The sequence below is a fragment of the Drosophila subobscura genome, chromosome O, assembly GCF_008121235.1.
Source record: "Drosophila subobscura isolate 14011-0131.10 chromosome O, UCBerk_Dsub_1.0, whole genome shotgun sequence".
NCBI lineage: Eukaryota > Metazoa > Arthropoda > Insecta > Diptera > Drosophilidae > Drosophila > Drosophila subobscura.
In genome coordinates this window covers 18,815,786-19,303,623 of record NC_048533.1, presented here as the reverse complement: position 1 = coordinate 19,303,623, position 487,838 = coordinate 18,815,786, and the positions used below count along the sequence as shown (strand labels likewise).

Genomic DNA, 487,838 nt, shown 5'->3' with positions numbered 1-487,838 from the left:
TGTTTCGGATTCCCTTTATACAACTGCAGTCCGCTCTCAGTTCATCTCTTTTCCCTTAGTTTTTTCGGTTTCTTTTCCTTTTTATTGTGCGACGCCTTTAAAATGTTTATAAATACAGTCAATTTGCTGTCAACTTTTGAACCTGCCACATGTGTTCGGCTTCGGCTTTCGAGTTGTAAAATGTCAAGAGGTCAACGGCAACAGCTCATTATAATGCCACCGCCGCCTAGACCCGAGTGACTGACACTCTCTCGGAGAGCGAAACCAGCCAAACGATATTCGAATTATGCTAAAACATATTTCGCTGCACCAAATCAGAGCTGGAGACGATAGCGGCGGCTCCTCCGACACGCATGTCAACGCAATCATTTGACATTTTGACAGGAAACTGTGGGGAGGAGTACGAGTAGATGGAGGAGAACAGCGGAGAGTGCGGAGGCTAGTTCGAGTTGAATGTCGCGCCTGCGCGTCTCAAATTACAAATTAAACATCGACAATGTCAGTGTTTTTACCCCCACATTTCTCTTGGCTAAACAAAATCAAATTACGCTCTGACAAATTTACTTGTTGAATGAGTTACATCCATGGGGAAGCAGTCAAACAGTCAGGATGGCAGCAGCATCATGAGATGATGCTCGAAAAAACACCTAAACAAATTGACGAGAGATTGCCTGTTGCCCCATTCGGACGGAAAATGCAAAGATATTTTTGAAATTCTGCCAAGTTGGGAGCAGGCGTATTTCTCGCACTGTGGGGGAAAGTGTTTTTGCAGCCTTCTTGTTTGTGTTTCAGGCAATTGGATTTTGGGAAGCCACATGTATTGTACCTCTTGAAAAAATAATACCAATTTCAGCAGGAGGTAAGTGCCTGAGCTTGTAGGAATGGTAGGAAAATAAATGAGATTACACTAGATACAGGGGTTTACACAGGCAACGAGGAGACTTACAGGTGCGTACACACATATTACATATGTACAATGGATATGCTAACGAATTTGGAATCACAGCATCACGAATTTTGATAGGCAACAATCGAGCATCTTTGGGCACGAATCACCCTTCAGTAAGGTAGATTTTTGCTGCCTTCGATTGCAGCCCCTACCCTGCACAATGCTGTGTATGCTGTGCATGGTAATCAAGAGACTTTGTTTATACATCATTCTATTTTGACAAATGAGTTTACGTACTAGTAAAACTCATCTCAACAGAACCGAATTTGTTCCCTATTTATTTATTTAAACACATTTTCCAATCACATGCAAAGCAGCGGCCCCAGATGATGTCTATGATTGGAAATAAACAAAGGCCATAACCATTTCGTTTGCTGCTTTCTTACAATTACCCCAGATCTGACACTAACCCTATCCAGCAACCCCAACTCCAATCCCAATGGCAATACCAAACAAGACCCTGTCAATGGGGAATGTGAAGTAAATAAACGCGCCCATTTCCAGCACTGTCAAGTGGAAAATCATTGACAAATTTATGAACTCAGTCGCATGCACACTCCACATGTAAATATGTACTTTCGTATGCATATGTACATATATTTGTTTGGTGTTCAGCGGAAAACATAATGTTAAAAATTTCATTAACAAATCGACACCGCACACACAGTCTCATTACTTGGCAACAAATAAATTGTATTAAGTACACTTTTTTCCGCTTTTTTTCCCCACAATTTTATTTACGATTTTTCATTAAAGTCATTCGACATGCGGTCCGCTCTCCCTCTCCTCCCCTCCTGTGATGGACTTATGATGTTGACCAAACATTCGCCATTCGAGTATATCCATTAATGCTGTATATTTGTTTCAGTTTGCAGTTCGCAGTCTGCAGTCCGAAAAAATATGAAAATTTCATTGAAAATGCTTGCGTAAAGGCACTCGTGTGGCCAGCCATGGCAAGGGTCATTCACTGAGTCCGTGGAGTTGAAAGCTTATACAGCTAATTAATCTGATGAGTTTTTAAAATAACGTCCATACAAATTCACTCAAACGAAAATGCATTCACCAAAAGAGGAGAGTGCAGTGATTCACTGCCACAATTTAATTGAAATTGAAATTGAAACTTTTCTCGGACATAATCATACTCGTAAATTGGGGAGACGCACGGTCCTGCCCACGCCCAAGACAAATTACCTTAAATCTTGTGAAAATTAATATTCAACAGAGGGTCGGAACAGCACAGCAGCAGCCGCAGCAGCAGCATTTGACAGCGGAAATGGTTGAGTGTTTTCCCAAGAAAAGTCAACGCACGTCATCGGCTTTCACAGAGTACCATAAACATCAAATCGCATTGGCATCGGGCGAGGTATAGAAGTCCAGGAGCGGACCACAGGTCTGGTGCGAGTATGCCAACAAAGTATGGCCAACATCGACTAATTTTAACAATGATGTAAGTTGTCGCAATTGAGCGACCAACAAAGGCACCGGCCACACGGTTTTTTGGCCAGCAGCCCAATTTTTTGCTGCCGCTGCTCTCGTCCGGGACTCACACAAAGTGACAAACGCGCAAGTGGTAAAAATTGTGTGTTAAACGTTTCTGAATTGACTTGACGCGACCGGGCAGAGGCCCAGACCCAGGAACAGACCGAGACCCAGACCCAGACACAGACCAAGACCAAGACCAGGGGCAGCTGCTGCCATACCGAAGAACGTGCGCCAAGTCGTGATGCTTGCCAAAAAACATAAAAAATATGAAGATTACGAGTGTATGGATGATGAGGATGGCATCATTTAATGATGAAGTGCCTGGCCACTGGGGATGACAGCGTTGAATGGTGGGAAAAACTAGAACTTATAGCGGAAAGTGATTCATATTGATGTTGGAACCACTGGAAATTGGAAATTGGAAACTGGAAGTGACTCATGCTCCGGAAATGTCACTATTGCAGAAATGTAAATTACTGGATTGGCAGCTGCACTTGCCGGGGCCTAGGACAACAAGTGCTGCAGGGAGTGGGGCCAGCAAATAGTTTCGCAATTGCATTTCTGTGGCGCAAATTAAAAACATATTGTCAGGCATTAGCGGGCAGGCGGCACTCCACTTACACTCTCAGGATTAAGAGCTAAAAATAGCCAAAAAGCGAGAGAGCGAGCTGCCGCTCCAGAGACCGACCTGCCAGTTAGGGAGTGCTATTTGTCTCTTCTGTAGCTGCCCCTTCTGCTCCTGCTCCTGCCTTAATAAATTTAGCTCATGCTCTCGGCAGCATTTGTACGCTTGTACTTACTGTACTTTCCGCCCGCCTGCCAAGCCAAAGTAAAGGGAGAAACAAAAATGGGAATTATGTGGCAATAAAAAATAGTGCTAAAACATTCGACAGCCTAGCTGCAACAACAATAACAAGTAGCACAAGAGCAGAGCATCATTGCAACGATGACGATGCAGTGGAAAGCAAGAGCAGAGCACACTTGCACACCATGTGGTGCAATGGCAAGATCGGCAGCAGCAGCAGCGGCACACAGCGGCAATTGCCAGCGCTGGAAATGTTCGCGTTCAGGCAGCGATATCAGACAGTGCCACGGTCAAGTGCTCGATGGAAAATGAGCCACATGAAGAGCTAAATAAAATTAAATATGTGTACTTCAATTTGTATACATTTTTAACTAACTACTAGATATTAAATTAAACAATAGATAAAGTAATATTAGTCTTCAGAAGCGTACACAAGTATATAAAATATGAGTGGTTCCTTGTGCTTACATATCTATGACTAAAAGGTGCACTTCAGAACTGAATACATTCTGTAAGAAGATTCTTCTTCAGAACAGCTCGTTAACTGCTTTACCATGAGCAAGCAGTCACAGCTGTAAACAGTGAATTCAAACTGCTTCTGTGGAGTACAGCAGTTAAAGAAGCACTACAAGCAGTGCTTCAAGCAGCTTAAAGTGCAAGCAGTACGAGTCCCCATTCAAATTAAATGCTCTTACATATGCCCTTCTGCGCACAACAGTTTCCCTTTCTGGATTATCGCATTTCCCACCGGGCACTCTCTCTGTGTACGACTCACGCATAATTTTCTATACACAAACATAAGCCTAAAATAACAGTATTAACAAGAGCAACAGCAACAGCACTAAAAACACGACAGGAAAACCATGACATAGACAGCGGGACGCACGGATAGTGAGGGGGAGGGGCAGAGGGTGCTGCAGCAGAATGATCAGAGGAGTGAGGGGAAGCGGGAGCACATGTGCGTGCCAAAGAAGAAAAACCAAAGAAGAGTGCGACACCGATCATGGCAGAGGGCGAGCCGAGCCGCGGCAGAGTGTCGCGCGGCAGCATGAACCGAAGGCAGGATCCAATGTGTGCCCCTTCCCCCATGCTATCCCGCTGCCGTATCCATTCCGCTCCCATTCCCGTTCCGGGCATTTAAAAACCGTGCGGCACCAGCGCTGCGGGTTATTGTCAGATAGAACGCGGTGGCGTGAACATCACATCAAGTACCAACAACTAATGAGAGCCAAGAACAGCGATTATTGAAATAGAAAACTCTCCTCTTGCTCCGCGTTCGTGTGCGTGTTTGTGTGTGTGTTCTTTTGGGATTTCCCGCGTTCTGTGACCATAAAAAATATTGGCACTCGGCCCAAGTTGGACAATACGCTGCCACTGCCAAATCGTCGAGCTAGACAACTGCCGGAAATGCGAAAGTGAAAGCGGTCGCCCATCGTGACACAAAAGAAAAGTAATCAGACGTCCCGTAATATGTCTTCCACGCTCAAGTCGCAGCAACTGCCGCTGAGCATTCCCAGCCACAGCGGCGGCATGTACGTCAAGACGGCACCATCGTTGCCGGGCAAGGCATTCGAGGAGAACACTTGCTACGGCGCCTTTATGTCGCCCCCGCTGAGTGCCACAATTGGAGGCGGGTCGGCGAATCGGAACGACACCTTTCGGGCCCCACTGAAGGTGGAGGCAGCCGACAGCGGCGGCTACAACAACTTCACTGGCGGTGAGCTGCAGTTTCCGGACTTTTCGCACCTTTGCTTTGCCGCTGAGACACCCAATTCGGTGTTCAGCGACTGCCACAACTATGTGGGGCAGGATCAGGACTTTGATCAGGATCAGGATGACATTGTGTGCGCCGCGGCGGATCACACGGGCATGCCGTACCAGCAGGGCCAGTACACACAGCTCAACCGGGAGGATATCTTCCGCTTCGAGCCGGAGGACATTGCCCGACTGACCGGAGAGCCCGACTTCTCCGGACTGATGCAGCCACAGCCGCCGACGCCCTACACTCCCTACACGCCCTGCAGCGCCCAGTCCAGCCAGGTGCCGGTCGATGCCGCGTCTTTGGCGGCCTCGCAGGCCGACTCCATTAATCTGGATATTGATTATTTTAATTATGACGAAATTAATTGCCAATCGAAAAACCAATCACCGTGCTCATCACCGCACCTGGACGCCTGGTTGAATTTCAATCTCGGCGAGATGCCAGTCACTGCCACGGCAGACACAGACACAGCCACAGCCACGTCCGCGGCAGCCGCCGCCACATCATCGCCCAAACTGTGCAACATGTACGATGGCCTCCTGCTGCAGCAACACATCAAGCAGGAGCAGGGGCACGAGCCGGAGCAGGAGCCCTCGCCCACCAAGCTGCCATCGATGAGCTCCACATTCGGGACACCCAAATGCATTCCCATGTGCGCCAGCAATTTCGATGATTACTCGAATCTCTATTGCGGCCCGGGGGCGGCACAGTACGCGGCCGAAAATTATCAAAATAATATGTCGCACGCCATCGAAAAGCCGAACCGTGAACACAAAATCATCTGGACCATTGACGAGCTCGACGAACTGATGCTGGGCGACGGCAATCAGCAGCCGCCGCAATGCCAAAGTACCAAATCCGATATGGCTAATTACTTTGCGGATGAGTTGATCAAAAGTGAGTCAGCCATGGGTGTGGGCATGGGCATGGACAGCGAGGATGATGACAATGAGAACGAGGAAGACACGGAAACCCACGATGGGCTCGACAATGAGGTGTTCGCCCAGCCGTCGGTCTGCGAGCTCAAGCCGGAGAGCTGCTGCGATGCGGAGGCTGAGGCTGAGGCCGAGGCGGAGGCGGAACCACTGCCACTCATCTGTCGCTGGACCGGCTGCAATGTGGAGTTCCCCCACCAGCAGGCCTTCGTGGAGCATATCGAGAAGTGTCACGTGGATGTGCGCAAGGGAGAGGATTTCTCCTGCTTCTGGCTGGACTGTCCCCGTCGCTACAAGCCGTTCAATGCCCGCTACAAATTGCTCATTCACATGCGTGTCCACAGCGGCGAGAAGCCGAATAAATGTCCGGTAAGAATCCAAGCCAATTCAGCACAAAACCTGTCCAATCTCGTGCAGAATGCCATTTTTCAAAATCAGACAAGGGGAGTTTATTTTTTCCACAGCATCGCACAGCTGCTGCTGCTGTTGCTGCTGCTGCCATATTTGTTTATGTTTCGAAACAAGACTTTTCCACTCAAGAATCCTACGACACGATACGATGGCTGTGTTAGGTTCCTTTTCTGATACCCAGGAGTCAAAAGGGTAGATACATCAGCTAACCATCCAACAAAATCTGATCTCTGGCACTGCCATTCCTTCGCTCTCTTGTCAGAGTGCTTCCCACTCATAGGAAGTATCTTTTAGTCGACTAAACATTTCGCTCGCATTTCCTTTTATCATGCACGTGTTGACATTTGATGCGACTTTGGAGCCTGCCATCGCTCAGATGATGAATTGTGCGGCGCAAAGCAATCACAGAAATTGACAGAGTCAGAGTAAGGCCATCGGCCCCAGGCCCCCGTTCCCAGCACCGAGCAGGAGTCCAAAGTCCACTTGAAATAGAGTTGTGCTGGTAATGTTATTAGGGGACACACGCACACAAACACAAACACAAACACACTCTGACTGTATCTTCCACGTCCCATCTCTCTCCGGGATGCTCTTTCATTTTGATTTTTGAGTAATTGATGGATTCCTGGTTGTTTTTGGGTGGTAAAAAAATGACTCGAACTCTGCTTGGAGCTGCCTTTTGCCATTACACTCGCTCCTGTTTTCTGTTGCTGTTTGCTGCTTGTGTTCCCTGTTCCTGTTGCAAGAGCGTCATTTGCCCTTTCACTGGGTGTGTGACAGGTGTGAGGGTGGGCTACCTGGGGGGTGCCAAAAACGAGCAACATCGAGGTCACAATTTTATACGTCCTTCGGACACTCAACTCAGCTCAACTCCACTCCACTCGACTCTGGACTCATCTCAATGCACTCCTCTTTGGCACCTGCTTTCCCCCCTCCTCCACCGCTCCTGTGCTGCGGCAGTAATTGCAATTTTCGATGACACCTTCCATTTTCGTGTGTTTTTTGTGTGTTTTTCCATTACAGTTTCCCGGCTGCAATAAAGCATTCTCGCGTTTGGAAAATTTGAAAATTCATCAGCGCTCGCACACGGGGGAGCGGCCTTATGGCTGTCAGTATAAAGGCTGCCTCAAAGCGTTCAGCAATAGTTCGGATCGGGCGAAACATCAAAGGACCCACTACGACACGGTGAGTACATTCCCCTTATTCTGGCCATGTGTGTGTGTGTGTGTGTGTGTGTGCGCGTGGGGCAAGCAATTTGCAATGCGTGTCAAAAGGAAATTGAAGAGCTTGCGGCCAGGGAGGCAGTTGGGGCAAGATGCAGTTGGGGTCTCAAGCGTGGCTTTAAGATTTAATGGCTGCCAAGGCGCTCAGCTGAGATAAAGTCACTTGAATGAAACAAAAAGTAAACAAAGAGGAAGTGCCAGTTCAGACTATAGTTTTGGATACCCTTTGCAGATAAAATGTGCCATGAAATGGTGCACTTTGATTGGATTATCCATTGAAAGTTGAGCTGTGACATGCTGATCCGATCTTTGGCGCTGCGAATTAGCATAGGAACAAATGCAGATTGGCAGATGCACACAGCTATGCGAACTCTTCCTTTGACAGTCGGACACGCTGCTCCCAATCATAATACCCTTTCGAAGAGTACAAAAAAGTGTGCCACAGTTGCTGCTGCTGCTGCTGTTGCTTCTGTTGTGGCTGCTGCCAGCATGACATGTGCACATTTCGCATTTCGCTGCCTGAGTGATTTATAGTTTTGGCTCTGTTTTGGCCCAGCGGCAAGGGCCACGGCAACAGCTAGAACGGCAACAGCAGCAGCAGCAGCAGCAACAGCCGCGTCAGCGCGTGGTAGAGCCGGAAAAAAGGTCACAGCCAGCATGAAGGAGCAGCCGGGCAGCAGGAGGCAAATCGAATAAACTAAACGAGTTGCCAGACCCACGCTAGGTGCAGTTTTAGGTGGTTGGGGGATGGGGGCAGCCAATCAGGATCACAAAAGGATACAATGTGTGGATGGGTGGAAAGTGAATGCTCCTGGTGCCCGCGGGCAGGCAGGGCAAACAAAATGCAGCATGACATTTCAAAACGATTTGACTTGGCAAATATGCCAAGCCATATGCAGGTCCTGCCGACTGTCTGTGTGTGTGTGTGTGTGTGTGTGTGAGAACAAATCAATTGCATACTTTTAGGGAGCAGCAGCAGCAGCAGCGACAATATTTTGTGCCGCGCTGTTGCGCTCTCCATTGAAGCTGGCAAATATTAATGCAAAGCGTCTCGTCTATTCTCGCTCTATTGGAACAGAAACCGTATGCCTGCCAGCTGCCGGGATGCACCAAGCGCTACACGGATCCCTCCAGCCTGCGCAAACATGTCAAGAATCACGCGCTGCGCAATGCCAATGGACAGCTGGTGCGCCGCAAATCTGCCGGCGGCGGCGGTGGTGGCCCATCGAATGCCTGCAGCAAGAAGGCGGCCAAAACACGCCGTCACTCGGAATCGGCACTGGCCCAGGCCCAAGCCCAAGCCCAGGCCCAGGCCCAGGCTGTGTGCGGTGGTGCGCCCTTAGGTGCGACGACAGGTGCGGCCACAGGTGACCAGCAGCAGCAGCGGCAGCACCGCAGCAATAGTTGCAGCGATTCGATGCTTCACTTTGAGAATGGGCCAACGACTGCGGACAGGACCAACCGCAATGGCTGCGGCAATGTTGCAGCTAATAACAATTCAATGAACTTTAATGAGTTGTCAAATTGCATTGTCATCATTGAGCACAATCAGAATGAAGCAACAACGGGAGTGGGAGCAGGAGCAGGAGCAACCACAGCAGTACAGACATCAGCATCGGCAACGGCAACGGCAGCAACAACATATGCTCTTTACGATGCAACCGGCAACATGGCGCCCGCAACGGAAACGGATGCGCTGAGCGTTTGCAGCAGCAATAGCAACAATTACAACAATGGCTACAGCGACAGCCATGAAAATATTAATCAATTAAGCGAGCTCGAACAACTGCTGACATCAACGAATGGACGCAGCCCCATCCCCAGTCCCAGTCCCAGTCCCAGCCCCAGTGCGATAAGGCACAATGCGAAGCCGGCAGTTGCCTCAGCCGCTAATGGGATTAGCAGCGTGGCTGCCACACAGGGGGGCAGGGCCGGCAAATGCCATTTGAGCGAGTTTGTGTCGTTCGAGTACGTGACAAAGTACATCGCGGACTCGTACGCGGATGCAGCCACATGCAAGAGCCCAGCAGTTAATTTACATTTACAGTCGGAGTTTGATAATAATTTCGATATGCTGGACTTGCAGGAGTTCATCTAAGGTTAGACATTAAGTTTGATTAGGTTTACAGTAGTTCTAGCTAGCGCCCACCAAAAGTCAGCAATTCTATATCCAAAGATCTCAGTGCCTGAGCCCTTGAAAGAAGCCAATCCAACTACCATAAGTCCACCTATCAGCACTTGTACATAGCACGTCCTTTAGCCCATGGCTTGGGCATAAGAAATGTTCCTAGACATCATCCGTTGGTTCCAGTGATTAGCAGCGTCTTCCTTCACCCTCCCCCACAGTGGCCGTGAGAGCGGTGAACCCTCAATTAAGTTTTACTCTACATTAAGTGCCCTCGAGAAGTGCTCTGTTAAAGATTCTCTTGACGGAAAAAACAACAACGATTTACCACATTAATTAAATTAATTTCCATGATTTTTTCCTACGCAACTTGTTTGCATATGTAATTATATTAAAATATGCATATTAATTACTTTGCGCTCACTATGTGAATAAACATTAATGTGCAGCACATGAACAACAAAAAGAATGCGAGTAATGTTAATGTGTTGGATTAAAGCAGATTTAATGCAATAGCCCCACGCACTGGCAAAGGTGTTCAAGTGCCGAATGCTCAAATGGTGAGTGTACAAATTTAATCGGGAGTGTTATCCATCTATTGCAATACTTTTGGCTGACAAGAAACGCTGGAAACAGAGCGTTAACCTCTTAGGCAGCGAAGAGAACGTGCAAACATATTCCCCCACCATTATTCCACTTTAAGGTACGCACTGCTGGGTAACCATTGACCCTTAGGATCCACTTCGATTTCAGATATATATGTGTAGGTACATTACACCTGGCATTCGAGGCAGAAAAACACGGAAAGGGAGACCCGGACAACATGCTGGGATTTCCGTTTCATGTTTGCCCGCCTGACTTCACTTAATTGCTGTGCATTCAAAAAATAATTTACATCCCCCTTGCACTTGCATGTGTGTGTGTGTGTGTGTGTGTTTGTGTAGTTAATTTATTATACGAATTGAACACATTTCCAGCTTCGCATCCATTTGTCCTGCATCCATGCACATAAATTCGGGTACATATTCGTATTCATTTACGACTCATATAAAATTCATAAAAATGGGCTTAAGCCTTCAATTAATTTGCGATTGTGCACTGATTTCGCATTGAGTGGTTGCTTTTTCATGGGCTGCTCTAATTTGATTGAATATTCCAAAGCGAATACTCTTTCGCTTCGCTCTTTTCGGTGGCACACTTCCCTAATGGATAGCTGGAATCTGCCCCCATGGATGCGACCCATAAATGCCTTGACGCCACACAGCTACAGGCTGCAGCAATGTTGCACTGCCAACTGGCAATGCAATTTTAGCGACTTAATAAGGCTCAAATGTCCTCTTTCGTTAACTGGCTGGAAATTGCACCCGGGCATGCTGGTGCACACAGCGGGCTGTTAATGTGTAAACAACTGCCAACATATCAATGAGCAGCGCGGAGCAGCGCGGGAATGTGCGGAGCGGCAGGGCAGCGAGGCAGTCGGGTTAAAAATAAAGTGGCCAGAAGCATGGCCCCGTTAAATGAGCAGTTAACATTGGCCGTTATGAACTTTAATATTAATAACCATTTATGCTTATGACAGACAATGAAAGCCGTGCGCAAATTTACTTGCTCGGCCACCCATACCAACAGCCACATCCACATCCACATCCACCTACCCGTTTCCGTTTCCGGCTTCTGTTTTTGCTGTACATGTGCGCTGTGCAGCACCAACTAAAAATGCTTAGGGATGGGTCGGATGGGTCATACAGCTGCATTTAAAAATGCTGCAAGTGTGCCAGTTAATATGCAGACCGACACGGCTCTTCATTACATGCCCCAAACACACACAAACACACACACACAAACACATTGTGGCCGACAGGGACAACATCAACAAAACAAACAACGAAAATGCAAAGCAATTAAAAGCAGCGCCGCAGAACATAGCGCGGCATATCCATATCCTCCTCCACATAAAACATGAGCACGGGCACATGATTTGGACTTTTGTCGGAGCTGACTTTTTGCTATCACTACACAGCACTCCACTATGTCTGAGTGTGTCTCCTGTGTTGTAGGTGTTCGCTGCGCCACGACTGGGTGACACTGGGTCTAATGAAGGTTTCACCTTAAAATAGAGAAAAAACCAAAGTAGAATCTTTTATTAGAGAGTTGCTTAATGTGGAACTAACTTGATAGATAAATATTATTTGTTAATGTTACATATAAGACCTGCGTACGATATTCCCTCTGTAATATCCCTTTACTGGTCATTCGGCCGGACTGCCTGCTGAGGGCTACAAGTGGTCATTGGCTGGCTGTTGGGAGTTCTCTGTTTCGTGTTACGGCTCCCGTTTTGGATGTTAGGTTTGGGCCCAAATGAATTTTTCGCTTCCGAGGTTAAAGTGAAGAAATTGTGCAGCAAAAACTCACACACCGAGTGTGTGTGGGATGGCAGCTAAATATTTACTAGCTCACACACAGGCGAACAAACAAAACATACGAGCACGAGTACGAGCACGAGCACGAGCAGATACACAAACTGGAGGCTGTGAAGTTTTATGAAAATGGCTGGCTCGTACCTGGGCGAGTGTTTGTGGGAGTAATTGTTATACCAAAGTCGCGCTCCCAATTTATTTTTGTTAATCAGCAGAGCTGCACGTCCCAGTCGACGGCCACGCCCTCGCCTCGAATGCCCGCGCACACATATGCGTGGCAAGTGGCAACAATTCGACAATTATGTGGCATTTCCATTGCCGTTTTTGCTGTTCGTTTTTATTTTAATTAAAAACTCCCACAGCCAAACGGAAGGGGTTCTCAGCGCGCAGGATGCAAAATGGAAAGAGCAGGTTTCCCCCCCCAGCCCCATGTGTTAGAATATTTGATATTTATGTGCCTCCTCCTGCACCACAACGGAGGCACCAGCAGTCAGAAGGCAGGAGGCAGGAGGCAGGAGGGAGTTTCGCTCGCCAGTGCCCGGTGGCAAGTTCCACTCCGATAAGCATCTGCTGCTGCTGCTGCTGCTGCCACAGGCTGCCGTTGCCGCTGCTGTTTCTCATGTTTTGTGGCTCCGATTTTCAGTGCGTTTCGGCGGTTTGTTCCGCAATTATGCAAATCCAAAGATCGCCACACAGCGATATACCAAAATTCCATGCATTTACAATTTTCTAATCAATGGAATTTTAATTTTAATTTCCAACGGAACACCCGATTCCTGCGGCCCAGTCCTTGTTCGCCATGTGTCTTTCCACTTTTTCTAATTGTGGTCGGGCAAAAATGGTTTAATTTGCTGTTTGGATTGCTTGCTCTCTGGTGCTGGGCTGGACTGGGCTGAATGAGATACAATCGCACCATGGCACATTCATAATTTTGCGATAAAAGGAGTCAAAGGGCTGTGGCTGGTCCCGTCAGGTCACTTTCCATTTTCCAGCTGAGTTTTCGATTAAAGGCGCAATGTTTCAATTAATTCAATCCCAGTGTGAAATGTGTCACTCACACATGTCCCCCGTAGTCGGAAGTTGCGCGCTTTGTTGCCTATTTATGGGGCAGTGCCATCTGAATGGTAGCTCTCTGCATTCATTTCATACTCGCATTCGGATTCGGATTCGTATTCGTATTCGTTTTAATTTAATCAGGCTGGCTGCCGCGCTACGTCGCTCAACCATAATTAAGTTTCTTTGCACTGCTTGCAGCATGGACATGGAACAACACCAAAGAAATCAGTGAGAAGTTCGTTATGCGTTGATTAACCGACTAAAAGATACCTCCCGCTGCATGGGGAAATATAACTGATGCTTAAACGATATACTTGGAGCCACATTATCTTCCCCGAAAGACCAGAATTTGTTGCTGTTACATAGCACACTTCAACCCAATATACCTTCCCTTCTGCACAAAGATATAATAGGGAGAGAGGGAGAAATAAAATAAATCAGACATGTGTACCATATTTTACTGGGGCCCCGAACCCCCATCGATAATGCAATAACACATCCTGGCAGCACGTTTTTTAACATTTAATTGAATAAATAAATCCCGTTTATTTATTTCCACCTCCGCAATATACACACAATTGACAATTTCAAATATGTACTCGAATGCGAGCATTTAAATATGAAAATACTTTTCACGCAGCATCTGCATATTGCATTTTCCATTGTGTAATTAATTAAACATTTCCGGTGGCTCGTCAAAGTTTTCAGTTAGCCCTACACTGCACATACAAACATCCAGCACAGGGGGACTGCTGCTCGAAAGTTTGCCCTGAGAGTAATTAGACGACAAAGTGCCCCGTCTCCCCACTGCTTGTACTTGTGCTGTCTGAGTGCTTAAAATGCTCCTTTGGCGTTAAATTTATGACAACCGCACATGTTGTTTGCCGCCTAAACAGTAACAATAACGGGCCATGAGGCAACAGCCATCAGGCAACAGCGTGCAACATGGGAAGAAGCGTGGGTGGGTGGTCTTGGGGCTGGTTGCTCGTTAGAAACTTTCTAAGGTTGTGGCGCTACACGGAACAGCTGCGCCGCCAAAAAGGGAAGGATTCTCCGAATTGTTGCACGCTTCATTCCCTCTTCCTTGGCTCTTTCTGTCGGTAGAGAGGTGGGGGGGACATGGTCACATTGTTGCAAAAGCTGGCTGCCACGGCCACGGCTGATAAGCTGCCCTTGGGCCAGGGTACGCATATGCCGTGTGGTGTGGTGTGGTGTGCTGCACTGACGTGACCCCTAACATTGCAGCAACTGCTCGAGTGGGTGTGGCAGCGAAATTTTGCTCCAAAGTAAATTTATTGTTTTGGCCATTACCACTTAGTGTGTTGCCCCTGCTCCTGCTCTGCTCTTCTCGTTCTTCTTGTTGTTTGTGTATTGCTGCAAAACTTGCCCCAAAGTGCCGTTTATTCTTATGCAAGCGAAGAACTTAGACTTTGTGCTGCTTCTGCCTCCGCCTGTGCTGCTGTTGTGGTTGTGCGGCCAAGGATGCAAATCAGAATTTTTGAAGAGCCCGCACCGAATGCTTTAACAATCTTCAAGTCCTGTACAGCCAAGGTAAAATTTTGCCGTCGATAATGAGTGCTTCACATTAATTAAAAACCAAATGGATGAGACTCCTTCAGGCTTCCCATTGCGAATTGTGCAAGCAGTAGAGGAAGCAGTAGAAGCAGCAACAGCAGCAGCAGCCTCAACTGCTTTACCTTCAGATTTATTTTTGTTCACAAGTAGAAATTAATTGCACTGCACACCGCAGCAGCCATTCACGTGGAGGAGGAGCACTTGTTCCAGTTCCATTATCATTGCTACCAATATCATTGGCGACCCTCGAAATCGCTGTAATTTCGAATAGATAATGAAATGCAATTAGAAAGTGTACGACACACACACACACATACACGGAGAAACACGCACACGAAGAGCCACGGAGAAGGCAGAAATAGAGAGAGAGAGAGAGAGTGTATAAAGACTGGCAACAATAACAGCAATTTAAACAGATTTCCGACAACAACAAAACCCTCCTACAGCTGCTGACTGCCGCATAATGTGGCATAGAAGTTTGTAATTAAAGTTTGCCGAGGCCAGGTGACGGTGACGGCCAGTGACGACGCCACGGGATATGGCCCGGCGTCCACACAATGCAACAGCAGCAAATCAATTTCCGCATCCCACCCGGATGCCCGGTTGCCCGGATGCCCGGTCCGGCTTCGGCCTCGGCTCTGCCACTGGCTCTGGCACTGGCTCAGGGCTCTGGCTTGGGTCGGCTCCTGGGCCTTGTCAGGGCGATCAACATGGCAGAAAATAAAATTCAATTAACGCGCTTAAATTAAACTGCCACTTCCGGTTTTGATGACATTTTCATAGCAATCCAAGCAGGCAGCGGGGGGTTCTGCTGCAACTACCAGCAGTGCGGTTGTCCGGAACGGCGAGAGGACTAGGATGGATGCCTGCTGTTGGCGTTGTTTACTCCAAGCTGACATCTTGCCTTCGAGCAACGCCTTGCCTTGCCTTGCATCGATATTAAATGGTAAATGGCCGACATAATGGCTGTCCCTCTGCGGCTGTCATTATGGCTGCCCCGGGACAGTGGCCAGTCTGTTCGGCTTAATGATAAGTAAAGCTTATTACGCGCTTCACTCTTGATTGACCAGCCTCGGCGGACGGGTGCTTGCAGGCAATAATAACTTGCAGTGCAAGGAACATCTTTTATATTCGCACAAATGGACTCCATTGTCGCCCGTCCATCAAAGTTGGACCAAGGACCATGGACCATGGCAAACTTCATTATCGAGCCACGCCAAATGACACAAAATCATTGAAGCGTTCAGAAGTGATTAAATTAGAAATCTTCATCGCCAAGTTCTCGCTGGTTGACTGGCATCGAGTGGAGGATGCAATGCACCAGCCTTCTTTGCATCCTCGGACTTTGTCAGCGCTCCTTCCCTCCTCTCCCATAGATTTCTTTTGCAGATGTCCCTGCCCTTTACCAATGGGGGACCAATGGTCTGGTCTGCTCGGGTGATAAGCAACTTTGGCAAAGCAACTGGCGTTTAATTTAATTAGTACACAAGAACAAAAACACCAACAAACAAAAAGGAAAATGCCAAAAGAAAATTTCCCACTGATAAGAGCATGTCCGTTGATTAAGTTGCCTGGCGGCAACTGAATGTTCAAAGCAGACGAAAAGCGGATTTGTAGCAGCAGTTCTCCCGCTGATGCTTTTGCTTTTGCTTCTGCTGATCCTTGTCCTGCTCCAGCTCCAGCTTCAGTTCATCATCGAAACGCAAGGTGCACGCGCACTCGCATTCGCACTCGCCCGGACGGCAGTAGAGCAGAGAGGCAGGCTTTGTTTGGACAACCTCCGATGGTAAGTCGGTGCCACATTTACTCAGAGTGACAGAAGGTGGTGCTGCCAGCTGGAGCGTGCTCGAAGATTCATTGACATTGGCTGGCGTGTACTCGTTTTGGGCCGAGGGCCGACTCTTTCCTATGAACAGCAGACTGTCGGACTGCGGACGAGTTGGCAAAGAGCAGATGGAGATGGAGATGGAGCTGTGGCTGCTGCCCGACTCCTGCTCCCCATGGTCTTCGGCTTGGACATTACTCTCTCCATTGGGCTGCCCTTTCAGCTTAACTGTTGCATGCCGTAAATCATTTGTTGAGAGTGAAAGATGCCCCGAAATTTCATCATGTGAAGGATGCATTGTTGTCGTCCTCGCCATTGTGGCACTGGGTGTCTCTGTCGGCTCTGTCGGCCCTGTCGGCCCTGCTGATTGTATCGTTTCATTGGAGGCATTGAAGTTGTCTGTGAAATTTGTGCGCAGCAGTGTGGCAGCATTGGACTCGAAGAGATTCTCCAGCGGGTCGCTGCGACCGTCCAGCAGCCTGGTTAGAAATTTATGCGTTGGCAGCAGCGGCCTCCGCTTCCGCCAAATGCTTCGGTCAGCAAGTGTTTTTGTTGGTTGCGGCACGGCTGGGACTTTGGTGATGCCCGCGAAGAGCTTTTGTCGCAATTTATCTTCGGAGCGACACATCTCAAAGGCATTTGCAATGGTCAAGTAAATCTGTTCGGCCAACAAGGCCCGACGCGGCGTGTAAAAGTCCCGACAGACGGGACAGCGCTCGGCCCGAATACGGCAATCAACGCAGAGCACATGTCCGTTCTGGCATTGCATGGCTGGCGGAGTTATGGTCAGATTGCAGATGGGGCACTCGACCAGGCGCAGTATACTCTCCAGGACAGTGGAGAGCCGTCTTAGGCTGGTCGGCATGGGTGCACAGCATATGCTCTGGTGGGTTTCAGACAATTATTTCGGTTTTGAGTGTTCAATTGGATTTACTTACATTCTTATCACAGTCCTTTTCACAACCACTGTTCCAGCAGAGGATTGTGACGCAGTCCTTTTGGCTTCTAACTATTGTGGCCACATCTGCGACTCGCATTCCCAGCACATCTACTCCATTGACCTGAAATGTGTGAGTAAGTAGTAGTAGTAGTAGTAGTGGTTTAGGTATTTAATTATTTTAATTCGATTTTTGTTTGTCTGTCCGCATTTACATTTTCAAGTTCAAATCAACTGCTTGCTTGCTTGCTTAGCAGTGCACTGCTTTCCACTGCTTGCTTTATGCAGAACTGTTTGCGTATGTTAACTCAAGCAGGCAGCATGCACGTTAAGCGGAGCGCTGTTATTGCCGTCGCTGTGCATACATAAGTCGTTCAAGTGTTTTGTTTGTTTTCATTATTTAGTTATCACTAATTAATCTTTCCGATTTTCTTCTAGAAATGTTACGTATGGTTGTTAGTGCCCGTCCCGGAAAAAGCTGGTTCTGAATGCACCAACTGTTTCGGGGCTATGGGTGAGTGTTTTCTGTTTTCTACTAACCAACTGATAAAACTACAATGTAGGTTTTAGATGCCAATCAATTAAGCTTTATTGCCCTGCTATTTAAAGCAAACAATCAACGCTGACAAAGGCAAAGTCTAGTGTTTACATACATGCAATATATGTAAATTAATACGTCATAGAAGATTTACAAAGTGGCGAGCGAGACCTATTATATCTTACCTCAAGAACACAGTCACCCGTCTGGAGACCACATAGTGCTGCAGGTGTGCCCGTGGCCACCTCGCAGACCTGTTTTATGGGAACAAAATATCGGATTAAAGATCGTAATAGGATCCGCGCTTGTCGCTTCCTTTTATTACCCATGGGTAGGGATCCCACTTGCTGCGGGTCAGATGGAACCCGTAGTTCTCTATGCTGGGGGCAGCACGTGGTATTCTCAAGAGCCGCACGCTCGATGTCTCTGCGTAGCTTTCGGCAAAAGCTGCATTTGGCTGTGTGCTCCGATCGGTCTGCTTCATTGTTCCTAATCCTCAGAGATCGCAGAGACTCGCGTTGCATACAGCCAAAATCCACACGGAACCGATACAGTGACTAGCGCGAGACGTGTTCAACCTGCGCTCTCACCTGGTAAACTGTTTTTCGAGTCTGTATTTTGTTCGTGCAAGTCTCGCGCGTCTATGTGGGCCGAGCGCTTTGGGCCGACGCAATCGGCTATGACAACAATTTTGGCTTCAGCTTTCGGCCGTGCTCACAGCATCTCTCACCCATTGGCCACGGCTTCTAGCCTCTGTCTCTGTGTTGTAAGTTGTCGGCGCCGAATTGTGGCTGCGACCAGGGCCGCCACAGACGCTGGCCGACAGCAGCAGGTTGTGCGCATGGAAATTAGTCTTACGAGCTCGAGTATGTGTGCTTGCCGCTTGCTGGGGCTAAGTAAATATTTGAACTTTTATTTGGGCATTAAGACATATGCCGCTTTTGTGTGCGCTACAAAGATAAAGGTATTTGTACATATATTTAATCGGATATGCCTAAGGCAAGAGATTCGCGATGGGGGGAATAAAATAAGTACATGGCAATCTCTTGAAATTACTTGAAAATTCTTAAAAATGAAATAGAAGAAGTTTGTACACATGAAAGCTTCTATTAACTTTAATTGTTTAATGAATGATAATATGATAATATTCCCCGCGAGTGTTTAAAACAGCATATTTAAAATATTCACTGCCGCATTCTCTGCTCTTTTCAAGTGTTGTTTATTTGCTTAATTTTTGTGCTGCTAACAACGCCCAAAATGTATGTTTATTTTCGACATTGTAATTCAATTTGAAAATAAATATGATTATTTTTTAGCTTAATTGCGTGTCGCCATGTGCCAAAGCCAGAGCCCAGTGTCAAACGGCAGTGCATTGCCATTGAGTGGCGCAAATCAGAAGGAGAAATGAAAACAGAAACACTGGCGGAGGTTTGGAGGTGTCAAGCGGGGATAAACATAAATAACGGGCCCTATATAAATGCCTGGCCTAAAAAGCCAGCTCGTCCATTAACCCTAACAATGATAACTGATGGAAATTGGCAGCTGACAAATGGATTTGGCATTGCCACCAAACCCCCACCACACCACACCGGCGTTGCTCCAATTGACTTTCGCTTTTTTGTTGCTTTCCATTGTTTGGCTGTCAATTGATGGGGCAATTTTTGTTTGGCGCTTAGCCGGACATGAGCGTGCATAGCTTGCTGCCCAAATAACATTGAAATTGGTAATTTCATTAAATTTTGCGCCCAGCTAAATGACCCTGTGCTAGGCGCTGGGTGCTGCTCGCTGGTCGCGGGTACGGTGGTTTGTTTGTGCGGCTTGGCTTTTGATTTCGTTTGGGGTTTTCAATTTGCGAGTTCAATTAGATTTCATTTGAATTTATTTGTGCTATTCAGAATGGGCTGGCATTTGAGTGGCCACAGAAGCGGACGGCAGCCGAAAGCCGTCAGCCGTCGGCATTGTCAAAATTAACCAAATACTTACAAAGCCAATAACATCAAATTTCATGTTTCTCAATGAGCCAGAGACGAGTTCGAGCTGCGAACGCCTACACGTACTTTATGGCACGGCAGCAAAGTCAAGCAATTGACTTTTATTAATCGGGCCAGCAATTAGCCAAGAAGCTGGCTGGCAGGCGGGCAGGCAGGCCGGCCTTAAAGGCAAATGGCCCAATTCAAGTGCAGTCACGCCATGAGCCATGAGCCATGCGTTGGACTCCAGTTCCATTTGCAGATGGTTGGAGAGTGCTCAAGGCATGGGCTTATTTATGGCTTACACGTTTGAAAAACCGTTCGAAAGCTTGCGCGGCCTGCGGAGCTTTGCCCGCAGAGGGCGCTGCCGTGCGCTCAGGTGTGCTGGTGCTGGTCAGCTGCGCAGACGCCGGATCGGCGGCTGTTCAGTTTCTTCCCAACGCTCAAGCAGTGCGCGTGCGCCTCCGCAAGTTCCGCAAGCAGACGCGAAGTGCGTGGCGCCGGCGCCCAGACCAAGCAATCGAATTGAGACATCAGCCACCTTCGAGTGTGTGCGTGTGTGTGTTTGAGTGGGAGGTGACGAAGCGAAAAGCCGCAAAGTTCACAAGGAAAAGTTGTGAAAATTGATTTCCCAGCAAGGCGCTGAAGCCAAACCGAAATCATTTGTGTGCCCATCAACAAACCGAAAACGTTGTAGGTGTGTGTGTGTGTAAGCATCAAACATAATGATTGTATTAACGATTGTTCGGTCAAGCCATACGAAACTTTGCTGTAAAAATTATACCTCTCTAATGGGCCACACGACCTTACGATTACGGACAGCCCTGAGCCATTGTCGGTTGTCGGTGGTCGCTTTGGTAACGTTGTCTTAGGTCAAGGCGGCAGCTACCGCACAATCTGCGCGGTAATTGCTCGCCCCGTCCGCTCTCCATTTCCATGCGGAAGTGTAACGCACAATTATAATCGCATTTCGCATAATTAAAGACATCAAACAAGTTTGCTAAGCTGAAACTATTCTATGTTGATTCTCATTTCCTAGTGCTGCGAGTATTTCTACAACAAACGAAACGAGTCTAAAGTGATTCAGAAAGGCGCTCGTAAATCATAGACGGGCCTCTGCGTCTCTACGCATGCGCAATGTTTGTGCGAATTTCACACTCTGTGCGAAATACAAACACACAGTGAAGACAAACAAGGCAGAAAAGTCAGACTGAGACACCGAAGCATAAGATACCCTTTAGGCATCTGATTTGAATAAACTGTAGTGAAAGCGTGGACGTTGAGAATGGTTCTTCAAGAAACCAGTTGTGTGTTCAACCCACAAAGACTTGTTTCTTAAACCAATTATAATTCTAAGCCAGCTGGCTTTAACACTTGCAAATTAATTGTTATAAATTTATGGACACAACAGATCACGATCAAAGCGACTTCCTTTTCTGCACTTCACTCTCTTAATACCCTCTAAAAGAGTAAAAACAAAACAAAAAAACCCAACGAATCATATTCAATTGGAAATTTACACGGCAACGCAAGTCTCAGCCTGCTAATTGTAGGCTGACTCAGAGAGAGACAGAGACCGACTGAGAGATAGATAGAGAGGGAGAGAGAGGGAGAGAGAGGGAGAGTCAGATGCAGCAACGTCAATGGCGCATGCGCAACAGTTTTGCCCGCTTTGGGGTTTCTGGGTCTCTGTCTCGTCTCTGCCGCTGGCTCTGCCTCTGCCTCTGCCTCTGTTTCTGTCGTACGTTTTCGCTTGCGGTTTCTTTCGTGTAACTGTGACGCAATTTTCGTGTGAGTTTGTTTTAGTCTCGCTCCGTCAGCTATTCCCCTCCCCCTTGAGCACTACTTGATATAGTACTGAAAACGAAAGCGGCAAAAAATAAATCTGCGCTACAGATGCAGCTCCTACTCGTACCCGTATTCGCACTACTTATCTGTGTGTAGCTGTTTCTGCCGTGTGCAATGTGCATTACCTTCAAGTGGCTGGCTGGCTATCCGTCGACTGACTTCCAGTTTGGTTGCAGTTAGTTGCAATTCGCACGCGCCTAAGCACAGTTCGCTTCCTACAAAGAAATACAGAAATATAAATAGAGGAAAACTTTACGGTATAAATGTGGCAATTAATTAATAAAGTTGGGCTCGAATTGGAGCGTTACCAGCAATGGGGGAGTGCGGAATGTGGTGTGTGTGCTGCTGCTCCTCCTTCTGTATAGTTGGATTTCGTAATTGTTTGCTAACTGCCGCGCTTCATTGATTCTTGGGCAAAACAATGGCCGAAACGTGGCTTTCTGTGGTGGCTTCTGCCTTCCTCGATTCTCGATTCTCGATGCAACTCCGCTGCGGACCTGCTGCGGTTGCCCACTCAGCCGGAGCCCTGAACTGTTGGTGGTTTTGCCTTTTGTATGAAATTGACTTTTTGGGGCGCAACTTTAATTAATTTGTGCGGCTTTGAAAAATAATTAAATCAGTTCCTTAATTGCCCTTAACTTTCAGGGGGAAGTTGGAAAGTGAAGAGAAAAAAAGAGCAGAAATCCATAAACATCCAACAACAATGATTCCGTGCATAATGCATAATTGAATAATGGCCAGACAAGTATCAATCGCTTTTAATTGCTGCTACAGCTTATTCGATTTATTGTTTAATAATTTATTGAACTTTTTCTCTTTTGGCTGTTTTTTTGTGTGCGCTCACTCCACGCTGTCGACGTCATAGCCATTTCATGGCCAATGTCAGTAAGAAGTGAAGTGAAGTGCGCTCAACAAGTTTCGTGGTATCTGTATCCGCGTGCGTAGCGACAGATAGATTCCAAGTCCCCTTCGCCACAGTCTCCACATACATACATATGTGGATGCTTGAACGCAGCGCTGAAAGAGTCTCGAGTATACGAATAATCAATTTCATGTTGAGAATCTTCTAAGCTGACGACTCTGACGCACTGCGGAGACTCGGAACGACAATGTCAATGACTAGACGAAAGAATCTGGTTTGCAAAGCTGTGCTGCCAGGTACGAGTTGTACGAATAGTGTGGTGTCTGTCTGTAGATTGCTTCTGGCTCTCATTATCGCCTTCCACATGACAATGTCAGCTGTTCTTTTTTGAGAAACGCATAGAACATTTACGGCAAGGCTTATTAGCTTATTATCGCCTTGCAGTCTACGATTTTCCAGCCGTTAAGTTCCGGTTGCGGGTTGGGGTCTGCGCCTGCCGCAGGCTTTTAATTTATTTTCTGTAGTTTGTGCAACTTTTCAAGAAACCCTTTTTCTGATGCTTTGCCAGCGGGTGAGATTGGCGAAACTTTTGATTTATGGCAGAAAATTTCACGGCAGGCCAAAGCCGTCGCCGCGTATGCGTAATTACAGCCTCTTGGCGCAAAAGTTTTTGGCCACCTTTGGTAGCAGCTTTGCTAATTAATTGCGCTTCGACGCAGCTGCCGAAAGGTGAAAGAATTGCCCACAGAAAGGTGCAAATGATACAAGTGGTTGCCCCATCACACAAACCCAATCACACACGCAGACACCCCCCCACGCATGTATAATAAATGTGTGTATGTGTACACACAAGTGTGTGGCTGTGTACGTGATGCGAATGTCAAAGGCAGGAAGAGGCCTCGACCGATGACACGCCCACTCAGCAGGAGAAATAAAACAGTTTGGCACCATTTTTCACAGGGAAAACTAAGCACGAGACGTTGTGGCATGCCTCTCTCTGTGTGTGTGTGTGCGCTGGTAATTAGATGTGTTACTGTGTGTGTGAGTTGTCTGGTAAACGCCTCAAGTGTTGAAAATTGGCCATATTTATGTCTGGTCTGGTCTGGCCTCTCGGCCGTGCGTGTGTGCCGAGTGCCAAGACATAAATTGCATGAAATGCCACAGACGTGTGCGACCTTGAGGATTTTGCTGTAAGAGTTCTGAATTTAATTTGAGCCAATTTCTCCGTTTATTCGCAGTTAAACTTGAACAAGAATGCTCCAATTGTGCACCATCTACGCCTGCGCCAACGGCACGCTGGGCCTGAATTTGAGTCGTGCCCCCTGGGACCCGTATCCATGGGTCAGCGGGGTGCAGGAGAAATCAAATGCGGAGCGCGGCGGTGTCCGCATTGGCGATACCCTGTTGGAGCTGAATGGAGTGGACATACTCGGCCTAAGGATCAGTGAGCTGGCCAGTCGCCTGGCCGAGCACTGGCACAGTGGCGCCGAGTGTGTCACCATGATGATGTGGCGCCAGCAGGCAGCCATCACATCCCCCGAAGATGCTGAGGAGGCATCCCACGCTGTGGTGAGTCCCAACCGCGTTGCACTTGCCCATAATTGCCAGGGCCATTCCGCTGCCTCAAGTGCTGGCTGCTGCTTGTGCTTGTAGTTGATTTGTCGATTGGTTAAATGGGGCATTGTCATACTACTGCTTGTAATGCCGCTTGTTGCCGCTGCTATTCACGTGCCACTGAGCGTTACGTAATGCTGATTGGCTTAATGACTGCCGCCTCTGTCTTAGTAATTAGTCGCTGCTGCAGCTTGGTCTACTTACTTTGTGGGCAGACCCCAGCTATACCTCTCCCCAGTGCCTTTGCATCACTTAAAGAATCCTTGAATACGTCACAGGTGAAATCTGTTACATGGCCCTGGCCGGAGGTTGATCTACCATTGCCGCCGGAAGCTGTTTATTTTGGTATTGAATGAAATTGCATTGAAATAATGCAATTTTGTTCTTGACACATCATGTGTCCTTTATTACAATTCAATTGACTCAAATGTACTTAGAGAGAGGCTGAACCCTGTCGGACAGTCGCAAAATGTTAGACACACAAATAGCTGGCACTCTCGCTCGTACCTGGGCGAAAGTCCATTTCAATCAAGGCTGAAGGCTATGCATCTGCATCAATCCGAGTGTCTGTGTGTGTGGCCCGTTAAACAGATTAAACTTGCAGCTGTACTCGCCCAATGTGTGTGCATCTCTCGGTTGCATTTTGTGTCCTGTCGCTGGCAGTTTAATCATTTCATTGAATTACAATAGTGCAGTGCTGGGCTCGTTTTGATAATTGAATGTGAATTGAAAGCATGGAAAGCGTCTCAAATGGACGCATTTAAAATCATTAAAGGCATTCCTTGGAGTCATTCGATTGAATTCTGATAACCTTGAAGCGAAACACTCAAAATTAACCAAAGTTTTCTCCCCTCGCTCTTTGTGTCTTTGCAGCAGCATGGAATTAATCAACAATCGCTGCAAAAGTTTGCCACATGCCTTCAACATATTTCCCAATTACTGGAGTGTCCTGTGTGCCTTGAGGTAAGTGGGTGTGGTGAAAAGGGCAATCCAACCGCTGTTGCATGTGCGTTGCATATCGATGAGGTCGCCCTGCTGGCTGGCTGGCTGGCTGGCTGGGCCCGTGCATCGACTCTAAAGGGTAGCTGGGGCTTTAGTTTTAGTTCGTCATTATCTAAACTCAACTCGTCGGAACTCTCTCAAAACTTAGTTGCCAGCAGTTGCCGCTTGTTTGCCTTTGAGAGGCTCTGCTGCCATAGCTAGTCCTGATCTCAATCCCAGTCCCAGTCCCAGTCCCAGTCCCAATCCCAGTGCCAATCCCAGTTGCAGTGGCAGTCCCGTCACCGTCACCATCCCCAATCCCCAATCCCCATCCCCTTCCGGGTTTTGCGTTGATTTTGCTGCGCAAGTTTGTTGCTAATCACTTGACTGTATATAAAGTTTTGCAACGTTGGGCTGCCAGTGATTGCTGCCCCCGTTGACTCTTGGCTCTGTCACCCGTTGCCACTCTCCCACCTCTCCCATCTCCCTGTCTTTCGCTCACAGCCTCTCTGTGAAGCAGGTATGCCGTGCCGGCATTGTTTACTCAATTACTCAAACGACGCACCACACTAGAGCCGAGCGGAGCTGAGCTGAGCCGCCTCCGCCTCTGCATCCGCCTTCCTGTCGTCATGTTGGCAGTTAATGGCCGTCGGTTATGTTCTGGCCAAGTGTTTTTATATGAGAGCACCCTTTGCCTATGAGGGTACCATGAATATAATCAGATGTTTTGCAACGCTCTAATACTCAGTGCTGTGCAGCAACAAATGTGGAGTTGAGATGTCAAGCCCTCGAGTGCCTCGAAAAAAATGTGTAAAAAAAGGGCAAGCCAAGGGTATTTTAGCCATCGATTGTAGCCAGTTTTTCCAGCTTGTTTTTGTTTTGGTTTATTTTTTTGTTCGTTCTATATTGAAGTGGGTTTTTGATAAATGTTTGCCCTGGCATGTGATTTGATTAGTTTGGCAAGATACACACATGTACATCAGCGTTCGTATGTACAACATCAGGCAGGCAATGTGATTGATTATGTCGTTTAAAAATCAAATATTGACGATTAGGCAGATGTGTGCACACATCATACATACATATTTATGTATATATAGAGGAAGTCAGTGTGACTAATCGTGTCATTCGCCAGCGGGTCCACCCTCAACACTGGCGCTTGCTCCTGCTGCTCATTCTGTTGCGCCCCGAGCTCGTTGTGCATTTAAATTGAAGCTGGTGGCGAGTGTAGGGGCTTTAAATTTATTTATGTCCAGCTTGTCAGCAAAAACATAAATTTAATTAATTAGACAAGATAAAGAGTGTCCAGACTGGCTGCCACTGCCGCCGTGCAGGCCATTTAAAATGTAAAGTTATTTTCAAATGAAATTCTCGCTTGCAGCACATCTCCGTGTGGCACTCTTCTCGTGTCAGAGTGTGTGTGTGTGTGGCTATAAATTAAGCATGTGCAGGAGACCCAGTGTAGGGACTGTAAGGGACACATATCGCTCGCAGTATCCCAGAAACGCCAGCACCGCTGCAACGCCTTCAAAGTGGGGCAGCCGCAGAGCTGTGTGTCCAGGAGCTGGCAGCTTTGGCTCGAACTCCACTTGCAGCACTGCACTGAATAATTTGTTTATTAACCCAAAATCAGTTTATGCCGGATACGCTAGCTGTCCCCGCCCACCATGTCCCCTCTCTGCCTTCTGCCTCTATCTCCAACACTATCACTGGGACTTCCCTTCCACTTTCCCTGCCACTCTGGCCTGCGGCTTAGTTTGCTGGAGAGTCCTTTAGATTTGGCAATTATTACTGAAGCACGAAGCTGGCATTATACGAGTCTTGTATTATGAGCATACACTCGTATGTGTGTGTGTGTGTGTATGTGTGTGTGTATGCTATATGCTAGTGCCATATTCTTTATGCATGCATGTGCGTGTCTGAGCGTGTTTGGGGGTATTTGGGGGTATTTATGTATGCAAAAACACACACAAGTCCATTAAGTTATTAAGGGATTTTGTTTTGCTAGATTTTGCTCAATGCCAGTGCATTCTCGATTCCCTTCAAAGATAATCGCTTGCATTAGCCCATGCTGCCCTCCTGCCGCCTGCTTTTTGGCATGCTCCTGGCGGCCGGATAAGGATTTGGCATTAGGTTTCCCTTGTTTGACATTAAATCGGGCATGAAACTGTTTTTGTTTCATTTAAATATGCATAAATTTTCAGTTCATTTAATTTTCATAAATTTCACAAGCAAACACCGCCCGGAAAATTCGAGGAATTGGCTTTCAACATCAAAAGATGATTAACTTAAACTCTTACGAGCTTTTAAGCCAAAATAACCCCCCCGAAGGGCACTTTCTTGGCTTAAGTAAACGAGTTTTTACTCGTGAAAGGTGCAATGCCATTTGAATCATATTATCTTTCGTCTCTCACTTGTGTGAAGCAAAAGCACATAAAGTCAATGCAATTATTGGATGGAACTTGAGGGATTTCCATGAATTTTATACCGGGAACACAATTTGCAATTCCCTGATTCAGGCACACCAAAACTCTCTGCCTATTGTTATTATCTACGTAGCAAGTCAATTCTACATGACATTGCACACTAAAAGTGTTGCATACTTGTAGGCGGAATAATGTAAAGTCGAACAAATCAAGTATAAATATAATTTTAGCATTCAAATACAAATTTAATAAAATATTCCAAGAAAATGAACAATCACTCAGTCAGTGTAAACAATTGAATATGCTCTCTTGGTTTCGCATTCGACGAGACAAAACGAATATTTTAATTTCCGTTTCCACTTCCACTCTGCCTCCCCCCTTGCCCACCCAATATTGTTTCAGCTTAGATCATTTAATTGATTTCCATCACTAATTGGAGTCGTTGTTTATGTATGCCAGGGTATTAAAATTGAAAGCGTTTGCTTATGGCCATTTAAGCCAATAACAAACAATAAAATACGAACGGAATTAAAAACTATTCCGCACACGTACACATTCTTGAATATCCTTGCAGCTTCCATTCTCATTTCGTATTTGTTTTCGGTGTCGTTTCTATTTAATAGAGTACTGCCGGGGTATATTGTTATTGCACAAAGAATATCCGTTCGACAGTATTGGAAGAGCAGACAGCGTTGAGCTGCAAAATCAAGTTCGTGGACATCCGAAAGTCCATTCGATGGAGATGTAATCTTTCTGCTTCTGTACCTGTTTTTGTTTAAATTGCAAACGAATCGTTTTACATTTGTAATACTTTGAAAGCAGATTTGGCCAAATCGGTAAAAAACAAAACAAAAAAAGGAAGTGTGGCAGCTTTAGACCAGAAAGTGTTTCTTTATTCAAGCAAATTTATGTTTGGCTGCATATTTACAACACTTTTTGCCATCGCACACAGACGCACACGTGCCTTCGCTTTTATGGAGGGCAGAGACAAAAAGCATCATCCAAATTTCAATACATATTCTTCAGTCGTCTGTCAGTCGATCCGATTTTCCGCTTTCCGTTTTTCTTCTTTTATTTATATTTTTTTCCTTTGGGTAGTTTCTGTTGTTTTGCAGTTGGTTTTTTGCTTCATTTTTTTGGGAGAGGGCCAGGGCCAGGGCCGGGGCCAGCTTGAAATGCGCAAAAGTATTTTTGTGCGCATCAAATACCCGTACAGTTGTATTATTTTAAATCCGCTTGCAATATTTTCAATTTGATTTTCCATTTAAATGGAAAGCTTTCTGCGCACAACATACCCAGCATAATACATTTTTCATGTCAATGCGAGCAAAGGAAAAACAGGAGCAGCCCCAAAAAGGAGCCGAGCCATGTGGCAGGGGATTGCGATTGATGCCCGGACAGGCAGAGACAGAACACAGCCAAATATGCATGAGCAATAATCAAATTTAGTTTCAGTTTTGAGCATTACAAATGACGTCCAATATGCAGACTAGAATTGGTTTCGTTTTCTTCAAATCCAATTCGATGTGTGCACAATCAAGGAGCAATCAGAGAGCGCTGCAGAGCGCCTCCTTTGAGTGTGCTCACTACCCATGATGGTTATAATTAAATGAAATAAACTCCCCTCCCCCAACTCCTCCTCCTCACATTGTATAATTATACGCATGTTTGTGTGTGTTTTCATAAAGATTTCTCTCTGTTTCTTTTTGATTTATTTTCACTTTGTGGCTGCACTTCCTTTGACTTGGTTTCTCCCCCATCCAACTGGCCAACGGAAAAATCAGGTCATCAAACCACCTGGATGGCAGTGCTGCAACGGACACGTGCTCTGCAATAATTGCCGCAGCCGGTCCGTGAAGTGTCCGGTGTGTCGTGTGCCCCTTGGACCCAGGGGTCGCTGCCTGCTGTCGGATAAATTATTCACCCTGCTGGCCGAGAGTTTTCCATGCGATGGCGGTAAGTGCAACCCACATTACTTGTATTTATAACTTTTATCTAACTAATCGTGGCAAAACGATACCCAAATTAGCGTTGTCATTAGGCGACATCTGTCTTGGGTCTCTATGTGTGTGTTTGGGTTGGATGGATCCTTCCTTAGCCTACATATATCAAAAGATATATCATCCAGCTGTCATTTACGTTGTGCCCAAAACTTTTGAGTAGCGCCAAGTGTCAATGTTTTCACTTAAATCTCTGCTAAAACAGAAAGCCCGAGACCGAGAGTTGGAGAGTCCTGAAAGCAAATGAAAGCAAAGGCAAATGGTGAGGAGCCAAGTCAAGAGTGCTTGAAATTGAGCGCAATGGCTCATCTTCTGCTCCTGCTTTCTTCTTCCTTTTATAGCATAATTATGTAACATAAATTGCTAAAGTTTTTCACGCTTTGTGCTGTTGCCATATTGTTGGCATTGCGTTACATATTCCTGTTGTTTCTGCTGCCGCTGCTTATAGCTGCCGCCTCGCTTAAAGTTTTGGACGCCCTCGTTGCCATTTTCAATCTGTGTCGTGTCCGCGTCGGCGTCGGCGTCGCCGTCCGCCCAACTCAACTTCAAGTGAAGTTTACAGCGTAGGTAACAAGCGGCAACAAGAACAAACACGAAAGATTCTTCCGCCGTTGTCTGCATTTGCTTTTACTTGTTGGTCCTCATTCTTTCATCTATTTTTTTTTCGCCAACTTCCTGTGCGTTCTTGCCTGGTTGCTACACGGTACTAGCGGAGTCTGTGGGTTTATTATAACTAAAGGACAGCATTAATATTAAATGTGCTTTCCAAATATTTCAGTTTTAAAGCTGCAACAGATGGGAAATGTTTTATTTTTGTGTAAAGTTATTTTCGGCCCAATTCAAGAGGGTTAAAAGGATGGTTAGTGGCCATCGATTAGCGGGTATCTTGCAGTCGTTATTGAATCAATGGTATTCCAAGTTCTTTTCTTGTTTCCTCTTGTTTAGCTTAGTCTCTGCTTAGTACGTTTTTATTGCTTCTACATTAAGTGTGCATTCTTTATGTTTTTGCTGAGATTTTCCACTCCTCTTTCTCTGCCCGTTCCCGTTCCCGTTCATATTTATATAAAGATGGAGAAATGTATTTACTTTCTTTTTTCTATTTTCATTTGCCACTTAAACTTCTTGAGAGTTTCCTCCTGGCCAACGGGCAGGGGCAGGGCTGGGTTTGTGTAGGGTTCGGGGAATGTCCTAACGAGCGCAAAAGGACAATTCCAACTGCAGGAAAACTTGAAAATTTCAAGCCATCAACAATTGTGCGTATGCCATAGATGGCCCTTAGGGGCAGGAGCTACAGTAGGGACAGTGGCAGGGGCAGGGGCAGGAGCTGACGGCACAGTGAATGATAGTGAGGGGCTATAGATATTTATTCGTGGCAACAGTTATTGCATTTACATTTGGGGACCTATTTGTTTATTCTTTTTGTTGTAAAACTTTTTCCCTTTTTATTGCAGGAAAAACCAACAAGGTGACTGCGGACCTGGACCACGGCCCGGAGGGTCAGCGAAAGCTGAGCAGCGTCAACAAGTGCACAAATGAATATCATAATCAACCAAAAATGGCACTGGCCAAGTCGAACACCGGCAAGAAGTGCGGCAAGCAAATCTCCAGGCAACTGCAGCTGGACGCAGTGGCCGTTGTGGTTCTGAATGCCACAGACAGCGGTGCAGGTGCAGGTGCAGATGGTGGGGTGCTGCAGCACCCGCAAATGCCAAAGGGAAATGAGGAAAATGCTCGAATTCGAAATAATGTCCCCGCCGCCGACAACAGCAGCAACCACAGCAGCAACGGCAGCAGGAGGTGGCACAGTCAGGGCCAGGACGAGAAGGACCTGCAACGTTGCACACTGATAAAAGTGCAGCACCAGGAGAGTCGTTTCAGCGAGCAGCAGAAGAAGTCGGTGCTGGAACTGCTCGAGAGCAACAATGTGCTCGTTAAACCAAAGTTAAAGTTGAGTAAGAAAAGTTGTCGGATTACAGGCAAAGATCAAGACGGATTGCGCTCCGATGAAGTTGCCAACATAAATGCTGGGCAACACCAAACAGCGGGGCAGGAGGAGGAAGAGGAGGAGCAGGTGATGCACCCAGCTGGCGGCAGAGGCCGGCTGCAATTTCAAAATTATCATTGCCCCACTGGGAAATCATGTATCTCCAGCAGCTGCAGCGCTGTGCTCAAACTTTCGCAGCCAGCTGACGGCTCTCGGAACAAATTGTCAACCGTCAAAGCTGGGGCCGCCACCGCAGACGGAGTGGCAGCCGAAATTGCAGCGGCCACCTTATCAGTGGGGAGCCATAAACAGGCGCCAGCATCTGAAGTAAATCAGGCAACGTCGTCGCTAGTTTCGGGGTCGGGCGCGTCATCAATAAAGTCCTGCGAGTGGCAGCTGCTGAGGCATCTCAGCAGCGAGCACCGCCTTTCCGTGCTGCACTCGTACGGCACGTTCGGGGAGCGGCTGCACGTCCAGCTGCCGTCCCAGCAGGCGGTGGCATGCCTCAGTCTGAGCGAGGATGTCAGTCCGGGCCACGAGCATGTCAGAGTGCACACATTTTTCCTGGCTGTCATAGCGATCAGCACAGGGCATGCCGTTTTCCTCTGGCACCTGGACGACCCGGACGACCGACCACAGGAGGAGTCACACTTTGAGACTGTCATCGAGACACAGGGCGGGCATGTCAAGTGGTGCGGTGCCGCCCATTCACTCAGGCGCAGTTGGCCGGAGATTGGTGCTTCTGGCCATTTCCTCAACTGCCACAACCTTCAGGAGAACGCCAGCGCAGCCTTTGATATCACAGTGAAAAGAAGTGCTCCAACCCCCAAGCTATAGTCTAAACCTAATTAGTGATAAGCTTAGAATATTCATTAGTGAGTAGAGAATGTGGAAAGCAAAGACTGCAAATGAATTTCCCATTTAGAGTCTGTGTAATTTAGCATCAATTTTCATGGCATTCCGAACGAGTGGAAATAAAAACCGAAATACAAATGAAGCGTGGATGCAAAATCTCTTGACGAGCTTGACGGGTGTGTGCTTTGTAAATTATATTTGCATTTTTTTAATGCTCGCATTCGTGTTCGGACTCGTGTTCGTGTATTTATTCGCAAAAATGCAAAACGCAATTTGGAAATGTGTTTAATGTGCAATATTTTTAATTAATAAAAACATTTAGAAATATGCTGGCCAGGCAAATTGAACGTCACGTAAACATCGATGCTTTTAATACTCTATACAAGATTTAATCTGTTGTCCCCCAACATTCATGCAAACATATTCGAGTGTGTGTGGGCAACGGTATGAGATGCAGATTTCCAGTATCTCTCAGTATCTTGGGATCGTTGGGAATGCGCACACCATTGCACAATTTCGCATTTTCCGATATTTTAATAGCGTTTTTTGTGCCAAGAGTATTCCGGTTTCGTAGCTCAATAGGTGCATTTTTCTTTCTTGTTGAAAAATAACTCCGATATTTGCATTGCAAACCAGCAGAAACAGCCGCATCGACTAGCGCTTGTCTGTTTGCTGCCTCCTGATAATTGACTTGCATGCAAATTAATGTTTTTTGCCCGTTATTCTTGCTGCTCCCGCTGCTCCCGCTGCTCCCCGCATGTATGTACCCACACACATGTGCGTATTCGTGTGCGTGTGGGCGAAAAATTGCCGCCTCTTCTGTCCGACAAACAGTAAACTCGGGGCCAACCCATGAGTAATTTTCATCAGTGCCATGCAATACATAAATCTCTGCACCATCGATGTTTACTATATTTAAGGAAAAAACTTCAATTTTCATACAACAAAAATCACAGTGCCCCGCCCCTCGATACTACACCGAACTACAGTACACTATATGGTCCGTGTTTGGGTGGCTGACTGCGTGTGCACGGCAAATAAAGGAACGTTTTGCTTTATTGTACATTTTTTTGCGCGCTTGCGACCCCAGCCGGTTTGCTTTTGTAGCCTTTCCACGCTGTCGCCTGTTTGTTTTTGATGAGCCATCATCATCGTCATCGTCAACATCATCAACATCTTATACAGTGCGCTGCATTGAGGTATGGGCTGTGTATCGGGCAACGCAAAAAAAGTGCACGAGTACATAGTTAAAATAAATTAAAAATTTCTGCACACGACACTTTTTTTCGCACAACCTGACACATTATGTGAGCCTCCGATGAGGAGATGATCTGGTTGCAACACGGGTTATGGTCGCGGGGGGACAATGAAAGCACTGTGCTGTATCCTTAGCGGTCCATCAGGTAAATTAAAAAGACCGACGCCGGATCGCAATTACGGAAAAAGTGGCAAAAATGATGAGCCAGTAAAAATGCAAATTTGAGAAAACAATTATTAAAAACAAATGCAACAGCCGACCCATCAAGGTTATCAAAGAATGTTGCCGGTGGATGTACGCAATTGGTAACTGACATGCAAAAAAAATACATATGTATGATTGAAAGCTGTTTAATTTGACAGCAATAAAAAATCTACATATATTGTACGGTGAGGCGTGTAGCTGCTTTTTTTTGTTTTTTTTTGAGAGAATCGGGTTTTTGGGATCCGCCGAAAATTAGGCACTGCCAGGAGTGCAAATGCGAGCATAGTTCTCTTAAGAAAGTAGCGGAGGAAGCGAATTGCATGGATAAGGAGAGCAGAGAATGCAGCGACAAGCTAGTTAAAAGGAGAGCGAGTTCGAAGGCAAATTTCGAACAGAGAGGCTTTAAATAGAGGTCGGCAGGACGCCATTAGGCATTTTTGAGCTGTATCTCTATCAATTTAAAAAGAGTTTCAGAGGCTAAGAAAGTTTTTTTCAAGTGAACAAGTGCAGTAAAAAAGTGAAATTTACACCGCCAACTTTGCACCGCCACCATCGATCTGCTAGATCAATTAGCCTGCGAGAGCCGCAAGGCAGCTACTAGGTAAGGGAAGCTGGGGAAAAAAATAAGAAAAGGCAAGACTGATACATTTGCCCACCTTTATGCTAGGCAGCGACTAGATAAGCCAAAGAGGAGGCTCGGCCGTTTTAAATTTGTCAGCTGGAGCGACAGAGTTTCGCCGGAGCTTTTGCCGCCGCTAAGCAAGCGAGCGAGAGGGAAAAAAAAGCAAACAGAACCAGGCAGACGGCGGCCACCTAAAACAGCGCCAAAGCGGTGCTGACGCGGAGAAGTTAAAACCCCGCGAGGGAAGGGAGGGAACTAAACAAATTATTCAAACCTAATCTACAGCCAAACCCACTCAACAAGTGAAAAAAAATGTTATAGGAAAAAAAAGAGAAAAAATACCCCCCCGATAATGTTTAAATATTAATAATTATAGTCAAAAAAAAAAAAAATTATTTTAATGGTTCAGTACTTTTAGTTTTCTATTGCTATTCTATCTCTTTCTACCTTCCTCTAAAAGTTAAAAGCGATCGCCGTTAAATGCACAGATGGCAGAGAGAGAGAAAAGAATTTGAGACGTGCAAAGGTGGAAAGGAAGGACAAAAAAAAAAGTTGATTGCACTGAATAACCGCAAGACGGATTTTGTATGTGCATGATTGTGTGCGGTGCGGCTGAGTTTTTTTGTTGTTTCTCTGGGTTTTTTTTTGGTGTTTATTTTCAGCGGCCGAAATCGAAAGCGCTTCTACGATGGAGGTACCGTGTGAGTAAATATGTATATATGTATGAAAAATTGAAACGATGTCTTGTTTGGGCACAATGGTCCATTAGCAAAGGCGAATAGAGCCAAGACTAAGAGAGAAAAAAAAAAAAAAAAACAGACAGCCTAAGCCCCAAACACATATGCCTTCACATAAAAAAAAAAATAGAGGGTATCTACGCATATGCAAGTGCAGGTACAGCTGTTTTGTTTGTTTGTCTACACATTTTTTCCATGGCTTCACCCTTCTTTAGTTTCCCCTCTCCCATGTGCATTTATTGTGCATTTAATTATATTTCCTTTTGCTTCTTTTGCTTCTATTGATTGTAAAATCGTTACATTTAGTTTATTTTTAGCATAATTGATTACTGGGTAGAATTAATGGGAATGAATATTTTTATGGGAAATTTAATTAATGTTTATTAGTACTAAATAAATATTTATAATGATTGAATAGAGTATTAGTGTTTGATCTCCTACAGCAAGCCCCTGTAGGCCTCTCGAAGATAAAGGGGTCTTGTAACTAGTTTATTTATTCTTGGCGATTGCAAGACCAAGGTAGGGTGGGCGTAAATGTGCCTCGCAAACACCTGAGGTATGTTGTCCGTTGTCCGTTTTACACCTGTAGTTATTGTCTTCCGTTTTAGGCGTTGTACTCTTCCGTCCGGTTTATGGCTTTTTGTATGCACGTTTCATTTTTTTTAAAGTAATAATAAGGTAGGCCTTAGCTTGGACCAAGAACACCACACTCGTAGCCGACGAGCCAGCAGCCGGAATAAATATAAGCGTGCCGTCCAATGCTAAGAATAACATCTTGCCTAATCATGGGTTATCCATTACATATATTATTATTATTGGCGCCCAACGTGGGGCCAGACTTTTGGATAGGAATTGTCAGCAATTATATTTAAAGGTGTGGTTCACGAGCAATGACCTAAAATAGACTGTCATTTGACTAATATTTTTTTTTTTTTATTTCGTTTTTTTTGTTTATTGTTCATTGAGATTGAGGAGAAGTTTCGAAAGTTTCTCCGAGGTCTTGAATGAAGATGAATAGGAAGAGATCGAAAACATTTCCGCTATCAGTTAGTTCCTGTACGAGTCCTTGGAATACCGAAAAGAACTTAGCCGTAGGTTAATTTTCCGGGCCAGGATTCTAAAGGTTCTGATTGAGTTCTTCCCTTTTCGGTGCCAATAGCCGGACTGTCTTGCTTCTTAGGAATACTGCAAGAATAGCTTTTGGAAGCTGTCTGTAGTCCAGATCAATTCAGTTTAGGCTTGAAGCACCACTCAACTTTATGCAATTGGAGCTTTTGGAAGCATTTAGGTAGGTCGACAGATTAGGATTAACAGGTGATGCATTTCGCATAGCTGCACTCCTGACCACGGCCGATTTCATTAATGTCCAAGCTTGCATTCTTTTATTTATTTTTTTTTTTTTAATATTAGATCACTATTTAGCCGAAATTGGACGCAGGGAGAATAATTTAATTTGTTTTCCACTGCCCGTGGCTTAGTTGTTCTAACTTTTCATTAATTACTTTCCTCTTTAGCTATACTTGGTGTATTAAATCGTGCAATGTGAGAGGCTCTTCAGGGGAGCTAAGCTAACGGGGAGATCAAACTATTTAGAAATTTTTTTTGTTTATTTTTGCGATTACATTTTTTAGGTATAATTTTTGTTGTGGTCGAACTCATTTTTTTTTTTTTTTTTTTTTTATTCTACTTTAACATATTTTCTTATATTTTTTTTATTTTTATTTTAGACTTTTTTTTTTAATTTCATAATAGTTGAGGCAGTTAATTTTAAGATGGGACTAGATCGGTCGGATGATGAAGGGGAAGTTCCCGCAGCAGTTCGTTGTGGGCATTGCAAGGAAGCTATAGCTCCCGAAAATCTATTTAAAACCCCATGCCAGCACGAATTCCATAAAGCCTGTGCAAATACAATTTTCAAAACTCAAACAACTTGCCCAACTTGCAAAACTATATGCTATGCCTCATCGTCTTCCCAGCAGCCGCTGGTACCTGGCAAGACTAGACAGCAGACGAGGTTAGTTCTTAAGGAAGGGAACAACCCATCGCAATTGGAGTCAGATAATCAACCATCAGGTTCCAAACAAATATCTAGGAGATCGCTGAAGCGATAAAGGGTATGCAAAATGAACTCCTTAACAATCTGACGGAGAAGATTGCTCAAATGATAACTACATCAGTGGATGCTCGGTTAGCCGAGGCACAAGTTCCGCAGCCATCAATAGGAGATCTGAACAGAAACGTTTCATTTGATCAATTGTTAGGGATTCCCGAGGAGAATCAGCGCGAAGATTTCTTACTACCACCTCGGACTTCTCTGACTAGAACAACAACATCTGATTTAGCACAGAGACCGGACAAGGTTGGACATATAATGAATAATTGGAAGCTTCGCTTTTCAGGAGCACCAGAAGCCTTGAGCGTAGATTCTTTTATATATCGAGTAGAGGCCTAACCCATCAAACGCTGGAGGGTAACTTCATGCTGCTGTGTAGCAATGCCAATACCTTGTTTGAAGGAAAGGCATCAGATTTTTATTGGAGGTATCATAAGACAGCCGGCTCAGTGAGGTGGTTAGAACTGTGTGAAGCCTTGCGGAAGCAGTTTAGGGATTCCCGAACAGACGTAGATATCAGACAGTTGATTCGCGATAGAAAGCAGAGAGAAAAGGAGAGCTTTGAAGTATTTTTCGATGCAATCTTGAAACTGACGGATAAGCTTGAACAGCCTCTATCTCATAAAACTCTGGTCGAGATCGTTCGCAGGAACTTGCGTCCAGAAATACAGCATGAAATCTTGAATCAAACCATAGATTCGATAGAAGTGCTGAGGGATATATGCAGGAAACGAGAATGCTTTTGGAAGAGGTGCGTCGTACTCATGGCTACCAAAAAACCTGCTCCATTTCGAAAACAAATCTCGGAGCTAGTAGACGAAACCTCAGGAGATGATGCAGAAGAGTTCTTGGAATCAGAGTTTGGGGATGAAGTGGCAGCCATATCTCTCATTTGTTGGAATTGCCGAAAGGAGGGACACCGGTACCACGACTGCGTAGGAAAACGTAAAATATTCTGTTTTGGATGCGGGGCACCAAACACGTATAAACCCTCTTGCAAAAGTGTCAAAAAACACCATGGAGAACACGGCAGATCCTCGTCGGCTGAGCAGTGTTCCGCAGAGGGGGCGACGAAACAGGACTAAGACGGTCAGATTGTAAAATACAGGAAGTGTCTCCTCGGGATTTGATTGAGTCACACACACCAATGGTGGGATGGCACAAATTTCTAGCAGAGGCCAAGCAAAAGATAGCACCCCAATGGGAGACCGCAAAGTCGAATAGAGTTACAAGAAATGCACGGCGCATAAAGGCACATTTTAAATCCATAAAATATATAAATGAATTAAGGAAAAATAAAGGAGATAGGAGGCCTTATGCAGACGTTAAGATTCTAGATAAAACAGTAACCGGATTACTAGACACCGGCGCGGGAATGAGTTGCGTGGGTGGTCAGTTAGCTAAGGAGATAATATGTAGTAAAATACCATTTAAATTAATGTCGTCTAACGCTTTTACAGCAGATGGCAAAAAGCAAGAAATATTAGGAAAATTAGCTACTAAAATAGAGTACAGGGGGGAAGCTAAGATAATAGAACTATTTATAATCCCAAATTTAAGTCAAGATTTATATTTAGGAATTGATTTTTGGTCACTTTTTAATTTACTACCGTCCGAATTCAATATTTCAGAAATTAGCGAGGGTTTTGATAGACATAAACTTACTTCCGCTCAAGAATCGGCATTAAGCCAAATTATCTCACAATTTCCATCCTTCTCTGTTCTGGGTCTGGGCAAGACAAAAATGCTTACGCACTCTATTGATGTAGGGAACGCTAAGCCCATAAAACAGAGACATTTCCCAGTTTCACCAGCAGTCGAAAAATTGCTATACGGTGAAGTTGATAGGATGTTGAAGTTAGGGGTGATTGAAGAGTCAGAAAGCGCTTGGTCTTCGCCTGTGGTTCTGGTCCAAAAAACCAGGAAAAGTCCGTCTCTGTTTAGATAGTCGGAAGGTCAATGCGGTGACCGAAAAAGATGCTTACCCCTTGCCGCAAATTGATGGCATTTTGAGTAGATTACCAAAGGCAGAATACATAACTAGCCTGGACCTAAAAGATGCATTTTGGCAAATACCGTTAGAGAAGGCATCTAGGGACAAGACGGCATTTACCATACCAGGGCGACCCTTATACCAATTTAAGGTGATGCCTTTCGGCTTATGCAACGCTTGTCAAGCCATGTCCAGACTTATGGATAAGGTAATTCCCTCATCTCTCCGAAACCAAGTTTTCGTATATCTTGATGACTTGCTGGTCATCTCAGACACGTTTGACTCGCATCTTGAAATTTTGCGGCTAGTGTCACAACACATCCGTCAGGCAGGATTGACGATAAATATAGAAAAGAGCAGATTCTGTAGGCGATCCGTAAAGTATCTCGGTCACATAATTGGCGAGGGTGGAATACGAACAGACCCGGAAAAGATCTCCGCCATCACTAAGTTTCCGCTGCCGAAAACACTCAGAGCCCTAAGGAGCTTCCTTGGAATGGCAGGGTGGTATAGGAAATTTATACATAATTTTTCTACATTGTCTGCTCCGTTGACAGACTTACTAAAACAGAAGAAGAGATTCGTCATGTCCCGGGAAGGTATAGAAGCTTTCGAGAAATTGAAGGAATCGCTATGCACGGCCCCAGTTTTGAGAAGTCCTGACTTTAAGAAGCCTTTCTATATTCATTGTGATGCGAGCAATACAGGAGTAGGGGGTGTATTAGTCCAAAAGACGGAGGAAGGGGATGAAATGCCGATAGCATTCGTTTCAAAAAAACTAAATAAAGCCCAGCGCAATTATACCGTAACCGAGCTGGAATGCTTGGCGGCTTTAGTGTGTATTAAAAGATTTAGAGCATTTGTCGAAGGACATCAATTCACAGTGATAACGGACCATGCCTCACTGAAGTGGTTGATGTCTCAGAATGATCTGCATTCAAGGTTAGCTCGATGGTCTCTCAAGCTGCAAGGTTTTCGGTTTAACATCGAACATAGGAAGGGAACCCAGAATGTAGTCCCAGATGTATTGTCAAGGGTCCACCAAGATGAGATCGCGGCAATAGATGATAGCAATGGCCTGCTTGTGGATCTTGACTCTCCTCACTTCAAATCGGTGGAGTATCTCGATCTAGTAGATAGGGTAAAAAGCAATCAGGAACAATTACCAGACGTAAAAGTTGTCGATAACTTAGTTTACCGTAGAGCAGAGCATACGAACGGGGATTTGCTTCATGACTCATTTGCCTGGAAGCTATGGGTGCCTAGCGAATTGGTCAGCGTGATCCTAAAACAGTCGCATGATGATCCTCTAGCTTCGCATGGGGGTATCCATAAGACCTTGGAGCGAGTCCGACGGTACTACTTTTGGCCGGGATTGGTTAACGACGTGAAAGCCTATATAAACAACTGCAGCGAATGTAAGACCACAAAGGCGCCCAACTTTACCTTGCGACCACCGATGGGAAAGGCGGCGCAATCACAACGATTCTTTCAGAGATTGTACATAGACTTTCTGGGTCCGTATCCGAGGTCGCGAAGTGGTCACGTCGCTATCTTTATCGTATTGGACCATTATTCAAAATTTGTGTTCCTCAAAGCCGTGAAGAAACTGACTGCGGACGTAGTCATTAAATACTTGCGGGAAGATCTTTTCCATACTTTCGGGGTGCCAGAATCCATAGTGTCGGATAATGGATCCCAATTTAGAGCTGAGAAGTTCCAAAACCTTTTAAAAGCCACCGGATCTCTCATACCTTAACAGCGGTACACGCGCCACAGGCCAATGCCTCCGAGAGAGTAAATCGCTCAGTGATTGCTGCCATCAGAGCATATGTGCGCCCAGACCAAAAAGATTGGGATGAACATTTAAGTAGTATTTGTTGTGCACTCAGATCCGCCGTTCACTCTGGAATAAGCGCGACCCCATATTACATGGTGTTTGGGCAGCAGATGATTACTTCCGGGGCTACTTACTCCCTTTTGAGATCGCTCGAGATGTTAGAAGATAGAGCGGCAACCTTTACCAAGGAAGATTCTTTGGAGTTGGTCCGGAAAAAAGCTCGAGAAGTAATGGACAAGCAAAATGCTCGGAATGAAAGACAATACAATCTGAGGTCGAGAGGGTGGTGTACCAAGTAGGACAGGAAGTGTATAGAAGAAATTTCAAGCAAAGCAACTTTCAAGCTGGCTATAATGCAAAACTGGGACATGCTTTCGTGAAGGCTAGAATCCGGAGAAAACTCGGAAATTCTATATATGAGCTGGAAGATCTACAAGGCCGAAGCATCGGGAAATATCACGGGAAAGATATCAGGCAATGACAGCTACAAGCGGATCAGCCTTGTGAACATTCGGTACCCCAAGTCTGATCTTGGCAGGGGGGATTTGTACGGTGAGGCGTGTAGCTGCTTTTTTTGTTTTTTTTGAGAGAATCGGGTTTTTGGGATCCGCCGAAAATTAGGCACTGCCAGGAGTGCAAATGCGAGCATAGTTCTCTTAAAGAAAGTAGCGGAGGAAGCGAATTGCATGGATAAGGAGAGCAGAGAATGCAGCGACAAGCTAGTTAAAAGGAGAGCGAGTTCGAAGGCAAATTTCGAACAGAGAGGCTTTAAATAGAGGTCGGCAGGACGCCATTAGGCATTTTTGAGCTGTATCTCTATCAATTTAAAAAGAGTTTCAGAGGCTAAGAAAGTTTTTTTCAAGTGAACAAGTGCAGTAAAAAAGTGAAATTTACACCGCCAACTTTGCACCGCCACCATCGATCTGCTAGATCAATTAGCCTGCGAGAGCCGCAAGGCAGCTACTAGGTAAGGGGAAGCTGGGGAAAAAATAAGAAAAAAGCAAGACTGATACATTTGCCCACCTTTATGCTAGGCAGCGACTAGATAAGCCAAAGAGGAGGCTCGGCCGTTTTAAATTTGTCAGCTGGAGCGACAGAGTTTCGCCGGAGCTTTTGCCGCCGCTAAGCAAGCGAGCGAGAGGGAAAAAAGCAAACAGAACCAGGCAGACGGCGGCCACCTAAAACAGCGCCAAAGCGGTGCTGACGCGGAGAAGTTAAAACCCCGCGAGGGAAGGGAGGGAACTAAACAAATTATTCAAACCTAATCTACAGCCAAACCCACTCAACAAGTGAAAAAAAAAATGTTATAGGAAAAAAAGAGAAAAAAATACCCCCCCCGATAATGTTTAAATATTAATAATTATAGTCAAAAAAATCTTTATTTTAATGGTTCAGTACTTTTAGTTTTCTATTGCTATTCTATCTCTTTCTACCTTCCTCTAAAAGTTAAAAGCGATCGCCGTTAAATGCACAGATGGCAGAGAGAGAGAAAAGAATTTGAGACGTGCAAAGGTGGAAAGGAAGGACAAAAAAAAAAGTTGATTGCACTGAATAACCGCAAGACGGATTTTGTATGTGCATGATTGTGTGCGGTGCGGCTGAGTTTTTTTGTTGTTTCTCTGGGTTTTTTTTTGGTGTTTATTTTCAGCGGCCGAAATCGAAAGCGCTTCTACGATGGAGGTACCGTGTGAGTAAATATGTATATATGTATGAAAAATTGAAACGATGTCTTGTTTGGGCACAATGGTCCATTAGCAAAGGCGAATAGAGCCAAGACTAAGAGAGAAAAAAAAAAAAAGAAAACAGACAGCCTAAGCCCCAAACACATATGCCTTCACATTAAAAAAAAATAGAGGGTATCTACGCATATGCAAGTGCAGGTACAGCTGTTTTGTTTGTCTACACATTTTTTTTCCATGGCTTCACCCTTCTTTAGTTTCCCCTCTCCCATGTGCATTTATTGTGCATTTAATTATATTTCCTTTTGCTTCTTTTGCTTCTATTGATTGTAAAATCGTTACATTTAGTTTATTTTTAGCATAATTGATTACTGGGTAGAATTAATGGGAATGAATATTTTTATGGGAAATTTAATTAATGTTTATTAGTACTAAATAAATATTTATAATGATTGAATAGAGTATTAGTGTTTGATCTCCTACAGCAAGCCCCTGTAGGCCTCTCGAAGATAAAGGGGTCTTGTAACTAGTTTATTTATTCTTGGCGATTGCAAGACCAAGGTAGGGTGGGCGTAAATGTGTCTCGCAAACACCTGAGGTATGTTGTCCGTTGTCCGTTTTACACCTGTAGTTATTGTCTTCCGTTTTAGGCGTTGTACTCTTCCGTCCGGTTTATGGCTTTTTGTATGCACGTTTCATTTTTTTTAAAGTAATAATAAGGTAGGCCTTAGCTTGGACCAAGAACACCACACTCGTAGCCGACGAGCCAGCAGCCGGAATAAATATAAGCGTGCCGTCCAATGCTAAGAATAACATCTTGCCTAATCATGGGTTATCCATTACAATATAGGTTCTTGAATCTTTAAATTGATTTGAGTTTGTGGTATTAAAGAAATGCATTTGATAGCGCTGCATGTCATATTTGAAACAACCTTTCATTCAAGTAAGCATTGGAGAGCTAATGAAAGTATTTACTTTTACAGTGAGTATTTAGTAAGGTAGGTCGGGGTTTGGTTCGGATCGTTTGTCATGACTAAGAGCCTCTCTGCTTGGAAACCGAATACCGTGTTGCGCAATTCATATTTCAGTAGCCGCCACGCACTCTCTTATCAATTCCGGATACTAACACAGAATTTATTTATCGGTTAATTGGAGAGCCAAAAGTAAAATGTGGGAAATTCAATATATTTCGTAGGAAAGATAAGCGTTTCTGGTTCAGCCGTCAGTTCGACCCCAAACGACTAAAGCTTTCAGGCGACTTGGAGCAAGGTATATTTATAGATGAGGTTAGCAAAAACCATAAGAGGTGCTCTCGTCATATCTTCCGTTGAGTGCGCTTTGGAACGTCTTTGCTTTGACTTGGAGTTTTCAGTTCTTCTAGGTATATTCCCATGTACCTGTTCTTCTTTTGTACTATTCCAGGCATCACTCATCCATGTTCTCTTTCTTGATATTTAAATTTTGCATCCCATTTGCATCTCTTCCATTCTCACTCTCAGTTGGCATTATTTCCAAACAGTTCTCCAGTTCAAGGTGTATTATTACAAGGTGAAGAATGCTCCCAGAATGTTCTCACGAGATGACACTTGTGCTAACATACTCGTGAAAATGTAAGCCAATTCATCCAAGGAGCACGAGAAGTTATGCTGCTCACCGATTTCTCTGCCTCTCACAGTTTAATCCATCCACCCTTTCCCTTACAACCTCCTTTTCCCCACTCTTTCAACTCTCCCTCACCCCACACTTCTCACGCGAACGTCTCTTGCCCATACATAATCTCTTCTCTTTGCTAATTTTTCTCTATTCGCGCGGACGCAGCGACGTTTGTTTTGCGACGCTTATTTGTTTGCCAATTAGTTTTAATCGAAGAGAGCACCCAGCTGCCGCTCCACTGCCGCGCCTTCCGCCGACCGAGTGCACAATCGCCGCTTCAATTGCTTTTCTAATTAACGCGTTGCGCAAATATTTGCCAGAGCACGTGTAATACAATTAATGAAATCGGATGTACCCGCAGACCCTGCTCTGGTTGTGTCTTAGCGCGTCGCGCGTCTTATTGTTCTTTCTTGCAGTGCAGCGTTCGGTCGTCGGTCGTCGGTCGTCCGTCTAGTCGCGCAGCGTCGGTGAAGTGGTCAGTCGGTCGATTGCGTAGCTATCGCTCTATCTCTCTGCGCCCTCTCGTTCTTCTCTCTGTCTCGACTGTCAATAAAGCTCCACCGCATACGTCATCATTGAGTATCGGCGGCGGCAGTGAAGCGACCTCTCTTTGTCTTGTGCTTTTTCGTTTTTTGATTTTTTGCTCAGTTTTGTTTTGCTTCGCTCTTCGGTTGCCACGGAAACTTGTGCTGAAGAGGGAAGAAAGGGGAAACATGAGCAGCCAATTTGGTGAGTGGCTGTTTGAATACTCTTAATTAGTGTGTCTTCTTGGTGTGAGGTATTTGTTCGTTACTAATCGATGTAATTCATAAACATAACTATTCCATATGGCATACATTTTATTACGTATTTATTTATTTATTTATTGTTAAAACTAATACCAACCACAGCTTAACAAACCCGCAAGGGTATCCAAAGTGCTACTCCAATCTTTTCTGTATTTATATTTATCATATTTAGCATGTGGATTTTTCCAATGCTGTTAATTTACGAGTTTATGGTTAATCAATTAAATACGTGCATATTGGCGTTGGTTTTTTGTTGCCAAAGTGCCAATAAATGAATCGTGTGCAAATAAATCGGATTTCGGAAATTGATTATGCCAACTAATGACTAAATCTCGTCCCGTCCCGATAGATGTGTTCGATGTGGTGGCGGGCGACAGTGGCCCCCAGCTGCAGGCCTTCCGCAGCAGTAACCCGTCCGATGACGCCTATCAGGCACCTGCGATGCCCAAACAGGATCGCCAGCAGGATGCCAACCATTTGCCATTGCAACTGCTGCGGCGAGCCAGCGAAACGGTGACCGCCAGCATTCTTGCCGATTTGGAACCTGAAAAGGAGCATCTGCTGGGGGAATCAACTGGGATTAGGTCCAGCAAGGAGCGCCCCCAGCCACCGCCGCGCAGCCATGGCCAGTCATCGTTCAAGGGAAAGCAAATCTCTGTCCCCATGCTGCCAGAAGGTGAGTGATACATCTAATTGTGCTTTGAGTGTGGGGGGGGCTCGTATGGTATTGTCGTCATGGAGTGCACCGAGAATTTGGTGCTGGAGCAAAGCAAAAATATTTGCAACGGAAATTCTTTTCGTTTTCCGCACACAAATACACAGAGCCAGAGGAGGATGCCAGGACCAAAGAGTGAGAGAGAGAGACATTCAAATGCACATACTTTCCGCACAACGTCAACGCTTTTGTTGGCCAACCAAGCGAAGTGGGTCTGAAGAGAGCGCAGAGACAGACAAAAGGCACATTGCACACATGAAGATGTGCACTCGAAGAGTATGCAGAAACAGATACAGACATATATATGTGGTGTACATATATCTCAGCATATATTCATAGTTTGCTTATTCAAAGTTTTTGTTTCACTTCCAGTCTCCGCTCGAAATTGTGCAAACAGCGCTGGCAAAGTGGGAGTAACAGGCAGCTGGCAAAGTGGAAGTGGAAGCGTGCCGCATGCTGTGTCTAAAGCCGAATCACAGTCCTCACTCTGAGCTGCCATGAGCTGATTGAGGCATTTCGATTTTAAGTGAACTCCAGATTCTGCTAGGATGCTGGCAAGATAATCAGAGAGAGAGCGCCAGAGAGCTTGGCAATCGCATGTACTCTTATGTACGTAATATTTCCGTATATTGACGCCGAAATGTCTGGAATTGTCATTGCCGCCTGTCTCGGCTCATTCGCATGCACTTTCTTGGGCTGTCATTGCCACTGCCACTGCCACAGCCCTTGGCTAACAGAATCATGCATCCAAGGCCCAATGTGCCCAGTGGGTGCCAGCCGGGGCTGGACTAGCACTGCCCAATCTCTGGCTACTTTCTGTTTATTTGTCGGTTGGCCCTTCGCCTGTTTTGGCAGGTGGTCGCGGCTTGTTTTTCAACGCATCCACTAGCTATTATTGTTGAAATGCTCATGCAGCTGCGATTGTTTTGCATCTGTCCGGGAGAAACTTTTGCCAGAGCAGAGCAAGAGCCAGGGCTGGGCTTTTGGACTGTTGCGGCAGGGTTAACACTGCCAGAAACGGAATATTTCACACAAATAATGAGCTGTTTTAGTTGCGCACAAATGCTCACAATCAGACAACTAACACGAGTCCCGCACCCACTCTGGGCACCTCGCCTGCTGCTGGTCCTGGTAGCCCACAGGCATTCCATTCGGAAAAGTATATTTCCATGAATATGCATTAGTCCGGAGCTCATTTCCTGTGCATTCAGTTCGAGTTTTGCCAGCGCTTCGCACCCCCTCGCAAAAGTCATATTTAAATAGATTCTCCTCCGCCGTCAGGCATCGGCCACATAGCTAATGCCAGCTCGTTTATATTAAATAAATTCCATTTAAATGCTGCGTTGCAGGCAATCTCTCAAGCTCAATCTTAAATGGATGTATTCCCCCGACCAACGAGTGCCTCGTCTGCCTCCTGGTCGTCTGTCACTTTGGCGACGTTTCTGTTAACTAAAGCCAACATGATATACGCTTTGCACACGCAAACATTCTCGACTATTGATAAATGCAAGGCATGTGCATGGGTCTGTGCGCGAGAGTATTGTGTGCCTGGGTACGGCACTGCGCTCAGGTCGGTTTATTACGTATTCGCAGTGTATGACATTTATAAATGCCAACGTTGTGGCTCTTGTTGTTGTTGTTGCTGTTGCTGGATGCCTCGCTGTGACTGAGCATAATGACTGCCAAATGAATGGGAAAATTTCATCTTACATATACCCGTACAGACCCCCCCGACTCTCCCGCCACAGATGTGTGGGGACTCTCCTTTCGACGCCATGTGCATTGACGTTGATGCGTTTTGCCCCACAGCATTTCGCTTTGACTTGCTGGATGTGCCGTGTGCCGCATGCCGTATGCTGCATGCTGCACTTGCACTTGCCACGCAAACGTTGACTGGGTTTTTGAGTGCCACAGCTAATTTCTAAACTACGAGCTTAATCGAGCGTCGTTCTCGGTGTGTCTGTGTGGCACATCATCTTTGACTGTGTTTTTTCTTCGGTTCGCCTCTCTGTTTTTGTGTGCAAGTGATGCCGAGGACTTGCTTATTTGGTTTTTGCATTTTCAATCTGTCCTTTTATTTGCTTAGCTGTGAATGGGCTTTGAGTCCATGTGAAGGTTTGACCTGTTTTTTCCCATCGTTCTGTCTCTCTGAGCTTCAAGTATTTCCCATGCCTGGAGCCAAGAAGCTGACAGTTTCCACTGATTTGCTGTTGACGTTGCAATATACTCGCATGAGCACTAAATTAGATGCGAATCGCTGAAGCGTGTGTTCATCTCTTGGCGGGAATGCAATCTTCCGCTGCCGCTCCTTCCGCTCCTTCCGCTGCTGGGATGCTCGATGGCAGCCATCCGTGCTCCGTACATACAATATATTCTGCGAAAAGAAATTACATATTTTTTTGAATGTGTTTCCACGCACTGGTTAACAGGCAAGTTGCAAGTACATAAGAGGATGCAACAGGAATCCTCCTCTTCTGTGCACACATTGAGAACACGCAGACTGCGACTGCGGGGCGTTCCAGAAAGCATGATGGGTGGTGGCATAGTTAAAAGGTGGCACGCTTAAGTAAACATAAATAAAATAAATGTATGTTAGGTACGGGTGGAAAAAAGTGAATTGATATATGCATGCTGCAGACGCGGACACACTCAGACAGAGAGTCCTGGAACTTGAAACTCCTTAGCAAACACACACACACGAGGATACCCGGCAGCAGTCATCAGCATCCCCATTATCGTTCTCCTGTGCAATTTACCGTTTAAACATATTGAAAAAAGGTAACTCTAAATAATGAATAGTTGCATAACTCATATAAATCACTAGAAATCGTTATGAGTCTCTAAGTCTGGCAGAAAACACTCGAATACTCCTCCTGGGGGATTGTTTCAAAGAGCAGTGAATGAATCAGCAAAATATAAAACAAATTTATGACACTTTTTGCAGTGTCTACTGCATGCCCCATGCCCACTCGTAAAAGAAATCTAAACGAAAAGTGACAATAAAAAAGGAACTAGCAGAAGAAGGAGCAAAGTCTTTCAGCAACTTCAAAAAGAACAATAAATTTTCCATTAGATCTTTAAGAAGTTTCCAGCGATGTCTCCCTGGCGAAGATTTTCCAAACTTGTTTGGGTTTTCCCTCAGCCCTGACCGGTCGCCCCTGCGGTGGACCATGCGAAAGTGTTTGCCTTGATTCCAATTAACACCTCAGCTGTGTAGGCAACTCATTGTCTACGATGCTCCTCGATGCTCCTAGACTTTGGTTCTGGTGGTGCGGCATATGACAACCGAATGACTAAAACTTTTACCGTCACCCGGAAATGCACTCGTCGCCATCTTTGCATCCATGACTCTGACTCTGACTCTGCTGCGGCTTACTCCGGGGCAGCGTCAGAGCGGAGTGTCTGTTTTTTGTGCGTCACTCGCAGTGCCAGTCGTCGTCGTCTTCGTATAATTTGTGTGGAAAGTTTCGCAGCAATTGAAAAGCGAAATTCTGTGCATCGCATCTAGGGCGTTGGCTTTAAAAAACTTTTGCATTATTTTTGTGCCTGGTCACTTGAAAGTTGCAGAAAATATGACAAGATAAAATGCCAAAAAGTGCCACGGGGAAACTGTGCAAAGCTCAACGATAGCCGCCAACAATGGGCGTGGACGAAAGTCTCAAGAAATATACGCCCCCCGGTCAATGGGGTGGAGTGGCAGTGCCCGCTTCTGCCAAAGGTAATAATCAATGGGGCGAGCAGCACTCCCAGGCCCTGTCCGTGGTCCGTGTTCCTCGAGTGCAAAAGAAAGCCTTAATGACCCGCCCAACTTGCAGTTGAAGTTGGCTCAACATTTTCCGTGCTGTCTTTTTGTAGTCCTGCCCCTGCCGAGTGCAGGGCATGAATATGAAATATCACAGAGAAGTGCTACCCACCACTCTCCACGATGCACTCTCCACTCCACCAGTGCGCTCCAGCCACTTGATTGCAGCCGAAAGTCCTGTCTTACAATACCTGTGCTCCGCTCGCTCTCTCTGTCTCTCCGCTCGCTATCTCTGCTGACACCTTTGCACAATTTATGCACAATTTTTTCCCATGCCTGACACAAAAAAAAACAAAAAACTTCAACGTTTCGGTGTGGGAGAAACTTTAGAATGAGGAACATAATTCAAAAAAATTGTGCGGGGCGGCGGCTATCATTCCCCAAGCTTCACTTTTCCTTCATTTACCATTTCCCATTTGACTGCCAGCCGGAGGCTATGCCGCAAGACTGTTTATTATTGCGAAGATATTTTAAATTAATTAGCAAAACTTAAATATTTGCCATTGCTCAAACGCGAACTTCTCATTGAACTTGCAATAGGCTCGAAGCCACAAGGAACCCTGGCTGTAAGCAACTGAACTGAAATCGCAAATATTTACCGAGCGTACATAAGTTTCTTTGTTGATTATTTGGGGGGAGGACTAATTAATAGATAAGCAAATGCTCGTAATCATAATTATGCTCGAGGTCAAAGGCGGGGGAGTGGCAGTCAATGGCTAGTGCGCTGCTTTAACTTGTTAATCGATGTTCTAGCTCTGTTTGATATCTTGATCTATCATTCGATTCGCACCAGGCAACTCTTTTAATGCCACGCTGCTGTTAATTCCATTGAATTCTGTCTGTTAATAATTCAATATATTCCCCAGCTCCCACTCTCACTCTCGTCTCGCGCTCTCTCGCCCGCTCTGTTGTCTTCCAATTTGTTTGCTAATTTTAAAATATTAAACAAATATTTTATGTGCCCGTGCGAGAGTATCTCTCTCGGAGACTGTGGAGCTGTATGCTGTTTTTATTAGCATAAGATAATATGTATCTATATACTCGCACGGCAGACAATACAGATGTGAGATGCTTTCCATGAAAATGATAGCAGGGACCGGCGGAGAAGTCAGTTGTCAGCCGGCATCGAATGCGATTAGTTATCATTTGGCTTTTAATTCAATCGGTTCGGTGTTTCCACAAGCAGGGGCCTCTCCCCGCCCTAAATAGAATCTACGTAATATTCGATGGAAATTGTTAATTTTGTGCTTATTAAAAACCCATTTATTCATAGAAAATTGTTTAGGTGAGTGGCTTAGCTGGCAACAAAATTGACTTAGTTTCATTAAATGTTTTGCCAAAATCTATTAAAAATAATGTTGTGTATTTAACGCACAAAAGGAACGCATTTATTTCACATTTCACGAGTGCACAGATTATTAAAAAAGTTCCGACTGCTGGCTATTATTTTGTGTTGAAAACTGTTTATTTAATATTTCATATTCAGTTACTTTAACGGTGCTTTTACCCATACCATTGCTGATTATAATATATTTTTAATGCAATTATGAATTAATTTAAAACTAGAGAAAGGCACCAGCGCCGCAGAGTGCTTTTGTCTCTGTCTACAAATTGTTTTCTGGGTAATTGCTTGTTTTGGTGGAGCTTCCTCTCTCTCTTTCTCTCTCTCTCTCTGAGTTTTTTTAGTTCTCTATTGCTCTCGCTGGATGGCAATGACAGCAGTTGTGGTAGCACCATCAATAGATCAGCTGTATGTGTATAAGAATAAATATATGAATATAACTAAGGTCAACGTGGGAACTATGATTAAGGGAGCCTCTCTAGTGGTAAGGAAATATGTAGATTTATCTTTAGTTTTTAGATCAGAGTTCTATGTGGAAGTTCTTTAACTAAATGCAATGCCAATGCTAGAATCTAACTCTCAAATCCTTCTCGGAAGAGCTTATTGCTGATTGAATATTTATCAGCTAACTAAACTGATTTCCTGAAGCACACAAGACACTCTCCTGCTGATTGATTCAATTAAATTTACCCATAAAGTAACACTTTAAATCCGTTTGGGATATATGTATCTTGATTTAGGGGCCATGGCCTGTCACTTCGTGTGCGTCTGAATAGGTCGCATGATAGCCCGAATCTCAGAAGCGACACGTGATCCGGGGGATACAGAAACGCAAACAACTGTCGGATTGTCACACTGTGTCGAACTGGAGCTCGAATTGGCGCTAAATATTTGCGGACAATTAACACGTAGCAGCGCCCCGGCAGTTGGGTGACAAATGACAAGCAGATTGTCTTCTAAAATCAAATACAAACACGACTCGAGTCGATGGGGTGTCAAGGAAATATAAAAAAGTAACAGAATCTCAAATCAAATCAACTGCTGATTGCACAGCCTACACACACACACACACACACACAGATACTCACACAGGCACAGTCTTGCATAATAATTGTGAGAACTGCGATTGAAAAATTGTCGTTATTAGAGCAGCGCTTCATATGCAAAACAGGGAGAGCCAGAGCCAGTGCCAGAGAAGTCTCCCATCCAATTAGCCTGGCTAGAAGCCAGTCAATTGGACGGAATGGTTCGACGGGCTGTCGGCAGGCGGACCGGCATTAAGTGCGCTAATTATAAATGGAAATATTTATGTATTTCTTAGGCTGCAGCCAGACCCCGTCATGCCCTGCCACCCAGCATTGGCAGTGTGAAAAGTGTGAAGTTGTCGCGGCAACAATAAGGCCAATTATGGCGCAGGCGACTCGACTCGACTGGCAGAGGCTGTGCCCCAGAGCCAGAACCAAAGCCAGAGCCAGAGCTGGAGCCGACTCGACACACCTGTCGACTGGCTGGCTTTGTCGTGGCCTGGCGAAAACAATTTCCGTGCCGCTAGCAGGGTTATCATCATCCTTGCATCGTTGCGCTGTCGTTGCATCCAGCCAGCTCTCAGCCTCACTATCCACCCACTTCTTTGAGGGTCTCCTGGAGCTGAAGCTGAGACTGGGTCTGGGACTGGGGCGCAATCAACGCTTGTCAATCTTTGTTGCAATCTTCATTTTGCCATCGTCGACACCACCTTGAGTAGTAGGTAGTGCGACGAGGACGAGTACGAGTATTACAGGTTGTACGTATGAAAGCCGCACTCGGCTGCACTTTGCAATTTAAACGTGCCGACTGCCGGCTGCAGACTGCCGAGATGCCAGCACCGTTGACATGGGGCTCTTCTCCTCTCGGTTTTTACTTATGCATGAGCTGCAGAAATGAATGCAAAATGGGTTAAATGCAGCTTGTTAGCGCTTCCATTCGATGGTTTTGTTCGGTTCGGTTTGGCTCGGAAGGGAATACTGGGAACCCCCCCAAGCCCCGCACATTATGTGTGCACTCTGCAGCTGTCCTGCAGCTGCTCTGACGTTGACATATCTATTAAAACATTTAAATCTGTTTGCCACTTACAGCTAAGCGCAGCAGACAGCAACAAAAACAGAGGCAACAGCAGCAGCAGCAGCAGAAGGCTGACAACATGACACAGGATCAAGGCAGAAACGGCAGTGGCAACGGGAACGGCAACACTGCGCCACAGGACACACAGAGTGGCAACACTGCCCCGTCGCTGCATACGAAATTAGACATACAAAAATTCCCGGAAGACTACAACAAAGCGCAGACGGATGGCAATGGTGTTGGTGTCGGAGCGGGTGCGGGTGCGGGTGCGGGCGATGCCACACAAAACGCTGCAACAATAATTTTAACGCCGACATCATTAAATTTAACAACAAATACAACACAAAATGTTGCCGGTAACAATGCGGGAGCCCGAGCCCTGCCCGTTCCCAGTGGAGGAGGAGGAGCAGGAGGCCAGAGCGAGGAATACAAAGGACCCAAGTGGTAAGTGAAAAGCTCATGTGGCCCCCGGAACCCCGTGCTCCTGCACCATTGTGCGGATCCATGCTTAACCCTTTGAATGCACTTCCGGCGGGACAGCCAGCTCCAGCGCCAGAGCCAGCCGAGCCGCCATTCACACTTGCATTGCACGCGTTTTTCGCATATCCGGTCCATGCTTTGCTTTGCGTTTGCATTTGCTTTTCTATTTCTATTTCTATTTCTTTTATGCGCTAACAATGGTGCTCATGGTTGCTGCCGCCACACTAGGCACCCGCGCGTGCTTCCGCCAGGCTGTGGATTCACGTCTGGGTCCTGCGACTGCAACTGCGACTGCGACTGGGCCCCAATTCCCGGGTCGTCGTCGTCGTCTAGTCGCAGTCAAGCCTGATTTCTTTTTGCTTTCTTTGTCTTCTTTTTGGCAGTGACACTTACTTTAATAGCTGGCGAAATGCCTTGCTGGCTGCCGGCATTTATACTCGATGTAGAACTCCGTGCGGGACGCAGACAACGGCGCAACGTGGCATATGAGTTACTGCTGCTGTGTAGCTGTTGCTGTTGCTGGGTTATGGTGTTGTGTTTAACACAATTTGTGTGGCCTGGCCCTCGGGGGGTTTGTTCTATTGTGGGGAGGCTGTGTGTGGCTTGAGTTCTCCGCTTACTTGGATACTTTCAAGAGCAGGGCAAAGAAACTGTAGGCATTGTTGATTGTCTGCAGAGGAAACACACACACAAGTTAGAATGGGAGTGGAGGCTGCTATCCTCAGCTTCTCACCTTGACGAATATGGGCAGGCCAATTTCGAAGAAGACTCCGGCTCGCACCTTGACGGGTCGCTTAAGGAACTCCATGTAGCAGTTGAGCATCTTGCGAGTGGGCACCGAGTACTCCAGCCAGTTGGTGTGGAACACGCTGTTGGTCAGGGCGCTGGCATGGAAGGTGAGCTCGTTGCCGTAGTAGCAGGGCAGGAATATCTGGACAACCATCACGGCCACAAACTGCAGGGTGGTGAGGAAGAGGCCCGGCCGCTCCCTGAAGCCCATGTGCACCAGCCTGTAGGCGCTGAAGCAGATGATGAAGGCGCTAAACACCACCTGGGAGAGGACGTAGGGCGAGACGAGCACCTCGCACTGGCGCGTCAGGCGGCGCACTCGTGTGTGCAGCCGGAAAATGGCACGCAGCTCGGGAGCGGCCACCTTTTCGGGTGCCTGATGCAGCGCCCGCAGGCGGAGGTTCATAACTCGATAGAGCAGGGCGATATGAAACATGAAGTAGCAGCCCATGGTGTCCAGCAGGATGTTGGACACACAGCACAGCGTCATGGCAATAACGTTGTAGCCCCAGGCGTAGAAGTAGCGCTCCCGGGTGCGCCACTCAAAGGGAACGTAGTAGCCGAAGGGCAGCTCGTACTCCTCCTGAACGAATACGCTGAAATAGCCCATTGCAGCCACAAATAGGCTGCCCCTGATGTAGAAATAGAAGATGCGCTTGAAGTGCAGCTGCTGGCGTTGCCAGAGCTCCGCTTCCTCGCGGGTGCGTAGCTCGTAGGCGGGATCTTCTGACAGTTCGCGAATGAACTCTGAGACCTGCTCTCGCCTATACCAGAAATTGATAATTTTGGTGACCAGGGCCAGCTCTGTCAGCGACATGTACAGCACCTGGCCAGCCTGCTCGAAGTCGGCGGAGGTGAGTGCCTCCAGCCACATCAGGGAAATGTAGGTGAAAGTCAGCGGCAGATGCAGGGCAAATGGATAGATGCGCTTCACCCTTGACCAGAGGTCAGTGCCATTTTCGTCCGCCCATTTGAACAGTCCTGTCCAGCGCTGGACCGTAATCAGAAACCGAACAGCAGCTATACGATCCGTAGACTCCATTTTCAGCAATTAAAATAATTTTTAAATTACTTTTTCCTGCTTTTATAGACTTATAGCCTTCCAAAGCGGTCGCCCCTTCACATAATTCGAAACTAGGGTTGTATTCTTGATTCGTTTCCCACTGGAACACACTTTTGCGATTCTAGTTCCCGTCCAACTAGTAAAAATAAAACCCGAGAAGGTGACTGGAGTCCATTGAATGATTTATTTTCACTTCATTTTTTATTGAATCGAGTGGAACTGGTTCTTTTGGTGAGCCATGCTCCAATGATGTTCCATCCCTCATTCGTTTAGTTAATTAGCCAAAATATTTATACAGTTTTAAGGCAAAAGCAATTACAATAATTAGCCCACTGACATAATGGGGAACCATTGATTGGCTGTGTCTCCTACAAAATACATCAGTCACGCAATGTCTGACAAGAGAGGGAGGAGTACAGAGAGACATGAGGATATGTCCTGCTGCTGCTTTCAGTTAATCAAAGGCTGTCAGAAGGTTCATGTACCCACAGCGATGTACCTCACAAACATACACTTATTGAGTTAAGGTTAGTTGTTTTTTAATTGAAGATTTATTTATTATATGGCTCTCAGCTGATTTCTGCTGATACTGCTGTTTCCTTCCGTCTCTGCTGTTACTGCTTATCTGTTGCTCTGCTTGTCTAAAGTTAATCGGCTGCCTTATCGTTCTGCTGGTACTGCTGTTCCTCTTCTTCTCTGCTGAACTACTTGTTTGCTGTTAATCGGCTGTTAATCTCGTTCTGCTGTTACTGCTTTTCTGTTGTTCTGCTTGTCTGCAGATGATCGGCAGCTCATCTCGTTCAGCTGTTACTACTTCTACTTATGCTGGTCTGCTGTTATTCTGTTAGTCTGCTGTTGGACTACTGCTAGTCTCGTTCTGTTGTTACTGTTTCTCTGCTGTTACGCTTGTCGGCTGCTGATGGGCTGATGCTGTCGTTCTGATGTTACTGCTTATCTGCTGTACTGCTTGTCTACTGTTGTTCTGCTGTTCTGACAAAAAACTTTTTTGTATTTATTGTAATTTACTTTGTTGCAATTCGCAAATTTCCCATTATTCGTATTTATTCTAATGGGCTGAAATTATTCTAGATATTATTATCGACAAATATTCTTTATTGAAAACGGGAATACAGATTATTCAGATACTGTTAAAGATTCGCAATAAGTTCCACGAATTTTCATTTAGAGACATTCAACAGCAGGGCAAAGAAACTGTAGGCATTGTTGATGGTCTGCAAAGGAGGAGGAAACTCATTTCATTAACGTGAAAAAACTCTTAAAACAGATAAAAACCTTTACGAAAATTGGCAAACCAACTGCAAAAAAGTTGCCAGCTCTGATGGCAACTGGTCTCTTGAGGTGTTCCATGTACCCATTGAGCAGCTTGCGGAGTGGCGGCCTGCAGTGCAGCCAGTTGGTGTGGTAGACCTCGTTGGTCAGTTGATGGGCGTAGACTGTGATCTCGTTGCCGTAGAAGCAGGGCAGATAGATTTGCAGGATCATTACGCTGACAAATTGCAGCATGGCTATGAACTGCCCGGGATTGGCGCGGATTCCCACATGCTGCAGTCGATAGCCGCTGAAGCAGATGATCAGGGCACTCAGAATGATCTGCGAGAGAATGTACGGGGACACAATTGTCTGGCAGGTGTGGGTCAATCTGCAAAGGAAGTAGTTTCAATGGAATATTTATAATGAAAGGACCTACAGACCTGCGCACACTGTGATGCAATCTGAAGATTTGACGCAACTCCTGGCCAAAGTAGAGCTCATCCGATGTATTCTGCAGGTCTCTCAATCGCTTGCCCAGCAATCGATACAGCAGGGAGATGTGGAATAGGAAATAACAGCCCAGGGTGTCCAGCGTAATGTTCGAGATGCAGGTCAGCGTCATGCCTGCCATATCGTAGCCATAGGCCAGCCAATATCCGCGCTCGTTGCGCCACTCGAAGGGCACGTAGTAGGCGAATGGCAGCTCGTAGTCCTTCAAGAAGAGCACTCCAGTACAGCCGCTGTAGACAACGCCTAGGCTGATCAGTATATAGATGTAGAAGAACCACTTGAAGTGGCGCTGCTCCCGCTGCCAGAAGTCCAGCTCTGCCTGGGAGCGCAGCTGAAGCTCTGGCGCCTGCTGGAACTCGTGCATCAGCCGCCAGGCAGCCGTGCGATAATGCCAAATGCTGAGAATCTTGATGACCAGCGCCATCTCCGTGATGGACATGTACAGCACTTGACCCGCCTGCTCCAGATTGCTCGAGACGAAGGCCTCCAGCCACATGAGTCCGATAAAGGTGAAGGTTATGGGCAGGTGCAGCAGAAAGCGATAGTTTCGCTTCACGAAACCCCACACAGTCCACTGCTCCCCCTCCGAAAGAGACCAGGGCCAGAGGCCAAACAGTCGCATGACCTGCAGAATCAGGTGCATGGACGCTATGCGATCCTTGTGGCTGTCCATTTGGTTAGCGTTTGTCGACCGTCGCTAAAGCCCGACGGGGTTTTATAGTGCCCCAGGAGCACGGCAATTAGCAGCAATTATATTTACATAATTTAGCTGAGAAACAGAGAGAAGAAACTCCAGAATGTCTAGGTATTTGCTTTCCCTTCTTCAGTATATTCTAAGCATTCAAACGGAGTAGGTTTAACCCTTTCGGGGAGCTTCTTGTGGCTAATGGACAGAGCAGGAACGGCTTTTGGTGGATAATGAGTTCTTACGAGAGATATTCCCATGGCCAGGTATGTCGAAAAAAATGTACGAAAAGTGTGACTGGCGTGGACCTAATGATTAATCTGAGTTCTTGTTGGGTTCAATGCTTTCCTTAAGGTGAATGAAGCCTACGTCACAGTTTCCAGTAACCGTTCCCACAGATGAGCGCAGCTTCATTCGGCAGAGATAATCTCACAGTAGATAATGTAGATAACGAGAGCGAACTTCGAGAGAGAGAGAGCGCGCTTTACAGGGCAAGCAGTCAAGCAGTGCTGAGAAAACAAGCAGGTAGGCGGCTGCAGGCAAGCAGTTATGGGCAAGCAGCTCTGCTCCAACGGCCTCACCCCCGCAAGCAGTGGCTCTCCAGTTCTGCTCTGAACAATGAGCAGCCGGCATTGTTCTCTTTTTTCTTGCATAAAATTAACTTGAAATTGAATGATGTATTTTGATGCGTTCTTTGCAGGTGGCGTCACTTGGTGCTGCATTGGCCCCAGATTGCCGAGCATGTCGCCCTGCTGGTCATCTTTCTGGGTCTCTGGGCGATGGCCTGGATTCTGCTGAGGGAATTCTCGCCGCCTCAGACAGTCATCATGCGCATAGCATTCCTGTTTGTGGGAGCCCAGATATCCGGCATTCTGGTGACATTCGTGCACTTGCCCGACATGCTGGGCATGCTCTTCTTTGGCGTGCTCTATGCCAATTTGGGGCTGGCCAACTTTGACGGCTACCAGGGATTCGAGCTGTTTCTGAGGTAAGAGTGCGGGATTAAGAGCAGTTCCCAACCGAAAAGTGTCTAAACTTCCAACAGGGAAATGGCCCTGATCAATATCATGCTGCTGGCCGGCCTCGGACTGGACGGGGATGCGTTTAAGCGCCTGTGGTTTATGATTCTCCGCCTAACGCTGCTGCCCACGATTGCCGAGGTGGCGGCCATTGCCGGACTGGCTTACCTCACCCTCTCGATGCCCTGGCTCTGGGGCATTACCTTGGGGTGAGTGCAGGGGTTTGGGTTGTTTTCCTTGGGTCTGATTGATTGGCTATCAATGTGCGTTGCGTAATCCCACAGTTTGGTCATCACCGCCATCTCCCCGAATGTGGTGGTCACCGTCATGCTCAAGCTGAAGGAGGATCGTCTGGGCCTGAACAGCGGCATACACACCCTCATCTACGCGATGACAACCTGCAACGATGTGGTGTCCATCTTCATGTTCGGCGTGATAATCAGCGTCATCTTCTCCACAAGTGCGTGCCACACAGCTCGACTCTGTGTATCTGTCGATAAATGCTTTGGCTTTTGCTTTTGCTTACAGCCTCGCTCACCCAGCAAGTGCTGCAGGGACCCATTGGCATTGGAATTGGACTCGTTTTTGGCTATCTGTACGGCATGATGCTCCAGTTCTTGCCATCTCGCAATGCGGTAAGCCCTGTCCATACCAGAAAAAAGGCATAGACGTGGCCGTACACCCGTAGACGTATACGCAGACGTGGCAGCGCACTCTTTTGGGGTGGAGCTGCACTTAAAATGCACATTCAGTGAACACTTAGACACTCAATCAGCGCATTTAATGATGCAAAACGCGCACAAGCATCACTGGGCATGGCAATGGAATGGCAGTGGGTGCCATATGCACCACCAGGAATAGGAGATCCTCTCTCTCTTCGTGTGTGTGTGTGTGTGTGGGTGCATTTTGCATAAAAAGACACTTACATGCAAAGCGGCAGCGACGACGACGACGACGACGACGACGACGACAACGGAGCGACGGAGCTGGCGACATTTGCGACGACAGTTACTGCCAGCATCTATGTGAAGTTATGCTGGGGACATTGTGGCAGCCACAGCCGCAGCCACAGCCACAGCCAGTGCCACAAAACTCATTGCCGCAACTTACACCGCTAATGGCGCGCATAATCAAACGCCATGGGTGGTGCCACCGAATGCACCAGGGCTGCCACACACACATACACCCATAGACCTCTCATAACTTTTGTTTTCTGCAACGCGACTTTGCCGTCGCCGTCGCCATCGTCGTCAAGTGGCATCCGCAGCCACGCGGCGCTGCAGTTAGTACAAAAATTTCACGCTGTGCGACGTTGAAGTCGCTGCATATTTTACACACACACACACAGACACACACTTGGAGCCACAGGCTATTCACAGTTCACAGAGCGAGTTAGTGCGGGGGGTGAGCTAGTCTGTGTGTTAGTCTCTGTGTGTGTGACTGTCATCAGGCCTCAGTTTTTGGTCTCAGCATCTTCTCGCGTGTCATTGGTGCTGCTTTTATTTTATTATGATTACGCAGTCCCTTGTAATTTCGCAGTCACCTTTAGACACTCCACTTTTGCGCTTTTCCTGCGCGTTGACAGTATTTTTCAATGCGACATTGGGGGGGTGGCAGGTGGAAAGAAAACTCAACTTATTACACAGTGGAAGGTGGACAAAATTAAAAGTTCAAAGTACTTTTCACAGCAAGCGCTGAAGAGGAAACTTGTATTTGTGCTCCTTACCTTGACTTGTCCCTTGCCGCTTTCCCCTTATCGAGTGTCCGGCAAGTCGCCTAACGAAGCGCAATTGAATGCAATTTCATTCGATTTGAGCAAAATGCAGCTTAAACCTTCTAAATCTGTGGACAAAGGAGTAAAGGAAAATTGAATTGCAGCGATTTGCGGTGGATGCCCGAGTGAGTGCTCTGAAAGGGAGAGGGAGGGAGAGCAAGGACGAGCAGCCACATCAGCAGCAGCAGCTGCAGCAGCTGCAGTAGCAAAATTAAAAGATCTCAATCAGCTTCAACACCTGTCCCGAAAACCAACAAGTAACCAGAGCATGACTAAAGCGAGTAAAATATACAAAATATTCGTACATGTAAGACAGAGCAGAGCCAAAACAAAAAGATAACTTTGTTCGAGGCGAGGTTTATCAGATCTAAATCGTTGTTCAGGCCATTTAGCCACAGTTTTTTCGAGTTGCTGGCTAAAAATTTCGTATGCAAGCAAAAGCCAAAAGAACACCAAAACGAACAAAATGAAAACAAAAAAAAGACGAACAACGCGTGGAAAATGGGAAGACAAGGCTGAATTTTTTGTTCGATGCTTTGCGTATACGTAACCTGACCACACGGCGCACTGTCCATCAAAGCAGAAAGAGCACAAACAATGGTCAAAACAGGAGGGTGGAGGGGGTGGGTAGATGAAAAACAGTTTCCATCAGAGTTTTGTAAAGTGATTTGGTTTCTTTTTTGTTTTGCTTTGAGGTATCTACGGAGTACGCACGACTATGCCCGCCTCTAACTCAACCATTTTCCCATCCACTCTTTTCACATCTGTCTTTTGATTCATCCCTTGCAGACGTACGCAAATGGCCTCCGCTTCGTACTGACCATCTTGGGCGGCACCATCGCCGTGATGGGCAGCCGCGTCATTGGCTATACGTCGGCCGGTGCCCTGGGATGTGTAACGACTGCCTTTATTGCGAGAATTGGCTGGAGGCGGGAGGAGAGCAAGCTGACACCGCAGCAACTGCAGGCCCATCAGATTGTAAGTCAAAACTCGGGCATGGGTGCGGGAGGGGCAGTCGAGGCCTATGCCGATGCCGATGCCGATGCCTGTGACTAGCTTTTTGTGCTCTCGAGAGTGTTTTGGTCGTCCTGCCTTTGCGTAACTGAGTGCTTTGGGGGCATGGCCACGGACCCACCTGCTATTTTTTCCCTTTGCCTCTTGAAAAATGTAGCATGTAGCAATAGCGTGCCATTTTTTATATCATTCGTAGGCCTACGGAGGAGCAGCAACAGCAACAGTGTTTTGTTGGAGCCCAGCTCTAAAAAGCCTCCTCCATTTGTGAGCAATTCTGGCATGAGGGGTGGCAGGGGCAAGTGACTGTTGCTGGGTAATTTGTGACATCACGTCCCTGTGCCATGTTAGTTCTCGATTTGTTTTCTACCTTTTGGGTAATACCTTTAGCCCAGCTGCTGCTCCGTTATTGTTGTTCCTGCACTTGACTCTCAAGTTAAAGTTTTTTCAAGAATTTTCCTGGCCCGGCCAATGGATTTTAATTTGCTCCTTACGAAGGGGAAACGACATAAGCAGTCCTAATTGAATGCCATTTGGGAATATATTGATCTAATCAGAATTTATGAACTTTATCCTCTCTCTTTCTGTTTTTGTCTTTCTTCTGCTGCAGGCGAGTGTCCCCAAGCGACTGGATCTGCTGTGGAAGTTCCTCAAGCCCGTCTCGTTCGCACTCATTGGCAAGGAAATTAATTTCAACGTGCTGCAGGGCCATGTAATCGGTTATGGGGCATTGCTGGTGCTGGTCGGAAGTTTGGTAATTAAAATGCTCGCCCGCCGGTGCCGGTGCCACGCCGGTGGCTCGCTCTCTCCGAAGGGGAATGCAACAATGTTCGCCGTTCTCCGTTCGCCGTTCTCCTTTGCCACTTATTTAATTTCTTTTCGGCTCTCACTCAGTCTGTGCAGGGAATACGTACAGCATTCTGCTGTGCGACGGTCCCCGTGGTCACTCCGCCAAAAAAAAAGAAATAGAGAACGAAAACTCCGACGGAGAGGTGAACCGAAATGAAAATGTTCCGGCACCGCAATGCAAATGTTACCTGCACACAACAGAGAAGAGAGAATGAAGCAAGGGGAGAACGGATCGGGGACCATGGCGAACGAAGCGAAGTGAAACGACTAACCAGAGATGACCCTTTTCTTGTTCTCGTTTGCAGTTTCGCTTGGGTTTTGCATATTTATCCACATATGGCGGAAATCTGTCGAGAAAGGAACGTGCCTACATTACAATTTCCGGTTTTCCCAAAGCAACTGTCCAAGTAAGTTTCCCGTTCCGCGTGTCATGTTGCTGCGGTTGGCCCCAGTCCCAGTCCCAGTCGCAGTCGCAGTCCCTGTACCAGCTCCACCTCTGCCCTTCTGCGCGTCTCTCGAACTTTTTATTTCTGGCCATGGCAACCCCAGCAGCAGTACCGAACCGAAGGGGCTTGTCCCCGTTTCCACCAAATGCTTAAGTTATACACGAATTCGCAGGTCGTCCACGTCGAGAACTCTCTCTCTTTCCCTGTATCTGCTGCAGTTGGCAGTTGGAAGCCTTTTGTTTGCAGTTTAACCGCAAACGGACATTTTGTTTATGTCGCCTGGCCAATGCGTGTCTGCCTGTGTGTCTGTCTGTGCATCTGTGTCTGTGGTTGTCCGAAATTTAAATGTTACGCTGGCTTACTAAGCCGTTGCTGCTGCCTGGCGACTGCTGTTGCATGTGTCTTATTGCGAGTTTTCGGCCAAAAGCCAACATGTGGCAATGTCGCTCGCTCGCTCGCTCGCTGACTGCCCGGCTGCCTGCTCAACTTTTCCCTAATATGCGGTTTGGCCGCGGCCACATATTTCACTGTCCACCTTCTCTTTTTTCTTTTTCCTTTGCGTTCCTGCTGTTGTTGTACAGATTTAATTAAAATTGTTGCTGCAAAACCGTATTTAATCTGCTTGACGCTGCGCTGTGCTCATATCACTCATACGCAGCGGTTGCCTGTTCTTAATTTGAGCCATCTAATCAGTGAGCCCTTCCTTTCTCCCTCTCCCTCTCCCTCTCCCCATGTCTGTCCTCAGGCGGCACTGGGTCCCGTGGCACTGGATCTGGCACGTGCTGCCAGCGTGGCCAACGAAGCGCAGCTGGCCCTGGCGGGCAATGTGCTCATCATCTCAGTGCTGGCGATTATATTCACGGCGCCGCTGGGCGCCATCCTCATGCTGCGGCTAGCACCGCACTGGCTCAAACATGGCGATGCAGTGGAGGAGGCCAACGATGCTACCACTCCCACTCCCACCGTGCCCGAGGCCCCCCACAACGCACACAAAAGGGCATAGACGGTGAGCTGTTGCTGCTGCAGGCGTAACGATCTTGCCCCGGATCTGGATGCCATTAGGCTTAACTCTCTCCCGCAGCAAGTCGTACTTATATACCTCCCAACCTACCTACCCCTAGCTGTACTTATACTTATGTGCGTGTACTTATGTCGTTGCAAATACAAAGTGCAAATGAAAATAAAACTAAACGCGAAAAGTTACAGAAATATTTCCTTAAGCTTCCGCAAATCACTTCGAACCCCACTTCACATCGAGGTGAGTTTTTCAATTCGTTTTCAATCCCAAAGCAATGCACGTAGAACCTTTTTTTATTGGCCTAATTTCCCAGTTATTTGCTTACTGGTCCCAGAAACTTGCCCTGAATTAACAAAGTTTAGCCCCTAATCCTGCAGGACTAACACGGCGGCACCCAAAGCAAACTTTGAAAAGTGGGAAAAGACTTTATTGTTTTTCTTCGGGTTTTGTTTCGGGCCAAAGAAAAGCTTTTTCGGCACCTAATTATGACTGGATCTATGTTAATCCCGAAACTGGAGACCCTGCTAATTGATTTTCTAATTAATTTTAAGGGATTTAAATGCTTTGCCGTGTCAGTTGGGCAGTCGGAGTACTCCTCGGAGTTACTTGTGTTTTTCTCATCATGTCAAATCAATCCGAATTAATGATTGACAATTGAAACAGCTGCTCCAGAGAGGCTCAAAGACTTTCATCCGAGTTGGTCAAGTAAATAAATGAACCCAAAATGATTTCGTTATTTTCAAAGAGCTGTCCCTCAGTCCTCCCCCCTTTGCCATGCCTTTTTCGCCTGCTGCCTTTGTGGCAGGGAACATTTGGCCCCGAGCACCAGCAAACAGCAAAAAAACAAAAAGCCGAGAGTAGAAGAAAACATGAAATAATGGCCCAGAGAAGAATGCCATTTAATTGAAAAGTGATTGTGGGGCCACATCCACATAGAGTCTGAGTCTCTGCCACAGCCTTTGCCTTTGCCTCTGCCTCTGCCGTGGGGCAATTGCCATCTTCTTTGCTTTTGTCGCCAGGCAGAGGCAAAGGCAGATGCACCATTTGCAATGCAAACGGCTTAGAATGAACTTGGCTCAGTCCTGGCGGGGCTCAGTCCTGTGTCCGCTTTTGATGATTTTGTTTTTGCTGTGGCCCGTTGCCCGCTGCCCGCTGCCCGTTGCCCGTTGCCACTGCTATGGCCGCTCGCATGACGTCCGACCCGACGCTGCTGCTAGTGGCGGTGGTGGTGGTCGTCGGGGCTTCATCTGTGGCCTGGTTGAGTGAATGCTGAAAGGAATCAAATTAAAAGACGGCAACAAAAAAAAGACGAGAATCGAGAGGGAAAAAACTTATCATTTTCATTTTTTTTTGTAGTTCGTGCAGCTGCGCATATTTTTAACTGGAATTCTCTCGCTCTCCATCTCTCTCCCCACCTCTCTCTCTCTCTCCGCTGCTGGCATTGGTCGCTGCCTTTGTGTGGCATGGAAAAAGAGTTGAGAAAATTGAAGGTAAATTAGTGTTATTAAAATTGCTGCACAAAAATAATTGTGCAACTAAATGAACAGTTTTTTAATGAAAATTCTTTGGTTTCCTGGTGCCTGCTCCCCAGTACCTGCTCCAGTCCCTGCTCTAGTCCCAGCTCTTTGTTATTTGTTGGATTGTTTTTCGCAGTTGATGTCCGTGCAATTAGCATAATGAAGCTAGGTTCCAGCATGCACCCAATGACAGTGGTGCGCCAAGATTTACACAGCACAAATGGAGCTGTGGACCCTCCTGGCCCCGGCCAACACTCAGAGGAATTAAATAATTCTCAAAATGTAAGCCAACGTGAAATCATAATGAAGTGCGTAAGAGCCGGGATTTGGTTTGCTTCGCAATTGAGTTATGTCTGCCGATCCAAATCGCCTGCGGAATGGCCGCGTAGCATGCCTCCCCCCCACGGTGCATCAATTATGCTGCCACCAGCCATCCCTCTGGCACAATGCCGCCTTATCGCTGCCGTTCAAGTGCCACCGGCCATAGATCAACCTTATCAGCGCAGCCAAAGTATTTTCCTGTGCGAAATAAATTCCAACAGTTTATTATTCTAATTCGCATGGCAAATTCCAGCAGAAAAAGAACGCCAGGCACGTCAGCACCTGCCACCCTCAACCCTCAGCTCGGAGACCTGCCAGACCACCAGCCGATATCGCCACAAAAGGAGTTGCGCGAGTGCCGAACGGAAATCAAATCAAAAAGTTCACAAAAATGCCAAAGCAACAGAAATTAAGTTATAAAATTTTAAGGACTATGCGCTGTTTAATTTCCAAATGCCATGCCACGGGCCACCCCCCCCACACACCCTCCCAGCACACACTCAGGTGGACTCCGACTCCGACTCTGGCTCTGTGGCTATGCCTTGAGGGTCTGTGGGCGTGGCTGTGGGCAGAGCGTATTGTGGTTTTTGTTATGCGCCGATTACCATAAAAACAAGCTAAAGAAAGTTGCGTCGTCGTCGGAAACGGAAATCAAGAAAACAAAAAGAATGAACTCAAATGAAGTCTCAGGTCTGCCGTGGCAGGGGCCACGGCCCGCTCCTTCGTTCGGTTAATAAAGTTAGTTGCGAAACTTTTGAGTTATAAGCGCACAAATTATGGCTTATAACAAAGCCCAGTCGAGTCCATCCATCCAACAGCAGCAGCAGCAACAATAACCAGGAACAGCCAACAAAGGAAAACAATTAACATGACGAAGACACATAAAATTTCCACTTCCAGAATGGTCTCGATGGCCTCTAGCTGGGGTTGTCCCCTGTAGTTGGGTGCGTCGAATTAACAGTTGGAAATTCCAGGTCGAAATGTGCGTCAATCACGTGATGTGACGAGGGGAGAGCCTCTCATAGATCTGCCACCCAATCTGCCACCCCGTCTCGTCTCCAGTCTAGGCTTGCCTTCTGTTTTCCGCCTTCCGCCTGCTGCCTGGTTGTTTTGTTAATTTTAATACATGTACTTTTTATCGCCTCAACATTCCTGGCTCAAATGAAGCCATTTGTTGGCTATATCTGTGTATCTGTGGCTCGGTTCAGACTCCTAGGCTTAGGAGTGGGCCACAGGTCGCAGGTCACAGCACATCACAGTTATTTTCGTGCAAATGGCATATTTTTTATGGCTTGTCGCTGGCGTCTTGTTTCTCGTGTCGTAATTAGACAAAATTGTTGACTCCGCCCAAACCCAAACCCAAACCCAACCCAGTCCAGGCCCTGCCCTGCCCATTTCCCAATTGCTCACTCAGTCTTTAATATCCACTCGCTGGGCGGGGCGGGGCAGCGACTCTTGCTGGCAGTGCCACAACCGCTGGAAGGTGTGTTTGACACTTGGCGTGTCAGGGAAGCGAAAATATTGTTCCCTACCCTTTAACAGCCTTTGGGGCATTGGGGGACAACGGATGATCTTCTCTTTGGCTGGCAGCAGTTTACGGAGTTTTTATTGTTGCTATTTGGAATAAATATTTTGCAGGGGATACGACGATGAGGCCTAAGAGCGCACCACAAGAACCACTCTATGTCCATGTGCAGCTACTCCTTCATGGGTACTTGCGCTTCGACTGTCGCACAATCACAAAGCGGTTCTGTGGGTTTTTTGTAGAGCAATTCGGCAAACGATTGATAACCTCTGACCGCAGCAGCAATGATGCGAATGAGAGCGAATGAGGCCTGATAAAGCGACACAAATTATATGCACAAATATGTATTATAGCTGGCATTTTTTGCGCTGATTTTTGGTCAGCTTTAAATTGGTTTATCGCAAAATTGAATTGCATTTGAGGTGAGTGCGGGACAGAGCAGGTGCACACACTCGCGCACCCACGCACCTTTTTTGGTTAAAATTTGACACAGGAATTGAATTATCTGCATGCCGTGGACCGCAAAATTGTATAAATAAATATTAGTCAATTTTGGTATTTGGCAACGTGCGCATACATAATTTGGAAATAATTTTGTGACACTCGGAAGGGGCTGTGGCAGGGAGCCCCAGCTGCAGCCTAGAGCCTAAACGGGTATACAAAATACATAGTTTAGGGCAGTGGGAGCAATGGACTGTAAGCGGCTTTAATTGATAAGAATCCAATTAGAAAGGAGCTGAAGCCTGGCATCCACCAATCGTTGGCCTTCATGGCCATAGATCAGAGGCTCGAACAAAGCCTTCACAAGCAAACGCTCGCATTTCAATGGGCAAATAACAAAGCCCTAAGCCATAGTTCGAATAGGCCACGAAGAGCCCTGTAGCATGCTTATGACATTGTCAATGGCCGCACAATGCCAATGCATAGAGAGGGAGAGGGGCTCATTGATGGAGCAATGAGGCAGCAGCAGCAGCTTAAGACTTGGCCGCTTGCAAACTATTTGAATAATTGATATTAATCGTTGCCAAGAGCTGTCAAAATTAATTTGTGATGTGTTTTCCGAGCTATATTATTGATGATGATTATGTGCCTGGGCCTGGGCTAGGGCCGGGGACCCTAATGAATGCAGAGGCTAATGGAAGTTCTTGGGTGACTCCGACAACCGTTCGACAGCTGAGTGCCGCGCTGAGTGGTTGCGTCTAGTTTTCCAGCCTTCCATTTCAATATCTATCTGGCATTCCTTCAAGGGTTTAATTACACTTTGACTCGGGGAAAATTGACTTCCTCGGACGTGGCAAACTTTATTGTCTTCTTCTGGAACTTCCTCCAACTGGCTCCCCTGGCTCCTGCCTTGCCGAGGAAATCGCTTAATATGTATTAACATTTATTGCCTCGGCAAAGCGGCTGGGCGTGGGTGTGCTGCCAAAGAACAAAGAAAAAAAAAACGATGCCAAGGCAATGGTAGACCGGAAATTGCCAAATACTGATACTTCCGCCGGAAATAAGTTCAATTCTTGTGTTGTGCTCAGCACAGCTCAAGCAGGAGCAGGAACAGGGCAGGCACACAAGACTCAAGACTGTTGCCTGCCCACCAAGTAAATTAAGTTAAAGTTCCCTTATCGGCGCCCCCCAGCCCCATCGAACATGAAGGACATTGAACGCCTGACGGGCGCCTCGCCAGCTATCACCAGAAACACATTTCACACCAGTCGTTTAGGCAGCTTAATTGCTCGCCCGAACTTCACAGCACTTTGCACAATAAACAGATCATAATCTGTCGGCTAAAACTATCAATTTCCAGGCAGCCAAACAAGGGACAGACCGCCTGCCACTCCCACTTGAAAGGCAGTCAAAAAAAAAGGAGAGGAAAGAAACTAAAAACAAATGAAAATGCTTTACAGCATAAAAACAACTCCCCGGAGGGTGGGAGAGTGAGTCCTTAGAAGTCGTGACGGGGTGAAAGACAGCAGACGACAAACGATGTGTTAACATTCGGAGAAAGATGTCGTCGTAGTCGTCCTCGCTGGGGTGACAATGAAAACTGCCGAACATCTTTCGATGCGATAGGTTTCTGTAGGTTCTGTGCTGTGCTGGGTCCTTATAGATTTACGCACACTTAAGCAGCGTTTACTCAGACTTTTACTTGCAGCTTCAAATAGTCGTATAAATTGTTCGGCAGGCACAGCTCTAGCCCAGGCTTTGTTTCTAGTTCAGTTTGTCTTTCTTTTAGTCCAACTTTGGACTGCTCGTGCTCCTCCTGCTGCTCGTATGGAGTGCCAGAGTGGCACTTCCGGGGTGTGGGTTTGGGGTGTGTGTGTGAATGAAGTGCCATGTTCTCACGCTTACGCACTTCCCCAGTGCCTGCCTGCCTGCTGGCCCACATGTCGTATGAGTTTTATGTCCCTCTGTTTATACGACTCTGTGTCTCTCACTCTCTCTCTCTCTCTCTCTCTCTCTCTCTCTCTCTCTCTCTCTGTGCGCTCAATCGTTTCTCAGACACATTTATTTGCGCTGCCTGTGCGTTGTTCCTTCTGTTAGTTTGACAAATAAAATTAGTGCTATAAACATTTGTGAGCCAATGTCTTTTTGCTATCCACAGCAGAGTTACTCCCCAACAAAATGGGGGATCCGTTCCATGTACCTGCTACCTAGTTATCAAGTGGTTACACTCCCAGTCATCTCTGAGCATCTATCGACTATTGGGGGGAATATCAGTCCCCTCTTTGGCCACACCACTGCCTTTATTTGCTTACCCACTCGCAACTCTTTGCCACTTTACAAGTTCTGCTCTTTTTTTCTGTGTCTTGTGTGTCGCCACTGTTGTCGCTGGCAGTTTCTTGAGGGAATTTATTGCCACTGCAAATGCGCTGATATCCGTAGGATGGAGCTTCAGCTCTGAACTTGTATCCCATTTCCGGCAGATGACTCGGATGTTTGTTTTAGCGGCGGCATTCCACTGCACTGCATCTCTATGGCAGCTATGGAAGAGCGCCATCCACACACACTATCGAGTCTGGATACAGTCATTCGAGCTAAAAGAAATATGTATTCAATTTAATTTATATGGGCGGCATATCGAAACAAATGCATTTTGCGCACAAACAGCCGCCGGGCAACATAAAGTATAACAAAAGATGCTCAGAGGTAAACACACCGATAAACAGACAATAAGCTGGGCAGACAACAGCAGCAGAACCGAACGAAACAGCGGATACCCTCTGGCAGACTTAAGAGGGAGTCCAATCAGGGACTCATATTTCTGATACTTTTCTTGGGTTTACCCTGTTTAAGTCTTGTCTCTAATATTAGCTGTCAATATGCCCCGTGTACCCTGTATAAATGCACGTGTGGGCTCTTCTGTCAAGGCCATTTTCTGGCGCCTTTCTAGGCTGCTTTTAATGGCCTTTTTTGGCTGCTTGTGGTACCCAGCCGTGGGGCATGGCATTTTTTCCATGGCATTTTGATAAAAAGTGTTCCCAGCTCTCGTTCGCCCACATTCGCCAGATACCAGGATAGGTATACTCCGATGTGTGTGTGAATTTTGTGCATGTTTAATATATTTATTATAAATATTTTCAATTTAAGCAGAACCCGGCCACAGGAAGCAGCCAGGCACATAATTATAATTCGCCATCGAACAGCCACCAAATCTGCGAGCTCTCTCTCGCCCTCTCGCATAGAAAATAAATTATATTATTATTATTATCGCAATTGAATTGAATTTTGCGATAGAACAGACACACAAATATAATTCGCATGTTGCACATGACCACAGAATCGGTCGAGAATCGATTGGGATTTGTTTTTGTCGCGGCTGTGCCACTGCCACTGTCAGGCACAAATCTGAGACGGCGCGGGTATCTGCAACATGTTTCTGTGTGTTGTAATCCCTGCCAAAGCGATTATAGTTTTTGTTTCAATTTTGAATGGGGGTACAGCAGCAGCAGCAATGACACAACATTCTGCAGTACTTACATACGAGGCGATGCATTTTAATTGGATGCCAAGCGGCACATGCCACACGGCCCGTTGTGCACACATTTGGGCGATTAGCGTCCAATGGAGTTGAGAGTGGAGAGTCCGCAGTTACTTTATTTCCCATTGAAATGCAAATTTTTTGCCGTGGTCAGTGGCTGGCCTGGGCGGCGATAACAATGGTTTAGGGCCAGGCGGCATTGCGGATCTGTTGGCCAGCCAGCCAGTTGGCCGCTAACTTGCCAGCCAACAATGCGCCGAGGTGGCCGATAACTGCTAACCTGGCTGGTTGGCTGGCCTGGACCTGATTTGTTTCCCATAATTGTTATTTATTTTAGTTTCAGCAATTTCAATGGCAATTTGTTTTATAATTTGTCGCTGCTGCCGGACCATGAATTCCGCTCTAGATAAACTTGCAGCATGGCCAACAAATTGGTGTAGTTTATGGGGAATTCGATAGAGAGACAGAGAGAGAGAGAGAGAGAGATATTTTTGTTGGCTAATTTAAAAGCTAATTGCTTGAAGCACAGCGAGTATGCCTGTGTAAATATTTGACCACTCATTAGAAGGGCCCACGTCTAACGCCATTCCTTTCCCTCTCTTTTATGGCTTGCCCGCATTCTGTGTAAAAAGTGAGCTCATTCAGTGCTCAGCATCACTTGAGTTCAATTAAAACCGCACTTGTAGTTGTTTGCTCAACAAACAAACACACATGCACTCCAGCAACTACAAGTACGATGGGAGCGGAGCCCTGCCCCACTGTGTACGGTGTACGCACCTTTTGGCCATTATGCGAAGTGAACTTTGAGCGAGTCAAAGGCCCTGCCCAGCTCGAGGTTCAGTGCAGCGTAGTCATTGGCCGGGGCATTGTTTAACAATTAACCGCAAATTGAATGCAATTAAATAAATAACGGCGTTGAACCTTTGTGCAAACGTTTGTAGGCCGTGTAGCAGTTGCAGTTGCAGACGGCGAAGACACAGTGCAGAGGGGAAAGGGACAGGGACATGCCACCCCCAATGCCCATTGCTAGGCCAGAGGCAAGCGGAAAGTAAACACACACACACACACACAGAGAGGACTACGCGTATGTGCGTTGTACAAATGAAATGAAATATTACGTATACGTCACGTCGGTCCATTGGCCAGCAAACAAACACACGCCAACACACAATGGGCAGCTGAAGTAGCAGTTGCCACTGCCTGCTGCACTCTGCTGTGCTGTGCTGTGCCACTGGTATTTGTTGAAGTTATTGTTGTAGTCGATCCGCAGACCAACGCTGTGCTCCCCCCACCCCACCCTTGCCATGACGGTTGCAAGTGGCAACCAGTGTAAAACAATTTATTGAAACTGCACCCAGAGAGAGAGAGAGAGAGAGAGGCACAAGCGAGTACGAGAAGTGTTGCTGCAGCTCAGCCAATTAATAGCCAACCCCCAACCCCACACAAGCCCCTTCTGAAGCACACTTAAAGCACATAAATGAGTAGTTAAAAGATTGCCACACTCTCTGCATTGATTGATGGATTTGCTTTGTTTCCATTCGAGGCCGAGAGCCAATTGCTAAAGTTACTCCAAAAAAATGCTTCAGACTGAGCGGTGAAGAGGGGATTGTGGGATTGTGGGATTGTGTCTGTACCGTTTGGCCCATTTGACACTTTTATTGAGCTGTTTTGTTTTTGCCGTTGAGGAACAAAAATTCAATTTACTCTTACAGCTGGTTCGACAGGGGACTGGAGGGGGTACGTGTACCCGTACTCGTACACGCAATCTAAAACTTGTAAACCAGCGATACAGATAGTTGCCCATTGCTTGCGTTTCAATTTCGCCCCAGGAGCCATTGATTGTCTATTTGCTGGGACCGCAAAAACTAGCGTTGTTTTGCCGCCACACAGCAAACAGGACAGAGGACAGAGGACAAAGGACACACCGCGAGGCGAGTACCGAGTGCCGAGTATGAAACACGAAACGCAAATGTTAAATGTCAGTAAGACATGCAAAGAATGTCACACATTGCGGCGTGTCAGACAGGGGATGACGACGCTGATGATGGCTATGGCAAGGATAATGCAGCAGCACTGATTGCTCCGCTTTTTCATTTACAACTGGCAGCAGAAAGCAGGTGGACCCCGAAATGTATTATGACTATTTATTGCCTGGTGTTTGGCGAAATTGAATTGCCAGGCGAGCGGCTTTTGTTGTCTGGGAACCCCGTTGATGGTGATGGAAATTGAAAACTGTGTGCACAAAACGGCTGTGGAGAGTGGCAACAAAAGTTGGCACCAAAACAATAATTGAATTGGCAGCCATTAAGCGACACATCGCACCTTTGGTCGACTCCCAACAAAAAATAGAGCGGGAGTCCGCTGAAATGGTGGCTGAATTTGAATAAAGTTATTCCCGAAGCTGCCTTGGACAGATTCCTTTGAACTGTCAGCCTGGCCATTTCAAGTCTTTTGTTCGGCTCCCAGGTATTTTCTTGTCTTTTTTTTGTTCTACTCATTCGAAACTTTCACATTTCGGCAAACAAGAAGTCAAATTGAAAAGTTTTTATTTTGTTAAAAAACAAAAGACAAAAAAAACCAAAACAAAACCAGACAAAAAGGCGAAATTAGAAGCCGCGACGGGACAAAAGTGAAACAAAGTTGGGGAACGCAGGCCAATTGGCTTGGCTCTGTGTATTCAGAACAAATAGCGGGCTGAAACTTGGCATGTGGAGAGGGGGAGAGAGGGAGCGGGGAGGTAGGCTCTGCATAACGCATAAAGTTAAAGCTGACATCTCGTGCCGCTCTTTTGGAGTTTCAATTTAAATTTTATTCGTGCACAAAAGTTTTTTATTCCCCTCCCAGAGAGCCAGCATACAAATTGCCACTAAATTTGCATGGAGAATCGAGGCAAACGAGTGCATTAACACATTAATTGGTAAGTATATTTCGTGTTTATATTTTCTCTTCGGTAACCACAGACAGAAAGTCTGCCCGATCAACATTATTTGCAGCTTTGCAGGCGATGCCTGTCGAGCCGAGAAAATAAGAAACGAAAGCCCGACAGACGCAGATAAACTGCAGAAAAGGGAGGTAATTATTATTCTTAATTATCCATGGATGGGTTGTTTGCCGGGGCCATAGAAAGGAGCAGCAGCAGCAGCAGCTTAGCTGGTGCCTTGTGCCCGTCATTGTCAGCCCGTTTGGCCGTTGCTGGTCCGAGGCAATTATGCAAACGCTGGAGCCATAGCTGGAGCCTGCAAAACACACACAACACAGCTAGACGGAGCAGAATCTTTGCTGCTCTGGCTGCCAGAGCTGTGAGCTCTGAGCACTGAGCCTTGTCCCTTTGCGGGGTTTTCTTTTCTGGCTTAGCTGCCGCTCGTTAATTGTAATTGAAGTTTGTAATTAAAAAGTTTATTCGAAGCGTGGAGTCATTAAAATGAAATGATTTCCAGCTAATACAACTACTACTGCCTGCCTGCCAGGACGAGTATGGATGACCCAGGTACGGGGCAGCCTCTGCAATCGGACATTAATTTTGATTTAAATGGTGTGTAAACGTTTTAAACTTCTGAGATTTGTGTGGCTGTCCCTTCATTTAGCCGCAATTGAGTTATTGGCCTCATTAGCGTCTGGCTTTTTGTTTACCCAAAAGCGGAGAGCGGAGAGCGAAACTTGTGCGACTAATTATACCCCTCGAGACTGACGAATGGACAGGGTTGCGAGCCGCATGCTTGGAGCCCATCCTCGAACGGGACAGCCATCTTGTCAAGCAATCAAAGTGGGTAAACACTCTACACACACGGACACACACACAAACACACACACACAGTTGCGGGGCACACACAAAAACGAGGAGCAAACGACCTCAACCTAATCATGAATAATGTGCCACATATTCACACAATAAAATCAGGAGAAAAGGCAACACAAATATCATGACAAGCAGGGCACCCCTGCCGTGCCCCCTGCCCCCGTGCCACAATGCCTAGCGATCCTATCATCCAAAATGTGGCACAAGCCACGCGCTTCAGAGGGTGGGTGCTGGGAGGGGGCGTGTGTGTGTGCAGGTGGGGGCGTATTAAATATGCGTGTCATGTCCATTTATTTGTTGCTTTTTTTTTTTTTGGTTTTGTTGTCACCTTCGGCCATGTTGACTTTTCAATCTCGCCAAGGCAAGCTGCGGCGCCACGCTCGAGATTTCACAGCAGCAATCTGGTTAATGCTGCAAAACATATTCGAGACATCTTCATGATCCTGCTGGAGACCCGCTCACCGGGTGATGAGACTTGATTGAATGGGCCTAGACTATGGCCCAGACAGGCAGCTAAAGTGCACACACAGGACACTCGACTCGCATACCATCCCGAATATGGGCAAATATTTTTTACTCTCAGTCCCGGGCCGCTTAATCAGCATTTGTCAAATGAAAAACCTTTCACGAGAACAGCACAACCAGAAAACAGTGTCGTCCCCCAGCGTGACACTGACAGAGACAGAGACAGGCAAATGGAGTCGAGTCTACTACGCCTTTTGGCTTTTCTCTTGTCTCTCTCGCTGCTCTCTGTGTGTCTCTGTCTCTGAGTGTGTATGTGTTGGGGGCTGTGCTTGCTGGATGTGCTGCTGCTTAACAATGACACCAAAATGCCTGGCATTATGCGGGCCGGTGGCTGCATTGAGTCTAACGTCAACTGTTTCAGTTGACAAATTCGAGCAAAAAGTAAAAATGCTTCAGACACGGCAATTGGGGGAGTCATGCCACAAAGCGACTTTGTGTGTGTTTTCCACCTGGCGGGGGGGTAAACGGAAATACACCCACCTGACACACAAAGGAAAAGGCTGAGCGGGGGTCGAGTGCAAATTTCCATAAATCATATTAACCCACATTTGACATTACTTTTTGCTTGCTCCGCCACACTCTCCCTCGCACTCTCTCTTTGGGTCTTTCTTTGTTTTCCTAAAAGTTTTCATCTTGCACATCCCCTCTGCTGTGGGGCCTTTCCTCTGCTCATTGTTGCCTGCAGCCTGCACTTAGCATTTTCACAGCTCAGGAAAATGCTCTCCTCCCCGCCCCTGTCTAAGGCCGCTCTAATGAATATCGAACATTTCAGACAAGCTTACCCCCAAGAGCCGTTTAAATAATTCAGCCTAAGTGTATAATCGTGTATTCGGGCCCAGGTGGGAGATGCACACACACAGAGTACAAGGAATCATTCAATTTTTGTGGAGCATTCGAGTTCGCATGCATTTTTTATTCTAATTACACCCGAAACAAAATGCCGAGACCCAGCCAAGCAATTCTATGTACGGCACACGGTTCACTTTTCACCTTAGACGGGATGGGGCTGTGTGCTCTCATTGTGTGGTAATAAATCATTTTTATTGTTTGCACTTAAAATACCATTGTGTTGCAATAAAATGGCACGAGCAAAGCACCAGTTGTTGTCCGTTTTGGCTGGGGCAAAATATTGCCCAAAATAAGGTAAAACTCAGAGCTGACCTCGCAGAGCTGAAGGGCTGCAGGACGGACAGCGTTTAGCCTGGCCTGCTCGCTGCCTAATTGATTCGGGGAGTGAACTAAGGCTGAGGTGGTCATTACTTTTAATTTTCATTCGGAGATACTTTTGTGGTCCACGGGCACACTTGGAACACTTGGCACTGCCCCCTGAGTAATTATGCAATCACTTTTTGGCGTGGCCGGATTGCATGTACGCCATTCCCCGGGGCTCCCGCAAACTAGGCAACGAACTGAAACGCTTTCGCATGTCCTCGTACTCCATGTAGTAATTTTCGGCTTTTCAATTCAGTCTTCAGCCATCGCACATCCCACATCCTCCCTCCTCCTTCCCGAATTCTGGCATTACAAATCGCTGCCATGAGCCAAGTAATGCCTTGCTATTTGTACAAAATGCTAATTTGATTAATTTCCATTTCATTTTTATGAGTCCGCGCTTGTTTTGCGTCACATTAAAGCCATTTTTCAACAGGCATTCGCGTGCCGACTGTACCTGGCACCCGAACTAACCGAAGTGAGCGACTCATTCGCCTCACAGCTCCCACGTCCGACGGGACAGCCACTGGTACTGGCAGTAGGCTAAGGCCAGCTAACAATTAGGATAATCGGTGCCGGGAAATGTTAATTTAAATGTGAATGATTGTGCCTGTGGCTCTGACTTTCGGTTGACTGTTGCTCTGACTAGAGCGGAGCTTTCGTGTTGCGTGCCAGCGTCGTGACAGGAGTACATGTGTTCGGGGCGTAGGACCTATCGTAAGCCTGGCAGCGGCAACGGCGACAGACTGCGGATTGTGTAAGCGCTTGGCTAAGCTTAATTCCAAATCGGATTCTCACGTGTCAAGCGTCCATGCATGGGCGGTCATTTATTGAGACAAGTTTTGCTTATTTATAATTATTTCTTTTTGCCCGTCGCTAGGGCTTTAGGCTTTGCCATCGGTGAGCAGGTGCAGTGTTCCAGCAGGGCATCGGTACTGGGAGTATCTTTGAACAGATTCTTCTGCTGCTCGGTCAGTGCCATCCAGGCATTGGTGCCCTGTTGGCGTAGCTCTGACTCGGAGAGCTCTTCGTGAACTGAACGATATTGATCCATGAAATTGGGGAAACGAATATCATCATCGGAGTCGAAGTTGGAGTCGCAGTCTGGGAGGCTTGAGGCTTGGGTTTTTGTTCCAGTCTTCTTGTTGCGTCGACGCCTGGCTCTAGCCCTGCTGCGGTCGGTTATGTTCAATTTTTGACGGGTGTGATTGGCCTGCAAGGATGGCTGCGACGGCAATGACGATGGCACTGCAGGTGAGGCAATCAACTTACCACATTGACGAAGCTCATCTTCTGCGATGGAGAGAGCTTGCCCCAGTTCCGTAGGGCCGAGAGGGTAACCTGCTCCTGCGGCATGTCCGGGTGCTTCTGCTTGTAGGCTCTCAAGAATTGCCGATAGCCGGAGGGTTGTCTTTTGCACTTGTCACTACTTTTGGTACTAAATAAATTGCCCATAATGGCAACGAGTGAGTTTTGTTTTGTTCACAAATATTGTTGTCGTGTGTGGAAGTCTGGAGTGAAGTTTACTGAGAAATAAAATGACAAGTCCCTGCCTGACACTTGACGGCAAGGGTCGCCGATTTTAACTGGGTTTACTTCTCATAATTAAAGAGCTGCCTGACTGCCTGCCTGCTTGTAATGGAGATGGCTTCCACTCCTGTTCTGTGTCCGTTCCTTCCCTTTCGGCTGGGCAATCTTATCGCTTGGCTAACGAACTAACGCCATTAGGCAACGCGGTTGTTGCGACAACGAACAACGAGGTAATAAAAAGGGCCAACAACCGACCATTAACCAGGCAGTAGAACAGCGGCCAGCAGCGTGGGCGAGTGGGTTGGGGGAAAGCCTAATGAAATTCCATAGAACCATGTTCTCGCCTGATAAGCAGCCATTGGTCAATTGGCCAGTCCAGCTCTCGGCGCAGGCTGGAGCCCGTCCAGAAGTGTGCATGCAACATACGACGAAATGTGCACCACACAGGCGATGCCGCGGAAGCGAGCGTGACGCAGTAACCCGAACTCTGCACACATGAAATATGAACTAGAGAGAGAGAGAGAGGGGCACTCAAAAGCATATTCTAACTAGAAGATACCCCGTTATAACCCGGGAGTAGCGTGCTGCCTGACCCGCAGCGATAACCGTTACACCCGTCGCAGTGCACACAAGTACAGGGTACAAAAGCTGCAAAAGTATAAAGTCAATGTCATTTGCAATGCAGCGCCGTAAATTATTTTACATGGCCGAGTTAATGTCGTGCAGTAGCGAGAGAGGAGAGTGGGAGAGAGCGGGAGAGAGGCTGAGGCGTAGAGAAGCTTTAGCAAAGCCCAAGGCAAGAATCCAGCAGCCGCACTAAGCTTTACTCTCTCGCGCAGCGGTTGGAGTACCGTTCGTTTTGGAAGCTCCTGAAGCGGCGGCAGATTGCAGTACGACTTCCAGACTGCAGCCAGCCTCAACTTTCTGGCATTTATCTTTATGAAAAGAAATCGCTCAACGCCCGGCACACGGCACACGCCACATGGCACACGGCACTCAGCACTCGACGACGACTACGCTCAGCCCTGGGGGCGTCATTGTTTTATCCCAGAGATGGGTTGGGTTGGAATGGGATGGATGGATGGCAGCAGCAGCCACCGCAAAGCAGTGTTTCCTGCGTTGAATTTCATGCAACGATTGCCAGAACAGAACAGAACAGAACAGAGCAGAGCGAAGAGGAGCTGCTTCTCCGTTCGGGCTTTGTGTATGCAAACAAAGTACGAGATAAACTTTTGTTCTGCCTGAACTTTGTCGCGCTTTGGTGTCGCCGCTGTTGCTGTTTTCGCATTATAATTTCAGCCTGCCGCCCCCCCGCATCCCTCCCCTGCGCACAGTGTCTGTTTCTGTCCGCGCTTTATGAAAATGAGTTAAACATAATACGGGAATCTCTGGGGCAAGTTTTGAAAATTGTTTTTAAATTTCGCCAGCTCCCCATTTCCATCTGCGACGACTCCGTTTCGTCGGTTTCTCGGTTTCTCAGTGACACGCGCAACAAAATTGACAATGGCAGGAACAATATGTCATTAGAATATAAATTGAAATTGACGGCATAACTTGTTTGCTTTTCGCTGGTATTTCTTTTCGGCCGATGGAGGTCCCCGGCACGCAGCCAGCAGCCACCAGCCAGGAGCAACACGGCGACTGTCATTGGTTTTGCATGTTGCAAGTTGATTAAAAAACTACATGATCCACTCACGTGCCACACGCAGGCCAAGGCGAAAATTATACGGCTCGAATGCCAGAACAGCACAGAGCAGAGCCGAGCAGAACTTCTCCGGAATCGTCGGGGTTGGAGGGTGTCAGCCTTAGACATACTTTTCCAATTTACCCCCCTCACCAGCAGGGGTGCAGGCTGTGCGAAATGAGCCACTCAAAGCAATCAGGCAGACACATCCCGCTCCACCCAATAACTCAGACCCAGCCCGACCAAGAAGAGGAGCCCATCCTGAAATCCTCACCAGCCATCAGCGCCATGAATTATGCAAATCTCTTGTGGCCAACTCAACAGAGAAATGGAAGTGGAAGTGGCAGCAGAAACACAACCAGAGCCAGAACCAAGAGAGAACCAACAAAAAAAATCAAACAAAATCGATTGATGTACAAATTTTTCTTAGCATCCGCAAATAATTTTCTCCGAAGGAGCCTGCCAGCCTGCCTGCCTTTTGATTTGTGCGGCAATGACAGGCGTGGGGCAACACCGACCGCTGTTTGGGCTACGGCTGTGGCTGCGGTTGTTGCTATTTTTTGTTGTTGCTTCCTGGCGGCCTACTCCTAAATTATGTAGATTTGTTTTAGCATAATGCTCGTGCGAGTGTTGCTGTGCTGGGTCTGTGTATCTCTGAGTGGGATCCGTGAGCGATTTTTCCAGCTCTCTGCTGCAACGTTTTAAACCGCCATTAAGTTTCCTCCATAAATATCAGACAACGCCGCCCAGCCCCCAAAAAGAGCCTCTCACTTGGCACATCCAACTGAGGAATTATGTAAATTTGTTTGGTCACAGCACTGGCCAGGCTTGCTCCTCTCTGGGCCCATTTCATTGAGTTATTGTGCGTTGGCCAGGCAACGCATTCTGGCCAGAGCCAGCCTGCCTGCTGCTCCTGCTGCTCCTCGATTGGCCAGCTCTCTGTGTGTTGCCATAGTTTTTTGTTCTTGTGGTGCCTTTGCCTTTGTTCTCTGGCCAGTGGCACAACATATGAAATTCTTGCTGGTTTTCTATTTCCTTTTGTCTCTGTTAATTTAATTCGCTCGCATTCTGTGAACAGTTTCTCGTTTGATTTGCCGGACGGGACAACTTTTCCATTGGCAATGGCCAAACTTACATTTTAGCAATAACTTTTCGAGAAATCAAATCAGTTGAAAATTAATTTAATTCCCACTCGAACGGCAAAGTTTCGCCGCCCCCCATGTAGCTTTATGATTTGCCTGCGTTTTATTCTTTTGGCGAGCGACGGGCGAAAAAATATTTGAAAAAAAAACAACAACCAAAAAAATACTGAGCTGCAAAATTTTAATTATAAAAGTTTGAATCTTGCTCGCCTTGACGCGCTTGCCTGACTGACTCGTCCTGTCTGCGGATTGGCGGGCGGCAGGGGAATCGCAGCCATTTCAAACTGTTATTAGTGCAACATTGGGGGGCATGGGTGCGTGGGTGCGTGGCAGTGGCAGTGGCAGCTCTGCACTTTGCCGATTCCACCAATATTAATTATGATTTCATTTTCGTTAGTTAACAGTTTCTTTGCCAGCAATTTTTTTATTGCTTCTGCTTCGTCTGGCGCTGGCTGGGTTGGCTCCCTTTCCCATTTGCCATTTTCTGGATCCATTTGAAATGAATATCAATTGCACACCATTCCATGTGCGACGGAGGAGGAGGGTGGAGGAGGAGAAAGTTTCCTTGTGGCGCAACTTAATTAATTTTACATTGCTTCGAGTACGCTGGTCGGGCTGTCGGCAAAGTGTTGAGATGATAAACGAGCTAATTAATATGCGCCAAAACTTGTCCCAGGGCCACCACCGGCACAAGATTTTCGCAATGCAAATAGCTGGAAATAGTCGCTTGTGGCTTTCCAATTATGCGATATGATTTGCACAAAAATTACGTACCAGCGGACAGGACATGTCCCACCCACCCTCCAAACCCCCCGTTTGGCAGTGGCAGAGTCCGACCAGCGCCCAGCTCCGGGGCAGGCCAGTTCAACGACACAAATTTCATTAAAATTCATGTGAAATATATTGAGACTTGCATGCATAATGGTCACTAAGTTTCCACAACTAGGGCCCCCACCCCCATCAAGTGTGCCACTCCCACACGACGCATTGCTTTCTTGCAACATGCAAATACCGGCAGCAATGGCAACTTGCAACTGGCAGCGGCATCCGGGGCATCCGCTACGTTCCTTTCGTTCCTTTCCTTTCGTTCCGTTCCGTTCCGTTCCGTTCCAAATGCAAGTTGGTAGCATTGGTGGAACATTTTTGCCTGGCTTCCGTCCCGCCTCCAACGATGCCACTGCCACTCGACGACGCTGCATAAAAACGCAGCTCAAGGAGTTTGTGCGCCCCATGAAATTTCATGCATAAACTTTTACGAAATGCAAAAGTTTTAATAATTTAAGCCGGGCACGTATGCCCCTCTCTGGATGTCCTCCGTGTCCCCTGGTCCACTGGTCAGCCGCTGTGCTGGCAAGAGCTTAGAAGTGCTTGAGGTAATGTCCTTAGTTCGAATGATGAAAAAATATTGGAAAAGTCCCTGAGCAGGTCCTCGGCTTGGCCCATTGACGATTATATATTAAAAACTCTCCACTTGCAAAATTGTTGAGAAAGTTGACCGGTCCGGTCTCGAGACCAGCCACTAGGCACCGGGCACTCTGCACTCGGCAATTGCAACATTTAAATTTCATGCCCGCCACTTGGAGACTGCTTAAACTTGCATGAGGCATGCCTCATCGAATGTGGAGTGGACTTAGAGTTCCACTTTGACCTGCAGAATGCGGGGGGAATGGGAAATGAAACCAATTTGTGCAGAGTTTAGTTTTACATCTAATGCTTTATTTTATTTTTGAGTATTTTTAGGGTTTCTTATGCGCATTAATCATACAATTAGCATCGTACTAAGTAGTTAGTAATTAATGAATTCTCCATCCATCTCCTGGCTGGCCATCCAAGTGGTGATCTTATATGTATTCTCTGTGTGTGTGTTCTCCTGTGTTCGGACTTGTACGAGTTATGTGGGTTCTGTGTTAGAGTTTAGTTGCTTGCGCTAAAATGTGGCAGCCATCTCCCCTTGTGCTTGCCACTGTCGACTCTACTGGAGATTATCTGTAGTTCATCTTTCCTCCCTCTTCTTTCCTTCTTCTGGCTATGTTAGGTACACACACACACACACACATACGTACACACACATTTATGTAGATAAACTGTAACGCTTTGATTTTAATTTGTTTTTCGGTTCTGGTTTCTCGGGTTTCTTCATGCTGCTGGCTAGAATGTACAGGTGAGGGGAGAGCTGTGGTGTACAGTCGCACAATCGGAAAGGTGCAAAAGCTGATAAAATGCTTGCCATTCGGGTTGCTTTTCGTATTTCGTAACACTCAATAAGTAAGTAAATCCATGTATGTACAGTGCTGCTGCCTCTGCCTATGCCCTTCGAGTATGTATCTATGTACGTGTCGCAATATGCAAAAGTTCACATTCAAATACGAGTACGAGTAGAGTATTATCTAGCCTGTATCCAGTATGCCTATATCTTCTGTATCGGGGAGCAAAGTATTAGCCTAGTTTAGTTTCTCGACTCGTCTCGTCTCGCCTTCGTTTTTTGGTGGTACAACTTGGTTTTTTTTTGCTTAAATTCTAATTTTACATCGAAAAAACATTAAATATTGAATTGCTGTGGTATGCCGTTGCCTTTTCTGACCGGGTTTACTGCTGGGTGCACTTACAAGCTAAAATAAAATTACAATTACAATTACAATTACACGAATGAACAACTGCAAATCCAAAGGAAACAAATATGGAAAATAATTTACAAACTAACGTGGCTCTGTCTCGCGGTGATTGCTGCCATTCCGACTCAACCCACAGTTTCAGTATATATTTTAAATAATATCACTAGATAATGTTTTCGCTTAATTTACATACACGTTGCTGGATCTTTGCGGAGTTCGTCTTGATGTAGTGCATTACATTCACATTCAGATATCTAATGCTTATTTACATGACCTATTTCGAGTGGCTTATGCTAACATGGGGCTTGGGCTTGGGTTTGTTAGAGGTTTCAAGTGGGAGCAGTTTAATGCCGGATATTCCATTAACCGTTATCCAATTTTCCAATTTTCCAATTTTCCATTTAATGTGTGTGCTAATTAAATCGTGGACAAAACTCTTCAAAAATTATTTACATGTGTTTTGGGGTTGCTCTTATGTATTTCTGGGCTTCTTCTTTAGTTTTTGCTGTTTTTCTCTTTGGTTAGCTTGCTGTAGTTGTTGTTGTTGTTGTTTTTCTCATAGGAAGTGGGTTGGCCGAGGGGGAGGGAGGTATACAATTAGCGGTAGTCCAACAAAACGCGTCGTGTGAAGTTTCCTAGATCTTTGCATTCATGACCCTTCACGCTCTGTTCCCCCTTCATGTGAGCTGCCTCTTCTGGCGGTGCTGTGGCTGTTGCTGCTGCTGCTGCTGCTGCTCGGCTGCTGCTGTGAGTCGCTTACCCCAGACCCAGCCGACGCCTGTCGTACTGACAATTACTCAAGGCCAGTGCCAGCAGCAGGGCCATGTGTAGGAGGAGGCATTGGGGCAGTGGGCCCTGTAGGCTGCTGATGGCGCCGCTGTTGCTGCGCGACTTGGAGCTGGCCACCACCTCGGCGTCCTCGGGGGCAATGTCCAGGCTGTTGCTGGCGACGATAAATTGAAATATATCGCTGACCTGCCGGGGTGAAAGTGCAAGCAAAGCGACGAGCATTGAGTACACAGAAAGAGAGTCGCACAAAATCAAGATTAAGTAGCCCCCCGCCTCGTGTGGACAGTGTCCGCTCGGAGGCGGGTGCGTACAATTTAGACGCAGTGTCGAACTGTGTCCGGCATGTAGGGGGACTCAGATTAATGCCGGGACTTCTGGCATCGAGAACTCACCTCATTCCAGCCATAGCGATTCTTGGCCTGCACAATCGCCTCGTAGTAAGCCCCGGGATAGAGATTCTTAATGGTGTAGGACATGATGTGTGTCAGGGGCTCCGAGGCCGGTCGATGTTCGGGTGTGAGTATAAAATCGTGCCACCTGCCCGGCTGCTGGAAGGTATCATTCATCTATCAGGTGAAGAGAGAGAGAGAACAAGAGAGAAGCAAATTAAGTGTCAGACTCTACCATTGACAGTTTTTCCTTTGATTCATTAATTAATTTCATGTCCTGCCGTAGGAGCCGTACCTGCCCCTCCATTGCGCACCAATGACCCATCCATCGCTCCATCCATCGCTCGATGCAGTTATGACAGCGACATCATCAATTAAGCAACCCCCACCGACCTGCCCACTCGAATTTCCCTCAATAATTGCACTTCAGGGCTGGCCTCTTGCACATAAATATTACCGAGAACATCGCCCCATCCCCATCCCCATCCCTCGACCAGGCCACTGTGCAGTTTGACATTCATCGTCAAGAGCGCGTAAGTGAAAATCTCATTAAATATTTCGCCTGCTCACGCCCACTCGTTCTTCCCCCTTTTGTAGCCACAAGTTGCAATTAAGCGACATTTTCGTTGATATTAAAAATCACTTTTGTCTGTGTTTTACCTTTGCTTGACTCTGACTCTGAGTCTGCCTCTGTCTCTGTCTGTGACTCTGCCTCTGACTCCTACCTCTGATTCTCTCTGTCTGTCTGTGACTTTGCTTTACGAGTTTTTCCTACATAATTGCTTCGTTTTCAGCGCTCTCGACGTTTTACTTCCATGGGTATTTTGTTTTGTGCTCGATTTTTAGACATTTTCGTACAGAATATTATTTTAATCACGTGCTTCATTAGTGTGCACATTTCACCCGCTGGCCCCTCTACGCTGTGGCATGGCATCGGGTTACCTGCCACATTGCGCGGCAGGTCTGGCCATTGTCTAGATATCAGACAGCGACTACTCGACTGTGGCAGCTCTGGCGCATATTTCACAATTAATTAATTGACAGAATAAGAACCAAGAAGATAAAAAAGCTTCCCCCTTTGATATCGGATTGCTGCCGAATGGCTTCCACTTACCAGGACGCGGCGGTAGAGCAGACGCACCTCCTCCAGCGGCGGATAGCTGTCGATTTTCCATGTCAGATTGTAGCTGTCCGGCGAGCGACCCCACTTGGGCGAGTAGAACTCCGCGGGTCCAGGGCGGCCCGACAGCTCCATGTACTTGCGCGATCGTCCCAAAGAGTTGTCCGCGACGCAGCTGAAAGTGAAGGCAAAATTAGTAAAGGGGAAGGAACTGCACTCTCTGTGTGGCTTTGACTTTAATGTTAATTGGCTTTTGGGGTTTCCGTTTGCTAATTTCCCCGCGCCTCAAAAATCGAATTTCCTTTTATTTTGCACTACATTCTGACAGCATTACTCATACGCCAGCAACTGTGTGCCGTGTGCCAACCAAGAGAGTGCAGGAGGGAGTGTGTCTGACCCTCAACTCGAGGGAGGTGCCCGCATCGATCTGGCAGTGGCAGTGGCAACTGACTGCGCTAGGAGTCGACTCCAACTAATCCAAACACGTCGACACGTCGTGTGCACAAAAGCCACTCACTGTGTGGGTGGGTGGTCCAGGTGGCTGGTCACCGCCCCGCCCCGCCCCGCACCGCTCCATTCTGCCATTCCCATGGAAGAGGGCTAAAACTTTGTGCATGAAATGTTGTGTCAACATGGCGAAACTTCCGCTTCTTTAATATGTTTCAGACAGATTGACATTGATGTAGAAAACTTGTTTGTCCGCAAAATGGGCAAGATACACGCCCAGACACCACTACCACTGCCAGGACACACACACAATCGTAGAGATGGACACGGACACATTGGTAGGATTCCCCGGGGGTGCTGGCAGCATATAGCAAATAAAGCATTGGCCAACTTGGCTTAGCTGCTGCATGGCCCTCGGACTGATTCGAGCTTGTCAGTGAGTCAGTCAGTCAGTCAGGCAACTGGGAACTTTGAACCGCTCAGTGGCTCAGTGGCTCGATGGCTCGGTGGATGGCAGGGCAGAAAGTGAAATAAGTTGTAGCAAAAGTTACCAAATTGACTAAATCAACGCTGGCCGGGCACAACTTCCACAAGCTCCACCAATATTGTGTGTGTGTGTGTGTGTGTGGCACAAGTTGGCTCTGTGTGTGGCACGCCCCGCCACTTGTGCTACTGCGACCCCATCCACTCCTTGTTGAGGACTCACCTGTAGTTGCCAAAGTCCTCCTGCTGAATGTGGCGTATGGTGAGTGTGTGACGATTGGCCCTGGTGTTCATGATTCGTCTATCGGTCGTTTGGATCGGAAATGAGTTCTGGTACCAGGACACCTGCAGCGTGAAGATGCCAAGCAGGCAGACGATGGGGATTAGCAGGGCGGTGGCACGATGATGATGACGATGATAAAGGACATGTCAATGGAGTGCAACAGTGATTTCAACTAATAAATTCAGCTCAAATTTGACCCACTTGCAAGAAGTTTTTCCTGCCACAATTCGAGGCGAAAAAGAAACGAAAGTTGGCCAAATAAAAATGGCATTAATTTGCCACAGAAAACTACACAAAAAAAAAAAAAGAAAGAGGAAAAAGAAACTGCAAGCCAGCACAGGACAACGATGGGACCGTAGGAATGGACGAACGAAACGAAACGAAAAACAGGAAAAAGTGACCTGAAAACAAAGTTCTTGCATAAAACAGGGCCAGGGGCAGGGGCAGGGGCAGTGGCAGGAGCAAGGGGGTAAGGCACAGTGCTGTGTTGCCTTCCCCGTAATCGTAATAATCTAAAAATCCACGAAAATAACAAAAACTATCTGCTGGATACAATGGAACGAATGAAACGATGCATTCAAAGAGCCAAACAAACCGTTGCGACTGGATCAGCGTAGACAATGCAAACGAGTTTCGCCTCGAAACCCTCGCCCGAATGTATCCACGACTTTTCCACTTGTATATCCGGGGGATCTGTGTGGCACAGGCACAGCCAGAGGCACAGGCACAGCCAGAGGCACAGGCACAGCCAGAGGCACAGGCACAGACAAAGCAAGGCATCCGTCAGGTTGCATGATGCAGAGAGAGACAAAGAAATACACAGAGAGAGGGAGGAAGAGAGAGAAAGAATTTAGCACATGGAAGCAGAAATCTGATTACAGTCAAAAATCAATTTATATACAGTTGCTAAGACCCGGACTCTGGGCTCTGGTTGCTGCTGGTTTTTGGTTCTTTTCTCCTTTCAAATTGTTTTCCCCAGCCTTCGATTTGGTTTGGTTACGGGATTGCCACTCCCGGTGCCCGATTGCTGCTGCATTCTGGTGCATCTCCGTGTTGCATCTGTTGTAGGCAGCCCCTGATTTACGAGCCATGTGGGAATGATGCGTGATTGTGTCTTGTGCCCTTGAAGAACACTTTCTTTTGGTTTCGGGTTTCGGGTTTCGGGTTTTTGCATTTTGCAATCGCAGCTGGCATTTGGTTATCCCTTGCCGCAGACTTGGCATCTGCTGCAGTGATTAATGGACACATTTCGCGGCGAACAATACTTACAGAGGACATCCAGGCGCATGTCGACGGTAACGGGATCGCCCACTCCATTGTCAGCGGTGCACTGGTAGACGCCCGCCTGCTGCCGTTCCAGCTTCTCCAGAGTCAGGATGGGTCCGTCGCCAATGCGGGCGGTGGACTTGTTAGCGCCGCTCTGCAACGTACAAAGGAAAAGGAAAAGGGAAACGATTTAGCAGCGTTCTGTAAACAAGGTTCCACACAAATTGAATCAATCGCAATACTCAAGATACGCAAAAATGAAGTAGCAAATGTCAAAAGACAAACGAGCAAAAGTATGAGTAAGAAGGGACAAGAAGAGCAGAGAAAAACTTACTCCAAATGCACAGGGCAAGGGGCAAAGGACAGGCTGGGGTGTGCAGTGCGGTGTCGTGGCAAAAGTCAAGTTGCGCTCAAATATTGGATGTGGATGTGGAGCATGCAAAACTGAATGTAAACACAGACATCGAACATCCAACATCGAGTAGAGGCGATGGCAGAAGAGCTCTGGCAGCCCGTCCCAAAGGGAGACGAATTGGGCGTTGTAGCAAGTCAGCTTTGCTCTGGCTGCGAGCGTCTTTTCTTTGGCAGCCAACTTGGCAGCACCCCAACCCCGCAACTCCTTCCCCTCCCCAGCGGAACACGTGTCAAGGTGTGCTCCACACAGACAACCTGAACACACGCTGGGACCAGCAGCGGAAGCGCCAGAACACTCGAGGATAGATTGAAACGAAACGGAACGGAACGGAACCCGAACAGAATGAAATGACATATAACTTGGCAGTGTCTTTGGTGAGGGCGGTGCCATGGCGACAAGGTCTGGCAAGTACCTTTCATGGGGGCAGAGCCCTGCTGAATGCAGACAAACAAATCGAACGGAAATGTCAAATGCGCCAAAGTGCAGTAATGCAAACGGAACTCTTACCAAAATGAAGGGAAGCAACCCCAACCCTATGCCCATGTGGAGTCCTTGCTCCGACACTTGCTTTATTGAAAGTTTGTGCGCTTGTTGACCTGCTCCCATGCCCCAACTCCTCCTCTCTCTATCTCGGTTTCCGTAAGGGATCGATCTGCTGAAGTGACACTGACAGGCAGTGGGTCACTTTCTGTTTGCTGCCAGCTGTACGACACACTCCTCGCATGTCCTGTCCGTGTCCGTGTCCTGTCTGTTGCTGAAGCAGCATACTTTTGTGGGTCTATGAATCGCATTAATTACAATTTGACTGCAGGTTCGACTGGGCGACCAGTTTGCTTGTTTGCATCCACCACAGAGAGAGGGAGAGGCACACACTCTCTGGGTTTCCGGTTCTTTCCTTTGCTGCTTGGCACTGCCACTGACAGTGATTTAGTGTGTATCCCTCATTTTGGCACCTAAACGGCATCGCATGAATGCCAGAATCAGACCCTGAATGTCGTATATATGTTTGGCAAATGGTAATGGGGGAAATTGATTCATTGAGTGTCTAGTGCTCCAGTTAGCAAGTTGATAAACTCCTCGGAATTAGCAGCGAAAACTAATTGCCAACTCGCATTCGCATTTGCAAGTCATATAAGTCGGCATAAATTCATTTGTATACGCAAACCCCGACAGGATGTGTGCAGGATGTGGCAGGATGGAGAGCGAGAGAAGGATGGAGCCTCCGCCTCCACCCATTTGACCCACTTTGAAGAGGGGCTGGCAAATATGTTATCCCTTTGTTGGCTCATGCGTAAAATTATGTGTTTGTTGAATTCATAATTGCCTCCCATTACAGAGCCACATGCCGCAATCGTAGATTCCCCTCCTCCCCGGCTGCCTCACAATTTATCATTTCACTTTGCACAGATTTCAACGTGGAATGTGTGTTGAAACCTCTTGAGTGATGTTTTGTGGCATATTTTGTTGATTTATAATACACATTTCCATTTCTGTGTTGGACTTTAATGTCTAGCACGAAAATCATTTTTAATTAATAAGAAAAGTTTGTGGATCAGACATTTTCTTCCCCCAATAGAAATGATTCCAAGAAGCGCCTTCAAAGAGCTTAGCAGCACAGAAACGGTGGCCAAGCGGCAGCTTGGACCGTGAAAGTGAAAAGGAAAAGTGCTTAGCACTGGCCCCTCCGCTGTCCTTTGTCTGCGAGAAAACACAATTTAAATTTACATAACGAAGCGAAACAGTTGGGCAAATTCAATTCAATTAAACTCAAATGAAATTCACTTAAAAATACCATCGGAATTGCAAACGAGAACAACAACCAAGGAGGGGAAACAGCAAAGGAGACACCCACCTTTTTGGTCCAGTAAATGGTGGGCACCGGATTACCAGAGCCCTTGCACTCCAGCGTGATGGGTCCTCCCTTGCGGGCCTGCAGCTGTCCGGATGTGGGTATGGCCCGCACACTGGGCGGAACTATAAATGGCCATGGAAAATTGGGTTAAATCAGTTATTAATTGATGCATTGTCGCGGGTCACACGCGGGGGCAGGACACTGCCATTTGACACTTGTCAAATGTGTAAATCGGGGCAGCATTAGTGTTGTCTTGTACTCACCCAATATCTCGACTGTGTGCACTTGATCACGATTTATTTTGTCACTGATTTGACAAACATAATCCCCGGCATCTTGGGGCTCCAAATCGGATATCTCTAAATTATAACCATCTATCAGTCTTACGCGCTCATCCCTGGTAACCATGATGTTGGAGGCAGTGAGCACATTTGTTCCCCGTCGCCACAGCAGAACGAAATTGCCTGCAAGAGTAGAAGCAGAGTTGGGTTCATGAGCACACCAAATGTAGTATAAGTAGAGGGGAAATGTGTCTTCTTGTTGCCTAGAAAATGTATTATAAAATGCCGCAATATAAACATGAAGCATTTTTCAAGCGGGGCACATACAAACGAGTGTGTCTGTATACTTTTCACTGTCACTATGGCAGAGCAGTGAAAGAGAGAGAGCGAGAGAGATGAAATAGTTTTTGTGTCTCGCATATGGCTGGGTATATCTACATCTATCCATCTCCTGCCTTTGCTCTCTCTCTCTCTCTCCTTGCGACCGTTGAGCTGTGAACATTCTGGAGTTTCACTTCTGTTTGTCTACGGAATAGCTGGCTGTGGCATCTATCCCACACAAGCAAGATGTAGCATGGAGTCCTGTCTCTGTCCGTGTGTGTCCTGTCTGTGTGTGGGCTTCTGTTTTCATCTATTTTTTAGTATGTTTGCTCATATAAATGACATAATTTTGCAGATGTTGCTGGCATAATTCTTTGCTTTTTTTTATTCTTTGCATATTTTATGCCACTTTAGTTTTTTCTCTTTCTTTCTTCACTGTTTAATGTTGTTCTTTTTCTTGCTCTGTTGTTGTTCCTCTTCTTATTGTTCTCCGCAGCCACAAAGAGGCAAACGAGAATTTGTTAAATGAGATTAAGTGGCGTATAATATGTTTATTTATTTTATGTGCCGTGCTCGAGAGTTCGGGCTTTGGGCCAACGTAAGCCTCGAACAATTTATGAACTTGTATTTATTATGGAAATATTAAAAAAATAAAAAACGTGGAAAATCGCCTCATCGACATATTACGTATACGTGCCATAAAACCCCAAAATCAGAGTTGTGTAAACACACGACACGCGGACGAGGACGAGGACATCGTCAACGTTTATCCACTGTGTGTGTGTGTGTGTGTGTGTATCGGGAGGATGGGCGTGGCCCCTCACCGTGTGTCCTTCGGCCGCTGGCCGTCGGTTTGTTGGAATATGATTTCAGCATTCGAATATAAAATTTTAATGAAATGTTTTCATTTTTCCAACCATCTGGTCGGGGGCCATCGCATGACTGACCCCTGGCGGTGGCGTACTCGTATTTGCGCGGGTGGATGGGCGTCAGCTGACATTTTGGCCGACCTTAAGGTGGCCATTAAATAATCACAGCTTCAAGCGATGCATTATGGATGTCGATTATAAAATGCATACGCACACGTAATGAGTGTGCTCAGTGGTGCGCGTGCCAATTTCCTTCCGGTTATTAACAGCACAAAAGAAAACAGAGAAGCTCCACCCCAATCCCCAATCCCCTCCATCCGCGGCACAGCAAATGCAAATACCGTAAGCCGTAAGCTACACCGCAGCAAAGTTAAAGTAAAGTGAAACCCTGCCCCATTCTGCGGCACCCCGAAAAACTCACACAATCATCGTTTTATGGGTGAGTTCGATTATTATTGAATTGCTTCGAGTCTTAGGAAGCAATTGCGGAAGCATTTTGTGGGATGATTGTTCCTGTGTGTGGGTGTGTGTGGGGCAGGTGGCGGTGGGTTTTATTTTGATTTTATATTAGTCCACTCGACATACTCGACGGGTCCTGCATTTTATTGGAGACTCTAATGGCGGCTGCGCTGCCGCATATTGATATTATTGGCAGCGGCAATAAAAATTTCATTTTATAGCTCGTCAATTTCCGACATGTATGAATTTGTATTGGACGTTAAAGCAGCCCCAACCAGCCCAGTGCCACAGAATGGCCATCGGGTTTCTGTTTGGGTTTTTGCTGTCCAGCTTAAGAGCCTGGCGACTGGCGCCTGGCTGCGTGTCCTCCGCCTCAAAGATAGCTGCAGCCAAACGGGTTCATTCCTAAATGAATTACTTATTCTTTTCAACCGCTTTCAATGGGGTTCTTATTTTTGGGTTGTGTGCGGGTTGGGGGCGGAGGCAATTTGGAAAGTCAATACCTTCCATTGGATTGCCTTTTCGCCACCACCCCGAAGACCAATGAAAATCCAATTTGAAACGGTGCTCAGTATTTATTGACCAGCATTTTGGTCCGCCATTCAACGGGTGACAACATGACGTATACGTATTTGATTGGCACACACACACAGACAGTTGCAGCGCTCTCCACATACGACTCGCGATGGGGCAATCAATGAACGGCTTCATAGACCATTTGATACTTAATTTCTTTTATTGGATTAAGGGCTTTTCCACCTTCTGCTTGACCTCGCGCTCCACACGCTCCTCGGCCAGCGCTGACCGGATCTGCTGCAATCAAACCCTCACACTGTCCGACTGCCGCTAAAAGCTGATGCGGATTGATGACACGGCAGCAAACAAAAAGAGAAGCAGCAAAAGCAACAAGAAGCAACAGAGAAAAACTGCAGCAGAAGCAGCAGAGTGACAGTCAAAACCAGAAATACAAACTGAAAAACTGAACAAAGTGCAATCGAAGCATTGTCTATGCGATAGAATTACTCCTTCACTCTGCTTCGCTCTCCGTCACTCCTTCTGTCGCTTGTCGTTGTGGCATTATCCTGATTATTTAGCAACAAATGTTAAAAGTTATTTGAATTTAATTGCTGGTCGATTAAAGTCTGTCTCCGTATCTGAATATTGCCATTTAAATGGAAATTGACGAGATCGACTTCAAAGGCTTCTCGCCTCACATTAAGCTACAATTTATTTGTGTTTTTGCCGAGTCGGAGCCATACAAATGCTTGCAAAATGCAAAATTATATATCCAATGTCCAATCTGGGATGTCACTGGCGCGGCAGATTAAGGCAGAGATTGCAAAATCAGAGTGTCGAACAACAAGTCGAAACATCAGGCGTTAATGGGAAATCATTTGCAGTTTAATGTCCGTCGCTCTGTGCGAGTGTATCCAATTAATTGAAAATACTTTTGATGCAACAACACACAACAAAAAAGAGATCCCCAGCTGACACACAAAACGGAAATGTTCACGGCATTTGCTTTGCCGTCTACACTGGAGGAAAAAAGGAAACATTTTCTCCAGCAAAGCAGCAAAGTCTGCGTTCATTTTTCGCGGTGCCTGGCTTTGCTCTATCTTCCTGTTGTGCTGGCGTTCTGGTTGAACCTTTGACTGATGTCAATCTGCCAGTGCTGGAGTGCCTGGCGCGTCCACTGTCGTCGCACTGCCATCAATGTGCAATTTATTTTCATTTGCCGCGAACGGTTAATTGCATTTTATTTATTGGCATGTCAACAGCAGTTGCAATTGAAGCATGCAACGCCCCCACAGGCCCCCCCACCCCGTGGCTGCCACAAACTTTTTTATTTGGGTCAAAATTAAAGCGGATCGAACGATAATGACCACGGAAGCTCGCCACCCGCCCCACTCCACTGGCAATATTAGTTGAAATGTTTAGTCGCAGCAAATATTGTGGACTTTAATTGATTAAAGTTCGATTTTATCCACGCTTAACCGGAACACGTCATGGCTGACAGACAAGCGAGCTGTTTGCCCACAAACAAAGCGCACCCAACGGATAGACACTTTTTCCATCCATCCATCCATCCATCCATCCATGCAGCCGTGTGTGGCAAGGCTATCCACTCAACTGGCCGCTTGTCTCTTGCCTCTTCGTTAATTAAGATTTTGCAATGAAATTGCATTTCAATCCATGGCCAATCGAAGAAACAAATATCCCAAAAATTGATGCATATTTTATTTCATGCATCCATGCATCCATGGCCAATCGGATGTCATTTATGCTCAATATTTAAAGACCCAAATGGCTGTTGGCCTTTTCGCATGGCTGGTCGCTGGCAGGATTTCCTCTGTGTATATCAAATATTGGGAAATTGATGCTAAACTAAACAGCATTTGGGCCATCTGCAGCACGTTAATCAGCCAAATTTATTTGCTGCCAGCACGAGACTGTGCGCTGAAATGCGTTCGGGGAAAAATGTGTCGATGCGTGGCACAAAAACCCAAACGACAAGCTGCTGACAGCTGTTTGGTTTTGCACCCCTCCACCCCTCTGCCCACGTATTGTTGCTGCTTTTGTTGTAAATTAAATTTATGTGAATTGACATTCCGCCTAAACATATTTGCATTTATTTTGCATAATTCTGTGCTGCCTCACGCGCCGCTGATATTATTATATTTTTTTTTGCCAGCTCCTCTGTTGATTTTGATGATCGAATTTTCGGCATCGCCAATACTAATGCCAGCGGATTAATTATACTAAACCATCAGACAGCGCACAGCGGACATCAGAACTCACCCAAATTCTCCACCTGGCAGGGCAGGACGAGCGTGTCGCCGACCACGGCGCGATAGGTGTGGCCTCGGGACAGGAAGCGCGGCAACGATGCGGTCAACGATGATGGTGCGGCCGCCGACTGTTGCACGTTGCTCATCGAGCGGCTGTTGCTGCCTGCAAATGAGAGTGAAAGAGAGGAGCTTGAGTTATGGTTATAGATTTTTGTTGTTGCTGCTACAATAATGGGTCACACTCCACACTCGAGGCCACGCCGCACTCCTCAAACCTCCCAAGACGCCCGATATCGATGGCAATTCGTTTCCATATGAATGGCTTTCAATTAGCATAAAAATGTGTTGCCCTTCACGCCTATACGGTGGCGCCCATGGCTCCCAGGATGCCAATAAAAGCGCACAGGGATAAGGTGTGGTGAGGGGAGGGAGTGTTCATGTGGGGCTGGAAGGCTGTGGGGGAAAGTGTCAACTGGGCTGTGGACTAAAGTCAGTACTCGGCACACTGTGCGTGTGGGGGCAAGGCTAACGCACTCGGTGTCCTTGGGGCATCGTTTGGGGCTGCGCCAAACATGCTGAACGTGAAAATTGCTGTCAGAGTTCCACACCCACAGCCCCAGCCACACTCGTTGGAGCAGCTTAAAGGCACAAAAATATCTATGGCCTTTGGCAAAAAAGAAACTGTCTGACCCAGGCACGCAGCCAGCAGCCAGCAGCCAGCAAGTCCTGCTGGCCATTGTTGGCTTTTGGCGACAAATGAGCGCAGCGAAGCGTAGCAAATGCCTGTCGCCTGCTGCCTCCTGCCGCCTGGCAGGGGCATGCCCCAAAAGCGCTGGAGTCTACATGTAGTTCAAGAGCAAAAGTCCGAGTCTTGCACGGGGACAGGGACACCAACGCAGCGTAACAAATTTGATTACAACAACAGGCTGCAAGCTGCAACAAAGAGAGACAGAGAGAGAGAGAGCGACTGCCCCGCAAGGACGCCCCAAGGAGCTGGCCAGAAGCTGAGCAAAATGGCAGCATCAGCAAACAGGCCAAAAGTCGCCTTGCGACGACGCGTCCACTGCTGGCTGCACTTTCCCGTTTGTGCCTTCCATTTTATCTTTTATGGTACCCAGACGCAGATCCTGGCCATCCTGGCTGCCAGTACGTGTCCCTACGCCACGCCACACCATGGTGGCTGCCAGGTGGGTTGTCTTTGCTTTTAGTCAAGCCAAGGCCCTGCCCTGTCCCCCCCTCGCTCTTTGCAGTTACATTCTTAAGAGACACTTTTACAGGTCCTTAGCGTCCAACGGACATAAAAGGACATTTTCGCAGATCATCATTTTATGGTGCGAGGGCAGAGCACAAAGGAAGCGACGCCAAATTGGTCAGACTTTAATGCTGGGACCTGCCCTGTCCTGGCCCTTCGTGGCTCTCCCTCTCCGTCAGATTTTAAATTGTCTCTCTGGAGCCGAGTGCACGCTTGTGTAAAATTGTGCAAATTTCGCAGCTAAATGAACTTTAAGACGCAGCAGCAGCAGCAGCAGCAGCAATCCATCCCCCCCACAGTTTCAGAGCTAGGGTCAGTCCCAATGCCAATCCCAATGCCAGCTTCAGCTTCAGCAGCTGGACGCAATGGGGTGCCCGGAGAGGCCACTTTAAATCTCTTTTATGCCCCGTGCAGCAGTCGACTGGCTGTCGAAATGCGAGTCTCCGAATCTAGGAGTCTGCTTCCAGCGTTAATATCTCACCATGCATAAATATTTCTGTGTTTTTGCCACTCGGACGCGATAGGCACCACTCCGGCCAGAGGACAACTCTGGTGGCCCCGTTTTTGGGGTTGGGTTTTTTTCTTCTCGGTGTTCTTGCGCCTTCCGAAATTAGAGTTTTGCACATGAATTGTATGCAAAACTGTGTGTGGTGCAGGCAGGCAGACCCACCTCTTCCCCTCTGCAGGCTGCAGACGCTGGTCATTCGGGCCACAAAACATTTCGGGCCCAAGTGGCACATGTCGAGGCTCTTGCACATATTTCTCAAATGGCCAAAAATGCAGTTGGCCTTAAATTGCATGCATGAAATGCATTAAACATGCAAACCACTTCGTCCTGGCCTGGCCTGGCCTGGCCTGTCCTGGCCTCAGCCGGAGTGCGAGGTTTTCGTGTGTGTGCGTAAGCCTTTGTGGCTCTGATGGGAGGTCGGGGGTTGGAGGTTGCGGGCTTTGGGGTGAGCGAGTTGTGGGCGCATTAAACAATTTTAAACTGGTTTCAAAGTATGCACAAAATTGCATTAAAACTGCGAAAGAGCGTGCGAGGGGGAGAGCTTCGATGGCACGACGAACTTTATTCGTTGTCTCTCGACCAACTCGCAAAAATGTTGCATACTTAAAGGCGAGAGAGAGAGCGGGAGAGGGAGAGCTGGAGCTCAACTCGAAGTGTTCTTAAATTCACGCCACACACACACACAGAGAGAGAGAGAGAGAGAGACGCTGCTCACGTAGCTCTAGTCATGTGGCGTGCGTTTCGCAACACACAAAACTTTCGCCACTTCCGCGCTCACCGAACACTTTCTCTCTGTCCGCGATGAAAAACGAGCGCGAATGGGTTTTGTGTCCTCGCGAAACTGTGTCACATGAGCCGCTCGCACACACACACACACACATGTGCAGAGCACTTACATCAAAAATGCATATGGCATACAGCTCTCTGCGGTTGTGTGAGTAACTGCCAGTGAGTGAGTGCATCGCCTGCTTACCGCAACGGGCTGCCTCCCACCCACGGCCACCACACAATAAACTCAATTTGAACAAGAATCCAACGAATCATTGAGAGTCGAACCATTGGATACCCTGTGACAACTGTTCCAATCGGCGGCTAACAAAGTGCGACAAGTTTCTGGAGGCTTTGCCCCATTTGAATGCTGATTGATTTGCAGTTGGAGCTGCCGCTGCTGCCTCGCACCCACCCACACCCGTGCAGGCATGAAAAGTGATGCGAAAAAGCGCAGTTGGTTGCTTCAATAATTTATCTGCTGCACAAACACACACACTCGACGCGACGCGACACGACGCCCTGCCACTCCACTCCATGAGGCGGTGAGGCATGGTTCTAGCTGGGACAGTCAACATTGTTGCATAAATACTGGCTGTGAAGTATCTCCGCCACTTGCTGCTGCTGTCACAGCTGCTGCTTACCCCCTGACAAGGTAATGGCTGTGTCGCCTCTGCATATGAATGCGAGGAGCAGCACTGGAGCACTGGCTATGTGGCATTCTCGCTTGCTTTTGTAAATGAAACGCATTGGCATACTTGTGCGAAAAGCGGCCTCAGTTCTGTGGGAGAACACACGAAGCACTTTGCCACACGGCTGCCTCGGATTCGATTTCGAGCTGCCTGCTGTCTGCCTGCCTCCCATGCGGTTGCTGTTGACGCACTAGATTTGAGGCATTCGAAATTGTTTTGCCAGAATCAGATGGCACCCGTGCAGTGGCATAGGCCCCACGCCTTGGTCTGTGGCAAATAGTTTTAGTTTCGGTTGCACTTTTCGAGCGATTCGAATGGCATTTGAGCGCCTGCAACATGGCGACACGATGCGGTTTCAATGCAATCGACTGAAATATGCATGCAAGCTCCACAGTGCCACCGTGCCACTGAATTTGTTGCATTATTTTCAGCGGACACACTGCCACACTCTGCCACACAGCACTCGCTTTTCTCATTTCCGTTGCGTGGTTGCAGCAGCGTCTAACTTTGCTCTCTTTTTGGGCTGCTCTGCGGTTCAGTTTACATGCCAGAGCCAGAGCCAGAGCCACTGCCACAGCGGCTATCCTCCGGTTGCAGCCACCGCCACACTTTGTTTCATTAAAACTTTTGCCACGTGTCGCAAGTGTAGCAGCATCTTTGAAGCGAGTCGCTTGGCTCTTAGCAGAGCTTTGCTCGCACTTTGCTGACAACAATTGATCTGCAAGGGTATCTGATGTCGCATTTTCTTGGCTTGTTTTGGCATTTGTTTAGCGTTTACTGTGCACCCTCCCCTCCGCTCTCGCTACCTTGACTCACACACGTACGAGATCTGCATTTCAATGCATTTTAAAATATGCATAGAAGCGACTAAAGCGAAGAAAAACCAAGGAAAAGCGGAGAGGAAACGAAAGAAAAGAGAAGAAAAAACGAAAATTTAGTTTGCTGCGGGAATGTTCATTACATTTTCTGCTGTTGCTGTTGCTGTTTCGTGTTTCGGCGGCTTCTTTGGCCAAACTGTTTGCTTGTTAGCCGAGATTTCCATGCATATGGAGGGAGCTGGGAGAGTGGAGGAGGAGGAGGAGGAGTAACAGCCGCGGGCCTCATTGCCACACCTGGATCCATGGCATCCGCTGGCATACTCTCAGCATATTGCATTTTGTGCTCTTTTGCTTTGTTGCATATTTAATGCATGCAAATTATTTACGGTGCCGACTTTTAGCCGAGGGCCACCCCACCAACACCTCCATGTATGGCTTAAAGCGCAGTTTTCTGTGGCCAATTCACTTTTTATTGCCTGCAATTTTAGCCGTGCGAAGCAGAGCGGAGCGCACCCGATGACGTACATTAGAGGCAGGACTCTATGGAGGCTACGGTAACCCGGTTGACTTCCAGTGTCGTAAGTGCATTTATCAAAATCCACCCCGCCACAGGGAGAGCCTGCAAGGAGGTGGAACTGGTGGAGCTGCATGTCAGCGACAGCGGGACAGAGGACGTGCCGCTTTGTGCTGCATCGGCATGGCAATTCCCAAGCAATTTCGACAGCGAGAAAAAAAGCGAAAAGTACAAAAATGACAAAAAACCGTGGCCGTGCGAGTGAAATGTCATTCAAGCAGCGAATGCCATTCCAAGCTACCTACCTTCCCACCTAGAAGGAGCCATTTGACACCCGAAATATGCAAATGCTGCCAGCAGCTCCCGCTGTGCACTCCACCTCATGCTGGTCCTTCGGCAGAACCTCCTACCGAGTGCTGCTCCTGCATCTCGCGCTGGGCGTGAACCCGTCAATCCCTCGCTCTTGTCGATAGTCAATCTATTCATCTTTCTAACTGGTTTCACATGTGAAAGCTGCCACACACGCCCTAACCTGCCCTACCCTGCCCCACCCCACCTGCACAATCCTCCCATCCTGCTGCTGCCCCTGCTGCTGCTGTCAGAATCCGGCTTGACTTTTATGCACATATCATTTGCATAACATTATTTGGGGGAGCATCCTCTGGCTCGCCCCACTCTATTCTGTTGCCACCGCCCAGCGCATTAAATGTTGAAATGCCAAATAAATCCGCAAAGCGAAATGCTATTTTTTCGAGCTATTTTCGTTTACGTTTGCACTTAGCAGGCGCTGCACTTTGGCACCCAGAACCCTGGCTGTGCATCGTTTTTCCTGTGCGGCTCCTGACTGTCGGCTGTCTGCTGGATGCTGGCGCTGACAGTTTCTCAATTTGCATTTCCAGTTCGAGCCGAGAGCCACGTTTGATCTACGCTGCTTGTTGACGCTGCACTCGGCGTATGCGTAATAAGCGTGTGAACTGCTGACTTGCCCTCAGAAGCAGCCCCCTCACCCCTTTCTATGGCACACGACTCTTGGCGCATATTTGATTCCGGGGTGCGACTCGTAAATGGTTTTATTGCCTTGTCATGGCAGCACACATCCTCGCAGGATCCTATGTGCCAGACCATAAACATATTACGAATTTTGTTCCCTTATTTATTTGCCAATTTATATTTCAGGCACACTGGCACAGCGAAAACGAAGAGAAAAAACCCTTTAAATTAAATAATAAAAACAATACTGGCCCGACCCCCAGGCCATCGAAGAAAGTTCGCTGAGGCGGCAAAACTGAAGCAGGAAAACAGCGTGGAAAACCCTTTCGCAGCCTTGCCTCGAAGGGGAGACAGGGGAGCGCGGGGTAAGCACATAAACCAGATAAAAGAGCCGTAATAAAAATATTAAAACGGCAAACGTGTGGCCGCCGCCGACTAGACTCGAGTCGATTCGAGTTGATCCCCTGCCTGGGAGTGAGTTTATGTTTTGGTAAATTCCCGCAAAATTCCGCCAATTGCCCGGGCAGCACGCACACACGCAAACATTTGTGCGCCTAATAAGCCAACCCCAGAAATGGGATATCGGAGAGCGAAACTAGTGGCTCAGGGTTAGATCCCTTTGTCGGGCCGTAAATCAAATGGACCCTCAATAGGCAGCGGCAATGCTTTTGCGGTTATTGACAGGAGTTCCCTCCAATAACTTACAGCAAAGAATTGCCATTTCTGCCTCCAGTTTCTGCAGTGCCACTCATGAGTTATGTGGTTTATGCCACTCGGTCGCTGCAGAGTGCTAATTTGAATTTGAAGACCATTTACCCGAGTGCCCCGTGCCCCGTGCCCCATTCCAATGTCAATTGCTTGGAAAAACTTCATGCAACGCGACATTCGACACTTAAGACGCTGCCAGCCATTAATTTGCAACGCCTCAAAATTGTTTACGAAACATTAAGCAATTGCAGTGCCAGCGAAAAAAGGAAAAGAATCGTATTAAATATAAGACATAGTGGTGCTGGTGGTGCCAGTGCACACCCAGAGACCAGTCCTGGCCAAAGCAGAGCTCCCATCGGGCCACATAGTTAGAGGAGGCCATGTGGCTGGCGTAAGATATCACATTAAGAATTTAAATTAATTAAATTAAAATGCGTTGAGCGTTGTTGCTGCTGGTGCTGCCGCTGCGGCTTTTGGCCAACCATCGAGCGAGCAGCCGTCCTGCCTTCCTGCCGTCTGCTGTACGTCCTGTTCCCGTTCCCGTTCCCGTTCCTGTGCGGGTGTAGCCCCACACCCCCGACCCTGGTTTGTTAAAGCTGCCACAAGATTTGCATAAAGTATAATGGCCATCTTCCTGGTGGTACCCAGCCAAGAGCGGACAACGATGCTGGATGAAAAACCCAACCGAGCGTGGCCATTCAATTTTCATTTTTTTTCGCTTCTTTCTCTTGCCACTTCCCCTCCGCCCCCGCCCACCCATCTTTGTCGTCGTCTTTGAACTTTTCACATTTCTTTCGTCTTGTCTTTTTTCCGTCTCTCTCTCTCTCTTTTTTTCGGCTGTCGCGGAGCATTTGTACTTTTTGTACAAGACATTTCCGCGCCGCATGTCCAGTTCCTGTCCAGGCTTTTGGCTCCCGGCTCCCGGCTCATGGCCGTTGGCTGTTAGATGTTGCCTGTTGGCCAACGTTTTATGGCAGCAGACGAGCGGTTCGCTCGATTTGGCTTTTGGCTTGATTTTCTTCTATCAATTCCTTTGCTGTCGACTCTGCTTCCTGCCTGGCTGCCTTTTGCCCGTTGTCTGGAGCAAAAATTTCAATTTGATTTCGCTACTGCGATCGTTTTGTTTTATTTCCTGTGGCTCGTTGCTATCTACTTCAATTTCATGTATCAGATTTGTTCTTTGCAATAAAAAATTGACTGAAGTAGCTTCCGCGATGGCCATTGCTGGTCTTACGCCTTCGCTCCGTTTCTGTTTAACCGACTGACAAATTTAATGCTCAATTATGGAGCTACACTGTGGCTGCAGCTGTGCCTTTTAGGTGGAACTTGTCATACGATATTCGAATGTTATTAGCGGGGGAAAGTTTAGCTCACCGCTGGATTCGCTCGAGAAAGTTGTTGGAAAATGCACTCAACTATTAGCGGAAAATGCCCTGAACTGCAGCAACTTTTTGGTGGCCAAAATCCTAAGAGTATATCCTGATATTCACGCCACAACGAGCAGCAGGCAGCGGCCATATTGGCAACAGAGTTCGTGCCACAACGAGCGACCTTTGTCTTTGGGCATTCTTCTCATATTTGTGTTAACGTTTTGGCCGCTGCCTGTGTGTGTGTGGGTGTTTGTGTGTGTGTTTGTTCTTTGAGGCCAAAATGCAAATGTTTGACTGCCGCCCCGCAAATCCTATTATTTTATTATGAGGGTCAGCCGAGTGTCGTCGCTTCAATATTGTTAATACGAAAAGCAAACAAGGCGCTGGCGCTGGTCCTGCCTCTGCCAGTCCTCTCCTTCACTCCAAATTAGCATTTGGCTCCCATATATCTTTTGATAACTTGCGCCCAGCCATCGAATAAATAAATACCCAATGAACACACGATGTGGAGAAGTTTTCCCTCCAATCGGATTTAAGTTCTGGGGCAAAGCTTTAAAGAGGAAAACTCGTTACGGCTCGTTGGGGTTTGTTCCCTCTTCCTTTCTGGCCGCATTTTGCACTATTAGCCCGCTTACAGGCGTCTGGATAATTACGTGCATTTAATCACAAAACGGGGAACTGTGGTCGGGGCTGGGGCCAGGGACAGGACACAGTGTGGCTCTGGCCAATTTTCAGCTAACTAATGTTTGCCTGCTACTTTGCATTGCTCTTACTTCTGGCCATTTATTTAGCCATGTTTTCTCTGTCTGTCCCTGATTGCCTGTCCCCCTGCTGGAGTGGTTGTGTCTCTTTTTTATTTAGGGCTGCAGAATGAGTAAAGCGAACAGTTTGAAAATAAATTAAAGCGGATCATTTGTGGTTGGTTTGCTAGCAAAATGTTAATGAGTTTGGTTTCCCCGATCAGTCGGACTATCTGCCAGAGACAGAGCTAGAGCCGAGCTGGGTAGGTGACACTCACAAGGATTTGGGGGTACCAACAGAAGCTGCAGCATTTAGCAATGTCAAGAAAGAGTGGAGAGGACCGTAAATTTCAATTTGTTGCCAGGGCCAGTCATCATTTAGGTTGCTTAAATGCCAGCAAAACTGAGGCTGGACAGCACGGGACAGGGAAGCATCAAAGGCATGCCATGTGGAAGTGCATCCACACGCAGTCAGACAAATTGGACAACAATTTTTCAGTGCTCCATGCAAGGCCAAGAGCGGGTGGACAGTGGCCGGGAGTGCCTGAAAGTGGAGTGGTTCGGCTCACATTGTTGCTTGTGGTTTCATTTTCTGGGCATAAATCAAGCAGAAGAATTTCCGGGCACAATCTGTCCTGCCCCAGCAGAGCTCTTAGGTCTGCTTCAATTTTAAAGATAAACACTTGGCAGACTGCTAGCCGATGGCCAGGAGGTGGAGCGTCGTCTGTGGCACACAAAGTTATTTCATATTTAAGCCAAATTTAATGGCCATGTCCAGCTTGCTGGCCACACACAGAACACAGAACACTGAGCACGGAGCACACAGTACAGTCCGGACTTAGCACTGGGCTGGCTCTGGCTCTGGCTCTGCCTGGACCTAGAAAATCAAATTCTCTGCTTATTTATGCATGAATATATTGTCTTTTTGTCGTTGGCCCCACTCTGATCCAGCAGACTGGGGGCCAGAGAGTGTTTTTTGCTCTTCCTTAGCATATTTGCAAATCAATTATGTATGGTCTCTGGGTCCCGCCGGGGGAAGGATATTGGATTTTGATATGTGTCAATGTATGGCTGGGACTCGGCTCAGCCTTTAAGCTCCCAAAGTGACAGTGGGAGAAGGGTCGCTCGACAATCTCTTTCTAATTATTTTAATTTGTAAGCCACATGGAGAGAGGAAACCATTGGCAGGGCTGCTGCTGCCCTGCCCTCGATAATGCTCTGGCCAAAATCAATGGGAATTTCGTTGCAACTGGGTCGAGCAACTGCGAAAGGAAAGTTATCGGCGGCCCAACAAATGTTGTCTGCGCCGGAAACGGAAACAAGCTGTGCACACGAGAGGCGTGGCAGCCAGCCAGCACTGAGGCCTGAGACCTGAGACCTGAGCTTGAGCTTGAGACTGGAAGTGGGATGGGATGAGGGGCATATTGTCGTTGCTGCCACAGTTAGTCAGCAAGTCGTTGCAGCAAATGGGGCGAGCTGAAAGCGAAGCGGAAAAATAAAAAGAAATGGCAGGGTACGGGTATAATCCGGCAGCAGCCTCAGCCTCAGTCTCTGCCTCAGAATGTGGCATAGTTGAATAGAGAGCTGCCCCAGCAGGAAGGCGACTCGACACCAAAGCTCCTTACCTCCCAACCGTGTGTGTGTGCGGAGGCATTCGAGTGTAGTTTGCTTTTAATTCAGCATAGAAAATGAAATTGAAAACTGTGCCAAATGTGTGCACAGGCACAGGCAGAGGCAGAGGCACACACCAACCGCAGATAGACAAACTCTTCTGCTGCATCCTTAGCTGATACGAGTGCGGGTGTGGGGCTTGGGGATGGATTGTAAGCCAGAATCCCGCCTGCCTGGCTGCCTTCTGCAAAGTGACATGTAATAAATTTTATTGATTTTCGCTTTAGCTGAAGAGAGGCAACATCCGGCTGCGGCTTTAATGAATTTTTAAGACTTTAACATTGCGTCAGGGGATAATGTGGATGAGGATGAGCAGCGAGAGAGCCCGGCAATTATAATTGAATCAGAGCTGCCAATCTCTGTGGATGGGCGTCCCCTCTGGCTGTGGCTGTGGCTGCATTCGTGATTAGTTGGCCGAGATATTTCTTATGTATTTGCCAGGAATTAGTTTGGAAAACATTTTCCAGCAATCCCCACCCATAAAAGTGTCTGCTTGTCGGCTGCTGCTGCTGTGGCTGTGGGGGCGTTGCATTTTTTATGGACTGCCTGTCAAACACAGACACGAAATTATGTATAGCTGCGTATATATATTTTATAGACGTATCTGCTGGAATTTATTACATTTTTAATTTGCAGGTTTTGTTTCAGTTGTTTGAGGCGTTTCGTTTGCCCTGCCCTGCCCCTGCTCTGATGTCTGTTTAAATGATTTTATTTTCCCTGTTTTCATTCCTTCTGCCTTCTGCTTGTTCCTCCCACAAAACTTCAGCAATAAACGCCCCCATTTATAATAAATAACATTCGGTTTCAGTGTGCAATTTTGCTCTTTTTTCTGCCTCTGTGTGTGTGTGTGTGTGTGTGTGTTTTACCCATTTGTTTACGCATTGTTTTTAATGAACCAACGAATGTCCTGTCCTGTGCTGTCCGGTCGGGACTTACCTGCAAATAAATAAAACCACACAATGCATCAGAGAATGTTGACTTTTGTAAAAATGTCTAAGTAATTAATAAAAATTGCACGAGGATATTTGCAATATTGGTGTTAAGGCTGCCAAATGAAATATTCTCCAAGGAAATGTGCTCAAATATGAATAAAGTTATTCCAATTTTTATATATTTATTTTTTATGTGTAAATAAATTTCAATCGAATTTATTTGCCAGTTCCTTGTCTTTATTTTCTATTTGTTAATTTAGTTTTTGAATGAACTTTTGATGGCCCTGAAGAGTGAAATGTACACAGCCAGCTGGCTGCCCCACTGTACCTGTACTTAAAGTGGTTTGGGAGCTCTTTTGGTGGCTTATCTGATAAAATATGAGCAACAAACATGCACATCTAATTTAGAGAAAGGAGAAATTATAATTAATTGCTGCTGTAGCTGTAGCTCGGCTTCTGTGGCTGTGGCTGATTTCTCTCTGCGATTGTTAGTTTTCCCCATTTATTCGCTGTGGCAAGTTTCCCAACTGCGACCCATTTGTGTGCTTCTGTGTGCTTCTGTGTGTGTTCGTCATTTATCAAAGCTCAAAATGCTCAGCTCTTGTTTGGCCGTCAAAGGGTTGAGGCACCCCCACCCCGGTGCCACATGTGTGTGTGTGTGTGCGTGTGCTGCATATGAAAAATCCTGCGGCTAATAAGTGACACGCGTCGATTAATAAAACTGTACAAGGCTCCGCTGCCGCCAGTCCCGCTGCCAGAGGGTGTGGCACTCGGCTGGAATGCCGCTGCGTGTGTCGTACATTAAAAGGCCATGTCACAGTCGACGATTATGCAAAACAGTCCACCGATTATGGATAAGCATAAGACAAGGGGGAAGGACTCGGGCGGGTGGGACGAGCAATTGCGTGTGCCACCGCGTCCCTTGGGGCCAAGAAGCCTCTGCAATGACAGGATGGAGTGGCAGTCTGTTCCAGTTCACAATTGACCAAGGAAAACAAATAAAATGAAAGCTTTTCCAGCTAACAAATTAAATAAAACCCTTAAAGACCACAAACAATATTCCCTTTAAGACATGTGCACACAGGCATGGGGGGATTTGCATTTTGTTTTCGATTTTCTTGCTGTCCGCCGTCGCCCTAGCATGTGGCAAGTAAATCAAGTTTTAAAATATGCCAAGAGCAAAAATATGAAATCAAAATCCATTCAATTTCCATTTGACGGATGGGTGGAAGAGACCCACACTGCGGCTCCTCCGTGCTGTCTGCTGTCTGCTGTCCGTATGGAAATGAACATGCAGCAGCAGGGATTCAGAGGGGAAAGGAGCGCAACAGAAACAGATGCAAATCAACAAGCTGCCATCGAGATGAGCCAAGGCAAAAAAAACAAGTGTGTGTGAGTCTTCCTTATGTCCTGGATATCTCACTATCCGTCTATCCGTTGCTCCCTTCATCTGCCTGTCTTTCTGTCTGTGCATTTACAGTCCATCCGTATGCAGAGAGGAATGATGCTGCCAATGAGTGTGCTTCTGGGTTGTGTGTTTGACAGCCTTTTGCTATTAACTTGCTATTTCTCGGCAGATATTTGTTTTTCTTTTCACTTCAGCTCAGTGACATTCCTCCTTCGGTTTCTCCTGCTGCTGCTGCTATCAGACGAAGTTGAAATTAACTCCCCGGCATGGCACTATTTATTTGATAAGGCATCGGCTGAGCCAAATGACTGCCCCTGGGGCCACAGCTCGTAGATCTCTGCAGATAAGTGATTTATGTATTATGTGTCTATCGTTATGGACATAAATCGTATTAGGCTGTCATCCCACCCTGAACCGCTTTCCTCATTACCCTGCCACCGATCCACCCATCCACCCATCCACTTGCCATCTCAGTCCAGTCATTCTTGGTCCTTTTCCGAGTGCTCCTTTTGAAGCTTACACCTGAGGCATCGCTGTCCTGGCCCGAGAACCGTTTTGGCACACCCACACATCCAGCCAGGCCCACCCTCTTGGCTCTTGGCTCTGTTGGCTCGTGGCTGTTGAAAACAAAAGCCGCTTTGTTTGTCAACCTTCGGGTGACTGGTAGGCCAGCTGCAGAGCTGCAGCCAGCACACATTCCTACTTGTTTGGGTTCCTTTTCTCTCGTTTTTTTTGCTGCTGCTGCTGCTCCTAACGAGAAACTTCAATATTGTCCCTTCTGCCCAGAAACAAACAGGGAGAGAGCGAGCAGCAGCAGCAGCAGCAGGAGCAGGAGCAGCAGCTAGAAAGAAAAGCAAGGCAAATATTAACCCGGGGCTATTCATTAAACAGTCCTTTGCTCATATGTTTTGCTTTCGCTTGCTACTCTGTCCTTTCATTAAACAAGCCCCGTCCTCTCCAGCCCCTCCGTCTCCTCCGTCCTGTCCTCTACAGCCACTTGAAGCGCTCATTGTTTGCACTTGATGATGCTGGGTGACAGCTTCAACTCGAGCCCCAGTCCCAGCCCCAGCCCACAGCCCACAGCTCCAACGAGTTGCCAACATTTATGGGAAATACATATTCCTTTTTGCTGAGGATTGCCAAGCATCAATGGCCACCACCTGCTGCTCCGAGTGTCTCGTCTTCGAGGCCGCGTGGGCGAGGCCGAGACTCGATTTCTCATTTCATTTTCGGCACTTGTCGGGTTTGTCGCTTTTAATATATTTCTCTCTCTCTCTCTCTCTCTCTCTCTCTCTCTCTCTCTCTATCTTTGTTCTCTTTTTCGGGGTAGTGAGTGTCTCGACTTGTCTCTTTGCTGACAACAGCTGACGGCGTCGTCTGGCGACAAAATTTGTACATTAAAAAGCTTAACGATGGCCCCGCTTAGTTGTCCCTGTCATTATGTTTTTCTTTTCTCTTCTGTCGGCTTTTCAGCCCTCTCCTGCTCTCTCTCTCTCTCTCTCTGTTTGAGTGTTGTTTGACCGTCTGAGTGGCATTAAACGCACCTGATGTGCAAAAACTGCTTAATTGAAAACTGTGAAGGTTGCAGACCAAAAATACAAAATTTAGAATGTCTGGACAAAAATTGTATTAAGAATTTTTTTTGCGAACAGTCTTCTTATTTTATCGCAAAAATATTGAACCTTCCCCACTGTACATGCATTCCATAGAGAGCCCAAATGCAAGATCAGAAGCTTTTATCTTGAAAAGCTCTCTCTTTCGAAATTGCACGTGCGAGCGCCGTTCACATGTGAGCTTTTCTCTCCGCAAGCATAGCTTACGGCTAGCCCTTCGAGAACCTTCTTAGCTCTCTCATACCCAGCTTTTGGAGGGGTAAAATAGTTAGGCTAAGTGCATGCTGCACAGAACAAAAAGTGCATTCAAAGTTGGAAGACTTAATTAATGTGCGTACAGAACATATAAAAAGAAAAACGTGGTGAAAATTCTGCAAAACCATAAAAGGGAACATAAACCCAATAAAAACCATTTGAAAAGTGTTGTGGCTGCAAAGAACAAAAACAAAACCAAACCCTGGATAAGGTACGCAAAGAAAATGAAAAAGTGACCTTATTACATAATTTCACGTATGTACTGTACATACATAGGTTATGATCCACGTGTGGCAGAAAATTGCTGACCTGGCCTGACCACCCCTCAAGGAGGGGGTCCGCTTCATGACGATCATCAGTCCTTCTTCTTGGTGCCACCGGACCTTGCCTGCAGGCATAGAAACGGATGGACTTGGCGATCGGGACCGAGCCGTTTATATACATATATCTCACGCGCAATTAAGCCGCTCAACAACAACGACAATATAAAACCATCTAAAATATTATATCACCGCGCCTTGTGTAAAGAAAATGTTGGTGCTTGCACATGTAGGGTGTGGAAAAATTAGCTCAGCGGTCATTGCCCTTGCGGCTGACCATACACCTATGCGCATTTAACTAGACCCACCTGACCGTATGTCACCTATTCTCTCCTTCTCTCAGGTTATTAAAATTGTTCGATGCCGACATTCTAAAAGCCACTTAAGGGAAGAAAAAATAAATCACAAAATCTAGAAAAGAAAATTTAATGAAAAATTATGGATCGAAAAAAAAAAAATAGAAAAGAAAAAAAATTGTTTAATAATATTAAATATTCCTAGACGTTAACTTAGAAATAGAAGAAGAAAAAAAAATGAAATTTATGCCTAGTTAAGAATAGATTTTAAAAGGTGCATCATCGGTCTCATTGTGTCCATGGAAGGGTATTATTAAAATACCTCTTCATAACGCTTCTTGTTATTTTGCATATTTCTACATTTCTTTAACAGTTTTATTGCAAACGTGAAATTGGGCCCAACGACACCAGCAGCTGTTTAAAAGTCTGTAAGTAGACACACATATATACACATACACTCCGGGTCAGGAGAATAGCGTCTACACAGTGAGACATGCATGCTTAACCATATATAAAGTGAATTATTATTAACTACAATCACTAAAATTATGCCATTTAATTCCTTTAATTAATTCATTCTTACTTTATATTTTGATTATATTATTTTTATTCATATTTGATCATTCTCTTGAATTCCTATGTCTTAAATTAGTCCCACATATATATACACATGCAGTAAAAATAGTTTTAAGGGTTAGGGTAGAAATAATGGGGGTTACAAACAACATGAAGTCATACCAGTCAAAGTAAAATTATAACGATTAACATGCATTTCTAATCTGATTTTTGGGAGGGGTTCCTAAGGCACATAGCGCAGCAGCAGAAGGTTTTGGGTAGAACCATAATGGCATATTCTTATGTTATTCTACATGGAGGGTGGGTCAAGAGGGAAGAGCACAACCACCTTGCTCTTCACAGTAGGTAGTGGACCTTAAGTTCCGTCCGGGTTTGTAATTCCGATCCCAGTTCCCGTAAATCTGTCTACGATTTTGTTAGGTGACGGAGTTCGTTTTCGCAGCACAACACCCACCCCATTTTCCCCTGAGCCTAGCCGGCCAACCTTTAGTAGACAGAGAGTGCTGACGAGACGACACTTCCCGTGTCCGTTACATAATAAATGGCGCCCAACGTGGGGCCCAAATGGTCCGTATCTACCAACGTGGGGCCCGAATGGCCGTACCTACCAACTATATATTCTATGGTTATAGGTTCCCTCACGTTTTCCCCAATAACCTTCCCAATCCCTTCCGCAACCCAATATTGATCCAAATTTTAAAGTAGTTCAGTTTTTGTGTTATATATCCAGCTCGGAACAGCTGGGAATCTGATCATTGTCGGACCCAGACCAGTGGATATATTGCATAGAAGAAGATCACAGTAGACTTCATTATATCATTTCATCAGGATACTAGGAACGATAGTTCTGAGTAAATTGGTTCTATACCTAGTAGCGAAGATGAATGACCTTTATTCTCTCGAGATTAATTGAGACTTGTTCAGACTGGAAAATACGGTCCTGTTCCTCTTTTTCTCGAAAGGATCAACAACAAAATTTTGTTTTCTTTCTTTCTGCTTACGGACTTAAGGTTATAACAACCGAAGACATTCCTTCTGCTGTGCTGGTGCCTGATAGGAGACCCTCACAATCATTGCCCATATTTTCGAATTTAGAATCAAAAAAAAAAAAAAAAAAAAAAATCTTTCATAGTCTTAAAGACTATATCGTTTTTCCTTAATCATAATTTGTTACAATGGCGGTAAGGCGAAGTATTGACAATATAAATGTTAATCTCGGCGAGGTAGTCGTACACTGCACTATATGCAATGATACCAGCCAGGACACCGACATTGTAGAAACCCATTGCAAACACAAATACCACAGGTCGTGTTTATCGGATTGGTTGACATCCAATGAGACATGCCCGATTTGTAGGCAGCTGTGTTCGCTACCGTTGCGTTCACAATCTCAATTGAACTGTAAAGAGCTGGGGAAATTTCACATTAAGGATATTTGGTAGCTAGAGACAAAAGTCTGCACCCTTCCTTGTTGTTGTTTCAGTTTTATCTTGGGTCAAAACCCTAAGATAAAATCTGGCGGGGGGGTGTGAAGGTTGCAGACCAAAAATACAAAATTTAGAATGTCTGGACAAAAATTGTATTAAGAATTTTTTTTGCGAACAGTCTTCTTATTTTATCGCAAAAATATTGAACCTTCCCCACTGTACATGCATTCCATAGAGAGCCCAAATGCAAGATCAGAAGCTTTTATCTTGAAAAGCTCTCTCTTTCGAAATTGCACGTGCGAGCGCCGTTCACATGTGAGCTTTTCTCTCCGCAAGCATAGCTTACGGCTAGCCCTTCGAGAACCTTCTTAGCTCTCTCATACCCAGCTTTTGGAGGGGTAAATAGTTAGGCTAAGTGCATGCTGCACAGAACAAAAAGTGCATTCAAAGTTGGAAGACTTAATTAATGTGCGTACAGAACATATAAAAAAGAAAAACGTGGTGAAAATTCTGCAAAACCATAAAAGGGAACATAAACCCAATAAAACCATTTGAAAAGTGTTGTGGCTGCAAAGAACAAAAACAAAACCAAACCCTGGATAAGGTACGCAAAGAAAATGAAAAAGTGACCTTATTACATAATTTCACGTATGTACTGTACATACATAGGTTATGATCCACGTGTGGCAGAAAATTGCTGACCTGGCCTGACCACCCCTCAAGGAGGGGGTCCGCTTCATGACGATCATCAGTCCTTCTTCTTGGTGCCACCGGACCTTGCCTGCAGGCATAGAAACGGATGGACTTGGCGATCGGGACCGAGCCGTTTATATACATATATCTCACGCGCAATTAAGCCGCTCAACAACAACGACAATATAAAACCATCTAAAATATTATATCACCGCGCCTTGTGTAAAGAAAATGTTGGTGCTTGCACATGTAGGGTGTGGAAAAATTAGCTCAGCGGTCATTGCCCTTGCGGCTGACCATACACCTATGCGCATTTAACTAGACCCACCTGACCGTATGTCACCTATTCTCTCCTTCTCTCAGGTTATTAAAATTGTTCGATGCCGACATTCTAAAAGCCACTTAAGGGAAGAAAAATAAATCACAAAATCTAGAAAAGAAAATTTAATGAAATATTATGGATCGAAAAAAAAAAATAGAAAAGAAAATTGTTTAATAATATTAAATATTCCTAGACGTTAACTTAGAAATAGAAGAAGAAAAAAAAAAAAAATGAAATTTATGCCTAGTTAAGAATAGATTTTAAAAGGTGCATCATCGGTCTCATTGTGTCCATGGAAGGGTATTATTAAAATACCTCTTCATAACGCTTCTTGTTATTTTGCATATTTCTACATTTCTTTAACAGTTTTATTGCAAACGTGAAATTGGGCCCAACGACACCAGCAGCTGTTTAAAAGTCTGTAAGTAGACACACATATATACACATACACTCCGGGTCAGGAGAATAGCGTCTACACAGTGAGACATGCATGCTTAACCATATATAAAGTGAATTATTATTAACTACAATCACTAAAATTATGCCATTTAATTCCTTTAATTAATTCATTCTTACTTTATATTTTGATTATATTATTTTTATTCATATTTGATCATTCTCTTGAATTCCTATGTCTTAAATTAGTCCCACATATATATACACATGCAGTAAAAATAGTTTTAAGGGTTAGGGTAGAAATAATGGGGTTACAAACAACATGAAGACATACCAGTCAAAGTAAAATTATAACGATTAACATGCATTTCTAATCTGATTTTTGGGAGGGGTTCCTAAGGCACATAGCGCAGCAGCAGAAGGTTTTGGGTAGAACCATAATGGCATATTCTTATGTTATTCTACATGGAGGGTGGGTCAAGAGGGAAGAGCACAACCACCTTGCTCTTCACAGTAGGTAGTGGACCTTAAGTTCCGTCCGGGTTTGTAATTCCGATCCCAGTTCCCGTAAATCTGTCTACGATTTTGTTAGGTGACGGAGTTCGTTTTCGCAGCACAACACCCACCCCATTTTCCCTGAGCCTAGCCGGCCAACCTTTAGTAGACAGAGAGTGCTGACGAGACGACACTTCCCGTGTCCGTTACAAAACATAAGCTCCTATAATTTCGTACCCCGAGCTCTCTGGCTCTGCCTTCGACTCTGACTCTGCCGAAGAACTTAATTTAAAATTCAAATTTATGTCTTGCATATTAAAGGGAACCATCACGTACCGCTCCCAGCCTCCAGCCTCCAGCTCTCAATTTCCAATTGAATTTCTTACATTCAGTGCGTAGATGTCCGTCCGTCCGACTGTTGTCTGCAATTAAAAGCGCTTAAATCAATAAGCCCTCCCACAGTTGACGTTTCGTTTCTCATTTGGCCAGAACGTGTTGGCTCTTAGTATGCAAAGCACAGACAAAGGCAAATGGCAGCTGTGGGGCAGGCAACGGAAAGGGGAACACTCCTTAGCACATCTACTACCAGACATTAGAATGACTTATCGCCTGGAATTTGTTGCAGCCACCGAGAATCTGTCCCAGCGGCCTTGTTTGGGATGTTCGTTCTCGCTCTCCTCCTCGTTGTCGTTGTGATTGGCATTGCTGTTGTCATCTTGAGACTCCTCCTCTGCCCATCATCGTGGGTTGCGATTCCGCTGCTGCTCCCGACATTTCCGGGGCGACTTGTCAGTCTGGCGAACTCTGAGCTCCAATCCGCTGGCTTATCACTGTCGCTGTTTCAAATCTGCCAGCGCGACAAATTCGCGTGTTATCTCAATCTTGCCAGCAGCAGCAGCCCTTCGTCTCACCTGCTCCTTGGAATGGTCTGTGCGTTGCAGGTGGTGGTGGTTGGATTCTTCATTATTTCTTTTCACGCAACTGTTCCCCGTTTTGCGGTGGAGAGCAAAGGACTGCGTAACAGGGGTAAGTTCAGAAACGCGAAACTTCATCTTCCCGGAGTCATTCATTCGCTGCTGCCGGATGGGGTCCATTGTCGCCGCTCTGCTCGTAATTTATCCACCGTTCTCTGCTCTCTGCTCTCTGCCAATGTCTCTCCCACGGCAATGCCAGCTCGGGCTCGGTGTCACCCGTTCTGTGGTGTGGTGGTGTTTGGTGGCATTCCATTCCTGGGCGCCCACACGGAATCTCAGCGCAGTGCTTAGCATCTCAATTCGGGTTTAGGTCGAGGCGACTGCTGTTGCCATCTCGAGCCGATAATAAAAATCCCGCCGCCCCCCCTGACAGTGGCCCCTGCATGGTCCCAGGGGTGTGACAACTTCCAGCTTTGATTTTTCTTGTTTTGCTGGGATATACGACAAGTATCATCCACAAGGGCTCACACCACAATGCTATCCCCACCCAGTGTCACAGTCTTATCAGCATTGTGGCTGCCAACCCCAGAAGTACGCAATGCCAAATTATGTCAATAAGTAAATGAATTTCAGCTAAATTCAGAGTTTAATATGAAGAGCTGAAAAAGAAACGCTAAGATGGAAAGGATAGAATTGGTCGCCGAAGCTAAAGATACCCTAAATTTGCACGATAGCCAAAGCCACTGACTCTATGCAAAGAGTGGACAAAAATAAACGTTTGATTTTGTTTTTGCTCAAGCGAGATAAGCTCTGGAAAGATCTTTGTTCCTCTCCCGCTCGCACACCAAACACTGCACACCACCAAATAAGTCTCATGTTGTTGTTGTTATTGGCGTGAGAACAGACATGTTCGATCGTGCTCAAACAAAAGCACAAAAGAGAACGCAAAAAAGAGCAGCGCATGAAGCGCAGGTAGAAACGGTTTTTGGGTCAGCGAGAGGGATCGTGTGAGCTTGGCACGGCTGCGCTGCAGTGAGCAGATCTCATTGAACACTTTTTGTGTACAGTTATTTTCCAGCACTATTTATGCATACGTACATAATATGTAATACATTTGTATGTGTACATATTTCGGCATATTGTAATTTATGTACATACATACATATGTAGTTATTGCGTGGCAAACAATTGCCGAAAATTACAAAATCCCTTCGTTCGATAGAGTATAAACAAGAGACAAGTAATACACTCCTCAGTTATTAATACAGTTACCGAATATGTATACGTGTATGTTCTGTAGGTGTATGTGTGTGGGTTGGTTTATTTGTCATTGTGATGACGACATCGAGTCAAACGAGGCACGAGCCATACATATGTGGGCACGCCCACCACTTTGTACTTGATTTTTTACAAAACTGTCTGTTTAAAGGAAACAAAGTGAAATTGTCTCTGGGGGTGCCTCCATCTACACAGCACCATCACCAGCAGCAGTAGCAGCAACAGCAGCAACAGCCACGTGCAGAAGCCGAAAAAGAAATGTTACCCGAATGCGGGAGTGCGGGGGCTGGTGGAAATGTATTTAATATGCAAATCCTGTGTGTCCTTTGAGATGATTATGGCGCACATTATGTCCCAAACAGCACACGTAGAGAACGGCAGAGAGAAAAAGCGAGAGCGAGAGGCAGGCACAGGCTCTCCTCTACTACACATACAATTATTGATTTTAAAAGCGGCTTTTCCCGGCCACTCCTGAGTGTGCAGGAACTGTGTTTGCTCTGACAAATTGACGACTAATTTAAGCGAAATTAAAGAAGCTTCTCAGAGCTTGAGGACTGGCAGAGGGCCAACACCCATCCGCAGTATGGGGAAAATCGAGCTGAAAATTAATATAAATAGGAAATGAACTTTTTGCTTTGTTGAATTTGTTTTGTGAGCCGCACCGCGTGGAACTTTTCCAATTTGTGCACGAAAAGGGAAGATAAACATAGACGTAGACACAGACAAGGACATGCACATGGACATGGCCACAGCCACGGATTCGGGCTCCAGCTCGGACACAGATATAGATGTAGTAGACATAGGCAAACAGGAGAAGAACAGCAGGAAATGCACCTGCACGGACATCTACACCTCGCCACCCGCCACCCGCCATCCGCTGTTGCGACTGTGGGACCTGTGGAGAGCGGAGAGCCGGAAAAACTAATCGAACCGAAATACTCGAAATGTTTGCCTGATTTCTCGAGAGTACGCGCAACCTGAAATTGCAATCATTGAACAGAATTATCCTTTCGTTTGCTTCGTTTTCCCAACGTTGTTTTTATTCCGGGGCCATCCCTTTGGCCGCCACCGCCACCGCCCCCATCTTGTGTCTGATCCGTCGGATGCCCGGGCCCATGACGCTGCCAAGCTTTAACAAACTTGAACGAAGTTGTTAAAAAAAAATGTTGAACTATCCCCTGATGGTCTGTCGATAAATTAGCTCTTTGGGGTCTGGTCCTCGAGGCCACACGGCCCTGCCCCACCAGCCGATAATTGCGTGGAGCACGGACAGAAGTTGATTCGGCTTGGGGCTGTACTTGTACTCCTACTCGGATGGCTGGGTGGGGGGTTTATCTTTGCTTTGATTGCATTTAACTCGATTTAATACGTCTCTGACTGTTGCGGCGAACAAAGTGCTCCGAGAGCATTTCTGTCCTGTCAGGGATAAACGCGACGAAGATGGATATTTCAATCTCGGAATGGAAAAGTCCGTGATGACATTTCGTCCGGGACGGACTTTGTCTGCTTTGGCCCTGTTTCTGTCTAAGTACACATATTTTTGCGCCCTGGCGAGTCCTTAATTAAAATACAAACAGCGATTCTCTCACAATTATCCTTTTTTCTTTCTGATTTCCTTTTTTTCTTTGCATCCTTTGCCTCGCGTCTTGATAATCTCCAGCTAAATGATGGCAAAAAATTATGCCCGAGCAGTGCAAATGTTCAGCTTTTCCCTCATTTTCCTTCGTTCGCTCGTTCTAATTAAATGTGTGGCATTAGGTGCCGTGCCACAATGTTGGCACCGAGCACCGCTCCGCCTTTGGCCTCTGGTCCTCTTTGGTCTCCTCTGGTCACAGATTTGCGGCCGGCGATATGGCCAACGATGGCACATGCTCGCGGAAAACAGATGATGTCAAAGCCAACGCCTGGCTGGGAGCTGCCAATTTTCGCTGCCATTATTGAGGGTTTTTCATACATTTTCAGCGACCACTTCCGGCCACACCATCCGCTTCAGCATCTTGTCTTTCGTGGCAGCTCCTTCTCGTCCTCCGTTTGTTTGCTCCTCCAAAATAATGTTGCACGCTCGGGTCGTGCCGTCATTAGGTCCGCTGGATGCCGCGACGAGGCAGTGGGCAACGGGAAAACGGCAAACGGCAAACGGCGTGGCAAAGTCGTAAAGTAAATTTTTTAATTAGAGTCACGAGTAAAACAAACCAATTAGTATGGCTGTCGGAGCAATCCTTTTCTGGCCCGACCCTCTTGTATTTTTAATTTCTTGGCCATGTTTTGGTCGCAATTTACTCGTGGGGCTGTGCCTCCCTCTGCCACTGCCCGCAGTTGGAGTTGTGTGAATTATTGAAAAAGTAAATTATGTGAAAAGGGCAAATTAAAGAGGTTCGGGCAGCGAAGGCAACCTTCTTGAGTCATTTCCCTTGGGGTTTTTTATGACCGCGAGAACCGATTCCGACACTCGCGATTCCCGCGCATCAAGTGTCAGACCTGGACCTGAACTTGGACCTCTGTACTTGGACCATTTGAGGCTGCTTGCAAACCGAAAATGTAGTTTTAATTAAATAGCACAATTGCCATTGCCGCCAGGCACCTTTCATCCTTCGAAGGCAAACTTCTTGGTCGCTGTTTTCCCTTTGGTTTTACTTTGTTTTGTTTTCTGTGCGGTGCGGTGTGGTTTGGTTTTTGTTTTAGTTTTAGTTTTAGTTTTTGGTTTATATTCCGGTGGCTACGTGAGCAGCATGACCAATGCCATAGCCACGGGTGGGTGCTGGTGCTTGGGCCGTTGCCGGGGCCGTGGCCGGGGCCGGGTCTCCGGGGGGTCAGAATCTCGCAAATAAACCGAAAAATGTGCATGACTCATGGAGCGAAACGAAACGAAAAGTGCGACGGACTCGGTTTGAAAAGTTTTGAGCTCCCCGAAAAATACCAAAAAGGAAAAATAGCAAAACCCTTGCACAAAAAAAAGTAGAACCGAGGAGAAAACTAAGTTATTAGCACCAACTGCGCTCCGATGGGCGTTCGTGCTGGTTGTTGTGGGTGTGGTCTCTGCTCTCCTCTGCACTTGCAGTTTATGTTTACTGCATTCTGTGGCAGTGTCCGTGCAGACGGGGGGCAGACGGCAGGGCGTGCGGCAACAATTTTTGGGCTACCATTCGGACCCAACACTGAGTCCCAACTGCCGCTCCCTGAGCTCCCGTTGACACTGACACGGCGCACAGTCCATAGAGAGGCGATGGCCCTCTGTCCCTGTCCCTGTCCCTGTCCCTGCCCCCGTTCCCCTTTAGTTTTTGTTTTGCCAGCTTACTGTGAAGGACATTGCTGCTCTTCAGGCGCCCAAGGAGTGCGTAAAATGTATTATTGTTGCACTTTGTAGCAAAATATTTGCGGTTGCCGGGTATTAGCATTTTATTTTATTTGCACAAATGTTGTGCGCCATATTTGTTTTGGCCAACAGGATATCTGTTTGTGCAGGACTCGCTCTGGTAAACACAATCGACTCTGGGCACGGTCCCACCTTGAGGTGGATGTCTCTTGGCACGCCAGCACCTGGCCCCCGCCTGCTGGACGGGGCTAATAAAAACAGCCAGATAAAAGCTAAATACAATTCATGGCCACGCCTGGCGATACAATAAAGCATATTATTTCAGCATTTATTTCACCTGCCACTGGCCGGAGACCGCATCGGCATCTTGGCAGCGCCATTTGCCAGGACTAAAGTGTTCTTTTTTCCACCCATGGCTGTTGGCACGACGACGATGCCTAATGAGTGCAAGCGCTACGTGATTTACTCGGAAATCCTTCACCCACACAGACGCACAGACAGAGGCAGCGGCAGTGCATCTGTGAAAAGAGAGAGGCTTCCAGCTCATTAAACTCCGCTGCTGTGTCTTCGATTCCCTTTGATTCTTCATTATCGGCTGTAAGGATAATGCCGAATGGGTAGGGGAAGTCGTTGGGTGAGTGGGAACACTCATCGAAAGACAAATGCTTATTTATGCCATGCCAGATATTGCTCAAGTTCTCGGCAAAGTCCTTGTTGGTTATTTACTCTGCAGGAGCACTCGACTCGACTCGACTGGAATGCATTCGCATGGAGAAATGGAAATGTATTGATTTATGGCAGCAGCAGCAACAGAGGCAAGTGCTGCCACAGCTCAAGCTGCAAGAACTTTGCCAAGGTGGAGACTTCTGTGGTCGTGGTCGTTGTCCTGCTGCAAACTTTGTCCTGGCTGTGGTCCGTGCTCAAAGTTCAATGAAGTATACGCTGGTTGACTGACTGTGGCTACACTATGGTCATTGATAAGTCATAAGTTCGGTCACTGCTGCCAACTGCCAACTGCCTGCTGTTCTTTCTCCCTCTCTCTGTCCTGCTGGGAACTTTTGTCAAAGTCAAATAGCAAAGTTTTGCTCCTGTGGGTGTGGAAAATGTCAATGGGTTGGATATTAGCAGTGCATTAGTTCCTGCTGCATTATTAATGACCAGAGCGTTGGGCATTGATTTTTACACTTGCTCAATTGACGCAGCCATCCATCCATCCATCCATCCACCAAGTGTCAGGCCCAGTCCCCACCCTGGCATAACGCTCTTTCAATATTAATTGTGCTGATTGATTGACTGAATGTGAACACGGAACTGCTTTTTGGGTCTTCCGTTCCGTTCAGTTCCGTTCCGTTTTGTTTTCCCACCGAATGTGATATATTGATAACTTTTTGTATGGCAATTGCCGGACCCCTGACCTGTTGCATGTTGGCCCGTGCACCGCTTGCCAGTTAATTACTTTGATTTATTCGAGAGTTATACACATGCGTGGCACGTCGTACCGTACGGCTGTCACATATTTCAAATCGTTCTTAATTACACTCCTCCCTGCCGCCCGTGTACTTTCGAAATTAACGAAATTGCCACCGCGGGTCGCAGATAAGCACCGCCCCTCCAGGCAGTAGATTTATTACAAATTTCAACTTATTTGGCAGGACATGAAGAGCCAGCGAGCGGGGCAACGGCAACACTCCACTCCTCGCGCACACAAGAGGAAAATTTATTGTTTTGTTAGACCAAAAATTACAGCGATAAAAACATACAAAGTGCTTAAGTGCGACATTCGGAAAAGCCCATCAAAGATTGAGGAGGGAGGGAAAAGCAAGAGACACTCGCATCGATAAAAAATCGATAGGCATCGGCAATAAATTTCCCCAAGCACGGCACAGAAATTCAAATAAAAACCAAATGCCAGCTAATCTCCATTAGGCAAATACGTTGAGCTTACCAAAATGTTGTGACCCATTTGGGCCCACATATCGGAGCTCCTTTGGCGCGGTAGAAAAGGTCACTCCAAGTGCTTTCCATTGAGCACTGAACTGAACTGAACTGAACTGAATTGTGCTGAATGGAAGGACGCTGCGTAACGTGGGGGGGAGCGCCATTTGCCATAAACTTAATGGAATTTGAATTTCTTCATTACGCATACGAAGCGTGGGCCGCGGCAACAGGTGAAAGGAGCATCACAACGTAACCTTTTGCCGTCCCAAGTTGATTACCTGTCTGCCAATGGCAAAGCACACATGAAAGAGATTCCACATGCCAGATTTACCTTCATTTTGGGGTTCATTTTCATGAGATTATAAAGCGCTTCGGGCGCGCTTAGGGCTACTAAATGTTCGAGCCCAACAACATCAATAGAAAATTGATTTGCTCTTGATAATTTTAGAAGGTAAACAGGATTAGGGCGCACGCACACACATTCATAGATAATTGCCCTCGGGGCTGAGTCCTGGCTAGCGCTGTGTCCCCCATTCGGATGCGGAAGTTATCCATTCGCGTTATCCCATGGGATTGATTGGAATTGGAGGACAGAGAAAGAGCGAACGTGTCGTAAAAGTGGAACAAGTCGAGTCCTAGTGGCTCTTATTACTTACAACATTGTCGCAGGCCCAGTCCAGTCATCGTGACGCACTCGATATGTGGATACATGGCATACATTGGGTACATGGCTGTGCAATCAAGGAGTCCTCTGGTCTCCTCTGGTGCTCTGGCCAGCCCGAGTTTTATGCTGAGTAATGGCCAGGCCATGGCAATTGCAATGGCTGCCGAGTGCTGCCGTAAAGAATCGTACTGTGCCACTCGCATTCGCACTCGCAATCGTAGTTTACATAACAGTTTTACGGCCGCGCACTTAAGCGTTCCCTCCGACTGTTTCGACTGTTCCGAGGAGTCATAAATGGAGCGGGAGATACATACGACATATCCAAGGCAACTGCACCGCAATACTTTTGCCTGATTGATAGCTCAGAGAGGGGGAACCAAGGTTCGTTCAACTCTTTTTGGCAATCGGAAAATGTTAATGATGATGCTGGGCAGGCAACATTGTGGCCACACATAAGTTCTGGCTCTGCCCAGTGGCATCCTGCCCTGCTTCCGCTCTGTTTTGTCTGTTTACGCTCGGCTTCAGCTACAGCACAAGTTTGTTATTAGAAAAGTTTTAATGTCTTTGGCAAACGCACGAACACACACAGCACCCAGCACCCAGCTGCCAGAGAGCAAAACAACTCTCGGCCTCGACATGCAGATACACTTGTGGCTGGTTGTCTTGTTGCCTCATGTGGGTCGAGCAGTCAGTCCGTTTCCTTCTTCGAGGACTCCATCAGAGACCGATGACCATGCCCGTGCCTGCCACTTAATAAGCTCCATTTGTGCCTGCCACAAAAATAAAGTCTGTGTGACCTTCGGTTTGTTGGCTTTTAATTTGCCATCGAAGGGTCCTCGCTTGGCTGCGCACGGGCAGACTTTGATGCCTGCGCCCTGAGAGTCCCAACAAATTTACATAACTGAAAAAATATTGTGCGGGCTGTGATGTGCTCTGCTCCGCCTAAACGAGGCACAAACGTCGCCCTGCGGCCTCAACTTTCTGCCGCTTACAAGCATTTTTAAAGCGTTTTTCCTTCGTTTTTCTCTTCCCTTTTTACTGAGCTTTTTTTCGGGCAAAATCTTGTAGCAGCGAGAGAAAACCAGATGTAAAACTTCGGCATGGAGTTGAGTAAGAGGAACAAAAAAATTTTGGGCAACCTTCTAGGCAAATGTGTTCGACATGCGGGTGGAGGGCGATGTTACGACGATGTTTGCTTTCTGGGTTTTATTTTTCTGTGTGCCACCGAAAAAATAACATTGGCCAGAAAGCTAAAAGGTGGCCCTAGGCCCCGTGCGACACATGGAGGCGGCCACACGTGGCGGCCATTACTTGTGTCGACTTCATCGATATTTCATTTAACTCGTTCGAAAGCAAAGAAAAACCAAGAAACTAACTTCATAACTTCCCAGACTAGTAAGTAGCTGCTGGCAAAATGGAAATTGATTACCAAAGCAAAACAATTTACGAGGAAAGGCGAGGCGGCGAGGTAGCAATTCGAATGTTTATTTATATCGCGGGAATATTTGCATAAGCGACTAGCCTATGGCACAAAAAATATATGTAAAACATGCAAATGGGGGAGGGTGGCACACGAGCGGACAACAGCTCAGCTGAGCTTTAGCCCGGACTCTGCTGTCTTCAGCTTGGAATTCTCCCTTTGCTGCTGCACTTTTCTTTCCTTCCTGATGTATGACTTGTAGTAGAAATCAAGGAACATGGAGAACATAAAGATGTTCTGTATGAAGCCAATGAACGCAATGAACGAGGGAAAGTGGCAGGGATTGCGCACGATCACCAGCAGAAAGTGGAGGGTGAGGTAACCGAATTGGAGCAGCTGCAGCTGGGTGATGCGCTGCTTCCACCAGAGTATGTGCTGCAGGGCGCACACGGAGGCGGCGTAGTAGTAGGCATACATGACGCTGTGCACCAGCAGATTGATGATGCCCAGCATGGTGCAGTGGGAGCCGCCCAGGAAGGTCATGTATATCGAGACGCCAAACACCATGCCGCCGTGATGGTACACATGCAGGAAGCTCACCTGCGAGTTCTTCTTGCGCAGAATAATAAACACCTGCAGCAGAAGAGGCATTTCGTTACTCTGAAATACACTCAAAACAGAGTCCGAAAACCCGCATACGGACCGTGTCGAGGAGATCCAAGTACTTGAGCATATAATAGCCATAGGAGGCATACAGCACGTGCATCATGCGGGGCGAGGTGTCCGAGTGGTCCACGGGCTGACAGGTCCAGCTGAAGCCCGGCCGCAGGTAGGTGTACGTCAGTCCGTACAGGAAGATAATGGAGTTGGCCACCACCTGCACGACATTGTACACCTGCATGACGGTCTTCAGCTCGAAAGGTTTGCGGTGCTCCATCCATTTGGGGCCATAGTGGAGCACAAAGGCGAGGTAGAGCCCCACAAAGGCGAGGACAATCCACAGATTGCCGACCAGTGGCATGTGGGCCACTCGGGGATCGCCATGCTCGGCATACAGATCCCGTATGAGGCAGTACAGGTGGACAATGACGTTGTGCCGCATCCTTGACGATTCTGACTGGTTTCAAAACTGTAATACTCTCTCTCTCTCTCTCAATGCCGGAGCCGGACGCCGCGCAGCAGTTCTCACCCCACGAAGGTCTTCAGTCTTCTGAGTCTGCCCAGCCAAAAAGCTAACCAGAGCTCGTCCGGCAAGTCGGCAAGTCGTCGAGGCTATGGTAATGACCGACAAATGAGAAACAGCACGCATTCCCCATTGAACCCTGAGAGTCAGGCACTGCCAATGCCACTGCCAGTCGAAGAAAGAAAGCGAAAACGAGTGCCACGTATACGTGTACTTAGGTGAGGTACTATATGGAACACTTTGTTTTTATTTCCAGATTGATTGCTTCGACGAGCACTTTCCAATGCAAAGAGCGAACTTCTGCCACCGACAAGATTTTGCCATTATTTGACAATGTATGAAAAGTTATGGGGCCATTATGCAGCCGCCAACGGAAACTTGGTTGCGGCTAACAGCTGAGTGGTAAAAAATGATGTTCGCTGTGGTTGTGGCTGCACATCCATTTGGGTTACTCAACGCTAATCGTTTGCCCCGCAGCTTGCGGAGCTCCAACCAGATATATGCATCTAACCCAGTTTGCAGAGTACGCCAATAAATTTGCAGCATAACTGCCAATATAAGCGCAACTGTTTTGAAATTAAGCCAAGAAAAAAGAGGAGGAAAACAGAGAGGGAGAGCAAAGAGAGAGAGAGACTGTGGGACAGCAGCAGCTGCATCTGCTGTGACCCACTGAGCGACTCTGCCGCCCCTCTGGCATGCTTGATAAATTCGCCAAGTCTGGTACAATGGCTGTAAATAGCCGCGGGCATTGGACAAATGGCTCTTAAAAGCAACAACAGCAGCAGCTGCAGCAGCAGCAGTCGCGGAAACAGCAGCAGGGAGAGCGGCATGCGACCACGGGCTACCCTTTGGCTGGAAAATATATTCAGAGTGGAAAGTACTTAGAATTGACTCATCCACTCGCTGCAATTACAGGGTATGCAGTAAGTAAACCAACTCAACGAAATAGGCAAAAGTGTTTTACGAGTTGGGAGGGAAAACTAGAGCCAGGAGCAGCGTCTGCAGGTGGCCAATCAAACTGAAGCAGCTGCAATTTGTTTGGGCAACGTGCAAAAGTTGGCAGCCATTTTGTGGTCGAAAGTTTTGCCGAGTTTAAAGAGCTCGTTCCCCCAGTTTATTTACAAGTGCAAGTATAAGTAAATGCTGCAATTTATAGCAGCACTTGCACGCCTCAAGAATCAATCAATTGAGCGGCAGGCAGGCAGGCAGGCAGGCAGGCAGGCTGGCTGGCAGGCTGGAAGGCAGGCTGGCAGGCTGGAAGGCAGTCACCCACGACAAGGCTCTGGACGGAGCTACCCAAAGTGGCTGGCCACCAAATTGGCAGGCGGACGTCTGTCCTGTCCGGCAAGGTGTGGTGCCGTGGTGCGGTTGCATGCAAGACCTAATCCGGAGCGAAGGCCGTTGCTGGCTTTCACTTGAGTCCTTAAGCCGCAATTGATGCGTTCCTTGCTGCTGACACGCACACTCACATGCGTCCTTGAGGCCCGTGTGTGTTGGGGTGACCTTGCCTGTGTCGCACAGACATTGAGCCAGCCAGCGACAAAACAATCATTTGCATTCCGCCTCCCCACGGACAATGGAATGGACGGCAGCTCATTTGCACAAATAAGCCATAACCGCATGTCGGTCGATGGCAGCCATTTTCGGAAAGAACTTCCCAAGCAGCAGCAGCAGCAGAGCACAGCACGCTCTCTGGCTCTCTCTTTGCTGCTGCTGCTCTCTGGCTTGGGATGGGCTGTCCGTGGACGGGTAAGTGCTGTTGCAATAACGGTAATGGCCACGGTAACGACAGCAGCAAACAACAGAATAATAATGATCATCATTTTGCCGCGCACCGGAAGTATGCAAATATACGACATGGAACGACCAAAGACGAGGGCAATGTGGCTATGTGGCGATATGGCGATGGCAATGTCGATGTCGCTGAGGACAAGGGTCTTGTTCTTGTACGTCAAGGATGCGGATGTGGCAAGGTGCCCAGCCACAGCCACAGCCCCAGCTACAGCGCCATCCCCGGCCCGTACCCGACAAAGCCCTGGCCTTAACAGGTCGCGGCGAAAATTAAAAGTTTGCCGCGAATGAAGCGTTAATGAAGGACTTTGGAGAGCGCTTCGGTGCGGTGCTGTGCGGTGTGTGGAGTACACGAGTAAGTAAACAGTTTGGAGCGACAGCATAAATATGAAAATGAACCTCTCTCCCCTCCCCACGACGACTTCTGCCCCTGCTTTCTGTGTCGTTTGGCCACGACCATTAAATGAAAATAATAATCTCTTTCGGGCAGGAAATGAAGGGAAATTCAGCAGGAAACTTTTGTGACGTGCCGCAAACAGACCGTGTGCAAACACACTCGAGGAATGTTTGTTTCTCTCTCTCTCTCTGTCTCTCTCTGGCTATGTGTGTGTACGTGTGAGTGTGTATTTGTGTTTAAATTGAAGGTCCAACACAAACAGAAGCTGGCAAACACTCATGCAGGTGTTAAACTACGCCCGCTGCCCACTCTTCACTCTCCCCCGACTATCCCTTTGTGTTTTAATGTGAGTGGGTGGGTCACCAATGCAAATTACAGTCATTTGGTCCGCCATTTGTTCCAACAACCGCTCCAACCTCTTCGCTCTCACTCGAATATTATTTCAAATTGTTCAACAATTTTTATATTTTACCGAAAAAAAATCATGAAAGAGGTGGCTACGTGCAGCAATCGAAGCTTAAGCTACCCTTGAAAAGCATTCTCTGCATGGCATTTTATTTGATTTGATTTCGCTGACCTTTGTAGAAATCGAAGCTTGAAAATAAATTCTCAATATTAAACAGTGCTGCAACGGAATCATTCTAAGTTGAACAACAACCCCGAATTTGATTATATTTTAGCTCAAGCAATGACTATATTATTCGTCTCCTTTTTGCATCTGCTGTTCGCGGGCACTGTGCTGCCAAAGGTGTCTTGCATATGTGCATACATACATATGTACAACTGTGCTTTTGCCCTGCCGAACCATGCATGCGCGTGCTTGCGCTCCAGAGATAAGCTTTGCAGAGAGATCGTTTGCTTGTCGCCCTGTCTCTCTCACACGCCACACCACGCGCCGAAATTAGTCGCTTGCTGTTGTTGTTGTTGCTAGAACAGACATGTTCAATCGTGCACGACGCAGAGCGACACAGACGAGGCGCAGGTAGAAAAAGTTCGGCTCGCGTCAGCGGGAGTAAAGAGATCGGGGGTGAGCTTGGGTTTTGTTTGTGTTTTTTCTTCAGTGAGCTGATCGTTCACATTCTCTTGCGGATTTTTGTCTCTGGAGGGAAAAGGTTGAGCCTAACCGAAGTACGGGCTGCGTTGCATGATTTCAGTCAGTCCGAAATGCTCTCCCTGCCCAAGCCTGTGGTCAAAATCATAATACACTGTTGTGATGGCCATAAAAACTCCCACAATTTTTTCGTTGATGCCTGGTTCGGACTGTCAATGGCGGCTGGTGGCCAGTGTTGGCTGGCACGCACGATATCTATGGGTGGCCAACGGAACTTAATGGCTTTCGCAGGTGTTTCCCCGCTGCTCACACAGGTGTTGCCTTCCATTCCACTATCCCCAGGCAGAGCAATAAAACTTTATGTGCACTCATTATGCACACCCCCCACTACCACTTCCACTCCTGCCCCAAACCTAGAGGCATTCCTTTCTGCTTTACCAACCGCATTGCATACTCGAGGACTGCCATTAGCAGTGCATACTTTTTTTTGGGGAAGCCGACAATCTGTGCACTGGGGGCCGTAATTATCACTCCGGCAAGTGGATGGGCGATAATGACTTGATTCCAGTTTGGCAGAAGGTATAAATGGGTATTAATTATTATGATTATGGCTGGGGGTGGATGTGGATGTGGCTGTGGCCATTGGGCGAAGACACTCAGCGATTGCCATGGCACATGCCATGTTTGTGGGAGTGGACCTTGTAAGGAGCGACAGGCTACAGCCAAGCAGCTCCACCGCCCACGAGTGCCAGCCCCCCTTGGCATATTCGTTGGCGTTCATTCAGGCGGAATTTGGCAAATGCCGAAAACTTCAAGGGTATTATATAAATGTTGGCCCTGGCCAAAGACTTCTAAGCATATTTTGAATGCCAGCCAAATCCACATCGCCCGTCCCATCGGCCCGAGCGCTCTCCACTCACCCCTCTCCGCTCCACTCAGCATGCTTTAGCCATGAAAGTCACTTCCAAAGTTCAAGTCAATGTCGCAAAATGTTAACAGCGCGTTAATAATGCGATTAGTGGATGCTACGGACCCATTCCGATCCAGCGACCCAACTCAGAAGCCGCCCCTCTCGACCCTCCCGTATGTACATGTCCCCTCCAAGCCCCATTTGAATCCCGAGGAAACATTGGAAAATTGGCTTTAATTGGTGAAATGTTTTTGGGAGCAGGAGCACCAGCAGGCAGCATGCCACAAAACATGAGTTTCATTCCCGCCACTTCTTGCAACTTTCAGTCGAATGTGGCAGGCGCTAATTAATAAATTTCTTGGGGATTTCTCGCTTCGTCTTGTTCGAAAACTCCCTCGTATAATTATCACATGACAATCGCCTGGGGTATATAATGTGCAAAATGTCTATGCTAATACGCAGAGTATCTACGCCAAAGAGCACCGATGGCGGATGGGGGAGCTCCAAACCCCATCCCCATCCCACTCCCAGAGAGGGAGAGGGAGGACACCAAATCCCCGTCAAGTGATGCCTTCAATTACATTTGGTGTTGCTGTCGGCTCCAATCCCCTGGTAATAGGATATTTTCAATTTCCATTTCCTCACTCGCTCGCTCGCTCGTATATTTGTCAGTTTTGTTGTATTTGTTTTAAGTTATGGCAGACGGCTCTCTCCAGAGGTTACATTCATTCATGTTTCATATTCTATTTTTTTTGTGTGTCCAACTCCCTGGAACATATTTCATCGATGCGGCGGAGGGGCCTGGCATCATGCTCGCACAAATATACACGTATTTGTTGAGTTGAGTGCCGCCACAGGCCTAGCTGGCAGATTGTCAAGCCGGAGAAGAGCTATCCGGGGTCGTCCTGGTCACGTAATTGAGCCGTATACCAGCCGGAATGCATAGCACAGACGGAGAGAGAGGAGACAGAGAGGAGGGGCTTTCGTGGGCAATAGAAAATGAATTGTATGCACAGAAATATGACGAACAATCAGAATGTATTCCGTAAAAACCGCAACAGAGGACCAACAGCTGAGCCAGAGATTTGTTTCCACGGCAGTGCCGCTGCCAGTGCCAGTAGCTGGTCCCAGAACAGTCCCAGGTCCACCATTGGAACATCGTCAGCCAGATGGGGGCGACAGCGAGTTAATGGAAATGGAGCCCGCCGCCCGGTTTGGGGTAGGAAAAATCGCTCCTAGCCCGAACCGACACAGACACAGTCACAGACGACGACGACGACGACGACGACGACTGATGGAAATTTATTGCTGGCAACATACCCAAAGGGATTCGCAAATATAATACTACATCCACAGCGGGAAAAGTGGGCGGCAGCCGGAGCTAGGATCAGCAAAACGGAGGCAAGGCTGGGCCCACCCGCACTGCATGCTAACACGTACCCCATGTCATTCCGTTTGCCTGCCCCAAGCCACTGCGATCCAGCTCCGCCCGTTGGCATGCCAACATGTGGCACTGTATCTGCGGGTGTACACTTTCTGCGCGAAAGAGGCAGTGACAGGAGGGGGCGGGCGGGCGCTCAGACTAAACCTATGAACAATTTCCCAAAAGCATCAGCAAAAAAAAAAAACATACAAAATGCGGTTTTAGCCGTTGAGAGAAAATCTGTACAGAGAGAGCCAGAGTGAAAAAAAAATCTGTTGGAAAAATATATGACAGCTAAAACATGTTGCTGCCACTGCCACTGCCACACCCCCTTCCTGCTGCTGCTCCTCGAACATAAAACTGTGCTGCAAGCACGCACTGTGCATATTTTGTTATGAAAATTTAAGTGAAATCACTAAAATGGCAAACAAAACGGCAAGATATGCAAAAATGCATGCAGCAGATAGTCTGGGTCCGTGGATATCTATATATTGCAGTAGACATGCCACCCCACCCCACCCGATGGGATCCCTGGGGATAAGATATATTTATCAGGGGAGGGGCACAGCTGAAGCCCTCGAGGCGGAAAACAGCTGTTGTTTGTGTGCTTGCTGCTGCTGCAAGAACTTATGAAAAATTGTTGTCAGTTTATAAAATGGTGATGCAGGACATGAAGCCACTGCGCATCCTTCAAGTGCATCACGTGCACCAAACAGACAACTGAAGCAGAGAAAATGGGTCAAAGAAAGTTGTTGTGGGCGGGGGGCAGGGGGCAGAGAGCTGACTTGCAGTTTATGGCTCGTGCTACTCAATAAACATTTGTCAGGGCGGTGCAGCAGCAGCAGGAGCAACCTTCACCAATCTTCTGGGTCTGGCCCCACCCAGCCACATTCGGTGCGTTCCGATGTCAATTGTTACGTTTTATTGCCTTGTCCCTTGCATTGACTACACACACAACATCCTGTATGTGGCACACACACACACACACACACATGCACTCCTCTACTGACAGCAAAGTTAACGGCAAAGGTAACTGGGAAACGAAGAAATTTATGATCAGTGACAAAAGCACATTCTCACCTTTGATATACCTTTACTGCTTTTGCTTTTTGCACCTTTTTCCACTCCGGAAAGTGCGCGGGGGGAGCGCACAGGGGCGGTACAGATTCTGAGGAGGGATAAGGGCGGGTCTGTCTTTGGTTTGTTCTGTTTTATTGAGCACGCCCTTTCGCTGCTATTGTTGTTGCTGGTTGCTGATGCTGCTGCTGGCTGCTGCATGGCTATACAGCTGGCTCTACGGGGTGTATACAGGTGTACGAGCTCCACGCACACTCTAGAAATCCCACCCAAAAAGCCCCCTCTTCCCTCTCTCTCTCTCTCTCTCTGTGTGCCACGCATCGATGGCTCTTTTATGCGCTCCGCAGTTTTGTCGTTTTATTTTTAAGATTTCTTTTTTTTGTATTTTTTGGCGCATTTTTTGCCCAGTGTTTGCCTTCGGATTTTTGCGATAATGGAGACAAATGTTGTGCTCTTAAATTTATCGATTGGTTGGCCAAAAGTTACCAAAAAAAGGAAAGCAAACGAAACGAAAATATAGCCCTGGTTGGAGCTCGTTTTATTACCGTCCTGTATCACCCAGCCCCTCCTACCCACCCACACATCCATTAGTATTACTTGCAGCTTTAAGTTTTGCTCTCTGCTGGCGCACCTGAGTTTTCAATTTATTTCTTGTGTTTTTTGTTGCTTTTGCACTGCCTGAAAGAAGGAGAAGGCAAGCAAAGTGGTCGCTGGCAGACAATGGACGCAACCCGCCTACAAGGCCCAGATAAACTTGCGGCAAAAGATAAGCCAACTATTTGTGCTGGTCCTTTGGGCTAGAAGAATCCTTCTTTCTGCTTGTCCTTCGGTCTGTCTTTCTGCTCTTCCTGTTGCCCTCAAGCAAAAAGTTTTCAATTGAAAGTTCTACGCTTTTTGGCAGGCATTCGCCAGAGTCCTCCTGCGCATTCCTCTAATGCCTTGGGGACCCATAACGAGTTATTAATTGTGTTGGTGGTGGGATTGGCGCTGTGGCTGTGGCTGGACACTCGGCTGGAGCATGTGCAGCGGATTAGTGGGCAGCAAACCATGCCAGCGGCTCAGCCCGCTGACCAACGCTCTACACAAATGACCTACCACTTCCACTCCCTCTTTCTCTCTCTCTCTCTCTCTTTCTCTATGCTGCAGCATCTCTTGGAGAGCTTTTCGCTTAGCGGTTCAGTTTTGTCCGCTGGTTCGTACCCGGCGGCTTTAACATTAAACACCGCAACGTGCTCGAGGACCACGGCGCCAGGATTTATGCAGCGTTACATTGGCATTAAAATAGCAAAAGGGGATTACCGGGGGTACAAAGTACTGGGCGTACTCTGCGTACTCTGTACTCTCTACTCATATTTTATTTTATTTTATTTTATTTTATTTTTTATACATATTTGCGTGTGTATATTCAGCGCTTTTGCCCTCGCTCTCTTTTTGTATGATGTAAAAAACATAAATGCAACTTGCGTTGAGTGCTTGGCAGAAATAAAAAAAAAACACATACGATGCAGAAATAAATATGAATAGAAAAAAACCGAGCGGCGGAGACTGCAGCATGGAGAAGCTCCTCTGCATCCCTCTCCCACTCGGTGCATCGTCGTCATTGTGTTCAGAGTCGGTGGCTAAATTAGATGTGACTGCAACATGGGTGGGCAGTAGTAGGTGGGTGCAGGGTTCCATGTAGCCACGAATCACTTACCTCGATTTGAAATGGCGGCCTCGGCTGCCCCACCGCCGCCGTGGGTGTGCAGCAGCCATCCGAGGCTAATTACAATCAGAATGGGGCAATTCATTTTGAGCGCTGTGTGGTGCGTTGTGCACCGTCGGTGCTGGCGTTGGTGACTCCTCCGAGGGGCAGCAGGGTCGGCAGTACCGGCGCCAGAACCTATGCTACGCGAAATAATTTTCATTGTTTTGCGACCGAGCCGCCGTAGGTGCAGAGGATGTTTTTTTTTTTTTGCTGTTGCGTTCCTTCTTCTTTTGTGATTAAATTTGCTGGAGTTTCCCCTCTGCCTTTGTGCTGCTGCTGCTTGGGTTTTGCGCTTTAAGTTTTCATTTCAGTTGAGCGCCAACACACTTTGCATAGTCGCTGCTGCCAGTTGCTGCTGCTGCTTTACTGCTTTGTTTTATTTGCAGTTTATTTTTGGCGTTTTTTTTACTTTTTTCTAATTAGAAGTTGAGCGCAAGACCGCAGACTCTGTCGTGTGGGTAGGGGCGCTTTCGCTTTACCCTTGACAAATTGTGCGGCGCGGAAATATATTTTCTAATTAATTTTTATTGCGCAGAGAGCCCTTTGTTGTTGCGCCAACCAACTAATTATCATTGTGTGTATGTTTCCCAATTGCCACAGCACTTTCGCAGCTCCACTTCGCGACAGCACTGCAACGCTGTATCTGCAATAAATAAATAAATAAATATTAGTTTCGGTTGCAGCAGGAAATTAAAGGCGACTTTGACTTCAAACAGGAACAAGTTTTGGCCCAGAATTTGTGCATTTACCAATAAACACTCAACGAATGGCAGGGTAAAAATAAATAATCAAATACAATATAAAAAGTTAAATTTTGTCCGATAGAATTTCCTTTAATTTAGACATAAATCTGTCAAAAACTCTTCTTATTGTCTCACAAAAATTGCAACAAATAAAAAACACATGCAAATAAATATAATTTATTAAAATCTGATTGTGGCAATATTTAATCTAAATATGGAATAAATATATTAACAATTATTCACAAAATTAAATTTATTTCTTGTTAGAGATTTGTTAGAGATTATTTCCACTCTCAGAGCTAATTTATTGCCATAGATTTCTAGATCCACATAAATTTCAGAATACGTTTTATCTGTGCGTACAATCAAATATTTCTTAGAGTGAGAATTGAGGGTATCCTGTAGTCGCTATTAATTTGGGTTTCCCTGCACCGCCAAGCGGCCAACTTTCAAGTGCAGCTCTCGAGATGGTTTTTTGGTGCTCCAAGCGAGCATTAAAGAGTTCGTTCACGAATATCGTGTGTGTGTGTGTGTGCGTCCCCCACCCAAGCACACCCTTACATATGTACATATGCACACACACATATAAGCTCACTCACTGGCACACCGAAATGCGTCTGCAGAACTTCACTGACACGCAAAATTACCCCACAAAGTGCAATTAGCACACAAGTTAAATTATAAAAGTTCCGTTTTTTAACCTTTTTCCCCGAGTCCTGATGCCTGATGCCTGATCCTAGCCCCACACACACATGTCGCTGCATAGGAAAGTAGACTCCTATGGGCCGAAGGGCGACGTGGGGCGGACCGAGTAAACAACACTTCAAGAGCAAAGTCCAAAGCCAAATAACAAATTGTTCCTAGGGCCAGGGACCTCAGAGTTTCCACTAACCCTACCCCTACCTCTGCCCCTTCATTCTCTCCCACTTGTGCCATATTTAATGACAAAGTTTTGCATAATTTTATGAGTTTGCAGCTTTGTCCTGGGCCATGCGAGTGGGCTGCTCGAGGTAAAGGGCTGCCAAGCCACAGAACAAAAAAAACAGCTGGAACAGAAAAAAAATTCAAATTATTTCATTATCACTTCCGTGCAGGATCCCGTGCTGGGTGCCCGAACTACATCGACAACCGTCGGCCACGTCGGCATAAGCTCAAGTCTCGAAATGGCCAGAAAAAAGTCGCTCCAAAGCCATAAAAACAAACTGCGAGAAGTGGACAAGGACTAGCGCGACTACTCGTGAAAAAAAATTAAGTTATAAATTTAGATTAACCCATGCAACGGCCTCACTTTCACTGGCGCCCCCCAGGACAAGGACTGGCCCCGACGGGGACGCTTGAAAAGTCCATTAAAAGTCGCACCAAATGCCGGCGAATCGAAGGATACACAGAGAGATACACGGAGAGAGAGATGGCATGCGGGGGGACTACCTTCCTTTGGTGGGTATAATTATCTATCGTTTTCATTATTACCTCGGGCACTCGGGCATCAAGTATACGCAACATGGGCTCATATCCTGGAGGAGCAATAAAATATTTGTATCTATGTGGGTCTGGCGAACGGCGCGTAGGAGCCACCACAAATCTGCACTGGCCTACACTCGTATAATTACTCAAAAAAGTTGCTGCCCCACTGAGTGCCACAGTGTGGGGGCACGGAGCAATGCCGGCAAAAGGCTTTTATCATGTAGGCGGTAAATAGCCGTAAATAAACAGGCAGCGGCACATAAAACGGCAACAAAAGATGCGCCAAGTCAGGCACAGGGACAGGGACAGAGGGACGTTGTCATCGCCACCGCTGGCTACCGGAACCTAGATCCGGAGCTGAAGGCAGAACCTGGAGCATGGAGACGGTCCTCGGCCAAGGTTATCATCAGTTTTATGGGCTTTGGGCCTACAGATTTTTATACGAGTGCCACATGCTGTGTGGCAGGGCTGTGTTCCTCGTGGGGGCACGGGAGCATTCCTTTTATTTATGACACCCGACCGAGCACAGACAGCGCATCGCATGGCGGCTACAAATTTCTCGTGTCTCGTTCCTCGTTTGTCTTGCAAGTTGATCTCTGAGTCCCCGGTCACAGACGGTCTGGCTAAACGTTTCAACATTTTATCGGAACGGCACGGGACGAGACGAGACGAGACGGGGGACCCTTTGTCCTGCTGCTGTTGCGGTTGCGGCTGCCGCCATAAAAGTTTAATATTCTAATAAAGCGGATTTAATTATTTAAAAACAACAACATTTGAGTGTGCGCGCGGACGGGCGGCGGTCGGACGATTTTTAATTTTTACGCGCTCCATTTCGCTGTCGCATCGCAACTTGAGTCCCGCTCGACTTTTGCCAGTTCACACGCCTCGACTTTCGCCACCAAATTGCACTTTGCGGTACAATTTCCACAGCTACTCGCACTACAACTTTTCCCACCGAGCAAAGTCGTAATTAGTTTTTGCTGGTTTCACTGTGAAACTGATTTTCATTCGGCAGCGGGAAGCATGCTGGAGCATGGAGGAGGTAGAAACTAAATCCGAGGGAAAAGAAATAGCTCCGTCTTCTGTCAGCTCTCAAGCCCCGTTGCTGCGGTCTACTGGCGGAACTTTAAAATGGGTTAATTGCATTGTAAACTAAGCGAACAAACGGCAAACAAGTGGCACAGCGCAACCCAGCAACAAGACAACTGAACTTGCTGCAGCAGATTCGATTCGAGCTAAGGAGAAATCTGCAATTGCTGTGGCTCCTCGCTCTCTCTCTCTCTCTCTCTCTATCGTTATTCGTGCAGGGGAAAGGGTAAAGAGTTCTCCCTCCATCTTTGATGCCACACATGCCACTTGGCAACTATGTTTCAAGTGCATCATTAAAATTAACAAAACGGGAAGACACGGCTAGCGAGGGGATCCTGCAGCACCATGCAACCTCATCTGTCGGCCACTGGCAGTGAATTATTTGCAACGACGATGACAGGCGACTCACGACAAAGTCCTGTCGCTGGGGCACCACATTGTCATCGGAATGATTAACAAGCCAACTTCCAGCACAAAGGCCGACTGGCAAAAAAATACAAAAAATAAATGCATAAAAAAGTGTGTGCCGTGTGTGTCCTGAGTCCTTCACACACACAAAGGCGGCTGTGCTGGCTCTGGCTGCGTGCAAAGTTCAAGCTGAAGCACTTGCCACAAGCCTGTGCCGTGGATTGACACGGCAACAATGTGGCAAGATGGCTGACACACGCAGGCAGAGGCAGAGCCAAAGGCAGAGCTAGAGCCTGAGCCAGAGCCAGAGCCCCACCTAATATGCAGTTGAACAAGTTTTAATGAAAAACGAAGAAGCACGAAGATGTGACAGGAGATGTTTGCATGTGGAGATCCCAGAGTCCCGCTCGATAAAAGATTATTAAAATTTTCCAAACGAATGGCAAAAGTTGCGCTGCAGCAGTTTGTCAAAGGTTCAAAAGGTTATCTGCAGCAACACACACACTCACACACTCCTTGACTCCCACTCGACTCACGTGTGTGTGTGTGTGTGAGCGCGGGTCTACAAAGTTGACAGACATTTTCCACAGGCAGGACGGAGGGGCACAGGCAGAGGAGAAGTCAAGCACCCATCTAGCACTCGAGTGGCATGCTAAATCCTGTCGCCCAAGGCTTTAACTTTGGGTTATCTTTTTGCATGGCTTTAACTTTGAGTTGTCCTCGTGGAGGCGGTGAAAAATTTCAATTCTGTTGAACTTTTCGGGGGCACTGGACAATGCCCAGGGCCATGAATACGTTTACTCTCGCTCCTGCTCGTACATGAAATATGAAAGTAATCTGTGCATATATTAAGGCGTTTGACGTCTGCTTTAATATGCAGCAGCCCAGCCCTATCTCTGGCACAGGAACCAGGGACCAGGGACCTCCGCCTCTTGATACTTATGCATTTTTGCTGAAGCAAACATAATTCGTCTATTATGCAGGGTGGCAGGCAGGCAGGAAGGAACGCAGGCAGGCAGTCTGGGGAGCCTAGGCCTGCCACAGGACATGGACACCGAACCTCTCGCACATGCAACGTCACGAGCAGCAGCAGCAGCAACACATCCTTCTGAAGCTCTGAAGTTTATGAAGAGTTCCTGCTTCGGCCCGTATTCACTTGGCAATTACTGCTTTATTTATTATGCCGAAATGGATTATCCCTTTTAGTGCCCTGCGATGCAATTTCTGCTTGTGCTGCTATTTTGTGCCGTCAACATTTTTTGCCCCTCCATGCCGAAGCACTTTCCGTGCAGCCTAAAGCCCCGTTCTAACCTCTGACACACCTCTCTCCATTTCTCGCTCTCTCTCACTCTGTGTGCAGAGCTTTTGTTATGTTGTCGCCCGAGTGGGGAACATGCTTGGCAAGGCACGACTCTGGCGCATGGTCTCTGCGGCAAGGCCTATGCTCTGGCCTGCCATCTAATCCAGTGACAGGCAGACAGCAGGAAAACCTGCTACATTTTCCATTTAAATAGAAAATTTACCAGCAGCAGAGGTTCGCTCTCTGCATAAATATGTTCGATGCACACAATTAAATTAAACAAAATAAGCATTTGAAATTGAAATTGAATGGAGCATTGGGGCCAGGCTGGGCTGGGGCTTTTCAGTGCCGTTTAAATGCAAATTCAAGTGCTGGCATTGTCCTGTGCAGGACAACTCGCTGAATCCACATTCGGGGCAGCCGCACGGCGACATTTGTTTCAAATTCGATGCACACCAAATCCATAAATCAAATCAATAAAATGACAGCATGAAAAATTGCCAAAACACACAAAAAACAACCGCAGGGCAGGCAGGCGGCTATCCAGCCATTATTCTAGAGTTGGAAAAATTGGCATTTTTCAGAGCCAGAGAACTCAAAATAAAATCCGCAACCGCATTTGAATGGCAATCAGCAGTTAGGTTAGGGCCAATGCCACACAAAAGCAAAGGCAATAATAATAATAATGGAACAATGTTCGTACAATGGGCGGTATGCAGGGGAAACGTTAACCTTTCGACACCTACAAATAAATAAATGGCCAAGTAAATATTGTAAACAGCATCCGAGTAAACAAAACCGAAACACACACAAAAAGGAACAAAACATGATGGTATTTATCGGAAGCCGATTCTGTTAATACTCTAAAAGCGTACTAAACCACCGTACGTAAGGTTACACTTTTGGTTACTGTAAATGAAGCAAATGACACGCACAAAGCGCAATCGCAAGCTCATAGACTCTTCCTCTGCGTTTGCTTGTGATCCAGAGAGAAGCTTTACAAGAGGGATCACTTCTTTGCCTCTCTCTCTCTTCCACCCACCACACAGCATGTCGAAAAGTGTCGCTTGTTGTTGTTGTTATTGCGCGAGCAGACGTGTTCAATCGCGCACGAAAGAGAGTCGAAAGAGAGTCCATGAAGCGCAGGTAGAAAAGGCGTTTGGGTCAGTGGTGAGTGATCGAGTCAGAAGCTCAGTTCTTTGCCTCTCTCTCTCTCCCACCCACCACTCAGCATGTCGAAAAGTGTCGCTTGTTGTTGTTGTTATTGCGCGAGCAGACGTGTTCAATCGCGCACGAAAGAGAGTCGAAAGAGAGTCCATGAAGCGCAGGTAGAAAAGGCGTTTGGGTCAGTGGTGAGTGATCGAGTCAGAAGCTCTCTTTGCAAGCACAGTTACTTCTGCTGTTGTTGTTGCTGCTGCTGCTGAACCCATTTAAATATCCACTCTCCCATCGTAAAAGTTACCTCTTACTGCTGTGCAAACATTTGCTTATTGTTCTAATATCCGCTATAAGGGTATATATTTGTACATACAAGAACAAACACACGGAAATAACGCAACATAGAAACGGTTGTGCAGAGGCGGAACGGGAGGCTGGCCACGACAACGGTTCCTACAGTGTAACAAATAAAATTGTTGACTGTGCCATAAAACGGGGCAGAAACAGACAGCAAAAGCAGACAGCAGCAGCAGCAGACAGCAGCAGCAACAGCAGCCGTAATGTAAAAGACAACGAGATTGAATGAAAATCCTCGCATGACATAAAAAATAATACGCAACATGTGAAAAACAGACCGAAAAATGCACAACACAAGCGTAGATACAAATGGGAAATGTAGGGAAGCTACGCAAAGAAAAGGATTCCACAACGTATTAGTTATATTTCCCTCCTGTCTGTCGTCCTGTTTCAATGTGTCAGTTGTCATTGCGTCAGCTGGCTGTGCGAGATGCTGGCGTAACCCGAGCCAGAGCTTCAGAGAGCCACAGCCATAGCCCTTCCAGAGAATGGCAATAATAATACGTTATTGGGAATATATTGATTGCCTGTATTAAGGGGGGAGGGGATACACCCATGCGTATACCCTCTCCCTGTTAGATGGCAGACGCGTGCTAGGATTTTGACTTTGGTCGTCGCATGACGGCGCATATGACGTGAGGGGGGGGACCCAAATGCTCATAAGCCAAGTGCCGAGAGCAACGCAGCAGCAGCAGCAGCAGCAGCAGGTGTTCTTTGTTTTACGCCCAAATGACTTTCGGGTTTTCGGGTATTATGGGATTCCTGCCACACCTCTGCCCTCCCCCAGCCACAACTATCGGCGGCAAACACACACTCGAGACGCACATGATGCGGCAGGTTCTGACTTTATTCCGGATATTTTCCAAGCCGATGACATGCAACGATTCTGTCAACACAAAAGCCAAGCCAAGTCAAGGCTCAGCCCCCAGCCCATAGCCAGACCCGGAGCAGGCGCAGCTGTGATTAATAAACAAATTGAAATACCTTTTGGCCAAATAAAGTCCTGGCAAAAGCGAAACCAAGTCGCTACTCAATAAATCACTGGCTTATCCCTACGCCCCCCACCGTGCTTTCAGCCTAAATCAATTATTGCCAGAGCACACAGAAACATGGCCTCTAACAACGGCCCAATGCACGGACACGGACAGGGACACCGACAGGGACACGGACAGGGACACGCACACGGCGCAGAGATAATTTATTGATTACCATTAACAAACAGCATGTCAAGTAAGTGTCATTAGAATGTCAACGCATGTTGACGAAGACGACCTCCTGATGGACGGGACACCGCCTTCAGCTCCCACTCATCTGAGACTGACTGACTTCAGGTCTAGCCCTCTATCTGGCTTGGGGGCCTGGCCCTGTGTCCGTCCCCTGCTAATGCCTGTGGCATGCTCATTAATTTCAGCGACAGCTACTGCTACGAGAACAAGTTCATTTCGTTTGCAATTTCCTGCAAAAAGGCGTTAAATACGACTACAAACAGGTACTACACACAACACACAGAGCAGCAGCTGGCCAGGAGGTTGCTGACCGCGAGCTCCATCACAGTTGACAACGTAAATTGACCCGCGGAAGAAGCGCCCGTGTCTGGTGTTGCCGAGGCGGGGGATGGGATGTCTTTGGTGACAGCTCCGACGGTGGACAACAACACAAAAAAAGCACACAAAATACTGACACTTTGACAAATTGTTTATGTAAATGGAAGTGCAAGTGGCTGAAAAAGATGGCAAAAGGAAATACGTTTGGGCCCAAAAAGCTTAGGCATATTGGCTTAGTGGCACGCTCTCCTTTTTCCTCTGTCTTTCACTTTTTGTTGCTGCAAGTTACGGATCCATTTCACGCGCTGTCTTCCGACCGGAGAGAGAGAGAGTGAGTAAACATCTAATTTACTGTTTGTGCTCTTTAATTGTTTGCCCGTACCCGTGCCAGTGTCCATGTCCGTGCCTGAGGGGACAGGGGACAAGCCACCAGATACGCTGACAGTAGCAGCCCCCACACCCCATAAACGACAACGACCTTCAGGGTGAAACGAACCGAAGGAGGTGAGGTGCGGCTTGGACTTGGACTTGTACTTGGACTCCGCCCAGGCAATTAAAAATTTGCTGTCTTGAAATTTCAACTGTAACCGGCGTCAGCGTCTGGCCTGCAGCAACAACATCCATAGTTCTTCTCCGCATTCCGTGAATGCTCAGCTCTGTCTCTGCCTCTGCCTATCCTGCCCTACCACCGGCTGGAATGGTCTGCGCAGTCGGGGCTTCCTGGGCCGGCAATTTTCCTTCGTCGCCAGCTGCCTTAGCTTTTCCAGTTTTCTTTGCTTTTGCCTAGTTCCATGCTGGTACCCTGGGCAGCTCTTAGACTGAAAGGGTATATCGTGTGGCAGCTAAAGCTTGGACAGACTCTAGGGTAAACCGACCGAGGTGCACTGCTGCATGACGCCCGAGCCTGATTGTACTGAAAATTCGAAAATATTGTATGTGTTTCCCTTTTAGGGTACCTTTCAGGCCGAATCTAGAATTTTCTTTTCGATTTTTCTTAGGTTTTTCTTCTAGTTTTCATTTACTTTATGAATATGCGTGTCAGTGTGTGTGTGCGTTCCTGTGTGTGTTGGTGCCACAAAAAGCTGTTGCTTGCTTTTCCGCTTAGGCCCTGAATGCCTTTATGCTTCTGCTGAAAGTTTTTCTTTTGAAATTCTTTCCCTTACGCCCTGGCCTTTTGTGGCAGGCGCGTCCTTTGGTGATACGTCCTTCCAAGCCGTTGGCCCTACTCTTGCCCGTTATTAACTCTAATTACCACATTAAACGCCAAAGTGTCTTAATATTCAATTATAAGTTTTCTTTTCTTTGCCCTAACATCACCCCAGACCGCATTCCTTTTTCCTTTTTCCGATGCGTGTCTTGGGCGTTCTGCGGTGTGGCCTATTGGAAAAGTTTTTCGGGGTTCCAATATAAAGAGGGGCCCTTTGTGAACTATTTCTGCTGCTGCTGCTGCTGCCTTTAATGATGTCTGAGTGCGTACAAATTATTTCACTAACTGTGTTTTAGTGTTTATATTGCTTTTGATTTTGTTTGGTAAAAGTTGGCCAACGCTCAGGCGTACATAATGTACGACCGTACGACAGGTTCCAACTGTGTGTCCCAATCGAATTGGAATCGATGAAATAAATTGCGGGAAAGCTGCCAGCCCATCGTCGCCAGGCAATCAACTCTGCCACAATTTGTGCTAATGCCATGAAACGTTTTGTCAGGGGATAATGTGGCACTGGTGATGGCTTCACCAGGGAAATGACATTTCCCACACACACATCAGACACATCAGACATCAGACAGTAACTCAATAAACTAATGAATGCTTACAAAGTCAAACCCGTTGACAGAATTTTAATTAAAGAAACGTAAAGCGCTAATTTTGCATATTAATAACGTAGTCGCGGGAGAGGCAGGAGCAGGGGCAGGGCTGGGACTTTGCTATCCAGAACACGACACGACACGGCAGGGAGAGAGCCTTGGACTAAAAAGTGAAACAGAAATGGCAGCAGGAGCAGGAGCAGGCGACACACACACACAGTGGCAATAAATAAAATAGTAGCCAGAGTCGAGAGCTGTAACTTGGTGCTTGCTGCCATTTAAGTAGTTGAAATTAATTTCAATCCCACTCGCACATGTCCCGCCATGAACACACAGACACATATCCCTCGCTGCTGTCTCTTTGGGGCACGTAGCGCTGAATGGGGGCAACAGACATAAAAGTCGCCTCGCTTCTAAATTATAATATCAATTATTTCGCAACACAAAACACATAAGCACTGAGCCGCGCGACGAGTGTGCCAGGCGGAGGAGGAGGACTCGTGGGCCTGACTTTGAGAGCCCTTCACGTGCCGACATCTCGCGGAGGGAACAGGTTAACGCGGGCAGGCACTGGTGCGGGGGGAGAGGCTGCAGTAATTACCGCTTGGTATGCAAATGGCAGCTAACTAGCGCTGGCAGCGCAGACACAAACAAAATGGCACCCACACACACCCTTACACCCACTCCTGGCTCATTTCTGTTCCACTGCGATGGCTTTTCAATTATGCCCCATTAATTAGCACAAAAACCACTCGGCAGCATACAATTCATTTACTCTGGCGCCCCATTAGGCAGCCCAGGACGAGCATTATGGGGCTTAAGGACAATCAAGACCATAAATCGAATCGTAGAGCCCACCGCCAGCGGCAAATAAGTTAAATTTAACTCAAATTTTGTGTGGAGCAGAAAATTTATACATTTTCAAAGAGCATGTCAAAGTCATAGTTGGCCTCAGGTAGAGACACACTCCGTCTCCGTCTCCGTCCGGTCTGCTGTCCGTCACGGATGATGCTGGGACGGAGCTAAAAGCAGAGCAAGGACAGGACTAAATGAAAACATTCAGTGCGCTCCAACGCCTCAGAGCTCAGAGACAGGCTTTAATTTGAGCACGAAATATGGAAAACCTTGATGGAAACTCATTAAATCAATTTCACACCAGACTGGAAGACCTTGCCCCCCTCTCTGTGTGTCAGATCGAAGTACAATGGGGGCCAGAGAGTGTTCGTTCTTCTGTGGGTCAACATCCTCAACAGCGTCAAAAAATAGCCTCTTCCTTTTGTTTGCTTGAAACGCTTTTCACTCCCTCTGTTTCTTCGCCTTTCCTTTCTCTTTCTTTATTTCCCAGCGAAATTGTTTCTGCGTGATTGAGGTTTTCCGGCAGACCTTTTCTTTGCGGCTGCTTAGCCGGGCGAAAAAGTCTTCCAGCAAAAGAAGGAGCACTGGCAGGGTGGAAGGGTCCAGCCTGTGTTTAAGGAGTCACTGCAGTCGGACTGGGGTCTGGCCGCACAATTCATAAAATTTGCAACTGCCTTTTGGGCTATTTTTAATATTTTGATTAATTTGGGGCTTCCTCTTTGTGTGCCAGGGAATCCCTGGGAAAAAGTGAACAAAAATATTCCAACATCAACGCTTGATCTTTTGCCGTACAATGGCAGTGAAAGGAAACCCTTTTTCCGACGAGATAACATTATCTTTTTATTCGAATGGGAACATAAACAACACGACAAAAGGGGCTTCAGCTCCGCCCACCTGCCTGTTCTATAAACAGAAGTTTACAAAAAGGAAACCCTGCCAAGTGCCAATGGGTTAAGGTTGCAGATCGTATCACAGGAAAAACAATAATCTAAATGCAAATAAAACTATTCTCAACAATAGAAAAGCCTAAATTAAAGAAAAACTCAACGAGGAAAAACTCTTTGCTGAGAATGAAAGAATTAAAGCAAAGAGCAGACTTGGGTCCACATTTATTTGCACATTTTGAAATGCAAACAGCGGAAAATGGCTGAAACATTCCGTCCCGCCCCAAAAGCAAAACAGGAAAAAGAAGCAAACTCAAGAAAGAACCCTTTTGGTGTAAGCAAAAGGAGTTGACTGCAGATACAAGCAGCAAGGGGATGCTGCCAAGGGACTTACTTCCTTGTCCCTCAGTCAAAGTGAGTGAAGAGTGAAATGTGTAGCCCGCTCGCAATGATTTGTCAAATTAAAAGCAAAGTTTGTACGAGGGGAGGTACGGAGGGGCCCCTTCCAAGTAATTAGTAAAAAACTTGGGCTGTGGCAATGAAAAATGACTGGAAATTGGGCGTGAAAATGGCGCACAACGCAGCAGCAGCAGCAGCGGCCAAGTCAGAGCGATTCCACATTTAAAGTTGCGCCATTTTTCAGGAGCTCAGACGGAGGAGCTCAGGCGAAGCCCCCAAAGACATATTAACTTCCTGGAGCTATGCTCCCGCTGCTCCCAGCAGCTGCTTCCATCAATACCATGTTCTACTCCCATTCCCATTCCCTCGCAGCACAGCGCACTCGTAAGCCATTACTAATGCAGATAATTAGAGTTTTAATGTGTGCGCCATGCACACCAAAAGGAAAAACTGAGGCAAAATTAATGAAAGTTATTGGGAACGTGGAGCACGCAACGGGGAAGGGGAAACGTTGAACGTTGAACATTTTTGGCAATCAGCTGCAGAGCGAGAGAGAGAGAGAGCGAGAGAGTTGTCAGTGCCAAAGGGCTGGGGGGAGGGGGAAGTTTTTTAATGGAACCTCGGCAAAGTTTTGAACCGTTGCCAATACCGAGATTTTTGGGGCAAACATCTCAGCTATCCAGGCGGGGGGTCTCTGTCCCTGTCCCTGTCCCTGTCCGTTCTGCTCCTGATGCTGCTGCTGCTGCTTTCAATAAACAAATTTGTGCGCAAATATTTTGATACAAGCTACTAAATATTTTGTGCAAAGTCGTTGAACATTCACAAAGATTGCAATAATGACAGACGAGGCTTTCGCCAAGCAGCAGGCGGCGCAGGACTACAGGAAGAAGGCAGGATGTGCGAGTGTGTGTGTGTGTGTTTGTGTGTGAAAAGTGGAGCAGTAGGCGGCATATATTACGGAAACAAACTCCTAGGAACGTAAGAAAGCAGCAAGCAGTGGCGGTGGAGGTGGAGGTGGGGCGTGCACAGACGTACAAAAGTCAACATAAAATTTAATTAAAAACTTTGCAACAACTACACAACGGCAGGGAGGGAGAGCAGCAGAACCCCCCCAAGAAAAAATGAAGCAACATAATGCAGCGAAAGGCGGAAAAAGACATGCCCACGTACAACAAAACGAATGTTGTACGAGTGCCTCGTGCCGCAGCAATTGCCTCAGCCTGAGCCTCAGCCTGAGCCTCAGCCTGAGCCTCAGCCTGAGCCTCAGCCTGAGCCTCCTTCCAATTTGGATTTGGGGCAACGAACAGACAGGAGCGAACTATGAACTTCCTGGAGTTACTTAAATTTGTGTAAAGAATATCGAAAAATGCGCTTAGAAGCGAGTTTTTTTGCTGCTGTGTTTCGTTAAATTTAAATAAATAAAATGCCAGTTGGAAATAGCAATGGAGATGGCGCTGTCGATGCGATGGCATGGCAGCATCTTCTCAGTTTCGATGGGCGGTGGCGGCAAAAGGAAAAACCAATTACGAATTCAAATGAAATTCATGAAATTCCTGCCACTTTGTGCCTGAACTTAAACCACGTCTTTGTAATATATATCACTTTGAGAGCCGAGAGCCGAGCCTCAAACTTGGGAATAAAAGAAAGCGTAGAGGGGAGCGGCGTAGGCGGAGTGTGGCATAGTTTTTCCAGGGGAGCAGCCAGCTTCATCTTCAGTCGACTTCAGTCTCTCTCTCTCTCTTAGGACATTTAAATTGCCGGCATGATTTGAAATACAAATTGAGCAAATTGGCAGGAAAAACTGTGCAAAGTGAGAGACAGAAAGAGAGGGAGAGAGAGAGAGACTGAGCCAAAGCAAGTGGCTCCAACCGCAGGGAGATTGAGGTAGGATGAGGCTGATGCTGAAGGCTGGCTGCGCGCTGCCTTCCCGATTGCCGTAGAAGCTTTAAAAGGGTCCCTAGCCCTCTAGGACTGAGATACGCAATTTCTTGGCTGGCAGGGATATTGATTTTCCACGGGGCGGGGGCGGGAGGAGCCATCCACCATTGGGAATATGATTCCACGCAGATATCGCGTTCGCTTCTGCGTTCCGTACAATAATTAAAATGTTAAAAACGTGGTCACGGGCCGGGCTGCTGCTTCCTGGCTTTTAATGGGCGATGTCGTAAATGATATGGCGACCGCATTGAATTTCCAATGAACTGTAGACACCACCCCCCGCCATCCCGTCACCCGCCATCGTCTGCTGGGGATGAAATTTCCATTGAGGCAAATGAGGAGAAAATACTGGGAGGTGCGTCGTCACCTTGACAGCGGCAGCAGCGGCGGCAGCGGTTGCTCGTTAGCCCCGGCTTAGATACATTTTATCCTAAGCAATTTGCCGAGCCTTTAAAGCCTCTCCCAGCCACACACTCCCTCCGCTGCCCGCTGCCTAATCGCATTCAATTAACACACAACAAGAAAAGCCCAAAAGAAAACCAGAGGCGAAAAGACTCGCCTGCTAGACAAAGTGGAATGCTCGTAAGACGAGCAAAGTGCATGGCAGAGAGAAAAGAAAATCCAATAAAGTTGTTATTGCTTTTGTTTTGCTTTTGGCCTGGTCGAGAGGCGTTTATAAATTACTTAAAGCGCTTAAGGCCACGCCAGAGCAGCAGCAAAAAGGAGTCCGAGTCGACTCGGACTGGGCCAACAACTTGTGGCGTGACCGTTGCGGCCAAAAGGGAATCCCGCAATATGTTCTGCCGTTCTGCTGTTCTGCCGTTCTGCTGTCGTGGCAGATTTAAGCGTCTCATGTAGCAGCAAATCCAAACCGCAAGCGGGAAACAAAAGGCAACCAAAGGGAGGACCAAAGCCTACCAATTGAATATCAATCAACTTTTGTGCTGGCGCGTGCGTATGTGCCCAGAATCCTGCCCAGAGCGGAGGGGGAGAACAATCCTTGGAGTAGGAGAACAAAGGCTGGTCTTTGGTGGGCGTCGAAGTGGCCTTGCCCTGACTCCGATAATGGAATTAAAACTGGCAATTTTCGGCCCCGAAAATTGCTTGATAGGCCTTTGAGTTGTGGCGCGTAGCGTGTGGCATGAGTGCTTGGAGTGGCACATTGGCATAATACATACACATGTCTCAGGCAGGCCGCGTCTAACCGAATTAGGCAACACAAATCAATTGCATTAAATGGCAGCTAGCGCGTGTCTAGCTGTCAGTTCGTGTGTGTGTGGTTAGGCCCTGCCACAGCCACAGGCACGGCCTGTGCCGACGCGTAAGTATGCCACAAAACATTTTAGCATACGAAATTGCACGATGTAAGCTTCCCCTCCAAAGAAAAAAACAATTGGCACAGTCGAAAAGTGTTGGCGCTGAACAAGCAACCAAATAAATGCCGACGAACAGCTGCAAACGACTTATTTATGCCTCACACGAGGTTTCCCCCGTGTGCGTTCGTTCCCCAATGAATTGTTCTTCTTGTGTCTCGAATGATATCCCCATTATAGCTGGGGATTACCACACGGTACACTCGTTGCCTCTTTGCTTCCTTGCTCTTTGCCGTTTTATAAATCTTCTTTAACTTTAACTTTACGTAAATGCTGGCTAAAAGTTTTACGCGTAAGAAAAAAGAGTGGAAAAAGTTTCTCTCTCTTTTTTCTTCTCATACTTTTGTAAGTATATAAATCAGATGTTTTTCTCCAGCCAAGAACTTCAGGATGCTCCCTTTTGGAAGCCCAAAACTGAGTTAATTTTCTGGATAAAAATTGTACAAAATTTCCAAATAATTCATTAAAATTTGATCAAAATCAGTTGGACTAAGAACGGCTGAGGATCTTAGACTTTTGCTGCCACCTGCGACCAACGCCTTTTGCCTTTGCATGTGTTTATTTCATTTCTCATTTTCAGTAGCATTCCCCACCGCCACCTTGCCCACACCCACCAAAAGGACGCCACATGCCACATTCTACTTCATTTCATGTTGGCATTTGCACATTTTTTTGCCAGTCCATATACGATACGCGTCGCAGTGTTAGTGTTAGTGTTAGTGTTAGTGTTAGTGTGTGTGTGTGTGTTGGTGTGTTTATATGCTGATGGAAATTTTGTTATACTTTTTGGTTTCTTACTTTTCGGTTGCTTGCGCACCTCCACCGCAACTGCCACCGCCCCAACTCAATCCCTGCCATCACCATCAAGCGAAAGCGACTTGGAAGCCACCGCAAAACAATGAAAATTGGTTTTGTTGCTTTGCTTACTTTGCGCCAGAACGGAGGAGCCCTCGAAGGCACTTGGCTAAGACTCCTCTGCGGATGCGACTGTGGCTGGTGGCTGCTGGCCTGCCGCTGCGGCTGTGTGGTTGAAAGCCCTTGGCGGTGGATTTTTATTGCCTTCCCTTGTTATTGTTGCTGTACTTATTTGGCAGCTGCAAAAGGAATCCGCCAGCAGACAGCCAGCCAAAAACTCGCAATTACACTCGCGGCCCGCCCGGCTTTCGCTCTGGATGTTGGGGTGTTGAGTATTATCGCATAAAATCCAAAATGTAAACACTGCAAGGCGACTCCCCACACCAACGGTGTGGTGTGTCTTTGGAGGCACGTACGCGATTAAATTGTGGCGTCTGAGTGTTTGCAAAACTGCTCCCAAAAGGACGAATATTCTTCACTAATATTGTGCAAATTATTACCTTGAGTCGGAGTCCTTTAGGTGATGGTTCAGCTAGATGTCTGCCTCGATTTCAGTTGCCACTCCACTCCACTCACAGATTATTAGGTTTCTCTTTTTGTCACTTTATCATACAGATTTCATTCAGCTATGACTCGCATCTGTTTTTCGCTCACTTATTTCATTCGGTTGTATGCAGAGTTCAACTCTTAACTGGCACTAGCACGAAGACCCAAATAACAATCAGCACTGTGAAAATTTCTGCACTCTTGCTGCAAGAATCTCTATGCCACTATGCCACTCTGCCACTGGCAGTACACACAGCTGTTCTCAGTTCTGGCTGCTGCTAATGCTCCTGCTGAAGATTTTGTGTAGATGATTTCTCTGCTCGATATTATGGGAGGAAGCGTGTCGCGCGCGAATCGTGTCACTGTTTCGAAGCAACTGAAACGGTTTTTGCCTGCCAGCATTGGGCTCCGGACACTCGTGGCTCGTGGGCGGCTTCGGGTGTGCTCGTTGTGGATTCGGGCTCTAACCACGAATGACCCGAACTGCCTGGCCAGAGAGAGAGCGAGCGAGTGGGTGGTGTGGTTGGTCGTCGGGTCGGGCCGTGTTCGCTCTCTGGTTGCTGATGTTCGCCGCAGCCCAAGTGTGCCACGGCGAATATTCCGTATTGGAGTTTGTGTCTGAAGCTTATTAAAATCGAAGCATTAAAATATTCATTCAACTTTAGTAATTACTGAATTATTATTGTTGATTATTAAAAATGTTGTTGTAAATAAAGTTGTTTTCTTTCAATGCTTACTATGCCAAATCTATCTGTGATCCTTTAAGCAGATCTTCCTCTCTCTCTCTCTGTGCCCCTCGTGTTAGGTTTCACCTGTCGCACGCAACTCGGAGAGATTATTACCTCTGCTCTGGCTTTGGCTCTCTCTTCGCCTTGTTTGTGCGCCATCTCCCTCTCTCCCGCTCACAGAGCGACGCCCAGCCCTGCCCCTGTGTCAAGCGACTCCGAATCGCAGGGGTAGGCAAAGTGCCTGGAAATATGCTCGCAACATTTCGAATCTCGCCCGCAACATTTCGAGCATATGGCCGGGTACATTTTGTCGAGTGGAAGTCGAACCTTTACCCCGTCGTGGAAAGCTCCAGTCCTCCACCCTTGCACACAGTTATTATGGGAATGTAGTGAAATTCAAGCCATCGATGCGTAACCGGCGAAAGGCAGACTCGCGTGTAATTAAAACTAAACAACATGGCCCAAAAACAACCTCTCCACCCCGCTACTCATCCTGATGACGGCGGCCATAAAAAGCCAGTCAGCAGTTTGCTGCTGCTGCTCTTGCTGCTGCTGCTGCCCGCGTTGTCAGGAAACAAAAGGCAAATGTCGGATTGCAGGATATTAGGACGATGACGAAACCGAATACGTAGTCCATAAGTCAGGATTAAAAACGGGGCGCTGCGCTGGTCAGACAGGGACAGGGACAGCCGGGTGGCAGCCACACGCAAAATACAACGGCGACAACCTGGTCAAAGGAGCCGCCGACAGCGGCGGAACAGCGGACAAAAGTCGACACAGAAATTAATTTGAATATTTTTCAGACCCGTTTTGGGGTCTTTTGTCTTTGTTTCGCTTTTCGCTTTTCTGTTTCCTATTTTCCGAGTCCGTGTCCGTGTCCGAGCAGCGGCAACGGACAGGACAGCACAGGACCTTCAACTTCATTAGAAGTAATGGCAGATTTTGCATCAAAAGTGAAAAACAGGAATCTGTCCACTGAGTCACCCACCTCGCGACGGTTATAACATTTTAAAATATGCACATAAAGACATAATCCCCATCCCGTCCCCAGCCCGGACTCTCTGTCCGGGGCCAGTCATATTTTCCGGCGGAGGCGGAAATGGAAACAACCTAGGAGTCAACGGTCAACAGGCTGGGCGGCGCGGTGCGGTGCGGCTGGGGTCAGCCTCGATTTATTGGACGCGCTTGAAAATAAATTTGTTTTTCGAAAATATGAACATCAAGTTGGGTGGTTAAAGAGTGGGCGTGGGGAGTGGCAGGTGGAAGTGTTTGAAAATTGGTGAATGTCTGGCGCAAAACAAGGCCCCATCAAAATGGGTGGGCGGGGAAAACGTTTACGCAATCCTGGGGCCCAGTTTAGAGTCCTGCAATTGTGAGCTGAACTTTGGGTGAACGAGAAAGAATGAGGTGAGGCTTATACATTTTCCTAATTAAAGCCTTTGGCCTTAAGCCTCGTTTTAGTCGGAATTTTCTTGCAATTAATGGAAATTCGTATTTATTTATTTTGATAATACAATTTACGGTGCGCCTGTCAGTGCAGATTGCCATTCATAAAACTCGAACTTTGAACTATAATTTAATTTATTTTAATAATATGAACTCTGTCATTTTTGATTGTTCATTTAGCCCCAGCGAGACGGTTGTCTTTGATTAGTTGTGATTTGTGTACTGAGATACCAGGAAAATTCTACGAAAATAAATTAAATGCTGTAAGCTGATTAGAAATTAATCAGATTCCATTGGGAAAGCCAAGCCCACGGGCGATGGAAGAAACTTAAGCTGCATCTCAAGTCGAAGGACTGCCAAGGCAAAATTGTACAATATTTATGACAATGCAGGCACAGAATGCACTTCATCGGGTAAGGCTGGCGGGGGCAGGAACAAAGCATTCGCCTCTAGTGCATATTATTACAAAATTCCCCAATTAGTTGCAGTGGTATTCAGATGCGCTTCGGAGTTGGGAGAAAATTAGGGTTGTCAAACGAATAACAAAATATGAATATATCGATTTATTTTTAAAATAAAAATATATTTCTATCGTGATATTTTGTTGTGTTTATTTCTTAAAACTTACTCAAAAGTATTAAATTTGTAGAGCAAACAGAAGTTAAATAAGTATTAAATATGTTATAAACAAATTTAAAACACAGAAAAATGAAATAAAGATTAAAGAAGGTTTCTGTTTTCTTCAGCAAATATGTAAATACAAAAGAAAAAATATAAAATATTTGCATTGATATTGGAAATAATTTGGGATATTTTTTAATTACTTGACAACCCTGCAGCAAGTACAATATTGGACATTAAGATTGGCCACCTGAGTGCGGAACATGTTGGTGGTGCTTCCAGCCAGTCAGCTGTGCTCTGGACACGGGCCAAGCGGATTACGTTTCGGATTCGATTTACTTTGTGTCGCCAGGAAGTCAGAATGCGGGTGCGTTACAAATAGGCAACAGTTTTGATCGCAGAGGGGTGGGCAGTCCGAGTGCGAGTGCTCTCGCAAGGTAAACAGCAGCTGTGGGGAGGGGGCATGTTGCTGGAGATGTGTGGGCTGCGTCAGAGACCTACAAACAAACAAATAAACAAGCAAGCAGCGGCTGGCTGGCTGCTGGCTGCTGGCTGCTGGCAAACAGTCCGCGTCGTGATTGCAGCACATTTGCAGCGCAAAAAAGGCAAAACAATTGAATTCAATTGAATTGACAACAACAGACCACCAGGGGCTTGGGTGCTGCCACTGCCACCGCCACCGCCACTACTCCCCCTCTTGCTGCTGATGCTGCTGCCTGCCACTGCCACTGTCAGTGCTGGAGGGTCGCTCACTCGACCGGTAATGGTGTTGATAGCATTAAGCATGCCTCGGCGCAGTCTGCAGCAGCAGGATATGCGTGCAGCTAGCCGCTGCCGCCTCTCATTCTCCCCCTGCAACATGGCCAATCTGTGCTCGGGCAGAGAGCTCTTCCACCCCCCTCCTGCTGCCCTGCACAGTGGCACAGTGGGTGTGGTTGTTGTACCGTGTGTTGTTTTCACTGCACTTCAATGCTTTTTGCAATGTAAACAGCCGCTGCCACGCCTCCGCCCCCAACACTCGCATTGCACATATTTTCACATTTCCAATTCTTTTCTGCCAACTTTTCGTTTTGGGTGTTTTATGTATACCCTGTAATCGCTGAGAGCGGGTGTATAAGCGATAAGCAACAAGAGGCTGCCACTCGATATTTGGAGAAACATTTTGTTGATCTACCAAGAATACTCTTACCTGTGATTTTGAGTTAAAAATTAAAAAAAAAGGAAGAAAAAAATAATATAAAAATTTTAAAATATTCCAAACTTAAGGAAACGTTACCGCTAGTCGGAAACTTCCATTTTGCTTTAATATTTCTTCAGGTACAGTCTTGCTATGAACACATATAAAAATCGTATAAAATCCCATAATCTGCCATGAATTTTGAACACAATCTGGAACCCATTTTCTTGTAATTATTTCACGCTTTGCAGGGCATCTCTTAGTCACCCCATGGAACACTCGCACACATTTTTGTTGTTCTGTTTATTTGCTTTACTGTGGTTACAATTGCTGTCTTTACTTTTTTTTCCTCCCGCTGCTGCTGCTGGCAAATTAGTTGAATTTGGGCATTTGGGCCTCAGGCCTTGGACCTGGCTTGGTCGGGTAGGAGATCAGAGGAGAGGCTGATGAAAGTTTTTGTTTGACACTTTCTGGCATAAGCCTCGACCACATGCGACATGCAACAGCAGTGGGAGCAACGCCAGCAGCAGCAGCAACACCAACATCGACACGGACAGTGGCAGTCTGGGTCTGGGTCTGGCTGGTGCCTCTGGTCTCTCGCTCTCTCTCTCGCTCTCTTAAACGTCCTTCGTTGAGCCTGCTGCTGCTGCAGCACTTAATCCGCTTAAACGTTAAAAGTGCTAATAGTTTTTCATGTTGCAACTTGCAACCCCCCTGACTTCTTTACGGTGCAAATGGCCAAAGGGGGATGGGAAAACAAACCCACCACCAGCAAAAGCAGCAAACAAAATCCAAAAGGGAATAGTGTCTGTTCGGGGGGTGAAAGGTGTTAAAAGGCAATAATTTATATGCTTAGAATTGTCATTTGTTGATGGTTTTTGTGTGCAGAAAAGGACCTACCCTGGCCTGTCCCTAGACTCGTATTTGCCTGTTTATTTGCTTTACTCTCGTGCCGTAATTGCGATTTGTTTTGAGGTTTTTCCCTTCTTAATGTCAAACAATTACGAATGTACATATGTAGGGGGGTTTTTTACGCCTCGTCGACTTCCACAATCCGCAGCTAATTCGCAGATCAATTAAAGTTTTCTCCTCCCCCAATGCCAACCCCCTGCCCGGTCATCAATCAAATATAGATCCAATAAAATCACATATGTGCGGCACGCCCCATCAAAAATCAAATAAAGGACTGCCCTAAATTGTGTCCTGCTCCCAATTAAACGGAATGAACGGGATTGGCTCGGCATGTGATTGCCATTTTGCTGAATTATTAACCAAACTAATTGCATGCGGAACTCGGAATCAATAGTTAATATGACTACGACTCCGACTTCCACTCATTCCTCCTCCTCCTGCGAGGACATGCAAAAATGCATTACCCCAACTCCCTGCCTCCCCTTTGACTGCCTGAATCTCATTTCCGCTGGGCGTGGTACACATCATGCCCGACATTATTGCAATATTACACTATTCATATTTTAGGCAGGAATTTCGGTGGCAGCAGGACCAGCAGGACCAGCAGGCGGAGGTGGTCCAGCGGATGTCCTGCCGCGCATTGAGCCATGCGAAAGCTGCCTTATTATTTATGATAATGTTTGGCCATTCGTTTGGTTTATTGTGCTAATGTGCCGCAATTAAGATTAAGAAGATGACTTTCTCCGGCTCGGGCCGCCCCCCACAGGCAGAGGCCGTACGTGCCAGTGTGCGAGTGTGTGTAGGCGCTGGGGCACACCTATGGGGATGTGTTTGGCAGCAAACGAGCAAATTCAAAGCGAGAAATTCCTTGAAAATGCTTGGCTTAACCATCGAGCACTTGGCATTATCATACTCGTTCTTTTGGCATCTTATCCCTTCCCACTAATTGTAGTTCTCTGCAGTTTGGCAGCGGCAAATCTTGGCCAAAGTTTTCACAATTAAAACTTGAATCATCCAGACGGGCGGGGGGCGCCACACCACAAAGTGAACTGTACAAATGGTTTGAATGTCTTTTTTTTGGCTTTTTGCTGTGCCGATTTGTGATTAATGACTTGAGCAAAAGGGACACGGCCGCATGGTGGGGCATTTTGGAGGAGACAGAGCAGAGAGCTCGTCTCCAGCAAATGCCGAGCCGTACAAAATCGAGCGATAAAAATTCTTAAGCATCAATATCCATCGAGGTGGAGGGGTTTTTGGGTGCTGGGCCGCCACTGACCGCTTTGCGCTTTTATTTATGACAATCATTTATCACCGAACGATGTACAAGGCAAATTTTACGCGATTACGCTTTTCCATTATACTGCCCCCAGAGAGTTTTGCTGGGGCTTTCCTTCTGCCTACCCGGCAGCCTCAGTCCTCAGTCCCGTCCCGTCCCGTTGTATTGCACAATGGCACTTTGATCTCGAAAAAGAGATTTCCCCAATGTTTTTTACCTCCTCTGCGGTGCGTCGACTCCTCCTGCGCTTCCTTTCGCTTGAGTTTCCATTGATTTTTTCGCTTTTTTTCGCTTTTTTTTTGTTGCTGCTGCAGGGAAGCATTTTGCGGTTTTCCCTGACAGCTGACACATGTCAGCTGCGACGCGATGGCAGATAATTTCGAGTGAATAAAGATGAACAATTGCCGTGAGAGATTATTGATTGTGGATTTAAAATAATTAAGCGCCCTCTCAAGGACACTTGGCATGCAGACAACGAGTTGGTCACTCAAATGAAAAGGCATATCGCGAAATGGCCATCAAACATGCCACTTTGATGTGCTGCTAACTTTTTGCCCCACCGAATATTAAACACAAATTTTTGTCGGCGGCTGCACTTCAGAGAGCGAGAGGGAGAGAGTGGGAGAGGGAGAGGGACAGAGCGAGTGGGAGAGAACAATTTCCGATGGCGACACGAGGGCGACATTGAACGTCTGGGCGCCGTCAGAGTTTTATGCAATTCACGTCCCAGACATTAGGCGATGTCGAGTTCTGGAGACGTGCAGGCATCACCCAAGCGCCGCTCCACTCCGCTGTGGGTGGGCGGGTTGCAATGGGTTGTGGAATGGACTGTAGCTTTAACAGCGAGTACATTCCCGTTGCTTGGCCGGAGAGAAATCCAATTAGAAGCCTCTCAAATGCAATCCAAAGTAGTAGCCTCAATCTCGATGTGAATCTTTGGGCCTGTCTTCGATTTGTTTTCGTTTCATTTGAACAATTTTCGATGCGGATAGCAAACTATTTAATCGATGCTTATGCACATCTTCCCGGGAATTTCCAAGGGGGCGGAGCCGGGTCTGGGCAATCATAGATTAGCATAAACATTTGTAATAAATATACCAGAAAACGTTTTGCCAAAATTCAATGCAGCAATAATTCCAATTGAGATCTCTGGAAATGCTTTGCCTAATTGTTTGTTTGTTTCTGTGGCTGTGTGTGTGGCACTCTCTTTGGAGTCGGATGAAACATAAATATTACGTGTGTATTCGTATTCGTATTCGTATTCCTACCTAATGGGTAGCACGACGCAATCCATGTGGGAAATGCAAAAGTTCACGCATGGCAAGGCAGACAGACGTACACTCCTCACCCACCCACCCACAAAATGTGTCTGCATGATAAGTTTAATTGATGTGAAAGCGCCCACCTCCACCCACACCCCAACAACAAGCATCCAAACAAGCAACCAGCCAACCCGATTCTGTCGTTTGCAGAGTGCTTAGATAAATACAAATCGAACATTGCCTCGTTGGCTGGTGGCTCTGCTCTGCTCCAGCCTGGTGCATGGAAATCATTAAGTTTTTGCCGAGCTGTCGAGCAGCAGCACCAGAGCAATCACAAAGGAAATTGGAAAATTAAAACGTGCGGAAATTGCCGCTGAGAGCTAATTAGCTTTGTGGTTTCATTTGCACACGAGTGCAAAATGTCCGATGATCCATCCAGATGGTAAATCATTTTCATGTTTGTTTTGGCATTCAACTTATTGCAAACGGAAAACGGATTGAAAAGAAACTTGTGGCAGTTTTCATAGAATTTTGTAGTCCAGCCAAAGTTAAAGTTTTCTCCGCTATTTCCTGTGCAAAGTATCAGAAAATTCCCTCAAAAGATTGTCACACTTTCGTGATGGCCACTCAATCAGAGCCTGTCTGTTGCGGTGCTGCTCCATCCGATGAGAGAGCACTTTGCACACTCGGCCTCACTTTCCATTGGCTGCCAGCTAATTGCGCATCACTTTTAGCCTGCTCATCCGGCTTAAATCCAAGCCAATTCCAGATTTAAAGAGAAAATGCAATTCACGGCGTGGCGTGGCCTTTCGTCCAATCGTCAAATGTTCCACACGTACGCGCCTCCAAATGTGAACTCCGCCAGACGTCTATCCAACATTTTGGACCATTGTCAGGTTTAATGTCCGTTCCAGTTCCTGTATCGTACTCGTACTCGTCCTCACGGTCGGGTGCGACAGTATCGACAGTCATGGCAGCCAGGACATCACGGCACGGCTGGGCAGGGCAGACGACACGTGGGCCTCACTTATTCTCCGGCTGTTAAATAGCACTGACGACGAATTAAAAGCTGAATTGGCAAAAGGGCCACCAAAACAACAGCAACAACAGCAAAAAATAAAGCAGTGGCCAGGGTGCAGGACTGTCAGTGGAACTGGCACAGGAACAGGGGACTGGGGACTGGTTTGGGATATATTTTCTGCAATATCATCAACTATAAATTACGAATATTGAGGCACGACAGCAACGGCAACAACAACCACTGCCAAGTACGTGGCGTGATAATGGATATTTGTCAGATATGTGAACATTTTAAACTTCCGCCCTCTTAAAACACAAAAAAATGAGTAAGAGAAAGAGACCCCAGACCCAATGTACGAATCGGATTCGGGCACTTTTTGCCACATAAACATAAAAAGGTAATACGGCACTGGGGACCGGGCGAAAAACCCAAATGTGTGGCAGCAGCAGCAGCAGCAGCAGCACTCTGGTCAGAGACGTGGAAACGAGTGTTATTGCCACGCTATGGCGGTGGTGGCGCCTCTGACACCGATTGCAGTGTAAGGTGCAAAATAAACCTGAAAGCCCAAAAAAGAGAGGGTAGAGCCAGCAAAGAAAATGGATAGGCTGAACGGGCGGGAGGGGGTAAATGGGAAATGGCAGCATGAAATGTTTTGCAATGATGCGGCAGGTTTCCTTTTGCCATCCAGCCGATCTCGTTATGATTAGCCGAGTGGACTGATGGGTGGGTGGACTGAGGGTTTCCATGTCCAGCCCCTGCTTAAGCGTAGAAGGAAGGAAGTCAATTTCTTTGGGGGGTGTGGGGCGAAAAGTGTTGGTTGGGCCAAAGACACATAAAAGTGAATTTGAAAATTATGCACAGCACTTGGGCCGGGCACAGACGATACATACTTGCGACAGACATACACAGTGGTACAGTCGGACAGAAAGTTGTCCTGCCAAAGAGTTTTAGTTTCTTCATTTTTATGTGCGATGCAAAAAGCAAAAACGGAAGTTTGGATAAAAACCAAGAAACAACTAGGAATAACACTTGGATTGGACGTGGACGTGGATCTGGATCTGGAGCTGTTGTTTTGTGACATTGAACTTTTTGCATTAAACTTGAAATGTTTTTAATGAATCCAGCCGACCTCTCCGGCAGCTCCATGAATCTGGCCTTAACTTTTAGCTTGAATTGTTTTCGTTGTTGCTGGAAATCCACCCAAAAAAAAAAAAAAATACAACACAGAGTGTAAGTGCGAGAGGGAGGGAGATTTTTGGATGCAAAACTTTGCATTTCCTGCATATTCTTCTCCACATTTTACAACAGCAACATCCGGCTTCCGCTTAAGAAACATAAAAAGGAAAAGAAACGGAACCAAAGAAACTCCAGCCCCCCCCCAAATCTGAGCCCTCTGCAGGGATTGTTTTGTGCAGCACAGACGCCAGCAAACAGACAACTTTTCAGCAGACATTTGCCATTCATTGGAGCCCCAAGTTGAAGTTGAGGCTGAGGCGCTGAGGCCCTAGCCCTAGACCCAGCCCCCCTTCTGTCTGGCTCCACGATAATTGCACCAAAATAAACTTGAGACAATTGGGAATCAAACTTCTCAGACGCAAGCCAAGCAGCTCGTCCTAGCATAAAGCGAATTAAAATTTCATAACGTGAGCGGCTCTAGGAGCGCATTGGATTCCAGGAAAACCTCCAAAAACGTAGAACTCAGCCCCGGGTCACTCCGTTTCGCTGGGGACCACGATTCGTAAGTATGTACAAATGTCTATCACTTATGCCAAATGTTACGCCACATTCATCACTTAAGACACGCGAGTTCCAGGAAAGCCCAAAATATAAACAAAACCCCCGAAACTAGAACCAGAAACAGAACGAGAAGTAAACGATCCACAAACAATATTAATTGAAACGTACAACTCATATGACATTTATGAAGCGACCCCGAAAAAGAAGAAAGCGAGCGCCCTGCCCGCAACAACAGTGGGAACAGCACAGTGGAAGGAGGGGGAAGTGGAGCAAGCAACCCCTGGTTGGGTATGCGCCGCACCGTGTGCATGTCCAAATGCCAAATACAAGCGTTAAGCTAAATGAAAACAAATTACCGTTGCATGCGAGACTCAGTCGAAGGTGCCGCCACCCCGCCCATGCACAGGGCACCCCCTCATATTACGGGTATGAGGACTGCTGCAATATGGTGCATTCTCCCCGCTCGATTCAAATCTATCCCTTCGTTCGCATTCGCATTTCAACATTTAAACACGCAAGTGCGTTATCGTCACGGCCAGCGGGCCCACAGAGAGTGTGGTAGAGACCTTCCGCATACCGTTTAATCTGTTTGCTTTGTATATTCACTTGATACTTTTAGTGCAACAACACTCAAAGACAAGACATTGCGCGCAAGAAATTACCCCTTTTTTCGTCTCCTCTTTGGATCTGTTTTTCGCAAGCAGGTAGGCGGGTAGCTGTCTGTAGGCTTGCAAGCTTGCGCTTGAGATTTAAGCACAGAGATCAGATGCTTGTCCGCTCTCTCACTCTCTCTAAATGTGTCTCTTTTTGTTGTTGTGAAGCTCCTTCAGTTTCTTCTTCTCTTATGTGGAGCATATGTGCTTGCGGGCTAGTTGGTAGCTTTGTCTAGCAACTGCATTCACTCCAAACCAATATACCCCTGAAACTCTACGAGTACCGTGTATCAAAAAAAAGTAACCCCATGACAAACCCCGACAGGCAGAACACAAATTAATGAACGCAGTAATGAAATGAGCTGCGCTCAGATACAAAATGAAGGCCTAATGACAGGGCAGTTAGGAAGTCAAATCAAGTCGCGACTGGAATTCGATATTACTTGTGGGCCCGCTCGGTACAGCCCCGTGTAACCCCCTGGCCTGGTTTTGCGCGTCGTTCTGTCCACTCCACCCTTTTGGGGCGGGTGCGACTTGTTAAAGTCCAAATGAAATTAATTAGTGCCGGTAACAGCCCAGACTGCGATTCCTTTGTTTGATTTGACTTCTCATACAAACCCGTACATTCGAGTGCTTAAAGGTGAGCCCCAGTGCTCATCCTCGGGTGTCAAGTGTACGGGTTGGAGAGTGTTCATAAATCTCCCTTTGCCCCGGCAGCCACGCTGTGCACATGTTCAATAAACCAGAGATTATACGCAAACATAGACAAAGTGAATAAAGTATTTGAACAAAAAAGAATTCCTCCACACTAAAGCTGATGTCTAAATACTCTTTGAGCTCGCTCACTCTCTGAACCGGCCGCAGCTGCAATCCTTCTGAAATTCCAGTTGGGTCTTAGCTGCACTTCAAAATAGATCAAGAAGTCTTCGCCCGTGTCTGGCACCTCCCCTTTAAATGTCAGAATTCGGGATTACAGTGAAGTCTGACTTGAACGGCAGTCTGTGCCAGCTGGAAAGAAAGGGTATCGTATCCCATATAAAATAGAAAGAGCAAAAATCCAGCTCCATGGGGGGTCGATGGTTGCATGGCGCCTCCCAATGAACTGCAATAAATCTCAATAAAAGTCGCACAACAAAACGAGCCAGAACCCCACAATCCCATGCATGTACGGCAAAACAAACAACCGGCAAGTGCCACGGCCGTATGGCAGTATGGGAAGGATGCTTTGGTTTGCCCTTCCCTTCCTGCGCCCTCTGGAAACTGAAAAATGTGCAGAAGGAATATTTTAAATTTGATTATTGAAAGTCGCGCAACGGCAGCGATTATGTGATTTGCAGGGCGACAAATGTATTTGCCACATAAAGAAAACGTGTGGGGGGATGGAAAAGGAGGGTGCGCGATGCGTGGTGAGTGTGTGTGGTTCTGGGGGTTGCTGGTAAAAAACTTTGTTTATTCTATTAACAATAGGTGCGTGAGTGTGTGTGTGTGCGGGGGAGCGCCCGCCCAACCCTTTGTAACCTTTACTTTCGCTATCTCGACCTGGCAACCCTCGTTTTGTCGCGGCGTTTCCCTTTCAGTTTCCACATCCTTTGCATGAGGCGCAGCACAATTCAATTTTCATTGTTTATCAATTTTCTGCCTGTTTTGGGCGCTTCAAAGCGATGCTTTGTAATTAAATTTGGAGCGACGCCAGCAAGGCATAAATCAGGGACCGACAAGGGGTCGCTGATTATGATTGCATGTGAGAGAGGGATAAGGGTATGGGACGAGACTGTTTGCTGACAAGTATAATGGTCTGGTCTGGTCTGGTCTGGCAGTCTGTACGAGTGGGGCAAGTGCGTGGACGGGCATTGTCTTTGAGTTGGCAACTTTCTTGCACAAGTTGCTCCTCGTCCAACCATTTTGGCGGGCCAAAAAGTGCAATCAAAGCAAAGCCAAGAAAAAACCAATAAAAATGGTATATGAACTATGGAATGCCCTTTAATTTACACTGCAGTAATAATTAAATATCCAAATAAAGTAAATTTAAATGGAATTCGCCTTGATTTAAACACAAGTTTCCTATGACAAAAGATCAGAAAAGTAGTGGGAAATAATATGTCAGAAATATTGTAAAAATCAAAACCAACTAGAAATTTATTTCCCTCCCTTTTTAGCCAAATAAAGTGGACTTCTTCAGTTCTTACACTCTCTTAAATCTATTCAGAGTCCAGCTGTTGCCTAAACATTCATGAAAACAACATACCCTTGGATCTGTGCATAAAAATCCAAATTATTATGTGTTCATATTTCAGTCTTCTTCGCTCCAGACACATAAATCTCCAAAACAATAGAGAGAGAGAGAGACACGCGCTCTACTCATACTCGTACTCGTTCTCGTATGTGCCACAAACTGATTTGAATTTATGAGAAACTGATTATTTTTCCACGCTGCCAACAGACGGAGGCGACAACCAGACAATGAGACCATCGACAAATATGAAAATGCCATGGTGCCAAAAGCTAATGCGTATCTACTGTATCTGTTTAAGGATCTATGTTGTATATGTTCCCAGATGGTTGATCCACTGTGGTGCGTGGCACGCGACCAGCAGCGCCACGGTCGCCGCTTAAGATAACAAAGACCGGCGGCAGCCACTGCATCCGCACACAGCGGCAACAGCCGCAGCACTTAAATGAATCCTATTGAAAGGTCAAACAAATTATGGCCACACAGGGCGACCTCCTGGTTGTTGCCGGTTGCAAGTCCCTCCTCAAGTGGTTGAAGAGCCCTCGACAATCTGCAGGCCACGGCTGCCACTTCATTAGACGCGTGGCCAGACGCGGCGGCGCAGTCAACCCTTTCCTCTGGCACTGTCCACCTTGTTTGTTCCCGATTCCTGGCAGGGATTCCGCGCTCCTGCTGCTCCTTGCGTGTGGGCTTGGCAAATTTCGAAATTGATATTCGCACGGCGTGAAATCCGTTTCAGTTTCAGTTTCCTGTTTTTTATTTCCTTTCCCTGTTAATGCTGTTGTTCCCCTGAATAGTCCTTGGGAGTCCTTGCCCCCTAGTCTTTGTTTCGTTTCATTTGCTTTTGACCACTTTGCCGGCAGGATGGGGCAATGATTTATTGAGTTGCATAAACAGAAATGGCAACGCAATCATGTCGGCCCGAAACTTGCCCCCGCCTGGACTGTGGAATTTGCCGAGTGAGCTCAGCTTTCAACTCGATTGCTTCACAAGTCGTTAGACGTCATCGGCGTCGAGGGGTGTCTGAAAGGACTCCAGCCAGCCAGGACTGGGGCTGGCATTCTTTAGGGTAGACCTGCACTTCATGGTCCTGAGGCTGTGCCTTGCAACAGACCTTGCCATTGCCACTGCCCCACAGGTCTCACTCTCACTCTCCGAGTGGCAGCCACAATTTTGGTTATCGTGGAGTCGTGCAACAAAAGGGGCCGGCTGCCCGGCTGCCAGCTGGGACTGTTTCTCTGGGCGCCTTCCATCACCAAATATAAATCACAAATAGATTTCCTTGCCTTCGCTTTCGGCGAGACTCCTTCTGCTTGGCCCAAAGAGTCCCAGGATTCTGCCTCCATCTCCCAAATGTGGGGACGGGGCAGAAGGGGAGGCTGGCGCCTGCCACCGACCAAGTTTATGTTGGCTTCCGTGTGCGGCATTGGTGGCACTTTGTGCTGCTTTGTGTTGCGCTTCAATGAGGTCGAAATGGCTCAAAAATAATGTGAAAAGTTCGCTTTAACCATTTTTCCACTGCCGCAGCGATGGTGACGCACAAAAACAGGGACTGGCGAGAGGGCAGGAAGAGCCATCAGAAAGGATTCGCGCCACATTTCCTACTTTCCTTTCAGTTAGAATTTACTCCTTTGGATGCTCCTTCTGCTGCCACTCCTTCTACTGCTACTCCTACTCCCACTCCTGCCTCGTTGGAGTTATGCGACTTTGGGGAATTTCTGACGGCTCTCGACTCCATCTCCACGCCAGAATCTTTGCCATCTTATCCCTCTGTCTCAACCCGTTTGCCACTTTGGCTTCCTTTGACTTTTCAAGAACTTTGTTAGCAGCATCTTCCCAAGGCTTCCACTCTCTGCCTTTGAAGTTATTGCGGCGAGTGCAACGGCTGCTGCCACTTGGCTTTGCCTCTTGATAGTGAAAACTTGCAGAGAAAAAAGAGAGTAAACTTGCTGTGTGGCTAATGTTGCGGAAGACATGTCCTCCTGTCCTGCCATCAAGGCACACACTACATCTCCTTCGATGGCGAGTGATTAGCAAAGTTCTCTGTTATTCGGCCTGACAAATGAGTCCTTGAATGCAAATCTGGACGAGACAACTGAAGCACTGTCCGAAATTAATGCAATTAGCTGGCAAGTCCACAGATTGGGGCAAGGTCGCTCGTCGTCAGCAACAGACAGAGGCAGCATTTGAACTGATTTGTTCCCCAAATGACTTAAGTAATGCAGCTGCGAAAGGAGGATGGATGGCGAGAGAGAAAGCAGCGGCAGCAGATTGTCCAGGATAGGCAGCAGAAGGGGCCAGCAGATAAAAGGCTATGAAACAAGGACTCTGACAAAAGCAAAGCAAAATGGTTGCAAATCTGTGCGCTGGCAGGGGGGGCAGGGCAGAACCAGTTTCAGTTCTAGATCCAGATGCTGATGTCGGGCTCCTGTGACTGCTGACTACTGTGTCCTTGTGCCAGGCAGGCACGCAACAACTCAATTAAGCCGCTTTAATTGGCCTAATTAATTTGCGCTCAAACGCACTTCAACGTCTAAACGTGTTTTTCCACAGCCCAGGCTGGCGCTGGCGAGAGATGAGGAGATCCCAGTACCCGAGCCAAGCGCGGCCGTGCGCGCGTCCTGCTCCAGAGAAGGGTTGGCGTTGGCCCTGCTCCTGTCCCTGTCCTGAAATATGCATTAAGCCGCAGATTTGCGACTCGCGACGTTGTCGGTAATTAAGCAGACTCCCGGGTACGGACGGGCCCTGTTCCCCAGTTGTTGACAAGCGGGATAGCTCCTGAGCAGCTGATTTCTCAGATTTTCAGCGATGCGTTTAATGAGCGGCACGTGACGCGGTCCCCAAGCGACTGTCACTTTCTTGTGATTCCAAGCCATGCCCGGGGGCTGACTTTTAATTTGCAACAAATTTTACGTAAGATTTTTGCCGAGCATTCGATTTATTTTTAATTTCGTGTTCAATAAATTTTTATTTTGTGTGCATTTTACACCTTTTTGGCATTCATTCGGTCGGCGAACGAGAGAGGTTTGCAGGCATCATTAATTTTAATTCCCGATGGACCTGCTCTGAGATTAAGATAAAGGCCAAAGGAGTATCCCACAGATGCGGGTCGAAGATTATGGCCAAATGGTGTCATGTACTTGGCATAAATATTTATTTGCACCCACCCAAATCGGTATCTGTGTGTCTGTGGGTGTGTGTTGTGTGCTTAATGGTGAAATATGTCAGAGCATAAAGCAAGGAATTGCTTTTAGGATAGAAGCAACAACCAAAACCGAACTCCTTAAGCACTTGCAAGCCTATTTAACAATTATTATACAACAAACAAAAGGAGAATACCAATCCCAGAGATACCACTGCGACATATGTATGTATGCCGGCGAAGATGAAATACTCGTACTCTCTCGGCCATACATAAATTTGGCCAATGGGGAGGATGGGATGGGATGGCCAAAAATGAGTGATGTTTATTTGTGCGCGAAGGCAAGGCCATTAAAATGAAAAGCAGGAGCAGGAGCAGCAGACCCCCGTCCAAGCAGCAGAGCATCCCGTCCAAGTTGCTGGGGCAAGCAGGGCGTACAGATCATGAATATGCAACAGCCAGAGAGATAAAGCGCAGTTGCCCCTGGTTCGACTTGAGCCGGGGATGAGGGCAGGCGGCAATCGTCAGACGGCAGGAAGTGAAGCCAAACGCGCCATCACAATAAAAATTCATTACGTAAAGCGAACGGAACGGGAGAAGGAATCAGGCGTCCCGGGCACCGAGTACCAAGTACGGACGGGAGCTGGGCAACCAAAAGACCGGAAAAGAAATCGCTATAAATTTTCGACGCAAACAAAAAAAAAAAACAGCAAAGAAGAGAAAGCAAAATAACAGCAGCGCCAGTTACATGAAGAATTATTGCGGCGGCGAAATGCTGTCCACCTACTTAAAATTAATTTCGGCAAGGAATCGTCCAAACAGCAGCAGTAGGAGGAGGGGAAGAACCACTAGCACCATTAACATTACCCCTCATGGACGGAGGAACAACCACTAGGCAGCGACGGTACCGCTACACCACCACCCAATGGGACCATCAGCAGCCGCAATCCAACAACAGCGGACGTCGGCTATATCCCGTGGCGCTCTCCCGTCGACCGTAATGAGGGGGTACGAGCGGGGCGCAAAAGGGCTGTTAACGGCAAGGGGTGTGGCCTCTGGTCTTGCGATATGCAAGGGGGAGACACAGGGCAAGCAGGCAGTAAGTCGAGCCCTGACATTCGGCGCGTATGTCAAAATATTGAAATATTGAAACAAACGACGACAACAGCAACAACAAGTAGGAGTGGAATGGTGTTTGTTGAGACTAAAAGATAACCTCGGAATAAGGAAGAAGTGGAGAGCAGACTACAAAAAATAACAGTTAGAAATCGCAATCTCTGAGCTCTTACTGCACCAACAACTTTTTCTACCTGCGCCTCGTGTGGGGCTCTCTTTCGCTTGAGCACGTCTGCTCTCACAACACCAACAACACTAAGAGACACATTTCAGTGTGCAGCGTGGTGGTGGGTGGGGAGAGCGAGAGACAAGAAACGGATCTCTCTGTAAAGCTTATCTCTCGAGCATAAGCAGTGGCCCGCATGCACTCGCACTCTCTGTCGAAATGCACGTTTGTTCAGCACACGCTTGTACACACACAATATACCCTTTGTGCTATAAGATTACCAGGTATCAAATACAAAGTCTCGGCTCGGCCAGTGGCCACAACAACTCTGTCATCCATCCCCACTCCCGGACCATTTGGGCCAAGTTTAATGAATGTCCGATGTACACGACATCCTCATAAAGCAGCCCCGCTGCTGCCGCCACCAAAAACCAAATTAGTCGCAGTTTTAGCTAGTGAGAAGGGAGCGGTGCCGCCCCCCTCTCGATTGCAGTTGCCTGATAACAAAACCGAACGCGTGCGCGGCACAATACGACTATAGTCATAGCCCTGGCATAGTGGCAGAAGTTGCAGTGGCAATCGCTTGCAGCGGAATCGATAAAGCGACAGAGGAACATCCAACAACCCTCAGTCGCAGTCGCAGCCCCAGTCCCGTTACCGATCTCAGTCCCAGTTGGCAGACAGTTGTCGACTATCCTGGGAACCTCATTAGGCAAGCGTCGCTAATGACTGCAACATTCAGCCGGCATTCTGTGGAACAGCTTCACTCCAACAATAGACAGCTCCCACAGCTCATGTACGTTCTACGAGTATATAGATACATATGTATAAATGTATGTATATCCTGGTAAATAGTCATGTGAGCCCCGACTACCGTAAACATAATAATAATGCCTCGTTTGCCATTGCCCCGTGGCGCTCATAAAGCCATTAAGGCACTGAACCCTTTGGCGCGACGCGTAATTTACAGGAGCAACTCGGTTTCCGCATCGTATTGGCATTGGTAGGTATATCGGGCTTAGTTCGAAATATGTACGGCCCCGGCTCGCTCTGCTCCACTGCGACCCTCATAAATTATTTCACCCAAAAACGAAACAAGGCAATAAAAATGGGGTTTAGATCTCTCTCACTTGGTGCCCGGCAACCTGTGAAATCGATGCAATATTAGGCGGCTCTAATAGCTCCGCGCCATATCTGGATGATGGCCATACGTAGCACCCACGCACACAATCAACCGGCCCGGCACACTACGTACTCATTCATAAAAATTTCATTTGGTAATTTTGCGAATTTTGCTTTGGGATTTTCACTTTGCCTAAAAGGGTTGCAAATATGCTAGCTGCAAAAATTGTAAAAACAAAAACGAAAGAAAAAGCCACAAAACAAAAAATATAAAAAATCAGAGGACAAACAAATGCCGAGTACATCGACGCGCACGGTGCAAATTTGAGTGCAGGCCGATGGCCGAAGGCGGAGAGGGGATGGGAGAAAATCTAAGCCAATATCGACGGGATTTTTAGGGAAAAAACATTGCCCACAAAAAGTAAATCAAGAGGCAGGCACTCCACCGGCAACATCCACTCACAGTCCATCCAGAAACAAACTCCCTGGGAATATGTGTGTGAGTGAGTGTGGCATGCAGCAGAAACAGCAACAGCACCAAGTCCCGTATGAGTGTATCGAGGCAATTCAATTATATTTTTGCAATAATTTTCAATACACTTAAGTGCAGGCAACACACCCACTCCCGCCTCCATGCCCACTTCCCTCAAGCAGAGCTTTGGCGGCAGTTTAGAAAACAAATAACATTCAATACAAACTTGTTGGTGGGTCTGGAACTGTCTGGGCTCCACAATTCCCATCCCTCCATCACAGCTCCCATACTGCTTGCTGTTGCATATTTTCCCTATTTTATTGGCCCAGTCGTCTAATGGAAATTGAACGAGCCAGAAAGCGAGCGAGCGAGGCGCTTGCCTTTTGATCTGGCTCCAACTTTGAAGCAGTTGATTCCACAGGGCAGAGCGTACTTTGAATTATGAAAGCGGTAGCCTGAAATCGTTTTGGGGCTTATGAGAATGGCTCTCTGAGCTCGGCCCCGCCCCTGGGCAATATGCTGCAGGGCAATCGCTTACAAATCGCTCGCAAATTGCCTCAACTCGAGCACGACTCTCCCACACACATGGCTGGGCTTCATCAGCTAAGGAGCAACGACTTTTCCCACCCCCCCTTGGATCTGCTATCCTGACATTGACATTCGATATTATCGCTGACAAACGATCTGCAATTGAAAATTGTGCACGGAAAAAGAGTTTATAGAAATACAGAATTTGACGACAAGGCTGGGCTGGGCTGTGCTGTGCTGAGGGGGCGGAACTTTGCCCTGATCCCAAGTGCACTTTGTCACAGCTTATCAACATCTCCCGCCGGATCGGGATGGGATGTGACGGGATGCTGCAGCAACGATGACAGCGCCGGCACGGAGATACTCATGCTCGTAAATCCTTAAGCGCGCACGCACACTTCAGAGATTAAAGCAATTTCCAGATTGAACGCGACCCAAAAGTACCCCTCGAACTTTTCAATAACTTTAAATTGAGCTCTGAGCCCCCGGCCCCGGCCCAGGCCCCGGCCCCGCCAACGTCACCGCCACGGCATCTGCAGCATGCCACACGGGTGGCTGTTGGGCGGCGGAGAGACAATGGCCTGGCCCAAGTGCCGTCGCATAGGAAAAATCTTATGAAATGCAACCGTTTGGAAAATCCAGTCAATACTTTTACTGTTATTGTTTCATGTTGCACAACAGGAAGGGATGAACGGGTGGAGGGGGGAGGGGGGAGCAACGCTCCCTGCACTGGCAGTACATATGCTGCCAGTTTGGGCCACTTTTGGCAGAGTTTTTCACCAATTTGCAGTTTCGATTTTACACGCTGGGCTTTACCCACCCCACCACCCCTGCACTGCCCTAAAACGCTTAAAGTTCGTATGAGTGTGCATGTGTGTGTGTGTGTGTGTGTGTGTGTGTGTGTAAGTTTTCCTTAAATAATTCAAGTGTATTGCAAAAGTGCAGTAAATCGTGGCAATGGCGTTAATGTTATGGCCCTATTAACTGTACAGCAGCAACAACAAAGACAAAGCAATAAAAGTCAATCAGCATTTATTTCCCTCAACCCCAACAAGATACAAAGCAACTTCGCAGTGCCAAAGGCCATCAGGAGAGACAAAGATGCACGAGTTCAGAGTTCAGGCAGCGTTTACACTCATTATGCCCCCAAAAAAAAGGGAGAGGGAGTACCCCTCTGCCAGGGTATCTTAACATTCGGCAACCCCAACTGATTGTCACTTTAAAATCTCTCTCTCTCTCTCTCTGTCTCAATTTCTCTTAGTTTGTAAATTTGCCAAAAGCGTTGGGCAGGGGTCGTAAACTGAGTCGGGAAAATTTGTCTCAATTAGCAGCCGAACAGAGCCCTCCCAACTGCAGTCCATCTATGGAAATTAACGTCCAACAAAGGGGAGGAACTGCCTTTTGATTGATGTTGAAACCAATACCAAAACCAATGCCAATACATAAATGCGGTCTTAAGTGATTAATTTCAGGTGCCACAATGATAATTAAGCTGCCCGGCACTCCACACTCCATGGCCAAACAATAAACACACACACCTATCTGCACATAGGAGAATAAATAAATTTCCTGGAAATTTGCATATTCGAAATTTGTGAATTTATGGGCGAGAAATAAGCCAAAAGATTATAAATCACAGCTAGATGGAATTATTTCATTTAATTTTAATGTTCCACATGGCTTGGCATTGGTTTTAGGAGCGCCATCAGAACAGAAATCGATGTCCGTGTTGACAAAATGTCGATGAGCAGACATTTCAGTTGACTGATGGCCAGCGTCGTGGTGCAGCCATGGCTAAAAGGTAACTTAAATTATTTGAATATTAAATATTATTGAAAAATGGCAGAGTCGATGGGATTACTTTTTTGGCGACATATGGCAGTATTAAAATGCAAATTAAATGCAAATAAACAATTACAATTTCCAGCTGCGCGACGCTGATTGTAGCGCTGTGACGCTGAGCCCCTTCCGCGTGGTGTAAAAATACATAATTAATAGACAAACAAGTCGAAAGCACACACACACAAACACGCACAGAGAGCGGCACACAAATTGCCTTTTGGGCAAACAATTTCTACCAAACGAAGAGCAAACAGCAACAAGAGGTAGCAACACCCAGGAGCAGAAACAGCAGCAACAGCGGCAACACAATTCAAACAGAAGCCGCCATTCAAATTCAAAACAAGTGCGACTTAGTCTACAACTAAGTTGGGACTAAAAGATACCCGCTACTTTGGTGCTCCTACATATATCAGTCGAAGCAAACAAGGAAGAGGAAAGTACAAGTTTCCATTCGAAAATTGTACAATTATTTATGGCACTGCCTGAAGCCATAAACAAGCATACTTTGTGCAGGCAAACAGCATACCCCTTTCACTCTGCGAGGTATCACGAATGAAATGAAGCGAAATTGCGAAAACCCCTCAAGACATTTTAGTGTTTGACATGGCAACAGCAGTAACAGCAGCAACATGGAAAAGGTGCGACTCTGTGGGCCTTTGAAGTGCCCTCAATTGGTTGGCGGACAGAACAACACCAACCCCGCTCGCGATTATTGAAAGAGCGTGTTGATGCATCATCCCATCGAATCGTATTCAATCCAGCCACTTGTTCAGCTGATTGAGTCGCATTTTTGAACGTGCCTAATAAAGAGGCCGAACCGCCGCCCAAGGGGTGCCCCAAATTGATACAAACATTCAGCGTGTGGTGGCTGACGACTGACAGCTGCAAGGGTTGCACTTAAAAGTTGAGAGTTTTCATCAGAACGGCGTGAAATCCAATTGTCATATTTTTGTATCACCAACAGCGGCAGGGAAATCTCAGCAAAGGACTCATTAGCCATGCAGCAGGAAAGCCATGACGAGGCCCCGAGGGGCCTGGCCGCAATTATGTGTACTCAAAGTGAAAGCGATGGGGATTGTCATTTGCCGATATGGCTAATCTATTGCATCAGCACTCGGCTGTTTGTGGGCTGTTTCCATGTCCTGCCGTTGGGTGTTTTCTCTGTTTTTTTGCTCGACCTGACGAGCGGACGCTAATGATACATTGACAACTGTTGTTATTCTTTGCGATCCCGCTCCAGCTCCAGCTCCGGGAGTACAGGAACACAGAGGCATCTATCTGTTTGCTTGCGTATTGGGTTTGTATGGCCTGAGGACTCATTAGGCCATTAGACGAATCGCAACATGGTCAGATGGCCAGATGAGGACGTAGACGTGGCGTGGCATGGCATGAGGATGAGTGCGCTTCATTAACGCATTATGTGCCTCGGTGGCATCCGTCTTTGGCAGACTAACAAGTGCTGCGGCACACGGCTATAACCAGCGCATAACCAGCGAACACACCACACACACACACACACACACACACACACACACTCTCCCACACAGGCATAAACATTCAGCGAACAACATGAAAATGCAATTAACGCGTTAATGTCAAGTGGGAATGGCTCTTGACCGTCTCTGCCCTCCGCCCCCCTGTTTGCTGATTGTTGGTTGCAGGCTCCGTGCTCCTCGCTCCAGCTTACTGGCCACTGGTCGTTCGGGTCGGGACAGCAACATCAATTTTTCGGTTCTGTGGTCGCTAACACACATTTGTTGCCTAACATTGTCAGCAGGCATCGCTCTCCCCCGGCCCCCCCACAGTCGGCTTGACCCACGTGCTTAATGCTTAACAAATATGTTTGGCGGGCCATTTCGACTGTACACAATGTACCTGGAGTTCAAGGGCATGCTGTGTTGGAGAGTGATTTGTGCAACATGAAGCAGAGTGCGCAGCCAGAGAACATAAATAAGAGTTTTGAGTTTTAAAAACTGACTCAAAGTCGAAAAATTTAAGCTTGTTAGGATTAATTCCGGGTCAGAATTTACTTGTTTTAACCATTTTATAAGACACATTATCTTATAATTTATCGTATTTCTCATTGGAAAAAATCACTTTTATTTTCTTGAAGAATATTACTTAAAATATTAAAACTAAAATGATTTAAATATTATTTACTTAAAATGTAATGCGCTGTGGATTCAAATAAGTAACAATTTGTATTAAAATTGTTTAATTTTTTGTAACTTATTTGTATATTTTATTTTAATTTTATTTTTCCCCCTTTTGGCATTCTGTTAGTCTAAATCACAAACTTTATTCTCATTCTAATATCAATGTCTTAATGGTCACCAATTACAGGGTATCTTTAGGTCTCAATATCCCTTTTTCTGTGTCATTCCTGTGGCCATACATATTTATTTCATTAAGAGCAAATGGCAGTGGTAATCCGTGGAAATACCGTGCACTTTGTGCGCTAATTGCATGGCAACCTGTGGAGTAAAAATACAAATAATTACATGCATATAAGAGAGCAAATATAAAGGAGAACCCCATAACTAGGGCTGCAATCTGCTCCCGCTTAGCGCAGGGCACACGCCTACTGGCTGGTCTGTGTCTGTGTCGTGGTCTCCTGGTCTCGTCTCTGGCTGTTTTTCTGCATTGCCAAATTGGTCGGTCTATGCCGCTGTTTTGCGTTTCGTTGCGTTTGCTCTCTGCCCCATGCTGCCGACGAAACGAAATTATGTCGTAACCGGAGGAGACTGCAATCTGCTGCTCCCGGCCGCTGTGATTTTCTAATTAGGCAAAGTTTCCCCCATCCTCCCCAACCAACGACAAACCCAACCCAACCCATTTTGCGGTCGCTAACGCTGCGGCAATTTACGCATAATGGAGGAGGAGATGGAGAGACATGGAGAAACTACTCCCACCTGCACTTCTGCGAGTATTCTGCTGTAAATTAACATAGAAATATGTAATTTCCGCTATGGAACAGAAAAACGAAAAGTATAAGCGGCCGAGACGAGTTACTTTATGACTCGGCAAGATCCTGCCGCCACACATTCGAGCACCGCAAAAGACCCTCGCCTACTTATAAAAATATTACGGCAACGCACATCCAGAGGGGAATTGAGTGGCGAGAACGTGCCCCTGGGTGGAAGGATGGGGCCACCCCATAATAAATTTCAGCGGCTCAGTGAGGTGGCGGCCCAGGGATCTTCAGGCAAAAGGAACGGAACGAAAGGCAGCAGCAGAAAGTCCGCGTACCGCAAAAGTCCGGGAACCGAGCCTCCAGTTAAGCCCCGACGGAGGATGCGTTGGCCGCATCCACTCCCAACCCAAAAAAAAAGAAAGAAAAAAGAAATTGCGTTGAGTTGTGAATGCCACGCTGGGATTTACGTTTTCATTACGTTTGTAACCTTACAAGCAAAAGGCAACTATCCGGGTGTGGCTCCTCTTCCCCGTGTCTCCTGTAACTGTATCTTTGCGTACGAGTATATGAACCCTCACCCCCTGCACATTTCGTGCGTAATTTATGCGCTTATTGTCTTTTGCCCGTCCGACAGACCACCAGCAGCAGCAGCAGCAGCCTTAACGGCTTCAGATGTAGTCCTCCTGTCTCCTCGTGCTCTTGTCCTCTTGACACCGCGTCGAGGACTCATTTCGGGCCTGCTTATTTGCTCACTCGCTCGCATTCGCACGCCCTTCAGGCCACCGACCCTGCCAGCAGCCAACAGCCTGCCATCCTGCCTCGACTCACTTGTCGCAGTGTCTCTCGGCTCCTTGAGTCCTTTCATGCTGGTAATTTTTCATAAGCGTCGACGAGTTGTCCGCCGTTGCCAGCTGCCAGGCTTTGATCCATGGCGACACGTTGAACGGCGGAGACCAGCACACCTGCACCCGAACCCGAACCCGAACCCAGAGTCATCCCCTACATATTTGAGCCTCTGCCGCGCAAGAAATTAAATATAAACTTGCTGCAGCACTTGGCCCTCTGGGCGCTGGCTGGCTGCGATGTCGACCCAGTCTGGTGGGGCAATAAAACGTCGCTAGATGCCGCAGGCATACCCTTTACCAGGGAGAGAGAGGGTGGCAGGACAGACTTCTGCAGAGTATTCAAGGCTTCGGCCTGCGAGCGAGCGAGAGAGTCGCCACTTTTCTCGTTATTGTTGTAGCCGTTGCCGTTGCCGTTGCCGTTTGCTGTTGCTGCTTGTTAATGTGGCACTTGTGTTGCTGTTATTGTTGCCGCTGTTACTAGCTAAGTGGCAACTTCATCATCTTATGCTGGAGGGAGACACAGTGAGGCTGGACGGACTAGCCGGAGCCTCAATCTCAACGGCTCTGCCATAATTGTATTCAACAAGCTGGTGTCGCCTCAGATTTCTCACTCTTCCGCTTGGATCTGCCCCATTTGCATGCAGTGCCTGCCCTTACATAGAGGCAGAGACAGCGAGGGGGAGAGCTATGTATGGTGTATATTTCATTTTATACTTTTGATTACAAAATTCTGGGTTTTTTATGCAGATTATAAAATTTATTAGCTCCACCCTCGACTCCATCCTTAGGCGGAAGCCAGGCAGAGGGAGGGAGAGAGAGATATGACCTTAATGCGCTTGAGTTTTAATTCGCATTCTCGTGATTTACAGCCATCGTACTTTACTTTACTGTACTTTACAGTACTGATACTGACTGTTCCCTGGCACCATCATTCAGGGCGGAGTTAGTCCGCCCACTTTATGGCTCTGTAAACGGGCATAACATTGAGTGCCCGAAAAGTATTCCTTTCACCTGCACTCAGATAAATGCGGCAAGGTGCGCAGCAACATAGGCCAAAGTTCAGTTTAATATTCGGCTGTTAAATACAAGTAAAATGTACTTAAATATGTTGAAGTTTCATTTAAAGAACAAGTGTATTTGACGCATTTCAGGCCGCACCTAAACTGTTGAAACTTCAAGGTTTTTTTTTAAACATTTGAAATCTAAAATAAAAAAATGAAAAGTAAATGTTTTGGTAAGTTAAAAAAAAAGAACAGAATAATTTGCAATATATTTAAACTCATTATTAAATTTAAATGGAATATTCCATTATTAAATACGAATTTTTGTGATTCACCTTAGGGGTAAAATCTTTATAAATAGAAATAGAATAAAAATAATGAAAACATTTACTTTAAACATGAAATATATTTAATTATTTATTGAAATATTTCGTAACTGTTCTCCCCTCTCTATAAACGTAACCCATCCCTTTGTGCCAAAGGGAAATCGGAAGTCGGATGAGGGCCACCAATTAGTACGGAATTTCATTCCTCAACAACTCCAGCCCGTGTTGTCGGTTGTCTCAGTTAACGGTTGCCGGTTGTGGCCATAATAATTAGAATTTGGCTCATTGTGTACCTGCCCAGAGTCAACAGCATTCCACAGCGGCCATGGCTTGCACGTTGTACAATGTACAGACAGACGGACATTCATCCATTTATTGATTTGGGTTGCAATGTAATAATTACATGGTTACATGAGCGCAATATCCGAAGCATAACTCACGGGGCACCCGCATGACGCATGCAACATGTTGCCCTGCCACAGCTCCCACTCTCTATCGCTCTCTCGTGTCTGCCCCTCTGTGTCTGTCTGTCTGTCTGGATGTACATGCGTGCCTGCTGTTAGTTCAACTTGTCTAGGAGTTGATGAGATATTAAGATTATGTTAATGAGTTCATTAAATCACAAGAAACAAGCATCCGCATAAAATTACACACAGCCACAGACAGAGTTCCAGAGTTTCGAATTCCAAAGGCCCAGAGAGACTCTTGGGTTATCCACAGACTTGGAGCAGTTGGAGCTCTGTGTGTTTTGGTCAGTTTTCGCCCCCGTTTTGGGTTTCTTTTAACAACTTAATTGGTGGCAACTGACCAATAAAATAATTATTATGGGAAACTCCATTTCTTAGAGTTAATTCAGAGAATTATCGCAGTCCTTCGTATAAACTGAAACCTTTGGAAATCCTTTTGCTGGCTGACAATTTGAATTCCGTTTTGGCCCACTCGCGCATCATTTCAATCCGATCGATTTGTGTATTTGTCAAACTGATTTATCGAGTGTCTCGGTTTGATGGCGTGGAAATGTGTGCCTCTGCCCCTACCGCTGCCCCTCGATAACCGCGCACCTGTGCATACCATCAGAAACAGGCCGAACGAACGAACGAACGGAACGGAACGGAACGGCACAGAGGGCGGCGCACACACGTGATGTAATGATATGCAAATAGCATGCTCTTTTCAACAGGAGCCCGCAGGAGCACATCGGAACACATGCCATTGTTGGGACACGGACACACGGGGACACGGGGACACGGTCGGAAAACCTCATTTCAATCTCGGCTGAGCCGCTCTGAGCTGGTGCAGCCAAACGGTCGCGCACCGGAGCAGCTCTTGTCCGGAATCCGGAATCCGTGCTGAGGACTCCCGTTCGGGGTCTTCAGAATCTGCTATGTGTGTGTGTGTGTGGCAACGTTTATTCGATATTCATGTACTGAGAGTGGGGAGTGGAGACTGTGGAGTGGGGAGTTTGGAGTGCGGAGTGGAGCTGCAATGAATGCATTCAATTGATCCGAGTCGCGTACTCGTTCTGTTCAGCCCTCGTGGCTAATGAGGCTAACTGGCAATGGGGCACACAATACGAAAGGATAAACCCAAAAACTAAACCAAATCGCTGCTTATTAAAAGAGTCTTTCCACTGGGGAGATTTATATAAATGTTTTTGCTTGTCATATTTGCCACCTCGTTCTTTTTTTTGTCCGAACCTTTTGCACTGATTTGTTCGAATCACCCGTGTGCACCCGTGCACCCCGTCTGCCCATCTGCCCGTCTGCCACATTGGGGTCAATTTTAAATTATACACTTCCGCTCCTGTGGCCCGACATTCGCTCGATTGACGCTCGATGGGCGGCAGTCTTGACTCGCTTTGGCTTGGCTCCTGTGTAAATATTGAAATCGATTCAGTTTTCATAAGCCGTCCGCCTCCGCCTTGCGGAGGTATGGCCCAGCCACAGCTCCAGCTCCAGGTAAGCTCTCGACTGGCTGGCATCCTGCAGCTCAGGGGAACAACCGGGGTCTGTCCTGGGTCTGGCCTGGTGGGACGGGGTTTAGAGTGTGGTCTGTGTGGTCTCGCCTGCTTGTTATGCTTCATGTTTTTACCAAGTTGTTGTCGAGGAAGCGCGCTCCCCAGCTACAGCTCCAGCTTTGGCTATGGCTTTCCTCTCGTCGCCTCTGCCTGTTTATGCAAGTGGATTACGGTGTTTGGATCTGATTATAAATCATCTTTATAATCCGTAAATCGTGTTTGGTTAACATAATGGAATAAATTTATTTTATTTATTGCAGCTGTAAGTTTTAATAAGATTTCTACGACTCGTCGTCGTTTATGCTTCGTCCCCTGCCTCGTCCACCCTCCCACATGCCGAGCTGCTTCCTTCGTCTACTCCTACACCCGGCAGCCTTCCTTCTGGTCACTCTCGCTCTCGGTGCCTGACTGCCTGCCTGCCTGCCTCTTTGACTTCGTGTCGCCTACGTTTTTGTGTGTGTGGCAGAGGCAGCAGCTTAAGTTCAAGTGCACTTTAAGGCCTCTGGAGGCAAGGTTGCCTCTGCCTCTGCCTGTGCCTCCACTCCGCTGCCAGCAATTATTGTAAATTGCTTGGTGTCATTTACACATTTTCCACGCATTTTCGCCATCGCAGTTGTCGCTTGTCGTTTGCCTGGATTACTCCTTCCCCTTCTCCTTCGCCTTCCTTTGCTGTTTTTGAGTGTGTGTCTCCTCTGGCTGTGCTTCTCGTTAGCGCTGTTGTCTTCTTGCTTATCGTGTGGATTGTCCTCCTTCGTGGCACTTCAAAAGGGCTGCCTGCCTGTCGTCGCCTGCCCCAAAATAGCTGCCTCCGCTGTGCTGCTCGGCTGCATTTAACCAAACTGCCCACAAAATGGCATCCTGTGTGGTGCATCGCGGCAGCTCATTAAACGCATGCACCGAAAATTACACTCTGCCATTCAACAGCAGCAGCACAAGGACCTCAAGCCGCGCTCGAGCATTTTCCTTCGAGAGTTTTCACATTTTCCAGAAGCACCAAGGCCGTTGCCGTCTCCACATGCCCTTCTTTATGTGCGAGAGTATCCACAGCTTCGGCTCCACGAATATCCAGCCTCAGCCTTGCCCTTTCAGGCCACAGACTGTATATGGGATACATACTCTTTTATGTCTGTGCCTATGAAATATCGCACTTTAACGTCGTTTCGGGGCATTTTTAAAATGATAATGCGAATTTCTCGCCGATAAATAATGCAGGCAGTCGACTCATGAACAACTTCTCCCACGCAGCGCGCTCTCAGCTTATCGCAGACTTCGTATTTCAGGCCAAAAATTTCGTGAACAAAGGATTTATGGCTAGGCAAAAGGATTTGCTACGTGGAATGCATGGCAGCCTCCACCCCCCCCCCATGATATATTGTGTGTGTGTGTGGGTGTGTGTGTGGGGGTGGGGAATGGCGGCGCCTAATGTTAGAGTCAGCGTCAGTGAGAGAAGCCAATGAAAATAATTTCCATTTGGAATTTCAGCTGCTCTTTGTCTGGGTTAACCTTTGCTTCCACCTCAGTCCTACCAATTAAGGGACGCGAAATTCAAGTGCAACCACCACGGGGCATACTCTCGCTCTCTCTCACTCTGGAACTAATTTACTTTGCAGACAATTGTGAATGTGGTGCATGTGCGCAAATTAATGCAAAAGTGAGCATTTAGCCACTAGAAAGTAATGAGCAAAAAGCACTTGCCACACGGAACACAACGCCCTCAAAAGGTGATGATGGTGATGGTGGATGATGTTAGCTGGATTCATTCATAAAAATATACATGCGAGAGCTTGGGCAGCTTTTATTTCTTTATTTTAAGCGCAATTTAACAGCAAATTAAATCTCACTCACCAAAGGGATACCCCAAGCAGCCGCAGCTTTATGTCTACGAGAGAGAGCGCGCCGTAATGCCACATGATTGGTGTGTGTGTGTATAAATTGAAAAAGTTTCCGTCCAAGTTTTTGGCTCTCTCTGTTGTTTTCTCTCCTTAGCAAAATTTATTGAGAGTCCCTGTCGAAATTGATTACGTACGAGTAAGTGGGGGAGAGATTCGAGAGCACCCCCGAGTACTGGCCCCGATTTATGCAGCGATTCAATCGCCAATGTAGCGTATAAGCGGGCCTCGAATTTATGGGCCGTCTATTTAATATGTTCGCTCACTGTCAGCCAGCAGCAAGCGGGCAGCAGCCAGCAGTGTGTGCCAAACTAATTAAAAAGTATTTAATATCTGTAAACATGCCGAAAAATAAACTGTTACTCCCCGACTGCTCCCCACCACTAAAAAACGACCCGAATGGACTGCAGGCAGGGGGTAGAGTGGAAGGCGTCACCCGAAAAACTTTGTCGTCAAAGGGCAGCAGACTCTCTCGAGCATGCATGCATCATGCCCTCCTCCGGCTGGACTTTATGGACTGCTCGAGGGCAGGACACAACAAAAACAACAGCAACGACACACTGCTGCCAGTGTGCCCCCATTTGGCTCGTGTCCGTGTGGCCGTCCTGGCCATTGTTGTCGTTGTCGCCCCGAACCTACAAGCAAGTGTTGCCAAAACTAAAAGAACCAAAATTGGAAGGCTATCCGTTCGATGCATCGCAGCTTTAGATACCCTTCTAAAAAGGGAAAACATTTCATATATTTAAAATTTTTGTTAAATATTTGCGTGTAATGTAAATTAAACAGCAGAGAATTGTATTGCCCAGAAAGCCCAAAAACAATTTGCGTCAATTAGTTTCATGGGAAGCGGCATAAAAAATTATTATTGGGTACCAAAAATACTGGAAAAATACTACTAAAAAGTAAAAATTAAAAAATTCAATAGAACTCTACGTAAATAACAGAAAGTTTGAAAATATTTTAAAGATACCAAAAAATACTAGAAAATACCAGAAAGTACTAGAAAAAATTCGAAAAAATACTTGAAAGATACCAGAAAAAACAATTAACCCGATTCTGGATATACATATTTTTCAGATATACCCTCTGAAAGGGTATGCAAAACATTGTCGCGTCCTCATTATGAGCTCTGGGCCAGCCAGCTGCATGTTGCATAGAGACCATGGGCTCCTCTCGATCCCGTCGTCCCTCTGGAGAGGCTGCCTGTTGTGTGGCCCACTTTGGGCTCATTTCTCATCGGGCGGAGCTTTGTTTTTAGTAAGCCAACTTTTGGCAGCCAAACATTTTTAGCAAAGTTTATGCCGCTCGTTGGCCAGTTAACGGCTTTTCGCATCAGCGGCGAACCTTGCACGGGTCGTCGGGCAGTTTGCGTGCTGGGTCCAAAAAGGCTCCACACAACAGCAACAGCAGCAACAACTTTATTATTAGGAAAGTTGAATTATTGCCACACGCCCCCGAAAAACACTCTCACACGAAGAGCAGCGGCAGCAGCAGCTGGAGAGGCGAGGGGAGAGGCGGACGGACACTGTAATCAGCTAATTGGTAGAGCGCCTCGACCAAGAAAACTCTGTTAATAAGTGGGGGGTGGGGGGAAGTTCATGCCCGTACAGGCTGCACCTTATCGACATTCCCTAAGATACACATAGTTACCGGCGGAGTGCAGCGGCGGCGGAGAACAAATTGCATGGAAAGTGAAAAATAACGAAGGCCAAACACAACCGAAGGCTAACTTTTTAATTGTTCAATGTGTTCCCAAAGTTCCCACCAATTCGCGATCTTGCAAGTACTCGTAATTCTGCTCGCTGGCACTTTTGTTCGACTTTTGTTCGCGTCTTTGTTTCGTGCACTTAAGCAGACTTCATCTTATCGCCGGATGGCATAGAGCCCTGGCAGTTTGCAGGTTGCAGCCCTGACTGTTTATGTTTGTCTTAGCTGCGTTCCGTCGGGTATACCTCCCCCCCGCCCGACCAATGTGGCGTATGATGAATTTCAAGCAGCGAAGCGAACAGCGCGCCACTAACTGCCCACCGCAGGAGTAGGGAGGGACAGATGTCGGAATGAAGTGAGACAGCAAAGCAAAGCAGCTAAAGTTGAAAAGTCAAAGAAAAACGAAACGAAAATAAAGACAAGAAGCAACATTTGGACGTTCAGATACCCGCTATTTGGCAGGACTCACCTGTCCTCTATTAAGAGCAAGCACACAGAAAGATAAATTTAAAAGTGTGGCAAGAAATGCAAAGCAATCTTAACAGAAAAGGATGGGAGTACTTTCTGCCACCCGTTACATACTTAATCAATACAATAATCTACCCCACAATGTACTCCCCTAGCAATGCCAAGTAAAAACATTTTCAACAATAATAAAACCCACTGAATCTCGTACTGCATTTCGATGAATTAAACATATTTTGGCTGGTTGTATTTCCAGCAGTTTCCTTCCGCTCTGGCTGCCAATCGATGGGAAATATGGATACTTGTGTATAAATTTCACAGTTCTTTGTCTACTGCCACCTTGTGAGTTATTTCAATGTCAATGTAAGAGCAGGGTAGGGGCAGAGGTCCCCCTGCGCACCCACGCTCCATGAACGAAAAGTTTTTCGGGGACCGCAAGCGACGAAAACTTTTGCTTTCAGCCCAGCCCCAGCCCCAGCTCGACGGAAGTGAGCGCCATAAAGTAGGGGCAAAAGCTTAAAGCGGAAATAACAAAAATTCCCTAAATAACAACAATGGGTAAATCGGGGCACATATTTCTATATGTTTAGTGCTTTTATCTGGCTGTGTGAAGACAGACCTCCACCCCCTCCTCCTCCTCATGCTGCTGCTGCTGCTTATCCTCACGCTGTCTGCGTAAAGTGCACTGCGGAAGTGCAAACTGCAAAGAAAACGATATCCAGAACGAGAACACGAAATGGAAAACATTTCGCCAGTGAAAGTCAAACAGACAGTCATTGAAAATAGTTTCTGGGGGTGGGCAGGCGGCGGTAGAAAACTTTTTTTGCACTCTTAACCGAAGAGACGATAATTGTGAAATGTTTTTGCTGCTGGCCAAGTTTATTATTTTCTTATCAGCAAGGACTACATACAGCCAGCAATACACACACATCCCTTGGCATGCTCCACTTGACGACGCATAAAAATCTTCGCACGAAGTTTTCAGCAATAAAAATTGCAATAAATTGAAATGTGTGTCCGAGTTCGAGTCCGAATGTGGTGGCTATCGAGTATTCTGAGGGTCAGACATCCCAGCCAGTCGTTTTATAAGCTTTTGTGTCAATAGCAGAGAACCAAACCCCATTCGCTCTCTGGGGGGTGGCACTGAATGGGTTTTGTGTGTGTGTCTGTGCGGGGGGGAGTGTCTCTGTTTGATTTGATATACTCGTAGACCCAAGAAGCATGTCCTCATGTCCATAGCTTAGCTGAGAAAACAATAAAATATCGAATGTCCAAATGGACTAATGTTTCAGTGGTTTTACTCTCTCTCTCTCTGTGGCACTTTTATGGCTGCCACCCCGGACACAACTTGACCAATTTGTGTGCAGTCGTTGAATTAGAGGGGGGAGATGTGTGGGTGGGGAATGTGAACACGCTTATCGGCAAATCATCGAAACTTTCCAATTATTTGTGTACACATGTAAATGTTGTAATTTTCAAATTAATTTATGTAAATTCCCAAATGGTTGTCGGATCGAGCGGGGGGACTGTGATTGGGTTTGGGTTTGGGTTTGGGGTAGATAAACATGAAATGATTCTCTAATTGGCAAGTATCTCATTAATCCAATTTAGGAAAATTAATTAAATCGCACATCGACTAATGAGCATGCAGTTTGGCTCTGATTTAGCCACACGCATAAACACACACAGACAACGCCACGCGGGGGGTTCGCTTTGAAGGCCAAATCACTGATAACTAAAGTAGGAGTGGGCAGGGGGACTGCGCGGCGGTGTTGCATTGAAATCCATTCAATCGATGTGCCAGATTATACACAGCAGTAACACGCATACGCCGTGTAGTGCATTGATGAGGCATGCCAGATAGCGCACGTTGAAAGGGTGTAAAGAGGCGTGCAAAGAGAGAGGTGTGTGTGGGTGTGGGTGTGGACAGTGTTCCTTGACGGGAATCCAATTTCGCTCAAGCTGCGCACCGACATTGATTGCAATTGTGTGAGGGGAGGGAGAGAGGCGTCTTCCGTGCATCGACAAGTGTGAGATTTGCATTAAAACAAGCCACTTGCTTGGGGACACGCCTCCAACAATATGATCGAACTACGCCCGCCCCGGCTTTTTAGACGATTATCAATCAATTTGCATTGCATAATGCTGCCACATTTGCAGACGTAAGAGCAAGGGAAACATTCATTAGGACTACCCTGTGGGGGCAGTGGTGCCTGGCTGCACACTCTGGAGAGATTATGCAAAAACCTGGGCGGTCCAAGAGGTCATCAACTTCATAATCAACAGAGACATAAATAATCACATGTCCCACTTGGAGTCCGTGCATAAATGTGCGCATGTGTGTGTCTGTGTGTTCGAGGACGAGGACTACAGAGTGCAGAGCACAAGTTCGAGTTCGAGTTCGAGCGTCCATTGAGTGGCTACTGTTCCACGTACACTTGTGACCGGGTCCGCCTGCGGCCAGCCGCACTTTTCTATGGACTTGCCCCCACACGCCATGCCTCACCACAGCACCATCCAAGCGGATGCTCACGTGCGTATGCTCGGGACCTGGGAACTGGGTTAGCCCGACATATGGCCAACCGACTTGGTCAGGCGTACGTGCGCCTACGCCGGGAGCGCATAAGCTGTGGTGCAAGGCAAGGCGAGGTGGTGGGGCTCGCCTGGCTGAGCGTCACTTCTATTACGTACGAGCGTTGTGCTTAATTTCAAAGCATGTCCTCCGACTGTATTTTCACGTCTGCAGCTATTCATAACAAACATCCAAAGCACACATCCCGTGCCACCGCGCAGAGCACTCTCACTCGGCATCGGACTGGAACTGGGAGTCGGGACTTGTCTGCTGTTTATGGCATGTTGTCGACATGGCCACCCATTCCCGACCACATCGCCGCACCGCCGCACCACCTCACCATGTCAATGTTCTGGCATTTGTGCACGTTTTATTAATGGCGCATGGTTTAATATGCATTAAGTCCCATTGGTATGGCCTCACCATTGTCCATGGGCTCGATGGAAAATTTGCATTGAATTGCTCGCTCGTTAAATATTTGTCAAAGCCATTCAATAATCAATTTTAAGCACTTGCCTGCACTCTGTTTGGCAACGCAAATTGTATTTATCTTGACCTGGCCAAGACTTAAAATTTGCTTTGTTTGGTTGTGGGGCTCTAATTGAATTTCCCCAGGACCTATAAGACCGTGTGTACTGGCTATAATTATCGCAGGGAAAGGGCCATACCCCAAAGGGTTCTATTAACAATTTGAAATTTATTTTTGGTAATTTTTCAGAGCATGGCCCAGCCGGTGAGGGGCGTTGCGGGGCGGGGTCATTCCATTGCCCTTTGTTGGGCCAAGAAGAAGATATATTATGGCCATTGCGTGAGCATTGTCCTTTTACCTTTTGCCGCCTTTCTTCCACAGTCTTTGCACCTCTTGGCAAAAACCAAAACCAAACCAGACCAGACCACAGAGACCAGTTACATCTAGCCATGGCCCTGTGCTTTATGTCCGCTCATCTATTTCGTTCAGCCCCAAAATCGTGTCAAAGGCGTCTGCCTAAATGATTTAATGAGTTTTCTTTATGTGAACCATTTTCAGGGGTCAAGGTACGAGTTGTATTCGGTTTCGGGCTATTTTCGCTGGCATTTTCTTTTCCATGTTTTTTGCTTCGAAATTCTTGTCATTTTTTATGCAGCGCATGGCATAATGATCAAAGGCATTTAGCAACAGCTGTTACACCCACACACACACACACACAGAAAGAGCAAAGCAAGCGGAAACGGAAGAAGTCGTTCGCCATCTTGGCTGCCAGGCAACAGCCCGACACAAGCGGATGCGGAGCTGTGCTGTAAGTGTGTGTGCGTGTGCGTGTGCGTGTGCCAGCGATAAATACACATCGCATTCAGATATTGTTTCGCTTAAATCTAACAGAGATTTATCTCTGCGGAATGTCACCTAGATTGAGAATTTATACGCTTCTCATGGAGAGAGTCGCGCGACAAGTGATCGCCTCTGCCTCTGCCTGACTGCCTGACTGCCTGCCTGCCTGCCTGCCTGCCTGCCTTCCGCTGTAAGCATTTCAATGTGGCCACGTGTGTTGCGTCTTCATTTGCATGTGCCTGTGCCTTGTGCCTGTGCCTGCCATGCGTGGGAGGGGCGGAGTGAGAATTAGCTGCATGTGCTTGAGATTCCCAATGGCTGCCAGGCAACTGAATGGATGCCACTGTGCAGATGCCAGGATATGCATAGATTCCAGGCTTCACATGCTGCCTGCCTGACTGCTGCCTGCTGCCTGCCTGGCTGTCTGTTTCCGGCTTAAACGACGCTCTGTCGCTTCAAATTTCATACTCGCTTACTCCATGGCTGTGCATCTGTATCTATGTATCTATGTGTCTATGCGTGTCGCTGTGTATGTGTGGCATATAAATTAACATAATGCTTAAGTACGTGTGACAAGCGACTTCCGGGTTCCATTCGGCATGAATTTATGTTGCCTTCAAATTGTCGCGCTCTCTGTTTCTGTGTCTCTTACAATCCGCGCCCCCCTACCCACACCTCTTTGAACGGAACTCTCGCAATTAAAATCGCTCAAGCAATAAAATCCTCAACGTATAGAATGCTCAGGTATAATTATTTAAGGCTCTGGAGAATACGCTCTGCTTTGGCAATCAATAAAACCAGCGCCATGGACAAGCATCATTTCCCAATTCTTGGGAGTGTTATAAATATTTATTTGGCTCATAATTCATTAGACTTGTACATGTTTGACTTATGACTCCGCAGCTGATAAAGCAAACGTCACTGCACTTCGCAGATAGTAGCGCCAGTGTCAGAGTTCGAGTCTAATTCCGTTTCCAATTCTAATTCCAGCGGCAGTTCAAGTGCTCCAAACGCATCAGTTCACCCTCCTTGCGATGGCTGATAAAATGTATTACGCATGCGGCACGCGTATTCCATCTTGTTTGCTTGTTTGCCGCTTTATTATCGCCCAACGTGGCGTATGATTAACATAAAACGACAGCCTACACACAGCACCGCTCCACAGGCACTCCACCTGCTCATACCGCTGCTGCTGATGATGCTGCTGATGATGTCTGCCTCACACTCGCCTCGTTCACTGGTGCCGGTGGGACTCTGCAGTATCGAAATTCGGCATTTCAACTGATTAACATACTCGCACTTTTCTGGCATTTTAGCAGGAGGAGAGCACAAGGAAACGATGACTGCGACTGCGGCCTACTTCCACATCCGGGCCTCTACCGCACTCGTGCGTTTTATCTGCACATATTTGTGTGCGAGTGTTTGATTACTCGGTGCTACACACAGAGAAAAACTGGCAACATATATTATTGATTTAAACATAAACAAGTGAAAATAATTATTATACATTTATTTAATTTGATTTAATTATTTAAAATACACAAAACATAAGCGAAGATTATTTTTTTACAGGTTCCAATTCTCAGTGTAAATATTAACATTTCAGTGATTTTTTCTCTTGGCAGATAAAGACATTAAATTGGAAATATTATAAGCAAAATTAGAGGTTGAAATTCCTATGGAAAACATGAAAATCTCTTGAACATTGCCAGAGGGACTCTTCACTTAGATACGAGGTATCTTTCAGTCGAAATATCTGCCCCTTTGTTCCCACCAATTGCGAATGTGCGGCTTACACCTGAAAGCGATCAGTCCAACTTTCCCTCCCCTCCCCAACCCATCCATGCTTCGCACAATATTTAACATTTAAGGACTCAAAGCGACTTGAGCGGCCATCCAGGCTATTGTTCGCGCTGGCACATTGTTATAGGACAGGCCAGGTTCACGCTCAGGTCGGTAAAGAATGGATGGCATGCCAGAGCCGGCACAAAGGCGGGAGCCCGACCCTGCCCACCTGGACAGAAGAGAACAGAACCGGACTGGACCGTACCCTGTCCTGAGCTGTGCTGGCAGCCAATCAGGGACACATTGTGTGCGTGGCTGTCCCCCCGGCTCTCCCGGCTGCCCGACTGCAGAATGTGAAATGACAAAAGTCGCCTGTGAATGGGGGAATATACGCAAAAAAAAAAGCAAGAAAATAAAAATAGCAAGTGGCAGCTAAAGCAAAACGCTTCGATATCAAATTGCACTCGCACTCTCGCCCCCAACAAAAGAGGATTTCAGCATTGAAGAGCAATAAATATTTAATTGAACTCAACTGAACGGGCACGGGGCAGCACTAGGAGCAGGAGCAGGAGCAGGAGCAACCTGGAAATTGCCGCATTAGAAGCAATTTTCATTTTATTTTAATGCCGCAATTGAAACGATTCAGCTGGGATCTGGTCGGCGAGTAGATATTTAGAGCTTTCAAATCAAAGGGAAACATTTCAGCAACTTAAATGCCAGCAAATCGTAGGAGCTATTATTAAAGTTATAAATATTGTCGCACAAATGTGTGTGTGTGTGTGAGTGTGTGTGCCTGGCTGGGTGTGAAATAATGTCGAAATGTGGATGCAAGGAGTGAAGATTAATTAACAGAAGCTTCTTGTTGGGTGTAAGCAAACGTTGCTGGCCTCAAAAGTGAACCCCAAAAAAGCCAAACATTGTCAATGGCAATCAATTTACTGGCGAACACGTTCTCAAGAGTTTTGCGTCACCAATCAGCAAACAAGAGTCGGGTACGGGATAAAGTTTGGGACCAGAAGTCTCATGGTCGACCCTGGATCAGACCGATGATGAGGTCCTCCCGTTATTGTTGCTGTGTCTGTGGCTTTGGCTGGGCTGCTGCTGCTGCTACTTCTATCCTGAAGGTATTATTACACCATTACGCATGCACTCAAGGCCTTCATTAGCCCGTAGTTTGGCGCTATTTGAAAGGCAATTACAGCTGGACTGGACTCTAGATGATGATGCTGATGATGATGATGCCAGGAGACTGAGACGCAGCCTGATGACCGGAAACGAGGCACAAAGACCTCACCCAGACACAAGTACAAGGCTCAGACAGGGCGCATAGAGACAATGGTGGTTGCTGGGCCAAGCCAAGTAAATGAGCCTTCTCGTTGACAGGACCAACTCATGTGACTGCTGGTGGCCAAACCAAACCAACCCAGCCCCCACTCTCCATGTGTGTGTGAGTGCCAGCGGAAGTCACTTTAGCCAGTGTCTCTGTGAGACTCTCTGATCGGGCAATGGGGCAACGTAACAGAGAGCGTTGTTTGCCAGAGGTTGGAGAGGCAAACGAAGTCTGCAACACGCAAATGCAATTAACACGCCAGCAGACAGAACGGAAATGGAACGCTGCTCCTGCTCCTGCCGCTCCTGCTCCTGCTACTGGCCACTGGCCACTGGGGTCTGTCGCTTCGAGAGGCTGCTGCCAAAATCCCGACTCATACCTCAATTTTTGTCCCTGATTGGAGTTCCTGCCGTGGCGCTCGTAAATTAGACATCTGAGTGCCCGAAAGTCAATTAGTTGCAAATTAAATTTTCAATCGTCCGAAATCAGGGCAGGAGGAGGATAAGGCAGGGCGGAAGGCTGCTCAATGCTCATTCACCTTCGAATTGGTGGCCCGTCGAGCGTTTATGTCTGGTGGCCAGTCAGGCGAAATCAACAAATTCGAAGCAGCAGGATAAGGCCAGACGATGCCCAGCCCCAAAGGACAGTAGACATTCAGTGAAAGAGAGGTCCTTGAAGCAAGCCATGCACCGTTCAACGCACACGATTGCACTCATAAAGCACGCGCCAAGCATTCGAGCTTGGATGTGCTTTTCCCTTAAACGATTTCGCATCGCTTTTCACCAAAATAATCGTCGTGAGAAGTGTCCTTGCTCCATGCTGCACTTTCCTTGCCATTTCTTTTGCTTTCATCGGCGAAATCTTTTATTTGCAGTTTAATGTACACTTCACTGCTCGTTTGCATGGCAATATACATACTCGTAATACTTGGCGAAGATTTACATCTGGCCTTTAAGAAGAACCCCCAAAAATATACGGTTTGGCTTTAGTTTGCTTTGCCTTCCGTGATGTGAAACATTCAATGCCATAAATCTGCAACCACTGAGAGATCAGAAGATGGACCAAAAGTATCGCCCCACAAAAAAAAAAAAAAAAAAAATGTCATTCCTTGAGTTAGACCAGAGGGGGGGAGGGGATATGGTCTCGACACCACATATATTATTCATTCATTTAATATTTAAGCTGCATGACTGTAAATCATGCTACGAGTGCAGGCCAGGCCCTTGGCAAGGAGGCCAGGAGGCCCCTAGCCACATGGCCATGTATCGCCTCTCTCGCTCATTGAGTGCAAAAAGCATTGTCCAACACATAAACCATGTTGCAAATGACCAGACGTGGGGCCCTCCATTAGCCTTCCTGGCCTCGACCTACCTTTGGTTGCCTGCCCCTCCACCACCACCACTCTCACTCTCTCTTTCTCTCTCTCTGTGTCTTTGGGCCTGTTTGTGTGTGAGTGTGGTGGGTGCTTGGGGGAAGTGTTGTGCCATCGGACCATCGGTTTGTTGGCTCATTTCTGCTGCCTGCCGCCTGCTGCCTGCTGGTCGAGCATTTTTGCTGCTGTGTCTGGGTCTGGGCCCTGCTTCTGGTCGGGTTGTTTGTTCCACTTGACCACTAAAGCATAGTTTTAGGCGCTAAAAGCTAAACACCAAAATTCAAAAAGCAGCTGCTACTTGCCTGACCGCACAACACCCACCCTCACCCACGCCACCCACTCACGAACCACCCACTGGACCTATGGACGCTTGAGTGTATTATACCTAGTAACATTGTGAAGTGAAAGGGTATATCATATTCGTGGTGCTGCTGGTAACAGACTTTCTTTTGAGACATCCAAAGATGAATGAAGTGTATAAAATGTATCAATATTTGGTAATTATTACATTCAGAAAGTTGAACAACATTTTCTTCGAATATTCATCTCTCGCAACTAAACCTCAAACCCAACCCGAGCTCTTATCTCTCACTCGATCGACAACCGTTTCTACCTGCGCTTCATGTGCTCTGCTTTGCGCTTTCGGTTGCGCATGATTGAACACGTCTGATCTCACAACAACAACAACAACAACGACAATAACAGACTGAATTGCGTGTGGCCGGTGGTGTGAGGGGGAGAGAGAGACAAAGAAACGATCTCACCCCAAAGCTGGTCTCTCCAGCAGAAGTAAACAAACAAGCAAAATGCACCGTTTGTCAGCCGGTGATGAACGGACGAAGAGGGACAAAGAAGAGGCGAAAAAAGCGCAACAAAGGGTGAGCTCGAGTCTTCTGCTGTGTTTTTGTTTTTTTCAAACACACACTGCAACTGTTAATATTTACGGGTTGTGCAGTAAAAATGTTCATTTGTAGCAGCTCAGTAGATTAGGGTATCTTATGGTCGATTATAACACATTTCTTCTAACATTCTTGTTTTTATATACATACATTCACCTATTCGTGTACATATGTATGTATGTATGTACATACATATGTCTGATAACATTTTGTTGCACACACGAGAAGCTGGTTGCTTTGGCAGGTGGCCAGGACTGACCCACCGGGCATCGTCTTGGCAAAGCTAGTCGCCTCAGTTAGCTTTGGCACTAATTGCATTCTCCTGCTCCTGCTGCTGCTGCTGCTGCAAGAGGGACTCGAAAAATAAAATAATTTCGATGGCAAACACATTGGCTGTGGCTGTGGCTGTGCGAATCTCTTCATCTAAAAAAGAAAAGTGCGAAAAAAGTGGAAACAATTTGTTTAAAATTAACCGCTGTCAGATGCCTTTATGATTGATCGACAAGCCAGAAAATCTCTTCATTTCCATTGAACATTGAAATTTGCGGTCGTGTCATTATGGCTGTGCAGGGGCATGGTTCCGGCCAGGAGTCGACCGCAATGGAATAAACCACTAAATAAATTATGCATGCATGGAGGCATTGTGCAGTTTGTAGCTGGAGTCCGGGGGCAGTGTCCAGGTCAAACAAGCACCAGTCGCTGACCCCAAAGCTGACCAAATGCAAACAATGCAGCAAAAGTAAACTTGCAAAATTAATTAAAATATTATTTAAATGTTCAATCACATATTTAAGTGGTGGCGCGGCACTGGCGCTGGCCCAGCATCACAAATGAATTTTAATAATTTAATGCAAAAGCTTTATTTTATATTTAGATGTCCAATTGGCTGCCTGGCTGCCTGACTGCCTTCCTGCCTGCCCCATTGACTGACAGCCTGGCCCCAACTGGCAGTGGCGGCTGCCTTTCTCCATGCAAATACCCGAAACTGACATCCACTGATGGGCCTAATGATGGCTAAGCCAAAATATGCCCAAAGGAGCCCCAAATCCAGGTCAGTACCAAACAGCAGAGGCTGCTCCTGCACCGACTGCTGCACTTGCACTTGCACTACTGCTCGTAGCAGCTGTCTGTTGGCTTAGCCATTGCAGCAACAACGGCCTAGGCAACGGCAACGAGGCAATCCAGAGTCAACAGTGGCCAGAGGCTGAACTCCCCAGACTGGTCCACTGACTCGGTCCATCCGCAATGTTATTGCCAGGGCCAAGTTCTGTTTGTGCCGCAAAGTGCCAACTGCAATTTGAGACCGAGGCTTGCAACCAAAGGGGCAACAATGGGCTCCACTCTGCTCCCCCCCTAGAAAGCCGCATGTGCATCTTGAATGTTATTAGTGGCAACTGATAGATGGAGGAGGAGCTGCCACACTAATGGTTGCTATCCCAAAATTTATCTCCATCCTTAAGTCGCTTGGCGCTGCACAAATTAGCGGTGGAGCCTCGGCCCTAATTTATGTTATTTAATAAACGTTTCGTTGCACTTGTGGCTGAGAAAGCCACCAAAATTTCCTCAAGAGACACATTTACCACGGAGATAGTTTGATGGAAAGTGTAACTTTTGTGGAGCATTAAATCGTTTAGAAACGAAAACTGCCAGCACATGTGAACGGAGCCAATTTATCAAACAAGTCAAGAATTTCACGAGACTTTTCATCTGGCAGCGACTTTTGCACGTCTCAGCTGTTTAAATTTAATTTGCCAGACGCGTCCGAGGGAGTGCGGGGGGGCATGGCATGTTTTCAGGTCGCCAGAAATCAACATTTCAGAGGCCACGTGAGCAATCGAAGAAGGAAATGTACCAGCAATAGGTGGGTGCACTGCAACTGTGGAGGAAGTAGTTACCATCATTCCGTACATATACACATCCATGTATGACAAATGTACAAATGGGAGATGGAGAAAAATAAGGGATGTGCTAGCCTTGGACCGACTGACACGTAAACTGCATAAATATAAACGCAGCAGGAGAACGTGCCAGACAGAGGCAGATGGCAATCCAATGCAAAATTTAAGAAGACACAGACCATTAGGTTGCGGGTGTGGAGGGGTTCCATGGGAGTGAAATGCACGTAGAGCATCTCATTCCATCCCATTAACAGCTGAAACCCGAAAGACAACAGAACTCCAGCAGGCAGCAAACTGTCCCTAAAAGGGACTGCTGCAACACAGCAGCCTGCAACAAATGCAAACAACAACAACAACAAAAAACTGAAGCTGATTTGCAAAACGCAAAATCCGCTTAAGGTTAAAATATGCAAAGTGTTTGTTCGCCTGTTGGCCACACGGCAAGTGAGAATGCCAAATGACATTTTCGGTGCTCACTGTGTTTGTCTGTACATTGCAACATTATGCACTTGCTGCCCCTAGGTGGGGCGCAACCGGAAAGGGGCATGCGAACAGAGGAAACTTCTACCAGGCGTGGCACCACGCCCAGTGCTGCACAACCCCTGACAGGAGGCATCAATAAAGCTAGCCCCGATACGGATAAAGGCTAAAGAAAAGTCCTCTATGGTCAGGAGATGTTTGTGGGTCAGCGCTGGTATTTGGGGGAAAGTCAATCAAAGGAAAAAGTCAACTTGAACGCTGAAAAGATATTGCAGCTTTCCGTTGCCAAACAACGGAAACGGAAGTGCAAAAACCAGAAGCAGACGCACACAAACAAACACAAAATCGATATTTGTTTGTCTTTTGTGTGCAGACACACACAGACACACGGACACACGGACAGCGAGAGAGGATGCTTCGATGTATGCAAATGGCCCCATCGTTGCATTTGCATTTGGCCAGGCAATGGACTCACATGCTGCTCGTGGCAGGAGTACGAGCACGAGCACGAGCAGTTCAGCTGCAAAAGTAGATTTAGATAAATTCACTTGCACAATTGACACTATAAACCGATTGTGGTCGAAATTACTGCCCACAGAATCCTGCCACCAGGAGCCGCAGGAGGAGGAGGCGGATGGAGTTAGGATGGATAAAGTTTCAGCAAAAACCGAGCAATCCTTTGTGACTCTGCTTTCGCCCTCCCCCGCTCCTAATTGAAATTGTGTGTCATGCAAATATTGAACCAAAATGGCTGCTCCTGAAGTCTGTGGAGCCACAATCATAATCAGTGCCAGATCTGGGCCTAATTAACTCCCCCACGCACCCTGCATTAATTATCAATTTATATTTGATTTCGATTGTTTATTTGCACAAATAATTATTTGCATGCAAAAGTGATTACAGACAATGCTAATTTGTGGTCGGTTTCCCTTTGTCCACAGGCATATTAATTGTCAGTTAGCGGCTAGAGTCAGGGCTACGCATATCCTTTTCCTGGCAGTGCATCAGTAGGGACTGACATTGTCAGGCAGGCAGGCAGGACCCTCTCCCAGCTGCACACACACGCGCCATAAAACCCAGAGGGAAAGTGCCGCCCCCAGCTAACTGAAAGATTTATGGGGAATGTCGTGCAAGGGCGAAAATTTAATCAAACAACGCCCAGCAACCCTTTCGGGGGGTGGCATACAGAAATCAAATTTCGAAAATTCGCAAATTGCGCCAAGCGAAAGTTTTCATATCAAGGGCAAGCCCAGACCCAATAATGGAAATGGCCGAACATTTCTGGGTATTCTCCGGCATTCCATAGACGGCAGCAGGAATGCAGACCCCCCACTAAGCAGGGACAAAGGTCCCTCACTCACATGCCTCTAAATACGTGTACAATAAATACACTCCTCATATTACAATACTTCACTAAGCGCAATCAAATCGAAACAAGGAAGGCAAGTGCCAGACCTTAGAGGCTGTTGGATACACTCCTATTTCACTTGTTCCCAAAAATGTGACAAATACCGTTAACAATAGAGCAAGATTTTCTCAGAACTTTCTGCTATCCCAGCGATTGTTTCAATGAGAGAAATTCCTGTATTAAAAATAGAAGGTAATTTATAATTGATCTGTATCATAAAATAAACAAATGTATCTTCAAAGCCCCGAAATACCCTTTGGCCAGGCACAAAATGAAACAAATTCTCTGCCGGATACACATGCAGAGTGTTCGTGGGTGCGGATAAAATCTGCTCCCCGCCAACCCGCCTGTTTTGGGCCACAACATAAAAACGTCGAAAACATTGCAAACATTAACGGAAAAACAATTTTCATAAATCTAGAATTATTACCCTGGAACGGAACACAAGCACAAGCAGCACCAAAACATAACAACAACAAATACCAGCGGGAGAAAGCAAGGAAGCAAGGAAGCGAGGAAGCGAGCAAGCGGAAGCTGCCAGTCCGAGTACGCAGTGGTGTCCATTGAGGCAACAAATTTGCCAAAAAAGAAATAAAATCCCAGCCAACATATGGAGTACGGAGGCTTGGCTGCTCCAGGAATGCTTGTATGTGGGCGAACCCTTGCGCTGCAGAGCAGTGACCTGAACCCGCCCCGCGCCGACTCGCGAAAAGTTTCTTTGGCAAACATATTTGCAAACGCATTTAACATACGAACAGAACGAGTATTATTTCATATTTTACGCCTATGTGGGGGGGATGTTTTTTTGCTACCACCCGGAGCGAGTACAGATTGGGCGGGTATATAACATCTCGTGGACTTTCAGAGCTCCAACAAAGCTTCATGCAGTTACCCCAATCAATAGGTATCCCTCAGTTTATATTGTTTCAGTCTGCCCGGGGGTAGTAAGACGGCAGAGAGTGGGAGTCGGGGAGGTGCTTATGTAATTGTGAAGCGTTTGGCAAACAAGCCGCTGCCATAAATCACATAATTCACGCTCTGTGGCACGAGGCAAAAAAAAGCGATAGAAGAGCTCTTCTTTTCCTTTCCATTCTTTTGCTTTCGTTTCAGTGTTCTAATTCAATTTTTGCAATCGCTTTGAAGTCCACTCAAATTTCAATAATTCTCCATTTCCATCGACATGCAAGCGCAAACAAATTATGGCGAAAAAAAAGAAGGCGCTGGAACCGGATCGAGTGGCAAGCCGAAGAGTGAGGAGTGAGGCAGGGACAAGCTGAAGACATCAACTGTCGCTGGAAAATCTGTTATTAAGCCATTTATAGTAAAGGCAAACAAAGCGAGCCAAGGAGCGAGTCGGACGGAGCGACACTCGAATGCTCAAGTGCTTATAGACACACTTTTCAATGGCTTATCAAAATCTTAAGCTGACGACAATGGCAGGCTCCAGCAACAAAGGAAAGCCATTCTGTCACTCCAGCAGATACACCCACACTCACACACACATGGCCACATCAGCGCCCGGCGAGACAATTTATAAAATTAAAAGTCCCCCCGGAATCGAGCAAGCAACCAAAAAAAAGTAAAAAAAAATGCAATGCGGCAAGCACAATGAAGGCAAAGGCAAAGGCAAAGGCAACTTCTTCCCCGTTCATTCGCCCGGAAGGCCGTTACTGTGCAGCGGCTCGATAAGTCCGCCCACCCCTCACCACCCCTTCCGAACGGAGCGTGGTATGGGAGGTCCTCACTGCATTTGGCATATGCGGCATATTAGTTTGTAAGCCTCTCTGAATGGTTATCAAAGGCAGAGACAGCGAGTGTGTGCGTGTGTGTGTTGTGTGTGTCAAGAGCCGCTGACAAATCCACCAAATACGACCCTAAACCATTTCGCCAATCCCGCAGAGGGATTGCAAAATTTGCATATTGCAAAAGCATCTCTCAAAGCTAAAGATTAATTATACCCTGCACTCGGGCGGGTCTATGGGACACAAAGAAGTTTAAAAAATTCAATTCAAAATACAATGTCTTTCTAACATGTTCAACTAGTACATAGACTCGGTAGAAAAAAGGTCCCATCTCAGAGACAGCTAATTTTCATGATAATAGGAAAAGTAATTTCATAGTAATCGTTACCCAGTAGTCCCAGGGTATCCTCTAGTCTACAAATTGCCCTACCATTCTCGTACTTGGGCAATTTGCAGCCTAGTTGCGGGCAGATCAACCATTTAAGTAGGAATTTTACAGCCTGCTGTCAGTCGTCAGACGTAAGTACCGGGAATCCATCCTCGTGTGGCATGTCCCCAATCGACAGAGTGCCAGTGGTTCTGACACCTGACAAATCACAAACGCAAGCAGTTTACAATTGATGTTAAATCAAAGAAATAAACACGCACACACACACATGTGTCAAGCATTATCTATGTATGTGTGAGCCCTATATTTGTCAGCCACACTCAAAGAGCGGCTACGTGACAATTTCTGTCATTCCGCCTGGAGGCGTATCCGTTTCCGTTTGACTTTCACTGCACCGTGGCAGCAGCAGCAGCAGCAGCGACGTTTATTTTTTTTTGTTTAACTTAATTTTTTGGCAGCGCTCTAATGCTCGACTGGCTTTTGGCTGTGTTTGTGCCCCTGATTGTTGTTTATGTGAGAGGAGCGTGTGTGTGTCCCAACAATATGCAAATGCCAGGGTGCCAGGAAACGGACAAAAGGATTGAGCTTTCGGGCTGACAGCCGTTTGACAGAAGGTAAGCGCCCAACCTCTGGCCCTGGCTTAAGTGCCACACCGAGCGCTTTATACACCTGGCTGGCCATGCGACAACGACACCTGGGGAATTCCTAAAAAGAGTTGCCGCAGCAACTGTCATGCTTTAATCAACTGTCAAACAACACGACGACAAACTTTGAGACAACAAAAAGACTAAATTAGCATTTTGTATGTGGAAACCAAACCAACACTCAATCAACATTGGAATATACAGAAACACCCGGAGAAAAATTGCATAGAAAATATGAAATTTGTTCATTTTAAATATGAAATTTGTTTATTTTATAAAATAAAAATTAACCTCTAGGCGCATATTTATTTTTCTTGTATTATGATGATTAAATATTAAACTGTCAGCGCTTTGTTTGATTAGATTAATACATATGTACATACATACATTTGTACATATGTAATACATTTTATGTACACACAAAAGAACAAGAAACTGTCCCCACAACTGCACATTTTATTTTTATGGTTTTGTTTTTTTTTGCCAAAGCCAATCGTTGAAGACCCATTGAAAGTTTTTGAGCACAAAACACGAGCTCCCTCTCCAAAGCGAAACTTACTGTCGAGGGTGCTCCACAGTCACACCATTGAGGCGGGCGGAAGTTGCGGGTGGAAGTGGAACTTTTGCAAAGACCTTCCTCCAGCCACCTCCACACAATGCCATCGCCCCATAAATGCATAGCAATTGAGTGCAGAAATTAGAGGAAATCCACAAATCGAAGTAAAAGTTTTTCCCCTTCGCTTGGCCAGGGCTGCCCTGCCGTGCCCTGCCTTTGGGCCAGTTTATTGTTTGCAAATTTCCCAGGGGGGTCCTATAAAGGCAAAGCCAGGCCATGCACCACACTCCATGCCATTCCTGTGTAGTTCAAATATTTGCGCTGCTGATTACTTTTAATGCTCAAATCGAATGTGGGAAGTAGGCCTGGCCTGATGCCTGACGCCTGATGCCTGGGCAGCCAAGCCATCAATCAGTTCGAGAGTTTGACCCAAATTCCAAAAAACCAAACCGATATCGGGTTTTCCTACTCAAATTTGTAGTTCCATCAATGTGGTTTTCCTTTTCCTTTCTTTTTGAATTTCCGGTAACATGTTTCGTGGAGGACCATCCCTTCCCCTCCTTTTCTGTGCGCGCAGCATGTGGGATTTGATCAACGACCATTGCCGGAGTCTGAGATGGAGTCCTGCGGACTTTGCCTGGCCAGCAGCTCTGGAAGCCTCTGGGACTGGCGATGATTATTGCGATATTCCAACGGTGGATCTGCACCAGAGGCGGGGCACACCCATGCACCATCGTGCCCGTTTCCGGGAAAAGACAATCCGGGAGTACGAGAATCGCTTGCGCCTGTACTCAAGCCCCGACAAGTTGTTCCGCTACTTTGCCACCATCAAAATGAAGAACCATGCCGGCCGCTGGGAGGTGTACATGACGCCGCAGGACTTTCTGCGCTCCATAACGCCCGGATCGGCCTCACAGCCCGAGAACCTCGGCCTGGACAAGTACCACAAAGTAACGGAGGAGCGTGCCAAGAAGTATAGCTGCTCGACATTGGCCAGCAACAGCATTTTCTACAAGTTCCAAAAGGATGGACTGCTCAGCTTTGGGGACTATCTGTTCCTGGTCATGCTGCTGTCCGTTCCGGAGCGATACTTTGAGATGGCCTTTCGCCTGTTCGACATCAATGGCGATGGGAATCTGTCCCACGATGATATGAACTTGTATCTCGCGAAAGTCTGCCAGGGGGATGGCCACGTGAGGAACATGAACATCAACCACTACTTCTTTGGCCCCCAACTGAACCAGAAGCTCAACATAAATGTGTTCCTGGAGTTCCAGCGAACGCTGACCAGAGAGGTGCTGCTGCTCGAGTTCCAGGCTCTGTGCAAGAGCCCCGCGACGGTGCTCAGCGAGGTGGCCTTTGCCAGAGTGGTGCTGGCCTATTCCGCAGCCAGCTCCTCCGAGCACTCGGCACTGCTGCTCCGTGTGCAGGAGAAGTACAAGGCCTCTGATCGCGGCATCACTCTGGATGAGTTTCTGGACTTTTTTACGTTCCTCAAAGACGTGGCCGCCGTGGATGCAGCCCTGACCTTCCACTACTTGAGTGGGGCGAACATTTCGCGGCAGACCCTCAGCCATATTGCCAATGTCGTGGTGGGAGTGCACCTAACCGATCACATCATTGATGTCATTTTCACCATCTTCGATACGGATGATAATGGTGTCCTCAGTCGCAAGGAGTTCTACCAGACGCTGCGCCATCGCATGACGCGCAGCACCAAAAAGAAGCCCGTCCATCTGGCATCCATTATGGGTATTGCCTGCAAGTGTGCCGCCCAGGTGTTGGTGGATCAATATTTAGACTGAAAGACAGCAACGAGATGAAGCAGCCGTAGCCGCAGTTGCAGCCGCAGTAAATGTCCTTAGCCAACTCCTTTGAGGGTAAAGGCTTTTAGCGCACAGACAATACAGGCGGCAGATCCAAGAACAAAGAGCTTCAGCCGCCACAGTCAGGTAACGTCAATTGACTTAGCCTCGACGGCACACACAACATGCGACAGCAGATGAAGTTGGAGTGCAGCAGAGTAGAGTGGAGAGTGGAGAGTGGAGAATGGAGATGATGTGGCGTGTAGTGTAGTGGAGATGATGTGGAGTTGCTCTGAATGGCGAAAGGAGACACTGCACAAAAGCGCAGCCTGTTTGCCTTCGACTTGAAACGTTTCAACTTCACGAGTTACGAGTTACGCCCCGCCCCGCCCCGCCAAGTTGAACAAGTTGAAAAATGAAGCGAACTTGAAGGATGGAATCCATTTTGTTGTCTCGCCACTTGAGCGGCGTGTGCGAGCAAAGTGATGGGAAAATTCAAATATAAAACAGATTCTTTCAAAGCCGACCCCAAACTCGAACCCGAACCCGAGTCGACCACGTAGCTTACATGACTTTGAACTTTTATCACCTGCTGCGAATGGGTGTCTGTGTGTGTGTGGAGAGGGAGGAGGTGTGACCTAACCAAAACAATTTTAAATACTTGCGGTAGCACGCACCCTGGTAATGGTTTTGCTCCTCGTATCGTCATTGTCCTGCCTGCTGGCTGTGAAACAATAGTGTGTGCAGCACATCCTTTTTATTAGACCATTTGCAGGGGCGACAATTTGGCGGTCAGAAAAGGCTAGAAATTCCACAGATAACTGTAACTTTGCTGTCCCAAAACTGCTCGAGGTTCAGCTCAGTTTAATATACTTAAATAATAAGAAAATTACTTTTTCTTTGAATGAAGCTCTGTAGATGGAGATCAGATCTCACGAGGCTCTCTCTGCACAGTTCCCATCGTAATAATAATTTTAAAATTATTACTTTCTGGTTGGTTAAAGGAGTGAATTTAGACGCTCATAAACAAGCTGAGTTTACCGCCCCGGCAACTTTCGCACTCTACTTTACAAGAATCAAACTCATGTTCATGCTTACACACGTGTACCTGGCCCCGGATACGGATACGGACCGAGCATCGCCTCTCCACGCAGCTGTCTGTGCGGCAAAACTTTGGAGAACTCAACGCAACGCGTCAGGGAAGTGCGATAAAAATAAACATGCAACTTCAGTCGCACCAAAGTTGCCGGGACGGACGCCCCGTCCTGTGGTTGGGCGCATAAAATGCAAAAACGCAAAGATTGGAAAATTATTAAGAAATGCCACAAACCTAAGATTCGAGCTGTTAAATCAATTAGCTAGAAGGCTCCAGCTACTGGCAAACCATAAATCAAAAATTATTGCTTTTCAATTGTTTGGACGAAGGTTTCTCAATCAAATGATGTTTCCATCTGTATCTACATATATCCATGTACAAATCTTTTTGTTCGAAATTAGTTCGACCGAGTGTGGTGTGTAATTTAAAAATCTGCCGCAACTGTCAATGGTATTTTCTTATGAATAAGTCAAAAGCATTTGGCAATTCTAATAAATACTGACCAGCCAGGCAACCAGGCTGACCGGCTGGTTATTGTCCAGGCAAACGCAAAAAGGCTTTTTCAAAATGCTCACATTTTCTGCCTAAATTATTTTCCACTCTGCCCTGGTGGCTGCCGGCCTTCTGCAACTTCAAGCAAGGCCCATCGCTGGACCACAATTTCTGCTGACTTTTCACCAAACAACAAGTAGTGCGTTAGAGTTGACATCTAGACTATTTGAGTACCTATTAATTAAGAAATATGTGAGCTTAAATTTGTAATATTTACACTTGAACTGTAAACATTGTAAACAATGTTCTCTTGCTTACATTAAATGTATTTTATTTTATTATTGAACTGGCCGAAATGCAATTTATCTTTACTTCTACATGTGCAGATTTCCATGGAACCAATATTCCCCATGCACCATTCAAGTAATGGGTATTCTCCTCTCTTTCTCTGTTCTTTGCTCGTTTTTCTTCTGCCCAAATTGTGTTTGAAATACTCGGTCGAGGCAATAACGCTACAGTTTGACTCTGTCGAGTGCACATTCCTCTTTCTCTCTCTCTCTACTGCCCTGCCCTCTAGCCCTCACCCTCTCTCACTTGCACTTTATGCTACCCATATGAGTACAGTGCACGCTGTATGTGTGAGACATTCAAATTTATAAATTATGCAATTTTATGGTTTTAAGGCGTAGAATGTGCAAAAATATTATTTTATACACGTTTATGCTCGAGCATGAAAATACACACTTTAGGAAGTGTTCTGCTCCACCCCCCTACACCCCCCCTCACACTTCTGCAACCACAAATTCAACACCTTCACCTCTTTTGAGGCCCCACCTTTGAGCACCTGCACTTTAACATAATTTGCATGAATTCTGACTGCTGCTGGTGCTGCTGCCGCTCCTAATGCTCGGATGCAAAAGGTTGAAACCTGGCCGCAGCGACACTTATCTGAATTATGAATATGCAGGTGCTTATCGGCCTGGCTATAAATACTTTAGCAGGGAGTGTGAGGGTGCTGATATGTCGTGTCAAAGATTTAAGCAGCTGCAAATTTGAAATATAACATCAAACAGTCGCAAAGCAGCACTAAATCCGAGAGCGAAAAGTCAAATGCCGCTACTCTCGCCCATAAATAGAACACTTGGGAGTATTTAAATTAACTGCTGGTTAAATCAGACCGCCCCCACACACCTGGAATGAGTGCGACGTGTACTCAAGGAAGCGGATAATTAAGTTTCACGACTTTTGCTCACTTTAAGCCCTTTCCAGGGTCTGTTTGGCGTCGTTGCCATTGCCGACGCTTTAACGTTATATTGAAAAGTTGGCATTTAAAAGGATTAAAAACTTTTTCACATCATTTCCTGCCGATTAAAATGTTCAGCGAGCGAGAGAGTGGGAGCACTGTGCGCGACACTGTGAAGTGCACCTACGGAGCCAGCACCGGAGCAGCCAGGGACTAAGCTTTAACTATTGCCATTGCCATGGCAGGGCAGGCGGACACAAAGGATTCACATGTCGCTGAGCCAAAGTTTTGCATCCAAAGAGACTCTGGCAAAGCTCTAGTCACTTGCAAGTTGTAAGTTACCGCCAGTATTAGCTCAAGTGGCCCGACCAACAACAGATGGAGCAGCCCCTTCCCAGCCCCTTCCCAGCCCCAGCCCAGACAGCGTTTCAGGCTACACGTCGCAGCTCCCCAAGAGTGGGAGTGCGGTGGGGGCTTACAGTCGTTTCCACTTTAAAGGCAACTAACTGTCTGGGCCACAGAGAATAAAAAATGTTTTGCGGCTTGTTTGATTACGTTGCATCAAACGTGCCCAAAATTTCAAACGCACACATGTCAAACTAATAAAGTTTAAGCGAGACAGAGAAAGCGTTTTGATAACACGAACATTGGAATAACAACAGGCTGCTGCCAGCCTCTACTTGGGGCTCCTCTCCATTTACATACGAACAAACATACATACTGGAGCACTCCACCCACTTCCGAAAAGACTGGCAGACGTTTGTTCATTTTAAATGCTGCGACATGAAGCCGGCAAAAAGTTATTTCAACTTTTCTTGCAGCCGCCGTTGTATCAAAATCATTTCTTTTTGCTCCTCCTGATGAGGCGCTGTCGCTCCTCTCATGAACTTCTCGTGTATGTGTGGGGCTGTGTGTTACGAGTACAAACGAGCAGTCAGGCAGCCAGGCAGCAGCCAGCCAGAGAGCCAGCCAGTTGGCATAAGCATAATGATGATGAATGGCCCATCCTGACATATGAAGCGCATTAATACAGTCTGTGCCATCGGCACGGCTACGGCTACGGCAACGGCTACCCTTCTATGACAGTTTGCCCGTGAGATTCATATAGATGAATGCCCATATTCTCGTAGCATCTTCTGTCAACGAACTTGGGGGAGGGACGTGGATCCAGACCCGGACACTCTCACAATCTGTAATTTTGTCATAAAGCAATTTGGAAAAATACCAAAAATATATGTAGAAAAAGGGCTTTATAAACTTAATGGAACTATGAGTGATCCCACGGAAAACAGTAATGACTTTGTTGTTTTAATAATGAAAGGATTGACACACAAAAGCTTTTGAACCTTTTACAAAAAATACACTTACTGAAAATAATTGAATGGTAAAAACAAGCACTCCAATTTCTAATTAAATATTCGGTTTTAATATTTTTCTATATTTCCCTATGTTTAACACAATTTAATGGCAGAAATATAAGTTAATTTTTTAAGGGAATTTTAGATGAATTCTATGAGTTTTTCTTTGATTTCTGAAATAATTTGAAACACGCGTTTTATCAGTTTTAATCCCTATTTTGGTTTGGGGCTTTTGCCCAAAGTATCCTTTAATGCCTGTCTTAGTGAGTCTTTCGAAAGCTTATTTTAAATTGATTATCAAACATTTTACAGTTGCATATGCCGTGCATGATTAATGCATTAAAATATTCAATGATAATTATTTAAGCACGTAAAGCTGATTACGTAAGTTAAACAATGGCAAAATCCGCCATAATTTATAATTACTCCACACGCTTATTGACTTGCTTATGCAAATGACTTTGTTTTTGCAGTTAATTATCTCATAAGTTTGTAATTGTTTGCACTACCTTAAAACTCAATGCAATAGGCATATCACATATGTACATATGTAAATATGTACAATATGAAAGACCGCATATGCTCTCTTTAAATGGAAATTATATACAGATGTTTCGTCGAACTGCTAAATATTCCTACTTATTTGTTTGCATTTATTAAGCTGTATCCAGCATTCATACAAATACAAATTACAATTAAATAAGCAGTCAATAGCCCGTTAAAAATTGTATTAATATTAATGAAACCAAAAAATTGATAGAAACACTCTCGTAAATTATTTGTATGGCCATTCGGATGTGTCCCTGCAATTTAAATTCTGATTACAGTCTGAACCGTTTTCCCGGTTGGAAGGTATTAAAAAAAAAGCAAATATACTTTTCATTAAAACTATAATTATAATTGCACACACACCCTGCTTGATTATAAAATATAAATCTTTATTTTATTTATATATTTTTTTATTGGAGTACGTTTGGTTTGCTTGCAACTTTCATAATTTTTACACGCGGCGAATTCGCGCATTCGCCGAGGCCCTTGGCAACATTTGTACTCCGAAAGAGTCCGAAAAGGGCGAATTTTCTGTGGCAGCATTTCCCCTCCGTCATCGGCAGCAAAACTACCCCTAAGCGGGAATAGAATAGAGTAGAGGCGGCAAGGGGGATGTCCCTGCCCCTTCCTCCTGTACATTTAAATCAAAATTAACCACAATAAATACACGCAGAGCCGCAATCAAGGGAGAAATTGCATAAAATATTTATAATTTTAACAACAAGCCAAATGCATTAGTGCCAATATAGGTTCATATCCGTTTCAAATACATAATGGATGGCACGCGGTTGGCCGACAAGGGTCGGCCCACAGGGTTCATCAGTGCCAAAAATATCTTAGGGCTGAAAGTTTTTTAATAAATTAAAAGCAAATATTTTATGAAAAATCATACACAAAAAGGGAAAGGCATAGCAAACGGCGAAAATCACAAGCGCATGATTAATGTTGAAGAAATATAAAATGTGCCAAGCGATTAAAAGGCGGCCTTGGCCAGTAACGCATTTTATTTATGACAATCATTTATCATTTGGACAAGCCAGATCCGGGACACCGGGCCCAGGCCCCAGCCCAATTCGTAAACCCAAACCCAGCCAAATGGGTGAACGGGGTCCCGTCTCTGTTGCTGTTGCTGTCTCCGTATCGGCTAGACAGGATATGTGATAATGCACATTACCTTTGCGCATTCCGACGGGCGGGTCTCTGGCATGTCAGTTGGGCTGCTCGACATCCCTGTAACATGCCAAACAATTATTTATTCTCGGTTCGAAGTTGGTTTGTTACCTTTTGAATAAAAAATTGAAGCAACTCGGCACAGTGATGGCTCTGCCAGGGGACCATATACAGAGAGACAGAGAGAGAGCAGTCAGATACGGGCAGTCTCACTGTGAGGGAGTCCAAAAACATCCGAAGAGTCGTCCATTGCCCCCCGTGACAGACACATGTCAATCAGAGCTTGGTGCTGGGAAAAGGAAAATAATCTTCGTTTGACATGAGAGGAGAGCCTTAACAGCATTATGACAAATACTCTGCAATCACCGATGCATGTGTGGTGTGTGTGTGTGTGTGTGTGTGCCAGACCAGAACACGCACAATTTTTGTATTAATAAAAATCATTTCACTGCTTTTGACATGCATCGAAGCCGCTGCTGCCTGCGGGTTGCACGCTGCACGTTCGCTGCCCTCACTCTCACTTGTTGGACAAGAAAATCCTGGCGTATTTTCGCTTTCGAGGCAAGTGAAGCGCGCCTTTTCGCTCCTTTCGGTAAAGTTTATTCTTTATTTTTGTTTTCTGCACCAACGGACATGCCGTAAATCAATTTTATATTTATTATTTTATGAATTGCAATTGCTTTTATTTTCAATTTGAGCCCGCTCCGCTTGCTTCGCGGCATGGAGGCATGGCGGCATGGCGACACTTAAGTACGCATACGCGTACGAAGTACGAATCGTTTGCATGCGGCGGCCATCGCGCAATTTAATTTACCGTGTGGCATATGCCCTGTGCTGCACTGCCCTGTGCTGCACGAACAACCTTAATTGGAAATATTTGTATGTGTCTCGGTGTGCCTGTGGCAATGATACCGCGCAGCACGTAATTTTGTGGTCAACATGGGCTCTGAGAGCAGCCAAGGCGTAGGCGGTGCACCCCGCCACCTGCAGCTGAAATGCGCTTAAAGATGTGCCACATGGAAATTATAATAACTTTTATTGGACTGTAGCTCTGGCAGGGGGAACGCAAATACCAATCTTCACAATTGCATCTCAAGCCCAGAGACATTTAACAGTCCCTAAGTCTTGTGCAACTTTTGCCATCAAACCGCGTGGGCCGTGCCAGCGAGCTTGCCACCAGCATTAACACAACATTGACACGATGTGTCTCCGTGTGTCCTCGCGGGCTAATTGAAATATTTTACACTAATGACGGTCTGCATGCTAATGACGCAACCGAACTACTTATTAAATTGTCAATGAATCGGTCTGCGGCGGCGTGTCCGCCTGATTGTTTGCTTGCTGTTTTTGGTGGGAAATCCGAGACCCCATCCTGGCTGCCACACAAATTGAGGTCGCCCGCCCACATGGAAATCAACGTTCGTTATTTGGCTGCGGTGGCAACATATCGCATGCAAATTTCACAGAATATCACAGAAATTACCACCCCGCCCCGACCACTTTGCCCAGCCTATTGACAAACACACACAGTCGGACCGGAATGCTGCGGGGGTGTTGCTGGAGTATGACTGTGCGAAAGAGCCTTTTTGTAATGCGTACACATTAACGAAATTTGCATATTAATTAAAAGTTAACGACGCTGTTTGATATTGGTTCCCTTTCCAGGACAACAACTGGCAAAGGTGGACAGATTCCACCAGGCAAAGAATAAGCGACATATGTATGTAGGCTATGCGGCATTATAGAGAATATTTGGACGGTATTTGGAAACTATTCTTAGTGCCAAGAGCAGCTGAAAAACTAGCCAAAGCCAAATACTATTTTCCAAGAAGTCCTCGCTTGTCAGCATCTCCCTCCTACGAGCACTTAAAAGCACTGAAAATAAAGTCAATTGTTTTATTTACTCTTGGCTTTAAAAATATAAATGGAAATAAATATTTCACTTACATTTTGACATTAATGTGATAATATGGGATTTAAAATAAATTTCATAAGTAAAATAAATATATTTTATATTTAAATTGAACATTTTCATATTGCGATTAAGCATTTTTCCACAAATTGTATTTTTATAGGTGGCAGATTTATTTTAAAGTGTTTCATAAACATACATATATAGATTATAAAAACAACTCAAATTAAATTAAGTTTAAATACACTCTTTTGTTCTCTCGGGGAGTACAGGGTATAAATAAACACAATTTCCAGCACTGGTTTCATGCCAACAGAGTGTCTCTGAATGATTTAATCTTTGTTTCCAACTGTTGGTCAATATGTTACAGGATGTCCCAGATACTCGTATCAACAGCTGGCTAATTATGAAAGTGCATGCAACAATACATTTCCACAATTCACTCTCTCTCTCTCTGCATCTCTCCCCCTCTCTCTCTGTCTTCACACACTTATGCACATGTGTACATTTTATGTATGCAATTGATTTAAAGTTATAATTGCTGCAAAAGTTGTTGGCAAATACTTTTGCCAAACATTGTCGATTTGATAGTCGTTTGTTGCATTTGCTGCTGCTGTATTTCAGAGTTTGCCAAATCCAATTTTCAATTCTCAAATCGCATCCAATGCAAAATCGAGCTGGGGAGTGCACATAAACGAGCAGTATGCGTGCGTAAGTTTGTGTTTTTGACTCAGTTGTTGGGCTTAGTAATTGGCACACAAAAAAGCTGTCGACAATGCCAGTTTTCTTACCCCCAAACGCAAAACCAAGGCTCGTCCAAAGTCTAAATCTTTCATGGGAATCATATAAATGTGACATTTTTTCTTGCACATATCTAAAGTTATTTCAAACAAAGCTGGAGATCAAATTGCGGTGTTGGAGGTGTCTTGCGCTGGCAGGGGTAACTGCATCCATAGCTCGAGTACCATATTGTATATCATTTTTTGTCAAGTCTGGAATCGATGCAATTTTGTGCAAACTTAAATGGAAAAGACAACAGGGCTGACCATACACACAGAGACCACACAGCCTCCTAGGACACCAAGGACAGGCATTCCGCAATCCCCATGCCGTTTTGCAGAGAGGTCAGAGTCGGAGCAGAACAATTGAAATAATTGCCCAAAAATGTTGTCGGAGGAGAGCTCGTAGAAGCTAACCAATTCCTAATGGGAACGAACAACACACATTCCCACATACGAGTAGGATTGAGGGGTCGGACGGATAACTGGAGAACAAAAATAGAGACCTAAAGCTGCTGCTGGGCACACAGCAGAGGTGAGCAGAGGGAATTTTCAGGTATTCGAACAGCTGCATTGCCTGTTATCGAATCGAGAAGTCTCTGAAAGGGTCTTCGGGCTGGCGCAACTAATTACTGGGATAATATTTGCCAAGGAGAGCTGGGGACACGCATAAATCTCTGGCTCCTGGCCTGCCCCCCATCTGGGCAAACATATCGAACATGGTACACATTGATAAACACATGAAATATGCCCGTTGAAGGAGCCGCATCAACAGAGAACTCGGATGCACAGGGGAGTCGAAGGGATATCAAATTGATTGATGGGCCAGCCAGGCTGCGCGTCAAAGCAAATACCAGTACTCGTACCCCCCCTACTCGTAACCGTACCCGTAAGTTTACGGCCACAATTGATGGCCTGAAAACTGAGGAGAGGTATCTGTATCTGCATCTGAAAGTTGCCCTATCATCAGGACCAGAACCAGAACCAGCAGCAGCAGCAGCAGCAGCACGACAATAGTAATATAATTTTCAATAACCTTTTTAGCAAATCATTTCATTGCTCCGTGTTCTCGTGACCTCCAGAGCGAGAGAATAAATATTAATAACTTTGCCGACGCACAAAAAAAAAAGAGAAAGAGAAGAGATCAGAACAAAACAGAAGCGAAGAGAATAAAAAGGTGAAGGATAAGCCCAGTTGCTCGTCTCGGTTCTTAGTTCTCGAGTTATCTCGAGGTGGTCTCCAGTCCCAGCAGCTAGCTAGTCCTTCTGGCAGCACCGCAAACAGCATCCAACCGAGAGGGAGCTTCGCTTCTCAAATAATAATAAAGCAGTGGACGCAGCACAGCGAAGCACGTAAAGGAGGTGGCCGAGGGGACAGGGGCTGGGGCAGTGAATAGACAAATAGTTTTGTTGTTGATGACAATACAAAAACATTTCAGACAGGACAAAGCACGGGACGGGCAACAAATAAAAAAGGAGACACCCAACCCCTCCCCAACCCTTTCCTGTCGCATAATAAAGAAGGAAGGGTGGAGGGGAGTCCAAAAAGAACTGGGATAAGCAAAATGGAAATATTTTTATAAACTCTCTCTCTCTCTCGCTCTGGCTCAGTGGCACATGCATAGACAGGTTCAGGAATGTAGAGACCATCTACCTACGGACCAACTACAGCTACAGCTTAGCCAGCCCCTTGCCACATGCTCTGGACTAAATATTAAAATTCATATGCCATGTCGTACAGGCCAAAATCAGTTGTGGGCCTCCTACTGACTGACGACTCCTGCCGCTGCCGCTGCCACGCCCCAACCCGACCCCAACCAGTGACAACAATCACAACGATTTTCATTAGGCAAACAGCAGAGTAGAGTAGCCGAGCATATTTGCCGTGAAGCGCAAGGATTGGTAGCACAGAAGTTCTTTTCCTACAACAATTGCACAATTCATGTGGCAAAGTACATACATACATTCATATACTATTTGCACCCACTGTCCTGAGTCAGCTCAAAGCTCAGGTCATCCAGGCACTGGCACTGTCAATCCGGCAAACCTTTTGCACGCCTCCACAACGTGTCCGACCGACAATGCCATGAAACGAGCCGTTGGGCTAGGACAAAAGAGAAGGTACACTCGTCTAGTAATGGAATAGTTAATATTACGACGAAAAGATACCCTTTTCAGATAGAAGCAGAGTATATACAGCTACCCATTTGGCATTAGCAAAGGGAACAAGAAATGATCTCAAGATAAAAGCTTTAGATTCCATGGTGCAATAGATCCTGGAGTCCCAAGAATACTCTAATATATTTACAGGGATTCTTCTTGCTCTAAATTGCACAATATACCCTTGCAACCTGCAAATACCCGGGCACAGGGCACAGGAAAAAGAAAAAGAAAAAGAAAAGTAGCAGCACACACAGAGAAGCTAAAACAGGAGGACCGGCCCTCCTCTCTACATACACTCGACGACTAAACTGCAAAAATATTACAAATTCAAAATGCTAAATGTGCATTTAACTTGTGTATTTATGCAAATCTCTCGGAAATTATTTTGCCTCACAGTTTGGCCAAGGTAAAGGCAGACAGAGAGAGAGAGAACCGAGAATCGGACATGAAATACTCGTACTCGAGTACTGCCTGTGTGTTTGGGGTGCGGTGTGGGGGCTTCGTGTAGCGGTAGTTTCGGACGGGGCTGTGGGGTTGGTGCTGGAACCAAGTGCAAATCATTTGAATATATTCTTTCCCCCTCTATAGCTATAGTGGTTCTGTTGTCAGTTAGCTCCACGCTACATGTTCGTTCCGATTCCGCCTTTCCTTGTCTGCCAATTGTCACCATTTCGGATTGATGGCAAAGTGAACATTCTTTGTCCTAGTCCTGTTGCTGGTCCTGGTCCTGCACTCTCTGCAGCACTGCAGCTGTGGTTGGACCACATTGCTTTGGTTTCGGATATTTTTCGGTTGGTTTTTTGAGGGTTCATAACTGGACGTCGGGTATTTAATGAGCAGCACTCGATGCTGCTGCTGCTCCTGCCTGTACTCATAGTTTGTGCTGCACATTTTAGACTGACAATAAATCTGCACGTCTGCACCCGGAACCCTGCCCGTAGCCATGCTTTGTAGTGGTACTGCCATGAATCTACCGTGACGTGGCTTCATTTGCGTCACGTTATTGCATATTTATGGCGGAATGCCGGCCGCCCCTGCACCCGGCGGCCTTCGTATAAAATTATTCAAGGTAATGTGTGGGTCGACTCTGGCGCATTACATATTCTGGTTAGCCAGCAAAGTGCTAAATCCGATTTAAGCCCAAGTCCGAAACTTCCCCAGGCAGCACTCAGAATCAGGCATACATGTGTGTGCGAGTGTGTGTCCATGTGGAGATCTCTGCAAGGGAATATTTAATGCGACTTGCTCTCGACCTTTTCGCAATTAAGTTTTCTGAAATCAACCACCAAGCCTGGCGCATTAAAGTTTCCTCAAAACATTTCTGATGAAGCACCATTCCCTCCTTGAGTGCCCTGTTTTCATATTGTCTGGCAGTCATTCAAAATGAAAGGCCTGGGCGCAGGCAAACAAATGCACACACAAACAAATAAGCCAGAAGGCAGAATAGGTTGAGTCGAAGTGGTAAATACCCTTAGTGTGCAGAACACTCTTAAGAATTCAATGCTCCAAAATGCTCGCCGCTGTCAGGGTAGGCGACAACAAAAACAAAACTGCAGCTTGGCGCTGAGCAAATGACATTAACAGCTACTTTTCCGCTCCTCTTTGAACCTATTCTTCGTCGATCACGGACACAGGCTGCCCAAACGCAGGTACCTGCATATGCGTGTGCTTGCGTGCGAGCGATAAGCTCTGTCGGGGGATCGGCTTTTTGTTCTTGTTTCTTGCTTTCAAATTTATTTCCGTGGGTTTGGAAGAATGGAGAACAAGTGGAAAGAATAAACAAAGTGACTACTGAGTATATGCATGGAAATATAAATACATATTGACACTGAGCATCGCCTGCTGACCATGAACATAAATATGTACATATTTACACCTTCTAGGATGAACAGCTTTTGCTATTCTACAAACGATCCAATAAATATGCACAGCCCTCTAAATACCCTCTCGAAACTCAGTCAGATCCGTTGGGCGTCATTCAATTTGCTCTTCGCTTCGACTTGAATGAGTTAATCCTTTTGCGAATCGCCAGCATATTATCAGTCTGGCCTGGCTGGAACCCGTTCCCGTTCCCCTTTCCATTGCCGGTTACGGGAACAATGGTAAAAACGAGACGCCGCCAATGTCAGGGCTATTGTTTATCAATTTTATGCAAATCTCAGCTGCCCGGCCGCACTTCTACTCATCGTTTTTGTTTTTGTCTCTTTTTTTGTTGGGTCGTGTGTTCTGTTGTTGTTGTTGTTTTTGTTGTTGGTGGTGGAAGTGGGGGTGGGCTGCTATCAGGTGGACGGCATATTTTCGAAATTGAATTAAGTTGGCTTTTCGGCATTGAATACATTTTAATAATTTAATTTTATATGCTGGCCGAAAGCGCGGGCTCAGCATTTAATCAAATAATTAAGATCTAAAACTATGGGGAAGGAAAATGCTTATTAGCCACTTGAAGAGTTCACTTTTCGTTCGAAATGTGCTTCTGTGGAAGTGGCAATGTGGCAGCCCATCACTAATCCCGCTGCGGGGCGCGCGGGTTCTGCCGTTGATTTCCGTTTAGTCGAAAATTCGTTTTAATCCCACACGCCCTCGCGGGGTTCGCCCCGAAAACTTTCACTTTCGGTGGGTGGCAGAGCGCCGCGTGCTCGCGTCTGAAATTGAAACTGTTTAGCCGGAGGTCACCACCCATCCGGCGCTGGCTTCAAAACAAATCCATGGCCCCCGGGCCACACACGACTTTCGGCGGCTCGGAGTCAGAGTGGGAGTGGGAGTGGGAGTCGGAGGCCAGATTTTAATTCAATTACATCTGTAGCTGCAAGTCGTGTGCAAATATTTTCATAGGACAAATTAAAACGTCGCCCCCATGCCTCCAAACCACCCTGCAGCAGCGGCTCCGTCTGATGAAGAAAACCACCCAAAAAGGCCCATGCGTGATTCGCTATTTGCACTCGAGACTTATGCCCTCGCGCTCCTTGGCCAACACAAGGCTGGGGGTGTGGAAAAACAGTGAGTCCTCACACAAACCAGTTGAAATGAGTGAATGCATAGAAGAGTCGTGTATGATGAGCCCTGGCAGCAGCACCCAGAGGGTATAATTGTGGTAGGACGTGTACCCAAGTTGCCCAATTGTCTTGTTGGCCCTTGTGCCGCTTGCATAATAATGACTGCAGTCTGTCGCGTGGAGCAGAGCTCTCTCTCTGTCTATCTCTGCATCCCACTGACCCCAACCTAGTATTTATCTGTGTTTTTGTACGGATTGTGGCTTCCTTTTTGCTGCACAGTCTGTCTGTTATTATGTGCCCATAAGCAGCATGGGGTCCGGTCCGTGTGGTAAGAGAATTCTACTCTCGTACAATCTCGTTTGCAAATTGCGTACACCCCCAATGCTGTGTGGGCATCCAGAGCACACAGAAACACACTGGCAGACACAGCTGATCCTCAGACTGAGCCAGTCAGTATCTGCTTGTGGCTGGGTGACTCTTTGGTCAGGTTCTCTCTTACATTAATTAAGATTACCTCCGCTTTAAGGACAGTCCAAGATAAAGCCGACCCTTCTTGGCGGTTCTCTCTGGAAGGCAGTACAAAAGGAGTATTTATGTATTCAGTTTCTTACAACCAGAATGTAATAATCAAATTTCCCCGTCTATTAGCCTTATCCGTTCTCCAGCTTAAGCTCGACATGGCACACACAGCACGCGACGAATGCCCCGAAGGTATTGAAATTACACGAATTTCAATAATTAAAAAATTGCAACGATGAAGCAGCAAAATATTCAAGTACGAGTATTTTCCCGCGTCAATACAGCCGCAAGTGGAGTCTCTCCCCCGACCAGTTCTACCCTCCACTTCATGGGGGGAAAAGCAATAAAAGCTTAAGGAAAAACTTCGCACCGGAAGTCGCTATGGGGGGGCGAAAATCTGATGCGGAAATCGAAATTTGTTAAATGGAGCAATCGATGGATGGGGGCGCTGACTGAACGAACACTGACTGAGATATATCGAGAGAGGGAGAGTGAGAGTCGTGCATTTGGTTTTACATTTTATGGCTTGTACGTTTGCACCATTTCAATTACAAACAATAACAGTAAAAAGAGGGCGGCCAGAGGGGGCGTGTGAGTTGAGGAAAAGCGCGTGTGCAGTGGGAGGGGAAATTAAGACAGCGATATGGAAAAAGAAAGAGAAGGAGAGTCGAACGGACAGACGGACGGACAGACAAACGGACAGCGTGCTTTATAGAGAAAGAAACGAAGGATGGAGAGCGAGAAAAAAAAGCTGAGAGCGGAAGCAGAAGTGCAAGGGAATTAGTTCACACGGAAGTGGCTCACTCCTCCTTCCCTCCTCCACCGCCATTGTTGGTCTTGGCCCCAGGCATAGCATTGGAGAGAGACGGAGGGATTCAAGGGATGTCCTGTGGGTTGGCGGGGGTTCCGCTCGTGCGGAAGTTAGGTGTCGAAGCGGGAATTGTAGGTAAATATTATTGTAAAAGAAATTTAAATACGGATTTTTTCCACTATCTTGTGCAGAATTTGCTCCTTACCCGGGCCCCAAGCTCAGCACTCATTCCGCGGGGCAACTTTCTCAGACCCTTGGCCTGGGCCCATTACCCTGCTTGCCCTTCCGCCGCCCTGCTCCAGCGTTGCACGTTAATGGAATTTCTGAGCTCTTTTTTCCTGTACTTATCGTTAGGAGGCGGCGCGAGCGTTTTCTTCTTAAAGTTTTTCTCTTTCTCGAGGGCAAGAGATGGAAATGAACTAAAACTCGCGAAGAACTCAACTCAAGGACTCAAGGAATCAATTTAAAACGCACATAGAAATTGCTATGAAGTGCAGCAGGCCGCAAACGAGGAAATGGAAATGATTCCCATGACTCTCCCACCGATATTCAAATGCGCCAGCGGAACAGCAGCAGCAGGAGTCCTGCTAATTGGACCATAAAAACACAAGCACCAGCATACAGATAGATGTCATGGCTGCGCTGCCCCACTGCTTTAATCTGTAATGAGAACTTATATCCCCACAATCGATGTCTTCTGCTTTAGTTGGGGGTGGGCCAGGCCACAGGGCACTTTGCATTCGATGCAGACAAGTCCTTGCAGCTGTTCAAAGTTGTTCAAAGTAATTGGACATCGCTCACCTTGCTCTCGGGAACCTGCAGCCTTCGAGGCAGCCAAGTACTTATAATCCATCAGAGAGCAACCAACTGCTGACCCGCCCGATGCACTGACTACACCAGGGACTGCAGGTGCTCGGCTCTCCCCTCTCTGCTCTCTGTGTAAAAAGAAGCAATGAAATCTCCACTGCCCATTCCGAGCAAATTGTGCGTTCATGTTAGCTCCACGGTGGGGGTTGGGATGCGCCTTGCTTAGATACTTAACAGATCATTGGGTCAGTGGTTGAGCGGCTGCGGCGGTGGCATTGGCCATGGCCAAAGGGTCGAGTCGGTCTCCCCTTTCTCTCTCCCTCTCAACTCTCGAGCATTCAACGGCCGAGTGTGGCACGTGGCCGGGCTGAGTGCACAGCATTTAGGTGGGCGCTTTAATTCAATTAGCTATTTCCACAGATTCCACTGAGTGGAGGGGAGACGTGCTGGGAGCTGTACGGTTTGTGGTGACATTAATTAATGGAGCAAGTTTTGAGCCGGATACGGATAGCATTTCAGTGGCATCATGGGCCGACTGTCACACCTCAATGGTCCAAGGTCCCGGGTCCGGGTCCAGGTCCAAGAAACATTTCCTTTTGCCAAAAGCAAAGCTAACGAAATAAAAATCTCACAAACTAAAAACTTATTTCATTAGCAATTTCCATCAAAGCCAAGAACCAGCGACACATCCAGAGACTCGATGCGTCGCTCAATTTAATTCAACGCTAATAAAAAACCATATAAAGCGAAATTTGTAGCAAATTGTGGGCGGCCACTGGGCAGTACCGGCCGCCCGGCCAGAGGCCATCATTGACTGTCGTCTGGGAAACACCTCGAGCGGCAGCCAAGTGTTAATCCTGCCGCAGTTCCAGCAACGTGAAGGAGTCCTTCACTGGACAAGGATGGCTGCGACGGCGAAAAGGAAAACTTGGACATAAACAAGAAAAATAAAACAGCAACGCAAAAGTTTATGGCAAACATTTTTAGTTGCGGTCCAATGAATACAGAAGTGTATTCCATGAACACAACACACATTAAAACGAACACACGGACACGGGTACACAGGGACACGGAAAGGCACTGCCACAGATACTCCTCCACTCCGCCTTCTCGCTGCGAGTGAGAGTAGAACTAGACAAAGACATGGCAACATTTATTATATATCACAAGTGGCCCACTGGCTGCCCAATGGCAGGCCCCATTGTTGGCCCCAGCTCGGCTGTCTTACTTTTATTATTATTGATGACAATTTTGAGCAAACAATAAAAAGAATAGCAGCCAACATCAGCATCAGCATCAACATCTGCCAGGTCTCCGTTCGTCTGTGCTTCCATCTGTCCCTCCATCTGTCCGTCCATCTGTCCGTCTATCCGTCCGTCTATCCATCTAAGTGACTTGTGCCGGGGTCACTTGCGTTGGCCCACAACATTAAACTAAACATAATCAAAATGGGCGAAAAGCGAACACCAAGACGCTGGTAAATAGTCCTCAGTTTCGACTGGAAGATACCCCGTAACAGGCAAAAATGGAACCAGAGCTCGCAATAAACGGCACGCCAAATACTTATTGTATATTTTGTGGTTGAATTCGTAAGACTCAGCTGTCCAAGGACAGCCCATGAGCCGATCCCACGCACCTCGAAGAATTGTATAATCTTTTCCACCATGCATACCCTCTAATTACAGGGTGTCACTAAAGCAACTGGACAGCGCCTCGTGTTGAAGTGTAACCAGAAACTTGTAGACAATTTATGGGCGCGAAAACTTTTGACATTTGCCTTAACAAACGACAATGCAGTTGGGTTGTTGGCCACAGTCAGAAATAGTGAGGGAGGCTAAAAATGTCAATAACAAAATAAATTAACGTGACTACAGGAAGGAAAAATCACGCGTTGACAAATAACACCAAAAAAGATGGGAGAAAAAAGAAAGTGGCTGACGGCCAAAGAAAATATGAAAGAAAATTTCATTAAGCTGGCAGCAGCCGCCAAGCAAAAGTCAAGTTTCTCCCAAAAAGTTAATCTGGCAAAGTTTTTGCACAGCGAAATTTTTCATTTCTAGTTTGGGTGTGTTTGGGCCATCGTGGCTGATGGGATTACCTACCGACAGATACTCGCACATATGTGCGAGTGCATCTAATCTGATTGAATATCTTTGAATATCCACTGGATGATCTGCTCCCTAATGCTCCCAAACTTTATCTGTCTGGGGCCAGTGCATTGGAAAATTATGAAGATTTTTTCCACTGGTCTATTACTCCCGTGCTCGCTCGTACTTTTCAGGCAAACGAAACTGCCGGCAGGCAGGAACGTGCTCCATCAATTTCGGAGCTCTCTGCTGCCTGCACTTCCCACCCACACACAACCTCATGTGGAACTGACACATTCAATTGATTAACCCAAGCCGCAACTCGAGTCGGAGGCAGCGGCAGTGCCAGTGGAGGAGCCAACTTCTGGGGCAGAGTGGCTGCTGCTGGTGCTGCAAGGCGAAGCTCATTGGGAGAAGGCAAAGTTAATTTTGAATCGTTTATCAAACAACGTGGAGCTGCAAACTTGAAGTGCAGCATGTGCTGGCAGGATCCGGGGCCAGAGCCATGGACTCCATCTTGGCTCTAGAATTTGACTAGCAAAAACTAGACCCTCCCCCTCCACATATGGAAGGCTGGCCGGGAGCTGGCTACGCTATTTGTCAAATTTGACTCGACTTTGGCCCAGCCTCGGCGAAAATTGATGAAATGAGTTGTGAAAATTCGCAAGATGCGCCACAGGGGGGTTGAGGGAATCAATGTGGCAGGTAGGGAAAATAAACAGAAAAGTGGAAACTTATACGCCAAGTTAGCCAAACAAATGGGTAATGCAAAGAAGAAAGAAAACAACCTTCAACGAAAAGTATCTCCAACTGTGCAAATGTGATGCAGATGGAAATGGAGATGGAGAGGCCGAGGAGCACTCGTACCACGCCAATTTCAAGTCACTTAATACGCTCCATATCCCAGGCCCCTCTATCTCGATGGTATTGACGTCGGAGAGCAGATTTCATATGAATTATCCTTGACACGGTGGCAGCAGCAGCAGCAGAAGCTGCGCTGAGGTGTAAACGTTTGCCGCCTGAACGGAGCACCAAATGAGGCGACACAGAAGAGAACTATGGCAACGCCTGAGGGGAGTCGGGGAGTGGGCTCCACAAACAAAATTACTCGTACTCCATGTGTAAGACAAAAGTTGAGGCCAATTCCGAATTCCGCACTTTCGTGGGTGGAGTGGCTTTCGGGTCAGGCTGTGTCCCTCCCTTCACTCATCGGGCGGGGCCTTATAATGAGCCGTTGTGTGTGCCGTGTTGGAGTGTTGCCTGATTCTTTGGGGGTACAGCCACACAATACACTCATACACAATGAAGGCCGCCCCTTTCCCCGCGCAACTAAGGCTGAGGCAGGAGACGTCTGTGAAAGCGGTAAACAAGGCTCCCGCTGTCTGCTAACTACGCGCATTTTCCGATCCATTTATCACAGAAACAGCCTCCAACAACAACGGCAGCTAGCGTGGGACTCAAAAGCGAGATTTTAAACGCACACACCATCCAGCCAGCCAGCCAGCCAGTCAGCCAGCCAGCCAGGCAGCCAGACGATCGCTGCCAAAGCGCATTGTGTGTTGTTCCTCTCTCTCTCACCCATCCTCTATCTGTGTGAAAGTGTGGAAGCGTGCAATTGTGGTAGTGTGTGTGCGTGTGTGTGTGGCAAGTGCAAGCAAGTTAACGGGAAATCGCAATAAATGCAGCAAATGTGTTGCTTTGTGTGGCGTCGACTGCTGTTAAACGCATTTTTATAGAAATTGCTTTCATGCCAGGCCAGAGCCAGTGCCAGTGCCAGTGCGAGAGTCCACCCACTCACACTCCCACCTCGCACCCATTTGTATGCGATGGATTTTTGTATACCCTAACAGAGGGTATCAGCGATGGTTGGTAGCCGATGAGAAGATGTTAGGAATTGCTTACCAAAAGTCAACCCAAATTGCAACATTCAATAAGCAAATGAATTATCTTTGTATATAACTCATCGAAAGGGTATTACCCGCATCGGTTGTGTCAGCCTGTCATCAGTTTTTTTCTTGTTCTTTCCGCACTTTTTGCAGTGATTGCACTTTATGCGAAACGCTTTTGTGTGTGTGCCGGCAGTCGGCTCTTTAGTGCACATTTCCATGACAAAAGCACACCAATTAGCGAGCGTTTAATGCAAATGTTTTCGATTGCCACATAATCGCTGTGGCATAGAAGGCCTTTTAATAAGTTAAATGTCCCAGACAAAGGCACGGTCCTGCTGTTGAAGAATGATTTCTAGCTGACTTCTGTCAGCTTCTTGCTCCTTCTTGCTCCTTCCTTCTCCTGCTGTTTTGTAAGTTGTCATAAAACTTTTATTATGCATGCATAGAAAGTGGAGTCAGATGGAGAAGCCGTATGGAACCAGTAATGTAACGCAACACAGACGCACATCAGGGACCGAGGAGGAGCGCTCCCAGTTGCTTGGTCGAAATGGGTCAGTGCCACCATTAGCCCAGGAAACTGGAACAGGCCCCACACAATGCCAGAGATTAGCACACAACCCACACACGAGCACGAGCCAGAACACACATCCCGCACACCTGGCCAAGGCAACCGAGTAATTATACACACACACACACACACACAGGCACGCCCACACACACTCGTCTGCCCGGGAGCTGTTGGAGCTCATTAAATTTTTAAATTTCAACCAGAGCTGAAAATCATCGCTCAATGAAATGGCAGACTGGCGAAACCACAAAGCAATTTACACAAGCGAATGCAATGAGGCCATAAATTAAAGCCAAGTGGTGAGTGGGAAAGGTAAAGCGCAAGGGAAGGGGAGCTGGTACCGTTACTGGTGCTGTGGAAGGAGGTGAGTTCTGCTCACATTCAAATATCCCAACAGCCCACACAAATCCGCGTTGAATGCGTTGAGCGCATGAAAGCAGAGAAAAAATATAAAAACAGTTAGGAGAAGGCAAACCACCAACAAAAAAAAAAAGGAGAAAGAAAAGAGACAAGCAAGAACGTTAGAGTGGCGTGAATCGACAAGGCGATACGCTGTATTTAGCCACAGAAATTAGTTTATGGTGTTTAAGGAAGAATTCCTGGCCAGCCGTTATTTTTCTCAATAATTACTCATCAATTATATATCAGGCCAGAATTGCTTCGTAGTTAATATTTCTTCTATTAATATCTGATAATTAATATGGGAATTCTCGCTTCAGCTCTCTTATTTTTCTAATCTCTACCATAAGCAATATACCCTTCCACTCCACAAGAAGCGGGCTCTGGACAAAAACTAAAAAGAAACCATCTGGCTTCAAGGGTTAACATGCCTTCAACCCCTCAGCTGGGTGCGAGGCAGCAACCGCAACAATTTCTACAGTCAAGCGCAACTTAATTTCAATATAAATAAATAAAACACGAAGCAGTGTAAATCTTTTTTTCACGCTCTCCATTCTGCTGGACCCCTCGTCAGCAGAAGCAGCAGCAGACATTGAAGGGAGAGGCAGGAGCAGGAGCAGGAGATTGGAGCTGCCATATATTCGTGTGAAAGGAGGAGCTCTAAGCTTAAAGTGCGATGGGAATTGAAAGATGTATCTGCTAAATATCATTAGATGGCGATAACTACTCAGTGCACTACTTGCCAGCTCGCACAAATAATCCCGTTTATGTACTTATTGCCGCCACACATCCGGTCAACAAGTTGTTGTGCGATGTCTGCTGTAAGAATCCGAAAGGAGTCTCTGCCACAGTCCGTGCTGTGTGTTTGGCTTTTGTCATTACCACACACAGAAATAGAGACGTGGTGGCGCGGGCGAGGCATTCCAGCTATGTGTCATTGAAATTCAATAAGGACCATTCGTCCCCACGCACACGGAGAGTGTCCTGGCGCTGGGACACACACACACACACACAAGTCTCGGCCACCAACATTGTGTGGGCCAAGACAACATCGTCTTTTGCTCGGCCAATAACTTCTGCTTCGTGGAGCCCATGGATGCTGCTGCTGCTGTGCGCTTCTCATCCGGCTCACAGCCAGATCTTTCTTTGGGTCGAGTTGGATGGGGGGATGGCTCTCATTTCTATGAAATTGATTTCCGCTTATGGCACTTTGCCCCATGCTAACATGTTGCACACACACCACACAGAGACACAGAGACACCCAATGAATATTTATGTGTCGCCCCAAGTTCTCGCCTTCTCTTGCCCTGCCACTGCCACTGTCACTGTGTGTGTGTGGTTTGTCCTGTCATCGACATGTAAAACTCACATTATGTTAATGACTTCATTAAATCATCCACGGCCTACTCACAACACACTGATAGACCCCTACATGGACCCCTACACATGCCTCTATTAATTATGTTTACTTAATTAAATTCCAGTCCTGGCTGTTCAGCTTACTTATAGCCCCTGGCCTTTCGCACCCCCTCCCCGCTAACAACCAAGATGTATGTAGTTCTGCGGTGCATTCAAAGGTGCTTAAATGTTTCCTTTTTCTCAAGTTGTTAATTGCTCATAATTAGATATGCCGCACGCATTGGGCCAAGCGGAGAAAAGCGGCGGAAAAAAAGGGCTAAAAGGAAAGGCAGTGGAAACCAAAAGGAATGCTTTTATGGCAAAGCCGTGCCCACAACTTCCTGGGCAAAGCTAATTAAAGGACTTGGCGCAGCAGTTAATGCACTTTTAAAGGCATTTTTTCGCCCTTTTCGCCCCGTTCTACAATAAAACTAATTGACGGCAAAGTTCTCTCTCACTCACTGGCTTGCTGAAAACGCTAATTGCAGTGCCAACTACTCAGAGTAGAAGGAGAACGAGTGTGCATTCAGCAAATATAAACTTAATCTTATTAACAGTGCGAAATGCGGCAGGAAATTTGCCATAATTAAAAGGGCACGCTGGCCGTATGAGCGATGTTGATGTTGATGTCGATGCCGCTGCATGTTCCCCACCCAAGTATTACTGGCCGCGAGTGCCAATCACATTAGCGTTTAATTGTGCTACAAAGGCCCAACCACAACATGCCGGATGGGGGGTGCGGCATGCAAATTAACTACAAATATCTCTGCCGGCCACACACGCGACTGATAGGATCCAATGGTTTGGTCCACCCCATTGAAAGCCATGCCCTCGAAACTATGGAAGGAAACTGTGACATCCAGATGTCTGCGAAGAGAATTTAAGGCAGTTTGCCACGACACAAGACTGAAATATTTAATTTGATTAATTTTCTAATTGCAATCTCTTTTCAACACTGATAAATGAGCTGCAGATGTGTTAATCGAAATAGCTGAAAATACATTTTAGATGTCTAAAATGAGTTGTGTAAAGTGTGTCATATGACAGCAGCAAAATATGTTTGCTTGATGTTTTAACAGGCCACAATTAACCCATTGCCATTCCACTGTGCCAGGGACATGTACACATGCGGTCAGTGATTGAGTTGTTTCGCTTTTGGCCACTGATTTATTGCCAGCCGCACAAAAAGCGCTCAATATTATATTGAAACGTGCCAAATTGAATGCATTCGTTCTCCCTCTCTCACTCTCTGAATACAAAAGCAAATCGAGAATGCATTTTGAAAATCATGCCTAATTTTATCCAGCAATCACTCAGCCACATCCCGCATGCCGCGCATGCTACCAGTCCCCACACATTTTTGCCCATTTCCATTCGCACACGGCCGGGAAACCGTTCTTGAATAAATCGTGGTGTTGAGTGTGCGAAAACTGAAATTGCACTTCATTAAATAACCATCAAAACAACTCAATAAAATACTAAATTCTCGCAGCGAGCACGAAACTAACTGCGGCCACTCTCTGCGATGCACGTTTGTGTGTGTGTGTGTGTGTGTGTGCGTGGGGGAATATCTATCTGTGTATATGTGTGTACTCCCGAAAAAAAAACACAATAAAAATCAAATAAATGGGGTAAACTTTTTCAATTTAACTGCGATTACATTGCGCGGTCTGTGCCACCCCACACCAAATATGTATGGATGTAAATATGTATGTACATATGTACATATATGTACACACATATGTACATATGTACACACATTTCTACACACTCGTTTTTGGTTGAATTCACTGACAAACTCCGCCAAGGCTGCTTTGGTCTTGTTTTTTGTTTTCTTTTTTGGGTTGTGGGTTTCAAGGGCTGCACGTCTCTCGCTCTCTGCGTTGATATTTGAGCGATGGCAGCCATTTAGGCAGATGCTTTTCAAACTCAAATGCATACTAATTTAATCAAATGCAGTCCATCAATGTCCAGAAACTAAAAGCGCTTCCACTAGCAGCATTCCACACACATGTACATACACATTTGGAAATGTAAGTCCATGGGACGAGCCTGTGTCAGTTTTCATTAGAGCCTGTCGCCACTCTGCTGCCAAGTGAGAGCAATCCGAAGGAGTTACCGCCACTGTAAGAGAAGCATTACGAAATGGACTGGACTGTAATCTGATAGATGTGGGCAGCAAATGCATTGTGAAGGACATACAGAGAGGACAAAGAAAAGCGCCATCCAAAGATGTTTACCTCAGAGCATACACTTCCTTCTGCCGTCACATCATATTTATTTATGAGATGTGTGAATGGATGTTGCCAATACAGAACCAATACAATAAGTACAATACAATACATAATTCACTTGGCTAAACATAAATGAATATGCACCGGCACATCGATTTAATATTCAACTTGACTTTGATGCAAAATTCTATTTGCGCACGGGCCCGTAACCTCAAGCAAAATCCCACTCAAGGCCAACGGAATTCATTAATAATTCGAAAAGTTAAGTGGAAGAAGCCAGAGCCTGTGAGTCGCGTTGGGTTTGGTCAGTCGTCGTCACAAGTAGGAGATAAATAAATGGCATAAAAGTTGGTCTCTGGCTCTGCGGTTGTCAGATGAAATGCCTCTGGTCAGGGGCGCAGGACATTCCGGGATCCATCCCAAGTTTGCGGCTTTTGTTTGGTCAACTTTTCGCATTGTTTTGCGGCATGGCACGGCCCGGCACAGCATTCTTTCTTGGCACAGGCAATATGCAGTAATTATTAAGATTAATACTCCTAATATGATGGTCGTCTCCATAGATGTGTGTGTGTGTGTGTGTGTGTGCGCTGTGGTGTGTCCAGGTCTGATGTGTTTTTAATGAGTTTGAGGCGCACAGAAGTCTCCCGCAATTAAAGCCCATTAATTAATATTAAATATTTCAATGGCAATTAAATGAAATATTTGAAGCCACAGACTGCGGGCAGGGTCAACAGTGCGAGTATCTTTGCATTTTCGCTGTAAAGGAAACTTTTGGCAAATGAAAATTTCATTAACCGCAGAAACCAAATGGATTTCGCCCCAACTATCCATCCATTTACCATTCAAATTGGGAGTGAAAAACTTTTCGACTTACCCCACCAATCCCCCCGTCACCGTCCCAGCAAAAACAACAGCAGCAGCAGCAGCAGCGGCAGCGGCAGCAGGAGGAGGACACATGTTACAAAATTAGCAAATAAATTTCAAGTACGACCAAAGTTGCCGCCCGCATTCCAAATGCAAATGAAATGCACGCGATTGTTGATCAAGAGAGTGGGGCAGGCGTACTCCCGCTCCCATGGTGCATTTCTTATGAGTGGAGGAGGGCATGAAAATATTTTCCAAGGCATTTCAATTTGGCCCCGCAATACGCGTAATTGAAATTTGCATTTGTATGGGTCGCGGGGCTGTGCGGGGTGTTCGGTCTGCAAAACAAAAGCAAAAGCAAAAACCCAAAAGAAAATCAAATGAATGAAAAACGAAGGAAGGAGCGACGGCCAAAAGAAAAGCAGAAAAGTAGAAAACGGCGCCGGCAGTTCCTTTACCGTGAAGAAAGACCAATTAAGAGCCGCGGCCTGGAATTTTGATTGCGGTCTGCCGTCGGCAAAGGAATCTACTCTCGGGCCGAAGAAGGTAATGAAAATACTGGACCTGCTCCTTTCTTTGGTCGCGTTTCTTGGACATCCCAACCGGAGTGCTGTAGTTTTGTTATGAGTTGAAAATTAGAGAGAAAACTCGAAAATATTGGTTTTACTTTTATGATTAAAAATATTATTGTTTCATTTTCTTTTATTTTAACATATAAATACAAAATACTCCAAAGAATTCGCTAAACAAGCAAAAATAACTATTAAAGACTGCCTAAAAAAATGTCCTCCCCACTGCCAAGACCACAAATTGTTTAAGGCAAACATTGAAAACCCCAAAAAAGCAAAGAAAGCAACAAGAAGCTGCACAAATGCTAGGCAGTAGGATTGTCCCCTGAAGTAGAAGTAGAGGACAGGTTGCCGCCCCTAAAATCCAAGGCCAAGTTTGTGTGACAGAGGCAGCATCGAAGAGGGGGCAAAATTCTATTGCATGACTTGATTAAATTCGCATGCAACGCTGCCCGGGCTCCCCACTCTGCCCCACCTCTTGGAGAGCTGATGTGCCTGGGAGGGCCCAGACAAAGGGCCCATGGCTGGAATTTCTTGGCTATTTGCAAGCTGGACTTGGCCCACCCGCTGCCTGTGGGGTGGGGCTCTAGCCTCATTTGAACGTTTTAACGTGACTTAATGAAGTTTCAGTGTCACAGGCATCCAACGGGGTTCGGCTCTCCTCGTTCCTGTTAACTTTATGATGGAAAGCAACTTCAACTTTAATAAGTGTTTGTGTGTGTAGGAAAAGAGCATTTAACTTTGGCAGCTTTTCGTTGATTTTTTACCCACTCTAAGCCACCATTTTGACCAGGCAGCCCCAACCCTCTCCTGTGCCCCTGGCTGCCAGCCTTCTCTTTCTATGGAACTTGGCTAAAATATGCTTCACAAGACGTGAAAGCATTTCAAGTAATGAAAAAGAAACGCAAAAAAAATGCATCCAACAAGTAACTCACCCACACACACCCACACACATATACACAGACAGGGTGGCATGGAGTGTGGCTGGCTGGTTGGTTGCTTGGTTCGTTGGTGGGGGACTGTGGGGAAAAGCTGCGCAAAATTTAACGAAGCTTAACCTCATTCAATGTGAAAATACACTTTACGTGTACTTTGGCGCTGTCATTTCGGGGGCGCAGCAGCAGCAGCTCTCGAGAGCCAGCAATTGTGCAAATACTTTGTGCCGAAAAGAGTGCGGCAAGTAGTTGGGGTGGCGGCGAAAACTTATTCTCCAACTTAAATTCAAACCCAGAATGATGAATGATCCAAAGGCGCTGCGCGTACTATAAGTATCTCCATTTGCTTTACCTGTTTAAATTCTATCAAGCTCTCTCGCTTGTGGCTGCTGCTCCTGCTGCAGCTGGTTAAAAAATATATTTGATTTCGCAAGCAGAATTAAATACACACAGAGAACAGCTTATTAATTATTGTGATTAAATACAAAGTGAATGATAAAAGAAATGGTCTCTCATTACAACTTTTTACGGCGTAGACTGGCTTGAAACTCTCCCTCGGCGTCTCTCTCGACGATCTGCTTTGCGCTCTCGTCTCAAATCGCTCTCCTTTGTTCTTGCTTTGCGTTCTGCTCGCTCGCTCTCGTCTCAATTCGCTCTCCTTTGTTCTTGCTTTGCGATCCGCTCTCCCGCTCTCAATCTGCATTTCGCTCTCATCTAAATTAGCTTTCCTCTGAATTCGCTCTCGTCTGAATTCGCTCCACTGCGTTCTTTTCTTTGCGTTCTGCTGTCGCGATTGGAATTTGCTTCAATGCACTTCGCTGTACTTCGCGTACTCTACCCCTTTTCTCTTAGTGCAGCCAGAACATTAGTCGTTGTCGCTGGCAGATCTAAATGATGCAAGAACGTCGATTGCCTAATGTCATTGACTGAAAACAGAAAGTGCGGCGGCGGCGGCAACAAGAGACTTGGCTGGCCCCCCGTGATTGTGTCACTTGGCAGAGACATGCACCAGAGGCGGGTTGTGGTGTGCAAAACACATAAGGAGAGAGCAGGCGGCACTCATCGAAGTGGCCGCGGAGCGACATTGACCGCACAGAGTGGAAAATGGGAAATGTGATACGATGCGGCTGATGGCGCTGCCAGGCGAATGCAGAGATGAAATGCTGTAAAATCAAATGTAAAACGAGTCATGGGGAGTCAAGGAAGCTGAAGTGGCAGTCCCTATGCCACATGGTGAAAAAATCTCATAACGAACCGACAATCGAGATCGGATCGCTGCACACGCATCTGAAAGGTAAAAGACACTGCGCGGAACAAGTGAAAGTTATACAATCCAACCGAAGAGGAGGAGGAGGAGGAGAAAGAGGACAAGGAGGAGGAAGAGGAGCCAATGAACTTGATGTGTGCCCACGCTATCCGATTACCAGGGCAGGCCCATGTGGCGGCTGTTATAAAATCGAAAACGCGGCCAAGGGAAATTTACATTTGAAAGCGGACAAACAGCCACAGCAGTTGGGCGGCATACTGGCGCACGCACTACCAAAAGTCCAAGCCCCAAGGATTAGCGCCGAGAGGACACGACAGGAACACGAAGGACACGCGGACATGGCGGCTCCTCCTAGCGGTTGGTTGGGCCAACATGCCAACAGTTCATTAACGATCTATGCATTAATGTGGCTCCTGCTATCCATAACAATGAGCTGCGGCAGCGGCCTCCAAGTGGAGGCGCTAGACGCCTCTTTGCCACTGCCATCCCATCCGCATCCGCACTCTCCCGCTGCTGCTGCTGCTGCTGCTGCTGCTCCGTTCCCATTCCAGCTGCCGCCAGTGGTTCTGCCTGTGGAACATGGCAGAAGCAATTACCATGACACAGGCGCGGCCGCGGCAGCGGCAGCGTCAGAGTCGTTGGCAGGATTAGCAGGATATACACGAAATTATTATGGCACTTCTGGTGGCAGCGATGACTTGGCCAGGGCCACATATGGAAATTATGCCCCACACCATCTCTGGCCATCGCTGGGCAGCACGGCAAATGGATTTGTGCCCTTCTCCTCCCACTACGACAGCAAAGTGCCGCTGCACTCGCTCTATGGCGGTGGAGGGGAGCACGAGCAGGCCGAGCATCACGGACAGCGGGACAATATCGATTTTGTCATTAATACTGGAAATTATGAGGCAAATGTCGCTGGTCCTGGTCCTGGTGCTGGTCCTGGCGCTGCCTATCAAAGCTATGGATATCAGCCTTTGCCTCAGCAACAGCAACAGCCGCAGGTGCCACTCGCCGCCTCGCAACATGCCGCCACGCCCCCCTACAGCCATTACCATTTCGAACAAATTTCCAATTATCGCCCGGAAAGGGAGGCTCTAACTGGGGAGCTGCAGGAGGCGCGGGAGGACAATGAGTCTGGTGTCTATTCTAGGATCAAAGAGCGCCAGACGCTGGTGACTCCTGTAAAGCGCCAGCAGGAGGCTCAGCATCGCCAGCAGGAGGAGAGGGAAGAGATGCTGAACCTACGAGAACGGCAACTGCAAGCGAAAGAGCGACAGCACGAGCTGAGGGAGCGCCAGCGACTGGGTAGCCGGCAGGATCAGCAGGATCAGCAGCTGCTCTACTCCCACACCGACGCGCACATTGCAGATATGCCAGCAACAAAGAGTGGCGGCTACTTCCTGCCACCGATTACCACCAGCGTGCACCACACGCCGACGAGCAGCAAGGCCCTGGCCGGGGTGCCGCTGGGCAAGCACATCGAGATCACACGCCAGGTGCCCATCACCCACTACCAGAAGCAGCTGGTGCCCTACAAAGAGAAGCTGCAGCTGCAGGTGCCTCGCACCGTCATAGCTGCCGTGCCCAGGCCCGTGGCCATCAAGGTGCCCGTCACCAAGACGGTGGCCGTGCCCCAGCTGCAGGAGGTGAAGATACCCATCGAGCGCATCAAACCTGTGCCCGTGGAGCGACCCATTCCGTTTGTGGTCGAGCGACGAGTGCCCTACCGAGTGGAGAAGGCTGTGGCCACGCCCGTCTACTATCCGTACCCCGTCAAAGTGCCCGTGGTAAGGACGGTGGTGCACAAACAGCGTCCCCACTATGTGCCATCGGGTGGTTGGAGTGCCGCCACTGGCAATCATCTCTTGGGTTGAAGAGAATGCCCTAAAACTCATGTATTGTATTTTTTTAATATTTTTTTTTTAATTTAATTGCTGCAGCGAAATATGTTGGTCGCAGACGATGAGTCCGCATTGACCAGGTACAAATGTTAATAAAGTGTTGAACTCGAAAAAGAGTTGTTTGCCGAACGAACACTAGAAATAGAATGGCCAAATGCACATTTTGTATGCATATGCGATCTGAAGTCTTCAATAATAAATGCTTAACATTGTTCTTCAAGCAATTCTCTGCACTTTTACCAGACCCAAGTAATTGCAATTAGTGCCTGCAGGACAAAACAAAAAGAGAACGAAAAGAAAAGAAAAGCAAAGCAAAGCGAAGAAAAAAACTTCTGGCAAAACAAGACATCCGAAAGTCCGAATGGAAGTTGACGTCGGGAGTCGGCAGTCGAGAGTCGTGGCCAAAATCGGAGTCGAGAGGTCCCAAATGAAGAAAAGTAGCCGGAGTAAAACTTTTTAATTGAGCTAAAATCCAACAAATGCGGCTAATAAATATGTATTGAGAGAGGGGGGAATGGGATGCCGAGGCCCCTGGCCAAAAGTAGCGAAAGTGCAAGAAAATGCAGCGGCTAATTGCCAAATGTAACTGCAACTGCAACAAGAACAACTTTTGCCAGCAGAGGAGAGGCGGGGGCAGATCCTGGGGCAGGAGCTGGGGCAGTGGCAGCCAACAATGACGCACAAAATAAACGCGACGTTCAACTTCAGCGAGGCGTTAACTCAACAGCACCAGAATTAGCCAAAAAGTAAAGTTGCACGAGACCGGGCCAAGAGGATGGTGCCGGGGCAACTTCTTGTGGAAAGTGCTGCAAGTTATTGCCGGCTAATGAAATTAACTCTAATTGACGTGGGAGCCATTGCACTTCATTCTGCGCTGCATCCCAACGATGGTCGGGCGGGCAGAGCACATTCGCGGGAAAATCTAGAATGTAATTTAAGAAAACTAAACACAACTCCAAATGTGCTTATGGATTATTCGGGAACTGTTGAACTGCCTGAACTGCACGCTGACCCATCAAGAATTATGTTCTCATTATGTTCATGCGATCAGAAATAAATATATTTTAGACTTGTAACGAGCATAATTAGAGGCCTGTTCTTTTGCCAAAAATGATTATGATTAGTATTTATGGAGTGTGCACAGACTAAACCGCAAAACAGCGGAAGCCCAGCTAAAAATCAAATTAAATATTCGTATGTACGTGCGAATCAATGAACGTTGGCTCGCGGGTAGCATGCAAATGTGCAGTGACTGCGTGGGAGCGGACTTTTGCCCGATAAATGCACATAAATTCATAATTGCAGGACACACACTGACCGCTTCGTTAAGAATTTTGTGACCATGTGACCACTGGGAACGGGGCTGGGGTGAGGGGACCGCAACTGCAACTGCAACTGGGAATGGGAACGGGCATAGTCCGAACTAACGAAAGCCGCAAAACGCAATGAACATGCGTCCGGTCAGATTGCTGACCGCGACGACTCTCTGCTGATGAGACTCTGGCAACTGCGAGCCGGCGAGTGGCCCCACGACCACGAGCGGTTTCGTTAGTAATAGATAATAGGGATATACAACATACATATGTACATATGTCCGTCCTTGTACGTGCAACTGTTTTCCCCAAATAATGAATCGCTTCCAATGTTTTCACCCTGTCAAACTGTCACAAAAAAATAGCCTTAAAGCAACAATGGGTCTGCGTTCCACTACTATGAATGTGTATGTGGAACATGTGTATCGGTAAACCGGAAACAAAGGAACGAGAAACAAATCGAACTATACCCTGCGGCTGTTTACAATTAATTTGTCACGCATTCGACACGTGTGAATGGGAAACAAAAACTCTCTCTCCTGTCTCCCTTACAGCAGCGCCAGAACACGCAAAGAAAAAATGTAATAAATAAATTCGATATTCAATATAACATATTTATAGCAGTAAATACTTCACCATGAATATAAAAATCAATTTATTTGTACCACTTAATTTTTCTCTAAGTGAACGCTGCCACTTGGTTCGCCATTGGCCATAGCTCTGCCTCTGATAAAGTGAGAAGCGGCAGCCGCCGAATCGGCAAGTCAGAATGCGCTTAAATCACCGCCGGGTTTCGGTTTCGGTTTCGGCTTCGTTTTTTGGTGGTAGCCAAATGACTTTATAATTTAGGAAATGACTCCACACTTTTGTGCGGCGGGTGGGGGGAGGACAGGTACAAGCAGCAGCAGAGATAAACATTAAAAATTAATCAGCACTTTTACCTCGCAAACTTTGATAATTGCTGTGCAGAAGCAGCAGCGGCAACTGGGAGAGCATTAACTGGTTCAGATCTCTGTCTGCGTGTGGGTGTGGGTGTGGGTTGGGTGGGAAGCCCTTGAAAAATGACAGCACCGGCCAGCCATCAGTTAGCGCCCAGGAAACGAAAAGTTTTAGCCCCGAACATTTCGGAGGGACACCGACACCGACATGGACACCGACACGAACCCTTTTCTGTGGCAGCAGCAGCCATTTTTGTTTTTTTGTTCAATTTATGTGCAGCATAAAAATTTGCGACTCAGGTGGCAAGTTGTTATTTTTGATGTGAACTCAAAGGGAGTCTTCAAGAAAACAGTTGACGCTCGCCCTTTTTTTGTTGTTGATTATTTTAATTGCCGAATGGCCAAAAGCACTTTCAGGCAACAGTTTTTGGCAGGCAGGCAGCCAGGCATCTGTGGAGCCACACTGTGTATATTGGATAGAAAAAGAGTTAAAATTTTAGTGGCAGCAGCGTGGCGAATGAGTGATATTTCATGTCTGAAGTTTTACGCAGCCAAAGGTGGAAGCGTGGAGGAGCCCTCGTAAAGCAAAAATGCTGCTGTGTCTCGCATGTGTTTGTATCTTTTATGATTACCATAAACTATTTACACACAACTTTAATAATCTTGTGCGTGCAGCAGCAAGCAAAATGTTGGCAAGTATTTTATCCACTCCAAAGGATTTATGCTGCCAGGATCGTCTGGGGGCTTTGGGATACGTGCACGTGTGTGTGGCTGTGTGGCTGTGTGTCTGCGTCTGTGTATGGGGTTTTGTTTGTCTGTCTTGCCTTTCTGTTGACGCTTTTTACCCCCACTCATTCCTGTGCCAAAGTTTGGTAACACAAACAACTACTCGGGCGTATAATTGCCATTAAAGTGCGCTTAAAACGAGCTGAGAGACCCTCCAAAACGAGCTCTGGCCTCCTGCATAAGTATCAATATTTCACAACCTGCCCCCTGGCTGCTCGTGGCTGGGGCAGGGGCAGCGGCAGAGGTTCTCTGTGGCAATTAAGTGTTGCAACTTTTGGTCGTTCAAAGCCTCGCCCCCACGCCCAGCAACAGCTGCCAAATGAACTAACCATAAGCCGTAGGGAGGGCCAAGTGCTCATCAAAAATGTCTCTAATTGAAGTCCACTGACGTGTGCTTGAATATCAGTTTTGAGGGTAAGCCTCAGCCTCAGCCTCAGCTCCAACCTCTCTACTATTTTTCATACCTGTACATATTCCACACAGAGTGAGAGACTTTGATTGGCAGTTTTGCACTGAGAAACTGCAGGGATATGATTACCTTTGGCTAAATGTCATCGGACACAATGCTCTGCAGTGCGCAGTGCCAGAGCCCAAAGCCCAGAGGCAGCTTCACTCGACAGAGCATTCAGTTGAGAAATGAAACTAAATATTGCCAGCATCCAGCTTCTGCATCCAGCTACTGCATCCAGCTCCTGCTTCAGCTTCATCGGATCATATTTCAAATCCAAAAATGTGTCCAGTCGGATGAGCTGCAGTTGCCGTTGCCATCGCAGGTTCAAACACACACACATAATGAGCAAAAGTGTTCCAAATCAACAGCATCAAAAGGCAAACGATACAATCGAGTGGCTCGAACATCAGATACCCGGTGCCTACTCCACACCTGGAGCAACTGAGTCGGTGCCAAGAATCCCATAACAAAGTACACTTGCACTTGATTCTTGTTTCTGAAACGGGTTCGAAGCTAGCAGTTGGTGGCAAGGACATGCCCTACCTGTGCCTAGTTGTGATTGCAGCTGATCGAGGTCAAGAACTGGTCGAATATGCTTTCTTTTTGTTACTTGTGTGGCAAGTTTGGGTAGAGAGAGAGAGCCGTTGACATGATGACAGCACATTATTTCCCAGCCAGCGCCAAGGCAGACAATTATGAGCTCTGTGGCTCTGAGCTGGAACTCCCGCCCAAAATATAGTATACAGTTCTGCCTCATATATCCGTTTTTAATAAATTAGTTTGCTCCTTTGCCACGCCCCGAGTGCCTCAGAGTGGCAGCAGCATTCACCTTTCGAGCTGCACGCAGACACAAGCTTCCTCGAGTGCCATAAAAGCCAACTGCAGAGTGCACAGGCAGCCAAGTACATAAGGTACAGATACAGATACAGATACAGATACATTGCACTTCCGTTGCACAACGCCCACGTGCAGTCGTTCCGCTGAAGCAAATGTCTGTCTGCACATTGGACTGTCTCTACCCTTTGCTCACCCATTGACCCATGCATCCGTTGTGGAATATAGGAAATACTTTCTTACACAATTTCAAGCGGCATTCGTAATAATCATTCCCGAGTGGGAATGCAGTTGTTAGCATGTTGAGTCCATTAATTCTACCATCTGTAGATGATCTACAGATAACCCCGCATGGATTCAAGGCAACATTAAGCATCTTTTATGGCCAATCATGGCTTATCCTTACGGCCAAAAAATCACCTTGAGGCCTGCTACTTTTTGTAAGCAATTTCCGGACTCCGAATTCTTAAAAAACGCGCGTAGAGCAATGGCAAATTGGTAACTGCGGATGGCCGAATGAAAGCCAGTCCACGCGCGGATAAGACAGACACAGACGATGTGTAAATCATTTGAGCAAAACGTAGACATAATCTCGGCATACTGCACACGTGCCACAGGCTTTTATTGTTGTCCTTCAGTCTGTCTGTGAGTTCCTCCCTCCCTTTGTCCCCTGCCTGTCTGTGCTCCTAAGCAAAGACCCTAAAAAATTCATAACATGTAGCTCGCGCATATCCCGAAAATCCACACCCAAATACACCAGCGACAATGTATGTGTGTGTGTCTGTTTGTGTCTGTGTGTGTGTGTGTGCGCCCATCATCAGCCATCAGGCACTGAGCCACCGCCATCGCGCTGAGTGGCCGCCTTACGTGGCAAGGACTTGAGGCGGGGAGTGAGACGGGGATAAAAGTATCATTGCTTTTAGAGAGAGCCTCTTTAGTGTTCCTCCTAATATTGCCAGAGCCCCCAACTCAGCCATTGTGGCCACAATAAAAATTCGTATTCCCATTCTATAGACATTGTTGTTGCTGTTGCTGAAGAGCTTCCTCAAACCATACAGAAATATACAGAAATATGTATATTTTTTGTTGAGAGACGCCTGTCAAAAGGCAGATCAATCAATAAGAACTTGCTCAAATGAAATGAAATCTGTTTAATGTGGGTGAGTGGATTATTTTGAGAGGACACAAAGGCCAAAGAGTTGTGTTGTGTTGTGCATCAAACAAACACTTCAAAAAATCATTTTTATCTTAACTTTTGCAAAAATATTTATATAAATAGCTGAAGTGAACCGACCGACACAACTTTCCGGGAATTATAAATATATTGCGTCTACAATTTGGAGAGAGAGAGCTCGAAAACTTTCATTATGCAAAAGTTTTTTAATAAAAGTGCAAACACAGTGGCAGCTACACACACCCAGCCCCCCCACCCACACACAGCACACAGCCACATGCCACACATGGGCAGGGCAGGGCCGTTATTAAAAGCAACTTCATTTTTTTGTACATTTCCGTACGAGTCTGTGGAATGAGGAATCAGCTGCTTATTTAATAAAGCAAACATTTGCAATGTTAGAATTGCCGCTTTGGAAATTCTAATCCAACATATTTTGGAAACGGTTGAAGGATTTGTGGGGGGCTAGACAGATTTTAATTCATTATTTGCTTTTATTGATTACAGTCCTTTTAATTATTTTAAAAATATCACAGCTGATACTAAGGCTTTTTTCCATAAATTTTAAACAACTTAATATTGCATAGAGTTTTTTTTTCGATGACCCTGACAAATTTGAGCGCTATTTATTATTGTGTTAATAAACATTGTCGCGGATCAATGAACCATATCATGTGTGTATCTATTTATGTTAGGAATGAGCGTTGAAATACTAATACTTTTAGATAAATGATCAACGCCCTGATTTTATGCATGTCATTCCCAAATATTTGTCGCAAATCCTTACATAAGTACACACAAAGGTGCAAAACAAAGCCACACTACATATTTACATAAATCCATTCGTATGTATGTAGTTACATGTATCCTCATAATTATATTCTTGGGGGATGTTCGGTTGGGTGTGTCATTGTCAGCGTTGTTGTCTGCCAGCCTCAAATTAAAATTAATTAATTTTGCGGCCAAACACAAGGCAAACTTGCCGGAAACTAAAAACCCACCGCACATAATCATTTCCATTGTACATCCATGCACGTACGAGAGGCCAACCGACTCCCCACCGACTCGCCAACTTTGCAGTTCATTAAGTAACATACAAATAATGAATGGAATATGTTTATGTCAAAGTAAAAATAATATTGCGGCAAGACACAAACAGAGCGGAGAATGAGTCTAATAAAGTTGGCACATGAAAATCATAATAATATCTAAAATGTTTAATTTTACATAAAAAAAAGAGTGTATAAAAATATGCACAAGGAAGGAAAGGCCGAAGGCTTAGATACCCTTTGCAGGCTTTCATTTATTTGTGAGTAGTTTCTGTGGCAAGGATGTTGATGCCTTCTTCCCTCGGTTGCAGAACATCTCTTGCAGCGGGGACAACAGCCAAAAAAAGGAGAAAACAAAATTAAATAAAAGGGAACCGGAAGCGAGTACACTGTGAAGCGAGTTGCCACCAATATTACGTATACGCACGCAAGCACATGTGCGACGCGACAAGGCAAATACTTTTTGTGTATGCAAAATAAAGTACTTGAAAAGTCACTTAAAGTGTGTCGCTGGGTGGGGCACGCCCCTCTCACTGACTGGTGGAGCGGCATAAAAAGCGTAAAAAATGTTAAATGATAAATAAAATTTACAACCGCAACAACAAAGCCACCAGCCAACGACAGAGGCAACGACAACGTTGCTGCGGAGCCATATGTGGCAAGCGCAGAGAAGTTTAACTTCTCCGCCGCGCTCTCTCCGCGCTCAGCGAGCAAGCGAGCGAGGAGCGACATAATAAAATGCAATTTAGACATCAAAAATACACAGTAAATGGAGCAAGAGTAGCGCGGCAACTCGAAAGTGGCAGCAGGGCAGCAGCTCCAAGCGGAGGAGCCACAGACAGCCGCGTGACTGACAGGCGAACGCCAAAAGGACCACATCCGCTGGCTCCAAACTGCAAACAGTGTCGTGCCACACAGGGACAAAGGACGAGCCAACAGTTAGATGTATGTAAGGGAGAGGTGGGCTGCAGAGTAGAGAAGAGGCTGTGCGTGGCAGAGGTGCAGCGGGAAAGAAGGATTGCTGGCAAGCAAATATCCTACTGTGTGCGATATGTCACTGTTGCTGTTTTCTTCGCACTGCCACAAATGTTTCTGGCCTGAATTGGCTTTGGTTAGTGTTCCAGGTGTAAAGATTGCTTCAACTTTAAGTAGAACTGAACAGCAGTTTTGCGATCAAATGTTGCTAGATTTTGTTTGGTTTAATATTTAGTTTTTAATTAAAGACTTCTGCTTCCTCAATGCAAGCTACCCGATTGTAGTTTGCTCTTCCAGAACTGGACCAAGACTCAGTTTGGATGCCCGGCCAAGAAAAACAAAGCGTGGCAAAGCGTCCCATCTGGCAACGGGAAATCAAAGCAGAACTGCAAAAAGCGGCGACATGCCAGCGCGTAGCGGAACAACAAAGGTGTGCACTTAATTTAATTAGACCCGGGAAACCCTGGAGTGCAAGGGTTGCCCCGGTACGCTACGGTACTGTACTTTGCCCCTACATACATAAAGAGTCCGAGCTGTCGATGTAATGGTCTGGAAATGGCATTTGGCAGAGCCTGGGAGAGAGAGAACGAGCGAGCCTTTTGTGAAGATGAATTTCATTTCATTTAACACAAATTTCATTGTGTTGCGTGCGCTTAAAGTGAAATTAAATAAATGAGCATGGAAAAGCGGGAATGGCAGGGCTCTGGAGTTGGAGTAGGAGTTGGAGTAGGAGTTGGAGTCGTAGCTGGCGGTTTATGTCCATGATAAATGCAGCGTAAAATCACTGCTAAACAAGTATGAGCATTATGGCGGGCATTTCGGCTATAAGATACCCGGTACTGGGAAATCTTGTTGAATACAAAGTTCTGTAGTCATTCAGAAATAGTTGCATAACTTGGAAGGGATCGTAGAAAGATTTTTCAGAGTTTCTAAAATTAAAACAAAACTTAAAGCATTGGGCTCAAGTAACGGCACTTCTTTCTGTCTCCTTATTGCAGAAACTGTTTTCGATCACAGAAGTGGCTTCTGCGTACACATCTCCACACATATAAATATCTACGTTTGTGTGTCTGCACACATGTGAGCTTTTGCTCGCGAGATAAGCTCAGCTCTGCTCTGCAGAGGTAACAGAGCTTTTTCTCTCTCTCCCTCTCACGCATCAACGAAATGTGTCGCTTATTGTTGTTTTTGTTATGAGACAGACATGTTTAATCGTGCACAACCGAAAACACGATAGCGCAGGGAGAAGAAAGGTGTTCGGTTCAGTGGGAGATAAGCGAGATCGCATGCGCTTGGTTTTCGCTTTGTCAAAAATGCATTCGCTATTTGCATTTGCAGACTTTGCACATTAATTTCTCCTTAAACCCCATGTTAACCGTTCATTGAAAACTTATGAATCACCATCAACATACCCTCTGTTCCACAGGGTATTCTTATTAAAAAAAAAAAAAAGTTAACCCCCAACTCTGTTGCAACGGCTTTCGTGTGTGTTTCCGTTCGTGTTTGTATTTGAATGCAAATTGTTGTAATGTTAAATGAGTCACAAAATTGTTGTACATCACGAGGATTAAATGAATTTTAAAACTCAAAACGGCATTGAAAATGGAAAAACGAAATGCTGTGCCGCGCTGCGCTGCGCAGTGCTGAAAATTGCATTACGATGTTCGCTTTGGTTGACGAGGAACGCGGGAGTGGGGGTGCATAATGTGCTTATAATTATAACAAAGTAAACTTGTGCGCTGAATCCAAATGAGAGTTGAGATTCATGGGGATACGTACTAGATCCTACCACCAGCTCTTGACCTTGTGCAGGACTGTCTTGAAGACGGGCACCTTAACGGGAAAGGGCTTGGGCACCTTGATGGGAACGTACTTAATCACCTCGTAGGGCACATGCTTCTCCACGGGTATGGGTATGTGCTTCTCCACGGGCACCGGCACCACACGCTCCACGGGCACCTTCAGCTCCTTCTCGTAGGGCACCTGAATTGTTTTGGTGATCGGTATGTGGATGGGCACGGGCTTGCGTACGGGTATGATGACCGCATGGGAAATGGGTATCTTGACGGGCTTCTCCACCGGGACGTGCTGCTTCTTCACATGCTTCACCGGCACATAGTTGATGATATCCACGTGATGGGTGTGATGCGAGTGGCCGCCCCCCTGGCCCCCCTGGCCGCTATGACCACTTGACGACTCGGACAAGTAGTTGGAGCTCTGCTCCTGGCCATCTCCTTGATGCTCTTCATAGTCATCGCCAGATCCGCTCGATGCAGACGATGCCGAGCCAGAGGCGGATGTCTGTCCGTGGGGACTATAGTAGGAGGAGTGCTGCTGCTCCTGCTGCTGCTGTTGCTGCTTCAGCTGCTGGTAGAGCTGCTCCTGCTGCTGCTGCGGCTCATCATAGCCAGAATTCTGCTCATAATGTGGAAGGAAGTTGCCCATTGAGATTTTCTCGTAGGCATACGGCTGCTGTTCATGCTGCTGCTGCTGGTGCTGCTGTTCCTCAGGCGCTGATAATGCCCATGATCCATAGCCCTGCTCTGTGCCGCCGAAACCGTAACCGTACGCGGGCAGGAATCCGCCATTGTGCGATGCAGAAGGATAATTGTAAGCGGGAGACTGATGCTGCTGCTGATTGTTTTCCAGACTGCTGCCATAGTCATTGGCCGTTGCTGCCACAGCCGCCACGGCGGCTTCCTCATTGTGTTCCTCGTAAATCGGTATCTCCTGCTTGGACGACCCAAGTGCCAGGGCCTCCGTGTGGGTGGGCGCCACTGAGCCGTAACCGTTGCTAATGTGACCCAGGCCCGATAGACTGGTGAGTCCATTAAGCACTGCAGAAAGGCCAGACGACGACCCTCCATGTTGGATGCGACGCTCCCCTGTGCCGTAGCTCTGATGATTTCCATGATGCTGCCGCGACTGGTGCTGCTTCATGGGCAGCCATCGGTTGTCGTACAACGATGCCACATTGTTCCCATAGCTGCCACCCATGGCGGATGGTGGCGGATTCCTGGCCATGGTCGTTGCACCGACAATCGTCAATATGGTCGTGGCGGCTGCAATGAGCGGCATCTGCTGTTTGGGTATGCGTAATAAAAAACGATTTAATATGCAAAACACTTGAGAATGCCTTTTAAATATTCTCGCTTCCAATCCATTCCACTCACCAAATTAACGTTCGCCATTTCTCTGGGCTCTGGAACCTTTTGCTGGGAATGCAACCTTGATGACTGCTCGACGGCAGCGCTGGCAATGTGGCTCCGTTTGGTCGGGTGGCGCGTTTTTATATGGCCTCGGAGTAGGACAAACGGCCAGGCCAGTGTTTTCCCATTACACAAGCAGCAGCTCCAGCTCCAGCTCCAACTCCAGCTTTGGGTTCAGCTGCAGCTTCAGCGGTTGATAGACGGCGGACGGTCGCTGGTGCTGGCCAAAAAGTGAGTGTCTGCCATTTGTTGACCTGCCATTTCTCTCGCTCTCTGCCTCTCTCTCTTTTTTCTGCATTTATGAATTAAGTTACGCGATCAATTCAAATCGCACAAAATCCAACAGGAAAATGTTATACCCAAATCGCAACAGAAACCGGCTAGACCATAAGCACTTGGCACTGGCACTGGCACTGGCAGGAAAACAATAAAGTTCAAAGTCATTTTCCATGACAACAACCAGTACAAGGAATTAGATTGTGCCTGGCACGCGCCTCCATCTGGCTGCAGCTTCATTATGGTTTCGCCATGATCACGATCTCCGCTTCGCTTCGCCTTTCGTTGTGGCCTTCACAAACACAAATAAACAGCCTGCATCCCATTTATGTAGCTCCATCAGCGTCGCCTCTGGAGTGCATTGGAGTGAAGTCGAGTGCTCCAGGTCTTGTCCGCGATTTTGAGCGGAGTGAAGTCGCGGGCTCCAGGTTGTCCAGCTTCATCAGCGTCTCTGAAACGAGTGAAGTACTTTTTTTTCGGAAGTGGTTCAACCGCTTTGGAGCACACTCAGTGCAGGCGGACAGCAGCTGGCTGCTAGAACACTGCAAGACCATCAAGGGCTGAAGGCTGGAACTACTCCCAGAAGAATTACAATGAGTCTCCCCATAGTCGATCGATTTGGTTGCTAATTCCTACACGCAGCGAAAAAATACACTTTAAGTTACCTTACAGACAAATATTGGATTTCCATATATTTCTGATAAAAATCTTAATCTGAAATCTGAAAATTTAAGTAAAATAAATATTTATTTGTGTGTTTATTTCTATGGCATTTTTCTCCCAGTGCACGAGTTAGATAACAAAAATTGTTCCCACTTGCCGCACTTTTTTGTAGGCTGAGAGAAGCTGGACTGCATTTTTTTTTGGCATTTTCTCATCGAACTGCAGCGCTCCAGCCTTAGACTTTTCCATTTTCCATTGTCTCTGGAGCTGGACATTGCCTTTACCTTTTCCCCAAGACCAAAACTAAAAAAAGGTTAGTTTTAATTGTTTAAAAAACTTTGTGTTTTTGTTGGATCCATTGTTCGGATTGGATTGCTCTCCTTTTTTGGGGCGTGGCAGTGGAGTGGAGGCTGGGGCTGGGGCTGGGTGCATAAAAGTGAACGCCTTTTAAGTGCACCTGCAGACATGATGCTGCTGATTATATTTTTCTTGGCAAGCGTAACAGCTCGTTAGTATTTTCAAGTGATTTTCATTTATTTTCTCTGGTAGGAAAGCCGAGTGGAAAGGCGAAGAAAACGAAGGCCAAGCTGAAGGCCCAGGCCAGACGCTTGAAAAAGTCCAAGACGGAAGGCCCAGTCTGCAGAAGGAAGGTCCGGGCACTGATTTGAAAGGAAACAAACATTTTGCTGGTCAGAGAGAGGTGGGTTGGCTGCCTCGTGGCAGTCACTTTCCTGTCCCTGGCCTGGCTATTATTTTTTTAAGGCAAAATTTACGCTTACTTCATTTCAATTGCAATTACATGATGCCATTTTCTCGGCTGCAAATGCAAAAGTGATGTAACTCTGAGAGCTGCAGGGGCATCGGTCAGGACAGGCTAGGTCTGAATATTAACTAAAGGAGTGGAGTGCCACACAGCCCTTGTTCCATAGAACCAATCAATAATTCCGATCCATACACACACACACATGCAGAAATATCAACAATATAAAATCGCTTTTTAAATACTGTATTTTCCTGTCGTTTTTTTGCTTTTGTTTTTATTTTTCTCTTTGTGTGACACAGATGCAGATCCATATTCAGATGCAGATATAGAAACAGCTACAAATACATGTGCAGAAACAGATACAGATGCAAATGCCACATAAAATAAATAAAAGTATTTCATATTTTTGCTGGCCCTCTCTCGCTCTCTCCCACTCTCCCATTCTGCCGTGTAATATTTTGCCAGCCCGTATCCATATTTTGTTTTGTTGACCAAAAAGAGAGCAAGTAGAGAATGCATTTTGAAGCACACAATCGAATGGGGGCGGGGTGCAAAGGCATACACTAATGCGGATGTGCGCCTCCCGAAATGTGTCTGTTTACATTTATTTGCATTGTATTTATGCACACTATTTTATTGTTGTTTATTAAAACTTTGGGGGGGAGCGAAACAAATTCTATGGGAATCTCTCTCTGTCCAAGTGAAAGTCCTAAAACAAAATAGGAAATACGTAGGGATAGGGCACAAAAACATTACAACGCATTGAATTCTGTACATCTGCGTGAGACCTTTTCAATTGGGGGACCCTCTGTGGGTTATGGCACATGGAGTTTGGATCCTACAAAACGCTGACTTTGATAAATGACGAGGAGCAACCACTCCATGCCGAGCGGCCATATCAAGCGATTCTGCACGTAGATGCGGGTATTTGTTGGCATTTTGTTTTAGGGTTTTTTGCACTGCCACGGGAAAACAATGCTAGTGGGAATATTATACAAAAACTAAATACCACAAAAGGCAGCTCATATAACAATTCGTTGGTTTTTTTATATTTTTATCCTCTATAATGCCTGACGGGGTAATGTTATTTTTTTTGCCAAAAGCAGAAAGGGACACATTTAATAGTAAATATAAATGCTGCAGTAAGTCAGTCAAATTGTAGCTTTTAGCTTGTAAAAATTGATCAAATTTCAAACCTTCTTTGAAACTCCTTGAAGCAAAGGGGCTTCAGGTTTGTCACGACAAATCCATCGTTTTCTATCTTGCAATGCCAAAGAGTCAGCACCGGAAAGGTATCAGTCGTGCCAGGGAGGACTGATGGCTCGAGTTTTGATTCTAAAACTTCTGCAGATCCAGTAAGGCAATGAAATGAATGTTTTCCAGTCATATTATAAAAGATTTTTAATGAGTTTTCCAGCATTGTATCCAGCACATCCCGCTGGGCGTGCACGTATAATCATTCCAAGTCTGTGCCAGGGTGTTCCAAACTCCATCTCCCAGTGGTTTCCCTTTACGATTATATTTGCCTAATCCTTGCATCCCCCTCCAGCCCTTTGGTGGTGCTCCATATGAGGCATACTTAACGGAAATTAGCTCCACTGCTAAATGTGCCTTCGGGGACCCCCCACCGGCGAGAGTATCTGAGAAAAAAGAGCAGGAGAAGGAGAGAGGGAGTAGGAGAGGAGAGCCCAAACTAGAGGCGGCGCTTGTGCTACAAAATTAACTGTTACATGTTAAGTGCCATAATTTGTATAAGCTGCCACATGCCACAGTGTGGCTCATACTCATATCCAAAACGCACCCATGTCCATAGTGTGTATCGTGTTATTAAAAAAGAGAGACCAAATGGAAAAAAAAACTGACTCCTACCATTGCGTGTGTCTGTGCGTTTCTGTGTACTTGGCAACCCTGTCCCCTGAGTGACGGCTGGGGCAGGGTTCACTTTTCAGTTGGACTGGGGGCCCGACTCATTCTATGCGACTAACTAATTAAGATAAGTGTGTCTGATTTTCATATTAATGGGGCACAAACGCAACCCATTGTGGCGCTCTTATCTTAAATGTTTGGGGCAAAGCAAAAGCAAAAGCGTCAAATGTTGCGGGGATATCCAGTAGTGGTTCTCCTCTAAGCCCAGGCCCAGGCCCAAGCTCGAACCCTTCCTTCTTCTTCTCTGGAATCAGATTTTTCCCAGCAGAAACATGAAACAGAAGGCGTGTGGTTTAGGTACTGGGATGTCGGGATGTCTGGGCTCCTGTAACGGACGTGGCTTACATGAGCATGTGTTTTTAAGCCTCGTTGGGCACCAAACAATTAATATTGCGCTCCGCCCACAGCCGCGCCCACAGCACAAGGGGCAATGAGCGAGCAGGAGCAGTAAAGGGGGAGGAGGGCTGAGCACAAATCAGCCTCCTGTGAAATGTGAAGCATAAAAGCGCGCGCTCTGGCATCAGGCAACAACAGCAACCGGAAACGGAAGCGCACAACTCTTTGCGCGAATTAATCACACAGCCACTACAACTACCCGCAGCACAGGAAGGGGGTGGCAAGTAGCAACTTCAAGGGGCAAGAACATAAGTAAGAACATAGGAAGGCAGCAGAGGGCCAGAGCCAGAGGCAGGGGCCACAGCAAAATCAGCAGCGGGACAACATGAACATGGACACGCATATAAAATGGGTGCTGGTGGGGCGGCGGCGGGTTCTTACAGCTCATATTACATTTCATGTGGCTCAGCAGAAGAATGGTACAGTGAAGTTTAGTCGAGTATAATTCCTTTTATTGATATTTCAATTACTTTTTATCCTGCTCCTGTCTGTGTTTACACTTTTCAATTATCCTTTGGCTTCGATTCACCTTTTCTAATTGCGAATCAAAGCTGAAAGGAAGTATTCCCTGTGGAGCCGGTGCTCACTGTGGCACAGTTCGAGTGCGGTCACTAAACTTATCCACATCGCCCATACCCAGCAGCCCCTCTGGGCACCAGCCTGTCCACCCTCCAAAACGACAGTGGTGCATGGAGCTAATTAAATATGCGTGCTTTGCCTCAATGCCCTGGCCGCACTGGGGCCTTGCGTGCCCCACGGCCTGGCCCGTCCCTTCGACTGCCCTGACCCCTACCATGCCATACCCCACCTGTGTCCAGTACGCCAGTTTATGGCCGTGTAACACCCCCGTTTGCGTATCTGTGTGAGCAGCGCCTATTTCGGTGGGGGGGGACCCATACATATTTGTTAATCATTTTACGTGCGCCAGCCCTGCCCTGCACTGCCCTGGCCCCACCGCTGCGTAGCACCCGAGCGGTTTATTGTTTTTTAAAACGTGGGCGTGGCCAGTCAGGGTCGTACCTGGTGTCGCGGGGAGGGAATTTAACGAGCGGCGGCTGCGACAACGGACCGGCCCGCTCTTTGTGATGTAAATTAAATAAACATGATTTTTATATGATTTTCGCAGTGCATTGTGCCCGCTCCAGCCTCAGCCTTGAGCAAGTGTCCTGTCGTGCCAGTTGCTTCGGGTGTCAATTTTATGGGCCGTCAGTCATTTGGCCAAAAGCAACACCCAGCGACGCCTTCCTTCGAGTGTAATTTAATTGAATAATTAAAATTTTTATTGCTGCCGTGTGTGTGCGCTCTCCTCTCTCCAGGAGCGTCCGAGAGAGAGTGAATATGCAAAGCGTGTCATTTTAATTTACGAGCATGACGTTCGGCAACAGCCAGATAATAAACACGCTCGCAATTAAGTACACGTCGGCGGCGGGCGGGGGTACGGTGAAGGCGGCGTACACTTGCAGTGTGCCATCATATCCATGTCCAGCCATGACATCCCATCACGCAAACACCAAAGTTCAGCCGCTAACAACACTAAAACTACCAATTATTTTGCTCAAGGATGATAATTCCAATCATTAAACTGGATGTACCCAGTGGATCCCTAAGGCCATGCCATCCACACCACAAATGCCATTTGAGTAAGCCCAAAATATGCATCCAGTGTAAGCTCAAACACTGGTTTTATTAGTGAACAATGAACATAAAATGCAAGTGCCTGGCCTGCTGGCTCCAATCTTTCCAAAGCTCGATCACCCGATTCGCCCAGCGGCAATGCCGAATCCAGAAAGCCGTTACGGTATCTGCTGACTTCTGGAGACCCCTCCACTGAAGCTTTTATTGTTCGCAGCTGAAACCCAACCCATTGCTGCTTGCCTTCAGCCGCCTACCTGCTTGCACTTGCTTGTGCCCAAAAAAGAGCGCGCTCTCTCTCTCTCTCAAAGCTCTCTCTCGAAACGTGCATGATCCGCTGTGAGCTTATGTATGCCGACGAAAGCTGCGCGTGGCGAGAGGAGCGTCAAAGAGCAAGCAAAACTTGTGCAGGTACTTACTTGGATGTTACGATTTCAATAACAGTTATCAACATTAAATTTCTTTTTATTTAGTTCGAATAATTCCACAAACATGCAGAGATTTATCGTTCCTACATAATCTTAACATATTTTTATCGTTTCTGGAGAGAAGACTATTTTGTTGAAGAGAAAAATAATATGTTCAATTAATAGTTAATTATAGTTAAAAATTTAAGTTATAAAATGCTCAATAGTTAAAGAATCTATCATCGAATATTTAACGTAGTTCCAATAGCATTCCTACGAATATATTGTCTCACATTTAACAATTTACGTGCCAACTTCACCTATTTATAACCCATTTGTTGAACTGCTATTACAGTGATAAAGACGTTCCCTCTGAGTGCCAATTTGTTGGCCAAACTCCCACAAAATGTCATCAGAGCCGGAGAGACTATTAAAAAGTCCACTAGAACAGAGTCTCTTGCCCCATTGAACGAATACCAAAGACCAGCCCCCGGCATACCATGGAAGTTGAGCTGATTATGGCTCCTGTAGAGCTCCTGTAGGTCCTGTGGGTGAATGGTGAATGTTTCCATTGTGGGAGTGGTTCCTGGAAACGAGCAGCTAATTTAAAATGTAGTCAAAGGGGAGTCGTCGCTATTTATGGCCATTACCATGAAGCATTCAACGCAGTCGTTAACTGCCCGCTGAATGCATAAATTAGCAATTGATTTTTGCTGCATTAAATATTAAACATGCAGTTCCATGCCCCATGCCCCCCATGCAGTGAGGGGCTCACTTCAAGCGTTGACTTTAAGTTCTTTTGACCATGTTCAGGACTCAAGATAAAACGCAGCAACTTTTTAACACCCCTGACAATTTGAACTAACAGAAAGTTCGAAATGTTCCGCTGCTCATGCACTTGGCAACACTTTGGCTGACTCCTAACCCCGCACCCAGCAGACCCACAGCCAGAGCCAAAGTGGCTTGAGCTTTAGTTAAGGATTGTACCACCAGTACCAGTACCAGTACTCGTACGTACACTTTTTTATTGCCACATTGTGCGTAGATTGCACTGTTCTGTTTCTTTTTTTTCGGTGAAATGTTCGTAATATCTATAAACGTAATTGGATATGTGGATGGACGAAACTTTGAGCTGGACTCGAGAACTCTTCACACGTCTGTGCGGCTCTCTGTGAACAATTGGCAACAATTGTAGCCATGCCACAGAACGGCGGCATAGCCATAAAAAGTTTTTATGAAAATTTTCCTAAGCGCGCGGCAAGAAATTAGGCAATCAATTTACCAATTACGCCAGCTGAACTCATGTAATGTGATAAGTGGACGCACTCGCGCACTTTAAGTGGTTGTATCTGCCATTGTACAAGTGTAGCCATGGCTTGTTTGGTTGCTAAAATGCTGCTGCTGCTGGTGGTTCTGCTGCTACTGTGTGGGGTTTTCCGCTTCCAACTTTAGCAGCCTGTCAAGTTTGTCAGGATGGCTTCCGACAACAGCTGCCGTTACTCTTGGCCCTGACCACCGCTCCACTCCACTCCACTCCTTCCACACACTGCTCCTCCTGCGAGCCCTCTGCTGCGCAAAAGTTTCATGCGTTAAGCCTTTTGACAGCTGCACCAATTTCAAGTATTTTTCTTAATTTTTGCCAATAAATTTTTGCTCTTTGCTTTTTGCGGTGAAAACTTAAAAGTAGCCACAGCACAGCGTAAGGCAGAAGATGGTTTTCTCTCGAAAAACTTTGGTTTAATGCTTGCGCATTTTATGAACCTGGTGGCAGTGGCAGTGGTGGCAAGTGGCTCCACGCCTCCTGTTGGACGTGTCGACTCCACAGAGAGAGCTCTAGCAACAACTATTTTGCACTTAGTCGCAGTTGAAGCATAAAATTGATTTTTAATTGGAAATTGTTTGCATATTTTGCATTGGTCCACCGCCAGCCACCACCTGATGCAAGTGAGCTAAAGTGCATGTGAGAATTTACCCCAAAAATGGTACAAAAGTGAACAAAAAAAGGCCTCGACAATGGAAGTACCTGGCGCCTTTAGGTGCTTGTAAATTCTACAGGTGCTCCAGGGGCTGTTCGATCAATTGTCGGTGCATTTCCAGGCGCTGCCACACTACTCTGGCACAAAATAGCATAAATAAAGAGCATACCCCGTGCACTCTACAAGTGCCAGGGGTATTAAGCACACAGGCACTAACCTCAAGTGAAAACAGCCGGACTTGGAAGGGTACTTCAGTGCTGGACTGCTTGGATGGCAGGGCAAGGCTAGACTTTAGTTTGATTGAAAGTCCTAAGGAATCGCATAAAAACAACTACTGCCAGATGACAGGAAATTGAGTCCTCTCACCCAATTCATGTTATGTTGTTGGGTGGGTGGGGGGTCCATTAAAATTGTAAATCAAACAGCCACAATGCAAACACAGAAGAGGGCATATGACCGGAGGGGGGTGACAACATGTTGAACTAGGTCAGAGACCCACCACAGCCGAAACGCGGTCGAAATTTTCGCTGCGGTTGCACTTGCCTCCGTCGAGCATGCGCCGTGTGGGCGCACACCCGAGGCGATGGCTGCCTGTCCCTTGCGGCGAATTCAGACTGTGACAGAAGGCCATCAACAAACCATTGTTGTTGGGTGTTTTGTGGCAGTGTTTGGCTGTTCTACAGTTTCCCTTTTTTGTATATCAATTGCATTTTATTTGATGGCCTTTTATTCCTTCATTTTTGGAATTTTCGTATTTACCCGGGCACCCCGCTGCCCCCGGTGCATCGCGTGTCCACAGACCCAGGGCTAATGATGCCACTTGCCAGCGGCAGCAGTAACAAAGCAGGCAGGCAACCTGCCATGCCTCTCTGGCATTTGTCGTGTCGTGTCCTGGCACTGCCAAAAACCACAGCGACTAAATAAGTATGAACCTCAAACAATGTATTCAAATTTCGACTATAATATACCCACTACGAAGACCAGCTGATGGGCAAGAAATTCAAATCTGCTGCTTTGTTTCTTCATTCCAGTAAAGCCTTGCGGTTGCCATAGAAATATAAGAAATATATTTGTACTTTCTTCTGCCCATCACAAGCATTATGCACAGATCCAATACACCCTTTTGTTACTCCCATCGAATACAGGATAAACAAATGGGCTGGCTCATGCTGCGACCGCCTATCTCATGTCCTTTGTCGAGGCATGTCTTTAGTCATAACCAAAGCGGAGGATTCGTTGTTGTTTTTTGGCGATGGCGGTTCTGGGTGGGTCATGTGCATGTAATTATTTTTAGCAGAAATATGTGAATGCAAATATTGTAGGCCTCATTCTCAGGGCAGTGTGCATATTTTATGCACTTTTGCTTCTCGCCTGACAGCAAAATTTATTTGACCGACTTATTTCCCATGTTTTTTTCTCTGTTGTTCCTCCAACCCACTCCACTAGGAGGAGGAGCAAGCTCAACGAGAACTGTGGCGTTGACAACAGCGGCAGGGCAGGCACATTGCTCTTGAGAGTTACAGTCATACAAATATCCAACAGTTTAAACAAAACTTTTAATTACATTTCGAGCAGCGGAAACAGAAACACAGTCAAACAGTCACTCACTCCGAATAACGGGGCGCGCAATAATAAAATAAATAAAATTCCATATGCACATTTTTTGTTGTTTTGCAGCACTCGCAAATGAGCAAACTTAATGGCCAACAAATCTCAATCGAAGACGCAGCCAAAAAGGAAGAGTGAAAATATTTGCTCAACAGCAGCAGCAGCAGCCACTTCACAGCTGCCTTCTCATCCTTGGAATAAGCTAAATTATCCCAGACGGCAGATATATGTACGAATGTATGTAAATATGTAAAGTGTACATATGCGCAACGTTAAGACGCTGCAGAAGCCAAGAACTGGCACACGGCTAATGATAATTACCAGGCCAGCACACACACACACACACACTGCCATGCCTCATAATAAATATTTGAAAATATTTCTGCGTAATTTTATTTTCCAATTTTAAGGCAAATGTGTGAAGAGCGTGTGGTGGGTTCGCTTCAGCTTTGCATACCCAGTACTTCTAAGAGTCCAAGGGTATGCTGCCGTTGCGGCAAAATCTGTAGATTCTACATCAGCATCAACAGCTGAAATAAAGGAAATATCAATAATGTAGCATTTCGCTTTTCTATGGCATCATCTTCAAGTATCTTTACCGAGAGATCCGGCCAAGAGGGTATCTGATAGCCGTCATCGCTTACTCCTACGTGTCTGGTAATATGGTCGTTGGGGTAGAGGCAAAAAGGGTTCGCACCATTCTTGTGTAACTTTTAGAGACGCACTTTCGCGCCTTTTGGCAACTTTTGCGTTTTCATTATTTTATTTAATTAGGTAAATGTATGCAAAGGCACCCAACACGTTCGCGCACGAGTGTAGGTTTGGGGCGGGCAGGCGCAACATATGCTTTTGTAATTACAATTACTTTTAATAATGTTGCCAGCCTGCAAGTAGGGAGCCGGGCATGTGCTCATTTTCGTTCAAGAATTTGGTGCTCAAAAAGCTAAGCTTGAAAATTGGCTTTTATGGATAAGAGAAGAGAAATTGAATACTTTTGGTTTATAACTTTGCAAAGCGGCTCATTACAGATTATTAAGAATGTGCTACAAAATTTGAGGTGTTTTCGGTAGCCTACAGAGGAACACCCACCATAAGTTGAGATTTTATAAGAGGAAGTTCGAGCTAATTTATATCTCTGTCAGGCGTTGAGATTTAGTGTTAGGTCTCCCCAATATATGTACCTTTAAAATATATAATAAAATAAAAAATCAATAAAATACTGATCATTTTGTTAAGAACAAATGCTGCTAGCGAGTTCACATCTAAAAGTATTACCAAAACATGCAAACAAATGTTTAAAACAACTGTCAAAGTTGAAGACACGTTAAAATAGGTGGAAAACAGCAACTTTGAGTCGCCATTTCTTCATATCTTTCTATCTGTCATGGCTAATGTTAGAGCTGCATATTGTCAAATGGATAGCCTTTTCACCCGGTCTCCGACATGGCCACATACTTTATCGAACGGCAACTGAACTCCAAAGATGGGCTCCAAGGAGGACAGCCTGAATTCCGTTTCCACTGTGAACGCCGATGGCTAGCGCAATGCAATCATTTTCGCTATCTCTCATAGACTACATGAAGATATCCCTTGAATGCGTTGTAGATAACATGACATATTAATTTTACGGCTTATTGTCAGATACATATGTAGGTACCAGGTAAATAACATTGCAATAAAATGCATAATGCAGATACCATGTAGTTGAGTGAACATAGTACAACGACGAAAAAAATCCGGGCTGGACCCCTCTTGACCATTCATTTCATTTCAATATCGAGATTCCTATTCTTCCAATTTCCCAAGCACAACACTTGTGAAACTGAACAGGCAGTGGCTCCTCAGGCCAAATGCCTGTATGCCTACAATATTAACAAATCGTTTCTTTTTAATATCTATGAATAATTTTAGAAAAACAATAAACAGATATTAAGAGGTTGCTCCTATTGGATATTCTGCTTTTCTTATAACCTCTAACCTCTCTTTTGTAGTCGTTCCAAGATGATAGTTCTACATACTCACTCCAAGAACTGGGACCTATTCAACTATGTTCTTCTTACTTCCAACATATGCATCTATAATCTACATTCCAGAAGATTGACAATCACAACCTGATAAATCGTAAAGCAGTACCTACTATTTGAGATGGTATTTGAGCTGCCTGTTACCATGTTCCATTAAAATAATGAAATTTAAGCAGTCTGAACATTAAAGATATGAAAGAGCAATAGAAATAACATTTCGAATTTGTTTTTCGTAATACTTTTTGCATGTTTATTAATATTTTTTATTGATTTTTGTATTTTTATACAATGTTTTGTTTGTTTGTTGTTGTTTAATACATAATTATGCTCCCGCATATCCCGCATTTGGTGATACTCCTTTCGAATGCTCCCGCAAAATCTATAATATGTGTGTGTTTGTGTTTCTTCCGCTCTGTACGTAATACATAATATAGTATATGGTATATAAGAATAGCTATACAATTAAGGATAGAAAAAGTGTTCTGTTTTGACTTCTGTTAGGCTTACACATTAGATAGATGTCTTCCAGCAGTTAAATAAAACAAATTATAGTTATGTCATAGATAGAGTGGATAGGTAGAAAGGCATTAAATAGTTACAAATGAAAGTACATAGGTAGTAAGATTAATAGTATGGGTAATCATATATCGTACAATTTGAAATCACTTTGAGAGAGCGGCAAAGGCTCGTTTCGTTATAAACAAAAGTCTCGGCATAAATAAAACACGCAACCAAAAGATACTTGAGCTTGCGACCAAATCAGAAAATCATAAACTGCAAAGCTTTTGGTTCAAAGGCCATTATGGAAAAAACTATTCCCGTCATCCGCTGCGTACCCCCCTTAATATCTCCGAGAAAATCAAGCAAGAAAATACTCGTTCATGTATTATTCTCCTGCACCCTGGGTCAAATATCAATTTTAGCCAATCTTGAGCCAATATCTCTGTGTGGTCTGATTTTTCCCACCTTCTTTTTTGCCTTCTTTTACTCCGATTGCTGGTCGATTATTTACTATACGAGTATGCTGCCGCATTATAGAAAATATTTTATACAATTTCATCAACTTGTTTGTTTTCCTTTTCATATGCGAAATGTATCTGTATCTTTTATCGTTTGAGTAGGCTAGTGGAAAAAGCGTCTATGTATACATATGTGTTTATGTATATGCATATGCATATGTTGCTTGTGTGTTTGTGTGTGTATATACATCAAAATATTTGTTTAAGTTACGCGTACTTGGCATATGTATAGACTTTTCAGTATGTAGTTTGTAAAAAACGAAATTTCAGCTACTTTCCCGCAACGCAACATAATATCAATGAGGAGGTACCCTAGTACTAGCACTTTCGGACCCTTCAATATCCCCCTCTAACTCTTTTTCTCAGCCGATCCCTTCTCCGATTCCTCTATATATCACTTTCCTGGGGGGCAGGGGGGGCAACACATACACATATGTAAGCAGTAGAGCCGCACGCACACAAAAAGCCTTAAGTCTAGAATTTTACAATGTTTCATTGTTAATTTTTGTTTTGTTTTGCTTTTTGTTGAATATGTTCTGTTGAGTAATTCGCTTCAATGTCCGCCGCTGACTAATTGGGGATGACTGGACCTGGTCTTGGACTCGTGTGTGGACGCTCAACGCACTCGCGAGGTGGGTCTGCAAAGGCCAAAGATTAGTTTGTTGTCTCATGACTCGTCACAGCTTACTCACCTGGGCGATGGGGCAACTCCTCCTGCCTGTCGCTTTGGCGTATTGGGCGCCGTTACTGCCACTCGATTTGTGGGCGTGCGCGCCCTTCCTGTTGCCGGCGCAGATGTGGGTGTGTGTGTGGGTGTGCCCGCCAGACTATACCGCTTGGGGGGTACAATGCGACTGGGCGATCGTGTGCTGCTGCTGGGCTTGCCTCCATTGGCTGCATCCTGCTGTGCGCTGCTTAGTCTACTTAAACGCGGGGAGGACAAAAGAGACAGAGTTTTGTTGTGGCTTTTAGTGACAGTCTTGGGTGGTGTGGCCACACGTGCAGGCGACGGGCTGGCCACCACTGTGGCAGCAGTGCGCGTCGATGTGGGAGTAGAACTTCTACACCAAACGTAAGATTTTTTCATGCAAAAATTTGTAAACAAAAATAAATCAAAATTTAGAACGAAATATTGCGAAAAAAATAAATAAAATTTGAAAGTGCAAAAAGGTTTCTTTGCTTTAAGTACTAACCTGCCCGCTGGGTAGCTAACTGGTCGCGGTATCCTGGATCTTGGCGCCGAATTGGAGCCCGAATTGCTGGTCGAGGTGGGCGTGGAGCCGCCACTCTTGGTCGCCGCCTCACAGGCCAGCTCCTTGAGCATGCTCGAGTCTTTGCTCATCAGTTCCCATTGTATCTGCAGACGCTTGAAGCGATTGCTCTCGATCTTCCGCTGCTCCATCACATCCAGCGTCTCGCGTCGCTGCATTGCAGCCGCCATGGAAATGTTGGGCGAATTGGGCGGCGTGGAGAAGCGCTTGGCATCGCCGGTGAGGGCCGAGACAGCGGCGGCAGCCGCCTCATCGGTGAACGACACCTTCTTCTGCTGACTGAGCACGCGGCTGACCTCCTTCTTGAGCGCTGCCGCATCGTATTGCACGTGTTCGCCGGATGTCTCCAAAATGGAGGCAATCTCCGCATAATACTTCAGTTCGGAGCGTGGCAGGCTGGCCAGGAAGTTCTCGGCCCGTGCCCTAGCGTCCAGATCCTTGCGCGAGAGCCGCTGCTTCACTGCCGGACTCTGGGCCTGGGCCTGTGCCTGCTGATGCTCTTCCTCCTCAAACACATCGGCCAGCAGCTCATCGGTGGAGCCCAGGGTGTAGTTGTAGGGCGGCTCCTGCAGACTGCGTCGCTTCTCCAGCTTGGACATCTTCTGCGTCTGCTGCCCGCCCTCGATCATGGAATTTCGCTTGGTGCGCGCCTGCGCAGAGTTGGCCTTGCGCAGGATGCTCCTGGGCATGGGCTGCGGGGGCGTTGGGTGCATCTGCTGCTGCTGATCGTATTGGTAGACATACATTTGCTTCAGCGGATCCGCATCCGCATCCAGTTCGGAGTCGGTGAGCAGCGTGGAAGAGCCGCGATAGCCAGAGCTGGGCGGTTGGCTGGACCCCGAGCTGGAGCCCTCGTCCAGCAGCTGGGTCTGGCCCTGGCCCGCCGGCGTCTGCTGGAAGTACTTGGCACAGTCGCAGATGTGTGTGCGATTCCTCCGCAGTGGCGGAGACATACAGAACAGAGGGCGCTGGGCGAGATCCGCGTCCAGTTGTCGCACCAGTTGCTTCACCTCGGGAATGTGCTGCAGCCGCCGGCGATACTCCACTGGCAACAGGGTGGCCAGCGACTGCCAGTCGGCTATGTGCTTGTAGTCCATCGTCTTGAACAGCTCATCTTCGCTGATGCTCTGCCTGCTGCTGGTGCTGTTGCCGCTGCGCGGCTTCTTCAGCGATCCGGAGCTGTTCGCTGTTCCATCCAGCGTCATCTTGTAGTTGAAGGGCGAGAAGATCACGTCCGGGGTGGCGGCTGTGGTCTTTACAAAGCCCAAGTCGGGCAGCGCGTAGTTCGGATAGATCACATAGATGGGCGCCTGCCGCTGCTCCCCGAGATTGTTCAGCTTCTCCAGGAAGGAGGGCGGCACACATCTGTACCGCTCACTCAGGCTGCTGCGCGTGGTGCTCAACGATCCGCAGGATGTCTGCATGGAGCGTGTTATCATCTCGGAGCTGGACGCACAGGACAGGGGCCGTGTGGTGGCCGCCTCTGTGCCACGGCGCGGCACCTGCGTCAGTTGCTCTTCTGTGCTCGCCTCCGAGGACACCTGACTGGCCGTCGAGGTCTGAGCTGCCGCCAGCTGATAGAGCTGCGGATTCCGCAACGGCATGCTGCGACGACGATGTGCCGGCGAGTTGGTGGCCGTCAGGGAGCCCGTGGAACTCGAGCTGGCTGCATCATCGTAGAATACTGCATCGGCTCGTGCCCTCAGCTGCCGCTGCTTTGGGGGCGTCTGTTGATCGGCGTAGTGTCCGCCCTCCTCCTCCTCCTCCTCGTCGTGGCGACTGACGGCCGAGCCCTTGCCCGAGTCGTTCATGCTCTTCTTGCGCAAACGCTGCTCCAGGGAGCCGCTGCTCGAGCTGGCCGCATCGCTGGAGGGCCAACAGCCCGAGGAGACGTCCATGCAGGTATGGGCGCTGGCCTGGGCGAGCAGCGGCTCCTCGTGGCCGCTGCTGGTGCTCTTCTGCTTGATGAAGAGCTTGACTAGATTGAAGGCTGGCGGATTGGAGGAGTTGCCCGAGGAGACGGAGCCAGAGCAGAAGTTCTGACTCTCGTGGGAGCAACTGCAGCGATGATGCTTGTGACGATGCGACTGCTGCTGCTGCTGCTGTGGCAGCTGCTGATGGGATGTGGGTGTGACCTGCTGCTGCTGTTGATGGTGTTGCTGCTGCTGCAGATCCGTCTGTTGTTGCAGTCTCTCTGAGATGGAAACGCTTATGGATATGGGCATCTGGCACATGGGCAGCAGGTTCCTCGAGCGCGACTTGCATGACTCCATGGTCGAAGTGCTGATGGCCTGTGAGACATTCAAAGGAGCGGCTCCCTGCTGCTGCTGCTGATCCTGCTGCTGCTGTTGTGTCATTGGCAATGTCTCCTCGCTTTGAAGATTCGGCAGACTGCTGCTCTTCCGCACGCTGCACTGCGGCAAATGGCGTGTGATGGTGATGGTCTCCGTGTTGTTGTTACCCGAGGGATATCTGCGTGCGGGCGAGACAAGAAATACCGAGCGTCTTTAGACCCAGACACATCGAGTGTATTGCGATTACAAATGTGATTTTTGTTGGCGGAATGAAGGGATTACAGGTAGGAATTGGTCTCTGCCAGAGGGAGGTCGCTACTGCCTGTCTGTCTACCTGCCTGTGGTGGCGTCAACAATCCCTTTTCTGGTTTATTTGCATAATAATTTAGGGACTTTCCTTCAGGTCTAATCTGTTTATGAATGAGTTTTTCGCGGGTTAATTGGTTTTTCTTTGGGATTAACTTTTATGCCTGAGCCGAAGGCAACACATGCCAGCAAGAAAAAAATACCCTATGGACATGGAAATCTCCCCCAACTAGGGGCATTCCGTTTATATTCCCGCCAGCCAGCGAGCAAATGAAACTAAATTAAACTCAATTGATGTGACCCCAGGCGGGCAGCAAACACACATCCGCCCGCTGCCGATCGCTGATGATTGCTGCGGGCACGGCAGCCATGAGAAGCTCTTGGATCTCTCTCTCCCTCTCTCTAGCAGAAACCAACTCAGGAACACAGGATTATGTGCGTGTGTGTGTTGTGTTCGAGTGTGTGTGAACCTACCGCTGCAGTTTTGCCGCTGCTGCAGATGTTGCCGCTGCTGTGGCTGTGGCTTTGGGCGACATGGGTGGACACAGCGGATGGAATGCCTGGGCCGAGCGTGACATGGATACCTCCAGGGCCTTGTTGCGCTTCACAATATCCTCCAGATTGCTGTGCAAATTGATGCAGTTCTGTTTGCTCCTCAGCGCCATGTCATTGGGTTCTGAAAGATGATACTTTAAATGGATTTTTCGCTTGTGATTTGATCTACTAACCATAGAAACTCTCGTCGGAGTAGAGGACGCTGCCCTCAAAGGCGATGGTGTAGTTATCCTTGTTGCAGGTGAGTATGATCTCGCCCTCATCCGGATACGCATCCATGTCCAGCGAGTCCACGGAGATGTGCGACTCCCGAACGGGCGAGAAGAGCAGCTCGGACTTGCAGAAGGAGTTGTCGATCAGTTCATTGGTGGATGTCGTGGATGTCTGCGACATCATGTTGTGTGGCATCATCATGTTGTTGCTGTTGCTGCTCTGCTCCAGCTGCTGCTGCTGCTGCTGTTGTTGCTGCTGCAAGTGTTGCTGCTGCTGCTGGAGGAGCAGCGACTGCTGCAGGCGACTGTTGGCACCGCCCAAGCTCTTGCAGTAGGCCGGCAGCTGCGAGAGCAGCGAGTGGATATCCTCGGCACGAAAACTCTCCATATCCACCTCGGCCAGATTGGCGTCCAGATTCTTGGCCAGATCCTCGTAGTAGATGAGATCCCCCATGGCGTTGTAGGAGGCCGAGAGGGAGCTGAGGACACTGCGCTGCATGCCGCTGCAGCCATCCCGATAGCCGTAGTCCAGGAACCACTGATAATCGGAATTGTCGTGAGTAAAGTCGTGCGACGAGGCCAGCGAGCAGTTGAGATTGTTGCCACCACCACCACCACCACCAACACCACCAGTAACTCCACCAACACCACCACAAAGCATTCCACCTACCCCAATTTGTTGCTGCTGCTGCTGCTCGCTGCCACTTCTGCCGCCCGGCGTTGTGGCATTGCTGTTGTAGTCCGATTCCGGTGTGGCTGCCATCTTGCCCCACACGTTGTTGTTGTTGCTGTTGTTGCAGCGTTGATTGCCTGCGAAATTCTTATCGTTGTCGCAGCACAGCAGACTGCTGCTGCTGTCGAGAAAGAGGCTACTGCTGCCGCTGCCGCTGCCACTGCCACTGCCTCCGCCGACGCTGATGCCGCTCAGCTGCTCATTCAGTATGATGCTGCGTAGGGCGTTGTTGTACCTGTCCAGATTGCTCAGGACAATGGCCACATTCTGCTTGAGGCTCTCCTCGCTCAGTTCCTCGTTGATGGAGTCCTCCTCATCGCTGCCAGCACAACCAGCACCAGCGGCGACTACTCCCAGCGACTGCAACTGCTGCTGCTGGCAGTGTTGCAGATGTTGCTGCTGCAGCAGGCGATCGGTCAGCTGCTGCTGGTAGCGTTTGCCCGCTGTCGTCTGAGCCGCCGTGTTGCCAAAGGGGGAGCAGCAATTGTTGCTGGTGATTGTGGGACTGTTCAGGGGGTTCCTGTAGCCGAGCGTGGGGGAATGTGGAGACGATCCTAGGCCAATGTGGGCAGCCGTGTTGCCGTTCTGTTGCTTGCTGTGGGGCAGGGTCTGCTGACGGTGTTGCTGCTGCTGCTGTTGCTGCTGCTGTTGGGCTAAGCGTTGAAGCAAATGAGGATGATGAGGCGGTTGCGTTTGCGTTTGCGGATGGGGATTAGTCTGGTGTATGGGTGAGTTCTGGAGCGGTTTTTGCTGAGATGCGGAGATGAAATGCGGTTGCCTGTGATCGTTGTTTGTTGAGAATTCGGTCATGCCACGTCGAAGTTTCAAGGTTCCTGCAATAAAGAGAGAGAATTCCAAGCATTAGACACATCCACATTCAGTTCCAACTAATCCCGACTATCCATTAGCCCTGACACTGAACTTGGCTCATAGTGCGGCACTCTCCACACTCCAGCTAATGATCTATTCCCATTTTCATTTGCACCTCCCGCGCATCAAATGGACATTAGTGTGTGCCACACACATTTCAGGGCTATAAAACCTGCCAGAGGCAGCATCGACCATGGCATGTTTCAATTAGTTTTTACGATCCCAGGACTAGTCTGGCAAATAAGTATCTTTCGGGGCACGGGCGACACGTGGAGATGGAGCAGAAAAAGTTGTAAAAATTATTTTTATTTGTCTGAGAGATGTTTACGAGTCCGGATCGTACGCGGGTGCCACGGGGTGCCAGGCACGGTGTCGGTGTCACACACACAAAAAGTTCAATACAAAAATGTCACAGTTTTTCCGCTCTCTTTGCTTGCTGCTCTGACACATGCCACATGCAACTGCAACTTGTCTGTGCCCCAAAGGCAATTAAAGGTTAAACTTTGAAGGCTCCAAAGAGTGTTGCATGTCCGAAGACGGTAACTTTTCCGCCAAGAAAAAGGAGAATAAAAGCCTGCACTGCGCTGCCCTGCCCTGCGCTGTCCTCATTTGCCGCATTTCAATCGATTGTCGGCCATTTTATGTAATTCCCATCCATCCACTACAGAATTTACATTTAAAATTAACTCGAAAACTGATCCAATAAACAAAAACGGATCACCAGAAAAGCAGAAGGGGGAACCTCCCAGCAAGTGCAGACATGAAAGATTATTCGAAAAGATCTTCCCGCCCGACATCGGGGGAAACTTTGCAGACAAGTGGCAAAGCTGCCGTTGCACATGTCTCTCCTACACTCCCTCTGGTGCGTCTCTGCCGCATCTTTCCCTCCCTCAAAAAATATGAAATGTCTTTCTTTCCATTTCATATTTGGGCCATGCGCAAGATTACAGACATATAAAAAAAACTTTTAATGCATTTTGTGTGTAGATATGAGTATATATGTACATATGTACATAAATACATATGTATTTATGTATTGTATATGCAGTCATACGATGTATGCTGAGAGGGGCAATGGCCATGCCTTGAGCCAGCTGCCGCTCTCCACTTGACTCTCAATTAAACTTAATTGAAAGTACAAAAGTCCCGTCTCGAGTGCTGGACAATGCAGCTCAAATGTTGCCTAAGCTCTTTGGCCTGCCAAATATTTGATCAATAAATTTCGTGGGTAATCTGCAACAAATTTGCATTTTAATGGAACCCAAGACAGGAATCTCTCCCTGGTTTAATATTAAATTTAAAATTAAATAAAATACTTCAATTACTGTCGCACCTTGGCCCACAATCAGATTATTGTTCTGATTGTTAATATTGTTGTTCAGGTTGTCATTATCATTGGCGCTATATCTTAGCTGTTGATGTTGCTGCTGCTGCTGCTGCTGCAATCTTTGCTGCCGCAGATACTGTTGATTGCAGGTCAAGCCCGCTGTGGTTGTGGTTTTGGCTGGAACACCCTGATCCCTTAGCTGCTGCTGCATGCGACGCCGCTGCAACAATTGCTGCTGCAACAGTTGCAACTGCTGCTGCTGCATGCGCTGGTAGAAGCGTATTTGCTCCAGTTGCTGCGGTGTCACACCCAAATGTTGCTGATGTCGCTGCTGCGGGGCATAGTAGTTCTCCTTGGAGGAGCTGTTGCTGTCACAGCCGCTGCTGGTGCTGCTGCTGTTGCTGGCTGAAGCTGCAGCAACATGTTGCCAGCATGTCCCAGCCGCCGTGGCCGTATTGCCATTGGCATCGCTGTGTGTGTTGCTGTTGTTGTTGTTGCCATTGTGGTGGCAATCAATGCCGGCCCTGGAGCAGGCCGCACATCTTTTGGAAATGTCTACGAATCGCATGATGAATGCCAGCAGGAGCAACAACATTTAGTTGCAATGCCCGCCCGAATGTTGCCGGTGGATTTATTTCTGGCCTGGACCAACGCAGTGACGCCGCTGCCTGCCGCTGCTGTTGCCAAGTTCTGCCGCTGCTGCTGTCGATTCTTTTTTCTTATTCTTTGGTTTTGGTTGATTATTTTTAGTTGTTGGCTTGGATATTTTTTAAGGGTTCAAACTCCATTGATTGGTTACACATTTTGTTGTTTGCCTGCTGCACTTTTCACTTTGATTTCTTTGTAGTTTTTCTTTCCTTTTCCCCGCTATTTATAAATGTTGTTTTGCCTCAAGTTTTCCTCTCGCTCTATACGACACATATGTATATAAATTATATATAGATTTACCAAATGTGTGTGAGGTTTGGTGTTCTGTACATTTGAAAAAGTTTCTCCCAATTTCTGTTTGGGTGTGTATAAAAATAATTTACGAGTTTTCTGCAGTCGAGATTTTTATATGGGTTTTTCGTTGGTAAACTTTACGCGCAGAGTTGTCTAAAATTATCTTGTCTAAACAACAGCATTTGTAATAAACAAAGCTCCATTTGCCACAAATGGTGGTACGTCTCCGAGGATACGATTTACGGCCGCTGCAGTTTTTCGGCCAACCTCAAAACGAGGCCTGGCATTTCGGCTTGTTAGCAGCCAAATTAACTGCATTCAGGCCTCGTTTAGAGGCTCGTTAGGACCTCCAGTCTAGGCTCCTAATTTATGCGCATAAATTTCCTGCCAAAGGAAATGGTTTTCCTGCTCTACAGGGCTGCGATTTTTCGCCTTCGGCCCTAGCGTTAAATGGTGTCTAAATTTAATATTTTTTTGGCTGAGCAAATCGCAGCCAAGTTCATTATTAACTTGACAGACAAAGAGCCAAGCTGCGTGGATGTGTCATAATGTTTGCTATTGAAATCTATCTAGAGCGCACATGAGGGGTCTTGCTGCCAAGAAAAAGAAAATAGCAAGAAGAGCCAGGTGTTCGTTAGTGCCACATAATATAAAATATCTGGCATACTTGATGATTGACATCACCCCAAAGAGATTCTATGAGTAGATCTCAGGGATCTAGACAGAAAACTGCATGAAGATACAAGGAGTTCCTTTTGGGACACGCCCAAAAAGATGGCTTCGTGGTACAACTTTCAGACAAAGGGCCACCCATTGCTTGGGGCAAGAGTTAGAGTCCTGTGGGGGGCCACAGGATAAATGCGCAATAGTGGAAAAATACCCTAATATCGGAAAGAGAAAGTCCGTGGCACACACAACAACAGAACGTGAGCAGCAGGAAGAACGAAGGAACGAACCCCGGCAATTCGAGGAGTGCTCAGGCGCACCAAGGACCTGCTGCCACTGGCAGCTGGCAGTCAGCCAAGGAACACGAAACCTCTCAGCGCCCCCATCCCCCTCATTCACCCACTCAAGAAAAACACTCAAAGAAACGAAAAGAAAAGGAGAAGCAAGTGGCAAAGGAAAAACATTCACGTGGCATTTAAGCATCCCCCCGATAAGCGGGCTGCACGCTCCAGCTCCCGCTGCCAGAAGTTCTAGAAGCCATAAACAGAGCCAGAGGCACTGCCACAGAGCACGTTGCACATGCATTTCGCATTTCGATTTTGCACGCAACTCATTTGGATTTCTCTTTGCACCTTGCAAAACAAATAACAGAAATAAACAGTGCGTGCCGCAAGCGGCAAGTACAGTTTCCCCACTCAGTACTCCTGCTCGGGGGCAGGTTCGTTCAATCACATTTTGAACTTATTTCCAGGGAAGCTGCTTGCCTAGCGGTGTTTATCTTCTTTCGTTTTCAAAGGCAGGACGCATAATTTCCCCATTTTCCAAGTGCAAACTGACGTCAGCTTCTGGCGCTGAATCTGCCTCTGCCTCTGGCTCCGCTCTGTTCTGTTCTGTTCTGGCTTTTAGTTCAACGCACTTGTTGGCCTACATTGGTAATGGAAAATGCCTAGAAAACTCTTCGGCCCTCTAGCTAGAGGCGCACCATAGAGCCCACAATTAAATGAGGCAGCGAAAGGAAAATGCATCTGTAGAGCGGCATTCGCATTCGCAATTGCAGTGGCAGTTGCAGTTGCAGTTTGTCGATGTTGTTTCTATTTTGCTGTTGCAATTACGAAATCATCAAACGCATGTGTGCATATCGACGCGGAAGTCGAAGAAGAAAAGGTCAAAGCTATTTGAAAAAGCTAACTAAAAACAGATACAGTAGCCGCGGAGATGCAGTAGCTTTTGGTATGCAGAGAAACAATAGCAATTGCGGGGCAGGTACGTCAGAAAGGTGTATGCAGGAACAGATACGAATGCTTGGGAGATGAAGAGATGCATTAGAAGCTACAGCCAGGGAGAGGCACATTCCGAGAAAGTTCTTGAAGATATATGCAGAGATGCAGATACAAATACTATTGTTAGGCAGCCACTTCTGCGTTCAAATATATGTATGTAAAGATTAGCTACCAAGTGGAGATGCATCTTTTTTGTAGCCACTCCACACCGATTCGTCAAAATACTTTCTTCTATTTAGAAGGCATCTTATCAGCGTGTCAAAGTGCTCTGATTTGGCGTGAATAAACTCGTTTGGCATGCCCGTTTGTTACTACCACCTGAGTGTAGCGATAAGATAAGGAAAACTCTGTGCAATCGACCCCCTGCCTATGCCAGAACGAATGCACCCAAACAACAGATGATCTCATTTCGTGGTGCAGAAAACTCGTAAATAAATACACTGGGGAAACTCTTGCTTTAGTTTAATTTACCCATCCAATTTATAGTATTAGATAATCCAAATATTTGTGGTGTTCAAAGAGCATTCCCTTTGTCGCTGAATTCGCTTCGCTTTGTTCGTTTAAACATACACTGAGACACACAGACACAGACGGAGACACATACACAGTCACATGGAGTGAGATGTGAGATACATATACGAATGCACTTGAGATTGTGGCCAATCTGTGGCGTTGCTGGCAGATAATTCACTCAGGCATGGCCCACGCACAATTAATGCTAGTAGCTGCTGAAGTTGTTGTTGGTTTTTGTTTTTGTTTAGCTTTGATTGGGCCAAAGTATCTTTCTGCACCGCACAATAGACAAACGACGGGCAATGAGCGCGTAAACAAATTAAACGAAATGAAAATAATATACACATATAGATGTATATGGAAACTGAAAGGTCTCTTTTTTCACGACGACTACGACGACGATGCTCCGCACATTTTCACAGTTGCACAAGCCCAAGGAGACTGACTGACGGGGAAAAAACGCGAGCGAGCGCAAGCGAGCGCAAGCGACGACCAGACGACCACGACGACGACGACATCCACGACAGCGACAGCAGCAGGCAGTAGCAGCAGGCAGCAACAGCAACAACAGCAACAAAGCGGCGAGGCAACCGACTACAAAACGACGAGACTCTCCGGGTCTAGCTATGTGTGTGGGGGATAGGGCGCCGCCTCCCCATTATCTTTGGGGTGTATCTGTGCGGAGCACTGGCACTGCATGGGTGCTTGTGTGAGCGGACTGCAAAGCGAACCGAAAACGCACGAAGTACGGGCACGGGTACGCCGTAGCCGTAACTGTAGCCTCGCATCGGAATACATTATACAATGTGCAGCGCGGGGAATTAACCCCAAAAAGAAATGCTCGGGCGAAAAGGGAAAAGTGAAAACGAGAGCGAACACAAGCGGCAAAGCTTCATGGATGAAGCAGCAAGTGCAGTGCGGGTGTGGGTGTGCGCTTCATGTGGATGCTGAGAGCAGAAGAGGTCTCATAGATATGTTATTATTCAGAGAGTGAATAGATGATAACAGTCGTAGTTAGACAAAGAGTAGATAGAAGGTACTGCTGATGAAAGATACTTTCATGGAAGGTATTTCTGATAAGAGATGCTACGCATAATAAAAAATATTACTGATAAGATATACTTCAGAAAGATGCTTCAGCTAGAAGTTGGAAAGAGTTCTGATGAAAGATCTTTCTGATAAAAGATATTTTTGAGAGACTTAATGGAAGATCTTCTCATAAAATAAACTTTTAATGAAATATACTTTAATGTAGATAGTAATTTCTATCCATAACTAGTCAAAAACTATTATTTTCAAAGTGCTGCAAAGATCTCATCATTCAAATGGCATCAAAGAGCTTAGCAGACATCCAGATATGATCATAAATTTTATGCCACAGACCATATGGAAATGTAATCAACTGCTGATTTTGATTTATTCCCCAAGACTAATGAAGCAACCCAAGTGGAAAAACAAGTGAGTACTTTGTCCAGGCACAAACAAACCATTCCAACCGTTCTTCGAGGGTGGAAAAGGGAAAGATCTTCGCAGTAAAAGACAAGGGATCGGGGCTTCCGGCAGGATGAAGATCGAGTTCCCTTATTCGAGGGAGGGTGCAAGTGTTTGCACGTGCTGCAACTGAAGCAAACATCTGCCCCGACCTCTTGGCACGGACTGCCTGCCACTTGAAACCAAACACCAAAACATAAAATTATATCACAGATACCGATATTCGAGGGGGGGCGCAAGTGCCTCATTAACAATTACAAGCAGACGATCAGACACAATCAGCCAGCAGTCGGTGGAGCGTACTACATTTTTCCAATAAAACTATTAAAAATGCACATAAATTGTACTTCCCTTTTCCCTTTTTGGAAATCGTTTCGAATACAATGGAGCGGCATGAACCTGCATTAAATATGCATCAGATGCATCATTCCCAGAGCGCTGGGCACCCTGTAAATGAGACACCAGAGTTTCCCCTATCTTCTAGATTCCCACTCTTTCGAGTAGAAATGCTCATTCATATGTCAGCTGTTTATCCAAGTGCGCTTAACTGAATAAACAACAAACAAAACCAGAGCCAGAGCCAGAGGCAGAGAAAACACAACACAAATGTGGATTTCAATGAACAACAATTGGCTTGTTTACACGTAGATACGAAAAATATCACACACAGACACGGAATATAATGCGGATCACATTTTTGCAAACCCCAACTTTTTATTTTTCAATTAATTATTGTCAGCTTTAGCGATGGAGACAGAGAGAGGCGACCAAGTGTAGGCGTTGGATCTACGAGAATCTGGGGAACAGGTCATGCTCATAATCCATAAATTTAAATACCAAACAGAGCAGAAACGATCACAGAGAGAGGAGCTCTAAACAGGGAACGCCTCAGAGAGAGAAGAGAATGCGAGACGTGGCAGAACTCGGGGCATACTTTTAGGTGGCGCCACAAATTCTTCAGTTATTGATTCGTTTCCCGCTTTGTTTTTCCGAGTTTTAATTTAATTTATTTTGGAACCGCAAATGCAGTCACAGGAATGACTCATCTTCGGTTGACAGTGCTTGAGCCGCCCCCCCACAGTCGGACTCAAATTAGCATGAAATCCACCCTGGGATAGTAGTACGAGCATTCTGCTGACCTCCCACATCTTAATAGTCATGCACCACACAAAAATAAAATTGCCAAAGTAAACAAGAAAAAAACAAACAAAAAATGCACAGAGCTGCGTCGTTTTTTTGCCTTTGCGGTGGGTCCATCTCTAGCAGCAGCTCCAGAACGAGAGATTGCACTTTGTTGCCTCCTGGGCTAAGAGGCATCCCGTGCCCATCCCATGCTGCGCGAATATTTCTGCGCATAACCCAAGACGCAATAAAGAGATGACGCCAAGTCGGAGGCAGGGAGGCTCCTATTTTGGGTGGCTATAAAATTTGTATAACATTGTGAACACCGTAGACATATCCAAAGCGGTTTCAGGTTACTCTTTTTCTCTGGTCATTTATCATTTTCCCCATGCAACGACAGCAAAATATTATTGAAGAGCATTTAATGACATATTTAATTTCCTAACAGGCCGTAATTATGTCAGGGGCCCTCATGACAAATCTCCAGCGATCCCGCAAGGGAGAAACGACAGAGGGAAAGGGTGCCACAGAGGGGCGTCACATGTGGCAAACGAGCTAATTAAAGACATCGCTTTGAAGTGGAGGACTGTCGCTTTGTTTACTCAGACGCGGGAGAGGCTTCATTTTTCACAGTCAGAGGAGTTCGAGAGGAGCAGGGGAAGCCGAGAAAAATTCAACATAAATTGCAGATGGATAAAGATACTTCCTAGTTTTTGCACAAGACTGTGGGCATTGAATCTATGAATAATATATCCTTAATAAATATTGATCAATGCAATATCCAGAAAAGAGATACACAAAGATACTTTCTTCTTTCCCTTGCCAGGCGCTTGTCAAAATCAGAATGGCTTCTTCCCAGCGTATGTGCATACATAAATACATTCGAAAACATATTGACAATTTCACAATCAGAACATATGGCACGAGGCAAAGGAAATGTTGCAACATGGCCTGACAACCGCACAACGACATGTTCCTGCTGCTGCTCTGCCAGAGCAGACCTTGAAGCGCGACAATATGTCAAATGTCAACTGGCATTTGGTCTCAGAGCTCCAGATGAGAGAAGAAATCGAAAACAAGCCGCAAATGCCAAGCATTTTTCTTGGAAATCATGGCAGAAAGACGAAGTTGCGTAAAGCGTGAAGTGGAGTGTCGTGGCGTGGCGTGGAGTTTTTCCTTTTGCCACAAAGTGAAAGTAGAAATCATGCGTAATTATCGCTCGCCATAAAATGCGGAATAGTCTAGCCGGACCATAAGATAAAGCCAATCGATCAAGTGCGCCACAAGCCCCAACGGCAAACATGATGGGCGACAAAAAAACAAACACGGGAGAAAAACCCGATGCCTACGCAGCCGCCAAATGCGTGCAACTGTGGCAGCTTCCAGTTCGCTTCGTTCCGCTCTGCCCCGCCGCTGTCTAGCTGTGGCATCATGTGGCGGTTGTCAATGGCGTTTAACGCTTGTCTCCATCGTACAAATTGGTAAATCTTTCCAATGACATGCCACGGGGAAATATAATGAAATTGATCAAAAATTTACTTAAAAAGAAGCGAATTTGAAATGCTCTACAATTTGGTGTTAATATTAAAAACAATTAAATTTTTTAGAGAAGTAACGGAACAACTCCTTGGTGGATCGGTGGATAAGCAAACAAGCAGCTGGAGTTCAGTTGAAAATTATTAATTTTTGAAGTCTTTTTATGTTTTTTCGTATGCAAAAATTGTGACTGCCATCCCAGTGCAAGTTAAATGCGTATTTAATATACTCTTGCACTTTATACCCGCCATATACAACCATAAATACCCTGCCTCATGGTAGATTTCATTAACAAAACCCATACATAAATATGCCTTCAGGCTTTCTTCAGTTCAATTGAACCTGTTTTATGCCTGGCATTTTCACGGCATTGCCTAACGATTGCCATTTGACAATGCGGAGGACGGAGATAACTGGACAAGAGGCACCGCGGTAAGTGAAGAGCCTTGAAATGTGCACAACAAAAGATACAGGTACTCGTACACACAAATTCAGCTTGCAGTTGCATTCGCCGGACTGTCTCTTGCATAATCGAGCTCAATAAAAAAAAAGGGAAACTACGGTTGGATCATCCGCTAACCCATTAGCTATGCATAGATGTTGCATGCAACTCGCTTAATGATTTCGGACTAAACGATGAACTAACTCCTCAAATGGTTACTCAGAAACGCCACAATTCCAGACAGATATAGAATATCGGAACAACCTCACCACCGGTTAAGTCACAGCTTACTTAACATTAGAATTTCGCCACTTTAGATACGGTTAGAACTTTGATTTATGTTACAAACATTTGCATGGAGAGTTAATGCATATTGCTTGGCACTTGTGCATCACGTGCCACACTAGACTACGTGACTAAGCAGTCGACAATGTACGGTGTAACATATCCAAGGTATCGCCGCGCATCGGAATATCGTAATTAACTTCATACAACACCTGTGTGTGGTGATCAATGGGGGGAATTCAGTGGAATTAATATTACCCAAGAATAATTGTAAGTGCGACAGAAAATTATAGGCTTCCGCCGCACTGGGAAATCTCTCATATTCGTAGACGTCCGACGACCGAGATCGGCAAGCCCCCAACCAGCGTTGAAATGAGTTGACTGAACCGACGTGGGAGACACAGCCACAGCTACCCCTGACCTGACCTAGACCAAGAATTGCAGGTAAAAACATCTTTCACTTGTCGTGCATGCATTTCTTTTATTGATAAGCAAAGTTAGGGGATAATAGTTGTATGGATAGATAAGAAACAGAATATACTCGTAATAGTCTTTAAAATTTTGGTCTTAAAAGAAACAAACATAAACATGATTTAGGATGATCCCTAGGCGCAGTCCCTTGACTGATAAAATAGTATGTAACCCGTCTCCGAGGATTTGTGTATGTCCGAGGTGAGGCCATAAAAGTCCTCGATGGTGGAGGCCTCAATCTTATCGACCATATCATCATCGAAGAGCAGCCACAGGCCGTGACTCTTCACAATGCTGATGTAGTGTCCGCGATTTGGGCCCGAACCGCAGTGTATGACCACGGCCGTCAGATCGTACAGCCGATCCGGATTGACGGCATCGTCGGAGGTGTTGAACAGCCGCAGCTCGAGCGGAAAGACAACGCGATGCGAGACCTTGATGTGGCGATTGAATTGCTCCATGTACTTGAATCGCTTAAGGTGCAGGGCCAGTATCATGGGCAGCTTCTTCACGCGCATCCGCTTCTGGGCCTCCTGGTAGCTGCAGCAGTTGTCGCACTTGAACTTGTTGTCCGAGCAGAGGGTCTCCGTGTTGCTGAAGCACCGCAGACAGTGGGTGATCGAGGTGTTCTGATCCACATCCACCTGCAGATCGAAGAAGTTCTCATCCTTGCTGCTCACCGTCTCGCAGTTGAGGCAACGCGTCTCCGACGTGAGTATGCCCTGAAAGATCTCGTGCACCCAGGTGGGCTCCGAATTGGCACCGTTCGTCTGCACCAGAGGCGTGGTGGTGGCCGTCAGACCACCGCTGGCATCCAGCACACTCGTGGTGGCCGCAGCATTCAGGGAGCCCGTGGAGTTGCTGCTGTTCCCATTGGTCGTCGTCGAGTTGGAGGTCGAGTTTGAGTTGGAATTGGAGTTTGAGGTGGAGCTCGATTTGCTGGCCGTGCTGGTGGCCATTTGGGAGGTGCTGGCACCCGCTCCGCTCGTCTTTCCATTGCCATTCCCATTGCCATGCGTGGGGCCCGCATTCCGTTCGGCCAGGATGATCTCGTTGATGTGATTGATCAGAAAATTGAGAAACTCATGGGCATCCTGCTGCATGTAGTTGTCGAACTCCTCCTTCTCCTTGCGCAGCCGCGTGATGAACTTCTTGGGGGCTATGGAGCCGACCTTTTTCTTCTGCGTGGCAATGCTGTAGAAGAGATCCGCGAGGCAGGAGAGCAGCGTCTCCTTGGGCCGCTTGTTCTTCGCCTTGTACTCGAGCACCTTCTCGCGGAAGGGCTTGCAAAAGTAGAGGGCCTGCAGCACCGAATTGCTGTAGCAGGTGTTCCCAAAGTTCACCAGCCCGAAGTAGTGCTCGTTGGCCGGAAACAGATCCGAGCCGATCTCCCGCTCCAGCTGCGAGACGTTGGCGCCCATGCCAGCGCCAGGGGCTGCAGTGGCACACCGGTACAGAAAACCCCACACCGTGGCAGGCTTTTGCAGTCGTCTGCTGTTGGATCGTTCTATCGTCTATTGGTTATTGGATCATTTACGGTATCCCCTCCCTATATGTCGATATATATGTATCTTTCGTTATATATTTGTTTTGAGGGGGCAGAGGGCAGAGGCGCAAAACACTTTTATACTGTCTGAAAATAAATAATTTTGAAGAGGGGATACACGTGAGTTTGCTTCGCATAACACAAACAACAGAAATTAAAAAATACTCTAATTCTTACTTTGCTTTATTTTTAACTACCTTTTTTTGTATTTACATTAAAAAAAAGACACTCAAAACAAAGCAAAGTATTTTACAACTAAAATGCGCAAAGGAAAAGCAAATGAAGAATTAATTTCTTCAAAATTTTAACTCTTTTTTTAGCATCCCCTCTTTGAAAATTATTTATTGAAACAAAGTGTTTTTACATTAAGTTTGGTTTAGTTTTTTGCAAACAACTTTATACATAGAATCAAAGGTCAGATTGTTTTAGAAAATTTGAAGAATAAGCCAATTTTGTTTAGACCGGAATGTACGAAGAATGATGAAATTTTATTACATTTTTACATTTTAAATGTTTTCTTAATAAATTGAGTTTTTGTCACAAAAATAAACATAAGATATTGACGAAGGAGCCAACCCACTGCCTGTATCGCAGCTTAAAGCATATCAATATCAGTGTTCGCTCATGGCACAGCGCCCACTGTACCCGTAACTGTTCCACACACGGCAGCGTGCTTCAGCTTTACCGTTTCTTTTCGGCTCTTTTTCTCACGTCTTCTTTCATTCACTTAAATCTAAGCTCCCTCCCTCGCTCTTGCTCTCTCAGTTTCGTTTGCTTTCGGCTGGCAGCAGCATCTATAAAGCTCTGCCGCTTAAGCTCTCTCGATCTACATCTCTCTCTCGCTCTCCCACTCATTCTAAATCGTCTTTGCAGATGGCATTCGGTCGTCTGCCCTTCTAATTAGTCAATCGAAACTACTAGCACTTTCAGTCCCAAACCTTTTCTAGCCCTACATTGAGGAATTTCATTTAATTTCAAAATAAACACACGAAATTGTCTTTAATTTGCACTTTTTATATGGTTATCTTAGACCCAAAGTCCAGCAGTGATTCAGCACATATTCAAATTTACATGTAATCCGAGTATTTCTGGCGCAAAACAGGCGCCAAAAAGACGAATAATGAATACCTGTCTTTGATTTCGTGATACCCCTTAAAGTTAACAGTTCAAATGAGCTTAAGATGAAGTGTCACAGCTAAAAATAGCTCCCATTTTATAGACCTTAATTTTATGGATCGTTTGGTGATTTTTCTCACAATCGCTGTCTGGGAAAATTCCGGTGTCGAGTGCCGCCGCTTGGCGTGTGCCATGGGCAATGCACTCTACGTTGACCAGATCGAGCTCACGTCAGACAGTACTATAAAACCATAGCGAAAGCCACAGTCAATCAACAGTTAGCGAATACAGCCAAGAGAAGCCACACATCAGAGAAACCTCCAATCAGAAGCAGCAGCAACCAAAGCCACATCTAAGCTTGTCCCTTTAAGGAAAACAGAACTTAGGAATCGACAGGATTTCCAAACACTTTTTGGAAACGTATTTGGGTTAAGGCGCGTTGGATTATCCTCTCATCGTTGCATCAAACAAAATAAATGCAGGCCAAGGTCCTTTGTCGGAGCCAGTGAATAATCTGTCAGCCAAGTTGCTGAAGATTCTAGCTTAAAGCTAGTTTATGTATATATTTAGCTAAAACATTGTCTAATCCTAAGTAACTCCAAGTAATTGTGCTTCAAATCATGTTCAACGGAGTAGTCGTGGGTAAAACGCTTTAATATTTAAAGCTTTTATTTTACCTTTATATTTATAAGAATGAAATCTAAGCTCTGATACAATTAATTGTTACTGTTATGAACTTGAACGTTTATAAGTTGTTTGTAATAAACATTTCAAACTAAAATCAATACGAATTGTTTTAATTTCAATTTTAATCAGAACAGTCTTATTTAAATTATGAAACAAAAATTGCAGGAAAGCTAGTTGCATAAGTAGATCATTTACACTTCAAATTGTCTACGTGTACTGCTTTTTGCCCACCCATGCGACGATTCTCCTACAACCAGTAACAGGTTCAAAAGGCTAAGCCACATTGGGAGCGGGGCAAAGAGAAAGAGATAATTACAGTGACAGTAAAACAGCAAGTGAGCGAAAGAAAGAGAGGCAGAGACAGAGTGAAAGTGTGCGTAAGAGAGAGAGAGGGGTGGGCACGCCATTTGACATAATTTGGAAGCAGTCACAGATCGGCAGCAAAGTTATTGGGATTCCCTTTTGCACTTTTCGCTTGTGCATCAGCTCTGCAGTTATTCGCTCAAGTGATACAACTTTAATCAAATGTTAGGGATTTATGTAAATGTTTATTAAATTCAATTAAGAACTCTGAAGCAGATGCGAGTTCTTTACTACCATAGTAATATTTCAACAATAGTTCACAACATTGAAAATAATGTTTATGGTTTATAAAATAGATGCATAAGTACATACATATCTATTTGCTTGGCAGCAAGCATATTCAACTTTTAATGGAAAGCGTTGACATATTTAATGCATAGTCACCCCATGATTCATGGTCGCGTGCCAAGTTTTGGATTCATTTTACATTGAATAAAATATTCAGCTATGCAAATATGAACTTGGCTTCCAAATGAATCACCAATTGGTAATGACAGACTAAACAGAAATGTATTAAATATCATAATTCCCTGAGGAAATGTCGATCATAGTCATCTTCTAAAAATATAAACACAATATCTAGATCAGGGAACCTACGAAAGACCTTAGTAACAGTTGAAAATAGATTTTCCCAATCAAAAACAAGCAACGCCCAATGCGAAATTACAGACCAAGTAGCTGCCGCTTCATCACCTAGGCGGACAGCAAATGCGTCGATAGCTATCTGTCTCTCTGGGTAATTTTATGCATTTCCCACGAGCCCAGAGCAGAGATATAAAGCTCACTCGCATGTGGGAAATCTGAACAGAACCCAACTGAAAATGCAATCGATTGTAAGTAGAGATCATGACAGTTTGTCCCAGAGGATAGTAATCAACATTTTTCTTCATTACAGGTTATAATTTATCTGATTTTGATAAGCATCTTACTTTGGTTGAAGCTAAGTCCTGGAAGTCCTGAGAGTTCCAGTGCCCTGGGCACGACTACACCTACAGCCGGAACTGCAGTTAATAGGATACCACAGGATTCACCAAAGGAGAGAACAGAGAACATCCCCAAATCATCCACAAAAGTCTCCAAGCTATTGAATGTTCTGAAAGGATCACCAGCCAGGGATAATCTCATTGCGGATTCTTCTACTCCCGCATCCAACGTCGAGGAAACAACCTTCGATTGTTATTCGCTTTACGGCGATGACTGTTACCTTTTACCAGACTCTATTGGACCCAGACTCAGTGCCAAGCTGTTGAAAATTCTAGCGAAGACCTAGTCCGATTCTATGTAGATACAATATGTTCTATAAAACCAATTTTAAATCCAATAATCTAAATGTTATTTACCAAAATAAACACAAAATTAATCAACATCGTTAAGACTCGCTTGCTTGGCTGTCACTTAACGCCCATGCGAAAGTAGAGGGTCCGAAACCCTGCCTGCTCTGTGTTTGGCTGGGAATTTCATGAATGTTTAACGATCACTCAAAGCATCAATATAAAACTCTCTGCCAAGCGGGAAATCTAAACAGAACTCAACAGAAAATGCAATCGAATGTAAGTGCAGATCTATACAAAGGATAGTTGGTATCTTAATTAATCAACTTTTAATTATTAGATGCTGGCACATTTACTCTTTCTCAGCATCTTTGTATGCTGGGGCGTCTATGCGCAGCCTGTGAAGACTACAACATCCAAAATAACACCACTTCAGGATCAAGAAACAACTGAGTCACCAGTGCCAAAAGATTTAAATAAAAATGGAATCAAATATATAAAGAAACTTTCGCACAATGAAAGAGCCAAAACAACTGAAAAATCAACGACACACACGCCTCTTCTTAAAGGAACCATCAAGAAGGATAGCATAGAACCTGACATCACAGAAGAATCGACACCATTTGCCACAGAATCCACCACTGAAGGTGCTGGTAAATCTCAACAAAATCCAGATGCCATTGGGCCTAGGTTAAGCGCAACTTTATTGAAAATTCTTACTAAATAAAACACCACAAGCTCAGAATACACTCTCCAAGAAACACTCTCTAAAAGCCATAACCATAATTAAAAACTATTACAAAATAATTGCAAGTGTTGTAGTCTCTCTTTTATTTCCACTCTTGATAATATGAAACTCACGATCTCTAACTGGGAGAAACGACTCCGTAGCTGCCCCCTAGCATCCATATAGATACTCGTATAAAACGCAGCTGCATCTGAGATCTAGTCTCAGTAATCGAATAAAAATGCAGCCGTGTGTAAGTATCAAATGGCATTCCGCTAGATTTCAATCAGAATATTAATATTTCTCGTATATTTAGATTTTATTTGTGCTGTTTGTTGGGATCACCATCACCAGTTCCTGTGGCATTCCAAATGCTGAGCAAACAAAGACTTTAAATGGAAAAGACGAGCAGATAAAAGTGCCAGAAGTCGCTGCAGTTGATGCTGGAATATTGGAACACAAATCTCAATTGAATGCAGCATCTTCCAATGCACAAAGTACAACCATTCCCACAGTGGACTTTGTGCCTGAAAACATTGTGCCTTTACCCACGCGCTCGCCAACTGCTACAACTTCTAATGAGAAGAAAAAGGTACCAGAAGTCTCTACAGAGGATACAATTCTGGAACATAAATCCGCACAGGAAGATATCCATCTCTTCCGAATGGAACCCCAAAGTACACCCATTCCAACAGTAGAAAAGATTCTACCTTTGCCCACTCGTTGTCCATATCCTAAGCTTATAATGATGCCCTCCACCATTGTAAATACTGAGCAAGTGAAGACTCCCAATGGAGGCAATCCAAAGCCAAAATTAAAAGAAGTTGCGCTAGAAAGTGCCACACATTCTGCAGTTCCAGAGAAGGATAAGAATATCCCAGATGTTGTGGGTAATCAATCGATCGAGTGTGAGCCACAGCCATATAGTATTGGAACTCGTTTGAGTGCTCAGCTTTTAAAAATACTCACAAGATTGGGCTAATGTAAATTCGATGTTTAAATAAAACTAAATGCAGATCATTGATTTTTCCAACGTAATATCCCCGAAATGTGTAGATTTCCCTGACATTTTCCCACTCAGAGCAGCATTGATGACACAGCATACAGACTCCGCCCATCCATGCATTCCCTCTCAAAGTTCCAATCAACAGCAATTACTGTCAATCAGCATCATGATCGTCACATTGTTGTGCGAGGCAATTATTAAATCCAGTCAATACCGATGTAAAGAGTCACAACAACGACACTCGGCTCTACAGAAATCAATATAGAATCTATTCGAAGAGTAAATGTTGCGGAAAACTCTCCTCAATAGACACCGGTTAAACCTGTTCCATGGTGCTCTATGGATCGCCCGCAAAATAAATAAGTATCATATGCGATACAGTAATTTCATTCATTCAGTGCATTTTAGCAACGGGAACTAGAATGATTCGAACCACTGCAGTGAGTATAGGAGGTCTTTGAGGTCTAGAAAGCAATGACAACAAAAAATATAATCTTTCCAGTGTCTGTGCCTGTTATTATTTTGCATCTGTCTTTATATCGAACGGTATGATGGCGCCACAGTTTTCTACGAATTTCAGTGAGTCTTTCGGTTTGTTTTATTTATTATAATCTAAACCCCAAATTATCACTCCCTTAGCATTCGGGAAAACACTGGCAATCGTGAGGAAAATGGCGAGCCCAAAGATTCATCAATATCCAATGAAAGTAAGTCCCGTGCGGAACCCGAAGTAATCATCACAGGGCACCACACTTCCTCCGTGACTTTGGATGGCTGTGTGTACAAGACGGATGCCACTTATGTGGTGGACGAGAAAGGCTACCACGTCCAGCACAACTTCAGCATTGGGGACCTGGAGTCTGACACACGTCTAAGCCCAAAGGCACTCAAAACAACTGTCGGTTGATGTCGGCTTAAAAAGTATTAGCATTAGAACTAATTATTTATTATAAATTGCACAACAGACACAGACACAGTCTGGAACTAGAACAAGCTGTCACAAATCACTTGGCTGACAAATAAACTGTTCAAAGAATGTCGTAATTGATACGATGAAATCTTGAGCACATTTTGTGTTGAGCTATGAATATTAATTAGGAATATTTATGTAAGTATTTATGTATTTACATAATTCGCGTAAATGTCATATTTTTTTAATGAATTCGTTCCCCAGAATTAAAAAATGAATAGAAGATAAGCCCACAAAACGGTTAACTCTTCTCACTAAAGTGTAAACAGCTGTTTCATGATTGCAAGGTTGCCACTTAGTTTATGTAAGAAGTGAAGTTGGATGCGCCTCACTCGAACGTAAAGTGGCAACTTTTGATGAAATAATTTGGAAAAAACAATCTTTGTATAACACAGTATAAATCTATTATAATTCTATGGAACCACAGTCTTGGCTCTGCCCCACAGTTTTAATTAGACAAATATTACAAGAGAGTAAACTCTTACCGTGTGTGAAGTTTCCTTTTCGTCTGTTGATGATTGCTGATGCTGCTGCTGCGACTTCTAGTCAACACTTTCCAGTACTTAAAAACAGAAACACTCTTCGGGTAAGTGCCTTAAGTAATGTGTTTGTAAAAATGTTGTAGAAATCTAGCCGTATATCTGCAATGAGTGGAATGATTAAAGGGAATCATTAGTTTAACAAGAAACGACCAACGATCAAGTGAGGATAAACAAATTTCAATTTAGAGACAACCTTGGGAGGAGGCCCCCGGAAAACTCATTAACTGCGATGTGGGAGGGAAGGGTAGAACGCCTGCTACCTTGTGGGTCAAGTGCGAATAGAGCAAAGCGATTACAAGATCAAGACACCGACACAGAAAGAGTGAGAGTGAGCGAGCGAGAGAGAGGCGAGACAAGTGGTCAACATTTTAGGTCAGAGTCGCGTAATTGAGAATGGTGAGCGAATAATATATACACTGCATCGGTTAATGAAACTAATTAACTAATCAAGCGTTCGGTCTCTGGGTCTCTCTGGGGGTTGGGGCACAACGATAAGACCCGGCCCGGAATCCAGTCAAAAATCGACGCATCTCTCGATTTCAGCTCAGTTTCGTTTCGGCAATCATTCGGAAAACACACAAACGGAGAAGCATTATGGAATACTCTGGAGTTAAGCTGTTGCTCTTGCTCCTGGGAGCCTTCTCTGTGGCTGGCGCTGCCGTGTCGCATCCTTTTGCCACCAACTACACCAATGACATCCTGCGGCTGGCCAAGGCGGCCCACATCAAGGCCTACATGGGCGAGGATCAGTCGGAGGCGTGCGATAACTTTTACAACTTTGCCTGCGGCAATTGGCCGCGTCTGCATCCGGCCAGGATCCACAATAAGCGCACCAACTACCTGGAGGAGCTGCAGGAGCTGTACATCCGCAAGAGCGCCGAAATGTTGAAGAGTTCCCCGCGCAGCGCTGACAGCAGTGCGGATCGCATACTCAAGAACTTCTTCAACTCGTGCTGCCAGCAGGCGAACGACACAAGGTCCGCCCTGACGGCTGCCCTGCTGCAGGCCACGGACTTCCGCGGCGGCTGGCCAGAGATTCGTGTGCCCTCGTGGTACCAGTACGAGTACGACTGGCTCAAGGTGGTGGCCACGCTGAAGCGGCAGCTGGGCGTGGACATATTCATTGGCCTGGATGTGATTGTCGACTACAAGGAGGAGCATATGCATCGCATCAAGCTCGGCGCACCAGAGCTGCCGCTGGGCAAGCGTCGCCTCTACCTGGACAGGCACCATCAGGGCACGCGGGATCTCTACCAGCGTTCGATACAGAAAAAACTAAAGTTCTACTTCCCCGAACAGTCCAAGCAATGGCTGAAGGAGGTCTCCTCGCAGGTGCTCAGCATTGAGGAGCAGCTGGCCAAGGGCTTGCCCCACAATGCGGCGCTCACACTGGAGCAGACCACACGCCAGCGCACGGCTGCCGATATGAAGGCTGCGTATGGCAGCTATGTGGACATCAGTCGCTACTTGCAGCTCATCTTCAGCGACACTTTGTACGTGGACATATACGAGACGCCCGAGGATTATCTGTCCAATCTGGTGGACGTCATACGCGGCACGCCCAAGCTGCATCTGGCCAACTACACCATCTGGCGCACCCTGGACACCCTGGATGCGGCAAGGATCCCTCCGACTGTGCAGCCCGATATCTGGTGCATCAAGCTCACGCAGCAACACTTCCCGCAGCAGCTGGAGAGTCTGTTCCACAGGAACTACAACAACATGCAGATGATCAACGAACTGCAGTCCACATGGACGGACATCAAGCGCGTCTTTCGCGAGGATCTGCAGGCATCCGAGCGGCTGCACTGGCTCAGCCAGGACACCAGGCAGAAGGCCATTGCCAAGCTGGAGTCGCTGCAGCTGCAGTTTCGCTCGCACGACGATCTCCAGCTGATCCGCAAGCTGCATGGCCTCCAGCTGGATGCCAAGAACTTTTACCCGAATCTCCTGTCCGTGCTGCAGTGGGAGACACAGCGCAAGCTGGCCAAACTCATGCAGGAGCCTGTGCTGGAGGATCATCAAACGCACAAGCTGCCGCACTACGAGCTGAAGAGCAACAAGATCCAGGTGCCCATCACCTTCCTGCAGGCACGCTTCTTCTGGGACCCGGCCTACCCGAATGCCCTGAAATATGGCACTCTGGGCGTGCTCCTCGCTCGCCAAATGCTGCACGGCTTCGATGCGGTGGGCAGGCGCTACGACAGTCACGGCTATCAGAACAATTGGTGGGATGCCACCTCCGAGACATCTTATTCCCGACGTGCCCAATGCTTCCAGGAGCAGTACGCCATCTTTGTGCAGTATCGGGAGAAGCCGGTGCAGGATAAGCAGCTCCTGCGTCGCATTGTGGCCGACAACGGGGCCCTGGACATTGCCTATCGGGCGTACAACAAGTGGCTGAAGAACTCGGCCGAAACCACGGCCATCTATCAGCGGGAGCGTCTTCCACTGCTGGATCACTCGAACCAGCAGCTCTTCTATCTGGCCTATGCGCAGCTCTACTGCTCTGACTATCCCGAGACCCTGGAGCGCTACGAGGAGCTGCCCGAACAGCTGCGCATCAATGCGGCTTTGTCCAACTCGCAGCAGTTCACCAATGCCTTCAGCTGTGCCAGCGGATCCAAGCTGAATGCTCGCTTCAAGTGTACCCTTTATTAAAGAGGGAAGAATTAAATCTATCGCTATCTATTCCATTCCATTACTCGTAAACGGAGAACACAAATAAGAGTGTAAAGTTTAAGAATATTAAAATGAACGAAAAGAAATCGAATATATGTGAGGGGTACATTTTACCTTTAAATCTTCGAGTAAAAGTTATAAAAAGCGACCAAAGTATGTTCTTTTAGGAAGTGCACTTGAAACGTGTTTTAAAAATAAATTGTTTGTCACTCTTACTTTTAATTTCTATAATAAAAAAATAGCTAAAACCATTATTGTTGTTTCTAAAATAAAAATTATTATAAAATGAAAATTATAATACAAACTATGAAACAACAAATTTATTTTTTATTTTTTAAACTTTTGTAACTAATTTTTTCGAAAACAAATATTTTTTTAAGCTTCAATGCCTTGAAGAATACCTGATTTCTGTCATCTAGGTTTCAACCAGCCACACTTCTAGCTAAAAATTGAAACTTTTCATTTGCAAAATATTCAAATTTAAATAATAACTAATTAAATATTTTAATCCCTGCTCGTTAGTGCATTCCACACACACACAAAGAGTGTTCGTTCAGTTCTATAATTAAGCAACTTAGTTCCCCCCTTCGGGTTTTTATTTTACATTTACTCTCGCGAGAGATAACCCCCGGAATGACCCTCGCTTCTTGGCTATCAGCAGAAGTCTCTCTTTCGGACGACTCTTTGCTGGCTGTCAGTCGATAGCTTCACAGACACAGCTCCGGCAGCATGTCGGACTGTTCCATGGCCTGGCTATTCCTTGGCCTTCTGCTGTTCCTGCTCCAAAAGGAGCTCTGCACCTCCGCAGCGAGCGATGCCACCACCTCGACTGGCAGCAGCTTCCAGCGCATCTACCAAACCGAACAGACACTGCGTAATGCCAAGGGCAAGGAGATGCGCTCGTACATGAATCTCAGTGTCGATCCCTGTACGGATTTCTACGAGTATGCCTGCGGTGGCTGGCAAGCGGCAGCCGGCCCCCTGCTGCAGCTGCACCAACGCACAGATGTGGACCTGCTACGCTTGCTGGAGGAGACTGCCCATCGGGAGGACAGCGGCGTGGCCAGGCAGGCCAAGGAGTTCTACAAGTCCTGCCTGGTGGCCCAGGCACAGCAGAGCCAGCAGCAGCAGCAGTTCCTCAGCGAACTGATCCAACAGAATGGCGGCTTTCCCGCCGTTCCCGGATCCAATTGGGAGGTGCATCATCACGACTACGACTGGCTGAAGGTCTTGGGGGAGCTGAGGCGCCGCTACGGGCTAGACATACTGATTGGTCTAAGGATCGGCTACAACTATGAGAATGTCCATGAGAACAGCATCTATTTGAGCGAACCGAGCACCCTGATCCCCAGGGAACTGTGCACCCAGAATCGCCTCGATATACGCGACATGGCCTATGAGCCGCTGGAGCGGCGCGTGGCCGCTGAACTGAAGGCCTGGCTGGCTGTCAGCAATGATGCAGCCGCCCGTTTGGCCGCGGATATTCTGAGCTTCGAGCACGAGCTATGCGGCGGCATGATGCAGGACTTTTCTGACTCCCCCTGGGATGCCGAACAACAGCTCTACGCTGGAAATTACACGCGCAAGACCCTTGCGAACTTCTCCAAAGTCTACGAACTGAATCTGGAGTCGTATGTGACGGCTAGTTATGGGAAAGTGATCTTCAAGCCAGTGTACATGGCCGCACCCAAGTACTACCGCCAGCTGCAGCGCACAGTGGCCGCTCACAATTCCAGCCAAGTGGCCAACTACATCATGTATCGGGCACTGTCCGCGGTGACCTTTCCCCTGGAGGATCGCACGCACTTGAGGCGCAACGTGTGCCTGGGACTCATCAAGCAGCACCTGCCCACGGCCCTGGGGGAGCTCTATGCCCGGCAGTTTGCCAGCGAGGATGCGCGCAAGGATCTGGAGACACTCTATGGCCAGCTGCAGGACGCTCTGAAGCAGAGCCTGAGCGCCGAGTGGCTGGAGGAGGGCAGCCGGCGTGTGGCACAGCGCAAGCTGTCGGACTTGAAGCTTCACTTGCCCCACTACGAGCGGCCATTGAACTACAAGCTGCAGCTGGAGCGGAACAACTACTGGTCGAATCTTCGCCAGCTGCTGGGCGCTGTGCAGGAACAGCAAATGGGTCGCCTCTTCGAGGAGGAGCTCCCCGCGCCCAGTGACCCCGTGGAGGCGTATGAGGCACGAGTGCGGTACCGCCCCGTCCAGCGGCACATCGACATAGGGTTGGGCCTGCTGCAGGCTCCCTTCTACGATCCGCACTACGGGCAGTCGCTGCGCTATGCGACGCTGGGCGTGGCTGTGGCACGCCAGATGGCCATGGCCTTCGATGATCCACACTGGTCCGTGGACCTGCTGGAGCGGGACCATTGGGATGGTCTAACCGCCTGGAGATATCACGATCGGAGCGAGTGCTTCAGCCGCCAGGTGGAGGAGTATCTGCACGCCAATGCCAGTGCCACGCGGCAGCTGATCGCCGACAGTGCCGCCCTCAATGTGGCCTTTCGAGCCTACCTCACGTGGCTGGGCTTCAAGGAGCCGAACAACGATTTCAATCTGCTCTCCAAGGAGACCCTTCCAGGCCTTAACTACTCCAATACGGCGCTCTTCTTTGTGGCCTACGCCCAGCAGCACTGCAGCCGGGAGGAGAGTCATCGTTGGTCGTCTTCCTGGGCCAAAGAGCTGCCATCGTACAGTGCCCAGCAGAATCACACTTGGCCACGCCTGCAGGTCAATGGCCCCTTGCGGAATCTTGAGGATTTTGCCAAAGAATTCCATTGTCCCATGGGTTCGGCCATGAATCCGGCAACCAAGTGCAACATATACTAGGAAGCCACAAAAGCTTGATGATAAACTTAGGAATTGTATCGATAAATGTTCAAGTTTCAATAGAAAGGTTCTAGAATTTAATTTTCTTGGTTTTATCGAAATATCGATATCTTTTTGGCAATTAATCGATGCTAAATCGAGTCACTCGTAGGCAGTGGCATTCGGGCATGCCACAAAGAACGTAAAGCACAGTCTGTCTGCCAATAAAGAGGTTTTCAGTTGGAAATTTCATAAACGGAAATGATTTTTACAAAAAAATAACCACAAAATCGAGTCCATCGATGTTTAAATCGATTTTCTTAGTAGATACAGTGGAAAAGCCATTGAAAGCTACTACCAGTAGTTTTTCGCAGTGTAAAAAACTAAGGAAATACAAAAGTTGAAGGGAAGCAGGCAGGCGGCACGCATAGAGACCTTCTCTCAATCGGATTTGTGTTGTTTTTCTGTCACTGCCAAGATCTCTGGCTTGCTGTTGAGCAAGGCTGTCTTTGTTTACGTTTCTCCCAGACCCAGAACCAGAGGCAAAGCCAGAACTAAGGCGCGATAACCTCTCAGGGACTGAGGCGTCAAACTTGACCCAAAAATCGACCAAGTTCATGAGCACACGACTACAATCCGGAGAACTTAGGCTTATCGCCCGCTCAGACGTCGCCGTAGTCCGATGCTCAGTCGACTTTTCAACGCCAAGATGAAAGCTACAAGAGATGCTCTGCGGAACTTGCTACTCCTGCTGCTGCTCATCCACGCGGACGGTGTACAGCGGCACAATGGCATGAACCGCATGCCGCAGCAGCAGTCCGCCATGTACGGCGGATCCCAGCAACAGCAGCAGCAGCAGCAGATGCAGATCCCTCCCCATCCGGACAGTCGCGAGGAGTTTAAAGTGCGCCAACTGATGGGCCTGGAGATGCAAAAGTACATGAATCTCAGTGCCGATCCGTGTGTGGATTTCTTTGAGTTTGCCTGCGGCCACTGGGGTGGCTACCACAAGCGCCAGCAGCGTCAAGGGGCAGCCGGAGCACCACTCTCCACAGCCCAGCAGGTGGTGGAGGCTAAGATTGTGGATCAGCTGCAGCAGCTGCTCACTGCCCCACTGCCGCCGCAGCACCACCCGAATCAGTTCAGTGGCGCCACAACGACCAATGTGCGGAAGGTGCGCTCCTTCTACGACTCGTGTGTGGCCGTGGAGGCGAATGCGGGCGAGCGACGTCGCTTCCTCATGAAGATCCTCAAGGACAACGGGGGACTGCGGAATGTGCCCAACACCAATTGGCAGCACAACCGCCACTGGCTGCAGACGCTCGCGGAGCTGCGCAGGAACTACGGACTGGACATATTGCTGGGCCTGGAGATCGATCTCAATCTGCAGCAGATGGGCGGCAATAGCATCTACCTGGGTGAGCCACGGCTGACCATCATACCGGAGGAGCACTGCAATGCGGCCGCCACCAAGGGTGCCCATGTGCGGGATCAGGTCTACGAGCAGATCCAGCAGCAGGTGGCAGACAATCTGAGAGATTGGCTGGGCATGGAAACGGGAGAGTCGGCACGCATTGCCGGCGACATTATCCGCTTCGAGTTTGAGCTGTGCAAGCACATGAGGGAGCAGCAGGTCCAGGAGGATCCTGCCCTTGCCTTGGCCAACACAAACGCCTATGGGGCTCGTTCGCGCATCGGACAGGATCGTTTGCATCGACAGAAGGCCAGCGGCATCACGCTCACGGATCTCACCACCGAAATGGGCGGCTTCTTCGACTTCAAGCTGTACGTGGAGGTGATCCTCGAGAGCCTCTACACGAGCAACGTCTATCTGCGGTCCCCGGAGTACATCAAGCATCTGGTGCGTACGGCCAGGGCCAACAATCGTTACACCATTGCCGGCTACATCATGTACGTGGCTCTGAATGAGCTCAACCAGCCGCCGGAGGAGCATCCGTCGCGGCGTGCCCGCCAGTGTGTGCAGGTGATGCAGCGCTTGTTCCCGCAGGTGCTGGGCGAGATGTATCAGCGGCAGGTGCAGCGTGACGACGCCAAGGATGATCTGCAGCAAGTGTTCAGTGACCTGGTGAAGGCCTTCGAGCAGCAGCTGCGTGTCGAGTGGCTGGACGAGAACGATCGGCGTGCGGCGCGGCTGAGATTGGCCCAATATCACACGCTGCTGCCGGACTACCAGAATCTGGATCTCGCCGAGCTGCAGTTCCAGAAGTCCGACGACTATTGGCACAAGCTGGAGGTGGCCCTGCGTTTTAGGGCTCGCCAGCAGCTGAATAGCCTGCGTGGCAATGAATTTGGCCAGGATGCCGACGGACTGGTGGATGGTTTCGAGGTGAGGGCCGCTCTGGTGGCACGCCAGCAGGCGGTGCTCGTGGGCTGGGGTCTGCTGCAGGCGCCGTACTACAACTACCATTATCCACGGGCCCTCAAGTATGCGCTGCTGGGCCAGCGGCTGGCCAGTGCCCTCGTGCAGGCCTTCGATGACGAGGGCTGGAATCGACATCCGCAGGCCACGTCCCCGTGGAACGAGCTGACAATGTCCGGCTATCGGAACGTCACCGAGTGCCAGCGTGCCCAGTACAGCAACTATTTGTACGATCAGCCAGCAGAGTTCCACAATGCCACGCGGCTCAGGGAGATTATGGCCGACAGCAGCGGCCTGAATGTGGCCTTCAATGCGTACCTCGCCTGGCTGGAGCAGCAGGACAACAAGCCACGTCCCGTGCTCTACAAGGAGACCCTCCCGGAGCTGAACTTCACCAATACGCAGCTGTTCTTCCTCTACTTTGCCCAGACCCGCTGCTGGGCAAGATCTAACCCAGAGGCCCTGCCATTCCTCGACTCCATGCCCCTCATGCAGCACACGTCAGAGCGCTGGGATGTCAATGGGCCGCTGAGCAATTCCGTGGAGTTTGGACGCGAATTCGGATGTGCTCTGGGCACGCAAATGAACAGCGGGGACAAGTGTTTGTTTTACTGAGAGATCCGTTGAGGTGACGAGGCATAAAATATAGTTAAATATTGAATTGAAAGTAAGTCGAGGGGTTATTAAGAACGGGGATTGTTGGTTGAGGAATGGCTGGAGTCTGAGTTGCCTCCAAGGTTGTCACTGCAGCATCGTGCATTGCCTATAAATAGACCCCGAATCGTTAAGGAAAGTGTACGAGTGTGCATATAAGCCATTCAATGGGTTCCCTGTGTGTAGTTTTCTGTGTCAATCGAAGCACTTGAGCGTGGAGGAGACAGCCACCCACCAGACGAGACGTGGCCTGGACATTGCCACTCAAGCACGCAGCTGCTTGCCGTAAGCGATAGGTGCTTGCCACTCATACGTTGCATGTGGCTGGATGGGTAATGCTCGCGACCCTGAACCGATTAATCGATCGATGGGGAGGGGGCTGCCTCATGCCGCACGCATTTCCGCTTAATTTAAGACGAGACGAGACGAGGCTTACCTGAAATGACACGTAAAAATGTGAATGAGTATAAATGTTGTTACAATCAAAAGAAATAAATATACATAAAATAGAGCAAATATACGACTAGAAGTAATCCCAATTACTTGGGGAATAAATAGCTATAAATTCAGTCAAAGAAAAGTTCAAAATTTCACGTATTCAGTTAGTGGAATTTTTATTTATTTTTAGTTGCTAATTATTGCTAATCTTTGTACTGATCATAATTGTTCCTATAATAGTGAAAAATTCCAAATTTTTTTTATTTAAACACTAAATATAAATGTTAAAATTTATCAAAAATGTTGAAATGTCACGAATATTGTTTATTCTGTCTGAAAAAATGATCCAATCCCATGTTGTAATAACTAAACGACAAAAGGGTATGCAAAATATCAACAAAATGTGAGACCGAGTTCTCCGTTTCTGCGGAATCATCGCAGTCAAGCCCCCTCCTCTCCTACGGCATTGATTGCAAATGGAACGGAAGTGCCAACCCCTTCCCCCCCCCCTCCGCCCACGAGCCCATTGCCACTGTAAAATTATTGTTTCTACGGCGACTTGATCATCAATTACAGTGAGGCCTTTGTATAATGAAAACGGATAATCACTTGCAAGCGTCATGAGATAAAAACAATACAAAAGATGGTTCGGTCCCTAGTTAACGAATGTGTTTTCGGGGAGGGTGGGTTAGGTAAGGAAAGTCAAAGTTTTATAATCACTTAGGAGAGACACCAAAAAAGAGAAATACTCTGCATAAATTATAACAAAATAATTTTCAATTCCCATCCAAATGCCAGAGAGACAGAGAGACAGAGAGACAGCGGTGCCAAGCGCTGATGAGCCGCCTGTGGTCCATCATCATTTGCGGTGGCTCCCACACACACAGACACACACACACTCTCACACAATAAATGGTTCGGTGGAGTGGGGGGAAAAATGTTCGCACAGCATGGCAATATAAATGATGCGGAATTCCAGACAAACACTTGTGTTTGCGCCCCTCTCTCTCTCTCTTTCTTCGCTTTTAAAGCTTTTAACTATCACGGCTTCCCCCATAATTATCAGACTCCGCGCGGACACCGACTTCTGCCTTTGCCTTTACCTTTACCAACTACAACAGCCATCCAAATCGATGTCGTGGCAAAGTCGGTGAACTTTTGTTAAGGAAACTAATCAGCAGAGAAGACCGAGAGAAACGGAAGCTACGAGAAAGTCAATAACATTCATTGTAAGATAATCCATAAAATGGGGACCCAGAACAGAAGAAAAGAATCACCCACGCGACTCTGCCACTTGTAAGAGGATTCCTTTTCGAGCAACTCAAAAGAGGCTTAAATAAAGTATTATGTTAGGCCTGATCTGTGTGCAACATTTCTTATGCAACTTGTGTATTTCTACACCCAAAACGAATGCAAATCTCAACCTAAAAATGCATTCCAATAAAAACTACAAAAGCGATCAATTTTGACGAAGAAAAAATGCAACAAGCCGACAAACGAGCAGACCCAGAAATAAACTCCGGGCACAAAGCGAATTGATTAATCAACTTAACAAAGTCCCCAATAAATCAGAGAGGGAAGGGCCTCAGTATTTAAACATGAAGACAGCAAACGGAGACCCAGTAGACCCTACAGGCAAATGACCCAGTTTTCTAGCTATGAATCTATCTATCTGTCTGTTTGTCTGTCTTTCTGTCTTTGGAGTGGCATTAACAGAGAGATAGAATGAACTGTGGGTTCCCCCTGGTGGCACGTTCTTCTGCTGAAAAACTGATTCCAATATTTCATTCACACATTTTTAACCCAAATTCGAAAATGTCTTTACATTAGTTTCCAGGGGAAAAAACAAACAGCCCAGACTGTGTGCTTCTTCTACACATGTCGAACAGCATTCCAACAAAATTGATCTTGAATGTGGATGGTTTCAGAGTATTCTTTCTCATGGAATCGATCGATGAATGGTTAGCAGGTGTGCCGTGCGTGCAACCGATGAGGAAATTCTTCTGTGGTTTCTTCGCCTGACTCCATTTGGAAGTCCCATTGCATACAGAGATAAATAGCTCATATATCATACAAATCTCTTGGCAAACAAACACACATCTACTTTTGTAACTCAAAACTGTTTACACTCCCCACAACAGAACCCAAGATGACAGGCAGACAGACGGACAGACGGACGGACAGTGGAGAAACGAGACGCCAGCCAGAAAAGCTTGAGAGGTACACTCGACACATATTGCCTCAGCCTCAGAGCCATAATTATTATTATATTGTGACTCTCTGTTTTGTCGCAAAACTTCGCATGTGGCATGTGGGCGATGCCTCTCGGATACTGCCTGTCATATATGGCCTCCATTTATCCGCCGGTTTATAAATACTTTACATACGGCTTTGGCAAGCCATAAGGTAATGATATTTTTGTTTTCTCATTCAATTGAATTTCTGGGCTCTGTCTCTTTCTAAAGGTGCGCCCCATATATGGATTTGTCGACTCAGCCACTCAATTGTCAAATGAATCTGAAATTTGAATGCACTGCAAACGATTTGCAGAGAACTCTGGGACATAAAACTCTATCAATAATACATATGGGATACGTGTTCCAATTAGCCAAAGATGCTACCGCTTGGGGTTGGATATTTTCCGACAGAAACTAAAAGGAAAACTGCAATAAATACAAGGGGCTTTTCTCTATGACTTTTGGGGTTGCCACAAACTTAATATGCAGCAAGTGCCCGCCTGGATGGGACCACCCTCTACTTCCGCCAGCTGGCAAAATAGTATCTAGAAATTCGCCATAGAGTGGGGCGGCGCACTCACTCCCTAGTCAGTTCCGTGCCACATGGGGGGAACGCACAAATAGCATGTCAAGGAAACGGTGGCAAAAACAGCTGAGTGGCGGAAAGAGAGCAACCACAACGGGCGACTCTTTCTCTCACAGCAATCGATTTTTCCCAAAAGAACCAAAACTTGTGGATACATTTTGTGTGGTTGCAAAATAAACTTTACCTGGACAAATGATATGTTTAAGGGGGTCTCCAAATAAATAAGTATCCAAGTAATCAGTTTATTTAGTGGAAAATAAAGCACCACAAATTATACGAGTTTCAGTATCAGTATCCGTGAGTGTGTGTAAGGAAATATAGCACTCCGTTTCTGTACTTTTTATTTGCTTTGTTCGTACAAAATAAATAATTCTTTATGCACAATAGCAGAACAGATATAACAGAAAGCACTTGTTTATATATAATTGCCACATGGATTTTTCACATAAAAATCATTTCGAAATGCACTTCTTTTACGCACGATATGGAAACGCAATACACACTATCGAGAGAGTGAGTCCCGTAACAGAGAACGAGAGAGAGAGAGATGGATTTGGGGGGTTGGGCAGGCGGCTGGAAGGGTGAATGTGTGAATGGATGGATTGGGTGTGGTGAATTTTCTCGAAAAGCGCGGCCTGCTTCTATCGATTTGACAATTAGTTTGTAGGGGAAAAATGCACAACACAAACTTGAGGTCAAACTTTAAATTATATCATAAACTAACGGATTTACGGCACTTTACACACTAATAACCGCCTAAGAATACGCGTACATATATTTCCAGTACGGATACACATACACACGAAAAGGCCAGGGGCCGTACGGAACGAGTGTGATTCCGATTCCACGAGCGAGGCGAGCAACGAGAAACCACGTCCGACCGTCTATGTGTGGCGCTGCTGTGTAACTCTTGTGTGGGGCGCCGCTCTTGGGCCATGCCACTCACTCCGCCCGCTATGCTGGCGCTGCCAGAGCATTGGCAGAGGCAGAGACTGCGCAGCCAACAGCGACTGCGTCGCCCCCCCCCCATCAGCACAGACATTGGGAGAAGCGTTTTCCAGGCGCATGGGTTGACCAACATAAATCACAGAGAAAAGAAAAACAAAATAGTGCCAACCATTCTTTGGACAGCGGGAGTACCCTAACTTTTGAACATTGTAGGGAATATAATACATATCTACTTTATTATAAGCATGTTGTTCCTAAAGGAGATGTAAATATTTTTTGATAATTTTATTTATTATTCATTTCTTATTTACGTACACACTTTCTTACTCAAAATTAAATACCCCCTGATCTGTGTCGCATAATGTACGACAAACCCGATCTACCCATCGAACGTAGAGTGGAGTGAGCAATAATTCGAGAGCGGGAGAGTAGAAGAGCGCGAGACTGAGATTGCAAAGAGAGTGCATATGCAGCGCTCGCTCGTGCTGATAGCCGATGGCAACGGCGAACGGAATGACACACACAGCCGCTGCTGCTCCACAATCGCGCAGACCCCTAGTTATATGTGTGTGTGCGTGCTGCTGATAAGCGTACGGGAAATCGTATCGTGGGCTCTCCGATCAATTACCAGAAAACACACACAAAGCAACACACAAAATACCGATCGGTCACGCATGCGCCCTCTCCCCCCTGGGGCAATAGTTCCGTCGGAAACTGGTTTCAAGGGGATTTGACATTTTAAAGACGCTTGTTCCCCCCTCCATGTCTATCAAACGCCACGGCACAACGCATTCTATGCAGATTAGTTTTGTAATCAAATCGACCACAAGGCGGATCGGATCGGTTCGGATCGAAACGCTACGCTAAATGGCATGCAATTTTCCAATGACAGGCAGCGAGAACCCGTTGTTTCGAGGTTAATGACATCTGCTAATGGTCATCTATTATGTATGCATTTCCAGTATGCAGTTCTGAAACGATCTATTACCCAAGAGATAATGATGTGGAGATCATTTATTTGTGTCGGTGGCACGCAACTTCTAGATAAGTCGGCTGCTGCTGCTATGCCGAGGGGTTTATGGTGCAAGGCGCAGCGAAACGGATTTCATGGCAGGGCAGACTTTCAATTATCAAGCAAAAGAAAGTGTGAACAATCCGCACTAACAAGAGCCAAAGAAGTGAAAACTTGTTCGGTGGAATTACAAATTTACTCAGATCTCCGTTGTGGTGCAACCCTAGTGATTAGAGAACTCACCACAGCCATGAGGCCCCCGCGCCTTTCCATTGCGCAGGCGCACTAAACGCACCAGGAAGTCCCCGCGAGAGAGTCAAATGGAGAGAGAGTTGAATGAAAATATATGTTACAGGCCTTTTTGGCTGACATAAAGGTAAAGAATCTACATAAATTGCATGCACAGCCACTGCTCAGCGCGTTTTGATGAATCATTTGGTTAGGTTAGGCCTGCTGTCACTGGGGGGTGGCTGGGGGTGGTCTGTCTGTCCCAAGGGTTGAGTCACTGCCTGTTTGCCTGACTGCCCGAAGAAATACATAATTGATTCGGTACCAGACTGCGTGACTGCGCCTCTAAATGGCAGCTGTTTAAGGGACAGTAAACAGAGGAACTTTCATTGGCACGACTGGCAAGGGGGCTGTAAACATTTAAAGACAGCCGAAATATAAGCAATCAAGCTACAAGAAGAATTAATGACCAAATTTGTTGTTGGCCAACTTCCGGCATTACAAGAAAGAAAAAAGGTTCTCCAATCAATGGAAATCAATAGAGGGAGAGAGAGAACCCCATTCAAGGCAATCAAATGCAGGCGGGGCTTGAACTTCTTTCGAGGGCTTCTACCATATCATTCAAATGCAAATTCTACGAGTTTTTTTGTTGGTATGGGGAGCACGCCCCGATGGATAGAGAGGCCCTATCGATACGTTTGAATGAGCAGCAGCAGCAGCAGATGCGATGGCACCTTAAGATTTACAAACGTGTGATACCATCGTAAGCTTAATTATGATGAGATTTCCATTAACAAAGCGACAAAGCTTTTTGTCAGTGCCAAGCTCGAATTATCGCGTATGTTTTTTCTTGTTTTTTGTATTTCGATATGGGGTCTGGTCTGAAACGAGTTTGTGGAAAAGACAAAACAACACAGAGAAACAGAGAGAGATATTTCAAGTAATTTCTTAGTCATTCAAAAAGCAGACAACGACCATATGCGAGAGCTAGAGGATAGAACTGCAAAGGCGAACCTCGGAGCTGAGGCATTGGCGATGCGATAATTATCAAGTTAATTACTCGACGCTAATTAGTGAGCAGCGCGTGAGAGGCTTGCAAAGGTGCCCACGGTGACCCTAGGTCGCGGCTGAAACTAAAACCATTATGCTGTTGCTGCTGCTGCTATGAAAACGAAAGGTAAAATCCAAAAGATAACAAACATCCAAGCCCCGTGCGCAATGAGTGATAAAGACAAATGGCATGCCGAAGCGCATGCATGGGGGCATGGGAAATACAAAATCCAATTGGTACGGAAACTGGAGCTCGAAAGAAATCCGAGGAAGAGAGCAAAGCGGCAGCGACAGCAGCACCAGCATCAGCGGCAGCGGCAATGGCAACAGCAAATCAACTTAATGACGACAGGCTGGCAACTTTTCAAACGGTTTTATCTGGGGAGATCGTGAGATGGAAGTGGTGCCGTACCCTGCTCTGAAAGTGGAAATGAATTTAAGTTTGGTTTTATAATCAAACCCAATAAAGCCAAATAACAATGGTGGCAGGGAGGGGGGAGCACACTTGCATGTAGGAAAAAAATCGATGAGTGCTCAATTAACTGTTATTTGCACACACTCACACACACTAACGCACCTACATCGCAGCACGCCCACACAAACACAAACTCAAGAAAACACCCATACATGCTTAAATTCAGATAAAGTTACCTTTTTCTTTTGAATATTATTGTTGTTTTTATTGGGCAATCCGATCCTCAACAAAGATTCGTGGTGGTGGTGCTTCGCTGCTGCTGATGCTGCTGCTAGGTCCGCCTGCGCCTCCAACTGGATTGGCAAATGTGCCACTCCCACACTCCAATTGGCACTTGCAGTTTTTTGTAGGGCGCGTTTTCTGTGTGGACCAGGCTCAGACACACACACACACCTTTTTCGTTGCCAAAATTACTGTCTCCCGTTTCGCGAGTGTGTGGACCACCACTGTTTAATAATTTACTTTTGCCTGTATTAACAGTTATGTCAACCTGTGTTTTTTGTTGGCAGCGCGGCGTCTTCGATGCGTCGTCGCTGCTGATTTTTGTTGTTGCAAAATTTCGTGTAAATCATGTACAATGGGGGTGGATAGCTACAAGGTGGTCGAATTCACTCGCGTTCGATGGGTTTTACGTGGTTTCGAATGCACTATGTGCCGCACGCATGATTTGCCCAAAGGCAAATCGTCGGATTCGTTAGTAAATTGGCTAATTAATTGTTTTAACACGGAGAAAACTTTCGACGTCTTTTTGGTTGACTTTTTTTTGTTAATCTTAGAGATGTCAAATATATATTGATTTCTGAATATATCGATATTTTTTTTTTTTTTAAAGGGGTGATATTAATTAAAATGGCAATCATTTACTATTAAAATATATATTTCTGTAAACTTTATTAGCAGGGAATCTACTTTTCTATACTTCGAGAAAATTTTCTGCTGGTTTTCTGTTTTTATGCCACCTATCCATGCAAAAGAAAATATCGGTAGTTTTGTGCGATAAGCGGAAATGTAATACAACTGTAATTTACAAATGTTTATTCCTTAATATTTATTTTCCACATTGTTTAGTTCGACAGGTGGGCTCTTCTGCGATCTGTAAGGTATGCATGAGGTCCAGGATCAACTCAACTTGAAATATAAAATGAAAATGTCTAAATAAAATTGATATTTAACTGTGCAGCTGGTATGTGATGCGCCAGCAGTGTTGCATTTTCGCACAGATCGATAGGCAACGCCCCAAAATAAACAAAAGAAATTTGTTTATAGAAATGCTCATAAATGTTGTATTAATTATATTGTTAGTGGGCTTGAGCGGAGAAGCCAGTAAACAAAATGAAGGACTTTGCAGCCCAGATGAAAATTCATCCTGCGCCGACAGCATCGATACTCAGGATGAATGTAAGCAACTTGTTGCCGGCTTCTAACTTTGAAATTTGCATTAAAATGCTGATAAGCACACTCTTTAGTTAGCTACAACATTCTACGAAATATAAAGAAAGCACTGGCCAGCTATCAGCCGTGCAGCAGCGATGCGAATGATGCCAACTGCAGCTGCCACCCGGCGGTAATCAAGCGAGATCTGGCTCCCTACAAGGCAACAGGTGTCAGCCGCCAGATGATCGAGAGCTCCGCCAAGTTCGGCACTCGATACAAAATATACGAGAAGCGTCTGTACCGCGATGAGAATTGCATGTTCCCGGCACGCTGCCAAGGCATCGAACACTTCCTGCAGCCGCTGGTGGCGACGCTGCCCAACATGGATCTGGTGATAAATACGCGCGACTATCCGCAGGTAAACACTGCCTGGGGCAACGGCGGACAGGGGCCTATTCTCTCCTTCTCCAAGACGAAGGATCACCAAGACATCATGTATCCCGCGTGGACCTTTTGGGCTGGCGGTCCGGCCACAAAACTGCATCCCCGTGGCATTGGGCGGTGGGACTTGATGCGGGAGAAGCTGGAGAAACATGCAGCAGCCATACCCTGGTCGCAGAAGCGGGAGCTGGGCTTCTTTCGCGGCTCGCGCACCTCGGACGAGCGTGACTCCCTGATCCTCTTGTCGCGCCGCAGTCCGGAGCTGGTGGAGGCGCAGTACACCAAGAATCAGGGCTGGAAATCGCCCAAGGACACGCTGGATGCGCCGCCCGCCGACGAGGTGTCCTTCGAGGATCACTGCAAGTACAAGTATCTGTTCAATTTCCGTGGCGTGGCAGCCAGCTTTCGGCTGAAGCATCTGTTCCTGTGCCAGTCGCTGGTCTTCCACGTGGGCGACGAGTGGCAGGAGTTCTTCTACGACCAGCTCAAGCCCTGGGTGCACTATGTGCCACTGAAGAACTACCCCAGCCAGCAGGAGTACGAGCAGCTGCTGACGTTCTTCAGGAAAAACGATGCACTGGCCCAGGAAATTGCTCAGCGTGGCCGCGACTTTATCTGGCAGCATCTGCGCATGAAGGACATCGAGTGCTACTGGCGAAAGCTGCTCAAGGGCTACGTGAAGCTGCTCACGTACGAGGTGCGGCCAGAGGATAATCTCATATACATTAAGCCAGCCAAGGACGAGCTTTAGTTTCATAATTAAGTGAGATTCTTAGAGCGTCGAATATATTTGTATTTTATAACTTACAAACTCTATTTTAACTTGTTTAAATGGTAGCTCTGGCTCCCTCCCTGCAAACAGAATGTGCGCCTCTCCACGAATTTCAATTTCCCGCGCTTTTGTCAGTGTGACCTCCCCTCTTTTCTGCCTGGTCAACTGTGACGTCACGAGCAATCAGCTGTTGCTGCCTGCGGTTTTTGTAATTTGTGCAATTTGTGAACGAGTCCCGCGATTCCCTGCCATGACAGCACAACTGAATCCGTTTCGGAAAGCTTTCCAGCTGCCGACGAGGCAGCGCATCAACTGGTTCCCCGGACACATGAACAAGGGCATGCGCCAGATCCAACAGAAGCTGCGTAACGTCGATTGCATTGTGGAAATACACGACGCGCGCATTCCGCTCTCCGGTCGCAACTCTCAGTTCTTCGACACCATAACGGGTACGACAAGATCAGCAATAACCCAAAGATGAGGATATTGACCACCTTTCGTTTCCCCCAGGCAGCGGCGTAAAGCCGCATATACTGGTCCTCAATAAGATCGATCTGCTGGGCCCCAAGCAGCAGCGCAGCGTGACCCAACAGCTGCGCCGGCAGCAGCCGGAACTGAAGAATATTCTGTTTACCAACTGCAAGGATCAGCGGAATCATGGAGTGCTGGACATACTGCCCCTGGCCACGCGACTGGTGGCAGACAGCAGTCGCTACAATCGCGCGCAGAGCGCCGAGCACAACATCATGATCATCGGCGTGCCCAATGTGGGCAAGAGCTCCATCATCAATGTGCTGCGCAATGTGCATCTGAAGAAGCGCAGTGCCGCACGTGTGGGCGCGGAGGCTGGCGTGACGCGTGCCGTCGGGGAGCGCATCAAGATCCAGGAGAAGCCAGCGGTCTACATGATCGACACGCCCGGCATACTGCAGCCCTCGGTGACGGACGACGAGATGGGCATGAAGCTGGCGCTGGTTGGCTGCCTGCCCGATCACATAGTGGGCGAGGACCTGATTGCCGACTACCTGCTCTACTGGCTGAACAGGCACCGACGCTTCGAGTATGTGGAGAAGCTGTCGCTCAGCTCCGGTCCCAGCGACAACATCAGCACTGTGCTGGCGGAATACGCCCACACCGAAGGGCTGTTCCACCGCGTCAAGCAGTACGACGGACAGGTGGAGGTGATGACAAATTTATTGGCTGCCGCACGAAAGTTTATACACTTTTTCCGCACCGGCCAGCTGGGCAGCATCAATCTGGATGAGCAGTCATGAGTCTTAGGCTAGGGATTACATTTATGTGTTTGTTAAGTAAAAATGAAACTGTTGGAACTGCTGGCTGCTCACTGGGCATCTGCCATGGGCACATCGATGGCTATGTCGCCCACGCCAGGCACCGGAATGGAGTACGAAACTCCCACGTGGCCGAGGTCCGCATCGTCGCCGAGTTCCATGGGCACATGTGCAGCAATGTGCTGGCTCTCCATGCTTAGGCCACTTGTGGTGGCCGGCTCAGGTGGCGCCTCAATGGACGCACTGGTGGTGACTGCGTAGCCCGTGCGGGCGGCCACCGCTCGCAGCTCCTCTGGCACGCCCTTCATGCGCTTGGCTATGTTGTTGGTGTACGGCGCCAGCTTTTGATAGTACTCGACGAGCATCTGGGGATTCTTCTCGGACACCTCGCTGCTGGACACCAAATCGAACTCGTCGCAGAAGTGCCAGCGGACCAAATACTTGATTTCGCCGCTCACGTCTGTGGCTCCCATAATCTCGGCCAGGTCGAGGCCGCGCTCGTAGCCGCGTGCCTTTTGGATTTCCTCGCATTTCGGTTTCTTTTCGCCGCGCTTCTTAGACTTGGCACGGGACTCCTCGAACCTTTGGATGAGTGCCGGGCAATCGCAGTTCTCCTCGGGTTCCCAAGTGTTGTCTGTCGCTTGATAGCCGCGCCATTTGATGAAGTACTCCACCTTGCCATCGCTGGTGATTCGCTTATCCACGATACGCTCCACCACGAAGTTGGGCTCGTTTTTTACCATTTGCAGCAGTTTTTTTCGAGTTGTTTACAATTTTTCAATATGTGGTTGGCGTGTACACAACAATTTTCCGATATATCGATACTAATCGCATATACATCGATACAAAAAAGGATTACATGTGAATGGCTAAAATAATTTAAAAATCGTAATTTAACAGAATTAAAATTAATAAAAACCAGATAATTAAGTATTTCATCATCCATTTGGTATGTTAGCGCTACATGTGCTTTACATATACCGCATTTCATATATTCAATATTCTATGCGATTGTGACCCATGTGAATGGCATTTTGGAATTTGATATCCACGCGTCTTTCGAAAGTTTAGCGCTTCAGCTTCAAGTTGCTTTTTAATTGTTTAACAATGGATGTTCTTTTGAAAGATTGGTCCAACTGGAATCCAATGGCCATGGAATACAGAAACGAAGGCTCTACTGATTACGTAGATTCGTTTGGCCAAAATGTGGTTGAGAAAGCTCGGGCGCCCATGGGTAAAAAAAAGGCGGTCGACAAAAACGCAAATACCGAATATCCGTACTTGGTTCTGAAGAAAAAAGTGATGCACATTAACAAATGCGCTTTGATTAATTTCTTTGGCCGTAAACATGTACGAAACATTGATATTCCGCCTAATTCGGACTGCTTCGTGGTGTACTTCAATGACTTAGGGTAAGTAGAACTCCCATCGTATGGTATGAAAAACTCAAAATTATTTCTCACTATAGTTCCTTGGAGTCGGCACACAGCACACTGGAAGCATTTCCTCAATTGCTGCAAGTGCAGCGAAGCCATTGCGGCGGCCAGAAGAAGACCAGGTATGAGAAAATGTCCATGCAGAGGGCCGCCAACAGTGTGCCCGAACCAGCGAAGCTTCCAGCTATGATACCCACACATCGTGGACCAGTGGACACACAAACACGCACCATACACGTTTCGTGTAACGGTAATGAACATCCAGAGTTTCTGGCAGTGCCCATAGTGGACTCGACGTGCTACAAAAGCGGCTCTCTCATGGCCATTAGAGACGCGAAGAAGCGCTTTCTAAATGTCAAGTTTGAGTTTAATTTAGAGCGCCACGGGGCCTACGTGCTGGAGAAAGAATTTAAGGAGGAAACATCATCGAAGCCAGTGATCCAACAGATGCGTAGCGGCAGACAATTATATAAAGAGTAAGTCAATAAAGGACTTTAATAGGTGTGATTTTTAACAATATTTAAACCTCCAGCAGCACTGGTGTAGATGCTGGGCATTCGAGCGTAGATGATGCTGACGAAATGATAATCATGTCTGGCTATAAACGTTGCGTGGCCTGCAAAGATTACACCTCGACGGTGTGCAAAATCTGCGACATGCCCTTTTGCGATGCTTTATGCTGGAGCATTGTCTCCGAGCAGCACGACAAGAAGTGCGGCACCGGCCAGAGCGTGGCCATTGATGATGAGAATTTGAAGAAACTTCTTCCCAAAGCTGGTCTACCGCCACGCCGCTCCAAGGTCAAGATCACTGCCTTTGAGCAGTCGAATGTGGTGTATGTGCGCCCGGCGGATATCCTCTCGGAAGTGGCCTACTACCGCGTGCTCACTGAGGTCTGGATGCAAGGCAAAAAGGCGCCCAAGCTTGACCAGCTGCCCGTTTGTGGCCAGATTGTCATCTACAAGTTTGAGGCACAAATTGTGCGTGCAATGGTGCTGAATGTGGACAATCCGAAGGATATATGCGTGGTCTGCATTGATTTTGGCAGCGTTGAGTACACAGCTCCAGGCAATCTGTATCAATGCAGCGCCACTGTGGCCGATTTGCCGCTCTACGCTACGCCCGTGAAGCTACGCGGTGTGCCAAGGCGCGCACTGACCCCACATCTGCGTGAGGCAATGTACGCCGTACAGGGGAGTTTAGTCTTTGAGCTGAGATACCACAAGCGAGAGTACGACTACGACAATCACATGCAGACGGCCGTGCTCATCGATCTGGAGAAGAATAGAGGCTTGAATAGCTTTTTCAAAAAGGTTATGACACCCGTCGAGCCCGGCTTGCAGGAACGCGGATTCAATGAAGATGTAAGCTTGAAAGTTCCATCGGCATTTCAGCATTTTAATTTGTGTTTTTTTTTTGCTGTAGTTTCTGCCGCATGTGGCTGCGCCACCAGGAAAGAACATTGACTTGATTGTCACTGACAATTCGTTCTTAAAGTACGGCATCATCCACTGCACACCCGCAGGCTTGGCCGTGGAGATCACAAAAATGCAGCGCGCATTCCAGGACTATGGAGAAAAGATTGCCAAAGCGGAGACCTATGCTGCTCCGTAAGCGCAGACACAATCCCACAAGCGAAGTGAATTTCTAATCAATTTTATTTGCAGGAAAGGTGAACTGTGCATTGCCAAATATATGGGCAAATGGTGTCGCGGCGTTTCGCTGGAGCTTGTGGGTGATGGCTATCCCAGCATTTTGTTTGTGGACTATGGAAATATTGCACCCATCCATGTGACCGATATCCGTGCATATCCGGAGCAATTAACTTATCCCGTATTGACTACCGAATATGATTTGATTGGTAAAAAATTTTGATTCGCATGCAAAGCAAAGCAAATTCATTTTTCCTTCTATTTCTATCGTAGGTCTTCCCGAAGAGCTCACCGATGCGCAGGTCCAACGTCTCGAGAAACATCTGCAAGTGGGTGCCCGTGTGACCTGCGATGAGATTGTAAAGAACCAGGAAAACAACTACTCACTGCGCATGGAAAACCTGCAGAAGCTGCTGAAGTAAAAGGCCAGAACTATTGGGGATTACGGAGCTTATTATATGCATAACCAAAGTGCCATTATATTCCTACATTTATCAATAATCAATATAATAAATAATGTCGGTAAGCCTTATGGCCTTCCCCAAAGAGTTGTCCAACAGCAACGTTAAATATTAAATCTCGTGCTTCATTTACTTAACGTTTTTCTTAACAAAAATGTTGGTTAGACTCTCCAGATTAACGCTGATGGATGCATCCTGCAAAGAATAAATTAAACTATTTCAAATAAACAGAAAATTCTGCGTAAAGTGCTGAAATACCTCGAGAAACTCTTGGCTGTAAGGGGGCTTCACATTCGACAAATTCGCCAAAGCCTGAAAAAAAGTAAAAGTCAAACAAAACAATGAAAATGTGTGAGCACTCACATTGGTAGCTCCTCCAGGTACTAGCTCTAGACTCTTATAAAACTCCAGCTCCTCTGAGCATCCACTGGATGTTATCAATGTGTAAACTTTTGTGTCCATTTCCTTGCCAGCCAGCAGCTGTTCCGCCCTCGATCTCGCGTCATAATTGTAAATAATGAGATATTGGCAGAGAAGAGAACGTATCTCTGACGAGCGACTGGCCAATACCAGGGCAACCCTTGCTGCCTGAGCCTCTGTGGAGTTAAATGTCGCCACATCGCTGGCATTATCCAGCTGCATGTGTGGCATGTCATAGGAGCGACAGTAACCTTTGAACAGCTCCAGGCAATTCTGACTGTTTGCTAGAACACAGATTTTGTGGCTGCCTGCCGTGGCCAAGTCATCGAGCATCAGAGAAACAAACTCAAATTTGGTCGAGTCATCGGGACCCATTTCCTGCCAGGGCGGCAGCTGGAGCAACAGCAACTGCATCGCCTCGCAGCTTTGCAGCTCGCTAACTCGAGTTTTCAGCAGCACGGGATGATCGCAAATATGTTTTCCAAGTTCAGCAATGATGTGCGGTTCCTATAATAAGCAAAGAGTTAGACTTGCGCTCAGGATTGTTGCGTTCTTACCATGTCCGAGCGTTGACTGAGTTCATGGAGCTGCTGAAGCGCTTTAGCTTGATGTTCTGCGGGCTGCAGGAAGCACATGTATTCGATTTGCTTGTAAGTGGCAGCTGGGGCAGAGCCTTTGTTCAGCAGGGATGTCCTGAGGGGTGGCCTGACGGGAGGATCTGACACTCTGCCCGGTTTACTGCTACCCCCGGGCGGCGTGGGAGTTTCAATGTGGCCGTTTAGTGCATCTATTTTTGCACACCAATTTGCAATTTCCAGTTTCCGATATTCAATGCACTCCTCAACAGTCTTGAACTCATCTTGCAGCTCCACATCTTTGCTGCCAACCTGCAGCTGATCGTTTTCCTTGAAGTTTCTCTGGCGGAAGCACGTCATGCTGTCCACAACCTTCCCCGTGTCGTCTTTCAGTGTGGCCTTAGATTCGGCTATCACCAGGGTGCCATTGCCAGTCCAAATTTTGTGCTTCTTGGTGGTCTGATTCCGCCAGAGCACATGAAAGATGCGGCCTTCTTTGAGAGGATTTTCGCCAGGTTTCAGCTCCCGTGGTCCCACGCTCTCGTAGCCCTTGGCAGTGCCCCATTCCATGGTTGTCGGTGTAGCCGCGGGCCAATCAGCTGGCGGTTCCTCTTGCGGCGCCACTTCTTGGTACCCCCGCTTTGCTGCCCGACGCACGGAAGGAGCCTGGGAGCGACGCATTTTGTCAATTTTAGGTTTAAAATTCGCAATAAAATGTTTGCGGGTTGTCTTGAAAGTAGTCGCAGTCGATCGATAACCAGAATCGCTTTTCAAAAAACATACTAAATCATTTAGTTATGCATATTTGTCATTCTAACATAATGTCATTAAGAAAATGTTTAAAAGCAGCTTGGAAAACCTAATTTTAACATTAATTAATGGAAATAGGGTGTACCGGTCGGACATGCAACAAGTAGTCAAAAGCGTAACATTCCCCTTACGTTACGTTTATGCTCAGTTCTTTTTATTTACCTTTTTGTTTCAACCTTGTTTTGAAAACATCCAATCAAATTCTGCCATTATAAATAGCCAATCTTGTAGAGAATTGATTGATGTATCGAATGAAACTATAGTTTTAGTGCTGAGAATCCTAACAAGCTGGTAATATTGAATTGAATATCAAACAAGATGGAAATGATTTGGGATTCGCACTATTTGCGGTATATTTTGCAAATGAGAAAGTATTTTTGCAAGGGTCATGCGGTATAACCTATCGATAAATCCGCGGTCACATTGATGGTATCAACACGAGAACAAGCCGGCAGCAGCTTTTAAGCATTCGATTCGTTTTGAAATCACAGAAGATACATACTACATACATACATATATAGGAATCACAGGAGGCCTGGTGCAGGCCCACGCCCATTATGGCGTTCCATTGGTGCGACAACAATTTGCACACCACGGTGTTCACGCCGCGTGACTTCCAAGTGGAGCTGCTGGCAGCCGCCTATGAGCGCAACACCATCATCTGCCTGGGCCACAGGAGCTCCAAGGAATTCATTGCCCTGAAGCTGCTGCAGGAGCTGTCCCGCCGCGGTCGCCGTCATGGCAAGGTTAGTGTTTATCTCAGCTGCGAGGTGGGAAAAGACAAGGAGCCCGCGGCCATATACACGATGCTTACACACCTGACGGACCTGCGAGTGTGGCAGGAGCAGCCGGACATGCAAGTGCCCTTTGCCCACTGCTGGACGGACTATCATGTGTCCATTTTGCGCCCGGAGGGACTCCTCTGCCTGCTGGAATCGCGCGAACTGCCGCTGAGCAGCATCGAGCTGATTGTGCTCGAGGACTGCCATGACAGCGCCGTCTATCAGCGCATACTGCCCATATTCGAGGAGCACATATTGCCGGCTGTGCCGTCGGACAGACCGCGAGTACTGGGTCTGGCCGGTCCCCTGCACAGCGCTGGCTGTGAGCTGCAGCAGCTGAGCGCCATGCTGGTCACCCTCGAGCAGAATGTTCTGTGTCGCATCGAGACGGCCAGCGACATTGTCACCGTGCTGCGCTACTGCTCAAAGCCCCACGAATACATCGTGCAGTGTGCGCCGTTCGAGATGGATGAACTTTCGCTGGTGCTGGCCGACATACTGAACACGCACAAGTCCTTCCTGGTGGACCATCGCTACGATCCGTTCGAGATTTATGGCATGGATCAGTTCATGGAGGATTTGAAAGGTAAGTGGCTGACTGTAACGCCTCAAGCTCAAGCTAAACGCCTTGATTTGAATACGCAGACATACCCGATCCGAAGCTTGATCCGCTGTACGTCATCGACTCGCTGCTGGTTGTGCTGCATGAGATGGGTCCCTGGTGCACGCAGCGAGCGGCTCATCACTTCTACCAGAGCAACGAAAAGCTGAAGGTGAAGACGCCCCACGAACGCCATTATCTGCTGTACTGCCTCGTGAGCACGGCCCTCGTGCAGCTGCACTCCCTCTGCGATCACACATTCCAGAAGCAACAAGGAGCGGGCGACCCACGGCAGACCATTGAGCGGTATTCCAGTCCCAAGGTGAAGCGCCTGCTGCAGACGCTGCGCTGCTTCAAGCCGGAGGATAGCCATGGCCATGGGCAGGCCGATGGACTGCGCAAGATCCGCCATCAAGTGGAGCATGCGGACTTCAACAAGCTCTCCCATGCACTGGAGACCAAGTGCCAGGTGGTGGATCAGCTGGAGACGCAGGCAACGGACACACGCAGCCTGGTGGCCAATCTGGAGCACATATTGCAGCATCCAGAGGGCAAACCTTTCCCGAAACGCAACAGCCATCGCCCCCCGCCACCAACAACCACCCAGGCGCACTCATCGCCAGCGAAGGGCAAGCACGGCGCCAACTCGCACAACCGTGTGCGGCGGCGTGTGTACACGCGACGCCATAACCGGGATCAGCACGACGGCGGGGACACGCTTTGCGCGCTGATTTATTGCAACCAAAACCACACGGCGCGCGTGCTGTTCGAGCTGCTGGCGGAGATGGGCAAGCGGGATGCCGATTTGAAGTTCCTGCGCTGCCAGTACACCACGGATCGGGTGGCCGATCCCGCCACAGAGCCCAAGGAGGCCGAGCTGGAGCATCGTAGGCAGGAGGAGGTGCTCAAGCGGTTTCGCATGCACGACTGCAATGTTCTCATTGGCACCTCGGTGCTGGAGGAGGGCATCGATGTGCCCAAGTGCAATCTGGTGGTGCGCTGGGATCCCCCTACCACCTACCGCAGCTATGTCCAGTGCAAGGGTCGCGCCCGTGCCGCCCCAGCCTACCATGTTATCCTGGTGGCCCCCAGGTATGTCAGTCCCGTGATTGGGGAGGTGCAGCTGACGGACAAGAGTCATCGCTTTGTCTGCGGCCCGGCCGGAGACTCGGCGGAGGTGGACAGCGACTCGGATGACTCGGCCATGCCGAACTCTCTTGGCTCCGATCCCTATACCTTCGGCACGGCCCGCGGCACCGTGAAGATTCTCAATCCGGAGGTGTTTAGCAGTGTGCCGCCCACGGCATGCGAGATTAAGGAGATCCAGGACGAGACGCCAGCCATTGCCCTGGACAGCAGCAATTCCAGCGACGAGGCCGTCAGTCTGAACAACACCCCGCCCAGCGAGAGCCAATCCAGTGGGGAGCGCAAGCCCCGAAAGCGCTTCCAGTGTGAGGTGCCAGCACCCAAAGAGAATGATGACCAAACGGAGGCCCACGCGGCTATGGAGGATGGCCTGGCCAGCACCACAAAAGCGCTGGTCCATCAGATGGCCCAGTATCGGGAGATCGAACAGATGCTGCTCTCAAAATGTGCCAACACAGAGCCACCCGAGCAGGAGCAGCAGGAGGCGGAACGCTTCAACAGCTGCCTCGCGGCATACCGACCCAAGCCGCAGCTGCTCACGGGCGCCTCTGTGGATCTGGGCACGGCCATAGCGCTGGTCAACAAGTACTGTGCGCGGCTGCCCAGCGATACCTTCACCAAGCTGACGGCCCTGTGGCGCTGCACGCGCAGCGAGCGCGCAGGCGTCACGCTCTATCAGTACACGCTACGCCTGCCCATCAACTCGCCGCTCAAACATGACATTGTGGTGCGTAGAGAGAACTCGCTTCTCCCCATTCCAATCTTTGTTAACTTTCCGTTCTCTTCTTCTCAAGGGTCTGCCGCTGCCCACACAAACGTTGGCGCGACGCTTGGCTGCCCTGCAGGCGTGCGTGGAGCTGCATAAGATCGGGGAGCTCGATGATCAACTGCAGCCCATTGGCAAGGAGGGTTTCCGGGCGTTGGAAGCCGACTGGGAGTGCTTCGAGCTGGAGCCCGAGGACGAGCAGATCGTGCAGCTGAGCGACGAGCCGCGTCCGGGAACCACAAAGCGTCGGCAGTACTACTACAAGCGCATTGCCTCGGAGTTCTGCGACTGTCGACCGGTGGCCGGGGCTCCCTGCTACCTGTACTTCATCAAGCTGACGCTGCAGTGCCCCATACCCGAGGAGCAGAACACAAGGGGCAGGAAGATCTACCCGCCGGAAGATGCCCAGCAGGGCTTTGGCATACTCACCATGAAGCGGATACCCAAGCTGAGCGCCTTCTCGATATTCACACGCTCCGGGGAGGTGAAGGTCTCGCTGGAGCTGGCCAAGGAGCGGGTGGTGCTGACGCCCGAACAGATTGGCTGCATCAATGGCTTCCTGAACTACACGTTCACCAATGTGCTGCGCCTGCAGAAGTTCCTCATGCTCTTCGATCCCGATTCCACCGAGAATTGTGTGTTCATTGTGCCCACACTCAAGACGGGGTCGCCGCAGGGCAGCAAGCAGATCGACTGGAAGTTCCTGGAGCTCATCCAGGCCAATGGCAACACAATGCCCAAGTCGGTGCCCGATGAGGAGCGCCTCGCGCAGCCATTTGATGCGCAGCGCTTTCAGGATGCTGTCGTTATGCCCTGGTACCGCAACCAGGATCAGCCGCAGTACTTTTACGTGGCAGAGATCTGTCCGCATCTCTCTCCGCTCAGTTGCTTCCCCGGCGACAACTATCGCACCTTCAAGCACTATTACTTCGTCAAGTACGGCCTCACCATACAGAATGCCGCACAGCCGTTGCTCGATGTGGATCACACGAGTGCGCGCCTCAACTTCCTCACGCCGCGTTATGTCAACCGCAAGGGCGTGGCACTGCCCACCAGCTCGGAGGAGACGAAGCGCGCCAAGCGTGAGAATCTCGAACAGAAGCAGATCCTCGTGCCGGAGCTGTGCACAGTGCATCCGTTTCCCGCTTCGCTGTGGCGCACTGCCGTCTGCCTGCCCTGCATCCTGTACCGCATCAACGGGCTGCTCCTGGCGGATGATATACGCAAGCAAGTGTCTGCAGATCTGGGCCTGGGACGGCAGCAGATCGACCAGGAGGAGCAGTTTGAGTGGCCCATGCTGGACTTTGGCTGGAGTCTGTCGGAGGTGCTGAAGAAGTCGCGCGAGTCCAAGCAAAAGGACTCCGCCGTCACGAATGGCAAGGCGCAGGTGACGAAGGCAGAGAGCGAACCTCTGCCAGTGGCAAGCGAAGCGGCGACGGTGGAGGAGAAGGCAGCCGCCAAGAGCGCCAACGAACTGATCATCGAGGGGGAACAGAAGCTGCAGGAGGCGGACGAGGATTTCATTGAGATTGGGACATGGTCGAACGACATGGCCGATGACATTGCCTCCTTCGACGATGAGGACGAAGACGAAGAAGACGAGGAGTCCTATCTGCCTGTGCTGCCGGCCAACGTGAAGTTCTGTAAGTTGAAACCGACCATTCCCCATGGATTGTTCGAGTTTAAGCAATGACCAAATCCTTCTTCTTGCAGGCGATGAGCAGACACGCTATGGTTCGCCCACCTTCTGGGATGTGAGCAACGCCGATGGCTCGCTGAAGCAACCGAAAAGCAAGAGCAAGCAGCAGCAGAGTGCCGCGGGAAAGGGTCGTGCCGCGGGCAAGCCCAGCTTCACGTACTACGACTCGGACAACTCTCTGGGCTCCAGCTATGGGGAGGATGACCATGGAGTGCCGCTCAACTATTTCCATGGCAACTACAGCTCGGATGAGGATGCTGTGGCGGATGACATCGATGCGGGACGCATTGCATTCACATCCAAAAACGAGGCAGAAACCATTGAGACGGCCCAGGATGTGGAGAAGCGACAGAAGCAGATCTCCATTATCCAGGCGACAAACGCCAACGAGCGGCAGTATCAGCAGACGAAGAATCTGTTGATTGGCTTCAAGTTCGATGAGCAAAGGCCGCAGCTGGAGGACTGTGCACAGCCCAGCGTGGACTACGAGCAATCGATACTCAAGCTGCAGTCGGAGATTGAGAGCTGCGGCATGCTGGTGCCGCACGATCAGCAGCTGTCGCTGAAGCGCAGCGATCCTGCAGAAGCACACGTCAGCACCCACTCGATGATTGAGCTGCTGAAGCAGTTGCTGCCCTACGTGCCGGAGGAGAAGCTGCTGCAGAAACTGGGCGAACGGCCCGAGTTTCAGCTGTCGGATTTGATTGATCTAAATGCGGATTGGGTGGGCGCACATGCTGATGAAATCTACAGCGTATTGGGCTGTGGCGACAGCTTCGACAACTACAACGATCACCACAGACTGAACCTCGAGGAGAAGCAGCTGCGATTGCAGTATGACAGACTGCAGATTAGCGGCGCCAGTCCAGTGAAAGCAACGCCGCCAATGATCCTGCCTGCGGGCTTTAGCTTTGATCTGCAGCCAGAGCTTGTGGGCCATCCCGGGCCCAGTCCCAGTGTTATACTCCAGGCCCTGACCATGTCCAATGCCAACGATGGCATCAATCTGGAGCGCCTGGAGACCATCGGTGACTCGTTCCTCAAGTATGCCATCACCACCTATCTGTACATCACGTACGAGAACGTCCACGAGGGCAAGCTGAGCCACCTGCGCTCGAAGCAGGTGGCCAATCTGAATCTGTATCGCCTGGGCAGGCGCAAGCGTCTGGGCGAGTATATGATAGCCACGAAGTTCGAGCCGCACGACAACTGGCTGCCGCCGTGCTACTACGTGCCCAAGGAGCTGGAAAAAGCACTGATCGAGGCCAAGATACCCACGCACCACTGGAAGCTGGCCGATCTGCTGGACATTAAGAACCTGAGCAGCGTCCAGATATGCGAGATGGTGCGCGAGAAGGCCGAGGCATTGGGGCTGACGGACAGCGGCGCAGATCAGGCAACGGCACAGCCGACAACCGTGCCGCTGGACGAATCGAACGAGAGTTGCAACGATTTCAGCTGCTTTATACCCTACAATCTGGTGTCGCAGCACAGCATACCGGACAAGTCGATTGCCGATTGCGTGGAGGCTCTGATTGGGGCCTACCTCATCGAGTGCGGGCCCCGTGGTGCGCTGCTCTTCATGGCCTGGCTGGGTGTGCGCGTGCTGCCGTACAACCGACAGCCGGCAGCTGCCAGCGATGTGGAGCGAACGCCCGGCAGCACCAGTCCCGATGCCAACCAAATGGTGACGGTGTATGGGTCGTGGCCCACGCCACGCAGCCCCCTGCTGCACTATGCCCCCCATGCGGAGAGGGAACTGGAGCATTTGCTCAGCGGCTTTGATGAGTTTGAGGCCAGCCTGGGGTACAGATTCCGCGATCGTTCCTACCTACTGCAGGCCATGACGCACGCCAGCTACACGCCCAATCGACTGACCGACTGCTACCAGCGGCTGGAGTTCCTGGGCGATGCCGTGCTGGACTACTTGATCACGCGTCACCTGTACGAGGATCCGCGCCAGCACTCGCCTGGTGCACTCACCGATCTGCGTTCCGCTCTGGTGAACAACACAATCTTTGCCTCGCTGGCCGTACGACACGGTTTCCACAAGTTCTTTCGGCATTTATCGCCCGGACTGAACGATGTCATCGATCGGTTTGTGCGCATCCAGCAGGAGAACGGACACAGCATCAGCGAGGAGGTAGGACATGAACAATCGGTCATATTTACATTCGTGTTTCACAATTTTCTCTCCTTTTTAGTACTACTTGCTGTCCGAGGAGGAGTGCGATGATGCCGAGGATGTTGAGGTGCCCAAAGCCTTGGGCGATGTCTTCGAATCGATTGCCGGTGCCATTTTTCTCGATTCAAACATGTCCCTCGATGTGGTCTGGCATGTCTACAGCAATATGATGAGCCCCGAGATCGAACAATTCAGCAACTCTGTGCCAAAGTCACCCATCCGTGAGCTGCTCGAACTGGAACCGGAGACGGCGAAATTCGGCAAGCCCGAGAAACTGGCCGACGGACGTCGGGTGCGTGTCACCGTCGATGTCTTCAGCAAGGGCACCTTCCGCGGCATTGGACGCAACTACCGAATAGCCAAATGTACGGCAGCCAAGTGCGCACTGCGGCAGCTCAAGAAGCAGGGTCTGATTGCCAAAAAAGACTAAGAACGGACCAACAGCAGCAGCAGCAACAGAAGCAGCAGCAGCGATGTGTGATGCCAGATTAGGCTTTAATAGATAGAATACTTACATACCGTGCAAAGACACATATGGATGATGCAAATTAAAGAACATTTTTTTAAAAAGTAAACTACATTTGTGTGTCCATTTCTTGTGCAATTTTGTTGTTGAAGGCTGCTTGGGTATGCCTACGAAGTAATTGTTGAAAATTCCATAACCTTTGCGCACTTTAATTCATTTTATTTGGCAATCGAAACACACAAATTTATACGCTTTCATTTGCTGTAAAATTCGCTTCCATAGAAAGTCTACAACTGAAGATATTTTGAGCCAAAGTTTAAGTTTTCTTCCATTTTTTTTATGGTATGGTAAACCGCAACAAAAACAAGCTAAAAATCATACAAATTTACCATAGAATGGTACAATATATTTAAGTAAATCAAGTCTGGAAAAAGCTCTAGAAATATAGGGAAAAAATTAATATTTTCCTGAGAATTATTTCGATTTTGCTATGAAAATTCGATCGCAAATTTCAGTCTGCTTTGTGGTAAACCTTTCGTTTATTCGATGACTAGGGAACCCCCCGCAATTTATGACTGCCTCGATTCTTATCAGCATGGTAAAGGCGAAAAACGCAAACCGATGCCGGTAGAACTTTAGTGATAGCTGGAAAAGAGTCGAAACATGACGGAGGCGGCAGCAGAACCAGAGATAATTCCATTTGCAGATATCGCGCTGGGAGAGGTAAATACACACCACAGCAAGTAATTTAGTGTGCCACTTTCAGTACGAAAAAAACCATTTGTAGATCCTTGGAAGGGGCTACTATGGTCTGGTCTATAAAGCCCTGTGGGGTGATCTGCCGATTGCCGTGAAGCAGATAAAACAGGGCTTTGAGGACAAGGAATTCAAGAGGGAGGTAAAGCAGCTATCGAAGGTCAGCCATGAAAACATCATACAGCTGTATGGCGTCTCTGTGCACGAGAAAACTGTCCATCTACTAATAGAGTATGTTGAAGGTGGATCTCTGCACAATTTCCTGCATGCCGAATGGCAGCCAAGCTATACGTTAGCCCACGCCATCAGCTGGGCACTCCAGATCGCAGAGGTATGTGTGGACACATCAAAAGTAAATAAATGCCAACTAAAACGAGTATTTGTGTGTGTGTTAGGGTGTTGCTTATCTTCATGCCATGACACCCAAAGCGGTAATACATCGCGACATAAAGCCGCTCAATTCGCTGCTGGGACAACGGGGTCTCCATGTAAAGATCTGTGACTTTGGCACCGTCGTGGACATGACCAGTTCGATGACAAACAATCGAGGCACTGTCCTCTATATGGCCCCCGAGGTGCGTTCACCCCTCTTACATTATAAACTGCAATCATTCGAGTGAGTTTCCCGCAAAAGGTATGCAGGGGCAGACACTACACCGAGCTGTGCGATGTACATAGCTGGGCCATGACCCTCTGGGAGATACTGTCGCGCAGGCAGCCATACGAGAATCTTCTTACCCCGTACATGGTGATAATGGACGTGATCACAGGTAAGCAAACTCCCTTATTTAAAGTTGGACAACAATTAATTTGAGTACCTTTAATTGACTAGGCCAAAGGCCACCTTTGGATCAGGTAATGGTGGAATGTCCTGAGCACATTAAGTGCCTGATTAAGGACTGTTGGGATATGGAGCCCAGCAGCAGACACTCGATGCGGCATATTGTCACGGTCTTAAGAGAGTTCATGGCCATAAATGAGGACAAACTAAAGCCATTAGACTATGTGTTCAGAAACCAAACAGTGCTGCCAATAGAACATAAGGATTCCTAAGATTTGTGTTTAAATTATAAATTAGAATAATAAATCATCGAGGAACAACCAATTCAATGAATCGATGCATTTGTGTGTTTTTTTTGTTAAAGGAACCAGCTTTAATTGATCTCATTTGAACGATATACAAAATGGGGGGTGTTATGTAGTCAATTGGTACTTTTTCTTTTCTTTTTGTTAGAAATGACAAAACATAGTTATTGATTATATGTAGGTGGTTTATAAAATGTTTTTGTTAATTGTTCGGTATTAATAAACAAGTATTAAGTGTGAACATTAACGCTAATTTATTGTTTCTGAAATATTTACATTGTTACGGGGTTGTTTGGGTAGGGGATCATGGGAGTCAGCGTCGAATAATCAGGAGGGATAATACATATTTAGTTATCTGTGGGCATAGAGGGTATGGTATGGTATGGCATATAGGGTTCTTCGATCTGTTCTGTGCATATGTTTTGCATCATTTGGATCACTAGCGAATATGTTGATAGTTAAATCATTAAAGAAAAAATGAAATGTTAAAATCTTTTAATGTATAAATATAGTTATATATGTATTGTATGTGTTTTTGTATATAAATATGTTTTCTTTTGTTAAAAGAAACTAAGTCTCGATGCGGTTCGAGTGTTAATTTGTTGGTTGTTGCTGGAAAACCCCTAACTTTACTTAACGTAACGTAACGTAACGCTTTGCGGAGTTTCGCATTTTATAATTGCTTTCGTTAATATGTTTTCTTTTTCCCTTCCCTTTCTTTTGTTGTTAATAAATGTTACATACTTATGGATACTACACATATGCATGTATATATGTATATATCTATGTATAAATATGCGTGTATGCAAGCATAGTATGTATAGTTAATTCAATTGTTTTGGTTTTTTTGGTATAATTGTTTTTGTTTTTTTGTTGTCTTACACTCGCTATTAATTGTGTTTTTTGTTTCGTTTTTATTCCTTCTTTTTTTCACCGCACGTTCCTGCCTACGATTTGTTCCATGTCTTCTCATATATATATATATGCGATACGATACGGTACGATATATATATATACGGATGTTCAAGCATATATATTCCCTTTTTGTGTTGTTGTAATTTACGTTGCATTAAAAATTTGGTTGCACTTTGCTTCACTTAATTTCGGCTAAAAATGTAAATTGAAAACAAACGAAACGGACACAACAAAAAGGAGCAAAAAGATGATAAAATTAATGATTAAAGATGATAAAAAAATAAAAATAAAATATTACTTACACGTACCATTCTAAGAGCTAAATAGAAATGTAAATAGTGTACAACTAGTGTAAAACTCATTGATATGGTTACAGACGAAACAAAAATCATTTCGTTGTGGTTAACAAAAGGTGTGTAAGAAACGTTTATTTGTTTGTCATTCGCATGTGATATGTTTTGTTTTTTTGTCTGTTGGGTGTGTGTGTGTGGTAAAAACACAAATTAATAAATTATTAAACTATAAGATATCGTTGGTTACAAAAGAGTACGAACTTAGACAATAATTGAACTGTTTTGGGGCGGACATGAGAGCTCCTGACTCAGTACAGGTTAAAATTATTTTACAACAGGGTAAACAGGTGATAAAAAGCAACAAATATTCGAGTACACACAAAAAATATTCGAGAACAAAAAAAAATTAAATACAAATCATTAAATACAATTTTTGAAAGCGTAATCGGCGCGGAACAATGATTATGTGTGTGGGTGTCTCGTCTCCAAAGGCTGAGGCCATGTCCTAATATCTAAGACTTCTTTCGATTACATTTATAATTTCTAATTTGGATTCGGTTCACGTTTCGTTGAGAGTGGGACAGATAGAGAGAGATTACAATGATGAGTACGGGTTACATTTTGTTATGCGTATGCTTATGCGTGTGAGTATTGCTTAGTGTGTGGAAAAGGCCTAATTTCAGGCTTGCCTCCGTCCACGTTTCTACCAAAAGAATACACTAAAACGTTGGTTACATGGGCATGACATGCATACAATTGTACACGAGTACTACATTCATACATACATATTTAATGGGGGGATTAATGCGATTAGCTTTCTGAATTTCTAGATTTATATGTCATGATGTCATGTGTGTTTTTTTGATACCTTTCGAAACTAAACACTAATTCAACTAATTGTGTGACAAAAACATGATCTAAACAATTGCCTTGTACTATGAGAGGGGGAGGGCTGGTTGGGGAATGGATGGATGGCAACGGATTCTGTTTTGTTTTTGTTTGAAAACGGGTTCCATGATATACACAATCATAATTATAACAAAAGTATTTTTGTTTAGCTGCAAATTGCCTTTGTTTTAAGTTCTCACTTTCGAGTTTTCTGATTTGAATCGAAATCTATGTGTGTGTGTATGTTCCTCTGTGTTTGTGTGTGTGTGTTGGTTGGCTGCTATATACTTAAGATCTAAAGAACGACGTCAGGCAGGTCGTGCGGCCTTGCCTAGGCGCGCATTTGGTTTTCATGTACGATCTTCCTCTCCTTGTAGTAGATCTCCTCCGATTCCTTGTCACAGAGCAGCAGGACAACGGCGCCAAACAGAAAGATGGCAGCGCCCCAGCCCACGCCATATGCCCAGCCAAACTCCCAAACTCGACGATTGGCTGCAAAGCGAAAACAAAAGTTAACACAAGTGAAATAAAAAGCAGCTTTTGCAGCTCCTACCCATGGTCAGTTCGCCGGCAAAGCACACAGGATACACGATCAAGGCGGACAGTACGGCCAGCACTGAAAAGTAATGAATTATCGATTGACTTGAGGCATTAACTAGAGGTTTACTTACAGGAAACAAGCATCACCAGTACCGCTATGCGATAGAACTTATATTTTAGATTATGATTCTGCGTTTTTAGGCCCAGGCCGGTCAGCACAGTGGCAATGACATCTGTTATCAATGTGATAATGCAGAGCGCTGCCGTGGCCTTGATATAACCTGTTGGCCCAAAAAGGTGCATTTATTTATACGGAAAACTCCTGTAATCATCTGGTTAGCTTACCTATATCGCGTGTCCAGTAGCAGCCAGGCGGATCCTGTATGTTGAACGGCAGCGGCGCCACCGAATCATCCTCAATGCAGTGCACAAATAGGCCCTGCCGCCAGTCAGCGGCCATCAGCCAATCTGTTGAGGCCAGGGCCATGACCATGAGGGCCACCACAATTACGCCACATATAAATGCAATCACCTGTGGAATACCAGAGGCAAGAGGCATAAGGGTGAGATATCTCCTGCTTTATTCCGACTCTGTACGTACCTTGAGTGGCCTCGTGATTGTGATGGTCTCAATCGTTGTTGTCGGCGCCATTTTTTCCGGTGGTGGACGTAGTACACTAATAGAGAGCGAACCCAGCGATTAGATGGAGCAGTAACCCGAGTGAAGAGCGCCTCGAAAAGCGGACCAACTCACCTTAACAACTATATGGTAATGCAGGCAAAGGCAGGCTGCCCGCAGCTACTAATTGGAATGCGTTTCAATGCGTTTTCTTGGTTAGTTTTTTTTTTGTTTTTGTTAGGTATGGATCTAGCCAGGATATGACAGAGCAGTAATTGGGGGCAGTAGCTCTGACTAGGGATAACAAACTAGTCTAATCGAGTACATATATTTATGTATATGGTATGTAAATGCTTCAATTGGCGTTTTATTGCTTATCGTTTTGCGCGTTTGTGTTTTCGTTTTGGACTGCGACTTCCAGTGCGTTTCGAAATTTCAGTTTGCAGGCGACATCACCCGTTTTAACATCTGTGGGACAATGAGGATTAACGGTTTGTTAGTGGGCGAAAGAGAGAGAGACATAACAATGTTTGGGGATTTACAGCGAAGCGGTTACAGCAGCAGCATCATGCAACAAAACAACTTGACAACAACAACAAGAACGACAAAAAGTATAATTAAATAAAGGGATCTACAGGGGGACATTTCAATAAAGCTGTGCAGGGAATTAAAATACCCCAAAATGCGCCCAAAAGTTCACATTCCTTCAGTGCAGCTGGAGGAACAGTGAAACAGTGCGGAAGTTCCGTTAACCGGAAGACGAACGCATGTGTGCTCGTGTGGGGCTAGCTGCTGCAGCCCTACAAATACAACATGTACACACATACATATCTACATATGTATGTAAATATTTGCAGACAAACTGATTCTCTTTTTGCTTGTCAGCGGAGGAGAGAGCAAAATCTTGCAAATTTTGCGGGCCAGACAGAGATTATTTTGGGTTTATTTATAGCGCCTCAGTGCCTCCAATGAGTACAAATACCACATTATTTTGCAGATGAGTGAATACATATAGCGGTACGAGTGTGTGTGTGTGTGGGGGGGCATGGGGCATGGCAACAGGATCAGAATATTTAATGGATATATAAAACGTAACAGAGCAGGCAGAATTTGGGGCACACAACAACAATAACGTCGGAGCAGCATGATGGTAATGGTGGCGGAGCGGGGGTTTTGTGGAAGTCAAAACGGAAGCAAAACAAAATGCAGAGCAAAATACAGAGAGATTGTATAATTCGGTTGGGGGGAATACCTCTCCTTGTAATAGTCCAATGTTACCGATTCGGAATCAAATTCAGAGTAATCGGGCAGGGATTCGGCATCGAAGGAGCTCATGCCACTCATCGTGTAATTGGGCAGTACATTCATTTTGTTGTGGAAGCTACCAAGGCTGTTGTTTTGTGGCAGCTGCTGCTGCTGCTGTTGCTTTTGTTGTGCCGTGAACTTTTCATCCAGTGGCGACATTTTGACTCTTGTTTATGCCAACAATATTGCACATACACACGCACATGAACGCACCGAACAGACTGTGGAAATGTGGAAACTGCGCTACTTTTTCTCTATTCTCTTTTTCCTTCGCCTTTCTTTGGCTTTCCCACTCGTCGCGTCGCGTTGATCGTTTGCCTTTCAAACGCACGGATCTAACACTCTTACAGTTTGCTCGGAAAGCTCGCGTCACTCTGGTTTTTTAGAGCATTTCCCCGACGTTTTTAAACGCTCAAAACAAAATAAAAACTAGAAAAATAATAATGTTTTCTTCTCATCACAACAACTGAAAATTAGTGATGGCCGATACCTGAATACCTGTTACTTGTCACGATTATTTTAACGCCATTAAATGCCGTGACCAAATAACAGTAACGGATTTATTTTTATGATATCTTATTTTATTTAAATCAAATTAAATGTTGTCTCATATATTTTTTCTGATTCATTTTGAAATCAAAGCCAACTATGTGATTGATTTTTATGATCGTTACAATCTAAAATCACAGTTGTCTCACATATGCGGTGTATATCGATGTATCAAAAGCGTGAAAGTATATGACCGTTTTCCATCAATACCAAAATCTCTTGCGTAGTGTGACCGCAACCGACCAGGCAGCAGCGAAGAACGTAACAATTTGGCGTCGCGTGGCTTTGTGAACAAAAACAAAGCTGATCGGTTGCAATTTCGCCAGTTAATTTCTGACAGAAAAGTGCCGCGCAAGGCCTCCAGACACTATGGCCACAGACACAGTGTCCAACGGCGAGAACTATCACCTCTCCAATGACGACGATGTGATCTGCCCCACATGCAATGTCAAAATCAAGCGCAGCCAGGTGGCCGATCATTGCCAGGTCGAAATGGAGCGCCTGCACACGGTGGTTCCACCCATAAGTACCGCCCCAACATCGACTATGACAACAACCACAACAACGTCGACATCACAGTCTGGTTCGGTAGGAAGGCAGCCTTGGAGTGTGTTCCAGCGTGTGCAGAAAAATCGGCAGACCAGACAGCGACAGCGCACGCGAAAGCGTCCCTCCTCACCACCCGCGCCAGTGGCAGCTCCCCCTGAGCCAGCCACCTCCGCCTGTCCCGTGTGCAACAAGAACTTCCCACTGGGCAGCATCCAGGAGCACGCGAATGAGTGCTTGCGCAACAGCCGCCGCAATGGCCAGGCCAATGGCGAACGGCACTCCAGCGACGATACCGACGACAGCGAGGAGTACGAAGAGTACGAGTGGGCTGGCCAGAAGCGCATTCGCGTGTCCACGCTGGTGCAGGGCGGCTACTCGGCCCTGAACATGGGCCAGACCATAAAGTACAATGGCAGCCAGCAAGCCAACGAGGACGAGGACGAAGATCTCAACGTGGATGAGGACGATACGCAGATCTACGGACCCACACAATACGGGGAGGCCGACGTAATTCCAACGGTGGACGCAGGCGACTCCGCGGCTGATGTCTCGGAGGCTGACATCACGAACTACGTCCGCAGACTCATTTCGTCCAACGAAGCACCCAAGCCGAATCATTCCAGCGATGCTACTGCCACTGTGGAGGCTGCCGTTGAGCAGCAGCCAGCGACTGAACCAGCGGCAGCATCCTCCAGGGAGACGCCATCCACCTCTCGCTCCACGCGCTCGGCCTCCCAGAACCAGCAGCTGGTCATCGAGGCGCTCAGGGCCAAGCTGCGCCTCTACGAGAACCAGTCGCAGAGCAAATTCAAGTGCCTGATCTGCCTCGACGACTACAAGAATCCCGCCATCTCCGTCTCCTGCTGGCATGTGCACTGCGAGCAGTGCTGGCTGCAGACGCTCGGGGCACGCAAGCTCTGCCCCCAGTGCAATTCGATCACCACGCCGAAGGACTTGCGTCGCATTTATCTGTAGACATCGAAAGATCTGCGAACCGCAAGAGCACCGACTTGTTATACAGGCTAAAGGCTGCCTCTCAGCGTCAATGCCTCGCTCTGGCTTTCTTTCTGCAGCAGCTCTAGTTGATAAGCCTAATCATATATTATTTATATTAACTATCCATGGTACGTGACATAACAATAAGCAGCAATAAAATGTAACTATTACAATAAACCATTGACAAACACAAGGGTTTCTACGCCGGAAGAGAAATTGCCACAAGGGCATTTTCCAGCATCATACTTTGGCCTGGTGTGACCACTACGCATACAAATAACTCGCAATGGTGCCGGAGGACTATCTGTAAGGATTAATAACATAAATAACATATCTAAATATGAGTTTCTTTGCAATTTTCTCAACAAACAAAATATTAGCCGCATTTGTTCAAAACGTCCAACGCGCGAAACGGTTAAGCAGTCGATAGTTTCTATCTAATAAATATCGGAAAAACAGCTGACTGGATAAAGAAAAATTGAATTTCACAATTGTTTCTGTTTTTTCACAATTTTCTCGACTTTCTTGGTCATGTCCACCTCCGGTATGTATTTCTTTATGTGCGCCAAGTTCATAATAATACTCAAACAGCATTCCAGGCGCCAATCCCTTCTCCCACTTGGAGGAATCCTTCACACAAGACGGAAATGTCTACAAGTATTTTGATTTGCCAAAGATTAACAACAAATATGGTAAGCAAGGCACCGTTTATGAACTCCATGGAGAAATACAAATATTTTCTCAATTTACTGGACAGATGCACTGCCCTTCTCCATACGAATTCTACTGGAATCTGCGGTGCGGAACTGTGACAACTTCCACGTGCTGGAGAGCGATGTGAAGAGTATTTTGAACTGGACGCCTGCTCTGAGGCAGGGCGACAGCGATGTTGAGGTTTCCTTCAAGCCAGCACGTGTCATACTCCAGGTAGAATCTTCCACACTGCGCACAACAGTCCCATCTCACTCTGTTTGATCTGTTCAGGACTTCACCGGTGTGCCGGCCGTGGTGGACTTTGCAGCAATGCGAGATGCGGTGCTCGATTTGGGCGGCAATCCCGAGAAGATCAACCCCATCTGCCCCGCCGACTTGGTCGTCGATCATTCCGTTCAGGTTGACTTTGCTCGCACCACGGATGCCCTGGCAAAGAATCAATCGCTGGAGTTTGAGCGCAACAAGGAGCGCTTCACATTCCTCAAGTGGGGCGCCCGGGCGTTCAACAACATGCTGATTGTGCCCCCCGGCTCAGGCATTGTGCATCAGGTGAACCTGGAGTACTTGGCTCGCGTTGTCTTTGAGACGGATGCCACGGACGGCTCGAAGGTGCTCTATCCCGACAGCGTCGTGGGCACCGACTCCCACACCACCATGATCAACGGCCTGGGCGTGCTCGGCTGGGGTGTGGGCGGCATTGAGGCGGAGGCCGTGATGCTGGGACAGTCCATCTCCATGCTGCTGCCCGAAGTCATTGGCTACAAGCTGGTGGGCAAGTTGGGCCCGCTGGCCACCTCCACCGATCTGGTGCTGACCATCACCAAGCATCTGCGCCAGCTGGGCGTCGTGGGCAAGTTCGTGGAGTTCTATGGTCCCGGTGTGGCTGAGCTGAGCATCGCAGATCGCGCGACCATCAGCAATATGTGTCCGGAATATGGAGCCACAGTCGGGTACTTCCCCATCGATGAGAATACGCTGAGTTATATGCGACAGACGAGTTAATATTGTTGGAAAATAGTGTAAAGCAAGGATCCATATTAATCTCTTATCCATTGCAGATCGCTCTGAGAAGAAAATCCACATTATTCGGGAGTATCTGAAGGCCACGCGACAGCTGCGGGATTATGCTCAGCAAGATCAGGATCCCACATACACAGAGGTACGTTCTGGTGTCTCCTTTCCTGTCTGACTAACTCTTGCATGTCCCACGATCGCTGGCAGTCTGTTACTTTGGATCTTTCCACAGTGGTGACATCGGTTTCGGGGCCCAAACGTCCGCACGATCGCGTCTCTGTTTCCAGCATGTTTGAGGACTTCAAAGCGTGCCTGACCAGCCCAGTGGGCTTCAAGGGATTTGCTGTGCCGCCAGATGCTTTGTCCGCCAGCGGAGAGTTCCAGTGGGAGGATGGGAAAAGCTACAAGCTGCGCCATGGCTCCGTGGTCATTGCAGCCATAACTTCCTGCACGAATACCTCGAATCCATCGGTGATGCTGGGCGCCGGTCTGCTGGCCAAGAATGCCGTGGAGAAGGGCCTCAGCATTTTGCCGTACATCAAGACATCGCTGTCGCCGGGCTCTGGCGTGGTCACCTACTACCTCAAAGAGTCGGGCGTCATTCCGTACCTGGAGCAGCTGGGCTTCGACATTGTGGGCTATGGCTGCATGACCTGCATTGGCAACTCGGGACCGTTGGAGGAGAATGTGGTCAACGCCATCGAGAAGAACGGCCTGGTCTGCTGCGGTGTGTTGTCCGGAAATCGCAACTTTGAGGGACGCATTCATCCCAACACGCGGGCCAACTATCTGGCCAGTCCTCTGCTGGTGATTGCCTACGCCATAGCTGGACGAGTGGACATAGACTTTGAGACGCAGCCGCTGGGCGTGGATGGCAACGGGGGGAACGTGTTCCTGCGTGACATTTGGCCGACCCGTAGCCAGATTCAGGAGGTGGAGCGCAAGCACGTCATTCCAGCCATGTTCCAGGAGGTCTACAGTGAGTCCTAAAAGTCTAAAAAGCTAAATTTCCATCAATGCCCATCTGATTTTTCCATTCTTTAAAGGCAAAATCGAACTCGGCTCTCAGGACTGGCAAACCCTTGAGGTATCCAATGGCAAGCTGTATCCCTGGAGTGCGGCGTCCACCTACATCAAACGACCGCCCTTCTTCGAGGGCATGACCCGGCAGCTGCCGAAGCTGGGCAGCATTGAGGGTGCACGCTGCCTGCTCTTCCTGGGCGACTCTGTGACCACTGATCACATCTCGCCAGCGGGCTCCATTGCCAGAAACTCCCCAGCTGCGCGCTATTTGGCCGAGCGCCATCTTACGCCGCGGGACTTCAACTCCTATGGCTCGCGACGCGGCAACGATGCGGTAATGGCTCGCGGCACCTTTGCCAACATACGGCTGGTCAACAAGCTGGCCTCAAAGACCGGACCGCGAACCGTGCACATGCCCAGCCTGCAGGAGATGGACATTTTTGATGCTGCCGAGCGATATCGGCAGGAGGGTACGCCCTTGGTGCTGATTGTTGGCAAGGACTACGGCAGTGGCAGCTCCCGTGACTGGGCCGCCAAGGGTCCGTTTCTGCTAGGCATCAAGGCTGTCATTGCGGAGTCGTACGAGCGCATACACCGCTCGAATTTGGTCGGCATGGGTGTCATTCCCCTGCAGTTCCTGCCAGGACAAGGCGCTGAGTCCTTGCACCTCACCGGTCGGGAGTTGTTTAACATTGCCCTGCCCAAAAGCGACGACCTGAGGCCGGGCCAGAGAATTCAAGTCAACGCTGATGGCAATGTTTTCGAGACGACGCTACGCTTCGATACCGAGGTGGACATTACGTACTACAAGAATGGCGGAATTCTAAACTACATGATTCGGAAGATGCTTGACTAGACCTTGTTCAACAAGGGTGCCTTATGTATATTCCAATTGCTTTTGTAACAAAATTATTATTTTTTTAAACTTTTGACGAATACAATTTGAAAATTTTAATATTAATTAAAGGAAACAGGGTACAGGGTATAAATACGGGCCATACTCCATATATACATACATATATTATATGTAGAAAATATGTAGTTACCGTGTAACAATGAATCTACATTTCCCAGCATCATGGCTGATTGAGCAACAACAATGACGTCACATTCCGGACACACTTAGATTGCATGCTTTAACTTAGAACCTTATTTTGTAAACAATCTCATAAAAAGCAGTCTTGAAAACAAGCCAATCCTGCGGAAAATTATTTCCTTAATTGGATAAAAATTACGTTCAGTGCTGAAGGTATAAGCTGCCAAGTAATTTTAAAACGAATATTAAAGTCGAGGAATACGTTTTCCGATCAACATAAACCATCTTTAGCCCATTGTCGACCTGGCGGTTTTTAATTAAGCCCACGATTATTATAAAACTGGAAGAATTCAACCGCAGTGCAAGTGAAAGATATCGATGTTATAAGTGTTTTAAGCTATAAATGAGAAGGATTTTTAGAAAATAAATTTACTAAACAGTTTTATATTCCGCGGTTTAAATAGAGGAGGGTTAATTGTATAAGGTTGGTTTTCTTTCCTCGGTATATTTACGGTATATTTTTGACAGAGATACGGTATATTTGTGATGATCAGGCGGCATATTTTATCGATAAATCCTCGGTCACACTGCTTTTTTCTCCAAGTCCAGGGATTTCTAAATAAATAAATTCTAACAATAAAAATAAATAAAAAATCGTGCGGTCGTAAACAGTGTGCCATCTTGTAGATAAGATCGCATTGTGAATACTTTGAACGCGCCACGACTTGTGAAAAAACCGCTGTCCACACGCAGCACAACGTCGCGCCTCCGCCTCTGCCGTCGCCATCGCCATCGCCCGTGCCGTCGCCACCTCCGACTCGACTCGACTCTGCCCAGTGCTTGTGCTTGTGCTTGGGGGGACTCTAGCAGCAGAGAGCACACAGGTCCAGTTTTGAACACATAGATATATATATTGCAAGTTGCATACGTCGCGTCGTGTGGATTATGTCATTTATTTATAAAAACACAAAGGTACAAAATCGTTGAATGTTGCACCAAAAAGCAGAGAAAACCTGTAAAAATGTAGACTGTGTGTCCGTTTCTGTGTGTGTGCGTGTGTGCGAGTGTGTGCCGCAGATAATGGTTTAATGTTTTAGTTGTGGCCGTTTAAATATATACACATAAATATACATAGATATAGAGAGATATATATGTACATAGCATAGTCCGTACGCGAAGTATATGCGTCTCAGCACGTCGCCGCTTCTGCGAGCTTCCCGAACCCAAGTGTCCCCCCGCGGAGTCCCCAGGGGCCAATGCGCGCGAGAAATGCCGCTGTCCCCACCTCCGTTCTAGCACCAGCAACAGCTCGAAAAATCCAACAAATTTGGAGTAAATACTAACAAAAATATCAACAAATGGCCACATTCAATGGGAACGCCACCAGCAATGCCGCGGATGTCCTGAGTTCCTCGGTGGCCGCTGCCACAGCGACAGCCACATTTCTGGTGCCCACCACGACGACCCAAGCAGCGGCCATTGGAGTGCCGCCATCGCTGCATCTTGACCAGTTTGGGGGCTATATGAGCAGCACGGGTGCTGTCACACCGCTCCATCATCATCAGCAGACCAACTCCTCCTACACCTTTGTGCAGATCAAACGCGAACCTTGCCAGGTATCCGAGATTAGTTCCAACAATTGCCATCAGCAGCAGCAGCACCAGCAGCACCACCACCACCAGCCGCTAAATCACCACCAACAGCAGCACCACCAGCAGCAGCAGCATCATCTTCAATCATCAACTGCATCGCTCACAGCCGCTGGCCTGGGCACAGTGTCCTCGTCCGTTACCGCATCGGCCACTTCCAAGACCATGTCTTCTTCCACTTTAACGACGCTCGTTAAGATCGAGGCGCCATCCCCCAAAGTGTCCGATCTAGAAAAGTCCAATGGCAGCACAAGTAGGTTTCCCCTTCGTTTTCCCTGTTCCACGCTCCCTCGTTCTCCATCCACCATCCACTCAACGTCATTATTTTCATTATTTTTATGCCTAGGCAATTCCGTGCCCATTGGTATTGCCGTGGCCCGGAAACGGCCACAGGAGGCCCTGGTGTCGGCACTGACCAACCCGGCAACGTTACCTCTACAGCAGCCACTCAGCAAGGACATGAACTGCTTCGGCATACGCGTCGCTGACCTGAGTAAGTGGGTTGGACGGGGGGCATCATCAGCAGCATCTAATTTAATTTAAGGGCCCCAGATTTCTATGTGTGTGTGAGTGTGTGTCTGCGCGCCTTTAATGAGCGCTTTGCCAGCCGACCCGCGTCCATCCGTCCCCAGGGGCATCGTTATGATGCTTATAAAGCCAAAGCCAAAGCGAAAGGACATGGCATGGCCGTCGTTCAATTATCCCACTAATAAGATTTCAACAAACATTGAAAAATTCCTTCAGAGCCGCTCGAGTTGAGGGTGGCTCTGGTAAACACCCCGTCAAAAGTTGCGAGGGGGCAGAAATCATATGATGTGAGATGATGGCCGCCTGCTGTGTCGGCTGTGTCGTTGTTGTGACAGCGGCTGACTCAACCCACCCCCTCGCAAAGACTTTAATATTAAAACGTAGATATTGCACATACAATATACATATAAGGAAACCGGTGGTAAATCATACGAAACTTCTAAAGCGGAAATACAACGAAAGTGAAACACATTTTTGCGAAATGCAAAAAGAGGCCATGCTCTCCTCGACCTGCGAATGCTCTACGCTGGCATTTGCCTTACAGAAATGAGAGACAGAAAATGTATTCCTTGAATTTCGCCAGCTTAAATAAATAGCTTAAAGGGAACTCACTTTAATCATATTTCGATTGTCCAATGAGTGATCATATTGTTGATCATATTTCAAACAAAACAATAATCAACTCAATTTCAACCGCTTTAAGACTTTCTTGGGACCAGCTCGACTCCCGAGACTGTTATTTTTAAGGCATTGTGTATTTTGTTATTTGATTCCGAGGACTGAATAAGTCAGCTAAAAAAGGCATTGGCAGACGCCTTGCATGGGCGGGCGAAAAGCGAATTGAAACCTCGCGGGCGGTCACTGTATAAGGTGCATCACGAAACCCTCGCTATAGAACAACTTTTCTGTGACTCATGCCATACCTTGATAATCTTTTATTATATGGTTTAAGGAACCTGGATTTTATTGCATTTTTAGCGGTACGGCAATAACAGAAATCCTAATCAGGGTAAATAGAGTCGAGCAGCACACGATATGTATTTAGATTTTAATTCCCAGGCATTCTCCCTGGCGGCATTCGCTTGTGCGTCTCGAGTCGAGCATCAATGTGCAAAAAAAGTGGCTACAGACTCTCTTTATAATTGTTTATTAATATTTGAACATGCTCACCGTTCTAAAGAATGTTTATATAAAAGATGGAATAATATATAAAATTCATATATTTATGTACAAAGTTTAGGGCACAATCAGCTTCGTTGATGGTTTAATGCACGCTTCAAAAAAAACCTCGTGGTTCTCGCGTGTGTGTGTGTGTGTTTGTGTGAGTTTGTGGGCGGAGGAGGGGCATTGAAGCGCGAATCTAAAGACAGATTACTCATAGGCAGTGCTCTCGGGTGGGTGTTTTCCAACAACTTAGCGACTACTGCCGCTGCTGCTGCTGGGTGCACAAGAAGAAGGTGGTGCGTGGAAAGTAGTCAATGGGGGAAATGCCACAAGGGATGCTGCTCATGCTGTGATGAGCGAACAAGGAAGAGTGTAGAGCGACTGGCAGATCCAGGAATACGACACGATGTAAATGGTTTGGGTAACATGACCATATGGCATTGGTCCTGGCCCTAGCTTAGCTATGGTTTTCTTTTTTGTTCCCTTTGGGCAGGGACTCCGAGCTCTATTTATACCATTTTGGTGGGTAGTTTTTCCAAGACAGGCAACAACAGGGCTCACTCGTCAAATAATGTCAAACTAATTGCATTTCTCCAATGGGATCTGAATGGAATACATAAATATACGGCTTGCCTGTCATTATTTGGATGGTTTTTAATAGCTCCCTCAATGTGTAATGTAATGCAATTATAAAGCACTGAATATACATCAGCTTTAATTGAATTATTTGTGAAATTATACAGCCACAGGCTGTGCGGCGGCGGGGGAGTCGTGTGTGGGGTGGGGAGTACTGCATAGTTCAAGGACATGGCAAATATTTCTCAGTATACATACACAAGAGGACACTGGATAGGCTAAAGCCTGCCGGCCGAAGTTTAAAAGTTGAGGAGGAAAAATAATTGTATTTATGAAAAAGTTATTTATGTATAAAATTAATCGAATCTGTCTCTGTGTGTGTGTGTTGCAGGTGCCACTAGTTGCGGCAATTTGTACTTTACGGGCAACGGAGACCTGATGACCACCGGCACAGCCACAGCGGAGGATCTAAACCGAACACCATCGACATTCTGGCAGTACCCGAGTGAGTAACCGAGAGTTCCCCAAGATAGAGATTCCACTTCAAGATTATCCCAACCCCAACCCTGCTTCAGAGTTTCTATCTCCTCCTCTATTTGGTTTATCTATTTTCTTTTTTCGTTGCGTTTTTTGTAGATGCATTACCCATTGAATCAGTGATTTCCATGTCCCCCGCCACGGTGGGCCTGCAATATACGCGCGAGGCCAACCGCGGACAGGTGGTGCTGCTGCCGGCCGCCCCAGCAGCGCTCGGTAAGTGTTGTCCATTCAGCATTCAGCATCTAGCATTCTGCACTACACACATTTGCATGCACTGGTTCTAGAATTAATTTAATTTCGAAAACTGAAACGCCAAAAGCCGAAAGAAAACAAAACAAAACTAATTCATGCTTTTATAACTACGCTTCTCTCCTCCTCCCCCTTCTCCGACGTATCCTGTATCCAAATTCAAATCCAAATCCAAATCCAACTCCAACAAAAAAATGTCTCCATGCACACAGCAGGCATATCAAATTTTCCCCTCTTAACGTCCACAGATCCGTTCCAGCAGGCAGCGGCGGCTGCGGCTGCCACAGCCTTTGTCTGGCCCTCCTACATACCCCAAGCAACAGCTGGTGGCTCCTCCGCCGCTGCAGCGGCTGCCGCTGCGGCCGCGCTCCAGCCGCCGCCCAATCTGTTCTTCAATTCGATGGGAATGGGCATGGGTGGCCACTCGACGCTGGGCCCAACACCATCGTACGCCTCCACGCTGCAGCTGTACCTGGCTGCAGCGGCCAATGCCTCGGGTAGCTCGACCCTGTGCCAGCACAGCAGCAATCAGCAGACGAGCAGCACCACCACCACCAACTCCACCATCAACCTGAGCCTGGCAGCGGCAGTTGCGGCCAGCGCGGGCGTCACGAGCAGCACCAGCAGCCTCAGTTCTAGCAGCAGTTCGCGTTTCCTCAGCCTGGCAGCGGCTGCTGCTCAGTCGGCGCCCATTGGATCGTTGCTGTTGCCGCCGCACGGCATGAAGCTGGAGGACTACTCGACGCACCATCCAATGCCATTGGCCTTGCCGCCGCTGGTGCCGCTGGAGGCGACGTCATCGATGCGGGACAAGGAGCAGGCTCTGAATCTGATGCGTTTGCCCACGCCGCCCACCTCGGCCACCATGGATGGTGCCGCTGCTGCAATGGTTCCAGGCATGGGCATGGGCACTGGCCATCCGATGCACCATCAAATGTTTCAGTCGCTGCCCAGCCACTCGGCCTCAGCGACGCCAGCGCTGCTGAATCTGTCCATGCATGGGGCCGCCAGTGATCTGTCCGCTGCTGGCACACCCATGACTGGAGCACACCCATGTGATGAGGCGGCGGCAGCTGCTGCGGCGCTCAACTTCAAGCTGCACGCACCACTGACGCCACAGACACCGCCACGTCTGCCGGAGATCCCTGTCTCCCTCTTGCCGCAGATGCAGGATGTCAATATACAAACGGATACGCCCGTTTGCAGCGAGGATGAGAGCTTGAGCTACCCATGCCCCGGTCCCCCGCTGACCAGGACGGGACAAGAGCCAATGACAGAGGAGGCCCTGTCGATATCCCTGGTCCAGCCACTGGAACTGACCAAAACCAGTGAAGTGCCAAACGAGTGCCATACCCATACCCAACCACAAACCCAAACCCAAACTCATACACAGACCCAGATCCAGACCAATCCAGTGTCCAGTGACATTCAACCCAGTGCCAGTCATGAGTCGGCGGAACAGATGCCCAACAGAACGCCTCCGCCAGCCATGGACACACCGCAGACAGCGCCCGAAGATCTGACGGGGCTGGAGCTGCTGTCGAATATCAGTACCAACAGCACGCCGTTTGTGCGAGTCAAACAGGAGCCAATGGAGCACATCGAGCACACGGCACACCCGGTGGCGCCACCTCCGCCCATGCAACCGATGCAGCAGCAGCAGCAGCCAATGATGGACCTGGAGGCCACGCCGCAGGAGCCATTGGGCGGCTTGAAGCTGCTTTGCGCTTTGGCCGAGCAGCGCATACAGGAAGAGGTGGTGCAGGGCAGCAGCCTCTTTGCCACGCCCTATTCGCGTACGCCCAGTCCCACACCAACGCCGCCAGCGTCAGCGCCAGGCAGTCCAACGCCCATGCCAACACCCACGCAGCCCGTTGGGGGGAACGAGGGCAAGTCCTGCTTTGGTTTCGTGCCACCAGCAGGTGGATCGTTGTTCTCCTCAACATCTTCCTTCCAAATGCCATTAAGCTCGCCAGCATTTCCCTCGATGCAGGGCATTGAGCTGCCCACCACATCGCTGCAGTCCGCAGATCCAACGCCCCCGAAGCGCAAGAAGCACAAACATTCCAAGTCGTCGTCCAGCGAGAGCCGCAAGTCGGCGCGTTGCAGCAAGAAGAGCAAAAAGAAGCATCGGCGAGACAACAGCAGCCGCCAGCAGCAGTTTGAGCCGCAGCTGCAGTCACCGTTGGATTACGGGGAAGGCGATGCCAGCCTGCAGGATGAGCAGCTGCAGTCGGAGCTACGCAGTGCGCTGCACACCATGGGTCCCAGCTATGCGCAGCGCTTCGGCAACGAGGTGTTCAGCATAATGGACAGCAGCATGCGAATGCGTTTGGCAGACATTACGCGGCAGTATCGCAAGAAGAAACGGAAGCTGGACGAGATAACCAAGCTCAAGAAGAAGCGAAAGAGTCTCAAGCTGCAGCACCAACAGCAGCAGCAGCAGCTGCAGCAGCTGCAACAGCCAGTGCAGGCAGCACAGCCGGCGCTGTCACCGCTGCAACAGCCACAGCTGACGCTCAGCTCAACGCTGTCCAGTGTCCTGGGGTAAGTTTTCGCTTCTTCCACGAAAACATTCAATAAAATATTATGCATTCCATTAGGACTTCATCACCGCTGCGCGATTACAAATTCCCAAAATTCTCAAGCAGCAATCTGCAGGCTTCCAGCTTTCTGCGGTTCCCGGAGAAGACGACGCACTCGTTCCCACCACCGCCGCCGCCGCAGCAGCCGCAGACAGAGCCCAGTCCTTTGCCGCACAGTGGCTCACCGATTACCTCATCGTTTGTGCGCCTCGAGCCGAGTGCGCTGGACGCGGCCGTTGCCCCAAGTGCCCCAATTGCTACCTCCATCTCCTCCTCAAATTGCTCTTCCCCGTCGACTGCAGCGCACAAGCAATCATCGACGTCCGCCTCGTTGGCGCGCAGAAAGCGGAAGCTAAAGGCCAGTCCTGGCAGCGGCGATCAACCAACGGCCCCAACAGAGGCCAAGCGCAGAGCCAGCGCCACGGATAAGGAGCTGCAGCTGACCAGCGAGCATCTGTATCGCGAGGAGACGCGCGTTCTCACCGACATGGGCGGGCTATTCTATGCGGGCGTGATGAAGCCGCTGCGTCCGCCCGATGTCTATGCCATCACGCTGGACGGCGAGCGGGGCAACAAGTCGCATGTGATGTCGCGCGAGGATATACTCAAGGATACGGTGAGTGTCTCTGCAACTCCAATCAGCAATTAGTTCAATGATTAAAACTCTTTGTGGCAGATTCTGGAGGTGGCGCCCAAGAGCGTGGAGTGTGTGCCTGTGGGCACGCGTCTGTGTGCCTATTGGAGTCAGCAGTACCGATGCCTCTATCCGGGCCGTGCCATTGAGTCGGAACCAGCCGAGGAGGGAGCTGTAGCCACGGCTGCAGCAGCACCCAGCACGCCGACCCTTGCGCCGGACTTTGTCAGCGTGGAGTTCGATGATGGAGACAGCGGCAGGATCCGCTTGCAGAATATTCGGCTGCTACTCAGTGATTATCCCATAGCAGGTGTGTATGCAAGGGGATTTATTGACTCCAATGAGTCGTGTGAAAGGCCATCCAATCCATTCTGCCGTCATTCCTGTCATTTACGTGTTGTGTGTGTGTGGTTTTTGTGTGTGTGTGTGTTTGGTGTTTGTCTTTGTTCGTGCCTTTATTTACTTCTTTGTTATTTTCGTTGATCCTCCCTCCTTTGACCCACAATCCACAACCACATGGAACCAGAGTACAACGATAATCCCCTCTACTCAGTAGGCAAGCAGAAGCGCGGCGCTCTGCGCACTGGGGAGAGTGGTGGACGCTGCACATCGCAGGAGCCATTGCATACGCAGCATCCTGCCCACATGTCGGGCTGCGAGGACTCGCACAGCCATCACAGTGCTGTTCTGAATAGCGACAATACCACCTCACTGGCCGCCACCATGGAGCTGTTCACGCAGCGCAGCGAGAAGAAGCGTCTGAAGAAGAGCCTCAAGAAGATGTCGCGGTCACAGAACGCCAGTGGCGGTGGCGTTGGCAACAACTCGCTGTCAGTGGCTGCCGTCTCCAATGAAGTGGCCGATCATGCCTCAGCTGGCGATGCTGGAGCTGGCGCCGTTGATGAGGCTGCCGGCCGTAAGCATCACAAGCACAAGAAACGCAAGAAGCACAAGAAACATCACCGCAAGAATGGCAGCGAGGAGCCAGAACAACACCAGGACTTCATCACAACCGCCGAGGAAGTAACAGAAGCGACGCCTGCGCCTGCGTCAAATCGCGTCAAGATGGAGGTCAAAGTGAAGACGGAGCAATTGGATATGGAAGAGGAGAGTGCCTCCAATCTGATGTCTGAGATATCCGATGAGGTAAGTTAAGAACTTTTCTTATTTCATAACTGCATCGGTAACTCCTTTTTGTTTAAACTTTAGGCCAAGGGCGAAGATCTGGTCGAGCACAACAACTCCAAGGGCAGCAGCAAGATAGCGGCCTTTCTGCCGGAGCGACAGCTGTGGGGTTGGAATGGCGTTGCCTATCGCAAGGGCGGCGTCAAGGGCCGAGCCAGAAAGCAATTTTACAAAACAATCAAAAGGGGAAAGGAGACCATCACGGTAGGTGCAATGCAATTAGTTTGAATTTAAGTTTAAAGATTAATTATGCTTGATCTCTTTCTTAGGTCGGGGACAGTGCAGTATTTCTATCGACGGGCAGACCGGATCGTCCCTATATCGGACGCATTGAGTCCATGTGGGAGACCAGCACAGGCAATAAGGTGGTGCGAGTGGCGTGGTTCTATCATCCGGAGGAGACGACTGGCTGCCCAAAGTTGAAGTATCCGGTAAGATATTGCCGCCAGAATGCATTATCCCCACATTCTAACACTCTTCTTTTCTAGGGTGCTCTGTTTGAATCGTCGCATGATGATGAGAACGATGTGCAGACCATTTCGCACCGGTGCGAGGTGCTGCAGTTTGGGCACTACTTTGAGAAGTTCGGTGCCGATTCGAAGCAATATCAATCCATATACGATAACAATGATACATATTATTTAGCGGGGCACTATAACCCAAGGTTACAAGTGCTAAAACTACAAGACGATATTCCAACTCTCGAAGAGCTGCAGGATACAAATACTACTACAACTACAACTACAAATAAAACTACAACTACTACAACTAACGAGAATTAAGCGAATGAATGAATGAATCATGGCTAGAAATCATGATTAAGCATAAGTGCATACAGATCTATATATATACAATATATATACACACACATTATACATATATTTTACTATACGCGCGGAACAGAGCAGACAACAGAAGAGAAGAGAAGAGAAAGGCATATATATACCTATATGTATACAAATATTATGTACTTCTATATATATTTTAAATGTATTATGTAGTTCGAACAGAAAAAAACTCAGAAAAAACAAACAAAAAAAAGAAGAAGAAAAGGACATTTAGCAAGAGAGGGAAATATAGCAAGAGAGAAAGAGAGAGAGAGAACAAGGTACTAAGCAACAACCACTAAAATGTATGTGTAGTTACGAGAGAAGCGCAAGCAATTTTAAGTCTAATTTTTTGTAAAAAGAAACAATGTAAAAGGCGCAAGAGAAACGACGACAAACGAAGATTCACTGAATGTTCATAGATATGTTTACAAACAAACAAACAAAAAACAAAAACAAAAACGAAATGTGTGCTCCTGACTTCCTTACATACAACAAAAACAACAAACACCCCAAAACAATCCCACACTAAACACAAAACAAAACAAAAACCACTAAAAACAACACACAAGAAACACAACACACAATACAGACTTCAGCTACAGAAACGGATACGAATACGAATACGGAATACGGAATGTGTGTGTGTATACGACATGTTTCAGATGAAATTTAAAACGTGTTTTAATGATTTTAAGCAGGCAACATGCAGCAGCAGCAACTACTACTATAAATGTAACAATTCAATGTGATAGCAAAACAAAACCAGATGATGTTGATGTGTACAGAGCAGGAGAGAGTTATAGGCATAGACGATGATGATTACGATGATAAAATCTAGAGAACAGGCAGTAGGAGCAGAGAGTGTAACTACACAAGTGTGTGTTTGTGTGGATTATTTACAGCTCGTTTATTCAAGCAGAAATCAACAACAGCATAAAGCAAAAGCAAGAGCAAAAGCAACAGCAACAGCAACCATCAAATCAAACACCTATCTATAATTATATCAATAAAACTTGCCGGATATACTGAACCAACTGTCTCTATCTCTGTGGGCAAACTAAATCATTTTCCCTGGGTTTTGCCCAGCTAAATCGTGGACTGAAATGTCGACTAGCGAATGCCCAAACTGGTCTCCCTTTATCGCAAGTTCCTTGCAAAGGAAATGTACTCGAATCGGCCAAAAGGGTACCCCTGACAAATGCGTGTCTGTCGATGAATCGGAGCCAGACAAAGTCGGGACCACTGTTTAGGCTCTTTTTTTGGCTGCTCTCCACCCGCTGTCAAATGCGTGCGTTGCCTGGCTGCGGGGGTCACGAGTCACGAGTGTCCTGGCCATCGACCAAACAATGGGTGAAAAAATTTACATTTGGTAGGCTTTGGTAATAGGATAGACGGAAGGGCGGGACAAACGGATGCGTGCCTGGGAGACACAATAATTAAAAAGCGATTTGTTTAGGGCCGAGGCGCAGGCGATTGGTTGTGTCTGTTTGGGGCAGGGGTTGGGGTTGCCACCGTCGCCGTCGCCGGCCAGGCCCCCTACGAACAAAAATGAGCACCACTCCGAAATGGTACTGCCGCAACAAATCCCAGCCGATGCACACGTTCGCGGAAATCGGCAAATTGGGCCTGGAGCTGCGACGCATAAGCAAACGGATCGTGATCGATGTCAATTCAGCGATCTTCAGCGAGCATGTAAGTGATTCGATTTAATGGATCCGTGGAGACTGTTGGCTTCTCTGTTAGGATACCATTTTGGAGGAGTGCGAGCGCGTGGTGGAGCAGTACTGGAACCTGAAGGATGAGACCAAAAATGCCGACTTTCTGTCGCTCTCGAAGAAGATCAAGCGCAGTCCCTACAACCAGCTGCTGATGAAGAAGTTCCACCTGGTGATGGAGCTCAACGACAGGCGCTTCTGCCAGCTGACCTTTGTGCTCAAGCGAACGGTGGGTCCACTGCTGTCTGCCTTCATCCCGAACCAAATGCTGAAACCTTGATCCCTTTTAGTTGACTTTGCTGCTGCGCAAGTCCATGCAGTCGGAGATGTGGCTGAACTGGGCGCTGCACATAACCCAGCTGTACAACAAGTGCCGCAAGGTGGAGAAGCCGCCGCTGGAGCCGGAAGTGGAGCAGCTGCCGCTACCATCAGCTGAGGAAGAGCCCGATGATGGAGAACCGAAGCTGAGCGGCAAGCGGAAGGAGGAGATGCATGCCAATGTGTGCAGCAATATGTTTCCGGGACTACTACTCACGCTCAAGCCAATCGATTTTGGCTACGTTCTGCAGCTGGTGGCCCAAACACGTGTGGAGCAGAATGCCCTGGATCTGGTGTTTGGTCTGTTCAACATGGGTGAGCAGGATGCCTGGCGAGAGCAGCAGAATCTCGAGTCAACCTCCTCCAGTCTGGAGATTCTGCGCACTCTCAACATCTCCTTTGCCGCCGGCGACTATCCGCCGTACTGTGACTCAGCGCAGGACTGCAAGGCCATGCAGATTGCCGATGGCAATCTACAGGTTCAGGATGCGGATCACGATCACCAGAGTCTGCGCTGTAAGCACACCGAGAGCTTTCTGCAGAAGGAGCGCGTGTTCATAGCTCAGCTAATAGCCAAGGCAACGGAGATAAGTCCAACCATCTTTGGTGAGTTGCTCGCAATCGGTTGTCAGAGTAATTTAATATTCTATAACCCTCCAGCAGACAACGGCAAGGGCGGCACTGTGGACATGAACTTGTATATTGTGAAGGGTTTGCGCTTGCTCTGGTCATACGTGGGCATCATATTGGATCACATTCTCCTCTGGTGGATAGACACGCCCGTCTCCTGCTACAGCCTCACCCACATTGACTCCATTCGCAGCTGGCTCTATCATCAGAATGTGAATGGTAAGGCAAGCAGCAAAGACAAGCTGAAAGATATCTTCCACTGTGAGTTGCACTTCCTTCCTTTAGATATACCTGAACCAGTCTTCTCTACGCTGCGTGGCATTGGGGAAATTCTGACTGGTTTTGTCTGCAACAACATTTGGGATCAGCTCTTCCGGCTGACACTCATTTCAACGAACGACTCGAAGCGTCTGGTGGATGTGGTGGCGGAACAGTACCGCGATTGTCCCAAGAATGTGAGTGGCTTAAACCATTTACCAATTATTTCCAAGCGTAACCCTATGCACCCCCAGGAATCGGGCACTCCCACTGGCACCGTGTGGATCAGCATATTCGCGAATCTCGTGAATCTCAGCAATCAGTATTTCTCCAACCTGGAGGCCCACAACAACTCCAGTCTGCTGCCAGTGGCCGAGCAGATACCCATTTTGCATAGGCTGGGTATGATCAGCAGATGGAGAACCAGATCCCTCATTGATCTCCTCTGTCTCCTTTCAGATCACTCTGTGCACTCGATGCGTCTGTGGGTCACCGAGCAGGCGAAGCTGCTGTGCTGCGAGTGGCAAATGGATCGCTTCTTCCAGATACTGGAGCACGATGTGAAGCTCTGCCTGAATGTATTCATCACCTTTAAACTGCCGAAACTCACTGCCGATCTAAGCGATATCCTAATGCTGGTCTGTGTGGCACTGCGGACCAAGCTGATTGCCGAGGTCAATGCCAATATAGACAAGTTAAAGGTGGGTGAAAGCATTCCCATAAGCGTTCTGTATCTCTCTCTCTTTGCTCCTTAGAAAACCACCGATGAGTGTGTTCAGATATTGTCAGCGGTCTGTCGAGTTCTTAGTCTGGCCAATTTTACGCTTTGCTTTCCCGCCGCCAGCTTTTGGCAGCGCGAAATCTACAACAACGAGGAGAAGAGCCTGTATGTGGGCTATGTGCTGGACGAGATCTACCTGCCCACCATACGTGCCACCAAGGACATTGTCATACTGAAGCTCATCCTGAAGCTCATCTGCGAGGCCTGGCTGGACTTTATCTTCCAGAAGCGCATCCGTTTCAGCATCAACGGCGCGGTGCGGCTGCTCAACGACTTTGACGATGTGCGCGAGTGGATCCTGGCCTGCACTCTGCTGGACGAGCAGCAGCTGGAGAAGCTGAGCAATCACGAGGTGCTGCGCATGTGCAAGGGTGTGGGCAAGATTCTGCTTCGAAAGCCAGAGGATGTCATCTCCATAACCCACTCGCCCAAGTACGACAAGAAGGCGCGTAAGTTGGGCGAGAGAACTTTGAGCTTTGCTTTCCCTTACTGAATTGTTCTTTGCTCCTTTTGCAGAGGACGCTGCCGGGCAGGACACACAGCTGCCATCGGAGATGTTCGTCTCCAATCAGAAGCACTGGCTGCAGCTGCGTGCCAGCGGTGGCAGTGGCTTCCCCTTCCTGAAACTGTGCTGCGGCGATGCCGTCATGTAATCTGGGCTACAAATGTGTGTTTATTGTGTCGCGCAAAATGCTTTACAAAAGAGAAAGATCTAAAATATACGAGTACTAGATAGAAAAGGGTGTGAGGGGGGGGGCTGTCACTATGGTTATGTTTTTGGAAGGAGCCGCATCTAGGGTCTAGGCGGGCACTTTGCGACTAATGATCTTTACCAGCTCATCGACACGCTCGCTCTTGCCGCTAAATTGTTTTGGATGCGGTCCAATCATCTGAATGATCATTGGTACGTCTTGCGAGACCTAAAAACAACAAAACACAAATAATGAGAAAAGTGCAAAGGCTTTGACAACTGACAGGGAGTGATGGGAATGGGAATGGGCATGGAAATATGGGTCAATACCTCGATGAAGCGTGCGAGTGCCTTCAATGTGCGATAGATTTGATCCTCATTCGGGCTGCTCTGGAAGAACTGCAGAATGGCCATGGCCAGCTCCACGGCAATGTCATCAAAGACCTAACAGAGATTAGAATATATAATTTATGATATGTGTAGCAAAGAGAACAATGAAATGCGTTGCATACCACAGTCTTGACCTCCTTGATGGCAATATTGTAGAGGATCATGCTGCCAATGTTTTTCAACTGCGGACAATTGGAGAGAATGCAGTGGACGGCCACCTTGGTGGTTACGCGTATATTCGATGTTGTCTGGCCATTGTATTCCCACTCGGAAATGTACAGCAGCCACTCGGAGGGACCCACATTCTCAAACAGATTGCACATCTATCGAACACAACAAAAAAGGAATTTGTTAGCCCAAATATTAGACATAATGCCCGTTGTCGCGACTCACAAACATGGCCCATGCCTGCTGTTCCTCGGGTGTGTGCTTATCAATGTCCTGGGCAAAGTTCATCAGCGTGTGGTCCCGGCGATCCTGGTGCAAAATGATGATGACATCGTCCTTGAGCGCGGCATAGGCCAATGTGCGTATCAGGTGTATCCGTGTGTCCGGTGAAAAGGCCTGGGTATCGCGCAGCACGCGCTGCACAAAGACCAGAAAATTGTCACCCAATGCCCAGGAGCCATCGTCCTCGATCAAATACTGATGCAGCTCCTCCATGGCCACCTCCTCCTCTTTGTAGATCTTGCCATCCAGCAGTTTCACTAGGCTTTCTAGTTCAGTCTTTATCTGTTGGGAGGGAAATGGGTACAATGAAACCAATACCAATACCATTACACATTCCTTTCTGCTCTTACATCGATGTCTTTGCAGACGAGCGCCGGTTCGCGCGGTATCTCTTTCTCCTCCGTGGACTTGGAGCGCTCCTTGCCATTTTGCGGCTGCTGTTGTTGGGCTGCGGGCTCTGACATCTTTTGTCTATAAATAGCGAGTGAGGAAATTAATAAAATAAATTTGTACATATATTTAAAAATAAGAATCTTTGGCTGCAACAGAACAGCCAGAACGTTCGGCCTTTTATGGCCACTAATTTGTTCAGCTTTTCATTTTTTATGCTTGATTATTATTTTTAACGATCTGCAGAGCCTCCATCTCGGCCATCTGAGTGTTGTAATTTACAGCCCAATTATTGTGCGATCGTGCCGAAATGTTTACATTATTTCGACACAAGAAAATATGCGAGAGATTCCCGTTCTTTTACACGTAAACAAAGATGCGGAACAACTCTCCAATGTACACGATTAATGGGGAAAAAATGGCAAAAGCCGGCGGCGACAATTGGTAGAGCGACACACACACACAGGACAGAGAGAAAAAGTTGTCAAACCGAAGAAGTGTGACAGTAAAATTGAGAAAAACTCAAAATAGCTGTGGTATTTTTAGGTCTTTTACTTTACGTAGACAAAAAGCGAAATAATAAGGTACAGAAGATTCAACAGGCAACAGGCAACATAACATGAAAATGCAATGCAATCTGATATAAAAGGGAGCCACAGGAGCTTCAAGCTCTACTGCAAATATGAATAATCATAATTGAATTATATTTGTTTTCATTTTGTCAATTGATTAGCTTAATTTGTGCTATTCCAAATTACTCACATGCTATTTTAGTAGAAGTGACACAGAAATTCCTACACTTTCGACACCAATTCCGGACACGGAAAAACAAAATCCAAATCGGAACGTGGCACACAGAGTAACAGTTTTTTGTTTATACGGAATTTCCAGCTCTATTCATTTATTTTTCCAGATCAAATGTATCTCTGTTGCGCTTGCTGCAACTGTTTTTTCTTCCTTTCTTTTGTAGAATTCTTCACTGACTGACGGAGCTGAGAAAATTACGCGAACCGTTCCCACAGAGAATCGATTCGAAATTGTTTCGCTTTCTGGCCGAAAAATCCCGTGAAGGTGTGTGCTGTGTGGAAATCGTTTCGGAAAATGCACACTTGGTTACGAGAACGTGTGTGCTCGCTGATGTACATAGGCATTGGGATTGGGTCGTGTCGTCTGTGAGGAGTCGTTGAGAACGTTTTCGGTTGCTCTCGCAGCGGCTCTTTATTAATAGACGGGCGCGTCTCTCACCAGCGTGAAAATGTTCTGCCTATGCAGCTACACTGCCCCAAAAGTTCGGTGCAGATTATGCTCTTTAAGAAATTCAACAATTTGAAGAGCCCTTGGCAAGGGCAAGGACCAAGCACCAAGGACCAAGCCGCAAACGTCAATGCAATATCGTGCGGCTGGGGCATGGGGCGCTGGGAAAGGTCGGGAAAAACACAAAAAGCTATTAGCTGGCCACCAAAATACATTCCATGCTCCGCAGGACGTCCTGTCACACGCTGAAAGCAACAAGTCTCACATTGCGTAGCCGACATGTTGACCAAGGCCCAAGCCAGCGCTCCATTTCATTTCGCTCTCGAGTGTTAAGCATCGCGGCTGCAGCTCACAGTCTTAGCGGATCCATTTTTCATTTTTCATCATCTCTCAAAATGTGCCTGGGTCTGGCCGTGCTCCTGATTTGCCTGCTCTCTGGCAATGCATCTTTGGAGAGGGAGAGGGAAAACAACGAAGTGAATAACTTGTCAAATGTGAGTCAGGATTTGTTAAGGAATGCTTCGCTTATTTAAGGACTTAAATGATTGATAAACAGTAAAAGTGTACCCCAACTTCACAATCTGATAGCTGATAGCACGAAAAATATAATCACAGCTTGTCTAGAAGTGAAATAACGCAATTTGTGATAATATTTCGTTTGGTTTCGGTTGCCATACGCACTTGCCGTGGAGTTAGAATTTCATGAATACCATTAAATGTAGGTGCAGATTTTTAACAAATGAGTAATGCAGCTTTGATCGATTGTTTTCGCACAGCACAAACTCAGCGGAGTTATACAATGGAAGTACGAGAAGCGACCATTTTGCAATGCATTCACAGGTAACACTCAGCAGAGTGTCAAATTTATATTTATTACTCAATGCCATTACAATTAATTCAGGTTGTGGCCGCAAGCGTACCTCTTATCCCTCTTATCCGCCCTTTTCGCTAATTAAACGCAATGAGATTGACGATAAGCCCTATAACAATGAATATTTGTCGGAGGGACTGAGTGATTTGATCGATATCAATGCCGAACCAGCCGTTGAGAATGTGCAAAAGCAAATAATGTCCCAGGCAAAGATCTTTGAGGCCATCAAGGAGGCCAGCAAGGAGATTTTCAGACAGAAGACCAATCAGAAAATGCGCGAGAATGGACAACGGCTACGAATGCAGGAGGAGCGCGAGAATATGTAAATGACAACGAACTGAGGCCGACCCCCGGACAAATCATTCTTCGATAGTTATCACAACGATTTTGTTATTGTTTATAACACATATGTACATATGTACGTACTTATATCTAGTTATGTATGTGTGTATGTATTTGACCCTGCACTAAGAGAGAGTTTCTACATTGAGAGCATTCAATAAAAACTGTTGACTTGATGTGACTGTGCTATTTTTTAATTATTGACTAACATTGGATGTGGTAAGGCCAGCGCATAAATTAAATAATTATATCACAGTGTTCCATAAGAATAATTGCTGAATGTAATTTACCAGAGACAACAATTACGCTATACCTTAGCAAAACTGCTATAGCTGCTCTGGTTCGAAGAGCGCTTTTTCAACACCTATTTTATATTATAATTTTTTTAGGTATACAAAAATTGAGGTTATTTTATGACCATCTTCAGAATTTTTCAAATATCCTCTAAAATATTTTTTATTAATAAGTACATTAGATTATTTAGATTATTTTGGGCAATTTAATAATTATTATTTGTCATATATAATGCCGAAAAGCAAAGACAAATGCATGGCCTTTATTTTGATTTGAGTTTAGATATTACAAGAATAAACCAAACCAAAGGTAACCATTTCCTCAACTTTTGTTGAGGTATTTACCATAAACCTTTAACAACAACTTTTTTGTATGGTTTTGGATTTTTTAACTATTTTTGTAGTGGCGTTGTTTAATAGAAAAATAATCCAACTTATCATTAAAATGACGGAAAGGCTGATAAAATGGGCAACTTTTTAACAAATGAATGTTTGTTACTCTATTACAGAAAGTATGATGAGTTCACTGTCTCAAGCGTCAAGCCAAGATCTCAATTGACTTCATTCCTATAACAGCTTTGCGTTTATACATTTGCATAACATGCATTTATGTACATATATAACATGTGCCGAACCAATGAGAAATATTCCCATCAATAGAACCCAGCTGCCTCAAGCAAAAACTTCTTTAAAACATTAAACAATTATATTTTGTGACTACACTTATCACAACATTTTTATACAAGTAAATCGAACATATAAATAGAAATAGAAATAATTTAGTTTGCAGGCACACACGAGACATAAAACTGGGGTTGGTTGACATTGATAATTGCTGATTGTATACTTAAACTACGTAGCACTTATCGGTAATCGCATTGATAATGATAAGACCACTTAATCATTTCGCTGCTATCATAATCTGAATAATCAAAGCAAATGGATCGGCTGCACTCCCCTTGGTGGAAGGTGGAAGTACATTGAATTTCAAAATTATGCTTGACTTTTTCCTGGCTCACTTGGGCTGTCTCTTGGACAGACGCACCTTGACCCCATGCTTGGGCTGTAGGGCAATGCCGGAGTTCTCGAATTCTATTTCCCGCTTGCTCATCACTTCGACATTGAAATTCTTGAGAATGTGGACAATGGCCAGCTTGGAATTGACACGTCCCATGCGCTGGGCAATGCACATCCTGGGTCCCTCGCCAAAGGGCATGAAGGCGGTGGGGTTGAAGTTGCGATTCTCATCCAAGTAGCGATCGGGATCATACTTTTCGGGATCGGGGAAGTACTCAGCGTCGTGGTGTATGCCATAGAGTGAGATAACCACGGGAGTGCCCTTCGGGATGACGTGGTTGGTGTCCGGCACGGTGTAGTCCTGTGTGCACTCGCGATTCAGAAGGGGCAGGCCGGGATACTTGCGCAGCGTTTCCTGCACGCACAGCTCGAGGAACTCCATCTTCTGCAATGTGTCGTAGCTGATTTGTCCATCATTCTTGGCGAGTGTCTCGTCCACCTCGTTCTGCAGGCGCTCCAGCAGCTCCGGGTACTGCGCCAACTCGAACAGAGTGAAGGCCGCCGTGGAGCCGGTTGTCTCCTGCCCGGCAATGTAGAATATGAAAGCCTGGGCCGTGATGGTCTCAAGGGAAATACATTTGCTATCGTCTACAAACAAAAAGAAATTGCTCTACACAACTGAGTTATGGGCTTTGTCTGGGTCAGCCACTCACCATTGGTGGACTTTTGGATTTTCCATATGTTCTCATCGCTCTCATCCACCGCGCCCGTGTTCCTCAGCTGCATGAGCAGCTGCAGCAAGTCCTTGCGCGCAATGCCATGCTTTTCGCGGTACTCAATGGTCTCCTTGACAATTTCCAGCATTGCCATGCCCACCTGGTTCTTGAAGCCCAGCGAGAACAAAAACTTTGCCACACTGCAAAAAAAGAACTTTTGAGCATTTGGATTTGGATGGGAATTGGATTGGCATGGACTTACGATGGCACCAGGAATATCATCATGCCGAAAAGTGTGGTGAAGCGAGTGTTGCGCCGTGCGATTGTCACCAGATTCCGGAACTTGTTGTCCGGCGTCACGAAGCTGTTCATTTCCAAGCCAAAAATGGTCGAGGCAATTATGTCGATGGCATACGTTTGCATCACAGTCTTCAGGTCCATCTCCTTGGCGCCCTGCTCCGGCAGAGTCTTCTGCAAGTGGGTGACCATATTGTTGGCTATGTCCTCGGAGGTGCTGAACATTCCCTTGAGCTTGCCGGACGTAAAGCACGGGGACAGCATGTGGCGCATGGAGCGCCAGCTCTGGCCACGTAGTGCGAATATCGAGCCCGACAACGGATCGTTCACCTCATCGACATAGATGCCGCGATCGTGGAAACTTGCGAAATCCTGAGCCAGCACACGGCGAGCGAGCTCTGCATCGCGCACTAAAACTGCCGGACGGAAGAGCAAAAACACTCCGAGAACGCGTTCCTTGCTCTTCACGTATGCATCGTAGATGGCCATGCCCATGCCCTTCTCGCGCCGCCAGACACTGTCCAGACAGCCGAAGGGTATGCTGGAATGCTTGTCGAAGGGAAAGCCACGACGCAGCCAGTAATCGTAATGGTGCTTCACATAGAACCAGAACAACGCCAAGAGGCTGCCGACCAGTAAAATTAAAGAAAACATTTTGCAACAGTCTCTGGTGTTTGTGTGTGTTTCCAAACGCGTCGTAACTCGAAGCCTGTCAATAGTCAACTGAACGTTGGCCAACGACCCAAGCAGCGATTTATAGAGGCGGCGATTTCGTGACTCGCTCGACTCTGTCGTGGCGCAGATAAGGTTCGCAGAGCGATAGCGGTTGCGAAATTGGCAAAGAGAACGAGAACCAGATCCAGTGTAGAATTCGAAATAGAGATGGAAAACCAAAGTCTTTACTTCAATTGATCGCTACTTAATCAAAGGATTTTATTTCATTTGAGGGCTGCTAGAAATGTTGTACACATCTTGGGGAATCACACAATAATACAAGAGGTTCATTTCGACTAAAAACTTCCGGGGGGGGGGAATACATTTTCTAATATGTATAAACGGTAGAAAATATTCACCCAACCACAACAGCACTTAACTAATAGATAAGCCTCGAAACTACAGAATGCTACGCAATTATTATAGATATAAATACTCCACACTCCAAGTACTCCCTCCCTACAGCACTTTCGCATCGATAATCTCAAACTTCAGATCGTACTGCTGATCAAAGCCCATCAGGCAGTCGGACATCATGTACAGCGTGAGCTGCAGTCGGCCACGTCGTGGCGTGGCCTGAAAGGAAATTCGATTGGTGGTGCGTTGTCCACGCAGCGTGAGACGCTTCATGGCCAGCAGCTCGTCACTGGCCTGTGAGCCGAGTGTGAGGAACCAGGCCTCGCTCTTCGGCTTGGGATACTTTGGACAGTGCACCGTATAGCCGCCACGACGTTGCCCACCTCCGCCTGCATTCAGCCGTTGCAGATCTATTCTCAGGACATAGTCTTCGTTGGCATGCAGCTGCATCCATGTGTTGTTCGCCTCCAGGGAAAGCGGTCGCTGGGCGTACTCCTCTTCCATGAAGCGACCCTCCACGGACATTTTCAGCGCAATCTCAGGCAGCTCTTGAATGACCTAAGGGAAATATAAATGGTTAACTGGTGTGATGGGGAAGGCTACAACCAATGCTGGCTTACCTTGTACATCTGCTCAATCTCATGCTCCTCGAAGGCATCGCGCAGCGGGACAGCCAGCACTTCGTACTCCTTCCGGCACAACTCTTTCAGAACGGGTAGCGTCAAGTAGTCGTGTTCCCCATGGGCAATGTTCAAGAAGGCATCCAGATTGTCCTCATTGACAGCGGGTAATGTGAGGAATTCGCTGGCATCGAACCACCTCGCCTGAATGATACTCTGCATGAGCTGTTGCACCACCAGCGTGGTCGACAGCCAGCCACGCTCCGCCGTGTAGTCCACCATGGCCTGCATGACACGCGTGGCATTGTCCAGCGCAGACTTTGTGTCCGTCAGGTAGTCCGAATTGGGCAACGACTGGCGCGAGAAGTGAGCCTGCAGCAGCAGGAACGTCTTGGTGTAGGGCGAGTCCCAAGTGCCTGCTGGCGGCCTGTAGCGACTCGTCTCGGCCATCTGCTCGTTGTACTTATCCTCGTTGTGGCGCACTGGCTGCTGGTCAAATTCGTAGGAATCGGCTATGGCGAGTAGCACCTCCTTGGTGCCCATGCCTGGCTGCAGATCTTCCAGGAAGTGCTTCATGGTGCGGTACGACAGATAGTAGTAGGAGCTGATGCGACCCAAGAATGTGGGCACCAGGAAACCGTCGCGCTCCACCAAACAGGCGGAGTTCGACAGCTCGTAGATGACTTTCTCCACGAGGCTCGACATGAATGCATTCACATTCTCGGGCTCCACGCCCTCCAGCTGGTAGTACGAGGGATTCTTCAGCAGTCGCCTGAAGAAGTACGTCCACGTGAGGTAGTCCAAGGCTGCCTGCTTGGTCTGCACCGTGGCGGCCACGATCTCGGCGTTAATGTGCTCCGGGAGCACGCCCAGCAGGCTGGACTCCACGGGGAATGGATCGTAGAGGAACTTCTTGTAGAAGTTCTTCTTCTCATCGTGCACCAGGACAACGGCAACGCCCTCGTTATCGAACTGTGGCCGTCCGGCACGTCCCATCATCTGCAACACATCCGTAATGGGCATGTCCACGTACTTCTTCACCTTGCCATCAAAGTACTCGGTGCCCTTGATGACCACCAGATGGGCGGGCAGATTGACGCCCCAAGCCAGAGTGGCGGTGGCCACCAGCACCTGGATCTTGCGGTTCAGGAACAGCTCCTCCACAACCTTGCGATCCTGCTCCTGCAGGCCAGCATGATGCAGTCCAATGCCAAAGGCCAGGCAGAACTTCAGGTTCTGATCGCGAATGTTCTGAAGGATCAGCTCCATTTCGTACTCCTTGATGTGCAGGAACTGCTTCGGGTTGTCGTCGCCGGCCACGAAGGTGATGAGATCCAGGGCCGTGAGGCGGGTCTGTCGGCGCGAAGAGACAAACACAATTGTGGGCTCGCAGGGCGAGTAGGTTCGAATGGCCTGAAAGGTGGGTCGGTTCATGGTGGCCATGCGGGGGCAGTAATGCTTGCCCGGGAAGCCATTGATGTGCACCTGCAGCGGCACGGGCCGCACCGATGGCTTAAAGTTGTACAGGCCCATTTTGGTGATGCCCAGCCAGTTGGCCAGATCCTGGGCATTGGCCAGGGCAGTGGACAGGCCCACAATGCGAATTTCGCGACCGGTGTGGGAGCGAATGAAGTTTGTGCGGGAGACAATCACCTCGATGACCGGGCCACGATCCTCGCCCAGCAAATGGATCTCATCGATCACAATTAGGGCCACATGCTGCACATACTCGCGCGTCTGCCAGGATCGACTGATGCCGTCCCATTTCTCGGGTGTGGTTACAATCAGCTGGGACTCTCGTATGGCCTGGATATCCGGCGTGACGTCGCCCGTCAGCTCCACCACCTTGAGGCCCAGCGAGGAGCGTTGGAAGCGCTTCTCCCAGTCACCTATCCGCTCCTTAACGAGAGCCTTGAGGGGCGCTATGTAGACCACCTTGCACTTGGGATCCTCGTTCAATGCCCGGAATATGGCGAGCTCGGCGACGATGGTCTTGCCACTGCCCGTGGGGGCGCCCAGCAGCACGTTGTTGTCCGTGTGGTAGAGGCAGTGGAAGATCTGCGTCTGTATGGGGTTGAAGTGCGTGAATCCGTAGAGCGACTCGTACAGGGCGTTGTCCAGCGCGCTGACAGGCAGCGGTCGTAGAGGCAGTAGCTCCGTCAGCGGCGGATGATGCTCGGGCAGCACCAGGTGCTGGAAGGAGAGGGGAACACAGGTGGTGCTGCCCAGCCAGCTGTCGCTGGACACTCGAATGTAGTACTGCGGCGGCAGTGGCTCCTTCAGTGGAATGGTCATCACCAGCTGCTGCGGCTGGCCGCTGAACACAGACTTGCGACTCAGCTGGAACAGTTCCGAGTGGTAAATGTAGTTCGATTCGGGATCCTCGATCCACAGCCAGAAGCTCTGGCAGGTCTTGCCGTGCACGCGATCGTTCCACGTGAAATTGGCCCAAATGTCCACCTTGATGCGCAGCACAGTGCGCGTGATGGGCTGCAGACTGGCCTCCACCTCCAGCATTGGCAGCTCCTGGGCTGAGCGAATGACCAGCTCTGCATAGCGATCACTGCGCAGCCATTCCTTCAGCTCGCGCTGATCCATGTCGCGCAATCGATAGACGCTCAGGCCGCGACGCTCCAGCTTGTCGATGGTCTCGTGATTGATTGCCGGGAACTGGCGCAGATGGCAATCAAAGTCCCACTGCCTCCGCTCGAACATCTTGCACAGCTGCAGCAGGCGGCCCGACAGCACGGCATTATTCTGTCGCAGCACAATGGAGAACAGCGCTCGCGTGATCCTGCCAATGTTCGTGGTGATGTACGACATGTCGGAGCTTAGCGAAAACGACTTGACATAGCCATTGGAGAGGTAAGTTTGAATGAGAATGTTGACCTGCCAAAGAACAAACAAGAGTAAATCATCCGAGAAGTGGAAAAGGTATTGACTGCCCGTTTGGTTACCTTTCCGCAGACATTTTCGCTGCCACCAAATGGCTTCAGCTTGCAGTAGTCCGTTCGCAGCTCATCCAGCTCCTCGAGCTCATCGTCGCGCACTTTTAGCTGCTGGAACTCCTGCGCCTGCGATATCATGGCCAAGATCTCGGCTTCGTTCATGAAGGGTTTCATCAGCTCGTTGAATATCTCCACGGTGTCGTATTTGATGTAGAAATGCGAGGCAGTGCGTCCCAAATCGGTGATGTTCATGTCCATCGTGCGCTGATTGAACCGCATCATGCGCGCCTTGTCCAGACTCATCGAAGCAGACATGATCAGCGCCCTTCGACGTGCCTCCAGCGTGGGATCCTTCTGCAGTTCCGCATACTCGATGCCATACACATGAGGATTGATGCGCATTCGCACAAATAAGTAGCTTTAAAAAGGGAACAGTTAAGGTAAGTCTAAGGCATGTTGTTCCTAAACTCACGTATAGCTGAGCCACTCAATGGCCTCTTCCACATTGGTTATGGTGCCCAGACCAATCTCCGCATTCAGATTATCGGCCAGACATTGCACAAAGTTCGACTCGATGGGGAATTGATTTGTGAGCAGCGACAGGTAATGGTTGAGCTTATCATAGCCGGTGATAATGGTGCCCACGCCGCTCTTGTCGAACTGCGGCCGCCCGGCACGTCCAAAGATCTGCAGCACATCCAGAATGCCCAGGTCCACGAAGCTGCCATGTTTGGCATCGTAGATGTCGGTGCCTCGAATGATGACCGCGTGCGCTGGCAAGTTGACGCCCCACGCAAGCGTGGCTGTGCAGACGAGCACCGAGATGTGTCCCTCCACAAAGTATTTCTCGACCATTTGGCGATCGGCGCGCAGCATGCCCGCATGGTGCATGGCCAGGCCGCAGGAGAACAAGTCCACCAGCTGCTTGTTGCGACTCTTCTGAATGGAGCGATTGGCCAGGCCAAAGGCATTCGAGTCTTTGGGCAGAAAGGCGGCGCTGGTGTTGTTTTGCTGCGCCAACTCTCGTATGACATTTGCTGTGCGCACGGTGGCATTGCGGGCATGGACAAAGACCATCACTTGGTGTCCCTGCTGCACCATCTCGACACACTTCTGGTAGCAGCACTGATCCATGTCGGCGATCTGTTGCAGCGGCTTCACCGACTTGATGCCAATGAAGTTGGTGTCTAGCGGCACCGGCCTGAAGCGGGAGTCAAAGTAGAAGAGTCCCTTCATGGGATTCACGCGCAGAAAGTGCGCCACGTCCACGTAGTTGGGCAGCGTCGCGGACAGGCCAACAATGCGTATCATCGATTGGGAGGACTCCACGAGCCGCAGTGTGCGCGCCACAAGTGCCTCCACCACAGGCCCACGCTCGCCGTGCAGCAGATGCACCTCGTCGATTATGAGCAGCTTGACGAGGCTAATCAAGGCCACATCGCCACTTCCTGCAAAGGGTTACGCTTCAGTAAAAGTTGTTGACTCGAGGGTGAGAGGAATGCTTACCCTTTCTGGTGACCACATCCCACTTCTCTGGCGTGGTTACCAGTATCTGGGTGGCTGCCATTTCCGCCTTGGTCAACTGCATGTCGCCCGTCAGCTCGCGCACCAAAATTTGCAGCGATTTCAGGCGCTTGGAGAAGTTGTCAACCATCTCGGCGGCCAGGGCTTTCATTGGCGCTATGTACACGATCTTGAACTCATCCCGATTGATGACGCCCTGCTCCAGGTGGCAGCGTATCGTGTGCACAATGCTCAGCATGGCCACGTTCGTCTTGCCGGCACCGGTGGGCGCGCACACCAGCATGTTCTCGTTGCTGTGATAGGCCACAGGATAGACGACGGACTGGATGCGGTTCAGCTCCTTGCAGTTGGCGAACGCCAGCCTACCCACATCGTCCAGCTCCTCGATTTGGATGCGCTTGTTGCCCACCGTCAGGGGCGGCGGTTCGCTTGCGGGAATCTTGACCTCCTCCCACTGCTTGTTGTCGACGCGCTGGGCATTGTCGGGCAGGGTTATGCGGCTGCCGCCGATGAAGCCAGCGTGTTGTTTCGCCGCCAATTGGCTGTCGAACACGTAGGGATAGCGGATGGGTGCCGCCTGGTACTCCGCCTTGACTGCCTTGGTCGTCAGCAGCAGTGGCTCCCGCTGGGCGTTTTCCAGCAGCATTCGCTGGTGCTGCATGCGCAGCTGCATGGCAGGAATGGACACCGCACAGCCGGGTTCCTCTTGGTCCTCGTCATCCTTTATGTTGCGCATAATGCGCTGCAGTTTCTTCTCCTCCCGTCGCTGCATCTTGCCCAGCTGCTTCTCCTGCGCGGACTGCACCACCACGGCACTGGCAACGGTGGGACGTATTTCCGATGCTCCTCCCGTCCCACTGGCTGCTGTCTGAATTCGCTTTTGCTTCACCTCCTTAACGCGACGCGTTCGCGTTGCAAACTGTTCCAGCTGCTGGGCAATCTTGGCTCTGTCCTGCAGCAGTTTTCCCACCAGCTCGAAGTAGTCGAAGCCCAGCAGTTCCATCAGTTCGTTCTGCAGCTCCTCGCTGCTGCGCTTCGAGCCGAGTATGTCCCCCACGCGGCCAAGCAGGTTCTCATCCTCCAGCTTCTCGGCGATGTCCACCAACGACTGCAGCTCTGGACTCAGCTTGGCGCCATCCGTGCGCTTGACCACTGCAGTGGCTGGAGCCGCTTTCGTTTTGTACTTCATGGAGAACTTGTTCACGGTGCGATTCTTCAGCAGAGCATCGGGCGCCAGATTGGTCAGCAGACTCGTGTCCAGCCACACGGCAGGCGTGCACTTCACCTCAATCTCTTCGCCCCAGAGCGGTCCCACGTTGTGGGGCTTGCGCTGGGCCTGCTGCCAGCGCTTCAGCTCCATGCGGTCGTGCTCCTCCAGCGAGTGCTCCACGGCCAGCACACACTCGTGGATTTGTGTCATTTTCCGATCGAAGGTCTTGCCGAACATGCTGTGCAATCGATTGGTGGTGGCCACCAGCACCACGCGCTGCTCGTGCAGCAGCCAGAAGAGATACAGCGCCGCATGCTCCACCACCTGTGGCTGTTCCTCGTAGCCCATGCATTCCTGCACCAGATTGCGCAGCTTCTGCATGTGCACCTTGACACTGGGCTGTTTCTCAGCTGGCAGCTGTGCCAGCAGCTTGGCTATCGTCTGCTCCTCTTTCCTGTGCGGGGCCAATGCCGTTATAAGTATTTCATTAGTGGTGAAATCTCTCAAAACTTACTCGTAGCAATTTGTCGTCGTGGATGATGCGGCGGCGGAGCGGGCTTGCCGCTGGCCATTGAAGCGTCGGCTCTTGGCCTCTAGCTCGGTTTTGGCACGCAGCGATGCACTTAGTCGAGGCGGCTCCCACATTCTAGTTTTTCCAATGTAAATATTGCAGAAATTTCAGATTTTTGCTTCAATGCGGCAAAGTTGTAAAAAAACATGAAAACAGCTGTGGCCGCAGTGCTGCCACATCTACGGGAAGAGGTGGTTTATCGTAAATTTGAATATCGTAAGGTATTGCCACATCTAAGAAAAAGGTGCGCGTGCAGAATATTTTGAATTTAAATTTCCATTTCAAATTTGAATTCAAATTATATAGTATATCGTAAGTGGCAATTTTCTATATTTCAAAAGAATTATCTTGCGAAAATTAATGTCTTTCGTATGCACAACTTGTCACATGCAAAACTTTTCTTGCCCCATCCTACATCATCCCCACCCAACGATAAAACTCCCCCATAAACTTGTTGCGCAAGGTGCAATTGTCTGTGTCCTGAGACGAGACCCTTTGCTCGGATTTATTATGCAGCTCATGTCCACATACTTGGATGAATCTTGTTGGTCGGTTGGCCGCATGCTTCATTGACCACTTTCAAAATGTACATCCCGTATGGTGGACAGGAGGATGTCCTGTGTGTGGTACGAGTATATATAAGACCCGGCAACCAGTTGCTCCATCCTTTCAGTTGCGCTTTCTCTGGGACTCGACACACGCCAGCAACAATTGCAGCTCCTATGAGCGCCATCAACTGTTGAGCAACGACCAAGACCACAAGACAACGAGGATGCATTGGCTAGCACATTTTCAGATCATTTTGCTATGTGAGTAGAGGGAGAGGAGTTGCCAGTGCCTTTTACAAGTACTTCCCTTTCCTTTCAGGCATATGGTTAATGTGCTCCAGCTCCAATGCCATGCCATGCGACTCCTGTGGCAAAGAGTGCGCCAGCGCCTGCGGCACTAAGCATTTTCGGTAAGAATTTTCTTTTGTTGTGCTCAAAATACTTCAAATATCTCCACCATTAGCACCTGCTGCTTCAACTATCTACGCAAACGCAACGATCCGGATGAGCTGCGTCGCAGCTCGGACCGCAGACTGATTGATTTTATCTTGCTGCAAGGCAGGGCCCTGTACACGCAGGAGCTGCGCGAGCGACACAACAATGGCACCCTCATAGACCTCGGCCTGCAAACCTACTACAACTGATGGCAGATCCACGCACACTGACACCCACACTGACTTCTGATCCGGAACCCTTGCTCTCCCCCACTCCCACGATTCACATGATAATCCACGGCTGAATGCTTGAAATGTTTGAGATGTTAATTTTCCAATAAAGGCGCAAACTTCTTTCGGGCACTGTGCTTTATAAAGCATTCTAACAGTAGAACTAATCCATTTCATTGAGTTCAACTCCGCACAGACTTTGATTTTGTATCAATTGCAGTTTATATTTTTTACCATCTTTTTTTTACATTTTTTCATTGCCAACTTTTTTTTGCGGTTTTTTGTTTCGTTTTCTTTGGGTTGTCTACGAGTATTTGCAAAATTGTTTTAAGTCTAGGCCATGTTTGTAGATCTCTAAAGCTGTGTCAGTTCCTGTATCGCCAGTTTCCTATATCGCCTGCTCCTGCTGCAGTCGTCGTCTCTTGATTAATGATTTTTCTTATGCCTGAGATTCGCTGATCTCAGTTGTTGCCTGAGTTCTGGAGTCGGAGGGCAGCTCGTCCTTGCCACAGGCCAAGCATGGTATCTTCTCCTTGAGCACCTGCTTGTACTTCGGGTGGCTGCAGAGGAGAGGCAGAAATAATGTTTAACTTATAGCAAAATTGTGTATAATCAACCCACCTCAAGCCGTAGACAATGGGATTGCACACGGCATTGGCTTTGGCGAAAACGGATCCGCAAATGGTGCTGAGTGGACTCAGGTGCATGGACTCGAAGATGCCCGCATAGTTGATGATGGTGTACGGTGTCCAGGCAAAGAACCACAGCGAAATGGTAGTCAGCGCCACCTTGGCCAGCTTTATTTCAATGGACTTGCTCTTGTCTGCCTCGCTGTTGCGCAGAGAGGCCACATTCATCTTCTTGGCCTGCTCCCGCATAGCCTTCTCGTGGGCAGCCACCGCCTGAAAGCAAAGAGGTTAATGCCTGTAGGCAAAGCTCCCTCAGGCAAGAGCATAACCCACCTTCATGATGTGCCAGTAGGAGAATATAATCGTCAGCAGTGGTGTGAGATACACCCACAGCGAGTAGACAATGATGTAGGAGCGATTCCACCAGTCCTTGGCGAAGTAGTCAGTGCCGCAGGCTGTCATATTGCCCTCGGGCACATACCTGTTCCAACCGAACATCGGCATGAGAGCCCACGCGCCGCAGATGGTCCACACAACCATCAGGCGGAGCACCGCTGCCGTGGCTGTTAGTGGCTTCCTGGCCATGCCCTTGACAATGACACAGTAGCGGTCGTAGGCGATGAGCGTCATCGACCAGATGGAGACACAGCCGAAGAGGGATCCGAACAGGCCGTACAGTTCGCACAGGAAGGGGCCCATGATCCAGGTGCCGTAGAACCCATTGAGCACCACCGGTGGGAACATCGTGAACATCATCATAAAGTCCGAGAAGGCGAGATTCACCACAAACATGTTCGAGGGCGTGCGCAGACCCTTGGACGAGGTGAAAATGTACATCACAATGAAGTTGCCCGCCAGCGACATGGTGCCGAGGATGGCAATCACAAAGCCGATAATGCCGAACCACATGGGCTCCAGGGGTGGCCATTGGTACCAGTAGGGATCCACCATGTGCATGATCTCGGCGGGCACGCTCTCAGCCAGACTGAGATTGCGCCCATCCCGCATGTAGGCGTAGGTCGGTGGATTCAGGCTCAACATGGCTTCTGCTGGAGTAGGTTTTGGATGGTTTTGGCTTCGCTTAAACTCTGGGGATGCTGCTGCTGCTGCTGCTACTCTGCTGTGGCAACTATTTGCTGTCCATAGCAGAATGGCTGACTCTTCTTGGCGCTGGACTCGGCGCGAATGCCTTGGGCATAAACGCAGCCCAAGCTTTATATTGGCCACTTGAGTCCAGCCAATCTTAGCCTAATTGCCCTAATCCAATTAGGATGCACTTGGCCAATCCAAAGCTGTTGGGTTTTCGATTGCTGCAAATTTGTCGCGTCGGATTAGGCGTTGGTCGCGTCATTTCCGAGCTGTCTTAGCCACGGGGCAAGGTCAAGTTTGAGGCAACCACCCACCGGCCAATTAGATTAAGACAAAACGCTTCCCTGATTCGATAAGTTCACGTTTTATTGACACACAACCAGGGTCTGCCACCTGCCTCAGGCATGCCAATTGTAGCCCAGTTTGCGGGCTCCTCTCATGATCGTGTGCAGCTGAAACTCCAGGCTGCCGTAGGACTCCATGGAAAGTCCTAAAATATAGACAGAAATCTGTCACCCAGTATCCAGAGAGCCTTGTGTGATTGTTTTACCTTTGCACTTCATGCTGTTCAGCAGCACCTTGGGGTCCTTCAGTTCCGGCTCCCGACGCAGCAGCCAACTGGTTACATCTGCAATCATATTTGGGCACTTGGGCATAAGGATGGGCGCTTCCAGTATGGTGTTCTGGTCAGTGGTTGGACGACTGCCAAACACTGGAAGATGAATGTTGGCATAGCCCAGCAGGGACTCGCGGCCCATGCCACTGCGTCCAAACACGCTCACCAGCAGCTGCGGCCCTGAAATAAAAGTGTGAGTAAATATCGTGGGAAGTCATTTGAAGATTTCACGATTACTTACAGCCAAAGGGGCTGGTGCTCTTGTAGGTCACCTCGATGGGCATATTGAAGACAATCGGTTCGTTGAAGTGTCCACTCTTGTTCGTGGCCAGCTGCGTGAGTCCATGCTGCGGCCCAGAGGCCAGTTGCCAGTCGGGGCCGGCCACCAGTTCGTAGCGCAGGAAGACAAACTCCTTGTCGGGGCCAAGTGGAAATGTGGCGGAAACTATTTGGCCCGTGATGCTGAGACTGAAGTAACTGGCAGTGGGTTTCGAGTCCATCTCAGTGGAGCTCTTCTCCTTGGCACATTTGGACTCTTTCTTGGTTTTATTCGATTTTTGTTTAGGGTTTTCTTGGTTCGGGCTGGTCGACTGGTTGCCCGGGAGACTCATTGTTAGTACACACACACAGAGGGTGAGTTTTCGACTCCAAATAAAAATAATTTCCCCGTTTGACAGTCGTTCCAGCTAGTGCTGGAAAGGGTTGCAATGTGTCAGAGAACAGTGTTCGGTAGCGTAGAAATAATTATAATTCTTATGGCTGTAATTTATGTTGTAAGAATCATAATTCCATCAATGCTATTGTAGTTATTTCTGCTTTCCTGCTACAAATCACGAATGCATTAGTGGATAGTTTATGGCTTGTCCATATTTAACTATAGTTAAGATAGCGCTTAAATCTGCAGTTAATTCGTATTACTTGCTGATTTAATGAATGAAGCGGGAAAATGCACAGCCATTAATCAAATTAATGATTTCTCTCGAAGAGTTTTCTCCAGCCATATGGCTGGGCAGAACATTCCCTGAGCTAAGCTGTGGGTTGGCTTTGTCTTATAAATTTAGTTAATTTATGGAGAGGAAAAACTTACACTTGAGTGTGCACAGTTTATGGTAAATATTTTGAACATGTCGCACCCCCTCCCGATAAGCTGTAGGCGTTGGGACATGTCGACGCCATTGTAATTTAATACCTTGCGACTTACATGCACGTTACATGGACATGGCTTGTGGCTAATATTTTTTTTGCTCTGGTTCTGCTTTGCATATGTGGCTACATGCGACTCGGAGTGGAAGACTAATGTGCGAACGATTAATACGTGACAATTTACATGATTTTTTTTACATTTTCTTGCCTTTTCTCGGTCCACAGTCCGGACACTGGGCGCGAGTCGTGGCAAAAGGTCAATTACGATGCACAATGACCAGACTCCCACCACGAGCGCTGCTCGGGGGGTTCTTCGGCAGTTGCAGTAACTAATTTTGTAATGGCTATTAGGTAATTTATAGCTGTCAGTGTTGCATGTTTATAAATCATTATGACAATTGCCGGCGCTACCGTAACGGGAAGTAGCGCCTCCGATAACCAGCATTGCCACTGCCACTCCCTCCCAGCATTATGCAACAGCTAGAGCTGAGCCGAGCTGAGCTGAGCTGAGCTGGTCAACAGCGTCATTCAGTATTTCCATACTACACAGCCGTAATTAAAACGCGCCACAATAATGTCAATAGTTCAAGGCGACTCCAGCTGCTGCTGGTGGTGGTGGTGGTGCAAGCTCACAGCAAACTCCTGTTTCTTGCCACATGTGTGTGGTGTCTTCTCGATGAAGAAGAACTGCACCATGCAAATGAGCTTGTCATGGCAGCTGCAAAGGTGACTGGTGCAACAGCTGTGCCAGAGCTGAGCCAAGTGGCATGCCGCAATCACTGCCTGCCCGATCGAGTGCCGTGCTCTCAGTGTGTTGTTGTACGAATATGTTCTGTGGCATGTGCAATTCTACGGAATGAGCCCATTTCCAGAGGCGTAAACAAAAGCTTAGGCTTAGCAGCAGTCCATCGAAAGCCATAAGCCGCTCATGTCAGTGCTCGTTCTCTTTTGCAATTGGAGAGAGCTGCTGACGCGGCGCACAGTCGACATAATTTCGGATCAAGTTGAGCGGCATTATGTTAATTTGTCTGCATTTCGGACAGTTCTCTTTTGCACTTCTAATACGCCCCTGGTATTGCACATAAGCAAATATCGCACATACACATGTACACATGCAGATATGTATGAATATTCACATTGTAATCGCTGCATTCAATTACGTTTTCGGAATCAATGAGCCAACGAATTATACAGAAAGAAATATACATTTCATTCTTTCATTTTTCTTATGTGCTTTCCACGCTCCCCAGTATCGAGTTTAGTGCTTTATATAAAACCGATTCATATCCATTGAATGATTTCAAAAAAGAAGCTCGTACGATTTTCAATTGAAGTCTTGGGCCACCGCCAGGAGTGCGGTTGGGTTCCATTACCGAAAGCTGAGAGCTACATTGTATGCATGTCCAAGAGCTGCAGCAGGGGGAATTTCTGGACGGGGTTCAACGTCTCCTGGTAAGGCCGGAACCATCTGCAGCTGTCTAATGTCTTTCTGCAGCCTGCCGGGCAGTTCAAAGATCACCAAGAAAATAATGATATGAGTCTCTAAAAAATATCTAGTTGAATTTTAGTCGATTTTTATGATCTTGCCTTTCAGCGGGCACTCATCTTTTACGATATAGCGGTACTTCCCATTGTACTTTCATATTCCAAAATGTTTTCCATTCGATCTAAGTTCAAGTACTTTCCATATGATACTCATAAATATTTGCAAGCGAACGTAGCGATATTTGCGAACGTTTCAATCTCAAGGAATCGACATACATATGTATGTACAAGCGTTGTTGTGTGTGTGTATATAATTCTATATATAACCCACTATATTAGTTTATATTTTGCGCATTGCGTGGGCGATGCTTGGTTTGTCTCAGGGTCAACGCACGTCGCCCAGCTCCCGCCTCCCAGTTCCCACCTCCCAGCGCCCGACCCCAGCCCATTCCCATTTAGATCACCATCTGTGTGTCTGCTGTCATAGTGACTGGCCGGAAAGGGGACTGCTTGGAGCTGCTGTAGTTGAATGGATGAGTTAAGTGAAATGTATCTTCGAGATACGCCACGGAACTACAATATGGGAGTACAGCAAACGCTTCTTACGCATGTCTCTCTCGTTTTCGTTTTCGTTTTCGTGTTCGTTTTCGATTCCGATTCCTGCCGCTGATTGACAGCGCACGTAATTGAGTTTGATTTTTGCGAATTTCCAGAATTTAGACATCACCCATCTGAGGCACCCAACTCGATCCGATCATGTCCATGGCAACGGTGGAGGAGGAGGAGGACGGTGGGCCTTTGCGGGACTCTAAAAAAAAAAAAAAAAAGGTTTCTGTTTAGTTAGCCCAAATATTTGATTCGATTTGATTGAGCAGCTGTCAGGGGAACTTAAAAACCTGAGCTCTTAATAATTTCAGTGGCCTTTGCATGGTCTGAATTGCTGCTTTGGGCTCTTGCAAGCTTTCCATCATTCAATCAGGATCAATATTTTGCAATCAAGTGTGTGGGTGAGCAAAAGAGTAAGAAATAAAGAAAAAAGAATCCAATCACATAGAGAAAACGCGCCGAAGCTATGGAACAACTCACGCACATAACAACAGCAACAAAAACTCGCACCCATACACACACAAACACACACACACACACACACGAACAATCTATCCCAAATGTAGATGGACGCGCGGAATTGACTAAGAGGCCTGCGCGTGTTGGACGCACGGACGGGTAAACAGACAGTGCGTCTGACATCCGAAATCTAGCGATGCGAATGCTGATCCATAGTCTATGGCCCTTCACAGCTGAGGCCTCTGAGATCTCTTTCCTTTTTGATGCTGTGATCTTCAAGTTGCTTGGAGGCCATTTGCCGATCAAATCGTTTGGCTTTGGATCTCGGCAAACGAAATTGCATATGCAAGAGTCTAAATACTACTGGATCCGAATATGGCTCTGCGAGTGCGAGTTTCTATGCTATTTTGGCATTTACTGCTAAACAAAAGTTTATGGCTGCGCGTGCTGTCGGGCGGCTAATGATCCAAATGCGTTAATTATTAAGATGATACAATGCGATATAGATCTGGATAGATACCAAAAATGGATAGACACATAAATACAGTGTGGCTTGCGGCTTGTGGTCTGTGGTCAGCATCAGATGGTTCCGCATTCAGTTCTCTCCAGTCGCGCCTCGAGTGCTGCCTTTGATCATTAACATTTCGAACGACTCTTTGGGGAGTCTTCTCATTCAGTCATAGATTCAGCTGGCATACAGACAGGATTTACTTTGAGGGTATGGACTGTTCGGTTCTCTCTTTTCTGTGGCACTTATGCATGTACTTTCCCCACAAGTTTATGGTTATTTTGTAACATTTGCTGTTTGGCTGCTGTTTTATGTTGGCTGCCGGCTGGCCAGACGTTTGTTGTTAATTACAAAACAAGCGTGGCATAGCTGCTGCTGCTGCTGCTACTGCTGCATGCAACGCCCTGTTGCCGATCACTTTTCCCGGAATCTTCGCCTCAGTCGGAGGCTGTTATTCATTAGCCAAATGCCTCTCAGGCTTCCACCAGCACACACCCACACAATTCTACATCATAGTTGCTTGGGGGTACTTCAATTTCATTGTTCTCCGAGGCTGCAGCAGAGAAATAGCAAATGGACAGAAGCAGAAGCAGCAAGCCAGGCGAAATGGATTTTTAATTTGCAACTATACTTTAATTTGGCAAACGAGCTCTCGTCTTTTAATTGATTAATTCTTACTGCTGCGCTTGATTAAAGAAAATATTTAATATACAATAAGGTCAATTGCTACATATGGTAATTTGCGATAGAAGACATTTATGTGGAAGAGTTCTCGTGCCGATGGGGCAACTATTTTTGTCCACTGACGCGATCAGTAGCAATTTGTACGTAGATTGCTCTTGACCGACATCGAATGGTTATGTGTGACTGGGCATCAGGCAGATGTCGCATAAGTCTATTTACGATACTTACAATATCATCCATTCCTTTTATCCCAAAGTAATGAACACTTTTTAGTCACTTCCTAAAGGATTTGTCATAGCATGACTATATTTCTGGTGAATTTCGTAACCTGGCTTTTTATGGTAACTTATTTAATGGGAAGAAAGAGTCATTGCTAATTTCAGTCCTTCTAGTTAAGCAGCAGACTGGGATCGATTCATGTACGTAAATCATTTGGGTGACACAAATAAGCAACTTTCCCATCATAACCCAAAAAGATACTGCAGTCTACACACATAGATCACATCTCTTCCGTTACTAGGTGAGCTTAACCTTATGATATCTGCGTTTATCTTAATGTGTACACAGAGATAAGACTTTCAAAAGGGAAAGTCATTTGCCGTAGAGGTTATAGAACTTTGTTAGCTCTCCGTATGTATGTAGGTGCATATGTATGTATGTAAGTTTGCCTACATGTGCGCAAAGAATCGGCTGAATGTGTGCAAAGATTTCGGCTACCTACGTTAAGCTCTCTTACTTATGTAGTTTTTGGCGCTCTTTTAAGCCCCACACGCTGTGAGTCTCTCTCCCTCTCTCTCTCTCTTGCTCTCTCTGTCACTGGTTAAGCTCGGTTCGGCTCGGCTCGTGTTTAAGTTTGGTGTATTCGGGACAACGTGTTCTGGCTGGCACTTCAGCAATGCCCAGGGCTTGGACAATCATCCTGGGCACATGGCACGTTTTACAAAAGTCCCAAGAGTCCCGAGCTATATATTCCATCCGTATCAGCGGATGCGAGAGCAACTTGTACTCTTAATGCTCGTACTGCTGCTGCTTCTGCTTCTGCTGTTGAGTCGTGTGTATGTGTGAGTGTGTGTGTGCTTGTTGGCAGCGATCCGTTCCAAGCGTACTGCTGATCTCGTCGGCCGTCCGACTGCGAAGAGTTGTCGCTGTCTACTGCACTGATCGGCCAGAAGCAGCGGCAGTCCGGAGCGTGAACTCGAGCGAGCCGAAACGAAAACGCTAGAAACACTTTTGTCTGGTTTTAAAATTTTGTCTTCGGGTTGCGTCTGTTTATTTTTGCGCGTGCGGCCAGCGTATTGTCCATTTGGCATTTATTTGTGTGTTTATATATCTCGATTCCGATTCCGACTCCAGTTCCGATTATGACAGTTCCTGACAACAATGCTCCAAGAATGCTCGGCTCGGGTTCCCGCGCAGCGCGACGGTAATGCCATTGCTATGTGCGGATGGGTGTGTGTCTCGGCGTGGTCTTGTTAACTTTGACATGGTGTCGCTCAGCACTGGGACAACCTTCACCAGAACGCAGCTAAAAAACTCCGACTCAACTTAGTGAATGCATCTGCATCTATAGTGTGTATATAAATACTTCTACATTGTACATAAAGAAGAAGATGATATGTGAAATAACATTGGAGATTCTCGCGATTCGGCATAAAAGATTCAGACGAAGGCGACAATGCAGACGATAGTACAAGCGCGTACACCACGACCACATAACATATCTTCATATACGTTTTATCTAAGCTAATCACTGCCTTACTGCCTTACTGCCACCATGCTCATGTGCCTTGTCTAAATCTTCTTTAAACGAACAACTACCAGCTAGCTCAATGTTGATCTTCGCCCAAGAGGCGGGTGCGTGAGTGCGCGTGCGGCGTCGACGGCAACGTTAACGGTCTGGAACGGAACGGAACTGTCGCAATTCAATTAGCAAAATAAGCAAAGCCCCAAGCCAACGTACATACATATACACATAGTATATAGCATACATATACCATACCCACACACACACACATAACGTGCGTGGCAACGAACCTGAGACAGATTTCGCGCGCATTTTTGCACGTGCTGCCACCGATCGATATCTACTGTGTCTTCCGCATCCACTCACCATGTCCATGCCAAGTGCGAGGCAACCAGAGACAGACCCCGAGCGATGCACGGCGGCCGAGTCCCATCAGCTGATAAACGGCGATGGGAGCGGGGGCGCAGGCGCCCTGGACACGATCTGTAACGACTATGCTCATGACTGTGGGAGCGCCACTCTCCGATCGACGACATCGGGCCGCAGCAACCAGACGAGCAGCACTACGATCTGCGAGACGGAGTTGGAGGCGGAGACGTGTCCGGAGGAGCAGTACGAAGACGCGGTTGATGTCGAGAGCTGTCTGCGGGGGACTCCGCCAGCGAACGACCTTGACGATGCCGGTCTGCGGTACTCCTTCAAAGGCATACCGCCGGAGCTCTACTCGCCCAAGAAGGATTTCATTTACAAGCGGCCGCTTGTGGACAGACAGGTAAAGGGTTTTATTTTTTGTTTTCGACACGGCAACCTGGCCAAATTCTGCTCATATTTCATGGCGTGATGTGGAGCTCGGATTCGGAATGGGATTCCACCGTTGGCTCTGGGCCTTTTGTTTTACGATATTTCATTTATTTCTTCTTTTGTTTTTCCCTCCCTTTATTTTATTTTTATTTTTTTTTATCGAAATCGGCTGGCAAAGCGAAAACCAAATTCAAGTTAATTTATTGCATTGATTCCACATCGATTTGTCGAGTTCTTTCTTTTCTTTTATAATTTTCGGTTGATTTGTCGCTATTTTGGTGTGCTCGTCTCGTTTTTTGTATTCCGCGGTGTGTGTGTTTTTTTTCTCCTCTCTTTTTCGATTTTGATTAAATACCGAAGAGGCACAAAGAAAGCGTCGTCGCTGTGGTGGGGCCATCGCATTTGAATACACACGCTCCACTGCACACCCGGCAACAAAATCTAAAAAAGAAGCAAAACCAAAAAAGAAGGAGAGGAAATTAGCAACATAAACGGCATCGCAACAAACAAACATTGCCAGTGGCAAATAGTTGGATTTTATATTCTGTGACCACACCGGACAGTGGTTGTCGGAACACTGCAGCCGGTCAGTCTTTCTTCTTCAAATCTATTTACTTTTCCAAGTGAAGATGGGAGCATCTTTTGAAAACAATTAGGGCAGAATGGGAGAGCTGCCACTGAGTCATTAGCTACAATGATTTTCACTTGCGTCAAGAGCTCCACTGCTGACTTCTGGACATGTGTTTCCGGAACGCTACGCTTATCATATTCCAAAAAACCTTGTTCGCCGAATTTATCAGATGTTCTGCAACATGCGATAAAGATTAGAATCTTAGCAGATCCAACAGTAGGTTGCAGAGTGATAAAAATTATAAAATTTGTATACAATGTTGTCGCGGGGCTATCTCTACTACGAGAATAAAAGTTGTGTCGTAATTATATGGTGTATGGTGTGTGGTGTATGGACCCAAGCTCACACCCATCAGTCAATCTTTCAGGCAGCAGGCTGTGACACTATGCAAATGACTGCAAATGCAGTCGAGACTTTCGGGAAACAACAATGCACAATTGCAAAAGCTACACGACATGTGTGGAGAGTGCAGATAATTAAGATTTAGCAATCCCAACAAGGTGTGAAAAGTGGCTGGACGAAACGTGACAATAACAAAAACGGGTGCCATACAATTACTCTGGCTTACAGGCCCGTTCATTAGAATTTTATCAACGTTCGCTTGGAGCGGTGTACAATGTAAAATATCGAAAACAACACGAACAAATGCACGGAACGCGAAGTTCATGAATAAATAATGTTGGGTGCGTTTTAGGAGGTTGGTTGGGGAGAGGAGTCAGGCTAAGTCGGCTGTAAGCTCGCCCCGAACTGATAACGATTCGCTGCCATGGCCATGTGAAACGTAACCCCCCCTGGGAGAGGGGATAGACTCGGATGGGACTGCTGACAGCTGCCGATAGACTGAAAAGTTTGCTCGTACTACATCTATGAAAAAAGCCAATGAAAAATAAAGACAATAATATATTGTTTGCGTTTCGTTTTGTTTTTGTGTTGAAAATAGATTTTCTCATTTTTTATGTGGCGCTTTGCGTCTTTGGGATACTTGCTTGTAAGTATTGTAGGGTTGTATGGTATTAGGGGCTTCTATGGGAGCGCTGTCCGATTTGTATTTCAACAATGAAATAATGTGCACAATATGTAGAATTTGAATAATATTTTCGTGTTTTTTTTTCGGTTTTTTTGTATATTATTTTTTACTTTGAGGCGTCCGTCGTCGCTTTGCGCGTGTTTCTCTGTCCCCTTGTTTTCTCGTTATTCATTTTGTCTTCAATTTATTTCGTCTACTTTAAATAAAAATGAAGAAAATTTTTAGCGTTCATTGACATTACAAAAGAGACGAAGAAATGAAAAGAAAACGAAATGTACACAAGACAAGTCTGAAATTGAACATTTGTCTGTTGCCGAACCGAACCGAACCGAACTCAACTCAACGAAAACTCCAAGTCCATTCCATATGTGGGTGTTGTCCGATTCGCGGTGGATTCTGTAGTTAAATGTAGTTGATGTACCCTGCCAAAATTCGGATTGCTGTGTAATGATCGTGAAATATTCTGGTCGTCTCTCCGCTCCATCGAGATGGGTAGCTTACTTTGCGATACAATAGGATTTTTCGTATGCCCATTTGTATGCAAATGCGGAGGGCGCGGCCGCACAGCCCTTTCGGGTAGAGGGGTGACAAATAACTCTCGTCTGTAACAATAACAAAAGCCGCAATATAATTTCAAGTAAAAAATGCCAAAAATAAACCGAAATAAATGGAAGTGTGATGCCGGGGCGTGACTTTAGGGTGTTGTACTGCCGCGTCTCTCACATTTGGTTATTTCTTTTTCATTTTGATTTTAATTTATATATTTTTTTCGGCAAAATATATTTACGTGATCTGCATGCAAGACAATTCTCTGAAGGCCCGCATCTGCCGCCATGCCCCGCCCCGTCGCGAGCCACCCACGTGCTGCAGAAGAACAAAGTCTCAACTGCTCATTTTCTAGCTTAAGAAAACTGTCAAAATGAGGAAAAAATATTTCTAAAACAGAAGAAAAAAACATGAACTGAAAAACGAAAGAAAGCAGACGAAGTTCAGATACTCTCTTATCCAATAGTCCGCTTGAAGAATATACATAGGGAGAATAAAAGATATTAGATGAAGGGTAAAACTACCTTTTGATTTAACATATTTTATCTATATTTATTTTTAGACAATTTAAATTATAAGAAAGTATTCATTTTCGTAGAGTATGAGCAAATATCATCAAAGCTAACCAGAACCGACACGGCCCGAAGTGATTGCTCATTTTAATTAATTCTTTTTTAATTTATCAGTCAAGATTAATGTTGAACATGTTCAATCTGGCTAGCAGTTGGTTTTTGAAACCGAATGGGGAATTCGCTTAGCTGGCGGTTTCTGTGTTAATAATTTAAATATGGATTTTAGGCAGACATTTTCAGCAAGGTATTAGCATAATTGGTGACCAATGTCCATCCCCGGCTGCCAGGCGGAGCCACTCAAGGCGAAAACACCTTTAATAATTATATCTCCAATTTTTCTTCACATTCGGTTGTGTCTTTTGTGTCTTGTCTGATCGCAGGTCGTGAATGAATTTTGCGGAAAATTATTTTGTATTTTTTTTGGTAAATAAAAATTTGTTTAACTGATTTGTGGGCTTACATCAAAAGCCAGAACCGCCCCTAAGCTGGTTTTCGTTTCAACTCGATTCTGTTTGGGCCTATCTCAATGCTTTATTCGGTATTTAGTCTGTGGATCCATCCATAATAGGACAGGCCCGAGCCGAATCGAACCGAACCGAAGCTCTTAATGATTTTTTATTTATTTGCTGCCATTTGTTGTGAGCCGGCTTATCGCATTTGCGTCCATTTCCAGCCAGAGCGTGTAACATAACTTTACATAAATCCATTATATTTTAGTTTTACGATACTCGTTTAATTATTTTGCCCTGCCGACTGATGGTGGCATCATCACTCTCATCCCCATGGCCTCCCCCCCACGGCAAATGCTGCATCATCGAGGCATTATCACCACACATTGTCGCTTTGCATTTAAATTGGGGGGGGGGACTCGACGGATCGGCCGTCACGGGGATCGAGACGAATCATTGGGGCGGTGCGTCTTTATTCATATGCTAAACTCTTTTGCCTGAATTCAGAAGTCAAAGTGGCTGAGCTCCGGGGCTCGGAATCTATTTGAAAGCAATTTCGGAACCTTGGGGCATCATCACTTTATCATCGAAGTCGAATGGGTGCGGTGCAGCAGTTCCATAAGCCGAACGCAGTCCGAAATCTGAATACAAATAAAAAAGAAGGTTCCTTAATGGCATGGTTTTGCTGTTGTTGTTTTATTATTGTTCTTATTTCTGTTTTCTTCACTTTTATTAATATTTCAAGGATCGCAGCTTGCCGCTTAGGATCGAATTCGGAGTTGGGATTTGTGCTGTTGCGCCTTTGTTTCGATTCCCAGGAATTAGACGAGGCATTGCGGTTCTTCTGCTGCGATCTATGCGGGGTGTAATTTATACATTCGGGTGGCATGATTTATGAGACAATTGATGCCGTTTTGATTGCACATCATGCATACGGCCAGTGGTCCTGCCACTGGATCTGGCCCATCCAAACCTTTCGGAATTCAGCAGAAACGGCGGGAACAAACAGCATCTAAGCTCCGTTCTTCTGGGAAGCACAAGAAGCATACACACTCGTATACCTGACATCTAAAAATATAACATTTAATCGCATTATTGCCACACGCCCTCCGGTTCGTGGTGAAATCGAATATCTCTGCGCGTATCTTAGCTGCGGGGCATTTGGTTAACGGTTTCGACAACTGAGCGGCAACTAGAAACAAAACAGACACACATTTGCATACAAAATCAATTTAAAGTCATTAATAAATCGACCTGTTTTATTTATTATTTATTTACATTTCTCTCCTCGCCTCGGTCAAATATATTTCCGCCTTCGAATTTTGTATCCGATTTGAAATACCCAGTAATCTGCAGGGCTGCTACGGCATGTTGTGCGGCTAGAGAGCTCTGTAATGGGGAAAAATATGTGTGTCCATGCAGATCAATCGAGAAACTTAAACTAGAAGTTGCTGTACTGCATTGTACTTGGTGCACTCGGAATAAAACCAAGCAGCGGGTATCTTTCAGTCGGCATTGGTATCTTTTATGGGTCTATGAAGTTCTCACACGCGTCGCTGTCGCGCTATTTATCTTGCCCAGACCTAGGACCACACGCGTGCCCATCTACAGCAAAACCTGCCCTAAGCAGCAGCAGAGGCAGCAGCAAAAGTTCTCCAGAGCCCTACCCGAACCCAGCACCGACTGAGCCTACACCCGATCAGCTGTCAGATGATAGATAGATGTTAATTTGCATTGACAAAACTGCACGTCACGGCAGAGTTGATATTTACCCAAATGTTTAGCAAGAAAATAAACAGACTTCTGCTTACACGGTGTCTGAACACGTACATATGTATGTACATATGTATACATACACATATATGTATGTATGTACATAAGAGACCTGGGCTGTAGAATCGATCTGATCTGCAAACGATCTGCGAAGCTACGCTAATTAATGCTGATAGCAACAAGCACGGTACTCCTCGTACTCGTACTCATAGTCGTACTCGTACCGCCAGCCACTCTATAGGCCTCCTTATCTATTCGCTGGAACTGCTCTCCGAGCGTCTCCCTGAGAGGCGGCACGTTTGCCGGCACTTTGGGGCCTGGCTCAGCTGTTCCCAACCAATACGCTGTGGAAGACAAACACACTTTTTGTTTAGTTTTACGACATTAGCAACAAATTAATAAAAACCTATTTATATTTCTATTTTCGTCTGGTCCCATGACTTTTATTTTGATAAGAATAATTTTGAATAAGTATATTCCGAAAATTTCGCAACTCTTTCGGGCTCTCTACTATAGAATATTTTTTGTGCAAGAAGAATTATTGATTAATTGCCCCGCTGGAGGCCCTGTTTTCAACATTTGTACATTTGGCATGCACGATTACGGACGGTCTGATCTTGGACTGTTTTGTATTTATTATTTACGCAAGTGCACTTACCCATATGCTGAGAAGAATTATTTATAAAATACACTCGCACTGGTGTCTGTGTGGGGCCGGAGCAGTGTGAGTGCTTCCACATTTAAATTTTATATAAAATGCACATATAAATGAAACATGAAATTCTATTTACGCAATTCGAAACATGAGCATCCCCAACCCAGCCCATTCCAATCTCCGGCTGCCAAATAGCCGTTTGCTATAAATACCCGGCAGAGGCAAGTGGAATGGGAAATCAATTGTAGATTAAAATATATGGGTGGCAGCATTAGCATCTTCCTTCCAACTACCAGTTCGTACTACTCGTACTACTCGCACTTTATATACAAAACAGTTGCTGCGGCAATTGCTGCCGGTCGGTTTCCATGGGCACAATTCGTTTGCGTTGCTCTGGACAAAGCCCATTGCCTTCAGGCATAGCCCCGTAAAGATAGCGCGTCGAAAAGTGTCAAAAATCACATAAAACATTCTGCAAAGCCCTAAGCACTCTTATTAATTTTAGCACTCCAGACAATTGCCACAAATTTGGAGGCAGGTAAAGGCGGCAGTAAAGCAGCCGTGTCAATTGCTAAACAATATAAACAAATTACTATGTTTGCCGACAGCATCGGCAATAACACAACTTCAGCCGTCGTTGAAGTCAGCCGGCAGCAGGCCCGAAATTTGTCAAACTTCAAAATGATGGCCGAAAAGAGCCAACCGTTCCGATCCGTTCCGATCCGATACGTCCCGAATGGGTGGCTGCCGTTAGATGGCGCTGCCGATAATGGTGCACAAAAATTGTACATGATTTCCAGCATAAACATTTCAATGAGTTTGTTTAGCTGCTGTATCGGCTGATATGTATGGATATACCCTCGTATGGCTCCTTGCCTTGTTATTGTACAATTAGTTGTATTTATGTTGCGGCTGGTGCGGCAACGGCTGTCGCTGTCTGTCATACAATAATTAAACGACCATTAGGCGTATTTGGCGCACAGCAATGAAATTTGGGTCATTACCAAAGCAAAAGTCGGCCCAAAACAGAGCCACACACGTGCTGTCCGCCTCGCCGTTTGGATGTGTTTATTATGATTATGATTTTGATTATGATATTGGCCGGCCCGATGCCTGTAGGCCGGCCGACCCCTGCATGCAGGCTGCCCACTTGCCAACGCATCTGTTCTTCATAAATATAATGGAATCCATAAATTAGAGCCTGCTGGCGGCCAGCAGTAGATACACCTAGAGTAGTGATAGAAGGCGAAAATCTAAGGCTGATGCTCGTACAAATCGCAGCTGTGCGGCTCGATGATATTTCGAATATTGAGGCGTGCGTGAACAATTTGAGGCGTGGGAACTTTGTCGCTTGGGTTCTCAGTCTCTGGTGTGGCTTCAGATCCCACTTCCAGTTCACCATTCGCCATCCGCAATTCTCAATGAATGTGGCCGCAAGCTGGCGTTGCTCTTTCACGTCAAAGAACTGTGGGTCTGGTCGGGTTTGTCCAGGTTTTGGCCCCAGGGCGCCTGGTTCGTGTTTATGGGCTCACTGACAAACTGACAACCAAACTCAATTATGGCCTAATGAAATCGGCAATTGGGAGGAAAGAGACAGTCGGCTGGCAAATAATGAGAACTGCCAACGCCCCGCCGAACCGCCAAGAAACAGAATTAATTATTGTTAACCGTAACAGTTTTTGTTTGTAAACCTGCCAGGCATGTGTCAAGGAAATTGGGTCAAACTGTATGCTCTGGGCGCCAGAATTAAAGTTATCCAAAAGAAACTTGTTTGGACCACAAGTGAAAAGACATTTTGGCGCATACATGCACACACTGGTACTCGTAGTAGATGCCTTTTGTGTGTGTCCGTGTCCCTCCACAAATGAACTCTTGTTCAATTTGTCATGCTCGAGCGTGACAATTGAATCGGCAATCGATCTGTCCCTGCTAAGCCACTAGATTGATGGCAGACCTCTAGCAAATTAGAATAAGAACGTGTGGTGGCTCCGATTGGGGGTCATACATACGCGCGGTTAATGAACGCCGTAAAATAAGGGGGGACAATGCAAATCGATAAACAATTGTCGGGCAATACCCGGTATAGTACATTTGTATGGATAATACAAGCCATTGATTTCGCAACTTATGGCCCCTGGTGTGTATCGATCTGACGATTTAACGATCGACCATCGACCATCGCTTGGGGGGAAGCTTGGCTTTGGCTCTAGCTCTAAGCAGATGTGCGTTGACAAGAGCAATGCACATACAGTGTGCGGCACACCTTTTGATTAGGACTGCCCCAGACCGAGGAGCAGAGCCAACTGTTTAGTTACTTTGCTGAGACTACGACGGGCTCAACCCACTAAGAAAACATTGTCTATGGCTATGTGGGTCTGCTTACCCACCAAGAGTATGGGTTCAAATGTGTGTACACTCGCTGCTTTTCAAGTACATCAACCTCGAGTGGATCTCGTTAGGCCAACCAAATAGAATACACTTGGGCAGCGTGCAAAGCTGAGTAATTCAAATCATAAATATTAATTTATGCGTATAAATCGCCTTATTTGCTGCCCTCTACAAGCTGCCATAATAAATCGAAAGCCTTCGGCTGCACTGGTTAGCCCACTTGCGGAGCCCACCAGCTACCAAATTGGATGGCCGAGACGAATCGACAGATATATAAAATAGAGCTGAAGTGGTTCCTCCATTAATCCAAAGCGATGCGCCAAATTTGCATGAAGAGTCTGCCATGCCGTGCCGTTCGCTCCTTTTTTGTGCTAAACGCCGTACAATTAAAATCAAGGCAAAAAATTCCACCGACATTGTCGTGATTGTCACGAAGCAATCAAATTTGAGTTTGTGTCTCCTATTAATAAAACATTATTCGTATACATTTCCTCCTTTGTGGTAGGTACAAAGACGTGGTGGATATACAATCAGTGGGAGGGCATCTTCAAAAGCCCTCTTGTCTCCCGGAAACTGTAAAGAACTTTGCCCTATCCATTGTATTTACAAATCGCTTATGGCTGAGGATGAAGATTGTTTTTTACGCATTTGGGTCCCTAGCAGAGAGAAACCAGCTGTGCGCCCGCCTCGTGGCCCAAAGAGCCGTAATTATTGGACTCGGCGAGGAGACTGGGCCAATTGTTTGTTGGCTCTTGTAAACATGTCAAAGCGAAAATAAACTAATTGCCCCGGCATATCCGACAGCTGCGAGAATCTGTATTCAATATCTATATAGGATAGAGGATGGTGGATGGTGGATGCCACCAATTTGGTTTTACATGCGAGTAGTCTGGTCCACTACAAGGTTAACACGCTTGTACGAGTATTCTTCCTAAGACTTTCATATTTTGAATGTCAAGTGTGATAGGCGCTGCTAGGCGATGACTTTCGAACAGATGCCTGGCAGATTCCGAGCGAATTACAGAGGGCAGACATTAAATTTTGATGGCGTCTAATTGTCAGAAATAAAAACGGCATTTTAATGGAGTCCACAGATCTTTCGTATAAAATACTGCGAATTGTGTCTTGTCATGCCCGCGTCAAGCTGTTAGATGATTCTTGTAAAATTCCCAATACACAATACAGATACAGATAATAATAGCAATTTCAACACATTTTGATGAGAACTGTCAAAAAAATTAAGAAATTCCAGCAGTACAGTGGCCATCATCAGCATCATCAACATCAACGCCATCGACAGTCCGGCAAGTCGTTCAGTCGTCCCAGGCGTCCCAGTCTTGTTGCCATTCGCTTGCCTAGTTAATGAAAATAATCTCTTTTGATGGATTGAACAGCAGCAGCGATTCAACCCAACCCAAAGCAACCCAAACCGACCCAACGCACTCCAGCCACCAGTCACCAGTCCAAGAAACCAAAGCAAAGCCCCTATCCCGATCCGAGCCCAGCTTTGAATGGACCACCACTGACAACTGCCATCGCCATGAACTCTACTGAGTTTTGTTTTTCGGTTCAATTCATTGTCTTTATGGTGTGTCTTTGTTGTTGTTGTTGTTGTCTCTGGTGCGTAATAAAATAATACCGAAAAATTTATTAATTTTTATGGTTTATATTTTGTTGATTTCTTTTGGGCTGCGTATGAGAAATGTTTCAGCGACAAACGGCTTTTCACAGATGCTCAAGCGAACGAGATAAGTACATTAAGTATATGTGAACGGACACACTGCCACGCTGTTGTACCGAACCAGAGCATACCCTACCGGCTGAGATCTTTTTCGGGTTCATTCCCGATAAAGCCGGCTTCATTTTGGCTCAGTTGGATCGGCCAGATGAGCCACAGATTGGCGGCGTTGGTGGTGTATTTGCATTCACAGGGATCTAAATGATTTCGCAATCAGTCAAGTGGGACTTATCTGATCCTTTCCCTAGGCGCGAAACAATTTGTGGACACTAGCAGTTGGCTCGTTCTGTCGCTGCCCGACAGTTCCGGTTCAAAGTTTTTGGCTCGACTTTTCGTGTAGGGCACTTGCCCGGCTCAATTAACTTAGATCTTATCTTGTGGGCCGCCAGCGTGCTCGCTCAGTCTCAGTCTCAGTCTCAGGGGAACCCGTCTTATCGCTGGCTTCGGGAAAACCAGTTTTACATACAAGTAGTCTCAGCTTTTGCTTCGTACTCGTCTTCGGCTGCTCTTGGCTGCTGTCGGCTTGAATTGACTTTGTGGGCGCAAACGGAAATTTAATGAAGCGTTAATAAGTACCCACACAGGGCCTTCAAGCCAAAGAGAAAAGGGTTCTTAAATACCCCTTTGGCATATTCTGATATGTATCGACAAAGGCAAGAATGTCATGTATGCTGTTAACTCTCCAGGGCCCCACTTAATTCATTTCAAAGAGATTACTTTTTGTTCTTTTTTCGCATATTCATAAGATACTTTTCTTGATGGAAGGGCCCGGCGTCTCATGTGGTACATCGCATACATACATACATCCATGTGCGTGTGTGTGTATGTGGGGTATGTAAATACTATGGCATGCTGGGCCTTTGCCTTTTGCTGGGAATTGTTAAATCCATTGAATGTTCTCATTAGTGTTTGTACAGTTGTTGTAATTAAGAGCAGCAAATGCTGTTGTTCTCTGGCGGAAAGTTCTCCAATCAGACCCCGAGACACATGAACATCATGGACAGAGCAATTTTGTCAGCCCATTTTTCATTAAATTGTAATCATAATTCATTAGGGTATTATACACACCATCCAAAAAATCGCCTCCGCCTGCTGGTGCAGATGGGGCCCCAAGCTGCTGCTGCTGCTGCAAAGTAATAAGAGGCACAACATTTGACAGCGACAGCGCCCTTCCTTCCTTGTCTGTCTGGCCGTATATGTGGCAATGTTGCTGTAGCTTTTGCCATTGCTCTTTTGTTGCTGTTGCTGTTACTGTTGCTGTTCTCTTGGGCGCAGCTGTTGCCGAAGCCAGCACCAGCAGCAGCAGCAGCAGCAGATTTAGTGCCATCAGCATCCCACCAACACCAGCGTCAAGTGATCTTTCAGTCGCTCGCGTGACGCAGAGCTGATCATATTTGCCTGCTCCTCCAACGCGGACACACGGAACGCAACGCTCCGTATGCAAAACAAAAGCCAAAGGATTCCGCTGGATCCAATCTTCTGCATGTGTATGGCTGTGCCCAATTTACGCCGAGGCTTGGCCCGCTTAAACGCATTACAAATCGCGCAGGCGCAGCCCCACAACAGTTTAGTGAACCCGGGTTCGCGGTTCGATGCACGGGCCTGCGCTCCTTTTTGGGCCTTCGTCGCGTGAGGAGGAGTCTGGTGTCGCTGGAGTGCAGACCTTAGTGTGATCTTGCCACATTTATGTGGCAGTTGTCGCTCCCTTGCACGAGTATCCGCCTCTGCACAGATATTGGCTACGGCCTGTGGCCTGTTCGGTTTGCATTTGCAGCCAAGCGGAAATTGCATGTTGGCGGGGCGTCTGCGCGACGGCTCAGTGGCTGTTCATGGGCCTAAAGTGCAGTGAAAATTCAATAAAACTCATCGAAAACAAACAGCAAAAAAAAGCGCAATTTATCAAGCAAAATAAACCGAAAGATGTCGACATCTCCAGGCGATTTGCTTCTGGACAGGGAGAAGGTGAAGCCCGGTGCGCCCATGGCTATCCTGCAGGTCATAAAGGTATTCTCTTATCCAATATAATTGCATATCCACCTGCAGCAGTGCTAAAATTTGCCATATATTCGCTCAGTCTCACTCTGTCACTCTTGGATTGGTTCGACCTCAGTTGTTGTGCCATAAACAAAGAGCTATTAATGTGATTATAAAGTATATGCTCTCAAAGTGCGTATCATAGAGTTATTGCCTTGTTTTCGCATACTGTAAGTAGTTGCAATCATAAAAGCATTATTACGACCCAATTATGATTTTATATGCCACTAATTGGGAAATCAAAGCAAACAAGCGAACGTTTAAGAGTTCTTTTATTGGGTCGTGCGATGGGATCTGCCAGTGGCTCACAGATCATCGATAGAAGCGAACCATCATCTCATCTTACTTTTGAGTTTCTGCCGAAATATACATAGAAAATCGAATTGCCGGTTGAGCAAGTTTAATCGCTCAATAAACAGTGGATATATGTATACATATACACCAACATTTATTTGTCGCATTAATGTCACTGATTCAGGGACAATATCATAAATTAGAGTTAATTAAAGTGCAAATAGCCGAGAGACTGAAAAGAGCCAGAGTGGCCGTTTGCATAATAAATTGCATACTTCCTGGAAGCCAAAGACAAAGTCAGTGGTCCAAAAATACCCACCCGTACGTACCCGCCAAAGATCAACGCTCCCACATGGCGAACGAACGGATTTCAGAATTATTGCCTTATGTCACAGAGCGCGGGCGAGGCACGAGAGTATGTCATAGACTTTTGGCAATTAGAGCCAAAAAACAAAAAAGCAACGAAACGACCACGAACAGAAGATAGACGACGGCAATTTTCAGAAAAGTCCCCAAAATACAGACTGAAGCTGAGGCGTTCCGTTTTTATTTGGTCATAAATTCGTGCGAATAGGGCAGGGCAGGGCATGGCAGAGCGTTGGTGCACAGCACCGACCTAATGAACCAAAAACACCCATCGAGGACGGTTGTGGCAGGCACTCCTTTCAGAACTGAGCTTGGATTTTGTCACGGCACCATTCTGGCCACTTGAAAATATGCATTCAGAGACAGACCCGTTGGGAGCAAAAGCACAAGCAAGAAATCTTTTCCGGTGGCGCTAGAGTCAAGTGCGAAACCCACAGGGCGCCAGAATTGCTGGCATTCTTCTTCTTCAGAGATATTTTTGCAAGTATTTTCACCGCATTTATCAGACTGTCACAATCGTTGCAGATGGTTGCAATTGAGAAGAGCGATATTATTAGTTCTTGGCACACAGAACATTTCAATACTCGCACTCGTAGAAAATAAAACAAATGCAAATAGCGACTAGCGACTAGAAAATAGAAAGCATATTAGAGAGCATATAGCAAAAGCAAGAGAACGCAGGCGAATATATGAAAAAAAAGTTCTAAAATTATTTCCAAGAGATCAACTTTTGGCTAGAGGTGGCAGCGTGAGAACAGCATTAATTCCGAGAGAGACTGATAGAGAAACATGGTCAGAAAGCTCTTTTTTTCATGTTATAGCACACTCGATACACCGTGGCTTGGGAGATTGAGTGGATTTGGGAATTCAACAAATCCGATTCTATCACCTGCACACACTTTCACGTACGCACAGGTTTACCGCTAGATTGTTTACATATGCCGCGCGAGCGCTTCAGAGAAAACTGAAAACTTACTCAGAGCAGGAAAATGGTGTGAAAATTGTATGCTGGTCGAGACTGCTCCTTCAGTCTGCTTTCGAATTTCGCACAAGATCTGCACAAAAACCGAAACCGAACGAGTTCGCGGGATTTTTAAATGTCGAGTACTGAGCAAAAATTATAAATATCAAAAATTGTTAGGAATAAAAAGAAAAAAGTCTACAAAGTGCAGCGGAAATGCAAAAATAGTGTACAAATAAGTTCGAATAAAATTGCATAAGTTCGTTTTGATGCGATAAATGTCATATATGTACATATTACTCATAGGCGTCCGGTGAATTTTGAATTTTCTTCATTTAAACTGAGAAAATTGGGAATAGTTTGTGCAGATAAAAGTGATCACAGTTGTCATTTACGAGCTATTAACTTAGAGGTAAATATTTCCAAACTCTAAAATATAGATATATAATATCACAAAGGACCTACCACAACAGTCAATGATCAAAATTCACAAATAACAATTAAAAATATATTCTTTTCGTATAAATCAAGACACTAATTTTGTGATGAATTAAACGATAGAAAATATAAGCATACATAGATCTATCATATTTTGGGCCAAAGAAATACTTCCATTATAGAATACCATTTATTATTGATCGTCTGCCTATGCTCTAAAGAAAAACTACTTAAGGCAATTGCTTACACACAGTGGCTGCTAATTTTAATTTGTGAAATTCCTGAGGGTAAAATATTTGGGCATTATTTTCGAGTTTGCCTACTATGTATGAGTAGGATGGGAAATCTATTTTTAATGGATATTTTACACGATTGAAACAAATCGAACCGAAATTGAAATTGAAACTGAAATGTTTATGCAAAACTTTCACACATTTCAGCGCCGCTCTGAACAGAGAACCAAAATCGAAATACTATAAAATTCGAACATTAAGTAAACATGCCCTTTACTAAAAATAGTCCAGATACCCGGCAATATTCTGGGCGTAGGAAAGCGAGAAAGGAGATGAAAATAATTAGTTAATATTTTTGCAAGCTCTGTAGAAGCGTCCGCGTAACCAAACAAAACACGAGAGAAATGTGCGTGCAGAAAATGTTGAGAAAATAAACAAAAAAAAAACAGAAATTGGGGTAAAAAAAAAGTTTAGACAAATGATGAGTGAGAGAAGCTTTGAGGTTAGATTTATGGGAAAATAAAATTTCCAATAGCAACAACGCGCCAAAAAGAAAAGGAAAAGAAGAAAGAAATTCTAAGTGTGAAAGGCCGAAGCAACACATACCCTTGCAGATCGAACTATAAAATGAAACGGCTAGTCTTTACAGCTGAATTAATTAACAATATATTAATTTTAAATAAGAAATTTATGGACTTTTTATGGATATATGTATGTATGTATCGTTGTTGGAGTTACATTGCTAGAAAGTCCTCAGAAAGATGGCTAAACTATAGTAGCCTTATAAAGGGTATTGCACGGGAATGGAAATTAGAGCAATCGAGGATGCTGATGCCGGTGCCGGGTACGAAAATAGCACAAATCTTTTTTTACCCTGGTCGTTTTTTTATATTTATTTCACCTTCCTTTTTGTGTACTTGCCATTGGGTTTTTTACTTTTTGCTAACGGACAGAAGCGTGTCAGAATTTTGATATACGAGTATTTGTTTGAGATGAACTCGTGTGTGCATCGAGTCGAACGATTGTCGGCCCAGGAAAGGCCATAAAAACTATGATATAATATATTCAGAGTAGCAGCAACGAGGAAACAATAAAACTGTTTAATTAATTTACCAAAAAAGCAAAAGAAACCAAGCGAAAGCACCGAAAGCCAAAAAGTTTCATTATAACAAAAAATAAAGAAAAAATTGCAATAAAAATTGTGATATATGCAAGGCATAAACAAAAAAATTATAAATATATATACCAGCAATTTGACAATAAATAAAGCACAAGAAACAAAAAGCAGCAGAAACAAAACATGATATTTAATATGTAAAATAAAATACAAATAAATACATACAGACGAAACACTAAAATAATAACTGTGGCACATGTGGGGGTATAGAGCTGAGTGCCGTGCCTCTGTCTGTCTGGTGAATTTTTTCTGGGTGGATTTATTAGCCGCGACTAGACATCCTCGCTATGAATTACACATTCAGATACAGATACATGTGTACTCGTATATCAATCTATTTCTAAGGCGCTTGTGACATTATTTTGAGCTTTGGAATTTGGAGAACAGCCGGCGACCACTGAATAAATGTATTGGATAGAGAAAAAATAAAACAAACCGAAATTATGGCGTTAATTTTTTTACTAAATATCGCTGAACCATAAATAAATAGCAGAAAATGTGTTTATAGCTAAGTGGGGGGTGTTAAAATGTTAAAATGGTTTTTGGTTTGCATTAGCATAATGCATTAGTGGGCGAGTAGGAAGCAGCGACTGAAGGGGTCACCGCGCGACTATCACGATAGTCTTCCGATGGCTGCACTGCTTGGCCAGTCATTATGGAAGCCGCTAATAGATATGTATATCTCTAAGCTGATGTTTTCGCTGTCTCCGTTGGCAGACTACACACGATGCGGTGACTGTCGACTACGCATATGCAAAACGCAAACCCGAAGAAAGAAACGTGTCGGAAGTTGCACGACAGCAAAACACGCTGAAATTCTCATAACTCTCGTTTAACGTTTATATAACATTTGTATGATTACTTGCTTTACTTGACCTGCTCGTGTTAGTCTTATTTTTGTGTTGTTTATACTTTTATTTTGCCTTTGTTTCTCGCTCTTTCTTTTGTCCGGCCTCAGTGTTGTTGGGGGGCACCGCACGCGTTGCGATTGCGCTTCCTTTGCGGGCCATTGTTGCTTCCGTTTACTGTAAAGATCATTTGTTATGCGAGAGAGACTGCGAGATAGGAGCGATCCTCCTCCCCCTTGCAGGGCAGACCAATCAATTTTAATTATCGAACAAATTAATCAGTCGCAGCTTTCGTATCATTAAGATTAATGATGTCGGTCAAGTTGGGTGGCAACGGCGATGGCCACACACAAGTAAAACGAAAGAATGATTTAGTCGCTGTTGCGACTTAAACTTACCCGGTAATGACCAGAATAATATAAATCGTATACGAACATATCAAATATTATTGAGACAATCCATAATGAATGATAATAACGATAGCCAAATGAGGTGCATTAAATCTCTATAATTGTGGAAACCGCTGGCAATTAAATGTCTCTGTGGGGGAATCACAGAAATTACTAATTATGTTGCTCAATCAGTGATGCTAATCAAATGTATAAAATATCAACACGCTTCCTTGTACCTTTCCTGAGAGCTCGCACTTCAACCATTCCATATACCCTTGTGCTCTTCGAGTAATGGGTATAACAATAGACCCATCGTGATCACTGGCTATGCAAATACCGCACTTTGCTGAACTCGAACCGAGTGCGAACTCGAACTTGAGTGTATCGCCACAAGCCGTGGCAAATGCGATTAAAGCGCGTATTAATTGCTCGTTTAATTAGGAGCCTGATACAAACATCCACACACACATATGTACATATTTATATGTGCACGAGCAGTATGCTCCAGGAGTATTTCCCAGTCCCTAATGGCCCAATCTTAATTCAAAACAATAAATACTTGTCGCGTTGCGAAGAGTGCACTGACCTCTTCCAAATAATTTTGATATGCCCCGACATGTATGTACATATACTATGGCATAAAGAAATGCTTATGCGGGTAATTCATACATACATATGTACATACATACATATGTACATAAATCGGTGGGTCTGATTCATATGTCCCGTTGGCATTGTTTCGGGGAATAAGTGAAACGGGAATCGAGACAAAAATCAAATTCTCAAATGCAGTTGGGTGAATGGCAGAGACAGAGTCAGAGGCAGAGGGTCAGTGACGTGCGTCAACCATCAACCGTCAACGAGGACCGACGTATCCGACAGATACAAAATGTATTCGCCACGGATGGGACGCTGTCTGCGATGTAATGAATAATTTATAAAATGCAGACGCAGGCAGTGTTTCATCCGTCTCTCTCCGAAATCTGAATGAATCGGGAAAGACATCGTCTTGAGCTCAACTTCAGCCTTTTTAGCATGCACTTCATGGACCTGGCTGATGGAGGAGGAGAGGGCCTGCTAATGAAGCTATGGCGACTGGCAGACTGAAATACGAGCAGAGCAGAGCAGCACAAAGCCGGCCCAGGCCAGGCCAGGCCAGCATATGTTGATGCAAATTTTCAGCGATTAAAAAGCCATAACTTACAGTATCAACGCAAAGCGTTGAGGTTAATTGACAGACGGCCAGACAAACTCGCCCAGCACCAGCCCCAGCCCCAGCACCAGACTCAGACAGTGCTCTGAAATGAACGTTGCACATAAAATAAAACACAAAAATGACAATAATTAGAATAAATGAAACCGTCCGAAGGTTTCTCAAAAGCTTTTCCGCATAGTTCCCCAGCCTTCTGTGTCAGCACGAGGAATGCAAGTGGAGCAGACCGGCACATGTTCTTCGGATTACATTACACACACTGGCTCCCTGGGATCCGAAAGATCTCCCATTGAGCGTGTTGGGCTTCGCCGGAACAGAATATAATACAACGTCGAACTGATGATGGTCTTTTCCATGGAAGAGCATTCTTGCACTGAACTGCTATCTGGCGAAATTCCCACACATATGCTTACTCAGGAGGAATGAGAATGCTCAGGAGACGGCCCTTAGCGTAGCCAATTGACCATCGACGTAATCGATACAGCTCATGGGGCCGACGGGGAATCTTCCTCAGAATAAGCCGAAGATTGATACTTTTAATTCTTAATTCGTAATGTTTCCTTAATGCGATGATTGATGTGGCGCCATTCCGCGCCAATGAAATGCAGTTGTGGGGACTCTGTTCCTCTTTTTATTCCGTTGATTCCAAGTCAGGGTGACAGTGACACTGACAATGACGAGGGCCGGCGCCGCCCCCACCTTGGTTCTCGTTCCGTAGAACATTTGACAGACAGACAAGTCAACATTCTGAACAGATCCTTGGCACGCTCTCAGTGCTTTCGGTATGCTGAGAAGATGAAATAAACCAGGCACTCCATAAAATTCGCATAAAATGATTGGAAATTCCCCAGCAGCATAAGCGATCCACTCATAAGGCAGACTGGCAATGGGTAATGGGCATTCCATATAGTTCTGCTTAGATCTTCATTGTACTTTGAACGCCTCCCCGCAATGCTACCATAATTCTCGTCTTCGTTGAGCATATAAAATAAATGGCTTTCACCTGTGGGTATATTTTCTTTATCCCGCAGAAAGTCTTAATTGGCCAAAGTGTGTTTGGTTTTTTAACTCATAATTTCCCCATTGGTTTCGAGGTTCTACATACATATATTCAAAGAGCCATGTATGCCTGGTCCGTAGTGAGTCAGGCATTGGCCATTTACCTGTGAGTAGCATAGGGAATTTCAGTCTGTGTGTGGCACAGGAAAAATAATATAAATGTCTGACTATTTTTATTTAATTACCTCGAATATTTCACTCATCATAAACGTGTGCGTGTGTTCATATTTAGACTTGGATGTATTGGGATTTATGGATGAAAATAGCCCTGCTTAATGACTCAAGTCGGAGACGGGATATTACTAGAGGTGCGAAAAGACGTGGGCCTATTAATTGACGTGCACGTTGCAAATTCGGAGGCACGTCACGTGCATCGTTTGGGGACTGCAGTTAATGTACGAGGCCCATGGCCTCTATACTAGACCCCCATTTGGCTGACGTTTTTTCCAATTCTTTTGGTAGAAATGCAATTCATCAAACTGCTCGTTGGCATTCAATTGGAAATTTCTGATTAACTTGACAGTCAATTTCGTTGCGGGGACTGCCATTCAAAATAAAACCCCTTCAGATGTAATTTGCCAGCGCATTGTCAACGTCGATGTCAAGGCAGGGAAGACGGAGAGAGACCCCGCCAGCATTCAATCCAATCACAACAATGCTCGTAGCGACAGAGTAAACAACATGTTTACATGACCGTCGATAGTCGATAGTCGATGCTGATCAACAAGCACGACAAGGATGGGTTGGGATGGGTTCGGATGGTTAGGAGTATGGGTATGGCAATAGCTCAATTGAGATGTCAGACTGTGGCAGCTGCGGCTCGTAAATCAAACGCATAATCGGAGACAATTAAAAAACTGCACTCCCCAATGCCGTACAAGGCAGAACAATGCACAACAAATTTAAGAAGCAACAAAAACGGGAAAGTCGAAGTGAGATATACCCTGAAAATACACACGATCAATTTATGCCTCTGTGTTGCAAGCATCTGGACAGAATCATAATACCCTCTGCAAGGATATGATAATAAGATTCGGAGAACAAAAGCAAACAGCAAACGTGTCAATGAATCTCGATCGTGGTGTTGGCATTTCAAGTTTATTCACATTTCCTTTCAGCACACAAAATACAAATCGGAATATACCCGCACTCGCACTCACACTCTTATTTGCTCACTTGTTTGTTTGTTCGCCGAAGAGTCGGCGTTGCGTTGAGAGGATTTATTCCATGTCTGAGGATAGCACATGGTCAGCCGGCCGGCAAACAGACAAGCAGACGATGATGCCCATTGTTTTCCCAAGGCAGCCAAGCCAACCGATACGCAACTGCTGCATACACAAAGGCGTTTGAGCGGTGCATCAGGTATGCCAGAGACGTGTCCGTGTGCGCATTTGTTTTCATTGTGCCACAAGATTGAAATTTTGAAATATTTATGACACGAACAACAATGCAAATGCAAAGACTGCTGCAGTCGTGTCATTGACACTGACACAAGACAAGGACGCCGACAGCTGAAGGCGATCGTTTCAACCAGTCGCTCAGTTGCTCCGTGGAGAGTGGAATAAGAATACGCCGCGTGTGCTCCCCATAAATAGGTTTCCCGCATTCCGAATGCCAATTACATTTGTTTAGACTTGGAACAGCTATTAGTTAAATTAATAGAGCTGTTGTTGCTGCTCTGCTGCTTTTTATGTGCAACCTGAGCGAACCACATCAAAAATAAACAACAATAGAAAAATGGTTCGTGTGTTCCGCTGCCCCTGCACTCCGCACAGACATTCCTCTGGGGGCATGGGGCAAAAGGCTCCGGGTTGCTAGGCCGACAAGGCGCTAGTGGTGCTTAACACATATCGATATCCAAATTCCCATCCAAATCCACATCCACACCTTGTTTCCTGCGATGGGCCATCTGTTCTGTGCAGCGCACCACCCACCGGTTTCGCAGAAGCGCCGAGCGAGCCGCCTGCCTTGCCTTTGAAGTGGCAACCCCACAACAAAGTTGTGAGAGAATTTCGTTAATTTACAGCGTTATATAAAGCACTGGCATAAGAATATTAAACGGTTGCTCCAACATGAAATGCCTCCTTAATTGACTTTTGGGACTCGAACTGGAACCCACTCGAAGGTGCGCCAGGTGCAGAGCACATTGCCCCGCAGGGGGGCTCGTGGCCGGTTCGCACACCTCCTGGAATCGACTCGGGCTGTCCAAATAAACACGCACACACTTTGTAAGCGTCGGAAAGCAAATAAATATTTGTAATTTATATGTTTCTGGCCGCGGCGTGGGCAACAAAACTGCACATACAATAAATAAATCGAACGTGAGAATGTGTTGGCAACGCATAAGGCTGAATGGCACGCCGAATGCGCTACGCTCCGCTCTGCTCCGCCAAATCAAGGTTTGAGACGGGAAGTGTGTGCATAACAAGTTTTGGGCCAAACCATTCCACAAGTCCCGGTCAATTGTTGGGGTCACCAGGCCATAATTTCACATTGAATAATCAACAATGTTCACTAATTAATCAACTAATCAGACTGAGCAAACATACTCGCTGTGTACGTGCTGTGGTGCAGACGAAATCGACTGCCTCGTGTTCGCAGTCCGCTGCAAAATTGCGCATACGCAATGTACGACCATAGATAAACGCCGTATGTTTTTCTTGCCACTCACAAAAGTGTGCCAAATAAATCAAAGGCGAACCCATTAAGGCATGTATTAAATTAACCCAGAATAAACATTTTGGAATGACAAAACCGCAATCTAATGGCCAGGGATGCAGTTTAATGGCGCGTTAAATCTTTACGATGCTCTTTGGATGAGTCCAGGATGAATCATCAGTGCATCCAATGCTCCAAATCAAGATTGCACGCATAGATATGTAAATACTCGTATGCAGTCTACAAACATAATTTTCAATGTCTTCTACATACAATGCCCTGTATGCTCGTGCCTTGCTTGCTGGCAACAGTTTTTTTTTTGTTTTTTCCCAGTTCTTTTTTTTATTTTTTGTGCAAAAATTGTATTAAACGAAAGCTAAACAATGTTTGATTATTTTATAGTTTTGAAGCGATCGAAATATACAAATATACGCACACATGTATACCAGTTAATTTCAAGGTTAAACACGCAATAATTAACTCGGCGAAATTGTGTTGTGTGTCGAGGGGGACCCAGACGTCTTCGGCCCGCCATGTGCTAGTGCTATGCGTGAGGCCCGTGCCGATAAACAAATGGAGCCTCCACCTCCCGATACGAGGCCCTGGCCTGATGCTGATGCTCTTGATACGCAAACATATGGCAGATGAAGGCGTGGTCCAGCCACCCAGCCAGCCAGTCGGGCGACCATGCCACCAGACGTCCAAGTGCCACAGGCAGCCACGCAGCCAAGCAGGCAATAAGTCAACCCAGACAAGCGATGTCTAATGCATTTTCTAGCCCATTTTCAATTAAATTTCGTACGTTTTGGCCAAGGTTAATTGATTGAATTTGCGATGATGGCTTTCAATTGTGAATATTGAAGTTACAAATGCACTTCACTTGAATGCTGATTTCAATTTAGATATTCGCACTGCAAATGCATTTTCCTCCCCATACCATAAACCACTATAGGCATACATATATGGACTTGTGCACATGTAGATGCATCCATGACAGCATGTGGTCATATTCGGTCGCTGATCTAACGCTAACGCGTGGGGGATTCACCGGATGACAAGAGCTTTTCCCAATTCGGCTCGTGGGCATTGGCTTTTCCAGTGAAGTACACAGAAACAGATTTTATGAGCATGTTTTTGTTCTGGCTGCCTACCGGTGATTTTCTTTTTCTTGCTGTTTTGTTTTTGTTTTTATTTTCGTCTCGCCAATGTCTGTTTGCTAGTTTCCAAGGGCTCTGGTTCATGCCCCCGCCGGGATCGTTGCTCAAAAGCAAAATGGGAAAAACATTTCCAGCGAAATGCTCTGCTGCATATTGAAAATATTTACAAATATTTTCGATGCCACTGACCAATGCGATTCCAACTAATTTCAGTGTTTGCTAATGTTTGCCTGCTATTTAAGACAATTCCCAAATTGGCGCGCCTTCAATAGAGTTTCCGATTCTGTTTGCGGCAGACACGCACCGCGCATGCATAACGGCCCCAAAAGGCACGCACATAAAGTCTACAAGTTTATTTATCCTTCGCCATAAACACACGCGCCCAAAATTCTACAAAGTGGAAACAATTTTTGGATAGCTGAAAATTAACAAAATGCATGTTGCATATTGCATATAAGGTTCGATTGGGCGCCGGGGCATAAATGACTGTGAGAGAGCACGAGCAACGCCCTCGAAATTGTAATTGAAATCCAAAACCAAATCGTAATCAAAACTATTGAATCCTCTGCGCCAGTGATTTATCCCAAATATGTAGCTGCTAATTTGTTAATTTGTAGTTGCACTCCCCCATTTTTATAATCGTTTCCATATGTGGTTCGAAGAGCGCTTGCGCAAATGCGAAATTAAAGTGAAACACAAAAACACAGACACACAAACAATGCGACACAGGGCGACTGTTTTGTCCAGCAGCGATGCAATTAAGTCATTAAATACAAATTTACAGCCACAATTGCTGCTTCACCTCACTCTGGCATCGCCACTAGTCGTGTAATTAAGTGAATATTGCGCATACGCCGCGTTCTCCGACCAGACCTGTGGCCGCACGCACTCGCCTTTCCAGTGGCCAGCTCTCAGTTCTCAGTCCCCAGTCCCAGTCGTCGACGCAGACACTTAACACCTCGTCGAACCAGCCAATTAGACGGCCAAAGGTGGTTTACATGAATCGCCGGATCGTCGGTGAAGAGTGCGGGCCCCTGGTCGATGCTGCTGCGTGCCCAGTCGGCCTTCACGACGCTCACGGGGACAGACTGAGCGACGCCGTGGCTATGCAGACAGTGTGTCGGGCAGGGTTTTGTGGCCATTGGCATAAATTATAGCATACGGCAATATAAAGCGATCGGCTGACACACAAATCGCTTGTTTGTTTCCATTCTCAGTCAGGTGTAAACAGGTTTGTCCGAGATGCTTCTCTGCTGGTGTTGCTGTTGCTGTTTCTTCGACCGCTGGCAGTGCCACTGCCACTGCCGCCCCATCGAATTGGTCAATTAGTCAGAGCCCAGGCAAGCAACCACTTCGCCTTAATAATAAATTAAGCGAAGTGGAAATGAACCATCCGAAGATATACAAAAATAATATACAGACCCTAAAATAAAGAAGAACGGCGTCCAGGGGCTACTCAACCAAAGGCAAAAGCAAAGGCAGAAGGCACCCATACGCATTGCATTTGCATATTTATAAGGCTGCCCCGAAACAAGTTAATAAGCAGCTCTCCCAACGCATGCATAACTAACAAATGAGAGATAAAAACCGAAAGATCGCCAGAACGGCGCTTTAATTAAATACATAAAGAGCCGAGCCTGCCTGAGGAGACGTGAATATCTTTTGGGGCATCTGAGGCATGCGCGATTTGCATTGCAAATCGTTGTACACAGCCATTTAAGCACTGTAGAGAATTTATGATAAGCCTCACACCCAGCCGATACGGATGCTACTTAGCCGGTGGGATCGAACTTCGAGCTATCCACAGCATGTTTTGACCGATAAAAGTGTGCCTGAAAGCGGTTCATGCAAACAGAGACCCAGTGACAATGCAAATGTTGACTACTTTGACAGTACAAACAGTTCTTAGAGTTCCCGGAATGAAAGGAAAAAAACCGCCCACAAAAGTATGCAATCATGAAAGAAACTCGGATATCTGTGATCTATTAGATTAGCCATATCATGGCCATAATTCCTTCATTCATAAATACATCATAATGGGGGACACACAACGTACTATCTGTAGCTGGAACTACGTATGAAATGCGGCAGTTCTGATCAATTACGTGACTTTCACCAACAGACGCTATCTGTAGCTGGGGGGATTATCTTCTTGTCGGTCGTTAAAATGGTCTCAGCTCTAGCACAGGGCGCAAGGCATTAAAGTTAATTCGAATTTTATGGCGCATCATTTTGAGCCATTTTCAATAAAAGCTAATTTTTGTCGAATTTCGGTGGCGCTGAGAGAGGTCAATAACTATTGACAATTTGGAGGACAAGTTGAAGGTTTATTCCGTAATTGAGATCTTGTTTTTCCATATATTCCGAAACATACGTTTCCCGATTTGTGGTCTACGAAATTCGAATCTACGCTAGAAACCGCAAAAATTGTCTAGAAAATGTGATCACATGCTCCACGGCGGGTATACCATTCAGATCATCAGTGTTCTTTGATCCATGGAGTTTTTTGGCTCGTCTGGGACAACGATAATGTATGCTAGAGGGCATAACAAATGCGTCGGCGGTCGCAGAGTTCACAGAGCTGCCATAAAATTATGTAAAATAGCTCGTCATTTAGCGAAATTAATTCGCTAATTTCGTGGGGGAATTTTAATTTATTTGCGCTGATACATGAATTGTCTATAGCAATATCGCAGAGGTGCCAACAAAGAGCTCTCACATAAATTTACAAATTAGAGGCATTTAAAATTTCATTCGTTTTTTTTTTTTTTTTTTTTTTCTTGGCTAGCGGGGTACTTATTCTTTTCTTTGTATAATTTTTTCTTTGCATTTGTTTTATGTCCAAAGCACACAAATTGCCGCTGGCACACTTTACACCTCGGCGCTTGAGCATTTTGCTTTAAACAAAATGTGCAAAAATTGCTGGCGGTGCGAGGAAGTGTTTTCAACAGCTTTGCTCGGGCTGCAGCCAAAGGCCAGCCGCCGGGGGCTGCCGCTATCTCTACCTCTGCCTCTGCCCCTACCTTTGCCTCTGCCTCTGCATTTGTCTGATCTTCGTATCTCACAGGTGGTCAAGGTACGAGTTTGCAGCCCGCCGGCGGCAGTTCATCAATAATTCTTTCAAAAGTCAATCACTCAAATCAGCCCCCGCCATGATAGTGGTACGTGCCCAAGCACTTATCTGGCCAGCTTTCCAGCCACCCATTAATCGAAATACGCCTCGAAGGTGTGAGAGAATGCTGCCGCGGCACCACACTCCACGCTCCACAACAACCACAGACGGTTCGAGATCACAGACCGCAGACTAACCCACACTTTCCCCTGTTCTGTTCGCTCCATTGCAGCTCGTGCTGAAGAAGAGGTGTGAATGGTGGTTCTACCGGTACAAGTGCAGCCAAAAGATGTCCACACACTTGCGACAAAACGCCTGCCTATACACCATCTTGTTCGTCTTCGTGGCGTTATTATTTGTCATATTCTTTTACAATGGCCTGCCGAGCGGGCATAAAGCCAGGCTGGAGCTGCCCAAGAGCAACCAGTCGCCCCCACAGTCACCGCCCGCAGTCACACCCATACTGTTCCCCGTCACAGATCCGCCCAATCGTGGTCCATTTGGGGTCGACAGCGACGCGGACGGCTTCGAGGATATTGGCAGGGACGAACTCAGTGCCTTTGTGGTCCCCATCAAGGTCTACAACTACAGTCTCAACGAAGACGACTTGCTCTACGAATCAAAGCGAAACAACGATGTTAATAGTTTTCTCAAAAGTAAGAGGAGTTTCCACTTTCCCCACTTGAATCCCGACTCATCCTTCAGCTTGCAGACTCATCGCCCGCCTTCAGCATGACGGGCACTTTCCGCAGACGATCACACCAGATCTGGGATCCACATCCGGAATACAATCTGCATGCATTTGGCCGCGGGCTGCACCTGGTGCTGCACCAGGACAGCTCGTTCATACCGAGCGACATGATCCCGCTGATTCGAAAACTCAGTAATCGCATTGATGGGTCTGCAGACGACGCCGAGGAGCTGGACCAGGACCAGGACCAGCAGTCATCTCTGGGCTGCTACTACACTGGATACGTCGAGGGCGACGTCCACTCGGCGGTGGCCGTTTCACTCTGCGGCGGCATGGTAAGGCCAACAAGTGGCACGGAATGACCTTCGCAAAGCCATTTGCATCGCATTTACATTTCGCAAAATTATGCTTATCAATATATCGCCGAATATGACTACTAATAAGCCGTTCCCCCTCCGTTCCCCGCCCCTCAATCCACGCCAGACTGGTTATATCAAAACGGGTTTCGGCACACTGCTCATTCAGCCGGTCAACCAGACCAGCAGCGACGAGGTCTTGCACCGCATCTGGCGACACTCTCAGCGCAATGCCAGACACGCTGTCTCCGAGCTCGAGCTGGGCCTGGACGCACTGGAGCCGCTGGAGCTCGCACGACAGCTGCGCGACAGCCAGCCCCGCAAGCTGACGCGCCGCAAGCGACACAACACGGACATGGACAATCAGCTGTACACCCTGGAGGTGCTGGTGGCTGTCGACTCGAGCATGGGCAGATTCCACAAGGACGATCTGTCCGCCTACATTCTCATGCTGCTGTCGATTGTCTCGAAAATCTTCGAGGATGCCAGCATCGGCAACTCCATTCACATCTCTCTGGTCAACCTGATTCTGTTGCCCGACAGCAACGAGCGACACAACTCCAGCAACGAAATGCTCAAGCACTTTTGCACCTTTGCCAACCAGAAGGGCTACCACTACGACACGGCCATGCTGATAACGCGGTAAGACCAAAGCTGAAGACCTCATCTGAGCAGCACCTACAAATAATCGATTACAGTGAGCCGATCTGTGGCGGAATTCCCGGGAAGAGCTGCCACATGCTGGGTCTGGCCGAACTGGGCACCGTTTGCAATCCCAGATCCTGCTCCATTGTCCAGGACACTGGACTGCCCGCTGCATTTACCATGGCCCACGAGCTGGGACACATGTAAGTCGCTAGAGTTGCCTGTCCCAAGAGGATCTCTGAAACTAAGATGGATCTCTTTTTACAGCCTCAATATGCCGCACGACGATGGCAAGCAGTGCCAGCCTTACAATACCAAATCGGGAAGCAACAAAGAAATGCACATCATGTCCAGCGTTATGGGCATCCACATGCATCCGTGGTCGTGGTCCAAGTGCTCTCAGCACTTTGTATCCGAGTTCTTAGAGTAAGTAAATAATCAAATGAACAAGCCAAGGGAAAGTCTTTTAATATCCTTCACAAATGATCTGCAGAAAGACGGACAAATCCTGTCTGGAGAACACACCTTCCTCGTACATCCCCAATAAGACGGAGAGACTGCCCGGTGAGATTTACTCGCTGGACAACCAGTGCGAGCTGATTTACGGCAACCGCAGCACCCACTGCTCCATGGAGGAGGAGTGCCAGCGGCTGTGGTGCAACCGGACGCACACGAACCCCCACGACCAGTGCCGCTCCAGCAACCTGCCCTGGGCAGACGGCACGCCCTGCAACCAGAACCGAAACTGGTGCCAGAAGGGCAAGTGCGTGCCACGGAAGGGAGGGCTGCTGCGCAAGGTGAACGGCGGATGGGGGCCTTGGACGGTGTTCACGCCCTGCAGCCTCACCTGTGGCGGCGGTGTGCAGGAGTCGCATCGTGACTGCAACGATCCGGTGCCCGATCACGGCGGCAAGTACTGCGTGGGCAGCCGCAAGAAGTATCGCTCTTGCAACACGCACCCCTGCCCCCTGGGCACACCGGATCCCCGCGAGCAGCAGTGCTACGACATGAACGGAAGAAACTTCAACATTCAGGGCATCAGTCCAGCCTCCAAGTGGATACCCAAATACGAGAGTAAGTCCGCACTTTGGGTACATGTGGAATATTTAAGCTCACAGCCTTGTCTCACAGGGGAACCATCCAAGCAGTGCAAACTCTTCTGCCGCGTGGACAACAGCGTTACATACTTCAAGCTCAAAAACAAAGTAGCGGATGGCACCACCTGCACCGTGGACAGTTTCGACAAGTGCGTCAATGGCATCTGCCGGCCGGCGGGATGCGACAACGAGCTCAACTCACTTGCCAAACTGGGTATGTACTCCTTCTATAAATGTACATAAATCATTAGTCTCTAAATGTATTTCTGTATAGATAAATGCGGCGTTTGCGAGGGGCAGAGCGACACATGCGAGGAAGTTACCGGAAATCTGTACGTCGCCGATCTGCTCAAACTCAAAGAGCCCACCAAGACCCTCTACTATGTGACGACAATACCAAAAGGTGTGTACCCGCGCAATCATTTGCATCCGCTATTGTCAGCAGCAGCCAAAAAAACAAAAAACAAAGTACCATTTCTATAATTAATGTTTTGGCTAATTTGATAAGTCGAAAATGCTAATGGTAAATGTTGATGTGTTTTGGCCTTAATTCGCAAATCATTTGCATACCCCCATACACATGTGCTGGCCATATTGGCCGCTGCTCGTGACTTGTCGCTGCTGCTCCCCAGTCCCCCAATCCGAATGGCCCTTGATAGTGCTTTCTGAATGGGGAGCTGCGGGTCGTGCAGCGGCGCCAGGTGAATGCACTCGAGAACCTCACGTACGCTCTGATTACCGAGAAAATGGGGAAACGGCCAGACTGCTGCTGCTCATAATCGCTCATTAATTGCCAGCCTATCAGTGGAGATCGCAGTTCTTATCGGCATCTGGCGCCACTGGCAATCTCGTAAATTCCAGAGCGTTGCTGCAATCAATGACGAGCGATTCGAAAAGCTTAAACACTTTTCTATATTGAATATTTGACTTGCAGGTGCCTCGAATATCGTCATCACACAGCCTGGATATCCCGAGCAGAACTACATTGTGCTGAGCGATGACAAGCGTGCGCCCATTCTCAACCGGGACGTGGTCAAGTCATATTCGCTGAAGTTCGTCTATGCCGGTGTTACGATAGAGTACAACGGCTCCGACAGTCCGATGGAGCGTGTGAACACGACCTACTCATGGAAGCTGTCACGTGATCTAGTAGTTGAGGTAAAGCACACACGAAGCAAGCACGTTCAGTGACATCGCGTATTAATAACGTTCCCTCTTTGGTTGCCAGATCATCTCTATAGACCTGAGTCCGGCCAAAAAACACGACACAGTGCTGATTTCGTACTCGTACACCATTGACAAGCCGATGACTGCTGAGGCGGCCGAGGTGGAGATCTATCGTTGGGAAATGCAGACATGGAGCACCTGCGACTCGCTCTGCCAGGGCAGAATGTATCGACAGCCAGCCTGCGTTAGCACCACACAGGGACTCAAGGTGGCGCCGCAGTTCTGCGATGCCACAGCCAGACCCAAGGTCGAGGATCGCAGCTGCAACATGGAATGTCGCCTAACGTACGTGAATGAAATTCACCAAAACATAAACTCGATTTAATCTCATTTGTTTCCTTGCACTTGCAGTCTTAATGTCACGAGCATATCAGAGTGCTCGGCGGCGTGCGGGGAATTGGGAACGCGCGAGAAGAACTTCAACTGCATACAGACATTCCCGGATATTCAGCGTTCGAATATCGTGGATATGTCTTATTGCAAGCTCAAGTTTGAGGTCGTGCGCCATGAGGAGTGCCGCGAGGGATGCTGGAACTATTCCGAATGGACTGCGGTAAGTACTCAAACTCGGCATCTCTGAACTTCCTGACTGACTGTCTCTCATTTGCGGCGACAGTGCTCCAAGGCGTGTGGCACAGGCACCCAGAAGCGGGAAGTGCGATGTTATCTGAACAATGCCCACGTCAGCGATGAGCTGTGCAGTCCCCGAACCAAGCACCAGTACAATGAGCTGCTCCAGTCCTGCAATGTCGAGCCCTGCCCTGTCTACACAGAATCACCGGTAAGTCATACTACCGCTGTCTGCTGTGCCTCTGCTAATGCCAATCCATTGCAGAACGCCGTTTCGGTGAACAACTGGGTGAGTGGAGAGTGGGGAGACTGCAATGATTGGTGCAAGAAGAGTCGCTCCGTGCGCTGCTCGCATCCCTACGGCATTGGGTGCGACCGAAACAGGAAGCCCAAGGAGGTTCGCAACTGCTGCCAGATCAAATACACCAGCGAGTGGAGTGATGTGAGTCCCGCTAATGCATAAAACTCTTTCCTAAACTAAACGCTATTCATGTACCTGCTCTGTAGTGCTCTGTGCAATGTGGAGAGGGGCAGAAGAGGAAGCTGCAGCACTGCACTCGTGTGTACAAGCCTGAAGTGCCGGGCTCGCCCAAGCGTAAGGTGTACATCAATGACTCGTACTGTGTCAGCCGAAAGGTGCGGAGGCCAACGCTCCGCACAACCGTGAAGACGTGCAAGATCAACTGCAAGTGGATTACCTCAAACTGGACGCCTTGCCCCGCGGACTGCTCCAAAGAATATCAAACGCGCTACGTTCGCTGCGAGTCCTGGCAGGGCGACAGCATAGAGGAGGGTCATTGTGTGGCCAAAAAGCGTCCGACCAAGCGCCGCATCTGCAACAACTGTGTGCGTCGGCAGTCAAAGGTCATCTCGCAGGTAAGAACACTTCAAACACACCCAAGATCCCCCAGGTACAATGCCGATTTCTCTTTTTGTAGTGCAACTGCGATGGCTACGAGACGCGCAGAGACGTTTGCTTCGACTCTCGCTTGGGTCACGTAGCATGTCCCACCAGGTCGAAGCCGCAGAAGCACAAGTGCCTGCCCCCGCCCAGCTGCAGGAGGCGAAGTGTCAGCAGCAGCATGGTCAGCATGGCGAGTGTCCGCAGACCGCAGAGCTGCATGGATCTGCAGCACATGCACGGCATCTACAAGGATGGAGATTATACGCTGGAGGTGCAGCAGCAGCAGGTGCGCATCTACTGCCATCACATGAACAGTCGGACGCCGCGCGAGTACATCAGCGTGGAGCCGCAGGAGAACTATTCCATTTACTACGAGTATAAGACCACGCTGATGAACAGCTGTCCGCCGGCGTCCCGAGCGCACGAGTACTACAACGACCAGAACTCTGGGCGCACGCACTTCAGCAAGCTGCGCCTCAACATCACCGATCTGCGGGTCATCGATAATGATTTCGAGTTCGCCGAGTCGCGGGGTCAACGCCAGAAGCTCGGGTCGGCGGGCGACTGCTACAACCGCAACATGCAGTGTCCGCAGGGAGATTTCTCCATCAATCTGGAGCGCACGGGCTTTGTCATGCGCCCTGGCACCGTTTGGAACACGCACGGCAATCCGGTGGTCATGAAGCGCGGCAGTGGGGTGAGTGGGGTGATAATGCCAATCCATGTCGTTCCGAGCTTCAACGATCCTTCTTTTCTGTCCACAGTTCGACACTGCGAAGCTGAAGCGAAGAGCTTTCTGCGGGGGCTTTTGCGGCGGGTGTTTCATTTCGCCGACGGCGGGACTTTACCTCGATGTAGACAACAGTTCAAAATTTGAAAGTATTAACCAGTTTTTTCAGGTCCAACCCAGGTCTGGCCAAGGTACCCACGGGTTTCAGTTCCCTTCCCATGGTAATCGGGTCTTCGTCCCGGGAAGGACCACGAAGGTTAACCTTCAGCCAAGCATTACCAACTACAATGAGGAGAAACGAGGAGTTTAAAGTATTCTCGAATATTAGTTAGGATGTACATTGTACAATCATAAGGAATGGAATGGACCGTCATCGTGCCAGAAGAGCCCGAACAAAGCATAACTGCAACATAAGAATTTGGGAGCGGAGCGGAGTGGAGCGGAGCGTACGTGTACATATAATATTATTTTGCTCGAAACTAGTTCTTACACATTATGGCCATTTAAAGCAATAAGAATTGTACATACCGGGGGATATGAGCGCATCATCTATTCGATAAGATTGAGTTGACCAAAATACAATCCATAAGTTGAAAGATTAACCAATAGATAGGATACAAACCTAACGCTTATTTATGCTTACAATGTTGCAATGCTGGTCTGTACAATAATTGTATTTGTTAAGCTACGCAATAAACTAGTTAAGGAACTTATATTTACTTATTTACTATAAATATATAGAGATATTAATGTGCTAGGTGCTTACGAATGGTAACTAAAACGAAATACTCATATTATATAGGAAAAAGAAACAACCCAACCCAACACAAGCCAAAACTACCATTCATCTAACTAACACTGCTGAACGAACAGTTTCAATAAATATCAATCACTGCCACAACTTTATACTTCGTAGAGTGCAAAGGTTATAGATTTAGCAACAGAACAGGCATTTCCGATCCACAAAAGATGGTTCATAGGAGGGATCTGAGATGGCCCATCCATTAGCCACTTTGATTCTGCTTCTCTTGTCATTTATCATTTACAATTTGAGTAACGGGTGTCGCACAGTCGGTGCAACTCGACCATACATAAATCATTCTTAATTGTTAATTTTGAATTAATCATATCCCTTGGCCTAAGTCCCGGTACCAAGTATCCTCGCTGTATGTTTTGATACTTTCGCCTTACATTCTAAGCTAATAGTTGTACAACAGAAACTCTTTTAACAAATTATTTAATGTGAATTAAAGAAATTTCAAAAGCTCTTTACCAACCAAACGGTTTATGCATCTTCAGTTGTCTGGGAAGTACACGGGAGGGTAATAGAAAAGTGTTTTATTTATTTATTTAAAGTATGTATTTCATATTTTTAATGGAAGTTATACAATTGGCTCTCATTACACTGATTAGGGCTGAGAGCTCATTGATATACATCGATGTTCATAGACGCTACACACAACGACGATTTCTACCAAAAGTTCTTCACAATAAAAATCTTCGGCGCTGTTGCTGAGTGGATTTCAATGATGGATGTGCTCTGGCAACAGGATGGATGTGCTGCCTCTGTGTGGTTTTTAATTTGAAATGGATGATAATTGTGCGATGGTATCGCTGCTCTTGTGTATCACTGTGGGGGCCGACGGTGTTGACGGGGCCGCCCCCGCTGACGTTGAGGGTGTTGCTGTTGGTCGTTGCCTTTGGAAGTCTTTCGCCACGTGGGAAAGATTTAAAAGCATTTGCGGTGGACAATGCCGGGGCCGGACTCGTCGTACTCCTGTTTCGAGATCCACATCTGCTGGAAAGTGGAGAGAGAGGCCAGGATGGAGCCACCGATCCAGACGGAGTACTTCCTCTCAGGTGGCGCAATGATCTTGATCTTGATGGTCGATGGGGCCAGGGCAGTGATTTCCTTTTGCATACGATCAGCAATACCTGCGGAACGAACAACCCAAATGAGAATCAATTTCAAGTCAAGGATGGATGTTGATTACCTGGATACATGGTGGTACCGCCGGACAGCACAGAGTTGGCATACAGATCCTTGCGGATGTCCACATCGCACTTCATGATCGAGTTGTAGACGGTCTCGTGAATACCGCACGACTCCATGCCCAGGAAGGAGGGCTGGAACAGGGCCTCGGGGCAGCGGAAGCGCTCGTTGCCAATGGTGATGACCTGTCCGTCGGGCAGCTCGTACGACTTCTCCAGGGAGGTGGAGGCGGCGGCAGTGGCCATCTCCTGCTCGAAGTCCAGGGCAACGTAGCACAGCTTCTCCTTGATGTCGCGCACGATCTCACGCTCGGCAGTGGTGGTGAACGAGTAGCCGCGCTCGGTGAGGATCTTCATCAGGTAGTCGGTCAAGTCGCGACCAGCCAAGTCCAGACGCAGGATGGCATGGGGCAGGGCGAAGCCCTCATAGATGGGCACGGTGTGGGAGACACCGTCACCAGAGTCCAACACAATACCAGTGGTACGACCGGAGGCATACAGGGAGAGCACGGCCTGGATGGCCACATACATGGCCGGAGAGTTGAAGGTCTCGAACATGATCTGCGTCATCTTCTCGCGATTGGCCTTGGGGTTGAGGGGTGCCTCTGTCAATAATACTGGATGCTCCTCGGGGGCCACACGCAACTCGTTGTAGAAGGTGTGATGCCAGATCTTCTCCATGTCATCCCAGTTGGTGATGATGCCGTGCTCGATGGGGTACTTCAGCGTGAGGATACCACGCTTGCTCTGAGCCTCATCACCGACGTACGAATCCTTCTGACCCATACCCACCATCACACCCTGGTGGCGGGGGCGACCCACAATCGATGGGAACACAGCGCGTGGGGCGTCATCACCAGCAAAGCCGGCTTTGCACATGCCCGAACCGTTGTCGATAACTAATGCACCCGCATCATCGTCACACATCTTGGCAGTTGATTATCTGGAAACAAAAATAAGGCAAATATTCCACTGTCAGTTTTTGCTGCTCGATCTGTTGCTCTGTCCTTTGCGGAAAGTTCATAGAACCCAAATTGATATCATCAAACCAATTGGAATTCAAGCGAATGTTGCTCTTTTTTCGTCTCGATCCAATTAGTTTGTCAGCATGATTAATCGTCACTTTAAAAATAGATTACGCCCTTTAGAAGGGGGATGGATCCTCCATTAAGGAATTCTTTCGCACTATCGAGATCCACTTAAAAGTAATCCTCGAACTCCTCGGTCCATGCTGTATGATTCAGTATCCTTGATTCTGTCAGCCTCCCAGCAATTACACTCAGAAGTACACACACCTTTTAGGCGAAGGAAAGGATGTAATTAGAATTAATTCGCACGTTGACGATTCTTGTTGACGGCTAGACTCAACAACAAATGGCACGCCGTGCGGTCTGTCGTGCCTTTATATTGGGGGCTCTCGCACGAAGAGATTTTTGGCTGTCCGCGGCAAGGCGGCACTCAGAGAAAGAGATGCGCGAACCTAGTGCTAGGCAATCAACTCGAATCGATCCATATAAGCCGTTTTCTTTGTTCTGCTCCCAGCATGAGAGAAGTTTTGAGATCTTGGGGCACAGGCGACACACAAAGCCCCTTCGCTGCTGTTGGACTGATCTTTCCATTTCTCGATGGTCCATAAAGTTTCTCCTATTCTTAGGGATATTGAAAGGATATTGTATTGGATATTTATTGAAGAGTAACAATTCCTTCTACCCAAATTACCCATTGTAGGGGAGATTCTTATATGTAAAGAGAGAGAGAGAGAGTCAGTGTTAGATAAGAGAAAGACACAGCCACACGGGCACAACTGATAAACAAATGTGCGTGACAAGAATTGGCCACCACAGCGTCAATTAATTTGCTCTAATAGTGGGACATTTGGCAACCCCCCGGCACCCTGCCACCCCATCACCCAACTTGTCCACTGCGGTGGCCGACGACTCACTCACTCGCATCGAAGAGAGTTCAGAAAATAGAAACGAACCTTAGAAGGACCGGCGCAAGACAATTGGCATGCCGTGCCATGGTACGTGGACCCTGAGCAAACCGATAGAGATGCACAGGGACGACGGGACTGGCAGGCAGCGCGACGACACCGAAATAGATGAGCCAAGCAGAGCGGCACCTATTAATCAACATCAAGGTTGATCGAGATCTCCGAGCGCGGTGCTCGAGGAAGCGGCATGCCATGCCATGGCATCCATGTCGTTGCCGCAGTCGCAGTCGCGAAGTTGCGAAATTACCGGGCCGTCCATTTATAAGAGCAATTAACCATAGTCCGCGTCGACAGCAATGCATTTTCTCTCATTATTTTTGTTTGGTTTGCCCCAATCAAAGTGTATTTATCCTTTTAAGTAGATTTAATTCTTTTTCTTTCCTTTGCTGTTTGGATTTTTTGAATGCTTTGCTGGCTTCTATTTATACTTGGCGAGTCTATAAATATTTGGCCAATAGTTCGGAAGTGAATAAGTGGCATTCTTTTTAGTAATTGATTTGTCTTCGCGTGTCGAACCTTCTCATGTGCATCATAGAGGCGTGATACCCTTAGCAAGGGTATACAATATTTTACCAGAAGCTTGCTACGCAATCCAAATAACGAAAATTTCATATCACAAAAACTTTGTTCTGAAGGCATATTTTGCTCCATGTCCTAATGAAAATATTTTTAATAAAAAACACAGCTCCGATCTGGCTTGGGAAAAAAACAGGTTTTGCTGATCAGAAGGTTCTAAGTGAATTGGTTTCATTGTTAATAATGTTGAAGATGAGCTTCTGTTGGTCTGCAGCTTGGATCTGCTTTCCAATCTGCTTTGCATGGTCATCTCCAAGTATAGGCGGTTCGATCGACACTTAAATTGTCAATCTATTGTAAATAGATGCAGGATTGCTGCTTCTTGCTATAGAATGCCATACTTTGCACCCTTTAGCATTGTTCAAAAAAGAAAAATTGGCTTTTTTGGAAAAGGAAACAAAGTGCAACAACAAACAAATTTGAGGTGAAGTTAGCCAAGCTGGAACTGGATTTCAAATAAGTCTTTAATTTATCAGAGCAAAGTCTCTTGAGTGGAAACAATCTGAAACTTCAATCATATCTGACCAAACAGGAGGAAATTTAAAAAGTGTTGGATTCATTCATGGCACTGCTGTAGGAGAGAGATGACCAAATAGCCCTCCCGGAATCGGGAAACGTTTTAAATTCTTGCAATATTAAAGAAAAATATGAGATTTTGAAGGGACTTAATGATAGAGTTTCTAAATTGAATTGAATTTCACGCAAATATATGTATGTAGATACTTAAGAGAACGAAAAGTAATGATACAAAAAAAAGTATGGCCATTCTCTACGGAACTGCGTTTTCAGTTCTCTCAGTTTTTGTGGCTGTGGGAGATAATCGCCCTTTGTGTCGGCGGAAGGGGGTGGTCCGAAATTATGATGGAGCTTTTATAGACTCTGATATCCAGGCGCTCATTAAGACGGATCGACTCGGCTATTGATGCTGGTCAAGAATATACGAGTATATGTATGCTCTGTGGGATCGGAAAGTCCACGCCCATTTTCACACTGGCGCCAAGTCATAAAATTGCCGTCGAAGTTCCCAAAATTTCCGTCGAAGTTGTCGCATAGTTAATAGCAAATAAAAGGTTGGCAGCACTGCCTTTCCACGTATTCGACATGAATCTTACAAATGCCACACATATCGTTGGCACAGTGGCGCGATTGGGATTTTTGTGAACTAAAACGGAGGGCGCCAATGTATAATGTAAAATGTAACTAAAGGCGCCATTCGATAGCGGCAATAAGAGGAAGCTGATATCATGTAACCGTTTGAACCGATTCAGATTGGTAAATTCATGAAATGGTCACATTCAAATATTTATCGAGTGCAAATTATGAAGTCTTTTAGTGGATACTCAATGAGTTATTTGGCTCAACGTTTATTTTAGGCATCAAGCTCGTGAGGAGTGGGAGGTTGCCAACCGCCAAATGCCCTCTCCAACTCCATAGCCAGGTGCAAACACAAACGATCCTGATTGGGCGCCGCAATCACGGAGAATCCTATAGGCAGGCCTTGCTTATTTAATCCGATGGGCACGTGGGTGACCGGTAAGCCGAGGACGTTGAAGATCAGGGTGTAATCGATGCCCCACAGCGGAAAAACTGTCCACTTGTGCCTGCCTGCCGGCGAGCTCATGGTGGGAAATAGGAGTACCCCGTTCTCCCCAAGAAAATTCTGTAAGTTGGATAAGAACTGAGATTAGACATCATCGGACATTGCATGCACGTTAATTGGCCACTTACGCTGAACTCTCCAATAAGCGCCTTCGACTCTGCTAGGTATTGCTCCATCTGAGGGCGCCCCATCAACGCCTGGCAGCGGCGCAAAAGCTCAAAGATCAGGGCGTTGATTGTGTAACTCGACTGACCGCGAATGCTTCGCAGCATTTCGCCCAGAGTCTCACGCACTTTGCCCGACCCCTCAGTGGGCTCGGCCTCCAGCAGGTAGTCCATCTGGTGCAGGTTTGCAATCCCGACCAGTGCCATCTCCATGGAGTTGCCGAGGTTTGGCAGCTTGGCGCGCTGCACGTCCAGGCCGAGGGTTTTCAGGTGCGTCACAGCCTTGCGTATTGCGTTTTGGATCTCCCCGTCCACCGACTGATGCATCAATCCGTTGATGCCCTCGAATCCCAGGGCATAGTGGATTTTCAGTTGGCTCAACTGGAAGGGTTCTCTCAAGCGCAGTGCGGCAGCCTTTTCGCTGCCAGCCATCACCTCAAGGAGATCGGGTAGATCCACGGCGAAGCGAGTGATGGGTCCCTCCACCAGATACTGCTCAAAATCCTCGGCGCTCGAGTTGGGGAAATGACCGCCCACGGATACCACTCCACCGGACGGCTTGTGACCGAAGATGCCGCAGTACAGACTGGGAATGCGAATGGAGCCGCCAATATCTGAGCCGATGCCAAAGAGCGAAGCACCAGCGCCATTCAGAGAGCCCTGAAAGAAATCACTTTCATTCATCGCAGTCCATTGTTGAAGGGAATGCAGCTACTCACCTCACCCCCCGAACTGCCACCGGGTGTGCGCTCAAAGTCGTATGGGTTGATGCAGCGGCCATTCAGCATGGTGTCCGTCTCAACGCTGAAGCAGTACTCGGGCGTGGCAGAGACAAGCAGTGGAATGGCTCCGGCAGAGCGGATCCGTTTCACGGCCACGCCATCGTCCTGCGCTTTCACATTCCTTCTGGCTAAACTGCCCACAGCGAAGGTCATGCCGCCCAGGGCACACGATTCTTTCACTGTTAGTGGTAGTCCCAGCAGGGGGAGATCTCTGAACAACTTCTCCACATCGGTCGAGCGGGCTATGAGGTCATCAGCTGCGGCAGCTTCATCCAGAGCTGCAGGAAAACGAGACTCGACCAAGGCATTTAAATGCGGATTAACCGCCTCGATGCGTTCTATGTAGACTTTAACGAGTTCCACGGAAGTCAACTGAAATTTGCATACGAATCGAAATGGAATCGGATGCGAAATAGATTGTCCAATAATAAAAATATTGATTTTTATTTTTCTTGGCACATATCGACTCTCACCTGTCGCCCACGCAGACGTTTGCGCAGTTCTTGGACGCTCAGCGTAAGCAGGCGATTCCTTATGGCCGGCAAGAGGGTTTTTCGTTCTTTCGGCGGATACCAGAATCTGTCCAGCAGCGGTCCGACTATCAGGGCGATTGCCTTAACGGCAATCAGAATTAAGCGCAGAAACAGTTCCATTACAGCACCGCACGCGATGGGGAGTGGAGAGGCATTAAACGGAGAAGAGAATTCACAAAACTTTCCGGTGCAAAAAAGTGTATATACTTATGCTATATGCACGTGTGTAGTCGGCAGAGACAGAAGCAGAAGCAGAATCAGAAGCAGAAGAGTGTGAGAGCAAAACAACAAAGGTAGACAGCGACTGGCAGGCGGAGAGCAAGTGAGAGAGCGATCAAAAGCAAGCGGTAAACGAAAGCGAGCGAGAGAGGGGCTTGTGTTTACACAAACACCACTCGTGCTTGCCAGCCCTCCCTCTCTCTCACTGACACCAACAAGCAACTCGGCTACAGTCCGTGTATTAAGCAGTGCATAGCATTAACTGTAAAACAAACTCCCCCTCCGCTTTGTCACTTATGTACATGCATACATGCATGTGAAGGTTGCATTTTATGCAGTTTGAAAGGAAGTTGAAGAAGGTTAATGCTGGGTATTTTGACACTTCCACCCTTGCATACGAATGTTATTTTTATGTTTTAGCATTAACATTGAAAACTATTCCCAGATGTCAAGTGCCGAACTCTTTTCGATGGCAAGCCTGTGCTTATGTGATATATATTTAAAACATATTCGATATGCAAAGGCATCACCGAAGTATGCACAACAAATGTTAATCTACCCCACAGTGGAGCGTGGAATAAATTTAATTAGAATTCTTAAATTAATGTGGAGAAAACCAGTCATAATTTTTATTCGGCTGTAATAATTATAATCTTCAAAATTGAGATGAATTATGGTAGACTGGTAGAATGATTACACACTCATAATGATGGTAATTTCGACTTCAAGCGCCACCTGGCCGTACGAAAAAGAAATATAATAAACAGTTCGACAATGAACTTTACAACATTCAAATGAACTAAACCACAAACCTTAACTAAAATGGAAGTTTCACTTAGACACAATTGCGTGCGGCACCGGCGGCACCCAGCCCTTGAAGACGGCCTCCAGCTCGGCGGCAATCTGGAGACAGAGCTTGTCCTGGTAGGGCGCCGCTACCACCTGGATGCCAATTGGCATGCCGCGCTGGTTGAGGCCCATTGGCACATGGGTGGCCGGCAGGCCGAGGATATTGAAGAGCGACATGTTGTCGATGCCTGTCACGTTCACTATGGAGGTGTGGAAGCCGAGCGCACTCGTGTGGAAGGTGGGCAGCAAGAGGACACCGCGATTGCCCAAAAGTTCCTGTCAGGGATTTGTGTATAGAAAAGTTTGACGGTTTCCATTCAACTGAACTTACAATCATGTGGTCTTTGATCTTATCCACCTCGTCGCGGTAAGCTTGCATATTCCCAGAGGCCATGAGGCCATTGAACCGCTGCATCAACTCCAGAAACATGGCCTCCTTGGTGAACAGCGAGTGACCTATGAGGCTGTTCATGAACTCAATGATCAGCAGCCGCATGGAGGGCGGACGGTCGGGTCGCTGTGTCACAATGCTGGGAATACCCTTAAGATCCACCAGCGAAACCAACGCAATCTCCAAGGAGTTGCTCAGAAAACTCAGATCCAGCTGTAGGCGAAAATAATGGATTAGTTTAAGTAGATGGCCTTTTCTTTTCGTCCAATTTGGTAACCTGTTTTGCTTGTATGCCCGCTTTCTCAAAGCATTTCACTGCCTTCGTGACGGCCAGCTTGATCTCAAAGTCCACCACGGGATGGGTGAAGCAGTTCAAACCGGAGTAGCCGTAGGAGTAGTAGATCTAGGGAGCAGGAGACTGAACATCAGAGAGATTGTCTTTGATTTTTGGTGCTGAAAGATCACCTTTATGTCCTTGAGGGCCACTGGTTCTTCCATCTTCAGCTTGTGTTTGTTATCTCCAGCCATGATCTCGAGGAGCAGCGGCATGTCGCGGGCAAAGCGAGTGATGGGTCCAATCTGCAGCATGTTCGGGAAAGTCTTGTCGGTCAACGAGTAGGGGAAATGACCCTTGACCGATATCAGACCGCCCGTCGGCTTGTGCCCAAACACTCCACAGAACATGGCGGGCAAACGGATGGAGCCACTAATGTCAGAGCCAACACCGAAGGTCGTGGCTCCGCAGCCATTGAGTGTTCCCTCGCCACCGGAGGAGCCCGCCGAAGAGCGGCGCATGTCGTAGGGATTCACACAGCGCCCATTGATCACGGTGCTCGTCTCGAAGCTCATGCAGAACTCGGGAGTGGCGGAGACGAGCAGCGGAATGCCGCCGGCAGCGCGGAGCAGCTCGACAACCTCTCCATCCTTGGCGGCCTTCATGTCCTTGCGGATAATGCTGCCCACGGCAAAGGAGAGGCCTAAAAGGATAGGGAAATCAGCTAGGAGTCATTTTGGACCTACCTTAATGGTTACCCTTCACGCTGCAGGATTCCTTGACGGTAAATGGGACTCCCAGGATCGGATAGCGCGTGAACAGGGCCACCCGATCGAATTCTGTGCTGGCTCGGGCTATGAAGTCATCGGCCAGCTGGGCATCCGTCAGGGCCGCCTTGAAGCGCTCATCGACCACGGCATTCAGGGCGGGATTCACTTCGCGGACACGTGCGATGTACGCGCCGACCAACTGAACCGAGCTAATCTGGGGGATGGCAATGACATGCAAATGGCATGTAAATGTGGCAATTGCTTGGCATGACGTTAATGGAGCCAAAGACTAACCTCACCGCGACGCAATTGGGTGGCCAGCTGAACGACGGGCCTGTTCAGCAGGGGATCGCTGATGGGCGGAAAGTCGGGCAGCCTGCGGACCATCACCAGATCCAAGATCTTGTTCACCAGCATGCCGAAGGCATTCACCACGAAGGCGAGCAGCCGCAGGATGATCTCCATGTCAAGCGATTACTTTATGCTCCGATGTATAAGCAGAGACGGGGCTGTGCTGGGGTCACCGAAGGTGGCCTGAATTCAAATCGGAAGAACTTTGAGCGGTCTGACGGAGGTGAACTAGCTGCAGCGGCTGGTGACGTTGACGTTGACGATGGAAGTGGAGGCTCTGGAACACCACCGAACGCATTGACTACGGATCGCGGACTACGCGTGTCGATTCAAACTCAAATGAATTTCATTGTTTGAATTCGAATTTGATTTTAGTTTCAGAGTAAGCACTTTCAGCAGGCATTTTCCAGCACTCCCCTCAGGGCTGGCAGGGCTGGCAGAGCAGCACAAGGAATGAATGAACGAACGAATGAATCACATTTCGCGAATGAATAATCCCGGGGAGTTTGTCATGAAAGATGCATTTATTTCTGTATGTTTTATTGGTAATCATTTAGTTATTGTTACACTTATCACTTACGTGCTAAAGGAAAGTTCAACAAATGCAAAAACTGTTAGCACATTAACTACTCGTCGTCAAACGAAACGGAAACTGAAACGGTTCTCGGACCGATCATAACAAATAACAGTGAACTTAGATACAGTACAGTGCACTTTTTTGACTTTTGACAAATGAGTTTCGGCCAGGAAAAGTGGTCAAATGCCCCATAGTGCAGTGGGGTGACAGAGTGGTTCGTAGAATGAGAGTTAACTCAGTTAGGCAACTTGGTAAAGGCGCGAAAGAGACGTCTATACGTATATGAATATGTATGTATGTATGCATGTGTGTGTGTGTGTTTTCTGATGTTGCACAAATTGACATCTATAGATGTATGCTTATGTATATAGTATGTATGCAGCTATATATGTATGTATATGATAGATATATCTATGTATTACTCATCATGTATATCTGGCCAATCTGGGAAACTTGCTTAGCATATTTCAATAGACAATTACGTGGGTATGTATGTTTGCTTGTATGTATGCATGTATGTTTGTATGTATGTACCTTTAAAATCGTATATCTTTCTCCATTGAACATTGAACATGACGTTGATATAATTATTTCCTAAACCCTAAAACGGCAATGCTTCGTTAAGCTGTAGTAAAAACTCTGACAAGATGGTCTGTAGTTATTCGATGCATTACCGTTTTGGGGATTACCGCACCCCTTTTAAGGTTAAATTCTCCATCTTTCTATACTTTATTTGGTTTCTTGGTTACATCTTTCATATGTCTGATTATCATTGATATTTCTCGTGGATTTATGTCTGAGGAAAAAAAAAACAAGACCTCTGCAAATGGGGAGCGGGGATATGTGTTTTGTAATTGTGTTTGTGGGTTCTAGTCTCGTGTGTTCTGTATAATATTATCATCATTATTATTATTATTAATATTTATTTATAGATATTTTTGTATATTGTAGTTCTATATGGTATGGTTTAGCATTAAAATATTTATTGTCTAAAACATTTCGCCCCGAGCTTAGTGCCACTCTACACCTAGATCTATACCTTTTCCCCCAAAATATCTGCCCCCAATTCTAACTAGCACACACCTTTGGCTACTTACAGATAACTTTGCTTTCTCCTTCTCCTTCCACATTTCTAAAACACCGTTTAAATTTAGAATTCAATTAGTGTTTTCCTTGCTAATATTTCTACTCATTTTCGTGTGTTCACAGTCTGATTGGATCCACGGAACTTCGGTTTAGCGGAGCACTTCCAATAAAAGTATTCGAGCTTAAAGGTCTACGGAGGTTCTTGTGTTTTGGGTTTCGGTTTGGGCTCAAAACTCTCGGGGCTCACGAGAGCTTTGTGCCGTGTTTATGTTTGTATTTACAGGAAGTGCAATGCTAAACGGATCCTGGGAATATATACTGTGGACTCACCATATTATTGAACGGGGGACTATCCCAGCTTAGGTCATGTGCAGATCCCCCTTGAGGATGCGTGTAAAGGTCTTCTTGAACTGCTGGTTGGCCAGGGCGTAGCAGAAGGGGTTCATCGGACTGTTGGCATAGCACAGGAAGTACGAGAACATGTACAGGTGCTCGTTGGTGCACGGCGGATTCCGGCAGAATCCCTCGACCAGTGCCAACACATGGTAGGGCGTCCAGCAGGCCACAAAACAGCCCAAAATGAACGAGATCGTGCGGAACGCTTTGCGGGCACGATTCTCGGACTTGGACTTCTGTCTGCCGCCTCCACCCAGCGCCAAGGGCAGGGCCTTCTTGCTCTTGAAGTGCTTGCCAATCGAGTGGATGAAGGCCCGCTTGCTGGAGCCGCGATTCGAGATGCCGTCGCTCTTCTGTTGCGTCTCCTCCTCCCGATCTCGTCTGCTGCCGCCCGCCAATCCACCGCCTCCAGAGCTGCTGGTGGTGCCCGAGGTGGAGGGCATCTTGTTGGTGTTACTGTCCGAGGTCTCACGCTCCTCGATTCGCTCCAGGGCAGGAGGAGGGACCGCTGCCTGAGTTGGTGTCGCCAGCGCCTGCTGGGCCTTCACCTTGGGTGAGACCGGAGGCATGGGCGAGTACAGAATGGCGTCCTTGCTGCTCGTCTCCATGGGACTGGAGGCCCTCCGATGCGGACAGTCGGCCAGCAGCTTGCCACTGGGCACGTCCAGCAGGCAGATGGCCTCGATGCAGCTCTCCCGCCGCACCTTTGCAAAGTCTTCGATGCCTGTGTACGAGACGAGAAGACGTTTTTCAATGGCAACTGCCTCCTGACTTTCACTCTGGTTCTGACTTTGATTCTGGCTGTGGTTCAGGCTTAGGCTGAGGCTTTGGCTTTGGCTTTGGCTGGGACTCTGGTTTTTGTTCTGGTTTTTGTTCTGGTTCTGGCTTTGGCTTGAGGTGTCAGCCTTTGGGAGATACTTGCGTGCGGGTGGCGGTGGTGGGAGGGCGGGATTCGTTGGTCTCGCGGAGCAGCTGATGGTGGTGTCATTGGGGGAGGTGTTGTTGGTGATGGTGGCCAGCATGGCGGAGCTCTCGTCCATGTATCGCAGCTCGGAGTTGTTGGTCATGAGGTCATAGGTCATGGCCAGCTCGCTGTTCCCCGAGCTGTTGCCGAACGGACGATCCGAGTAGTCATCAGACAAGGGAGTGGGACACTGGAAGGCATCGGGCGGCGGCAAGATGGCCTGCACGAGTCCCTGATGCACCTCCTCGCTGGGCACCTCGATGGGGGCCAGGTCGACGGGCGACAGGGGATCGTTGGTGAACTGAGCGGGGGAAGCCTGGAAGTCAATGAGGCGATCATGCTCCGCTATCTGGGACAGAGTGGAGCAGGAGGTGCGCTTGGGTCGGTCCAGTTGGTGGTGTTGGTTCTGGAACTGGTTCTGGTTCTGGTTCGGGTTCTGGCTGTGGTGCTGCTGGTGCTGCTGATGGCGAGCAATGCCCACCTCTTCCTTGCTCTGGGCCCGCTGCAGACTCGTTTGGTGTGTCGGGTGGTTATAGTGATGGTGGTGATGCGATGGCGATCGCCCGCCCATGGAGTGCATGGCCTCGATGGACTTGGAGTTGGTGGTGCTCTTTTGCAAGTTACCTTTGCCCCGGGTGGCCAGTAGCGCGGCCTGGGCACCGAACACCAGCCCGATGGAGGAGCGCTTGCGCATGTTGCTCAGCTTCTGCTGGGTGATCAGCTGCTGGGCCTGGTTCACCGATGACTCCTCGTCCGAGTCGAAGGCCGGGCTGCTGGACCGTTCGCTCTTCTCCGCCTCCACGGCATCGCGCTTGCGCGCCTCCTCGATCTTGGCCGCCGATGCGCGACGCTGCTCTGGGGTCATATTTTCCACCTCCTCGGCGGCCTGGGCCAGCGGGTTGGCCTGGCCCGAGCCGCTCAGGCGCTTGATGACCGTCGTACAGGCGGCACTGGCGCTGTCCAGATCCGTCTGACCGCCGGCCAGCTCCACCTTCGTCTTCAGTATCTTCTCCTCGATGACTCCGATGCCGGCCGCATGTCCAGCCATTCCGGACATGGCCCCGGCACTGAGCGCCACCATGGACTGCATCTTCCGCTGCTTGGCCTCGCTGCGCTTCTGCATGTCGTACGCCGTCTTGTAGATGCCCGCGTACAGGACGAAGAGCACAATCAGAGTGGTCCAGTAGTAGCCAATGATCAGGGCCGTGTTGAAGATGGGATCCTTGAGGAACTGCACCGCGCACTGGCCCGGCAACAGGTCGCGCTTACCCGTAAAGTGCTCCCAACCAAAGATCGAGATGAAGAACAGCAGCGCCGGGATAATCCATGTGATGGTTACCATATAGATCACACGAGTCCTCGTCCGCCAGCTGCGGTACTTGGCCGCTATCTTCACCGAGCAGTACCGATCGATGGTGATCAGCAGCACTGTGTACTGGGACACCAGACACACCGTGTAGTCCACCGACAGCCACAGATCGCACAGCACTGGCCCCAGGTCCCAGTAGCCCTTCAGCACATAGATCGTGTAGAAGGGCATCGAAACGGTTCCTGTTTTCCAAATTACCATTAACATAGATCTAATATATCCTTGAGAATCCCTTGGGACCACTCACCTATCAGCATATCCGTGGCGGCTAGCGAGGCAATGAAGTAGTTGCTCGGCTGTCGGATATTCCTGTCCACGATGAAGGCCAGCAGGACGAGGATGTTGCCACCCACAGTGAGAATGATGCAAATAGCCAGACAGATGGCAATGAAGATCGTCTGCCAGAGGGCAAACGGCGGCAGCACTGGCACCAGCACATTGTCCGAACTCAAGTCCGTGTCCGTGGAGGTTCCACTCCCCGCCGAGTGGTTCTTTAGGCCCAGAGTGTTTGTGTCGTTGACATCGAAGTTGCGATACCATTGCAGCTGCTCGTTGGCCGACCACGAGCTGAAGTCGATGCTATCGCCGTAGATCTTGGTAGCCTCCAGGAGGCGCTTGCACTCCGCATGGTCCAGGACCCGCTTGAACAGGAGGCTGCACAGCTTCTCGCGTTCCTTATTCAGACCCCTGAGGGAAGAAATTAGGAGGACATTGCAGGATGGGGTACTCTAGAGGGGTTTAGAGACTTACCAGTCGGTGATCCATTTTGATTTGATGGTGTAAATGGAGTCCGTTGCATTGCCCAGCTCGTCCTCTCCGCCCTGAAGGCCCGCCGACTTGTTAAGCGAGCGCATTGTGTCTGCTCTGGTCCACTCTCTCCACTCTCCACTCTCCTCTCCCCACGCCACTCTTCAGTCCCCTCTCCGCACTCCTCCCACCAAGATCCTTTGTACTCTCGATGGAAATTTCAAGTAATTCCTCCGTAATGTGCTGTCGTCAGTGGCTCTTGGAATGCTTACATTGCCTTCTCGGACTCCCACGTCTTGTCTCCAGTCAGCAGCAGGTGCAGCATCTGTAAGAAGCAACAAAAGCGAGGTTCTTGGTCTTAGTCTTGGTCTCGGTCTCGGTTCCCATCGTTGCTTCCGCTAAGTTTAAACTAATTTTGCAACCGTTAACTGGCAACCGGCGCGAGGTCGGGCGGTAGGAAACGGCCGCGGCTGGCAACCAATGCAATTTGCTTGTGGCAGTCGCTTCCTGCCTGCCTGCCGCTCCGACGGCCAGCCGTCCGGCCGCCCAGCCGCCACTTACCTGCCCACCCATCCTCGGCCTCATTATGTTATGGCATGATTTGCTTATGCTCCAGCTACTTGATTTTCAAGCACCCTTCGCCATGTCTTGCTCTCTGTGTCTTGTATTCTGTGATTACACTTGACATTTTAGATACACTCGCAGAGGGCATAGAACATCAAGCACCCAAAGACAGAAACACTCTTAAATAACTAAAGACTTCTATCTACTTGTCAGGGTATCTGAAGCTTCGATGTGCCAATGCAATCTTTGCTTTGCTGTCTTTTATTTAGGTCTAAATATTCACAGGAAACGAAAACTTTCTTCCGCTGAGGTCACTCCGGCCAGAATGTCCGTCCGCTCCAACTTCTTGACTGTTGCATTTGGCCCAAGGAACTCAGTGAAATTGTTTGGTGTTATTGTTGCTGCAAATAACGTTAGAGGAGGCAGAGAGGTGGCACAGGCACTGAGCACTGGGGGGCAAGATGCGACTCCATGAAACGTCAGTGCAAAATTGAGTTTTCAAGTTTTTAAATATAATTTCAAACAAATCGATAGGAGGACAAACTTTGACAGAAGCAAGCAGCCTCGCAGCTCTGTCTCACTGTAAGTATTTTGCAGGCCAAATTACCCAAGAGACAATCGAGTTATCCGTTGTTGCAAGTGTTGCATGCCTTTAGGAAGGACTTAAATCACGTTGATTGAGTGGAAATTGAATTAGGAGGGGACAATTTGTTTTCATTTAATTCCCAAAACATTGCCATTGAGTTATCCTTCTGCACTCAAAAAGGAATCATGGCACACGGGATGGATGCACTCTATTGTCCGTTGCTGCTTCCTTAATCCGTCAACACATGCGACAATCCTTGGCTGACAGCTGTCAAGCTTTGTCCTGCTCGCTTGCTCCTTCCTCAATCCCGCCAGGTCCTTCCCAACCCAAATCAAACCAAGTCCCCAATTTCTATGCTAATTGAGGGCTATCCCGGGTGTGTGTGCGGGTTAAGCGCTTTGATTGCGTGAAATACTCTCCAGAAAGTGCCCAAAATATTGAAGTGGGTTCACTCACATAAAGGCCATCAAAAAGGCTTTCGAAAAAGACCTGAACTGAGTCGGGACACAAGCGGCGAGCCAAAGGTGTAGCTGGGAGATTGCTCCTGATGCGAGGTATATTTAGATATGGATTTGATTTATTTTTGGCTGTGGCTTACCAAGAATAACTCAATTGGGAAACATAAAAGTTTGTTGATTACTCATTTAATTGAATTTCCATCAACGTAGAAACATTACAAATATCTAAGATAGATTGATGGCTGTCAAGGAGGATATTTCAAGGTGTATGCCCCACAAATGGCATTCACATTTGATACCCGTTTGCGTAATGCATAACCAATAATTTGCATATTTGATCTACATTCGATAACTTGTACCATTCCCCATGGAGCCATGTACTTTATTTGACTTTGTGCCAGTCAAATTCAATGTTGTCCAATAAGTGTTCGATTATTTCCCTGTTGTCTGTTAACCGACTTACAGCTGCTTCATCTCGCCTTTGTGTGTCTACGTCTGCCATAGCTACAATATCTCGTAAGCACCTTGCATCGGGTTGAATCATACTCCTGGGAGTACTCCTGCACCGCACTGGAACAACATTCTTGTGAAGTAATAATCCCTCTTAAAGGCCTTAAGCCTTTGTCTATCTGACCACCATGTTGGATGGGGGCTGGGCCTCCTACTCTTGCTTCCGTTCCCGCCACTTCAACTTCAACTTGAACAGAAGCCAGAGATGACCGCACGGCAACAGCAGGGAGATCAAAGTGTTGATCTGGACGGTGGAAACATTAAGCTCTCCAATGAATGGGGCGGGGCCTCTGTTGCATTCTGGCCTCCGCCTTACCCATACATATATGTATGTATGTGTGTATCTGTGCAACCGATGACAGACCTGTGCTGAAAACAGTACCAAAGGATAGAGGACAGAAGAACGATGGGTGTGTGTGTGTGTGGCAGGGTGGCTCTGTGTTCTGGGTAGCATGCCGTTTGCCTTGTTCCGTAGCACAGTTTTTGTTTGCGCTGCCTCAAAGTTGTCGGAATTCCTGGCGTGCGCGCTGAAAGTGAAATATGTAAGCAATGTGTTTGCCTCAATGGGTGGGCGGGTCGACACAGTGGGGCATTGTGGGGGGTTGGGAGCTGCCACCAAGGCAGCGCCTTAAATCAGCAATTATGTCGCTCATAGCCAGGTGTGCTTAGGGGTGCACAGAGGGGAGAGAGAGATAAAAAAAGGAATTGTGATTTTGAGTCTTTTCTTGATTCTCTCCGCCCACCGCTCAAGTAGATAAGATTTTCATTTTTCTCCTTTCGCTTGTTGCCATAATAACCCGCTTTCCTTTCCTTTGCCATTGTTGCTTTTTTGCTTTTAATAAACTTATTAAATGTGGAAGCCAGCCGTTGTCCTTGCCTCCAGCTCCTGCCCCTCCTCCCGCTGCTTCCTTTGGATTTTCCTCTCAGGTGCCATACCTTTCGGTGCTTTTATTTGGCAAATAATGAAAAGTAATTTAATCAAGCCAACAAAAGGGCTACCTACGAAATTCATCAGCAAAAAATAATAGAAAGTCAGGCGGGGCAATCCTTTGCCTTTGCACAGGCCAAATGCAAATTTGATTGGCACTCGTGATTCGAGCATCAATTTTTTTCCCAGCTTCTGTCCTCCGGCATGAGGGTGCCCAAAGCTGATCCGATACTGGGCTGCTCGGTTAATTGTCCCACGGCCTTGGCACAAAGACCCCAGAACAATTTTTGGTTGACGTTCTTCAATCATGCGCTAATATCCGCATCACCAAAGCTTTGACTCGCACACACAGTCACACCCGATGGCAGCACCAACCACAACCCCAACCCCCATAGACATCATCCCTTGGCAGAGGTACATAAGCCTGGGACTGGGATGCTGGTTTGTTTGATTTTTCCTGGCATTCTAGAGCGTCACAAGCTGTCAACGGCACTGGCATTCTTTTGTGCCAAAGCCCAGGCCGCAGAATATGAATTTGACAGCATTCCATCTAGTGGACAAAGGGAAGCGGAGCCGTACTACAAAATCAACTTGCGAAAGTTTTAATTACAAAAGATTGGGGCTCTGGGAAATCTCTACTCTGCTTTATTGCTTATTTCCCAGGAAGATTTTCCGATGAATGGCAACAAATACTTTTCTTTTCAAGCAAAATCTTCATCCAATTTAGTCAATTAGTCAGACTTTGCTATCTTGCTGCGCTAAGTAATAAGAAACGATGAAACAGAGAATGAAAGTCAACAGAAACCACATCAAAAGGGTTGCACATTTTTTTTCCAGCAAGAAATTTACTCACGGTTATATTAAAATACTTTTCAAGGAGACTTTCACTTTGGTTAAGCCTTTCCTCTGCGCTTCTCATTAAAAGCAGCTAAACGCATAATCTGCTTGGCTTACTGCACTCTCAAAACAGCATCTCGGAGCAACAGCCACGGGAAGGATTCACACGCTGTTGCCATCTAATCCGAAAGATTTTTCGCTCTCATATGGCAAATCGTCCGGCGACTTGTCAGAGAGTTTGCTTCCAGCGGCATTCCGACACTTCACGTACCAAGTGTCGTTTACCATTTTGTTGATGTTGGGTTCCTTTTATGCTTTTGCTATCTGGCTGCCGGATATAAAAGCAACAACAGATTGCACAGCAATAAACGAGGCAGTGTGTGTGCTCGAACAGACATGAGTTTGCAGCATGTAGCAAGCAGCCTGGCCAAGTGTGTGGTGCCCACAAAAGACAACGCTGAGTGGCCTGGGGCGAAATTTTTGCCATTGGCACTCGTTAAATTTGCATGTGCATGCCGCACTCGTACATGGCTCTGTGCGAGTGTGTGCACCACAGTGTACCTGTTTGTGCGAGTAGTGAGGAGCAAAGTAAACGCGCAACAGTCTCTGGCAACGATTTGTGGTCTTTTCGTGTCTTCAAAAGAGTTTCTCCACCAGCGGAGGAGGCAAAAGCAACCCAACCTTAATTTGGCATGCAGCAAGCGTGTCAAGGACAAGTCTGATGCATCCACCACCTACGCAGCTCCCCTCCACAGTCATTGCTGGCACTGTCCTATCAGCTCTGAACCGACTCCGAGCTCGTGCCGCAGAAATTGAAATTGCCCATGCGAGGCGGCTGCCACCAGACAATCGACGGCAGCGCGGCGGCCCCAAAAATTATTCATCACGTTTCGCGTCTCTAATATTTATTTAAAATTTTACTTTGATTAAAATGCGCGTGCCAAGTAGTTCCTTGGGAGTCGACACGACTGCCAGAAAAAGAAGCGAGATGTTAATCTATATGAATTAAACAGAAGCTCCGAGAAGCGGTTGTGGTGGAATAGAAGTGGAAGTGGAAAGCGAGAAGCTTGGAACTACTTCAACGTTTTGTAATTAAAACTTTTACAAGTTGATTATACTCTAGGACTCCTCCGCTATTACATACATATACCAAGCCGCCAGAAAGCCCTGCCGCCCACTCATTTTGCTGACAACTTCAAATTGTGGAGAACAAAAGAATTTCATTGCCGTTGACAGTTGTTGATGCTCTCAGTTAATATGAAAGGAAGCGAAACCGCTCCCTCACACAAAGACTTTAATGTGTGTACGGAAATAGAGTATTCTGTGGTCGACTCGCAGTGCTGAGTGAGCATCTGGGGTAATATTCATTTCTCTTTCCTTCAATTTGCCCCACTGCAATAGGTTTTTATGATTATGACAATGATAATACCGTAATCGTTAGGCGTTGCCTTCTGGCTTAATGCAACAACTGCAAAATGCGTTTGGGGCGACACTTGCAACAAATTGCCCTACACAAACACAACACAAATACACACACACACACATAGAGAGCCTCACTCGCACACAAACTATGAGCACAAACGATTCGAGCTGAAAATTGCTTGGCACAGTTTGTCGCATTTGCCTGTCCTTGTGCCAGCCTGCCTTTCTCTGTCATTTAGAGCTCATTTCATGCGAAAAACGAAACGGAATTTAAACAAAAGGCAGAGGCAAAAGGCAACGGCAAGGGCAGTGCAGCGGCAGCGTCAGAGCCAACAGTGGCAGCTACTTCCGTGTGGCAGCAGCCATAAAATGACAGAGCAAATGCCTCCTCCTTGGTCATGCTCCCTTTACCTGCCGTCTACTGTAACCTCCTCCTAATGAGCTTGATGCGTTTTTGATGATGCTGCTAGCTGCTGCTTGCTGCCTGCTGGGTGCTGGATGCCCGGTGCCTGGCCACGGCCTGTCGCACTAATTGAATGTTTTACCTGTGCCCCCGACGCTGCGTATGCGCAATGTGCAGCTGCCCAGTTAAAAGTTGACTTTTATGAGGCATTTTCGGAATACACAATTACCGTGTACAATTTATTAATGCCATTAATCATGCAGAGCCGCAGCTAGGGAGATGCTGGAGCGGCGAAAGGAAGGTGAAACGGCGGGAGAGGTCGTCTAAAGTTCTTCCTGCCTTGTCAACGACTTTAATTATGCTGTCCTGCTGGGCCAGCCTCCCTGGCCACCCAGACGTGCTCATATTTTATGCTTTTATAAGCGTCCTCCTTCTCATACATACATATACACATTTACATACGTATATATTCTGTGCTACTACATAATTCTGCGTGCTAGGTTCGGCCTTGCTGGGACTCTCTCCCTCACTTTCCCGCTTTGCACTAGACAGCAAGTTTCCCGCTGACAAAATGCTTCTGTTATAATGAATAAAAAAACTATTCAAAACTTTAATGACAAAGTGTTGTTGCTGCAGAGATAAAACATGTAATTAATGTTAACCCTGAAGCTTAAGGTTTAACCATAAAAAGTATAATAAAATAAAATGCTGCACATATACAATTATTTGATTCTATGTTGTTTAGTGTAATTAACACTGAGGCTTTGTTAATCGATAAGCGCTCAATTAACAGGTCTTAAAGGCTTACCACACCAGACCAGACAGCCCCAGCGCCGTCGGAAATTTTGCGTGTGGCATGCCCTAACCCTAACCATCACGCCGCAGCCCATTCAGGGGCACTGGGAGCCCTGCTGGACAACCATTTTGAAGCGGCAAACAGCTGAGGCGTAAATTGATTCAATGAGCTTAATTGTGCTGACATTTTTATGTGGCATCCATCGATCGATCAATCGATGTGAAAGCGAGTGTTCCTGTGTGTGTGTGTGTGTTCTGTGTCACTGTGGCACGCAACTGCACCTCTCTCTCTCTCTCTCGACCTCGCACCCACAGAGCCAGAGTCCCTTCTGTAAGCCTAATTTATGCCGTTGCATGGGCCGGGAATTGAATATGACAACTTTATAGAGTTCAGTTTATTATAATCGCATAAAATAGTTGACGTGCCGGGGCAAACGAAACGAGCGTCGGGAGGACAGCGGCTGAGTCAGTGCCTGAGCTTGAGCCTCCTCCTCTCCCGGGGGTGCGACAGACGAGCGCTGGAGGAGGAGGAGAAGGAGGAGGATGGGCTGCCTGCCCCATTGTTGTGCGTCTCATGCATCTTTCATGGGGCAGTGTTAATGTGCCTGGCTCTCTGCTCTTGGCTCCGGCCCAAAGTTTATGCAACAGATTTATGAATGCCCAGCTACGTGGGTGAATAAGATACAGCTGAAGGGTTTCCCAGGCCGCGGCACAGTTGGCAAGGTAGCGCCAAGAATTAGTTGTAATTATTGAAGAAAGGTTTCAGGTAATTGTTCTACTTTATATATTTAAATATAATGAAAACTTTCCGATTTCTAGTTCAAAGTTTAAATGGCTTTAGAATTAGTTTTCTCTGATGCGCTGCTTAGTCCTGAATCATTTGAAAACTATATCAGCTTTTGCCTCCACTGTACGAGTATGCCGCTGATGAAGATAGCTTTGCTCAGAGTTGAGTTCTCAACGGTGAAAAGTTTTCCTCTAATTGTCAACTTCATTAGCCAACTAACTGCTGTCCCTCTTCCCTGTCTTTGTCTCCGTGACAGACTTCCCCGACGGAGTGACCTAAGGTCAGATGAAAAGTTTTTACTCTTGTTAATTAAGTGCAGCTCAATCTGATGCTGCTGCTGCTGCTGCTGCTGATGGGGTACATATATTTCATTCATTCGGTTAAGTCATTGGCAGCAGTTGTCCCTGTTTCGAATATTAATGGCAGAGGCTCTCCTCCCGCTGCCGAATCCAATCTGAGCTGCTTAAATCCGTTTATCGCGTTTATTTTAGTTTTGGCTTAGTTTTGGTATGACAACTTTGGTTTGTCGGTAATTATAATTGGATGGGGATTAATTACATTGGCACTGCAGTTAAATTAATTATTTACAATTAACAGCTGCCGAGTGGCCTTAATTGCTGCCGAGTGGCCTGAATTAATGCAAATCCAACAAATAGTTCCATACGGCGGTAAAGTAGCAAAAATATATGCAATTGCATTTTTAAATAAATGTTATATTTTATACATGCCATCCTATGCACACAGAGTGCTCATTTTCACTGCGCTGGTGTGTGTGCAAGTTGTTTTTTATGTCTGCGCTCTATTTGTGTTTCCGCTGCTGCTTTGTTTGGCTTTTCAATCAGAGCTCCGCCAGCTCATTTGCAATTCTGGTGGAAAATTATGACGGACGGATGGAGGAGCCAACGTAAGGACTAGTTATTAAAATCGATCTCTTCGGGAGCAGGGTATGATGCTCTTTATGTTTGAGTATAAGTATCCCTATTCGCAGGCAAGTAAATATTTGTTGCACTCTTCTTAAACGATCTTGCATGTAAATCTCCTAAACCAACAGATTTCGAATGACATTCAAGCTCCGTTCTGTGTACACTGCACACAGACACTTGCCGTGTTAGATATGAAAACTTTGGTTGCTGTTGCGGATGGCTGTTGCAGCTACAATTGGTGTCGTGCGGCTGCATTCTGATGACTTTGCATCGCGACAGAATATCTATTCAGGCTCAAAAATGTAAACAGTGTTGCCATTGCAATGCATAAATTATTCTAAACAATAAACAACAACAGCAACAGCAACCAGCAAAGCAAAGAGACAGAGAAAAGTAAAAGTATTTTTAATTTAAAAAAATCAACGCGTGAGGCAGCAGCTATTAAAATAGTCAAAGCTTTTGCCCTAAACGAACGCTGAATGCTCTTCGAAATGTTCTCATGGTAGCTTTAAGTTAAATGTAAAAGGAAACACGGAAGCTTCTAAGGGAGAAGCAGCCGTAAATGGTTTTTTCTTCTCCCATGCCATCCGAGGGTTTTTCTGTGCTTTTTTTTTTGTGGGTGGGTGTGGGGTTTTTGTACAAAATGCTGTCAACGCATTATGTAATTATGGATGTATCAAATTATGAAAAATGTGCTCCGTATTCTGGTACGTGTTGTGGCAACATTTTATGACTGTCTGGGCGTTGTTGTTGGTGTTTTTGTTGGTGTCGCCGTTGCCGCAGCGAATTATGTGACAAAAACGCTTCAGTAAACAGCAGACAGATAAATAGATGGGGCACATGCCACAAAAAACACAAAAACACAGAGAAAGGACACAGGGATGCCCGACACGACGACGAGCAAGGAGTAACCAGAGTGGGTTGGGGGGGGCGGGCGGAGAATGCTGGTAAACTGGGTAACCAGAGAGTCTTTCCCATGGCTGACACGTGAGTCTCACAGCAAGTCCCCAGTGCCAGTCCCAGTGCATCGTTAAAGATTTATTTAGAAATTTTCAGCGGCCACCGTAAACCGCAGCGGGTAATTGTCCATACTCGTATGTACGTTATGTGTAGTGCCTCTCCACCTGTCTCTCTCTCCCATTCTCTATTCGCTGTATTTCCCCCCTCCCTGTGTGTGTGTAGGAGAGTAGGGCTCGAGAGCACTGTCAGCATTGCTTACTTTTATGGTAATAATTTCAGTTTGTGGCATTAAATCAACGGAAACGGAAATGTAAAAACGTGTTGCCAGGAAGTCATATTTCAGCTTAGACAAACGCGTAGAAGAGATGCAGGGAAAAGCGATAGAGGGAGAGCAGAGATGGAGCCTGTGATAGAGCAACATGCAACACTGTTGTCAGCATTGGTCCGCCACTGTGGAGCCGACTACAGCGCATTAATTTGGTTTTACAACATGGCCACACATAAAAATGAGAAATGGCTGACACACATGCTGCTGCTGCTGCCAAGGCAAACACACAGACACGCAGCCACACAACTGCCGAGCAGGCAGGGAGACAGAGAGAGAGAGAGAGAATGAGTGAATGAGCGATAAGTAGAGGAGCATCCAGTCAGACAGCAACTGCCATCAACAATATAGTCGAAATTAGCGCAAAATGAATTATAAATGTTGCCCTAATAAAAAGCTAACGCACAAAGCAACAGCCACAAAATAAAGAACGAAGCGGGGTAGAAGAGTGGGGAGAATGAGGAAAACGGAAGAATGCTAACAAAGTAAAATGTGTGGAATGTGCAACATCAAAACAGATGCTGTACAGGATTAGATTGGAGTCTCTATAAAGAAGAAAAATTTCACTAAAAACAACAGCAAAAGGAAATTTGTATGTGCCTCGTACTTTGATGCTGCAAATAGGAATGTAAATAAATATCTATGCATATTATTATGCAGAGATCAGTAGAGAGAGAGGAGTTATCGGTTCTGCCATCAGAAGAAATTCAAATTAGCTAGTTGCAATATGAACAAAATAAGGTTATATCTCCGTCGAGCGGTATCTTTAGCTTTGTCGCTGCTTTATGAGCTGCTCAAGGGCTAATCCCGACACCAATATCAAGCTTAAATCTCGCCTAAAATCTTTAAAGCAGATGTCAGTCTCCCATTGGGCACTCGCACTCCCGATGCCTGCGACTGCTGCTCTTACTGCTGTGGCAATTATCACATCGTGTCGCAGTCGTCCCATTCTGCGTCGTTGTCCGCCCACTAGCAATAATAACCCTCGCACCATCACCCGCACCGAAAGTGAAGCAAAATGCTGCAAATACGAGTACAACCAATCAAACCAGCAGCAGAACGATGCGCCCCACAGCACCCATTTTAATGTGCGCACGACTTAACCGAAGGCGTCGCAGGGAGGGAAGGCGGGGAGCAGAATTGATATTGGGTCCGTCTCTGGGTAACTTCATGAATTTTCTTGTGTTTTCAGTGGGGAAACAGCAGTAAATTGACATAAAAACCAAATTGTCCATAAAAATGTATTTCCCTTTAGCCCAGCCGGGAATATCCCCCAGCACAATTTCTTATTCTCTTCGCTTCTGTTTCTTTTTTTGCTTTTTTTTTTGGTTACTGTTCCGTTGTTCCTTTGCCTTTGCCCCGATGCTTATCGATAAAGTTCAATGGCAGCGGAGAGCTGCTGCGGAGCGAGAGCTGGCTGCCGGAATTAGTTTCCTGTGTGTGTTTGTGTGTGTATTTGGGCTTGGGGGAGTCCCCCGGAACGGTTCCCGTCAACAATTTAATCAGTTCATCGTCGCCCGGCCACAGCAAATCTAAAGGATTTCGTCGCCCTGCCCTACCGTTTCTTTGCTTATTTTTCCCCCGTTCCTTCTGTTTATTTTGACACTCTTTGGGGGTCGATGCTTTTTCTCTGGGGCTTGGCTGTGGCTCTGCACCATTTACACAAAATAAGCTGGTTTTAGTTTTGGTTTTATTGGCCACCTTCAGCCTACAGGAAATTAAAAGCCATCTGGCAATGTTTCCATTTCCTTTAGCCAAAGACAGGCAGAGTCACTTCATCATCCTCCGCCACATAATCGATATTATGCTAATGCCCTTCTAATTATGACTCATTATCGAAATGAACTCAACACACTTCCCATCACCCATCATCATTATCATCGGCGTGGTCTGCTGCCAGCCAAAATTTCATGGGAGACCAAATAAACCATAATTTGAAGATGGATATTGGAGAAGAAGTTTGGATAGGCAAGCCTTCACACAAGCTTTAGGTTAGGTTGGATCTAATTTGATACGGTGTTAAAGTTGCCATTGGATAGAGTCTCTCTTATATCGGTACCTATCTCATCGTTTTGTTTTTCGACTCCTGTCAACGTCCTAATTGTTTACCGTCTTTCTACGTGATGCTTGTTTTTGCTTACTTGTTAATTATGGAATCAGAAAGAACCAGATGCAAAACTCTGCATCCCAGGAGGAGACACGAACTTTTCCTGTCTCCATCTCCGGTACAGCGTATCGCATCGTCCTTATGAAGCGTCCCCTGCCTCCTCCATTGACGTGTGTGGACGTTTGAATGGATTTTTAATAACATTGTCAGGGTGACACAGAAATGGCGTCAACATGTGCACAGCCACCGACCCTGACTGTGATTATCACTTGGTCTCCCCTTCGACCTACAACCTACCATCATCCTGCGAGCATATCCCTCTGACACCATCACTGACCATCACATGGCAGCAGATTTTTTGTTTGTTTGCTTTGGTTTTGGTTTTTTTCCGGGTTGTTTGCCCTACGCCTGCTGTTGCTGCTGCTCTTTTAGCCCGGTCAACAAGCTCATATTGAAAATGTGGCACTGGCACTCTTTTTTTTCCCTCGATGGTTCATCCTTTTTCGATGGCAACTAATTTCAGCCTGATGATGATGATGGTGCTGCTGATGGGTAGTGCTCCACATTTCATAAGCTTTGATGGCGGGTAATTTACATGGAGCCCGGTCGAATTTATTGCCATGAAATAGGCCAGCAGCTACGAGTGTAGCTGGTCAGGCGGAGATTTATGGGCATGTGAATGTGCGTATGAAATGAGTTAATATTCTCCCGGTAACGGCTGACTTCTCGCCCCCCACAGAACACAGAACACTCTGCCGTGCAAAGTGTGGTATATTCATTCGCTGAATGTATTCAAACGGGGCCACTCAGTGGAAGGATGTGCCACGGTCCGACTGCAGATAAAGCCAAAAAAAGCCTCTGTGTATGTATATTCCAATATACTGCGTCTGGGTAATGAAAGCAGAAGAGAGTTGCCACAGCAACAGCAGCACAGCATCAGCATCAGGCAAACAAAAGCTGCAGAAAACAAATAATCTCACACTGTGCTTTCTGCTTTCTACTTTCTTCCTTCTGTGTTCTGTGCTGTGTGTTTGTCTTTTCCTTTGGAAGAGTTCTCTTCTCTCCGCTCCGGCTCGGCTCGACTTGGCTCTTATCTGGCTGCAATGCCTGCCTGCCGTGTGGCATGGCAGCCTTTTTGTACGTTTACATGAGGCAGCCACTGCGGCAACATGTCGAGTTGTTGCCAAGTAATAATAACAAAGGGCTAAGACACAGCCGAGCCCGAGTACACAGGCTTAAAAACTCATTGACACGTTCCACAAGCGTCGGGGGCCAACACTTTTAGTTTCTCTGCTGCTCGCTCTTTATTTGCCCTAAGCCATTTACTTAGCCACACTCGGACAGATGTCAATACGAATCTCTGAGTGTAAATGGATGCTTGACTGGAGGTTGAATGAATAAATGAATAAATGACTGAATCCATGCACGACTGACTTTATGCCTTTGCCTCTGCTCTGCTCTGCTCTGCTACAAGCGGATGTTACATCTGGATGTTACATCGGCTTTGATGTCGGGGCAGCAGTGCGTATGAGCGACTCCGAATGTGCATTTAATTGCATTTCGATTTGCAATTTTCCAAGGATCTGTGCATTTGCATGCCACACACACGGATACGCACGAATTCCACCCACCCACAGCTGCCATCGCCGCCAATCAAGGGCTTCCGTTTGCAAACAAACCAAAGATTCAATTAATTTATTATTGATAAGCTGTTAACGATGTGGGACATTCGATTATGGTGTGTGGCAGCTGCACCTCAAACCTAATTACACTCCTGACGTGCTCATGGACAGGGCCAGCCGCAACATTGCACAGACTCCAGAGCAGCCCAAACTCAATTGTCTCTTACACTGCTGGACACTTTTCAAACAAATATTTATTTCTCCTCCGTTGTTGTCCAGCAAGAAATCATATTTTATTGAAAAGTTAATTAAAAACTGTAACTCGGAAATGGGAGCGTGGGCAGGCGTGGCTTTGATTGGCATAAAAGGTTTTAATAAGCATAAATTATGAAGGGTCTATAATCAATTCTCCACGTCATTTGTTTGTGTTTGTGTTCTTGTTGTCTGACCAACATGAAAATTGCTTGCGGCACGCAAGCATATAAAGAGCGGAAAGTAAATGTGAGAATAAACCGAAGCTGGCAACACCCTGAGCTGCGATGCAACGGCAGATTTTTCAAAAGTCTGTCATCCAGTTGCCAATGAATCAATGATTGAAGTAACATTTAGTTAAGGTAACTTGGAGTAGGTATAAAGACTAATAATAAAGAGTAAATAAATGTATTAAATTCTCTTCTTCGAACATGAATCTTAGTTCAAGCTTTCTCCCTTCTACTCCACATTCTAAATATATTCCAGAAAGGGTAGCAGCTGCTTGTCTGAGGTCATTGGGACCAGGTGCAGCGCAGAACTACCTGCGTGGCTCTCTCCATATAGCCAGATATCCAGATATCTAGATAGTGAGAGGCAGATAACAAAGCTTAACAAGTGCCCGACTGTTCAACCAGTTGCAACTGAAACCCGCTGAAGTGAGCCAGCCGTGTAATTATATTCGGAACCAGGCCGAACTGACTGACTGACTGACGGACTGACGGACTGGCTGAGTAAGTCCTGCAATTAGCAGCGCACATAACTCATCCGTCACGTGGCACCGACAAGTGCTACTGCTGCTGCTGCTGCTGGCTCTCACCTGACTGAAAGTAAATGCAATTTGTGAAGTGAAATCGGTTGTACTTGTTAAATTAATCTCTTTCTCTGTCGCTCACTGCCTGCCAGAGCCAATTTCAAGCTCGACTTACTCGACTTGCTCATCAGCCATCCCATCCATCCATCCAACCATTCATCTAGCCTGCACTCGAATGTCTGCCACAATCACTGGCATTCTAATTAAACCACAGCTAATCATTAATTAGACACATTGAATGTTTTCTTCCGTTTCATTTATTTTTTTATTTTTTGTATGGGAAAGGTATGTGAGGGAGGGTGAGGCAGGGGCCCATTTAAGTTCTGTAATCGCAACAACTTTCTAATGCCACAAAAGCCAAAAACAAATGTCGCTTTTAATTATGTGCCTGGCTAGGATTCGACAGCGTACACTTCGCAAAAATGGTGGGAGTTTCTGCTTATGGGCTTATCTTTGCACTGCACCCAAGTGTACTCTTTTTAACTGATTTCTCTCAGTGTGTGCGGCTCACATTTAGCACCTCAAGGCACGCCACTGGCCACACCCAAGGGCAGCCAAGGATTGGTCTAGGTTCTAGGCGACAGGAGGTGCAGAAGGAATAGCTGCCGCTGGGTGTGCTCAAGGCTGGAGCCAAATGGCTCACCACCTGGTTAGACCCACAACACCGACCGACCGACAGACCGACCGACGGACCGACCGACCGCACAGGGCCGAAGCAAACCAAACCGAACTGACGTGCGATGATCGACAGGATGTCTGCCCGAGGGTGGGGTGCTGGAGGTGCTACAGTGGGCGCTAGAAGGGGGAGGGGTGGCTTATTTATAAAACGACCTTCGGGCAAATCAAATGCAAAACTTTTATGCGGCCAGCGACACGCGTTCGCGTCCGCATTCGCCTGCTCATTAAAGGTCAAAGCCGATTTGTCTGCTCTAGGTGTGTTCGTCCCTCTCTGTCCTTGGGTGGTGCTGGAATCGCGACACCCGCCCACCCCATACTCCCGCAAATACTTCGAATCACATATACAGCATATACTTTTTTGTTTTGTGGCAGGAAGAAGCTTTTTGAATTGTTTGGGCCCCCTGCCCCCTGACGAGCGGCTCAATAAACATAATTAGCATTTTGGCACTTTACGTGGCTCAGCCACTAATGAATGACTAGGCGGAAGCAGGCGCCACAACAGTGGCAAGGAGGCAGAGTGATAGGAAGTGGCAGCAACTTCAATTGCTCTTATTTCTCATGCAAACTGTGGCAAAGAAGTTGATTAAAAATTCAGGAGCAGCTCAACTATTTGACAGTTAGGGCTCAGCGCCATCTGTGGGGCAAATAAATAACACGGTTAACTGTGCAAAGGCCACACACAGCAACGCAAATAAACATGCAACATAAACACACACACTCACATGGTGGAATGACACTCATAGCGAGAGAGACAGGGAGAGAGAGATGTATACAAGTGTCACTCGTGTGTAGCGCACTCAAAAGCCAGCACTTGGCAATTGCCATGTTAGCACGCACGCATACCGTAACAGGCAGGCAAAAGGGCTACTCACACAGACACATTCGTATACACACAGAGTGTCACACATGGCGCATACGTGTTGCCTGGTCGAAAGTGCCACTGCCAGCCCCGTCTGTGGGGCCTCTGTGCCGCAGAGTGTAATTAAATATTTTACAGGCAATCTACATTCTTGAGATAAACTCAACTTTATAAAATGTGGCAGAGAGAGAGAGAGAGAGAGTTGGAAGTAGCAGCAGCAACCACAATGGGGAAATGTTTTCAAAACACCAACGACAGAAAAATGGAAAATGCTAAACAAGTGTGGAGAGCCCATATTAAAGCTAACGAAGATGGAATGCTCTTAAAGGAAGGTTTGTGTCGAGGTGTCAAAGATAATTGTGTGTTAGTAGTTATAGTCACACTTTTACTCTCATCTATTGCAAAAACTTTAAGTAGATTTTTTTAGTTACTTAAATCTTCCTCAAAGCAATCAATATTGCTTAAATGCGTGACAAAATCAGAGAACTCTGTTGTATATCAGGATCAGGGTTAAAAAGGACAACATCATAAGATACCAGATTAATGTTTGCACCACACACACACACACTCGCTCACTCGCACCACTCTGAGGAAGATTCCGCTGAGGCTGCAATATTTCGAGGGCTCGTCCTGGACCCATACGCCTCACGTACATACGAATTTTTGGGGGGCATAATTCGTTGCTGCCGTTGTGGAATTTAGATTAGTGTCATTTAACTTTTTAAATTTACAAATGTTGCATGAAAAGATAATCGGCTTGCCCTTGTGCGCCCAGCAGCCACAGCAGACATGGGATCCGGACAGGGACATAGTCATGGGCAGTTTTGTGGTTCTTGCCTCTGCCTCTGTCTGCGTTTGAATTGCGGCATTGTAACAGGTTTTGAGGCATGCTTTGGGTTTTGTGGCTGCCCAGGCCAGACCAGGACTGGCCGAAACCGGAGCTGCTGGCGTTGGAGTCCTTCCACACAAATAGGATTCCGTAGTCTTCCACCCATGAGGGAGCTCAAGCCTCGCCTCCCGCTCCATCATCTCTCCCTCTCTCTGTCTGTGTGAACCAGAGCGCGTGTTGGTTATTGCGCTTTGAGGCTGTAATTTGCGAATTGAAACTGTCAGCAGGAAAATGTCGTGCGTGTGTTTGGATTTAATAAGCAAATTTTAATACTGGAATGTCAAAGATTGATGGGCGGAACGACAGCAATCCCACCCCAGCAGCTGTAGATGGATTTCCTCTCCTTACCCATGTTTGCTTTTATTGGACCTTCATTGACAATCAACTTGGAATTTAATTTGTTGGGCCTCCTGCCGACTGCCGTCTGCAGTGGCTTGCGAGAGGGGGTGAAGCAGAACAGCTAATCATTTTCCCTTTACAAATTTAATTAAAACTGCATTTGCATTGGAATTGCTGCGTTAGTCTTTAATGGTCTTAATTAATAAGTTATGTCTCCTCCATTCCCCAGCTGAGCAGCAAGTGGGGAGGGTAAAAAGGGGGCTAAACTGCTTTTTAATTGCCTGATAAAAGGGGTTAGGTTGGGTGAGGGCCAGCAGCCGGTCTGGCTCGAGAGGGTCCAGGGAGAGATGACCACTTGAGTTGGCCTAATTGGCTGGCCAAGTGCTGGCTAATTTCGGCAGAACAAGCTGCAAGGCCTGAATGTGGTGGCCCATAGGTAAGCCAGAGTAGAACCACAAGTACCACAAGCGTCGGACTTATTTACTTTGGCTTAAATATGTTGGGTTATGGGAAGAGGAGCGACTACCAGGACTACCAGGAGAATTGTTGAAGAAATTGTAGCCTTAAAGCTGCTGAGGCTTACAGCCTCTCCCTCTGAAGCACTCTCTTCATCCAGCTCTCTGTTAGCCGTCAACAGTAGGGGGCAAGGCGTGGCAGTAGCGAGTTCTATCTGCAATGTTTTATCCAAAAAATGCCAGGCAAGAGAAGCAGCTCAAATTGTGGCCGTGCGTGCGCAAAAAATTCCATCCATCCATCCACTTGCAGCGGGAAAGGGTTACGCCCAGCTTTGGACACTTTGCTGTCGGCTGCGTGGCATATTCACACACACACACACACACACCCATGCGGAGGCAGTACAACACCAAAAGCAGCGGAAACGGAAATGTAAGAGCGTGTTGGAACAGAAGTCCATAATTCTGCATTAGCAACAGCAGCAGCAGCAGCAACAGTAAGAGAAACAGTACAAGCAGCAACGAACATCGACAGATAACAGACAGCAGTTCAGTCACATGTGAGCACACGTGATAAGAATTTAAAGATGAAAACACAGGTACTACAAATGTACCTGTATGTAGATGTGCAAAATGTAATTTAAAATTCACTCATCAAATGAATATTTGAAATGACAGAGGGAGAAGAGCAGAGACATGTGCACAGCCTTTGCGCTTGCCGAAAATGTTTGAAATAGTTCAGATGCCACAGATTATGTAGCAAGTATTTAATACACTTAATTCGAAATTGATACACGACAAGACAATTAGGGGAATTTATTGAAATGTCTCTGAATTCAAAAATTGAGAATGCAAAGATGGCAGGGAAGCACAGAGAAATTCCTAAAACCCGAACGGAGCTAAGAAGGAGCTTAGGTAGGATGAGAGAGCAAGAAGATTATATTTATAATTTGATTGGATGGAATTTCCCACAATTCACTGCACAGGATTGAGGGAAAACATATTACATTTCAATGTAATCATTAAAATGAATTATATTTCCAATAATATGATTTGAGTTGATTAAAAAAAGAAGGAGAGAGATAACGAGAGGCCTTTTTGCTGATCGTTTGTCCCAAGAATTTACTCAAAGTTCGCAAGACCCAAATCATTGACCTTGCCAAGTTTTACCGTCTCAAACTCCAGCTACAGCCCGTGTTTGGTTCCCCTTTCCTGTCGACGCTTGCCATAAGTATAATTAGTTTTGCATTAACTGGGGCGTAAAACTAAACTCCGACACAACACACAACGCCCCCCAGATCGAAGGCCTTTCTTAGCCTCGACCAACAGAAAATCATTAAAAATATTTGCCTGCACGCGCTGAGCCGCCTCGTCATCCAATCAACCATCGACATCGCCACCGACAACGCAGTCCTCCCCTCGCCCAGCACCACAGCTCCTTCACCATCACCAGGCAAAGGGAGAGCCAAAAAAAAGAACCCAATTTGGGGCATAAAAATTGTTGCTTACTTGGCAAAGATGTTTATCACACCGTCGGGTGGCTGGATAAAAAAATAGCTGGGCAGAACTGGCTGAAGATTCCACGGCAACCACTGCACAGTGGTCCAGGAGAAGAAGTGAGCCTGGGATTTAAAATGTATTCAGATAATCGAAGGAAAAGCGAAAGAGTAGCCCACAAATGAACAAAGGGGAAAACTACTTCAGATACATTAGCACTTGGGCAAGATAAGAGCAAAGTCTATTGTCCAAAGAGAATGCAGATTGATTGCGATATGATTTGTAGGGTTCTCAGTGGGAAGAGCACGTAATCATATTGGGACTGTTTAAATCCCTTTCAGCCAATGTACCCCCATTTTTTTGCTATATCTAAAACCACTGTGCTGTGGCTACTGCGGTTGGCAATGTAAATATTTTGCCATTTGGGCTTTCTCTTGGATTAGTTTCATTTATTTCATCATTTGCGCGTCGCACTAAACGCATGCAGCGCCTTATCCTGTGTCCTGTCTTCCAGAGCATTGGGTGGTCGGCGGTTAGTTGGTTGGTTGGTGGATTTTTTGGTGCAGGGCCAGTGGCACTGGCTGTGGCTTCGCCAGTGGGGGGGAAAAGAATTTAATCAGGCCGCTGGGGACTGTAAAGCGCCGCCGCCTGCTGCTGCCGCAACAGAAATGTAGGCCCTGCCCACAGAAAAGCAGCAGCAAAAACACAGAAATACACAAATTTCCTTGAGCGTTATACTGGGAATGTTCCTCCCAAAATGATGACGATGGCGATGGCTGTGGCGATGACGAGGTCCGCCCGCCAAAAGGAGGAGTCTACTAGTGGAGTTGGCCCCGTTGCCATTTGATTTCCTTTGGCTCTTTCTTTTTTCGCTTTTATTATACGTTACAAGTGTGTGAAGTTGTAATTTAAGTGTGTGTAGAGGAGGGGCGCTGACACGCCCACCCGGCAGCGGCATTTGGCTCCCATTAAATGGCGCCTGCAGGACATGGCTCGAGGGTACATTGATTTTTTTTTCATTCATTTCATTTTTTCCTTTGGCATGCCTTTAAAGAACATTCCTGTTATCCTCGGAAATCATTTTCAGTTTCAGTTTCGTTTTGATTCCATGGGGCTTAGCCGTTCAGGCCGCCAACAAAGAGAGAGCGGAGAGAGAGTGGAGAGAAAGAGAGATCCCATCTCCAGCTGACACTGACGAGTGTCAGCCACATGTCCCCCCCATAGCCAGGCGATTGACTTGGCTCAAGCGTGGACACAGCTGGACACCGATTGGGAGGGTCGTCGGAAGTGAAGCGGGCACCGAGCTTATTGGCTGCTGCTGATGGACCACACGTGTCCATGGGCAGGACATTCCCTCCTCCAACTGGCCGGATACTTGGTCGAAAGTTTTCAGCTAAGTTTAAGCTCAGAATATGTCTTTTCCCACAAACATTCTAATAATAAGGTGGTAACATTCACTCTTCTTATTTAAAAATATCGGTCATCCTAACCAACTTTAAGATATATTCTCTGGCAAAATCTCTACTCATACTGGATTCATCTCTTCTTCCATCCCTTGCACTTTCGTTTAGTCTTACACGTTGGATATTTAATCTATTGGTACTTGCAAAAATTAACCAAAGGTCGAACTCGTAGAAAAGTGGTTCATGTAATAATGCAATTTTTTGCTATAAATAGCACTTTGAAACTCTGAACTGAATTGAAGCCATAATAATTGTTTTTAACTATGGTTGAACCCAGCTCCAGTGCTCCAACACAAAGCCTCTTATGCAATTTGAGTACAAAGAAGCTCGAGTCTCGTAATGGTTACCATATTGCGCTCAACTTTTTTCATAATAGTGCTCAGGGAAGGGAAGGGGCTTCATCTGGCTTTAGAATGTTTGCCAATGCAATTTTGCAATGTTTGAATGATTGAATAATAGAATCAGGAAAATGTATCCGCTCTGCTGCTGAAAGGTTAAAGAACTTTTCCCATTCTCTCCTACTTGTACCTGTTGTGGCACTATTTACTTCTTCGCTATTATGAATAAATTACATTTTGCACGGGAAATCGTTTAAATAATTGTATTACCCTATACATATTTTATTTACTCTTTCAATACGAGTATTTACAAGTATTTAGTTTAATGAGAACACTGGCGTGTGCACTGGCGACTTTAAGCCAGGTAAGTCACTCGGACCGTTGGCTGAGGGTGTGGGTGGACAATTATTTTTAGCCCATTGTGTGTATTTGCCTCGACGCGGGCCTATTCTGGGCCAACTGTCTGGGTCTGGGTGGGCAATTTAGCCAGTGGTGTGGGTGTTTCGGTGGCACGGTGTTTGTGCTACTGGATTCTTTGCCAATCAATATTTCACATACTCCAAATCGATACGAAGTGGAGTGTACGAGGTGTATGATTGATCTAATTGATAGCCAAGATTGATGGCTCAATCTCAGTGCTGGCTGCTCTTGCGGCAAACAGAGTGGGTACACACATATCTCTGAGTGACCAATAAATTTCAATTGCAACTTACATGAACGACGGCACTCGGCTCAGACACTGCAGCAACAGTTGACAGCCAGCCGCACGGCATCAAGTTCAGACCTGAACTTCGAACTGCAACCGCAACCGGATACGGATATGGAAATGGCAACTTTTTCTCTGTTATCACGAAGAGTTTCTTTGATTGTCGAATTCGGGAAACACTATGAACTGGCTAACTGGCTAGCTGGACTTCCGTTGGAGCACGGTTCACTGTCGAACCACAACCACATCCACATCCACCAGCGAGCGAGCGAGCGAGCGAACGACGAGAACGCGACTTGGCAGTCCAAAGGACGAGCGTGGACTGTGACAGTGCGCTGGTTGTCAGTGTCTATTATGGGGCCAGAGCCAGAGCCAGAGCCTGCTTGCAGAGCAGCAGACAGCAGGCAGCAAGCACCAAGCAGCAAGCAGCAACTGTTGGTCGTGCGAATGTCGTACACGGTTAGTCGTTACGATATTCGTGGCTGCTCGGCAAAACGACTCGACTTCGGCCCTGTCCTGAAAGCCTTCTTCTGGCACTGGTACTGCTTGTGTTTGTGTTTTGGGTGTTGTGCAATGGGCATGTCGTCGGCAGCTGTTTAACTATTTTTCGGTTAGTTTTTCGCGCTGCGCTTTGCTTTTCAATGACAAATTGTTGCATCTGCAGGAAGCATTTTCCACTCTGCCCGCCTCCCTGCTCGCCATCTTTTTGTTCAGGTATTTCGTCTTCTTGGTGAAAGCACGTCAGGGACTTGTGTTTTCTATGTCCTTTCGAATCAATATTTCGCTTACAGTTCCACAGTTTCTCTCGTAGGTACGCTGGAGCGCCTAAACATTCATACGAGTATTTTTGATTGTTGAAATCTTTCGAATCTTTTGCCAGACATCTCTCTACGTGCACGAGCTTATGCTAAATAGGCTGGGGGAGGTGTTACATTTAAATTTATTGCACAACATCCAGCATTACTCGCGACTAGCAACAATAAGAGCAGAGCGGAGCAGAGCAGAAGCAGATACTGATAGCACAAAGTTTAATGGGAAATGTAAATGTTACGCCATTGTATGACATACGACAATAAAATGGAATGAAACAGAAACAATAAACCGATGGCTGCCATGCCCAGGGTACAGCCTGTACAGGTTGTTGGACCCACTGCATGGCTCCTGCTACACCTCCACCTCAACCTATTTCTCTAGTCTCTACTCGCTTTTTTTTCTTTATTTGCTTTTATTTTTCTGCGGCTGCGGCCATAATTTACAATAAAAACACAGCCCTGATAGAGGGCGTGAGCGGAGGAGATAGAGAAATGTGAAGCTGAAAATGAAAGAGTCTAACAATGTGGCATGGAGGGGCCCGACTTGTGGGCTACCGTTTGCATTCGATGGAATGGAATGGATGAGCGAAGAGCCAGGAGAGCGGAGACAGAGACAGAGTGACAGAGAGCACGGTGCACAGTGCACAGAAAGGTGTAAGAGCGAAGTAGGGGGACTGAGAGGGATGGCGTTACCGTTAGTCGTCTAAAAAGCGACGGCGAAACCATCGAAATCGCGCCATGCAGTTAGACTTCAGAGTCAGATATTGTATTTCATGGCGTCTCGCTCGATATGTCATGCCTTCTATGTGTATGTGTGTCAGTCTATCTTTCTCTCTCGCTCACCATATGCATATGTGTGTGAGTGTGCCATAATTCAATTTCAGAGTAAGCCCATCTCTACATCCACCTATCCCCATTCCCACTCCCATTGCCATCCTCAGACCCAACGCAGCTCCACCCAGTGCTCTGCACATAAGGCATTGATCTGGCCCTAGTAAAGCGCGTTATGTTTTATGCGTGCGGCTGAAAAGTTTAACGAGGCATAAACAAACACGGCCCAGGACTAGGGCTATTGTCGTTGCCGGAATGAATGAATGTCCCATATGATATATGGGCAGCGATAGACAGCCAACATAACGCGGCACGAGCAACCGTCTCAGACAAGGTAAGCTACCGGAAAAGATGGAAGCTAGCGAGATTTTCCTTCCTTTCGCTATGCCTAATGAATTGCTTTTGTGCCGTTTTTGGGGACCTTCCCAACCGTTCAAGCAATCTGCTAGCCATAAGATCTCTTCCTGAATCTCTTCACGCTCTTCCTTCCCTTTAAAGTTTGTGAATGGATTGGCACTGGTACAATTATTAGTTCCCTAAAATATTCAAAGAAATGATTTTGACTGCAGCTGCGGCTTCTGCTGCTGCTATCCCAGAGCTGAGCACGCTCAAATTGGCTTATCCATAACCCAATTAGCCATGCAGATAACGCTGTGTCACGGCCACATCCTCTTTACATAAACCATATGTTTCGTCACATGCAATTTCCAAAGCAATTAGCCCATGCACTCCACCTGGCTGATGGCTGTTGCAGCATCCTTCGTTCAAAATCGACGGTGCCCCCCGCCCAGCTCCTCCTTGCCAGCATTGCCGTTGCCGCCTGCAGCCTGTTGCTAGCTCTTATCTGTTTGTGTGTGTGTTAGAGTGTTTATCTGGGTGTGTGTGTGTGTGCCAACGAATTGAATTTGTCGCGCATCGAACAAACTTGGGCAATTCCATCAACATGCCTCCATTTCCCTTCCCAGCTCCTCTGGGCCGTGAACCTGACCGTCGACCAACGACCATTGGGACTGTCGACTGCTGTATTTGTCGGTGCTACTCGTACGTGAGTTTTGGCTAGCGCTGTTTCTGCTGCTGCTAATTGAATTGGCTTGGTTGTCGCCCGATTGAAGGCTGGAGGACAACAGAGCCTTCGCAGAGTCAAAAATTACGCATACGCCCGATATGGTGAGCATTAAGCCGTTAGGGCTAATGAAGCGGCAGCTTCATTCAGCTGACGGCTCACTGGGCCAATTACAACGATGATGGCATCGTTTCACTTGCCATTGTTTCGCTCCTCAATTGAATTACATTGAAAAGCTCGTTAGTCGATCTCGTTTCACCCGATAAACATGTTCAGCAACTTAAAATGCAATCAACGGGAGTCGCGGCTCCTACAAAGTGAGCAAATAAAGTTAATCTCGATTAAATTGTTCAATATTGAAGCCAAGAAGTGAAGCCATCCTCCTTCGACATACAAATATTCCTATATCTATGCATGTATTTACATATATGTATATCCCCGCGAATTGCTACAATTTGAAGCACTTAAGCGGAAAATAATCTGATGGACGTGTACGGCCTGCAACTTTACCAACGCGAAGGGTAACAAACAGCCAAGAGTTATTCCCTCTGCCACCTAAAAGAGGCAAAGCTGCCGCTTTGTGTTTTCTTCTCCTTCCCTAGATGGCACTATATGAAATATTAATCACAAGTTTGATAAGCGTAGAGAGATTATTTCAAAGGTGAGGTTGGCTCCCTGAGAGTTTGCTGAAATGGCAATAACTGATTTGCCAGGGTATCGAAGTCTTCGCCTACCCAAAGAGCGCTTTCTAGTCTGGTCTTTTTATACATTTTTTAATTGGTGTTCTGTGCTGATTGGTTTTCCATCAGCTTGGTGGGATTAAGTTGAGCGTTTTCAATTTGCGGAAATAAAAATAACAAAAGCGAGAGACGGAGACAGAGACAGAGAGGCAGAGCGCACTGACAATCTCAATTGAATGCCAATTTGATTTTATTGGCATGCAGCAACTTGTTGGGTCCTGTGCCTCTGCCTGTGCCTGTCAGTGCAGCGGCCAGACATAATATTTCAGCTGACCAAGCAAGGAAGAGCCTCTGCGGGGGTGGAGCTCTTGGAGCTCTGCGTGGTAGCTGGAAGCCAAATCAGGGCTGTTTTTTTTCTTTGGAATTTCTCTCAAGCTCTTTTGGCTTTCGCTTTTTGTATGCCCAACGCCGCTTGCGGCACGTACTCGACGTGGCGTTTGTGGGGCAACATTGTCAGAGAGCGTGGAAAGCATGAATCATCATGCTGAAAATATAATTAAAGTTTTTGACAGTTATTTCTGAGCAAGCAATGAATGAGTGTCACTTCTACGAGTGCGTGATTAATGGTGTTGGATTTAAAATGCACAAAAAAACTGGAATTACTGGGTCCTCGGATTTCTGTTAGCCCCAACATGGAATGAATTCCATCATTAAACGATGATTATGATAATCATTTGACAAAATGGACAACCGCAGAAAAGTACGCGCAAAAATGATTTACCCACAATTTCGCGAATCCCCTTCAAATTTGTGTACATCAATTCCAAAAATTTGAGAATAATTTTGCATTTGTCCAGTGCCTGTGCGAGTGCTCGGTATTCAGTGCTCGGTGCGGCTGTGGTCACGTTAAAATGAGTGCGCCACATCACGAAATCACTGAAATATAATTTCCATGAATTGCATTGCATTCACGGGTATGTTTTCCATCCAATTTAAAGATACATTAAATTCTATTTAAGCCAGCGTCGCTCCTAATTTAACCGAATGATTGATGGCCACTGCCAGTGAGGCAAGGGCAGGTGTCTATTTGGGCTCGCTTACCTTTGGTTTCAGTTGCAGTTTCAGTTGCTTTGATAATTAAAAAATCTCTTGGAAATTATACCAGTCAGACTGGTAATTAGAACTGGCAGCCAACGGAAAGCCCAGACACACCCACATGCAGGGACACACACGTTTCGTCTCGAATGGCGTATGTCCTGTCCAGGGTTTGCAGTTAATTGCTTGCCGTAACTTGGCAACGTCGGTGCTACAGCAGCTGTGATAAGTGCAACGAGCGGATTGAACACACATCCCCAGTATCCACTATACGACTAGACCACTCACCTAAGGAGTTTGGGACAAGGACAACTTTTAAAGCCAACTCTGTCCGAACTCTGTCTGTTCATGCAGGCCGTGCAACACGATTACAATTTTTCTACTCTACTATCGAAAGGCAGGAGAGTGAAGTGGATTCTAAATGGATTTTGGACGCCACGAAAATAATTTAATTATTTACCGAAAACAGCAACATTTTTGGGCCAATGTGTAACAGATAATTTCATTAAAACAGTCCGCAGAGAGGCTGCCACTTCCGCTTCTGTGTCTGACACTGGCATACACTGCGTATGCGCAATGTGGATTTATCTTGGACTTTGGCAGTCCTTTTGTGGATGTTGCGGATGTGTCGGATATGTTTGCACGTTTAATGTGCATTGCCTAGACCTTCACTCCCAGACAAGGCCTTTGTACAAGGAAATCCTTTTACACCATATTGAGTTTTGTTGTTGGCATTCTGTGGCATTCTCATTAGACATTAGGACACAGTTAAAGCAAAAAGAAGAAGAATAAGTATATGATTTAAACACGTTGCGGCTGCAATTAATTTTAAATATTTATACCCAACGATGGCAACTGGCGGAAGTCAAGTGTCAATATGCCCCCAAGTTTGCATCTCATTCGGATTGAATTAATAATATATTTTCCAACACAGAGGAGAACTCTTTTGAGAGCTCCCAAAAGGGAGATTAAAAAGTTTCTGAAAAACCCTTAAGGTATCCTTAAAGAGATCCTGCTTCTACGATTTCCTTCTTCATTTGCCAATGTGTGCTTAAACAATTAGCAACGCAACCGAAAGTGGGCCAAGCAAAGTGTCAAGCAGGGAAAAACATCGAATTGGACTAACGAAGTGAAACGGAAACTCAAATGGAAATGGAAGTGGAAAAACTACAAGCAACAACTGCGAATGCGAACACAGAAAACTAAAAACGAAACTTGTGTTTTGCATTTGGTTCTTTTTTTTGTGTGTCCTCCGTTGCCTGTTTGTCTCACACAAACCACACAAATTCCCAGAAGGCCAAGCTTTGAAAATGAAACCGAATAGTCGAGTAATACACCTATAGAATACTCGATAATCAGCTCGTAAATGTTTGGCAAATGGTATATACATATCAGATTATGACAAAGCCAAGACAGGGTTAAATTCCCGTCCAACAAACCCATGTTATGCGCCAGTGCAGGGTATGCCAGATGTTGAGAGGATGGAATCTGAAGCTCTTCGTTGATAATAATAATGCTGATGTTAATGATTTCAATGGGCCAATGTGTTGCAGCTGCGGTCAGTGGCTTGGAGGAGCATGTTTCTGTGCGTATGCACACAACGCGGACAAGTGGCCATCTAAGGCTGCCCGTGGGCATACAAAGGAGCTGCGAACGCTTGTCGTTTCGTCGATTCAATTAATGCGACAACTGAAAACAAAGCGAGACAACACGGCAGCTGAACAAAGAGCAAAGTGGACAAATCAGGGAGTAAAGGACTCGCCTCTACTTACGTTCAATGGGCAATTACATTTTAATGAGAGAAGCATCACCGACCATCCAAAACCTTGTCGATACATATGCAAATTTGGTTGGGGTCAGGTTCTGGGCTGGTGGACACACGCATACACACCTCATGCATTTAAAGAGGGCTTTAAAGCTGGCCTCTTTCAGGCCTTCCCCACTCACTATCTCTGATTACTTTGTCTGTGTCCGCCTTTGTATGCAAGTTTCACAGTCAGCGTTATTAATTTTGCGCCCAGCTTACTGTACTGGCTTCTGTATCCCCTATTGAACGGCCGACACATCAAAGCACTCCGGCTGACAAAAGCACACTCGCCTTTTCCTTGTTACAAGAAGAAATATGCGTGTGCGCTTAAAAAAATACATACGTACATTTATTATGTACACAATATAACAGAAAATATAAACCGAAACGGATGCTGAGACAAACAAATGTTAAAGGGACGCTCGGCGCTTTCAATTGGAAAAAAAAATCAACCAAGGAGGCAAGCGGAAATATAATGAGTTTTGCTCAGTGCCCAAAGCCAGGGAGGCTGGCCGTGGCCAAGAGCTGACACTCCTTTCACCAGAGACGGGGAGGACACTGTGGCACTGTGACAATGTTTGTGTGCTTTAGCAGACATAGGCTCCGGCTTTGGCTGTAGCTTTGGCTTTGGCTGTAGCTTTGGCTTTGGCTCTGCCTCTGCCACTGCCTCTTCTCTGCTCTGCTCTGTCACCCGTTGAAAGTCTCATAAAGTGGACGGACATTCGCTTTGATTTGCTGTTGCTAGTGCTGTTGTTTGTGTGGTTTTTTCTTTTGCCAGTCGAATCCACACTAACGACTTGCCAGTTGATGTCATACGTGTGGCGCGGCTGGCTGCGAGGACAACGACACCGTGTGGCAGCATCAGTACTCGTATCGTCCTCATCATCATCGTCACCGTGGACTGTTTGCCCTGTCCTTTGACTCAGTATGTCCCACTCTTTAGGCAGCGTCACATTTAAAATCAATTTCATGGCCTGTGCCGGGTAGGACACACACACATTCGCCACACACACAGTGGCACGTGCCACAAGCCTGTCCCCTGTCAACCACAAATGCAAATATAAACATATGCGAGGCTCACAAAAAAGAAATCCCTTTCAAGCTGTAAATACTTCCCTCTTCTGTGAGGGTACATCCACGTCCCCTAAGTGCTTGACTAGATCCAAAGCGATATTCCTTTGTGTATTTTCACAGTATAGATTTATAAATAAAATATAGAATTTACATACTTTAATTACATAATTTAAACAGACTTCTGCAGAGCATTCCATATTCGAACTCAGTCTGTAACTTTTCCCCATATTTATTTATTTTCCTTTCATAAGCCTTTGGCTCTCGAATGTACATACGTCTGAGAGCCACCAGGGAAGGTCATTACTGATAAGTCAGCCAATAAAGTCAGTTGGCCACTCCACAGTATTCAGCATACGACCCGTGCTCGCTGCAGTGTGGGGCTGGAGCAATGCACTCCACTGCTGAAACTTCCGGGAAGACGCGCTTGGGCAGGATGTGTACGAGATTCTGTTGGAAAAAGTACAATTAAACATCTGGGAAAAGGTGGATTGTTTTAACTTATTATGCAATCTCAGGGCAGGTGTTCGAGCAGAAAGCCTTCTCATTCTTGAGAGCAATAAAAGTTTGCCGCCTGGCCGTGGCATGCGGAATAATTCATTCGACATTTAAGTGTCTGCCGACACGTGCAATGTAAAAGTTTTACGCGCCTACATACACCACACATACAGACCTGCCTGCATTATATAATTCCGCATAAAGCGTTGAAGCGAAGCGTTGCCAGAAGACGCTCTTAAAGGCAGTGCCCAATGAGGGGTAAAGTGAAGCTCTTAGGCCGCCGGCAGATGACAAATTGGTCGCTTTTCATTTTCCGCTGCATGTGTATGTACATTTGGGCCAATGAATCTGCATATGTCTGAAGCGCTTTCTGATGGCCAAAAGCAATCGATTTTCCTCTCCTTTTTTGGCAAGCGAAAGTGATTTCCTGCCCATTGCCGCCAAACTTCATCAAGGCAGCATCTCTTATCAGCGGAGTGTTGGGAGGGAGTGGCTGCATGCCTGGAATATCTTCCGGTTCCGCAGTTTTTGATGTCTTCCTCTCACTGGGTGGTGGAAGATGGAAAGTGGAGAGGCGACGAGAGGAGAGGAGAGCTTGGAGTCAGTAACTGCAAAAAATAATAATCAAGGAGCCGGCGTTAGCATGGCGCGGTTGTCCCTTTTGATGCCACAAAAAATTCAGGAAAATCAATTGCAAATGGATACAGACACTTGAACGTACCTTGGTGCATATTTGATATATGCATATGATCCCTACATTAATATGTATATTCAACTCAACTATGAATGCGAATTCCATTAAAGTCCCGTGGGATTTGGCACGTGCTGCTAAAAACCCAATGCAACGGGGGCAGCCACACAGTTTGGGTCCTGGCACAGGGGCAGGTCGTAAAGATATACTATTTAGGTCACATTATAGCAGGGTGCCAGCAGGGTCAACAGAAACCATTTAAAAACGTTTGAAAAAGGGCACACTTTGAGCTGCATACTTTCAGGAGCTTATTGAAAATTAGAAATCAAATGAAAGTTTCATTGCGTCGCAGAACCATTATTCCTTCAGAGGAAAATTGTGCTGCTGATCCCATAAGAACTGCAGAATTATTTTCTTGACACCCAGGAGGGGCACGGCCGCTGGTTGGCATAGCGATAGAGAGCGTGACAACAACAAAGGAACCAGCCAGCTAACACAACAAGAAAAACGAACAATTGCTGTCTAAATTCATTGTGTGCGCCTTTGTCTGATTTGATGTTGCTGTGTGTTGCAGGGGCTTAAAGGGGAAAGGATCACTTGGAGACCAGCACAGACACACACACACACAGGGTGCATGTGTATCGCATTCGTTTCAATGGAAATGTCTATGAATGTACAATTTACATTGATGCCGCATTGTGGCATTGTCTGCTGTACACTATACGTGCTCGTTCTCCCAGAGCTATATGCGGAAATATTGTTTATGTGTCTCTCGGTGGCGCTCTGTCCCGCTTTGGCGAACTATACGACCGTCTCTTTTGCTGCCTTCCGACAAACACAAACAGATGTAAGTTGATTGTGTGCAGTCAAACACCTCGCTTCACTTTACCATCGATGGCTGAGATGCTGCGGAGTGTGAAGAGTGGTGAGTGGATGGATGGTGCGCGTGGTTGATGTGTGATGGGTTTGTCATTTGATACAGTTTATTATTGCCAGACGATTGAATGACTAACCAGATGATGCAGACGTGAAGATGAGACACTGCAGTTGCCACAGTTGCATGCCTCATTATCAAACAAATCAAGTTTGACAGTTTCCACACAGCTGGCCCAAAACACAAGGCCCAATTAATGGGTGTATGCAAATGTTTGCCCTCTACTTAATGTAATACGATTGAATTCGATACAGAGTCAAAGGATTACCGAATGATTCCGGTTAGATTGAAGAAGGACTATTATGGATATTCATTAATATTTATCAATACAAATAATTATGTGCAGCTTTTCTAACATCATTATTTACTGTCAATGGCAACAAGACCGGCATCCATTTGCTGCAGCAGAGCTGATTGGGGAGAGCACCGCCTAAAGTGTAGACATATATTGGTGCAGCACTGATCGTCGTCAGTGCAAGCCCTTCCAGAAGCTCGACATTCCGCATTCACTTCCACATTGTCATCCTGCAACGTGAAAAATATCATTAGATAAGTTTTAAAATAATTTGCAGATTTCATTCCTACTCGGGTCACATTTTTGGGGAATGGCATCGATCTGCGATTGCTAGAATCATCGGTTCTCCACGATTCTTTGAAACGCGAATGCCTATTGCGAACGAGAGCAGTGCTTGTGTTTTCCGCAAGAAATATACCCACAACCAGTACAAGAATTAACAAGACGAGTGAGACGTTAGAAGTCATGTTAAATGTTTAAAGATGGAACCATTAGGGCACCTTTATATACACCTCTATTTTGTTGCTGAACTAAACAAGACCATATGCAATACTGCTTTCCATTTTATTCACATTGCTTTCCATCTGCTTTCATAAAAACATATGCGGCTTGAATTACATGAGGGAACCAGCAGGCAAAATATGCGGTGTGTGAGTCGATGGTCGGCAGTTGTAATAAACTCCCCATTACTGCAGCAGCTACACAATGCACTTAGCTCGGAACACTGACTGAGAAGAAAACCAACGAATAGAAGGAGTAAAAATTTGGCCACTAGTTCAGTTATGATTTTCCATTTGAATTTTATAATAAATGTATTTGAAGTAAGCTGCTGTGGCTGGAATAATGTATTAAGTGACATTCAAAAGTTTTTATTTCTTTTGCAGCTTATTAATTGGTTACAACGCCGAATTAGATCCTAACTAGATATGCCAACACTTCTTCGTGTCAGTGAGACATTTTTTGTTACAACAATTCTCGGCTGCGTGGCAAGGCTTTCCGTACGATACACAGTTTACATGATACTCTAGGCGATCTTCCTGTAAATGAAACAATTGAAAACGTGTTATTATCTCAAACATTCTTGGAAAACTACGATACACAACATATTCCTACCATTGTGAGATTTGTGAGTAATGGCATAAGTTGATCATGAAGTTGCAATATCTTGCTAGTCCCCTCTCTGGGCTTAGGAGAACTGCTGTTGAGAGCAGAAGCTTTGGTGGCGGTAACGGTAACGGTGGCGGTGGCGGTGACGGTGGCGGTGGTGGTGGTGCGAAATGGATCACTGGCCGTGGAAGCACTCGCTCTCTTCGTTGTCTTTTCGTTGGGTCCGGGAGTTATGAGTATTCTCCTTCCAAAGAGACCGACAGAGTATATAGTTTTATCGAGAAGAGCTAGACCGCTCGCGTTTTCAATAAGCAGTAGACCCAATCCAAAGGCCAACCCAATTACCAAGGGTGTAACGATGGCGTTCATGTTGAAAGTTTGACTGATTAAATTCCCCACTCGTACACCGTTTTATACTACATTCTGTATCTTCACAAGAGAAAACTAATATCGATAATGGTGTGTTTAAAGCCAATTGTTTTATTTTTCCATCTGTGTTTAGCGAAAAACATTTGCAACTTAAATTACCAGAAGCCTCAACTAATGCAACAACTATAAATCCAGTAGATCGCAGCCGATAAACAGAGCAGTTATTATTATTATTATTTAAGGTACATATTGGGATAATTTGATCTATCGGTCAGGCACTTCTTTGTGCTGGAGATACATTTTTTGTTGCAACAATTCTCGGCTGCGTTGCAAGGCTTTCCATACAATACACATTTTTCATGATATTCTAGGCGCTCTTCCTGTAAACGAAAAATTTGAGCTATCTGGGAAAACTAAGACCGACACATTTTCCTTACCATTGTTAGATTTGTTAGTAATGGAATAAGTTCGAAGGGATGCCTTCTCGTACCATTATTTGGAGGGTCAATAAAACGAACCATTTTCTTAAAATGTCGAACAGGGAGAACACTGGTTGTATTTTCAATAGGAAATAGTTCCAGTCCAAATGGCAAAACCAATAGCACGAGTGTAATGATAGCATTCATGTTGAAAGTTTGACTGATCCAATTTCCCACTCGTACACCTTTTTATAAAACATTCTGTTCCCTTACATGACAAGACCGGAATCTCTTTCTATCTGTGTTTAGTGAAAAACATTTGGATGATGATGACTAAGTACAATTAGCGACAATCATTTAATGTAATTATAACGCTACGCACTCAGACTTGGATGTCGTTGAATGTTGTTGAATGAACAGAACAGATGCATACGAATCTGCAGCTGTGACTGTCCCACACACACCCAAATAAAGCCCAAATGTTTGCTTATGCATTCATCCTTGTATGAGTATTTTGCTTGGAAACTTATTTTGGAGATATATAGGTGCACCGCTTGGAAAATTGGAGGCACATCTTTGTGCAACATTGCTCGGCCAGGTGGCACTCAAGGCTGATACCCACACAGGCTTCGGAATATTCAATGCGCTCTTCCTATTAATAGACAAAAGCTGAATCGTGAACCAATATTAAATTGAATTCTTACTTGTGTCAAATTGTCGCTAAGTGGCATTAAAGTGAAACGACGACCGACGTATTTCCTGTCAATGCCCATGATCTGCGCTGATACGTCCGATTCCTTGACCAACGAAGGCGTCTCCTGCTCATCCATCGCGGGATCAGCGTTTGTGGCTCCACTGAGCACTACAATCAGACCAACCAAGAGGGAAACCATGCAGTTCATTTTGAATGTTTGACTAATAGAACTGACCATTTTAGAGCCTTTATATACATATCCACTGTGGTGCGATACAAAAACAAAATCAAACACTCTGTGTTTTCTTACTGCAGCTGTTTCGAGCGCTCATTTGTTTACATAATTAATAAGTTTATTTATCTATGGCTATTTCTCACTCTTGAGCCATGAACATGGGTGCTTAAAGCTACTGAAGATTCATTGGGGATGGTGGGGCACCGCACTCCCTGGTAGACACAAGGCATACTCTCGTGCAGCATTGTTCAGCCAGTTCACAAGGAGCTCCAAATAGCTCGCAATTCTTGACCCATTCAACACGTTCTTGCTATCAGCAAAAGCAGGAAAGATCCATTACTTGACTGTGATGTATTCCGAAATCTCTACTTTACATACGCGTGTCATATTTTTGGACAGTGGCATCTGTCTAGGGGGTTTCCTCCGCGCGGAAGCAAGCTCCGCCAGTCCGCCTACATCCTTGAAGACTGAAGGTGGATCCAGGTCATCGAAGATCGGAACACCGCTCGTAGGTCGAATGAGCAACAATCCCAGAGGCAGGACCAGACCCATTACCAGCAGTAAACTAGCACAATTCATGTCGATTGTTTGACTAACGAAACTGCCTACGACTTCTGCTTTATATAACTATTTATAGATCCAGCAAGGGCCTCACCAAAATCAAAACCAGACACAACAGCAGTTTCAACCATATCTACCAAGTGCGGATATGTTTAATCCGAACCAGCAGTCAATAACCATTCCCCCAAGCTATACCAGTTACATGCTATATTTAATAAGAAACAGAAGGATTTGCTTTCAAAGTAAGCAATTTAGAAAGTAGATGGAAGTGTTCTTTACCAGCCAGGAGGAACGAGGTGTTCCAAATGGAACAGTGTACAGTGGGGAGCAATGATGAGTACATGTCCACAATAGCTGACTTTCGTCGCCCATAACTTCTAAACGCATAATGCAAACGTAACCAATTGTGAACTATTGTGAACATGTACTCATCATTACTCCCCACTGTACATACAATCGTACAACAAGTGCAGACTGGACCTGCATCACTGGACCGATGCAAAACCGAATTTATATTATTTTAAAGATTATTCATCACAAATTCAGTAATAGTATTAATAGTGCAGCTATGTTCAGATAACTATTTAATAGAGCTAACTATTATTAGCTAACTGTTAGTTGTCTAAAGAATTACCGCCAGATATTTCCTCAGACCTAACAACTAAGAACCAGAAAGTAATTAAAAAGCTCCATTAATTGTATACACTTGTATTTATTATCATCAAAAATCTCTTATTGTTTTTTAAAGGGCTTTAACTATTATGGAATAGAACATCGCTTGGTCATCACGAGACATACTTTTGTGCAGCACTGTTCCGCCAACTGGCAATCCGATCCAATTGCCTGACAGTCGTCGCTATATTCAATACGCTCATGCTATAAATACGATTAAAAAGAATTATAAGTGCAAAATCGTTAACTCAGATCAAATCAATCCATTCCTACAAGTGTCAAATTTTTGGACAATGGCATCATTCTTTGCGATTGGTAAAGTGTGCGCACATCGTCCCTGCGAAATGGAACTCCGCTCGCAGGTCCCATAAGAATTAGTTCCAGAGACAGGATAAGAACCACCACCAAAAAGGAGACAATTGGCTTCATGTTGAATGATTTATGGTGAACTACGTAAACTGGCTTATTTATATACACTTCCATTCCAGAGACAAACAACAGCACAGCGGACAAATTACCAGATGGTACTCTCAGAAGCTGAGGGGACTCTGAGAGAATCTCTAATCTCTCTAATTGCCAACCAATTGAAGCAAATGTACATATGTTTTCTTAGCTGCAATCTGTTAATTTGGTTAAAATTAAGTTTAGTTTTGTAGCATCTGTGGCGCTCTTTTATTTAACTTTTCAATTGCTAACAGATCCCAAAGGAGAATAGATTTTCGATCTTAATTTGTTGTTGTTATTAGTTCATCGCAAAAATCTGCTCCGAAACATTTCGTCTTATGTCTCAATATTCTCCCACGACGGCGCACCGTCTGGTAGCCACCAGACATACTTTCGTGCAGCACTGTTCAGCATATTTGCAACTCCTGCCCACGGCCTCGCAGTTGTCTCCAAATAAAATACGCTGATGCTATTAATCAAAAGAAAAATACTTAGCTCAATCGATGATTTTGATCGGAGTTACATTCTTACTTGTGACATATTTAGTGTCGGAGGCATCATACGGTTTTTCGTTATCTTTTTTTCTGGTTGTTTTTTGCGGGAGTAGGCAAACGCCGCTAGTCCGCCTGCTTCCTTGAAGATCGAAGGTGTATCCAGGTCATCGAACACGGGGGCACAGCTTGTAGGATCCATGAGCACTACTCCCAGAAACAGTGCCAGTCCCATAACAAAAACTAAGCTGGTAGCTTTCATGTGGATTATTGAATGCAACTAATGCAACTGCTCTGAGGGATTTCTTTATATACCTCCGGCTCCATTCGCCGGATGAGTGAAAACAAAACCAGATGCATCAGAAGTCGGTTTTATGGCAGGTTTTTTTTATTGTTTGTTCCGCGAGAAACTTTTTCGACTTAAATTACCAGAAGCCACTACTACTAGGTTGCGAAGAGGCGGTGACTGAGGCCTACAATTGGTGGACTCTGCCATACGCTCTGAACGGTTTCGGCAGCCACTTGATTCCGCCAATCGCCTATTCCTTTAAATAGGCTTAGGAACATATTGGTGAATACTGTAATATCCTCGGCATTGAGTGGATTCATCTGTTGTCCAGCTGCTGATGAAATCGAAGGAAGTTTTGCATCCATAGAACCCTTGCCATGGGCCAGTGGCAGACACTCAACGGGAATGAGAAACTGGACTGTCTGTGAAGAAAGCAACAAGATGTAGAACGAAACTTTTGCGAATGCTCAAAGTCACGTCTTGCTTACTGCAATGACCAGAAGCATAATGGGCCACATTCTGGTATGTTGTTTGGTGTCTAACTCGCAGTGCACTGACGATGGAATGGCTTTTAAAGCGATGCCATTGTTGACTCACTGACCCTGCGGCTCCAATTAACTGCGTTGCTTGGAGCTGTTGGACATCCCCTTCTGTTTGCCAAAGTCAAGAAGTTCGGTTACATTTGTGTCAAGACGCGCTCGAGATAATTGAAAATTGCCGTTGTCAATATGTAATGTCAATGCCTCAGATATCGATACAGATACAAGTATATGTAATTATATATATAGGTTATGCTGACGAACGAATTGTTTCATGGCTCCACTAAGGTTGTGCTTGAGCATTGAAGAAATGAGTCATGACTTCGTTTCAGTTGCTTTCGTTTTCAGGACGGGCTGGAAGAACTTTATTCTCACAATCGGCAGCGATAGCAACAGCCTCAAGTTCGAAAGCATTGACCCTGCCAAAAACTCTAACTGTAATAAGAAATTGGTAATTCCATAACAGCAAGATTGATATACATATATACATATGTACATAAGTACATACATATGTACGATACAAATAATGCTATACATGTGTTAGCCATATCGCCCTAGATAAGTCATAAGCTAATAAATAAAAATTCCCATAAATAAATGAATAAGCCCATGCCCATGCTGGGTATCTTTGTTTTTTATAACTGACGAATGTGTTTTTTTTTGAGGCGTATCATCGTCAGTCGGCAGCAATTCCCGCATGGATATACATATATGTATGTACATATGTATCTATATGTACATAGATATCTGCGGAATTACGCACCTTAACAGATTTATATTTTATTTTGTTTAAAATACTTTTTCCTTTCCACCTTTCCATCATAGTTTATTAAATTACATTAAACATTCAAAATTTTATCTTTTCTTCACACCAAAAATAATTATTTAATATTTTACACTCGTAAAGGCATTACATTATTCAGTTTATTTGACTTTGGGATAAGCTTTAACATAATATACGTAATAATTCGAGCTAATATTATTACTGGCGTAATATTTCGAATTATTATTATGACTGGCGCTGCTCCACATCTTTTTAGGTGACACACTTGTGCGCGTAGAAGTGACAACTTTTCGAGCAGCACTCCTCACTGACATTGCACTGCAGAAAAAAATGCGTAAAGAGAGAAAGTTATCTATGTGTTCAAGGTGAGTTCCACAGCAACTCTTACCGGTCCGCCGACGGGGTTGCACTTCATGCCCTGCCTCTCTTGTGGTGTTTGCTCTGACTCATTGGGCAGCGTCTGGATTTCGACGATGTCAGGAAATTTATCGGCAGACTCCTTCACATCGGTGTCATAGATACTGTTGGAGTGGTGTGACATATGCGCTGGAAGGCCTTCGTCAATCTTCCTGGCACAGACATTCAAGTATGTCATGCATTTCTCCGAGCAGCAGTCCTCGTGCATCTGGCACTAAATACTCAAGCTTAGAGCGATGATCATGGCAAGAGAACAATAATGCAACTCACATATTCCCCATTCGCATGGCAAGGGCCATTCTCTCTCTTCAACTGGGCCGCCACCAAGCCCAAGATACACAAAAACAATCCCAAACGGGCGATTGATAGCGAATTCGACGTCGACATGCTGGCACTCGCACTGGAAAGCGTTGACTGTGGCATCATGCGGTGGTTCGCCGTTTTATAACTAAGCGACACACAGAAATAATAACTGGATTCGTGAGCCGAAAAGTAGACCTTTATCTTGCTGCGAATAAATTACAGATTGGCTAGTTAAATTGTTTAAGAAAATACATGAGTTGATAATCAATATCGTTGATATCGTTGTCTCAGAAAAGAGGGATGTTTTATGTAGAGTTTCAATACATATTGAAGTGATCCCTAAAAGGGGTGTGTATTGAAACAGTGACAGTGGGTGTGATGTGGTTAACCCGCATCGGGGAGTGAGTGGGTTTTTTTTTGTGTGCCAAGGATTGCACCGTGACCTGCCACAACTGTACCACTCATCGCTGCTCGCTTGAGTGGCTGTGGCTCTCGGCCTGGAGTGAGTTTGCTTGCTCGGCTGCTTGCTCATCGTGTGCCCAGCAGAGCACTCTTATACGCATCGATCAGCCAGCCAGCCAGCCGCTTATCTTATCGAGGGAGGGAGGCTTTAGCTATAGGTACGAGTATAACCTGAACCCGCAATCGTTGCGGACGCTCAGTTGAGTTTCGGTTGCCAACGCGTGGTGGACAGTCCCAGAGTCCCAGTCTCAGTCATCGATACGCCGACATGATTACGCCTTCGAGTGGCTTTGCGGGGCTTGTGCTGGCTGTGGCCCTAGCCCTGTCCGGGGTCAGTGGGTCCCTGCCCACTCGCGATCGCTCGCTGCGTCTGCCCAACGAGACCTATCCGCTGGGCTACCATCTGCACATCTCGAGCAACATACATCTGGGGAATTTGCTCTTCAGCGGAAATGCCACCATTGACGTAGCGATCAGGCAGTCGACGAACGAGATAGTTCTACACGCGAAGAACCTGAGCGACTACCAGATTACTGTGCGACAGCTGACACCGTCGGGATCCGTCGATGTTGTCGATGACCTTACCCACACATACAATCCGCAGGCGGCTTTCCTCATCATCCATCCCCGCGAGAATTATCAGGCCTTCGAGGCGGGACAGCGCTACCGCGTGGAGATTCTCTACACGGCTATAATGAGATCCCGGCCCATGGGCCTCTACTGGATGGACTACGTGGATGAGTCGACCAATCGGACCGTGTGAGTAAAGCATACAGCCGAATGGGGATTGGGTCACTAAAGTAGACACTTCCGCTGGAGGAGGTACGCGCCTTACACATTTCAAAGATAGACTTTGGCGGGGCTCTCACTTTTATTTTCTTGCTGCTCCCATCTGTTTGTTGTCTGTTGGTTTTCGTTGTTCCATATTTTAATTAATTTTTGACGCTGCCACAGACAGAAAGCGGCTTATCATCAAACATTTGGCCAGCTATCGGGGCATCACATCAGAATATACACTCGAGTACGCGTACTCTCGTATCAGAATTCACTCATTCCCGCAGCGTTGCCAGGGTGACGATGTAAACAATACAACAAGCAAGCACATGTACATACATTTGTACATAAATTTGTACATATTTATATGAAAGTTGTGCACGGGGAATTCTTCATAGGAGGTCATGACTGTGATCACAACAATTGTGTGTCCGAAATGATTACGAACCGAATCTTATCAGCCCCCTGCACACCGCTTTTAGTTTTGGGCGCGTGAACTCAGAAAACCCAGAAAATTTTGTTTGTTTTGATTTGTAACTCACATTTTGATTTTACGGGCCTGCCCATTGTCAATTCCCCCGAATTGGAAGTGGGTAATAAATAAGCCACAATTATTCTGAAGAGAGAGAGAGAGAAATCTCTTCAAATCAGCACGTCATACCGGCTGCCTCAGGCTGCAACTGGTTTTATTCAGCGTTCAATGATCTGCAGACTGGGAATTTCGCGTCGGGCATGCTTTCGGGTACTTTGAATTATAATTTGGCTTAGCAATGGGAATTCCGAATCTATTTTATGCGTGGACACTCGACTGCCAATTCTGATGATTCTCCATAAATACTTATCGAATTTCCAACTTGCAATTTTCAGATATGTGGCCGCCACGCAATCAGAGCCGACTTATGCGCGGCTGATCTTTCCCTGCTACGATGAGCCCGGATTCAAGTCGAATTTCAGCATCCGGCTGACGCACGGCATCAACCACACGGCTATATCTAACATGCCCGTAAAGGATGTGCAGCACCATGGGTAAGCAATAAGCAATCATCTCTTAGATGTTCTCTTAGATTTGAATTAAATATTCCCAATTATTGCAGGGAGCTGACAACAACCCTCTTCGAGGCAACGCCACCGATGTCTACCTATTTGGTGGCATTTGTGATCTCCGACTTTGAGCACATTTCGGAGACGTATCGCGGGGTTACGCAGCGCATCTACTCCTCGCCCAGATCGAAGGAGAAGGGTCAGAGTGCGCTCAAGAATGCAGTGCGTACGGTGGCCGCCATGGAGGACTATTTCGGTGTGAGCTACCCGCTGCAGAAGTTGGATCACATAGCGCTGAAGAAGAACTACGGGGCTGCCATGGAGAACTGGGGTCTGATCACCTTCAAGGAGGGCAACCTCCTGCAGCAGGACACGGGGGATGTGCACAAGCGTGTGAAGGACAAGATCACGCAGAACCACGAGATTGCCCATCAATGGTTCGGCAACTTGGTGTCGCCCGAATGGTGGTCATATGCCTGGATGAACGAGGGATTTGCCACCTACTTTGCCTATGTCATCACGGATCTGGTGAGTCACAGTTCCAGCACCAAGAAGTATGCCATTTACAATGTCTCATTTCTTCTGTAGCTCTACCCCGAGGACAAGGTGATGGATATGTTCGTGTCGGATGAGGCGGATCGCGCCTACAGCTACAACAGCTTCTTCGACGTTCGCCCGATGACCTCCTACGTGGAGACTGAGAAGGAGATCATGGCCATCTTCGACATCATCACCTACAAGCGCGCTGCCTGCGTCATCAAGATGTTCCACCACGCCTTCAAGCAGAAAATCTTTGTGCGCGGCATCAGTCGGTTCCTGGAAAAATAGTAAGTGCTTATTGGACAGCAGCTGGAACCGATCAATTGGAATTCATGGGCCAAAGTTGCAATGTTCGTTCATTCCAGCAAGTACACCGTGGCCAACGAGCTGAACCTGTTCGATTACCTGCAAGCGGAGCTCCTTGAGGACGAGCACTTCGGGCAGCAGCCGTGGGTGCTCCGGGTGCGGGAGATCATGCTCTCCTGGACCCACAGCGAGTGGATGCCCATTGTGCTGGTGACTCGCAACTACGAGAATGACACTATCACCTTCAGCCAGCGCTCGATACACTCCAAGAGCGAGCACTGGTGGATACCATTGAACTTTGCCACCGCTCAGAAGCCCTGCTTCGAGGAAACGCAAGCGGACCTCTTCATTCCGCCCCAGACGCAGCACTCCCTCAGCCTGGCAGAGCTGAATCTGCAGCTGACCGGCCGGGACTGGTTGATCGTGAACAAGCAGCAGACTGGCTTCTACCATGTCCACTACGACACCGACAATCTGCGGGCCATTTCCCGCCAGCTGCGGCACAACCACACGCTCATCCACCCGGTTAACCGGGCTGCCCTGTTCCGAGACCTGAAGCCGCAGATCGAGCACACCGAGCTGGAGGACATCGATGTGGTGTTCGATATGCTGAAGTACATGGAGTTCGAGGAGGATCTGCTGCCCTGGAACCAGGTGGCCGATACCATAGACTTTGTGCGACGAAATCTCTTCGCCACCTCCTCGCTGGAGCTGTTCAACGAGTTTGTGCGTCAGCTTGTCACGCCCACATTCCGGCGACTCTTTCGTGACAAAGCCTCTGGTGAGGTGCCCAACAGTGACCTGGATGCGGGTCAGGCGATCCTCCTAATGGCTTGCCTGGCCGACCTGCCCGAGTGCCTGGAATACACGCGCACCTTGGCCAAGGAATACATCTTCAAGAGGATCAATGTGACCAACGAGTCCGAGTACTTTGCCATGTACGACAGCATCCTTTGCTTGGGTGTGCGCTACCTGAGCGACAAAGACTTCTACGGGGTCATTGGCATGATGCAGGCGGCAGATCGCAGCTCCATCTACTACGATGACCTGATCTATTCCCTGCGCTGCACTCAGAGCCACAGCCATCTGCTGTACTTCCTGGAGCTGCTGCTGGGCGAGAACTCTACGCATCTGATACTCAGCGACCCGGAGTCCATGATGTATCTCTCCTATTTGTACAAGTCGAACATGGAAGCTCGATCTGTGATCTGGCAGTACATCGATCGCAACTACAAGCTGCTCTGCAGGTCGCCCAACTTTGTGGAGAATTTCAATCAAATAGCCGAGTTTGTGCCGCGACAGCAAAAACCACAGGTGGGATAAAACAAACCACTTTCACTCTAGAACATGGACTAACTATCTCTTTTCTCTTTCAGTTTGTTTTGCTGCGCCAGAACATTGCTGCATACATGGAGGTGCAGGGCCTTAACCACACAGGTGCGGCTCTGATCGACATTGACTCTGGACTGGTGGGCAAGAAGATGAAAAACACGGAAATCTTCGTCGACAAATACGAGCAGAAGATCCACAACTGGCTGATGGCCGAGGTGCCACAAATGACAGCGCAGAAAGAAGCAATTTATGCAGCCTCGCTCAGTGTTGGCAATGGCTCGAATCGGCCCCAGGGCCTCCTGAATACGGCCAGTGAAGTGGTGCAAAAAGCGTTACGCTCCATAGATCGATCGCTTTATAGATGATAATGATTGTTTGCCTCAAACAAGGGCAGACTCAATTACAAATAAATTAATTCTAATACAACAAGTCATTCGGCGTTATCAATCAAGCACCGCGAGCTTTCCACCACACCGTCGATGAATGATAAGCGATAATGGCTCTGGGCCAGACAGAGATGTGGGGAATAGATATGGCCATAAGCATCAAAACAAGTCATCGTCCATAAATGGCTAAACGATCCACAGCTCTAAATACTCTCGATGAATACTCGTATACCCTTGCAGGCAGTAATAGTTCATTTTTATAGGCTAAAGAAAGCAGTTTGACGGTTTTAGTGGGTGCATAAATCAGGTACAAAAATAAACCTACTTATTGTAGCAAGTAAATGTCTAATAAATAAAGTTAATACTAACTTACGACTGAGGATCATTTATACGAACTGGATGAACGTGAGGTTGGCTCTGATAATGGAGGATCAAGTATATGTCTGATGCAAACTCTAGAGAGTATTCAAAGACCAATGGGTAGAGTCAGTAATGCTCCACAAGAACATGCACTAATCAAGCACCGACCTCAGCACTTTTACGTGCACCAAGGAAATCGATAATTGAGCGATTTACTACTTAATTGTTCCTCTTTTTCGTAGGCCTGTTAGTGGTATTAGCAGTTAGCTATTTTATCGAGTGTTGCGCAAGTGTAAGGCAATCTTTATGACGAGTGCCTGGCACAGGATTAGATATGGCAATGCCCATAAATAAGAGCCGATCGCCCGGCGGCCACTCAATATTCAAGTGATTCTCCGGTGCAGCCAACATGGCAATGTGGCTGCTTAACTCCTGTCTGCTGCTGCTGGCAGCAGTTAGCCTGCAGGCGAGACTGATCCTTCCCCAGGACGACGAACTACTAAACGGACAATTGGAGACTAAGAGTCAATTCTTTGCCACTCCTCGCGACGACAACGATGTGAACAACTATCGTTTGCCCAACAACACCGCCCCCGAGTCGTACAAGGTGGAGCTGTGGACCAATGTGCACAATGGCACAAGAGCCTTCAATGGCAGCGTGCAGATCGATCTGCAGGTCCTTGAGCTATCCAGTTCCATCACACTGCACTACCGCCAGACATCGGACTTTACTGCAACGATTGTGAGCAGAGATCAGGCCAACGCCCAGCCCATTGAGCTCGATGTGACCCCCGACACAGTTCGCGAGTTTCTGACCATCACACCGAAGTTGGCAACTGTCACCTTTGCCGCGAACACCAATTGGACCCTCAGCATCGTCTACAATGGTACATTGCGCAGCGACATGGGTGGTTTCTACATTTCCAGCTACACGGATGATGACAATACTGTGCAGTAAGTGAAACGCAGTAAGGGATCTCTGGAGTAACTTAAACCAATACTTTCTTTTGCAGCTACCTGGCCACTACGCAGTTCGAGAGCACCAATGCCCGACACGCCTTCCCCTGCTACGATGAGCCCAACAGGAGAGCCACCTTCACGATCACCATCCACCACGATCCCTCCTACACGGCCATTAGCAACATGCCCGAGGATGCGGCAGGCACCAGCTCGGGCGTCACCGCCTTCCAGACCACCCCCAAGATGTCCACCTATCTGATAGCCTTCATCGTGTCCGACTTTGAGTCGACTCGCGGCGAGCTGAACGGCCTGCCCCAGAGGGTATTTTCGCGCAAGGGAAAACAGGATCAGCAGGAGTGGGCCCTTTGGTCCGGCCTGGTGGTAGAGTCCAGTCTGGCTGGCTACTTCGGTGTGCCGTTTGCCCTGCCCAAGCTGGATCAGGCCGGCATACCGGACTTTTCGGCGGGAGCAATGGAGAACTGGGGCCTGGCCACGTACCGCGAACAGTACATGTGGTGGACCAAAGAGAACTCGACCATCAACCTGAAGACGAACATTGCCAACATCATTGGCCATGAGTATGCGCACATGTGGTTCGGCGATCTGGTCTCCATCAAATGGTGGACCTATCTGTGGCTGAAGGAGGGCTTTGCCACACTCTTCTCCTACGAATCGAACAACATTGCCTTCCCCGAGTGGAACACATATCAGATCTACCATGTGAACGACTACAACAGTGCCCTGCTGAACGACGCCCTTGCCTCAGCCACGCCCATGACCCACTATGTCCAGACGCCATCAGAGATTTCTGGACGCTACAACACCTTCTCGTACGCCAAGCCTGCCAGTGTGCTCTTCATGTTCAAGAACGCCTGGACAAACCGCGTCTTCCGACAGGGTCTGAACAAGTATCTGACCAAGAAGTGAGTACCCATAGCTCGATTTTCGTGAATCCCTTGGTTAATTTTATTTTCCCTGTTTAGCCAATACACATCCTGCGACGAGTGGGACCTGTTTGAATCATTCCAGGAAGCTGCCGACGAGCAGGGTCTCACGCTGCCCACGACTGTGGCCAATATATTCTCCAGTTGGTCGCACCAGGCTGGCTATCCCCTGTTGACCGTCGAACGAAACTATGGCGCTGGCACCTTCACCGTCAAGCAGCAGCGCTACGTCGCTGACAAGGATGCCACCAACCAGAACACCTGGTATGTGCCAATCAACTTTGCCACAGCCTCCAGCCCGGACTATCGCAATACGAGTGCCTCGCACTACCTCCTGAATGTCTCCGAACTGGCCGTCACAGATGCGCAGATCGGCAGCGACGATTGGCTGCTGCTCAACAAGCAGAGCTCGGGCTACTACCGCATCCTCTACGACAACCAGAACTACCAGCTCCTTGCAAAGGTACTGGCCGAGCAGCCGTACAAGATCCATGCCCGCAATCGCGCCCAGCTGCTGTACGACACCTACATCTTCTTGAACACCGGACGCCTCACTCACAGCACGCTGTTCAATTTCCTGTCTTACCTTAAGAACGAGAACGAGTACGCGCCGTGGTCCACGGCCAACACCATTCTGACCGTCTTCGATCGGTACCTGCGAGGCGATGAGCAGTACTCCCACTTTAGCCACTTCGTGGTCGAGCAGATCGACGGCATCTTCAATAAGTTGGGTGTCAACGAGATTCCCGGGGAGCACTATCTGAACAACTATCTGCGCGTGGTGCTGATCAGTCTGGCCTGCCAAGTGGGCAGTCAGTCGTGCTACGAACAGTCCGCCCTCAAGCTGAAGCAGTTCCTCCTGCAGGGAATTACAATTGAGCCAACTGTGCGGACACAGGCCTTCTGCGGTGGCCTGCGCAAGGCGGAGGATGATATCTACAATCGTGTGCTACAGAATCTGGGTTCCTCTTCGGACGCCACCGACCGCAGCCTGTTCCTCTCTTCGCTGGGATGCTCGCAGGTTCCCTCGCAGCTGGAGACATTCCTATCGAGCTCCCTCGATCAGACCAATGGTCTGTCCGACAGCGAGCGGACTTCCCTGCTGAATTCCGCCTACTCCAGGAGCGAGGTTGGTCTCACGGCCAGCTTGGACTTCCTCGAGTCCAAGTGGAGGGACTACGCCCAGCTGACTGGATCCACCAAGCCTTTGGACTTGGCTCTGCGTGGCATTGCCACCTATGTGGTCAGCGAGAAACAGCAAACAAGGGTAGGCGCTCAATGAAGTTTGGCAATCAATTTCCCTAAAATAATCTTTTATACCTCATCCCCATTTAGCTCAACGCCCTGGTCGAAGATGTAAAGACCAATGGACCCGAGTATGTCAATGAAGATCTTAGCACCACGGTTGACACCCGAGTGAAGGCCAATCTCGATTGGCTGGCCATCCACCGTGATCCCCTGATCACTTGGCTGTCTGCCTATCACACCAAGGACAACGGCAGTCCCGCCCTGACGACATCCCTGGCCACGATCCTGGCCACAACGCTGACGCTACTTCTGTGGCAGCTATTTTAAGTTTAGTCATGTGCTCAAGTATAGCCATAAATAAATCTAATTAATGAATCAACAGTTGCATTGGCTCTCACTGGTACTTTTAGTGCGGCTTAAACACAATCATTCCATCGATAGGAATGGTGAATTCCGGTGGAACGGTTTTCCCCGCCAGGGATCAAGGTGCGCAAAAGATTTTGTTGTGAAATAAGTGATTAACTGGATTGATGGCTTTATGGTTTTAGCCGTTCCACTTGATCAGTCTTATCTCAGTTATTGAGAATCCATAAAATCGATGGCGAACCGTTAGCTGATTGTGCGCCAGTCATGTGTTCGGGACGTAACTCGATTACCAATTGGATATTTACAGTTTAGTTTATGAAGTTCACGTGCCACAATCGACAAAGTGACGCCATCAAAATGGAGAACCTTCGAGAAAAAAAGGTTGTATCCATTTCAATTTGTTTCCTTTAAACCTTTCTCTGACAATAAAATACTTTAATTGACATTGCAGACAAGATCTCGCTTTGTGTGATTTGAAACCTACTTAACTTTGGTTATTTCTGATCAGCCCCGAGTGTTAACTTCTTTAATTTGTTGGCGTATTATTTGATTAGCCCATGGCTGGCATTGTGTCAAATCTCTTTCTGATTGCCTTGTCTAATCATTTGCTATCAAAAATAGTTTATTTATTGCTGGTTAAGTTTCAATTTTGATGTGTAATTCCCAATGTACTAATTTGTAGTGCTCTAGCACTTTAAATAAGCGCCGGTCTGTCGCCACATTCTTGAGACGATGCCCAAAAAGCCCCCAAACCATGGAAAGTGTTTGAGATTATTCGAGAAACGGAAAGTGCTCAAGCACTACCAAAGGATTACGAGTGAATGAATAAGCTTGAGTATGGCGATTGTTGGTTACCAGGCGAGGGATAAACCTTTCGATGTAGTTTCCGATATGAATGGATCGATTTTCTCTGGAAAACGCTTGTCAGCGAGTATACTTGAAAGGCTTATCAGCAAGTACAAATGTCTATCTTGAAATGGTTAGACCTGCTCCATTATCTAACCATCGCAAATACGTGTGTTCGCTGGCCAAAAGGAACTATCAGATGTGCGAGTATATGGATCCTGAGGCTATCGTGACTTGCCGTACAATCGAATCGTTGATTTATACCGACTATAGAGGGTTTATAGCGCACCAGACACAATCTTGCCCCATCGACGAGTGTGCTAGCGTGTGTTCCATCTCCTAGAAGAAATGATTAGCATGATTAGATTAGGCCTGGCCTCCAGATAACATTCTATACAGCCACTCGCTGGTGGAATGCGAAGAGAGGGCTCGCTTAAAAGTGGAAGCCCAGTGGGTGCCAGCCAGTTATTGTCAAGTTGTCGCCGCGCCGTAGACAACATGACTCGCGTACAGTTCGGGACAATGTCCATGCTGCTGGTCCTGCTGGTGGCCACCACCCAGGCAGCCGTTGTGCGCAGCTTTCCGCCCTTCGAGCAGCTGCAGAGCCTGGAGAATCCCAATCTCCGAGCAGTGATTCCACTCGCCGACGAAGATAACTATCGCCTGCCCAACGAGACGAACCCTCTGCACTATGACGTCTACCTCTCCACCGATGTCCACCTGGGCTACACTATCTTCAATGGCACTGTATCGATCACCCTCGAGGTTCTGGAGACCACACAGGAGATCGTCGTGCATGCCCGCCAGCTGGCCAGCTTCGTCGTCACCATCCAGCAGCTCGAGGTCGAGGCAGCCACTGAGCAGACCCTCGATCACGAATACGAGGCTGCGCGCGAGTTCCTCACTCTGAGCAAGTCGGGTCTGAGCTTCCCTGCCGACACCAAGTGGCTGCTGAAGATCAGCTACCAGGGCAATCTGCGCTCGGACAACGGCGGCTTCTACCTGTCCACGTACACGGACGAGGAGGGCAACACCAAGTACCTGGCCACCACCCAGTTCGAGAGCACCGACGCCCGTCACGCCTTCCCCTGCTACGATGAGCCAGCGAAGCGCGCCAATTTCACCATCACCATCAAGCACGATCCTTCCTACAATGCCATCAGCAACATGCCCCAGAACCTGGCTGCCTCCAGCTCTGGAGTCACCGTCTTCGATACGACCGTCAATATGCCCTCCTATCTGGTGGCGTTCATTGTCTCCGAGTTTGTCTACTCGGAGGGTGAGTTGAACGGCCTGCCACAGCGCGTCTTCTCCCGCAAGGGCACCGAGCACGAGCAGGAGTGGGCACTGACCACCGGCATGCTGGTGGAGAAGCGTCTGTCCGACTACTTTGGCGTCGATTTCGCCCTGCCCAAGCTGGACCAGGCTGGTATTCCCGATTTCGCTGCCGGCGCCATGGAGAACTGGGGCCTGGCCACCTATCGCGAGGAGTACATTCTGTACAACCCAGAGAACTCGACGATCAACACCCAGACGAACATTGCCACCATCGAGGCGCACGAGGATGCGCACATGTGGTTCGGGGATCTGGTCGCCATCGAATGGTGGTCCTACCTCTGGCTGAAGGAAGGATTCGCTACACTCTTCGAGCATCTTGCTGTGGATTTGGTAAGTCTTTAGATTAAACAGATTCCCAGCAACAGTGGGAAATTGACACAATTCTCTACCCCCAATCCACAGGCCTATCCGGAGTGGAACATTTTCCAGATCTTCCATGCCGGCTCCTACCAAAGCGCTCTGATCAACGATGCCAGCCCCTATGCCCGTCCCATGACCTACTTTGTGCAGAAGCCCTCGGAGATCGGTCTGCTCTACGACTCTGTCTCGTATGCCAAGGCTGGCTCCGTGCTGGACATGTGGCGTCATGCCCTGACCAACACCGTCTTCCAGCGCGGTCTGCACAACTACCTCGTGGCCAAGTAAGACATTCAGACACACTTATTATCAGCCACAATCCAACAATGATTTCTCCTACAGTCAATACTCGGCCGCCAATCCCACAAAGTTGTTTTCGGCCATTGCCCTCGCTGCCGTAGAAGAGAACTACGAGGTTCCCGCTCTCGTCACTGACATGATGGCCAGCTGGACGAACCAGGGTGGAGTGCCTCTGCTGACCGTGGAGCGCAATTACCAGGATGGCTCCTTCAGCATCAAGCAGGAGACCTACACCAACGACAAGGACTACACAAGCGAGAAGCTGTGGTATGTGCCCGTCAACTATGTGGATGCCTCAAACCCCGATTTCCGCAACACCGAGGCAACCCATTACCTACTCAACCAGAGCCAAATAAGCATTCCCGATGCCAAACTGGCTGCCGAGAACTGGCTGATACTGAACAAGCAGTCCACGGGCTACTACCGCATCAACTACGACAGCCAGAACTGGCAGCTGATCATCGATGGACTGATCAATCGCCCCCACAAGATCGATCCCCGCAACAGGGCCCAGCTGGTCAGCGATCTGTATCGCTTTGCCACCAGCGGCCGTGTGTCCCACGCCACCCTCCTGACCCTGCTCACCTATCTGCCCAACGAGGATCAGTATGCCCCCTGGTCGGCGGTCAACACGGTGATCTCTCTGTTCAACCGTTACCTCAGCGGCGACTCCGAGTACGAGAACTTCCAGTTCTATGTGGGAGAGTTGGTCAACCAGCAGTTCGACAAGTTCGGCGTGAACGATCTGAACGGAGAGCAGCACTTGGTGAAGTTCACCCGCAACCTGCTCATCAACATCGCCTGCCTGGCTGGTGTCGAGAGCTGCCTGAAGGAGACCAAAGCGAAGCTGCAAAACTTGGTCGATGATGGCACCCCTGTTGAGCCCAATCTGCAGTCGCAGGTCTACTGCAATGGCCTCAAGCAGGCCGACTCGCAGATCTTCGATTTTGTCTTTGAAAAGCTGATGGACTCCAACGACCAGGCCGAACGCCGCCTGCTCATCTCGGCCCTTGGCTGCTCCCAGGATGCCGCACAGCTGGAGAAGTTTGTGTCGAGCAGCATTGACCAGACCAATGGCCTGCGCGTCCAGGAGCGCATCACCCTGCTCAGCCCGGCCTATTCCCGCGGAGAGGTTGGTCTGCTGGCCTCGATTGACTTCCTGCTGGTGCACTGGGAGGAGTATGCCCTTCTGAACACCGGCTTTGGTGGCATCAATCCCCTCTACTCCGACATCCTTGGCATCTCCGCCTACACGGTGAACGCCAAGCAGAAGGAAAAGCTGCAGGAGCTGGTGGACCTGGTCCAGCACTCCACCTTCGTGCCCGAGACGCTGCAAGCCAGCGTCGATGCCAACGTTGCTGCCAACGACGATTGGCTGAAGGTTAACCGTGAGCCCCTCATGTCTTGGGTCTCCAACTTCCGCAACAGCAGCGCTGCCCTGAACGCCTCCTTCCTGGCCCTGGTCCTGTGCCTGTTGGCCTCCAAACTGTTTTAGTTTCTAGTCCTTAAAGTCCTAGTCCTTAAGTAATTTGCACTCGCTGGGCAACAGCGAGAAGTATTCATCAATAAAACTCCATTACATAAGAAAATTGATTTCCTGCTTTAATTTACAACTAAGTACTCGTGTCGTTTCGGACCCTTTATGACCGTGAATTGCCTGAAACAAGAAACCAGTCGGATAAGAATGGTGCGCTTATAAATTTGCTGGTTGGTTTGCTGCCCCCGCTGTTACCCCCCGGCTATCAGTGCTGTGCGGGTAAGTCCCGTGGCAAGTAACACCGCTCGAAATCCATCATTCATAAGAGCGCAATAAATAAATACGTACATATGTATACACATATACACGTATACACGTACATACGCTGATGTACAACGCAGAGAGAATCCCACCCATGGCAACTAATTCTGATTCGATTTCTATTGTTTGTTGCTAGAGAACTTCTGCAGATACTTGCTTAAGTTTAATTGATTGCAAGACAATTCTACTTACACTTTTAAAGGGTATTTGTGTGGCTGGTTCTACCGTATAACCATTATCATATTTGGCAAATGCACTCTGGGAAACTTGACCATATATTCCCATGTTTCAAAAGTAATTAAAATAATATATTTTCCACCGAGATGTATCCGAAAAACATTGGTCTTCAAAGTTACCTAATCCAACATTTAACAGAGCTTACCACTGTTAAATTATCAGCTTTTTAACAGAGCAGTTCGCTGGCGAGAAGCATGCGCTGTTCATTAGCAAACTATTTCTTGCAACTTTGAAGTCCGATAAAAAGTGAAATGAAAAAATGCCAGTGACATTTTTAGCGCGCCCCATCAGAAAGGTTCTTAATACATTTTTTTATCTTTGAGCAGAGGAAATGGTTTCTAAGTTTTGCTTAATCGCTAATCGTTTAACAGGTATAAATGTGTAACAAAACTTTGCCACTGTTAAGTTGTCAGCTTTTTTTCAGAACTGTTAGCTAGCGAGAAGCATGAAGCATGAGCTGTTAATACGAAAAATATTTCTTGCAAGTTTGAAGTGGCATAAAAGAAGTGAATCATTAGTAATAGACGAATGGCAGAACAAGTTAATGAATTAAATACTTATAAATACAAAAATAAAAGGGGCATATCCATACCGGATACCAAGCGATTCGCGTTTTGCGATTAGCACAAAGAGACAGGTGACAGGTGAATATTGTATCATTATTGTAATTATGCTATTTATGCGTGTCAGATAAGATTGGATGGACAGTTCCGCGAAAACGAACTTTGCTGATGCTTGTGCAAATGCTTAGCATTGCAGCTGGGCAGCCAAAAGCCAAGAGCCAAACGTTATGCCATCATATTATCGGGCAGATGTTATCTGCAGGTCCATGATTCAGGACAACGACTTCGACCCGTACACCCCGGGGCTAGGGATGAGTGTATGGATTGGTAGCTGATTACGGAAGGAGTAAATCACCGCCATGAGAGCCTTATCGGGGCGATGTCGCTCCATATCTATCGCTGGCCAATCTATACGCAGGGGAACTCTATCTGGGACCAAATAAAAAGTTTAAGGCCTTAGATAAGCCCCTGTGATATAGACGAATGTCGCCAAACTGCTCTCTATATATACCAGAACCCATTCGAAGCGGCATTTAGTTGTCGAATCGCGTGCAGAGTGACGGTTGATTTACACACCCACGGCCTGCATCTGTAACCGATCAAAGTGAGTGTTCAGCGCGTTACATAAGGCTTGTGGCTTCTTGCAACAATTTTGGATACGTGATCACTCGAACCCTTTTATTCCTCAGACGAAATATGTCTGCCCTACGCTTGGCCGTCCTTGTGGCAGCCTGCCTGTCCCTCGCCTCAGCCGGCACACGGCAACTGCAGCAGGACAACGTGCAGCCGCCAGCCACATTGGCCACGGAGCTCGGTGATTACCGGCTGTCGGAGTCCATCAATCCTGTCAGCTACAACATCACCCTGCGTCCCTACCTACTGGTCGACGACACCAAGCGATTCACATTCGACGGCGAGGTCTGGATCGAGGTTATCCCAAATGTGGCCACAAGATCAGTGTATCTGCACTCGAAAAATCTCACCTACTCGGTCTCCGAGTACTGGGCAAAGCCTACAGGTGTTGCGGTACCCACGCCCGTCAAATTCAACGCTATTAACGAGACCAACTACGATACTGATATCGTCATGCTGTCAACCGTCGACATCCTAGCCGTGGGTCAAGCCTACATCCTGCACTTTGTCTACACGGGTCTGATGGAGGATGATATGCACGGCTTCTATCGCAGCTCCTATGTGGACGACAACAACGAGACCAAGTGCGTTCATATCTAATCTAATCTGTGTGGGTTTTGGCTGGATCTAATGGCATTCTTCTTGCAGATGGCTGGGCTCCACTCAGTTCCAGACGAATCACGCCCGTCGCGCCTTCCCCAGCTTCGACGAGCCCCAGTTCAAGGCCACCTTCAATGTCACCCTGAGGCGCCACTACACATTCAGCACTGTCAGCAACACCCGACAGGTGTCATCCACTCCCAGCACAGAGGCGTAAGTTATTTTTCTCTTTGGCAGCAGAGGAATTGCTTACCTTTTCGATCATTTTTCTCCACCCGCAGTGGCTACTTTGACGATGTGTACGCAACGACGCCAAAGATGTCCACCTACATTCTGGCCTTCATCATTTCCGAGTTCACTGCCCGCAAGGACGAACAGTTCGGTGTGCTGGCCCGTCCCGAATACTATTCCCAGACGCAGTACAGCTACAATGTGGGTCGCAAGATCCTGGCGGAGATTGGCAAATACCTGAACCTCGACTACTACACCCTCGGCAACGACAAGATGGATATGGCGGCGATCCCCGACTTTTCAGCTGGTGCCATGGAGAACTGGGGTCTGCTCACCTACAGGGAGCGCAGTCTTCTGGTGGATGAGTCGGCCACTACTTTGGCCTCTCGCCAGTCGATTGCCGCCGTGGTCGCCCACGAGCAGGCTCACATGTGGTTCGGAGATTTGGTCACCTGCCAGTGGTGGAGCTACACCTGGCTGAACGAGGGCTTCGCCAGGTACTTCCAGTACTTCGGCACCGCCTTTGTGGAGAACGAATGGGAGCTGGAGAAGCAGTTTGTCGTGGACCAGATCCAGTCGGTGATGGCCATGGACTCGCTTAATGCCACCAACCCGCTGAGCGACGAAAACACCTACACTCCGGCCCATCTCAGCCGCATGTTCAACAGCATCTCCTACAACAAGGGAGCCACATTCATTCGCATGATCGAGCACCTCATGGGCCCCGAGTCGTTCCAAAAGTCGCTGCAGGAGTACCTTAAGCAATAGTAAGTGTGCAGCAGGAACCAACTTCCACTCCGATATTTTACCGAGCACATTTCTTTTCCCCTCTCCTTCCCCAGCTCATACCAATCCGCAAGGCCCGAATATTTGCTCAAGTCCTGGCAACAGAACTGGAGTGAGGGCAGGTTTAATGCCAGCTCGCAGCTTATCTTCGATAGCTTCACCACCCAGGTGGGCTATCCCCTGGTCACCGCCAACATGGCCACCGATGGCCAGAGTGTGTCCTTCACCCAGAAGCGATTCCTGCTGAAGGCAAACGACGATTCCGACGCCAGTCTCGAGTACACCGTCCCCATCACCTACTCGAACAACTTGAACAACAACTTTGTCAATACCACGCCCAAGTTTATCCTCAATCCGGGTCGCACCGCAACGGTCACCTTCGCAAATCCGCTCACCTGGATCATTGCCAACGTACAGCAGACGGGCTACTACCGCGTCAACTACACGGAGACCAACTGGCGTGCCATTAGGACGGCTCTCTTTGCGGCCAATTGGACCAGCATTCACGAGATCAACCGCGCCCAAGTGGTCGACGATCTCTTCAACTTGGCCCGTGCCAGTTACGTTAGCTACAACCTGGCCCTCGAAGTGCTGGAATACCTGGAGACGGAGATCAACTACATACCCTGGACGTCGGCCTTCAACGGCTTCAACTACCTCTCCATTCGCCTGGGCAACGACACGAACAACTTTGGCAGCTACATTCAGAGCTTGACCAACAAGGCCTACCAGAAGCTCGGCTTCAACGAAACCACAGCCGACAGTGCCCTGGACATTTACCTGCGCACCAAGGTGCTCTCCTGGGCCTGTCGCTACGGCAGCGCCGACTGCATCCGCCAAGCCAAGAACTACTTCAACTCCCTCAGCACCGTGCCCAAGAACATTCGCGCCACTGTCTACTGTGTGGGTCTGCGCGAAGGCGGAACCGCGGAGTTCGATGCCCTGTACCAGAAGTTCAAGACGGAGACTGTCGCCACCGAGGAAACGCTGCTGCAGAACTCTTTCGGCTGCGTCAAGACCAATGATCTGATCACACGCGTCTTCAACCTGGTGCTCTCGGACGAGATTCGCCGACAGGACAAGTCCTCTGTACTGGCCACGCTCTACACGGAGAACAACGAGAACGTCAGCCCAGTCTTTGCTCTTGTCACAAAGGAGTTCGAGGCTCTGGCCACAGCGTAAGAATCCCTGGCTCGAGTTGCCTTGAGTTGATCTCATCATTAATTTGTTTTCCTTTACAGAATGGGTGGATATTCGGCGGTGGCCACGGTCATCTCTAACATTGCATCCCGCTTCACCGAGCAGAAGCAGTACGATGATCTGCAGACCTTCAACAAGGCCAACAGCGCGAAGTTCGGCAGCTCTGCCAGCACTCTGACTGCAGCTGAGGCCACAGTCCTGGAGAACCTGCAGTGGTCCGAGGCCAAGCTGGGAGTCTTCCGCACCTATCTGGCTGAGCGTAATGGCAGCGCCATTGTCAGCGCCTTCAGCGCCCTCACCGTCCTCCTGATGGCCCTGGCGACTTTGTTGCGCCAGTAAGCCCATGGCTAGACTTTAATATCATCCAAGATTAGCCTAATTAATAGTGCCAAGTGCAAAGCGAGCGCCATCAAAAGCACAAGCACCCAACCCAACCCATAAAAGTATTTGTACACTTAGCACAACCAATAAAAATACAATTTTTTCAGATAACATGCGAGTTGTATATTCATCTTTGACGTTAAGCTCCCTCGATAACACTCCAGAGTTTGCCATCTGATTAGCAGGCAGCATTCTTGGTGATTCAATTCCCCGAACAATCTTAAGGGTGGTGTTTGCGTATCAGCGAACTTGAATTTTTATTACTATTTATCGCTAAAGATTCGATCGCCATAAATTCGTATCTATGTTGTAAACGTGTACTTCAGATCATCGAATGTTCAGTTTTGAGTACTGATTACTGATAGTTTGGGTGCTTTTTTGGTTTTTCCGCTTTGTTGTTGAATGAATAATGGCAGATTTCTTTTGTACTCTGCATGATTCAATTCACAATCTTTTGGGGGGTTTCTTTAAACAAACTGTAACCAAAAGAGTCGTAAATTCATGTTAATACCAAGAACTATTAAAGTAAACTATTTTCCTCGAAAATGATTACATTCTTCTACATCTTTATCTTGATAGTTACCGTCTTAGCAACGATGTTTAAAATAAAAGAATGAATATTTTTATGACATCATTCAATGATTGCTTTTATCGATCGTATCGCTGTCACAAGTTCATATCTATATTGTGAACTGTATTGCCGAATAGATTTATACTATTGCAATCAATCAATTAACAATGAGATATTCGTACGCGCTTCGAATGTGGACCATGAATGAAGAGCTTTAAGTATCTATGTATCTATCTATCTCATCGCTGTTCATGAAGCACACACAAAATGAGCGAGAGGTGTGGCTGGCTGCATGGCTAATCGGATCAATGTTGGAGAGTTGTCCGTAATCTAATCATCAGTTAACGACACCTGTTTTCGGGGAACTTTTATTCGGGTTGGACGTTTGTTGTGATTTTGCTCCTCAGTACTGAAACTTCTGTCATGATGAACAGTTGGGGAACTCGGTTTGGATTGCTGCTGGCGCTGGCGCTGGTGCTGATAGGGGCCTGTTCTGCTGCCGATTATCGACTTGGAGGCAGCGTCGTGCCCTCCTTTTATAACTTGACAATCAGCGTATTAAGTAATGTGGCCGAACCTACACTTTTCTATGGAGAAGTCAACATAACTCTGCAGGTGGTCGGCACGTCGGAGGTTCGGCAAATCACGCTACACAAAGACGCGATCGACATAGACGAATGCTGGCTGTACAACGAGTCCGGAGTTCAAGTGCAGCCAATTGACATTAGCCTGCTGATATATGATGAGGCGACACAGCAGCTGACAGTGCCGCTATCTCAGGCATTAAATTTCCATGGGGAGTACACGCTGGGCTTCAAGTACACCGGTAGAATACGTACGGACATGGCCGGACTCTTCTCCGCCAGCTACGTCGAGCAGGATACTGGCAAGACCAAGTGGCTGGGCGTAACCCAAATGCAGCGACTCAATGCCCGCCTGGTGTTTCCCTGCTTCGATGAGCCAGCCTTCAAGGCACAGTTCCAATTGCAAATTGTCAGACCCTCCGGCTATGAGGCAATCAGCAATACGAAGCTACTTTATACAGCAGAGGAGGGGTACGTATCGCAGGACATACCTCAATGCCGATCGGTGTACAATTATCATTTGATTCTAGCACGGATCGCTTTGTCGATCACTTTGAGGTCACACCCGCCATGTCCACATATCTTCTGGCCTTCATCATCGCCGAATACACGGCACGCGGCAATGTCAGCGACTTTGCAGTGCTGACCCGTCCCGAGTTTTACGACCACACGGAGTTCAGCTTTCAGGTGGGACAGCGCGTACTGTCCGCGTATGATGAGCTCTTCCAGCAGTCGTACGCCTCCCTGGGCAATGATGTTTTGCAGTACGCGACCTCACCGCGTTTCCCCCACAACGGCATGGAGAACTGGGGGCTCATTATCTACAGGTGAGAAGAGCGAGAGATTAATAAGAAATTCGAGTATGGAATACATTTTTCTCTCTGTTAAAGCGACGATGTGTTGGTCAAGGTGCCAGGCTATACGGATGACTGGTCGGACAAGGAATTCACTGTACGAATCATCGCACACGAGACTTCCCATATGTGGTTTGGCGACAGCGTCACCTTCTCCTGGTGGAGCTACTTCTGGCTGAACGAAGCCTTTGCTCGCTACTACGAGTACTTCATGGCACATCAGGTAAGAATAGGTTTCCTTATTTATAAGTCAACTCTTTCTAATACCTTTCTACATGCAGCTCCATCCTGAGTATCGGCTGGATGAGCAGTTTGTGGTGCGCCAAATGCAGCTTATTTTTGCCTCAGACGCTGTGAACAGCAGCCAGCCCATGACAAGCCCAGAGGAGAGCATACAAACGCCTTCACAGATTGGCTTCAAGTTCAGCGCCATTGCCTATGCCAAGGGCGCGTGCATTGTCCGCATGTGGCGCAATTTGATGGGAGCCAACAACTTTGACACCGCCATCAGGAACTACCTTAAGCAGCAGTAAGTGACAGAGGGACACTCGAGGGATTCACTTTAATTACTTTCCTCCCTTCACAGCCACTTGGGCAATACAAGGCCAAGGGATTTGTTTGCTCACCTTATTGATAACTGGCCCACGGATCAGTATGTCAATCTGGAGCAGTTTTTCTACGACTTCACCGAGCAGGTTGGCTATCCCATGCTGATAGTGAATGCGACACGGGACAACCAAATTATCCACGTGGAGCAGATGCGTTTTCTGCTCAATCGCGGAGACGGCAGTGATCCCGATCTGAGGTACACTGTGCCCATAACCTACGCCACGAATCTGTCGCCCGACTTTGACAACCTCACGCCCAGAATATACCACCATAGGGTTGTGGACATACTGACGATTTCCTTCGAGGAGCAACCTATTGAGTGGATCGTCCTCAACCTGAAGCAGTCCAACTATTATCGCGTGCTCTACGATACGCCGCTTCTGAACAGCCTTCAGGTGGCTTTGTCCTCGTCCAGCCACAGTGGCGTGCCCGTAGAGAACCGAGCACAGATTGTCGACGATCTGTTTAACTTTGCCCTGGTGGGGTACATCGACTACGCGGATGTCTTCAAATTTATGGAGTACCTGAGCCAGGAGGTCGACTATGTGCCCTGGTATGCCACCTACCAAGGACTGCAGTTCGTGGCGAAGCGTCTAACGCCGAATCAGCTGCCAAACTTCCAGCAGTACCTGAGCGACATCACAGCCTCAGTATTTGCCAAGCTGGGTGTAACCTGGAGCTCCGACGACACCGCCTTGGACGTGTACAATCGCAATAAGCTGGTGGATTGGCTGTGTCGTTACCAGACCCGCGATTGTATTCAATTGGTTGCGGATAAATTCACCAACGACTTTGAGAAACCTTCGCCTGACTACCGTCGCACATTTTACTGTGCCGCTGCCCGATCCGAGCCCTACGAGCGCGTGATGGAGTTCTATCGAGAGGAAACCAATGTCAAGGAGCGGGAACTCCTCTGGGCAGCCGCCAGCTGTACGAGATCTTATGTGGCGCACTACCAAAACGAGATACTGACCAACGGGAGCACTGTCAGCCAAAAGACCATCGGCTTGGCCCAGATGTATCAACAGAATCCAGACCTAATTACTCCCATTTTCAATATGCTGGCCGAGAACATCACACCGTTGGCTGAGGCGTAAGTTGCAGAGGGGTTCTCGTTTTCGTTGAAGCTTACATGAGTTATTCTTTTCTTCCACAGCTTGGACAGCTGGGCAGCGACTGCTGTGGTGATTAGCGATCTGGCGGATTACTTCACCAGCAGAGAGCAGCTCCAGCTGCTGCAGGATTTCTACGATGGCAATCACCTGCTCTTCGGCCAGTCGGCATCAGAGCTGAGCAAGGCCCTGGAGACGGTGGAGCAAAACGTGCAATGGACGGAGATGCGTCTGGACAGACTGGCCAACTACTTGAGCAAACGGAAGGACAACGGCGGTCAGCAGTCGGCCCAAGTGCTTGTGATGCTTGTGTTGGCGCTGCCCTTGCTGCTGGCTTGGCTCTGATTTGCGATGAAGTATTAAGGAAATAAATGATTAACCCGCGTTGGGGCACAGCGGGATAAATGCCTTTTCCTTGTACGCAATTACTAGGCAAAAAGGTTCGGTTAGTGAGCGCTTTATTAGGCCATAATTCATGCGATGCGGCCAAGCGGCCATTAGACCGGCGTCCACTGGCTGGCTGATGCCGCAGCCACGCAGGCACAATCTTCTATAAAAGACGCAAAGCGGCTGGCAGCGTTTTCCATTTCCTACAGCGGAGAATCACGACAGGCAGTGTCACCGAAATGTTGCGCCACTTCATGCGCCACGAGAACAACAAAGTGTTTGTCCTGATTCTGCTGTACTGTGTCCTGGTCAGCATACTGAAGCTGTGCACGGCACAGGCAGACAATTCGGTGGGCTCACCCGAGAATGGTACACGGTATATCGCATTATTGGCTTTCGCTTTTGGCCTAACTGTCGGCCATTACAGATCTCCAGCATCTCGGCGATGACTGCCAGGTGACGCCCGTGATCCATGTGCTCCAGTATCCCGGCTGCGTACCCAAGCCGATTCCATCATTCGCCTGTGTGGGTCGCTGCGCCAGCTACATCCAGGTGAGTGAGCAGCTTTGTGGGCGCCATCAAACTAAACTAAATTATCTCAGGTATCGGGCAGCAAAATATGGCAGATGGAGCGCTCGTGCATGTGCTGCCAGGAGTCTGGTGAACGCGAGGCAGCAGTCTCGCTCTTCTGCCCCAAGGTGAAGCCGGGCGAGCGGAAATTCAAGAAGGTGCTGACCAAGGCGCCATTGGAGTGCATGTGCCGTCCGTGCACCTCCATCGAGGAGTCTGGCATAATTCCTCAAGAGATAGCCGGCTATTCGGACGAGGGTCCACTCAACAATCATTTCCGGCGCATTGCACTGCAGTAGAGCAGCACACCACAGTCACATTTAACTTTGCATATTCAAATATAAAAAATAAACTACATTTGTCGAAGTTTTTGCCCAGCATTTATGTAATATAATCAAAACTTTTCGGAGATTCCGCCAAGATTAAAAAAAAGATTTAAAATCCGGTTCATTTGGCTCTGTGGAACCACCGCGACGAACTATGTTATTGCGCTGTTAAGTGCGGCTGGACCTAACAGCACAGAATTAGACATTTCGGTGCTTACATGCATTCTACATGTAATAATGTTAACATGTAAACAAGAGAACGCGCACTGTTGTTTGAATTTTAATGTTAATTTTATTTCTCAACTATCTCATCAGTAATCATTGCTACTATTTCACTAAAATGGTGTGTTCTGCTTCACGTATTTAAGTAGTAGATGCATAACGCGAAAATAAAGTTAATCTTTACAGTGTAATTGGATCTAGCAATAGGAGTTCTACCATCCACATTGTCCATAAAATGCTGCACTGCACTGCACTGCTGGCGGCTCTTACAAGTACTCGACGATATCGCATTTGATGGATATATTTGGACAGCTCTGACCCACCACGCTGCGCCCACGGTAGTTGGGGCTCTTCTCGGTGAGCAGTTTCCGGAATATTGGCAGTATGGCCGTCTCCCCCTCGAGCAGCTCCGTCTCGGAGCTGGCACCGTAGATGGAGCTCTCGTTCTTGGTGCGCTGCTTCCGTTGCTTGTCCGGCGCCACGTTTGGCGAGCTGTGATGATGGGCAGCATGCTGGATATTGGAGTTGCGACTGATCTTCCTCGTCTGAATGCACGGCTGGCTGCTGGGCGGAGGATCGCGCTCCCGCTCGCTGTCCGTTTCGCTCTGGCAGACGGTGCCCTTTTGCGGCTTGGGTCGATGCTTGTTTCGGTTCTTCTCCGAGACGGATCGCTGGATGGGCGAAGTGGTGTTCGGATCGTACGTCATCACGTGGCCATGGTGCTCCGTGCAGCGCTGGGGACTGGCATAACGTGGCGACTGGCGCTGCTTGGCGTGGGAGAGCGTGTGTGTGTCCCAGAGATCGCTCTGCGAGACCACAAAGTTGGACTTGAGCGCCGCACCCATGCTGGTCCGACGATGGTCCGAGGCAGTTGGAGCTGTGAATAAATGATTGTCAGTCGCTTGGTTCTAATCTGTGGATCTACTTACTCTTGACAACTCCCGGCGTGCTGGGCTTGCTGTGCGGACAAACGTTGCTCAGCTCCGACTGTGAGGTGGAAATGTTCGTCGAGGAGTTCCGATGCGAGCTGCTGTACTTCGGCCTGGCCGTGGGTGTCTGACTGCCGCTGTCGTAGTGCCGGGAGGCCGTCGACTGCCGCCGTTCCCGCATGTTGGAGCACTCGCCAGTGCTGCGCTTGCCGACGGTGCTGGTTATGCTGCCGATGTTGTCGTCTGTCTGGGCCGAGACCGAGTTTCGTTTCTCCAAGTGGCGGTGATGTTGCTGCTGGTGTTGCTGCTGTTGCTGCTGCTGCTGCTGTTGTTGGAGCTGCATTTGCTGCTGCTGCTGCTGCTGCTGTTGCTGCATTTGTTGGTGCTGCTGCAGATGCTGCTGCAGCTGCTGCTGGATGGGCTGCATCATGGTGGGTGCCGGCATGGCTACCGGCGCATGCGAGTGATGCTCCACAATGGATTGTTTCTTCTTTTTGCTGTTTCAATTTCATTTCGTATTAATTTGAATATCTTAATTAAGACGCGCTACTCACGGTGGAAGCGTTGGTGCCAGCATCGTGGACTGCACCGAAACGAATGAGTTGTCCATCTCCACGTGGGTCGAGGTCACGCTATCCACGGACGTCAGCTCGGTAACTTCTATTGCAGGGAGTGCGCAATGCATGAATGTATCTAGATGGCATCCCACACCAGCCACTCACCTGTGGTGCTGGGCATCTCTCGTCGCACTGGCGGAGCCGACAGCCTGGCAATGTCTTCGGTAAGTATGGGCTCCAGTTCGCTGCCAGCATTCGCGCTGCCCGCGCAGGTCACGCCATCAATCCACTTGCGGGCCTCTGGTCCCAGCTTGCGAATCAGAGCCTGCAGTTCGTTCTCCTTTTCCATGAGGGCCTTGCGGAAGCGGCAATTGGTGTTCTTGACATCCCGCAGACGCTGCTCCAGCTCACACACCGAGGAGTCACGACGGTTCTTCGACATGGGCCGCAGCGTGGCACGCACTCGCTTGTCCACCACGCCTTGGGGATTGCGTTTGAGTTCGACCAGCTGCAAGACGATTCGCATGGATATTAGTCACAATGGAAATAGTAAATGTGGTGCAGATACATCAAGGAAAGACTCTACAGCTCTACGGAAAGGTACACATAGATGGAGAATGGATAGAGCAGAAAGGCAATAAACAGTGACTACGGCCTTACTGCTGTTGTGGATGGGTGATGGGGTTTATAGAAAAGCTAAAGTTCATAGTTAGTCTGTAGTGTTATATAGCAATTAAAGATCAGTTTTAGAATTTAGAGTAAATGTTGTTTTTCTTGTCTATGTATGATAGCTAAACGACAGAGCAGATCCATGGCTGTCTGATCAGGCTGAATGTCCAAAGGCATTCAACCTGTTCAGACTGTCTTCGGTGTCACTGCAAACAACATTCATATCGCATATCGAGATTGCACGAGTGTATATCTATCTATAACAGCTACAAAAACTACAAAACTTCCTTACTACCAGTCTTACTTTCGGTACGAACACCAAACACAAAGTGGCTGTCGTACAAAAGATTATAAAAAACGAGAGTAAGACAAAAACTAGATCCTTGCGGTCCGATAGCACCAGGGATATGGCAGCACCAGCCAGGCAGGTGATGAACACATTATAGACCGAGAAGCCAATGTGCTTGGAATCGTTGAGAGCCGGTATTGAAACGTGTCGCGTTTCCCAAGCCAGGAACGCTCCAAAGACCTGAAAACAAGACAAGGTTTCATTTAAGATAAATTATTATATGTAGGAATTATCTACCCACCAGAAGAAGGCCCTTATAGGCATAGATAATGCTAACAAATATGGTCATGTGCTCCGACTGGCAATATTCGTTTTCGGGTATGACCAAAACATCATCAATATTCTCGTGATGCTGCGTAAAAGAAGGAACTTAAATATCATTGCGAAATGAATGCGACTGTGTGGCTCTTACCAAAGGTTCCAATTGTTTGGTCTCTCTGTAGAATGGATCCGCAATCTGCCAGGTTGTGATAATGGCTATATCGATGAACAACAGCACACCCACGACCATAAATAGCTGATAGTCCTTGATCACTTTTTTGTTCAGCTTCAGGTCGGTGAAGATTGAATGAACACGCCAGGTCTTGGAGAACATTGCCCCGAAGCTCAAGCTGAAGCCAGCCATCAAGATCCATGCGCGGGCCGTGCATATGTAGGGAAAGGCAGCCACACTGCTGAGGGTGGTGTCGAGGCCCAGGAAAATTATGCTCAGATAGGTCAGCATGCAGCCCACTATGATCAGGTTATTCAGGTGCGGACTGGACATTTTGATGTAGCTGCAAAAGGAGACAACATTTGAGGATAAACCCTTAAAAGTAAAGGCAGTAAGATCTTACCGCTGGTTGCGGTACTTGATGTTAAAGGCCAGGAAGACGGTTGCAATGATCACACCGATGACGGAGGCACTGGCCGATACAATGTATATGGTGGGATTCACCTGGCTGTGCTCAATGTAGATCAGCGTGCGATCCTTTGGCGGTGTCTTGCCCACCCAGCGCACTGGCTTGCCCAGACTCATGTCCAGATGCGACTTTTGCGAATGATATTCCCCGATCTTCTCCATTTGACCCAATTGGAATTGATTGATCAGAATGTTGGCCTTGCGCTCATTGTTGTAGAATCGCACAGGACCCTAAAGAAGGACGGAAATAAATACACAAGTTGAAGGGTCATATGCAGATGGACAAACCGTAACACCCTCGAAGGAGGTATTGCGCAAGGCCTCTAGGAAGACGTCCTCCCAGTCCTGGACCCGATAATCGAAATGTGTCAGTATGTCCTCGCGCTTCTCTGCCACATACTGGATGGCCAGAGCTGCAGCCCAGATGCCATCATAGGTGTAGCCATGGAAGCGAGAGTATTCCGTGCCGCGCAGTCTGTCGTACTCCACCAAGTACTCATCCGCTGTCTGTAATGAAGGTTAAATTCAATTAACATCAATGGGGTAATGGCTAGCCACACTTACAATTCCTGCCACAGTGATGTCACCGCTGGTGGACAACGGCAAAAGATCCACCAGAATCGCTCCCTCCAAGGCAGTGGCGATCTCCTCGACGCTGCATTCGCTGTCCTGGGTAACGTTCCACCAATCGGTTGAGTAAGTTGCCATTATCAGCCACTGGTAGGCACGCCCATACATCTCCAACCTGCAAGACAAATATTTAGTCATCTATTCACTCCCAATCCCATGGGACTTGCACTCACTTGTAGGCCTCGCAGAAGGCCTTGCGGGCAAAGTGCTCATTGAAGTTGCCCAGAATGATGCGCACATCCTTCTCGCGTAGCTTTTTCAGCGACTCGGCCACATCGTTGACAAAGCTCTGAGTCTCCACAACCTCCACCTCCATGGTGTCCAGATCGGCCACCATGTGATTGTGGGGCAGTGAGTAGCGCGGCTCGTTCTGGTACACAGTGCCCACCCGCGTCCAGTTGAACTCCTTGAGGAGCGCCAGGCGAGGCGCATTGAAGGCATTCTCCGAGGGCACCACCCGGAAGAAGTTTGGGAAGGCGTCCTTGGTGAACATGGGATGGGTGTCCGCGTAGCTCAGCTGCGTCAGGTGCCAGTGCTTGCTGGCCTTGGCTATGGGATCGGTCACATGTGTGCAGGCGGCACCGAAGAGCATCACCTTGTTCGGCCCAGAGTGCATCATGTCGAAGAACGATTTCACACCGACCGCCGCATTGCACTTTAAAGGGAAGTCCCACACAGAATTGAGTACATATCCTGGCATCCCGAGGGCATCTCTCGTAGCTTACCTGCGTGTCATTCCACCACATGTGCAGCCTGTAGTTGGCCAAGATCTTGCCATGCTCATTGACATGGCCCAGCGCCAGCTTTACGCTGGGCATGACGCCGCGTCCAGTGTACGAGTTCTCTACGCCATCGCCGTAGGGGAAGAATCCCGCGATATACACATCCGATCGCTTGGCAGTTCTGCTCCAAGTCCCGCCAAGACAAAGCAGGAGCACGGCCACGAATGGGAGCCAGCTGGTCGGTAACATGTTGAGCGCGTGGGCTGTAAAACGTTTCTGGCTATTATAAATAGTGTAGAAGGACATGAACTTGGGGCCACTAATCGGTGCTGGTTGGCTATCGTGTCGTATCGTATCGGCTGGTATCCAGGTGAGCCAAGGTGAGACTCCTCCCACTGGGTGTGTTCGTGTATACACAAATGTTTATGGATGGAGTGCGCGGGTATGTGTCGTGGTCGTGGCATGGACAGGCGAGGCGAGTCGGGGCAAGGCTAAGGCCAGTAGCAGCTCCACGTAAATTGCCTTAAATTGCAGCAGCAAGGCTGCACAGTTTTAGCAATTAGAAGGTAATTTGCAGTTCCACCAGCACATTTGCATTATTTAGTGGCCTTCTCCAAGGTGTCCTGCTTCCTGCTTAAGTATTTCCTAGCACTTATCACCAATGGTTATGCCTTACCCACCTAGCCGTGCGTTGGTTATCCTTTGGTTCACAAATCTATCACGGCTGCAGGCATATTCCTATTTTATTTCTAATTAAACTTTTCTGCTTATGCGAGTTGCGAGGGTCCGAAAAATTATGTATCCCCCTAACTTGACACTTGGCTGACAGGACCAAAGTGGAGGCGGAAGTGCGCATGTCCCGACACGGGCTATGACAGCTCTGCCTTGGCCTAGGGCCCCGGGGCACATTTCAACCCCCAAGCCCCCGAAGCCAAGGTATCGTGGTAAACAATCCGGCAACAGGTGGATCCGCCAGCAGCGCAGCTGTTCACCATTCACCATTTGTTGTGACCGTTACCATGGACTACACGAATGGTAACAGGAAAACGAGGCACTCAATTATCAAATTGAAAATTGTCAGTACAGACACTGACAATGGAGGACTATGCGCCGAGTCGCTACAAAATGCTCGAGAAAATTGGCGAAGGTGTCCATGGCTGCGTGTTTAAGGCCATCGATTTACAGCGCAACAAGGAGGTGGCCATCAAGAAGGTGGCTCTGAAGAACAAATTCGGCAACATTTCCCTCAACACACTGCGAGAGATTAAGACACTGCAACTGTGCAAGTCGGAATTTGTAAGTAAACCTTACAAATTAAGGCCTCATTCATCCTGCATCTAATTCATCATAGATCCTGGAGATTGTCGAGATATATCCTGATCTGACTGGACTGTCGCTGGTGTTGGAATATCATCCCGACACCCTGTACAGTCGCCTGAAGAGCGAAGTGAATCCCCTTAGCCGCCAGCAGGTGCGCAAGTTCGCGCATCAAATGTTTAAGGGCATTGCCTACCTCCACAATGCGGGAATAATGCACAGGGACATCAAGCCAGCCAATTTGCTCATCAGTGACAAGGATATGCTGAAGATCGCCGACTTTGGGCTGGCTCGTCTTTACTTTCCTGAAGAGGAGTCGCGTCTGTATTCGCCTCAAGTGTCGACGCGCTGGTATCGTGCTCCGGAAATACTCTGGGGCAGTCAGAAGTACAGCACTGGCGTGGACATGTGGGCAGCAGGTGAACGCTTGTATTAGCTGCTAAACGAGTTCTAATAGTTTGTTCTTTCAGGCTGCGTGGTGGCGGAGATGTTGCGCGGTGTGCCCCTCTTTGCTGGCACAACAGATATCGAACAGTTGGCCATCATAATTCGCACTTTGGGAAGTCCTCGCCTGAACCAGTGGCCAGAGTTGACTTCGCTGCCGGACTACAGCAAGATACGGTGAGTGGTGCAGCTTCTTAAGGCTTGTGTTGCTCCTACATTTTTCGTTGCTTGCTGTATAGATTTCCCAACTCTGTGGGCATACACTGGGACAACTTGTTCCCGAGCTGCACGCACGCAGTGGAGATTAGTCTGGTCTCCAATTTGGTCGTCTACAATCCCAAGAACCGCCTTAGCGCCACCGAGGTACGTTCGCAACACCACTGCATGAGTTTCACACTTAACAAACGCGTATTCCTATATTTGCAGGCTGTGGAACATAATTATTTCCACTAGTTAGTTACAAGGCTATGTACAAATATTGTTAGCATCTAAGAATTTTCAGATTCTTTGTATCTGCAAGATAAAGAAATTAATTAGCTATGGAACAACATGAACATGAAGACAAAACTTACTTGCACTTCAGACAGGTGAAGAACACTGTCTGACCCTCGTCCGCCGATCGCAGCTGTAGGGTCGCGTATGACATCTTGTCGTGGCCGCACTTGGGACATTTACGCTCCACAACGGGCCCATCAGCCTCCGAGGACTCGGACTCGCGCTTCGTCCTGTTGAAAACCTTGCTGGGATCGTAGGTGTTGAAATGTATGCTGTACTCCGACTTTTCGCCGCTATAAACTGCAACAGAAGCAGACGCCATGTCAAGGAGAAGCACTTGGAATTGTCAAATAGTGAGACTTACCCTCGGGCAGAAACTCTTGGTTGCAGTTATGGCAGATGACGTTGCCCTTTACCTGCAGTGGAGGCAATATGGAGCCACAGGACGGGCAAAATCCAGGCACGCTGTTGAAAGTTTCCATTTCTCCAAAAAAAATCAACAAATTCTGTAAATCAAAACAAATGCACGTGCTATGTTACCGTCTGACACTCAGAAATATACCGAAATATACCATTCTAAATATACCGTAGATATACCGCATCCTCAGTCGTTTTGCTCAATTTTGATATTCTTTTTAATATTACCAGCTAGTTAGGCCTGTCAGCGCTAAAACTAGAATTTTATCCGACTGGAGTATCGATTGTCTGTGTGTTGCAAACCTTATTCTATTAAGCAAAATACCAATTGGAGCAAATTTTTGCGTTCAAGGAACATACCCTTTCAAATATATCGGTAGTAATGTGCGATAGTCTCGCCTCTGTTCATTCGCACAGGCTTCGACTAGTTCCGAAAGTAAGGCGGCAGAGTTCAAATAAGAGTTTTAGAACCTGAACATGTTGAAATTAAATTTTCTTCAAATTGTTTTATTTATGTTTTCTTTTGATTCATTTTTATTTATAATAATTCTTAAATTTGTTGGTAATTTATAAAAATTTCACAAAACTCATTTATTTTATCCATTTGGAGGGTTTAAGACCATTTTTTGGCTTTTTCTTTTCGTTTTCAGTTGATTTTCTTTTGGGTATTTCAAATAATATATTTCTTTCTGTTAATAAAGTCGTGAATTGGCATATTTTGACTTTTATCAATGCTATTATCTTGTTAATATTATTATTATTATAGGAAATCTATGAGACAGCAGTACTGCGATCGTAAAAACTAGTTTACTAAAATGCAAAATCAATTGTTCTTTTGATTAATTAAACTACCTAAAAACTATCACAGGCAGAACAGTAATTACGCGCTAGAGAACCTAACTACGAGCTCGCATCTAGGAACTTTTAAGCTGTAGCCCCCAATCCGATCCATGGACCACCACTACCGGCTGGCATGATTCTGCGGCATATTGAGCTCCCAAAGCTTCATGTTGTTGTCGAGGACTTCGTGGAACCAGCTCTCCTTCTTCGGATTCTCCCTAAAGACCACATTGAGCGACTTAAGGTCCAGCTGCAGGATGGCATCGTTGCCCAGCAGCGTGTCCAAGGAACGCAGCAGCGTGCTGTTGCCGTGCAGCTTCAGCAGGGTCACATACTTCACCACATAGTACTCGTACTGGAGCTTACGACGCGCCCAGCGCTCCACGGTGGCATTGGCACTGGCCGAACGAATCTGGCCCAGATGCTCGGCAAACCACGGCGCAAAGTAGTTGTAAAGATCGAGCTTGGAGAGCGCATTCAGACCCTTGCTCCTGATGCGCTCCTTGATCATTTTGAAGTTCTTGCGACTGTAGACAAACACCTGATACAGCGAGTTCCCTGTGGTGTACGAGTTGACGTAGTGTGTGCCGACAGACTCTATGAAGCGCACCGCCGAGGTGAGATTTCCAATCTCCAGCTGATCCATGCGCGCCTTGACCTCCGGCTCAAGCTGCTGGTCGATCGGAATGTCGGCGTTCAGCTTGCCCGTCTCCCGGAATCGCACAACCCGAACCAGCACATACGAGTAGTCGCCCTGGATGAAGGAGGTGTTGATGCCCAGCTTCTTGGCCGCGTTGTCGGGAAACCAGCCACCCGTGAAGGCCTCCCAGGGCTTGTCCATCCGCTCGACGGTGAAGTCACGGAAGTAGGCCTGAAACAGCTGGCGACGATTATCGCAAAACTCCATATGGAAGTCGCCATGGAAGATGCCTGGCGTGGTGTCCTCATGGCTCTCCGCCAGTCCGCTCAAGTTCTGGAAAGAAACGAGGAATATTAGAGGGCTGCCATGGAGAAGAGAAGATAGTGGATTGGGCTCACCCTGTAGATATTTTTTGTTGGCTCTTTGAATATCCAACGCTCCGTTTCCACATTGTCATTCATGGGAATCACCCGCATCGATATGCTCAGGTAGCCATAGCGCAGAAATATGTTGATGGCTTTGCCAATGCGCAGCTGGGACTCGCGACTGCCGACGGCGGCGAGGAGCGCCAGTGCCACCAGCCAGAACAGGCCCAGCCGCCCAGATGGGCTCGGGCTCATCGCTCAGCGGTGGGCTACTCAGCATGCAAGGGACCTGCAATGGGAAGCGGATGTTATGAATGTTAGCAGGGTGGAGGGTAGCAGAGTAGCTACCTATAACTATAATTATATGTCTACGTTTAGTCAAGAGTATTTGCTTTTCCACTCTATAAGCGGGCGATAATTTATGCGAGCTCTAATTGACCATGAACCTTCAGTAGCGCTGAACTTGAACCGCAACGTTGAGTTGAGTGTTGAGTTGAGTTGAGGCCACCTGAACCTGACGTCGGCACCGCGATGATCTCGGATCGCGCTGAGCTCTGACCACCTCAAGTGACTGCAATTAGCCGCAGGTTGTGTTGTGTTGTGTTGTGGCTTTGGCCATAAAAAAACGCTACAAAGTAAAGCCATCGAAATTGGTTCGACGGCAGCATATCATATCGTTGGCCGTTTTGAAAATGCAAATGATTTCCTAAACATTTTGCATGGCCCGCAAGACGAGGCGTTATGTATAGCGGCCATAGCCGTTTTTATTTCTCCTTTTTGGGCGCACTAGTTTAAACCGGTTTGCCATTCGCCTGATTATGGCCGGAGAGGAAGCCACAGCCAAAGTCCAGCAAAATTGGCCCAAGCCAAGCCATAAATTCTAACAATATTGCAACTTTTCCAACTCGAGACGGCTTTCAATGGAATCGAAGCCCGTTATCAGCAGCTGAAGCAGTAGAAGCAGAAGCTGCAGCGACGTGTTTGACTGGTTAAAACACACAAAGGTTAGCCGGGTGTTAGCCATACATGCCCATGAGTCACACCTGCCCCCTGCCCCTCTGCCACTCTGTTGCTTTCAACCAAATCGGTGAAGCGCAACTTAAGCCAAGCGACAGTAGCCACTGCCACTACAAAAAAACACAAAATAAAAAGCAAAGCCATATAATGACACTCAAATTGTTAACAATTTAAGTGAACCATAAAATGTAGGCGACACTAAAGTTGTCGACTAACAATAACTTTGGCAGTGGTAAAAACAACATCAGGAAGGGTGACATGACAATTACCAGCAGCAGTTGGGCAATGCCACAAAAGGAAGAAACGACCTGTGATATTCGCTTGAACATTTTGCTTCCTATTCTATTTCCAGGAAATACTTCTAATATGTGCAAAAACTATGCCTTAATCAGTATATTTAGAAGGTTATTATCTGACACACTTGGCCTCATCGATGAACCAAAAAGATAGCAAAAAATGTGTGAAATTGATTTGTCTCAATGAAACTCAAAAGCCAAGCAAACTTATTTGAAGCCAGTTTTGTGCTTGTCAAATTCTAATAATCATTAGATTCACATAAGCAGCTTGGCTCCATTCGAAATGAAGTAACCAAGAGAGCCGTTTTTGGGGTCTACTGACAAGTTTCCGGCGCACTACTCCCATTGAGAGTCGTCTCAGGCTCTTTGGCTAGTTACCAAACTTAAGCCCTGTCAAAGACAGCAGCAGCAGCAAGTGTGGCATATGCTTATGATATAATGATTGGTGGTGTAGTGTTTACAATAGCGGACGCATAACCTTGTGCAAAAGACCTAAAAGCCGCGAAACGGACCCACACACACACACACTAGAGACAGTGGGGATTGAGATGAATCAAAAATTCAATACGCGCACTCGGACTCCACTTCGTTCCAATCACTCCCTCCCGCATTCGCTAAGCACAAGTTGAACTCGTCCAACTGTGACTTTCTGACGTTGTCTTGCCAGAGTCTCATGTCTCAGTCTCAGTCGCAGTCTCCTCAGTTCAGTCAATTGGAGATTCTTTATGCGCATTTCATTTTATGCGCTCTTTTGTGGTCTCTGGTGTGGTCTGGTCTGGGACGAAGGGCACACATCACACACATCACACACTTGGGGCTTAAGGTCTGCAGTTTATAAGTATAGTATATAATTTTATGCTTGCTCCGTATGCGCTGTGTGTGCTGTTTCCTTGAGCAGAGGTGGTGTTAAACAAAAGTTGTCTGACTGCGAACTGTTTCTGTTTTGTGTTGCTGTTGCTGTTTGTTATTTACTTTACCTGCACGAGAACTCGAACTGGAATTGACGTAACCATCAACCCAGAAGCCGCTTTTTGGCTTTAGTATTCAGAGAAGCTTTATTTAGCGTATTCAGAGAATGACTGGAGAGAGAGAGAGAGATCAGAGACTTAGACTGAGACTTGGCCGAATGAGATTGGGTGGGTCCGGAGAGTTGTTTGGCAGTGGCTTGCCTTATCGCCTGGCTGCTCGCAACTGACAAGACAGCAGGGGCCATTGCACACAGCAGCGCCATACGAGCAGAGTATCATTTAATTATATATTTTGTTGATGGAGCGGGCTAAAGGTCGCCGATGGCAGCGATGACAGGCTATGAGAGGCTACGCATGGCGCCTTCAAGTGATAAGCATCCCATCCCATGCCATCCCATCCGACTGGAGTGGACTAGACGATCCAAAAATAGTTCCACCAGCCTCCAGACTATTTCAGAATTTACCGCTCGGTATTGGGTTTCAGTCACACACACTTCGAGTACACTACACTCAAATTCCACTGGCCAGAGGTACATTTGGTATACACACAACACTGAAGAAACGTGCCTCAATTGCAATTAAAAAGCCGGAATCCGAAAGCACTTACACTTTAAACACGAGCAGTTGGGAACGGTACGGTACGGTGGAACGGGATCGGATCGTGGGCATAACTTCCACCACCGCGCAGACTCGAAGAAAAATTTAAAATAAAACCAGTCCCACAGTACCAAGATCGGGGCGGGCGGAAAGGCCGTTCAAATACGACCGCTTCAAAATGTTGCTCGGCCACATGTGGCTGGAGATCGTTTTGCCTCAAACATGTTGGCAAAACATTTTGTAGACATGCTTTTTAAAGTTAGTTACAAATGGATCGCACTATACGTCGATCAATTAAATATTTGACATCTGGCAATGTCTTAGATAAATTCAGGGAAAGAATTTTCACACTTCGACTCAGTTTTGCGTTACAGTTGTGAGCTGCAGATGTTGCTGACAAAGCCGGACTCATGCTATTAAAGCTACATGTTGCCAAGAAGCACAGTGGGCCACGCCCGAAAAACAATAGATTAATTCTAAAAGTTAAGATCAATAAATCAGTGTGTTAAAATATAATTTATGGCTAAAATTAATACTTACCGCAAGAAAATCAAAAGAGAAGCAACGCTATGAAATGGTGTCCAAAAACAAAACAAAAGCCTATTATTTTGATGAAATTCTAATGATAGTTGCAGGCAGTTGCAGTTCAATGACTTGGGGGCAGAAACGATGTTGGAGCAGCAGATGGTCAGTCGAATGCTGATGGAAATACTTTGACACAAATATCTATAGCCGTCATCGGTTGGGGGTTCGAGGGACGACAGACTGACAGCTTTTCCGCTTATTAGTGTTTCCCGGCACGTTGTTCGACCGTACCGGCCCTCCGGCATACCAAGTACCCCAACGATGGGGACGCTGCCAGAGCCTGGGAGGGGCGCAACAAATTGAAATGATTGCAGTTTGCAGAGCGAGGGGCTTGCGCAAGACTTCAATAGAACAACTGTTGTAATCAAAAACTTTTGGGGACTGTCTCTGTCGCCTCTCTCAGGCCGCAACTTAACGGTCAACATACATAGTAAAACAAAAATAAAGATACCAAAAGCCATAGCCAGAGCCAGAGGAAAAAAAAACGAAAGTATCAAATTCGCATTACCTTGAAAACATGCAAACAAATTTGGGTCAAGCCGACAGCTTAGTGGGTATCAGACTCTGAGTTGGCAACGTTTGATGTTTCTTTCATGTATTTCAATTAGAAGCTTCAGAGATATGTACAAATATATCTCGCTCGGGTCGGTGTAAGTGTAGCCATGGCTGCAGGGCATCCGCTTGTCACATTTGCCTTGGGGGTGAACACTCTGCTCTGTCCATTGAAAATTTCTACGAATTTCGCTGCTTGCTTTCGAAGAACTGGAAAGGTTATCTCTCTGAATTCTGATTTATATTCTTGTTCTGTATTGGGGCTTATGTTTGGGTGGAGGGGGGAGGAAATGGCCCGAAAATCATTGCAAAAACTGACTGAAATTGTATCTCTCATATATTTCTCATTTTTATATATAGAGGTTCTTTTTATTAATTTCTTTTTCTGTGTTTGGGTTTTCTTGTCTTTGCGGCATGCATGATTCAAAACTTATGTATTTAAAATTCGGTATTTCAGTGTTTACTGGTTTTTGTTTTTCCATTTGTTTTTCTTTCAGTTTTCTGTTTTAATTCGCATTCCCATTTTGTTCTGATTTTGCTATTATTATTCCCATTTTAAACTATGTATATATTATGACATTTGTATCATTTACTTTAAATGATATTTTCTAACGTCTTGACCTATTAGCGTATCAATGGATCGATATCGATCCATGTGTCCACTCATTACATTTCATTTCATTTATTATTTTAATAACAATTCACTCAATTTGCTCAAATCGTGTCAATCCTACACATATTGACTTTGGAGATCATAAGCATTATCAACTCGTCATCATCCTATCCTCATTATCTTTAGCTTCTTCATCATCGCTTCTACCACTTATCAAATTAGAGAAAAATTCTAATCCGTTTCATTAGCTTCCTTTATATCTTCCTACCTTTATCGCCATCTGGTTTTTGCTTTTCTTTGCTTCTTTTTATGTAATATCAACAATAAATTTTCGCTTAATCTTAGGGTGAAATTATTCTTAGTGTACAGCTACAATTTGCTCGCATCAGCTAAGAAAAAAACGGATCAGTTAAAAATAAGAAACGAATCCCTTCGAAATTCTAGCTCATTCTTGGAATGTGACTTCCCTCCTACTCCTATTCCCATCCTAATCCTGATCATTCCACCTTGTTTTTATATCATAAAATATTAGATTTTTGATTTGAGCATTCTTCCTTAGATTTTTCTCTTTTCTTTGTTTATTTTTTGGTGCTTTCTGGCACACCCTGCCTAGGTTGGGGGGGAGAGCTGCAACATATGTATACATACACTTCCGATTTCTGTTGTTCTTCACGAGTTCATCGTTTTGTTTTACGCTTTTAGTTTTTAGGGTATAATACTTAGTTAATTTGGCCACTTGGCTGCATTTTTGGTTTTGTTGTGGGTAGGTAGTTAGTTCATCAGTTTCGGGTAGGTTTTTCATTGGGTACTTCTATGAGTTTCATTGCCTGCCTCTTGCCAGCTGCCCTGTCTGTCTGTCTGTCTTTCTGTCTTTCGCTCCGAACCAAAAAGTCATAGCCCAGCGTTCAACAATAATTCTCTATGCAAAAATTGTTCAACCGTTTTGAAACCATAGAATTGTTCTGGTAATTCATTCATTCATTAATTCATTTGTGTGTGCTTGTGTGTGGGGGCGAAATTTGATGTGGGTTCTGTGGCTAGGCTCAAACTAAGCTCTGGCTTAAATGGGAAAGTGAGGTGTTCTTTTCGGGGGGGTGGTAGGAATTACAAAGTCAAATGTGTGTTAGTCTAACATTAATCGTAAGTGGCTTTTGCTTGACCAAAAGATGTTTCGTTACATATAGAGTGTCGTAATTCATATTTCCCAGTTTTAACGAGTTTCTTCCTTTATTCTTTATTGTGATTGCATGTGCACTCCTTAGTGTTAAGTCTAAATTCAGC

At 47.0% G+C, this 487,838-nt stretch overlaps 56 protein-coding genes and 1 long non-coding RNA gene across 105 annotated transcripts; 29 read left to right on the top strand and 28 right to left on the bottom strand.

Annotated features, from left to right (window-relative positions):
- The first annotated feature begins 4,392 nt into the window (after positions 1-4,392).
- LOC117898246 lies at positions 4,393-9,783 on the top strand. The gene is made up of 3 exons (XM_034807491.1): positions 4,393-6,302; positions 7,368-7,529; positions 8,646-9,783. The coding sequence occupies exons 1-3, from the start codon at positions 4,707-4,709 to the stop codon at positions 9,663-9,665; spliced, it is 2,778 nt and encodes a 925-aa protein (XP_034663382.1). The 5' UTR covers positions 4,393-4,706; the 3' UTR covers positions 9,666-9,783.
- Positions 9,784-16,203: 6,420 nt separating this feature from the next.
- LOC117896571 lies at positions 16,204-18,660 on the bottom strand. The gene is made up of 4 exons (XM_034804971.1): positions 18,366-18,660; positions 18,226-18,294; positions 17,504-17,626; positions 16,204-17,448 (listed from the first exon to the last, which is right to left on the bottom strand). Exons 1-4 carry the CDS (start codon positions 18,522-18,524, stop codon positions 16,330-16,332), a joined length of 1,470 nt encoding a protein of 489 aa, XP_034660862.1. The 5' UTR covers positions 18,525-18,660; the 3' UTR covers positions 16,204-16,329.
- Positions 18,661-20,458: 1,798 nt separating this feature from the next.
- LOC117898053 lies at positions 20,459-32,928 on the top strand. Of its 3 annotated transcripts, none has more exons than XM_034807216.1 (5): positions 20,459-20,707; positions 23,959-24,289; positions 25,211-25,297; positions 29,526-29,697; positions 31,193-32,928. In XM_034807216.1, the coding sequence occupies exons 2-5, from the start codon at positions 23,975-23,977 to the stop codon at positions 32,560-32,562; spliced, it is 1,944 nt and encodes a 647-aa protein (XP_034663107.1). In that variant the 5' UTR covers positions 20,459-20,707; positions 23,959-23,974; the 3' UTR covers positions 32,563-32,928. The 3 variants fall into 3 exon arrangements, with proteins under 3 accessions (XP_034663107.1, XP_034663105.1, XP_034663106.1); XM_034807214.1 differs by having other exon boundaries at positions 25,208-25,297; positions 31,193-32,927; XM_034807215.1 differs by lacking the exon at positions 20,459-20,707 and adding an exon at positions 22,044-22,115 and having other exon boundaries at positions 25,208-25,297; positions 31,193-32,927.
- A 12,224-nt stretch (positions 32,929-45,152) lies between these two features.
- LOC117895967 (sodium/hydrogen exchanger 9B2) lies at positions 45,153-64,518 on the top strand. 2 transcript variants are annotated; one of them, XM_034803921.1, is made up of 11 exons: positions 45,153-45,408; positions 45,817-46,143; positions 53,441-53,870; positions 58,926-59,213; positions 59,271-59,453; positions 59,529-59,704; positions 59,773-59,879; positions 61,808-61,996; positions 62,640-62,783; positions 63,184-63,285; positions 64,070-64,518. In XM_034803921.1, exons 1-11 carry the CDS (start codon positions 45,393-45,395, stop codon positions 64,325-64,327), a joined length of 2,220 nt encoding a protein of 739 aa, XP_034659812.1. In that variant the 5' UTR covers positions 45,153-45,392; the 3' UTR covers positions 64,328-64,518. The 2 variants fall into 2 exon arrangements, with proteins under 2 accessions (XP_034659812.1, XP_034659813.1); XM_034803922.1 differs by lacking the exons at positions 45,153-45,408; positions 45,817-46,143 and adding an exon at positions 51,120-51,269.
- On the bottom strand, positions 54,523-55,737 carry LOC117895972 (odorant receptor 94b). The gene is made up of 2 exons (XM_034803932.1): positions 54,640-55,737; positions 54,523-54,576 (listed from the first exon to the last, which is right to left on the bottom strand). The coding sequence occupies exons 1-2, from the start codon at positions 55,735-55,737 to the stop codon at positions 54,523-54,525; spliced, it is 1,152 nt and encodes a 383-aa protein (XP_034659823.1).
- On the bottom strand, positions 56,937-58,213 carry LOC117895969 (odorant receptor 94a). The gene is made up of 3 exons (XM_034803928.1): positions 57,471-58,213; positions 57,052-57,418; positions 56,937-56,990 (listed from the first exon to the last, which is right to left on the bottom strand). Exons 1-3 carry the CDS (start codon positions 58,211-58,213, stop codon positions 56,937-56,939), a joined length of 1,164 nt encoding a protein of 387 aa, XP_034659819.1.
- LOC117895968 (neuronal growth regulator 1) lies at positions 60,669-134,427 on the bottom strand. Of its 5 annotated transcripts, none has more exons than XM_034803923.1 (12): positions 133,765-134,426; positions 95,956-96,108; positions 91,490-91,690; positions 91,227-91,348; positions 88,963-89,113; positions 88,289-88,386; positions 87,634-87,755; positions 86,475-86,655; positions 85,364-85,537; positions 84,943-85,157; positions 69,889-69,902; positions 60,669-60,684 (listed from the first exon to the last, which is right to left on the bottom strand). In XM_034803923.1, the coding sequence occupies exons 1-11, from the start codon at positions 133,973-133,975 to the stop codon at positions 69,893-69,895; spliced, it is 1,638 nt and encodes a 545-aa protein (XP_034659814.1). In that variant the 5' UTR covers positions 133,976-134,426; the 3' UTR covers positions 60,669-60,684; positions 69,889-69,892. The 5 variants fall into 5 exon arrangements, 4 of the variants coding, with proteins under 4 accessions (XP_034659814.1, XP_034659815.1, XP_034659817.1 ...); XM_034803924.1 differs by having other exon boundaries at positions 60,670-60,689; positions 69,890-69,902; XM_034803926.1 differs by lacking the exon at positions 60,669-60,684 and adding an exon at positions 63,622-63,634.
- On the bottom strand, positions 78,006-78,695 carry LOC117895971. Its single transcript, XM_034803931.1, has 2 exons — positions 78,487-78,695; positions 78,006-78,439 (listed from the first exon to the last, which is right to left on the bottom strand). Exons 1-2 carry the CDS (start codon positions 78,667-78,669, stop codon positions 78,071-78,073), a joined length of 552 nt encoding a protein of 183 aa, XP_034659822.1. The 5' UTR covers positions 78,670-78,695; the 3' UTR covers positions 78,006-78,070.
- On the bottom strand, positions 124,282-137,310 carry LOC117895970 (elongation of very long chain fatty acids protein F). 2 transcript variants are annotated; one of them, XM_034803930.1, is made up of 3 exons: positions 137,298-137,310; positions 124,940-125,355; positions 124,282-124,869 (listed from the first exon to the last, which is right to left on the bottom strand). In XM_034803930.1, the coding sequence occupies exons 2-3, from the start codon at positions 125,336-125,338 to the stop codon at positions 124,405-124,407; spliced, it is 864 nt and encodes a 287-aa protein (XP_034659821.1). In that variant the 5' UTR covers positions 125,339-125,355; positions 137,298-137,310; the 3' UTR covers positions 124,282-124,404. The 2 variants fall into 2 exon arrangements, with proteins under 2 accessions (XP_034659821.1, XP_034659820.1); XM_034803929.1 differs by having other exon boundaries at positions 137,292-137,308.
- A 62,634-nt stretch (positions 137,311-199,944) lies between these two features.
- On the top strand, positions 199,945-201,535 carry LOC117898332 (calcium uptake protein 1 homolog, mitochondrial). Its single transcript, XM_034807655.1, has one exon. It carries the CDS (start codon positions 200,063-200,065, stop codon positions 201,335-201,337), a length of 1,275 nt encoding a protein of 424 aa, XP_034663546.1. The 5' UTR covers positions 199,945-200,062; the 3' UTR covers positions 201,338-201,535.
- Positions 201,536-229,866: 28,331 nt separating this feature from the next.
- On the top strand, positions 229,867-231,315 carry LOC117899113. The gene is made up of 2 exons (XM_034808901.1): positions 229,867-229,890; positions 229,990-231,315. Exons 1-2 carry the CDS (start codon positions 229,867-229,869, stop codon positions 231,313-231,315), a joined length of 1,350 nt encoding a protein of 449 aa, XP_034664792.1.
- A 2,262-nt stretch (positions 231,316-233,577) lies between these two features.
- Positions 233,578-279,385, bottom strand: LOC117897511 (heat shock protein DDB_G0288861). 14 transcript variants are annotated; one of them, XM_034806418.1, is made up of 9 exons: positions 265,689-266,201; positions 262,336-263,237; positions 260,755-260,965; positions 260,070-260,538; positions 259,361-259,937; positions 259,107-259,308; positions 255,955-258,537; positions 255,454-255,822; positions 254,228-255,399 (listed from the first exon to the last, which is right to left on the bottom strand). In XM_034806418.1, the coding sequence occupies exons 2-9, from the start codon at positions 262,922-262,924 to the stop codon at positions 255,378-255,380; spliced, it is 5,022 nt and encodes a 1,673-aa protein (XP_034662309.1). In that variant the 5' UTR covers positions 262,925-263,237; positions 265,689-266,201; the 3' UTR covers positions 254,228-255,377. The 14 variants fall into 14 exon arrangements, with proteins under 14 accessions (XP_034662305.1, XP_034662309.1, XP_034662308.1 ...); XM_034806417.1 differs by having other exon boundaries at positions 255,955-258,201; positions 258,358-258,537; positions 260,070-260,965; positions 265,689-266,199; XM_034806419.1 differs by having other exon boundaries at positions 255,955-258,138; positions 258,358-258,537; positions 260,070-260,965; positions 265,689-266,199.
- Positions 240,364-242,944, bottom strand: LOC117897520 (RNA polymerase II degradation factor 1). Its single transcript, XM_034806436.1, has 2 exons — positions 242,036-242,944; positions 240,364-241,943 (listed from the first exon to the last, which is right to left on the bottom strand). Exons 1-2 carry the CDS (start codon positions 242,051-242,053, stop codon positions 240,648-240,650), a joined length of 1,314 nt encoding a protein of 437 aa, XP_034662327.1. The 5' UTR covers positions 242,054-242,944; the 3' UTR covers positions 240,364-240,647.
- LOC117897521 (ubiquitin carboxyl-terminal hydrolase 12) lies at positions 271,068-279,385 on the bottom strand. Its single transcript, XM_034806437.1, has 2 exons — positions 279,249-279,385; positions 271,068-272,710 (listed from the first exon to the last, which is right to left on the bottom strand). The coding sequence occupies exon 2, from the start codon at positions 272,496-272,498 to the stop codon at positions 271,212-271,214; it is 1,287 nt and encodes a 428-aa protein (XP_034662328.1). The 5' UTR covers positions 272,499-272,710; positions 279,249-279,385; the 3' UTR covers positions 271,068-271,211.
- LOC117897535 lies at positions 275,550-276,089 on the top strand. The gene is made up of 2 exons (XM_034806456.1): positions 275,550-275,622; positions 275,685-276,089. The coding sequence occupies exons 1-2, from the start codon at positions 275,611-275,613 to the stop codon at positions 276,057-276,059; spliced, it is 387 nt and encodes a 128-aa protein (XP_034662347.1). The 5' UTR covers positions 275,550-275,610; the 3' UTR covers positions 276,060-276,089.
- On the top strand, positions 276,965-277,802 carry LOC117897532. The gene is made up of 2 exons (XM_034806453.1): positions 276,965-277,040; positions 277,104-277,802. The coding sequence occupies exons 1-2, from the start codon at positions 277,029-277,031 to the stop codon at positions 277,767-277,769; spliced, it is 678 nt and encodes a 225-aa protein (XP_034662344.1). The 5' UTR covers positions 276,965-277,028; the 3' UTR covers positions 277,770-277,802.
- On the top strand, positions 278,105-278,857 carry LOC117897536. The gene is made up of 3 exons (XM_034806457.1): positions 278,105-278,233; positions 278,296-278,372; positions 278,433-278,857. The coding sequence occupies exons 1-3, from the start codon at positions 278,216-278,218 to the stop codon at positions 278,698-278,700; spliced, it is 363 nt and encodes a 120-aa protein (XP_034662348.1). The 5' UTR covers positions 278,105-278,215; the 3' UTR covers positions 278,701-278,857.
- A 485-nt stretch (positions 279,386-279,870) lies between the features above and the next one.
- Positions 279,871-282,069, top strand: LOC117897517 (endothelin-converting enzyme-like 1). Its single transcript, XM_034806433.1, has one exon. It carries the CDS (start codon positions 279,900-279,902, stop codon positions 281,964-281,966), a length of 2,067 nt encoding a protein of 688 aa, XP_034662324.1. The 5' UTR covers positions 279,871-279,899; the 3' UTR covers positions 281,967-282,069.
- Positions 282,070-282,687: 618 nt separating this feature from the next.
- On the top strand, positions 282,688-284,903 carry LOC117897515 (neprilysin-4). The gene has a single exon (XM_034806430.1). It carries the CDS (start codon positions 282,717-282,719, stop codon positions 284,820-284,822), a length of 2,106 nt encoding a protein of 701 aa, XP_034662321.1. The 5' UTR covers positions 282,688-282,716; the 3' UTR covers positions 284,823-284,903.
- Positions 284,904-285,671: 768 nt separating this feature from the next.
- On the top strand, positions 285,672-288,283 carry LOC117897516 (neprilysin-4). The gene has a single exon (XM_034806431.1). The coding sequence runs from the start codon at positions 285,718-285,720 to the stop codon at positions 287,794-287,796; it is 2,079 nt and encodes a 692-aa protein (XP_034662322.1). The 5' UTR covers positions 285,672-285,717; the 3' UTR covers positions 287,797-288,283.
- A 7,734-nt stretch (positions 288,284-296,017) lies between these two features.
- On the top strand, positions 296,018-297,425 carry LOC117897522 (O-glucosyltransferase rumi). The gene is made up of 2 exons (XM_034806438.1): positions 296,018-296,207; positions 296,276-297,425. Exons 1-2 carry the CDS (start codon positions 296,078-296,080, stop codon positions 297,373-297,375), a joined length of 1,230 nt encoding a protein of 409 aa, XP_034662329.1. The 5' UTR covers positions 296,018-296,077; the 3' UTR covers positions 297,376-297,425.
- Positions 297,426-297,580: 155 nt separating this feature from the next.
- On the top strand, positions 297,581-298,727 carry LOC117897525 (mitochondrial GTPase 1). The gene is made up of 2 exons (XM_034806443.1): positions 297,581-297,845; positions 297,907-298,727. Exons 1-2 carry the CDS (start codon positions 297,647-297,649, stop codon positions 298,668-298,670), a joined length of 963 nt encoding a protein of 320 aa, XP_034662334.1. The 5' UTR covers positions 297,581-297,646; the 3' UTR covers positions 298,671-298,727.
- Positions 298,573-299,495, bottom strand: LOC117897531 (chromobox protein homolog 3). The gene has a single exon (XM_034806451.1). It carries the CDS (start codon positions 299,429-299,431, stop codon positions 298,739-298,741), a length of 693 nt encoding a protein of 230 aa, XP_034662342.1. The 5' UTR covers positions 299,432-299,495; the 3' UTR covers positions 298,573-298,738.
- A 229-nt stretch (positions 299,496-299,724) lies between these two features.
- LOC117897514 (protein vreteno) lies at positions 299,725-302,353 on the top strand. 2 transcript variants are annotated; one of them, XM_034806429.1, is made up of 6 exons: positions 299,725-300,100; positions 300,157-300,600; positions 300,660-301,488; positions 301,550-301,734; positions 301,792-301,985; positions 302,050-302,353. In XM_034806429.1, the coding sequence occupies exons 1-6, from the start codon at positions 299,796-299,798 to the stop codon at positions 302,196-302,198; spliced, it is 2,106 nt and encodes a 701-aa protein (XP_034662320.1). In that variant the 5' UTR covers positions 299,725-299,795; the 3' UTR covers positions 302,199-302,353. The 2 variants fall into 2 exon arrangements, with proteins under 2 accessions (XP_034662320.1, XP_034662319.1); XM_034806428.1 differs by having other exon boundaries at positions 300,657-301,488.
- On the bottom strand, positions 302,347-304,035 carry LOC117897519. Its single transcript, XM_034806435.1, has 4 exons — positions 303,215-304,035; positions 302,601-303,164; positions 302,496-302,549; positions 302,347-302,432 (listed from the first exon to the last, which is right to left on the bottom strand). Exons 1-4 carry the CDS (start codon positions 303,911-303,913, stop codon positions 302,367-302,369), a joined length of 1,383 nt encoding a protein of 460 aa, XP_034662326.1. The 5' UTR covers positions 303,914-304,035; the 3' UTR covers positions 302,347-302,366.
- A 436-nt stretch (positions 304,036-304,471) lies between these two features.
- LOC117897508 (endoribonuclease Dcr-1) lies at positions 304,472-334,940 on the top strand. 10 transcript variants are annotated; one of them, XM_034806406.1, is made up of 16 exons: positions 304,479-305,410; positions 305,470-307,298; positions 307,366-308,980; positions 309,051-309,137; positions 325,666-325,872; positions 325,966-326,112; positions 328,279-328,392; positions 328,524-328,640; positions 328,889-330,837; positions 331,108-331,223; positions 331,280-331,877; positions 331,938-332,205; positions 332,422-333,041; positions 333,105-333,284; positions 333,350-333,511; positions 333,569-334,940. In XM_034806406.1, the coding sequence occupies exons 1-16, from the start codon at positions 304,600-304,602 to the stop codon at positions 333,860-333,862; spliced, it is 9,114 nt and encodes a 3,037-aa protein (XP_034662297.1). In that variant the 5' UTR covers positions 304,479-304,599; the 3' UTR covers positions 333,863-334,940. The 10 variants fall into 10 exon arrangements, with proteins under 10 accessions (XP_034662298.1, XP_034662297.1, XP_034662294.1 ...); XM_034806403.1 differs by having other exon boundaries at positions 328,925-331,223; XM_034806400.1 differs by having other exon boundaries at positions 328,892-331,223.
- LOC117897526 (mitogen-activated protein kinase kinase kinase 7) lies at positions 312,262-314,258 on the top strand. The gene is made up of 5 exons (XM_034806444.1): positions 312,262-312,410; positions 312,475-312,774; positions 312,839-313,018; positions 313,078-313,213; positions 313,276-314,258. The coding sequence occupies exons 1-5, from the start codon at positions 312,351-312,353 to the stop codon at positions 313,494-313,496; spliced, it is 897 nt and encodes a 298-aa protein (XP_034662335.1). The 5' UTR covers positions 312,262-312,350; the 3' UTR covers positions 313,497-314,258.
- LOC117897528 (transmembrane protein 47) lies at positions 315,733-318,577 on the bottom strand. Of its 4 annotated transcripts, none has more exons than XM_034806449.1 (7): positions 318,438-318,577; positions 316,920-317,252; positions 316,767-316,842; positions 316,511-316,697; positions 316,297-316,446; positions 316,179-316,241; positions 315,733-316,117 (listed from the first exon to the last, which is right to left on the bottom strand). In XM_034806449.1, exons 3-7 carry the CDS (start codon positions 316,815-316,817, stop codon positions 315,957-315,959), a joined length of 612 nt encoding a protein of 203 aa, XP_034662340.1. In that variant the 5' UTR covers positions 316,818-316,842; positions 316,920-317,252; positions 318,438-318,577; the 3' UTR covers positions 315,733-315,956. The 4 variants fall into 4 exon arrangements, with proteins under 4 accessions (XP_034662340.1, XP_034662338.1, XP_034662339.1 ...); XM_034806447.1 differs by having other exon boundaries at positions 318,285-318,561; XM_034806448.1 differs by having other exon boundaries at positions 318,303-318,561.
- LOC117897523 (E3 ubiquitin-protein ligase Rnf220) lies at positions 318,861-320,363 on the top strand. The gene has a single exon (XM_034806441.1). The coding sequence runs from the start codon at positions 319,008-319,010 to the stop codon at positions 320,160-320,162; it is 1,155 nt and encodes a 384-aa protein (XP_034662332.1). The 5' UTR covers positions 318,861-319,007; the 3' UTR covers positions 320,163-320,363.
- On the top strand, positions 320,631-323,875 carry LOC117897512 (cytoplasmic aconitate hydratase). Its single transcript, XM_034806426.1, has 7 exons — positions 320,631-320,727; positions 320,783-320,875; positions 320,941-321,110; positions 321,168-321,894; positions 321,956-322,056; positions 322,119-322,890; positions 322,958-323,875. Exons 1-7 carry the CDS (start codon positions 320,715-320,717, stop codon positions 323,788-323,790), a joined length of 2,709 nt encoding a protein of 902 aa, XP_034662317.1. The 5' UTR covers positions 320,631-320,714; the 3' UTR covers positions 323,791-323,875.
- A 275-nt stretch (positions 334,941-335,215) lies between the features above and the next one.
- Positions 335,216-338,365, top strand: LOC117897513. Its single transcript, XM_034806427.1, has 9 exons — positions 335,216-335,602; positions 335,654-335,854; positions 335,916-336,549; positions 336,607-336,792; positions 336,859-337,028; positions 337,086-337,233; positions 337,291-337,532; positions 337,587-338,061; positions 338,129-338,365. The coding sequence occupies exons 1-9, from the start codon at positions 335,459-335,461 to the stop codon at positions 338,263-338,265; spliced, it is 2,337 nt and encodes a 778-aa protein (XP_034662318.1). The 5' UTR covers positions 335,216-335,458; the 3' UTR covers positions 338,266-338,365.
- LOC117897527 lies at positions 338,263-340,564 on the bottom strand. The gene is made up of 6 exons (XM_034806445.1): positions 340,296-340,564; positions 339,494-339,614; positions 339,087-339,425; positions 338,816-339,016; positions 338,634-338,747; positions 338,263-338,532 (listed from the first exon to the last, which is right to left on the bottom strand). Exons 2-6 carry the CDS (start codon positions 339,605-339,607, stop codon positions 338,413-338,415), a joined length of 888 nt encoding a protein of 295 aa, XP_034662336.1. The 5' UTR covers positions 339,608-339,614; positions 340,296-340,564; the 3' UTR covers positions 338,263-338,412.
- Positions 340,565-340,967: 403 nt separating this feature from the next.
- On the top strand, positions 340,968-342,068 carry LOC117897533 (cardioactive peptide). Its single transcript, XM_034806454.1, has 3 exons — positions 340,968-341,281; positions 341,564-341,627; positions 341,689-342,068. The coding sequence occupies exons 1-3, from the start codon at positions 341,006-341,008 to the stop codon at positions 341,982-341,984; spliced, it is 636 nt and encodes a 211-aa protein (XP_034662345.1). The 5' UTR covers positions 340,968-341,005; the 3' UTR covers positions 341,985-342,068.
- Positions 342,069-343,118: 1,050 nt separating this feature from the next.
- On the bottom strand, positions 343,119-345,046 carry LOC117897518 (probable cytochrome P450 6d4). The gene is made up of 3 exons (XM_034806434.1): positions 344,289-345,046; positions 344,024-344,226; positions 343,119-343,958 (listed from the first exon to the last, which is right to left on the bottom strand). The coding sequence occupies exons 1-3, from the start codon at positions 344,975-344,977 to the stop codon at positions 343,309-343,311; spliced, it is 1,542 nt and encodes a 513-aa protein (XP_034662325.1). The 5' UTR covers positions 344,978-345,046; the 3' UTR covers positions 343,119-343,308.
- A 180-nt stretch (positions 345,047-345,226) lies between these two features.
- Positions 345,227-352,388, bottom strand: LOC117897510 (activating signal cointegrator 1 complex subunit 3). Its single transcript, XM_034806409.1, has 6 exons — positions 352,211-352,388; positions 350,469-352,150; positions 349,435-350,410; positions 348,972-349,380; positions 346,015-348,903; positions 345,227-345,952 (listed from the first exon to the last, which is right to left on the bottom strand). Exons 1-6 carry the CDS (start codon positions 352,339-352,341, stop codon positions 345,497-345,499), a joined length of 6,543 nt encoding a protein of 2,180 aa, XP_034662300.1. The 5' UTR covers positions 352,342-352,388; the 3' UTR covers positions 345,227-345,496.
- A 503-nt stretch (positions 352,389-352,891) lies between these two features.
- Positions 352,892-353,630, top strand: LOC117897534 (trissin). Its single transcript, XM_034806455.1, has 3 exons — positions 352,892-353,076; positions 353,135-353,225; positions 353,279-353,630. The coding sequence occupies exons 1-3, from the start codon at positions 353,040-353,042 to the stop codon at positions 353,457-353,459; spliced, it is 309 nt and encodes a 102-aa protein (XP_034662346.1). The 5' UTR covers positions 352,892-353,039; the 3' UTR covers positions 353,460-353,630.
- A 125-nt stretch (positions 353,631-353,755) lies between these two features.
- Positions 353,756-355,293, bottom strand: LOC117897524 (opsin Rh6). The gene is made up of 3 exons (XM_034806442.1): positions 354,443-355,293; positions 354,102-354,382; positions 353,756-354,040 (listed from the first exon to the last, which is right to left on the bottom strand). The coding sequence occupies exons 1-3, from the start codon at positions 355,148-355,150 to the stop codon at positions 353,920-353,922; spliced, it is 1,110 nt and encodes a 369-aa protein (XP_034662333.1). The 5' UTR covers positions 355,151-355,293; the 3' UTR covers positions 353,756-353,919.
- Positions 355,294-355,546: 253 nt separating this feature from the next.
- On the bottom strand, positions 355,547-356,440 carry LOC117897530 (B9 domain-containing protein 1). The gene is made up of 3 exons (XM_034806450.1): positions 356,056-356,440; positions 355,749-355,994; positions 355,547-355,688 (listed from the first exon to the last, which is right to left on the bottom strand). The coding sequence occupies exons 1-3, from the start codon at positions 356,423-356,425 to the stop codon at positions 355,597-355,599; spliced, it is 708 nt and encodes a 235-aa protein (XP_034662341.1). The 5' UTR covers positions 356,426-356,440; the 3' UTR covers positions 355,547-355,596.
- A 5,428-nt stretch (positions 356,441-361,868) lies between these two features.
- LOC117898428 (A disintegrin and metalloproteinase with thrombospondin motifs 9) lies at positions 361,869-396,083 on the top strand. 3 transcript variants are annotated; one of them, XM_034807816.1, is made up of 17 exons: positions 361,869-363,215; positions 389,198-389,621; positions 389,678-389,991; positions 390,140-390,654; positions 390,711-390,860; positions 390,925-391,083; positions 391,151-391,731; positions 391,789-391,968; positions 392,029-392,157; positions 392,689-392,912; positions 392,983-393,266; positions 393,333-393,534; positions 393,598-393,762; positions 393,817-393,993; positions 394,059-394,427; positions 394,490-395,152; positions 395,220-396,083. In XM_034807816.1, the coding sequence occupies exons 1-17, from the start codon at positions 362,811-362,813 to the stop codon at positions 395,493-395,495; spliced, it is 5,217 nt and encodes a 1,738-aa protein (XP_034663707.1). In that variant the 5' UTR covers positions 361,869-362,810; the 3' UTR covers positions 395,496-396,083. The 3 variants fall into 3 exon arrangements, with proteins under 3 accessions (XP_034663707.1, XP_034663708.1, XP_034663710.1); XM_034807817.1 differs by lacking the exon at positions 361,869-363,215 and adding an exon at positions 374,929-375,027; XM_034807819.1 differs by lacking the exon at positions 361,869-363,215 and adding an exon at positions 376,862-377,090.
- LOC117898433 lies at positions 366,086-367,854 on the bottom strand. 3 transcript variants are annotated; one of them, XR_004649142.1, is made up of 4 exons: positions 367,748-367,854; positions 367,531-367,661; positions 367,197-367,442; positions 366,086-367,110 (listed from the first exon to the last, which is right to left on the bottom strand). It is a non-coding gene; the product is annotated as an uncharacterized LOC117898433 (long non-coding RNA). The 3 variants fall into 3 exon arrangements; XR_004649143.1 differs by having other exon boundaries at positions 366,086-367,136; positions 367,197-367,661; XR_004649141.1 differs by having other exon boundaries at positions 367,197-367,661.
- A 795-nt stretch (positions 396,084-396,878) lies between the features above and the next one.
- On the bottom strand, positions 396,879-398,630 carry LOC117898432 (actin, indirect flight muscle). Its single transcript, XM_034807824.1, has 3 exons — positions 398,473-398,630; positions 397,180-398,120; positions 396,879-397,120 (listed from the first exon to the last, which is right to left on the bottom strand). Exons 2-3 carry the CDS (start codon positions 398,102-398,104, stop codon positions 396,915-396,917), a joined length of 1,131 nt encoding a protein of 376 aa, XP_034663715.1. The 5' UTR covers positions 398,105-398,120; positions 398,473-398,630; the 3' UTR covers positions 396,879-396,914.
- A 2,467-nt stretch (positions 398,631-401,097) lies between these two features.
- LOC117898431 (fatty-acid amide hydrolase 2-A) lies at positions 401,098-403,022 on the bottom strand. The gene is made up of 4 exons (XM_034807823.1): positions 402,766-403,022; positions 402,230-402,664; positions 401,475-402,170; positions 401,098-401,406 (listed from the first exon to the last, which is right to left on the bottom strand). Exons 1-4 carry the CDS (start codon positions 402,943-402,945, stop codon positions 401,116-401,118), a joined length of 1,602 nt encoding a protein of 533 aa, XP_034663714.1. The 5' UTR covers positions 402,946-403,022; the 3' UTR covers positions 401,098-401,115.
- A 627-nt stretch (positions 403,023-403,649) lies between these two features.
- On the bottom strand, positions 403,650-405,839 carry LOC117898430 (fatty-acid amide hydrolase 2). The gene is made up of 6 exons (XM_034807822.1): positions 405,623-405,839; positions 405,317-405,542; positions 404,750-405,261; positions 404,562-404,687; positions 404,225-404,497; positions 403,650-404,169 (listed from the first exon to the last, which is right to left on the bottom strand). The coding sequence occupies exons 1-6, from the start codon at positions 405,791-405,793 to the stop codon at positions 403,876-403,878; spliced, it is 1,602 nt and encodes a 533-aa protein (XP_034663713.1). The 5' UTR covers positions 405,794-405,839; the 3' UTR covers positions 403,650-403,875.
- Positions 405,840-407,160: 1,321 nt separating this feature from the next.
- LOC117898429 (muscarinic acetylcholine receptor M3) lies at positions 407,161-432,669 on the bottom strand. Of its 2 annotated transcripts, XM_034807821.1 has the most exons (5): positions 432,337-432,669; positions 410,822-411,143; positions 410,319-410,758; positions 409,327-410,253; positions 407,161-408,462 (listed from the first exon to the last, which is right to left on the bottom strand). In XM_034807821.1, exons 2-5 carry the CDS (start codon positions 410,923-410,925, stop codon positions 407,702-407,704), a joined length of 2,232 nt encoding a protein of 743 aa, XP_034663712.1. In that variant the 5' UTR covers positions 410,926-411,143; positions 432,337-432,669; the 3' UTR covers positions 407,161-407,701. The 2 variants fall into 2 exon arrangements, with proteins under 2 accessions (XP_034663712.1, XP_034663711.1); XM_034807820.1 differs by having other exon boundaries at positions 407,161-410,253.
- A 10,345-nt stretch (positions 432,670-443,014) lies between these two features.
- LOC117899112 lies at positions 443,015-443,582 on the bottom strand. The gene is made up of 2 exons (XM_034808900.1): positions 443,220-443,582; positions 443,015-443,143 (listed from the first exon to the last, which is right to left on the bottom strand). Exons 1-2 carry the CDS (start codon positions 443,580-443,582, stop codon positions 443,027-443,029), a joined length of 480 nt encoding a protein of 159 aa, XP_034664791.1. The 3' UTR covers positions 443,015-443,026.
- Positions 443,583-445,069: 1,487 nt separating this feature from the next.
- LOC117897341 lies at positions 445,070-445,517 on the bottom strand. Its single transcript, XM_034806115.1, has 2 exons — positions 445,309-445,517; positions 445,070-445,240 (listed from the first exon to the last, which is right to left on the bottom strand). Exons 1-2 carry the CDS (start codon positions 445,507-445,509, stop codon positions 445,103-445,105), a joined length of 339 nt encoding a protein of 112 aa, XP_034662006.1. The 5' UTR covers positions 445,510-445,517; the 3' UTR covers positions 445,070-445,102.
- Positions 445,518-448,904: 3,387 nt separating this feature from the next.
- On the bottom strand, positions 448,905-449,567 carry LOC117897002. Its single transcript, XM_034805563.1, has 3 exons — positions 449,398-449,567; positions 449,099-449,341; positions 448,905-449,028 (listed from the first exon to the last, which is right to left on the bottom strand). The coding sequence occupies exons 1-3, from the start codon at positions 449,551-449,553 to the stop codon at positions 448,963-448,965; spliced, it is 465 nt and encodes a 154-aa protein (XP_034661454.1). The 5' UTR covers positions 449,554-449,567; the 3' UTR covers positions 448,905-448,962.
- Positions 449,568-450,073: 506 nt separating this feature from the next.
- Positions 450,074-454,314, top strand: LOC117899676 (aminopeptidase N). 2 transcript variants are annotated; one of them, XM_034809864.1, is made up of 6 exons: positions 450,074-450,651; positions 451,534-451,692; positions 451,761-452,235; positions 452,296-452,534; positions 452,613-453,867; positions 453,930-454,314. In XM_034809864.1, exons 1-6 carry the CDS (start codon positions 450,161-450,163, stop codon positions 454,248-454,250), a joined length of 2,940 nt encoding a protein of 979 aa, XP_034665755.1. In that variant the 5' UTR covers positions 450,074-450,160; the 3' UTR covers positions 454,251-454,314. The 2 variants fall into 2 exon arrangements, with proteins under 2 accessions (XP_034665755.1, XP_034665756.1); XM_034809865.1 differs by lacking the exons at positions 450,074-450,651; positions 451,534-451,692; positions 451,761-452,235 and having other exon boundaries at positions 452,458-452,534; positions 452,591-453,867.
- A 690-nt stretch (positions 454,315-455,004) lies between these two features.
- LOC117899677 (aminopeptidase N) lies at positions 455,005-458,164 on the top strand. The gene is made up of 4 exons (XM_034809866.1): positions 455,005-455,585; positions 455,645-456,514; positions 456,575-457,802; positions 457,871-458,164. The coding sequence occupies exons 1-4, from the start codon at positions 455,041-455,043 to the stop codon at positions 458,108-458,110; spliced, it is 2,883 nt and encodes a 960-aa protein (XP_034665757.1). The 5' UTR covers positions 455,005-455,040; the 3' UTR covers positions 458,111-458,164.
- Positions 458,165-459,454: 1,290 nt separating this feature from the next.
- LOC117899675 (aminopeptidase N) lies at positions 459,455-462,579 on the top strand. The gene is made up of 3 exons (XM_034809863.1): positions 459,455-460,663; positions 460,736-460,974; positions 461,033-462,579. Exons 1-3 carry the CDS (start codon positions 459,494-459,496, stop codon positions 462,483-462,485), a joined length of 2,862 nt encoding a protein of 953 aa, XP_034665754.1. The 5' UTR covers positions 459,455-459,493; the 3' UTR covers positions 462,486-462,579.
- A 1,474-nt stretch (positions 462,580-464,053) lies between these two features.
- LOC117897118 (membrane alanyl aminopeptidase) lies at positions 464,054-467,530 on the top strand. 2 transcript variants are annotated; one of them, XM_034805771.1, is made up of 6 exons: positions 464,054-464,192; positions 464,278-464,805; positions 464,870-465,034; positions 465,103-465,819; positions 465,895-467,016; positions 467,080-467,530. In XM_034805771.1, exons 2-6 carry the CDS (start codon positions 464,285-464,287, stop codon positions 467,375-467,377), a joined length of 2,823 nt encoding a protein of 940 aa, XP_034661662.1. In that variant the 5' UTR covers positions 464,054-464,192; positions 464,278-464,284; the 3' UTR covers positions 467,378-467,530. The 2 variants fall into 2 exon arrangements, with proteins under 2 accessions (XP_034661662.1, XP_034661661.1); XM_034805770.1 differs by lacking the exon at positions 464,054-464,192 and having other exon boundaries at positions 464,244-464,805; positions 464,870-465,032; positions 465,101-465,819.
- An 871-nt stretch (positions 467,531-468,401) lies between these two features.
- Positions 468,402-471,557, top strand: LOC117897767 (aminopeptidase N). The gene is made up of 6 exons (XM_034806812.1): positions 468,402-469,045; positions 469,105-469,401; positions 469,465-469,651; positions 469,710-469,957; positions 470,015-471,130; positions 471,194-471,557. Exons 1-6 carry the CDS (start codon positions 468,414-468,416, stop codon positions 471,492-471,494), a joined length of 2,781 nt encoding a protein of 926 aa, XP_034662703.1. The 5' UTR covers positions 468,402-468,413; the 3' UTR covers positions 471,495-471,557.
- A 195-nt stretch (positions 471,558-471,752) lies between these two features.
- On the top strand, positions 471,753-472,447 carry LOC117896993 (bursicon). The gene is made up of 3 exons (XM_034805550.1): positions 471,753-471,905; positions 471,964-472,088; positions 472,139-472,447. The coding sequence occupies exons 1-3, from the start codon at positions 471,776-471,778 to the stop codon at positions 472,403-472,405; spliced, it is 522 nt and encodes a 173-aa protein (XP_034661441.1). The 5' UTR covers positions 471,753-471,775; the 3' UTR covers positions 472,406-472,447.
- Positions 472,448-472,726: 279 nt separating this feature from the next.
- Positions 472,727-479,622, bottom strand: LOC117896599 (gamma-aminobutyric acid type B receptor subunit 2). 7 transcript variants are annotated; one of them, XM_034805025.1, is made up of 13 exons: positions 478,925-479,622; positions 477,415-477,691; positions 476,863-477,344; positions 476,624-476,804; positions 476,348-476,566; positions 475,995-476,290; positions 475,571-475,934; positions 475,400-475,510; positions 475,102-475,338; positions 474,306-474,648; positions 474,138-474,243; positions 473,584-474,080; positions 472,727-473,531 (listed from the first exon to the last, which is right to left on the bottom strand). In XM_034805025.1, the coding sequence occupies exons 1-13, from the start codon at positions 478,975-478,977 to the stop codon at positions 472,921-472,923; spliced, it is 3,777 nt and encodes a 1,258-aa protein (XP_034660916.1). In that variant the 5' UTR covers positions 478,978-479,622; the 3' UTR covers positions 472,727-472,920. The 7 variants fall into 7 exon arrangements, with proteins under 7 accessions (XP_034660916.1, XP_034660917.1, XP_034660918.1 ...); XM_034805026.1 differs by having other exon boundaries at positions 474,138-474,240; XM_034805027.1 differs by having other exon boundaries at positions 475,114-475,338.
- Positions 478,991-479,625, top strand: LOC117899104 (cyclin-dependent kinase 20). Its single transcript, XM_034808885.1, has 4 exons — positions 478,991-479,147; positions 479,199-479,349; positions 479,412-479,535; positions 479,599-479,625. Exons 1-4 carry the CDS (start codon positions 478,991-478,993, stop codon positions 479,623-479,625), a joined length of 459 nt encoding a protein of 152 aa, XP_034664776.1.
- A 26-nt stretch (positions 479,626-479,651) lies between these two features.
- Positions 479,652-480,191, bottom strand: LOC117896602 (DNA-directed RNA polymerase I subunit RPA12). The gene is made up of 3 exons (XM_034805035.1): positions 480,032-480,191; positions 479,745-479,967; positions 479,652-479,685 (listed from the first exon to the last, which is right to left on the bottom strand). Exons 1-3 carry the CDS (start codon positions 480,147-480,149, stop codon positions 479,661-479,663), a joined length of 366 nt encoding a protein of 121 aa, XP_034660926.1. The 5' UTR covers positions 480,150-480,191; the 3' UTR covers positions 479,652-479,660.
- A 642-nt stretch (positions 480,192-480,833) lies between these two features.
- On the bottom strand, positions 480,834-484,968 carry LOC117896601 (torso-like protein). Of its 2 annotated transcripts, none has more exons than XM_034805032.1 (3): positions 484,818-484,968; positions 481,963-482,218; positions 480,834-481,897 (listed from the first exon to the last, which is right to left on the bottom strand). In XM_034805032.1, exons 2-3 carry the CDS (start codon positions 482,182-482,184, stop codon positions 481,046-481,048), a joined length of 1,074 nt encoding a protein of 357 aa, XP_034660923.1. In that variant the 5' UTR covers positions 482,185-482,218; positions 484,818-484,968; the 3' UTR covers positions 480,834-481,045. The 2 variants fall into 2 exon arrangements, with proteins under 2 accessions (XP_034660923.1, XP_034660925.1); XM_034805034.1 differs by lacking the exon at positions 484,818-484,968 and adding an exon at positions 484,220-484,344.
- Positions 484,969-487,838: the final 2,870 nt, after the last annotated feature.

Bases quoted from the DNA above. Each gene is read 5' to 3' on its own strand.
- LOC117898246 (XM_034807491.1), top strand. From the start codon at position 4,707: ATGTCTTCCACGCTCAAGTCGCAGCAACTGCCGCTGAGCATTCCCAGC. The intron at 6,303-7,367 runs GTAAGAATCCAA...TTTCCATTACAG, and splicing joins AGAAGCCGAATAAATGTCCG to TTTCCCGGCTGCAATAAAGC. The intron at 7,530-8,645 runs GTGAGTACATTC...CTATTGGAACAG, and splicing joins AAAGGACCCACTACGACACG to AAACCGTATGCCTGCCAGCT.
- LOC117896571 (XM_034804971.1), bottom strand. From the start codon at position 18,524: ATGAAGCAGACCGATCGGAGCACACAGCCAAATGCAGCTTTTGCCGAA. The intron at 18,295-18,365 runs GTAATAAAAGGA...CCCATAAAACAG, and splicing joins AGTGGGATCCCTACCCATGG to GTCTGCGAGGTGGCCACGGG. The intron at 17,627-18,225 runs GTAAGATATAAT...CACACATTTCAG, and splicing joins CGGGTGACTGTGTTCTTGAG to GTCAATGGAGTAGATGTGCT.
- LOC117898053 (XM_034807214.1), top strand. From the start codon at position 23,975: ATGCTCCAATTGTGCACCATCTACGCCTGCGCCAACGGCACGCTGGGC. The intron at 25,298-29,525 runs GTAAGTGGGTGT...CGGAAAAATCAG, and splicing joins AGTGTCCTGTGTGCCTTGAG to GTCATCAAACCACCTGGATG. The intron at 29,698-31,192 runs GTAAGTGCAACC...TTTTTATTGCAG, and splicing joins GAGTTTTCCATGCGATGGCG to GAAAAACCAACAAGGTGACT.
- LOC117895967 (XM_034803921.1), top strand. The intron at 46,144-53,440 runs GTGAGTGATACA...TGCCACTTACAG, and splicing joins TGTCCCCATGCTGCCAGAAG to CTAAGCGCAGCAGACAGCAA. The intron at 59,880-61,807 runs GTAAGCCCTGTC...CATCCCTTGCAG, and splicing joins TCTTGCCATCTCGCAATGCG to ACGTACGCAAATGGCCTCCG.
- LOC117895972 (XM_034803932.1), bottom strand. From the start codon at position 55,737: ATGGAGTCTACGGATCGTATAGCTGCTGTTCGGTTTCTGATTACGGTC. The intron at 54,577-54,639 runs GTGAGAAGCTGA...TTTCCTCTGCAG, and splicing joins GCCTGCCCATATTCGTCAAG to ACAATCAACAATGCCTACAG.
- LOC117895969 (XM_034803928.1), bottom strand. From the start codon at position 58,213: ATGGACAGCCACAAGGATCGCATAGCGTCCATGCACCTGATTCTGCAG. The intron at 57,419-57,470 runs GTCTGTAGGTCC...CTTCCTTTGCAG, and splicing joins TTGCATCACAGTGTGCGCAG to ATTGACCCACACCTGCCAGA. The intron at 56,991-57,051 runs GTTTTTATCTGT...CCTCCTTTGCAG, and splicing joins GTTTGCCAATTTTCGTAAAG to ACCATCAACAATGCCTACAG.
- LOC117895971 (XM_034803931.1), bottom strand. From the start codon at position 78,669: ATGGGCAATTTATTTAGTACCAAAAGTAGTGACAAGTGCAAAAGACAA. The intron at 78,440-78,486 runs GTAAGTTGATTG...TTGCCGTCGCAG, and splicing joins AGATGAGCTTCGTCAATGTG to CCATCCTTGCAGGCCAATCA.
- LOC117895970 (XM_034803930.1), bottom strand. From the start codon at position 125,338: ATGCGGCACAACGTCATTGTCCACCTGTACTGCCTCATACGGGATCTG. The intron at 124,870-124,939 runs GTCCGTATGCGG...CTTCTGCTGCAG, and splicing joins ACTTGGATCTCCTCGACACG to GTGTTTATTATTCTGCGCAA.
- LOC117895968 (XM_034803923.1), bottom strand. From the start codon at position 133,975: ATGAAAATTATTTCGCGTAGCATAGGTTCTGGCGCCGGTACTGCCGAC. The intron at 91,691-95,955 runs GTGAGTTCTGAT...CTACTCTTGCAG, and splicing joins CTGCCAGGTGGAGAATTTGG to GCAATTTCGTTCTGCTGTGG. The intron at 85,158-85,363 runs GTGAGTTCTCGA...TCACCCCGGCAG, and splicing joins ATCGCTATGGCTGGAATGAG to GTCAGCGATATATTTCAATT.
- LOC117898332 (XM_034807655.1), top strand. From the start codon at position 200,063: ATGTTTCGTGGAGGACCATCCCTTCCCCTCCTTTTCTGTGCGCGCAGC.
- LOC117899113 (XM_034808901.1), top strand. From the start codon at position 229,867: ATGAGCTGCGGCAGCGGCCTCCAA. The intron at 229,891-229,989 runs GTGGAGGCGCTA...TTCCCATTCCAG, and splicing joins GCTGCGGCAGCGGCCTCCAA to CTGCCGCCAGTGGTTCTGCC.
- LOC117897511 (XM_034806410.1), bottom strand. From the start codon at position 262,924: ATGTTGTTGCTCCTGCTGGCATTCATCATGCGATTCGTAGACATTTCC. The intron at 259,309-259,360 runs GTTAGTAGATCA...ATCATCTTTCAG, and splicing joins CTCCGACGAGAGTTTCTATG to AACCCAATGACATGGCGCTG. The intron at 258,538-259,106 runs GTAGGTTCACAC...CTGGGTCTAAAG, and splicing joins GCAGCGGCAAAACTGCAGCG to ACGCTCGGTATTTCTTGTCT.
- LOC117897521 (XM_034806437.1), bottom strand. From the start codon at position 272,498: ATGGGCGCCAACGTCTCGCAGCTGGAGCGGGAGATCGGCTCGGATCTG.
- LOC117897536 (XM_034806457.1), top strand. The intron at 278,373-278,432 runs GTGAGTCTTTCG...TCACTCCCTTAG, and splicing joins ACAGTTTTCTACGAATTTCA to CATTCGGGAAAACACTGGCA.
- LOC117897517 (XM_034806433.1), top strand. From the start codon at position 279,900: ATGGAATACTCTGGAGTTAAGCTGTTGCTCTTGCTCCTGGGAGCCTTC.
- LOC117897515 (XM_034806430.1), top strand. From the start codon at position 282,717: ATGTCGGACTGTTCCATGGCCTGGCTATTCCTTGGCCTTCTGCTGTTC.
- LOC117897516 (XM_034806431.1), top strand. From the start codon at position 285,718: ATGGGCCTGGAGATGCAAAAGTACATGAATCTCAGTGCCGATCCGTGT.
- LOC117897522 (XM_034806438.1), top strand. From the start codon at position 296,078: ATGCTCATAAATGTTGTATTAATTATATTGTTAGTGGGCTTGAGCGGA. The intron at 296,208-296,275 runs GTAAGCAACTTG...CACACTCTTTAG, and splicing joins CATCGATACTCAGGATGAAT to TTAGCTACAACATTCTACGA.
- LOC117897525 (XM_034806443.1), top strand. From the start codon at position 297,647: ATGACAGCACAACTGAATCCGTTTCGGAAAGCTTTCCAGCTGCCGACG. The intron at 297,846-297,906 runs GTACGACAAGAT...CGTTTCCCCCAG, and splicing joins GTTCTTCGACACCATAACGG to GCAGCGGCGTAAAGCCGCAT.
- LOC117897531 (XM_034806451.1), bottom strand. From the start codon at position 299,431: ATGGTAAAAAACGAGCCCAACTTCGTGGTGGAGCGTATCGTGGATAAG.
- LOC117897514 (XM_034806428.1), top strand. From the start codon at position 299,796: ATGGATGTTCTTTTGAAAGATTGGTCCAACTGGAATCCAATGGCCATG. The intron at 300,101-300,156 runs GTAAGTAGAACT...TTCTCACTATAG, and splicing joins GTGTACTTCAATGACTTAGG to TTCCTTGGAGTCGGCACACA. The intron at 301,489-301,549 runs GTAAGCTTGAAA...TTTTTGCTGTAG, and splicing joins AACGCGGATTCAATGAAGAT to TTTCTGCCGCATGTGGCTGC.
- LOC117897519 (XM_034806435.1), bottom strand. From the start codon at position 303,913: ATGCGTCGCTCCCAGGCTCCTTCCGTGCGTCGGGCAGCAAAGCGGGGG. The intron at 302,550-302,600 runs GTGAGTGCTCAC...ACTTTTTTTCAG, and splicing joins TACCTGGAGGAGCTACCAAT to GCTTTGGCGAATTTGTCGAA. The intron at 302,433-302,495 runs GTATTTCAGCAC...TATTCTTTGCAG, and splicing joins ACAGCCAAGAGTTTCTCGAG to GATGCATCCATCAGCGTTAA.
- LOC117897508 (XM_034806399.1), top strand. From the start codon at position 304,600: ATGGCGTTCCATTGGTGCGACAACAATTTGCACACCACGGTGTTCACG. The intron at 305,411-305,469 runs GTAAGTGGCTGA...TTGAATACGCAG, and splicing joins GTTCATGGAGGATTTGAAAG to ACATACCCGATCCGAAGCTT. The intron at 333,512-333,568 runs GTAAGATATTGC...CTTCTTTTCTAG, and splicing joins GCCCAAAGTTGAAGTATCCG to GGTGCTCTGTTTGAATCGTC.
- LOC117897526 (XM_034806444.1), top strand. From the start codon at position 312,351: ATGACGGAGGCGGCAGCAGAACCAGAGATAATTCCATTTGCAGATATC. The intron at 312,411-312,474 runs GTAAATACACAC...AACCATTTGTAG, and splicing joins CAGATATCGCGCTGGGAGAG to ATCCTTGGAAGGGGCTACTA. The intron at 312,775-312,838 runs GTATGTGTGGAC...TGTGTGTGTTAG, and splicing joins GGGCACTCCAGATCGCAGAG to GGTGTTGCTTATCTTCATGC.
- LOC117897528 (XM_034806446.1), bottom strand. From the start codon at position 318,248: ATGTCGCCACTGGATGAAAAGTTCACGGCACAACAAAAGCAACAGCAG. The intron at 316,698-316,766 runs GTACGTACAGAG...GGTATTCCACAG, and splicing joins CAATCACGAGGCCACTCAAG to GTGATTGCATTTATATGTGG. The intron at 316,242-316,296 runs GTAAGTAAACCT...ATTACTTTTCAG, and splicing joins ACTGGTGATGCTTGTTTCCT to TGCTGGCCGTACTGTCCGCC.
- LOC117897523 (XM_034806441.1), top strand. From the start codon at position 319,008: ATGGCCACAGACACAGTGTCCAACGGCGAGAACTATCACCTCTCCAAT.
- LOC117897512 (XM_034806426.1), top strand. The intron at 320,876-320,940 runs GTAAGCAAGGCA...TTTACTGGACAG, and splicing joins AAAGATTAACAACAAATATG to ATGCACTGCCCTTCTCCATA. The intron at 322,891-322,957 runs GTGAGTCCTAAA...CATTCTTTAAAG, and splicing joins CATGTTCCAGGAGGTCTACA to GCAAAATCGAACTCGGCTCT.
- LOC117897513 (XM_034806427.1), top strand. From the start codon at position 335,459: ATGAGCACCACTCCGAAATGGTACTGCCGCAACAAATCCCAGCCGATG. The intron at 336,550-336,606 runs GTGAGTTGCTCG...ACCCTCCAGCAG, and splicing joins GATAAGTCCAACCATCTTTG to ACAACGGCAAGGGCGGCACT. The intron at 337,234-337,290 runs GTATGATCAGCA...GTCTCCTTTCAG, and splicing joins ACCCATTTTGCATAGGCTGG to ATCACTCTGTGCACTCGATG.
- LOC117897527 (XM_034806445.1), bottom strand. From the start codon at position 339,607: ATGTCAGAGCCCGCAGCCCAACAACAGCAGCCGCAAAATGGCAAGGAG. The intron at 338,748-338,815 runs GTATGCAACGCA...AATCTCTGTTAG, and splicing joins TCAAGGAGGTCAAGACTGTG to GTCTTTGATGACATTGCCGT. The intron at 338,533-338,633 runs GTATTGACCCAT...TGTTGTTTTTAG, and splicing joins CACTCGCACGCTTCATCGAG to GTCTCGCAAGACGTACCAAT.
- LOC117897533 (XM_034806454.1), top strand. From the start codon at position 341,006: ATGCTCCGCAGGACGTCCTGTCACACGCTGAAAGCAACAAGTCTCACA. The intron at 341,282-341,563 runs GTGAGTCAGGAT...GTTTTCGCACAG, and splicing joins AAGTGAATAACTTGTCAAAT to CACAAACTCAGCGGAGTTAT. The intron at 341,628-341,688 runs GTAACACTCAGC...CAATTAATTCAG, and splicing joins ATTTTGCAATGCATTCACAG to GTTGTGGCCGCAAGCGTACC.
- LOC117897518 (XM_034806434.1), bottom strand. From the start codon at position 344,977: ATGTTTTCTTTAATTTTACTGGTCGGCAGCCTCTTGGCGTTGTTCTGG. The intron at 344,227-344,288 runs GTAAGTCCATGC...CTTTTTTTGCAG, and splicing joins ATGATATTCCTGGTGCCATC to TGTGGCAAAGTTTTTGTTCT. The intron at 343,959-344,023 runs GTGAGTGGCTGA...TTTTGTTTGTAG, and splicing joins AATCCAAAAGTCCACCAATG to ACGATAGCAAATGTATTTCC.
- LOC117897510 (XM_034806409.1), bottom strand. From the start codon at position 352,341: ATGTGGGAGCCGCCTCGACTAAGTGCATCGCTGCGTGCCAAAACCGAG. The intron at 349,381-349,434 runs GTGAGTTTAGGA...CCCTTTTTAAAG, and splicing joins ATTGAGTGGCTCAGCTATAC to CTACTTATTTGTGCGAATGC. The intron at 345,953-346,014 runs GTAAGCCAGCAT...TATTTCCCTTAG, and splicing joins AGATTGAGCAGATGTACAAG to GTCATTCAAGAGCTGCCTGA.
- LOC117897534 (XM_034806455.1), top strand. From the start codon at position 353,040: ATGCATTGGCTAGCACATTTTCAGATCATTTTGCTAT. The intron at 353,077-353,134 runs GTGAGTAGAGGG...CTTTCCTTTCAG, and splicing joins TTTTCAGATCATTTTGCTAT to GCATATGGTTAATGTGCTCC. The intron at 353,226-353,278 runs GTAAGAATTTTC...CTCCACCATTAG, and splicing joins TGCGGCACTAAGCATTTTCG to CACCTGCTGCTTCAACTATC.
- LOC117897524 (XM_034806442.1), bottom strand. From the start codon at position 355,150: ATGTTGAGCCTGAATCCACCGACCTACGCCTACATGCGGGATGGGCGC. The intron at 354,383-354,442 runs GTGGGTTATGCT...CTTTGCTTTCAG, and splicing joins CCTACTGGCACATCATGAAG to GCGGTGGCTGCCCACGAGAA. The intron at 354,041-354,101 runs GTGGGTTGATTA...TCTCCTCTGCAG, and splicing joins CCCATTGTCTACGGCTTGAG to CCACCCGAAGTACAAGCAGG.
- LOC117897530 (XM_034806450.1), bottom strand. From the start codon at position 356,425: ATGAGTCTCCCGGGCAACCAGTCGACCAGCCCGAACCAAGAAAACCCT. The intron at 355,995-356,055 runs GTAAGTAATCGT...CTTTTATTTCAG, and splicing joins GAGCACCAGCCCCTTTGGCT to GGCCGCAGCTGCTGGTGAGC. The intron at 355,689-355,748 runs GTAAAACAATCA...TCTATATTTTAG, and splicing joins GAACAGCATGAAGTGCAAAG to GACTTTCCATGGAGTCCTAC.
- LOC117898428 (XM_034807816.1), top strand. From the start codon at position 362,811: ATGTCCATGCCAAGTGCGAGGCAACCAGAGACAGACCCCGAGCGATGC. The intron at 393,267-393,332 runs GTACGTGAATGA...TTGCACTTGCAG, and splicing joins AACATGGAATGTCGCCTAAC to TCTTAATGTCACGAGCATAT. The intron at 395,153-395,219 runs GTGAGTGGGGTG...TTCTGTCCACAG, and splicing joins TCATGAAGCGCGGCAGTGGG to TTCGACACTGCGAAGCTGAA.
- LOC117898432 (XM_034807824.1), bottom strand. From the start codon at position 398,104: ATGTGTGACGATGATGCGGGTGCATTAGTTATCGACAACGGTTCGGGC. The intron at 397,121-397,179 runs GTAATCAACATC...TTCGTTCCGCAG, and splicing joins CGGTACCACCATGTATCCAG to GTATTGCTGATCGTATGCAA.
- LOC117898431 (XM_034807823.1), bottom strand. From the start codon at position 402,945: ATGGAACTGTTTCTGCGCTTAATTCTGATTGCCGTTAAGGCAATCGCC. The intron at 402,171-402,229 runs GTGAGTAGCTGC...GATTTCTTTCAG, and splicing joins GTGGCAGTTCGGGGGGTGAG to GGCTCTCTGAATGGCGCTGG. The intron at 401,407-401,474 runs GTAAGTGGCCAA...TCCAACTTACAG, and splicing joins CGCTTATTGGAGAGTTCAGC to AATTTTCTTGGGGAGAACGG.
- LOC117898430 (XM_034807822.1), bottom strand. From the start codon at position 405,793: ATGGAGATCATCCTGCGGCTGCTCGCCTTCGTGGTGAATGCCTTCGGC. The intron at 405,262-405,316 runs GTAACCATTAAG...CTATCCTTTTAG, and splicing joins GGAATCCTGCAGCGTGAAGG to GCCTCTCCTTTGCCGTGGGC. The intron at 404,498-404,561 runs GTTACCAAATTG...TTTCGCCTACAG, and splicing joins CGGGCATACAAGCAAAACAG to CTGGATCTGAGTTTTCTGAG.
- LOC117898429 (XM_034807820.1), bottom strand. From the start codon at position 410,925: ATGCGCTCGCTTAACAAGTCGGCGGGCCTTCAGGGCGGAGAGGACGAG. The intron at 410,759-410,821 runs GTAAGTCTCTAA...TTCTTCCCTCAG, and splicing joins TCAAAATGGATCACCGACTG to GGGTCTGAATAAGGAACGCG. The intron at 410,254-410,318 runs GTGAGTGGTCCC...TTTGGAAAACAG, and splicing joins CGCCACGGATATGCTGATAG to GAACCGTTTCGATGCCCTTC.
- LOC117899112 (XM_034808900.1), bottom strand. From the start codon at position 443,582: ATGAACGCCATCGTTACACCCTTGGTAATTGGGTTGGCCTTTGGATTG. The intron at 443,144-443,219 runs GTAGGAATATGT...TTTCATTTACAG, and splicing joins TACTCACAAATCTCACAATG to GAAGATCGCCTAGAGTATCA.
- LOC117897341 (XM_034806115.1), bottom strand. From the start codon at position 445,509: ATGAATTGTGCTAGTTTACTGCTGGTAATGGGTCTGGTCCTGCCTCTG. The intron at 445,241-445,308 runs GTATGTAAAGTA...TTTTGCTGATAG, and splicing joins TGTCCAAAAATATGACACGC to CAAGAACGTGTTGAATGGGT.
- LOC117897002 (XM_034805563.1), bottom strand. From the start codon at position 449,553: ATGATGCCACAGTCAACGCTTTCCAGTGCGAGTGCCAGCATGTCGACG. The intron at 449,342-449,397 runs GTGAGTTGCATT...TTGAGTATTTAG, and splicing joins GCCATGCGAATGGGGAATAT to TGCCAGATGCACGAGGACTG. The intron at 449,029-449,098 runs GTAAGAGTTGCT...TTTTTTCTGCAG, and splicing joins GCAACCCCGTCGGCGGACCG to TGCAATGTCAGTGAGGAGTG.
- LOC117899676 (XM_034809864.1), top strand. From the start codon at position 450,161: ATGATTACGCCTTCGAGTGGCTTTGCGGGGCTTGTGCTGGCTGTGGCC. The intron at 450,652-451,533 runs GTGAGTAAAGCA...TGCAATTTTCAG, and splicing joins GAGTCGACCAATCGGACCGT to ATATGTGGCCGCCACGCAAT. The intron at 452,236-452,295 runs GTGAGTCACAGT...TTTCTTCTGTAG, and splicing joins CCTATGTCATCACGGATCTG to CTCTACCCCGAGGACAAGGT.
- LOC117899677 (XM_034809866.1), top strand. From the start codon at position 455,041: ATGGCAATGTGGCTGCTTAACTCCTGTCTGCTGCTGCTGGCAGCAGTT. The intron at 456,515-456,574 runs GTGAGTACCCAT...TTCCCTGTTTAG, and splicing joins AACAAGTATCTGACCAAGAA to CCAATACACATCCTGCGACG. The intron at 457,803-457,870 runs GTAGGCGCTCAA...ATCCCCATTTAG, and splicing joins GCGAGAAACAGCAAACAAGG to CTCAACGCCCTGGTCGAAGA.
- LOC117899675 (XM_034809863.1), top strand. From the start codon at position 459,494: ATGACTCGCGTACAGTTCGGGACAATGTCCATGCTGCTGGTCCTGCTG. The intron at 460,664-460,735 runs GTAAGTCTTTAG...CCCAATCCACAG, and splicing joins AGCATCTTGCTGTGGATTTG to GCCTATCCGGAGTGGAACAT. The intron at 460,975-461,032 runs GTAAGACATTCA...TTTCTCCTACAG, and splicing joins CACAACTACCTCGTGGCCAA to TCAATACTCGGCCGCCAATC.
- LOC117897118 (XM_034805771.1), top strand. From the start codon at position 464,285: ATGTCTGCCCTACGCTTGGCCGTCCTTGTGGCAGCCTGCCTGTCCCTC. The intron at 465,035-465,102 runs GTAAGTTATTTT...CTCCACCCGCAG, and splicing joins TCCACTCCCAGCACAGAGGC to TGGCTACTTTGACGATGTGT. The intron at 467,017-467,079 runs GTAAGAATCCCT...TTTCCTTTACAG, and splicing joins TTCGAGGCTCTGGCCACAGC to AATGGGTGGATATTCGGCGG.
- LOC117897767 (XM_034806812.1), top strand. From the start codon at position 468,414: ATGATGAACAGTTGGGGAACTCGGTTTGGATTGCTGCTGGCGCTGGCG. The intron at 469,046-469,104 runs GTACGTATCGCA...ATTTGATTCTAG, and splicing joins CTTTATACAGCAGAGGAGGG to CACGGATCGCTTTGTCGATC. The intron at 469,402-469,464 runs GTGAGAAGAGCG...TCTCTGTTAAAG, and splicing joins TGGGGGCTCATTATCTACAG to CGACGATGTGTTGGTCAAGG.
- LOC117896993 (XM_034805550.1), top strand. From the start codon at position 471,776: ATGTTGCGCCACTTCATGCGCCACGAGAACAACAAAGTGTTTGTCCTG. The intron at 471,906-471,963 runs GTACACGGTATA...CGGCCATTACAG, and splicing joins GGTGGGCTCACCCGAGAATG to ATCTCCAGCATCTCGGCGAT. The intron at 472,089-472,138 runs GTGAGTGAGCAG...AAATTATCTCAG, and splicing joins GCTGCGCCAGCTACATCCAG to GTATCGGGCAGCAAAATATG.
- LOC117896599 (XM_034805025.1), bottom strand. From the start codon at position 478,977: ATGAGCAAATTGGCTGGCTTGATGTCCCTGTGCATTATTCCCGCATTG. The intron at 476,805-476,862 runs GTGAGTGCAAGT...TTTGTCTTGCAG, and splicing joins GCCTTCTGCGAGGCCTACAA to GTTGGAGATGTATGGGCGTG. The intron at 475,339-475,399 runs GTGGGTAGATAA...TCTTGTTTTCAG, and splicing joins CCTATAAGGGCCTTCTTCTG to GTCTTTGGAGCGTTCCTGGC.
- LOC117899104 (XM_034808885.1), top strand. From the start codon at position 478,991: ATGCTGAAGATCGCCGACTTTGGGCTGGCTCGTCTTTACTTTCCTGAA. The intron at 479,148-479,198 runs GTGAACGCTTGT...TTGTTCTTTCAG, and splicing joins CGTGGACATGTGGGCAGCAG to GCTGCGTGGTGGCGGAGATG. The intron at 479,350-479,411 runs GTGAGTGGTGCA...CTTGCTGTATAG, and splicing joins CCGGACTACAGCAAGATACG to ATTTCCCAACTCTGTGGGCA.
- LOC117896602 (XM_034805035.1), bottom strand. From the start codon at position 480,149: ATGGAAACTTTCAACAGCGTGCCTGGATTTTGCCCGTCCTGTGGCTCC. The intron at 479,968-480,031 runs GTAAGTCTCACT...CTTCTGTTGCAG, and splicing joins CCAAGAGTTTCTGCCCGAGG to TTTATAGCGGCGAAAAGTCG. The intron at 479,686-479,744 runs GTAAGTTTTGTC...TTTATCTTGCAG, and splicing joins TTCACCTGTCTGAAGTGCAA to ATACAAAGAATCTGAAAATT.
- LOC117896601 (XM_034805032.1), bottom strand. From the start codon at position 482,184: ATGAGCCCGAGCCCATCTGGGCGGCTGGGCCTGTTCTGGCTGGTGGCA. The intron at 481,898-481,962 runs GTGAGCCCAATC...GTTTCTTTCCAG, and splicing joins CAACAAAAAATATCTACAGG to AACTTGAGCGGACTGGCGGA.